At 37.6% G+C, this 576,716-nt stretch overlaps 2 protein-coding genes across 2 annotated transcripts; one reads left to right on the forward strand and one right to left on the reverse strand.

Moving 5' to 3' along the window:
- The first annotated feature begins 116,240 nt into the window (after window positions 1-116,240).
- On the forward strand, window positions 116,241-116,717 carry LOC309810465 (small ribosomal subunit protein uS8-like). Its single transcript, XM_082632493.1, has one exon. The coding sequence runs from the start codon at window positions 116,276-116,278 to the stop codon at window positions 116,666-116,668; it is 393 nt and encodes a 130-aa protein (XP_082488619.1). The 5' UTR covers window positions 116,241-116,275; the 3' UTR covers window positions 116,669-116,717.
- Window positions 116,718-178,121: 61,404 nt separating this feature from the next.
- NXPH1 (neurexophilin 1) lies at window positions 178,122-466,883 on the reverse strand (the record flags this gene model as incomplete). Its single annotated transcript, XM_082632061.1, has 2 exons — window positions 178,122-178,883; window positions 466,830-466,883. The coding sequence occupies 2 exons, from the start codon at window positions 466,881-466,883 to the stop codon at window positions 178,122-178,124; spliced, it is 816 nt and encodes a 271-aa protein (XP_082488187.1).
- Window positions 466,884-576,716: the final 109,833 nt, after the last annotated feature.

Raw genomic sequence — 576,716 nt, forward strand, 5'->3', positions numbered from 1 at the left:
TGAATGTTTTCTAAAACTCGTATTCTATGATATTGGACTCTATCTCCATCATAAGAGGTGATGAACCATGTCACCTGTATGTTCTCCACAAGCATTCACTGAAAACCTACTACCTTACTATGCTCCATGTGTTGAGGGAGGAAAAAAGGAAAAAGTGAAATTGATAAATCTTTCTGTCCAATAGGTATTTCAGTCCAGTAGATAACTGACTACTATATTTGAAAAACTCAAAGGAAATGAAATTGTAATGTTTAAAGAAGAGTAATGATAAATGAGCCTGGGGAGATATATCACACCCAGTCATTCACAGCTAAGGGAGCAATATCAAAGAGTTTGGTCTTTATCTTAAGAAAGATAGGATGATATTAAAGAATATTTAATGGCATAGTGTCAAGATCAAATAAGTGTGCTTTGAAGGATCACTTTAGCTGCTATGCAGAGAATGGATTCAATGATGTTACTGCAGTGGTTAAGCAGAGAGACACTGGTGGAACTGACATGGACAAAGTGTTATGGGAAAGGAGAGTGGTAGGCAGATTTGAGAGACATTTAGTGAATAAAATCAATATAAAGTGTTTATGGATTGGATGTGGAGAGTAGTGAAGAGGAGAGGAGGCACTGACTATAATGCCAAGGAATAAGACTGGCAAGAATGAATGAACACTGATACCAAACACTAGAGGAAAACACCTCATATCCTTTTATATTTGACTTTCATCCTCACTGCGACACCAGAAGGGTTTCTCAAAGGCCCTTAATCATATTCTGTCTCCAAAACCAACAGTTATTTCTTGGTTTTCTTTCTTGGTGTTCTCTGAGCTATTAATAGGTTCTCTTGGTTTCTCATACTTCTTTGGTCTGATTGTTCCCAATATTGAGTTTTCTTGGAGGATTTACTCTTAGCCAAATCTTTGGCCATGTTTCCTGTTTTCATTGATGGTAACACTCACCCCCTGCCCCAAGTACTGTAGTCAAAACCTTAGACTTGTATTAACTCCTTTCTCTCCTGTCAAATTGGTTGACAAGTCCTATTGATTTTTACATCTAAACTATCTCTCTCATTTTCTCATACTCTTCATTACATACTTCCATGTCTATAGCACTTTTCTCCTCACAGTTCCCACCAACTCCAAATCTATCCCTCTCCATTTCAGTCTATATATGATTGACATATTAACTGTAGATATCTTAATTTTCTGTTCAAAAAGATTTAGTTTCTCTGAGCGCAAATTCTCTACACCATCACCTACTATACAATGTTCTTTTTTCATCTGATACTAACTTACATTCCAATCTCGATGGAAACTGCCCACTATACTAGCCATTCTAAGATTTACCAGTCCATATAAGACAGTATTATTTATGTTTTAAAAAGTACATACACATATACCTGTGAAAATACTAGTTGCATCCATGAACTGAAATCTATGACTTAGGAAGAGAGGTGAAAGGGAGACATATTTTGTTGTTGAATCATTCACGTTTTGTACTGTGCAATATGTAATACATCTTTAAAATATTCAAGTCATCTTTTCAGAATATAAAAATGCAATGGTGTCATTTTATTTCAATAGGCATAACATTTAAAGGACAAATTTAACCTTCAACAATATTCAGACAGTGAAATTATACCTGCCTTTGCAAATAAAATCAAGTTACCTTAAACCCAAAGAATTTTGTGCTAAGCAGTCTTGGCAACCACAGAGAAAATATGTGATCTCGGCATTTCTTGGAAATATTCCACCTTAGAAAAGCTAAGCCAATATCATCCATTTAGTTTACTCCTAAATTTTAAACTGGACCCAAGATTTATATTTATATGTAATTAGTGTATATTTACATAAAAAGTGAGCAGCAGAGTGAGATAACTACCTGCCATGCCGACCTATTTCCTTTTTGCTCTTTCAACATTTCTTCTGTTTTATTTTTTTAGATAACATTTCAGTTTTCCTCTGGAAAATCAACTGTTTGCTTTTTTAGTCTGTGTAGTCTGAGATGAGTTGATCCTAGCTGCCTCGGGTGTATGAGTTTACCCAACGGGGAAACCAAGAATCAGTCGGTGAACTTGACTGTGATCAATTCACAGATGTGGAGAATGTGCCAATGAATCCGTTCCTGGGGTTTTGCTGCAATGTTTAAGTAAGTAACACTCCTTCTGTGTTATTAAGCAAGTAGAATATAAGCTTAGAATTGTCCATTTCTTAATTGGGTTGTCTGGGGTTTTTTTTGAAATTCAGTTGTATGAGCTGCTTATATATTTTGGATATTAGCCCCTTGTTGGTCATATCATTTGCAGATATCTTCTCCCATTCTGTAGGTTGTATTTTAGTTTTGTTGATGGCTTCCTTTGCTGTGCAAAAGCTGTGAAGTTTAATTAGGTCCCATTTGCTTATTTTTGCTTTTATTTTTTGCCTTAGGAGACAGATCTAAAAAAACCTTTCTACAATTTATGTCAAAGAGTGCTCTGCCAATGTTCTCTTCTAGGAGTTTTATGGTTTCAGGTTTCACATTTAGGTCTTTAAACTGTTTTGAGACATTGCTTTTTGTTTTGGTATATGGTGTGAGGAAATGTTCTAATCTAATTCTTTTTCACGTAGCTGTCCAGTTTTCCCAGCACCACTTACAAAAGAAACTGTCTTTTATCCATTATATATTCTTGCCTCCTTTGTCATAGATTATTTCACTGTAGGTGCATGGACTCTCAGCACGTATGTAGGGTGCACTGTGGTGGCGTGACTGCAGCCAGAGATCCAGGCAGTTTCTGAGGTGCTGCCTGATTAAAAACCAACAATGGCTGCTGCCACCCTACTCAGACTCCACCTCGGGACCAGGTTGCCTCTGCATCCCATGGTTGAGTCTTTTTCCTGGTCATGGCTGCCCCAGATCCAGTACCACACTGTGATATGGAGTGTGGGGGGCCAGAATGTTTGCTTGGCCCAGGCTGGGGTGTGCAGCAAGGTGGTCTCAGGACACCCAGCAGCCACTAGAGCAGACCTCTCCTCCTCCTTGCCTCTGGGACTAGCCTGCACAAGCATGAGCATGTGCTCCTCCCAAGCAGAGTCCCGGCTTTCCACAGCCCTTCCATTTGTCCCAGCAGCCCTCCAACCAGCCAAGGCAGCTTCTCTTCTCTGTGTAGGACCCCAGGACTGAGATGTCCAACTTGTGGCTCGAAATGCTCATTCCCCAGGGCCAATCTCCACCCACGTAATCATCATTTTCCTCTAAGTCCCCTCCCAGAGGCCCAGGTCCTGATCAGGCACAGGCACACTTTTCTTCCCTTCTTGTCTGATTATGTGTATATCTTTCATACAGCCTTGGTTGTATAGGAGTCCTTCTGCTGGTTTCCAGTTAGTTTTCAGTGAGAATTGTTCCACATGTAGATGTATTTTTGATGTGTTCATGGTGGGAGGTGAGCTCCACATCCTCTTAGTCCACCATCTTTATCCTGCTTCCTACAGTGCACTATTTTTCATTACATTTCTTACAATTGTAACAAAATATTTCATTATTATTTATTGAAAAAATTATTATTTACAATTATTAACTCTACATTTGTTACTCTTACTAGGTTATAAACTCAAACGACAGCAGGCATCATATGTGCATTATTTACTCCTCTCCCCAGTCCTAGCAGACAGACAAAATGAATTAAATAGAGTCAATTTCCAATAAACATTAAAATGCTTGGAAAATTGTATTTTAAATTCTGTTGTACTAAACACTTCAAGTAATGTTGATGGTAAACTGTCTCTTATTTTGTTGTTGTTGTTGTTATAAATTAGCTCAATATAGAGACCAGCACCTAAAACAGAATGTCAAGCCTTGATTACATTTTCTGACCAAGCCAACTTGTTTGAGTCTCATTTTTGGTAAGAACAATCTCAAGATTAATAGTCATAGATGAGCTTTTAAAACTATTCTGAAAGTATATTGTCCAGAGAGAGGTCACATTTAAAAAAGAAGTATTATATATGCTTCTATAACATGTTTTGAAATGTTAGTTTGAAGAATGTGCAATTTCTGGTATTGTTTTCTGTAAATGTTTAGATACTTTGCCCCTTCAAAATATATCCATAAGATTACATTTATCCCTTAATGCTTGTCTAAACTCCATTTATATGAATAACTTTACCTTTTGGTTTTCAAACACCAAGTTTTTTTCAATTATGTCCATATTGGATTTGATTTTTTTAATTGTGAATTTTAGCAATGGAAATAAGTGCCATGTTTCATGTGACAGCATTTTCATCATTATTTCAGATAAATTTGGCCTGAACTTATATCTATTGTGGGAGGTGGGGAAGGAGAGCAGATGAATATTAAACATGTTCAACACAGATACTTCAGAAAGATTTCTATGCAATTTGTTTGCATACTTTTAAAATTTTCAATATACAATCTTACATTCTCCATGGCTGACCTTTTGTTTCTTAAGTGAATTTTAATAATAGAACTACTTCTATCTCATTATTCTTTATGCTATCCACCACCTGCTAGGACGAAGCTACAGAGCAAAAGCTTATTACCATTAAAATATGTCAGCATTAGTAAGTACCACTAGAATTTTACAACTTTTATAACATACAGCCATTTATTTAAAGTTGCAAGCAGATTTTCTTTCCTTATTCACATTTGGCACCCTTGTAAAAAAACACTGTCCACAGAAGTAGATGTTTATTTCTGGACTCTCAATTCTCTTCCATTGGTCTATTTGTCTATAAAGACCAATATAGAGACATATGCCCATATGTCACACCGTTTTGGTTACTGTAGCTTCGTAGCAAATTTTAAAATTGGGAAGTGTGAGTCCTCCAACTTTGTTCTTTGTAAATATTGTTTTGGTTATTTGGGCTCCTTAAGTTCCATATGAATTTGAGAATCAGCTTTTCCACTTAAACAAAAAAAAAAACTTATCCCTAAGCTTAAACATTTTCAGTGTTTCATAATTGAGTGTGATGTTAGCTGTAGGTTTTCCATAAATGCTCTTTATCATGTTGAGGAAATTTTCTTCTATTCCTAGTTTATTGAGTGTTTTTACATGAAAGGGTATTGGACTATCTTAAGTGCCTTTTTTTCAATCAATTGAGTTTTTTTTTCCTTCTTACTAGTAATGTGGTGTATTACATTGACTGATTTTTTTTATGCTGAATCACTCTTTAAATCCTAGGATAAAGCCCACTTGGTTAGATTATATAATCCTTTTAATATGCTGTTGGATTTGGTTTGCCAGTATTTTGTACCTGTATTTATAAGGGAAATTGGTCTGTAATTTTCTTTCTGATTATGTCTTTAACTGTCTTGATATCACAGTAATGCTGGCCTCATGGAATGAATTAGGAAGCGTTACCTTCTTTTCTATTAAACATTTTGTAGAATTCACCAGTGAAACCATCTGGTCCTGGACTTTTCTTTGTTTAGAGGCTTTTGATTACTAAACCAATCTCTTTGTTATAGCTCTGCTGAGATTTCTTTTTCTTCTTAAGTCAGTTCAGACTTAATCTGTCAGTTTAATTTGTTTTTAAGAATTTGTCCATTTCATCTACTTTCCCTAATTTGTTGACATACAGTGTTCAGAAAATTCTCTTATCATCCTTTTTACTTTTGGAAGGTTGGTAGTAATGTCCCCACTTTCATTTCTTATATTAGTTATTTGTGTCTCATAAGAGCTTCTGAAGTAACATTCAATGAAGTCTCAATTTTATGTCGTCCTATCCAGTAAATATTAATGCAATTAAGAACATGTATTTTATCGTTCAGTGATGTAAAAATATGTGACATTTTTACCTCACTATTCCTAAGGAAATCATCAGAAATTCATATATTTAGTGAAAAAGATGTTTGTTTCAGAATCTTTACAATAGTAAACACAATCTAAATTACCAGCATTAGGAATTAAATAATACTAACTATGGTATCTCTTTGCAATGAAATATTATACAGATAACAAAAATGTAACATCATATTTATTGTATTTATTGACATGGAAAACCTCAAAATATAAAAAAAATTTAAAGGGATATAAAATGTTGAAATGTTGTGTTAAGTATAAAGGTACCCCTAAGTTTTGAAAGATGCCACAGGACATAGTTTTTGCTCTGATTTTCCTTGGTCTTACTGTCAAAGAGGATTCTGGACTATGGATAAGCTAAATATCTGACTTCAAGTTCTCTACCTTAGGGAAAAGAATTGAGTCAAATGAAAAATACTTAATTTGCATAGGTCTGAACATGAGTCATGGTTCTATGAGTTGGCTAAACTATTTTAGCTTGTGCTTGCCTAATCTGTATATCAGGCTATCAGGAGCACGCATTTTCTCACATTTTCAAAATTATGTTTTCCTGTAAACTTGACCAGCCTCATTCACTCCTTCAGAATAGTCTAAATTGAAATTGTGGATAGTGCTTCAGTAGAAAGAGTGTGCTTTGGTTTTTGCTGATTTTTAAAATTTTAAATACTTAATTGTTAGGATTTTAAAATTTTACTATTCCTTGAGGTCTAATGGAATTTAGCACAACTAGAATAAACAGAAACATAAAATTATCTAATTATGTTACATGTTTAGAAAAGTGCAAAAATACGTTCTTCTGCTTAGATTGCATCAATGCCAGTGAAGCTTGCAATGATCAATCAGTGCCACTCCTGCCTTGGGCCACAAGCCTCTGGGGTTATATCCTCCACCTTGAAGAGAGAGCTAAGAATGGTATATTATCTCACCATTCCGCTCACTACGCCAAAGCTGCTCACCCCTTTCTTCCCAGGCATCCCTCCTACATAAGCAGATCTAAAACTATTTGAGTGATGCTATTCCCACGTTCATAAAACCTAGAGGATTTCCTTGCAGGAATAATTTGGACTTATTCTGCTAGCAAATTTGTTATAATTTTTTAAATCTGTGAACCCCAAGAAAATACTATTAAAGATATTTAAAATATTACTACTATTACTACTGCTGCTGCCACTGTTAATAAAAAAGCAAACATCTGAAATGATAAACAAGAGACAAAAGAATTCTTAGTTTCTATGATAGATACTGTCATTACCAAGCAACCATCTGGTCTACTAGCTTTCAGTTCTGGACCACAGAGGGCAGAAAATGAGCTACGTACAGCATTTTCCTTTAACAAACAGCAGCACTGTTATCTATCACACCTACAAAGCTCTTAAGTGGCTCCTATGAGCTCTTTAAACTGATGGAAGTCTTGCCTTCCAGTTGAAGACATACTGCCTTAACACAAAGGCATGCCTGCTTAATATAGTTGAGTCAAAGGCCAAGGAGGAATGGCTTTAACTTTATTAACTTTCCCAGGAAAATGAAGGTCTAGAATTTTATGGCATACAGATGAGTCCAGGAATGGGAAGGGATTCCTGAAGAAAGGCCACAGAGATGACGGTGGAAACTGGTGCTGTTAACAGTGGACGTGTTCTAAATTTTTCTGTTTTTCCTTGGTGTAACTACATTTAACATTCAAAGAATGAGCTCTCTAAGCCAGGGCTATGGAAGTTCTAATATATTCTAAGGCGGGGGTATAAGTATTTGCGTAATTCAATATTTTTTCATTTGTTTGCTCTACTCATCCCCATAGAAATTTTGCAAGGTTTACATGAGAAACCCCAATGTAAAGTATCTGTTGTATAAAGACCAAAACATTGTCAAAATGGTATTTCTGGCTCGTCAGGTCACCACACAGGTGATTGATTGGCAACCATGGCCTTTCTAATTGCTCTGCAATAGCTGAGAGGTTGTTTAACAAACTGCTTCATAAATGGTTTCAAGTAACCAAACTGAATAGTATCAGTTTAGTAAATTCACACCAATGTGGACAAAGAATCAAGCCTAGGTGGTCGACCTAAATGAGTCTGTATGATTTAAAGGAAAAGGAAGTACTAATTTTGGGGACTTATTATATGTTTGTCATTATGCTGAGCAAATCATTTTGTAATTTATTTCTCACTCAAAGCCTGAAAAGTAATTTTTTTTTTTTTTTTTTTCTTTTTGCGGTATGCGGGCCTCTCACTGTTGTGGCCTCTCCCATTGCGGAGCACAGGCTCCGGACGCGCAGGCCCAGCGGCCATGGCTCACGGGCCCAGCCGCTCCGCGGCATATGGGATCCTCCCAGACCGGGGCACGAACCCGTATCCCCTGCATCGGCAGGCGGACTCTCAACCACTGCGCCACCAGGGAGGCCCCAAAGTAATTTTTTTTAAATCCCCATTCTACTCTTGAAAAATTTACACTCAAAAGAGTTAAGAAATATGTCTGAGGTTACATGTTTTTTTATGTGGGAGAACCCAAATTCAAACTGATCTGTTCCTTTCAAATCTAGTGTTCCTTATCTCACACTGTTTCTCACTAGCACTAATGTTCATGGCCAACTCAAAAGGGCATTATTATAATAAAGATGATGGATCTAAAGCCAAGTTTGAGATGGTACCCCTCACTATAATTCCCATTATGAACAAAAGAGCAAAAGAGCTGACTTTTTAAAAATACCATGAGCTAAACATTTGACATGCATTATCTCATTCCTCTAACAATTCTATGTGAGTCACTACTATTTAGTCCATTTTACAGATGAGAAACTGATATATAGAAAGATGAAGAAACTTACTGAAGGTATTTTAGCCAGTACATGGTAACAACCCAAAGCCAGAACTGCTAACCATGCTGATGGGAGGTGGGCTGTATGTTTGTCTCCTTTTTTATAATTCTTTCATAGTAAGTCTTTCATTAAATACTGTTTCTTGTCATTACTTTCACTGCCTCTTGTCATGCTCTATTATTGTAGTTCCTTGACAAAAGGACAGAGCAGAGATATCTTCTTAAAATGTCAAAATGATTACCCACAAACAAGGAATATGACATTGACCTTTATCTCTCCCAATTAAGACTATGCCAGAATGAGAACTGGGCAACATAACTTTGTTCAACATCTCAGTTTCTATACATTATACATCCATATCTTTAAGCATTTTTCTTGATATAATTATGTTGACAAGTAGAAACTTTAAAGAAAAAAAGCATTTTAGTAAATGTTGGAAACAAAACATTCATTCAGTCTGGGGTTAGTCAGAAGCCAAAGTATGCTTTAAGTATTCCATCAAAGGTTGAACCCATGTACACTTACAGAAGGATAATAATTAAAGTATCCTATTAGTTAAAACTAAGATATGTTATTTGATATAATCTATCTGCTTATGTTACACTTTATTTTGTGCATGCTCTTTAAAATCTATCTTTTACAGTGACCACAACTTTTTACTATGATATGCTCAATTTGTTTAAAAATTCTCAGATTTAATGCATTTGGTGTTACTTTATCACTAGAACTGTATAATGGAGAAGTAAAGTAACAGAATATGATTTAAAATAAGAAAGCACTTTCAGAAATCAGGCAATAATGATGTTAGGAGGATATTCAGAAATTTAAAAAAATACAAAATACAAGAGAAAAGTAAACACAAATTACATTAATACAAATCTGCTCTACTGTAATTTATCAATGAGTCAGAATTAACCTCATCAGTCTTTCTTTGAAACTATGCACCATCCAAGTATGTGTTTGCTGTATTTTTTTTCCTGCAAACAGATTTGTGTATGGTCTTTACTACCCAAATAAAAACTATTTTCTTATTTATAAACAAAATCTGTGTGAAAATTGGAGCTTGCCTAAACCCATTGTAAAGGATAATTTTAGAAATAGCAGCTCACTTTAGATCACCATTAGGAAGCGGTAGAACTTTGTATGGGATGGGGGAGTGGAACGGTAAGCACTTCTGAGAGGATCTCAGGAAAAAACCTTGCTTAACTTACAAACAGGATTTCTGGGCTAAAAGATACTGACAGCCTTAAAAGAAATCAGTTGAGAGCCCATTATAACTTTCAGTAATGCTTATTTGATAAAACTTTGTCAACACAATGTAATACTTTATAGTTGGAAGAAAACAAGACATTAAAGTCAAAAAGACCATTTGTACAGATAAGAACATATCTGTTCTAGGAAGAGCAACAGGTGCAGAACCTTGTGCAGATAGAGTGTGTCTGCTGCACTATGTTCAAAGCAAGGTGCCATAGCTTATTTGACTGCAAAAGTAGCTTTATTAACTTTTCTGACATCTCCATTATACTGTGAGTGACCTGAAGCAAAAGACTGTCTTACTCATAGCTGCAAACCTAGAATAGCCTGGTCCATCATAGGAACCCAGTTAACATGTACAGAAAGGAAAGAATTAAGCAAGCTCCTCCTCTTGCTAAGAAACATAGACTATTCTGCAAACAATTTATGACAAGGTTTTTTTGACAAGTGAATATATTGATCCAAGTCTGGAGAGGGCCTGATAGAAGGAAGAAAGGAACAAGAGTTTAAAACAGTTGTAGTATTTTTTTTAAAAATGAATGTAAGGCAACACAAACAGGGCATAAATTAAAAAAGAAATTGGGGGAAACACCGCAAATGTTACAAAGGTAAATTCTGTGACTGCACATGACTTTTAAGAGAATGAGGGAAAACATAAGAATGAGAATGACTCCCCAATACTGCCCTATAGAAAATCTTTTTCCTAAGCTCTAAATTTATATTTCCAACTACCCACTGTTTGAAGACTCCCAGACAATTCTGTCTCAGCATTCCCAAATTAATTTATTTTTAGACTCTTTCTCCATGTTCCCACCCACATAAATAGTCAACCTGTTTTGTTTCCCATTCTTGTCTTGTACCCAATACCATTGCCTCCCCCAATGAGTTCTCTCATTATGCCATGAAAAAAGTCTGTAAGACAGAAAGCAAGAGTCTTTTTTCATTAAGTAGGGAAATAATAGCTTGTAAACGAGTTAAGTTTTTGAGTGACAGCTGTAGTTTTAAAAGTATAAAGAAGTTTATATGTGCTTATGTAGAGAGCAGGAGTACAGGAAGGAAGAAGAATATAAGAGCAAAGAAGAAAATAAAATAAAATGGACACAAACAATGCATTAAATTCCCAGGTAACAATAAGGGTCACAAGCAGACAAGAGATTTGCCGTTCTCTTTTCCCTTTAGTTATTTGGCTTAAAAGAAGAAAAGACTGAGTACCACGATCTAGGAGGGGAGTACCTAAAGGCCGTCTGTGAAAGTATAAAACTCTTGCTCTTAACACAGACGAGATGACTTGCACTACACAGGAAAGGATCTTGAGAAAAGATCATTAAAAACTCCAGAATTGGGCTTCCCTGGTGGCACAGTGGTTGAGAGTCCGCCTGCCGATGCGGGGGACGCGGGTTCGTGCCCCAGTCTGGGAGGATCCCACATGCCGCAGGACGGCTTGGCCCGTGAGCCATGGCCGCTGAGCCTGTGCTCCGCAGTGGGAGAGGCCGCAACAGTGAGAGGCCCGCATACCGGAAAAAAAAAAAAAAAACCAACTCCAGAATTGGTGTTTTTCTAAAACCCTAAGAGCCAAACCATTTGAGACCACCTATCTATGTCTGTTAATGACTCTGTGATATACTTGAATCTCAAAATAAACATCATAAGGAAGATACAAGGAAAAAGGAGAATGATTCTAAGAAATAGGAAATATGGGGGATATTGACAAAGATGTAATAGATGCTTTACCATTATCATCAATGGCTTTATTGATACTGCCAAAACTTAATAAAAAATGAAAATATGAAAAAAATTCTACTCATAATAAAACCAAAAACATAAAACGTCTAGGAATAAACAAAACATGTAATATGCAAGAGCATGGAAGAACTCTAGAAAGCAATACTGAGGGACAAGAAGTAAGCACAACAAACAGAGAGTCATATAGATGACCTTAAACTTGAAGACTTAAGCATTGCAAAGATGTTGTTTCTCTCCAAATCAAACAATAAAATTAATCTAATCTGCCCCCAACTAAATACTGAATTTTACTGGAGTATGAAAAGCAATTCTACAGTTTACTTGACATAAAAAGAATATAAAAACATTAAAAAAAAGAAGAAATGTGGGAGGAACTGTCTTTCTTGAAACTGTAACTTATTTAAAAACAAGGATAATTAAGGCATAGAGTTTTAGCATATGAATGAAAATGGAATAAGAAGATCGTGTTTATGTATGTGTATGCGTATATATACCCTAGGGAGTAACACACACACACACACACACACACACACACACACACACACAGAGTATGAATTTAGAATATGATTCAAGTGACTTCTCCAAGAAGTTCATAATGTGTTATTGAAAAAGTGGTATTGAGATGATAAACTCATGTGTAAAAGAAACAAAACAAGCAAACAAAAAACTTAGATCTTATTGTATTAGTTTTCTAGGGCTTTTATAGCAATGTACCACAGACCGGGTAGCTTAAACAACAGAAATAATTTTTCCACCCTGTTGATTTCTTGTGAAGTCTCTTTCCTTGGCTTGTAGATGGCTACCTTCTCCCTGTTTCTTCACATAGTCTTCCCTCTGTGTCTGTGTCTAATCTCCTCTTCTTACAGGGCCACAAGGTCCACTGTATTAGAGCCTACCCATACGATCTCATTTTACCTTATTTAAGGCCTCTCTAAAAAGGCCTTATCTCCAAATGTAGTCACATTCTGAGGTACTGAGGGCTAGGACTTCAACATATGTATTTTGGTGGGACACAATTCAGCCCATAACACTTATATAAAATGCATTTTAAAGAATTAAGGGATTTTTTTTTCAAAAAACTAACTAAAACAGTACCCTTTTGACCTCAATGCATAGGTTTCAGAGATTCTATGGACTTCCTGAAGTGTCAGGCAAAACTTTCTGTGTTTGAGCATTTGTGCATATTTTTGAGTGAGAGGCTTTATCTTTCATAAGCTTTATGAAAGTAGCTGTAATTAAAATTTTCTTTAAAGTTTAGAACATTAAACTAGCGGATCATATAAGTGATATTTACATAATATTGAAGTAGGTAAAGACTCCCTAAGCTTAACAGCAAAAGCACTTACCCTAAAGGAAAATATGGATGGATCTGACTACATAAATATTAAATAATTTTTATGGAGAAAGAAACTGTTAACAAAGTTAAAAGTAAAATCTTGCTGGAAATAATTATAGCATAGATAGGGAGGTAGCATAAAATAGAGTTAAGCATACAGGTTTGAAATGGGATATATACACACACACACCTTTAATATTACCCTATGACTAGCTATGTGACCTTCCAAAGATTGTTTTTCTCTCATTCTTTCTTTAAGTCTAAAATGGAGATCATAATACTATTTAATAGGGTTATCAAGAAAATTATATAGAATAAAATTTGTAAGAAGTTCATGAGACTTGCATGTAGTATGAATCACTAAATATTAAGAAGGCAAAGATTCTATATAGTAATATAGATAATTGTATAGGATTCTTTTTAAAAATATGCAAAAAATAAACACCTTGAAGAAAAATTGATATCAGACATGAACAGAAAATCTAGTACAGCAGCGCAAATGGTGAAAATATCAGAAACAATGTGCAGCCTCACACTCAGAATAGCAAACAGGCCAGTACAAGTGGCTTAGAGATGGTTCTAAATAGAACCTAGTTCATACATTATTAATGGATAATGCCTAGCATATGATAAGTATTTAATAAATAAGTATGAAATAAATAGTTCTTACTTTAAAAATATTAGGTAATAAATTTAACCCATATTAATGTTTTAGAAGTTAAGAAAAATAGAATAAACCATATGAATAAGTAAGGTTAAAAGGTAACTAATTTTAAAGGAAATAAATGCATGAAGCAAATGAGAAGACAGGATTTAAAAGGAACTCTAAAAAAAGAGCACCAATCAAGACAGTAGAATGACTTATAACAACTCCAAGTCACAACAGGATAAATATTTATAACAGAAACTCAAAATGGTAACATCGTAAAACATTCCACAAGAAGAAGGGTGATGGGAAAGGAAGAATCAGTTGGAGTCAATCACTCATAAAAGTAGAATGAGTTTGTCAAAGTCTCATGTTTTGGAGAGTCCCACTCTTAGGGAAGGTGGAGAATCTCAGCTTTTCCCCACCCTCACTCATCCTTTCCCATGACTCATTCTCCTTTCAGCTCATATTGTCATCACAGGTGCTATGGCTCTATAATTAAAATAGGGTCAACTGTGTCACTTACAGATGGCACAGACAGCCCAGGATCTCACCTTCCACTATGGCAACCTCCTCCTTCATATGTTCAAAAATTATCCTGATTGGTTCATTGTGAGAAGGAAATTAGATGCCGCATGTGAATGCACTTTAAAAGTAAAGTGCAGGGCTTCCCTGGTGGCGCAGTGGTTGAGAGTCCGCCTGCCGATGCAGGGGACGCAGGTTCGTGCCCCGGTCTGGGAGAATCCCACATGCCGCGGAGTGGCTGGGCCCGTGAGCCATGGCCGCTGAGCGGGTGCATCCGGAGCCTGTGCTCCACAGCGGGAGACGCCACAACAGTGAGAGGCCCGCATACCACACACACACACAAAAAAGTAGAGTGCAATAGAATATTTTAACATTATAAGTAATTATTTTGAAGGGGTGATTCAAAAAAACATCTGACCACTGAGGTTTGAAAGGGTTCTGTTTAATGACTCAAACTCCTGTGACTCTCACTAACATTTAACCTCATCATTTATCTCACAGCAATGTATCATCATCACTCCACTTACACCTATCTGGAGAACTGGGATGCCAGCCTTCCATAAAGAGCGTAGCAGTTCAGGGACCCCTGAAATCCTAGCTGACAAAAAAGGATAATGAGGCCACAAAACCGCTAATACTCCTATACTGGAAGATCTGAGTATACATTGATGTTTAAACATCGATGTTTAAACATCAATATTTAAGATCCGAGTATAAATCAATTAAGCATCTATGTTTATCGTCCAGTCAATTAGAAGAAAAAATAGATTACCTTGGAATAGGAATAGGGAATGCAAGAAAAGGAAGGAAAAGTAAAATATGTGGACCCATATCACAATAGCAAGAACGCTATGTTCTAAGCTGCTAACAGGGGAGTACAATAATTGACAGTTTTCACTCATAGGCGATCAGAGGAAGAAGCCACCTTAATTACATCGCTTAAGCCAGCCTCCTAACTCCCAGACTAGCTTCCCTTCCCCTAAGAAATGCCATTTCCCATTAGACCCTATGTTTGTTAGTCTGAGTGTTTTACAAAGTGGACCATTGCATCCAGGAATTTATGAAACAGATTTTTGTCATAAGGTTGGATCACAGTAAGCAGATGGGGCAATGTGAAGCTTCAAGTAACAGAAAGAGAGCTCCTTCTAAATTATTCATAGGAAATATGCCTCCAGACTGAAGAAATATCCCACGTGAGATGAACCCACATCAGCACACACACCTGCCCTATTTTTATTTTTCACTTTGGCTTGGCACGTTATATACACAAAGTCTCTCTGAGATTACTATGGTTTGGTTGATTGCCAATCACTGATATTACATCATTGGAATAAGAATTACATTAGCCATGCCTTTGATGTGCCCTGCATAAAGTGGAGATGGCAGAATATGTCCCTGAATATATGTAGCCTACATCTAACTGTGACAAGATACAGATTTCTTCTACACTCTGAGTTGCATTACTTGAAATGTTAATTTTCATGAGCTGAGATTTTTTTTAACCCACCAAAGTAATTTTCTCAAACAGTAAAGTACAGTTGATAATCTTAATAACATAAAACTCTCCTCATTATTTTTCCAAGTTTAATTTTGCCCTATTTACAGCCCATTTAGATAAAGCAAATTAAAGAGGCTATTCTTTTTGTGTATGTGTGCTAGACTGTACACTAGCATGTAAATCAGGAATGTCTCAGCTAGGTACGCAACTATTCATACTGAATATGTATTTGTGTCTATATATTTATAAAGGTATATATACCTTATTGCCACTTTGCAAAAAAATACACCTGAATTTATTCTTAGGTGGGCTCAAGAAGACATTTTTCTTTTAATTTCTCTCAGATGTAAAATTGTCTAGCTCCAGAATGTTGCTTACCATTATTGGTTGTGGCCTTAGGGACTGTTACTTTATTACCTTTCTGAACTGTACTTCAAAGAAATTAATTAATTGATGCTCTTAGCAGCCTCATCCTGACAAAAACATATGATACTCAAATGTTAAACATGGAACCTCAGATGAAACTGTCAAGAAAAAGCTGAAAGTGGTTATTAATATGGCTTTTGATAAATATCTGCTCAGCCTCACACTGTGCCTCGTCTGTTTTCATCATGGAGAGTAGTTAATCTGATTGATGAAGATCCTGGTTCAGACTGTCTCCCATGCTGAGTTTAATAATGGCACTTTTTTTCCCCAAAAAAATTTCTTATTTTCAAGTGGAGATGTCTGTGCTTTCTCATTTGATTGTCTTCAGGAGCACAAACTTTAAGTGGGGTCCCTGACATTCCCTAAGAAGGTAGGAGTCCCTTACTGTCACACAACCCCATAAACATGAGAGATGGGGCTGGTTTCCAGGCCCTAGCTCTTTGCAAAGTGAGGGTTAATGAGAATGCTGTCAAGTACTCATGCTAACCCTCCAGGCATAGAAGAGCAAGCCCATCAGGACAAATCAGGCAGCCGGCACAGATAGGCTATAAGTCTGGCTCATTATCATTATCCACCATCTCCCATGAGCCGTAACTTCTTTTTTTTTAAATCATAGTTCAAATAGTTCCACTTCTAGTTAAGCACAGTCGCAATGGCTGACACGATAGAGAATGGGCTGTGCTTCATGGCATTCATGCTCTAGCTATGGTGGAGCCTCTTAAGTTCCCTCTTCCCACCTGAATTACTAAGTGTTGGCACTCATCACTGTCCCCAACTTAGTGAAAAAGAAATCTAATGAAAGAAGATAGTTCAAAAACTAGTCTGATTGGAAGCAGTAAAAGATCAGTTTTTAAATAATCTCTTAATATCAGAGTAATGGCTAATTAGGGAAATTCAAAAAATGAATGGAAAACTTTTCTTTTTTTATAGTCAACCATTTTGGATAACAAACATGATCAAATTACGAATCAATGCTTGAGTGGAAGAGAGAACTCGGTGCTGAAGTCTCCGTTCTTTTGGTAAAAGGTCTACAATCATGCAGGCATCTATGCTGTTGCATCGAGTTCATTATCACAAATCAAGCAGAACAATTGCTTGTCATTTTTTTTTTTTTTTTTTTTTTGCGGTACGCGGGCCTCTCACTGTTGTTGCCTCTCTTGTTGCGGAGCACAGGCTCCGGACGCACAGGCTCAGCGGCCATGGTTCACGGGCCCAGTCGCTCCGCGGCATGTGGGATCTTCCTGGACCGGGGCACGAACCCGTGTCCCCTGCATCGGCAGGCGGACTCTCAACCACTGCGCCACCAGGGAAGCCCTTGCTTGTCATTTTATATGTTGATGCAGACTTCAACATCCTTGTGCACCATCTAGATATGTAACTTGGACCTTAAAATTCTGGAAGCTATGCACTCTAACTTGTTCAACAGTACCTTTTCTGTATCAGTTAATAAAGGATTGTTGGATAAGAAGCTTCTCTTCAATCATTTTCTAAATGCCGTTCTAAATGGTATGTGTGCATATGTTCATAAACTTCATATATATGTAAACCCACTTGTACACAGTCTCTAAAACAATGTGCATCTTAAAGAAATCAATACTATTTTACATTAACTAATATTGAGTGGATAAGGTCAACACACTCTGAAGTAAAACTGGCCTCTTTCTTAAACATATCTCTTACTGATTAGGACTTTTTGCTCTCCATATTAACCTTAATCATCTGGCTGGAGATGGCGTTTGCTAGTTTTCTCAACTATAAAGTCATTTTTCCCCTCCCTTCTACAACGTATTCTTTGGAAGGAAGTCACAATGCACATTCCACCCTCAGTGGGTGGGGAGTTATGCTTCATCTCCTAGAGGACTAAGTATCTACAAAAATTATTTGGAATTTTTCTGCATTGCAGGTTTGTCTATTCTCCCCATTTATTTATTCAATCATTTATTTATGTCAAGACTCATGGATATTTATTTCATAATTTCAGTTATAAATTAATTATACTTTATTTTTTTGCTCAAATTATTTCAGCTTTGGCCGTTGGGAGTGTTTTTAATGTATCTCTGGCCATCAGGAGTACTTGGAATTTATTTCAGTGTCATTTTGACATAATTCTGTCACTGTAGATTTTGTGGGTTTTGGGGGGGAGTGGGGCACACTCCCTTACTTTCTAATACTACAAGATGCTCCAGGCTCATCTTGTATATTTCCTATCCCATTCCTAGAATCAGCCATATCTCCAAGGAGATCTAGTACCATTTTTGGAGACTGGTATTAGAAACCAAGATCTAGGTAATAGGACTATTGGAAATTATGGTTTAATTGAAAAATCTCCATTTCAAAAAACCAATTGTTATTTTGTATGTCTCAGATGATATCATCTTAAAATAAATTGGGCATGGGGAACAGTGTGAAACCTTAGGGAAATTTTAAATCATATATTCAATGATGCGACAACCCACAAAACCTGTATAAGTGTTTCTCCTTGTAGAAGAGCATTTAAAAACTGAAATACTATATCTAGCCAAAAAGAATATGTTTTTTGAGGTATTGTTTCATTTTAGCATTTGACTGTTTTCTTAAATTAAATGTTTAAAGGTTATTCCATACTTTAATTCCAAGTTAGTAGAAGAGGTAGGGGATAGTGGGTAAGACAGGATGAACATTAGTGACTATTGGAGAAAGTAAAAATGGAATTAAAGAACCTTGATAATGCCTTTTTAAAATTAAAATCAGTAAATTTAGTTGCATTATAAAGATGTTGTTTTACAAAAAAGATAACTTGGAAAGCTTTTCTTTACAATCAAATACTTCTTAGATAAACATACAAGATTCCATTATTCCATCAGAGTAATTTAAATCTTGAAAATATAAAGTTCGTATCAGTGACAACAAATTACTTAGTTTCATCCAAAAAGGATACCCTTTCCTCAAAACCCAGTCTGTTAAACCAAATGTTATTCATTCAAGAATGTGGAATTTAACAAGTGATAAAAAGGCCAGGATACTTCACTCAGGAGTCAAAGGAGGTTTCCAGTTTTCATTCATTTTTTACAACAAAGTACAGCTGAAGATATATAGAGAAATGCAAATAGAACCAGTGTCAAATGTTTATTCAGAATGATATACACTTACATGAAATACACTTTACATGAAATACATGTAAAATACACATGTATTTTATGAATACTTAGCTAAATAAATTGGTAAGGCAGAACAAGAACCTAAGAGATGACTCTGAGGAAGATAAAATAAAATTTCTTATATTTCATTTGAATTAAAAATGTTTCTTAAAAATATTATGGGGAACTCGCGGCAGCTCGGGGTCTCTTCCCTCCGCCGTCACGGAACTGCCCCGGAGCCCGAGGCGAGGGCGGCCCCACTGAGGCTGCCGGCTCTGAAGGGGCCCCGGTGGCCGAAGCCATGACAGTCGTGTGGACGGCAGGCCAGTTGTTTCAACAAGTAACTTAAAGACAAAATGGAAAAACAAGGTGGTTTGTGCCTGAGATCATGGTGATGTGAAACCAGGGAGGGCCACTTTGTGCCAGGGAATCGGGAAGATGGCGGAAGAGTAAGACGCGGAGATCACCTTCCTCCCCACAGATAAACCAGAAATACATCTACATGTTGAACAACTCCTACAAAACACGCACTGAACGCTGCCAGAAGACCTCAGACCTCCCAAAAGTCAAGAAACTCCCCACGTACCTGGGTAGGGCAAAAGAAAAAAGAAAAAACAGAGACAAAAGAATAGGGACGGGACCTGCAACCAGTGGGAGGGAGCCGTGAAGGAGGAAAGGTTTCCACACACTAGAAACCCCTTCACGGGTGGAGACTGCGGGTGGCGGAGGGGGGAAGCTTCGGAGTAGCGGAGGAGAGCGCAGCCACAGGGGTGCGGAGGGCAAAGCGGAGAGATTCCGGCACAGAGGATCGGTGCCGACCGGCACTCACCAGCCCGAGAGGCTTGTCTGCTCACCCGCCAGGGTGGGCGGGTCTGGGAGCTGAGGCTCGGGCTTCGGTCGGAGCCAGGGAGAGGACTGGGGTTGGCGGCGTGAACACAGCCTGCAGGGGGTTAGTGCAACACGGCTAGCCGGGAGGGAGTCCAGGAAAAAGTCTGGACCTGCCGAAGAGGCAAGAGACTTTTTCTTCCCTCTTTGTTTCCTGGTGCGCGAGGCGAGGGGATTAAGAGCACTGCTTAAAGGAGCTCCAGAGACGGGAGCGAGCCGCGGCGGCTAACAGTGCGGACCCCAGAGACGGGCATGAGACGCTAAGGCTGATGCTGTCACTACCAAGGAGCCTGTGTGCGAGCACAGGTCACTCTGCACACCTCCCTTCGGGGGAGCCTGTGCAGCCCGCCACTGCCAGGGTCCCGGGATCCAGGGACAACTTCCCCGGGAGAACACACGGCGTGCTTCAGGCTGGTGCAACATCCCGCCGGCCTCTGCCGCCGCAGGCTCACCCTGAATCCGCACCCCTCCCTACCCCCAGCCTGAGTGAGCCAGAGTCCCCGAACCAGCTGCTCCTTTAACCCTGTCCTGTCTGAGCGAAGAACAGACGCCCTTCGGCGACCTTCACGCAGAGGCAGGGCCAAATCCAAAGCTGAGCACCGGGAGCTGTGAGAACAAAGAAGAGAAAGGGGAATCTCTCCCAGCAGCCTCAGAAGCAGCGGATTAAAGCTCCACAATCAACTTGATGTACCCTGCATCTGTGGAATACATGAATAGACAATGAATCATCCCAAATTGAGGAGGTGGACATTGAGAGCAAGATTTATTATTTTTACCCCTTTTCCTCTTTTTGAGAGTGTGTATGTGTATGCTTCTGTGTGAGAGATTCTTTCTGTACAGCTTTGCTTTCACCATCTGTCCTAGGGTTCTATCCGTCCGTTTCTTTTTTTTTCTTTTTAAAAAAATTTTTTTCTTCATAATTATTTTTTACTTTAATAACTTTATTTTATCTTACTTTATTTTATCTTTTCTTTTTCTTTCTTTCTTTCTTTTTCTTTCTTGCTTTCTTCCCTTCCTTCCTTCTCTCTCTCTCTCTCTCTCTCTCGCGCTCTCTCTCGCTCTTGCTCTCTCTCTTTCTTTCTTTCCTTCTACTTTTTTGTCCTTTTATTCTGAGCCATGTGGATGAAAGGATCTTGGTGCTACAGCCAGGAGTCAGTGCTGTGCCTCTGAGGTCGGAGAGCCAACTTCAGGACACTGGTCCACAAGAGACCTCCCAGCTCCACATAATATCAAACGACGAAAATCTCCCAGAGATCTCCATCTCAACACCAGCACCCAGCTTCACTCAACGACCAGCAAGCTACAGTGCTGGACACCCTATGACAAACAACTAGCAAGACAGGAACAGGACCCCACCCATTACCAGAGAGGCTGCCTAAAATCATAATAAGTCCACAGACACCCCAAAACACACCACCAGACGTGGACCTGCCCACCAGAAAGACAAGATCCAGCCTCATCCACCAGAACACAGGCACTAGTCCCCTCCACCAGGAAGCCTACACAACCCACTGAATCAACTTCAGCCACTGGGGACAGACACCAAAAACAACGGGAACTACGAACCTGCAGCCTGCAAAAAGGAGACCCCAAACACAGTAAGATAAGCAAAATGAGAAGACAGAAAAACACACAGCAGATGAAGGAGCAAGATAAATTCCCACCAGACCAAACAAATCAAGAGGAAATAGGCAGTCTACCTGAAAAAGAATTCAGAATAATGATAGTAAAAATGATCCAAAATCTTGGAAGTAGAATAGAGAAAATGCATGAAACATTTAACAAGGACCTATAAGAACTAAAGATGAAACAAGCAACGATGAACAACACAATAAATGAAATTAAAAATACTCTAGATGGGATCAATAGCAGAATAAAAAAGGCAGAAGAACAGCTAAGTGACCTGAAAGATAAAATAGTGGAAATAACTACTGCAGAGCAGAATAAAGAAAAAAGAATGAAAAGAACTGAGGACAGTCTCAGAGACCTCTGGGACAACATTAAACGTACCAACATTTGAATTATAGGGGTTCCAGAAGAAGAAGAGAAAAAGAAAGGGACTGAGATAAAATTTGAAGAGATTATAGTTGAAAACTTCCCTAATATGGGAAAGGAAATAGTTAATCAAGACAAGAAAGCACAGAGAATCCCATACAGGATAAATCCAAGGAGAAACACGCCAAGGCACATATTAATCAAACTGTCAAAAATTAAATATAAAGAAAACATATTAAAAGCAGCAAGAGAAAAACAACAAATAACATACAAGGGAATCCCCATAAGGTTAACAGCTGATCTTTCAGCAGAAACTCTGCAAGCCAGAAGGGACTGGCAGGACATATTTAAAGTGATGAAGGAGAAAAACCTACAACCAAGATTACTCTACCCAGCAAGGATCTCGTTCAGATTTGATGGAGAAATTAAAACGTTTACAGACAGGCAAAAGCTGAGAGAGTTCAGCACCACCAAACCAGCTTTACAACAAATGCTAAAGGAACTTCTCTAGGCAAGAAACACAGGAAAAGACCTACAATAACAAACCAAAAAAACAATTAAGAAAATGGGAATAGGAACATACATATCAATAATTACCTTAAATGTAAATGGATTAAATGTTCCAACCAAAAGACACAGACTGGCTGAATGGATACAAAAACAAGACCCATATATATGCTGTCTACAAGAGACCCACTTCAGACCTAGAGACACATACAGACTGAAAGTAAGGTGATGGAAAAATATATTCCATGCAAATGGAAACCAGAAGAAAGCTGGAGTAGCAATTCTCACATCAGACAAAATAGACTTTAAAATAAAGACTATTAGAAGAGACAAAGAAGGACACTACATACTGATCAAGGGATCAATCCAAGAAGAAGATATAACAATTGTAAATATTTATGCACCCAACATAGGAGCACCTCAATACATAAGGCAAACACTAACAGCCATGAAAGGGGAAATCAACAGTAACACATTCATAGTAGGGGACTTTAACACCCCACTTTCACCAATGGACAGATCATCCAAAATGAAAATATATAAGGAAACACAAGCTTTAAATGATACATTAAACAAGATGGACTTAATTGATATTTCTAGGACACTCCATCCAAAAACCACAGAATACACATTTTTCTCAAGTGCTCATGGAACATTCTCCAGGATAGATCATATCTTGGGTTACAAATCAAGCCTTCCTCAATTTAAGAAAATTGAAATTGTATCAAGTATCTTTTCCGACCACAACGTTATGCAACTAGATATCAATTACAGGAAAAGATCTGTAAAAAATACAAACACACGGAGGCTAAACAATACACTACTTAATAACGAAGTGATCACTGAAAAAATCAAAGAGGAAATCAAAAAATACCTAGAAACAAATGACAATGGAGACACGATGACCCAAAACCTATGGGATGCAGGAAAAGCAGTTCTAAGAGAGAAGTTTATAGCAATACAATCCTCCCTTAAGAAACAGGAAACATCTCGAATAAACTACCTAAACTTGCACCGAAAGCAATTAGAGAAAGAAGAACAAAAAAACCCCAAAGTTAGCAGAAGGAAAGAAATCATAAAGATCAGATTAGAAATAAATGAAAAAGAAATGAAGAAAATGATAGCAAAGATCAATAAAACTAAAAGCTGGTTCTTTGAGAAGATAAACAAAATTGATAAACCATTAGCCAGACTCATCAAGAAAAAAAGAGAGAAGACTCAAATCAATAGAATTAGAAATGAAAAAGGAGAAGTAACAACTGACACTGCAGAAATACAAAAGATCATAAGAGATTACTATAAGCAACTCTATGCCAATAAAATGGACAACCTGGAAGAAATGGACAAATTCTTAGAAATGCACAACCTGCCAAGACTGAATCAGGAAGAAATAGAAAATATGAACAGACAAATCACTAGCACTGAAATTGAAACTGTGATTAAAAATCTTCCAACAAACAAGAGCCCAGGACCAGATGGCTTCACAGGCGAATTCTATCAAATATTTAGAGAAGAGCTAACACCTATCCTTCTCAAACTCTTCCAAAATATACCAGAGGGAGGAACACTCCCAAACTCATTCTTCGAGGCCACCATCACCCTGATACCAAACCAGACAAGGATGTCACAAAGAAAGAAAACTACAGGCCAATATCACTGATGGACATAGATGCAAAAATCCTCAACAAAATACTAGCAAACAGAATCCAACAGCACATTAAAAGGATCATACACCATGATCAAGTGGGGTTTATTCCAGGAATGCAAGAATTCTTCAATATACGCAAATCAATCAACGTGATACACCATATTAAAAAATTGAAGGAGAAAAACCATGTGATCATCTCAATAGATGCAGAGAAAGCTTTCAACAAAATTCAACACCCATTTATGATAAAAACCCTGCAGAAAGTAGGCATAGAGGGAACTTTCTCAACATAATAAAGGCCATATATGACAAACCCAAAGCCAACATCATCCTCAATGGTGAAAAACTGAAAGCATTTCCACTAAGATCAGGAACAAGACAAGGTTGCCCACTCTTACCACTCTTATTCAACATAGTTTTGGAAGTTTTAGCCACAGCAGTCAGAGAAGAAAAGGAAATAAAAGGAATCCAAATCGGAAAAGAAGAAGTAAAGGTGTCACTGTTTGCAGGTGACATGATACTATACATAGAGAATCCTAAAGATGCTACCAGAAAACTACTACAGCTAATCAATGAATTTGGTAAAGTATCAGGATACAAAATTAATGCACAGAAATCTCTGGCATTCCTATACACTAATGATAAAAAATCTGAAAGTGAAATCAAGAAAACACTCCCATTTACCACTGCAACAAAAAGAATAAAATATCTAGGAATAAACCTACCTAAGGAGACAAAAGACCTGTATGCAGAAAATTATAAGACACTGATTAAAGAAATTAAAGATGATACAAATAGATGGAGAGATATACCATGTTCTTGGATTGGAAGAATCAACATTGTGAAAATGACTCTACTACCCAAAGCAATCTACAGATTCAGTGCAATCCCTATCAAACTACCACTGGCATTTTTCACAGAATTAGAACAAAAAATTTCACAATTTGTATGGAAACACAAAAGACCCCGAACAGCCAAAGCAATCTTGAGAACGAAAAACTGAGCTGGAGGAATCAGGCTCCCTGACTTCAGACTATACTACAAAGCTACAGTGATCAAGACAGTATGGTACTGGCACAAAAACAGAAAGATAGATCAATGGAACAAAATAGAAAGCCCAGAGGTAAACCCACACACATATGGTCACCTTATCTTTGATAAAGGAAGCAGGAATGTACAGTGGAGAAAGGACAGCCTCTTCAATAAGTGGTGCTGGGAAAACTGGACAGGGACATGTAAAAGTATGAGATTAGATCACTCCCTAACACCATACACAAAAATAAGCTCAAAATGGATTATAGACCTAAATGTAAGGTCAGAAACTATCAAACTCTTAGAGGAAAACATAGGCAGAACACTCTATGACATAAATCACAGCAAGATCCTTTTTGACCCACCTCTTAGAGAAATGGAAATAAAAACAAAAATAAACAAATGGGACCTAATGAAACTTCAAAGCTTTTGCAGAGCAAAGGAAACCATAAACAAGACCAAAAGACAGCCCTCAGAATGGGAGAAAATATTTGCAAATGAAGCAACTGACAAAGGATTAATCTCCAAAATTTACAAGCAGCTCATGCAGCTCAATAACAAAAAAACTAACAACCCAATCCAAAAATGGGCAGAAGACCTAAATAGACATTTCTCCAAAGAAGATGTACAGACTGCCAACAAACACATGAAAGAATGCTCAACATCATTCATCATTAGAGAATTGCAAACAAATCAAAACTACAATGAGATATCATCTCACACCAGTCAGAATGGCCACCGTCAAAAAATCTAGAGACGATAAATGCTGGAGAGGGTGTGGAGAAAAGGGAACACTCTTGCACTGCTGGTGGGAATGTGAATTGGTACAGCCACTATGGAGAACAGTACGGAGGTTCCTTAAAAAACTACAAATAAAACTACCATATGACCCAGCAATCCCACTACTGGGCACATACCCTGAGAAAACCATAATTCAAAAAGAGTCATGTACCAAAATGTTCACTGCAGCTCTATTTACAATAGCCAGGACATGGAAACAACCTAAGTGTCCATCATCAGATGAATGGATAAAGAAGTTGTGGCACATATATACAATGGAATATTACTCAGCCATAAAACGAAATGAAACTGAGCTATTTGTAATGAGGTGGATGGACCTAGAGTCTGTCATACAGAGTGAAGCAAGTCAGAAAGAGAAATACAAATTCCATATGCTAACACATATATATGGAATTTAAGAAAAAAAATGTCATTTAGAACCTAGGGGTAAGACGGGAATAAAGACACAGACCTACTAGAGAATAGACTTGAGGATATGGGGAGGGGGAAGGGTAAGCTGTGACAAAGCGAGAGAGTGGCATGGACATATATACACTACCAAATGTAAAACAGATAGCTAGTGGGAAGCAGCTGCATAGCACAGGGAGATAAGCTCGGTGCTTTGTGACCACCTGAAGGGGTAGGATAGGGAGGGTGGGAGGGAAGGAGACGCAAGAGGGAAGAGATATGGGAACATATGTATATGTATAACTGATTCACTTTGTTATAAAACAGAAACTAACACACCATTGTAAAGCAATTATACTCCAATAAAGATGTAAAAAAAAAACAGTATGAATTTTAGTTCAAACTCTTCTTGTTCTGTGAAGCTTCTTTGACTACTTCAAATCTATAAAGTATATATATAGAATTAAAATATACAGTATACCCTGTATTTACTGATTTTTATATTACTTAGCACACTGAATTATAATTGTGTTTTACATGTCTACTCTCTCAATTAAATTTATTTAATGTGCTTTCAACAATATTTATGAAGAGTTTACGACAGTTTTACGTAATGGTTAAGAGTACAGGCTGTGTAATTAAAATGCTACATTCGGATCCTGAATCTACTACTTACAAAGTGTGTATTGACCTTGGGCAAGTTGATTCACCTTCCTGATTCTTAATTTCCTCTTGTAAGAAAGGGTATCAGATCAGGATATGTCATATATTTATCATTTATAGCATATGATACATTGTTATCATCATAGTTCTAGATGAGAAAATGCCCTGTATATTCTGGAGATTCAGTGCTAACATCATAGTTACTGCCCTCAGTGAGTTTTCATTCTATTGGATAGCAGACGAGTAAAAAGCAATTTTAATATATTATTATGATAAGACATACACAAAATACTAAGAACATATATCAGTGGGCAAGTCACATAGAATTTGGGGATTTAGGGAAGTCTGACCCTCATTTCTTTCCTATTAATAGACAATTGGGCTAGTTGACTTTCAGGTCCCTTTCAGCTCTCTTTGTATATAGCACAATACCAGGGACAAAAGGCCACGAGTACAGCCACAGTTGTTGAGATTTTGGTTCTCTCCCTCATAAATAACAAAGGTTACTAAAACTACACAGTTGAGGAGGCCTGCAAAATTGCAAACTTTCCTTGATTTTGTTTTTATAGAAGCTTTTATACTTCTAAGATGGGAATTTTCACTTGGGCACCTTATAAAAATCCATCTGTTGATGAGTTAATGCTTCAGACAGCTAATAGCTGATCTCCAGAGTTGTTCTCTATCTACTCATCATTTCGTCCTATCAGACCTCCAGTTTCATGATCCTGCACAATAATACCTTAAACCAAATGTAGTTAGACAGTAATGCACAGCTTGCTGAAATAAACCTTCAGTGTACAGTGTGGTAAAGAAACATTTGTAACTTAGTGATTTTAAATCAAAATATATTTATCTAGGTAAATATAAGTCTATTCAAATTGCCTGTTTCTTATGTGAGTTTTGACAAATTCTACCTTTCAAGGAGTTGGCCCATTTCATCTAGGTTAACAAATTCGTGGTCAGAGAGTTGTTGATAATTTTTTGCAGCTATGTTCATGAGATACCTTGACCCGTACTGTAGTTTTCTTTTCTTGTAATGTCTTTTTCTGGTTTTGGTTATCAGGGTAATGCGGCATCAGAATGAGTTGGCAAGTATTCCTCTGCTTCTATCTTCTGGAAGAAATTGTAGAGAACTGGTGTAATTTATTCCTTAAATGTGTGGCAGATTTCACCAGTGAACCCATCTGGGCCTAGTGCTTTATGTTTTGGAAAGTTATTAATATTGGTTCAACTTCTTTAATGTCCATCAAATTGTCTATTTCTTCTTGTGTGAGTTTTGAGAGACTGTGTCTTTCAAGGGATTTGGTCCATTTCATCGAGATCATCAAATTTGTCATCACAAAGTTGTTCATATTATTCTGTTATTATTCCTTTAATGTCTATAGTATATGTAGTAATGTCCCTGCTTTCATTTCTGATATTAGTAATTTGTGTTCTCTTTTTTCTTAGCCTGACTATAGGCTTTTCAATTTTATTGATTTTTTCCCAAAGAACTACCTTTTGGTTTTGTTGATTTTCTCTAGTGATTTCCTGTTTTCAATTTCATTGATTTCTACTCTAATTTTTATTATTTTTCTTCTGCTTACTTTGGATTTAATTTTAATTCTTTGTCTAGTTTCCTAAGGTGGAAATTTAAGTTCTTGATTTTAGATTTTTCTTCTCTAATATATGCATTCAATGCTATAAATTTCCCTCTTAGAAGTTCTTTTACTGCATCCCACAAATTTGTTTTTTTTGTTGTTTTTTTTTTTTGCGGTACACGGGCCTCTCACTGTTGTGGCCTCTCCCATTGCGGAGCACAGGCTCCGGACGTGCAGGATCAGCAGCCATGGCTCACGGGCCCAGCTGCTCCGCGGCATGTGGGATCTTCCCAGACTGGGGAACGAACCCGCGTCCCCTGCATCGGCAGGTGGACTCTCAACCACTGCGCCACCAGGGAAGCCCCATCCCACAAATTTAATAAGTTGTGTTTTTATTTTCATTCAGTCTCAATATTTTAAAATTTCTCTTGAGATTTCTTCTTTGACCCATGTGTTATTGAGAAGTATGTTGTTTAATCTCCACATATTTTGGGATTTTTTAAAGCTATCTTTCTGTTATTAGTTTCCAGTTTAATTCTACTGTGTTCTGAGAGCAGACATTGTAAAATTTTTGTTCTCTTAAATTTGTTAAGGTGTGCTTTATGACCCAGAATGTTATGTATCTTGGGAATGTGTCATGTGAGCTTCAGAAGATGTATCCTTCTGTTGTTGAAGTAGTCAGTAGATGTCAATTATATCTAGTTGACTGATGTTGCTACTGAGTTCAACTATGTCCTTACTGATTTTCTGCCTGCTGAATCTGTCCATTTCTGATAGAGAAATGTTAGAATCTCCAATTGTAACAGTAATTCATCTATTTCTCCTTGTAATTCTATCAGATTTTGCCTCACACTATTTTTTAAATTTGATATTGTTTTTTTTCCTTGTGGATACATTTATAAAATATATATATATTTAAGTATAGTTGACTTACAATGTTGTTGCCTCACACGTTTTGATCCTCTGTTGTTAGGAACATACATGTTAATGACTGTTATGTCTTCTTGAAGAATTGAACCCCTTATCATTATGTAAGGCCCCATTTCACCCTTATAACTTTCCTTGCTCTGAATCTTCTTTTTCTGAAATTAATACAGCTACTCACACTTTCTTTCAGTTAGTGTTACCATGACATAAATTTATCTACCCCTTTAATTTTAATCTACTTGTATAGTTATGTTTAAATTGGATTTCTTATGGAAAACATATAATTAGGTCTGTTTTTTGTTTTTTTGTTTTTTTTTCCTATTTTTTGACCAGGCCACACGTTATGTGGGATCTTAGCTCCCCAACCAGGGATAGAACCCATGTATCCTGCAACAGAAGCGTGGCGTCTTAAACACTGGACCGCCAGGGGGTTTTGATCTACTCCAATATCCATTGTATTTTAATTAGTGTAGTTAGACCATTGACATTTAAAGTGGTTATCGACACTAGCTGGATTAATATCTACCATATCTGTTACTGCCTTTATTTGTTGCCCTTGCCCTTCATTCCTATTTTTTGTCTGCTGCTATCTTTCTGCCTCTTGTGATTTTAACTGAGCATTTCAAATAATTCCATTTTCACTCCTTGTTTAGCATATCAGTTATCATTCTTTTTTTTCACCTGTTTTATTGGTTGCTGTAGAATTTATAATATGCATTTACAATTAATTCAACTCCTCTTTCAAATAACTCTATACCACCTCATGGTACTGCATGTTCCTTATAATAATTCTAATTCCCCTCTCCTATCTCTTATATCATTGCTGTCATTTATTTCATATATACATAACCTTAAATAGGCTTACTATCACTATTCATAAGTATAATTGAATGTAGTGTTGCTATTTTTTTGAACAAACTATTATCTGTTACATCATTTAAGAAAATAAAATTATACTTATTTCTTCAATGCTCGTCCTTTCTTTGTATAAATCCAAGTTTCTGACCTATATCATTTTCCTCCTCTCTTAAGAACTATTTAATGTTTCTGTTTTTTTTAACGTCTTTATTGGAGTATAATTGCTTTACAATGGTGTGTTAGTTTCTGCTTTATAACAAAGTGAATCAGCTATACATATACATATATTCCCATATCTCTTCCCTCTTGTGTCTCCCTCCCTCCCACTCTCCCTATCCCACCCCTCTAGGTGGTCACAAAGCACCGAAAAGACAGGCCTACTAGCAACAAATGCCCTCACATTTTGTCTGTAGAAGTCTTTATTTCTCCTTCCCTTTTTTTAGTGTGATGCAGTTGAGGTACAATATCGCTTCACTTTTGAAGAATAATTTCACAGGGTAAGGAATTTTTAAATTATTTTATCTCTCAACACCTTAAATATTTCACTCCACTCTCTTCTTGTGTAGTTTCTGAAAAGAAGTCACATGCAATTGTTATCTTTGCTCCTCTATAGATAACTTTTTGTCTCCTCTGGCTTCTTTCAAGATTTTTTAATTCACCTTTGATTTTCTGTAGTTTGAATTTGATATGCCTAGGTATAAATCTTTTTTGCATTTATCCTGCATTTATCTTATTGCTTACCCTGGATCTATGGTTTGGTGTTTGACATTAATTTGGGAAATTCTCAATCATTATTGTTTCAAATACATCTTCTTTTCCTTTCTTTCTTCCCCTTCTGGCATTCCTATTATACCTATGTTACACCTTTTGTAGCTGTCCCACAGGGCTTGTGTAATCTATTTATATGTTTTTAGTATTTTTTTCTTTTTGCCTTTCAGTATTAGAAGCTTCTGTTGACACATCCTCAAATTCACAAATTCTTTCCTCAGCTGAAAAATTATCCTTATATTTTTGCCCATCAGAGACATCCTTCATTTCTGGTACAGTGTTTATAATCTCTGGAATTATTTATTCTTTCATAGAATTTCCAACTCTCTGCTTACAGTACTCATCTGTTCTTGCATGCTGTCTCTTTTATCCATTAGAGCCCCTAGCATAATAATCATAGTTGTTTAAATTCACATTCTGGTAATTCTAACATCCCTGTCTTATCTGAGTCTGCTTCTAATGTTTTGTCTCTTCAAACTGTGGTTTTGACCTGTGGTATGCCTTGTAGTTTTGTCTTTATAGTCAAACATGATGTACTGGGTAAAAGGAACTGAAGTAGATAAGACTTTAGTTAACATGGTGGTAAGTATGGGATGAGGGGAAGCATTCTATAGTGCTATAATTAAATCTTAGTCTTTTAGTGAACCTATGCTTCTGAACTGTGAACTTCACAACTGCTTCTCAGGTTTTCCTTGTCATTTTGTGGGACACTATGCCTATACTGGGCCTCTCCAACATGGAAAGTTACAGTGGGCTGAACTTCCTTATTTCCCTTCCTCCACGTGGAAGGATATAGTGAGCAGGTGTTGAGCATTTCCCTTTCACTAGATCAGTTTGACTCTGATAATACTTCAGTAGTCTAGGCTCTTAAATAGCTTTTTCTAAGTAGTCTAGGCTCTTAAATAGCTCCTTCTTCTTAAGAAGGACAGGATGCTCTGGCATATTTCAAAATGGATCCTGTCCCCTCTTGCTGGAAGCATGAGGGTTTCTTCCCCCCAATATTCACCATGAGAACTTAGTATAGCTCCTGGAGGTAAAACTCACAGAGCATATCTAGTCAATCCCCACCACCTCCCACCCCCATGACTGGGTCCCCCTGTGGTTTTTACCTGAGTTTTCCACCCTGAGTCCCCAAAACTTGTCAACTACAGTTCAGATTTTCCTATCCCAGTACTGTTTCCTGTGGAGATTTCTGCTTGAGAATTTAGGCTCCAGCAAGTTGTGATTCTTCGTGTTTCCCTGTCTGTCGCTCCAATTTGGTGGCAGTGTTTTGCCCTGAGACCTCACTTCTTGGAATAATCTGAGAGTTGTTGATCTTTCAGTTTGTTCAGCTATTTACTTGTTAGGACAAAGTGACAATTTCTAAGCTCCTTATGTGCTGAACTGAAAACTGGAAAATATCCTTATATTTTTGTTAGTCTCTTTAAGATAGAATACAACTGAATTTTTAAATCCTATCTGGAATATTGTCCTTTAATTGCAATTTTTTGTGATTATTGATAGGCTTAGATTTATTCCTCGCATTTTCTCTACTCTTTTTCTTGTTCCTTTTTCCTTTCTTCCTCCTCTGTTTATTTTGATGTATTTATTACTTTTCATTTCATTTTGGATACATTCGATTTCTATTCTTTCAGTGATTTTGGCATTATATTTAACAAAAGTTATATTTTTCAGTATCTACATGCTCCTTTTAAAATACAAGAAAACAAATCACTCTCTCTCACCACCTCCCTAACTTACAAGGTAATGTTGTTTAGCATTTTAGTTTTATCTTTTTTTCATATAACACTGTAAATGTTAAACTTTGTTTTTCATGCAAAGTTTATACATAACATACATATTAACCAGTTCCTGTCTGCATCATTTATTCTTGCTTCTCAGCCTTTCTGAATTAAATCAAATTCCTTCTCCATGAAATATATTCTACGGGAAGAATTTTTGGTTTAAGTTCTATTAGTGTTAAATGCTTCTACTTCTGTTTGTCTGAAATTGTCTTGATTTTAAGCCCTAATTCTCAAAATATAACTTTGCTTGTTATATAATTTTAGGTTACAAGTTATTTTTTTTAATCAGCACACAGAAAATATGATTTAATGGTCTTCTGCTGTGAGTTGGGTTGCCAGTTTACTTAAAAATAAACTGGGTGTTTTTTCCTTTTAATTCCTCTCTGACTTCTAAGAACTTAATTTTATACCTAGTGTTCTAAGTCTATGATATGTTTGGATCGGAGTATCCTTTTATTTATCTTGCACGAAATATTTAAATCTAGTGGGTCCCCTGAATCTGTGTTTTGTTGTCTTGGTCATCAATTTTTACTTTGAATATTGTCTCTCGTATGTTTTACCTATTCTTTGTTGATTAGATATGTATTAGACATGCTCATTCTAATTTCAGTGCCTTCTAACCTCTCCTTCATATTTTCCATCTGTTTATCTTTCTGTGCTGTTTTGCAATTCCTTCCTCTGAATTTCGCAAGCTTACTAATTCTTTCTTTACCTGTGTCATTTTGCTGTTTAATCCATCCACACCATTTTTAATTTTTGTATTTTCCACTTCTGACATATTTTTCTCTTTAAAATATTGAATTTATCATGATATTGCAATATTTGAATGCTTTATAGATTTATTTCAGTTATCAATTGTTTTTAGCAGCTCTAGTCATAGAGGCTAGGTTCCTCCCATATTTTGTGATTCTTATCTCTGGTTTCATTTTCTTGTATTTTATGTTAATATTTTAAGTTGTGTATTGAAAATGCATTCCTCCAGAGATGATACACTTTTGCTTGCCAGGCTTCTGAGAGCACAACAAATTCAGGGCCATTTTAAAAAATATTTTAGATTACAGTTGTTTTTTGTTTTGTTTTTGTTTTCACCAGATATGAACAAATCTCAAGAGAGATCCAGAAATTGCTTTCAAATATTCAAAGTGAAGTCCCTCTTACACCCTCCCCATCTAGCACCAAGTTTAAATAGACACGTTTTGTTTATTTTCCATTTGGGGGGTAAGGTTATTTTTAGTTCTCTCTTATATTGATTTGAGTTTGTACTCATCTGGAGTTTCAGCTTTATTCCAGTGTCTTCAATTAGGTTTTCTACTTGGGCAGGTTCTAGGATTAGTCCTCTGACCTCTCCCTATTTCATGGTTATCAAAATAAGCTTCGTTTATCACCAGAGTTAAGGAGGAATCTACAGGTTCAAAACTGGCTTGAGTGCACCCTTACCTTTATGGATTCCAACATTCATGCTGTCTTTCTTTGTCTTTTGAGGATTCTTCATTTTCTAAGAAATTTATTAAATTTTCTTCCAAATTTGTCTGTTTGTTTATTAGCATTTGTTGTTTATGTTACTGTGATTGCTGTTTTCAGGGAAATGTTTATTCAGGTTATCAAGTTCTCCAAACTGCAGAAACAGAGTTCCCATTCTTTCCTTAATCTCTCTCTTAATCTCTCAGTATCAGGATTTTATGCCCACAAATCCACTGAAAACACCCTTTTCAACTCCAAAGATTCCCATGTTGCCAAACCCAAATTTTATTCAATACTTGTTACTCAATACTCATCATCATGTGACACTGTTACACTTCATTCTTTCTGAAACGCTTTTTTCCATTGGTTTCCAGGTATCACACTTCCCTGGCTCTCCCCTTTTCACACATATTGCTCCTTCTCAGTCATCTCTTTCATCCTCCCCCCTTTATTCTTTAGAGCATATTCAATCATAAATTGAAATGATAATAGTTATTTTGTTACATGTTGTAGCTCCATTACATTTAGACTCTTAACCATCTTGTTTAGTGCTATATTCTCAAAACCTAAAATAATGTCTGACACAAAAAATAATAGTGCACCAGTGTGAAAAGCAGCTTAGCTAGTGTTTAAGGACAGTGGGGACTCTAGGGCCAGACTGGGCTCAAATCTTCATTCTACTGTGTGCTACAAACAAGTTACCAAATCTTCCCATAACTTACTGTAAAATATTACTTAACTGTAAAAAGGAAATAATAATAGTATCCACCTTAGGACTAAATTGAGTCAATAAAAGTGCTAGAGCAGTTCCTGGCATAAAGTTAACACTCAATAAATATCAACATGCTATTGTGGTAGCAGGCAGCAAATAAGTGTTTGTTGAGTTATCTATGAAATAATTAAATAAATTAAAAACTTAGGAGCTAGTTATTTTTAAGATAGAATAGCTGGTATTAGATCTATTTTCTTTTCCTCTATGAGAAAACATTCTATAAAAAGAGGATATACCAAAAATAAAAAAGGTACACCATTAAGGAGTTAATTATGGGCATGCTTACTTCAGAATCATAAACTAGGGTTTCTGTAAATATTTCAAATAAAAATGTTAACAGAGATTTTTACCATTGATTCTATGTCACATTTGATCAGTTACATTTCATTTTGATATTGTGTGGCAAGAGTTATTGTCAAATAATCAGAAATAATTGGGGTGAAGAGCATGATAACATTTCTGTCTTTTATTTTTATTCAAAAAATAAGAAAATAAATATCAGCGAATGGTCTTCGTCTACTTCAGCAAGTTGAAATAATTTAAATTTGACTTGCTCACTGTATTAGTCAACTTCAGGTAAGTTTTACTGCAGTAGCAAATCCACATTCTCAATGAGTTTACCTTACAAGGGTAAAGGATTCTCACTTCGTGTCACATAATCATTGTGGGTTGGCTGCAATGTAGCTTCTTTCCTCCTAATTTTGGGACTCAGGCAGTCTGGACTAAAGAAGCAGCCCCTAGCTACAGAATTGTGTCCTATGACAGAAGGAAAATACACTATGGCAGAACCATACAGTGGCTCCAAGGTACATACTTAGATGTTGGCACAAAACCCCTTTACTCACATTTATGGCCCAGGCAAATCATACATCAAGAGTGATGTCAATGAAGCAGGAAGCCATAATCGTCTCGTGAAGAGGGGCAATGCAAGTAACATGTCCAAACATGACAGTAAAAGTGTAGGGATGTATAATCTCAAAATACAGAGGAAATAATTGTCCTTAAAGATCTCCCATACCAACATTAGAAGGAGGTGGGTGGGGGCACACATGTAATCTAAATATATACTTTAAATCATTCTGGAAAGGCCAGTTTCAGAAACAATAAAAGAGAGCAGCTTTCATTATAGTTAATTCATCAATTTAACCAGTCATAATGACAATACATATTATTACATTATTTGCCTACAGTTATTATATTTAATTATGAAACTGGCAAAAATGGACAATTTGTGTTATGCCATAGTCTGTCATTCATTGGAAACAGAAGTTAGGGCTCTTTGATTAATGAATTTAGACATTTAGTAAGACTCAACTTCTTCTAAAATTTTCCTATATAAACTGTACACTTTTTTCCTCCTACTGCATAATTTATGATATTAGTTTCTTGAATAATTAGCTATACAAGGAACTGAGATACAAGAAAGATTGACTCAGCCTCCTTTATTTTTCAAAGCAAGACATCCAGAGACAAAGATGCAATAATTTTTGTAATTTCATGAAAATTTTCAGGGGAAAGTACCAATTTCACGGTGACATCTAGGGAAATGTGATGATTTCATGCAGATTTAATTCTCTGTCCCTAAACCATCCACAAACACAGCTCACATGAGTGTGAAAACAGACAGCTTTCTGTAGAATTTTCAGTATTCTAATTATAAAAATGAATGAAAAGGTAAAGTAGAGAATTTTGAAAGAGAATTTGCTCTTAAAAAAATTAGAGGAATAATCATATATTCTCTTGAAGAAAACTATTCAAAAATATGAATTTAGATTAAAAAAACATTTCAAATCAAATACAATTCCCCACTGGCAAATTTCTAATTTAATTTTGGTACAAATTGCCAATTTTTCCACAAGTAACACAAACTGTCATCTGACAACAGCTTACAAAATCTGTTTGATTATTGATGTAAAAAAGATTTTCAGTTAATTTTTAAATACATTTTTAAAATATTATATCATAAAAAAGGGAGAAGACTAAAATCAATAATTAGAAATGAAAAAGGAGAAGTAACAACTGACACTGCAGGAATACAAAGGATCATCAGAGATTACTACAAGCAACTATATGCCAATAAAATGGACAACGTGGAAGAAATGGACAAATTCTTAGAAATGCACAACCTTCTGAGGCTGAACCAGGAAGAAATAGAAAATGTGAACAGACCAATCACAAGCACTGAAATTGAAACTGTGATTAAAAATGTTCTAACAAACAAAAGCCCAGGACAAGATGGCGTCACAGGCGAATTCCATCAAACATTTAGAGAAGAGCTAACACCTATCCTTCTCAAACTCTTCCAAAATATACCAGAGGGAGGAACACTCCCAAACTCATTCTGCAAGGCCACCGTCACTCTGATACCAAAACCAGAAGAAGATGTCACAAAGAAAGAAAACTACAGGCCAATATCACTGATGAACATAGATGCAAAAATCCTCAACAAAATACTGGCAAAAAGAATCCAACAGCACATTAAAAGGATCATACAACCTGATCAAGTGGGATTTATCCCAGGAATGCAAGGATTCCTCAATATACGCAAATCAATCAATGTGATACACCGTATCAACAAATTGAAGGAGAAAAACCATATGATAATCTCAATAGATGCAGAGAAAGCTTTCAACAAAATTCAACACACATTTATGATAAAAACCCTGCAGAAAGTAGGCATAGAGGGAACTTTCCTCAACATAATAAAGGCCATACATGACAAACCCACAGCCAACATCGTTCTCAATGGTGAAACACTGAAACCATTTCCACTAAGATCAGAAACAAGACAAGGTTGCCCACTCTCACCACTATTATTCAACACAGTTTTGGAAGTTTTAGTTACAGCAATGAGAGAAGAAAAAGAAATAAAAGGAATCCAAATCAGAAAAGAAGAAGTAAAGCTGTCACTGTTTGCAGATGACATGATACTATACATAGAGAATCCTAAAGATGCTACCAGAAAACTACTAGAGCTAATCAATGAATTTGGTAAAGTAGCAGGATACAAAATTAATGCACAGAAATCTCTGGCATCCCTATATACTAATGATGAAAAATCTGAAAGCACTGAAAAATCTGAAAACACTCCCATTTACCATTGCAACAAAAGGAATAAAATATCTAGGAATAAACCTACCTAAGGAGACAAAAGACCTGTATGCAGAAAACTAAAAGACACTGATGAAAGAAATTAAAGATGATACAAATAGATGGAGAGATATACCATGTTTGGATTGGAAGAATCAACATTGTGAAAGTGACTCTACTACCCAAAGCAATCGACAGATTCAATGCAATCCCTATCAAACTACCAATGGAATTTTTCACAGAACTAGAGCAAAAAAATCTCACAAGTTATATGGAAACACAAAAGACCCTGAATAGCCAAAGCAATCTTGAGAAAGAAAAACTGAGCTGGAGGAATCAGGCTCCCTGACTTCAGACTATACTACAAAGCTACAGTAATCAAGACACTATGATACTGGCATAAAAACAGAAATATAGATCAATGGAACAGAAGATAAAGCCCAGAGATAAACCCACACACATATGGTCACCTTATCTTTGATAAAGGAGGCAAAAATATACAGTGGAGAAAAGACAGCCTCTTCAATAAGTGGTGCTGGGAAAACTGGACAGCTACATGTAAAAGAATGAAATTAGAACACTCCCAACACCATACACAAAAATAAACTCAAAATGGATTAAAGACCTAAGCATAAGGCCAGAAACTATCAAACTCTTAGAGGAAAACATAGGCAGAACACTCTATGACATAAATCACAGCAAGATCCTTTTTCACCCACCCCCTAGAGAAATGGAAATAAAAACAAAAATGAACAAATGGGACCTAATGAAACTTCAAAGCTTTTGCACAGCAAAGGAAACCATGAACAAGACGAGAAGACAACCCTCAGAATGGGAGGAAATATTTGCAAATGAAGCAACTGACAAAGGATTAATCTCCAAATTTTACAAGCAGCTCATGCAGCTCAATACCAAAAAGCAAACAACCCAATCCAAAAATAGGCAGAAGACCTAAATAGACATTTATACAAAGAAGATATACAGATTGCCAACAAACACATGAAAGGATGCTCAACATCACTAATCATTAGGGAAACGCAAATGAAAACTACAATGAGGTATCACCTCACACTTGTCAGAATGGCCCTCATCAAAAAATCTACAAACAATAAATGCTGGAGAGGGTGTGGAGAAAAGAGAACCCTCTTGCACTATTGGTGGGAATGTAAATTGATACAGCCACTATGGAGAACAGTATGGGGGTTCTTTAAAAAACTAAAAATAGAACTACCATACAGCCCAGCAATCCCACTACTGGGCATATACCCTGAGAAAACCATAATTCAAAAAGTCATGTACCACAATGTTCATTGCAGCACTATTTACAATAGCCAGGACATGGAAGCAACCTAAGTGTCCATCAACAGATGAATGGATAAAGAAGATGTGGCACATATATACAATGGTATATTACTCAGCCATAAAAAGAAACAAAATTGAGTTATCTGTAGTGAGGTGGATGGACCTAGAGTCTGTCATACAGAGTGAAGTAAGTCAGAAAGAGAAAATCAAATACCGTATGCTAACACATATATATGGAATCTAAAAAAAAAAAAAAAAAAAAAGGTCATGAAGAACCTAGGGGCAAGACGGGAATAAAGATGTAGACCTACTAGAGAATGGACCTGAGGATATGGGGAGGGGGAAGGGTAAGCTGGGACAAAGTGAGAGAGCGGCATGGGCATATATACACTGCCAAATGTAAAATAGAGAGCTAGTGGGAAGCAGCCCCATAGCACAGGGAGATCAGCTTGGTGCTTTGTGACCATCTAGAGGGGTGGGATAGGGAGGATGGGAGGGAGGGAGACGCAAGAGGGAAGACATATGGTGATATATGTATATGTATAACTGATTCACCTTGTTATAAGGCAGAAACTAACACACGGTTGTAAAGCAATTATACTCCATAAAAGATGTTAAAAAATATTATATCATGATATGACAACTCATGGAGCTGTGTACATATGGATATTGCTGTGTATGATCTTCGTTAATACATCAGGACATAAACAGCCAGGCCTTCAGTTTCAGTTTTTGTCCCACATAAAAATGATAAATTCTCACTAAATCTTTTTCAGACACAGAGTTCTTATAGCAGCTGACAGCTAATAAAACCAACACACAAAGAAATGATGCAACAAAAACTTCTTAAGGGTCAAACTACTTCCTGCATAAAGATTTTCTTCAAAGCCCCCTTCTTAGTGTATCTGCAGAACCTATTATTTTTCGATTCTATGTCAGCTCATTAGAAGACCTCACAAGAGTCTTTTCATCTTGGCAAGAGAAGGAAATAAAGGAATTAGGTTAAGGAAGCAATAGGAATATACAAGGTAACACAGTTATTAGTGTTCTTGGCATCTCCTAACCAGACTGCAGCAACTGAACCTTCCTTGTTTAACTCCCTGCCTTACACACAAAAAATGACTTGAGTAGGTAACTATTTTAAAGTCAACTAAGATTTTGGAAAAGTTAAAGTGACTACTTTAAAATCTGCTAAAATTGTGAAACATCTGTATTTTTTCCAGAAACACGACTCACTTTAAGTATAGGGACAACCTGTGTATAATTATATTTGCATCTTGACTGTTTTCCTATGAGTGAAGTTACACATTTATATCTGTACACCCATATAAACTCATGAATTATGTCAAGAATCACAACTCTACCATTTTCAGACTTTTATGATAAAATGAAAGCATACCAATGAACATTTCTAGTGATTATGACTGCTTTGGTTTTCTTTATTAGCGGTAATGGGAACTGAATTACAGCAATTATTCTCCATATAATCCTCTCCTTTACCTTTAAGTTGGCAAGACACATTATTTTCCCTGCTATCCCAGTTAGTACTTAAAAAATACCTTATTAACTATGTACTTTTGATTATCAAAGACAGTGTTGCCAGAACATACCAAGCAAAGAATAGAGTGGCACAAATAGGGTGTGGGAAGATAGGTAGGTAGTCAGGGCCAGATCATGCACAGCCCTTCAGCTGGGGAATGGAGGTTAGATTGTATTTTAGAAGCAATAGGAAGCTTACAGCATTGTTTTTATAAGCAGTGTTGGAACATGCTCTGATTTACATTTTGAATATGTCCCTCTGGTGTATGTGGAGAATGGTTTGGAAGTGGGCATGAGTAGAAGCCTTGCATGTCAGGCTAACGTGTCTGGAGTAATGAGATAATTGCTAACAGTAGAGGAATAGGACCAATTCTATACATTTTCTAAAGAGAATTCTGAGAAAGTATATGTTGGAAAACTATTGTAAATAGGCAAAGGTGTGTGGAAACAATATGGCCTGAAGTAGAGAAATGGCAGTAGGAGTGAAAAATACAATACCTACATGAGAGAAAATAGAAAATTTTGCCTATTTTGGTAACTTAGACATGGAGGTTAGGATGAGAGGACAAATAAAGCCATTACCAATATCTTATGCTAGCAATCTGAAAGGGACAACAATTTAAGAAACATTAAGATGTTGAACAGAATTTGGGGGAGCAACTCAAAGTTTGAAGATGTTGTAATAAAAAATAAATGACATGAAGACATAGAACAAATTGTTGAAAATTATCTTTAGTAAAGAAGTCTAGATTTGACAGCCATTAAGATAGCTAAAAGTCATAAGAATACATAAATTCACTCAAGGCAACTATAAAGATAAAAAGAGAGATGGTGATAGAACCTTAAACATCAATTATATATAAGTAATGGGTCAAGGCTGAAAGCATATACCAGGTCTCTCTAAACAGCCTATGGTAATATCTTCTGTAATCAAGTGAATAATGCATCATGTGATTTAGTGCTAATTAATGTCCCACAATTCTAAATAGCAAACTGTGGACATTTAGTCCCTATCTTAATATCTTAATAACATCTGATAATCAATATACTCAACTATTTCTAAATGTCTCTCCAGTGTCCTCATCAATAATGGATATTGAACTTTTATATTTTGGCTAATGTTCTCAAAGACATGAGATAGCACCAGTTGCTGGTAGCAAATGTTTTTAAACTGCAACAGCATGAACACAAATCTGTTAAATACACTGACATTATCAATGTGGAAATAGCTATTATGGAATAGCAACTGATCATCACTACTGAACCCGAAAGACCATGGCTGGTTCAGGGAAAGTGTTTCCTATGGTCAGACTAAATTATCACCATGTGCATTATTTATTTTCTCTGCACTGCCATGACAATAACAACTCAGAAAATAAACAGGAATGTTTTAATTTTCTGAGGTTGGCATTGGGGGTCTTGTAAATGAATATGGATTTTTTAAAAAGCTCTCAAGTAACACGTGGGTGAGGAGTACAACTCGAAGCTGTAAGAAATGGAATTATGATAAAAATTATTTCAGTGCTTCTAGGGTAAAATTTGGACCTTCTGATTCTAGGTAAAGTTATTATATCCTAAATGGTAAAGCTGACTATAGGTGCAAGAAAACTTGGGTCAATTGATAATACTAATTATGCATTATTTTAAAGCAATACTTGATAATAACGTGACCCTTATGAAGACAGCAACCAGTTACTGTTTTGCTCACCACTCTGCCTGGAACTGAATAAATTTTTTAAATATTTATTAAATCAATATATGAATGAATACATGCATGTATACAATGCAGTAATTTAACCATAACACTAAATTCATGGTAAGAAAGATGTTCCTATCAAAAAAAAAAAGGAAGCAACAGAGAACCCAAGAAACTCTAATTCCAGTTGAAGAGATTAATATATATTTTTTGTACACATTCATATCAATGCCTCTAACGCAAAGTGATGTTTCATATTTTATGGCTTTCTGGGGAAAATAATACTGACTTGTTTGCTTCTCAAATTAATTTTATCCTTAAAATAAAATACAGCTTACAACTCTAACATATTCTACTTAAATGGACTGGATAACATATGTTGTTGAAAACAGACATACTTGATTAGACAGCCTAGTTAACTGATGGTGCTGGCTAATGTGATCAGTGCATATAGCTGAAACAGTCAATTATGAAACTGAGGAAGACAAAATGAAGGCCAGTATTTCAGAGTTCTATTGCAGAGTGAAATAAATGAATAGTTAGCCTGGTGTTTGGATTCTGTTTGAAATGTTACATGTGGCATTTTCTCACAAAAGATGCAATTAACGTCATGGCTGGCACTGTCATACTGCATTGGAAACACTTCACTGGATGTCTGTCAAAATCAAAGCAGCTGTCACAATTTAACATAAAGAAAACTATTTTAAAGAATTTCCTGTATACTGATGTGAAGTCAAACCAGTAATTATACAGATAACAGCCAGAAATTCAGACTAGAAAATTAATATATTTTTCCCCACACAATAGTTTTGCTTTACCCTTTCTTGAAATATTTTTTGAAGATGTGACTTTGAAAAAGGAGCAACTCACAAAGTTGGTAATACTATTATGACATCAACTTGCCATTCTAAGGAGCAAAAGGCATTTTTTCCCCACCAAGAGCGCCACCTCAGTTGCCTGCTGTAAAAAATGTAGCATTTTAGTTCTTATAACTTGCCTATCCTTAGGAAAATATGTTACTCCTTTCAGTCTCAAGATTATTGGGCTTCTACAGAGACCATCATTCCAGTTATTGAGAAGAAGCATAGATAACTCACAAAGCAAGCAAGTGATCCTACAAATAAAGATAAACTTCAGGGACCTGAGATTGTATATACTGTATATTTGTGAAATACAAGTACACAATTTCACACTTGTGAAATACAATTTCCTTTTTTCTTTCACTATTCTGCAAATAAAAAGTTTTTGAACATAAAATCTAAGAGAAGATACATTTATGCATTTCTGGAATGCAGTTAGCATTTTGCAGGTGCCTGTTTGTGAGACATTTAAAGATAAATTGTAAATAGACCTGGACCAGAACTTTTTGATATGACCTTGAGAGAGTCGTTTTACCTTCCTAATTCCACATTCCTTTGCTTTCAAAAGCAGGGATTTTTCCCCTTCTTCTTTAATTTAAGCTTTAGAAAAACAAAACATTATATGGATATTAAAAATATACTATCCCCGGGCTTCCTTGGTGGCGCAGTGGTTGAGAGTCTGCCCGCCGATGCAGGGGACATGGGTTCGTGCCCCGGTCCGGGAAGATCCCACATGCCACGGAGCGGCTGGGCCCGTGAGCCATGGCTGCTGAGCCTGCACATCTGGAGCCTGTGCTCCACAACGGGAGAGGCCACAACAGTCAGAGGCCTGTGTACCGCAAAAAATATATATATACTCTCCCCAAGAGATACTGATTTTTAAGGTCACATAAGTATGGGAACCATATCTACTTCATCCCCTTCTCAACGATTAAAGCATCTTTCATTTGAAGTATATGACAAAAATTTGTTTTAATTTGAGGAACGCCGTGAACTGAACCTTATTGAATAAGAACAAATCATCTTGGTATCTATGAAAAGCCTTTCTTGGAAGAATGGATTGAGAGTTAGTAGCTCAATACCTAGAAAAGAAGTTCCAAAGACTTTTGTGTTTTCAGAATTTAAAAGATAATTTACCAAGTCCTTGGTTAAAAGACCACTACAGACTCTGCAAGGATCTGAAGCTGCAAGGACTCATTACCCATTACTGCAGGGCACAGGCTTCATCTGTCAGACAAATCTCCAGACATAAATTTGTTTGGCAGTAAGATAAAATAATAATAATAGACCAATCACATGCCAATTGACTTCAAAGAATCCAAAAGACCCCATTTGAACTATGTAAATTATTTTTTGACAATAAAAGATATAAAATATAAAATACATAAGCAAGTTTAAAGGGTAGAGTTGCTGATATCCCTGTTTATAAGATAAGTGAGAAGTTAGGTAACTGATTGAAAAAATAAGAGAATGGTCACCAATTCTGTGTTGTTTTTGTCTGGGTACAAAGTCATATGATGGCATGTAGAGTGTGGGAGGAGTCTGACCAAAGTGCCCACCCCCCAGAAAAACAAAAAAACACTTTAGTTTGGAAAGGGGAGCTAAACTCTGTGCTTCATTTGAAATTCTTTGTCATTTTTTTTTAAAAGGCTGCACAAATCAATCAACAAAACTTTTCAACAAATAGTGATGAAGCAATTGGATATCCAAAGGCAAAACAAATTAAACTTAACCTAAGAATTACATTTTATACAAACATAACTCAAAATTAATCACAAACCTAAATGTAAAATTAAAACTATAAAACTTTAAGAAAAAAACAGAAAAATCTTTGGGATTTAGAGCTAGGCAAAGAGTTCTTAAACCTGACACTGAAAGCAAAATGAAATTTTGATAAATTGGACATCGATAACAGTATCAACTTGCTTTGCTAGAGGCCTTGTTAAAGGATGAAAATACAAGCTACAGACAGGACAAAATACGTGTTTGCAAATCACATATCCAACAAAGGATGAGGCTATAGAATATATAGCTCCCAAAACTCAACGATTAAAAAAACCCAATTAGAAATGGGAAAATCACAGGTGTGAATGTAAAAAGGTAGAGCCCTCTGGAAAACAGTTTGACAGTCTCTTTAAAAACTAAGCATGCAATTACCATATGACCCTGCAGTTGTACTTCTGGGCATTTATCCCAGAGGAAAGAATAGTTACACTCACACCCGTAAAAAAACAGTACACAAACGTTTATAGCAGTTTGTTATAGCTAATAACTGGAAACAGCCCAGATGTCCTTCAACAGGTAAATGATTAAACAAACCACAGTAAATCCATAGCAGAGAATACTACTCAGCAATAAAAAAAGAAGTATTGATACACACAAAAACTTGGATAAATCAGAAAATTATGATGAGTGAAAAATATCAATCCCCAAAGGTTCGATATTATATATTATAGACTGAATGTTTTGTGTCCCTCCAAAATTCCTATGTTGAAGCCCTAACCCCTCAATGTGATGGTATTTACAGGGTTAGATGGGGTCATGAGGGTGAAGACTTCAGGATGGGAATAGTGCCCTATGAGAAGAGACACCAGAGAGCTTGCTGACACTGTCTCTCCATAATGTGAGAACACAATTAGAAGGCACTCTTCTCCAAGAAGAGAGCTCTCATTAGGAACTGAATTGGCCAACACCTTCATCTTGGACTTTCCAGCCTCCAGATCTGTGAGAAAATAAATTGTTGTTGTTTAAGCCATCAAATCTATTATATTTTGTTATGGCAGCATAAGCAGACTAAGACACTGTATGATTCCATTTATATGACATTTTTGAAAAGACAAAATTATGGGACTAGAAAATTGATTATTGGTTGACAGGAGTTTAAGGAATGGGTAGGGGCAGGAGAAAAAGTGTGGCTAAAAATAACAATATGAGGGATTGTTATGGTGGGGAAAATGTTTTGCTTCTACACTCTCTCAATGTTAATATCCTGGTTATTGTATTATAGCTTAGAAAAATGCTGCTATTGGAGCAAACAGAGTAAAGGGTACATAAGATCTCGCTGTATTATGCCTTATAAGTAATACATGTGAACCTACAATATCTCAAAATTTTAAAAAGTTTAATTAAAACTGGATATGAATCTCAAAGAGAGAAAGGAGGGAGAAAAAATAATAGGGTCTAGTATTCTCCGCAAGAATCAAAAGATATAGATGAATCAGGATAAAATTCCTACTGTAATAAAGGAGACTCTGCCTCCTTTTCATACTTACTAAAGAGAGTAGAATTTAGAAGGGATTTGGTTTGGAGAAAATCCCCTCAAGCAAAGAATAGTCTTTATTTTTCAAGATGCATTGCTTTTTAGAATAACCCATCAAGCATCCAAAATGGTCATCTGCCCTTACAAATTGCCAGGAATTTTATTGTTAGATCAATGTTCTCTTTGCTAAAGTATTTCATATAACAACATTTGCTTTATGGGTTTTGTTAGCCAAGGTATCAATGAGAAAGAAGTTCCTGTGTCATAGACAAAAAACTGCAAAACATTTTGGGGTATTATGATAAATAAAAAGGACTTGATTCTACACTTCACAAATGAAATTGAATGCCAACCTTCCCCTAATGAAATAAATAAGTAAGTAAAAGAGTAATCAGGTAGAAAATTACATGGTTTCCATTGCAGGTATTATCACTTGTCAAAGGTAGAAAGGGAGAGAAACAGCTGAACTCTTCACTATTCTGTTTACTATTTTATCCTTTTACCAAGTAAATTTCCATTAAATCTGGGTTTTATGGGCTGATTTCACAGCAGGAACACCCAGAAACAGCCTTTAGAAAGGAAAGAATTGTCTTTTTAAAGTGTAAAGGAATCCATGCATTTATTGATTTTCTTGTCTTTCCCTTCAAATCCTTTGAAATATGATCAAAAAAGTGTCTCCATTTTATATACCACATCTCCCTTTAATAGCTTTTTCTCCACAACAGAGTCAGAGCTCTGTCTTTCTAACTAAAGAGGAAAAAGCTGTCTCAGAGGGAAAAATAACAACAAGTTAAGCCAACTCTAAGCCACCATTAAACGTGAACATTTGAAAGGTCAGGAAAGGGCTGTCTGGTGGCTCAACTCTGTCTTGGCTACTCTGCCCAGCAGAGCCCCACAGGGCACAGACCTAGATGACCTGGTTGATTATTTTCCCTCATTTCCTAGGCACTGCCCACCTACCCTCATTTCCCTTTTTATTTGTAATTTTATTACTTCATTTATTTTTTGCTTTCCATCGCTGCTACACCCATGGTATTACAATACCTCCCAGTCCCAGCAGCAAGAAGGAACAATCTTCTGTCAAGTCATGTAATGTTTAGGCCCTTAAACATGTGTGTTTTAACTAGTTGCTGATTTTTGCATTCCACCAACAAAACTCTTGCCAGAATATGTCAACAAACACAATGTGGGGAAATTTCCAGATATGGAAAATTTGTTCTCTCACAAAAGCATTTTTGAAATTATTTTTAGACAGCTCTGACAGGTAGAAATAACTTTTTATATTGAGGTGAAAATATGTGCCAGATGCTTCTAATTCTAATCCTTGAGGCTATTCAAGATAAGTTAATCCCTCTCTTATGTGACAGCCTGCATAATACTTGAAGACAGTAAACATAGCCACCCTAAAATTTCTCTTCATCATGTCTTGTCCCACTCTATTCTCATATGGCTTTAGCGTTACTGTAAGTTTTTTTCCATCCTGATTTTTACCTGTTGGGGGAGCAACCATTAGACTGTAATCGTTTTAAAGAACCATATCCTTTGGTAAACGTAGTGTGGGTTAAGTATGGATTCAAAACTTGGCTCTGGCACTTACTAACTCCATGGCTTCTGCAAGTAGTCCACCCTTGTACTGCCTCAATTTCTTCATTTGTGGAATACTGAAGACACAATTACATATCTCATAAGGTTTTCATGTGGATTAAATGTGTTCATACATGTAAAGAATCTAAACAGTGGCTGGCAGACAGTGCTCATTAAATGTTTGCTACCACCATCATTATCCCTGATATACTCTTAGAAGCGTTAGGTGAGACAGGACAGTCACTACACTCATTCTTCTTTAATGTGGGCTAAGCTCTGATTTGACTTTTGATACTTAAATAACATATAACTCATTAAATCTCTAAAAATTCATGAAAATGGACAAAGAATAAGCACCTAAGGCTTTGATGAAGAAGTTGGTCTTGAAGCAGATACTAGCATAAAATTAGGTTTGAACAGAGCAATGTCAGGATCCTTTTTAAGTAGGGTAAGTTGGAAACGGTGTGTGCTTGTAGACCATCACATAGCCTGCCTAGCTGCAACAGAAAAGACAAATGATTGATTAAAGATAATTTGTAGAAGGTCCACTGAAACCAATGCAATTATGAAAGACTATGGACTCTGTTACAATGAGAGTTTCAGGTAGAGAATGGTCTGTGCTCACTCTAGGTTTCTAACACAGCTAGAAGCAGGAGGAAATTGGATATTGGACTAGTATTAATGTCTAATACACTGCCTCTGTAATTTTCACTTTTTAAACTAGGAAACAATCCTTGTTGTTTAAGTTAGTTTAACTTGGATTTTAAGGTATTTACAACTAAAAAAGGGTGAGGGGCCATATAGCAGTGTTAACATAAAGCATGGGCTTGGCACCAAATGGAGCTGAATTCAAATCCTGGATCTGACACTTAAGAGTAAATTATTTAACCTTCCTAATTTCTTCATTAAAAAAAAAAAAACAGAGAGAGAATTTCAAAGGATTGTCATTGGTTCTAAACAGAACACATGGAGTGACATTTTTCTAAAGAAAAAAAAAACATCTGAATTGGCTGAGATGGAGACAGAAATAGAAAATTGCCTTTTGGGGGGGTCACATTTACCTTGGCAAACAGCTTGTATGTAACTTTGACATTCTAATCAGAACTACAGAAATAACTATATTAGTTCTATTTTCCTATCCACCCTCGACTCCCCTCAAATTAGATATTTTGGTCCCTGTTAGGAACTGCTTTTATTGAAGCAGGTCCCTGCTCTTGGTCTATAGGGAATCTCTTTTTAAAATTATATTATCTGATTTTATACACATACACACACACACACACACACACACACACACACACACACATTCTCATATTCAGTTCTACCTCTTCAGAAAATGTTGAAAATGTTATGTGATCAGGAGTGTGGTGGCATTGCACGTTCTATGCAATGTGATTCAAAGGAGCACAGACACTATCCTTTTGACAATTTTGCCTAGGAAAAACTTAAATGACCTCATTAATTCCTTTCTGGTTCAATGGTTGAAGAAATTCTCCCCAGAGTTTGGCAACTGCAACCACAGTGTAAGTTACTACATTCTCACCTGAATATGGGCCCTGACTCTTCCACCATTACCTAACCGTGTCTGCTTAAATAGTTTTAGGTTGAATTACGGAGTTAAGAACAACTCTGTCACGGATAAAAATTGTACTTAGCAGCAAGGAGAGAAAAGGTCCATCACCATCTGATCTCTACCTTCTGCAAGGGAGAGAGCTAGAGTACATTTGTAAATGACTTTAAAATGTGAAACAGAACAGGGAGATTTCCCTCACCACTCCCAGGTCCCACTGGGGTCCTGACAGCCTCACCCTGTACTGGGGAGTATCCTAATGAAGGAAAGGAGAGAAGCCCTGTTGGTGAGATCATTGTTACACAAATCACTGTTATTCACAGATGAGGCCAACTTGCACTTGAACACCCTGCCAGCTCTTTCTCCCAGCTTTACTTTCTCAGACACGTTATTATTAGGAATGACATCTTGGCACAGAAAATGGCAATTATCTAGCACTGTAATGACATTTCTGGAAGTACTGTATAAGAAAATGCTCCATAAAAGTGTGTTTTAGGGGCCAGGTCAGGGACTACAGAATAAAAGAGATAAAATATCATTTTTGTGAGTTTATTACATGAAGAGAAATCATCTTAACTACGAATCTGAAACTGAAGTTGATAGCACTTTCTATTTACTTGTCAGGAAACTAGAATAAGATGGGAAGGAAGTCATATTGTTTTATTTCATTCTTTACCTTGTAAAAGAAAGAATTCTGGCTTTAAGCAAGCTGCAGTTATTCAGTACTATTTAAGGAACACAAAATAATGCAGTGACAACACATAACAGAGGATTACATAAATATGAGGACCAGATCATGACATAATTTTTAAAAGGTAATTTTATAACCATATCTTGGCTATAATATTTTAGGTTAGTTGGCTATAATATTAGGCACTTGGCTATAATATTTAAATAAATATAATATTTATTTAAATATTTTAAATATATAATATTTAAATTTAGGTACTTGGCTATAATATTTTAGGTTAGTTGCAGATAAGCAAGCAAACCTACGCTTTGCATTCTAGAAACTGATGCTTTCAAGTACACTTATATGAAACAATTAATGATTCCATTCAGTGCTGTTTTTATAAAAAATATATATAAGTTCTGGAACGTACTCATTCCTCATCTCCTGACACCTTGTGATTCTTCTCCAATAAAACTGAATTTAATGATTTAGATTTAATTTGATTAACGTTAAATTTTAAACTCTAATGAAATATCAATTTAAATAAATCATAATGCTTAACTATTAATGACGATTCAAAAGTTAAATAAATCATAAAACTTAAATATTAATGATGAGAGAAAATGTATAATCTATTGAATTCCTTAATACAATGAATATACTTTCTCATAAAACAATGCCAAAATCCACTACCTACATAAAACTCTGTACCTTGGCCATGTTCTCATTTCCCTCACTGTCAACAATGGAGAACTAGCAGTATCCACAATGATTTTAAGTATTTTATTTTGAGTGGAGAAGAGCTACAAAGGCACAGTAGAAATTCTATTTAACTACATTCTAAGAATCTATTATCAAACATCCTCCTTTTTTGCTGCTATTCTTCTGTGATAGACAACAATGAGATATTCTGTATTCATTCACATAAAGAGAAATGAGAATGATGCACTAACTTAAAGGAAGGTGTATTACAAAAATATTGTTTATATTATACAGGAATAAATGAAAAGGACTATATCTATTTTGGCAAATGGTAATTCTTCTAAACTAAAAAATAATAAAACTATTCTTGTCGAATAAAGCAGAAATTCATAAAGTAAAAATTAGTCTCCCATGACCTCTGACCAGTCCTACACTTTACAGAAAAGACGTATTTACCGTATTTTAACTAATCCCCTATGACGTATACCAATCATTTGTTAACTTCTAGTTTTACACTGTTCTAGTATTTCTTATTTTCAGCAATGTGGTAATCAACATTACTGAACACAAATCTTTGCACACAGTGTTAGCGTCTAAACACTAAATCTCTGGAATTGGAGTTGCTGAGTCAATGAGGTTTGCACATTAAGAAATCTTGAGAGATATATACCAGACTTAAAACTGAACAAATTTACATTGCCACAAATAGTGTATGAGAGTTTTTCTTATTTTAATTTACTAAAAACTGTCTATCACAAGTATTCTCTTTCTTTGCTAAGCTAGTTAATGATTTTCTAAAAAGTGTTTCATTATTTTACATTTATTTAACTAGGAAGACTGAGCAGCCTTTTATATGTTTAGCAGTTTTCACATTTCTTCTTCTATGAATTATGTTCTTTGTCCAATTTTTCTATATTTTTGTTTTAATTATAACTACATTTAGAAAAGTGAAAAAGATATTATGACAAATACATTAATACTGCTCCCAGTAAACAAAAGAATTAATGGTGACATCTGTCAATATTTCCTTATTTTTAAGAAATAAAAACCAGCACTGATGACGCTGAAGTTCTTTGCCTTCTCCAAGTTTCCATCCCTCCTCTTTTCTCTTTTCCCAGACGCAAATTCACTGACTCATATTTGAGTATATACTTTCTATCTACATATTTTTAGTTATATACCCTTAGTGGTTTTGTTTTATATAAATGTTGTCAAATGGTACTTATTGTCCTATAACTTAGTGTTTTATTCAACATTATATATTTTTAAATGATCAGTATTGAGACTAGCTCTAGCTCATGAATTTGAACTGCTAAATATTTCATTGTATAAGTATATCTCATTTCATTCATCCATTTTTTTAAAAAATTGGTATTTGTGTTTTCTATTTGTCTCTTTAAGAATAAATCAAAAATTTTATACATATTTCCTTGAAAGGAACGTGAAAGTCTCCCTAGGGCAAGGCTTCTTAAATTTTAATGTTCACAAAAATGACCAGGGGAATCTTGGTAAACTCTAGGTTCTTATTTAAGGGGTCTGAGAGGCTACATTTCTAACATATTCCCAGGTGATGCTGCCGCTACTGGTCCAAGGACCTCACTCTGAGTGGAAAGGGTAGCATGTAACTAGAAAAACAACTGCTAGGTATACCATGTACCTAGCAGATATCTAGGAGACAATAAGTAGTTTTCAATACTAGTAGATGTCTAAGAGAATTTTCCCCCTCATTCTCACCAACACTTAGCATTGGGATACACCTTTCTTTAAAAGTGTGTAGCATGTCGTATCTGGGATTTTCTTTCAAATAATTGAAGCCTATTGTGCAAATTTTAATTCATTTTACTTTTTGACTTGATCCTAGTTTTTTTTCCCTTTGATTGAATCATACATTGTTATAAATTAAACAGTTTCTCTTCAAAGAAAACAAGAAATTGCTAGTAATGTCTGATGCTTTAACAATAGTTCTATTCAAATTAGTCACTCTAGATACTCACACTACGTTTTCATTTACTCCAAAAGGTGAGCCCATTTCTCCTGCCTTGAGCTGCATTTCTTGGAGAGTGGTATCAACATGAGCAAAAATAAAAATGGATATTACTGTGTTGAGATGACAACCGTTACCTGGTTGATGGCAATTGTAAGGTGCCACTGCCTTTAGGACACATCATGGTTTCAAAGATGTCTAAATGAAAAAAGTGCATTTTATAACTTCTTATGGTGAAATGTCAATTATCCCAACACTATTTATTGAACAGGTAATTATTTTTCCACTGACCTGTGGTATTTCTTATATTCAAGATGCATGCATGCTTGGGTCTTCCTCAGGAATTTCTATTCTTTCCACTAATCTATTTCTTTATCCCTGCATCACTGATATATATACTGTTCTATCCATGAGAGTATATGTCTTGATAACTAGATGGGTGCATCACCACCACACTGCTCTCCTCTTTCTTAATGCGTATTTTCTTTATCATCTTGGTTCTTCTTAGACATTTATTATTGTATTTGAACTTTAAATTCAGCTACTCAAGTTCCATATGCAAACCATATTGGGGTTTTGACAGGAATTGTAGCAAAAATTTGGCATAAATTGAGCCTTCTCATCCCTGAATATTCTTCATGCTGATATATCTTTCAATAGCATTTTAATTTTTTTCACTAATATTCTGCACATGCCTTGAGAAATTATTTCTGAAAACTTCACTAGTTTTATGGCTGCTGTGAATAGACTTCATATTCTCATTGAAAATGCTGGTGACGAAATATTTTTAACTCTTAATCCTTTTATACATCACAATTTCTTAATTATCTTATTCTAATTGGATTTTCTATGTAGGCATCATAATATCGATAAGAATCAACAATCTTATTTCTTCTCCCATCCATATCCCTCTCCCTCTCACATTTTTCTTCAATAGCTTTGACCAGTACCTTTGGTACAATATTGAATGGAAAGAGTGGCAACAGGCATCCTTGTCCTGTTTCTGACTTTGCTGAAATGTTTCTAAAAATCATGATTAACTTGCTATAGGTAAATACACTTTATCAATTAAACGCATGCTCTTCCATTCTGAGTTGATTTAATTTTTTATGAGTGTTAAATTTCACTAAATGTCTTTTGTTTATCTTTTAAAATTATTACTGGGTTTTATCCTTCAATCCATTAACACGGTGGCTTCCATCAATAGATTTTTCTGACATTGGCTCACATGTTCATTTGTGGAAAATGCTCAATTTGGTCAAGATATTTTTAATTTTTACATACTATTTCAATTTGCTAGGAGTTTATTTAGGAATTTTGTATCTATGTTTCTTCTAGAAGCTAAGCTGTAATTTTAGAGTCTATCAAATTCTTGCAATGTTTTCCTGTCAAGGTAATAATAATCCAATGAAAAGTTGGGGAAGATTTTTCATATTATTCTCTGGAAGAGTTTTTATATGATATGCATCATGTGTTCCTTTGATGTTCAAAAATAAGAATTTCTGATTTCAAGTTTTTTGAAAGAAGATATTTTAAATGTTAATTTAACTTATATAACTATAAAAGTTCTAATTAGATTTATATTACTTATTGAGCCAAACTTTCCTAGGAAATTGTCCATTCCATCTGGGTTTTCAAAAAAACTGACTTAAAGATATAGAGGCCATTCCATTTTTGGTTATTTATTCTACTTTCATGCTTGAGGTATAATTTATAAGTAAATTGTAATATATTTTAAGTGTATATCATGGTGATTTGATATACGCATACACTGTGAAAGGATACCCCATCTAGTTCATTAACACATCCATCACCTCACATATTTACCTTTTTTTGGGTGGGAGCATTTAAGCCTATTCTCTTAGCAAATTTTAATTATAAAATACAATATGCATCAAAAAAAATATGTGGGAATAAGCCTACCTAAGGAGGTAAAAAACCTGAAACCGGCACTTCCCTGGTGGTGCAGTGGTTAAGAAACCGCCTGCCAATGCAGGGGACACAGGTTCGAGCCCTGGTCCAGGAAGAACCCACACGCCACAGAGCAACTAAGCCCATGTGCCCCAACTACTGAGCCTGCGCTCTAGAGCCCACGAGCCACAACTATTGAACCTGCGTGCCACAACTATTGAAGCCCATGTGCCTAGAGCCCTTGCTCCACAACAAGAGAAGCCACCGCAATGAGAAGCCCACGCACCTCAATGAAGAGTAGCCCCTGCTCTCCACAACTAAAGAAAGGCTATGCCCAGCAACGAAGACCCAACACAGCCAAAAAAATGTTTCCCTTTAAAATGGGAAACTTGTTTTTTTGCAAGCATTTTTTTTAACAAGAGATTGAAACAGTCAAATGCAAATGAACTGTGGAACTCAAAAAGTTCCAGTTGCTAAGTTGCAAAATGAACACATAATGGAAAAATTCATTGACATTTAAAAATATAAGATTACTTCTTTTCACTGAATTCCTCTACTTGCATCCGCAAATAGAGAGTGGTGCACCTGTCTCAGGGCTTCAGTAGCCTTAGCAAGATCTTCTTTTAACTTGTTGTACTGCACCACATAAAAATGCTGTTGCTTTGATTTCTTATGGAAGAAGTGAAGAAATCTGTCTGAAAACTATAAGACCCTTATGAAAGAAATTGAAGACCACACAAACAGATGGAAAGATATACTACGTTCTTGGATTGGGAGAATTAATATTGTTAAAATGACCATACTACCCAAGGCAATCTACAGATTCAATGCAATCCCTATCAAAATACAATTGGCATTTGTCACAGAACTAGAACAAATACTTTTAAAATCTGTATGGAAACACAAAGAACCCAAAGAGCCAAAACATTCTTGAGAAAGAAGAACAGAGCTGGAAGAATCATGCTCCCTGACTTCAGACTATACTACAAAACTACAGTAACCCAAACATTATGGTGCTGGCACAAAAACAGACACATAGATCTATGGAACAGAATAGAGAGCCTAGAAATAAACCCACTCATTTACAGTCAGTTAATCTATGACAAAGGAGGCAAGACTACACAGTAGAGCAAAGAGCCTCTACAATAAATGGTGCTGGGAAAACTGGACAGCTACATGAAAAAGAATGAAATTAGAACATTCTCTAACACCATATACAAAAATAAACTCAAAATGGATTAAGGACCTAAATGTAAGACCAGAAACCATAAAACTCCTAGAGGAAAACATAGGCAGAACACTCTTTGACATAAACCATAGCAATATTTTTTGGATCTGTCTCCTAAGGCAAAAGAAATAAAAGCAAAAATAAACAAGTGGGACCTAATTAAAGTTAAAAGCTTTTGCACAGCAAAGGAAACCAACAACAAATGAAAAGACAACCTACTGAATGGGAGAAGATATTTGCAAATGATATGACCAATAAGCAGTTAATATCTAACATATAGAAACAGCTCATACAATTCAACATCCAAAAAACAAACAGCCTGATTAAAAAATGAGCAGAAGGGGGCTTCCCTGGTGGCGCGGTGGCTGAGGGTCCGCCTGCCGATGCAGGGGACACAGGTGCGTGCCCCAGTCTGGGAAGATCCCACGTGCCACGAGCGGCTGGGACTGGCCGCTAAGCATGCGCGTCCGGAGCCTGTGCTCCGCAACGGGAGAGGCCACAACAGTGAGAGGCCCGCGTACCGCAAAAAAAAAAAAAACAAAAACGAGCAGAAGAACTGAGTAGATATTTTTCCAAAGAAGAAATGCAGATACTTTTCATATGCCTACTGGCACATGAAAAGATAGTCAAACGTCACTAATCATCAGGGAAAGGCAAATCAAAAACACAATGAGATACCACTTCACACCTGTCAGAATGGCTACCTTCGAAAAGAACACAAATAACAAATGTTGACAAGGATGTGGGGAAAAAAAAAGGAAGTCTTGTACATTGTCGGTGGGAATGTAAACTGGTGGAGCCACTGTGGGAAACAGTATGGAGATTTCTCAAAAAACTAAACAAAGGACTACCATATGACCCAGCAATAACACTCCTAGGTATATATATGAAAAAAAAACCCCACTAATTCAAAAAGATACATGCACCCCAATGTTTATAGCAGCATTATTTACAACTGCCAATATATAGAAGCAACCTAAGTGTCCATCAACAAATGAAGGGACAAAGAAGATGTGGTATAGAGGAGCTAAAAATGCAAAGAGTAGCATAAGTATCTTTAGAAACCAAGCAAAGAACTGTTACAAAGGCTTTGAGTTTGGAGTAGGCATTTTAGGACAATGTGAGAATACAGGGGTATCTGTAGCTCAGCCACTAAGAGTGGATTGAAATGAGGTAAGAAGATTATGCACTGCCAGATCATGCACAAATGTATGTCCCATAGTAAGTAGTCTGTATTTTATTCTAAGGGTCATGGTTAGTCGTTCAAGAATTTTCATTAGTTTTGATTTGAGATCAACTTGCAATGATATAGAGAATCAATAGTAGGGCAAGATACAGAGAAAAAAGGGAATTAGAGGTTGTGGTTGATTTGGAGACCTAGAAGGGAGTGAAAGTAATAGAAATGGAAAGAAGGGGATAAATTTGTGAAATATTCTCAAGGCAAAAATATCACTAATTACTGAGGTCAGAAGAACGAATCAAAGCAATTGGAGGGATGGTAGTTTAAAGATTAAAGATAATGAATATAAAATACCTGGCACATAGTAGGTATTTAAAACAGTAAATTTTTGTTTCATTACTTCCCAATTCATTGTTTTCTAATATAATTTCAATTTTTGTGATGTTTTTAACACAGAGAACTACTGCAACAATGTAATTAAAATTATGTTTTTCAATGACCACCACAGTTTATAGATCTATGACTGTTAAAAGCATAAAAAGCATATGTTAAAAGCATAAAATTTCAAATAATAAAGCATGCCCTCCTAGAAACATTTTGTTCCCAGGGAACAATTTGCTATTTTCATAGTGAAACCAGGGGTGTGTATGCATCTTTGTGTAAGACAGAGAGACATATAACACCACTTATTTTTCCCCTGTAATAAAGATTTTGGAAAAAAATTTTAATATTCATTTTTTTGTCATTTTGAATACAACTTCCCTAATTAGCTGAATTATACAGATATATTTTACTACCTGCCTGCACTTGGAATTATTCTCTACACCCATTCCACTAATTTGAACTTTTTCCAATGGTGGTGTTTTCTATTTTTTCCCATTAGGCAATATTTCACAATGAAAATCTTTGATACAGACATTCTTCCTAATTAATAATTTGATAAACAGAAACTCTGGCAGGCACACACACACACGTATTCTTTGTGCTTTTTGTGTGAAATTGTTCATTCTGTGCTAAGAAGTACATATATATTATTCTAATAATACAGAAAAAAATGTTAAATAACAAAGTAAAGGTTTTTTATTGTTTTGCATTTTATTAGCTTTTATTTTTGTTTTGTTTTGTTTTTGACAGACTTAAAAGACTATTAGATGTTTTAAGATTTCTCATCCACTTTTTCAGTCCATCCTCAGAATATCACCGAGTATTGTGCAGAAACTGCTTGGGTCCTCATTAACAAGCCTCATTGCTGACTCACTTTCTGATAAGGTTTTGTGAGCTTGTAGGATTAAAAGACTTCAGAAACTAATCCTACTATTTCCACAGCAATGCCATTCTACAGTATTTCCTCTGCCAATTCCTTTCTCTTAGATGTGACATATACCAGTATGAATAACCTGACAAAGTATCATACTGCTTGATACCTTAATACAGCGCAGAGTTTTTATTATTTAATTATTTAATTTCTGAATAGATAATATATAAACATGACACAAAATTCAAAAGATTTAGAGTACACACATTAAAACAAATAATGTGATTGATCTCCCTCCTTTCCCTATCCCCTAAACACTCATTTCCCTGTTCTGAAGGCAACAACTTTTATACATTTCCTTCATCTCCATCCAGAAATATTCTATTTATTTACAAACATATACATGTGTGTGTGTCTGTTTGTGCATAAATGCATACATACAAACCTATTTTATATATTTGTGTGCATCGATTAACTACTGCTACAGCGTTAAACACCCCAAAATTAGTGGCTTAAAATAACAACCATTTTCTTTACTCGTCCTTTAGTAATTTGAGCTGGGCTGACATCACCTGGGTAGTTTTTCCACGAATGTCCTTTGGAGTCACTTAAATCAACAGGAGCTTAAATGGGCCCGAAAAGTCAGACATGGCCTCACTTCCATTTCTGATAATTGGTTCTGATGGTCCAGCTGGACCTTTGTTTCTACATGGTCTCTCATCCCAGAAGAGCCAAGCCTGGTTTCTTCATATGGTGGTCTCAGGATGTCAAGAGGGCAAGATTCCATATATATGGGAGGAGGAAGGGTAAGCTGGGACAAAGTGAGAGAAAGGCATGGACATACATACACTACCAAATGTAAAACCAGTAGCTAGTGGGAAGCAGCCGCATAGCACAGGGAGATCAGCTTGGTGCTTTGTGACCACCTAGCGGGGTGGGATAGGGAGGGGGGGTGGGAGACGCAAGAGGGAAAAGATATGAGGACATATGTATATGTATAGCTGATTCGTTTTGTTATAAAGTGGAGGCTGGCACACCATTGTGAGGCAATTATACTCCAATAAAGATGTTAAAAAAAAAAGAAGAAGGCAAGAGCAGAAGATACAAAGACTTGTGAACCCTAGGCTTGAAAATCATTGCACTCTGTTGGTCAAAACTAGTCACAAAGTCAGCCCAGACTGAAGGGAGGGGGAATTGATGCCACCTTTTTATGGAAGAAGCTGCAAAATATTGCAGATATGCTTTCATAAGCATGTGTGTATGTGTGTGTATACATACACAAATGCATTCATACAAATGGTAAAATGTCATACAACTATTTTACACCTTGCTCTTTTTCTTAACAGTATAACTTAGTAATATTTCTATGGATACATATAGATCTTCTTCATTTCTCAGTTATCTATTAGTGGTCATCCATTAGTGTTTCTAGCCTTTTACTATTATACTGAATGCTGCAATTAATTTATATGTTTATTGCATCTCCACACATATGAGCCTACCTATAGAATACCTAGTGTTGATTTAATGGCTATGTGCATTTTAAATTTTGACACATATTTGTAAATAGCTTTCTGCTATGAGTTGAAATCTGTCATCTCCCCCAAATTCAGTACCCCCAGTACCTCAGGATATGACTTTATTTGGTAACAGTGTCAATGCAGATATATTTGTTGAGATGAGGTCATATTGGAGTACAGTTGGTTCCTAATCCAATAGGACTGATGTCATTGTAAAAAGGGGAAGTTTAGAAACAGATACACACGCACAGGAATGCCATGTGAAGATCGGAGTTGTGCTACCACAGGTGTCTGATAGTGTCAGGGAACTACCAGAAGCTAGGAGTAAAGGCTGCAATGGATCCTTCCCTAGAGGTTTCAGAGAAAGCATGGCCTTGATTTTGGACTCTGGGCCTCCAGAATTGTGAGATTAATTTCTGTCCAAAGCCACCCAAATTTTTGGTATAGCAGGTGTAGAAAATTAACACACTCTCCATGAATACGGTACCAATGTATATGTTTGCTGGCAACATGCATGAGTGTACCCCTTTTTTCACATGTTTGCCAGTGTTTGACTTCTGCCAATTTGATAGGTTAAAAAAAAAAAAAACTTGTAGCATTTTTTCTATTCCTCTCTTTTAAGTAAGATTGAGTGCCTTGGGACTTCCCTGGTGGCGCAGTGGTTAAGAATTCTCCTGCCAATGCAGGGGACACGGGTTCGAGCCCTGGTCCAGGAAGATCCCACATGCCATGGAGCAACTAAGCCCGTGTGCCACAACTACTGAGCCTGCACTCTAGAGCCCGAGTGCCACAACTACTGAAGCCCACGCGCCTAGAGCCCGTGCTCGCAACGTGAAGCTACCGCAGTGAGAAGCCCATGCACCACAACAAAGAGTGTTTCCACTCGCTGCAACTAGAGAAAGCCCGCGTGCAGCAAGGAAGACCCAACGCAGCCAAAACTAAATTTAATTAATTTTTTAAAAGATTGAGTGCCTTTATCATATATTTAATAGCCATTTGTATTTTTTTTTTCAGGGAATTAGCAACTTGGAATAAACTAGGTCTTAGAAATAAAATTCCAACATTGTTTTCTCTAAACAATACATTTCTTAGTGATTTAGTGGTCTATGGAATAAAAATGTGCTTAATTATAAAATATCATTTTTTTTTAAGCTATCGTCTCACTTGAGAACACTGATCTTTAGCTTCTTTCTCAACCCACCCTTTTCCTTATATTCTTGCTCCAGAGTACTTACGCACTTTTATCAGCGTTACCTATGCCTCCTCCAAGGTGTCAGAAAAAGAGTTGTGTGCGTGTGCCACAGTGATGGTGACCGATCACAGAGGCAACCTCGACAAGGAAATGTATGATGAGAAGTCAGTAGAAGTACCTGATAATTATAGAATAATTGCCCTAGCAGGAAGTAAATGGAGGCTTTATTTTAAAGGAATGAACATGTGTTCTGAAGCCCATTCCTTGTTAACTAACCACGGTATGGAAAGAGGGTTCTGAAGGCAGTCAACTCTATCCCAGAGAAAGTGCTATACTTTGGAAGGAGACAGCAGTAAAGTACTGATGAGGGGCAGGGCCCCTGTCCCATATGAATGAGATGTAAAAGCATTTCTGTGGCTCAGTGGTCTTTAGGCGGCACCTGTACAGTGCATCATGCCCAATTCACTCTTTGTTACATATTGTTAAATAATAATCCCATCTTCTCATTGCATGAACTTGTATTTAAGACTTTTGTGGGACATGGAGAATTGTTCAGTCAAATTAGATTTATAATCTAATCAAGAAAAAAATGACAGATTGTAGTCCAAGTGGGGAGACACTGACTTTTTAAAAAATCATTCTATAGTTTTGGGTGGAAATTCTGAAGATTATGTGTAGTGGAAATCACTTAGTGGTTCTGAACTGCAATGCAGCAAATGTTTTGTTGCCTAAAGTATAAGTGACCCCTATGGAAAATCACATAAAATCCTGCCGATAACTTATTTTATCCTACTATTGCAAATGTTTCTCCCTATCCTCTCTCCCTAACTATTGCTTTCAAAAAGACTAACACAACCAAATTACCTGAAGTTACTTTTATTTTTCACATTCCCAGTATAACGTTAATAGGGACGTAAGACCCATGACATGGGCAGAAGAGATTTGAAGAAAACTAAGAGTGAAATCATAAAGTGCTATTTCCTAGATAAGCAAGGACTGAATTAATCAATACCATGCAATTTAAAGTGTGTATAACATCATTTTCTTTTTATCAAATGCTGTGTAACAAATCACTCCAAAACTTAGTGGCTTAAAACAGTAACAATATTTAGTCTCCTCACAGATCTGCAGTATGAGCAGGACTTGGTGGGGGCATCTTTTTTCTATTCTATTTAGTGTCAGCTTGAAAACTAGAGATGGAATCATCTAAAAGCTTGCTCCTCATATATCTGGCAGCTGATGCTGGGAAGACAAATAGCTGGGAGCTTGAATCGCTTGGGGTCTTCAGGCAGCTATCTTTTTGTGGCCTCTAAATGTGGTCTCTCTAGCATGGCAGCATCAGGAATCCCAATTTCTTACAATCTTACAGCTCCCTAGATACATTTCCTGAGGGAGAGCACCAGGTGGAAGCTTAATCCCCCTTTTATGACATAATCTTAAAAATCACATAGTGTCACATGCACGACATTCTATTCATCAAGGCAGTGACAAAGCCCCACCAGGTTCAAAGGGAGGCAAAACAGACTCCACTGCTTTGTGGTTTGATGAGGTTCTAGGATATGTAGGACCAGAAATATTACTGTAGCCAATTTTTTAAAATATACTCTGCATCATATCTCAAGTTAGTAACTAATTTTACCCTGTACTACTTTCTACCTCTTTACGACCCTAGATGTATTGCTTCTCATAGAACTAAATAAACACAAACCACTGTGATAAATTGGGCTCTATCACAAGTATGTTTTGAAATAATACACACATAGACTAGATAAAATGGAATTAATGTATTCAGTGTATCTTCCCACTACCTAGTTTCTTCTGTTCCTTATTAAATTGCTACTGTATTTACACAAATTCATTTTTTTTAAGTACAAACTTCTTAGCAAATGCAAGTGACTAATTCAATCTGGTTTATTATAAAGAAGATAGAGCTCAGAAATTTTTACAGGGTCAGTGAAAACAGAGCTGGACCGAATGGCAGATTTCATTCTAGCTCCTAGCTTTTGTTTATGTCTGATTCAGCTAAAACTCAGATTCATTTTTCCTTCTGCTTCCAAAACATGAATATTAGGTAGTGGAAAAGATCGATTAAGAAGTTCAAATGGAAAATAAGAAACCTGTTCCAGGACTGCTCTGGGAGGGCTTTGAAGTTCATGGCTAGGGGGAGTTATGAGACTACAGATTTAAGCTACTTGTAATGAAAGGGACGGTTTTCATTTTACCAGTTAAACTAAATTCTTGCCTTTAGAAATAACTTTTCTCCAGAACTAGTGTCATGGTGTAAAAACTTTTTTTCTTTTTCTTTTGCTGTGACTTGGAGTCTCTCTTGGAGTAGAAAATGAGGAATTTTTAATATTAGAAATCTATAAAATGAAGTTATATAATTAATATTGTATCAGGAAGTCAACTCTTTTCTCTCAGACAGATGATTGATAAAAAGATATAGATACATCTCAAAGGACATGAATGAGCATCTATGTCACTTCAAAATCATATATAACCCATGTGCATAAGAGAATGTTAAATGGTTACAATGGGGATATCTAGTAGTATAGCAGAAAAGTCCTTGGATTTGTAAATTAGAAACCAGAATTTGATTCTTGAGTCAATCCTTGAGTTGTTCTGTGACCTTCAGCAAATCACTTTAATTAATCTTCCCACCTGTAAAATGGAGATATTAACTGTCTTATTTCTTGCACTATTTTGCTGTGAGGATAAACTGGCATCCTTCAAATACATTGAAATCACTTTGAAAATACAAATAATGGTATGATTGCATGGTTATACAGCTAATACTGGACTTGATATCTTCCTTTTCCCAATCTGCCTATACTTGCACCTTGATAAAGAGCATCATCATTCACTCAATCACCCAGTCCAGAAACCTAGGGTCTCATTAGACCCTTCCTCTCTTAGGTGCTCTCTATCCTGAGTGCCCTTTTGCATGTTCCCCAATGCCAGTCCTATACTTTCCCTGCTTCTGGTGCTGACTGAATTAATTTATCCTGTGCAATAATTATGATGCTTATCCTCTGAGAAACATTTTATGACATTCTAGTCCCATTACAGAAGTGGAACTTTTGGTGAATTTTAAATCATTTCCCTGGACTTCCTTTTGTAATATGCTCATTGATTTAGGGTAAAAATTACCTTTACAGCATTACTAAGCTGATAATAAAGCTGATATGTTAAATGTGAGGGGCAAAAGTACTTAACCTTTTATTGTTAACAAGTTTTCACCCTGTTAAAGAAAATCTTAATAATCAAATTAATATAATTATGTAGGCTCTATTCTCTCACCATAATACAATAAAATTAGACATTAACTTAAGAATATGAACAAAAAAACAACTACTGATATTTTTGAAAAGACTACCCTAAATAAATATTCAAAAATAAAACCCAGAATAAAATATGAAATCACATAGAAATATAACTGAAATTTAGAATCTACATTTTAAGTAGTACTGAGCAAAAGATCTTAATTTTAAGTGCACTCATTCTAACAGATAAATCATAAACAATACAAAAACATTTTAAAAATAGAAGATAAAAGGAAATCACATAAATTATACATAATTTGTAAAATTAGGAATTGTTAAAAGAAAATAGTAATAAATATGAATTGTTTTAAAAATCACCAAGGTATATTAAGTGTAATTGTATTCTACTTAAACCTGAAAATCTCTATGAAACCAATGTCATTAATATAAAAACTTAACAAAAAATTAACAAAGGCAAAGTATATCTAAAAAGACCAAGAACTTATAAACTGATTGAGAATGTTTCCAGAAATCAAAAATATTTCTAGAAATTAAAAAAAGGAATGGATTTTCATATTTCATAAACTTTCTGAAAAAAGTAAGGTTATTAATGAAAAGCCCTATTCTGTAGTGTAAATAGACTAAATCGCCTTTGATTTTTTATACACAAAAAAATTTTGTCCAGATAAAAAGTAGCTTAATAGCAAACCCTCACATTTGAACATCTGACTTTCAGTTTTCGGGGACCATCCACGTGTGGCCTTGCTCTGCCTGCAGACAGTCACATAGGCAACTTCCTCCCTCAATCCCAGCTGTACTGGAGCATGACTGCCTGAGTCTTTCCTTTTTTTCAATTTTAAAGATCTCCTTGGCTTTATTCAATGATTCTTGAATCTGGCAGCATCCAATCTAGCAGAAAGGAGCTCTGAGGAGCTACAGAAAATGAAAGACTTTTATAGGAAGAAGGGAGTGAGAACAAGAAACTTATTCTAGGCAAAGAAGCCAGTTGCAAGGTTTCTTTCTTTTAGAGGATGGCAGGGGTCTATCAGGCAAATTGCCTAGCTAGTGCTGATCAGACTGACTGCCTGAGTCTTTAGGTGTCTTCTGGGCTCCAAAATATAAATTCTACATCTGCAAACACTAGTATTACATAACCCACACCATCTCCATAATAGTTTCCAAACTTTAAAATACCCAACCATTTTGAGTCATAACAGATAGTTAAAAACTTGTATTGGTGTTTGTTCTGTTGGTTTATTCATTCATTTATTCACTTACTTATTATTTCCAGGCATTACAGCATTATAAAGCCCCATTTTAATGTTTATAAAGAATAATGTGTCAGAAAAGTCCCTGGATGGCAACTATCTAACAGGATGTGTAGGGGAATAAGTTCTGAACCTTTTGGGCCAAACAAGCCCACAGTCACTCTGCCTTTTTTTGAGAAGCCAAGCATCTTCCTAGTAAAAATCCTTATGCCAAAATTCCACAGAAGTCTGAAACTCTATTCTTTTTAAATAAGCAGGTAACTCTCAAATAATTTCAGATTCTCAGATAATTGGCTAACAACGTTGGTGTTACCATCACTGAACATCAAGATAAAATACGCCAATTTTGATAAAGATTGCCTCAACATACCTTTATTAATTGATGAATAAACTTGAAATAGAACTTTAAGACTATAAACTTTTATGTTGTCCTAACTTACCCACAGGCTGCATTCCTTTACCAGTTATATGTAGTAAATCAGACATGAGTTTCTATGCATCTGAATATGTAAGTCAACAGTGCATGGAAAGTTGTGAGCTCAATTCCAGTTCAAATCAATGAGTAGAGCTCAGAAGGCCATGGAAAAGCTTAAGCATGAAGCAAGCACCATGATATAAATATAAACTTGGTTCTTACACGCTAAACTTTTCTCTTTACAGTGCCAAATTGTCTAATCAAGAAGGTCAAAGACTGCAGACGAAGTGAAGGGCAAAATAATGGGTTTAACACACTAGAGGCGTGAGGCCTATTCCACACACTCTTGTTTCACGTGATACAGCAGGCATATATCCCAGGCTTTCACACTGATTGTTAAACCAAATAAAGAGTGGTATATACTCTACACTCCTGAATAGTAGTAATTTTATCTCATTTTACAAGGGCTTTCAAAAAATCTGTTTCTTGGAAACAGTTTAGTTACATTAGCTCCTTGGTGAAAATTCCTTAGACATGAGTTTGTAAGCCATAAAAAATCAAATCCTAAATATAAGCAGATTCTTACACAAGACTTTCTTTATATACGGTATAATCAAAAGCAGTATAATACTATCACTTGGAAATATCTCGGCAGAAAACAATAAAACAGGAGAAACTAAGATAGCTATATATTATTGATAAATTTAAGGTATGTGTCAAGCTGAAATTCCAACAGAGCATGGTAGTTGTAATGCATAGCATTGATTTTCATCCACAGAAATTGAGAATTCACTTACACATACCACGGATCTCACAAATGCTTGAAAGCTTAATGCTGAATATAAGATCTGAATAGCTGACTATGACATGTCTCTCGGAATTGTAACACCTAAACCTTTGTCCTTCAAACTATTTCATTATTATATGACAGATACTCCCTTCACCTTATACTAAGATAAGTATCCCTCTGAAATCCAGATGCTGACACTAAAGGATGGTTTGGTTTGATTATGTCAATCCTAATCATAGCCTAAAATCCCATCTCTTCTTTCATCTTCAGACACTACTGGATTATAAACTGAAAAAAAATTGACATTCTATCTCTGTTAACCTTTAGAGATACTCAAGGAACTATTCCTTGTTTGTGAAGCCATCTAATTGCTAATCTATAATCCTTTTAATATGCTCTGCTTTTTGGATTGATCCATTGCCAGCTGACCTAACACTGCCCATAGCTATATTAATCCTATTACTCACATCCTATTACAGAGTATCAGTGAAACTCTTTAATGAATCCTGAAAAGCTTGCTTGCCAGATACCAATATTAAGGACGATTACACATGTATTCATTATTTTATTCTTAATTATACAGTTTCTGATTGTATTAATTATATTCAGTGGGATTCAGAGGTTTTGTTCTCCACATCTATCTGTGAGCTTACACTAGGTTTTGGAAAATATTAGTTTCTAAATGTCATTACCATACCTATTGTTTTGATCCTTCTTAATGGTAAATAAATTCACAAGATAAAATGTTGTAGTATATTTTGAGATTAAGTCCTGCTGTAAGATAAATAAAGTGTGTTGGGTATGGTAGAATTAAGTAGGGTTTATCAAAAGTAGATAAAATATCCTAGAGAAAGGTCTGCATTTTGAGTTCCTGATATATTCACAGTACCATTAATCCCCTAATAGGATGGATAAATCTGTCTTGGATGATAAGCCTATTTGTTAAGGGAAGTACATTCTCTGCTGAATTAATCACCCCATATGAAAATGGCAAGTGTCATCAGCCTGAAAAACTATGATACTTTATCATCAATTTTAGTCTGATGAGTGGCTAAAGAGAATAGATTTTTTTAATTGAAATCTATTGGCAATGAGACTCCTTTTATTTAAAAAAAAATCTGAAAAAGTAGGTTTATAGAAAAAGAACACTATTGTTGATGATGATGTAACTGTGTTTCATGAAAGAGTAAACAGATGGGGTTCTATGGTGATTAAAGGTCCTGGGGACTGGAGCTTGTGGTTAGATGAGGAGTTTGGAATCTGAAGAATGGAAGCAAGTGTCTATATAATGAGAGTTAAGCCAGTACCAAGGAGCTATGGATCTTGGAAGTACTTAGAATCTTGAGAGACAGTTAAAGACAAATATGCAAATACATGGGTGTCGTTGCAACCTCCCTCTAGAAATTTTGTCATGTAGAGCACATTCTATAATGTAAAGCCATCACTGCCCACTAATATATACTCATTGTCCCTTTGCCAAATCATAATGATACCATGAGTTATATTTAAAGACTAGGGTCTTAAGCAAAATTTTACATTGGTCTATTTCTAGTCATTGATCATCAGAAAATACCACCACTGTGTTTCCACCTGGGTATTCGAGTGTATGAAAAATAGGATGTCAATGAAATACAGGACATCAGGTTAAATCAAATGGATATGTTTCAAATATTGCATGGTACATAAATATACAAAACAAAGCATTTACTGTATATCTAAAATTCAAATTTAACTTGGTATTATGTATTTTTGTTTACTAAATATGGCAACTCTAGAGAAAGGGCCTGAAAGTTTTGGGGAAAAGATAGAAGAAACAATCTATACCAATACTGCAGGTGCTTCTTTAGATATGGCTCTTCATGTGCTGGCTCAACAGTAAGGAAGCTACCTCCAAAGATGTGGCTTTGTGATAATGACTTTAAAATTATCCATCTTAATGTTTCACCATTTTGGTGGACACTTTTTTTTTCTCTCCCTGGCGTAACTTTTTAATTTTCACTTTGAGGCAGTATTATTTAACTCAGGCTGTTGAAACATGATTTAAAAGAAAGACCATATACAAAAGTAAAGTAATATTGAATTAAATGAGACCTTTCGCTGTACAGGTGCAATTTTCAAAACAGCAAGAGAGAGAGATTTTACACAGTAAAGTAAAAGCATTTAGAACTGAAACTCAAACCAACTAAGATAAATTCACACTTCAACTGTGACCTTCATAGCCCCCTAAATGCATTTTAAACAGTAAGCTGCTTTTATTTTTATAGTGTAGAGCTGCATGTAATCATAAAGGAGAATGGCAAATGTATACACTGAGTCAGTTATACAGGGAATATGACAGGTCCACATTCTGTCACCTGCCAGCACTACTTCTATTCTGATGTGTTTATCGGAGAACTAGAACTAGAGTTTGACGAACAGTACAAAGTTACGGTGAAATAGGCAAATAAATGCACGTACCCACTCTTGCACATAGTCCACAGTTACTCAAAGTCACCAGCTCTGGTAGAAAGAGAACTGAGGTATAGTTTAAACTGAATAGAGATAGGGAGTTTTATATGAGGTTTTTTAAAAATATAATCCAGGAGGTTCACAAATTCCTCTTTTATGGCACTATTGTTTATTTTACTTAGCAGTTCTGCCATTCCTAGCTTTTTGGAGATCCTTAATACAGAAAAATTACCTTAGGTCCAGACATCCAAATATATGATATCTCTTTCCCTCTCCCTCACAGATACACCGAGATTTTTTTTCTACTTCCTTTATTGATTTCATTCACATCATTTTCCAAACCTCTATTATAATAGTAATTTTTTCTTCACAGTATATCATTGTTATAATTTTGTTATTTCTTATTAGTAACTTGTTATAGAATCATTAAATTCTATAAAGTTCATAGCATCCTACAATTTACTCACTAATGTTCAAAATTTTTAAACATTTTCCAAGGGTATTATAGAAATTTAGAGACAAAGATCAAATGCATGCTTGGTAAGGCAATCAATACATATCTTGAAAGACTCTTCTGAAATATTCAGTTTGTGTATATTGAAAAAACAAAACAAAACAAAATCCAGTTGGATTCAATGCAATTGGCCAACAGATGAGTGGTAATATACAAGCCCTACTCATTCAGTTTATATATTAGGAAGTCAGTGAATAAAACTATTAACAGCAAGATACTTTCCAAAAAATAAAAATAATAATTTAGGTCATTTGCTGAAGGACAAGTCATCATTTCTTTTTGGACCAGTATTCAAAATTAACATTTTACTGGACCGAAAAAAACCAAAACCAAACAAACTAAAAAAAACACTACATGGTCAAAAGTAACATATTTAGAATTCTAGGAATAAAATATTTTCTCATTGCCTTTTTTTGTTTCTGTGTTTATTTTTTCTGACTGAAAAAAATTCACTTAATGGATAGATCTTGATTATAGAACTCTGAGCTTTGATGTGTCTGCTACAACCACCCAAGCAAAATACATAATATTCCCATCACCACAGAAAGCTTTCTTGTGCTCCCTTCTAATCAATCCCCAATCACAGATAACTACTGTTCTCATTCTATTAAACATTGATTAACCTGGCCTGTGTTTGAACTTCATATAAATGGATTCATTCGGTATATCTGCTTTCAAGTTCTTGTATGCTACTTCCAATATTTGAGACATCTTGTGGTCTGATTCTACTGACTACTTTTTCCCTTGACCTTCAATCACTCCCATGTTTTTGTATGGTACACTGGTTTGTTTCAAGTTATTTTTGGTATATCAGACATTGTAGATGAAGCATTATAGGAGCTTTGGACTCTTATCTTCTGAAGTGTATGGATTTTCCTTCTAGCAACAAGTTCAATTGATGACCTCTCTTCCTTTATACATTTCTAGAAAGAGTCTGTTTCGGTTTTGGTCTTAGTCTGAAGCAAAAGTTTCAGTCCTGAAACTTAATCAGTAATCCTAAAATGTGGTCTTATTTTGAGTTTCAAAATAAAGTCCACAGTATTTATTACCAAATACCTCAGATATGGGAGAATTCAAACTACAGTGGGAAGATAGTCAAATTCATGCTGAGCTATTCAGAGTTCAGCTGTTTTTACTTGGACTTTTGGATTCCCCTCTACATGTGTGTAGGACTTTAGGAGAGGGTATCACAGATGTTTTGGTTCCTCCTCTGTGAATTCTTACCATTTATAATTCTCTCTCTTAATCGATAGCTGCTTTTACAGCCCTGAACTCCATACTCTGAGACTGGAAGCTTTCTTCTTGACCTCTAGCTACCCCTTACACACAATATTGGGAATGCTCCCTGGGGGAAAGTCATATAATTATTGAAACATATTTCATCCAATGGTGTTTTCTTACTTTAAGGGTTAGATGCTCACCAGTTTCTGCTTGAGTTAGTTTTCAATGTCTTAAAATATACATTTTAATATTTTTCAGAGATTATAATTGTTATCTCCATGAGGGATAGTCTGGCAAAAAGCCAGTTTTCCATTTCTAGACACAAAACTCCAAATAGACTATTTTTGAATGCATTAAATTAACATTTACCTCTTCTGCATCAGTTATCGTGACAGGTCACAAAGTTGTAGAGGTGCATCAGATATGATACCTTATTTGGTGAAGAAAATACACATGAGGCTTTATAATAAACAAATTTATAATCAATGATATATATATACACAAATATTGATGACAGATCTCACTTTTGAATAACTATCTTATCTCATTAGCTGAACATGTACTAATATTCTTTTAACCGCATTTGCTTCTATAAAACATGTATAACAAAGATGCACAAGATATACAGTCTCTATTTAATCTTTCTCTCACTCTTACACAATAAAAATATTTGTGTTTAGTGTGACAGAAACGATAGAATCTAAAAAGAAAGCAAAGTGGATATGTAATTTTGTTGAATACTGAAAATTACATAAATGTGAACATTAAGGTGTTTTAGGAAGATATTTGACAATATAGAAACAAAATTTAGAAACAAATTTTTATATATATTTAATGAGGATTTTTGTGTACCTATAAACCAGAGATTATGCTATAATTATTAGAAAATATGAAAAGTGTCAAAAGAGGAATACATACAGTGCTATGCTAACTCAGAAGGGTGGCTAATCAAGCATGCATTGGTAAGGCTGATAAGAAGCTGATCAGTGAAGCTGCCTCAAAGAAGATAACATTAATGCTAAGCAAGCAATCCTGTGAGCAATCCTTCAGAGTTTGTAATAATGATCCGGAAATAGCTCCCTTGGCTTTCCAATGATGTGTGAAATGCTCCTGTTGTACAGACTCAGTAAAAGCTGAAGGAGTAACTGAATACAACTATGGGTTCTTTGAAGTATTGCTAGCGAATAGACACACCATAGTATGGTGTCATCTCAGGAGGTAGAAGATGAAAGAGCTAAAAGATGCTTTAGGTTTTACTTTTCAAAACTACTAACAGTGGAAAAAAATAACATTGTCATTGAATACAATTTTTGTGTGTGTTACAATTAATTCTGGTGTGTGGCCAGTGAATGACTTGAATTCCTTGGCTTTCTCTGAAAAAACATCTCAAGAGGGAAAGGAGAAATGGTTCTTAATTTTGTGGCATTTAAAAAGATCTATGGCATCTAAATTATCCTATAAAAACTTATTCTAAAATAAAGGTGAAGAAAATTATGATAAATTTAAAATTTAATATTCATTATACAGTATATGAAACAATACTATTACATTTATATTCTTTATGCATACTTTATAACAAGTGTATTTCATCACCTCCTATAATCAAGGTAATGAACATGGTATATTTATACCTATTACAGTCCTATTTTTTTTAATAATTAAATATACACACAATAGTTGTTTCTCTACTTTAGAACATCTATTTACTCATGACTATGATTTATTTAACACTGAACTTGGCCAGAAACACAGAAAGACAAAATAGTTTTATTCTGAAAAAAAAGAAAAAAGTGTCACCCATTACAATATGCAGCATTGAAAAAGTGAAATTGTCTCCATATGTATCTATATTGGGTGGAGGAAGAAAGAAAAGGATATTATATTTAAGCATAATAAAATATTAGCTTCATTTTATGGAAGGAAAAAAAATTTAATTATATTTAATGGACCTATTTTCTGAAACTTAAATATTGTTTTGAGATTAACATAAATGATATTATTTGGTTTCTAACATCTTATCAAATAATCATCCATTTATTAATTCACCAAATATTTGTTGAATGTTTCCTTTGGGGTAGGCATTGGTCACACACCAGTGAACAAAACAAAAAACTTTGCCTTCATGGAATATAAATCCTAGTGTCAGAGGCAGACAATAAGTAAAATAAAGAAATTATAGTGTTTTAGATACTGATGATTCATATGGCAAGATCTAAGACAAAAAAGGGAAGGATACAGGGTCAGTGAGGGAAATTGAGATTTTATTTAAGATGGCCAGAGATGGTGGTTTTTTTTTTTTTTTTTTTTTTATTTTTTTTTTTTTCTTTTTGCGGTATGCGGGCCTCTCACTGTTGTGGCCTCTCCCGTTGCGGAGCACAGGCTCCGGACGCGCAGGCCCAGCGGCCATGGCTCACGGGCCCAGCCGCTCCGCGGCATATGGGATCCTCCCAGACCGGGGCACGAACCCGCATCCCCTGCATCGGCAGGCGGACTCTCAACCACTGCGCCACCAGGGAGGCCCGAGAGATGGTGGTTTTTAACCAAATACTAAAAGAGCAGCAAGTTTAAAGGTCCTGAGGTGGATGCATGTTTGGAGTGTTCAAGGAATAGCAAGGAAATTAGTATGCTTCTAGTGGAGTAATTTTATTGGGTTTTGTAGGCCACTTAAAGAGGAAGATATTGTAAAAGAGGAAGATACTGATGGGTTTTGAACAGAGACTTCTTGGCCTGACTTATTTTTAAAAGATTTACTATAGCGACTCTGTTGAGAATAAATGTTAGAGAATCGAGGATAGAGGAAGAGAAATAAGTTAGGACAGCAATGAAATACATGGGGAAAAAGTGTTGCTTGCCATGTCCATGCTGGTAGCAATGTTGATTAGTGGGATGTGGTGAAAATTTGGAAATGTTATAAATGTAGAGTCAACAGAATATGTAAAAGATTGGGTTTTTAAAGTGAGAAATGGAGTATTTAAGGATGATCTTGAAGCTCTTGAACTCAGTAATTGGGGTAATGGAGTTGTCATTTAATGAGATGGGGAAGACTTTGGATAAAGCAAGTTTAAAGGAAAGGTCCAAAGTTCAGTTTCAAACATGTTAACTTTGAGACATCAGTTAGGCATTCAAATGAAGATGTCAGGCAGGCATTTGAAGAAAGTAGCCGGGAGTGTAGGGAGAGGACTTTTTTTTTTTTTTTTTGCACTCACGCAGCAGAGTCTAGTTTATTTTAAGACATCAGATATGATGGATTTCTAATAAGTGCTCCTGCAGGGCAGAGGCAGCCCTCATCAGGAAAGCTGTTGTCTGGGCTTCCTCCAGGCTGGTACCTAAAGAAGGGCCTTCTTGGGTGCATCCAGCCCCAGCATGTAGGTGTTCACCTCCAATCTCCTTGGGGAAGGGACACATCACCTTCTGGCACATACAGGGTCAGATGGACAAAGTGCTCCATAAATGTTGAGAGGAACTGACACATGAAGTGGCCAACTGCCTTTGCCCATCTTCCTTAGCAGCCAAGATGCCTAAAATGTGTCAACAGGATTTCACATGTATCAGTGTTGCTGCTTTTCTTCTGATCGTCGCAGGACAGTCAGATGTCCATCTCAAACTGAGCATCATCCACAACTGCATGCTTCCTGACATGATTGCTCAAGTTGTTCAAACTGTTTACTTCTATTTTGGAGTCTTCAGCCGGGGCTGGTGACTCCTGGAAAGAAGTCCTTTTCCATATTTGTTTATATCTTGGGAGCTCTGTCTTAGCCTTAGATACAGTGGCTACTCCTTATATTTGCCTTCCTATATTCTTTACTTCTCTCTTCCCCTTAGTAGGCAATCCTCTATTACGTATAATAATTATTTATATTAAACTTTCTATGTTCACATTACTATGTGATTCTGTGTTCTGATTTGATTTTGCTAGTACAATGGTACTTAAAGCCAGGAACCTCAAACAAACGAGGGCCTCCTGTAAGAAAACAGCCTTGCACTCTCCAACACCTAAGGGTTGAACAGATAAGGAAGACTAAGCACTGGAATCTCATAAAAAGGTGACAACAAAATAAAAAACCAAAAGGAGATGGAAATCCAAGTGCAGAAATTGTTTCAAGGACAAAGGAATGATCAGTTCTGTCAAATGCAACTGATAAGTCAAGTAAGACACAAACTGAGAATTAAGCATTCCATTTCACAATGTGAGTCATTGTGATCTTGACAGTAGTAATTTCCATGACTGCTTGGAGAGAAAGGCAGATATACACAGGCTTAAGAGTGAGTAAGAAGAAAGGAACTGAAGATCGCAAACATAGATTTAAATTGTTAGAGGATGTTTTCAATTATGGGAAGTATTGTAATGGAGTATCAAGTGAATGGAAAAGCACAATCTAAAGAAGATCATTCCAATTGTTACTGTTTATGATAGGAGAACTAAGAGCATATTTCACTACTAATATGAATAATCATTGTGATAGAAAAAAATAATGATGCAGGGAGAGAGAGGCAACTAAATTATTTTGTGAAACAATAATTCTTAAGACTTGAAATCATTTGTAATGGTCATCTAACAAGTTAATGGAACATTTAGGATTAGAACTCAAGATTCAGGCCAAAGTCCTGCCTGCTGCAAGAAAACCTTTGATGAATCAGAATTCTGATGTAAAAGTGATACAAATTCAATTATATATAATATTTATATATAACGTTTATGTATAAAATTAAGCACTTATGATATAACTGTCTGCTTAAAACAGTACTTCATTTTGAAAATAGTTATCAACAGAAAATTATTTCAAAAAAATTTATGAAATTTATTTATCATTGCTTTGGACATTGTCAGCATTTAAGGATCATTCACTTTAAGTCTATATAGCTATGTATATTTTATGTGATCACAAATGTGAAAAGAAATATGAATAATTTAGGTGTGTATAACCAAGAATATACACATGAGTAATGAGTGATAAAACAGCACCTACATTTAATGTGGCCTGTGTCTCCTTACTGTTAATCACAATATACTTATGCATGAATTATCTCAAGGAAAGAGCCATAGTTAGTTCAAGTTAGTAAGATTTAGAAAGCCACTTTAATATATCTACTGCTTTGTTATATTTTCTATTAGTGGACATTATGAAAATAAAGTTAATTTTTTCTGACTACAGCACTTCATTTCACACAAAGGCATAATTATCAGATATGGGGGCTCCACGTTTCTCCTCCCCACCAGCCTAGCTACATAGTGTAACCACTTCTCCTTCTCTGCAGAGTACTATTTTGTGTATTATGGACAAAGAATCATGGGGTTCTGATTGATCTGAGCCACAATCACTACTGAGTCCCTCCTGAGTTCTTCTGCATTGCTTAGTCCCAATATTTTCAAAATCATCACTGTGTGAGGAAATAGCCAGTAGTACTTACAATCAACATGAATATTGTTCTTTCAAGTGATGTGGATCTTCCAAAAGAGTCTCTTTTTCTTTCTATCTAACATATACTACCAGTTAAACCACAGGACACTGACAGAAAATCATAATACTGATTTCCTCAAGTCAACAGAGTGTTCTGCACCCGGAGAGCATAATAAACTTTTGTCTTGCTTTTTCTTTCTAGATGATGTAAAATCTTAGATCCATTTTTTATATCCTTTGTGAAATATGGTAATGCTTTGTTTATTGGCAATCTGACTCATTTGATTAATATGCTACAATAAGTACTGTATATGCTGACAAAGTTTCTAGGCAAGAGTAGCTGATCATTCGTATTTGGCTGTTTTTGTTTTTATCAATTTTTACATTAATTACAAAGTATTTATACTGATTTATATAAGCCAGTATCAATAGTGCTCAAAGCTCTCCTTTGGATTTCTGACATCTTCCCCAGCCATGAGCCAAATGAAATCATCCATCTGAAAAGTTTAGCTGCGTGGACACCAAAATCTATCTCTCCAAATATGAGTCCCTCTTCAGGTTCAAAGAAGCACTCATTAACTGCATAAACATGCATAGATCGCAAATGACCTTTAGTTGTCTGTATTTGATTGTGTTGGTATTTACCTTTGAATCCTAAAATTGTGTTTTATATATAATATTGTACGCAAAATAATAATATTTTGAGGATGTTTACCATGCAGTACCTTTTGTCTTCTTAAAAATAATGAAAGGCCTCATATAGAATTCAGTAATACACTAATCCATCTACCATGTAATCTTTCAACATCCTATACACTGCTGTATTGTATGAAAATATTCAAATACTTTTATAAAAATAAAAAGTTTCAGATACATGGACAGCTAGCATGAGTTACACTAAAATATATTATTGCGTAACTCTTTGATTGAAAGATGTTTGTAAATGTTTATGACTATCTGATAGGGGAATTGATCAATCTGACAAGCTTAAATGGCATTATGTTCCACAAAACAGTTATAACCTTGAGGCAAAGCCATCAAATAGAAATAGCAACATTAATCAAAAAACAGCTCTCCACAATAATTGGAACTTTAATAAGAATAAGTGTATTGAAGCAAAACAGTTGGTTAACACTCTATACAATGCTGAATAAGCAAGCCTGTCTTTACATTTGCTGTAACAGAGAGGATCTTTCTCAAAATGATGGACTCTAATCTCTTCTGGGAGCTAAGTTTCACCATCAAATCAGCCTTGCTTTTCTGCTGAATATTGCAATTCAACAAGTAGATACATAAAATGTGTTGAATGATATATTGAACTCAAGTTTTTCTTTTTTCCTTAGGTGATAAAAAGATCAGACCAATGAAATTCTTATTGTAATACTGTATGTAAACCAGTCATATTTTTTAAATTATTACATGGCCAGAATTTGTAAGTGTTGATTAGTTTCTGTGACAAGGACACTTTTTAATTGGAAAATTATGAGGGTTTAATCATTAAATACATATTGATCAGCTAAAAATATGGCCCATCTAATATTACTGTTTTATTGTCAACAAGTTCAACATAAATAGACATTTTCAACTATATAAAGCATAAGAGAAATCAGCCATTGTATTATAACCCATTATTCATTTTTTTTAACTAATGTTTGAGGACTTTATCTATACTAGTATTTCAAGGCTTCCAAATGTTCCATGGTTAAAATATGAAGTCTAATTCTAGATTTCTAGTGCTCTCTGGATATAGCTACTCAAAACATAGGTTACTTCTATATCAGCCTCTTTGCAGTCTCCTTTGATGTCCATTACTTTCCACTTCTGAGCAATTTTTCCTGTTGTCCCCTGCATATAGTAGTCCTACACTATCTTTCCAACCACCAGATATGTTCATTCTACTCCTTACTTCTCATTGCAAAATTCACTTAGTTGTGAGATATTCTTCAGTCAACACAAGCCAGGCACTGATCCATACACTTAATTTTAAGACTATGTTTGTTTTCTCAATGTAAGTTCACACTTATTTTATACATGAGTGTGTGTATATGTCATTTTCTTGGATGACAAAAGAACAAACACGGGTTAATGTCCAAATACATGAAAGAGCTATAAGCAAAGTTCATCACTGCTGTTTTTTTATTAATAGCTATATTGTAAAGCATAACTCTCTAATAATCTAATCTCTAACCCTATTATGTTGGAGAAGTGTCATGCTGTGAAATACTGCCTAGAATGAGTCCCTTCTGCCAAATGTAGCCAGAATTGTTCACATATTTGTATAATACTGAGAGGCAGTAATGAGAGTAATATAACATGAAGATCTAAATTAGAACACATATTTTTTCATGACAATAGAAATGCAAATATGATACTAATTAATTAATATGCTAATAGCTCTTCTCTATTTATGGATATTAACTCAAGTCAGCTTGGATTAATACCTAAGCAATATCTTTACATTCTGTTCTCCAATGAATAAGTACGATTCCTGAAGGTAGGAACAAAGACTAATCTATATTCTATAACTTTTTCATAGAAAGAAGATGTGCTGTTCAATAAAGATGTGATTATATTAATATAACTGTGGTATTGCTTAAATCTATTAAAATCTCAGACTTTATTATCAGGTGCTATGTTAGTTGAGGAAAAAAAGGCTGGAAAAACACCTTTGACTTTTTCTAGGCATAAGGGTTATCAGGTAACTTTGTAGTTACTTGTGAATCTAGTCATTAATTCATTTAGATTACCCACTTACATAATGTCAGAAAATTGAGCTTCTAAAGGTAGTATACAAAGAGCTTTGTTGTCCTATTCTTTCTACTTGCATGTGTGTGTGAGAAATTATCTACAATAAAATTTTAAAATGAAAAAGAAGGAAATGCCAATCTTCTGTTATAGAGAAATAGATACGTCTTTAAAAAATTGACACAATATAGATTTAAGTGTCATAGAAAAAAGCTAATATTTATAATCTAGGGATGCTATCTGATTTTCATTCTGTCAAACTTTTTCACACAAGGATATACCAGCATCTCCCTTGAACATATTAGAAATATATTTTTTACTGTAGCTGATAAGAGTACAATTAGAATACATATTGTCCTGGTAATTCCTAAATAGAAATCTGATATGAGCTCCAAGGGATATTAAGAAAACGACTCCCTGGTAGTAGAATTCTGTGCCAGGTTACCAGAGAAGGTAGCAAGCAAATGCGGTAAAGAAAAAATACTTCCTGGCAAACCATTTACCAAAGCGAAGAAATCTTAGGATTCCACTTTTTTTTTTTTTTATGTTACTTGTAACACAATGACACCATAGTGTTTTTCAAGGCAAAAACAACTGGACTAACAACAAAGCAAAATATACTATTAGAGCATGACAACCAATTTAACTAGGAGGGGAAATCCTCTCCTGTTTGGAGGAATTCTAATTTTCTCATATTAAATAGCTACTATCTACTCTGATGAAGAATTCAATTTCAAGCACAAGAGGAATAAAACATAAGTCTTAATAATAGATTTCAATCTGGAATGGAAGACACAAATAGGTGCATGTATTAAAATATGTTAATTTTACTGTTCACATAATATCATGTTTTTAATGTACTTTGACAAACTGGAAACAACCAACATTAACAGAAAATAAATGTCGTTAGTCTATGTGTCCAGTTGTTAATTCACAAGCAGTGATTATTGTATTTCTTGTCATGCATGCATTTATAATGAAATAGCAGCAAAGTAAATTAATCTTAAAAAAGTAAAGAGTGGGCACTATAGTTGAATTTATCAGCACTCCAGAACCTAAAAGAAATACATGGGAAACAACAAGAAATCCATTTTACGTATATTCAATTACTAGCACAAAAGAGTTCAACTGAATACGTGGGAAAGTTGCCAGAGCCCTGGGAAAATGTATTCCATTTAACCTGTCAATAGGAAACCCTATCAGCTTGATGGAGTGACATTGATAACTCCATTCACAAGGAATGGTCAATGTAAAATATGATTTTCTTAATATAAAGGGACATAATACTGATAATTAAATAAGTTTTTAATAATGAAAATGTCACAGATATATAACTGCTATGAATCATTCATACTTGACTTGAAGTAAAAGGTGAAAAATGGTAGACTCACAGAATTTCCTTTGCCTATTTTGGAAGCATTTTATCAATTTGATTTAAGCTGTAACCACAGTAATTTTATTCTGTCCTTAAATGCTACAGAAATTGAATAAATGATAGTCATGATCAAATGATAGTCATGATCAAATGATGAGCCAGCAAGAATAAAACCAATTTTTAGAGTATACGTCTCACTAACTGAGCATCATTCCCAGAGATGCCATGGGTATTATTTAGTAACAATAGTTCCTGAAGCACTCCATCTTATTTCCATTTTTCATTTATTCAACCAACCAACATTAACTACTTGTTTACTAGATGCCAGACAACAGTTAGGTTCTATATATAAAACAATCTATTCAATAATTTATTCTTTAGACAGTTCAATCATTTAAAGTGGGTGTTGAAAGTAGTTATGAGTATTTGAGGGAGGAGCAGAGATTCCATTATTGTTTCTTAGTAATTTTGGATAAGATTGTTTTTAAAATATAATTCTATCAATACTGATACAGCAACACAATTCATCTGTTATACGTCTATTATTCATTTATGCTTGTTAGTGCTTAGATTTTTAAATGTTTCTTAACTGAATACTTTGTAAAGAAGGGACATGTATTACAACAGGAAGTTCTAAATATGAGCACAATCCTCTGCATAGAGGCACTGTTAAATTATTTGCCAACAAAAATAATGTTTTAAGTAAATCTAACACAGAAACTTCAGGTTTCCAGAGCTATGAAGTATTATGCAATTTGCTATAACTTGGGAGAAGAAGACATTTTGGTTGATTTACATCATCCTTCTCTGAAGGGAAAGGGGGGTAAATCCTACTCTGCTGCTTCCTGACTCTATGACTTTTAGTTTCTTAATGACTCAATTTCCTAAATTAAAGTAGAATTTTTTCAGCACGAAAAATTAGAGGACTAAAGTAAAAACAGCTGACCCACAGATGGTATTCAATATACTGTAGGGTTTTTTCTCTCCCATTTTCACAACTGCCCCAATTTGTAATGCCTTGAAAACCTTCACATTCCCTAGCGATGGGTAGCAAAAGAAAAGAATATCTGCTTTAGTGTAGATTTGGCCCTCTTGGAATTGCTACATTCTCTACATACAGTCAGTAAATGGAGTGTGACGTAACGCTTAGGCGGACGCCATAAGGAGAAGCCACTGGAGTAGAATTCTGACAGTTTTAAATGCTGCATCTAAAATAGTTTCATGTACTTAATAGCTTTCCACCCCTCCCCTACCAATTATATTTCAGAGAAGAGAAACTTATCAACTCCCTGCCATTTCCCTTCTTGCTTCTCTATCTGTATTTTCTTTCAGTTCAGCTAGGAATAGGTGGTTCTCCTCAAATTAAAGTCTTCATACCTTCTCCCTAAATAATACCAATTATCCTATAGTCTTCAAAACCACACCTTTGCTAATGACTGCTTAACTTGTATCTCTATCTTGAATATCCATTCTGACCTACAAAATCAAATAGCCAAGCACTTTGTGTTGTGAATTCTCTCTGCCCCATCTTCCTTGGTCACTTTTCAGTTGGCCCTTCTCTAAGACACGGATTACAGCTCTCCGTTTCCCCCAACCTTCCACACAATCACGGATATACCATTGTAAGTAACACTTTATCACAACAATAAATAACCTAAAATGCATTTCTTTGTGCTCAAATCTGAGGGCTGACTTGACCTATCTATGGTCAGCCCAAACTCCTGGGCCTTAGCATTAGACAGAGCTCTGGGATCTTACTTGCTCAAATACATGCCTCTTCTGGAAGTTCTTAAGTGCACCGTCTTTGTAGCAGGCACCTCTTAAAGCACTATTAACTAGGAGAGTATTAAGATTCTTCCTAGTTTAGTACATGGTTGCTTAATCAGGAGTGAGAGAATCCACATGTTTGGAGAAGATCTGATTCCCACCTATTAGGCACTCTGAAGGTACTAAAGTATCCAGGAAAAAAAGCTGAGTTGATCTCATGTCTGCTTGATGTACATTTTAACACTGTTCCTCTTCCCTACTTCTACCCAAACTATCTGCGTAAGACTTCTAATGAAGAGACATGAGGATATCAAACTTTCTCAGATAGTACACTAAGCTTTTGAAATGAAGTTATTTTTTTAAAGTGGAAGTTAATTCTAAGTTAGCTTATGCTTTTTACCCCTAGAGTAGGATAATTGCACACTTATCCTACTCTAGGGGTAAAAAGCATAAGCTAACTTAGAATTAACTTCCACTTTAAAAAAATAACTTCATTTCAAAAGCTTAGTGTACTATCTGAGAAAGTTTGATATCCTCATGTCTCTTCATTAGAAGTCTTATGCAGTGTGCAATTGATTTTAATTTAATATTCATGGTGAATTATAACTGCCAGAGAATATATGAATTTTTCTAAAGAAAGAAAGCTCAGACTGGACCTAAACTTACCCTTAGAATTATTGTCAAGAGTTGCAAGGACGTTCTGAAACACTAAAGAGCATGTATATAGGAAGTAACTGATTAAACATAGTTTTAAAAGGCAGTGCCCACACCAAACATTCAAAAGCAGTTATATGCTATGGAGACCTCAAACAGAGCATTTTCACTATGTCATGATCTACTTGGTACAAAAGTAACGCTGCAGTATCTCCTCATACAGATTTTCACCCGGAACATTACCACCCAGATGTTGGCTGACCCTTCCCAGTTCAAACATCACTTCCTTGGAGGGAACCTCCCTAACCACTTATTTAAGCATATACCCCCCTCCCTCTTATAGCATTTATCACTATATGAAATTACCCTGTTTATTCATTTGTGCTTTTTACTCCCTCCACCATAGGAGCACACTCAAATATAAGCTCCACAAGAACATGGACATTGCCTACATTCATCACTAGAGCAATGACAACCATTCCCTACATATACGTATATATTACACTTACCTAAAGCACTGTGTGACACAGACTACTTGACTCTTTCTAAAAGTCAGTGTCCTCACCTAGAGAGTGAATCTAAATCTTACTCTACAAGATTGTTGTAAAAGTAAAATGTGTGACAATATTCTATACATAGAAAAATCATTTACATATAAATTCAAACTGCAAATGCACATTGATCCTATAGTGATATATAAAATGAAACTTAAATAGTCATTACCATTACTAAGTGCTACCTAGAACCAGTGTGAAACTGTCTGGTTAACACCTCTGAGTCCTTGGCTCACAGGGTACAATTTAAGGGCTATATTATGAACTACAGAGGTTTTTCTCTGTTTTATTTTCCCCGTAAGTGTTGTCCCATGTCTCAAGTTCTCCTCCATTTCTTTCCATTAATCTGCTAACTCACATACTGCTGTTAAATAAATGATGAATTAGTGTTGCATCTCGCTGTGGAAAATTCTATTGGCTCATTTTATAGAAAGGGTTTAACACTTAAAATGACACTTCTTCTTCAAGCAGGTCTAATACTTCTAAATCAATTTGCAAAAGGGCTAGTACTTTGATGACAACTTCATTTCATTTTATTTTTAACCTAAAAATTTCAAGAGAAAACAAAAAAATATATGATGGCATTTTCCCTTTGATCTTCACATTGCCAGCAACATCATTTTTCTCAATAATAAAATAAGTTGGTTGAGGTTATTAAAAGGCAAGTAAGAAGAACATAAGAAACACAAATGAATAAGTTTATGATGGCGTATCTTGCTCTTAAAAAGTGAGTTTTAGTCCTAAGATCCTAAGCATGTTTTGCAAACAGAGATTAAAAGGCGTCAAAGGGATATATGAAGACAGAAATTTTAGGCCATACTTAAGTGGCTTAGCTGGATAAACAAATCACAAATGTGAAGGAGTTTATCAGGTGTATCACAGAGGATCTGTCAGTAGTTTTTCAGATCAGGACCCATTCAATCTTGCACAAATGTCACCTGCCCCAGAAGCCTTGCCTGACCTCTCTAAGTAAGATATAGCACTTTTTCCTCATTCGTGTGAACATGAAAATCTCTCACCTTTCTAAAAAATTTTCTTAAAACATTTCTTTCTCCCACTGCACTGAGAACTCCTGGAAGGCAGGAAGTTTATATTTTTAGGTTGAATGGTTATTGAATGACTAAAGTTTTTGTAATATACATCCATTTTATTATGTTAAACAGAACTGGCTTTAGCACCTATACAAATATGTGGATCATTTTTCCTTACTACTTCATGTACCCCTGGGCTTTATTTTCTGAGGCCTTATGTTTGTTTGTAGACATTTTTTCTCTTCTATCTCTACTGTTATATGTACATGTAGCAACATTTATTACTCTTATGTCTAGTTTAATATGCACATGGAAACCACACAGGTTCCTCCTGGATGAAAATAAGACTATGTAGTCAATTCCTAAGCATCTGCCTGACTATGACTCTTAGGGAAGGACTTTGTCACATTTATCTGGGATTCTTCTGGCCTTCCTTACCAGCCATTTTTGACATATCTCAGATGGAATTCATTCACTCTTTAATTGAATTCTTATTATGTTTAGACTTATTTCAGAGATTAGGAAGCTGGGCCACACAAAGGGTTAACTAATTTGCCTAGGCCTACACAGCTACTACTAGCAAAGCAGAGACCAGCCTCCGCTCTGCCTGACTCCCAACCTAGTGTGTCTCTCATTACCGCTCCTTGGATGAAAGTTGTCCTTCTGTCTTACTACTTATCCAACATTTTACTTGACATATTTTTTAAAATGCTATTTGTGACTCTTTAAAGTACTTAATATTGGAACTTCTAGACACATACACATGGACAATGCACGTGTCCTAACATTAATACTAAGGGATACAATTTCCCAAATTGTCAAAAGAATTATACATGCCCCCACACTCATGCATCTAAAGAACGAATACCAACCAAGATATCTGTTAAAATACCGTCAAGATATCTTTAAGTACTTCACGGATTTAGAGGCTGGAATTAAATTGTAAAACCCGAAACAAGAGCTTGCTAAACACTCTGTCACCCGTTAAAAGGCCACTAAATAGGAATTCATTTATTCAACAAATAATTCTGGAGGCCATGTATGTATCAGGCATTATTGTAGGCACTGGATTCAATAGTGAAAAAGACAGGGGAATCTGTGTTCTCATGGGCTATACATGTGTTTTATGCATTAGCTATCGTGGTTCTCATTCTGATCTTTAAATAAACCAAGGTCTTTCCTAACACTAAGTCTTCACACATGCTTTTGCCCTCCGCCTGGAATATTCTGCCATACCACCTGCTCAAGCAACCACAAAACCCATTTTACCTGGCTAGCTCTTATTTGTCTCTCGATTCTCATAAACACCATTTTCTCTCTCAAATAATACGTTTTTTCCTCAGCAGAATCACATGTTTATTTGCACATTTATTTCTTTAAAGTCTGTTTCTCCACTGATAAGTAAAAAATCTTACCTGTTTTGTTCACCAATTTATACCCAGCACCTAGCACAGTGCTTGGTAGCCCCCATGGTTTGATTCTTGTTACTTTTTTTTAAACCAAATGATAAACCAGCACTATCAAGAATTATGGTTCCCTTCCCCCCAGATCAACCACAGAGAAACAAAAGAGAAGAACTACCAAAGAAAGAAAATGTATGAGAAACCCATGGGTTGATGGGACGATTTTGTGCTGCTATGATTTTGACTTGGGGCGGAAGGCAGCCAGGACAGTTGCAGGAGCTTAAGTTGGAAAGAACTTTTAGAGTTATTTTTTTCTTATCCCTGCAATTTCCTTAAAACTAAGAATGCTTGTCTCCTAATAGTCAAAGACTCAGAACTTTTGCCCAAGCATTTTTACAAGTAAATCAGTACTGTGCAAATGTCCTTTGTCCTTTCACAGTTCCTTGAGGAACTGTGAAAAAAAATAAAGATATATTTCCTGGAAGCAAAGGGAGATGAGTAATCAGTATTTACTGAGCATATTTTCCATGCCAAATTACAAAGTGCTATGTTGTCTTTATCTTCTTCAGTCTATTCTCTTCCCTTGAGTGGAAGCCTGAGTAATCACCATTTTAGAGATGAGTTAACTGAGACTCATTAATTACTAAACCATATCACTGTGTTACAAGGATATAAAGAGAATATAAACCTATTTATATATAATTTCAAGGCACAAGCCTTTTCAAATACACCAAAATTCTGTTAAGGTACTCAAAGTCATAGTACAACACATAATACCATCAATTGTGTGGTGTTCTAAAAGTATTGTAAGTAAATATCCTATAAGCAAATAAATTTTTTTGTCATAGATTGGTTTTTATTTTTATATTTGACATTGTTCATGAAAATTCTATCATCAATAGACATCACTAGCCAGATCCTCTAGCAGCAGAATGTAGGTGATAGAGCCAGTCACTTAATTTAGACCTAAAAACTTGCTCTGACTTGAATCAAGTTGGAAAATAAATTATTTCTCTATATCCAGGAAAAAGGGATCTATTTCAACTACCTTGTGTTTTTGAATAGGGGTCTAGCTCTTTGTTATATTGTTTTTTAATAGCACCTAGCATAAATACTGTAGGCACCACTCAAAACATGCCTGGGAACTATAACTATCCATGTGACTTACAGTTTTATTTGAAATGCAAATTAATATGCACAAAAGCTAAGAGAAACCAAGATCACCCACAGAAGAAAACCTCTTTGTTTACCAGGGCTACCTCATGTTTACATACTTTTTTCCTGTCTTGACAAAGTGTTAAATATTAAAGAAAATGATTAAATATGGGTGAACTTAAAAAAGGTTGCTGGATGCAAACATAGTGATTTATTAGGTGACAACACATGCAGAGTAAGACTTCTCTGAAAAACATTTATAATAGTGATAACACTAAATATTGTAAGAACTGCACACATCCATTTGCTAGAAATGCAGGTACCCTTTTGCTACTTTCCCTTCTCCAGTCTTTCATTCTTCCAGAATGGCACTGTATATACTACAATGTGTTGAAGACACAAAACCTTGGTGATTTGATTTAGTCATTAGCAAATGAGCAATTGTCCACTGCCGTGATCCTGTCATTTCAGATGTCTAGATTTGACTAACAAATCAAATTTTCATTTCATATTGAAAGTGAAAAGAGGAATCAGTGTTCCTCTCATACCATCCTAAGGTATTTAGTCACTTATTCATTTTTAGAAGAAAAATTCATTTGTAATTGTTAAGACTACCATTCAATTCTATTCACTGCCACCATCTTACGTGATGATAAGTCACTTGATCCTGACTCAAAATCCTCAATTAATTTCGATAGCAATTCGGTGTACGTATTTAATACCAGGATCAAGGGGGATGGATTCCGTTCCCATTTCACAGCGTCTTCTGCTATCCTAGGAATCATTTCCCCCACAGACACCACCTAGTTAGACTGAAACAACTGTTGTGAAGGGTTGCTTTGTGTCACATTCATTTTTAACTACTAATCAGAAAAACCTAATTAGGTGTTCTATTTTCTTATTCCTCAATTTTTGAAAGTAGAGACTTAAAAAGAATTCCTCCTCACTTGTTTCAATTATCAAGTTTTGTTTTAGTGAAGATATAAAATTTGGGTGTTGATTTCCCTGACATCTCAAACCAAAATTTTTAGGTGAAAAAAAAAGCTATTAGAAACTTAGTTATTTGTAATAAAATTATGCTAGCTCTACTTGACTAGAGCTAAAGCTTTAGAACTAAAGCTTTGAAACCTGTCACATGTCTTAAAAATAAAATTGCTTGAGTAGCTGAGGAGAACTGTATTAAAATGCAAATTTCCAGCTGTTAATATTTCTTCAAAAACCAATAATCCCTCAAGGCCACCAATGTGTCATAATACTTAATGGAAAAATATCCCTTAGGCAGAATGGCCTTTCTAAGTTGACTTTTGATTAAACTTAAAATATTATATGGTAAAAAAAATTAAAATAAAAAAGGAACATAAATATAGGACTCAACTGAAATGTCATCCAGCATGCAATGAAATGGGAGGGGGAAACCCATCTTATGTCACTAATTTATGAGAAATACACCCTGTTTGAAAATTACCCATAATAATTGGTAACATAAAGTATATGCCTTTTCCAAAACCATTCAACAATTACATATTTGTGTTGGTTTAGTGTATGAAAGGATATTCCATTTTGGAACTGGTAATAGAATTATTTTTGGTAACATATACTCATTGGACAGAATGACAGGAACTAGACATAAGAATTAAATAGCTATATTTTTTATACAAGACTTCCATAGGTATTAGAATACAGAATAGTGGAGTTTTGTGAAGAGTTTATCTATTGTGTGATATTTATGGAATTTATAAGAAATGAGACCCAATTATTTTAATATTTTATGAAAATTTTTGAATGTTCAGAGAAGTTGAAAGAATTATACATTGTACATCTATATATCTCTTACCCAGATTCTAAAAATAACATTTCTTTTTACTTGCTTGGTTACATGTATAAGCATTTGTACATTATAATGAGTAAGATTCTTACTCCAGAATAATTGATCCTGCATTGGTAAGGGTCTAGCCAATTCACTGGTTAATTAACTGGGGGATTAAAAATTGAAATATTCTCCTTGACATAGAATTTTCTAAAATTCACATTTTAAGTAGCTATATTAGAGCAATATCAATATATGGTTAGGGTAATTCACTCAAACCTATGATCCAAATGTGTCTGTGAATCTATTAAAAATAATAACCCAAATAGAGCAAATAGATGAATCACATTATTTAAAACACTGTTAATTCTCCTAAACAAAGAAAATCCTTGATCTAGTGTAGTTTTTTAATGTCTTTGAGAAATTACGTAGTCCAATTCGCTGATCTTCAATCCACCATAGGTAAATACCTCTAAATTTCTTCCTGTCATCCAAAGTGCTTTCTGTCACATCAACTGTCATTACTTTGCTCCAAGGTGTTATTTGCCTACCAACAATGGCAACAAGGGGAACTAGTCATGAATTTATGTGTGCTTGTTTGCGTGTGTTCATCAATGAAAACTCACACATCCACTATGTGCTAGACAACCTCACAGGTGCAGCTGAATATAAGTGGTCCCAGGTTGCAGATAAATGACAAGGTAGCATGTAACAAGTATTGTTTTAGATCTGAAAAACTCTGATTAATAAGGCACAAATGGTGTTTACAGTTAAAAAAAAACTGTACAACAACTAAAACTTTCCATTTTATTTAATATTAAACTTGGTCAAATAAACAAGTTTTTATATGACACCTCAGATTTACTTAATGCTAAATAGAGTGATCTTTAAGACCTGCCTCTTCTAACTACTGATTCCCCCTCCTTTTTTTTTTTTAACAAAGTTAGAGTTGTGTATGCCTTACACATTAAAAAAAAAATTAATGACAAATAAACTGAGAACAAATCAGAAACCATACCACTTTTGATATTTATATGTCTAATAAATGGGTCTTTAAAAAATAAACTAGGATTAATATTTGAAAGATTCTTAGTTTACCAAGATCACTTGAATAATAATAAACTAATTTACTTTGCAATAACCCCCAATTCCTAAGATGAAAATCTTGTGAATATGACAGCTGTGCTTTCTCGTTACTTTCCAGCATGAAAACAATATTGATATTTAAATGAATCAAAATAGAAATAAGTACTTATGCAGGAAATCAGAGCATAAATAACACTATATACTCTACCTCCTTAAGTAAACTATATTCTAATTAATTAATAAAGCCCATTGAACTAATTCCAGTCCTCCAATCTATTGTGAATAGTTCCAAGGAGTTGGGAGAATTATTTCACTTATCCAAATATTCCATATCTCTGACCATGAACTCATCACTACTTCCAGTAAATTTGATAGAGATGTTCTGACACTTATCTTCTTCTCCTCAATCTTCTATTAAATATACTGCTGAAACAATTTTCCCATTCCTGATTCATTTCAAGAATGAAAAGAAACCTTGAAACAATCCCCGAAAACAAATTCACTTTTCATGGGTTTGGAGCAGGCCCTTCATCTTATACTCTAGACTCTAGTGTCCTTAGAAAATCAGTTTATTGTAAAGCCATATGCTTTCTAGAAGAAATGCATTTTAAAGACAAAGACAGGTTAAAAGTAAATGATGGAAAAGTTATAACATGCAAACATTAACCACAAGAAAACTGGCATGTCTAAGTTAACATCGGACAAAGTAGATTTCAAGGCAAAGAATTTTACAAGATAGTAAGAGGGACAATATATAATATTAAAAGGAACCATCACCAGGAAAACAAACATCCTAAATGCATATGCATTTAATAGAAAAGCATAAAAATTAATGAAGCAAAACAAAAACACACCACCAAACAACTGTTAAAAAAAAACCCAACTGCAATAAATCTATTTTTTCAGCATACATGTACTACTTGCCAAGATAAATCACATGCTGATCCACAAAGTAGATCTCAAAAATGTCAAACAATTGATACCTTACAAAATATATTCTCTGATTGCAATGAACTTTAAGTGGAAATCAATAAATATTAGATACTTGTAAAATCCCAAAAAGTTTAGATATTTATAAAAAATACTTCTAAATAACCCATGGGTCAAAGAAAAAAATCTCAAGAGAAATTAAAAATTTTTCAAACTGAATGATAATAAAAACACAATATACACAAATTTGTGGGATGGAACTAGGGCAGCACATAGAGAGAAATTTATGAAATTATCTACATTTTCACCTTAAGAAGCTAGAAGAACCAGAACAAATTAAATCAAAGTACATAGAAAAATATCTGATACAAGATATCAAAATAAACAAAAATATTTAATAAGAAATGAATGAAATAGAAACACACAATGGAAAAAATTACAAAGTTGTTTTTTTTTAAACAAATGAACAAAACTGATAAACCACTAGCAAAACTAATCAAGGGGAAAAAAGAGGAAAATAAAAAACAATAACTAACATGAGGAAAGAAAGTTTGGATATTACTACAGATCCTACAGACGTTAAGAGGAAAATAAGGGATTATTTAAAACAAATTTGTGCCAGTAAATTTGACAACACAAAAATCGACAAATTCTTTGTAAAACACAACTTACCAAAACTAATTTATGAAAAAAATAGAAATTATCTGTATCTGTTAAAGATATCCAATTTGTAATTTTTAAGACTCCCCAAAAGGAGAAAATTAATAAGTTTATGGTGGATAAATCTGGAAAATGTGACCTTAACCAAATGATCAAGGTTAGCATCACCAGTAATGAGGCATGTCAATAACATGAATCTCCTGATATGAGAAAGATAATTCATCTCTGTGATATCCTTCACCAAAACTCAAAACTCAAGTCTAATTACTAGAAAACATCTGACAAACCCAAATTGAGGGGCATTCAAAAAGCACCTAACCAGTACAGTATGAAAGCGCCAAGGTTATTAAAAACAACAGAAGACTGAAATTGTGTACCAGATTAGAAGAGATTAAGGAGCCGTGATGTTTAATGCAATGTGGTACCCAGAACTGGATCCTTGAAAAGGATAAGACATTGCTGGAAAAACTGGTAAAATTTGAGTAAACTTTAGAATCTAATTTAAATTGTTTTACCAATGTTAATTTCTGAGATTCGATAAAGGTACCCCAAGTTTGCAATATGTTAACATTAGGGGAAGCTGGGTGAAGGACATACAGGAATTCTGTTATACCTTTGTAACTCTTTTATAAATCTAAACTTATTTCAAAATTAAAAGTTTTTAAAGTTCCCACAAAGAAAACTCTAAGTGCAAAATGTTTTACTAGTAAGTTCTGTTAAAGAATACCAATTTACACATTTTTAGAAAACAGAGTATAAATGAACACTTCCTAAATCATTATTTGAAAACAGAATACAAATGATACCAAAACTTGACAAAGAGTTTACAAGATACGAAAAATACAGACTAATATCCCTTATGACCATAGATATAAAAATACTCAAAAAAATTAACAATGTATATAAAAAAGATAATATATCACAAGCCAGTAGGTGTGACCCCAGATTGCAAGTTTAGAACATTTGAAAGTCAATCGATGTAAATACCACATTACCAGAATAAAAAAACTCTACTCAATATTCTGTAATAACCTATATGGGAAAAAAATCTGAAAAAGTATGGATATATGTATAACTGTACAACTTTGCTGTACACCTGAAACTAACACAACGTTGTAAATCAACTATACCCCAATATGAAATAAAAATTAAATAAATAAAAATTAAAGAGAAAAGTAAAAAAGTGAGATGAAAATAACATCTAACAATATTTAAAACTCATTCATGACAGGAACTCTCAGAAAACCAGAAATATAATGAAACTTCAACTTTATAAAAGGCATCTATAAAAAAACTGCAACTAGAATTACACTTAATGGTGAACTATCAAATGATTCTTGATAAGGTCAAGAATATGGCAAAACTGTCCACTCTCTCTCACTTCTTTCAATATTGTACTGTAAGTCCTAGACAGTGCATTAAGTAAGAAAAAGGAGAAGGAGAAGGAGAGGGATGTGGGGAGAAGGAGACAAAGAGGAAGGGGAGAAAGAAATGTAAGAGGAAGAGGGAAAAGGGAGAGGAAGAAGAAAGAAATAGAAGGAAAAGTAAAAGAATTTTATTATTAGTTTGGTATATGTCTCTTTTTTTTCATCTATTCCTTTTTTTCTTGCGTTCTTTTTGTGTATAACAGATATTCTCTAGTGTACGATATTAATTCCTCTCTTGTGGTTTTGTTATTGTTGTCGTTGTTTGTACTATTAAGGTGTTTTCTTAGTGGTTGCTCTAAGGATTACAATATGTATTTTAATTGAAAAAGTCTACATCAAATTCATATTAACTTTAAAATACAGAAACTTTGCTATTATAGCTACATTCCTCCCTTTGTGGTAACATATTTTTATAGGTTATAAACCCAACAATACTGTTTTATAATTACTGCTTTATGCAACTTTTTTTTCAATCAGTTATAAGAAGAGAAAAATATATTTATATTGGATTATATTAATCTACATAATTACTTTTATCAGTGCTATATATTTTTGTGTGGACTCAAGTTACATTCTGGTATCATTTTCTTTCAGACTGAAGGACTTCCTTGAGTATTTCTTGTAGGTAGTTCTACTAATAATAGCATATCTTCAGTTTTTATCTGAGAATGTCTTTTATTAACCTGCATTTTTGACTGATAGTTTTTCTGAACATGTAATTTCAGGACTTTACATATGTCATAGCATCTTCTTCTGGCCTCCTTTGCTTCTGATAAGTTCACTGTTAATGTGTTTTTTCCATGTGTCATGAGTTGATTTTCTCTTGTTGCTTTCAAGATTTATCTCATTGTCTTTGGATTTCAAGTTTGATTATATGTTTAGGTGTGGAGGTCATTGTGTTTCCCTACTTGGCTCTCATTGAGCTTTTTGGATGTGTAAATTAATTTTTTTTCTCAAATTTGAGAAACTGTCAGCTATTATTTCTTCAAATATTTTTTTGCACATTTCTCTCTCTCATCTTCTGCAACAGCTACTATAAATAGTTGGTACCCTTGATGATGTACCACAGGTCTCTGAAGGCCTATTCATTTTCATTTATCCTTTTTTCCTTTCTCTTCTATTGATCTATTTTCATGTTTTCAGATTTCTTTCACATCTGCTCTTGGGCCTCTCTGAATTTTTTCATTTCAGTAATTGTATCTTTTAATTACAGAATTTCCATTTAGTTCTTTATCATGATTTAGGTTTATATTTCTTTATTGATATTGTTACTTGATGTGTCATTATTTTTGCCTTTCTCCTGTGTATGGGTTATACTTCCCTATTTCTTTTCATGTAGCATAATTATATTGAAAACTGGACATATTAGAGACTATATCATGGCAATTCTGGATTCTGATTTCTCTGTTGCTATTTTTTTTGTTTTTATTTTATTTGTTCATTTACTTATCAGGACTAATACAACAATGTCTACCTCTTCTGTAGTGTTGTATTTTTATTTTTAAGCATGATTTCTTAGGAGTTACACCTGGATCAATGTAGCTTAGTGGTCAGCCAATAATTGTTAAGAGGATATGCTTAAACTCTTTGAGGCAGTTAAGTTTTAACTCTTTGCTAATGAATATGTGCATACACTGGGAAATGCTTTCCAACTTTAAACAGTTGACAAATTTAGTCTGAATTTGCTTTCTGGTAGGCAAAGCTGCACTTTCAGTCTGGAACAAGTAGATGGTTAAGTCTATCCCCAGTCTGTCCTGAGTGTGGGCCTGGCTTTGCATATGTGCTCAGTCTTCCAGACCAAAGGGATATGTAGGAGCTTATTAGAAAATATGTAATATTCTGAGAGAGAATACATCACATTCTGATCCTATATCATATTCCCTTATCTCTCTGATACATAGTATGAGGTAGCAACAATCTTATATTCCCAATTTTTCTTTTCTACTTATCTAATTCATGGAGAAAACTATATGTTTATGTATATATAATATATACTCAGTATGTGTTCTTATATTATATAAATATTATACATATATATTTAACTGTGAAAAATGATAATCTACTCAACAAATGGAGCTGAAAAAATTGGATGCCCCCCCCAAAAAAAGAAAAATGAACCTCAACCACTATCTTAGCCCATATGCAAAAGTTGATTTGGAATATATCATAGTACTAAATTTAAAAATGAAAACTGAATCTTAGACTCATTAAGATTTGTGTTCTAAGTCCCTCCTCCTTCAACCTGGGTAGGCTTGTGACTGCTTGACCCATAGATGTTGCTGAAAGGTTTATTCATGACTTCTGAGAACAGGTCATAAAAAGTACAGCAGCTTCTGCCTTGATCACTAATTGAAACTCCAAGCCATTATATAAGAAACTCAACTACTTTGTGGCCATCATATTGTAAGGAAGCCAAAGCCACATGGAGAGGTAATGTATTATATTCCCAGCTAAGCCCAGTCTTTGAAATATCTCAGGTGTGTGCCAAGCCTCCATGTGTTTGCAGCTCCTAGTTGCTCGTCACCCCCATTCTATTCTTCTCAGCTGAGGCTCCAAATATTATGGAAAAGAGACATGATATCATTACTGCGACTTGCCTGAATTCCTGTTCCACAGAATCCATGAGCATAAAAAAATTGTTTTTTCTGACACCACTACCAAGATAGTTTGTTACCAAGAAATAGATAACTGGAATACATACATGCACAAACTTCATATTTATAAAAATTTCCTATTTAGAAAGCACAGGGAAATTACTCTTTAATTATACTAACAGAAGCAAATTACTGATAACTTCAAATTTTCATAACCTGTTCAGACTGAGTTCTGTGTCATAATAGAATTTTTTTTAATTTATTTATTTTTGGCTGCGTTGGGTCTTCCTTGCTGCTCACAGGCTTTTTCTAGTTGCGGCGAGCAGGGGCTACTCTTCGTTGAGGTGCATGGGCTTCTCATTGCGGTGGCTTCTCTGGAAGCGGAGCACGGGCTCTAGGTGCGCTGGCTTCAGTAGTTGTGGCACACGGGCTTAGTTGCACTGTGGCTTGTGGGATCTTCCCGGACCAGGGCTCAAACCCGTGTGCCCTGCATTGGCAGGGGGATTCTTAACCACTGCGCCACCAGGGAAGCCCAATGATAGAATTTTAAACTTACTTAGCTGCACCATTTGCTAAAATAAATTGTTTTAAAATAATTTTTGTAAAGCCTAGTAAAACACCGTAATATCTTAATTACTTCTTATTTTCTCTCTCAGCCTTAAGAAATTAGTTTTTATAATAGCTGAGAAGTTTTGGGGTTTTTTTCTCCCTCACTTTATTGGTTTAAAAAAAACAAACCCTATGATCTTCCAAATCTTTTAAAGAAGCATGAAAATGTTTCCTTATATCTACTCAAAAGAGGAAGGATTTAAAAAAAAGAGGAAGGATAAGAATCAGTGACCAATATAGTAATTATTTTTGTAGTTTACAAAATCCATCCATATGCATTTTTTTATTTGTTCTTCATAACTACTCAACAAAGTAAGGAGAGCACGTATTTATTTCCCCATTTTATAGGTGAGTAAGCCGAGTGCAAAATAATTGATGTGCCAAGGTGTAAAAACTGTTCACTAAGACAGCAATTTTAGGTCTCACTCTGACAGTCTTAAGAATGTACCTTTATAGTAACTGATATATTTTACCACCTTTGTGTCATTGCTTTTGCTACTGTTTTTTCTTACTTGTATAAAATTGTACAAAACACTGTTATTTGGAAACGATACTGTACTCACCATAAGATGTGATTTCTAGGGGTAGGAGGAATGAACACCCAAGAGTACTGACTATATGCCAGGAAGTGTTAAACTAATACTATCTCCATTTTGGTAATGATAAATGATAAAATTCATTAACAAGAACACATCAAATTTTAGAAATAAAGAAGCACAGAAAAGTTTTGTAATGTACTCAGGATCCCACAGGTGATAACACGCAGTTTGAGTTAATGCCCAAATCTTACTAAATCCAAAGGTTTCCACTTTTTCTATGCCAGAAAGTCCTCTTGAGAATTACCTGTGTGTCCATTTCATGTGTCAGCGTGGCCATGTTGCAGTCCTCAGTTATTCAACCAATATCTAGGTGCTGTTTTGAACTGATCTAGGTGCTGTTTTGAACATATTTTAACAGATGTGATTCAATTCTATAACTAGTTGACTTTAAGTAAGGGAGATTATCCCAGATAATTTGCGTGGGCCTGATTCAGTAAGTTGAAATACATTAAAAGCAGAGCTGAGGCTTCCCTGAAGAAGTAGATAACACATATATATGGAATTTTAAAAAAAAATGTCATGAAGAACCTAGGGGTAAAACAGGAATAAAGACACAGACCTACTTGAGAATGGACTTGAGGATATGGGGAGGGGGAAGGGTAAGCTGTGACAAAGCGAAAGAAAGGCATGGACATATATACACTACCAAACGTAAGGTAGATAGATAGTGGGAAGCAGCCGCAGAGCACAGGGAGATCAGCTAGCTGCTTTGTGACTGCCTGGAGGGGTGGGATGGGGAGGGTGGGAGGGAGGGAGATGCATGAGGGAAGGGATGTGGGAACAGATGTATATGTATGACTGATTCACTTTGTTATAAAGCAGAAACTAATAAAAAAAAAGAGAAAAAAAAAAAAAGAAGTAGATATTCTACCTGTGGACAGTAGCTTCACCCCATGCCTGAGTGTTCCAGCTTGCCCTTCCTGACAACCTGCCCTATGGATTTTGGACTTGATTAGTCAACACTGACAATTCTGTAAAGCAAATCATTTAAATAAATTGTTAATATGTATCTCCTATTGATTCTGTTTCTCTGTTTGGACTCTGACTGATACATACCCAAACAGTTAAAATGTTCTGAACCTTTGTTTCATAAAGTTGATCTCTGTACCAGGAAAAAATTCTTTCTAAAAGTGGTTTCTTGCTTGATCAGTGTTGCTCTAGTCCTAGTTACCAGCCACCTCTCTACAGTTTGTTAATCACCCAATAGGTGTTATTCGCATATTTACAGGATCTTCGGCAGTATCCTGGATGTTTTGGGAATACACTGAAGATCTTACCTGCTTTTTTACTGCTAGGCCAAGGGAGTAAAGAGTTTTAGTAAGAAAATAGTGAAAAGCATCAGTGAAAATTCAGTTCACTTATGACTGCAGAGTGAATTCATGATTCCTAAATTCTCCTAGCTTTGTCATTCAGTTACTACTCCTGCTGTTAATAATTTTAATTATATGATAGACAAATTGGAAATTGACAAAAGGGCCAATGAAGGTAAGCAAATTCTTGCAGGTTTTCAAAGAGTAGCTAGACTGTCATCTCTACCCAACAAGCATGGGCTTCTGATATCTTGGGAAAAATTATGTCTAAAGAGTTTAGAAATAAGGGGATGAAAAAAGAATGGACAGAAAATGTATTTCCTTTTTTTTCTTTAGAAGTTGTGTAGCTAACTCAGGCCTATAAATAAAGTGTATACCCTTGTCCATATGTTAGAGCTGCTCAATTATTTGAAGGTTATATTTATATTTTGGGTTTTGTTTTTACTGGATAGAGGTTTTTACCCCACCTATCTTGATGCTTCATCTCCAATAAAGACTTAGAAAACAAAGATTCATCTAATCAATTATGACAGATGTCTAAATATCCAGGAATATTTTCTAGATTTTAAAATTGTGAAATTGGTCCATCATGGTCCCATTAATTGCTCTGTAATAAATGCATAGCAGCTGATAAGATTCTTTCCTAATTGCAGGCTATCATAATGAGTAAGCATATCATACAATCTTTACACAATTTTCTAATGCCAGAATATAACAAATCTCCCCAAACAGACCTCTAAAATTATAATGCAATTCATTATGAAAGCCTCCAAATCCTAAAGTTGCTTTCAAGCATAGTTTTGTGCTGCCAGCTGAGTCGCTGATTTTTCAGCTCTCTCTTATAAAATATTTCTTTTTTTTCCTGTTTCTGATCCTCTACCTTGCTGGGCAGCCTCAAGCCTGGCAGGATTCTTTAGTCTCAAACTAATTGGCAAAAATCCTCCTGGGAAGACGGATTTCCAGCATTTTAACATCTCAGACTATGTCTGTGATGTCGCCTATATAAGGGCTGTTGGACTTAAGCAACTCAATGTTCAATCTGTCTAATGGCAAAATTAATGTGAAACTTGATTTTATTTTTATATTTTTCTTAGAGCCCCTCTGGTGCTTGCATATTAACATCAGAGTGAATTTCATTATTTTTCTGAGTTTATTATTATGTTCAGAACACTTAATCTTTTTTATACATTCAAACTAGAATACCATTCTTTTATTTTCCAAATTGTTCTCACAGAGATTATGTACTCTCAAAGTCATATTAAATCCTAGAGCAAGGAATAAAGTTTGGTTTCCTGCTATTTAATTCATTTTGCTTATGTATATTTTCTCTGCCTACATTTTTTTTTTTTTTTGGCTTCCCCTTCTTCTCATTCCATACTTGGTGACAACTCTCTAAAAAGAAATAAGCTTAAAGAAAGGAAAAATAAATACATGTATGTCAAAATAAGTGCTCTGACACTTATGTGTTGACAACCCCACCCTCCCTACCCTCATAACATTGGCTGGCATGTACATCATGCAAAACAGCTTGCAGTTTTGAGGGGTTTAGAGGTTCTCAGGTGCAAAGTATTATTACAGAGTAATAATAATGCTCTTCTGTCACACATCAGTCTGGACTGGAACCAGGACTGACTGAGGAGCTTGATCTCATGATCTCAATTGTTTTTAATGTCCTCTCAGTTCTTTTTTATTGTCCTCTCTATAGTTTTCTACCATTTTTTTTTTACAGAAAAGAATTTTATATTCCACTCAAAATATTTCAAAGTGATGTTCTATGTAATTATAAATCTGTATCTGATATAAATCAGATCTGTAGCTAAATGTATTATACAAAGCACTCGAGTCAATGCTGCTAGCTTTTGTAAGGTGCCCAAGTGACGTGTTTTCCAAAAAAAACCAAAGTCCTGTTTCCATAAAACTTATTTATAGAATATGAATACCAAAAACAAAAATCCCTGAAAACAGCTAACTCTTTGTTTTATAATAAATAAACTGCAACTTTATTAACAAAGTTTCTCAAACATCACTTTAAGGAAATTTCACGGAAGCTCAATCTCCAAAAATCTTATTTTATACATTGTAAATCTTTGAAAGTGACTTACAATAGAACACAAAACTTATTTAAAATTAAGTTGGTATTAATTTATATTAACATATTACAGTTCAAATTTTCCAAACTATACAGTAAATGAATTCCAGATTTAAAAAAGAAAGCCTCCAAATAAAATTTTATTTTAATTCATAGTTATATTTAAAATTTATATACTTAGAGAAACTACAGTACTCTAGGCCTATAAGATAAATAGGGTTTCAAAATCACTTTCAACTGTATACACTTATGTATAATAAATATGCACATATAAATGCATACATTTGGCTAAATTAATAAAGTTATTATGAATTCCTACAGCAAAAGTCTATTTCATATCTGCTTTCCAAAGATTGGTTGGGCTTATGCAAAATTAATCCACATAATTTTATGATGACATCACTATTCTAGAGTTATTTACCCTTACTAATTTGAGTAAGGACTATGAAAAGGAAGGAAAACAAATTTCTATCATGGAAATATACCAATTTGCAGCTAGAGGTGCCTCCTGTTTGTTGTAATTTAGATATATCTGGAAAATGCTGGTAAATATTGGATATTCCCTAAATATGATTTTATTCAAAGTAATCTATCATGAAAAATGAAGAGATCATTTCATGATAAGATTTTACTGGTGTAACTGTGAAGCAAACATTATCAATCATTTACTCTGGGCTTAGGTCATTAGAAAGAAGAACAAAATCATTGAACTACTGTTGCTTGAGATAACACTGCTTGAAATTAAGGGATAGCTACTTTCTCATTTTTGTCATTTTCAGGAAGCAATGCTCTTTGAACAAAAAACAGTTTTTAAAATGCTGTTCATGCAGCAAAGAACTACTATAATTTTAAAACTGCCATTCACTAATCTTCTGTGGGTATAATATCTTATATCCAGTACCAAAGGCTGGCGGCCCAAGAAAAACAAAAATCACCCCTGTTCCATCTGAATATTGTAGCTGATTTATTACTTCATGAGGTCTAATCAAAGCCCCACCCTCACCTTATAGCTTAATTTTAAAAATCAAATTGCTTCTCAGTAATTGTCTGTTCTATAATACACTTAATCAATAGTTGCAGCTTATCTATTTCTCAATGAAAAAAGCAAATTTTAGTAAGAAAAAGAGTTCAGTACTTGTATGTATTGATAGTTGCATGGCAAACACCTCTGGCAAGAAAATCCACCACTAAACCTCATATTGTTAATTTGCCAAGCCCTTGGGTGTGCAGCACAAAAGTAAAGAAAAATGATAACAATTACATTGGTGAGTTCTATTCAAATTGGTCCGTATACAACTTTGCTCTCCCTCATGAGGACAGTGCTAAACAATAACAGGAAACCAGGTGGCAAGCTAAGAATCTTGGCTTTAGTTGAAATTAGATATGTGGTTACTACACAGTCAAGACAGTACTGGTGATGCAGGGGTGTACAGCATTAGACAAAAATAGACTAAAACCCAGAAGTGGTCTCAGGGTTGAAGAAACTAAGATTCTTTATTTCCTAAGGATTTAAGTCTTTAATTCTGGGGATTTGTCCTAACACTTAATTTAGTCAATTATTTGGTGATCTGATTTCACATTTCCTTAATACCTGTGAGTATCCATCCTAATAAATGAAATTCTTCTGCAGTGCAACCTGGAAGTAGCTATGAAAGTAAAGTAAGGGACTGCAGAACAACCAGTCCTTACCGAAGTAAGCCAATTCCTTGACCTTGAAAAATACTGCTGATCACCAGCCCAGAAGCTACGTAACTGTTATTTGCATAAGTGATGTTCTGGTCATTGTTAGTGCTTCTGATAAGACTTGTACACTTTAACTTATAAATCATCTGATAACTGAGTTTAAAGGTTAGCATCTGATTAGCACCACGGCAATACTCTGAGAACAAGAAGCCCTCAAGTTGTTTTTATATTCTCCTGGCATAAAGTAGACAGCTGTTGAAAGCCAAGGCTTCAGAGAACCTTGTTCATTCCAGTGAACCTTGTTCATTCCAGTGAACCTTGTTCCAGTGGCTCCAAACAGGATTTTAAAAGATGTGACAACTAACAGTATCATGGACATTCAGCATCTCCAATTCATCTAATGTATCCTCCTCTTAATCATCTAGAGCAATAACAAGCTAACTAAAAAAAAAAGAGAGTAAGATAAAAAGACAATTGATTATTATAATATTAACCAATATAAAAAAGGCACATAGTCATTTGAGAGCATGAAAACATGAGAATTCAGGGAACAAAAGCTTCAGCCTCAACGTAAGCCCAGACTAGTCCATGACCCAGGTAAGAGGAACACGAGAAAAATCACCAACTTGAAGCTGAATTTCCAAAGAACATTTGGTGTCAGGAGCATATGCAGTATTTTCAATTTGTCAGAATACATGACATTTATATATTAGTTTGGATTTCCTCTGGAGTAGAACATTGGCAATGGGATATTTCTGGGCTAGGTATTATCCTCATTTTATTTTACCTCAAATGAGTGTACTGGAAAGTAAACAGGTTTGAGGCGTGAACAGAATGAGTTTGAATTCAAGTCCTCCTTTGTATCCTTCCTCTCAAACAAATTATTTTTCCTCCCTGAGACTTTTATTTAACTTTATGAAATGAAGTGTTTAATGTCCACATCACAAAGATGTTTTTAAGGTTTAAATGAGATAACTTGTGTTAAATATTGAGCAGTTGCTCAATAATCTATATTCCACTTCCACAATTTAAAATGAGTATTAAAGTGATAATGCCAATAGCAATATTTGAACTTACACTCCAATATTCTCTAGAATCTTCACTTTTAATAAAACAGTAGTTATCATGAGAAAAACCATGATTTTCCATCCTAAAAGATGGGGAACAGTATCTGTAAGTGTAAGCCTAGTCTCAATTTTATTAAGGCACTCCCCAGAACTAACCACTGCACCCTTGTGCACCTTCTGAAAACTTATGGACAGTTTAACTCCAAAATGCATAATAAAGAGGAATTTCTCATATAAGCAACCTAACTTTACACCTTGAAGAGCTAGAGAAAGAACAAACTAAGTACAAAGTTAGCAGAAGGAAAGAAATAAAGATTAGAGCAGAAATAAATGAAACAGAGACCAGAAGAGTCAATAAAACTAAGAGTTGTTTTTTGAAAAGATAAACAAAATTGACAAACTTTTAGCTAGACTAACCAAGAAAAAGATTCAAATAAATAAAAGTATAAATTAAAGAGGAGACATTATAACTGATACCACAAAAATACAAAGGATCATAGAAGACTACGATAAGCAATTATATGCCAACAAATTATATAACCTAGAAAAAATGGATAAATTTTCCTAATATTGAATCATGAGGAAATATAAAATCTAAATAGACCATTAATGAGAAAGGAGATTGAATCAGTAGTCAAAAATGTCCCAACCAAGAAAAACCCAGGACAATATGGCTTCATTGGTAAATTCTACCAAATATTTAAAGAATTAACACCAATCCTTCTCAAACTCTTTCAGAAAGAAGGAAAAGGGAATGCTCCCAAACTTATTTCTCCAGGCCAGCATCACCATGATAACAAAGCCAGATAAAAACAGCTTAAGAGGGCTTCCCTAGTGGCCCAGTGGTTGAGAGTCCGCCTGCCGATGCAGGGGACATGGGTTCGTGCCCCGGTCTGGGAGGATCCCACATGCCACGGAGCAGCTGGGCCCGTGAGCCATGGCCATTGAGCCTGCGCGTCTGGAGCCTGTGCTCCGCAGTGGGAGAGGCCACAACAGTGAGAGGCCCACATGCTGCAAAAAAAAAAAAAAAAAAAAAACAGCTTAAGAAAAGAAAATTACAGGCAAATATCCATGATGAATATAGATGTAAAAATTCTTGATACTAGCAAACTGAATTCAACAGCACATTAAAAAGATCATATATCATGACCAAGTGGGATTTATGCCTAGAATGTAAAAATAGTTCAGCGTATGCAAATCCACAAATGTGATACACCACATTCATAGAAAGGAGGATAAAAATCACACAAATGTCTCAATAGATGAAGAAAAAGTACTTGACAAAAGTCAGCCTTCTTTCATGATAAAAACTCAGCAAATTAGGTATAGAAGAAATGCATACCAACAGAATAAAGGCAATATATGACACACAACAACTAGTATCATGTTCAATGGATGATCAGATTGATCCTCCAAGAGCAAGAACAGACTGATTCTCTAAGATCAAGAGTAAGACAAGGGTGTCTACCCCAACCACTTCTATTCAATGTATTACTGGAGGTCCTAGCAAGAGTAATTAGGCAAGAAAAAGATATAAAAGGCATCCAAATAGGAAAGGAAGAAGTAAAATTATCTCTGCTTGCAGACAACAAATTAGGAATGTAAAAATAGTTCAACATACGCAAATTAACAAATGTGATACATCACATTAATAGAAAGTAGGATAAAAATCACAGTTTATTGGTGCTCTTTAGTGTTTTCCATGTATAAGATAGAAAACATTAAGACCACCAATAAACTGTTAGAAAACACTATATACATAGTGTATACATAGAAAACACTAAAGACCGCCAATAAACTGTTAGAACTAATAAACAAATTTGGTAAAGTTGCAGAATGAAAAATCAACACACAAAAATCAGTTGCACTTCTATACACTGACAAGAAACTATCTGGTAAAGAAAAAATAATTCCATTTACAATAGCATCAAAACAATAAAATATTTAAAAATAAATTTAACCAAGGACATTAAAGACCAGTACACTGAAAACTGTAAGACTAAGACTTTGATGCAAGAAATTAAAGAAGACACAAATAAATGAAAAGATATCCCATGTTCATGGATCTGAATGATTAATATTGTTAAAATGGCCATGCTACCAAAGCAATCTATAGATTCAATTCAATCTCTATCAAAATTTCAATGGCATTTTTCATAGAAATAGAAAAAACTATCCTGAAATTCATAAGGAACTGCAAAGTTTTTGAATATTCAAAGCCACTATGAAAAAAAAGAACAAAGCTGGAGGCATCACACTTCCTGATCTCAAACTAAGCCACAAAGCTATAATATTGAAGACAGTATGATACTGGCATAAAAACAGACACATATACAAATGGAAGAGACCAGGAGCCCAGAAATAAGCCCATGCATATATGTTCAACCCCTTTTTGATGAGGCAGCCAAGAATACACAATGGGGAAATGATATTCTCTTCCACAAATGGTGCCGGGAAAACTGGATGTCCACAACTTGCAAAAGAATGAAATCAGACCCCTATCTTACACCACTCAGAAAAATTAACTCGAAATGGAATAAAGACTTAAATGTAAGACCTGAAACTGTAAAACTCCTAAAAGAAAAGAGAGGGGAAAAGCTCCTTAACATCAGACTTGACAATGATTGATTGATTGATGGCTGCGTTGGGTGCTGTGCATGGGCTTTCTCTAGTTGTGGCAAGCAGGGGTTACTCTTCATTGTGGTGCATGGGCTTCTCATTGTGGTGGCTTCTCTTGTTGTGGAGCATGGGCTCTAGGGTGCATGGGCTTCAGTAGATGTGCCATGTGGGCTTTAGTAGTTGGGGCTCATGGGCTCTAGAGCACAGGCTCAGTAGTTGTGGCACACAGGCTTAGTTTCTCCACAGCATGTGGGATCTTGCCAGACCAGGGCTCAGACCCGTGTCCCTTGCATTGGTAGGCAGATTCTTAACCACTGCACCAAAAGGGAAGCCCGACAATGATATTTTTATACACAACACCACATGCCCAAGTTATGAAAGCAAAATCAAGAAGGGCTACATCAAACTAGAAAGCTTCTGCACAGCAAAAAAAAATGATCAACAAAATGAAATAGTAACACATGGAATGGGAGAGAATACTTGAAAACCATATATCTGATATGGAGTTAAAATACAAAGTATATAAGGAACTCATATAATTCAATAGCAAAAGAAAAAAGAAAAAAAAGAATGCAATTAAAAAACAGACTAAGAACCTGAATAGACATTTTTCCAAGGAAGACATACAAATCGCCAACGGGTACATGAAAAGGTGCTCAATATCACTAATCATCAGAAAAAATCAAATCAAAACCACAATGAGATATCACCTCACACCTTTTAGAACAATTATTATCATAAAGACAAGAGATAATACATGTTGGTGAGGATGCAGAAAAGAGAAAATCCTTGTGCACTGTTGGTGGAAATGTAAATTGGTACAGCCACTATAGGAAACAATATGCAAGTTCCTCAAAAACTTAGAAGTACTAGAATTACCATATGATTTGGCAATCCCACTTCTGGGTATATATTCAAAGGAGAAAAGATTACCACCTTGAAGAGATATCTGCAGCCCCACATTCATTGTAGGATTATTCACAAGAGCCAAGACATGGAAAAAATCTAAGTGTCCATGGAGAGATGAATAAAGACAATATGATATATACACATAGACATAGATATATACAATGGAGTATTTTTTAGCGATGAAAAGTAAGGAAATCTTGCCATTTGCAAGAACATGGATGAACATGAGGGCATTATTGTAACCAAAATAAGTCAGACATAGAAAGACAAATATTGTATGACCTCACTTATATGTGGAACTTCAAAAAGTTGAACTCATAAAAGCAAAGAGTAGATTGGTAATTTCCAGGGGCTGTGGAATAAGGGAAATGAGGAGATGTGAGTCAAAGGGCACAAACTTTCAATTGTAAGTTTAATAAATTCTGGAGATCTAGAGTACAGAATGATGGTTATAATTAAGAACACTTTATTGTACACTTGAAATTTGCTAAGAGAATAGATTTTAAGTGTTCTTATCACAAAAATAAAGTAACTATGAGGTAATGGATGTGGTAACTAACTTTATTGTAGTAATTATTTATATATTATCTTTGACTTTTACACCTTAAATTTACACAATGTTGTCTGTCAATTACACCTCAATAAATCTGGAGGAAAAAATGCATAATGTCTTAATTAACTACACAGCTCAATGTACAATTGAGTAGAAATTGACACCCCATTTGTTACAGACTCAATTCATTTACCACTCAGATTTGGTCAGCTACACCTGCTCCCTAGGCATTGGCCACTTGATCAAAGGTGGGTCCAGGCCATCATCACCTTGTCCTCATTACTATCACCCCAGTTTGTTCAGGCTCCTCTACAACAGGCATAAATTAATGCACTCTCAAGAACTTAGTGAATAACATTATAATTTTAAAAGTAGCTTATGTTCACCTTATATTTTAAAAAAAAATCATTCTCCCACCATCACATCCAACTTCTTAATTATGAAACACTTACTTAAGAGTAGGAAACACCTAATGTGTTCATTTGCTATCATATACCTTCCTTTAAAACCTATTCTCATGTTTAAGTCTTTGATTATTGTAAAAGTATAATAAAACTATTTCAACTTTTTTTTGCTTTTGCTTTTTCCTAATTCTTTAATACTACTACATTTGTGGCTTCAGAAATATCTGAAAATCCTGAGAACAGGCACAATAGCATTAAAAGGTTTAAAGAAGCTATACAGTGAATAGGTGGGCAGTGAAATTTACAAAAATGTGCACTGACATTTTAGGAGAAGGCCTAATTGTATTTTTTAAATACAATAACTAAGGAATATTAAATAATCAATCTCATTCTGCCTGCCTCACACTTGAACATCTTTCTCGTTATCTCAAGTGAATTGTTTTGTGAACTTCTGTCAGGTTCACTCAAGCTCTGCTAATGTTTTACTCATGTTTTGATTCAACGTAGCAGATATTTTATCTTTTCTTACATTTTCAAACATCTATTTGAGACACATGGGATTTGTTTCTATTACTTTTCCCAGAATATGCTTGTGTTTGGGTAGTAATGAAGAGAAGAGAAGGGCATAGACAATTTAAAGTATGGCTAATCCCCATGCTATGTAGATCTAATTTTATAAAGTAGTTTAATAATTATAGTCAAATACAAATAAAGATGGTTTTCTGTGAATTTTCTTCAAATGAAATGACCAGGTTCTGTATGATCTGACCTTACCTGCCTTATCCAACTCATTTCATGGCACTCCCCTCACTTCCCCCCTGCATTCATTCTTTGAAGATATAGTGCATCTTTCCACCTGAAGGCCCTTGGACGTTTTTATTTCTGCTAGAATGTTGTTTCTACTCTCTCCTCTTTCACATATTAATCACTTCTCCTCTTTCAAAGCTCAAACCAAACATCATTTCCTCAATGTTGTCTTTCCACAGCTATATATTAGGTTGTGCAGAGAAGCAGAACCAAAAGGATGTGAATAAAGAAAGATTTATTTTAAGGAATTGGCTCACACAATAGTGGGGGATGCCAACTCCAAAATTTGCAAGGCAGTCCACTGGAGACCCAAAGAAGAGTCGATGTTGTAGTATTGAGTTCAAAGGCAATCTGGAAGCAGAATTCTTTTTTCCTTGGGGACCTCAGCCTTTTTCTCTTAAAGCTTTCAACTGATTACATGGGTTCCACCCATATGTGGAAGAGGTAATCAGCTTTACTCAAAGTCTACTGATTTAAATGTTAATCTTATTCAAATAATACCTTCCAAGCAACATCTTCACTAGTGTTTGACCAAATATCTGGGTACTGTGGTCCAGCCAAGTTGACATGTAGGATTAGCCATCACAGATTGACAATTCTCCACTCACAATTTGGCCAAGATTCCCTGTTTTAAGTGTCTACTCCTGTCATTATTTTCCCTTATAGCACCTATAAAAATTGTAATTCAATGACCCGTTATGTAATTACTTGTATAATGTATTCTTCCAACTCTGAAATGCTACGTCCATTAAACCAAAAGCCTACTTACAAGTTGTGTCATGTTTATAGATGAATACTCAGTAAACATTCAGTCATCTACTCAGTAAGTTTTATAGAGTCTCCTCTTAGTAATTGGCACTGAGGACTTAACATTTTAAAAGACATAGTCTCCACCCTGTTAGAGGGTAGTAAGAAGGACAGTAAATAGGCAGTTTTAATGTAGTGTGATAAATGTCAACTGGGTTCTGTGCGAACTTACAGCGAATAGGCACTGAACCTAACCTGGAGGTTTAGGGAAAGCTCTCAGAGAAAGTGGTATCTAAATGGAGACATCAAGAAATAATAGTATTTAATCAGGCAAGGTTATATGCAAGGGAAGGGAAAAGCTACCCAAAGGTGAAATCATACTTGGAATATTGATGAAATTTTGGAACTCTGTAGGGTAGAAGAGTATGTTAGGGGTAAACAGAGTGACAAACCTCAGTGAAGTTTGCTCTTGGACTGTTAGGGTAATATTGACGCTATCCTGCTCACTGTTAAAGAGTCCCCATTTTCTATATTCCTGGCTCCACTTCTTCCATATGTAGTTCCTCTGACAACTCTACTAGGTAGGGTTCACATGACTGTTGGTAGAATGTATTTTTGATTCATTAAAACTGCCAAATATTTGTCTACATTAATACATTCCAGGATTTGCCTACATTAATTTTTTCACAGAGTCTAGAACTTCTGACATTCTCAATGAATTTTTGTTCATGGTAGTGAAGACTCATTGTACCCAGTGAAATAGTTATAACTTAAATAGTCCCTAAAATTAAACTTAGAATATTTTTTATGTAGGGTGATTACAAGTACTTACGCAAATACATAATTTTAATTCTTAATGTTATTCTTATTTAAAATATTCAAAAAAAATTTTTTAAATAACCCTTGCAAGCTTTTTAAAGAGTCATTTAGGCGGGGCCTCCCTGGTGGCGCAGTGGTTGAGAGTCCGCCTGCCGATGCAGGGGATACGGGTTCGTGCCCCGGTCTGGGAGGATCCCATATGCCGCGGAGCAGCTGGGCCCATGAGCCATGGCCGCTGGGCCTGCGCATCCGGAGCCTGTGCTCCGCAACGGGAGAGGCCACAACAGTGAGAGGCCCGCATACCGCAAAAAAAAAAAAAAAAAAAAAAAAAAGAGTCATTTAGGCAACAAAATAATTATCTGATGCATAGCAGGCACTGGGTTAGGTAGTGAACACAAAAATAAAAAAGATACAGTTGAATTCCAGTGAAATTTATTCTATTAAACACATTATTTTATACATTATATGCCACACCACTATCATCAGTTTTATTCAACATTATCTATTTTTCCATACCCCCACTGTAAAAGGCAGTTAATTCACGTTGAAAACACTAAAAGCTTAGTGGATTGGTGAGGTGTAGAATTAAAAATGAAAGGATTGGCTGCTAACTGGTATATATAGAATGGCAGGTAAAAAAAATTTTTTTTTAGAGAATTGGAAAGGTAGAAATAAAATTATTATTATCCACAGACAATATAAACTATATTTTAAATCCCCCCAAAAGCTCTGGTTGAATTATTGGTATTAATAATAATAAATTTTAAAAGCCCACTGAATTCAGATTCAATTTTTAAAAGTCAATTGTATTTCTAAATACTGTCAAGCAATATTTAGAAAAAATTAACATACCATTTAAATATATCACTAAAAAGAAAGCAATAAATCTGATAAAGAACATGCATGATCTCAGAGTAAAACTGTAAATCATTAATGAAAAACTAAATAAATTCTCAATAAATGGGGTAATACAGATTTTTATGGTTTAGAAGATCATACACACAAAAATCCCATCTCCTCTTTCTCTAGAAGCTATAGAAAGATACGCAGCTTGTGCAAAATGAGGGCATATAGCAGCAAGGAGGAAAATTGAATACCAGACACAGAACACACATGCTCCAACCAGGGGAATAGAATAAGCAAGTCCCAGAATGACAACTGGAGAAGATCCAGTCCAAACTGGAGCAGAAAGATGGAGGGATTCCAGAGATATGTCTCCAAGGAAATGGGCAAAGGAGAGGGCAGAATTTTAATAAATTTGGATTTACATAAAATATTTACAATTTTGATGGAAAATTTGGTAAAAATAAGTGATGATGACAGAAACCTGAGCAAAGAAAAAAATAATTACAGGAAAACTGAACAAAAACCAGAAATGCAATCTATAATATACATTTGAGCAGGAAACATACTTACATAGCTATAATAATATGTTGAATATTGATTTAAATAACTGGATGCAAGAGGGCTATCTTATCTCCTCTAATAGGAAGTCAATTTTACATGTAAAACTGACAAATAAGTAGTATGAGTAGAAAGACATTACTTAGCCATATGAAGTTGCAAATTTGGGAAGAAGTCTTGGAAATATTGATGACTAGGTCAAATATTACATTTTCCTATAAAGGAAAGTAGATATATGTACCTATAATTATATGTGTATATTTATAGATATGTACATTAAAAATATAACATACATGTATTACTTTGATACAAATAATAATTTTAAAATAAGACACTGCCCCTACTTTCAAGTTGACCACAATATTATAACTATCTCTGAAACCTCACTCTTCACAGCATTTTAAAATCTTATTAATGTGAATAATATTTAACACCAAATATTACAGGTGTTTCCAGATATTCAATTAAGAAACTTGCCAAACTGGGTTTACCTCTGAGATGGTGTACTTGCAATTCAGAGCAGCTACCTCCAGAGGGTGGCGATGTCTTGCTTTCTAGTTATCCACTGTATGGCAATATAAATATATCCATTGTTCCCTAATTTAAAATCGTTTCCCTATTTACGTTAATGAATGTGAGATTTTGATTTCCATTTATTCTAGAACAATTAGGATTCAGATGTCACATACTGGCAACCAGCATCAAAAGTATTGATTTGGGGGGGCTTCCCTGGTGGTGCAGTGGTTAAGAAACCGCCTGCCAATGCAGGGGACACGGGTTCAAGCCCTGGGCCAGGAGGATTCTACATGCCACACAGCAACTAAGTCCATGTGCCACAGCTACTGATCCTCGCTCTAGAGCCCATGAGCCACAACTACTGAAGCCCACGTGCCACAACAAGAGAATCCACCGCAATGAGAAGCCTACACACCACAGCAAAGAGTAGTCCCTGCTTGCCGCAACTAGAGAAAGCCTGCGCACAGCAATGAAGACACAACACAGCCAAAAATAAATTTTAAAAATAAATTTATTTTTTTTTTAAGTATTGATTTGGGGAAAAGTTCCTATTTGTGTTATACCCACCCTCCCAATCCCTGTCCTACCACCATTCCCCTCTCCCTTTATGTATTTACCTCAACCTGCCTGATCCCTAAAGATCATTGCTTTTAGAATTCCAGGTAAGTATCAAAAAGTAAGCCTAGGTCTAGTATTTTACCTTTCCCCTATTAATGCCACTTTGATGGGAGAGTCTGTTTTTCATCATTAGCTTTTTCAAGCTGGGTATCACAACTGTTGTTTCTCTGGAGTATGAGGTATAACTATGCCAGTTGCATCGTAGTTAGATTTTATTTATGTATCCAGCACACAGAAAGAGGAATCCTGCATCCAACTTCTTGCTCTCAAGATTACTCATCTATCCTTTCTTCATGCTTGCTTTCCTCTATTTTATTTTGCTGTTTATATCTATTTAAATACTGAACTCCAAGTCCTATAGATCTTTTGAATTTTGCCATAGATATAAGGAATTAGTGATTTATAAACACAATTATATTTTAATCAAAAGATTCATTTTACAGCAGTAGAAAAACTAAAGGAAGTCATTAAAAAAGCACTGTTTCTATCTCAAGATTCACCTTAGTGCAGCAACTGTCTACCTGTATAGTTTAGTAACCTACAAATCATTATTTTCCTCTAGCTGCAAATGCAGAAGAACAACATAAATCCTAACAGAAGTATCTGTGAAGATGGAAATGTTCTATATCTGCATTGTGTAATATAGTAGCCATTAGCCACATATGGTTATTAAACACTTAACATGTGACTAATGCAACTCATTGAATTTTTAATTTAATTAATTTTAATTTAAATAGCCACATTTGGCTAGTAGCTATCATATCAGACAGTACAGGTCTATAGACTAAAATTAGTACGAAAGTAATTCTTTCCCACAGTGTGACCAAGAGAGGAAAATGCTGCACACTCTCCTGGTCTTGGGGCACTACAATGTGCATTAGCATGGTAAAAGCCCTGAGAGGGCCTAGTAAGAGAAACTGGTTTGATTGATTAACCCATCACTTCTCAAACATATTCAGCCAAGGACCCCCCTGTTGAGTTACTACCTCATGAGACTTTTATTCCAGGGAATATAGTTTAGAAAATGCAACTCTGAAAGTTGAACCTAATAAATTAATAATATTTTTGTGACAAATACAGTAAGCTCAAAAATTTTTCTAGAAAGAAACTAATTAGGTGGTGCACAGGCTTTAACATCAGACTACCTGGGTTCAAATTCTGACTCTGTAGCTTTTGGCAAATTGCCTAAGCACTCAGTCTCTGCAGCCATAAATACAAGGGAAAATGAGTATTCCATAGGATTACTTTGAAAATAAATATGATACTATATAAATTACATAGAACTATTGCTGTCATATTGAAGTTCTCAATAAACACTTGCCATTATTATAATCTGCTGTTCTTTGGCAAGGTCTTTTATTTATCATTCGCTATGGTACAATGTGTGCATAATAAACATAATTATGCTGATATCAACACAATATCAATATCAAAGACAGCATCATACTAGTTCACTTCACCTTGGCTATAAACACTTGAATTAGGTAAAGAACCAGAACCTTTAGATGTGGAAAGAGAAAAGTTAAAGACTGCCGACACAAGAGATGTTACAGAGAAAGTTAAGAAATTTCTCCTATAGAAGTCTTTAAAATGGTTCACTTAGAAATGCAACTAGGTCTTCCTATCTTGGCTCTTACACGTGTGAAGGCACATACTGCAGCTACTTCAATTTGCATAGAGAAAACCAGAGTAAGTAAAGAAGTAATCTGGATGAGATACTATTATTCCCTTTTTATCCGCACCTCAACCCTCCCAAATGGATTCAAGAAACTGGGATTGTTAGTTATAGGGAGACCCAAAGTTGTTCTTCATATTTTACAATTATTAAATTCCACACCGTTAGGTACACAATGACAGTAAAAATAATAGTTGGTTATTTATTCTGATCAGCAATTGATAATAATTTTTGACATTTAGTAGGATACACATATAGATTATATTGATATTCAACTTGAAAGACAGTAATTATAGAATTTTTTAAATTTTGTTTTTGTTTTGTGTTTTTTCCCATTCACTCTTGTAATAACTGCTATCTTCTCATAGCCATTGCTTCGTCAACCATAAGACAATGAGGGTAAATAGGAGTGTCCTTGCAAATATGTGTATTTTCTTCATTGTATTTATGAGATGCTAAAGTTGCTTGGCTAAGAACCATCTTTATTAAGTTCTCATGATTCAGTGATTCTGAGATCAACATGATTCATGATTCTTAGATCAACATGTACTAATAGCTTTTTCTCTCTCTCTAGATCATAGAAAACTGATATTTAAAGGTATTAACTCTACAGAAGTGACCAAAAAAATAAAAAACCTGTAATAAAAAAGGCTCCTTTATGATAGTTCCTTTCCCAAAGTAAACATGGGAAAGTTTGCAAGGTCCATTTATAAGTATTTATAAGTATTTCCAATTTCTTATGTTTTATTTATTTTATTTTTTTTTGTGGTACGCGGGCCTCTCACTGTTGTGGCCTCTCCCGCTGCGGAGCACAGGCTCCAGACGCACAGGCTCAGCGGCCATGGCTCACGAGCCCAGCCGCTCCACGGCATGTGGGATTCCCCCGGACCGGGGCACAAACCCGTGTCCCCTGCATTGGCAGGCGGACCCTCAACCACTGCACCACCAGGGAAGCCCCAATTTCTTATGTTTTAAAACAAAATTATGGACTTCTTAATGACAGAGACTGTATTTTGCTTCATTAAGCGTGCTTATTAGCTACTGTTTGGAAATAAGGAGCCCTCTGAAATTAGAAAAAGCTAGAGCTAAAAGTGCTTCCAAACACAAAATCCTGCAAAACCAACAAACACTCATCAGTATTTTGACATCTAATGCAGCACTGGTTCCAGGAAAATTTGAGAAGTATAAAAGTTCATTACTAACAGTCGTCTAATGGTTGGGTTAATCCAGACAACTAGTATTCTGTGGCTACTTCTCAGTCCCCTAAAGTTTTTAGCTCTCACTTGTGGGAATTCAGCCTGCCTGGCAAGGAAATTCTGCCAAGGGTCTAGAGTACCAGATGAATTGACTGATTCGTTTGTTCTGGGTAAGCTAAGCGTATATAAGGCTGTCTAAGACTCTGGACCATGGTTGTAAGAAGGATAGCAAAAGGGCATGCTCATTCCCAGTTCATAAGTGTAAGGTGAAGTCACAAATAAGAAGACAAATCACAAAGATAAAATCCAGTTAAAAAAAAAGACAGACTCATAATTCCGTGCACTCGCCCCTCCCGACTTCTTTCCGCCATCTTTCCGTGCCGCCATAATGGTGCACATGAATGTCGTGGCTGATGCTCTCAAGAGTATCAACGATGCCGAAAAGAGAGGCAAACACCAGGTTCTTATTAGGCCGTGCTCCAAAGTCATCGTCAGGTTTCTCACTGTGATGATGAAGCATGGTTACATTGGCGAATTTGAAATCATCGATGATCACAGGGCTGGGAAAATTGTTGTGAACCTCACAGGCAGGCTAAATAAGTGTGGAGTGATCAGCCCCAGGTTTGATGTGCAACTCAAAGATCTAGAAAAATGGCAGAATAACCTGCTCCCGTCCCGTCAGTTTGGTTTCATTGTACTGACAACCTCAGCTGGCATCATGGACCATGAAGAAGCAAGACGAAAACACACAGGAGGGAAAATCCTTGGATTCTTTTTCTAGGGATGTAATACATACATGCAAATAAAATGCCTCAGAGGGAAAAAAAAAAGACAGACTAAGTATGATTAGATTATTTCATTCATGCATTCATTTATCCATTAATTGAAAACTGATGATTAAGCATCTCCTTTGTGTTAGGTGTAGGTGATAGGTTAGTGAATAGTGTGCAATAAGGGACAAAATAATTACTTTTTTCATAATAATTCATTTAGGTCGTAAATTCAATCACAGTAATGAGAGGTGTCCAAATAATGTGCTACACCTCCCTCTCATTATTGGGAAATACAAAAATAGGAACTAGCAAGTTAAAACACACCTTCATCATCCATGCAAATGAGAAAACTGCAAAATCCTCAAACACCTAGCTCAATTGCATGTAGCCGGGTCATTTACTGGTAAATCCTAATTAGATCTCAGGTTTCTTGATTCTCAGTCTAGGACTTTTTCCATGCTACAACTTTTTCTGTATTCTTCTATGAATAATGGCCCTAGTCACCTTAGGATCCTCAAACTCAAGGAATGACTCTGATCAGTCAATATAAGAGTTGTATCTTGATAAAACACTGATTGAGATATTGGTGAGCACAGGAAAGTTTATTGCATCCTTAAATCATTTCATTTACACAACTCCATCTGGGCAGAGAGCCAGCCCTGACTTTGCAGCACCTGATATCAGGGTTTCCTCTAAGTACCAGTACGGAGAAGAAAAAAATATGTCCAGTTACCTAGCACTGTGCTCTAGAACAGGGATTGGCAGAGGGTCCAACTGCAATGCAAAATTTGCATAAAAGGAAAAGCAAACTATTTTAATTGGGTCCAGTATTCCACTAAGACACTGTCCTTAACAGTACTCTTAACTGCCCCTTGGATACAGTTCTTAAATTCCTTTTGGAAAAAAACATTTCTAGTCTTTAAGAAGTTTATAGTAATACATCATAATGTGAGAGCTCTTTCTTTTCCTTCCTTTGCATTGTAAGCTAGAAGCTTCAAAACCACTATCCTTGTGATTTAGTATGGCAAGTGTAGTTTCTGTAGTCAAAAGGTGCGCTCTTCTTCTCCTGCCCATCCTTAACCGAAATGGCACCCTATTATACCAATCAGAAGTGTAACAAAACGTTTCAGTTCTTTCCAAATCTGAAGGAATGATCTGTGGCAAATAGGAAATGCCCTTACAAAGCCAAGGAAGGTAATTTGAAAAAAATTGTGATGAGTTTCAGGTTCATGAAATGTGATATTGACAACAACAGAAATAAATTGCTCCTATTTAACTGCAGTCCAGTGCAGAAGAGATGAGCATAAGCCATGCTGTTGCTGGACCCTGAGAGAGACACTCTATTAAGACCAAAATGCTATTAAGGAGACAGACTTATACTGTAAAGTTGGAAAGGGTGGAAGAGAAGAAGAAAGCCTCAATCTATACCTCTCAGGGACTTGACAGCGCTTGGATTCTTATAAATCTGTCTAAGTAAAGTTATTAAGTGGCTGATAAATGTATTGCTGGCAGCCAACCTGGGACAGCAATGGAAAATGGATAGCCAATAGACAAGACAGACAAGTAAAAGGACCAGGAAAGATGCTTGCTCACAGATTCTGAGAGGTAATAAACACTGTAAATGGGATTTGGGCTGCATCTTTCTGCACCAAGAAACAGTAGATTCTGAACAGAAACTAAATAGTTGCATTATCACCTGCTATTTCCTAAACATGGTTGAGTTAGAAGATCTGAAGTCTATTGGAAAATGGTCTAGAATTTACTAGTTATAATAAATGTGCGGAACAAAGGCAAAGAAAAGACACAAGGAAAGCTCGTTCTTTGAAATCTAGGAGAAAAATTAAGAGTAATAAAAGGAGCACATCATCACTATGAGTTAATGCCACTATCCATGGTTATTTATTATGTTTGAAGTACATAAATGTCTAGAATGGAGGCTGTTAGAAGGTACAAGATGAGCCACATCTTATCCCATAGATGTGTTTTGATTGGTCCAAGCTGTGTAAACCAACAATATATTGTTAATTTTTAAAATTAATTTCCATCTCTTAAAAATGTTTTTTAATTTCTCATACAAATTAATTTCAATCTCTTAAGAATATGGAGCCCTCTTGGGAAAAAAATAATCAGATCCAGAAACACTGAGTCTTAATTCCTACACTGCAACAATAAGCTGCCATTTATCACATCTGCACAGTTTTCTTAAAGCAGAGTTAAGAGAAAAATTAAGTATTTGTTAGACTCATCTTTCTATCATAATTTAAAAATAAAACATTACCAAGAGGACCATGGATTTCAAGAAAACTGGAAGACTACATATACACCTTCTGAGAAGTAAAGACTAGCACTACATATATAACCTGCAAATAAAATGATACAGAAAAAATTCAACTTAGTCAATTATGGATACCATTTTGTAAGAGTCCCCATGTACTTCACTCATATATGCTAGTAGGCATTAAATTTTGCAAACCTGGTCTGAAGAAAAAGCCATGATGGTTTGGATGAAGAAACCCAATGGTTAGAAAAGTCATTGAACTTCTCTCACATCATTCTCCCACAAACCACAGTTGCACTTTATTTCCCAGCATTTCACGTAAACTGTTGCCTTTTAAATAATAGATAATCCTCAATGTAAACACAGAAACAAATCAGAGGATTATCTTCCCAAATTTTTATGAATGTTACAAAGAGGTGTCTTTTAGCTCCCAGAAGAGGGATTTCTGTGAACTAGATGAAAAGCATTCATGTAGTGATATATACTCCATTTGCTGAATGAGTCAAGATTGCCAGAATTTTTGCATATGGAGGAAATTAGACTAGAATAACTCAAAGGTCTACACTGTTAGCAATGTAAAAGGGAAGGGAGATAAAACATTTACTCCTCATACCATTTCTGAAAATTAATCCATAAGCACAATGTTAAATGCAACAAGAGGGGGGACATTTACCCCCATTTTACTAAAGGCATAACATTTCCAAAACTAATCTTCAAATACAGTAGCAGTTTTGCCACATTGGTCTGACCATCAGAAGTGATCCCTATCATACAGATAACCCATTTCAGGACTCTAATTGAGAAGGACTGGGGCAGGACCTCAGTTTCTGTATGTCTTGAAATGCCACAGGTGATTTTGATTATCATCCAGTTTTAGTAACTACTGAACTATTTTATATTACAGCTATCCTCAAGAATGAATTATATACTTACATTTGTGAATTGTCTGAACAATGACATAGACTTATAAAAACCTTATCAAAAATTCTTAGTAAGAATCCTTCTACAGACCTAAGAGAAAGCCCATTCTACTGACAGTAGTAAAAAGAATCATTTGGAATTCATCTTTTAAGTGTGATTGTTAGGAAACTTGAATCCTATGACATGTTCCCTTCATTTCTAGTAAATGATTTAATCCCCGACCAAAGTAAAGCATTACAATAATAAGTAGTACTAAGAACAGTACCAAAAATAGCAAATTAAAATAATATCACTAGGCTTCAAGTCTCAGTACATAACACATACATAGACAATGCACACATTGTTGTCTTTGTTCAACTTCAATTACCCAGTGAGATGGCTTTTTTCCCATTTTATAGACAAAGAAACAGACTCAGGAGATTAAATAATTTATAATTTATTCTTTTTGATGCAATTTAAACAGGGTTTTGTTTTGTTTTTTTTTTTGCTTTCTCTGTCTGATAGCTAATTATTAGTGTATAGAAAAGCAAGATTCCTGTATATTAATCTTGTATCCTGCAACTTTACTGAATTAATTCATTAATTTTAATAGTCTTTTTGTGGAGACTATAGGGTTTTCTATATACAGTATCATGTCATCTGCAAACAGTGATAGATTTAATTCTTTCTTTCCAATTCGGATGCTACTTTATTTTTCTTATCTGACTGCTGTGGGTAGGACTTCCATTACTATGTTAAACAGAAGTGGTGAGAGTGGATATCCTTGTCATGTTCTTAAGTTGAGAGGAAAGGTATTCAGCTTTTCACCACTGAGTATGTTAGCTGTGCGTCTGTCATAGATGGCCTTCATTATGTTGAGGTATGTTCCCTCTATAGCAACTTTGATTAGAGTTTTTATATGAAACGATGTTGAATTTTGTCAAGTGCTTTTTCTGCGACTATTGAGATGATCATGTGATTTCTACCCATCCTCTTGTTAATGTGGTGTATCACACATCGATTGTTTTGAATCAATATTGAACCATCCTTGCAGCCCTGGATTAAATTCCACTTGACCATGGTGTATGATCCTTTATATTGTTGGATTCAGTTTGTTAATATTTTGTTGAGAATTTTTGCATCTATATTCAAAGATATTAGCCTGTAATTTTATGTTTTTGTAATGTCTTTGCCTGGTTTTGGCATCAAGTAACGGTGGCCTGTAGAATAAACCTGGGAGTCTTCTACCATCTTCAATTTTTGGAGTAGTTTATGGATAGGTATTAGCTCTTCTTTATATGTTGGTAGAATTCCCCTTTGAAGCCATCTGGTCCTGGAATTTTGTTAGCTGGGAGGTTTTTTGCTTTGGGTTTTTTTTTTTAATTACAAATTGAATTTTGCTACAGAGATCAGTCTATTCAAATTGTCTGTCTCTTCCTGATTCAGTTCTGGAAGGCTGTATATTCCTGGAAATTTTTACATTTCTTCTAGGTTGTGTAGTTTGTTGGAATATAACTGTTCATAGTATTCTCTTATGATTTTTTGTATATCTGTGGTATCGGTTGTGATTTCTCCTCTTTCATTTTTTACTTTGTTTATTTGGGTCCTCTCTCCTTTCTTCTTGATGAGCCTGGTTAATGGTTTATCAATTTTGTTTCTTTTCAGAAAACCAGCTCTTGGTTTCATTGATCTTTCCTATTATTTTTTTGGTCTCTGTTTCCTCTCTAACCTTTATTATTTCCTTCCTTCTGCTGACTTTGGGATTTCTTTCTTCTTTTTCTAATTCCTTCAGTTAGTATGTTAGGTTGATTATTTGAGATTTTTCTTATTTTTTGAGGAAGGCCTGTATCACTATCAACTTCCCTCTTAGAACTGCTTTTGCTGCATGCTGTGGATTTTGGAAAGTTTTGTTTCCACGTTTATTAGTGTCTAGGTATTTTCCGATTTCCTCTTTGATTTCTTCATTGACCCATTGGTTTTTTAGTAGCATATTGTTTAGTCTCTGTATGTTTGTTCTTTTCTCTGTTCGTTTTTCCTGTTATTGACTTCTAGTTTCATATCATTGTGGTCAGAAAAAAAAATGCTTGATATAATTTCTATCCTCCCAAATTTGAGACCTGCTTGTTTTGAGGCCTAGCAGGTGATATATCCTGGAGAACATTCCATGTGGACTTAAAAAGAATGTGTATCCTGCTGTTTTGGGATGGAATGTCTTATAGATATCTATTAAGTCCAATTCGTTTATTGTGTCATTTAAGACCACTGTAGCCTTACTGATTTTCTGTCTCAATGATCTGTAAGTGGGGCATCAAAAAAATAAATACAATACCTAGGAATAAATTTAATCAAGGAGGCCAAAGACCTATACTCTGAAAACTATAAAACATTGATGAAGGAAATTAACAATACAAAGAAACAGAAAGATATCCTATGTTCTTGAACAGGGAGAATTAATATTGTTAAAATGGCCGTATTACCAAAAGCAATCTACAGATTTAATGCAATTGCAATCAAAGTACCATGACAGTTTTCACAGAACTACAACAATTAATCCTAAAAAGTATATGGAATCACAAGAGACCCCAATTGCCAAAGCTACCATGAGGAAAAATAGAACAAAGCTAGAAGTATCATGCTGCCTGATTTTAGACTATACTACAAAGCTACAGTAATCAAAACAGCATGGTTCTAGCACAAAAACAGACACATAGATCAATGGAATGGAATAGAAAAGCCAGAAATAAACCCACACACTTGTGGTCAATTAATCTATGACAAAGGAAGCAAGAGTATACAATGGAGAAAAAAGTCTCTTCAAGAAGTGGTGCTGGAAAACTGGACAGCTACCTGTAAAAGAATAAAATCAGAACATTCCCTAACACCATATACAAAAATAAACTCAAAATGGATTAAAAACCTAAATGTAAGACCTGAAATTATAAAACTCCTAGAAGAGAATATTAGGCACAGTACTCTGACATAAAACACAGCAGTATTTTTTGGATCTGTCTGCTAAGGCAAAGGAAACAAAAGCAAAAATAAATAAATGGGACCTAATAAAGGCTTTTGCACACTGAAAGAAATCATAGACAAAACAAAAAAACAACCTACAGGATGGGAGAAGATATTTACAAATGATATGACCAATAAGAGGGTAATATCTAAAATATATAAACTGCACATACAACTCAATATCAAAAAAACAAACAACCCGGGCTTCCCTGGTGGCACAGTGGTTGAGAGTCCGCCTGCCAATGCAGGGGATACGGGTTCGTGCCCCGGTCCGGGAGGATCCCACGTGCTGCAGAGCGGCTGGGCCCGTGAGCCATGGCCGCTGAGCCTGCATGTCCGGAGCCTGTGCTCCGCAACGGGAGAGGCCGCAGCAGTGAGAGGCCCGCGTATCACAAAAAAAAAAAAGTGGGCAGAAGACCTGAATAGACTTTTTCTAAAAAAGACATACAGATGGCTAACAGGCACATGTAAAGATGCTCATCATCGCTAATTATAAGATAAATAAAAATCAAAATGAGATATTACCTCGAAACTGTTAAAATGGCTATCATCAAAAGGTCTACAAATAACAAATGTTGATGAATATGTGGAGAAAAGGGAACTTTTGTACACTGTTGGTGGGAATGAAAATTGGTGTAGTTACTATGGAAGACAGTATGAGGTTCTTCAAAAATCTGAAAATAGAAGTACCATCTGATCCAGCAATTCCCCTCCTGGGTTTATATTCAATAACAAAAACATTAATTTGAAAAGATACATGCACCCCAATGTTCACAGAAGCACTATTTACAACAGCCAGAATAGAGAAATAATCCAAGTGTCTATCAACAAATGAATGGATAAAGGTGTGACACAGAGACAGAGACAGACACACACACACACACACACACACACACTAGAGTATTACTCAGCCATAAAAAATAATGAAATTCTTCCATTTGTAACAACATGGATGGACCTAGAGAGTATTATGCTTAGTGAAATAATTTAGAGAAAGACAAATATTGTACGTTATTATCACATATGTGGAATCTAAAAAATAAATGAATGTATATAGCAAAACAGAAACAGACTCACAGATATAGAAAACAAACTAGTAGGGACTTCTCTGGTGGCACATTGGTTAAGAATCTGCCTGCCAATGCAGGGGACATGGGTTTGAGCCCTGGTCCAGGAAGATCCCACATGCCGCGGAGCAACTAAGCCCGTCTGCCACAAGTACTGAGCCTGTGCTCTAGAGCCCACAAGCAACAACTACTGAACCCGTGCACCACAACTACTGAAGCCTGCATGGCCTAGAGCCCATGCTCCACAACAAGAGAAGCCACTGCACTGAGTAGCCTGCACACTGCAACTAGAGAAAGCCTGCATGCAGCAACGAAGACCCAACACAGTCAAACTAAAATATAAATAAATTAATTAAAAAAAAAGAAAAACTAGTGGATAATAGGAAAAGGATGGGGAGAGTGGCAAGACAGAGGTGGGGGATATGGGATTAAGAGAAACTATGTACAAAATGGATAAAAAACAAGGATACAGCACAGGAATTATAGCCACTATAGTGTAATAACTTTAAATGGAGTATAACCTATAAAAATACTGAATCACTGTGCTGTATATCTGAAACTAGTACTGTAGATCAACTATACTTCAATAAAAAATTAGAACTTAAAATTTAGCTAGTAAGAGATGGATGAGATTCAGCCACTGTGATGCCCAAGCCCATGGTCTTATCTGTTTTTCTGAGCATTTCAGGCTAAAAAGGAAATGGGCATCTTTACAAGCCTAAGTTAGAAACACAGAGTAAGGGAGTAACAGCACTGGAGAGATTCAGACTCGTTAACTTCTATCCCCTCTCTCCCCTCATTGCTATAATTAGCCCTTCACCCATGTTGCCTGAGTGAGTAGTTTCTCCAGCCTGTCAGACAAGGCAGTAATAAGCAGCCTGTCATAGAACTCCCATTTTGAGTTAAAAGTAACCAAAATTACAAAAACTTTTTTAAATTTCATTTTAAAGTCCAGGTTGATTTTAAGCTATTGAATTTTTTCCCCCTGACTAGCAATATTGAAAAATAGTAAGTAGCCCATGAGTGCTCAAATGAAAAAATCTCCATCCTATTTTGCTTTATTTTATCCTCTTCTTTGATTTGTAATGCATTGCAATTTCATCTACAATTTGCACTTTCACTTTTATAACAGATCCATTAAAGATAACTGGACAAATGCTTGATTATATTCTGAAAGCAAATTTTAATATTACCTCCTGATAAAAGCTGAATCTTATCAAAGACATAATTTCTCTTATTTTCATTTTACTTACTGGGAGTTTTAAGTATTGTAAATCAACTAAGTGGTTTTTATAATATACATGGAATTCTGTTTATCAGTTCTGTATCACACATGCTAAATAAATAAGATAATAAAGAATAAAACTGGAAAAAATGAGTCACAGAACTAGAATTCTAGTAACGCCCTGACATTAAATATGAATTTCATATTATATAAAAGCAAGCAAATTTAGCAAATGAGTTTGAATAACTTAAAGAAAAAAATTCTTTCAAAGTTTCCAGAAATATCTCAAAAGTGAGAAAATCAACTAGTCTAATTAAGAACAACTTGGCACCTTTTGACACCCTTGTGTTTGTTGATAACTCATGATTTTCTGTTGTTTTGTGAAATAAGAGATTAAGACATGGAAGCTAGGAATAGCTGTATGTAGTTAAAAGATATGTTTTTAAAATGCCACTTATGCATCATTAAAACTCCAACTATCAATACATTGGTGGAACTATGTACAAATCATATATTTATTTTCAAAGACAATTTTACAGTATATTTTAAAACTCAAACTGTGCCCACCTTTTGATCCAGATTTCCAGAGTCAGGGATTTCTCCTAGAGAAAATTCTCAGACATCCTCACACAGGTAAAATTCGAAGATAATCATCTTGATTTTATACATAATGTATTGACTTCTAACAACAGCAGACTGGTTATAATATGTTCCATATCGCTTAGGTGCAGGAAACCTTAGATGGATTATTTTTCCTAAATCACTCAGGTTTATGCCCCACTTACCAATGATACAAAAACCTTACCATAATCATATTTGGCAGCGGGGCATTCCCACTCCCTACAATACACAAGTCTCCAAGGGCTTACGAGGTTGAAATTTGGGTTCTCCTTCTACTATACCTGGCTGCCTTAGAGCCTGCTCTCTGCAACATATGAACCCTTGAAAGGCTGGTGGACTGAGGGGCCAGCAAAGCAAACCTGGAATCAGCTGCTACTTCGCCCCTTAAGGTCTCCATTCAGAGTAACTATGGCAATCCGAGCCATCCAAGTCCCCACTTTCCAATCTCTGAGCAAGTAGACCAGTCTCTGAAATTTCCAAACCAAATTTCTCCTTTGCCCAATTACAGGAAAGATCGCTGGAGCAGACACCATCAGACCCTGCCCCTATGTCTTGGACCTTTTATTGTTCTCTGATGAACTTCCCTTTGTCTGAGGAATTTTTTTTTTTTCCCAGAGCCAAGAAAAGGCTTCCTCCTACATAGCAGTCTGGAAATTCCAGGGAATTAACACCACTCTCCCACTGGAACAGGCCTCAACTCGTTGAAGGTGGTGTGTAAATACTCCAGCTCTCTCACCCTTCTGTGGTAGATGAGAGGAGAAGGGTTGCAGAGGTGAAACTGAGTCAGGTGTTTACACCAGTTTATAGCTGCCTTACAGGATTGAGCTCCAGTTGCCCTTGGGGGAGAGCAGGCTGAATAATATACCTTTTGTCTCCTTCCCTTCCCTGCACCACCTCTCCTCTCCCTTATTGTTATTTTCTGTACTTCTCAAATGAACCTCTGGCACTCAAATTCCTTTCTCAGTGTCTGCCTCTGGGATAACCTAAACTAACACAATTTTCTTCCTTAGATCTGGGCACTCAGCCACTTCAACTCGAAGAACTAGCCTCTCTCAGTGGATGAAGACAAAGCAAATTCTTATCATCATCACAAAATACCAAGGTCCCCAAAGATCATCTGATGCAAAGGAGACCACATGCAGGACACAAAAACTGGCTACATTTTTGGAATGAGAAGGGAAATTTACTCCTCTACTTATTTTTCTGGTTTTCTCTAGCTATAGAGATAATAACAAAAACAAATATTCAATATCTTGCCTCACGTAGGAAAATATTATTCTATATTATTGTTCTAAAATGATAACATAATCTTATTTTTTATTTTCATTGTGTTTGTATTTTTATTTATATATAGCATAGACATGAGTGGATATGCTAGCTTTTTTTTATGTGAAACAAATTACTCCATACTTTAGTGATTTGAAACCATACTTATTAATTCTCACAATTCTTCTGGTCTGGGTTTATTTGCGTGATAGCTGTATTCAGATATCAGACAGATACAAGTGAACCCATAGATCAGATCTATCCTTGTGTTGGTGGTTGGCAGGCTGTTTTTGAAAGATTTTCTCTAGAATATATGACTAGGGGTAGAATTACTGGACTGAATGTTATCTGTACCCTCAATTATATTAGATATTGCCAAATTCCTTTTTATGAGGTTACACTAATTTGTACTGACATCATGTATGAGAGCTATGAAACTCTCAGACTTTTACTGGAGTTGAAAAAGTCTCTCACTGATGTCTTATTTTCACTTTTTTACTATTAAAAATATACACTTTTTCATATGTTCGTTGGACATTCAGGTTTCCTTTTCTTCAGATTGTCTCTTTATATCTTTTGTCCATTTTTCTTTGGAGTTGTCTTTTGCTGAATGTAAGAATCTTTATATATTCTGGATCTTGGTGTTTTGGGGGGTACCATGCATTGCAAATTTCTTTTCTAGCCTCTGGCTTATCTTTGAAGTTTGTGTATGCACTTTTTTTTGGCTTGAATGTAAATTACTCAATTAGTAATAAAATAAATTATCAATGTTTTTCTTTTTTGTTTGTTTGTTGTTTGGTATTTATTGAGGCCGGATAATCTGAGGCATCAATCCTCCAAGTATGGGTGTAGAGTTTGAGTTGTGCTGGCATCAAAAAAAGTGCTAAAAAACCATTTTCACATTTGTAATACAAATGCATATGTGTTTTATTTTTCTTTCAGAATGTTATATAATCTTTGAAAAAAATTTTTTTCTGGGACAAGAAAGGGATTTGGTTGCATTACGACAAACTAATTGTAATCAAGGGACTTCTTCCTTTTTATATAGAATCTAATAAATCTGCCTGGTACATTGACTCAACTCTAGAGGTCATGGAGTCAACTACCAAAGCTGGTTCTAAAGAGAGATAAATAATTTCTTGCTAAGTAACAAATTTTTAGTTATTGAGCTATGATAATAATCAAATCTCATATGTCACAACCTGGGCTGATTAGCAGCAACATCCCTATGGAATTCCCCGCCTCATGGTACAGTATCCTGCTGCCTGAGCTCAGCAGTGGAAAGGGAAAGTTCCTCCTCTCCAAACACCTAGCATTGCCCCCAGAAGCAGCAAACAGGAGAAATAAATTTTTAAAGGAGCAGACAAAATATGACTAAACGAAAATTTCCTTTTACTCCCCTAATCCAAATCATATGAACATCTTTAACATACCAAAATCTAAGTGAAAATAAATGTGTAACAGCCTTAAAATGTTCATGCATTTCTACTAGAAATATATTCCACAGGAAAATATGACTTTACTATAGAGTTCAACATATAATAGATTTTAGATACCTATCAAGTGATAATTTGCATTTACCCTTGTAATGGTTATAATGGCTACATGTATAATCTAACTTTGATGCTGGGCTTTGAGATAACTCATGTAGATCTCAGATTCTACACCCACATTTGGAGGTTAGTCCTTTCCTCTGTGTCAAAAGCATCCAGTTTCATTTTGATTTTTCTAGTGTAGATGAACAGATGATATACATCAAAATAGTTCAAAAACCCACAAGAAAGTTAGCAACTGAGCAACCTGTGGGCAAAAATCCCCAAAGTGAAGAAACAGTATAACCTAAAGATTATACTGGGATGTTGGTTCTTATGATAATGAGTTGAAATAACTAGAATTAGAGATTATACAATGTGAAAAAGGCCTTTTTCAAGTTGTACTTACTTCTCAAAAATTTATTAAACACCCACCACATGCTACTCATTCATGGTTCTTAAAGTCTGTTGAAGAACCTCAAGTCTCATGAAAGAACCTCATTCATGGTTCTTAAAGTCTATTGAAGAGATGGACAATAAACATTAAAAATGAGCAATTATGTAGTAAGTCAGGTAGTAATACGTGTTTTGGGGAAAGAAGAATACGAATAAACAGAATAACAGGAATGGGTTAGTTCTGAAATAAGAGTCATATAGAAGAGGGATCTCTAATAAAATTTAGGTAGAGACATTTAAAGTAGTTTTAAAACATTGAATTACTTGATTCTCTGATGCCAGGTGGTAAAATTACCCAAGATTCTATGAGCCAGGATATGGTTACCATGGGTAGGCCCTGTAACAACTATCAGTTTACAAAATTTGACTTTAAGGATTAATAAATATGTCACTTAAAATAGCAAGTGAAAGCAAAAAATAAGAATCTTAAATGGACTATCCTATAGCAATCAAAAATAATTTTATAGAAAAATATTTAATGACATTGAAAAAATCAGACTCTATTTACTGGGAAGGGAAGTTCACAAAATGATATGAACAGTGTTAGCCTACATTTATATGATCCTATACACATGGAAATTTGTATGGAAAGCTATGCCAGACTTTTAATAGTGATATCTCTTAGGGAGAAACAATGAGAGTTAGTTTTTATTTTCTTTTACTTTTTGATTTGCTATTTTATAATAATTTTTATCTTAGAATAAAATGACAAAAATAAGAAAACCAGATCTAAAGATTAGCCAAAGCCTTAACACTGTGTTATAAGATTGTAAGAAGAATACATGTAGATCTAAGTAATATTTTGGTGCTAAAATTGACTCAGGAATTTTTTTCCAATGCTAAGAGAAGAATCCCATAGGTCAGATAATGCCAGATACCCATAGATTGTGATGGGTTTTATATCATCATCCTTGGTTTATTTTGTCCTATTCTTTAATCTTCAAACTGCTCTCACTTGAGCTTGAATTGAATTTATATGCTCTAAGTTTATATCCATACATATGAACTATACGTAAGTTTATATACTTATATAGAAGCTATAATTATTTACTTTGAAACTCCTAAGACATTCTGATTAGCAAAGCCTAACATTAATAGATTACGACATGCAAAAACAATTCAATGTATAAGTGGTATTTACCAGTGCCTTTCTTAGTATGTGTTCTACCAGAAGTAGACTGTTGGACAAAGATTTTAGTGCAAGTAACTTATTTTGGAGATGATTCCAAGAAATGAGTCAAGGCAAATGTAAGAGGGAAGGAAAGAGAACCAATAAAGGATGAATTATCTGGCAAGTTACCACTGTGAGTTACAGGATCTTAACTTCTTTGAGGAACACCTCATATAGACCCCAACCTAGGGACAAAGGAACTGTAACACTTATACATCAAATTTCCTCCATAACAGGTTGAGAGGGTTGCTCCTAGACTTTTATTAGTTCTCTGAATGTATGGTATGCAGTGAAGAGATTAGGAAGAGGGGATATGGGTAGGGTATTAACCAGCAGTCCTCTTCATTACAAGTACTTTGAAGGCTCTGTTTGTAAACATGGTACAAATAAAGAAATGGGAAACTGATATGGAGGATGGTTTCAAAATATAGGTTATTTTACAGTATTCTTAGGACAAAATTTATGCTGATGACACACTTTAACATCTTGCCCTCCTACTGACAAAAAAAAAGTTTAAACTTGCTTCTTGAATGATGAATGGAAATTTACTAAGTGGTGTGGGGGCAGAGAAAGTCTGGGGACAACAATTCAAGCAGGGAAAACTGAATATTCAGAGGTAAGCCTACAAGCACATCAGGAAATGTGTGAAGTGCAGCAAACTGTCCAGTATTACTGGAGCACTGGATGCCACAGGGAAGGTGACACTGAGAAGCAGCCAGGAAACAAACCCCACAGGACCTCTTATTCTAAGGTATTAGCAGCTTATTCTAAAGGCAATGGGAGACCACTGAAAGATTTAAGTCAAGATTTAAGCATTTTTTTAAAAGAATTTTCTGATAGAAAATTGAAAAAAATGGGAAAGAGAAGCAGCAAATTGGGTTGTCAGAAATAATGGTGGTTTTCATTGACAGTGAAAAAGAGAGAACATTATTTCAAAGATATTTAGGAGGCAGAAAACTGAGGAAGAAGAAAATTTTATGGAAAACAAAAACTAGATTTGCCTTCATATACTAGATGTATAAAAACCAAACGATAGGCAATATCTTCTCTGGTCTGAAATAGAAAATTCCTTATAGCTAATGTTACATATTATGGTATCTTGTACACTAAATGTTTTAAATTATTATTTCTTTGCTTAACGAAATTGAGGCATGTAATTCAATTATGAAATTGAAGGAGGGAGGGGTAAAGGGAATGAAATATTCATTAGGAAGCATTTCCCATCAACCACTTGTTCATGCTTAGATCAAACTGATCTAATAGTTTTTTGTTAAATTCATCAGTTTTCATTAGAAGAGTAATTGTAGTTGGTAAAAGGTAATGGTTACAGTGTGTTACACAATTAACAGACTGTGAAATGAACTAAAATATGTTCTCTATAGATGATTTTCTGGAAACACTAGATACTGGGTTTAGGGTATATAAATGTAAGATTTTGCTAAACACTATCATTTTGTTAAATCAAATCAAGGCTTATTTATATTTTCATTGAAAACTAGTGCTGTCGTTTAGACTTTACAAAAACTGATGATGTTTTAACAGATTGGTCAGGGCTAAGAGAACAAAGTTTGATTTTTGTAAATGATCATGTCTGTACAAAAGACCAGAGGAAAGAGCTTGGACTCATGTTAAACCTAGCAGGTCAAAACCTAATGTGTATATTTCAGCCCTGAAAACCTAATTGTTTATTTTCTCTTTTAGTAGTTTTCTATTTATAAGTCAAAATAATTTATAAAATTATGTAAAGAATAATATTGAGAAGAAAACATTATTATTAAAAAGAAAATATTTGCAAAAGATTCATGTGATAAAGGACTGTTATCCAAAATATACAAAGAACACTTAAAACTCAACAGTATGAAAACAACCCAATTAAAAAAATGGGTCAAAGACTTTAACAGATACCTCACCAAAGAAGATATACAGAAGGGAAATAAGCATCTGAAAAGATGCTCCCCACATGTCATCAGGGAAATGCAAATTGAAACAATGAGATACACATCTATCAAAATCTGCAACAATGACAACACCAAGTGCTGATGAGGATGTGGAGGAACAGGAAAGCCCATTCATTTCTACTGGGAATGGAAAATCATACAGACACTCTAGAAGGTAATTCGGTGGTTTCTAACTAATATAAACAATATAATATAAACTCTTGCCAAACAATCCAGCAACTGCTCTCCTTGGTATTTATCCAAAGGAGTTGAAAACATATGTCTACATAAAAACCTGCACACAGATGTTTATAGCAGCTTTATTCAGAACTGCTAAAACTTGGAAGCAACCACGATGTTCTTTAGTAGGTGAATGGATAAACTGTGGTACATCCAGACAATAGAATATTATTCAGCACTAAAAAGAAATGAATGACCAAGCCATGAAAAGACAAGGAGGAAACTTAAATGCATATTGCTGAGTGAAAGAAACCAATCTAAAAAGGTTACATACTGTATGCTTTCGCCTATATGGCATTCTAGAAAGGAAAAAAAATAAACTATAGAGACATGAAAAGATCAGTGGCTGCCAGAGATTGGGGTGGAGATAGGGATAAATAGGAAAAAACAAAGAGGACTTTTAGAACAGTGAAAATACTCTGTATACCATAATGATGGATACATGTTATTATACATTCATCCAAACCTATCGACTATACAACGTTGAAAGTAAACCATAGTAGACTATGGACTTTGGGTGATTATGATGTTAATGTAGGTACATCAATTGTAACAAATGTACCATTCTGGTGGGGGAGGTTGGGAATGGGGAGACTGGGGGAGAAGGGGTGGGAGTATATGGGAAATCTCCATCTCCCCATCAATTTTGCTGTAAACCTAAAACTTCTCTAAAAACAAAGTCTTAATTTCTTAAAAAGAGTTCAAAGTCCTTATTTATACTTTATTTTTGAAAGAATTTTTGATGGAACTCTAAATTGACAGTTATTTTTTCCCTTTGAACACTTTAAAGATGTCATTCCATTGCCTTGGGTCTTGTATAGTTTCTGATAAAAAATATTTGATTTCCCTTATGCTTATTCCCTTGTGATACATGTATCTTTTTTCTCTGCTTTTTAACATTTTATCCTGATTACTGGTTTTAATCTATTTGGTTATGATATATGTGTATCCTGTTTGGGTTCAATTAAAAGGAAACATCTGAAAGCCATACTTTATTAAATATTCTCCAACATTTACAATATGTGGGTTGTATTCCATAGCGTGGAAATACTATAATTTTAATCATTGATTCCTTGCTATTCAACATTTAGATGCTACTTCAGCTCAAGGGTTTTGTTTTTTGGTTGTTTTTTTTTAAAGAGAGCAACAAGTACAGGTGGTTTATATAAACTCATCAATTATCAGGAAATAAGAAGCCATAGTGGAAGTGAGGAAAAGACCTAGACTTTCCAGAGGGGATGGTTTCCTCACTCTATCTCCACATGTAAATGATAGAAATTATATGTCTTTCATAACAATTTCATTTCAAAAGGAGTATGATAACCATAAGACTAAAAATAGTCAATACACTTAATTCTCATCAGGTGAATAAAGATTTAAAATATATCACTTTAAACGTCCAAGACAATTTAAGAATACAATAGAGTACTTTTTCTACATGTTAGGTGCCAAATTGCACAAATATAAATCATAGAATCAGTGAACCACTGAAGTCAGCAGTCCATATACAAGTGGCTTATCAATGTGAGCAGTTACTGATTATCCAAATAAATTGAGATAGCAAACTCACGGATATATGTCAGATCTTTAAAGGTTCTATAAACTCTTCTTGTTGACTACATTTCTTAGTATTTATAATGAAAAACTTCAGTGGGGTACAAGTGCATAAAAATCCAGAGACTACAATTCTGCAATGAGAATGAACACCCCCAAATCTGGAAAAAACAGAATGGGAATTAAGAAACTAAATCAATTAAAAACTCAGATTTTCAGATCTGAAGCTTAGAAACCAAGATCAATTTAAAAAATTTAGTAATTACTATAAATTCTTCTCTATCCTGCACAGATTTCCTGAAGAAGTCTGAGGGATGAGAAAGGTGTAGTATTACCATATAGTGCCTGGTACAAGACATGTCCTGGCAGCTAAAATGAGTGAAATCGGGTTTTTTTGTTTTTTTTGTTTTTTGCAGTACGCGGGCCTCTCACTGTTGTGGCCTCTCCCATTGAGGAGCACAGGCTCCGGACGCGCAGGCTCAGTGGCCATGGCTCAGGGGCCCAGCTGCTCCGCAGCATGTGGGATCCTCCCGGACCGGGGCACAAACCCGCGTCCCCTGCATCGGCAGGCAGACTCCCAACCACTGAACCACCAGGGAAGCCCAAATGAGTGAAATCTTGATGCAGGGACCCTACAGAGGCCTTAGACATGCTGTTTGTAATATTCACAAAGTGCTTAAACACGAATGGAATGCACTGAATTCCATTATATTTGCTCTTCATCATTCAGAATCAGCGTTAATGCTTGTGGTGGGTCAAATGACATCATTTGTGTATGTTTTGATACGTACTCAGAGCCACATCTTTTGGTCCAACAAACCTACTTCACTTAAAATTTCTGACCATGTACTGAGTATATTTTCAGTCTCTGACCAGCCATGGCAGCTTAGGTTAGTTATCATCCCTGAGTAATAAAGTCTATCTTTTTTATTTTCTTTATTTTTACTGCCATTTTAAAAAATAATCAGTGTTAGTTTCAAGGTAAAAGGGTCTATATGGGAATAGGTTGTCACCTAGCATTATATATTCACAGTTAGAACCTGATGTTTAAGAGATGTGGTAGTTATTGATGGTTAGAGACTTGAAGCTTACATTTTAGTTGAGATGAAGCCAAAACTCCCTTTTCACGTATTTACCATGAGATGTCCATGAAACATATTGCTTCCATTGTTTAGATTGTGAGCATACCTAAACAATGACTTTGTAGTATTTAAGAAGTAATTCCCATATATCCTTGTTTAGACTAGTTTAGATGAAACATGTTTTTGGAATATAGGAAATTTGATATTTGATGTAATGAATATCTAACTTATTTAATTGCATATAGTTACGTATTTTTCTATTACTACATCAGTACCTGCTTTGCAATGTCTTAGGTAACTATCCTTCATGACACATCATGCCCACTCTGCTACGGCGCATCCTTACTTCTCCAGCTCCTTTCTTAACACTACTTCCTCATATAAAGCTACTGTCAATATCATGGTTCTCTTACATGTTTGAATCTTTAATCGTATTGTGCCTTCTTCTGAAATACTGTTCCTTCTCTTGCCTGCTTGAGCCTCTTTAAGACCTACTTGTCATTCAATATTCAGGTGAAGTTTCTCGTGCAGTAAAGTCTTTTCTGACTAGCCTATGGCCCATCTTCACAGAATGACCAGGTCCTTATTTGTGTTTTACTAACTACTTAATAAATGTCCCTTGAGTGAATGGATATATATATATAAATAAGTCATATTTGAGAGATAGCACAAACAAAATATTAAAGTCTACAGTTCCAACAAATGTGAATTCCTACTCCCAGGAAAAAAGTGGACCTCAACTATTTTTCATAAATTTTGGTATCTTTCCTCTGATAGAACTATGATTTGTACTGTATAGATTCAAAATAAATATAGGGTATGATGCTTAAACCTAAAAAAATCAAAATGTAATTGGGGAAACGACTATGAATTAGTTGTTGTTCACTGTTCCAAAACATCAGCATTATAATGGATTTTTAAAATATTTTCCAATAAAAGACTGAAATAATATATTCCAAAATATTAAAGAATTTTCTGGGCAATAGAATCATGGTAATGTTGGTTTTGTTTTTCTCTGCAATTTCCTGTTTTTATAGGTTTTTCATTAAGCATGAATTTTTTCCAATATTAAAAACGCAAAAAAAATATTCTTTCTGACAAAAATGTAAGAGGAGTTAAAAACATTACTATTCGAGTAATGCAAATTTGGAAGTGGAAAACACAAATTGATAAGCAGTATTTAGAAAGGCAATTTGGCAATATATCAAGACACAAGAGTTGAATCATACCCTTTGACACATAATTCCCCACAAATATACTAAAAGTTATAAAAAGACAAGAATGTCCATTGCAGTGTTACTCAAAATAATTTAAGAAATAGATGCAAAACAAATGTCCCCAAAAAAGCGAATGATTTAGTAGATTGTAATATATCATTTTGATGAACTAATCTGCATTCATTAAAGTAATGAAAACTGTGGAAACATGGAAAAACATTAAACACACTGTAGATTAAAAGCATAATATTTATTATTATCTGTAACTACAATGATGTAAAATATATGTTCGTAAAGGTGAAAAACATGCAAGGTAAAATATCTATAATGTTACAGAAAGGTGTTATGTGTTCTTTCTTTTCAAAACTTTTAATGTCATAGTTTTGTTACTTTTTTTAATTTAAACAATGATTTTTAAACAGAAAGTAAAGGAAACTATATGATTCAAGTAAATTATTTTCTATGAGCAGCATTTTTCATGTCATTTAAAATGTCATTTTAAAATTCCTTATATATAAGCTCTGTTCACATTATTTAACGCATAAATCAATGTTATGGGTCCACTTAATCCCAGGTTTAATATCCTATATTGTGATACTGCCTTCTGTATGATGTTATATTATTTTGAGGATTCTAATTCTAAGACTACCTATCAGACATTTAATGGATACATTCTGTTTAATTGACATGTCTTCAAATATAACCACCAACAAATTTCACTAGGATAGCTTTTCTGTTCTTGAAAATCTTACTGTGATCTCTTTTAACTTCTTTTTATACCCTGGTTTATTGATTCTTAATCCATTATCAAATTTAGGAGACCCCCACAATGTTAAAAATTCGCTTTTCCTTATATTGTCTGGCTCTTGTTTTGTTTATTTTTTAAGAAAGCTAATTTACAGAAATAAAGGATTACTTGGTTATTTCTGAACAAATTGAGAAAAACCACAGAAACAATTCCAGAAAAGCAGGAGAGCACATAAGAGACTGAGACTAAGAACCTGGGTCTCTCCAAATGTCTCTTTGTGGAGCATGTATCCATCTAACACCAGATGGATAAAACTGGACAGGATGGAAGATGAAGGGGTAATTCCCCAGTGGGAGTACTGTTTCCCCACTCTCATAGAGCAGGTGTACTGAAGACAGAAGAGATCAGAATTTGTTAATAGGACAGGCCAAAAAATTCAGGAATTTGCAAATTGAACAGGTGAAAATGTAACTGGTGATAATTGAAAGCTAATTATCATCAGCTAGCAATTGGCAACCAGGTGTTCTGAGTCACCTAAAAGGCAAAGCAGGGAGGACTGTGAATATACTTGCTTTTGGTACAGATGAGACAGTGAGTTCCTATGTGAGGCTTCAGTATAGAATGATTAGTCTGTTTACTGCTGCTATGTTTTAGCGTGTCTAGGCGGCTAGGCATAAACGAGAAAGGGTTGCAAAGCAAAGTAGTTATGGCTTTGGTATAAGAAATGCCTTATACTTTTTCTAAATTGGCTTTTTCCAAATGAGTGAAGCAGAGATATAGTAACCACCAAAGCCACATCTACTGGCAGTAGGCCACCCTGGGATTACAGTGGCTTTACTCTTTAAGCAGTGCTAAACACAAAAAGTTTTAGGAAAAGAAAAAGCTCTAGATCAATTGATACATACATTCATTAAAGCCATTTTTTAGAAGCTCAGGATTAGATAAATTAATGTATTCAAGGACATAACGCTAGTAAGCAGTAAATTTAGGATTCAAACTCAAAACTGCCTGTTCCCAAAATCCAGTAATCCAGACAGTATGGTCCTGGCACAAAACCAGAAATATAGATCAATGGAACAGGATAGAAAGCCCAGAGATAAACACACGCACATTTGGTCACCTTCTCTTTGATAAAGGAAGCAAGAATATACAATGGAGAAAAGACAGCCTCTTCAATAAGTGGTGCTGGGAAAAATGGGCAGCCACATGTAAAAGAATGAAATCAGAACACTCCCTAGTACCATACACAAAACTCAAAATGGATTCAAGACCTAAATGTAAGGACGGACACTATAAAACCCTTAGAGGAAAACATAGGCAGAACACTCTGTGGCATAAATCACAGCAAGATCCTTTTTGACGCATCTCCTAGAGAAATGCAAATAAAAACAAAAATAAACAAATGGGACCTAATGAAACTTCAAAGTTTTTGCACATTAAAGGAAACTATAAAGCAGACAAAAAGACAACCTTCAGAATGGGACAAAATATTTGCCAAAGAAGCAATTGACAAAGGATTAATCTCCAAAATATACAAGCAGCTCATGTAGCTTAATATCAAAAAACAAACAACCCAATGCAAAAATGGGCAGAAGACCTAAACAGACATCTCTCCAAAGAAGATATACAGATTGCCAACAAATACATGAAAGGATGCTCAAGAACACTAATCATTAGAGAAATGCAAATCAAAACTACAATGAGGTATCACCTCACACCAGTCAGAATGGCCATCATCAAAAAATCTACGAACAATAAATTCCAGAGAGGGTGTAGAGAAAAGGGAACCCTCCTACACTGTTGGTAGGAATGTAAATTGGTACAACCACTATGGAGAACAGTATGGAGGTTCCTTAAAAAACTAAAAATAGCATTACCATATGATCTAGCAATCCCACTCCTGGGCATATATTCTAGAGAAAACCATACTTCAAAAAGATACATGGGGCTTCCCTGGTGGCGCAGTGGTTGGGGGTCCGCCTGCCGATGCAGGGGACACGGGTTCGTGCCCCGGTCTGGGAGGATCCCACATGCCGCGGAGCGGCTGGGCCCGTGAGCCATGGCTGCTGGGCCTGCACGTCCGGAGCCTGTGCTCCGCAACGGGAGAGGCCACAACAGTGAGAGGCCCACGTACCGCAAAAAAAAAAAAAAAAGATACATGCACCCCAATGTACACTGCAGCACTACCAGAGCCAAGACACGGAAGCAACCTAAATGTCCATCGACAGATGAATGGAAAAAGAAGATGTGGTACATATATACAATGGAGTATTATTTAACCATTGAAAAGAATGAAATAATGCCATTTGCAGCAACATGGATGGACCTAGAGACTGTCATACAGAGTGAAGTAAGTCAAAGTAAGAGAAATGTTGTATGATATCACTTATACGTGGAATCTAAAAGGAATGATATAAATGAACTTATTAACTAAAACAGAAACAGACTCACAGACTTAGAGAACGAACTTATGGTTACCGGTGGGGAAGGGTAGGGGAAAGGGATAGTTACGGAGTTTGGGATTGATATGTACACACTGCTATATTCAAAATGGATAACCAACAAGGACCTACTGTATAGCACAGGTTCAACACCTACTGTTTTGAACGCTGATCAATATTATGTAACAACCTAAATGTGAAAAGAATTTGAAATAGAATAGATACATGTATATGTATAACTGAATCACTTTGCTGTATACCTGAAACTCTCACAACATTGTTAATCAACTCTACTCTAATATAAAATAAAAAGTTTAAAAAATTCCTGTGCAATTTCTGACCCAAATTAAAGATCTCACAAAATGGAATCTATATAAAATTCATGGACAGAATACACAATATACAAGAGTTTCTTTAAAACTTTTAAAAATTTTAACTTAAAAATATGTCTTAACTTAATCCTGCTTCCATGAAAACTGTGCTGTTCCTTCATTTTAAAATTTCAGTTTCTTACAGACATGCTGCTATAGTCTTAGACATACACGTTCATATAACATATATCAAAATTGATTTGTTCATGTTTGTTTACTTGCCAGTCTCCTTCCTAGACTAAGTCCATCAGAGTAGAAAGGACTTTGCTACACATTCTATATCTCCAACACTTAGTACAGTATGACCTCTGTAAACATTTATTCAGTGGTTTTTTTGTTTTTTTTTTGCTGTACGCGGGCCTCTCACTGTTGTGGCCTCTCCCGTTGCGGAGCACAGGCTCCGGACGCACAGGCTCAGCGGCCATGGCTCACGGGCCCAGCCGCTCCGCGGCATATGGGATCCTCCCAGACCGGGGCACGAACCCACATCCCCTGCATCAGTAGGCGGACTCTCAACCACTGCGCCACCAGGGAGGCCCTATTCAGTGGTTTTTAAATTTAATACAAAGGTACTTATTGGCCAGAGGAATGGATCAGGATTTCTAAACAATACTAAGAGTCAATCTGAAGTTGAAAGTCATGAATTCATAGAAGCAGCAATCTGTTTTATTGTAGTATTTTCTCCAAGACCTTTGTGCTACTTGGGCACAAGTAAAAATAAAACAGATATTTGGGTTCATCCAGGAATGGGATTCTGCTAGAGCGGTGTGGCAACAGGAAAGGGAAAAGAAAATTATATTAGTGAGAGTTTTTTGATGTGATAGGGCTTGTGATTTAAACTGACTATGAGGGTGGTGAAGAAAGGAGGAAGCTGATGAAAGGAAAATGAGTCAGGGGATGGAGGATCTGTAAAGATCTAAGAATAGCCATCATGAGAGTTACTGACAAGTAAGTTGGAAAGAGGAGATTGGGTTAGAAAGTTATATTCTTGAATTAGCAATTACAGGATGGAGCACTTACAGGGCAAAATATGACAATGGAAATAGGTTGTCCAGGTGAAAGGAAAAGGACGTAACTGGAAATGAGGTCAACGAACTGACAAGTGAAACATAGTGGTCTACTTTCCACATAGATTATAAAACACTCATGTCTGGAGCTCTTTTCTTTCAAGGGGAATTGGCCACTCAGCCTCACTCCTGTATTCTCTAATGTTTCAGATGTAGTACTTCTGTGGAAACCCTAGCATAAAGGGTTTGAAAAAAACATTGGTTTAAGTTAGTGAATGGTATTTCTTTTAAAAAGTAATAAATTATTTCCCTCATTTTTCTGCCAATGTCAAAGCAGACAACTGTTCAGTGGAGAGCGTCTCATTTAGGGAAGTAGCTCCTGAAATGACACATGTCAAACCATAGTTACATAAATCCATTAAAAACTAGTTTGCATATTTTCATTGTTGAGCCACTACTTCAGCATCAAAATGGTAGTACCTGCCCAGCAGCTCCACTGTTACTTCACCCAAAGCTAAAGGTGGTGTGAAGAGAAGACCATTATACTTTACCCCTAGTTACAATCCTGGATTACCCACAGGGGAAAGAAAATGTTCCTCTACCTATAAATCCTCATTCTTTCACACATACTAAAGGGAGGAAAGAAACTCCAGCAGGCTTTCGTCCACAAGAAAAGGCACAAAGGGTTAAATTTTACATGCTTTGCCTCTAAGGACATTTATATTCTCATTAAGGAAGCAAAGCAATATACTAAGGGTGCAGTTTGTGAAAAGAGAGAATAAAACAGCAAAAATAGAAACAAGACAAATAACCACTTCTGAATTGCTAGCAGAGGGTGAGGAAAGTTTAAGTACCAAGCAGTTTCCAGGAAAGGTTCATAGAACTAATTCAGCTTGTTCTACTTTGGCAGGGAAAAATTCAGGTCCCTGTAACCACACCAATAGTTTGGGAAGAAGAGTCAGTCCTCTTGCCCTACAGACAGTAGGTCACAGACATGCCAGGTAATGCTGGATTATTTAAGCGTTCATTATCTTCTTCATGAGTTTCCCCTTAGACCTTTCTTCTCTACCTTTTCCTTATTCACATCCATGGTTTGGTCATTTCACTGCTCATTGGCATCTAAGTGAAAGAGTTGGAACTTAGGTTAAGTTGAGATTTGTTAGATTCTCTGAGGAAAAAAGGTAGGAGAGTAACAGCATGTTTAGGAATAAGGCTCAGCTAGTGATTCAGAGGTGCCCATTATTTTTTTCCTGCCCCTACATGTCCTCCCTGGAGAACCTTTTTATTTTCTCTTGTTAGGCCCTCTGCTCTACATCCCTACTAAGTGGGTGCTGGCCCATGTGACCCAGCACCCTGGCCTTAAATGACGGGAGTGGGCTAGTAGTTGACTCAAGATGAATTAATTAGTATTTCTTTCCTGTAATTCTGGAATTGTGTTACAGGGATATTAGCTATTTTTATTGGGGTCTTGACTGGAGATATTGCACAGAACTGTGACTGGCACCGCCAGTTCACACATAAACAGAGCCAGTCTTTAGAGACAGAAGAACTGAAACGGGTGCCTGAGAAAAGCAAAGTTAAGAGATCATGCAGGTCTGGAGAAAGACAGAGCACAAAAACTGACTTTCTAATTTCTGGTTCTTATAGCTCACATGCCTGCCAATAACTCCTGGCCCTGAGTTTAAAGTCTGACTCCTGAACCTTTCCCAAAACTCCCCTCAGTTTCTCTTTTTAAGTAAGTTGAATTCTGTTCCTAATGTCCAAAAAACCCTTTGTATCCAAAAAATCATGACTGGAGCATTAAGAAAACTTGGGTCCCAATTAGTATTAATGATTTTTTAAAAAATAAACTATTGCCATGTGCCAGGAAGTGATATTGCATCGTATATGAATTAAAGGGTCACTGAAGATTTTATTCCATCAATAGAGATATATGGAAGGTTGAAAAAAGTGTTAAGAGGAAAGAGTCTGACAGCTCTATGAAGGATGAATGGAGGGGGGAAAGGTCTGAACATGTGATTAATAAAGCCAATATACTCCCAGTACAAGGCAGCTTCAGTTTTGATTGCATAATCAGCTATACATTTCACTTAAAATTAAAAATTTTAATTACATCATGGCAAGAAAAAAAAATTAAAGATATAAAAGAGATACACGATTGAAGAAGTAAAACTAGTCTATCAAGAAGGAAAGTGTCATGAGCAGAAAATGAGTCATCTTTACCACCCATACAAAGACCTGGATCCCAGAAGCATCTACTTCCCTGCCTTGCCACAAGCAGAATCACCACTATTCCCTTAAACAAGGAGAGAAAACCTCTGACCTCTGCCTCCAAATGGTGAATATTCTTAATAACAAATATGAATATCATCTATAGCATTGTAGTATGCCTATCACTCCAACAGTCCCTCTCTACCACCACCATGCTCAACTGCCAAGCCCCACAAATCCTTCCAACACTGAATTCTGTAGTATCTCCCTCCCCTGCTCCCTCCTCCCCCCACATCCTTACCACCTGATGTGTTGAATGCCCCCCACCCTAACCATGACCATATGCCTGATAGGGCCCAACCCATGAGCTCCCATAATAAGATTTATCAATGACACTCACTGCCTACAGGATAAAATCTCAACTCCTTAGCCTGGCATACAAAGTTTCTTAGGATCTGGCTCCTGCCCACTTCTCTAGCCTCATTCCATGCCAATCCCTTACATCCTCGTTCTAACTAATCTCAATTGTCAGAATTCAACAGGTTCCCTCTCACCCTGCCCCACTACACATACTGTAACTTCTTTCTGAAATGTCCTACCCCTTCAGTTCACCAGGCCTGACTATCAGTCACCTTTAAAAACTCAATTCAGATTCATTTCCTCTGGAAACATTCATGAATTGCCATTCCCACCCTGCTCTCTGAGACTGCGCAGGCATAATTGTCTATTTACTGTGCTTTCTCCTCTATTTCACTATAATCTCTTTAGGAAAGGGACTATCACACTGTTTTCTATCTTACCAGCATCTATCATAATGCTTCTCCCATAATATAAGATGAATACATGTCAGCTTGATAGATATTAATTTGTTTGGTTTTGATAGCTGATATGTCTAACAAGTTCATTTTGGGCCTTCTATTTAATAGGATTAAAATTTAAAAGCTGTTTGGCTCTTACTTCAAAGCTCACTCTTACTGGATTATTTTTAGAGATAACAAAGTATATTATTGATATTAATTTCCTTCATGATCCAGCCACTCATCTGAACTTTAGTCTAGTACAAGTGGTCTCTCTGCACAAATTAAATACAATTTTTAAATGTTAAAGATATTTTAATAAGAAAAGATAACAACTCTATACAGGACAAGAAATCTACTCATTGGCTTTATAACATCTTAATTAGCAGCAAAAGTAAACAAGGCATAGCCTGCTTTTATTTTGCCCATAAGATGCTGTTCCTCTTTCAGAGAGGCAGTTCTGATTGTATTAGCATAGCCTGTCAGGTATCTAAAACCCAGGTCATTACAGTCTTCCTCATCTTGGGAAATGCTGCTGCTCATCTTTCATAAGAATGCTCTCCTAGGAAAAAGACTCCCAGGTGGAGAAACCCAACATTAGATGCAAAGCAGTGTAATTCTGCTCAAGATGGCCTTGAGATGGAACCCATTCATGGATTTCAGCATCCATGAAATTGGAAGAATAAGCATATCTTGAAAATGGTTTTATTTTCTTTTAGCAAGTAGAATAGTACTTTCTTGCTTTGCTGCTTCTTGAAAGTTTTTAGATCTTCAAGTGGCATTAAAACCTAGAGAATGGAAAACAAAAATTGCAAGCAATTGCCCAGCTAATGTGTGCCTCGGATGCAAAGTCGGGGAAAAGTAGAACATCTTCCAAGAGTGTAATCAGCTTGAAACGAGCGATAAAAATTCGATTATCTACCAGTGCAAATTTGTGCAACAAATTGCCATCAGCCATGTATAGCCTAGGAACCTATTCGTTACTTTCAAATCATTTTGACTTTCAATAGAAAAAAAATAATCACAAAAACATCAAAAATATTTTTCAGGTTTGTCAGTGCCTACCAAATACAGCTTTATGCATCATTTATGAACTTCAAGTAAATGCTCTTAACATAATTATCCTTTTAGTATAAAACAAACCATTTTATAGTAATGTTTTCAAAATATATTTATGGGATGATAATTACTGTTTCTTGAAACAAAAAACATGAAAAGAAATAAACTAGATTTCATGGTCAAAAAATTTTAGAGGGCTTCCCTGGTGGCGCAGTGGTTAAGAGTCCGCCTGCCGATGCAGGGGACACGGGTTCATGCCTTGGTCCGGGAAGACCTTGGTCCGCGGAGTGGCTGGGCCCATGAGCCATGGCCACTGAGCCTGCGCGTCCGGAGCCTGTGCTCCGCAACGGGAGAGATCACAACAGTGAGAGGCCCGCATACCGCAAAAAAAAAAAAAGTTTTAGAAAGCTCTGAGTAAGCAAAGGTAGAGAGGTTTCTTTACTGTTGGATATATTACAGACCTTATTAGACCAACATGCCTTGAAAACATCCATAAAAGAGATGTTTTCCAAACTCATCTGACCATTAAATCTTTTTTCCAGGAGTATTGCAAGAGACTATTAGTCTACATTTCCCTAATAAAGGCCATATTAAGTACTTGTGACCAAACAGTAATAAAGCACACAATCTCTATGGTACTTCATTGGATTCTGCTTCTGTGTTTCCGTGTTTTGTTTCACTTCAGTTGCTATTACACTATGTTGCAGTGATTCAGGAAGAGCCAATTCTCAACATAATGTCAAGAGACTTCTAACCAGATGGTCTGATCACTTGGCTTGGAAATAAATAAAATCAGTAATATTAGAGGGGAATACCAAGTTATCATGAGGTCCATTATGACCAGCATTTTCACTGTTCATCTCCATAGCTCATCTCTAACCCAATTCCACGTTTTTCCAACCAGAGAATGGAGTAAATTCTTTCTGGATAATTATTCTCAATCTAGGCACTCTGTAGTTTACCTGAACTAAAAGAATTAAGAGGACTCTATTTTGACCCTAAAACTCTAGAATTTTCAATCTTAAATCACATAACTCAAAGCTGCATAAAGATAACGTGCTCAACTTCCCAGACCCGGTAAAGTCCCTGTAATGTCACTACAAAATAACCACTCTCTTCTTCTTCTAAAATGTAACTGGATCGGCAATAACGTGTCTGTATTTCACTGGTTTTGTTACTCATTTTTCTTCGAGGTTTTAACTTTAGATTTACATCCTAAGACAGTGAGGCTTTTTGTATTTTGTGTTAATTGATGTATCCCAAGTGCCTGTAACAGTGCCTGACTTTTATTAGACAGTATAAAATATTGCTGGGTGAATGAATTAATTTTAGAAAATAAACTCCTTTATTTCTGATGTTAAAACCCTCTTCTAACTATCAGAAGTAAAAGGAGGGCTTCCCTGGTGGCACAGTGGTTGAGAGTCCGCCTGCCGATTCAGGAGACGCAGGTTCGTGCCCCGGTCCGGGAGGATCCCACAACATGCCGTGGAGCGGCTAGGCCCATGAGCCATGGCCACTGAGCCTGCGCGTCTGGAGCCTGTGCCCCGCAATGGGAGAGGCCAGAACAGTGAGAGGCCCGCGTACCGCAAAAAAAAAAAGTAAAAGGAAAGTCGGCAGAGGTGAGGGAGATTGGCCATTCTGATTTTACTCAATATCAGCTGGATCATTACTTAGATCTCAAGCTTATATAACAAATTCTGCTCTTTACAACTATAAATGATAAGACAAGTGGTATTACCTTGCCCTTTGAAACTAAAAAAAAACTCGGCTTTTGTCAACCAAACGTGAAGGAGTATCTCTCTGAATGTCTCTTAGAATTCTTGGGGGCTTACATACCTCCTAGTCATCACTGCCTTCAAGTTCTTTCCTCTTAATTAGTTCAGCTTCTCTTGCTGTCCCTTATATTCTGTCCCTTTCCTTTACTGAATCGCTCCATCCTGGAAAGCATCCTGATTGCTTTATTTCTCAAAACAGCCACTGATGTAAGGCTATGTCTGCAACTGACTTTTAACTTTTGTTTGTTTGTTTTTTGCGTTATGCGGGCCTCTCACTGTTGTGGTCTCTCCCGTTGCGGAGCACAGGCTCCGGACGTGCAGGCTCAGCAGCCATGGCTCACGGGCCCAGCCGCTCCGCGGCATGTGGGATCTTCCTGAACCGGGGCATGAACCCTGTGTCCGCTGCATCGGCAGGCGGACTCTCAACCACTGCGCCACCAGGGAAGCCCTGCAACTGACTTTTACTGGAGATCAGAGTCAATGGATGAGATTGACATCACAGCAGAATAAGCAAACAGGAATTGAACACTCTGTATCTCTGCTCTTAAAATTCCTTTGGCCGGGGCTTCCCTGGTGGCGCAGTGGTTGAGAGTCCGCCTGCCGATGCAGGGGACACGGGTTGGTGCCCCGGTTAAGGAGTTGGTGCCGCGGAGCGGCTGGGCCCGTGAGCCATGGCCGCTGAGCCTGCGTGTCTGGAGCCTGGCCTCCGCAATGGGAGAGGCCACAACAGTGAGAGGCCCGCGTACAGCAAAAAAAAAAAAAAAAAAAAAAAAAAAAAAAATTCCTTTGGCTATCCCACTACAAGGAACGTGCAACTGAGCATTCTCTTCACAGATTCCTGTGTTGGTTTATAAAAGGATGCTCAGAAAAGAGAATTAAAATACCAAGAAAATTTAAAAATTACCCTATTGTCCTACCATTTTTTTCTATACAGGGCTCCTCATGCAAAGTTGTTAAAACTCTACATAGATTCATTGATAGATGCTTTTTCACTTAAAATATCTTAAGCATTTAGAAAAATGTTGTGTTTTTTATATCTGCACAATAGTCCATTGGTAAATATACTATAATCAATTTAATGATTCCAGTAGATACTTAGCTCACATCTAATATTTTTCCACTGAAAATTAACACTTCACTAAACATATTTTTACATTAAATTAGTTCAATATTTAAGATTTTTTCTTTACGATTCATCTTCAGAATTGAAATTAGTAAATCCAAAAATATGAACCTTTTTATGGCTCATGATATGTATTGCCAACTGCTTCTGAAACAGTTATATTTTTTCTCACGTTATGATGCTTAAAACTTTACTACATCAGCTTTTTTATTGTTTGATCGGAACCAAATATTTGCTACTACCAAAGCTATTAAACTTGAGAATAACAGAGTTGACACAAAGCATTTGAGTTTGGCATGAGGTCAGTGGAGGCTTCTGAATTTCTTTCATCTTCCTCTGTTTGACTGGGATGACCTGCTCTCTCATTTACAAAGCAGTCACCTTGCAGGCTGTGTTCCCCCAGGTAATAAGAAATAATTGTGCTTTTAAATGATGGTCTTTGGGGTCTGTTGTTATCTTTGCTGAGCTACACAGAATAAAACAGATTTCTTCTGTAACATCTTTCTAATAGCAAAATTATACATATTTACTCTAAAAAGATGGAAAGATATAGAAAATCATAAGGAAGAAATGCTTAATTACTTGTAGTGTCACCAGCTAGCAATAATCTCTTAACATTCAGTACATTTCTTTCTGAATGTATTAAAACATTACAATGCCACACTCACAGTGTCGCTACCACATCACAACAACCAGGACCCTATCTACCAACAGCCTACAATCCTGAGTTTTTCAGGTTACATCATACTATGAGAATTCTTCATACCATTAAATACCTTTTGAAAATATAAATTTAAAAAGCATGTAACATCCCATGGTGTGGATACACGATAATTTATTTAACAGTTATGTTATCAGACATTTAACCTTTTTTTATCATTTTGCATGGTCTTCTTGCATGTTAAAAGATGTAATAAAGGTCCTTAAACATTAATCTTTGTATAGAATTTTGATTATTACGTAGGATAAATTCTTCAAGGAATTGGAGCCAAAATTTATGATGTTTTTTAATAACATCTTTATTGGAGTATAATCGCTTTACAATGGTGTGTTAGTTTCTGCCTATAACAAAGTGAATCAGCTATACATATACATATATCCCCATATCTCCTCCCTCTTTTTTTTTAATTTTATTTTTTTTCTGCTTTATAACAAATTTAATCAGTTATACATATACATATGTTCCCATATCCCCTCCTTTTTGGGTCTCCCTCCCACCCTCCCTATCCCACCCCTCCAGGCGGTCACAAAGCACCGAGCTGATCTCCCTGTGCTATGCGGCTGCTTCCCACTAGCTATCTACCTTACGTTTGGTAGTGTATATATCTCCTCCCTCTTGCATCTCCCTCCCTTCCACCCCCTAGGTGGTCACAAAGCACCAAGCTGATCTCCCTGTGCCATGCAGCTGCTTTCCACTAGCTATCTATTTTACATTTGGAAATGTATGTATGTCAATATCACTCTCTCACTTCATCCCAGCTTACCTTCCCCCTCCCCGTGTCCTCAAGTCCATTCTCTACATCTGTCTCTTTATTCCTGTCCTGCCCCTAGGTCCTTCAGAACCTTTTTTTTTTTTTTTTTTAGATTCCATATATATGTGTTAGCATACGGTATTTGTTTTTCTCTTTCTGAGTTACTTCACTCTGTATGACAGTCTCTAGGTCCATCCACCTCACTACAAGTAACTCAATTTCTTTCCTTTTTATAGCTGAGTAACATTCCATTGTATATGTGTGACATCTTCTTTCTCCATTCATCTGTCTATGGACACTTAGGTTGCTTCCATGTCCTGGCTATTGTAAATAGAGCTGCAATGATCATTGTGGTACATGACTCTTTTTGAATAATGGTTTTCTCAGGGTATATGCCCAGTAGTAGGATTGCTGGGTCATATGGTAGTTCTATGTTTAGTTTTTTAAGGAACCTCCATACTGTTCTCCATAGTGGCTGTATCAATTTGCATTCCCACCAACAGTGTAAGAGGGTTTCCCTTTTCTCCACACCCTCTCCAGCATTTATTGTTTGTGGATTTTTTGATGATGGCCATTCTGACTGGTGTGAGGTTATAACTCATTGTAGTTTTCATTTGCATTTCTCTAATGATTAGTGATGTTGAGCATCCTTTCATGTGTTTGTTGGCAGTCTGTATATCTTCTTTGGAGAGATGTCTGTTTAGGTCTTCTGCCCATTTTTGGATTGGGTTGTTTATTTTTTTGATATTGAGCTGCATGAGCTGCTTGCACATTTTGGAGATTAATCCTTTGTCAGTTCGTTCGTTTGCAATTATTTTCTCCCACTCTGAGGGTTGTCTTTTCGAAGTGTTTTTCAATACCATGTTTTATAATTTTAGAAAACATTCATTTGTTTGTCCATCAGTCTCCTCAGTGTAGTCCACATATCAATCTATCTGCTATCCCTGATAATGCCACATACTTCCTTTAGGCATTAACACCTTCATTTCTCACTGAACAAAATATTATGGATTAATGTAATCAATTGTTGAATAGATTCCAGAAAAGAAAATAGTTGTGGTTCTTACTCAGCTCACAGATAATTTATAGCATAGTGTACTTTTACTATTATCATGACCAATGCACAGTCTTTTTAGAGGGAATAAGAAGGTGAAGTAATACACATTAACTATTTCTAAAAAGCTTTATGCTACGCATGCCATCTAGATATGTCAATGTATACATTCACTATAATACATATGTATCTGCAAAGAGAAATGCGTTATTCTAGTCATCAAGGATATACCACTTTTACACAAAGTGACAGCTATCTGAATCACGTGGGAATAAAAAAAATCACTTATTACCCACATTGAAGTTACTGTCGTAAGAGTCCTAAGAATGTCCAGATTTACAACACCAACATGGACAGAAATATTGATGCCCTAAATGAACAGTACTGCTGACTGACTGGGGGAACATTAATATGATCTAGGATCTGAAAAACTGATTAAATCCAGGGCTTCAGAGTCAAAGCAAACTTTGGCTATATCAACTAAGTTGGGCACCTGGTTGATTCCAAATTGATCTGATAATGGAACATGCATCTTCCTTCTCTCACTCTGGTTAAGTAGACCAAACCCCAAATTAGCATCCAGGTAAATGATTTATAGAGGAAAAAAAAGAAAAAGTAGCTAGCCATATAAAATCTCCCGGTCTTACTCATTCTCACCTATTAAATTTTTCTAAGATCAGCTTTAGCTAACAGTTGACCATGTTTTGTTTTGTTTCATTTTATCCAAATAATGGTAAAACAAAGGGCATATTAGTAGTTGATAACCTGCCATTTTTTGTTTCTCCAATTGAAAATTCCCTTGTCTACTTCCCAACAAGCCAATTAAGCAGATCTTCTAAACTTGACTTTATTGCAAGTTTCTAATCTTGCTCATAACCTAGGCAGTAAAGGTTTAGAGAGTGTGATTAGGCATTACATTCTAAGATGTCACTCATATTCTTAACCTAAATTGTCTTACTGCAAACAATTTATATTTCAGTCATGAAGTCAGATGGACAGTAGGCCAAATGTTTTCATCTTTCTCTGCAACCCACTTGATGATCCTTTACAGACTACCAATACATGGACTCCACCCTAGAGGTTTAAGTGGTGTGAGGTGGCGATCTGAGTATCTGTATTTATAAAGCTCCCTTGTCGAATCTAACATGCAAGTGGTTAGGAACTACTGGTTTAGACTAAAGGTGCATTTATGGACACATAAACATAGGTAAAAAGGAGAGTTATTTATGAATAAGTTTGATTCAAAGATCTTCAAATGCTTATTTGCTTGCTTTTGTGGTAAATTTAAAATAAACAGTATTGTGTTGTCATTAACATTATATTTGGATTCTCAGGTTAAAAGATATCCTGTATTAAAATCAGTAATAGCGGGGCTTCCCTGGTGGCGCAGTGGTTGAGAGTCCGCCTGCCGATGCAGGGGATACGGGTTCGTGCCCCAGTTCAGGAAGATCCCACATGCCGCGGAGCGGCTGGGCCCGTGAGCCATGGCCGCTGAGCCTGCGCGTCCATAGCCTGTGCCCCACAACGGGAGAGGTCACAACAGTGAGAGGCCCGCGTATCGCAAAAAAAAAAAAAAAAAAAAAATCAGTAATAGCAGCTAGCATTCGCAGACTATCCACTATGTGTAAAGCACCATACTGGGTTACTTTATAAACTTTATTTAATGCTTATAACCCTCGGAGGTAAATTATCACATCTCTTTCACAAATTAGGAATCCAAGACTCAAGAGAGGTAAAATGATTTATACTAAGTGAAACCAAAACAGCTTAAAAAGCAAATCCATATAAAACATCTTTCCTAACCTCCCTCTCCTTTCCAATTCTACCTTCAATTTCTTAAAAACAGGTCCAGCTTTATATCTACTTGTTGTGAAATCAAGTCCACACATTTCAGAGTGTGGGAACTGTCCTCCTCAAATAATTAATATAAAGAATCAAATGCTAACGTAATGTACTTTGGCTTCAAAAATATTTCAATAATGGGAGCAAATTTTAAGAAAACACCCTCAAAAATTCATATTAATTATTTTCTCCCTATCTTGGAAGGCTTGAGTCCAAAATGAGATGCTTCCTGCCTGCTGAAGAACAGTGCAAACAGGAAGCTATTCAAAGCCATAAATATGCTCGAGTGATGGCTTACAGGACTTACTTGCACATAAATCATCTCAGAAACAGACCTAAATCCCATGCATTTCCATACACTTTTCAGCTACTAGTAAATAGCAACTCTGAACTAAAACCCTCATTTAAAAAAAAAAAAATGAAAGGACCCAAAACAGTAGACTCCTTTACTATCAACTGATAAACAAAATTTGTTCAAAAATAAAAATCTTTCCTCCAGGCTAAATGTTTCATCAGCCTAGCTTCAGCTAAAGGGGATGTTTGACCCATAACATGTCACGCAAATTAGTAGAAGATGAACCTCTTATGAGTGAAGTCCTTAACACTGAAGTTATAAAATCATGTTTAGAGACGTTGTATTATCAAGTTTTCCCCTTCCTGTTTCACAAGAAATCACTTTTCAGAAATCAGGAGGATGTTCATGTTTACTTCCTTCACAATCTTCAATAAAGAACCCCTTTTACAGTAGTTTTTAGTCCACTGATTAGTGGGAAAATATATCAAAGAACACTTCATCTTCAAATATCAAGTGAAAGAACATTTTTAAATATTTATAAGAGAGTGGTATTCTTCTATTTATATCACGCTAAAGTTTTTCTAGAAAACTGATGCCACCTCAGCACCCTATCTCAAAGACATGAACTGGATTCAGTCTCAAGGTAACCATTTTGCACAAAATATTGTCATTCAGTCCTTTCTGCACGACTCCAAACTAACTCAATCCAGTAAGAGAAAATATGTCTATAACATTTATTTTGAATAATGTCAATTTCTTCATATTATCATTATTAACGTGCTTAAGTTACTTTCTTTTCTTTTCACTTTTCAATTAACGGTACTGACCTGTGTATATGGACTTCGCACTGTACTTAGTAAGAAATAAGACCACAGTGTAAAGGCTAATGGAGTTAGAGTCAGAACCCTCAAGTTCAACTCCCAGTTTTCTCTAGACTTATGCCTTGATCCAATGACATAATACATCACTTTCCTCATCTCTCATATTCTGCTATTAGGGCCAACCTAGTATCAGCTGAGAAGACAAATGTGATAACAAAATAAAATTACATATAGGAAACAATTTTAAAAACTGAAAAGCACTATTTCCCAAAGCATGATGCAAAGAAAACTGGTCCCATGAAGTGGTCTGTGAAAGAAAGGACGGCAGTCAAGTAAGTTTTGAAAATGCTAGGAAATTCACAATTGATATTCAAATGCCAAATATTTTAAGAAGTCCTATAGTTAGGGCGAGGAAACCTGTAAAACTTGATTTTTGCCTCATATTTTCCCAACTAATTTGACCATGCTACTTTTTGACTGTGAGCATCCTGCTGCTTAGAAAAGCTATAGAGTATAATTTGGAAGATGGTGTAGAGTACATTAAATTAAAAATTATTGTGATATTGTTTAACTAGGCTTAATTTGGAACAAAGTTAAATTTCAGTTAAATGTATTATTAAAACTGAGTTTCTAATTTATTAATTAGAAAAAACACCATGCCCAAAATGTAATGACCGTATTTTAAACAAATAGAAAATTCTCAGTTTAAGGGATGTTTTGACACTGTGATTTCCCCCATATCATGAGTGGCTATAAAATATTTTTTCATTTTGTCCTAAACAATAACTCCCCAAATGTTTCTTCTAGTGGGAAAAATATTAGATCAAATTCTCTAATCTTTCTAACCTCTAATATTTTTTATATAATCCCTATAAAAGAGGAAACATCTCTCCCTTGCCACTACTCCAACACAAACCCTGATTTCCATAAGGAAAAATCTATTCTGAAGATAACTCTTGGCCTCTCTCTACTCCTTCACCATCTCCACCCCTGAAGAGCAGAGTGGTGTACCTGACAAATAACTAGACACGTTCAAGTCTGCAGAACCCTTCTACTTGAGAATAAGCTTGCCCTCCAAGAGTAAGAATTCTCACCTTGCTCAGTCTTCCCTGGGCAGGCCAACCATGTGGAGAAGTGCACTGCCCCAACCACTGGTTAACAGCCTCTTTCTGGGGTATGAATATCTGATGGATTTGGCTCTCACAATAAATTACATTCTTATAGAGAGCCGCTATCAGTGAGAATTTATCTTTGACCTCCAAATTTATTCTTTACTTAATTTCTAAAATTATGTAGAATCTGGGTAGAAAAGAATGTTGCTATTTTGGGAGAGTCTCTTATCAACCCGAACAATCTGACTCAGAAATTCTCATCAAATTCTAAGCAGAAAAGAATAAAAGCTATCCAGTTGCTTCACAGAACATGCCCACAGATGAGCTATTTGAAGGAGAGACCAATTTCACACTGGTCTGATATTTTCAAGTTGTGCCTTCAAAGTGCACTGGACTGATTAGGAAAATTCTGAAATGTATGTATCTTAAGAGCTCACTAAGGTCACTTTTTTCTATAGTAATGTTTTCAGTTTAAGCCCCCCAAAATCTTTTGTTGTCTTAGAACCAAGGGTAGAGTGCTTTAATTAAGGTTCCCAGTTCCCAGCTTTCAGAGGATGCTCAGCTTATTTCTATGCTCTTTTCAGCCCCATGTGTAACAGTTACCTCTGCTTACCTATAAGCTCCCTTTATTGGCTGTCCTTCCTTCCCAATCTCCCTTCTCTACCGCCCAAATGAATACTTGCACTCAAACACGTGATGCAGGGTCTAAGAATGGGGGAACATACACTAAAATGCCCTCCCATACTATCTACAGGCAAAATATTTTATTTCTTCATCATGGCTCCAAAAGCAATACACCTTACATATTATATCATGTTGTTATCATATTATATTACCAATCATGTGATATAAATTGCTTTTACCCTTCTACAGTATGTCAACTCTTAAAAACATTCATCTTGGTGTTCTCAGCACCTAGTATGATGCCTAGAATATTGTAAGTGCTCAATAATTATTTAAGTGAAATGTTAAAGTATAACTGCAAAAAGGCAAAACTGAAGCCAGTAAAAATATTAGTGGTCACCAGGCATTGGGGAGGAAAGAGGGATGAATAGGCAGAGCACAGAAGATTTTTAGGGCAGTGAAAATATTCTGTATTCTACCATAATGATGGATACATTTCATTATACATTTGTCCAAACCCACAGAACGTACACCACCAGGAGTTAACCTTAACGGAAGCTATGGACTTTGGGTGATAAAATTGATAAACCTACATTCACACATCATTAACAAACGTACCACTCTGATAGGGGCTGTTGATAAGGGGGGAGACTATGTATGTGTGGAACAAGGGGTATGAGAATCTCTGTACCTTCCCTTCAATCTTCCAGTGAACTTTCAACTATTCTAAAAAAATAAACTCAATAAAGTTAAAAATTTTTTAAAATACAATGGCAACAAATAAAGAGCCTAGAATTTTAAAATACTATTTTATCTCTTCAAATAAAGTGAATAATAATTAATATGAAAGAAAAAAGACATACATTCTGGGTAGAATAAAGCTAAGCAACGGTTGAGAAACAGAATATTAAGCCAAAATTATAACCATGCATTAGCCTTGCCAGATAAATCTGTGGTATTTCATAAACTAACTGTCATTAAGTGAAAATCCATATGCTTTTTAACATATGTATTTCCTTGCAATTTATTCACTTTAGAAAAAAATAGTTTATCTGGTTTCCATAGCATTAAAGATCGCTGTTACTTTGCCCATTATGCCTTACTAATGCCAAACTATGCTATGTACACATTTCTATTCCTATATATATGCAAATGCTACAGTAACTAGTCACCTTGAGAGAGAAAAGGCCCTCAAGTCACAACCTCAGTTATGTCAAATCTCTGATATTGCTAGTGGGTTGTTAGTATAAATATTATATCATGGCCCCTGGATTCAGAATAAGGGTATAAATATAAAGCAAGTACATTTTTAAATTCTAATAATTCAGAAACCATTTTACATTAATATTTCCAGGTCGGAGTTAAATATTTCACGTACATCATTTGGAATAAATTGCTTATATAACCTTCTTCAAATACAAACTCAGTGGTTCTCTATAAATCTCTTTATACATCTTTACCAACAAGAAAAAAAATACATACTCAGATATATATCAGCATTTTTTCTAGGTGTCTAAGAAATCAGTACCTAAAACCTGTTTACATCCAACATGGATTTAATTATGTCCAAAAATTAAATACAAAACAATAGTATTTAAGATGAACACCCTGTTTGGACTCAGACTAAACCTCTCTAAACCTCAGTTTCACCATCAGTAAAACATGAATGATTGTAACTCTGGATCTCACAGCATTACTTTTACAATTAAAAGAGATAACTAATGTAAAATACCTATGATAGTGACTGAGGCATAGTATACATTCAATGAATGTTTCCTACCTTTTCAAGTCAGCTCTCAAATTGGAAATTGACCACCTTTGAAAACTAACAATTCATATATGCTATGTAAGTATTCTGGTGTGAAACTTTCAGAGGATAAAGGAATAAACTAAACATGCATCTGTTTTGAGGCTGCTGATGAGAATCTACAAGATTTTGCCAGAAAGTTCTGACATTTTATTTTGATTCTGTTTCATATAAGTCAATTCCTTAAAGAACTGGTATATTTTACAGAAAATAAGACCCGTCCTAGATTAATACATATGATCCATTCCCAAACAACATGACACACAAATAAAGGCCAGATTTCATTGATTAATGTAAAATAGGAAGCTTAATAGCACAAATACCTCTTAAAATCTTAAACATTTGCAGATAAATATTTGATTTTCTATAGAATTTAATGCAACCATCAAAACAAAGCTGGAGTGTAAAGGTGATTCACAACACAGAGTACTAACCACTAAACCATCACAGCTAGTAAAGTTGATTCAGAAGAAAGCATATTCTACAAGGAACCAAAATACTCAAATAAGCTTTATTTTCTCCTAATATGTCAACTGGAACCAGAAATGTAATTTCTCAAAAGAAATGATGAGGCAAACTTTTGAAGCAGAGGCGATTCATGAAGAAACTGAAAGCTGAAGACTGTCCACTGACAGCACTCTCAAAGGCTGGGCAGTAAGTCTTTCATTGAAGGAGAATGTGGGAGACACCACAGTGTCCACAACAGCCAATACAAGGCTGTCTATAAGGAACACAGTGTAAAAATAAAGGCATAGATAGGCTAATGATAAAAGGATTTTTAAGAATTACACTGTAAAAACACAAATCAAGGGCCTCCCTGGTGGCGCAGTGGTTGAGAGTCCGCCTGCCGATGCAGGGGATACGGGTTCGTGCCCCGGTCTGGGAGGATCCCATATGCCGCGGAGCGGCTGGGCCCGTGAGCCATGGCCGCTGGGCCTGCGCGTCCGGAGCCTGTGCTCCGCAACGGGGGAGGCCACAGCAGTGAGAGGCCCGCATACCGCAAAAAGAAGAAAAAAAAAAAAAAAAAAACACAAATCAAAAGAAAGATGAATTGGCTGTATTAAATTTAAGTATACTTAAGATTCTTGAATATTACCAGGAATAAAAGGATATTTCATAATGAAAAAAGTCTTGAATTGTCAGGAAGCCATAACATACTTAAATGTGTATGGAACTAATAGTAGAAATTCAAAATATCAATACATGCAGCAAAAAGTGGTAGAAGTGAGAGAAGAAATAGACAAAACTAAATTAATAGTTTCAGGCTTTGACCAGTCTCTCCCATCAGGAAACTTACACAAGCCTCTTAGACAGCCTCATCCACCAGAGGGCAGACAGCAGAAGCAAGAACTACAATCCTGCAGCCTGTCTAACAAAAACCACATTCACAGAAAGACAGACAAGATGAAAAGGCACAGGGCTATGTACCAGATGAAGGAACAAGATAAAACCCCAGAAAAACAACTAAATGAAGTGGAGATAGGCAACCTTCCAGAAAAAGAATTCAGAATAATGATAGCGAAGATGATCCAGGACCTCAGAAAAAGATGGAGAAGATGCAAGAAATGTTTAACAAAGACCTAGAAGAATTAAAGAACAAACAGAGATGAACAATAAAATAACTGAAATGAAAATGACATTAGAAGGAATCAATAGCAGAATAACTGAGGCAGAAGAATGGATAAGTGACCTGGAAGACAGAATGGTGGAATTCATTGCTGCGGAACAAAATAAAGAAAAAAGAATGAAAAGAAATGAAGACAGCCTAAGAGACCTCTGGGACAACATTAAACACAAGAACATTCACATTATAGGGGTCCCAGAAGGAGAAGAGAGACAGAAAGGACCCAAGAAAATATTTGAAGAGATTATAGTCAAAAATTTCCCTAACATGGAAAAGAAAATAGCCACCCAAGTAGAGGAAGCACAGCGAGTCCCATAGAGGATAAACCCAAGGAGAAACACGCTGAGACACACAGTAATCAAATTGGCAAAAATTAAAGACAAAGAAAAATTATTGAAAGCAGCAAGGGAAAAATGACAAAAAACATACAAGGGAACTCCCATATGGTTAACAGCTGATTTCTCAGCAGAAACTCTACAAGCCAGAAGGGAGCAGCATCACATTCTTAAAGTGATGAAAGGGAAGAATCGACAACCCAGATTACGCTAGATGGCAAGGATCTCATTCAGATTCGATGGAGAAACCAAAAGCTTTACAGACAAGCAAAAGCTATAAGAATTCAGCACCACCAAACCAGCTCTACAACAAATGCTAAAGGAACTCCTCTAAGTGGGAAACACAAGAGAAGAAAAGGACCTATAAAAATAAGCCCAATTAAGAAAATGGTCATAGGAACATACATATCGATAATTACCTTAACGTCAATGCATTAAATGCTCCAACCAAAAGACACAGGCTTGCTGAATGGATACAAAAACAAGACCCATCTATATACTGTCTAGAAGAGACCCACTTCAGACCTAGGGACACATACAGACTGAAAGTGAGGGGATGGAAAAAGATATTCCATGCAAATGGAAATCCAAAGAAAGCTGGAACAGCAATACTCATATCAGATAAAATAGACTTTAAAATAAAGAATGTTATGAGACAAGAAAGGGCACTACATAATGATCAAGGGATCAATCCAAGAAGAAGATATAATAATTATAAATATATATGCACCCAACATAGGAGCACCTCAATACATAAAGCAACTGCTAACAGCTTTAAAAGAGGAAATCGACAGTGGTGGGGGACATTAACACCTCACTTACACCAATGGACAGATCATCCAAAATGAAAATAAATAAGGAAACAGAAGCTTTAAATGACATAATAGACGAAATAGATTTAATTGATATTTATAGGACATTCCATCCAAAAACAGCAGATTACACTTTCTTCTCAAGTGCTCACAGAACATTCTCCAGGATAGATCACATCTTGGGTCACAAATCAAGCCTCAGTAAATGTAAGAAAACTGAAATTATATCAAGCATCTTTTCTGACCACAATGCTATGAGATTAGAAATCAATTACAGGGAAAAAATATAAAAAACACAAACACATGGAGGCTAAACAATACGTTACTAAATAAACAAGAGATCACTGAAGAAATCAAAGAGGAAATCAAAAAATACCTAGAGACAAATGACAATGAAAACACGATGATCCAAAACCTATGGGATGCAGCAAAAGCAGTTCTAAGAGGGAAGCTTATGGCTATACAAGCCTACCTCAAGCAACAAGAAAAATCTCAAACAATCTAACCTTACACCTAAATAAACTAGAGAAAGAAGAACAAACAAAACCCAAAGTTAGCAGAAGGAAAGAAATCATAAAGATCAGAGCAGAAATAAATGAAATAGAAACAAAGAAAACAATAGCAAAGATCAATAAAACTAAAAGCTGGTTCTTTGAGAAGATAAACAAAATTGATAAACCATTGGCCAGACTCATCAAGAAAAAGAGGGAGAGGATTCAAATCAATAAAATTAGAAATGAAAAAGAAGAAGTTACAACAGACACTGCAGAAATACAAAGCATCCTAAGACACTACTACAAGCAACTCTATGCCAATAAAATGGACAACCTGGAAGAAATGGACAAATTCTTAGAAAGGTATAACCTTCCAAGACTGAACCAGGAAGAAATAGAAAATATGAACAGACCAATCACCAGTAATGAAATTGAAACTGTGATTAAAAATCTTCCAACAAACAAAAGTCCACGACTAGATGGCTTCACAGGTGAATTCTATCAAATATTTAGAGAAGAGCTAACACCCATCCTTCTCAAACTCTTCCAAAAACTTGCAGAGGAAGGAACACTCCCAAACTCAGTCTATGAGGCCACCATCACCCTCATACTAAAACCAGAAAAAAAATACTACAAAAAAAGAAAACTACAGACCAATATCACTGATGAATATAGATGCAAAAATCCTCAACAAAATTCTAGCAAACAGAATCCAACAACACGTTAAAAGAATCATACACCATGATCAAGTGGGATTTATCCCAGGGATGCAAGGATTCATCAATATACACAAATCAATCAATGTGATACACCATATTAACAAACTGAAGAATAAAAACCAGATGATCATCTCAATAGATGCAGGAAAAGCTTTCAACAAAATTCAACACACATTTATGATAAAAACTCTCCAGAAAGTGGGCATAGAGGGAACCCACCTCAACATAATAAAGGCCATATACAACAAACCCACAGCAAACATCCTTCTCAATGGTGAAAAACTGAAAGCGTTTCCTCTAAGATCAGGAACAAGAAAGGATGTCCACTCTCACCACTATTATTCACCATAGTTTTGGAAGTCCTAGACAAGGCAATCAGAGAAGAAAAAGAAATAAAAGGAATACAAATTGGAAAAGAAGAAGTAAAACTGTAACTGTTTGCAGATGACATGATACTATACATAGAGAATCCTAAAAATGCTACCAGAAAACTACTAGAGCTAATCAATGAATTCGGTAAAGTTACAGGATACAAAATTAATGCACAGAAATCTCTTGCATTCCTATTGCTAACGATGAAAAAATCTGAAAGGAAAATTAAGGAAACACTCCCATTTACCACTGCAACAAAAAGAATAAAATACCTAGGAATAAACCTACCTAGGGAGACAAAAGACCTGTATGCAGAAAACTAAAAGACACTGATGAAAAAAATTAAAGATGATAACCAGCAGATGGAGAGATATACCATGTTCTTGGATTGGAAGAATCAACATTGTGAAAATGACTATACTACCCAAAGCAATCTACAGATTCAATGCAATCCCTATCAAATTACCAATGGCATTTTTTATGGAACTAGAACAAATCATCTTAAAATTTGTATGGAGACACAAAGACCCCGAATAGCCAAAGCAGTCTTGAGGGAAATAAATGAAGTGGGAGGAATCAGACTCCCTGACTTCAGATTATACTCAAAGCTACAGTAATCAAGACAATATGGTATTAGCACAAAAACAGAAACATAGATCAATGGAACAAGATAGAAAGCCCAGAGAAAAACCCACACCCACACGCACCTATTGTCAACTAATCTATGACAAAGAAGACAAGGATATACAATGGAGAAAAGACAGTCTCTTCGATAAGTGGTGCTGGGAAAACTGGACAGCTACATGTAAAAGAATGAAATTAGAAGACTCCCTAACACCATACACAAAAATAAACTCAAAATGGATTAGAGACCTAAATTTAAGACCAGACACTATAAAACTCTTAGAGGAAAACATAGGAAGAATACTCTTTGACATAAATCACAGCAAGATCTTTTTTGATCCACCTCCTAGAGTAATGGAAATAAAAACAAAAATAAACAAATGGGACCTATGAAACTTAAAAGCTTTTGCACAGCAAAGGAAACCATAAGCAAGATGAAAAGAAAACCCCCAGAATAGGAGAAAATATTTGCAAACAAATCAACGGACAAAGGATTAATCTCCAAAGTATATAAACAGCTCATGCACCTCAATATTAAAAAAAACAAACAACCCAATCCAAAAATGGGCAGAAGACCTAAATAGACATTTCTCCAAAGAAGACATACAGATGGCCAAGAAGCACATGAAAAGCTGCTCAACTCACTATTAGAGAAATGCAAATCAAAACTACAATGAGGTATCACCTCACACCAGTTAGAATGGGCATTATCAGAAAATCTACAAACAACAAATGCTGGAGAGGGTGTGGGGAAAAGGGAACCCTCCTGCACTGTTGGTGGGAATGTAAATTGATACAGCCACTATGGAGAACAGTATGGAGGTTCCCTAAAAAACTAAAAATAGAATTACCATATGACCCAGCAATCCCACTACTGGGCATATACCCTGAGAAAACCATAATTCAAAATGACACGCATCCCAATGTTCACTGCAGCACTATTTACAATAGCCAGGTCATGGAAGCAACCTAAATGCCCATCAACAGACGAATGGATAAAGAAGATGTGGTACATATATACAGTGGAACTACTCAGCCATAAAAAGGAACGAAATTGGGTCATTTGTTGAGACGTGGATGGATCTAGAGACTGTCATGCAGAGTGAAGTAAGTCAGAAAGAGAAAAAGAAATATCGTATATTAACGCATGTATATGGAACCTAGAAAAAAGGTACAGATGAACCGGTTTGCAGGGCAGAAGTTGAGACACAGATGTAGAGAACAAACATATGGACACCAAGGGGGGAAAGCGGTGGCAGCTGGGGGTGGTGGTGTGATGAATTGGGAGATTGGGATTGACATGTATACACTGATGTGTATAAAATTGATGACTAATAAGAACCTGCTGTATAAAAAAGTAAATAAAATGAAATTCAAAAAAAAATAGTTTCAGGCTATTATACTCTTTTATCAGTAATAGAGAAAACAAATATGCACATAATTGGTAAGGATATAGAATAATTAAACATTATCAACCAACTTTACATAAATGACATTAAACAACATTATAACAAACAAGAGCAGAACACATACTTTTGCCAAGTGCATATAAACCATCTACTAAAATAAACCATATGCTGACCCATAAACTAAATCTCAGTAATCAAGACACTGAAACCATGTTGAGTATATTCTGACCATAATTGGATTAAAGCAAATATCAGTAACAAAAAATGTCTGAAAAATTCACAAATATTTGGTGACCATTTCTAAATGTACCGTGGATCCCTAAAATGACAAAGAAACAGAAAATATATCAAAATGAAAAATGAAATCAAAATGAAATGTATAAACATATAAATCAATGGAACAGAATAGTGTTCAAAAGTAGACTCCATATATGCATTCAATTAATTTTTGCAAAGTTGTCCCAATAATCCAATGGGGAAAAGATAGTCTTTTCAACAACTGTTGCTGGAAAAACTGTATGTACACTTGAAATACTTCAACCCTTACTTCATACCACAAACAAAAGCCAACTTCATATGCATCACCGGTCAAAACAAAAGAAGTAAAACTCTAATGCTTCTGGAAGCAGACCAAGATTTCTTAGGCAGAACACCAAAAAGACACTACCCGTAAAAAAAAAAAAAAACCCAATAAATTAAACTCTGCTCTTCTAAAGACACTAATAAGAAAATGAAAAGGCAAGCTAAGACCAAGGGAAATTATTTGCAGTGCATATAACTAAAAGCTAGTATTCAGAATATATTAAAAATTTCTAAACTCAATCATTTAAAAATGGGCAAATATTTCACACACTTAACAAAAACAAACTATCTAAATAACCAATAAGCATCTGAAAAGACACTCAACGTCATGAGAGATCATAAGGAAAACGCAAATTAAAATTAAAAGCATAATCATATTGAGATACTATTACATATCCACTAGAATTGCTAAGATTAAAAAGAGTAACAATGCCTTGTGTTGAGGAAGACATAGGGCAACTATGACTCTTATAGACTGCTAGCAGAAATGTAAAATGTATAAAGCCACTTTGTAAACCAGTTTTCCTTTTTTTCTTAAAGGTAAACATAACTTTATCATCAAATCCAGGAATTCAACCCAGCAACTCTACACTTAGGAACTTACCTGATAGAAATGAAAACAGGTCCACAAAAAGCAGCTTTTTTCTTAGTCAAAACTGGAAGCAACCCAAGTGTGAATGGATGAGCAAATTGTACTGTTTCTATACAATGGGATATTACTTAGCAATTAAAATAAAACTATTGATTCATAGAACACACAACAAATAAATCTCAAAAACATAATTCAAAGCAAAGGAAGCCAGACAAATATTTTCTCTATGTGAAATTCTAGAAGAAAAACTAATCTGTAGTGAGAGAGGGCAGACTGAGTGTGGTGGAGAATTGACTACAAAGGGGTATGAAGGAGATTTTTAGGGTGATGGAGATGTTCTATATCTTGATTGTGATGATGGCAGTTAGAGTTGTACACAAACTTACTGAACTATACACCTAAAATGATTGCACTTTATACCTCAATTAACGTGATTTAAAATCTATATTCATAAAAAGATATTACATTTATGACCAAAAGCAAATATCGCAATTGAATACAAGTTGTGAAATCTACTTTTTTCTTAATGTGGATTCCCCACAAACATTTCCTGAGACAAAGATTTGAATGAAAGTAGTTTATACTGGAGATGATTATAGAAGGCATCAGTAATGGAGTGAAAAAGTGAGACAGAGAAGAGAATTCAATAAGGTGTGCTCCATGAAATAAGTTACTACTGTGGGATTTGGTGAACCAGTGTACAGCGCACACATAAAAAAATTATCCCACCTGAGGATCACTGGTTGAGGGCTGTTCCAGTCATCTTTGGAAGCCTGTCCCTGTGCTCCTGCAGAGCGTTAGTTCCTGGGCACATCTGACCTGCTGCACAAGCAGCAAAGCAGGCTCCAGTAGACAGAAAAAGCCTTTGGGGGGAAAAAAAAAGGCAGGTACTGACGGTTGGAAGTTGAGCTAATATGGACTGAAGTGGTAGGGGAGGACGGACTTGGGCAGGACACCGTCAGTGCTTGTTACCAACATTACCAGAAAAGAACACTCAACAATGCAAAATACATTGGTGATTCAGAAATTTTAGCCATACAGGTATTAGAGTTAAGGTCAACTTTGGATCCTTTATACTTTTATTTCCACTTTGTTTTCAAGACTAACACATTTTTTACAGCTATAGAGATGTAAGCCACAGGAACTGACCACAAAGTCAGATATATGCTATTTGAATATGCTGGAAAATGTAAAAATCATTGTATTTAGCCATTGTATTTAGCCAAATTAAATACACATCATTGTGAAGAAAATATATTAATTCTTTTTCCCTGCAATAGTCTTATTTGGCATAGACCTACATCCTCCCCAGGATCAATCATTCACAGCAATATATTTAGAAATACAGTATTTAAGACACTTCACTGTTATAACTAACAATTATTCTGTAACAAGAGAGCACTACATGTTATCCCAGAGGCTTAAGAGAATATAAATTCCCACATTCGAAGTGAAACAATTAGACTTTTTATTATTGTTTTGTTTTTTTAATGACATAAGAGTCAGCATCAACCAATGCTATAACTGTCTATTCAACTACCACATATATTTAAATTTCTAAATAAATATAAGTTCTACATATTCAATCTCCAGGCACAATATTTTTGAATCAACTATCTGATAGTACATCTATATGGATTAAATGCACTAGCCAGGACATAATTACATGAGCATTACACAGTCCATTTTTTCTAGACATATGAATTACTATAGCCTTTCCATTTCGTGATTAGTAGAATTTCAGTCTTCAGAGTTTTGATTGAACATTTCTGGGAAAACTAAGTTCAGGTCTAATGTTAGTACTCACAGATTTTGAAAAGGCTTGTAGATTAACATAATTCTGGTGCCAACACCTGATTTTAAAGTATGCCTCAAATATGCTTCCAGACATTTTAGAATGAGGTAATATTTTAAAAGTTTAAACTATTAGTTTTTCAATTTCTATTCAGAGGTTAAATATTAAAATGAAAACGTTTTCTAGCCATATCAAAAGTATTTTTAAAATTGCAAGTGGTTAAGTATAAAATAGATTCACTTTTAAGTAATGTTCCATAACATCTTTCAAAATTTCCTTTTGTTGTTAACATCGGTTCGGCCTATCAGTTCATAATATCTTATTACACAATTTTGTTGTTCTTGACCTTTTTTACTTTTAAAAACTTTTGTAAATATGATCTTTCTTCCAAGAAAAAAGGAATCTTTCCTCCAAGAAAAAAGGAATATATATACAATTGGCAGAATTTCTTGGCCTCTGTAAAAGTCAACTCTGGAACCCATACGTTACTTGCAGATTATATGTAGGTCTGCTTAGACATTAACTGAGCTTAAAAGTGAACATGAAGGGCCTCCCTGGTGGCGCAGTGGTTGAGAGTCCGCCTGCCGATGCAGGGGATACGGGTTCGTGCCCCGGTCTGGGAGGATCCCATATGCCGCGGAGCGGCTGGGCCCGTGAGCCATGGCCGCTGGGCCTGTGCGTCCGGAGCCTGTGCTCCGCAACGGGAGGGGCCATGGCAGTGAGAGGCCCGCGTACAGCAAAAAAAAAAAAAAAAAAAAAAAAAAAAAGTGAACATGAAGAATTTACAGGTACATTTTTCTATTTACTTGTTCCCTCCAATTTACATCAAAGAATATTTCCCTCAGATTTTCAAAATGGATCAGTACAAGTAAGCCATACTATATGAAACAGTTCTTCATGTATTTTTAAAATGCAACATCTAAAGAAAGAAACGTCAAACCTCACAATGCTTTTAAAGAGCAATAAAGTGACTGTCAGAATGCACAAAGTATATGGACTTTTCTTTGGCAACTTGTTTTTTTGTTTTTTTTTTTTTTTCAGTACATGGGCCTCTCCTGTTGCGGAGCACAGGCTCCGGACGCGCAGGCTCAGCGGCCATGGCTCACGGGCCCAGCCGCTCCGCGGCATGTGGGATCTTCCCGGACCGGGGCACGAACCCGTGTCCTCTGCATCGGCAGGCGGACTCTCAACCACTGCGCCACCAGGGAAGCCCCTGGACTTTTCAAAATATAAAATGAATTCCTTTCCCTTCCACAGTTCCAAAGAGATAGAACAAACTTATTAATCAAGATCAGAAGGGGCATGCTTATTTGTAACTTCCAGCTAATTTCAAAGCAGGTGTTAAAATGTTTGCTTCTACAAAGCATCTTTATATGAAGATAAAAAACAAAAAAGGCATCACTGATTTCTCTCACACATCAGAACCAGTCCATCAGTCAATCCTAGGTTCTATATCCAGGATCTGGTGATTTCTCACTGCCAATATTGCTACCCCTATGTCCTAAATTTGAGCCATCATCATCTCCCACCTGCTTTATTACAGTAGCTTCACACCTGGTCTCCATTATATTGCGTTCTCCACATTGCAGTCAGAGTGGTCCCTTTAAAACATAAATCACATCAAGTCACTCATCTGCTCTAAACCCTCCAAAGGTTCCCTCCAGTGCTAACTCTGTTCCAGTGACTCTAACCATTTTTCCTTTCCTTAGAAGCACACCAAGCCAGCCTTTGACTCAGGCATTTGCAACTGCTTTTCCCTGTCCATGGAACGCTCCTGCCCTAGGTATCCATATGACTACCTCCATCACTGTCTTCAAATGTCACCACAGATGAGCCACTTTTCCAAACCACCAATATTAAAAAAAAACAAAAAAGAAAGAATAAACCTCTACACCCTCTCTCTGCTTCATTCATCTTCATAGTATTTATTACCACCAGACACACAATATATTCATTTGGTGAATGCTTTCTCCTTCCACTAGATTCTAAGCTGCCTGAGGGCAGGGACCTTGTCTGTATTGTTCACTTATGTATCCTCAGGACCTATACCAATGCATGACACATAGTAGACATTCCATAAATCTGTGTCAAATGAATAAGTGAATACTTGAGTGAAAAGTTAAGCAGATGGCTCAGTACCACCCCCTCCTTGGCATCCATCTCCCCCTCTAAAGGCTCAAAAGGCACCTCTTTGGAAATTTAGGGATTCTTGGAACACACTTGTAAACCATGAATCTAGTTCTAGAAACATTTTTTTTTAAACAAATATACAAGCAGAAGCTCCTAAAAAGAGTGGGCAAAGTATAATTACAGTGTAATGGAAAGAGTTTTAGGCTTGAAGCCTGAGTTAGGTTGAGCTCTATTCCCACTACCAGGCATTTCCCTTGACAGGGCCCTGTAAAATATCCTCAACATTCTATTCCTTTCAGTGTGCCAGTGCTTGCAAATAAGCTCTATATTTATTCATAACCTGTAAAAACGTGACTGAGAAAGGGAGGATAAAAAGAATGATTAAAGGTGTGAGTTGAAAATATTTACCTTTTCACCATCTCCTTCATATCTCTATAACTACCCCTTTCATCCAAAACCATTATTTATAAAGGTTATTTAAGCCAATATAAAATTAAAGATTTATATTGGGGCTTCCCTGGTGGTGCAGTGGTTGAGAATCTGCCTGCCAATGCAGGGGACACGCGTTCGAGCCCTGGTCTGGGAAGATCCCACATGCCGCGGAGCAACTGGGCCCATGAGCCACAACTACTGAGCCTGCGCGTCTGCAGCCTGTGCTCCGCAACAAGAGAGGCCGCAATAGTGAGAGGCCTGCGCACCGCTTTGAAGAGTGGCCCCACTCGCCACAACTAGAGAAAGCCCTCACAAAGAAACGAAGACCCAACACAGCCAAGAATAAAATTAATTAATTAATTAATTATTTTAAAAAAGAATAAATAGTCGTGGCTATAAAAAAAAGATTTATATTGGATGGAAATCATCATATAGGTCACAAAATCCTCCTGCATTTTAATAAATTACTTTGTCCTTCAGTATAGGTATCTCTAGATTAAAACATGTCTGCTTCAGAATCAGTGTGCTAGGGCTGCACCTTCCACAAAACAGATATCAACACCTTCTATCAAATGAATGAAAATATCTAGCAGATGTTAATTTCAAGTCACATAATCAACTGTGGAATAGATGTAATTTTTACCTTTCTACAACTTAATTTTTTTCTTAAGCCCAAATTCTACCATATGGAGAACACTAAAATCTCAGCCAACTGAAGCCAATTTAAGTCTATCTAGGGGCTCTCCAACCTATTCCCAAAGTTACAAAAAACTTTCACATGGTGTTGGCAAGAGATGACACCTGATCGTCATTCCTCATCAGCCCACACTGGCCTCCCAGAGACACACATCCATCTGGGCTCCAGTAGTCTGGTCTGGTAGACTGCTCCTGCCAATCCTGTCCCAAACTCAAGGCCTTGTGGGTATACTGGGCTCTGTGAAGTTTACACCACTCTTAGATAACAAAAGAAAACTTTGTTGTTTTCATGACACTTTTTATACCCCATTTCCAATGCCTAGATACTCCACACAGCGATCTCAACCCTGCTGCAAGACTTCCAGCTTCCCTAGATTCCATCCCAAAGTATTTTTATTCTCAGAACAAAGCACGAGAGCATGAGGCTCTTTCCCAGAATCATACTGGTATTTATAATCTTGCCTTCCACGAGTAAACTCCTTTTCTTCACACTGTAAACAAGGAGCACCTATTCTGAGTGTGAGAAATGAGTATGGAGGAGCTGGCTCTGTATAATCTTAACTTTTTCTATTATATGTAAAGTAGAATTTGTGCTCTAATGCTCCAAGGTCTCCCTTTTTATATACTTAACTCAAGCTAAAAGAAAAGAAAGCAACAAACACTTTTTTTGGTCAAACCCAATAACTCTGCTAAATTTTCAAAAAAAAACTCGCAGGAGTAGCAGGGTACTGAGTGTAAAGAGCTGTAGTTGCCTATGTCAAGGAGAGCCCACGTGGTCCAAAGAAGTAAATGCATGTATGGAGGGGTTGGGAGCATTACTTCAAAAGGCCCTGCATGAGAAACAGCTGGCAAATACCAAGGAAGGAAGGAAGGAGGAAGGGAGAAAGGGAGGGAAGGAAAAACCTGTGAACTCAAGAAAATGAAGAACTATATTTGTAAACTCAACTCATCCCTTAGTTTTCATAACTTACATAGAGTAAAATAAATATTACAGATTTAAACACAAGTGTTACTTTAATGATATATTTGATTTTTCCCTAAAATCTGTGGAAAAATGAAAAGGTGGAGCTCAGGCTCAGTTAACAATGAAGAGAGGGCTCATAAGTTATTTACGACATGATAGAATTTCAGGAGGACAGTTAAACCAATGGAGTATAACTTGCCTTCACGCTTACGGGTTCTCTCAAAGTGTGCTAATTTTCAACATGAGCAAAACACGAGTAAGCGAAAAAAGAGGAACACATATCACTGTTATAGGCGGAGGGCCAGGGTATTAAGAGTATTCTAAATCCCTGTTTTTGTGTTTAGAGCTGGGTCTTTAAAAGACTTGAGGAATTAAAGCAAGAAAATTGTTACAATTTTTTTGGTGTGTTTGTTTCAAGAATAAGACGCCGCAAAAGAAAAACAAAGTATGTCAGAAAAGAAGATTGAGCAAATCCTTCCGAATCTCCCCATCCAGTAAGCTTTACATAGAAAATAAAATGTTGTTTCCCTCTGTGAGAAAAAAACTTTAAAGCCTAGAGCAGAAGGGCAAAAAGACACATTATGAAATGATACAAAAAGTTGACTGAAAACCATATTAAAATTACTTGACTCATTTTTGAGGAAAAATGGAAACCATGGTCTGAAATTTCCTAAACATACAGGAGGATTTTTCCCTGAAAGGAGATTCCGACACAGGGAATGGGTGACGGCAACACACACACACACACACACACACACGTTTGGGGGACCACAACGGGTTGGTTGGCCTGGGCAGCCCATCCACCGCAGAGGCAACTGACTGGGCCACACGGGACTCTGAGGAGCCTGGACAACTAAGAGAAATAGCAAGCCGCCGAAGAAAAACAAATGGATTCAATGAATTTTTCATCTCTTCTTTATATAATTATACTATATGTTCATATTAGATGTGCTAATTTTGCATATACGTTTTTTCACAGAGTAACAGAGAGAAGTAGCAGTTTCAAAGTCAGACTCTGGGGTTCTGAAGATGGGATTTGACTCCTGGATGTATCACGAGTTGCACTGCTTTGGGCGAAGTTACTCCATGTCTCCAAGCATCAGACTTTTCACAGCAAGGGGGGCCTCAGAAGAGTCTCTATAACCTCGGCTTAAGTGAGGAGACACACGGAAATGGCCTGGCACAGTCAAGGGCTCATCCTTACGTGTTCAACAACTATTAGCCATTATCAGAAACTTGCACTCCTTTCTCTTTTGGGTGAAGAAAGTAAGAAAGAATAACAACCGCTTACCTCACGTAAAAAGTTCATGAGGCACTGCGGCTCAGACGGCAACACAGATCCTGAACTCGGCTCCTCCCGCAGACAAACTGAGTCGACAGCTACACAGGGAACGATTTTCTCTGAGAAAAAAAACCCCAAACTCGTGGAGCCGCTCCTGCACGTCGGGCGAGCAGACAGAGGGAAACCACATCAACGCTGGTAGAAGGCTGAGACACAGTCTTTCCACGGTGACCCCCAATCTGAGCGAGCTCAGAACCTGCAGCTCCTCCCCGAGGAGCGAAGAGATCCTCCTCCACGGCGGGTACGCTAACTTCTAAGACCTGCACCTGAGAGACAAGCCCTTAAAAGGCCTCGCTTGGAAAAATCTCGCGAGAGCTCATGCCCATGAGCACGAGAGACTCACGGGCTGCGGCCATGAAAGAACGCCTCTTAAAGGGTCCGCACACAGACTCATCTGCCACAGTGCCCAGCACAGAAGCAGCCCTTTGAAAAGTGCCATACTTTGCGTGAAAGAAGTTTATTTGCGAATTTTAAAGCAGGCGGACTGAGGGGCAGGGGCTTGCTGGGATCCCCTCTGGCAATGGAGGCTGGTGGGCACCATCTTCACTAAAGCAGGCAGGAGCCATTTTTTTTTCTTGTTAAAATCAAACCCAAATGGAGACCAGGCTTGAAAATTCCCTGAGCAGGCAAAACCACTTAAGTAATCCAAACAAACCTTAATTTAGCTTATTTTGCAACACTAACTTGACCTGAGTCATTTCATGCTTATGGCTCTGGAAATCATAGGCAAAACTTAAACCGTTTCCCAAAATTGATATGAGGTAACCACTAACGAATGCCCTATCATTGAAGAGAATTCAAATATTATAACCAGTCACTGTGAAGAATAACCAGTCACTGCCTTCTCACTACATAAGCTGCTTTATAACAATGTACTCCTGAGCCTCATTCCATGTTCTGGTTTGAGTGCTGCCTGTTTGCAAACTGCCCTTTTGGTGTGTGCACAATAAACTTTTATTAATTACTACTTTAGGGATTTATTGGTCTTACTTCTGTTATTTCTGAACATTTACCAGTTCATAGCATTAAGAGTGGGATCCGAAGAAGACCCCGTATGACTCTGAGGCTAGTGAGCAAACTCATGCGGGTACCTACAGAGTCCACTGAGTTCACTGCTTTCTTGTCAACCCTGGAATTTGAGGGTAATTCTCTCTTGGGCCCAGGCTCTGCTGCCTTTGCATTTTGAGCTGTCCCACTTTATTGTGCATACCTCTATTTTGTTTGTTAAAGCTTCTTGTTAAAGTCACCCCATTCTGTTCAAAAGTGAGGAAAACTTGAGTCCCGGTGTTTTGGAACAGCTGTTAAGAAACAGGTCCCCTTGTAGTTATGAACCCTCAGGGAATCTAAATGCAAAGATGGGTTCCACCTGGTCTAAAACTTGTTCTCCATCTCGCTCAGAAAACTCCTGCTTTCTATATGTATACCCTCTATGGATCAGAATCTTGTGCCTTTTTGGAAAATGGGTGAACTTTTGGATAATTTGGAATTGTAGTGGCACTTGGAAACTTTAATTTGAATAAGTCTACCTTGAGGCACATTCTTGGCAAGAGAGAATCTCAAACCTCCCAGAGACAATGGAATTCAGTCTTTGATCATACAGAGCAGCTTCTAAAAGACAAGATGACTCCAAAAATAGCTCTAAAACCATACAAATAAAAACTCTTTAGGAAAAAACTTCAATAAATAGTGTTGGGAAAACTGGACAGCACATGTAAAAGAATAAAAACCAGACTACTACCTTACACTCTACACAATTAATTTCTTATTTGCCTTCTACCAAAAACTTTTATAAAATGCAGAAAAGAAATTAATTGTAATAATAAAACTGGATTTCAGAAAATTGGCAAAGTGAATTTTGGCAGTAACAGAAACAATGGTAGATATATATGTATATTACATATACATACATATATATTTAATACTTATTTGACAACAGAGGCTCTCTAACAACTTTCTGGCATTATTTCTTTAAATAGTCACTCTCTCAATGGCCAAATTTACTCATGTGTTTGGGTCAAGGAATTTGAGTATCAGAAATCAGTAATTCCAGTTGTCTGTTGAGGCGCCTTACACAGAATTAGGAATTAGAAATCCAGCAACTGTCAGGTGAGGTTGATGTGAACAGAGCTTTGGCTGTATGTCTAATTTTGGGAGAATGTACACTTGGCACCTCCAACCATAACGGCCACTACAGCCAGTGAAAGGAAGTCTCTGTATCCATCGCCTTTAGGGCCTTTACAGTTATCCTGCAATCCAGCAGTAATAAAGGGCATAATCCTCTAAATGCAGAATTATAAATATTAAACTGCTTTCCATCAAACTTGGCCAGCTACTTGGCACAAGTACTCTCCTAATTTTAGGTGATTTCTCTAGACTTTGTTCACACAAACATATTGAAACTAAAACTCTCATGGGATTTCTGTTCTTTGCCATCCTAGTAAAAATAAAAGTAACTGTAAATTTGTTACTTAAAAGTATTTCTGATAGTACTGGATATAAAAAGCAATGATACACCACAATTTTAAATTGAGAAGGACTGTTTTCCTTATGCTCCCAAGCCCTGAAATCATTCTCTGATATGCATGGGACTCCTGAGAAAAGCTGACCTAGCAATCAGGTTTTCAGGATTCAGTTCTGACTGTTAAGGTCCTCAATTTTTGTCACCTACAAACTAGGTAAATAGTAATATTTTAATGCAAATTAATGTGTTTAAATTTTTAATTTTTGATCTACTGATTTTCATTTTATTTGAATAAAAATATAAAGATAAAAATAAATATAAAATAGATAAAAAGACTGATAATTGAATAAATATCAATAAACGTCTGAAACTAGTACATCAACCAAGTCTTTCCAAAGTTAATAAACACAGCCATTTGAATTTGCTTCAGGCTAAAACTTGTCATTCAGAGTTGATGGTGGAGATGCAAATTGTTTTTCCGAAGAGCTGTTTATATTGGTTAAGCTGCTTCTTACGTGTAAAGCAGTGGGGAAAAGGGAAAAGACAAACACCTTCTCAGGCTTCTCATGATTTTTTTAATCTATCTGTGCAAAAATATGGCTTACAGTTTATTGCTGAAATGTAGGAACCTGAAGATTCCTGTCCACAGTTTTAAATTTAACAAGTATTTCAATTATTCCAGAATAATCACTTCCAGAACTTTAGTACTATACTATTAATAGTTATGCCCCTTCTACTCATGCAGAGAAATTCTCACAGGAGTCATGGACCCCAAAATGCCCAACTGAAACCATACCATGACAATTCATTGTTTTTATCATAAATAGATAAACCAGTAACTTGTATCATTTTTCTTCCATGAGGCGAGAAGCTGCAATAATCATTTCTTTATAATAATTTCAATTTTACTAAAATGTTTCTGAAAATAACAATAAATGATGACACACCCATGTTTGCATCAGATGCTATCTATTTCCATCTTGACTTTTTTTCTATATCTTAGCAAAGGTGCAAAATAATATTTAAGACTCTAGAAAAAGCAATTTCCTTAGGGCAGCTTTAAGTTTATTTTTTCCAAATAACAAATGATTTTCTAGCATAACTAAAACTTAACTAACCAGTCTGTTGAAGCAACAAGTTGGCCTAGTAAAGTTTTTAATGTGAACCTTTGAATTTTCTTACTCATCATCTTTCTTCATCCTCTTCCTTGTCTAAAACAGAAGTATATTAGATACAATCTTTTGAATCAAAGTTCTATATCATCATGACTTTTCTATATCACAGATGGAGGCGCTGATGATATTGGAGTTAGGGATATGTGAGTACAGGCCCAGAAAAAGTCTTAAAAGTTTAAATTTTTAAAAATTGAAATCTTCATTAGGGATTTGCTAATTTTCTCCTTTTTTCTTTTAAAGAAAAACTACAGAAAAATAATTCAATGCATTGTTAGTTAGCTGCATTCTATATGTTTATAAAAATGTAAAAGCAATATTTCATGAGGACTTTGGAGTAGGGCAGATGGGTGAAGACTGAAGCATTTTTTTTTTTTTCTGAAACATATTTTCATCTTATCTTGAATGCTGGATTACTGGACAGATTACACCACATAATGAAAGTCACGGGCCACTAATCAAATGATCCAAAAAAAAAAAAAAAAGATTTTTGCCTTCTTACTTATCCTCCTTTTTGTTAAGAGAGAACTGACTCCTAAGTGATCACTTTGATAAATAAACCCCAGAATAACAAGGTTTAATCTGTGGAAAATATGTTCTGCAGCTGGGACTCAGGAAGCCCTTCCTGCCAATTGTGCCAGAGAAGTCTTTTCTAACATCAGCTTCTAAATTCCACAGCAAATTAATTAATACATTGATATAAATGGTTGTCTAGCTATGTTGGAGGATTTTGAGAGATGGACACTTAACAGAATGATGTGTCTTTAATTGGCAATTGAAGGCTCTCTTCAGTCAAATCAGTCATTGAGTTCTCAAGTTAGAACTCTGTGGTATTGGGTTCCCTGTAGAACTTCTATTATTTTCTGTATGAAAACATACTTACCCCTATGCAGCATGAAGGGAAAATGAGAATGGGTGAATGTTCTTAATTTGGCCTCTTTGGTTAACCTTTGAGACTTTTCATATCCCAATCCCCAATTTGTGACCTTAAGTATGGGTTATTACTTTACATATTTCTTCTTCTGTTTATTTTGCTGGGATTGTGTATGGTAATTAGTTTTAAAAAGTAAAGCTTAATGCCCCAAAATAATGCTATATAGATAAATTGATCCCTTTTGCTATATGTAAATTGAGCATAGAAGCCCTCCACTGCTATTGTAATTTTCTCAGTTGAGTCAATACAGTAGAATCAGGGAAAGTCAGCCACAATCTTCAGACATCTTGGCTTTCTTTTAAGGAAAAAAAAAATTATCTTCTCAATATCCTGCTAAATAAAGACGCTGTACAGGAAAACAACAACAACAACTAGCTATCATTAATTTAGGAGACCTCAATCATCTCCTTATGTTCACTGATTTTTGGTATTCTTGGACAACTAGCATGACAGCAAACCAAAAATGTATGTAATACTGAATGCCACAACTGTTTCCCAGTTTTGAGACTTAAACTCCTAAGTTGTTTTGACTGGGCAACTAATAACAATTTAGATAGTTCTGTACAAATTTAGAGACATGAGATGCAAAACCATGACTGTATTCCAACACATTCTTCTTGTCAGAACCATTTAAATCACCATCTTACACAAGTACATATTGAAACTCAAATTTAAGCATTTTATTTTTATGTACATTTCATTTGTCCAGAAATAAAATATCTAAATACAGACAGACTGTAATGTTGTATATGTATAGCTTTCAACAATACTTGAGCTGAATAAATGCTTTGTACATTAAGTTTGTCTTTTTAATGGGGTTCACAGCTACATTGATAGAATGGATTCCTCATATCCTTTTTTTTTCTTTTTTAACCAATAACAAGCAGAGAGACAAGTACATAGTTAATATTAATAAGCAGCTCAAATAACACTTGGTTAAACTATGTACAATACAAACCATTCATACAAATGAAGACTAGGATATTGAATTTGTTACAATATGTGTAGTAAAGATAAGACAGACACATAACTTACATGGTGTCTGTCAGGCATTTCCCTTCTTATATGATGATCAGAACTTATTTTAAGCAACCTTAGCTGGTCTCAACTTTGCAAAAGTCCAATGATTGGTGATGAAAGCTGTAATCCAGTGTCTGCCCACATGTAAATTCCAAATGTTTGCTCATCTTTACTGAGAACAGGCTCCCTCCATAGAAAAAAGAGCCATCTTGTATCACCTTGAATGTGCCTACTGAATGCTGGAAAAAGTTACTACACTTGTTGTGTTCATAAAATAAAGAATACTGAGCTCTAAAGACACATTTTTTTTTCCATTTTAACAAGCATATACTCCTACAGTAGTATTTACCAGTACAGCTACTCCAAGCAGTAGAAATGCATGAGTGGGGATTATTGATTAGCATGTACTCAAGACTTTAAAGGAGATTTCCATAACAGCAAGTGCTAAAAACCATTCACTGTCTAGTTAATCCTTTTGCTTGACGATCATTTATCCTGAACCATTATGAGTCAGACAACGAAAGCCCTCTTGACAGGAATAATGACGGGTGCCAGCTGAAATGTACATGAGAGTGTGTCTGTGTACATCTATGTGTGAGAGCATGTCTTCAAGTGTGGCTTTAGAATCTGTGGTGATTTACAAATATACTGAGAGATGAAGCTGACTGGGCAGAAATTACATCAGATTGTTTTCCACGAGCGTATTTGCAGCCAGTTGACGAGAGCAGCAGTGTAGACACATTCCAGGCAACAGATGGGAACTTCTTCTTGAGGTAACAGCCCTGTCATGTGACCTTGAATTCCTCAGGCTTCAGTCTCACCCCTACATTCATCCTCATCCAGAGGGGAAGTAAGGTGTGTCGCTGTGGTAGTTGTAGTCGGGGCACACTTTCTGTACGAGTTTATAATCTGTACTATAAAAGGAAATGTAAATACAGATCACCTTAAAGGGCTTGGAGCAGAGCCAGGACACATGACTTTGGGTCTGCTCCTGGTAACAGGTTTTTGAAGGGTCATAGTTGCAGAGTGTGTTCTTGGTAGCCTTGTCAACCTTTTCATATTCAATGCGACAATTAAAGGACTTGGAATCTTTGGCATCAATCACGGTTTGCTGTGCCAAGTCGAATTCCACTATTTTCGTAGGGGGCACCAAGCTGACAGATACATTCCCTTGACCAGTGGAATTATGCCTGAAATAAACACTAAATGTCCCATTGCCATGATCTACAATTTTCCCAGTTATCAATAGGTTTAGCTTCACTGTTTTGATGTTGGAATGAAAATCACCCCATCCAAACATTTTCTTAAACTTGCCCGTCTTAACAATGGGCCTTCGCTTGGCCCTGGGCCGAGGCTCTTGAAGGTCTGTGGAGTTCCTCAGCCAGTCCCAGAGGTCTTGCTCAGAATAAGGTTCTGGGGTGTCATATCGCAGGTCTAAATCTGTATCATTTTCTTTGCCACGAAAAGTCTGTGACAGGAGTCGGCTGATAGACAAGTCTTTGCTGCTTTCTGTCCATATATGCTTTAGTGTGGATTTGCTGCTTCCTGATTTTAGAAGTTCTGACTTTCCACCGTTTGTTAAATTGGCACATGTGACCTGCAAATGGAACAGAAAAATGGCGTTTACATCTCTGTATCTGAGAACACCCAACACAAAGATCCAAGCCCTTTCTCAGAGGCTGGGAATTAAAGTACCTTCAGCACCTAGCCAATATTTATTAGGCTGTGATAAAGTACCACTTCTGTTTCATACAATGATGGGAGAGAGGGGGTGTAGGTGGATAAAAGCCACTAAACATGACAGAAAGATTATATAAAAACATTTGATGAGAAAAAGGCCACCTAACATGAATAAAGCAAATTAAATTCAAACATAAATCACACTAAAGTAATTACTTCTCAGCACCAAAATCCAGACACTCTTAAAATAAAATTTTACAAATGATTATGTTACTTTTTTACTTCAAGATCACCATAAGCTTTATAATAGTATGATTCTCAGAAATATGTCGACTGACGTACTATAGGCTTTTGGGAGTCCATGCCACAGTCACATAAGGAAAGTTAGTTTGGCAAGGAGGCTGTAGTATATTTAATCTGGTCAAAACAAAATAACATGTTTATGATCACCCATTATTAGCAAGAAACATACTGTATAAGACAATTTTTTCCATTAAGGGATTTAAAATGCGATCTAGGAAGACAAACATTAACTGATAAGAGTAGTGCAGATCTTTTGATTTTAGAGTTTATTTTTGTCTTTGTTTGTTTTGTTTCAATGTAATTTAATCAATTGGTCAAACATCCAAATCTGTACTTGCCTAATTCTATAGGCATTGTTCTTATTGCAGCCTCTATATTTATCTTTAGTATAAAAGAAATGAACACATATCCTAGTCTCTAGAATTACATAGATAGTTTCCCATTCTTCAGGTGGCAAAAAGAATAAATAGAAGCATGCATTTGGTAATGGCTTGGTACTTGTTTCTCATCATCAACACAGTTGATCAAGGAGAGGGGCTGTAATGAGATGCATCATGGTGCACTGGCTCATGAAGCAGTAATGAAATTGTCCCAAAGAAGAAGTGAAAAGGGATTTAGAGTGCATTTACCAGCAGCATATAGGGAGTAAAAAAAAAGGGAAGTGTCAGATTTCAAGGAGAAAGAACCAACCTATTGAAGAGGATGCCAAGATTCTGATAGCAGAACAACCTCTGATTTTCAGGTAGAATAGAAATTTACTTCTAAATTATACTCTCCACAGCTATAGTGATTATGACTCTGGAGTCTGACACCCTGAATTCCAATCCAGGCTGTGATCCTTCAGAGCTGTATAGTGTGGGCAAGTTGCTTAACTTGTTTACACTTATGTTTTTCTCTTCTACAGAGTAGGAGAATGATGCCACTTTCCCTCACATGGCTGTTTTGAGAATTAAATAGGACACTCCATTTAAAGCACTAATGGACAGTCACCTGGACATGATGAGTGTTCAACATTAGTATTTCTAACTATTATCATCCTCAAACATTTTATCTCTGAATTCCACTGGGTTATATTTTATGTTTTTTTTTTTTTTTATGCGGGCCTCTCACTGTTGTGGCCTCTCCCGTTGCGGAGCACAGGCTCCGGACACGCAGGCTCAGCAGCCATGGCTCACGGGCCCAGCCGCTCCGTGGCATGTGGGATCTTCCCAGACCGGGGCACGAACCCGTGTCCCCTGCATCAGCAGGCGGACTCTCAACCACTGCACCACCAGGGAAGCCCCAAGGGTTATATTTTATGTAAATGAATAACTTACAGTAGAATTTGAGAGCAAAGGGTATCTTTATAAGAAAATCTCCCTTTTATATAACCAAAAACCTAAAGCAAACAATTAAAAAATATACTTTTGAAAGTGCTTCTGTGACAATCTAAAAACATAACAAGTTGAGTAGATAGTAAAACTCAGGTTAATAAGACATGAGCATAAGTTCATCTACTAAACTGTTCAACTATCAAATGCAATGAATTTATTAGCCTTCAATGGTGTGATGTGAACAGCTTCCAGTGGTGCAGACAGTCAAGAAACCTCTCTGGAATATCTCAGTTTGGGTACAGAATCAAAGCAGGTTGTAGTCATCAACACTGCCTTGAATATTCTTATTCTCTCTTCCCTTCCCTTTCAGGGCAATGTCTAAAAGAGAATATCAGTCATGAAAAATCAGGGAGGGTCCTTAGGAAAGTCCCCAGATCTGTTCAGTATACACAACACTGATTCATTTTGTCTTATTAATTCAATAACTATATAGTAAGATCCTGCTAATATTCAGTAAAATAATAGTAATACAAAGGTAAATGAGACATGGTTCTTGCCCTCAAGATGTTCAAAATCTAATAGTGAAATCAGTTAAGCAAATAGCAGTGTGATGTAACCAACACTATGTACAATATTCTTGGAGTCACAGTCAAAGTTAAAAGGTAGAGAAGATGTAACAGAGGAGATGATACTCAGATCTGGGAGATAAAAAAGAGGTCTAGAACTTCAACAGATAGTGAATAGGCCAGAGAAGTTCTCCTAAGTATAAGGAAAATACTATGTAAAAGTAAAAAGTTGAGAAGGAACATGTCAAACGTAAGAATGGAAAATTGTTCCCTACCTCTGAACATTAGGGAGAATTGACTGGGAGAATAAAGAGAAGAGGTTGCAAGAAGTCAGTAGAACCTGAAGAAGGTAGGCTAGAGTCAAATTGTGAAGGTTCTAGGGTCAATTTGTGAAGGCATTTAAAATTATTATTATATATAATGGGGAATCCCTAAATTTCGGCATGTTTTGCTTTTAAGTAGGTCATCCTGGCTGTAGAAGAATCACCGCTTGGACATTGAAAGGTGGATTGGTAGGGAGAGAACTTGAGGGAATAATTAGTTAAACAACAAATTGCAGTACTTCATTTGAGAAAGTAAATGAGCTTGAACCAAGGCAGTGGCAGAGAAAAAGAGAAAGAAAAATGGATATAAAAGATATTTTAGAGGTAGGATTAACTCAACTTGATGATTCACTGGCCAAGCAGGAGCATGAAAAAGTTGCGAATTAATGAGTTTGTTCGCATCTGTAAGGAATACAAAAGTAACAAGTTAAAAAAAAAAGTATAAACACTTGAAAAGAAGCCTCCTGATTTTTGAATTCACTACTAAGGACCTTCTTGAAGCAAGTTTCCATAGTGGTAAAGAGATGATGTAAGATGAGAAAGAACAGCAGCAAGCTTAATGCATCTACTCCCAGATGCAATCAGGAATCCTTGGCTTTCTCACTCTATTATATTGCTTACATCTTAAGAATTTTCATTTTTGCAACACATAAATGTACACATAAAATTGAAATAGATTTTGAGCCTTACTGAATAAACAACACCATTTAAAAAAAAAAAACCTTATACTGAGAACACCCTGTACCATTGATTTTACAAACATAATAAGAGTTTCTTTTTAAAAGTCACCTAAAGATCCTTTCACATCAGTATATCAAATGATAACAGAGGTGGCAAAGACTAATACATAAAATGAGACCAAAAGAAAAATCTGACAATTGCTAATTAACTAAATTCCAAAAAGGCAAAGCATCGTGAACCTTCTTTTCTACAAAGAGTAATTTTTCCTATAACAGTGAAAACACCAAAAATACTTCCTAACTGAATATAATTTTCCAAGGCAAAAGTGGTCAATGCCCGCCCACTCCAAAGGAGTTGACCCACTAGTCCAGTGATACCATTTCCACAAATTATGATTTGCCTAACTGTTTTAGAAACAATGAGAATCATAAAGACTCAACATGATTAAGCATATGCATTTTAAAGCATATATTTCTTTTGAGAACATTCAAATACAGGTGCAAAGAGAAGGGTCATTTTCTTCAACTGTAAACAAAGACAGAGCTAGGATCTAACATGAAGGGAGCATGTCTGGGGCAGGACCTGTGTGTGGAGCTGGGGAGAAAAGACTACTATTGACAGGTGGGAGTGTAAGCATATAAGAAGTTGCAATGCCTTGATCTAGCTCCTCCTTTATATACTTCAGGGCCATGCTTTCTCATTGCTTTCTCTAACATCCTTTCATTGCAGGCTTACAATCATAATGTCAATATATTATCTTTTAAAATATTGTTGAAAGGCATCACTTTGGAAAAATAAACTTCACTGCCACCTCAACTATGCTCCTGGCCTTATGAGATTTTATACAAACATTTCACTCTTTTACATGTACATCTCCAACTAGAGGTGCCTCCAGATGTTTGTGTCTCTTTTTACAAAAGAGCAATAAGATGACTTTTGATTTCTACCAAACCACACATTTACTGTTGATCTATTACTGTTCAATATAAATTATCTCAAGATTACTTTGAAAATCATGTATTTATTTCATCAACTGTATGAGTATTTAAGCCAAACAAAAATTTTAGATAACCTGATGCTTAAGCAATATCTCTCATCAGTGAATAACTAATCAACAAAATGGCCTTGCTCTGTGATTACAACTTCATTTTGGCAGTTTTATGATTTCCTAGGTTGACTATATGTTGCTACTATTAACTGCTATTGGTTAAGGGCATACTATATTCCAGACATTGTAATTAGCATTTTACATATGGCATTGCATTTCATTTAAACCACACACACACACTCACTCATTCACTCACTCACACAGACTTTAAGATCAATATTGTTATTTTCAGCTTACAGGCAGAGATATGGAAGCTCAAAAAAGACTTGTCCAAGATCACTGCTGGTAAATGAAAGAGGTACTGCTTAGCTACTCCACAGGGTATTTCCTTTATTTTTAAAATCATTTTAATCATGCAATTGTACATTAATATATGTTTATCAAAACATTTAAACATTATAGGATTTATGAAATTAAATTAAAAATTAAAAGCCTATCTTCATCATCAACCCCTGTTCCCTTACAATCCCACCTCTCTCTCCAAAGGTAAAACCTCAAATTTTTGATGTATATTGTTTTAAAATATTTTCACTATTTTTTCATGTATAAATATTTTACATAAATAGTGTCATATTTTATGATTTGCATTTTGTATTTTTCCAGTCAACAAAATATCTTGGAGATGCATACCTCTTAGTACATCCAGGTATATCATCTTTATTAAATGGGAAATAGAATTTTAGAATATGAATGTATCATACCTCTATTTTGGGGATACCTTTTGTGATAGATCCTTAATTATTACATTGTTTCACAGCCAGGTTACCTAGACTTATTTTTTTAGTCTTGATTCCATTGGTTTTTCTGTTCACTGTTGCTTCAGATAACTTACTCCCTGCTCTCTTGAGCTGGATTTTCGTTTCTATGGTTGTATAGATTTGTGTGATTCTTTTAAAAAGAGTTCAAAAGAGATAAACTATCTGAGTTGTCCTATGCTTTAAAATGTCTTTACTGGCCATAGGCTTACACTGGGCAGAATAGTCATTCATCTCTTAACTCACTTTGTTGTGTTTTATTTTTTTCTCTCTCCAAAAAATGTAGGATTTTTTTCTATTTCAGGTATTGTGAAATCCCGCAAGGTGGGCTACATGTGCTCATGCTTTCTCCAGACCCTTTCTTAACTAGTTTAAGGGAAAGCATACAGATATTTACAGACACGTTAGACTCTTTTTCATAGAGTTCCACCAAGAGGACTATAACCTCTTTGAGGGATGTTCTTTCTGTATTATGCCATTTTGTAACTTGGGGGAGAGAGTACCTCGCATAGAGTAAGTACTCAATAAATTACATATATGGTTTATATTCTTATTTACATCTATTTCAATAGTGAAGTTTCATTGATTCTTTAGCCACAACCAAGATTTTGGTGGGACATGTGGCCCATAGAGGTTTCTCTCCTACAAGTTTAGAGCATACACTTCATTGACAATACTTGGAGTTCCTGTATTATATGTGATAAGCCAGAGGAAATGGGTTAGTATTTTAATACATCAAAAATACATCATTTCCTTCTGCTACAAAGCAGTGCTCCAGGAGTAGCAGTGCTGCCTTAACAATAGAAAAGCAGAAAAGGAACTCATGCCTCTCCCTTAACCTAGTAGTTGCTGGAGGCTGTATTGCATAGAAACTAAGAAAATGGGGTTTGCAGTCAGAGATCACAGGGCTAAATCCAAAATCTGCTACTTTATCACCAGTGACCCCTTAGAGCCATATTGTTTTCCAACTAGAAAATAGAGATGACACCTTACTCACTGTGTTTTTGTGAAGATAAAATAAAAGCTTTTATATGTGGCACAAATAAAAGTATGGAAAGTAGTATGAGTTCAACACCTGAGAGCTATCATGCTTAGCTAGGTTATGAAGCCCCGAAGAAAAGGAAAACAAGGTTTTCAGAAGGCACACTGCTATTCTATCCCCATCTTCTGACTGGAGACATTACAACTGCTCAAACGGTCCAAACAAACTGAGATGGAAATTAGCATAATTGTAACAACTCTGTGGTCATCTTTAGTAGTAGGTGGTGGTAGGAGACCACCCTGATTATGTACATTACAATTTAGTATTGGCAAATATTGGCAATAATTTATCTCTAACATAACAACTTTAAAAGAAGACATTCTGATCAGCCTGCACATTCCATGCCATCCTTAAAAACTAGAAACATGGTATGTTTCCATCACTTGAAGAAATGGCTAAGAATTTTAGTATGTTACTCCATGAGTTCTCATGATCCCATGCAGGATGGCTCACTTCCAACATAGGGCACCAACTATTCCCTACATTATTGTATTGGAGGTTGGTTCTGAGTCATAGGTAATTGAGCACCTCACAAGTTTGTATAACTATACAGTTAGTTTTCCCTTTGATTCTTCCTCCTGTAGGTCCTCTCATGAAAATTATCTTGAAAATGTTTTTGGTTCTTTAACTGCAGGAGAAAAAGCATGCCTTGTGAAGAGCCATGAACTACTGTTTCTGCTACTGAGAAACAGAATTTTTCATCTTACAAAAATATTGTCCCTTCCCTCATGCTCACTTTATAAACATATAGATATACATATAAGTTTTGATATATAGACACATTAACATTGGTGAGAAATTAAAAATTATATTCTACATAGTCCCACTTAACCCATTCTCTCAAAACACAATTACAGATTACCTTACCCAGATTTGCATTGCAAAAGTTGCCTCTTTTTTTAGTATTTTACATTACTTCCATTTAAAATGTATAAGGAATATCTCATGTGAGGACTCCTGGGTACTTGGTTATAATAATGAACAAAACACTTAAAATAACATGTTGAAAAACTATTTCTTGGCTGAAACAAAGCCACTTCAGCATTATTTTTTCATTATGCATAAAGAGATTTTAATTTGTCAGTAAATCTAGCTGTCTTTAAGGAAAAGACAAATATTGCCTATGTAGGAATAGCTGGGTTAGATCCAGGGTCTTTCTATCTGAACTGGAGGCCAATATGAGTGATTGTCCATAATAAGGCATGTACATGAAGGCTTTTGAAAGTTTATAACTTCTTAAAGTCCAACAAAGTACACACTTACCTAGAATGGACCAAATGAGGAAGGACTGACTCACTTTCCAATCCTATTTCCAGCAACCTATACATACATATGTTCTCATATACAGCGATGGTATAACAGAACATACTGAGTTCACTTTATCCAATAGAACTCAAATTCCTCAGGAGATAATAACTTTGATATTTTTGAGACAATATGCCTACTTAACACCCTTTGATTTTCCAGAGGTTGATCTGAAAACCTTCCAAAAGACAGAGGAAGAAGTCATTATATAAAGAAAGTGATAGAGACTAGTTGCAGTGGAATATCATCCCTGTACCATTTAGATACTGGATTCATTCAAAAATTCTTCTAGGACTCCTTTCTTATCAGGCTAGAAGGCGTGGACACTGATCAGAGCTTCACAGGTACAGAGCGGACAACAAGGCAGACGATCAACCCAGAAATACAAAAGGGTATGCAGATTCTGGAAATACGGTCCCTCCACACTCCCGTAAAAGTACTGTAAACTGGGAATCTCCAGCTTCCTGAAGTGGAACAAATCCAATGTCCTGTGAGCAGACAAAACCAACAAAGAGAATCGACCCCTCACCCTTTTATCAAAGGATGGTGATGCTGGAGTTTTAGTTAGGTAAAACCTTTTGACATTGAGTAAATATATATCTTTGGATCATGCCTTGACCAGAGCAAGATGTGGTAAAGCATATCCAGCCTAGAGCACCAGGCCCCACTATGGCTCTAAGGCATAGCTCAGGGAAGACACAACTCATGCACTGAAGGAACTTCAAAGGTCACTATGTCCATGAGAAAACAATTCCCTTGAAAGCTCTTAAACCAACCTGTTCTTTTCTACAGTCCCTCTGATAAGATTAGCATCCATTCTTTGATATTTGTTTCTTCCATGTAAGATTCTTAGCACTCCGGAAACACAAATCTCTTACCCAATTATTGCCAGTTTTGGAACCAGATACACCATGAGTCTGGGCTACATTTCACTTCAGTCTTGGCTCTACACTTTTTCCCTGTTCCCAGTTTCTTAAAGCATGGCATGTGGAATCTCATATCAAAAAGCCAAGTGCTGAGGGAAAAGGATGCTTAGGCAGAGAGATCTCATCAACAAGGAAAAAGATGACCTCTGGATTTAGGTGCTGTGGTTTTAAGTTAATCAGATGTAAAACTGAGTGGTATGCCTAGATTCCAAAAAGAAAAGTACTTGGCTCTTTCTGTTACCAAGGGAATTAAGTGGACCGTTTCACTAAATCAAAGAAAGATATTCACCCAGATTATGTTACAGGAGAAGAGATGGGTCATGAAGAGATAGAGCAAACAGAACCCAAAGAGACTGAGGATGATGTAAGAGTAGTCACAATAGAAAGGATGGATGGATGGAAGTGTGTGTGCCAGCAGAGCTCTGAGATTCCCTTGACCTTTAATGTACTTTAAAATGACTTATCACAGCATTAATGTGAACTGCTGTGAACACTGTGGATAGAAGGAATCATAGGAGAATTGAAAGAAAGACTGGCTGTTAGAGTAGAATTTCCTCTCCTCCCCGACCCCCCACCCCCGTATGTCCCCACACTCATATTTCCAAACTCTGAGTGGGAGTTGACCCTTTTCAAAAGAGCTGGGTAACACTCCACCTGCCACTAGAGGGCACAGCTAGGACATCTGACAGCTGTCTCCAGATGGAATTGTGTCACTAGAGGCCCCAGAGCTCTTTGAAAAAAGAAGATGGCCCAGGAACCTTTGTGGTACCTGCTGACTGTTGCAGCCCCTGGAAGCTACCTCTTCTATGAGCTGCAGAGACCAGGAAGGTCACTGTTGCTCAAGAAACTACTACAGAAGCCATCACCTACTAAAGAAGCAGTTGTGAGGCTTCGATTCCTCACAGAGGGTATGTTCAGGGTCTAGGTCAATGCAATGTATTTCTACACCTCTAGCTGCATTTTGGCTACTCTTCCCTTTGGCCTCAGAGTTCGATCACATCAGACTTTTTTATGTGTTCTCTTTCTTCCAACTTCAGGACCTTTGCATGGGCTGCTTCTCCATCCTGGAATCCTTTCTACCCACTCCCATTTGCTTAGCTAACTCCCACTCACCCTCTAGCCCAACCTAAAGTTCATTTCTACAGGAATGGTTGATCCTCTCAGAGCACCTTGTGCTATTTTTGTTCATAAAAGTAATACTATTATCTATATTTATACCTATCTCCTTATCTACCTATCATCTATCTATCTATCTATCTATCTATTAATCTTCTTTCTCTGAACTGTCATCTCCATGGGGGTGGGAGTGGTCATTCAATACCTTAGTCACTATTACTACACTTTATAAAATGCCAGGTTCCAAGTAGGTGCTCTATAAATATCAGCTGAATGAATAAATGCATGCTTGAATGGAGTGCCTACCTACACCTAGTGATATTCCTTCACAGATAAGCTTGCCCCATAAGCAGATAAACAGCTCATTTTCCGGCATAAATAAAACTGTTTATATTGTAAGCCTTCATGGAGAATTTGTGTAATTCTGTAGACATCCACAGTGGTGCAAGAGAAAAGGTGATAGTTTTCTAAGAAAATACAAGTGAGTTGATGCTATAGGTCATTATAACTAGACAGGAATGTTACATCAAAAGTCTCCAAATAAATGTGAGTATTATTTAAATCAAAGTGAAAAGTGAATAAGAGCAAAAATGCCTATATGAACATAACTGTATTTTGGAGGCTTTACAAATATCAGAAAAGCTTAATGAAACAATGAGTGTGGTCTCTTGGATGGCAGGAAAGTTAGGAATCCCATCTTCTGGATTTTCTCTCTTGAATTTCCAGAAATTTGATGGTAAGACAGAAATGAAATAAAATGCTGATGGGATTCTAAGAGCAGAGGTTCCTTCAACAAGAATCTGCCAGACTTTCTGGGGGCATTGTCTTTGCACTATTCAAGTGGATACTGTATTGACAAATAATAATTGCTTTGAAATAGGCAGTTAGGCATGTGTTAGGCTATTTCTTTGCATAAATGCCCACTTTCTTGGAAAATGCAGTGGGGTTTTATAAACTTGAAGCAATACAACCAGTTTTATGGATGTGTTTGCAAAGGCTCAAATGGAGCTATAAAAAGTTCATTAACAGTACAAATTAAATTGTTATTAAAAAATATGAGTCATACAGGCATGTTTGGCTTTACTCTAGAGTTGACAGAGTATAAATACAGTACAACTGTGACATTTCTGCTTTTTGTCTATATCAGTAAAACCCATGATTGTTGAGAGTTAGAATCACAAAACATCTGAAGCTAAAAGGGACCTTGAAAATAATTTCATGACTTAGGAAGCTGAGTCCTATAGAGCTGAAGTAACTCACCTAAAGTTCCCACAGTGCTAAGAGACAGAGTTAAAACTATAGTGAAGGTTTCCTAGTATTCAGTCCACTCTTCTTGAGATCCAAAGCTTCCATAAGAGCTGGTACCTTATGTCTCCTCCAGAGTTTACTGAACTGGAAATCAGGGTGTCAACTTCAAAATAAGGAACTGGCTTATCTTTGCTCTTAATTTTGTGGAAGGAGGGGATACTGTGGAAATTTGCCATCATTTGCTAACCCTGAAACAAAGAGGCACTAACCCAGTGAGTGCATCTCAATTACAGCTTGGAGTCTCCTGGATTGACTATGTGCACAAACCTACACTCAGACCTCCTGAGACTTAAGTCTGAACAGTGACTGCTCTGAGGGGAGAGAGAATCAAAGTGAGCAAACAGTTGTCATAGGTTTTCAGTTAAGCAAATGGTAACACAGAGGGAGTTATCCTTTAGTCTCTAAAAGAGAAAGTGCTTTATATTTGTTTCCAAAAAATTTGTTAGTTCTTATTTTCAGAAGACTTATTTTTTTAAAAAAAAGCAAAGTTAAAGCAAAAGTTTGTCAGATTCTCTCTTCTGTAAGTCCATCAGCAAGCATTTGTTAAATAACCCTGATTTTTTTTAATTTTCAAAAATTAACCTCAGGGAAGTTATTGTACTCAATCTAAATCTGTATGTCTGCTCATTCTAGATAACCTACATCAGTACTTTAGACTCTCTTATAGATAAGGTCCTACTATTTTGGAGCTGCCCTCCTGTTATGAGCCTTGAAAGTCAGTGATTCCCAAAAGAGATTACTAAAGTAAAGCCAGGGTAACGTGAGCTGTAATATATACTGAGGATTATAACAGAATTGGTAGTGGGGGTGTTGGAATGTGTACTGTATTAAAAAGCTTATTCCAAGTGTATCATTGATTTGCTTCTAGTCAGAATATTTATTTCATAGTTTGACATAATGTTAAAGGAAGGTGTGAGATATATGTTTTTTTCTCAAAGTGGAGGCTGGTTTAAACAGTCAAGAAATGTATTTACAAGTGAAATCATCTTTTACTAAGTAATCTTGGTTCTTTAGACAGACTGCAAGCATGATCTATCTTAGTTGGAATCTGCACAGAAAATAGTATTTATGTTTATGTAGTTTTGTAATTTTAAAATTTCGATATAATTTCCAACTTACAGAAAGTTGCAAAAAACTTACATACACTCTTTACCCAGATTCACCAATTAATTCCATTTGATTACACGTTGTTTTATTGCTTTCTCTTTCATTCATATACACATGTATATTTATATGTACATGTATATATGTACATGTTTATATGTACACGTGTGTGTTATATATATTTGTGTGAGTCTAGGCCATTTTCAGAGTAAGTTGGAGACAGCATGCCAATTTACTCTTAAAGAAGTTCTAAAGTAATTCCTAAGAAATATTACATTTTCTTATACATGCATAATACAGCTATCAAAAAAATTAACCTTGATACTTTATTATAATTTAATCTATAGTCAATATCAAATTGTCCCAACAATACCCTTTACATTTACTAATTTTTCTGGTCCAATCCAGTGTCATGCATTGCATTTAGTTCTTATGGCCCTTCAGTAGCCTTTCTGTTTCCTGTCCTTTACATTTTTGTAAAATGTAAACATTATAGGCTACTTAATTTGTGAAATGTTCCTCAGTTTGGGTTTGTGTGCTGCAAATCACTTTATAATAAAGTTCTAGAGCTTCAACTGACAAAGACGATAATGGGAAAAGGGTGTTCCTGGATTTGACAGTGAAGGAAGCAATGCTTTGAGTAGTTGTAGAGAGAATAATATTATTGTACTATGCTAAATCATAGCCTTGCAAGTCATTTAGACTATTTAATATAATTTTACAGATAATTAATTTGCATTATGTATAATTATTTTACTGTTTTTGATAATAAACTCATTTAATTTTGTCATTTTATGGCTTTTTCATTTCACATTTTGTTTAAATGAAGCTAAAGTTTAAAAAAAAAAACCTGTTTCCTGGATTAACTAATCAATCTGAGGCTGACATTCTTTTAAGTCAGAAGGATTTTTAAAGTAATATTTGCATAGTGTTTATTTTCCCATCTAAAATTAGTATGTTATATGAGTAGATTGAACTCTGACAACCTCCCTGGGATGTTGATACCAATACTCCAATGATAGGTTGGAGGAAACTAAGACCCACTGGCAAAGAGACTTCCTTTGAATCACACATCCAAGAAGCAACATTCAGATTCTGTGTCAAAAACACCAGATTGCTCTGCTGATACCACAATGTACTATCTATTGCTATTTAACAAGAGTATACATGGTCATTCAGTTCCTTGAATGGGCATGAGCCAATTGACCTTGACCAAGTAGAGGTATCCTCATGCTTCAACCCTGTATGTAGAACTTCAAGTATAACTTGAATCATCATTCTTCCAAAAGAGCTGACTAGCATATCACTGTTCATTACCCACCAGGTACTCAGGTATACAGACACTCAGTTAATTTCAAAGCCATAATCTCTTAAACCTCAATTTTCTCATTATATTTGATATGAATACCTTGCCCCAGCATTATTTTGAGAATTAGAAACAATGTATGTGAATATTTCTTCTCAATAAATGGTAGTTGTTAATAATACTTGCTCTAATTTGGTTTTTTTTAAACTCATCAAGATGGTTACATTGATCTGTGTGGTTATTTTGTATAGAAGAGTCTAATTTCCATAATTTAAAGTCATGTAGAAAAAACTGTACATTTTAGGTATCTTGGTGTAGTGGTAAAAGCAGGGGCTCTGGAGCCAGCCCACAGGCTCTCATCCCAGCTCTTAAGGCAGATGCCCTTGTCCATGGGAACTGACTAAATGGTGACATTCCAAGTCATTCTGGCAACCAGTGCACTGTTATTCCTTTGAAGTGGTAATACTCCAAGCGCAACATGATTTTCACTAATGATCCTAGTTTTAGAAAGTGAAATTATGACTTTACAAAGACACTTGATTTAAACTGTAGATTTTTAAAATTTTCTTCTCCTTCCTTCCTTCCTTCCTTCCTCCCTTCCTTCTTTTCTCTTTTTTCTTTCTTTCTTTGTCTTCCTTCCTTTCTTTCTTTTTAATGATACAGTATAGAGAAATACCACCCAATGCCCCCATCAGAGTTGTACTATCTAATTCATGACATTTTTGATGTATTCTTTACAGAGCATCCCATTAGAGTTCCAGAGAAACCCTTACTTTCTATTATGTCAACGACACCTTTGTTCGCTTGGAGCCATCATCAGCTCTCAAGCACTGAACCATGAAGCAATATCTCTGTAACTAGGCCAAATAGGCCATGACCTGACAGGCTATAAAGCGGTCATTATCTCCTATTAAATCTGAAATCTGTGCTTTGCATATTTTAAAACAACTATCCAGTTGCGCTATAGAGGTACAACTGCCAAATGAATAATTAGATTTTTAGGAAACTATAAAGAGAACCAAAATGCTATCTACTGTGCCAAAAACAAAGTCAATTCAGATTTACTTTCTCTCCTCCCCTGTTTTTATCCTCACTCTCTGGCAGTCAGACCAAAAATATTTTAATAACCGATAAATAGACTTCTAACTGTATAAAAACCAAGTCGGGGTTTGTTATATGGGTGCCAAAGCGTTCCATGTTGTGCACTTTTGGGCTGCTTTCTTGTATAGTTGCACAGAACACTGTAGATGGTTGGCACCTAATATTTGCTTTGTTTGGTCACTGTGATTACAAAGAGTGTTTTATAAAATGTAAAATGACTGAATGGGCCACTTAAATGTCAAAGCTCAGAAGAGATTTGCTTTTATGGTTTAAAATTTGTGTATTTTTTTTCCTTCCATGCTCCCTGGAGATGTCTAAGTAACTCATTTCGCATAGCTTTAATGGTAGAGATGTAAGGGACTTTAGAAAGATTTGTAATAGGATTGAAATATAACTATATAAAATATCCTATTAACTCTTGCCCCCTGTTTTACATTTTGAAGATTTTTAACTAAACTCTTGAAGCTCAGTACCTATGATGTCATTAAACATTTTTCACTTCAGTGGATTGTGACTCTGGAAAATTTGTAACTACTCTTGTCAGCAGGGTATTAAACTTTCAGGGAATAAATTAAATTGGGTTAAAGTGTCTAACAGAGTTTTCAGATGAGTGCTTTATTCAAGTAGCACGGAAACATGTTAACTTTGAAATGAAACTCTAGTTAGGTAAATAACTTTTGTCAAGAACCTATTGCTTAGGTGCTGCACTGCTCTAAGCCTACTTTATTAATATTGGTTTGCAATCTTCAGTACAGGTGCAGAAAGGAATTTTAAATGCAATTAAAGCTGAGCTAGAAGGTCACACAACTACGTTTTAATCAAAAGCTGAGTTCATGCCTGCTTTACATATAATATGTGCAAAGAAAGATCCCCTTTTCACATTGAATATGACTACATAAATACTCTGTTTTGAGAGAAGGCAAATGCGCTTCAAGAAGAAATGCAAAGGAATAACACTGTCGCATTATAAGAAATGTTATAAGCACGTAAAGAATTATCGTGCCAGGAATACATTAATATATTATTAAGTATTACGAGTTTTGACTTTTTAAATAAACCCTGAATATGTTTATATATGTGTGTGTGTGTAAGTACACACAAACATCAATATGGGGTTTTTTTTGTGTCTGTACACACACACACATATACATACACACTTGATCCAGTTTTTAATTTTATAGTTTAACATTTATTAGGGAAATCTAGAATCCATTATTCTCAAATCCATTTAAACTAGACATAAATGTTGTAAAAAGCAAAATGTTTGCCATTATTCAATCGTATTCACAAGTGGTAGCATAAAATAGGGCAAGAAGATAGGAAATGAGTATACCTGGAGGCATCCTTAATTCAAGAGAAAGGATGTATCATTTCCAAAGTCGTACTTTTATGCTCCCTTGGGGAGCCTATGAATGGAGGAGAAATATAGGGAGAAAGATGTAAGAATAAGAAAACTTGAGTAAGAGAAGCAATGGCTACCTTTCCTATCACGTTCAACCAATTACCTTGACATGTTAAATCATTAACAACAGTATCAACACCAGGATGAGTGCTGGGGCACCTGACAGTGTCCTGGAGCCTTCCTTCTGTGCTAATCAACTCTTTAGGTGCTGGACTTTAGGGAGGGGAAGGAATTGTCCTGGGGGGAAGGGCCAGAGGCTAGAGTGACCAGAGTGCCCAGAATAGCAGAGAGAAGTATGGGGGACACTCTAATTGCTCAGGACAGTGGCTATTTACCAATTAATACATAAGTATTTAAATAGTTTAACACTGGTGCATACTAGCTGAATATCCATCCTCTTTTCTTCATCAGTTACAGTTCACCATTCATCAGCCTACAACACAAATACAGGTTATCCTTGTATACCATGAGGGTTAGGGGCAGATCCTCAGTGTAGTCAAATATCCCCGCAGAGGGACTTCCCTGGTGGTTTGGTGGTTAAGACTCCATGCTTCCACTGCAGGGGGTGCGGGTTCGATCCCTGGTTGGGGAACTAAGATCCCACATGCCCTGTGCTGTGGCCAAAAAACCCAAAAAAAATCCCATAGACCTTGTAGTCGGCCCTCCATATTTGCAGTTCCTCCACATCCATGGTTTCAACCAACCACAGGTGGAGTGGTACTATAATATCTACTGCTGAAAAAAATCTGCAAATACATGGACCTGAAAAGTTCAAACCCATGTTGTTCAAGGGTCGACTGTATATCTCAACAGTATTCATTTTAACTCCAAAGGCCAAGGAATTCAGAGTGGCTAAAAGGCAATGTAAAGCACAGAAATATACTTTCTTTACTAGTTACACGTCTGTAATGCACTGGTATAATTCTTCTGAATTATTGCTATCTGATAAAATAAACTGGATCAAAATCTACTCTACTTAATTATGTTTAGTTATAAATTTTCTAAGTAAATATTTTTGTTAAACTAACCTTTCCATGAGATTATGAAACAATGTTGGTCCTTTGGTTTTTGTTTTTTGGGTTTGTTTTTTTTTTTAATCCATTAATCCTAATCCCACAGTTTAGGGTTTGGAAAAATTATATTAGCTAAATTCCCTTCCCTGGTACTTTTACACAGAGAATTATAGATTAACGTTATATTCAGAGCTGCCTTGAAGGGGAAATGACATAAGAGGGCTTCCTGACGTTTTGGGGTGTGTGATATGGAAAAGAGGAGGCTGAAGTCACCCAACACTCACACTACTTTACTACTGTGAGGAAAGTGTTAGAGAATGATTTGAGGTTAACATCTAGAGAGGCCCACTCTGTCTCCCTGTCTGCTTTCCCCCTTTGTTGTCTTCACCGCATAAACCCCCATCAGCGCTCAGCACAAGTCACCATCACCTCAATATGCGTATGTCAATCACATTATACGTGCCCAGCACTAAATATTAGAAGCAGGATTTCAAGTCCTAGTAATGCATTTAATTTGGGGACACATCTCCCTCCATCAGTCACCTCAGCTCACTATTCCTGTATACTGCCCCACACTTGTAGCCTGCTGTATTCTGATTACAAGTCTACCATTTTCCCAATCTAGAATGTTCTCCTGAAGACTCTTTCCTAATCTGTGTTACTTTCTTTTTCATGACTTCAGATCATGACTCTATATAGCCTTCCCCAATCACTCTATTTGGAATTAAAAGACAATAACTTTGGCATTTTTTGCCTTCTCATAACTAATTACAGCAGCCTGAAAAGAAACCTGGCTCAAAAGTTAGAGAGCCACAAGTTTAAATTCTGGCTCTGCCACTATGTGACCATGAACAAGATAGCTAACCATTCTGGGCCTTAGATTCCTCATCTGCAAAATTAGGAATGCTAATACTATAATCCACAGGGCTGATACAAGAAGTAAGTGAGATGTTTGTGAAGTGAGATGTTTGTGTGTCTGGTACAGAGTAATTATTTGATCCAGAGCTATTACTATTTTAGGGGTCTTTTTAGTTTAATTTTTAATTTGTGCTTTTCCTTTTTCCCTCATTCTGTTGCAGTCTTACCAAGGGCAGACTGCTCATTTAACACTTTGTATCTTCCCAAGGCACAGAGGGAAGAATTCTTATTCAGTGGGCACTCTACCAATATTGACAGACTTTTCAAAGGAGTTTGAACTGCTCGTTTGTCTGAGCAGTTGATTTACTTTGCTACCTTAGAATGTCATGAAAATGTAACAATATGAAATCTGGTGAGATTATGATAGCTGCTGACACAAAGATTTATTACCTAGATGAGATATTTAATGTATGTTATTTCAGGAAAACAAGCCTTGTAAAAATGTTGGATATTTTGCTGAAAAAAAAGAAGAAGAGACAGAGGGAATTGATCCTGAAATTAAGCATACTGAATTCAACATCGATTTAGGGATGCATACTCAATTGTGTTCACTGTCAACCTAAACGTAAAGATACTTGAATCTAGTACCTAATAGGCAATATCAGTGCTGTGGTCACATTAGCACATTCCGTAAATCAAACCTGACCTCTCATCTCTCTTTTGGCAAAGGACAACACTGAGCTTTCAGAAAAAGAAAAGAAAATAAACAAAAAAAAAAACCCAAACAAAAAATATGATCAAGTAGACTTTCTGGTTGTGAAATCAGAAAATGAATGGCAAATAATATAAACAACTGTCTCAGGACTGGATGGCACTCAAAACAGTATCCCTGACCCCAGCCCCTGTCTGCTCAAATTCACTTTCTATACTGTAACCATATTATTCTTCCCAAAATATGCTTTCAACATGCCAATTATCTACTCAGAAAAGTCAATGGTTTCCTAATCTCTGTAAGATATTATTTAGCCTGGCATTCAAGTTCTTCAAGGATCAAACTCCTCTCTATCTACCTAAATGTGTTCCCTATTATCATCAAAACATATCCCGGTCCTTCCCAGTTCATTCTTAGCTCCTTCTTGAATTCAAGTCTTTGTTCATTCTGCAGCAATCTGCATCCCCCACTACGTGCATGTCCCTACACATGTACACACACCCATGCACACGCTCATGCCCATACACAGTACCCCTTTTCCTACACCCCTACGAAATATACACACTCTTCAGGCCCAGAGGCAGTCTTGCCCCCTGTCTTGAATCATGCCAGACCATGCTGATATCTCTTCTCCTGAACATACATAGGCCTCACTGACACTTAACCTGACAATAATATGACTTAACTGGGAATTCCCTGGCAGTCCAGTGGTTAGGACTCCGTGCTTTCACTGCAGGGGGCATGGGTTCGATCCCCGGTCAGGTAACTAAAATACTGCAAGCCACGTGGTGTGGCCAGTAATGATAATAATAATAATAACATGACTTAACCGTATGTAGTGGTCTGTCCTATGACCCCAATCAGATTATAGCATGTAAAGGGAAAAGTTGCTGCCTTCATTTCAACTTCCATACCTGCCTCAGTGTCAGGCTCATAGGGAAAATACAGTAAATCCTTTGACGGAAAATCATAATATTTTGCATTATAAGTAAATACATTTAACCCACTGCTGGACTAGCCGCACAATAATATTTGACTGGTTTCAAAGTGAAAACCGAGAAAGGCAAAGAAAACCAAATATGCAAACATCTGCAAGGCTAGTGGAGTCAATAAATAGGTATGTCAATAAAGTTTTGGTTTTCATCTCTAGGAGTATTGAGCATCAAGGTCGCTCATATGCAGTCATTATTTGGAAATGATTCATTCTTCAGATTTCCTTTTACTAGAAACACTCCTGGGATATGACTTGAAAGTTATTCTGCTTTATCTAAATTTAAAACTGCTGAATATGGGGGTGGGTAGTAGCAGGATATAGGAAATAAAATTTATTTCCCATGGAATACAGTATCCTTGCATTATCACAAACCACGTTTGACATGCTTCGTTCAATAACCCATGTAGGCAAACCTGCAAAGATTTATTTGTTTGACAGTTGATCACACTTGACCTCTAATGCCATTTGATTTACAAGTTTCCCCTTGAGACTGTTTTACTGAAAAAAAAACAAACAAACAAGGTTTAATTCCCCAATGTTAGAGAAATGTGCCTTTTGAAAATGTAAAATGTGACTTGTAGAAGAGAGAGAATGAACCTCCCACATTAGTAAACCACTCTACCCTCCCACCACCACCTTACAAGGAGGCTTGATTAACAGATAAAAATCCACCTCAAGATTCCCAGGTAGGCAAGGAGGCCCATTTGCCCCAGCTGCCTGGAGACATTTTAACAGCAGGAACTTTGAGCTTTTAATGAAAATCAAGTTGAACAGTGTGGCATCAGGAAGCTGCCCAACCTGTCTGCCTGCCAGAATGAACTGCTCAACTGGCAGCACCCTCCTCTTCTAATCAAGAGCTCAAACACCCGCCCACAAAGTCCCAGAATTGTTCTTAAAACCAATGCTGATCCTTAAGAAGAAGGCTCTAAAAACATCAATACAGCCTAATTATTCAATTCTCTTCATAGGGCAAAGAAGATTCTTTTTTGACCCCTACAGTGATTAATTTATGCCCCAAAGCATAATATTTGATTACCCCTCTCTTAGCATATATAACGTGTGACTCTTATTACTGGTAATAAAATTATTCAGCCACAATAGTCAGTTCAGTGGCTTCCTGAGGCAGTAAGTTCAACTGTTTGGCTGCCTGCTGGTAAAAATATATAGACTGACATTATCTCAGAATTTACCTGCTACTTGTTTTATCAGTACATGTTTGATGTAAATGATTTCTAAATTCCTAGATAATGATTGAATCCAGTTAAAAAAAATAGAAAAATAATTTGTCTATAAAAAGCCTGATATTCACCAGTGTGCTCACAAAATGGGATGTTTTAATTGAAGTGAATGTTCTCATTTAGTCAGAAATCTTTTGGGTTTTCCACTCTTGTTTAAAATCTTTATAAAACACATTAGTCCATGTTTCTGGCTCACTAAGTACAGTATAGTGTGCTGAGTATAATTAATACTTCTCTGATAACTGTACCCCCCAGAGTATCTCAGGATCTTCATACTGAAGATTAATTATGATGCTCAGAAGGGTAGGTGGCGAAGAGGGAAGTGTCTAGGTTTGCAATGCTTAAATCATATAACAAATCCTGGAAATATTTAGGCTGTTTATGTTGGTTTTATTTCTTTTTACTTTACCTCATTCCACAAAGGATTTGAAGCACTCAATAAGCCACATGACTTTTTTTTTTAATTGAAAGTATCCAGGCAAAGGGAATGGCATACAAATGAACAAGCAAAAGGATAAGAAAGGTACTTGCAAAGAGGCCATGACACAGTGCTCAACAGATATAACATGGACTATATGATGTGGCCAAGGCAGAAAGGAAAATGGGATCAATCACAAAGTTCATAGCATTCAAAAGATTGAAAAACAACTATAACAAAAATCTCTTGTTTTGGAGATGCACAGGTTTTTTCCTTGATTATGGGTACTCATAATAATAATTTTATTATTATTTTATGATAAAATAATTTTATGAGGAATCTCATAAAGAAGACACCAGTGGGTGATGTCCTGCTTCTCACACTTTAACATGCATATGGACCATCACGGGATCTGATTAAAAGGCAGATTCTGACTCAGAATATCTATAGTTGGAAACTATGATTCTGAATTTCTAATAAGCTTTTGGGTAAGGCCAAGGCTGCTGGTCCATGGGATCCTGATATTATAATATCATTTAGTAATAACTTCTATAAAAGTAATTTTAGGGCTTCCCTGGTGGCGCAGTGGTTGAGAGTCCGCCTGCCGATGCAGGGGACACGGGTTCGTGCCCCGGTCTGGGAAGATCCCACATGCTGCGGAGCGGCTAGACCTGTGAGCCATGGCCGCTGAGCCTGCGTGTCCGGAGCCTGTGCTCCGCAACGGGAGAGGCCACAGCAGTGAGAGGCCCGCGTACCGCAAAAAAAAAAAAAAAAGTAATTTTATTAGTAAAGTATAAAAACATGCATTCCAGGTACACATTAACGTCTACCTTGATCCAAAGGCAAAATTTAAAACACCTAGGTGAGCAAAGGGTGAACAACATATCTTCCTTCATATCAGCTGAATGAATGAACTACTAGGCGTTAAGTTCCTCATATGTGACAATTTTTCTGTGTGAAGAAAAAAATTAAGAGTTCTTGATAGACTGATTCGGTTCTTTGTCACTATAGTGATTCAAAATGTGGGAGGAATCCTTTGTAATAGCATGTTATAAATATTTTCAGTTTCAAATTAATTCAATGTAAAATTTGCGTATTCATATATATGAATGCATATTAAATTATTTAAAGATTTATATTTTCTATCCAAGCAAAGTTTCAACCATTGATCATCTTCAAAAGAAAAAAGCTTTCATTTGCAATATTGAAGCAATTATTCTAAACTATGTAAAAATAAAGAATAAGAAAGGAAATTTTTAAAAGTTAATTGTTCCTATAATACAATTTATTTATTGTTTGAAATAAATCATGAAACAGTAGAATTACAATGTTAAAAGAAGCCTCCTCTTAGAAAAGAAGAAACTGAGGCTCAGGGAGGTTAACTGACTTTCTCATGGTCACACAGCTAACAAATCCCAGAGTTAGGCCTTTTACTAAGTCTCTCACATGTCACACTGCTTCACTATCATTATTCAAATTGATCTACGAACCTCAACATGATTATGATTCAATATAGTGGAAAAAATAGAAAGAGGGGCATATTCCATTCAGTCACTGAATATGTATTAAGAACCATTGACGTGATAGTCATTGACTTGGCGGCCAAAGGACACTATGCAATAATGGATAGCATTTTCTTGCTATGCTTTGAGTTACTCAACGGACATGATGGAGCAGCATGCTCAGTTGTGATATGTGCTGTCTCCCAAATCCAAATTAGCCAACCAAGCTTTGTGCTACCATAATCTTTGAGGACTAAATTAAGGCAGAGAAAATGTGTGTCAACATAACCCTAAGGCAATACGGTGAAGAAGGACTGTTGATCTTGTTAGGTAAAAGTAAATAAGCACACTGCTGGTGATCTTTGCAAATTGTTGTAGAGACAAAAGCATTTTCTAGATTAATAGCTTTGCACCAGGTCCAAGGAGCAGTGTTGATTTGCTTCAGTAAAGAAACCACATCTGGAACTGCAGCTGCAATTGGAATCACTGCCTGGTTATATTTAAGATAATCCACAGTAATTCTCTAAGATACATCCATCTTCTTCAAAGTGCAACCAAGTGAATTCAATGAGGATATAATGGAAATCACTACCCCTGCACATTTCAAGTTTTTGATAGTGGCACTGATCTGCAGTTTTTCTAGGGCTATAATTCTAATTTAGGTTTGCCATCCTGGCAGAGATAGGAATGTCTGTCATGCAGCATTTTGTCAGGAAAACCAAAACCAAACCAAGTATTTCCAAAGACAGCCAACAGCATGGGGACTTGGTTTCCTAGGTATTGAAGGGCTAAAAAAGCACAAAGGGAACACTAAAGCAACATGGACAAATAATTATAAAAAGCAGCTACCACCTCTAAGGCTAGAGATATAGAGGGCATGGGTTGTGGTTATCAGAAGTTAGAAGGGGATAGGAGGGACTAGAGACTCAGAGAGCTGAATAGAGGCACTGCCCTACTGGTGCTGGTAGTCCTGAGGAGATATAATGTGATTGGTTCCGGGAAGGCCGAAAGAAGCTTCTATTCAACTTCTATTGCTAGCTGTATGCTGACAAGAACAGCAAGCAGAATACTACTCTCCTAATATCCAGTCTCCCCCATGTACTCCATGTTGGCAGAACCCAACAAGAAGCCAAATGGTAGAGAACAGAACTCTGCAAATTCTTAGCCCCAGTACAAATCAGAGTATGGAAGGGTAGCTTTAGAACCAAGAGACAACAGCTTTATAATAAGTATGTATTTTATATGAAGAAAACAAAATCACAGAAAAATTACATTGGGTCAGGAACTAGGTTTTAGCCTCAGCCACGTTGCTAACAAACTGTAAGAATTTTAGCAGGTAATTTCAACTTTCTGAGCATCAGTTTTACTTGAAAAAATCACTGTAACAATACCACCAATGCTTTCCTTCCAGGAGGCATAATGTAGGTGAAAGCGTTCTGAATAAGTATAGAGTGCTATATAATCATAAGCTTGTCTCATTATTATTATCCATACTAAATGGAGCCAGGAAAATATAGACGAATGAAACTTATAGATAATCTTAAAATCTTCTTTTAGACGGTTTTATATTCTTTCCCATCTAACCAGTCTTTACAGAGCGCATGCAAAATAGGTCAGTAAGTTCCATGTCTAGCCTTCTATGAAGATGCTAACCAACAGTAATGTGAATCCAAAGACAGTACCAGGGGAGAAACACAGGATATGAGGAGCTTAGTTAATTCTCCAAACAAATGGCCAGATTGACTAATTGAAACATAGTCACAAACTATTTATATATAACCTGCTCCTCCTGAAAGCTGAATTTGAAAATTTAACTATTGCTTACAGAAATAGTAAAAATAGATAAGTAAACAGTAGGCCAACTTAAAATAAATAACAAATTTGGTATAGAAAAGACTTTCTTTTCATGATACATTGAGGTCATAAATAATTATTTGGGAAGGAAATAGTTAATAGATAAATTGATGCCCTTGATTCAATAACTTTGCAAGTTAAGAAACCACAAAATTAAATAGTGAGAACTACAACAATTGGAGATGCCTATCAGAGACTTTTGGGTAACCACTCACAAGATTCAAAGTTTCATTCCAGACCAGATAGAATTAACAGACTTGACTGTTATTATTTTATAATTTTAGATCTGCTAAATTAAACTGAAGAATCTCTCTAAAAGTATATGAGCACTTATTTTTTCAGCCAGCAAATATTACTATCTTCTTTATAAGAAATTCTAGGTTCTAGGATACAAAAGTGAGAAAGAGCTCTGATATCTATACATATGATGACAACACAAAGAAGTGGAAGTGGGAGAACAATTAACTTTACCTGAAGGCTCTAAAAAAGAATTTTTAAATGTGACATTTAAGCTGAGTCTCAAAAATTTAAATCAAGTTTGCTATTTAGAAAGTAGTAAAAGGGCAGTAAAGAAAAAGGCAGCTGCATTACAAAGGCAGAGAGTCATGAAAGGCAGCAACATATCAGGAGGACAATAAGAATACTGTGTTGTGGGAATTTAGGATGCAAGGGTGGGAGTGGAGGGTACAGGCAGCCAACGGAGATGTAACTGGAGAAAAAGTCAGGGCCAATGAATGAAGGGATTTGTTACAATGATAAGGAGCTTGGACTTAATTCTGTGGGAAGCAGGGTCCCAATGCCACCTTTAATAGGGGAGTGAAATGATCTAATCTATTGATTTTCACATGATAGCTTTGATACTAACATAGAATTTGAATTTTATTAGAGAGAAACTGGGGTTAAGAAGAAATATTGCAGTTGTCTAGGAAACAGACAGTAAGGACCTATATGCTAAAGTTGTAGAAATAGAATAAAGAAGAGGAGTCTGGTCTGGAGATATTCCTTATATACATCAATAGGATATGCATCTGAATAAGAGGAAAGGCTGGAAGATACTTCAGAGGTTTTGATATTGGGAGATTAAGAGTTGAGAGAGTGGTGAAATATTCCATTCAAATAGAGTAGAAGTCAGCAAACTTTTTCTGTAAAGGGCCAGATAGCTTAGGCTATTTTAAGCCTTTGAGATCCAGACGGTCTTCAACACAACTACTCCTTTCTGCTACTGAAGCACAAAGGCAGCCATAGGCAATACATAAACAAATAAGTGTGGCTGTATTCCAATAAAACATTTTATGGATATTGATATTTGAATTTCATCTAATTTTCACATCATTAAATATTTTCATTTTCTTTTAAAGATGTGAAAACTATTCTCACCTTTCTGAAAGGCCATGCAAAAACAGGCAGTGAGATAGATTTGGCCCAAGGACCATAATCTGCCAACCTCTATTATAGAGAAAGCAGAGGAAGGAACAGCATTCGGGTTAAGTTTAAGGTGTTGTGGGACATCCAGGTGACGGTGTGCAGAAGGCAGGTGTTCCAGGCTGGACCTCAGTGAAAAGAGGCATCCAAAATGCTCTAGGAACACTGTTCTTCATGGTCATAAAGAACCAAAACTATATGAGAAGGCAAATACAACAGAGAAATGAAAGACAATATCATACCCTAATGCTGTTCTTAAAGTACTTTTTAATTGAAGGTAAGGTAATATTTGAGGATTTTATATTATCAAACCCAGACACTTATCTCTGTAATAGGCAGTTAGAAGCCATAGCCAAAGAACTAAAGGATTTATGACAGAACTTATAAAAGTAATGAAAGATGACAGAGTACAGGAACTGTCTAAGAAGCAAATAATGTTTCATCCTTTATGGGTGAAAGACAGAAATGAAGCTGGATTTAATTTTAGAAAAGCAATTTCATTTGTTACCTGTCAAATACTGATGCAAAAGATAAATAGAAGTCATAGAAATCTTCTTAGACAGTATGCAACACTACTCCACAACCCTATGCTTGTTAAGTAACATTCAAACCACTCATAAAGGATCCTAAATAGGAATTGTTTACAATTCATTTTGGTAAAGAAAGGATGACAGTTTCTCAGATGCCTCACTGGAGAGCTTTTGGACATGTGCTGCCTGTCTTTCATAGGCAGAGTAATGAAAAGCAAATTTATCTTGAGGTTTTACCATTTATTTGGTTGAGGTGCAGTATCTCTGGTCCACATTGGATTTTTAACAGATGAAATATTTCCTAAACCAAGTAATTTGATTCTGTGCAGATAGTAACCACAGGCGGTATAATTAATTTCTTTTATATCTTCAACACAGAAAGTAAATGGATCTTCCCTTTCTATCCATAAGACAAAGCCAGACACAAATCACCGTGAAGAGCAAGGTGCATCATGAAGATTAAGAAATCTCCTATGATGCTGTGGATCCAAGCTATTCATTGCCTCATAATAAAAGTGAAATGTTAAAAATCAATTTTTTTAATACCAGGTCAATTTCCAGTGCAAAATGGCCCAAATAGAAGAAGACAGATTTCGTTTTTTAACTTCTATTTTTCCCATTGTCAAAACCCTATCAAAAACCCCTCTGATACAATAATAAAATATTGTTGATATACTCAACAATATATTCATAACTGTTAAAAATTACTTTTTTACATGACAATTACTGCTTAGTTAATTCCTTCTCAGTTATTCTTTTACAGGCTAATAATATTGTTGGTACTTCATAAGATAAAACATTGACACTAAAAAGAATATTTTACTAGGTGAATTTCTATATACAAAGGGAAAATCAGGGATAAAAACTGAGCAGCTTTTATAGTAAACAAGTATTAGTTTTAAAATCTTAGAGTAAAATTCTATATGTGTTTTCTATTTGTAACAATCATTAAGCATTTACCTAACCAATATGGGAGAAACTTGTGATAAGAGGAAGATAATCAAAAACAAATAGAAACATATTTTCAAGTTTAAATTAGAAACCATAATAAAACCTAGTCTTTTCTACAAGGTATCCCAACAACTAAAAGTGAAGGAAGGACACAATCAGGATTTGTTCTTCATATAATGGACCAAACAATTACCATATCTGTTCTTACTCTCCAAATTTAATTATTTTAATCACTAAATTGGCTGAATTAACACCTTTATCTTATTACCAGCAGAGACACAGCTTTAAAGTATTTTCATTGGGCCAAGAATTTAAGCAGGACACTACAATGAACAAACTTCTGAAAGTAAATCTTTTCACTGATGGGTATGATATAATCAGGATGGGCTTTGGAGACATTCTGAGCTGGGTTCAAAACCAGCATCTGTGGCTAATTAGCTATATGTTCTTGGGCAAATTACATTAATCCAAGAGACCATTAGGTCTAATTCCATCTAGTTTAACATCAGTCATCAGCAGAAACTTAAGCTTCCTGGGTTATCCATTATTACCTAGATCTGAGATTCTCAATTTATCAGATTCATGGCTCCCTTTACATAACAATAGTTTAATCACTCTGAAATAAAACTCATCAATATTGTAACCTATTTTTCAAAAAATCAGTATAGTGTCCCATAAGATGTATTCCAATATGTAAATGTACGGATACTACTACTCTACAAGACACGTTGGTATCAGATGTTTGAACTTATCCATAGAGCCATCAATAAGATAATTACAAATACAGATAGATACAGATGTGAGGTACTGGCCACTTAAATACCATAGGTGACACTGCTGTCAATGACTTGATTTTCCAAATGTGAACATCTATTAGCACAGTTCAGTAGAGAACAAGTGCAGTATTTCCTTCAATATACACAATACTTGCATTTCTAGAAAATTCAGTGTAGACTAAAACTATGCACAAAGGATTTGTGTTTATATAAAATATATAATTGTAAACAGATTTTTCACCGCTATAACTCTCCAGGAGGGTGCTCATAGGTCACGTAAAACGTGGGTGGGAAAATGTGCGATTGTGCAGAGCTCATCCACACATTACAAGATACCTCACATCCCTGCCTCCGATAACCTTCTAATGAGTTCCTTTTCCCTCTTCTACTCTGCTCCTTGCACCACCCTCTTCCCCATCAATTCATCACATAACAGTGAGAGTGATTCTTTAAAAAGTGTTTATCAGACTTCGTAACTTGGGCTAAACCCATCAATGATTTCTTGTCACAGAATACAATACAAACTCTTTTGCATGACCTTCAAGTCCTGAATGATCCTGCCTGTAGCCAACCTCTGTGACCTCATTTACCAGTATCCCCCTTGCTTCATGCTCCAGATAGACTGGCTCTCTTGATGGTCCTAAAACTCATCAAAGTTATTCCATACTTGGCATTTTATATTTGCAGTTCTCTCTTTATGGAGCACTCTCAGCTGAGTTTTTCTCTGACTCCTGTACCCTACTTGACTTCTTCACCTGAAAGGTGAATTTCCCAAAATGGAGATTGGTTCACTTGCTCCTCAAATCATCATCCTGCCTATCTTACCAAATGGCACATCCAGTTGGCTCAGGCTAAAGTCTTTGACAATTTTCTCCTTATCCAAATGCCTTTGTCCACCTAATCAATGAATAAGTCCTTTCCTCTTTATCTCTAAACATATCCCAAATTTATCATAGCAGCTGCTACTATTTCTGTCTGAGTTATCTCTCACCCATACTATTTTACAGGCTGCCTAGTTGGTCACATTGCTTCCGTTCTTACCCTCTATAATCCTTTCTCCACACAGCAAAATCAGATCATGTCATTCCCCCATTTCAAGAGATCCACTGACATCTTTCATACTTAGAATAGAACCCAAACTCTGGCCACAATAATCTACAAAGGCTTTGACAATCTGGTCCCCTTGCCTCATCATTCGCCTTCCTTCCACTCACTCTCTATATAACCAGTTTTTTCTGATAAAAGAACAAGTCACACTCATTCTCACCCTAGGACTTTTGCTGTATCCTGTGACTATATGCCTGGAAATTACTGTGACACGTATTTGAATGGCTGGCTTCTTCCTATCATTCAGGTGTCAGTTTAAATGTCACATCTCCAGAAAGGTCTTTCCCAATCTACCATGTCTGAAGAAATCCCCACTTACTCCCTCTCACAATACCTTCCTTTATTTTCATCATAGAACTGATTAGTGTTGGGTTTTTTTGGTTTTGTTTTGTTTTTTGCTTACTTAGTTATTTATTAATGACTATCCCTTGAATATAAGACCCATGGAAGCAAGAATCTTGATGAAATTAACTATAAGTCTGTACCCAATGCCTGAGTAGTCATTACTCAGAATGAACACTGAAAAAATATTTGTTGAATAAATAAATGAAGGAGTGGCTCAGTATTCTAACAAGATTTTCCTGGAGAAAATTCTTTAACTTCACAGTTTTCAAACTGGAGTATGTGCATCACCAGAAAACATGAGTCAGTTTGTTCAAATCCCAGGAAAATATGGCATACCTTCCAAGTATTTAAACAATATATTTATATAAAAAGATTAAAATACATAATGAATTAGAATATAATATTTATATGGGTTTTTAATATAAAACAAGATTTCTGTGAAACTTCATAATTTTGCACTTGCTTCAGACTATGCCTCCAAATCTCCCAATATAAGGTGTCATTCTTCTCAGTCTTAAGGAGTACATATGTACTCCTTAATTTAAAAAATTAGGAAGCAAAGGAACTACTTCATGAACATTAAGTAAGGCAAATGGTTAGGAAGCCCCATGTTTAATGTTATATTAAAAATATTACCATATAGATAAGCAAAGTTTCCTATTTGTTGAGTAATTTCTAATATTGTGAATCATAACATTTGTGAGTTGTTTTTTCTTTACAGAACAGCTATGAGTGCCGCTAGTTCCTGTCAGTGGTAGTAAATGTTAACTCTGGTACCAAATACTTAGTGTATTAGAGGTCAAGCTGGAAGACCAGGACCAAGAGACATACAAAACTCCTTATCAAGGAAAGCCAGAGTGGTCTCATATCTACCTACCCTTCAGGAAACTAAGAGGTAGGGGTGATAGAAATAACAGTGCAATAAAGTCTAATGATGACAATCTGCTAAGTAAGGGATGAAAAGGTGTTCGACAAGCATTTAGGTCAGCAGTAAATTGTGACTTCCACTAAAGTAATTATGACATCTAGGAAGAAAATATAATGATTATCCTGGTAAACAAATTGCACTATGTAAAACAGTGGGTAATAGCAAAACCTGGCATTGAAAACTGTCTCTGTCAATAACTAACTGTGTGACTTTGACCCAATTACTAGCCTCATCTGTAATATGAACATAATAATACCTAACTCTTAAGAAGATTGGTAAGATTACATGAGACAGTATATATCAGAGACCTAGCATCCACCAAGCCCTTAAATTATAGCTATTATTGTTACAGAATAATGTACCTACCATTACAAAAATTAAAAGTACCCTATTCTAATTCCAGATTTAATATAAAAGGAAGTTTGGTTTAATATTAGCAATGAATATTTCATGCTTTTTTTCTAAAGGAAATGTTTTAATAAAAAGTTCATACCCTAGTGCTGCCAGACATCTAAAATTATAGCCAATGCTTTTATAAGTCTAAATCATCTAATATTTGGGTTTAAAGTAATATTGCATTCAGAGATTTTCTTTGCTAGATGGACTGAATAATCAAAATAATCCCAAATCCTAACCTGAAGTATTCACTTTTTAATGTAATTTAGCACTTATTTTTTCAATCAAATTCTCATTTTCTTCAACTTTTTTTTCATGTCTACACCTCTAAGAAGTTAGCAAGCTACCTAAGGCAGAGGCTGTTTTGTGTGACTGCTTTATACGAATTTTTAGTTACATAGTGGGGAGAATAAGTTGGTGTAAGGAGGGGAGTGAGATGAATGTTTACAATGCCTGGGATTTGTTAATTATAACATTATGAATTCCTCTACTCCTTCCCTGCCAAAATGTACAGTAATCAATTGATTATGAATCAAATATCACTATGAAAAAATAGGTAAGTGTTATCATAACCTGCTTAAGCAGAAATGAAATATTCAGGATTCAAAGTTTCATGTTTTCTCCAATCTGACATGGTACTAGGGCTAGGTCCAGATTAAATGTTTAAAGGAACTTTTTCCTCCACCAAATGGACAGGCTGAGAAATGAAATCATCATGCCAGAAAAATGCCATCCCAGTGGTTGCTCCCAGACAACCCTGCTGTATTTTCTGTTGGGACATAGAAAAAGCTCATTTTCCCAAAGGAAGCTGTGGTTCTTTGACAAGCACACATGACATGGGTGGCAAGAGACAATTCAACCTCTCCCCACATGCACGTAATGGCACCTGAAACACAAAGACAACTCTGCATCTGCGCTTGGGAGAGAGTGAAGCCATGAATATTTTCCAACATCACAAGCACTTTCATAACATGCAACTTGAGGATGTACCCACAGAAGTGCATTTGGTTTGCCCCAGAATGTTCTAGGAATGACAGGTTATCATCAGTGCCCCCATCCATCAGGGCTTGCTGGTGGATTCATTGTCTGTTTGGTAAGCAAGACACTACATTTTTCAGAAAATCACTTTTACAAATATAATCTTGACTTGAACCTTCCATCACAGAGCAGTAAGTTTTCCAGATATGTATTTTAGATTACATGAGTAACAAGAACCATGAATGGAATGACCACATAATATGTTGTTCAAACCAGGACACTTGAGAGCAAAAAGGGAAACTATTAATAATTATGCCAAACACAGAGGAAGAAATCACATAGGATTTCTTAGGAGAAAAAGTTTAAAGCAAGCATATATTTATTTATGCAAACTTGTAGACTAAAATTTGAACATCGTGGGGGAAAAGGATTTTTCTGTAATGGAGGAGGCCTGGTAAAGTGATACAAGGGTTGAAGGAAAGAAAATAGCAGAAAGAAAATAATATTAATTGATTGCCTGCTTTAGACCAACCTTTTAAATAATAAAAACTCCAACAATTATAGTATGTATGGTACTGATAACATTTTAGACAACAATTTGTGAGGAAGATATTAGCCACGTTTTACAGTTAAGGAAACCAAAGTTTTAAAGGGTTAAGTCTCGTGCTTTGTGACCACCTACAGGGGTGTGATAGGGAGGGTGGGAGGGAGACACCAGAGGGAGGAGATATGGGGATACATGTATACATATAGCTGATTCATTTTGCTATAAAGCAGAAATTAACACATCATTGTAAAGCAATTATACTCCAACAAAGATGTTAAAAAAAAAAGGGTTAAGTCTCTTGCCAAAGACACATAGATAAAAAGATGGAACTTGGATTCAAACACGATGCTAGCTCATTAAATTTGTTCCAAAGTTACTATGATTTTATAAATGTCCATCTTATAAATGGCATTACATCTCCATATTATAAATGAGGAAACTGAGGCTCAGAGACTGTGTCTTGTTCAAAGATTCACATATAATATGGAATGTGGATTCAAATTCAGGCCTGCCTGATTCTTAAGTCAATGTTCTTACTTCCAAAATATCGACTGGGCTTTGTTCAGGCTTTGTTTGTTTGAATTTTGTATGGGGTTTTTCTGAGGGGAATGAGGCAAGGATCTCCTCCTCCCCTCTTCTTACGTGGACTCTGCTTAAGCTCCATTTCCACTCTAAAATTTCCCCTCCTTGCTTCCTTTTTTCTCTTTTTCTCAGAGCTCCTTCTAAATATTTAATCAAGATGTCAGAACTGGGCTTGTCAGAAACCTTAGCTTACTAGTAAGGAGCTTCCGTAGTGTATCCTTCACATCACTTGCAGTCTGTGTTTCGTCTAATTTGTCTACCCTTCTTTCTTATGAAATTCATTCAGTATGGGGCATTTCATCCTCCACATCAGCTTATCCACAGCATCTCATTCTGCTATACTTGTCCTATTTTCATCTTGGCTTGAGAAGTTATCATCACCCTTTTCTAAATAGCATGAAAATCTATTAACCACGCTGTGTACACAAAGATGCAGGGAGGTAACACAAACCACTCTTGCACTATGAGCAGATTGAAAGGAATTTCCCCACAGTACTATATGAGAAAGTTTAAGTAGCACTATTCTACACAAGAGGCCAAGAAAACGAATGAAAGAAGAGTATAGAAAGGGCACATATAAATTCCTCTTGAATTCTTACCCAGGCAGTCTTGTTCCGTTAGTAAGAAACAAAGTATGCTCTGATGCCAGTCGTTGATGATTACATTCATCTAGACTGTATTCTGAAGTTAAATACCCACAAAGCAAGACTTTTCCCCATTCTGCCTACTTCTCTCCATCCTTGTCACCAGCACCCTAGTGCAAGCCACCACCATCGCTCACTGGGGGTGCAACAGCTTGTCAATGGTCTGCAGGCTTCCACTCTTGCCCCTTTTTGGTTAATTCTCCACCCAGTAGCCAGAGTACCTTTTAAATCTGTTTATCAGATCTTGTCATTCCCTTATGTAATCCCCTCCAGTTATATCCCATAGCACTTAGAACAAAGTCTGAATTCCTTATCCCAGCTTACAAACCCCAATAGGACCTTGCAGGCCCCTCCTACCATCCTATCATACTTTTTCTCCAGGCCCACTTCAGCCTCCCCGACCTTCGTCCAATACCTGAAATGGGTCAGGCTGTTTCCAGCCCCAGAGCCTTTGTATATACTATTCCTCCTGATGGACAGGGTGCCTCCCCAGATGGTGGCTTGTCTGGTGCCTCTTGTTACTCAGACCTTGGCTTGAAAGTCGCCTCCTCCAAAAGACCTTCCTTAACCTAAAGGGCAGCCATTCCATTATTCCCTAACATACTAATCTCCACATAGCACCTAATACTCTCTGACAGTCTATTTTTTATTTACTTGTTTTATAGTTGCTTACTGCTTATCTCCCCTACTGCCAATGTAAACTCCATCAGATTAAAGAACATGCTCATCTTAGCCACCACTGTATCCCCTATGTCTAGAAGAACACCTGGTGCATAGCAGGACTCAGAAAGCATTAGTGAACAAATAAATAAATTAGTCAACCAATTTATTTATGAATTTTTGCTTTACCTTTATATCATAATAACTGGATAAGATTTTTTTGATTTCCACTTTTCAATATAAAAACATATTTGCTAACAAAAATATTTTCTTAAGATTACATATGACTTTTAAAAAGTGTGTTTACCAATGTCAAATTGTATAAATTCTTTGATTCTGTTTTGTGGATGTGACCTCAAAAAGTTCCAGAAAGAACTCACCAAAACTACAAGCTCTTGCATAAACATATTGTAAAAAACTAGTGAGGCCTTGAATCTGTATTTTAGGAAGGCTCAACCCTTAATTGGGACTGTGACCAATCTTGGTTTAAGAGGCTTTCTGATAGCATGCTATCAATTAAAGGACACAAAATCCCGCCTCTAGAAGTCTGTATCTGTAACTGCACCGTAACTCTAGAGAGTTAAGCCTTCATTGAATGCACAGAACTGGTCGAATGACCAGGTTAAATGCTTTCTTACCAATAAAATGTTTAATTAAAAAAATTTCACTGGAAAGTTAGTAAGCATTTTCCTTAAAGAATATATCCTACCTTCCAATAGGGTTGCAGAAACACTAGGGCTGAGTGAGCCATATGTTACCCCAACCAATTAGACTCACAGCCAAGTGACTCTCCTAATTGTTAACCAAAAAGAAGTCTCTGGAGGGAAAAAGTAAGTCACTCCTTGAGGACCTTATTCAAATCTGGATGGATGGCAAAGGAGCAGTGCAAGAGCCTATGAGCACAGAGACTCATGTAAGCTGAACAAAGGTAATGGTATCAAGAAAGTCAGTAAGCCAGGAGCAAGGGCACCAGAGGTGGGTTCAAGCCCACACTGCCCTTGACTTCAGGGAACTTCAAAAGAAAGCATCAGATCACTGATGTTTACAGGGTTGTCACAAACAGGGCATTAAAAACATAAATATGTAAGCTGAAATACTGAGAAGCAGAAATAACTAAGGTTACTTATTTCCCAAGTATGTGGTTCAAAATTCTAGCCAAGACTTGTTTAGAAGGTAAACCACACACAATTTTCACAATTAGAGCTTCCTTTGTTCCAAATCTGCTCCATCACATTTGATCATATTGATGTTTCTTGGCTTAACTAAAATTATTTTTATCTTTGAACTTCAATGTACCTATCTGCATGTGCTGAAATGTTTGCTGGTCTCCTTAATTCCTTGCACTCATTAGTATTCCTTTTCTTGTTCTGTGTTATATATAATGACATTGCAAACCACTCCTGGTCCATCACCAATATTTACCGAGACTGAAAATATTAATCACAGGTATCTTCCGAATCAAAGCAACCAACGCGTGTAGTAATTGGTTTTAAGATATAAATAAGACAGAAGGGCCATGGCCAGAAAGAATAAATAGCTCACCAAATTCCCCTGTGCATAGTACCTACGTTCCATTTATTGAATAACAGACTCTCTCTTGCCTCTACTGTCTTCAGCATTCAAACGAGGTTTCTAAGCAGAGGGGGCCTACTAAACAAGATAATCAGGTCTTAGGTTTAAAGATAACCTTAATCCTTCACATTCTTCTGGCAGACATTAGCAGGGGACTCAGTAATAACTAACAACTTTGAAAGGCCTGCCACAGGGAGATGAGTCTAAATTGCTTTGTTAAAACAACCCAAACTTCTGTCTCAAAATACCACATTGCTCTATTACAAGAGGAGAAAATTTAAAACATGGTGAAGAAAGGGAAGGATTTACCACATTTACCTACTCTTATCATGCTCTGTTAGTAAGGTGACAATAAGCCCTGATTCTTCTGGTACAGTTCTATTTTCTGCCTGTTGTCCCTGTGCAATTACTAATTGTAGTGTCCCCTTTCATTCTCAAAAATGTTGCAATTTAGATAATAAATTATATGGTTATCCTGTGTGTTCAGTAGCGAGTACTATGCTCATGATGGATCCACAGATAGAGCAAGAGAGAGAGAGAAAGATATTTTTCTCTATTCCACCATTCTCCATTCCACAGAGGCTAATCTGTATCACCTGTATTACTGTGTCCCTTCTGAGTGATTCCGGCCACTCAGAGGCACTAGCAGGAAATACGAGGGTGGGAATAAAGAAAAGTAGTCAGGATATTTATTCCCTGATCTCACTCCCTGCCTGGCTATGGTCTAGCTGGTATGGTCCCTCTACTAAAGGCCACAGCTCCAAATGGCTCTTTCGTACAAGCACAGTCCTATTTCTGGCTGAACCCTTCACTCCCATTGCTTCTTCAGATCTAGCCGTAGCAATGATTCTGTTGCTAGCCCTACAATGCTTCATAATACCTTGTAGATGTCCTTTAATCTTGTCCATATCTTTGTAGAGTAGTTTCTTTCCTCAATTTCCCATTTGAGTGTTCCCTATGTTTCCTGCCTAGAAGCTGATTGAGGGAATTCTTTTTTACTTCATCTACACAGAAATCCTATGTATTAGAAAGCATGCCCATTTTACTTGTGAAAAAATTAAGGTACAGACAAGCTACTTTATTTTTCCAGCAGATAGAAGAGATTCAAATCTGGGTGCCCCGGACTCTGAAACCTATGGGTTATCCTCCTATATCAAGCTAGTCAATCTACAGACTCCCTTCCTATATTAGATAATGAAGGACACAATAAGCTCTAAAATTCCAGTGATATATGAACATATATTTATTCAACAAATACTTTTGAGCAAGTGACCAGTATGAATTAGGTAATGTGCTCATTAGGAAAAGCACTAGAGGAGGTCAAAACAAAAGCCATGGAAAACAAAGGTACCTTGGAACATTAACTGATATCAGGTTTAAATGGGACAATACAGCAGTCAGGAGCATCTTTAGAAGGATGTACCTGGGAGCAATGATCCGGTTCTGTAACACTTATTGACTACCTTCTGATAAATGGAAATCCTGATTCTTAATTGTGTCCTAACAAGGAAAATTTATCTGCAATCTCAAAATCAGTCTCTCAATAAGACTGTCAGATGATAAACTGGGTAACAACAGGACCCATGTTTCCCCTTCTCTATCATGGGCTCCTCCTCCGTTTTAAGGATGACTAAGTCTTGATGAGTGCCAAAGTCTTAAAGTTAAAAGAAGATAAATCCATTTATCTCATTTGAATACAACACGCTAAGTTCAAATATCACTTACTATCATCTCTTTGGTCTGCTGAGCCCAGATCAATTCAAGGACCTGTGACCTTTTCTTTCCTTAACTATATTTCCCAGTCCTGTTGAGAAAGTCTGGATTTGAGAAATTTGCAGATTGGTTTGGACTAAGGAGAGGAGGATGTGAAAAATAAAAGCAGAAGCAGCAACCTAAGATACTATGTTAATTGGAAAAAATGACAACCACATTTACCAAGATTCATCCTATAGCATATTAAATAATAGGAGAGAACAAACTTATTGAAAATGTTGAGTTAACCATAAGATATGTAAAGGAATTTATGATGTATAACAAATCAGTTCCATGACTTACATTAGTGCTATTTTTAAAGTTTACATTTCTATTTATCAAGCTTCTGAATAATGAGTTTTACCCACATTGAGAACATCAAGTCCCAGGGCATCCGTCAGCTAATTTTGAAGTTATCCTTTTATACATAGAGCTCTGCAAAGTAAGCAGGGGTCCCTGTTCAAGATGCCAGGGAGAAGCAGGTCACAATGCACATTTCATAATAAGTACATTTATTAAAATATCCACATTCATTTTCAAATATGGAATCTTTAAATTTCCTGACATAAACAGGATAGAGCAAGATTCTCTTTACTTACTTTTTTGACATCAAGTTAACTATGCATACACTTGTACCATATGAGAAAAAAAGAACGACACAGACTGATGGTTCTGATTTCAAAGACGAAGAGAAATGAAACTACACTTATTTGTGTGAAGTCTGACCAATAGACTTAGTTCCAGAAAGAAATATTTTTCAGAATATGTCAGAAGAGGGCTAACTTTATCAATAATAATGATTCTAGCTGATACTGAACAATTACCATGTACCACCTCATGTGCAAATATCACCATATTTCTCCTAAAAAATCTCATCAAAATTATTATATCAATTTCACAAATGAAAAAAAAAAAGGATGGTCAGTGCAGTTATTTCACTTGCCCAGGATCACTTTACTCCTAAGTAGCAATACCAGTATTTAAACCCATTTCCCTCTGATTCGGTGTCCATGCATTTTGAGGGAAACACTCAGACACATAAATTTGACAGAAAGAACCATGTTTCTATGGTTAGAAAAATGAAGCTAAAATTATGTTTCAATATAACATTGTAGCATAGTTTTAAGTCAAAGAAGGGAGCTTTTTTTAAGAATGCGAGTCCTTTATTTAGAACTTCCCAAACTATACCATACTGGCAGTGATTTACTTTGTCTTTATGAAAAATCTATCTTATCAAATTCTTGCCCACTTTTTTTGGTTAAAACAACTTCTCATGGGCAGAAAAATTAGCATAATTTGTTCACCATAACATGTAAGCCAGAATAAAATGCAGCATTCTCAGTCACAAATACAATAATGATATGAATGACATCAGTTCAAGTTTATCATAAAATTAAGCTGATTTGAAGGAACCTAGTTCGAGTTGCATTCTCCTAACACAGCATTTTTAATATTATTCTCTTACCTAATTTGACAAGATTAGCATTAAAAGCAGGTGAAAACATGTCACTAGTCCCTTTGTCTTTAGCATATTCATGGTGCTAACCATCTTTGTTTTTTCACTTACTTATCAGAGCAGGAAAACCATTCTCATATGCACAATTGTATAAAGAAACTAAGATTTTCTGTGTGCAGATGACCTTCTGTTCTGTCAGACCTCTCCATCGGTCCTCCAATACAGTCAGGCACTTTCCAATATTATTTTCCCAAAGGTCATATTCAAGTGTAACAAATCCACCTGACATTTGCTACATTATTTGCATGTAATTTGCTTATGCCTAAACAGACTATGATTTTGAAGAGTACAAATCTAATTTAAATTTTCCTGAACAACCACAATGAAATGATAACTGCGCTTTTTGAATTTTGACAGCAGTACAGAATTTTCATTAGATGTAAGTAGAAAACACCGAACACTTAAGGAATGGAATATATTCTAAGTGCAAACTAGAAGCAGGAAGCTTGTAGGTATAAAATATCAGGCACATTTGTTAAACTTAAGCTCATACCTAACAAGGAGCTTTAGAAATGCAAAGAAAAAAATGACTCTTTTTGATTGGGTTGGAAGAGGGTGAAGAGTACCTTATTTATTTTAAGCAGCCAGGAATGTCCCTCTACCTCAAACGTAACCAATTAGAAAATAACTCCTTTGGGTAACATAAGCTGTTAAAAGCAAACAAGCATTTTAAAGGAAACCCACTGAGAGTTATCAGTTTATTAAACCTTTGTGTGAATGAGTTTAAGAGAACATTATCTAAGAACAGCTTTTGAAGGGAACAGGTAGAAACTGCTCCTGAGAGAAAAGTGAAGGCCACTAGCAAGAAAGGGAAGGGAGGAGAAGACAAGGCTAAGAAATGAGAAGATAAAGTTCTTCTACTTCCAGTTCTGCCCAGAACCGATCCAAAATACACCTAATGCAGGTAGACAAAATAGCACAGTGAATTGGAGTTATTTAAAACTCACATTTCTGATTACCCATTCTCCAAACCCACGTGTTATTTTTTTGGAAGATATTTAAACAATTAGCAAAGCAAACACAACCCGTGGAAGTTTCTAAATGTCACCAAAGGAGCAAAATTAATAGATTTAAAAGAGGTAAGCAAAATCGTTGCCAGGGGAATAGGATAAATAGCATAGGAAACTGAAGAGTGGAGAAAATGATTTGGAATTTTCTTTTCACAGTGACAGAAACTGGCTTTAGAAGATAATTAATGATTAGGTCTGGTTTGTTCCTTAAAGTATAGCTTCTTCAAACACATACAATCTCTTCTTGCAGTTACAGATCTATAAGTCTGCCAGGTTGTTAGGAAGAAAACAATGAAGCTCTAAACATCTAGAATCTCTAGTACTTAGTACAAGGAGACCTAGATTTTCTCTTTTATTCCAAGCAACAGTCCTTTCTTCCAACCTATATACCATCTTGAAACAGACTGAAAGGGATAAGATTATGAATTAATAAAATCAGAGTATGGCCTGAGAAAAAACAGTCAAGAAAATAAAAAGACTGAACCTAACCTTTAGCATCCCAGTATCACATATCAGAGGCCAAATTTCAAAGCCAGGATACCAGTCAAATGTCTTCCTGAAAATAAGCCCTGGTGTGACGAAACATATACAGACTATTGTGGTAATCACAGCTAACAGCAAAGGTGCCTCGTAGGCAGAAATAAGAAATTAACAAGCCCAGAAATGGCCTGATCTGTAGAAAATTGCTACCCATAAGCCTCACTACAGGTGCTACGAATTACAAATCCAACCCATCTTTTCAGCTCATTTCCCAGTGATCTCCTTTGCATGTCCTGCACACTAAGCTAAATTATTCACTGTTCTCTAAATATGATCCAGTTCCTTCATCTCTCTGTGCCTGAAATGCTGTTCCCCAACAAATTTCTAATTCCAAATCCTACCTGAACTTCAGGATGCAAATCACCTGCCATCTCTATAAATATGAATCACACCAGATTTAGACAGATCTCTTGTCTGAATTATTATGATAATCATCATTTTCTAACATATTGTTTCTACTTTTGGGGACATTGTATTTTTCTCTACTAATCTCTAAATTCCTTGGGAATAGACTGTCATAGTAAATATCACAATGTCTTGAATATAATTTGTGTTAATAAATATCTGTTAAATGAATGAGTGACTAGTTAGGATGGTATATAAAATGAAAATAGATTAGGGACCTAGGAAAAAAAAGTTTTCTTTTTCTTTAATTAAAAGAGCTTTAAGGATTTATGGAATATAAATTCTAAGTTACAATGACAAATAAAATAGAATATTAGATCTTGGGAAACTTTGGAGATTTAACCATGTTCCTTTCTGTGTCAGTAACTGAGTGAGGGGTAGTGCCCGGATTTCTTGAAGTAAAATCAAGGGCTCTTTTTGCTGGAACAAGCTGCCTCATGGTAAATCCATCTTCTCTGATGTCTGAAAATATTCAACATCACATTCTAATGACTTGAAATATAAAAAGGTTAATAGTGTGTGCATTCCTTTAAATGGCATATTTTGTGTTACATTTCTGAAGAGGCATAACTCATCCTTTATAAAATGCTACAATGATTTCTTCTGACTACTGGTCAATACTTCTATTTATTCATGCTCAGAGTCTACTCAGTGTGTACTCATTTCCACTAAGCACTGAGGGCATGAGATTATTTTCAATTTTGTATATGTGTGTTGATCTCACTTATGCTTATTGCAAATGATAGTTTTGTTTTTTGTTTGTTTGTTTATAATGGTCTAAGAGTAGAAGAGGAAAGTCTTGCCTTTCATTTTTATGATATTTATATAGACCAAAGAAATTTGGTAAAGTGAAGGTAATCTCTTGTAATCATTCCAGAGACTTCATTAAACATTAAAATACAATCATTGAATTATTTTGTTTGTACTGTAAAGAATTTCCAGAGGAGTGTACCCCAAATCCAGTTGTGTATCAGAATCTTTTAGAATGCCTTTTGAAAACACAGATTTCTGATCTGGACCAAAGACCTACAAAGCCAGAATGTATCTCTTAACCACTACCCTGGGAATCTGATCCCAAGGAGCTTCTAATGCATAATTCAGTTAGGGAATTACTACTCCAAAAACCTGTGCCCCTTATAGACGTCTGAATTCCTGAATTCTCCTCCAACCTGCATACCCACTCAGATTTTGTTCTTCTTGCACCAGCCACATTAGCTTGGAGCTATTCATTCTCACATCCCCACCCAAAGTATCCTAGGGGATTTTTTATGTCCCTGTGTTTGGATTAGACTCTGGCCTCTGACTCTCCCCAGGACCCTGAGAAACCACATTCCATCATCATTACTTGCTTTGGCCCTTGCTTGCCCTTTCAATGAGCCAGGCTCACCCAGGTATACCACCTCTACCCCCAGGACTCTTCCAGACCACTCTTCTGCTGGCCTGCTCACCCATCACTTCTACTCTTCTCCTGTTTCTTTCCTCTCCTGCCTCTCCCCTCAAGCTCCCATAGTAGAGGGAGACTTAGCAAAAGTGGGCTACACAGGCGATACCTCCAAACCATCTAGGATCCAGCCTGACACGGTGCTAATGTTTCTCAAGGATTGTGACTTCCCTTTAATAACAATTATAAAATTCTTAATGTAGTAAAAAAAAAAATTAAGACTGCATGCTTCCATACATTTTATTTATTTTTTTTAACATCTTTATTGGAGTATAATTGCTTCACAATGGTGTGTTAGTTTCTGTTGTATAACAAAGTGAATCAGCTATACATATATCCCCATATCTCCTCCCTCTTGCATCTCCCTGCCACCTTCCCTACCCCACCCCTCTAGGTGGTCACAGAGCACTGAGCTGATCTCCCTGTGCTAGGCAGCTGCTTTCCACTAGCTATCTATATTACATTTGGTAGTGTATATAAGTCCATGCCACTCTCTCACTTCATCCCAGCTTACCCTTCCCCTTCCCTGTGTCCTCAAGTCCATTCTCTACATCTGCATCTTGATTCCTGTCCTGCCCCTAGGTTCTTCAGAAACTTTTTTTTTTTTTTTTTAGATTCCATATATATGTGTTACCATACGGTATTTGTTTTTCTCTTTCTGACTTACTTCACTCCGTATGACAGACTCTAGGTCCATCCACCTCACTACAAATAACTCAATTTCATTTCTTTTTATGGCTGAGTATTATTCTATTGTATATATGGGCCACATCTTCTTTATCCATTCATCTGTCGATGGACACTTAGGTTGCCTCCATGTCCTGGCTTTTGTAAATAGAGCTGTAATGAAAATTATGGTACATGACTCTTTTTTAATTATGGTTTTCTCAGGGTATATGCCCAGTAGTGGGATTGCTGGGTCATCCATACATTTTATATTATGAAATCAAAATCCTTATACTTGGTAGTTCACACTGAAGAAATGCCTCCCCTAATGTAATTGCCCTCCACAAGCCATATCTCTCCCAGAAGACCTGTGACCTTACTATCTAGTCATGGATACCGACGGTCTGCTGATCCAGTAGAGGTTAGGACAGTGGCACTGTCTGACCTAATGAGCTTTCCCCACTCTGAGCAGTTTTATTAAATTATATATTAAAGCATATATCTTACATATGTATTATAATAAATATGAGGTCCCTTGGGTCTCTGGGAAGGTAAAGAAATCGCATTAGTGGTAAAAATTGTCTCAAAATATTACTTAACTTTCACTGGAAAAAATCATAAATCAATTCCAGTTGAAATTTAGTATTTCTTCATTGTATATCACCTTGATTAGAAAATAAGTATAGGAGTACCTCATTTTATTATGCTTTGCTTTATTGCACTTCGCAGATACTGGGTTTTTTACAGATTGAAGGTTTGTGGCAACCCTGCACTGAGCAAGTCTTTTGGCACCATTTTTCCAACAACATTTGTTCACTTCACGTCTCTGTCACATTTTGGTAATTCTCATATTTCAAACTTTCTCATTATTATTATATCTGTTATGGTGACCTCCGATCAGTGATCTTTGATTTTACTATTGTAATTGTTCTGGGGCGCCACGAACCATGCCCATGCAAGATGGTGAACTTAATTAATAAATGGAGTGTGTGTTCTGACTGTTCCACTCACTGGCCATTCCCCAGTCTCTCTCCCTGTCCTCGGGCCTCCCTAGTCCCTGAAACACAACAATATTGAAATTAGGCCAATTAATAACCCTCCAATGGCCTCTAAGTGTTCAAGTGAAAGGAAGAGTCACATGTCTCTCTTTAAATCAAAAGGTAAAAATGATTAATCTTAGCCAGGAAGTCATGTCAAAAGCTAAGATAGGGCAAAAGCTGGACCTCTTGTGCCAAAGATGTGAGTGCAAAGGAAAAGTTCTTAAGGGAAATTAAAAGTGCAACTCCAGTGAACATACGAATAATAAGAAAGCAAAACAACTTTACTGCTGATATGGAGAAAGTTTTTTAGTAGTCTGGTTAGAAGATGAAACCAGCCACAATGTTCCCTTAAGCCAAAGCCTAGTCCAGAGCAAGGCCCTAACCCTCTTCAATTGTATGAAGGCTAAGAGATATGAGGAATCTGCAGAAGAAAAGCTTTAAGCTAGCAAAGGTTGGTTCACACTGTTGAAGGAAGAAGTCATCTCTAGAACATAAAAGTACAAGATGAAGCAGCAAGTGCGAATGTAGAAGCTACAAAAAATTATACAGAAGATCTAGCTAAGATAATGAATGAAGGTGGCTACTGTAAACAACAGGCTTTCAATGCAGATGTTGAAAGAAGATGTAATCTAGGACTTTCATAGCTAGAGAGGAGAAGTCAATGCCTGCCTTTAAAGCTTCAAAAGACAGGCTGACTCTCTTGTTAGGGGCTAATACAGCTGCTGACTTTAAGTTGAAGCCATTGCTCATTTACCATTCTGAAAGTCCTAGGGCCCTTAAGAATTATGCTAAATCTACTTTTCCTCCTCTATACATGGAAAAACAAAGCCTGGATGACAGCACATCTGTTTACAACATTGTTTACTGGATATATTAAGCCCACTGTTGAGACCTACTGCTCAGAAAAAAATATTTCTTTCAAAATATTACTGCTCATTGACAATGCACCTGGTCACCCAAGAGCTCTGATGGAGATGCACAATAAGACTAATGTTGTTTTCATGCCTGCAAACACAACATCCATTCTGCAGCTCATGGATCAAGGAGTAATTTCGACCTTCAAGTCTTATTATTTAAGAAATATATTTGGTAAGGCTGTAGCTGCCATAGATAGTGATTCTTCTCATACATCTGGGCAAAGTAAATTAATAACCTTCTGGAAAGGATTCACCATTCTAGATGCCATTAAGAACATCCATGATTCATGAAAAGAGATCAAAATATCATCATTAACAGGAATTTAGAAGAAGTTGATTCCATGGATGACTTTGAGGGGTTCAAGACTTCAGCGGAGGGAATAACTGCAGATGTGGCAGAAATAGCAAGAGAACCAGAATTAGAAGTGGAGCCTGAAGATGTGACTGAATTGCTTCAATATCATAATAAAATCGAAGGGCTAAGGGGTTGATGCTTATGGATAAGCAAAGAGAATGGTTTCTTGAGATGGAATCTAGTCCTGGTGAAGATGCTGTGAAGATTATTGAAATGGCAACAAAGGATTTAGAGTAGTACATAAACTAAAGCAGAAACAGGGTTTGAGAGGACTGACTTCAAATTTGAAAGAAGTTCTACTGTGGGTAGATGCTGTCAAACAGCAATGCATGCTACAGAGAAATTGTTCGTGAAAGGAAGAGTCAATCAGTGCATCAAACTCATTATTGTCTTGTTTTAAGAAATCGTCACAGCCACCCTAAAATTCAGAAACCACCACCCTGATCAGTCAGCAGCATCAACAACAAGGCAAGACCCTCCACCAGCAAAAAGATGATAACTCACTGAAGGCTCAGATGATGATTAAAATTTTTTAGCAATTAAGTATTTTTTAGTTAAGGTATGTACACTGTTTTTTTAGACATATGTTATTGCATACTTAACGACTATAGTATAGTTTAAACTCAACTTTTATATGCAGTGGAAAACCAAACATTTCATGTGACTCACTTTATTGAGATATTCACTTTATTGCAGTGATCTGGAACCAAACCTGAAATATCTCTGACTTATACCTATACTTATTCACAAATGGTGATATGATATGATAGAAAGATCTCAAAGCTAAAAGTAAAAGGGCTGCTTTTTATTATTATAGCTCTGAAACTAAGTGACTTCGAAAGGCCACTTAATTCTCTCACAAATATCTATTTATTTAACGACCTAATATGTGATATAATAAAATATACATATACAGTGTCCCTCGGTATTCAAGGGGGACTGGTTCCAGGACCCATTGAAGATTCCAAAATCTGAGGATGCTCAAGTCCCACTGTCAGCCCAGCCTCCTCAGGTTCCGCATCTGGGGCTTCAACACTGCCAACCTTAATCACAGGACACAATTCAAGAATGTGGAATCTGCAGATACGGAGGGCTGGCTATATTTGTTCTTCATCCCTGGTTCCTGGCACAGAGCTCCTCATGTAATACAATAAATTAATATTTGGTTTTTTGTCCAGATTACTGCCACAGAGCTTCTAGGACCCTTAGAATTTCCTGAGTGATAGAAGGTTAGTGGTGTCTTTTATTATTTACAGCAAGTCCTTATTAATTGTACTTGAGTTTGTGTTAAGGAAGGGACTCCTGGAGGATGGGAGCTGGTTACCAGAAAAGCCAACAATGTGCATGTGCTTCCAGGGTTAGAACTTTCAGCTCCACCTCCCACACCTCCCAGGAGGAAAGAGGGGTTAGAGACAGAGTTCAATCACCAATGGTCAATGATTTGATAGATTATTCTTGTGTAATGGAATCTCCATAAAAACTTCATACGAAGGGGTTGGGAGGGCTATCAGGCTGTTAAACACATGGAGGTGCTGGGAGAGGGCATGGAAGCTCAGCACCCCTTCCCCACTCCTTGTCTTATGCTTCTCTTCCATTTGGCAGTTCCTGAGTTATATCCTTTTTAGTAAACTGGTCATAGTAAGAAAAGCACTTTCCTGAGTTCTGTCAACCATTCTAGCAAATAATTGAACCTAAGGAGGGGATTGTGGGAATCCCAATTCATTTTCTGTTGATCAGAAGTACAGGTGACAATCCTGGGGGCTGTGGCTGGCATCTGAAGTGGGGCGCAGTCTTGAAGGACTGAGCCCTGAACAATGCAGAGTCTTCACTAATTCCAGGTAGTTAGTGTCAGAATTGCAATGTGTGAAAAACCTACATATTCGGTGTCAAAAGTGTTGAGTACGGAAAAAGCTTTTCTTTAACTGATATAAAGGAAATGGACAGGGGTAGCAAAATCTATGAGAAGAGTACTGGACACTAGTACCAGCTCTATTACTAACCAGCTGTCTGACTTTGAGCAAATCACTTTACCTCTCTGAACCTCAGTTTGCTCATCTATAAAATAAGGGATCGAATTAGATATTCTCTTAATTCTCTATTCTGTCCTAGTTGAAGTATTCAGAAGGTTTCTGATAGCTTCAGATCACAGCAATCCTTTTCTAGCACTAACATTCTGTTAATAGAAATTTCCCTTATGGATTATGAGGGAGCTGTTTTAGCACTTCTTTTCTTATAAAGGATGCTGATAGCAGGTACTTTCAACTGAAGCTACCTCATTAGCAGTGGCAGCTGCAGGTGTTAACTTCATATCAATAACTCTTACAATGATCTCTTGTATTATGAGAATTCTCTCCTTTGATTATTGCATAATGATTCTACAGTTTTTCTCAGTCACTACCAAGTCTCTTGACAAAGTACTTCATTTTCTGAAACATATCTACACCATCTTCCTAATTCTACCAGGAACATATTTTGTTTTCGTTTTGTTTGCATATGCTTTCCTGTCATCAAATGCATTTTACCCAAGCATGTGTGCATGCTACCTAGCATTTATTCTTGAATCACTTGGGGAAATAATCTATAAGCCATGAGATTTGTTTTGCTCATTGAAATCTGCAATCTTAAAGTGTATGGCTTGAAGGAACAGACTCCCTACCTTCATAACTTTAGCTGCGGCTAACTGTTCATCTGATGTCACACAAGCCCTGCATTTTCCACACTCTATGCTTTCTGCACTTGCAATTTCTTCCATCTGAAACAAACACTCTTTCTCCTCCCTTCATCACCAGTGCACCATTACCACCTTTAATGCATCGCCATATCCCCAAGGCCTGTTATAACACCTTATACACAAAATATGTGAAATGAATTTAACTTCTTTTGTACAGTTACCAAGATAGGCAAACCCACACGTGGCACTGAATGAAAGGTTTCTCATGTTGGTGGTAGTAACCACACCATGAATGAATACAACCCCATGTCTGAAGAAATAATAAATTTTCAAACATCTGATTTAGATTAAATCTTAATGAAAAGGATGTAACAAATAGACCTGGATGATATGTCCACCAAAAAACAATCCTTCACCCAATTCAGACACATCTGATCAAATATATATTAATCTTAACCAAAGGACTTTCAACTCATGCCAAAAATAATAACAAAAATTAGTTTATGACAAACACAACTTAAGAGAGAAAATTGAAAATAAGATTTGAACAATTCTTCTGTGACTAGAGTGCCCCTTCTTTACTTTACCTGATAATTTATCAATTAAACATATTAAACTGATTAAGATAAAATCCTGGCCAATATGTAAGACATACATAAACAAAATGCAGGTCCTATTTCATAAAGATTTCTAGTACCTCAGCACCTTGAGAATATATTTGTCTAGTCCACCAAGCCCAAAATTGCAGTGAATTACATTTAAATGTAAATATTTCTTAAAATGTTAACACTGAAATACCATGGTAAGTTAAGTAAAGCAAAGATAAACCTAGGAAGGTGAATAAAAATAAAGGGAGGAAATGGCTGAGAATAAAACAGATGTTAGTACTAGAGTCCCAAGGAATTCTGCTATGGGACCACTTTAAATAAGCAAAATTACAACAATAAGAGAAAATCATTTATTTATTATGAGTAGTTCATGTCCAGACCACCAACCTGGAGGCAATGGTGACAGCCTGAAGTTGCAAATTGCAGAAGCAGTAATCAGTACAAGATGACCCATTACCCAGCAGGAGGCCCCACAGGATCTATTGGGAGTCTATGATTTGGCTGAGAACAGTGGAGTGAGAGCAGTAAGAGGTGGGATCCAGAGGAGGTGGTTGCTCCTGCACACTAGCAGTGCTGCCCATTGATGCAAGCATCTCCAATGCAGGCTTCAGGAAACAACAACCAGAGAAAGTTAAAATGTAACTGGAGGCTAGGTCATTATTACTTCTAAAGCAGAGTTCAAATCTCTAAATGTAGTCATCCCATTAAATGAGATTTTTTCATGCAAAAAAAAAGTAGATTAATAAAAAGTAGTTCAGAGGTAAAAAAAAAAAAAAAAAATGTAACTGGAGAAAACCTATACTGTAGATGCAGAAACTGTATATGAGAAACTCCCACAGACTTCCAGAGATATTCCGGAATTGAGGACGGTATGTCAGAGAAGCAAAGGGCAAAGTCCAAGGTCCTAGGCAGAAAACAAGAAATGGAAAAATATCTCTACTCTGGGGGGAGATATAAACTTATATACTGGCAGTGAGACTGAGCACCAAGTTGTGGGGTATACTGAGCCTTCGGACTGCCAGCATAGCCTTCTCTTGTACCCATAAACCTGGTGAGTCCTTTGACCCCTGGGCTACTAAATAATAGTACCAGAAATCTAAGTAACTTAGGAAATCACTTTCTCTAGCAAGTGCTTGAAATAAGGATGAATTTCTTCCTCTTGTTCAACAGATTATCTTAGAAATTTCCTCCAGCTCCTTCACACTTTAACTCATTCTATATCTATTACACACTAATTCTTTGGCCAACTGTATGGCACCATAATCTAATCACATTGATTACATATGTTGAATTGAGTGCACATTTTCCCAATTCTTTTTATATGAGTAAGCTTTATATGAATAAGTTTCAAATAAGCCTTGATTAATTTATAGTCTGGAAATGCATGGTTTTATTATCAATAAAAAAATCTCATTTTCATAGCTAAATCTATCTTTGGTTTTCTTGTTCTAAATTAAATATATTTGAGTTTACTTTAAATTTGAGGTCTCGTTTCTTTGGAAACCAAGGATGGGGAGAAAAGTTTCTCTCTTCCATTTTCCATTTCACAATGATGAGATGGGCTCCATATGGCCTGGAGTTTTTGTCAGATTTCACATTCTAATACCTTGATCATCTGGTTTTGTGCTATCATAGTTCTTTTCCTCTCTAGGGAACTTCATGTCTGTTGCTGGCATCTGTCCCCTGATTTTCCCTGTAAATGTCTTAGCAAATAATTTATTTAATTCCTACTGTTCCTATTAACAAATTAGCACTTTCTTTTTGGTCTGTCATTTCTTAAATGAACTTCTAAATATCTTTCCATTAAAGATCTATACAGTTTCTATATGCATAATCCAATAACTTTCTACTTAAATGGAATCCAACTGATACACATACTCACTAAAGAATCAAGAATTCTTACATCATAACTTTAGGAAATTCTGCCGTTATCAATCTGGTTAAATGTAGCATGGGGGATTTCTGCAAAAACTGCCCTTCATAATTGTTCTCTTAGTTTCTTTAGGTCTCAATACCAGATTAGGAAGAATAAAGTACATCTATAAACCTACTGCTCTCTATTGTCAAGAGAACTCTGATCTCTCAGACAGGACACCACAGATGGCTATGTTTTAACCTGTAGCACTCGTTCAGAGACTACAACTTAAATGAGGTTCTTGAAATGAACAAAATACAGGTATCCAATATTTGCTCAAGAATATAAATAAACAGTTAGTTTTTCTGCACTGGCCCATATACTTTAGAATGACAAGTAAATTTACATTTGGTTCAGAATCTTTTTTCCCCCTTAATGACTTTAGTTGGCTTTTTCTAGTTCTTGATAAATAATAAGATTTGAAACAACAGAGTATAACACTACATACAAGTCTCATCCCTAAGTTTTCTGCTGGCCTTAAATTCCCATATCATGAAGTATCAGATTTATTTAAATAAATATTTTACCCATTTAAGCAATTAACCAATATGTCATAAACACTGGGAATTATACAGATACAGCCAAGCTCTATATAAATCAATAAGCAACCCTTGAAATGTTGAGTCGTGGGCTATCACTTCTTTTCTTTTCTAGTAATGTAAATGTATATATTCAGAATTTTCTCTATAATATCCATGTATTTCTCTGTAATTAGACTTTGCTAGGCAAAGCAATACTTTAAAGAAATGTATTCCAATAATATACAAACAAAAGGACCTTTTTATCCAAAAGGTCTTTTCCAAATGACCAAAAGGTTATTTTTTTCCTTACTAAAATAAAAATCACAATTTTATAGGTAAGGACTGATTTGGGGCTCTCAGGAGGATCATTATGCAAATGACTTCGGTTTTTTGCTACTCACTTTAGCTCACACAACCGAACTAAGGTACAGAGCTCCAGAACTCTATCCTTTGCTCTGAAAGAATACCTTGAACAAAACTTAAACAGTGTTTTTAAGCTAGTTCCATTATAGCACACAATAGGTGCCTAGGATAACACACATCTTAAGAATAGGAAGGCATAATTCCTTCTGATTATTCAATCTATAATACTCTTTTTTTAAGGCTGTCTATAAACTATAGTAGCAACTCTTTTGAAATGTTAATACCTAATAAAACTTTACACATTTTCTAAACTAGGACATCTGTGGCACTGACCACAGTAGTTAAATTGTTTAGAAAAACATCTAAGACTGTGCCTGCAATTCTAGACCTTAGCCCTACAGCTTGGATAGTTTACACACAGCCAAGCAGCATAGAAAACTTCTGAGAATTAGTTGTGGATGGAATCAAGAGTGGGAGGCAATGAGTGACAAAATAGGGACTAAATGGAAATGTGTGTCTTTGACTAGGATTGAATTGACTAATTTATTGGAAGCCATTTAAAACTTACAACTGGCCTTTACAATACCTGAAAGAGATCCATGGTTGTCTACACAAGACCTTCATATCTTTGTATATGTTACCCTTTTCGGGGAATATACCATTACCCTAACCTTCCTTTACTTGGTTAACCCATACTCATACTGTAGGAAGCTCTACAGATAACCCAATACTCCACCTGTCCTAGCTGTTCCCTTAGCATCCTGTACTCATCACACTGAACTGAAGTTTGCCATTAATTCTGCAGTGATCAGTGACCAGAAGCTGAGGCTGTGTCCTCTATCTCTAAAATCTCAGGACCGGGCCCAGTTCCTGGCACACTATAAATGCTCATTACCTGATTGCTGAATGAATGAATGAATGAATCTTAAACTTTAGGAAAGGAGCAAGGAATACCAGGAAATTGTAATTGGGAAAAGACAGGTAGTACACTGTATATCAATTCTTGTCTCTAAATAGAAGGGGACTGATAGAAAAATTATTTATTAAATAGTTGTATGCCAGGGCATTACATATGACATCTTAAGCATTTTGAATTAAGTATTCTTAATCCCATTTTAGAGATGAAAAAACTTACCAAGATACTAAGTAACATACCCAATTTTACAGCAAATAAATGGAAAAGCTGGAATTTGAATCTTAGGACTCTGACACCAGAGTTCCTATTCTCTTCCCTTCACCCAAGACTGGGAAGATTTAGCCTACCCTAGCTTTGTTCTATTTTAGGACTTACCCATGCACACCATGTCCATAAAATCCTGTCAGCACTGGTAGGAAAAAGTCAGGATTGCTCTGTCAATAAGTTGGCTTAGAAAAAGCACATATTTCATCTGGAGCTGGCTACACTGATAGGGCTTGGCTATAAGATACCCCTTGAAAGACTGGTCTTGGTTTCTAGGTCAATTGTTCCTGATGAGCGTTCGTTCGTACCTCATCAGAGTGATGCATGGAATCTCATTAGTTGCATCCCTTCTGTGATAGGCCTCCAGAGAGCATGATTTACTCTTTGGTGCATGCTGCTGGCTGTCAGCATGATTCACCCAAAATTGACAAGAACCTGCTTCATTAACGCAGCTACAATCCCACCTCTCTGTCGCTATGGTCATATGTTACCAGTTTGTCTGCTGATCAGCTTCTCCCGGGCTTCTGCTTTAGTGATGCCCAGAGCGCTGGATTTCTTTAGGATTAGTTTACTTCCCTTTCTGCCTCCAACCCCCAGACCTTCAGTGGCTCTCCATCTGAACACACCCTTGTTTCTTAATAGAGATTGATTTATAAAAATGAACTTCCTTTTTGAATATGATACATTTTCTGAACATAACAAAATATAGCAAAGATCCACAGAGTGACATAACAGCAATACTTTCAGGAAATGAAGGCACTTTAGAGAGACAAAGTGACACAATAAGGAGTCAAGAAATCTCCCACATAGTGTGTGTCTTAAGCAAGCCACAAAAATCTTACTAATCTTCAGTTTTCTCATCTGTACAATAGAAATATTAAGAAATGCCTTGCAGATTTGCAGCAAGGATTGAATTGAGTGTTTGTGCGTGTGTGTGTGTGTGTGTGTGTGTGTACCAGGAACTCAGATTAGAGTTGCATCTTATAATAAAATAAAGGTATGATTCACGATTTCACCATAGATTTATACCTCATTTAAAAGATGAAAAAAATCATCTTTTAAATTTAGGTGCAACCCCAATACTGTATTTTGTTTGCGAATGCAAATAGATGATAGATCCTTACTCTGTCAAATGAATGTAGCTTTCCGATCTATAGCTCTCTTTAACTTCTTTATCAGTGAGTAAAGTACTGATAATACTGATCTCCTTATTTTAGCCTCAAATTGTGGCCTTTTCTAGTCTTTCGAAGATATTCAATGTTTAATCAGCATTAGCCATAAAATAATTCTGGGAAGGTTACCAAACATAATCATTTCCAAGTAGCACTATCTCCCTGTACCTACTACCACTACTAATGATACTGATAATAGCACTTAATAAATATAAAGCATTTATTCTTTGCCAAGCAGTGTTGTAATCCCTTTGTATTTACTCAGTTAATTACCACACATGCATGCACATACATATAAACTATATTGCACAGAACTGTTATTATCCCGAATTTACACATGAAAGCATGAAGCACAAAGCAGTTACGTAGCCTCCCCAAGGTAATAGAGCTACTAACTAATGAACCTGGAATACAAACCTTGGTAATCAGCTCCAGGACCTGTACTCTTTTGTTATTGTTGTTTGCCTGATGATACATTTTTTAATTTTTATTTATTTTTATTGAAGTATAGTTGATTTACAATATTATATTATTTTCAGGTATACAACATAGTGATTCAATGTTTTTATAGATTATACTCCATTTAAAGTTATTAAAAACAGAGCCCATACTCTTAACTTCCATGCTACATAGCTTCTCTAACTTGGAAAACAACACGTGCAAAACTGCACTTGGCTTTCCTAGATAAACATACAACCTCGATATACATTTCAATTTTTAAGACTATATCCGAAATATTTTCTCCAGAGTGGCCTCCAATTTAGGAAGATTACTAGAGGATCTATCATCAAATTATATTTGAAAACTTAATGCTATTGTCAGTATTTATTTAGTTTAAAAGCCTACATCTCAATTGAACTGTTTATGTTAATAATACTTGCTTCTTTTTATTTTGGGATATCTCTTTCAAATATCTTTTGCTTTTATTTATCATGTATTCCTTTTTTAGAGCCAATCTGTTTCCCTTTTATCAGGCTTAAAATAATTATATTCAAATTGGCAGTGGTATTTCAACACGACATATGAAAATAGAACAATAATGCCTAATAATTATTGAGAATTCATTTTGTGTCAGCAACTGTGCTAGGATGTTTTCCAGATATCATCTCATTTTGTACCAACTTTGAGAGGTAGAGTTTATTTTAGTGTTTTCACATGAGGATATATAACTTGACAAAGAAAATCCTGATGCTAAGTGACGAAGATGCAAACCCAGGTCTGCCTGATGCAAATTCATGTGCTTTTCACTCTGCCATCTTGTCTCTTCCCTTAACAGCACACGGAAGAAAGCAAAGATGCTGGGGCTGGAGAAGGTCATGTGGAAAGAGATAGCAGAGGGGACCGTGGGACAAGAAAGGTACAAAATCCTCAAAGTTAGAAAGTGAGAAAAGACCCCTCATGCAACCCACAGCAGTTGGCACATAATGTTGAACTACTTAGGTCACTTCTATAAAAAAGCTGATACTTGGCTTTGGTTCTCACTTTTTATTTCTTCAAAATATAAACCTCCTTTATTAAATGCCTCAACCAGCCTAACAATTGAGCTGTATAGAGATTAGAAAGCAACTGGACAAGACAATTTAGAATTTTTATTTTAAGTTCTTTTCTAAAGAGGCAACAGAGTATTTACATTTATTATTTCTTTTATCCTGAAACACTCTCTTCAAACATAGTGAAAGAATTAAGATTTACCCAATAACTTTATGATAGAGCCAGCACCAGACCCAATTTTTCTGAATAGGAATGTTTTTCTGAACCAAACTTATCTAAGACATTAAAACTATTCAAAACAAGACCTAGAATGACCTCAGAAATCATCAAAGAATCACTCCTTCACTGCAGAAAAGAGCTTCATTAAGAACTCCAGGAATATAAATAGCCATTCTGTTTTTAAAGGCCTTAATGGGAGGCAATTATATGACCTTCCACAGTCTCTTATTCCAGTGCTCTAAAATGTTTCTCTCTCTAAAACTGAGGGAAAGCATCAGTATTTTCATTCTTTCTGGCAAATATAGGAGCGAGAGAGTCCCTGAAGCCAAACTCTATTGGCAATCAGAAAAGTGCTTTTAGAAAGCTCAGGCACATATCTGTCCAAGAAAGCTCCAGTGGCCAAAGACAGCTGGGTGCTTAATATGATAAAATCCTTAGTCAAACATATGGTCTTCTCCACATGATAGTACTTTCTTATAATAACTTTCCCAATTTTTTTCATATAGAAATCAAACTGTTTATTTAAGCAACACAATACAGAAAAACAGTATGTGCTATGTGTTTAACATATTTGTACAGAAATATTTTTGCCATTATAATAAGGGATCTAAAATATGCACATCATTTATTAGAGCTGAATGACATGTATCTGTGGAATGCCTGGCTTGACTTTGTTCACAGACCAGGGTAGGGAAATTTTTAAGGGACCTCTTGTTAAAGATCATGAAGACAATTCAGGAAGATGGGAACATCACAGATAGGTCAGATTACATCAAAGGTGATATCAACTTGGGTGCACCTAACACACCATATATTGATTGCAAGATTACAAAGCAATCACAGAGGGATGCACATATGGAAAGATGTTACAGGCCAGAAATCCTTGGAGAACTAGGAACAAAGACACCCCTGTCCCTATCCCCTTGTATTGAACAAAAAAACTCTTCTGTGATGCAGGTATTTCAAGAATCAAAATGTTGTTCAAATTACTTTTATATTGTTATATGCTGTGTATCAGACCCTGTTTTACCATTGACTTCCATTTCAAAGACTACTTTTTTCTTTAAATGAGGATATTGGGCAGCCTAAAAGTAAAGCGAATAGAATTAATGTTCAATTGAAATAGTGAAAGAAGAATTTAAGTGAGATTAAATGGAAAGGAAAGGAGGAAAAAGGAAGGACTTGGTTATGTTGGCAGAAAAGATGAATGAGAAGGAGTTTACATGAGAATCTTTGTGTTCGACAATTCAGACAATGGTTTGTACCATTAAAAGAATCTGGAGGTCACAAAAAGTACTGAATTTGGGTTAGTTAAGTTCAATCTTATATAAACTTGGGTAAGTTCAATTTGGCTTTAAACACTGGTTTTAGGTAAAAATGTTTAATAAGAAAAGAGGTGATAGAACTTGTGAGAGACTTCAAGACTGAAAATGTAGATTTGGGAAAAGTGAATTTTCCAGAGGAGACTCTGTTGAGATAAAGCCAAGGATACTTCCTTGAGGACCATCTACATTTAGGGAGAGGAATGAAAAGTCAGAGACAAAGAAAGAGTATCAAAGGCAGGGGACATTTCTCTCAGAAGATGCAGCAACCATTTCAAATGACAGATGTCATGGGTTGGATAACTAGTGGTCATTGCTAACTTTGAAAAGAGCAATTCCATTACTTGTTTATGATAGAAAACATCCTAAATTCTTAACAACTGAAGATTAAGTCCTGAAGTTATAGTACATAACAAAATACTAAACAACCATTAAAAATCATATTTTCAAATAATAAATGAGAGTTGTTTTGTGGCCTAGTATATGATCTATACTGGAGAATGTCCCCTGTCCACCTGAAATAAATGTGTATTCTGCTGTTTCCTATGAGCTGAGTAAGTTTCCATGCTACAGAGATATGCAAAAACATTATAATACCTATTAATATTAATATACAATTTCACAACAGTATATATATATGATTATATATATACTTATATATATATAGCATAGTATATATATATATATATATATATATATATATATATATATATATATCTCATAGTGTACATGTATAATCCTCTTCTAAAAGGAAATCAAGATTAGGATGAGGGGCTTCAAGAGATGGAAGCTACCTCCATGAACCAAGACCATCAGATACTGGAAACCTGATTATTTCTTTGTATCACAGGATTAGACTCCCTTTAGCTCAGTTAGGTTTGAGAAAGCTAACTTTGGGTCCCCTGGCTGATGAGTCCAGTAACTAATGCACTTCTCATGAATTTCCATAAATTACAATATTAGGTTAACTTATAATTTTGTGAGGGGTACCTTTTGTTTCGGTAATTGAAGAACCTGGAATAAATTGAATACAGGTCTTTTAGCCCCCAAACTGTATGGTCTGTAACAGGAGCAGACCTTAGATATTATTTGTGTATAATGACTTATACAAAAAGCCCACTGTAGATGAAAAAGCCACAGAATTTTTGAGGAAGAAAGGACCTTGGAATTCATCTACATTAGGGCCAGACAAGTAATAATCATGTGAATCAGACAGACTGTTAGGACTAGAGAGAGTATGGGATGCAGGGTGGAATGTCAAGTGTGTGTTCCCTCTAGAGGATTTAAAAAGGAAAACTGTGTGCATTATGCCAAAGGAGAGAGAAGGAAGAATCAGCCAGCAGACACCATGGGGAACACTTTACCTCATTTTTACAAATAATAATATTTGATACTCATATACATAAGTGACTCCAGGTATATTAAATAACTCCCAGGGCCCAATTTTCTAGCTCCCTGTTCAACCACACCTTTATGCCCCTGACCTTGTTGTCAATCATTTGTAAGCAGTCATTCTGTCTCCCAGCACACTGAAATATTACACCCTTATCAGATCAGAGTATTGCACCCACTCCATCCATTCTTTAGCACTTACTGTACTATAACCACTGAACATCCTGAGAAAGAGAAAAACAGATAACATGGATGGTCTTAATTAGACACACCTTCACTTGTTTAAAAATGCATTACCTGTATGGAGGTCCTCAAAATATTAAAAATAAAACTACCACATGATCAAGCAATCCCACTACTGGGGATATATCCTAAGGAAATGAAATCAGTATCTTGAAGAATTTGTTCACAATAGCCAAGACACAGAAACAACCTAAGTTTGTCAACCGATGAATGAATAAAGAAATGTTGTATAAATATACAATGTAATATAATTCAGCCATAAAAAGGAAGGAAATCCTGTCATTTTTGACAACATGGATGAACCTCGAGGGTATTATGCTAAGTGAAATAAAGCAGACAGAGAAAGACAAATGCTATATGATCTCACTTACGTGTGGAATCTAAAAAAGAACACACAGAACAAGATTGGTGTTTACCAGGGACTGGGGATGGGGGAAATGGGGAGATGTTGGTCAAAGGGTACAAACTTTCAGTTATAAAATGAAAACATTCTGGGGATCTAAGATACAGCATGGTGATTATAGTTAATAATACTGTATTTTATATTGAAGTTTGTTAAGAGAGTAGATCTTAAGAGTTCTCACCCCCTTCACACACAAAAAGATAACTATGAGAGGTGATGAATGTGTTAATTACCGTGATTATGGTAATCATTCACAATGGGTAAGTATATCAAACCATCACACTGACAGCTTAAATATATACAATTTTTATTTTTCAATTATACCCTAATAAAGCTGGAAAATAATGCACAACCTTTTTGTTTCACCTTCCAAATAGTTAATGATTACACACATTTATGAATATTTAGTTAATAACACTGGCAGTAGTACAAATATAGCAAATTATGGCTCTGGATAACACTGCAGTATTAAATAGACTTAAAACAGTAGTCGTGGTTTCATGGGAAAAGTACTGAACCTAAAGTCAGATACCCATGGTTTAAGCCCTGACTCTGACATTTACTTTCTATCTGACTTTAGGCCAAGTAACTTCACTTCCCAGTTTTCTTATTTGCAAAAGGGTAACTCAATAATGCCAACCTATGACCCAGAGTTGATGAAGAATTAAAAGCCTTTCCTTCACAAACTTTACAAATATTTCTACATATAGGCAAAATTTTTTTATTTTTCACAATTTTCCTTTAAGAAATAAAATCATAATTATGTTTGAAATTGTCACTGTACACTTTCTCATTCTGGTTAAATAAGCTCATGAATAAGTTTTAGTAACTTAAGCCAGACTCATCTCCAATGACAAAACCTGTTCTGACAGTTATAAACTGAATTAAATGACAAGCAACGGCCCGCCTTTCTCATTTATGGGAATCACAAGGCATTAACATCATTTACTGCCAGTTACAAGTTTATACAGCAGTGTTGAAGCCAACAGGGAAACAAATACAGACTATGCAGCTCCTCTTGATATCTCAAAAAATATGTAATATCTCAAAGAATATGCAATACTCATTTTAACTGGAAATATGAGCCAAGGCATAAAGCACTTACAAAGTCATTTTCAAGTTCCTGAGCAAGTTTTTGGTAAGAGCTACCTGAAAAGTCTTTATATTTTTATTTATTTAACATATGTTATTTAATTTACTATTTTAAGTTAATTGTTTCTTTTTTTGTACTTGGTGTGTACCAGATATCTATAAGTTTTCCTCCGTTTTAAGATGCATAATTCTATGTGTCAGTCATACTTCATAGTTCATTATTTAGAAACATGTACAATGAATTATTTTAATATTATAAAGGACCTAGGGCTTCTTATCACTTAGGAAATTTAAAACTTTGCAATATCATTATACTTGAGGAATTTTTATCTCAATTTGGTTATTTCTTTTAGTTGCTACATATTTTGGGTATAATTGGACCAAAGTCATTAATTCCAATTACATTTTGTTTTGCCTTTGTTTTGCAGTGCATTTTTAATGCCCTCCTCTTTATCTATTAATTATTACTCAAGGCAGTTGTTAGATTCCACTAGATTGCATTCTTTTGATACGTCTGGATTTGATGAGTCAAACTGTTATTTAAGAATCAGTAGATGCAGGATATTATCACTTTGAGATTGGTGTTATTCAGGATGAAAAAAATGACTTTTTTTTTTTTTTTTTTTTTTGCGGTACTAGGGCCTCCCACCGCCGTGGCCTCTCCCGTTGCGGAGCACAGGCTCCGGACGCGCAGGCTCAGCGGCCATGGCTCACGGGCCCAGCCGCTCTGCGGCATGTGGGATCCCCCCGTACCGGGGCACGAACCCATGTCCCCTGCATCGGCAGGCGGACTCTCAACCACTGTGCCACCAGGGAAGCTCTGAAAAAATGACTTTTTATAACCCATCCTCGGGCCCAGCTATTCTCCATCAACATCATTTTGTGTGTTGTAACTTTAAGAGAAGGGTGGGAAAGGGAGGGTGGGAGGGAGACGCAAGCGGGAGGAGATATAGGGATACATGTATATGTATAGCTGATTCACTTTGCTATACAGCAGAAACTAACACACCATTGTAAAGCAATTATATTTCCAATGCAGATGTTAAAAAAAAAAGAGAGAACTAAAATTTTCAAATCCATATTGTGAGGATAAAATAACTGATGAAATGTTCTAAGGTTACAAAATGAAGACACCTCAATATTCCAAGTTATTCTTGCTTTGACTACTTATTATTCAGACATGATCTGGAGAGGGAGCAATCACGCTGCTGTCCTTTTCTATGCCACGGAGGAGCTTCTTAATCAAAAGAGATTACCTGAGGAAATGATCACTCCATCTAAGGTTATGTTATGTATAATGGCATTAGCCACTTTTTAAAAAATAAGGGACTGATATATAAATTATATCCTCTGCTTTTCATAAAATTGGCATTTCTCTTCATTTGTAAAAGTGCCCATTTTTAAGATGGAAAATTTTGACACACAGAAGACAAATAGGACAACTAAAAATCAAATATTTAAGCTTCAAACCTAAACCTTAAACTGGTTCCTACGCTGCATTACAAAGATGTTTGCCTACTTCCAAACCTATTATTGGAAGAGTTGTGAATCGTTTCTTTGTCTGGTACCGCTGCTTCAATCGTACATAAATATTTCACAATTATTCTTGTGCCAAAGAAGCCTTCAATTGCTATTATTGAAAAGGATTTCTGTTCTAGTGAGTGGCTTCACTGCTGTCCAATTTATTTTAAATTTACATTTCCTGTCCTCAGATGCCAAAAAGTGAGTTTCACATTTGAGTCTTACTGATCTAAAAAATTCAACAAGTTTGCCATTGTAACTGTTTTCAAAACTTATAGCTACTTGAATGTAGGAGAGTTGTTCTTAATATTGAGCAGCGGTGTGTTAGCTGTGCACACTCTGTGTTCCTGCTTAGTGTCTTCTTTCAGAAGTTTCACATGTGTATTTATGAAAGTTAACATATAGTTTTAGTTTGTGCCCTTCTCTACTCCTGACTAGTTCTGTGACCATTAGACAGGTATTCAACTTTTTAAGTCTAATTCCTTATCTGGAAAATAATAGCAACAACAAAATGAACTAGTACCTATCCAGCAGGGTAGTTTTAAGGATTAAAATGAGATAATGCACATAAAACATTTTCCTGGGGCTGACACATAACAAGATGCTAGATATATGTTAGGCCATTACCATTATCATATTATGAGCAATTTAATTAATTTAAAGTAATATTGCCAGTTGCAGAAAGTAACCCAGGGTATTTTTCCAAGCACGATTATGCCATTCCTATGTGTTCCCAAAAGACTCTACACCAATCCCATCCCAGCACTTCTCTCTGTATTGTGGAGTGTCCTGAATTGCTCATCGGTGTGACCACTCACACATCCCTAGCACTGGATGATGAGTGCCATCAGGGCTGAGACTATCTGGTTTACTGTGCATCTTCAGGCAACTTCACAATAAGCAATAATTTTGAGTTGGTTAAATAAATAAATAAATGCATTTATTACTAGATTATATTAATCCATTCCTCTTAAAGGCTATTTCCTTCTGATTATTAATAAAGGGTCTAAGAAATAACAACCCTTAGTACTGGGGACATCCAAAGGTTTTCTGAATAGTAATGTTTCCTGGACTAATAAACCTGTTTAGGTTCCTTTTCACCTTTACTTAGTTCTTGGCAGTAGCACTGTGGTTATCTTCCTTTTTAACTATGTTAATTAGCTTACAAAACCTCCAGGGCTCTCCCACAGTCCATCAGGTAGGGCTCAAAACCATCATAGACTCATAAAGCCACCTGTCATTTGGCTCCAAGTCATGAAACAAACCCAGCTGCCAGTTTATCCAGTTCAAACTTTTCTACTTCAGCCAAAAAAAAAAATTGTTCTCAGGCCAACTTTCCCTCTACCATTCTTCCATGAGTCACAGCATCCAAATATTAAAGATCTGATACGAATCTTACCTGTATAATTTATCTTTTCTTTTAAACTATTCAAAACTAATCTACCCTCTCCTAAAATATTCTTATACAATCAAACAATTCTGCCTCACATTGTTTTATAGATATTTATTCTATATTATTTTATTTTCTCATATGTAACCTAAATTGGTTGACCTTTTTTTTCATACTAGGGTATAAACACCCGGAGAGCAGGTCCATATGTAATATTATAAAATAACAGACTTCTGAGTGAGAGCTGTATATAAATAAGTTGTTATAAATAACTGGTGTTATAGGAACAAGGATGGGTTTCAAATGACTTTTTTAGTCTTACTTGATTGTATATTGTACAAATCAATGACAAGGATAGATAAGGGGCTTATTTTTTTAAATGTTTGAATGTGTCCATATTTAATCTACATTTTTTTAAATCTCAAAATCAGTTCATAACCAGCAATCAGAATAAAACAAAGTTTCCTTGGTGTGGTGTGCTTTATACCACAGTAGATTTATTGCAGCTGTGGTTACAATCTGTTCTGATATGATAAACATATTAAAACTCAAGACAGACTTCCTTAAATTCTTAACACTACTAATATTCTAAATGGAAATTTGTTCATCCATTGAGTACTTACTATAAATTAGACACTATGATAAGTACCAAGGATAAAAAGATGAATAAAACATAGCATTAGGAATTCATAATTGAGGTGCTTAGATAATATATGAACATATAAGTATTAGGACTAATTTGATTCAAAATTTACACAGAAAGTATATGTGAGTGTACCTATTCATTATATTGTATTTCCAAACTCATCAAATACTTGTCTGAAAATGGGTGTGTAAAGTGAAATTAATTTTGAATTGTTGCATTTTACTGAATTTTTCTTCTTCTTCTCAGCATTCACATTCTTATTGAGGCCAAGAAAATTTTAATTTCTGAAGCTTATGATATTGGAGTTTTCTTTGATGTCTCTTGCTGTTAGACTGTTGATTATAAATGATACCTTATTCTCCAGCCTGCTTCCCTTCTAGCTGCCATGACATCATCTTTGATCTGGCGGGTCCCCACTCCACCATCCCAGCCCTGCCTCTACCCACTGCCTCCTCTGCTCTCACATTTCTTGTTGTTCCCAAGACAAGTGCTCAGACCCTTCCTGTGTAAGGAAAAGTCCTGCAAATCACTGCTGAAAAGCAGTTAGGGATGACCAAAAACAACCTAATTGGGGAGTTTCAAAATCTCTTACAAAATCATCAAAGCCAACTGTCCTGGCTATTCCCACCCACAATGATTTCTCTCACTTTAGAATTCATAGCTCATTTTCCTTGTAATATTTCTTTGCCATTTATACTATCTTATGCAATTTATGGTACTGTTTTTTGCTCTTTTAATTCAGAACTGCATGTCAAACGTTTGTTGGCCTTTATAGGTAAAATGCTGTGTTAGGTAGATATTATGAGACTAAGAAATGAGTGAAACACAATTGCTGCCCTTAAATAGCCAAGACTATATGTCCTATAGCAGCTAGTACAACATCATCTGCCTAAAAGTTCAATAAATCTTAAATCAAAGAGGCACCAACTATGGAAACTCAGTGCTTATTCTGCTATACATAACTGGAATAAGGACCAAAATAAAAAATGCATTAATGGATTTATAAAGAAGAACTATAAATTCATTGATGAAGAACTATAAGTGGACAGACAACATGTAGAGGGGTTAAGAGCATAGTGAGAAAATGAATAAGACGGACCTCAGCCAAATACTGGCTCTACCGCTTATAAGCTATCTGATCTTAGTAAAGTTACTTAATTTATTTGAGTCTATTTTCTCATCTCTACAATGGAGATCATAACACCTCACTCACAGAGTAATAAAAGAGAAATGAGATAATGTAAACAAAGTAATTTACTCAGTGTCTAGCACATATTAAGTATTTCAAAAACAAGCTTATATTCACTATTCATTTACTCTACAAATATTACTAAATACCTACTGTGTGTTTTTGTAATACAAAACCAAATAATATTTCGATATTCACTATCAATCACCCTTACTATTCATATTATCAGGAGTAAAGTAGATGAGTCTTCCTTAGCAACATTTCCTACATATGTCTGCCTTCTACAAGCAACCAAGACATAAACCTAAACTGAAGCCAGTGATGTATGTCATTTAAATTAAGAGCATTCATTCAATAAAATTTTATCTTACATCTAATTTGTGTCAGCAAATTGCTGTGCACTGGAGATACCAGAGATCAGATGCTACAATCTCCTATATTTTTTTCATGTACTCAGAAATTGGTCAATTTCCAGAAAAAAAAGACAGTGGAGAGCCTCGCCTTCATGGGTAGCTGAATTTTTCAGACTATGCAATAAACAATCTGGATAATTATGGTTTCTTGCCTTTGGATCTTCCAAACAGCTTTCTTTGCATTTCATTTTCCTTATATTATGAGACCCAATCATCCACCCACCTCCCCACCCTCCACCAGGGAGACTGTCAAAATCATTCAGCCAGTAATGCCCCCAACCCCTTCTTTCATATTACCACCCTGAATATCCAAATCTCCAGCTCAGAGAGACAGATCGAATCACCATGAATGTCAGTGGGAATGATTTGGAGCTGACAAAGGTATTACATCTACAGTACCTCCCCCGAAACTCAAAGTCTATGGCTAAGCAAAGAGGTGACTTGAGTGGGAATGAAAAGATTAGCAGAAATGAGACCAACAAAACTGTAGCCATTGCCTCATGCCTCATGGAAGGTTTTATGGGCTACACAAATCCTTCTATCAACAGCTGGGGATAAGCTGATTTCCAAAGGAGTGAGTTTTTCCTTTGCACCTGAATCCCTCAGTGTGACACTATATAGTAATAAATCTGTATTATATGTTCCTTTAGTAGAATGTGGTCTTAATGGTGTAAATTCAAATTAGGAATAATAAGATAATCATATTCATTTTGTAACCTTTTAAAAATCAGATCATTTTCAGAACAGTTGAGCTGTAATAAGTGCTTGTCCCTTCTCTCTTTGTCTTTAACTCCAGCTAAAAATCCTCCCAGAATGTCAGTTAAAAATGTAAATACTAGTTGGAATCTGACCTTATGAAAACTGTAGTAAGTGAGTCACTTGAAAAAAATCTAATAGAGTTTGTTTTCCCAAAAAGAAAAAAAAATTATTGAACACTAATTCTGAATTTTCCCAGGAAAAATAGCAGAAGAAATTGAGAATATCCAAAGCAACTTGAAGAGTTTGTCAAGAGTTAAAGGCTAGAGAGATCTTTGATTTCTAATGTCCTCCTGGTATTCCATCTTCTGCAAATAGATTTATATATCAAGAGAGATGACAAAAGCAAAACTACAGTGAAAGCCCAATTGAATCCAACATGGTTAACTAACTGTTGTGTTAATATTACCACTTTTAGTCTACATTTTCCTAATGATAATAGTTGACCCTGGCCATGCAAAAGTACATGGAGGGGAAATAGTTTTCTTGAAAACAAGAAAACATCCAATGGTACATCATCTTTCTGATAAAATGAAAAATCCTCTGAAAAAGTTCTTCTATCAGTTTATGGGACAACTTGACAGTTAAGAAAAGTCCCTGAGGAGGTAGATAGACTCCCCTTCTGCATTTGAGAGGGCAAACATTCCCCAGAATCTAGAGGAGAGAAATGAAATATAGATTGTTAGTACAGACTATGCTTAATTGAAAATCCTGCCATTCCTATGATTGAGAAAACAGTATAACATATTTAAGGGAAATCAGAACCAGAAGCTGAGAGTCTGCATGGATGTGTGTATACCAACAAGGTTTGAAGTCATTTGAGTCAGTCTTTTTTTTTTTTTTTTTTTTTTTCTTTTTGCGGTATGCGGGCCTCTCACTGTTGTGGCCTCTCCCGTTGCGGAGCACAGGCTCCGGACGCGCAGGCCCAGCGGCCATGGCTCACGGGCCCAGCCGCTCCGCGGCATATGGGATCCTCCCAGACCGGGGCACGAACCCGTATCCCCTGCATCGGCAGGCGGACTCTCAACCACTGCGCCACCAGGGAGGCCCTGAGTCAGTCTTAAGAACTGTTTTATGATAGTGCAAAGCCTCCCTGTTCAGAGCTGGCAAGCACTGTAGAAATCATCTAGTCAAACTCTGTTTTATGGTTGAGGATATAGAAGCAACACCTCACAGAGCACCACTGGAGTACAAAGTGGCTTTTTAAAATTCTACCACCAAAACAACTACTAAAACATATATAGCCTATAAGAGTCAGATAAAATTATACTGTAATTTGTATGTACCAAAATGTGTTCAGTTAGGAGCATTTATTTTGAATGAGTGACATGAAAAGATGATTCTGAAGTAAATACCTACTAATAATTCCAGCTATGCTTTTAGATTTCTACAAAAACAGTAATTTCTCTGTACAATCAGTGTCTCCAAACAAAAGCACAGAAACCTAAGAGTCACTTGTAGCATTAAGGAGTAGAGAGGGATGGAGAAAAACATCTAAGCATGTTTTCCCTTAAGCTGTATAAAAAGGATCATCTGCAGACAAAAAACTAAGGTACCTATGTGATCATGGGAGAGTAGGTCACACAAAGAAGAGATTATTTGAATGCTACTCTCCAAAAATAAGCTCCATATGAGCAAAAATTTATCTATCCTTTTTTTGCTAAACTCTAGTGTCTAGAATAGGGACTGGCACATAGTAGATACTCAGACCATGTGTTTAATAAATTAATGATCTTAGAAACCTCCTGAAATTCTAGTAACTGAGGATTAGTATAGTGAATCTTGGCACATCCATGTAATTGAATTTGAACAGATATAAAATATGTTCTAGAGGTATATTTATTGATATGGAGAGATGCCCATGATGGAGGTTTCTCTCTATGATGTAGGTTGAATGAATAAATGAGATTATAAAATCATAGGAAGTATGATTCCATTTATTTCTATATACAAGATAAATAAAATATGTAATGGCTCTATTAACATATAAACACTTTGAGGAGTATATATCAAAGTGTAGCATCTGTTATTTCTGGGTATGGAGACATAGGTGATTTTGTTATAGCTTTTTCTTATTTCTATGTTTTATAATAATAATTTATTGCATGTGGACTTTTCAAATCTTTTTGTGTGTGTGTGTGTGTGGTACGCGGGCCTCTCACTGTTGCGGCCTCTCCCGTTGCGGAGCACAGGCTCCGGATGCGCAGGCTCAGCAGCCATGGCTCACGGGCCCAGCCGCTCCGTGGCATGTGGAATCCTCCCGGACCGGGGCACGAACCTGTGTCCCCTGAATCGGCAGGCAGGCTCTCAACCACTGCGCCACCAGGGAAGCCCTCAAATCATTTTTAAAGGAAGCTCGGCCCAGTGAAGTTTTACATGGAAGGCTGATTTGGTCAAGTAAAGGTTGAGGCTAAAGCTAGGAGCTCCAGAAATTGAAAGTCCTTCACAGAATGGTGAAAACTTAAAAACTGATTAAAAAAAGTAAAAATTTTCTGGGATTAAAAAAAGAAAAATAGCAGGGAATGGGGGTGTGAGGATAAATGACCCTATGTTGTTCTGTGTGCCAGAAAATAATACCAATAAAAAGTCAAAGTAGGAAAGACTCTCCTAAAGAAAATTATACTCACTCTCAATAATTTATAGACTACACAAAAAAAGAGGATGAGATAAATACTTCAACCATAAATTATCCATTACAACTATTTTCAAAAATGTATTGAAGAACGCTTCTAGTGTTCTGATAATGATCAGAGAGTTGATAAAACTCTGATTTGGAAGGGTTTTGAAACATTTTCCTTCAAGTATCACAACATATGATAAAGACAAAATATGAACTTGAAATGATGAACCAAAGTTACATGTTCTAAAGTCAATCATCCAAAAGGCTTGCAGGTACAGAGGAATTCTATTTGACAACTTAAAATTACAGAATTCCAAAGTAAATCTCATCTTTTGCATAAATCTTCAATGATTTGATTCCAACATTTTATCCATGCAGTTTAACTGTGTTTATCTTCTTCACATTTGACCTCATAATCAGTACAATGAATGTCTAATTAAAGCTAAATATTATTTGCTGCTTTGGCTCATCTTAATGACTTCCACCTTTGTTGCAACAGCACTGTCATTTCTCTTTTTCTAGTCATTCCCTTTACACTACCGAATAACGACAGTCATGTTGTCAAAACTGAACTGATGAATGTAAGAGAATATTGTCATGTGGCAACGTAAAATATTTATTAAAATGGCAAAGAGAGCATAATGTATTGTAATATATAGACAGGCAAGTATTTTTCAAGTCAAACATAAGAAGAAGAGGGCTGCAAAGACCCCACTATATTCTCATACCTCTGGAAGTAAGGTTAGGCAGGTATTGTAGAAGACAAAGTTGAAACATAGAAATTGACCAACTTGCAACAATGAAAAGATGATATTAAAACTCAAGACTGCCTATCTTGCTGATTATTGCTCAAAGAGACTGAGTCTTTAGATCACAAAATCTAAATTTTATTGAAATCTCATGTGGTAGAGGCTTTTTTAATTGAATCTGTTTTTTCTATGTAGATGAAAATCACCTAGTAAACCTTAATCCTTTACTAAGAAGTCTTTTAATTTGTCATATTTTCAGCTAATAATTTCGTTAGGAAAAGAAGAATAAAAGAAGACTTGGAAGTTTTTAATTCATTTTAATCTCAACTTTTGCAGATAAAGCATTAAGAACAAAAGTCGCTGGATAAAATTTTTCTATATCACTCAAAGACTGCATCTTTTTCTCTTTTAAATAAAAAGAAATTAAAACAAAAATTGTTCACTGCTTCCTATTTGTATAGCTGCCCCAAAATACCAGCAACACAGCTCCTGAGTCATGAAGACAGACACCCCAGGTGAATGGGTTTCACTAAGTACCACTGTCCCCAATATCCAGTTTACGCATTACACATCACAGCTTCTCAGTCCCTCCTTAATTTAAGCCCTGTTTACCTGAACAGAGAACAGCATGGAAAAGGGGATGGAGAATAAAAGAGCATTTGGAGCTTCTGTTTCTGGCAAGGTGGCAGATTAGACATCCCCAAAATATCCCCACTACCAAACACCAAAAATATTTAAATGTATATCTGATTCTGCAAACAAGTAAGGAAAATACTCATAAGAGAATAATGAAGTAGGAATAAAGTAGAAAATTGTAAGCAATAACTTAAGCCTTTGGCCACAATAAGGGGGTCTGCTAGTCCAAGAAATCTATTTCTAATATAGCCAATGAGGACAAAAAACAAGGCTTTGACTCACTTGCAGTAGACTTGGAACCTGGGCACATAAAGCTGGAAAAAAATCCCTCTCTAAAGGGCTACATAATCAGTGAAAAAGTAAATTAAAAAGAATCCACCCTCCAGAAGGCTCTTGGCTGGAGGAACAGACTCCACGCTGCTGAGAGCTGTTCCAGAGGGATGCTGCCAGAGGTCCTGCTGGAGCAGAGGACGACTTACCACTTATGTCTGTTGGAGACTTGTTGCCAGATCAGAGACTGCCTCTCCTACTGAGACTTCTCCTTGGAATGGTCCATTACCCTTTTCCCCTACTTTGACTAACCTGTGTTATATGCTAATTGTGTCCAATAAGCTAAGTAATTTGGGATTTTTTTAAAAAATCCACCCTCCAAAGGGAGATGGTAAGGAAATATTTTTCATGGTCTTGGTTCTGTATGTTTGTGTGTATGTCTGTGCACATGCAGGGGTGTAGAAAGGCACAGTGGTTTTTGCCTGTGTGAAATAGGTGAGTTCAGTGTAAATTTTTAAATAAAGGGGAAAAATAAAATAAGATAGGCATTGAATACTAAAAAAGGAAAGAAGTTTTTAATGTAAAAATCATATAACAAATAAAAAGCACAAAAAGGATAGCAAAAATAAATTCAAATATATTGATAATCACAATGAGTGTAAACAGACTAAATTATCTAGTTAAAAGAAAAATTTACCCAGAGAGAATTTTAAATTTTTTTCAATCCAGGTTTGGGTTGTTTTTTTTTTTTTTTTTTTTTTTTGCGGTACGCGGGCCTCTCACTGTTGTGGCCTCTACCGTTGCGGAGCACAGGCTCCGGACGCACAGGATCAGTGGCCATGGCTCACGAGCCCAGCCACTCCGCGGCATGTGGGATCTTCCCGGACCGGGGCATGAACCCGTGTCCCCTGCATCAGCAGGCGGACTCTCAACCACTGCGCCACCAGGGAAGCCCTGCTTTGGGTTGTTTTAAAGAGATATATATAAAGGTTAAGAAAACTCTACAAAATATATCGATTAAATAACATCAAAAGCAAAGAGTATAAATATAACACAAAGACAGATTTTAACTCAAAAAAGCATAGTGGTGAAAAAAGTCCTCATAATAATAATGCTTTAATCTAAGACAGGGACATACCAATTTGAAGCTTGTATGCATTTAACAACACAGCTTCAATTATATATAAAGCAAAAATTAATAGAAGTACAAGAAATTGACAAATTCACCTTCATAGTATTGGCTTTCTGAGTAGGTCCCTCTCTCAATAATTGATAGATTAAGCAAACAAAAGAAAACAAAAGAAAAATGAATTAGGTTCAGATGTTTCCAAGGCAATTTACACATTTGATCTAATAAACATAGATAAAGAAACATAATAAACATAATAAACATAGAAGGCAAGAAAATAATATATATACATATACATACATATATATATATAGCACCAAACAGGTCTTATTCCAGGCATGAAGATTAATATACCATTATGAAATTTATTAATGCATTTCCTATTACCATATCTAACAAGAAAAATCATATGATCACCTTAACAGATTAAGGAAAGCATATGGGAAAATTAAATTGATATTCATGATTTTCTTAAACTCAGAAATCAGGAATAGAAGAGAATGCCTTGAACTTGATAAAAAATATAACCACAAACAATACAATAAAGCTTATATGCATATTTTCTTAAAAGAAAAGGATGTTCTCTATTACCATAGCCAAGAAAATGAGACAAGAAAATGAAACAAAATAGCTCAAAATAGGAAAGGAGGAAACAAGATTGTCATTAGTCACATATTATAAGCATAAAAAGCCTGAAATAATATACAGACATACTGTAAGAATTAGTAAGAATTTAACAAGATGGCTGGATATGAAATAAATGCAAAACATCAATTGCACTTATATGTAACAGTCTTAAACAGTTAAAAATGTGTCTCTAGTAAGTTTATTTACAATAAGAAATTAAATAAATAATAGGTACCTAGTAACACATCTATGCAAAGTGGTGAGTGACCTTCACAGAAAAAAATAAAATCTTTGCTAAAAGACATTGAAGAAGACCTTTTTAAAAATAGAGGAATTGTCCACATTCATGGATAGAATGATTATATTTAAAAGATGTCAGTTTTCCAAAATTAATTGATTTAATATGTATCAAAATCATACCTACAGGATTTTTAAAGGACTTAACAAGATGATACTAAGATACACACAGAAAAGATAAGACGTACACTGTAAATGTTAGCACTTACTATATAAAAATAAGTACTTAGCACTTATTATAAAAATATAATCAACACAATACGGGATTAGCAAAAAAGATGACAAAGAGACAACAGAACAGAAAGAATTGGACCCACAAATACTACAGGTAAACCTGATACATGACAGGTGGAATTGTTGATCAGCAGGAGAATAACAGTGCTGGTAATTCCATTTGGAAAAAAGTCCATAAAATTGTGTAACTACCTTGTAACATACCCCAAAACTCAATTCTAGTTGGATTAAACACTCAAATATAAGAAATAAAATTTTTTAACTTTTAGAAGAAAATATAGAAGAATAACTTTAAGATCTCAAGATAGGGAAAGATTTCTATAAAAAGACAAAACTTGAAGAAAAAGATTGAAGAAATTAAAAGATGAACCAAAAATCAGAAGGAATGTATCAGTAGTAAGTACATTATGTATCATCAAGGAAGGATTGATATCTAAAATTTATTTTAGTAAATTTCTACAAATAAATTAAAAATACAAAAAGTGAAAAAAGTGCAAGTGATATAAGAAGCATTTAATACAAGAAGGAATTTGAATATCCATAACACATGAAAAGATGCTCAAGCTTATTAGTAATCAAGAAATTGTAAACTAAAAGCACAGTGAAATATAACCTTATACACAACATATTTGCAGAAATTTAAAAGCTTAAAAATGTTGCCGAGGGTATGGAGACTTGCAAACTTTTACATAAGACTTGTGGGAATGTAACAGTTACAATATTTTGGAAAAATAATTTATCTAACAAAATTAAAGATGTGTATCTCATTACCCACTCATTCTAATCCTATTCATATAAGTTCTAAGAATTCTTCCACATGTATACTAGGAGAAAAGCAAGGGAATCATAGCAGTATTTTTTATAATTTTAAATGATCTAGAAACCACTCAGATGTTCACCAACAAAAGAATGAGCACTATCTTTATTTAGTGGAATACTCTACATCTGCAAAAATAACAAATGAACTAGAACTGCATTTGCCAGCAAGATGAATCTCACAAAAAGTACAGTAAACAAAAAGGAAGCTTCCAAAGAAGACAATCCATTTATGTAAAACACATGAATATGAAAAATTAGATACAGTGTTTAGAGATATAAACATTTAGAGCAAAATCATTACGAAAAGCAAGGGAACAATTTGAAAAAAAAAATTAAGTTAGAGGTTACCACTTGGAGAGGAGAGAGGTGTATTGGGCAGTAATACACGGTTATACTCTTCTAATTCTTTAACTGTGTGGAAATTATCATATTACTTCTTATATTTAGATATTTTAGGTAATTTATATCTTTTTTAAAAAACTTTATCTTTTAAAGAATGCGACAAGATCAATTCGAGACAGATTGAGTACATTCTTATAAATTCCAATATGGCAGAAAAAATAGATCTTAAAAAAAGAATTCATCAAGAACTGTAGTCATCATAAGAAAGGATGCCATAAACAAGTCAGAAATAGAGAAGAATTTCTAAAAGAGACAATAAAGATGGCACAAGCTAACAGAAAGAACAGTGAGAAAACTTTGACCCAAATGGCCTGAGAGAAGGCCATTGCCAAGGTGAGAACCTTTCTTCCCAAAGGAGTTGCAGAGAAACTCCAAGCTCAGGAAATTTAAAGAGCAGGATAATGGTCAGAACAATTAATTAAAAGACCATCCTCCAAACAGCAGCTGCTGTGCCAGTATTGGTCCTCCTTCTCTGAGACAAAAGCAAAGCAGCTGGAAACAGGGGCATTTGTTTTCCAGGATAAAGGCTTAAGAATTACTTTCCAAACAAAGGAGAACCTTCCCTGAGAGAGCTTTTAGATGAGATATCCAGGCTGGAGGCAAAAGAAAACCAAATTTCCACAAAGGGCAGGGAGATAACTAAGTAGTATGTGAGGCCCAGAAGTGAACACACCAAACTTCTAGATCCCCAGAGCAAAGACTTCCATCCTGTTGTTGCCCAGGAACCCCAAGGAAAGCCTACTATGAACATACACTATTGCTATCAGATAAAATGTAATACCAATACAAGACCAAAAGCATTAATGAGATAATATGAATATTTATATTGATAAAAGGCATAATCCACATACAGTTACAAATATTGTAAATCAAACAACATAGTATTCAAAATTAAAACTCTTTAGATATATAAGAAGATATTATCAAAAATTATAACCACAGTGGGGCACATTAATATACTGCTATGCAAAAATAGTAAAGTAATAAAGTTCCCAGGGGGAGGGATAAATTAGGAGCTTGGGATTAACACACACACACTGCTATATATAAAACAGATAACCAACAAGAATCTACTGTAGGGCTTCCCTGGTGGCGCAGTGGTTGAGAGTCCACCTGCCGATGCAGGGGACACGGGTTCGTGCCCCGGTCCGGGAAGATCCCACATGCCGCAGAGAGACTAGGCCCGTGAGCCATGGCCGCTGAGCCTGTGCGTCCGGAGCCTGTGCTCTGCAACGGGGGAGGCCACAACAGTGAGAGGCCTGCGTACCGCAAAAAAAAAAAAAAAAAAAAAAAAAAAGAATCTACTGTATAGCAAAGGGAACTCTACTCAATATTCTGTAATAACTTATATGGGAAAAGAATCTGAAAAAGAATGAATGTATGTATATGTATAACTGAATCACTATGCTGTACACCTGAAACTAACACAACATTGTAAATCAACTATACTCCAATAAAATTTTTTAAAAAAGACTTACAATGAAAAAATGAGATTGTAAAATATCTCAAAAATGTTTAAATTGGTTACATATTGAAATGATAATATTTTGGAAGCATGGGATTAAATAAAATATGATAACAAAATTTAAAAAATAAAAATAAAATTCTCAAAAGTAAAACTTTAGTTATTTTAATACTTATTAATATTTACAATATGTAGATGTTTTGAGAAATTTTGTATATGACAGAAATTATGTGTTATTTCAAATGTCCTTTGCAATAATTATAATAAAATCTGAATATGCATTAGGCTAATAAAATAACTAAAAAAAATCTCACTACCTTCATACAAGTGATATTTAAACTATCCAAATTCTCAAATTTACAAACAAAGGCTAACCAGAAATTTTCTAAAGGCTAACATAACACAATAGCCAAACAGGAGGAGGAAAGCATGAAAAAGAGTTTCAGAACATCTATTTTGTGCATATTTATGTAAAATTATTAAAAATCAGCAACAATCCACCAGTTTCTTAATAAAACAGTGCATCACAGCCTCAGATGAATTCTCCAAGAATACAAAATTATATGTACATATATGCATATATATTATTAAAAACTGATGCAAAGTAGATTAGCATAAACTTAACACTTATTCCTGATGCTAATCATATTAAGCTAGAAATGAAAGGAATTTTTCTTAACTTAAAAGATATATGCCCAGACATCCATAGCAGAATACTAGGAATATTCCCATTAAAGTGAGTAAAAAGAAAAGGATCTCTGCTACTACAGTTACTATTCTCCATTGGTTTAGATATCTCAGCCAATGAAATAAGACAAGAAAAAATAAGGAATAAATATGGAAATATGGAACTATAAAGAGAAGTCATTATTTGTTGATGATAATATTGCCTATCTAAAATATCCAAGAAAATCAACAGAAAACTTTAGAATTAAAAAATTCAGTCCGATGGCCAAAAGACAACATTAAAAAATAAAAAAGCTTTTCTATATATTTTCAGTAACTAATTTTTAAAACATTTAAAAGTCCCAGAGGGAACCAGTAATGCACTCCCACACTCAAAAGATCTACCAAATGAAGGGGAAAAATGCCTACCTAAGGCATATCATTTTAGTTTAAGAATGCCCAGGATTGGGCCTCCCTGGTGGCGCAGTGGTTGAGAGTCCGCCTGCCGATGCAGGGGATACGGGTTCGTGCCCCGGTCTGGGAGGATCCCGTATGCCGCAGAGCGGCTGGGCCCGTGGGCCATGGCCGCTGAGCCTGCGCGTCCGGGGCCTGTGCTCCGCAACGGGAGAGGCCACAACACTGAGAGGCCCGCGTACGGTAAAAAAAAAAAAAAAAAGAATGCCCAGGATTAAAAAAAAAAAATCTTAAAAGATTCCAGACAGAACTAAAGGGCCACCTACAATTTGTAATGAGAATGACATCAAACTTTTTAACAGCAATATTGGAAGCTATAAGGTAATAAATCAATGTCTTTAAAAGTTTAAGAGGAAAATGACACCCAAATTGAATGCTATCCTCAAGTATGAGGTAAGAATAAAGATACTTTTAGTCCTGCAAAAGTCTGAGAAAAAAATGTACCTCTTTTAAGGAAGCTAATTGAGAATGCCTCAAAATGAAGGAAAAAGAAATCCCAGTGGACAGAAGCAAAAGGAATTCCTATAGTATGGAGAAGAGCCTAGGGATAACACTTGTACTGTAGACCTAGAGAGAATAATGGAACAGGAAGATGGAGGGCTCCAGAAGGAAAATCTGCAAGGGGAAAGAAATAAAACTTATACTAACTACCCAGTGTGTTTGACTTTATTGAGAAGGGTTTCACATATTTGATTGTGAGTATAGTCAATTCACAGAAAACTAGGCAGAGAAAAATAAACAATTATTAACTTGAATAAGAATGAAGGGATTGTATAAGAATGGAAACAAAATTATAGTATATAATATAGCTCATGTGAAAAATTATAGTCATAATATTGTGCCTTAATAATAAATTAACTTAAAATGTGATGCAACTATAAAGTAATGGGAAGGAGAGGCATGTACATGTAAGAAAGTGAAGTTATCACCCAGGGTAGGAAGTAAATACCATAAACAATGTCTAAAAAATAAAAAACACCTTACCAGCAAAGCATGATATTTAGAAACAGATATACATAGCTGAAGATACTGCTAAAAATGTTGAACATTGTTTCTGGGGGTGGGAAGTGGAGTGGAGTAGTGCAACTCCAGAAGTAGGCTGGTAAGTGCTTAAAATTTGCTCTCTCAAAAAAAACCAAAACCCTGATTTGCAGCATGCGACAATTTTTGTGTTGGAAATACTCTCGCTGTGGCTGATTTAAAGCCACCAATGTGTTGTCCCTGAACACAGAATTGGGGAAAAGCCCACAAAACCTGGCTCCAGTACATCAGTGTTCTAGATACAAGGATAATTATTTTTTATTTGAGGTTAAAAGTCTGTACATGTATTACTTTAAAATAATAAATAAGTACTTAAATAGATTAGTGGTTATGATAGCTTAAAATAAAAAAGAAGTATAATAAAAATGATCTCATTATCATAAATAGTAAAAATTATAAAATACCTAGGAATAGATGTTATTGGAATTGTTAAAGATACACATCAAGAAAATTAGTAAATTTAACTAAAGATATTTAAAGGTCAAAAAGAGACTTTGTTCTTACATGGAAGACTCAAGTAATTAAAATACTAAAGCTTCACAATTATTTATTTATTTTTTAAAATTTTTTGCTGTACGCGGGCCTCTCACTGTTGTGGCCTCCCCCGTTGCGGAGCACAGGCTCTAGACGCGCAGGCTCAGCGTCCATGGCTCACGAGCCCAGCCGCTCCACGGCATGTGGGATCTTCCCAGACCAGGCACGAACCCGTGTCCCCTGCATCGGCAGGCGGACTCTCAACCACTGCGCCACCAGGGAAGCCCACAACTTCTTAATAGAATATCTTATGTAATTCCTTGGTTTGCTGTTATATTTAAATAAGAATAGCACCAGCAATGGCTAATCTGCAAACTTCAAGAGACTTCCTGGCACCAGGAGGGCTCTAATTCTCTCCAGGGATTGCTGGCCCACAGTGAATGCAAGCATCTACAGATGGGTGGTCTCTGCTTTTTCTGATATGTCCAAGACAATGAGCTGAGTAGTGCCAATTCGTGTTCCTAGCTGTCTGACATGGTTGCCAAGGTGTTTGTTTGCTTTTATTAGTTCATTGTAGATGCTGGCTCTCCTCCCAGATTTGCTGCTTTGTTTTCCCAGCTCGTGTTTGTTTGGACCATCTGCTTCACTAGATCAGCATTCTCCTGCCCAGGTTCTTCATCTCTGTTGCTACAAGTTGGGGTATTTTCTTTTCAAAGTAATGGCCACCTACACCTTATCCATTTTTGTATTCAATTCTCCAGTTCTCTTCAGCAGACTTTTCATTTTTGGAGAAGTTTGTGTTATTCAATTTGATAGTCTAGAATGGGATTTCTATTCCAGGTATGGGCTGAGCTTGTTCAATGCATCTTTGTAACCCAATACCACATTTAAAATGAATTCCTTTGATTTGCTTTATATCATGTCACTAGAGGTCCTCCTATTAATATTATATTTACCTAGGTAGATACCCTATTTCTTTTCTGTCTTAAACCACATACCTAACAGAAATACCAATCTCTATTTTAGCCATAAATTCAATGAAGCTGAAGAGCCTGTGAAGCACTGTGAGTTCATTCCACAAATTAATAAAGGCTAGAGTAGCTAAAAGCCTAAAAGATGACAGGCACAATATCTAAATGACAAGAAGCTGTCAGAGGAGCAGATCAGTCTGTGGTGAAAGCTCACCAGGGACAGTCCAGCCTCACTGGCCAGAACAGGAAATGAGTCAGTCTCAGCAACAGGCAAGATGAGGGATGTAAGGTGTGAGGGACATGGTATTTAGGGGATTGTAGCCACACAAAAGGCAGAGATCCAGAAGTTCCTTGGTTTGTGTAAAATATGACCACATGCGTGTGGTCTGTGCCAAGTCTCTGCTCCCTAGAAGGAGAGGGCAGACCAAAGTTAGCACTGGAGTACGATACACAGGGCTCCCAGGGAGAGGAAGCCAGGCTGTTCACCTAGAACTGTAACACAAAATAAGGTTACGGTCGTAACATCAAAGCCACATCCCTCGTTTTAGAACTTGAGGACCAAGTTAGCAAAGCTGGCCTGCTCTTGAACCTTCAATTATTACTCCGATTCTAAAATTTCACTGATTGTAGGGATCCAATGCCCTTAGAGACTGATGAATTGAGTATTCAGTTGGGCCTATGTAGCCCAAATTAAGGGAAGATGAATGATGTAGATCAGAAAATCAAACAGGTCACTATGATTGTAGGCCTTTAAAACCTGATGTTGAGGACTTAAGCTAGAGGTGGAATATGTCAACCTTAGAACATATGTTCAAATACGAGACTTGCTATCCAAGGCCACGGCAGACATCAAAAATCAATCACAGCACGTTTTCCCACTGACTGCAGATACATTCTCATCATCTCAGCCTGTAACTGATGCCACATACTAATTGATTGGAATTCGCGTTCCATTGGAAGTGAAATCAATTTGCCGTCCTTGATTTGCCCTTTCCTTTTTAATCCGTTGCTGTTCAGTTTTTATGGAAAATTTTAAAGGAATGTCTTTATCTCCTGTAGGCAGATGTAGTTTCTTTACCTAGTAACATGGTAAGTTGTCTTGAAAACATCAGAGGCTCTATTGGAAATTCTGCTGACTGACAAATACTTTTGCAGTCCAAAAAGTATTTTTTGCATCTTATCTGGAAGAAAGTTCTACAGATAAATTTAAATATTCCCATAGTGTGCTGAGTTAAACTTTTGTTTAAAGGGAACACAGAGAAAAACACAAGGAGCTTTCACTTACATTTACCCAAATATCCCAAAGGGCTGTGGCTGGAGTTTGGCTATTGAGTGAAATAGTCTCCTGAGTCTATAAGCTCAAACACCATTCTTTTCAGGGTATAAATGAAGCTGGGCACAATTAGGCAGAAAATGATATCTTTAAAGGAAAAAGAAAGTCTATGCAGGCTGCAGTCCAACTTCAATAAAAAATAAATGGGAGAAAGAAAAGCCTTGCCCTTGGATAAATAAAGTGACCTTCAGCGGGTATAAGTAAGAAGCATTACTTTTAAGCATCATATTCCTTGGATTCTCTCTTTCTCTCTCAAATAACACTCTTTAACAAATAAGAGATAAAATTAATACACATTTTAAAACTCAGTTAATTCAAACAATTGGGCAACCTCTTTGTTGGACCAATATTTTTAACTGTTAAAAAAAAAGTGTTTTATCTTTTCATTGGTTAAAGACTTAAGATAAATGCTTCCAAAACACAATTCAGTAGAATGAGATACAGTGTCCACAGGGTGTTGATTTCTTTTAATATTTTCATTTACTTATTTAAATACTACAAATGTATTTAGACCTAATGTTGCCACAGTCACTCTCCAACATTCCAGGAGATAACTGAGCAATGGTTCTTCATCCAAATTATTTAGCTTGATATGTCTTTATTTTCTTTCTTCTACGACCAGGGCATTGCTCTTAAGATTTAACAGCCATCTTGATAATGAAGGAAGTCTCAGAAACCAATTACTAAGATCTTGTGGAATTTAATAGAAAAATTCAAATGCTGTCCAAGTGATTGAACGTATTTATAACACCAAAAGGAGAAAGGTAGAAAAAGAAACTTGAAAGAAACTCTAAAGTTCTTTTGAGTTCAATAGCTGTCTAACTAAATGGAATGTGATTTGAGATTTTAGGGCGAAAGACAGCAAAGGCTGCTGTGTATTAGTTCTTAAAGAATTGTACCTCCAGCCTGCTAATAGCTGTCATTCCCATAACCTTTGAAGAAATGCATATAGCACTCAGGCTCTAAGTTTCCCTTCACCTCAGTGACAAAGCATTTTTTCTATTTGCAAGTCTTATTCAGCATTTTAGGTTGTGTCTTAAAAAACTGCCTACTGGTTGACTGCTTCAGATAGATAAGACTTCTAGACTGCTTTTGACAAAAATAATTACAAATCACTATTTTGACAAATTCCCAATATTATAACTACATCCTCAAAATATTGCTTGTGCTCCAGCAATATGCTGATGATAGGAAGAAAAAGAGTCATTTCTACATATGGTAGAAAGTTATAAAGAAATTACTAGGTATTCAAGTACTTCAAAAGTGCCTGGTGAAGGACTTGGAACTTCTGCATTCTGGAGTTCTCAAAACTAATTCTTGAGAAAATCATCAGGTATTTGGACCAGAGATGAACATTTTGTGTCTGCTTGCTTTCCTAATAGGTAAGCAAATAAATATAAACCCTATCGTTTCCTGGTCCATTTTCATTTCAAAGAAAATCACTTAGTGAAGGAGAGGTAGCTCTCTTTGGAAAGAAATCTTCTGGACAATCTCTATAACGCAAATGACTGCAGAAGAAAGATTTCACTCCAAAGGATTTCATTCCTATAACCTTGTAAATTAATACAGATGTGGTCACGTCTTGGGCCCAAAACACTCAGACAAGTGTGATAGCAAAACAAAACAAACTTTATCATTATCAGGGAAAATATAAATAAATAGGAGTTATCATGAGACAGATTTCAGCCATCAAACTCAACTTTCAAACTATTAGAATTGCCCTATAATGGAATAAACATCTCCATTCGGGGGAAAAATCCCTATCTACAGATGTTCTTAAGCAAAGACTTTTTATTAAATAGGAAAACTGGGCCCAGTATGTAACCTAGGAGTTCAGATTCTTAAGTAAATACTTCACACACAAAAATGATTTATCTTTAGTACAACCTGACAAGCCACTTCCACCTACAGAACTCATTTTTTCATCTGCAAAAAGAAGGTTCAACTGAAATGGGGATTGTCAAATATGTGCATTGTTATCAGTTCACACAGGGCCAGCTTGATGAGCCATGGACTGTATACAAATAACAAGTCTTCTCCGCAGTTCTTATGGGTAATTGGCTGGAAACTTCTTTTTACAAATTACTGAAGCCTACTAAATATCCTTTTGAATGGTTTATTAAATGTTTCTAAAATTTCTGAAGTTCCCAGTTCATAAGCAAATGTTGGCTCATTACTAGAGCACGTTGAGGCTGAAATTAACTCTTCTATTAAGAAATTTGGTTGTCACACAACACTGGGGTATAATGTGTATGTGCTTTCACATTCCCACAATTTTGGGGAAGGAAGCTTTGTTGTCAGATCAACAGGAATATCTTGAGCTGACTGTACCTTTCACTTGCTGTTATTCTTATTTCAATAATACGTTATGGTTTTATTCATTTCATTATTATTAATTGAGTCCATGTGAGTTGTTTGGTTGCATGTGCAAGTGCATGGATTCATCATTGGTAATGTCTGTAAAATTTTATTAATTAGTCTTCCACACACTAGACACATGAATCCATGACATTTTGAAAAAGAATCATCCAGACATCTATGACTGAAGTGATGTAATATTGCACAGAGCAGTAAAGAATCTTCCCCAAAATATATTTGCCTTGTTTTCTTTTCATCACTAGGTACTCGATCTACAAGAATGATGATCTAAATAAAGTATGTCTCAAAAATATTATATATTAAAAACTTTCTAGCAAACTGGAAGATTTCTAGGAGCCTTCAGAGCCCTACTTTACAATTCCAACTTTACACCATGGAAACCCTTCTCATGTTGGGAAGGAAGGCTTAAGGGTGAGTTGAAATGACACAGTGTTAACTTAGAAGAAAGTTATTCACACAGCTGCCATATTTGAGGAGAGCGCTTACTAGTTCAGAAGAGCCATGAGGAATCGAGAACAGAGAGATTTCATGCTCCAGTCACTGTTCCAGCTGCTACATTTGGGAAACAAGGATGCTCACCATTAAGTGCATAAGTGAGAAAAATCAAAGCCTAGCACCTAAAGTGACTGATATCCTACTCACCTCAGGTAAGCCTCAGAGTAGCCAGAAGTGAGGCTTTCAGAGAAAAAGACTTATAGACACAGAATTATAGGTAGACTTACACGTACACAGGTGAACAACAGGACCAAGAACATCAATACCGAAGTCAATAGCAATTTTAGAAAAAATACTGCCAGCCATGAGATAGATGAGCCATGAGATGTTTTATATTTTAAATAAATCTTCCTCAAGCTAAAATTCTTTGCTTAGTCATCATAAAGAGATTTTTCTAATTTGGTATATTTACTTTAAATAAAGAGATTAATTAGAAGGCAGAAATTTTCAATGATGAGTAAATCCCTGAACCCAGCTACCAGTCCCTGGAGAGAAAAGGAAGTACAAGGCAACTTTCCACTTTGCTGCAGCCATCTGATGGCAGCTCCCTGAATGGCAGGTACAAGGTCTCAGGGCTTACGAGTGTTCTAGCTCTTTATGAGTACTGTAGATATCTCAGGGTGCACTAAAGAATATCCTGTAACCTACACATGTTTGAGCGTGTCCTCTGTCAGACCACGGGATGGAGGGCATTTGTACTATGAAAGATGCAATACTCATTTTGATCAAATACATTTGAAATAATGCAAACACATTAAAATTACAAGTATGATTTTCATGTCCTGACTGTAATTATAAGGTGTAACTTGCTTCTAACCAGAGAACATTGGGAAAGAATGGAATAGAATTAAAATGAGTTAATACCTGGAATATCCAATAATCCATGGCCCTGTTGATGCTGACCACAGTACTTGTGAGTTACTTAACATTGGAATGACAGAAAATTGTTAAAGTGCTTCTGAGCAGTAATTTCATGTACACACTACTAACAAAACAGCAACTCAAAGCAAAGTAATTGAAAGTGAAAAGTTGAAATAGCACTAATTCTATTAATAATGGCATGCTGGAAAAAAAATCCCTGCATTTTTATTTTCAAACAATAAAATGAAGTCAAATTATGCATAATCTTCAATAGTTTGACTTTGTTTGGCTCAACATCACAGGCAAAAAGAGAACTGAAAAATTCAATACTCATAAAAATCTGTTCAACATTTTTAAAGAGTGGGCATATTTCTTTTGGTGGTAAAAATGACAACTTACTGAGAACGTTAACTAATGACTTTTATTACCTATGCTTATAAAATATTTTTATAAATATCCTGTCAAACTCCCTAGTTCTTTTTGCATTACTTCTTCAAAATATTTCTTTGTTGTTTTTTCACTTTGGTCAAATCTTAGAGCATTCATGGGAATGCACTGCATTTGGAACAACATTCAGTATTAGGCACAAAATGCAGCATTAAATGTCTTGAGAACATTGAGTAATTACAAAACATTGTAAAATTTTAATGCTTCAATTGGCTTTTCATTCAGTATTGGATTCAATTTAACTCAACCCTTATAATTTTAGAAAATTTCTTAGTAGTAATGACTTTGTATGTGAAGTCTCTTATCTACTACAATACTATTATATCAGTGTGATGCTACAGAACTACTCTCAGGAAGCCCCTTACAGCATGAGTTGTTCTGGCAAAGTTAAGAGTACATTTTCCTTCTAAGACTTAGGGGTGAAATGTGGGGGAGGGAACTATTCACCAACCCCCCCATCTTGGTTTTGTAAGCACAGTACAACCAAATCAGGCAAAGAGATATATAAACGTAAAGCTATTATATAGGGTAATCAGGGCAAGCATATCTAATTCTCAGAGAGAATTGTTGTAGGACTTAAATTATCCGCAGTGACTACCTAAGCTGATAAATGTACCAGATAATTTCTAAACTCTCTACTTCACTTTGTCTATGTAGCTACAACTGTGTTTAGAGTTCTCCACACACGGCTTTAAATTGACTCATTTGTAATATACTGCAGATGGTACTTCCTTTCATTACTGAGTGTTGTTCTGCACTGTGTCATAACTTCAGCCTTTGGACAGCAATTTGAACATTTTTCACCAGTGCACCCTACGTTATAGACAATAAATACTATGTAGTTAGGGCTTCCCTGGTGGCGCAGTGGTTGGGAGTCCACCTGCCGATGCAGGGGACGCGGGTTCGTGCCCCGGTCCGGGAAGATCCCACATGCCGCGGAGCGGCTGGGCCCGTGAGCCATAGCCGCTGAGCCTGTGCGTCCGGAGCCTGTGCTCCGCAACAGGAGAGGCCACAACAGTGAGAGGCCCGCATACCACAAAAAAAAAAAAAAAAAAAAAAAATACTATGTAGTTATTACCTACCTATATAAAGAGCAACTTCAGTAATTTCAATGAACAGCTTGTAATATTATTTCATAGAGCAAAGTTAAAATGAGTTTGCATTATTTTCAACTAGCTCTGAAAACCTATCCAAAGATTTTAAATGAAGTGGTATCTCCCTCAACTGCACATAAGTCATTATAAACCTTATGTCAGAAAGCATTCATTATGGCTCCTACCAATTAAACTTTTTTAGCAATTATATAGTGGGTGTAATTTCTAGAAGTTGTTCTCAGTTCAATAAACTTTCCAGAACTATGCTAACTAACCTGTTTTCAATGTCCATGCACTGTAATTTTCAAAACTCTTAACTTTAAAAACTGGAAACTTTTGTGTATAAAAGGAAAACCTAAGAAACAAATGTATAATGTTTTGCATTTCTCTACTGGATTTTCATAAATATATGATTAAAAATTTTCTGTGACCATAAGATTCTACAATAATGTGTATAAACAATAATCTTTCTTAGAATTGTTTTGATAATGCAACAGTATTTCTGAAATAGAATCTCATGTACTTGATTTGTTTTTATTCATTCCTTAGTTCTTTTTATTCCTTCATTCCAAAAACAGCACAAAGCTATTAGAACGGTTTACTAGATTTGTCTTAAATTTTGCCGAGACTTAGAATGCATGTGGCCTTGACCAATCTCATTAGCCTAATGATAGTGAGATATATGAGGTTTCGTACTCCCATACCATATGGGGTCTGGCTTCAAGGGAAAATGCAGCCATTATAAAATAACCTGGGCAGATAACAACTGTAACACAGTCTGTTCAAACCAAGACATCAAATCTCTGCTAAATTTACACATTCCAGTTCCAAACTTACGTTCTTTGTTAATCCAGGAAACATTGATTTGCATTTCTTTTTTATCCTAATCAAACGACCTTTTTGTATACCACTCAAGAGCATACTTGAATCTCCCTGAAGATAATCTATGCATTGTTTTTTGGCATATGAATAGAATCATTTCTTTCACATCCCATAGTTCTTAGTTCCCTTTCTTTACACTTACACAAAAAGGCCTCATTTAGGGCTTCCCTGGTGGTGCAGTTGTTAAGAATCTGCCTGCCAATGCAGGGGACACAGGTTCAAGCCCTGGTCCGGGAAGATCCCACATGCCACGGAGCAACTAAGCCTGTGCGCCACAACTACTGAGCCTGCGCTCTAGAGCCCGCGAGCCACAACTACTGAGCCTGTGTGCCACAACTACTGAAGCCCATGCACCTAGAGCCCGTGCTCTGCAACAAGAGAAGCCACCACAATGAGAAGCCCGTGTACCACAAGGAAGAGTAGCCCCCGCTCACAGCAACCAGAGAAAGCCTGCACACAGCAATGAAGACCCAACGCAGCCAAAAATAAATAAATAAATTTATTTTTAAAAAGGCCTCATTTAAGTCAGAGGAAATAAAAGTTCTAGTTTAACTAGTAAATTTTTTTCAAATATATTACCAGAAGTGACATTCTTGCCACTGACGTTCCTCTTTTTTAAAAAGTTTGTTTTGTTGGCTTTGAGTTCTTTTTTTTTTTTTAATGTGTGCTATTTTATTTAGGATGACTCTTCTGACCTTAAATTATCAAGGAACAATGCCTAAGTGCCTCAATGTTCCCTACCTGGTTGAATCACTTAGAACCAAGTACTTGCGTAGAATTTCACTGAAATGTTTGAAGATAGATGACATCTAACTCTCTAATACATTAGTGATGTTTTTATTTGCACCGTCTCATCTCTCTTCACTGTGAAAACCTTTTGAGGAAATATTCTCAAGTTGTCAAGTCATCCACATATTCTCCCTTTACATTTCCCTTACTTTGATTCAGGAAAAAAAAAAACCATATTCCTTATGATAAAAAAACAATAATAATAATAACTTCTGAATACTTTAATGATTCTCGCTGTCATGATTTCTCATTTTGACTTTGGCAATTATCTCATATAAACCCAAGATAACCTATCCAGTCTAGACATTACTTCTTCCTTGTCCTCTTTTCATAAAAATACTTTATATCCATGCAATGCCTTTCATCTTAAGAACCCAAAGTGGTTCTTTTTCTCTAGGATGCCTTTATATTCTTTAGAGAACAAAGAGGCTTTTTTTTTTTTTTTTTTTTTTTTGTAGCTCTAGCCTTCTTTTATGGGTGAAATCTGGTCTGGTTGCTAAGCATGGATTTGAATTCACTCTCTAGCAGCTTCTACCCTTTCAGTTTTAAAATGGTTATTCTTTTTAATCCATTGAAGTGCATTTGACTATCATTTTTAAAAATCTCCTTTTAAAAGTCAAAACGCAACTCTCTGGAAACCAATGAATCTCATTGCCACGGTATGGTAGGTTCTCCTGCTTCAAGATCTATAATCATTTCTTCAGTGTCAGTAATAAAATGCTTCAGTAACCTCTCCCAGCCCTTTGGCAATTGGCCTACTAGTGTCAGGCCATTCTCCCTGCAATCCTACTACTCAAAGAGCCAAGACTGATGGTGCTGCTACCATGGCAATTTGGAGCATTGAAGGTCTGGAAGTCTTTTCTTTGTTTTATATGAGATATTAGCTAAAGAATGTATAATGCATAATTAAGAAGCTTATTTTGTTGACAACTTCCCCAAGTATATTTTCCACTCCCATATATACTTACCGATATACATACGGCCTTTATTTCTAGACTAACAAGTGGTTCCTTGGCCTTTATTTCTAGACTAACAAGTGGTTCCTTATCCTGCTTCATTTAAGCAATGAGCATTCCCTTGTTACCTTGACCAAAGGCACACACAAGTGCCCAGTTACCCCCAAAAATTACTGGGACACCAAGCGTACATGAAAATTTGCATGAGTCTGCAATTTTATTCTTCCTTCTAAGTAGGCCAGTTCACCTTAACATGGATTAATCAATTACTGTGTGCCAAACACTGTGCTAGGTATTAGAATACAAAGATTAAGAAAATCCTAGCCTTGTTTTCAAGGAGAAGATAGATAGGATGAAGATGGAAACTCAAGTGCTTGCTCAAGGGTCCTCCAGGTCAGTGAAAAAGTCATGGATTCTAAGCAGGTGGCAAGTTACCCTCTGCAGATAGAAGGACCGGGACTAGAGAAAGTATTAGAAGTTGCCAAAAAGAAAGTAAACTGCATGACAATGATTACATTCTTCTGAAATGTCAGATTTATGCTCTATGAAATTCAACAAAGTTGCAGGTCACAACAGAGACTAAGACCCAAAGCCTTGTAACTCATTATGCTTGTCCAACCATGCTGCATCACACCCACTATGATGTGCATGCCAGCACTTTCTTTACCAAAAGTTTCTTGATCTTTTCAGGATTGATTTTCCTTAACAGCTTTAATGCATCCTTTGTTTTCAGTGAAGTCTGGTGTGCTTAAAGAGAAAGAGGTCTCTTAGCGGAAACGTAAAGAATAATGGATCTCCCCAAAACATGAGAAATAACAGCACCTTGCATTTCCTATACTCCTAAACCAACAAAAAGAAAAGCAGCGTTCATATATCACAGAGAACAGATTCACAAACCAAAAGAAGATTATGCAACTAATTTGAAGGTCATAGAGAAAATCAGTCATCTCAAGATTAGAGCCCAGGCTTCCGACTCAATGTTTAAAATCCCCCATTATGTCACTTATCTAATGGAATGTGGGTTAATCTACAATTGCACTTTGCCAAAATCCTTTCTAAAAATCTTTAGCTTGACATTGATCTAGGATAACAGATGATGCCTGAATCATAAGAAGCATTTCAGACTTTTTATCTCTTTTTGTGATAACAAAGATCTGAAAGCTTTGTTAAGAAAACTGGTTATGAGCCAGTTTCTGCTCAAGTCTCTGGTAAATGTTCTGAGAAATAGGGAACTGTAGAGTTAAAAGGAGTTGGTAGGTTTCTAATGCAACGCTATCCTCTTCAGAAGATCTGTAATTCATATATTTTATAGTCTACTTGAGACTATGTTCCACAGCATTTCTTTTAGTCACTGAGAGCTCTGGCAGAGGTTAATTGACCAAAGAAGGCATTTATCATTCCAGGTTTGTCATTTAAGCAGAATGGTACCATCTGAATAATTTTTTTCTGCGTATTTGGACCTAATATGATGTACAATTTTATAATGGAGTAGGGAAAAGGTACAGAGTTTTGCATAGGTCTTCCCCTAACTTCCTACTAGAAACAGCTACTAATGCATAGCAACCGATGACAGTTTCTTTAAAAAAACAATCTTTGATAGTGGAAATAAAAAAAATAAAACATAGTTTTGCAATTCAATCAAGTCACATTTTGTTTATATCAAAATATTGTATGGATATATGTATTGACTATTTCAATAATTGATTATAAATGCATGAGTTTGCAAAAAGAGAGAGAAAAATATTTCTAATCTTACATATGGTCTCAGTGGTCAACACAATTATGGACACATAGGATTCTCAAACTGACACCATAATATGAAACTTAGAACAGTCCTGTCTACATACTCTTTTTAAAATATAAGGGCCAACAGAATGTGAGTGTTGAGAGGAATACTGTACTTCACTTAGTCCAACCACTTTTTTATGGAAATAAAAATTGAAGCCCAAGGAAGTCTTTTATGAGTTAGGAGTCATGACTTGAACCCAGGTTTTTCTATCTCCAAGCTGCCCATAGGAGCCATCCTCAACTCAGCTTTTCTTCTCAATACTGACTTGTGCTTCCCCAATGACCACTGCAATATCCTCCCAGAAATCTCTTGTCTGAGGTTAAAATAACCCCTTAAATTTCCTAACTTCTTTTTTTTTTTTTTTTTTTTTTTTTTTTTGCGGTACGCGGGCCTCTCACTATTGTGGCCTCTCCCATTGCGGAGCACAGGCTCCCGACGCACAGGCTCAGCAGCCATGGCTCACGGGCCCAGCCGCTCCGCGGCATGTGGGATCTTCCCAGACCGGGGCACGAACCCGTGTCCCCTGCATCGGCAGGTGCACTCACAACCACTGCGCCACCAGGGAAGCCCAAATTTCCTAACTTCTAATCCCAAATGCCTTTTTGTTAACTTCCCAATTTTCTTAACTGCTCTGTATCTTTTGACTTTGATGAACTTCACTCCTTTGTAAAACTCCATTTATCCATTTTTTCAGAAAGATTTATGGAGTGCCTGCTGTTTGTCATGTCCCCCCTCAATTTTTCCACGTGACACTATCCTATTTCCTTCTGACATGGCCTGCTCTGTCTGCTCTGTGGCCACCACTTTTTCTTCCCCCGCCACCTAAATTTCTAGGCATTTCTCAAGACTTCCCTCAGTTTCCCTTTTTTATACTTCCTTACTCCTAACTTGCATCCAATTCCATGATTTCAACATTCACCCTCTGTGACTAAATGACAAAGTGACATCTCTGGTCCAGCTCTGTCTCCTCAGAGCTTGGGCCACCTTCCCCAGCAAGTGTTCACCTGGAAAGCTCAGATTCACTCAAAACTAAAGCTCAAACTGAATACATATTCTCTCCTGAATCTAAGTCCCTTGAAGACTTTCCTGTCTTGATATAAAATGTGACCACATCCAATCAGCAAGGCCTTCATGTCAGATTCATGCTTAAGAGAGTCCTCTGATGCTCTGGGTTAAACAAATTGCCGAGAGTTGCCAATTATCGCTGCACATCTGCTCCTTTTCCACTCATACTGCATCTGCTTTAGGCTCCAAGGCCTGATTTATTTCTCTTTCTCTTTGGCTCAATTATTATTAAAAATCTTCAACATGCCGAAAAATTAAAAGAATAACACAGTGCTCATCTGTATACACACAAACTAGGTTTCATGATTTGTGACATTATATCATATATATATACCATATATATTTTCTTTTTCTGTACCTATATCTGGATCTAGCTATAAGTATAGGGATAAAGGTATGGATGAGTATGGGTATAGGTATAGGTGTGAATATACATATAGACATAGACAAGATGTAGATAAAGATATAGATACAATACATATATACATATATATATATATATATATATATATATATATATATATATACACATTATACATATACATATATTTTCCCAAGCAATTTGAAAGCAAGGAGCAGATATTAAGAGACTTCTCAGCACACATAACTCATCTCTTAAGAATAAGAACTTTCTCTTACATTACCACAATATCATTATCAAAACTATAAATTAACAACAATCCACTAATGTTATCTAAAATCCAGCCCACATTCAAATGTCCCCATTGACTCCCCACCAAATGGCTTTTATAGCTATTGTGGGGGTTTTTTTTAAACTATGATTCAATCACAATTTACAAGTTGTAGTTGTATTTAATTATCCTATTTCTTTGATCTCCTTTTTATTTTCTTCCCTCCTGTTTATTATTCATGACAGTTTACTTTGTCTAAGAGAATGTCAGATAACTTGAGTATATCTGATTGTTTACTTGAAATGCATTTGTCTTTTATCTCTTCCCCTATAACTTGTAGAGGCTAGATCTGTTCCAATCACTTTCTAATGGGTCCTCATTATTTCATCTAATTTCCCCAATCTCTTATATACCGAGTGAATCTTTATCTCCTCCCCCCTCATGTTTTAATTCCTTGGCTAAAATCCTCCCTGTTCCCACCCCTCTGCACCAATCCCTCCCAACCACCATTCCCCTCCTGCATCATAAAATCTTAGTTTTCCTTTTAAGACTTCCTCAGGCTGGTCTAACTGTTCCCCTGGTCTAACTGTTTATCCCTAACTGTTCCCCTACTTAAACCTTGGTTTCAGACAAACTGCTCCCTGGAGCATACCACGTACTTCCCTATTTCTCAGCTTTTATTCTTTCTGATTTCAGCATGCTCTCATCTCTTCAAGTCCTACCTTCCAGACTTAGTTCAAATACTTCTTTCATGAAGCTTCTCCAGACCACTCCAATGCCTACAATTATTTTCTTCCTCTGAACTCATAGTCCTTAATATTCACGTGACATCATTCATTTGGCAATTAGTTATGTACTGCCTCAAACAGTTGTTTAATACTTTCTCAGAGATCATGCATCTCTTGTACCATATAACTGTTCATGTACTGCTGTATAATTTTCCACCTGGTCCCTTGACCATATTTTAAGTTCCATTAGCATAGAGTTCACGCAAGGTTCTTTTTAAGTTGATGAATGATATTACTTGAAAATAGGTACTCAATAAATATTTGTTATCTGATTTGTTAATAGATTATTTAAAAAATAACCAGACAAATGAGAATTCCAAATGAGAAGTACAGTTTGAAAGAAGATTAATCTCTGTCAAATCATCACTAATATTCAATAATTACTTTGAATTTTTATGCTAACTAGTAATAAATCCAAATGTCAAATTTCAGAGCCATACCCTTCAGCCACTGGTAGCCTAAAGTAATGGGGAAGAACTGGACTTTAAAGGACCTGAGTTCAAGTCACAGTTCTCACCACTCTAACTGTATGCTCTTAGGCAAGCTACTTAAATACTTTTGATCTCAGTTTTATTGTCCATACAATGGGAGTAATAATGACAGTTATCTTCCCTGCTTGTTGGAGAAAAACAAAATAATAATGATACAAGTGCATTAACTCAATCCCTAGCTACTGTTGAATCTAATTCATGAGATTTCACTCTCACTTAAAGTCTAGAAGAAATGACAACGCATTTCCTGTTAAAAGAGAGGCTCTTCAAATGCTCAAAATCCAGTCACTCTAAGAATGTGTAGATAGTAACTCTGAATATTAAACGTGCCAAAAATATGAATACTCATTGAACCGTGAGAGCACAATTATCGACTAGTTTGTACAAAGTGACTGCTCTGTTTGTTTGTCTTAGAGAGGAGAGGGAATTTCATGACCAGAGCAACTGCATATGTTTCAGAGGCACACTAACCTTAGTTGGGTCTGCCTCACCCACTCACAGGTTTGGTAAACAAGTGCAACTCTAAATAAGTTGTAGACAACAATAATAACTACCTCAAAGGCACTAATATTAAGTGAGATGATCCATGTAAAGTGTTTAACCTAATGCCATCTGTATAATAAGTGTTCAAAGGTTGCTATCATGTTGTTGTTTCTCAATGCAAACCCTAAGCAAAGAGTTGTTCTCAGAAGTAACAGATGTAATTTTCCAAGCCATTTTTTCCTCACCCTACTCATCTGCTGCATCCCATCCTGTTTAGTCACACCTTCCTCCATCACCATTCTCTCCTGCCTCCGAGTCCCTGCCTGTGCTATGCTTCAGCTCTTGGAAGGACTTCTTCCACGTCACCTGCCCAAATCCTAAAGATTTGACTCTAGCCCTGTCTCTTTCATGGAGATTATCATTTTTCAATCTTTGATGGCCTTGCTCTGCTTTGACTTCTCCAGTGACACTCATACCTCATTTAGTTATATACTGACTTGTATCTACTTTTCTTTCCACAATAAAGTTATCTTTTCTACCAACTAAATTACAAATATGTTGAGGGCAAGGATGATGTCTTGTTCTCTAGCTTAGTTCAGTGTCATAACTATAATTATTTGTTGAATTAATACAGGTAACTGACTGTGACAAAAGCCCCTTCTGGAAACTCACAGATTATGTGAAACTTTAAACAGTGATAGTTTTTATTCATAGGTTATGAATCATCTATCCAGAGGTAGATGAAAAACACAAACTGGAAGAGATTAGATCAAATGGCAACGTTCAATTCTTAATCTCTCCTGTCTCCACAAGGCCCTTAAAGTGACAAATAAAAAATTTTAACCATTTGTGAAAGACTGCAGATGACTTTTTGTGCTGTTCGAGCAGAAATATATTAGGATTCTTCAGGCTTCAAGTGACAAAACAACCTAATCCAATTATTTTAAGGAAAGGGGGAATTTTTTGGTTCATATAACTCTAAAGTGCAGAATTAGTGTGGGCTGTTTTCACATCAAATGATATCAGCAGGGCTCAGTTTATCTCTCAGCTCCCCTCAGCTATGGTCTCAGCTTCAGAAGAAGTCAGGATGGTGGAAGAAGCTGCAGTCTGTGTGCTTCCTGGTTCAGCTCCAGAAGGGTGGTATTATTCTCTTCCCAAAAGTCAGAGAGAAAGTCTCTCTGGTTGAATCCAATCACCAGGACAAGAAGAGACAGCACACAGACCTACTGAGGCCCACACCTCCATGCATGCCCACACCTCTGGGTCACGAGTATTGTTAGTTGGCTTCCTGGGGCCACACAGACTGAGAGTGAGCAGGGGTGGTTCCTTAGAGGGAAACGAATACAGGTATCAGAGGGTAACTGAATGCATACTGGAGGAATATTTCCAGAACTCACGGACTGTTATGCACATAATCTTTCAGTAAGCTCATTCACTGACTTAAGCAGGTTTCTCTTCTTCCATTAAGTGCTAAGACTGTGCTTCTAAGCTTTTTTAATGTCACGGTATACAGAAAATAATAATAGTCCTGTGTTACACTAAGTGCGGAGAGAGTCAGTGTCTCAACACTGCATGAAGAGCAACCTGCGAGTGGGAAAGCTCTGGCCAGGAGGCAGCATGATTTTGTGGAAAGACCACCCAGTCAAGTGAAGTCTCAAGTGTTGGCTTTTAGATCCAGATTTACCACTTACTTATTGTAAGTAGTTGAGGCAAGTCTCAATTTCTCTGTACTTTAGTTTCCTCATTGGTAAAATAAGGATAATAATACCTGTCCAGCTTACCTCACAGAATTGCTGGGAAAAAAGTCACATAACATAATGCTTATCAGTGTATTTTATAAACTACAGAGTGTTATACAAATGTGAGGCATTATTCTTAATTTCGGGGACTCAGTTTTCCCATTTGAAAAATAAGCTGGGAGATGGAGATCTCTCCAATACTTTTCTACACTGAGTTTATACTATTATCTGATTTTGCTTCATAGCTAAATGAATCCATAGGTGTCAATGAGGTTGCTCAATGTAGATACAACTAACACTATGAACACGTTGGTCAACAGGGTCAGCCAGGATATGCAAACTTATTAAAGCTTAAATTATTGATCCTATTACTTTAAAAGATATCTGAAAGAACACGGAGCCTCGTTTGCCTAAGCAAACATAAAGCAAGTAGGCCCAGAATTAACCAAAACCATAGTAAAGTGTTCACAATGGACATATAATTATAAGCTTCAGCCCCTAAGCAGGAACAAATGTTAACAGAAACATAGAAGCAAATTACAGAAGTTAAGTGGGGGGAATAGAAGATTTCAAGGGCAACCTGGACAAGGAGACAAGACAAGGAGTGCTGACTATACAGAGGGCCTGATTTCTTTTGAATATAAATTAATGCTCCGTCAAAATGAAGAACTATGCCATGAACATGTGGCATATGTAGAAATGTTCACCACAGCAGACACAATCAAGCTCAGTGAGTTCTCAACTTCCTTTGCAAAAAGAGAAAATAACCAACTGATGCCACAGGAATTCATTGATCACACCTCTCTTGTCCCTCCTAAACTCTTGCTGCCTAAAAATAGTAAAATATAAAATGAAAAGATTTGAATTTTACAATTTTCCTTTTCTACCAGATCCCTGCTGTGAAATGTGCTTTGGGAGAAGAGAAGAAACTGGGTCCAGATAACTTCAATTGAGGTACACAGAATTAGACATTACTTGAATTCTGGGTGGCGTGTTTAGCATAAATTCAAACAAATAAAATAGAAAAAAAACAATACATAGAAAGAATACAATGAGTTCTTCTTATGCAGATTCAACATATAATAATACAGAATTAAATATCTTGTATAATCTCAGGAGGCCCTCAAGATGAAAGAATGATATAGTGATTACACTTCTGGGAACAACAATACATTAGCAAAAGGCTGAATACTGACTCCTCATTTGCAGCCCCTCTCCTAGTTTGCAAGCAATATTTAAGCCTCACAAATATCTCAGTGCCTCAAAGTTTGCTCCATTACAAAAATACAGCTAAATTGGCCTCTTCCTGTCAATACAAGGACATAAATAGTATGAAGGGAAAATGTATGTGGAAGTGTTTGAGCTCCTTTATAAAAAGTTAATAAAATATTTAATTATATAGTCAGTCATTAGCTGGACATCCAAATTCTGCTAGAAGAGTGTTAATGTTCTCAAAGGATGGATTCAATGGCTATTTTTTTTTTTTTTTTTTGCGGTACGCGGGCCTCTCACTGTTGTGGCCTCTCCCGTTGTGGAGCACAGGACAGGCTCCGGACGCGCAGGCCCAGAAGCCATGGCTCACGGGCCCAGCCGCTCCGCGGCATGCGGGATCTTCCCAGACCGGGGCACGAACCCGTGTCCCCTGCATCGGCAGGTGGACTCTCAACCACTGCGCCACCAGGGAAGCCCTCAATGGCTATTTTGATCTTCGTTGCTCTGAGAATCAGTGCCACACATATCAGCCGTGTGAATACAGTCAGCGACTCAGTGACATCAATTAGTTGAGTGAAATATCAAACCAAATGTTATCATTCCTAACCTCCATACTGCTACCATAAAATAATTCCCAAATATCCACATCCCAATTATAAAGAACAAACATGATTAACCATTCCACCTTTTCAGTTGGTGGTGCTACTGTCAAAGGCAAGAGAAGACATAGGATGGACAGAAATCAATGATTCCATATGGGCAGAATAACCTGGTAGTATTATAATTCTTCAGTGAATGATATTTTTATCCATTTAGTTACACAAGCCCCAAATCTAGGAGTTACCCATAATACCTCCATTCCTTACCTCCCATATCTACTCCAATACCATGTTCTGAGTTTTTACCTCATGCACCTCTAAAACAGAGTTTCTCAGTTCTCAGCACTATTGACATTAGGGCTGGATAATTAATTCTTTGTTGTGCAGGCTGTCCTGTGCATTGTTGAGTGTTTTGCAGCATCCCTGCAAAACACTAGGTCTCTACTCTCTAGATGCCATTAGCCTCATCATCACCCTGCCCTCCACTCAACTGAGATGACAAAAATATATGTAGCCAGATACTGCCAAATATCCACTGGGAGGCATAACTGCTGCAGCTGAAAACTACTGGTCTCAAACCGTCCACTCCTCTTCTGATCCACTGAAGCCCTGTGTAAGTGGCCACCATCTCTTGGACACACAACTACTGTAACAGACTCCTAATTGATCTACCCATATCCACTCTGTTCCTCTCAAACTTTATAGCCACACTGTAGCTAGAGTGAGGTTTTTTGATTTTTTTTTAATTTAATCATGTTAATCCACGCCCTGCTTAAAATACTTTAGTAACTTCTGTTTGTGTTTAGGGAAAAAAATTTTTTTATTGAGGTATAATTGACATACAACTTTATATTAGTTTCGGGTATACTACATAATGATTTGATATTTGTATATATTGCAAAATGATCACCACTATAAATCCAGTTAACATCCATCACCATACATAGTCACAGAATTTCTCTTCTTGTGATGAGAACTTTTAAGATCTACTCTCTTAGCAACTTTTGAATAGGCAGTACAGTAATATGAACTACAGACACCATGCTGTACATTACATCCCCATGACTCATTTATTTTATAACTGGAAGTTTGTACCTTGTGACTCCTTTTACCCATTTCAAAGTCCATCCCCCATGTCCCACCTCTGGCAACCAACAATCTGTTCTCTCTGTATCTATGAACTTCCTTTTTTAAAATTCCACATGTAAGTGAGATCGCATGGTATTTGTCTTTCTCTTTCTGACTTGTTTCACTTAGCATAATACACTAAAGTTCCCTTCATGTTGTTGCAAATGGCAAGATTTCAGAAAAATTCTTAACAATTGCTTGAGCCAGTCCTTACCTACCTTTGAAGTCTCTATCACTCCATACTCTCTTTTGTTCTCTCTGTTCAACAGCAGCCCTGTCCTTCCCTTAGCTTGTCTTAGCTGGCATTCTTCCACCTGCCTTGGGGCCTTTGCACATGCTTCTCCCCCAGTCCTAAATGCTCTTACCTCCATATCTCTTCATCCTTCATTCATTCTTCAAATACTGAATGAGTGCCTAATCACTTTCAGGCACTTTTCTGCAAGCTGCGACTTCAGCAATAAACACAAACCCCTGACCTCTTGGAGTTTTCAACCAGTTGAGTAGAGATGGGGAGGGAAAACCAAACATAAATAAACAGGTATAATTATAAAGTGTGAAATGGCAGTAAATACAGTGTAAAGGTGATGTGGAGTGCTGATGGAGCTAAAGTTACTGTTTTGAGTAGGGTCATCAGGGAGGATCTCACTGATGAGGGGGCATCTGGAGAAGAGTGTTTGGGGCACAGAGCAGCAAGACGAGAGATTCTGAGGTGGAGTTTACCTGTATCTTCAGGGAACATCATGGAGGCCAGTGTGGCTGGAGAGGAATATGCAGGAAGAAAGTGGAAGAAGATGAGGTCAGATAGGTAGCAAGAGCCAATCACATAGGGCTCTATAAAGCCAAGCTAAGGACTGTGAGACTCACTCTAAGTGAGATGAGAAGTCATGATGAGAAAGATTTGAGTAGAGGTCGAATGTAATCTGGCTTTCATCTTAATGGGATGACTCTGGCTTCTATGTGGAGGACAGACTGTAAGCAGCAATAGCAGATATAGGGAGACTACTTAAAGGTCTACTGCTTCACCTATTTAACTCCTATACTTTCTTTATATCCCTGTTTCAATTCCTAGGGGAAGTCTCTCTAATCTTCTATATACTCTTGTAACCCATATATCTGTCATTAACATAGCACTTGGCATCCTTGCAATTTTGTATTTATCTGTGTAATTATCTGATTAATATTTTTCTCCTCCACTAGTCTACGAGTTCCTTCAGGAAAGGGATTCAATCAGTTTTTCCTTCTCCAATGTCTAGCAGAGTATAGAAAACAGGTGGTGTACAATAAATAGGAAAGAAGGAAGGAAGAAAGGAAGGAAGGAAGAAAGGAAGAGAGGGAGGGAGGGAGGGAGGAAAAATATAGACACAAGAGTTATTTTGCCAATTCTGGTATGATTGCTTCAAAATGATGCAAACAGAGTAGGAGTTTTTGCCAAAGATACAGGAAAGGTTATGCTCTACCATCTGAGGAAAGTGTGGTTTACCAAGAGATATCAGTAAAGGCTAACATTTATTGAGAGCTTACTAGATCTCAAGTACTTTATTTAAATTATCTTGTTGAATCCTCTCAACAGCCTTAAGGAGTTTGTATTATTACATTTTTCAGATGAACAAATGTACACAAGAGAGGTTAGTTACACAGCCAGTAAGCTACAGATCTTAGAGTTCAAACCTTCCTGTTTAGCTGGCATGCACACTGCCTCCTGCAGGGACAATCAATAGCAATTTTATTAAAGATTTAGCTCCTGCAATCCCATTTCTGAAAATCTATTGTGTCAAACAAATAGCAGGGTTCAAATACAGATGAATTTCTGCCGCACATCTAGTGTGTACATTTCCCCCCAACAGAAACAATTCCAATCAGTGTCATACAGTTCCATTTGAAATTTTAATGAGGCACAACAAGTAAAAAGGAGAAAGGGAAGAGAATGGGAAATCAGAGCCACCTAACAGTAGATCTAAGAAACTGTATTTGCTGCAGTATTAAAGCACTAAACAGAATTTTTCATCTCAAACACCATTTAAAAGACCTTGGTTTGTTTAATATATTAACAAAGAATATAATTTAATGTCACTTTCAGGCATAGAATAATTCTTATTTCAAAGTGTTCAATAAGAACAATAATTGCCACAAAAATGAACCTCTCCTTTTGATATATCTTTAGAGAGAAATAGGAAAAAAGTCAGTTTTAGGCTATACTTTAGAATTCTTTCATCACAGCTGCATAATGAAACATAAAGTTTCTAAAATATTTATGGAAACTTTCATTATTTAAATATTTCCAGTGAGTTTTAGTTTCCCAAGGAGAGACTTTCTTTTTTTTCTTAAAAAAATACATGTATATGTATATATATGGTTAGAAATAGAGACAGAGATACATATGTATATAGGTATGTATATGTCTATAGATATGAATACATATATAGCTTCCTCTAATAAACAGCTGGCAGGAATGTAAACTGGTTCAACCTTTTAGAAGGCAATGAAACATACATGAAATTTTTATAACTTTCATATTCTTGATTCAATAATACAATGTCTATGATACTATACATAGAAAATCCTAAAGATGCCACCAGACAACTACTAGACCTCATTAATGAATTTGGCAAAGTTAGGATACAAAATTAATAAACACTCTTGCGTTTAAATCTTTTGAATTTCTATACACTAACAACAAACTAGCACAAAGAGAAATTAAGGAAACAATTCCATTTACCATCGCATCAAAAAGAAGCAAATACCTAGGAATAAACCTACCTAAGGAGGCAAAAGACCTGTACTCAGAAAACTATAAGACATTGATGAAAGAAAGGGAAGATGACACAAACAGTTGGAAAGATATACCATGTTCTTGGGTTGAAGAATCAGTATTATTAAGATGACCATACTACCTAAGGCAATCTACAGATTCAATTCAATCTCTATCAAAATACCAATGGCATTTTTCACAGAACTAGAGCAAATAAATTTAAAATCTGTATGGAAACACAAAAGACCCTGAATAACCAAAAGAATCTTGAGAAAGAAGAACAGAGCTGGAGGAATCATGCTCCCTGACTTCAGACTATATTACAAAGCTACAATAATCAAAACAATATGGTACTGGCACAAAAACAGATACATAGATCAGTGGAACAGATTGCCTAGAAATAAACCCAGGTACTTATGGTCAATTAATCTCAACAAAGGATGCAAAAATATACAATGGAGAAGACAGTCTCTTCAATAAGTGGTGCTGGGAACACTGAACAGATACATGTGAAAGAATAAAATTAGAACATTCTCTAACATCATGTACAAAAATAAACTCAAAATGGAGTAAAGACCTAAATGTAAGATCGGACACTGTAACACTCTTAGAGGAAAACATAGGCAGAACACTCTTTGACGTAAATCACAGCAATATTTTTTTTGGATCCATTTCCTAATGTAAAGAAAATAAAAGCAAAAATAAACTAATGGAACCTAATTAAACTCAAAAGCTTTTGCACAAAAAAGAAAACCATCAACAAAACGAAAAGACAATGTAGTGAAAGGCGAGAAAATATTTGCAAATGATATGATGGATAAGGGTTTAATATGCAACATATGTAAACAACTTGTACAACTCAACATCAAAAAATCAAAGAACCCAACTGAAAAAATGACCAGAAGAACTGAATAGACATTTCTCCAAGGAGGAAATGCAGATGAAAATGTGCTCAACATCACTAATTGGAAATGCCAACCAAAACCAAAGTGAGATATCACCTCACACCTGTCAGAATGGTCATCATCAAAAAGAACTCAAACAATAAATGTTGGGAAGGTTGTGGAGAAAAGGGAACACTTGCATACTGCTGGTGGGAATGTAAATTGGTGCAGCCAATGGAAAACTGCATACTGTGGAAAACAGTATGGAGGTTGCTCAAAAAACTAAACATAGAACTACTATATGACCCAGCAATTCCACTCCTGGGTATATATCTGAAGAAAAAGAAAACACTAATTCAAAAAGTTACATGCACCCCAATGTTCACAGCAGCATTATTTACAATTGCTAAGAAATTGAAGCAACCTAAGTGTCCATCAACAGATGAATGGAAAAAGATGTTTTATACACACACACACATGCACACACACACACACACAATGGAATACAACTCAGCCATAAAAAAGAATGAAATTTTGCCATTTGCAGCAACATGGATGGACCTGAAGGGCATTATGCTAAATGAAATAAGTCAGACAGAGAAAGACAAATGCTGTATGCTATCACTCATATGTGGAATATAAAATATACAACAAACTAGTGAATATAAGAAAAAAGAAGCAGATTCACAGATATAGAGAGCAAACTAGTGGTTACCAGTGAGGAGAGGGAAGAGGGGTGGGACAACTTAGGGGTACAAACCATTAGGTATAAAATAAGTGACAATGATATATTGTACAACACAGGGAATATAGCCAATATTTTATAATAACTATAAATGGAGTATAACGTTTAAAAACTGTGAGTTACTATTTGGTACACCTGTTAACTTATATAATACCATACAGCAAGTATACTTCAATAAAAATAGCAATAATAATACATTGTTTAGTCATTTATCTTATGACTATACAGAAAGATTTAACTATAAGTGTAGTTATCCTGGTATTGTTTACAGTAAAAACAACAAAGATATAATCTATCTAACTAGAGACAATCAGTCAAATTATAGCACATCCAGATACTGGAATACTATTCAGCCCTTAGAAATGATGCTGTAAAAGCACATTTGTTGACTTGGGACTATGTTAACAGTACATTATTAAGTGAAAAAAAATAGTTTAAAAATAGTAAGCATAGGAATTCCTTGGCAGTCCAGAGGTTAGGACTCTGCGCTTTCACTGCTGAGGGCATGGGTTCAATCCCTGGTTGGGGAACTAAGATCCCACAAGCCACGTGGTGTGGCAAAAAATAAATAAATAAATAAAAATTAAAAAAAATAGTAAACATGTTTCCACTTTTGTAAAAAGGTACATATTTTACACAGAAGTGTGAGAGAAAAATTATCAAAATAATACTAGTTGTATATAGAAACTGAGATTATGAATTATATGTGTGTGTGCTTATAATGTATGTATGTGATGTATGTCTATGTGTCTATAGATACAAAGATAAATATATATGATTTTCACAATTTTCCAATGAAAAAAATTGGCCAAGGTTTAGGTTTCATTCCAGGAAAAAAAAAAAGTACAAATCTTAATTTTTACAAATTGAATCCTTTATAGCCAGTTAAAAACTATGAGAAATAAAATGTATACACCAAAGTCAAAAGCTTAAGATATTTAATAAACATGCAGTTAATAAAATAATATTTACCTAACAATCTCTCCTAACTATATATTGAACCATACATAAATAATGGTTACTTATTCCTTTTTACAAAAATATCCTACATTAGCTAGTCATTTTACCTCATCTTCATTTTCCTTAGGTCTTTTTAGAATGTTCAGAAGCTACATCAATTGCTTTTCTATAATAAAAATACCACTCTGTTCCCACTCAGCTTGTTAAGAAATCAAAGAAAGAAATTAAGTTAGTTTGGCATGATTTGTTTTTGATGAACTCATGTTGCCTCCTAATTATCACATTATTTTCCTCCAGATGTTTGCAAATTGAGTGAGCACAGAGATTCTCTTTGTTGACATGCACCATGAAAGCCCTGGACAATAGACTATGTTTGAAAGCTTTTGAGTTACTGCGTTTGCTAGCATTTAAAATGGCTGAAGAAACAAGTGTGCACATACTTTAACACATGACTATAATTATTAAAATTGGTTATGTAAAAATAATGAGCTAGCATCTCACAGGGAGATCAGCTCAGTGCTGTGTGACCACCTAGAAAGGTAGGATAGGGAGGGTGGGAGGGAAATGAAAGAGGGAGGAGATATGGGGATATATGTATATGTATAGCTGATTCACTTTGTTATACAGCAGAAACTAACACACCATTGTAAAGCAATTATACTCCAATAAAGATGTTAAAAAATAATAATAATGAGCTAATGACGAAAAACACCTCTGAAACCTATACACTAAGCAAAATGCAGGATCATGTGTTCTTAACCACCTAAACAAATACAAAGTAATAGCAGCATGAAAATGCAAACATACAATTACAATTATATAAACATAGACACATATCTATATAGTTACAGGTAAAAACACATACATATCTGTAATTTGGCAACACACTGATCATCTTTATTATGGTTTATTCAGTTTATGCAGTTTCATTGCAGCGTATAGTCCTCTGGTGCATAATTGAGGCCTAACTTCGGGCAAAGTAACAAGGAAATAAAGCTGCATTGTTTCCAATACTTTTATCTGTTATCAGCAATAACAGTGAGTGGACAGAACATTTGCCAAGACTATTGACCTCCAAGTCTCTTTATCTACAAATCAAGGTTAATGATTCCAGACTGGGGAAAGGGTTTGATGAATGAATGAGACATACTGTGAAAACAGAATACTAACAAATTAAGTAGTAATCTAATATCAAAAAAAAAGAAAAATCAAGACATAAACATATAATATTTTAAATATTCCCTTTGAATTGTAACAGAAGTGGAAGCAAGAGTTACTGTGGGGCTGCAGAACTGATTTGTTTGTTTTATAACCTAAGAAATATAAATGCCTATTAATTTACTCTTGGCAAAATTGTCCAAGTCAATACTTTCATAGATATAATGTGATAGCACTGGAACACTTATGAAATTACAAGGCAAGGAAAGTTTCTCTTTAGTGCTCCTACAAGCCATTACTCTATCTCCTCTCCTCACGGCTATTTTTGAGAGAATGACAGAGAAGCAGGAATTCACCAAAAAATCCTTTATTACAGCCAAAATCCCTGAGCTGGTTGATTATATCACTATAAATATTCAAAAAGGAAAAACAAGGAAGGAAGGAAGAAAGAGTGAAAAGGAGGAGGAAGTAAGAAATGGAAGGGAAGGGAAGGGAAGGGCAGGAAGGGAAGGGAAAGAAAATAAAGAATAGAAACTCAAATGATGAACATGCCTATAAAGTAAACTCCACATACTCGCTTACCTTTGTAACACCCTGGATTCCCAGGGGGTCATTCTTGTTATACTTTATTATCTTGAAAACTTCAAGAAATTCACAATTTTGAGATGTTTATAAGTACATCCAACTTATTCTGCAATTACATTCTCTTCCTGAGTAACATGTGTGCTGGGAATTTCCTGACACCACAAAATAACTTTCCATATTATTGTAGACTTCGTAGTACTAGGTCAAACAACAAAACCCTGCTGAGAAGCAGACACTGAGTGGTTGGTTAGCTGCATCTACTAGCTAACCAAGGCTCCCATCATCACTTAGCCATGAATTTGATTTAACTGTAACAAAATTATAAATTCCAATATGAGTGGCATTTATAACTAAGTGACCACTTGGAATATTGAATACATATTTCTTCACTGTGCCACAAAGATCAAGGCACAGAACATAGTCTTTATTTTACTTTCCCTTTTTTAGCATCTTCTTTCACAAACTCCCACCAAGCATGTAGGATTCTCACACTGAATCCTGGTGACTCAGAACCCTCCACTGCAATTCCTTCAACTAACCACTACTCATAGTGATCCACCATGCACACCGTGCTGTCTTCTTTCCTCTGTCAAGATTCTTGTTTTATGCCCATTTCTTCAGAGATTTGATTTCTGGCAGGTAATCTGTGTATGATGATTGTCTCTCCCATGTAACACATTTATTTTTTTAAGATGCTTTCTGAAGACAAAATTATTTAACCCAAAGGAAAATTGGGGAGGGGGGGACCGTAAGCCCTCGGACTGGCTGGTAGAGAGACAACTGGGGTAAAAGGGAACTCACAGAACCCCTCAAATCATATCATGTAGATAGCTACCTGGCCTTCAGTCAAAAAGTTATAAGTATCGTGCCTGTACTCGTTACTAACAAGTCAACGGTGATATAATTATGGGAATGAAGATTTGGAAATAGACACTAATGAATTAAAAACAAATGGGGAGGGGCTGCCCTGGTGGCACAGTGGTTGAGGGTCCGCCTGCCGATGCAGGGGACACGGGTTCGTGCCCCGGTCCGGGAAGATCCCACATGCCGCGGAGCAGCTGGGCCCGTGAGCCATGGCCACTGAGCCTGCGCGTCCGGAGCCTGTGCTCCGCAACGGGAGAGGTCACAACAGTGAGAGGCCCGCGTACAGCAAAAAAAACAAAAAAGACAAATAAAAACAAATGGGGAGAATGTTTATAGTTGTATAAAATGGCATTGAAATGTAAATTACTATCTAATTCAACCTTCATGTTGTACCATGGAGAGTGCTTGAATCACATACAGCTGTATATGTCAAGCTATGCTTTGGTTCATAGATAAGCACTCAGCTCTTTTTAGAAAGTTCAAAGAGAAATACTTGCCACCTCCCATAATTGGAATCATCTCTCTTAATGCTGATAGGCAAATGTGAAATTGCAACCAAACTGCCTCAAAAAAGCTATAAAGTACATTTATTACTGTTAGGAATATTAAAATAAAATGTTATGATCTCTTCAAAGCTATCACTCTAGCAAGCAAATAAATCAAAATTAAACTTCAAAACTCTTACCATGTCCAACAGCAATACTTCTAAATCAAACAAGTAAATTTTAATAGTGCAACACCTTCTTCACCAAGGGATTTGAAAGTCTTAATGGCAAAAATAATCATCCTCATATACTTTAACTGCAAAAATGTTTTTCCTTTTCCTAGCAAAAAGTAAAAGACAAAGATAGTTCTCCCTTAGAAGTGCAAAATCAGAAAACTACAGTCTCTGTTACGATGCATTAATAGAAAAAATAGCTCTCAGAGCCTGGCAGAAATTGTATCATGTAGAGCTCATTCTTGGCCTACATAAAAACATGAGACCAGTAAAATCCATGTACACAACAGAGGATTACACAGGTGATAAGGATTTTCCTTTGTAATATTAGTTCAAAGATAACTGTCCAAAATGTCACCAATAAGAATGTACTTTGGACCATGAAACATCTTTGTCCTTAAGCCCTTCTGAGAGTATCTCAAAGTACTGCACAGTCACAACCCCAGTCTCTTCCCACCCAGAAGATCTGTTTGCATGACACCAGCTTCTTGTTATTTGAGGCAATTCCATGAATTAGCTTAGGCTTGTGTTTCTCTTCCTTCCTCCTCCCACTGACAATCTTTTAGACTGTTTCCTAATTGTTACATTCTCCATCTACAAAGAGAAGAGCTGTAAAGCTCTTATTTATGATGACTGCCCTAGTTTTAGAGTAAAAGGTTGAAGAATCATCAAAAGGATGTTTTTGGTTTTTTAGTTGCTTACATATGAGTTTCTAAGCTTTTCCTAGCTTAGCTAGCATGGACATCAACTATACCTAGAAAGATTAGAAAGCCTGAGTTATATCTTTGGACTGATATATGGTTAAATTATACATATATATATATAAATAATTTATTTGTAAATAAATATAAATAATGTAAGATAAAAATTAATAAAATTTATATATATATATTTTTTCTCTGGCTCCCATTTTAATGCTGTATAACCTATACAAGTGATTTTTAAATGTGACCCAAAACTCCCCTAGTGTAACTGTCAACTGCAAAATATGACTCATTGGGTTTACATATAAATTACTAAAATTATTTGTAATCATTTGCCATTCATATCACATCAAAAACATATTTTTATTTGGGGTTCATTTTCTCTGAAGTTTGTGGTAGTTTTATGGTGGGGTAGTTTTGTCAACAGCAATGTGTAATGCGTGAAAAACTTCCAAGTTTTCAAAGTGGCATATCAAAAAAGACAAAACTCCCGTACATTTTAAAGGCACAGAAAAGGCTTTTTCCTTGAATAACTTACTCCAATTTCTGTATTTTAATTCTACCTCTGTCTCTCCGTCTCTTGCCCCTTCCTTGCCACTACCCTCATTTCTATTACTCTGATATAATATAAATCTCACTCATTTTTGAGAGTTTGTCCTGATGAACAACACGACTTCTGAGTCTCCCATTTATCCCCGAGAATAGCTGAGCACTTCCTCCTTGCTAGCTAAGCAGTTAACAATTGCTGGTTAACAATTCAAGTAAGAAATCTGTATTTGTTTCCTCAGGCTGCTGTAACAAAGTACCACAAACTGGGTGGCTTAAAACAACAGGAATTTACTCTCCCATAGTTATGGGAGGTAGAAGTCCAGCATCAATGTGTTGGCAGGGCTGTACCCCCTCTGAGACTCTGGGTAAAATCCTCCTTACCTCTTCCTAGATCCTGGTGGTCACTGCCAATCCTTGGCACTCTGGATTGCAGCCATATCACTTCAGTCTCTGCTTCTGTCACCACATGGCATTCTCCCTCTGTCTCTTCTCCTCTGATAAGTACACTAGTCATATTGGATTAAGGGTCTACCCTACTCTAGTATGGTCCCATCTTAATTTACATCTGCAAAGACCCTAGTTCGAAATAAGTTCACATCACAAGTACCAGGGGTTAGGACTTCAACATGTCTTTTGGGGAACACAATTCAACCCACCACATCACCTCATAAAGGCATAGTCAACCATAACAAAACAAAGTTGTCCAGCAGAACAGTTCCAAAGGAGAGCGTCAAAACTACTGCAACTAGGTATGTGGAATATCCAAAGTATTTCCTGGAGGATTTAATGGTGAGTTTTTAAAGAGAAGAGCCAAGGTTATTTTCAGAGCTAAACCGAGTTCTTGTCTTCCTAGCCAGTTCTCCTAAGAATAAGTTGCAGAAGTCTATTGCATTAATAACCAAGGGCGAAATGTAGTATGTAGTAATTATACTGATAACATGATCAACTAATGAAGTTCATTAGCCTAGCTGATGGAAACAGGGCTTTATTGACTTTTTTATTTGTCACTGGTAAATGAGTACTGTAAAGACAGACACCATCCAGGCAAAGCATGAAACAAAATGTATTCTTTCAGCATCTCACTGGTCTTAATTAAATTGTGCTTTTAACTCATTTAAGCTAAAATTATCCAGAGCATGTAAAATTTAAATACCTATTTAAGCAATAATACATACAAGTATGTATTAATTACAGACAGGTCAATCATTTTTACTAAATTTAAAATGACCCAATGTGATTTCACACTGCTCAGGTTCAAACTTCTTTAAATTAATTTTATTAATATTTACTATATCATTAAATTTCTTGGTCCCAGAACAAACCAGAATCAAAGCCCCAAGTAAAATTGTTCAATAAAATATGTCTTCAGATTATTAAATTTACTTAAAATAGATTATACCCCCAAAACACAAGAAAACAGTCATTAAAGGTAGCATTCTACTTCTCAAGATAGAAAAATATCTACGAAAAAGAAAGCAGATCTTCTTCAATATTCCAAGGACCTACATGTTCTCCTCATGTAATCACAGGTTCTTACCAACTCTATGACCTCATAGGTTCTTCAAATATTGTCATCAGTATCACTTCTTGACTTACACATACTATTCTATACATATCCACTGATCAAATAGGATATACACTTAGAGTTGAACTAAGGACCCTGTGTAAATATTTCAAATTTACTGTATAACAGAGCCAATTCATTTAACAAGCTTTGAAAAGGCAGAGTGTGAGAGGGCAGCAGTCCTGTACGTTTGCCTATTATAAAAAGAGGGGCAAACACCATGTCTTAGCTTCCAATGCCTGGGAGGGATTTTATGTTGTGCTTGTACCAGACTGTTTTCTTGATCCCCATTATGCTGTTAGCTCAGCAGAGGAAAGAGACAGTTTAAAAAATGTCACAGTGGGAAGTGTTTTAATATTGAGTGGTAAATCCCCAGAGGCAAATGCAAAATATATCCACATTGTTAACAGTGCCTTTGAAGCAGGGACACGATTGTTAAAATAAGTGACTTGGGTTTCTTTCCTTTCACTGAAGTTGTTTGTGGTTGTAGGTTACTTGGGGTTGGGGTAAAGGAAAAATGTTTCCCATAAAGTATAATTATTTTTGTATTCTTAGATATTTTATATTGTACCTCAAAATATAAAAACCTTCCTTCTCATCTTCTCTCCACATTCCCTAAAATTTAAAGTAAAATATACATAGAACTAACAGTGATTTTAAATTGAGTATTGAACACCTCAAAATGTAAGCTTGTCTGTTGTATTGTGTTTAATGGCATCATTGTAGGTCATTGCCACCCTGACCCCACAGGCAATCACCAAGAACTATTTTTACATATTTAACACAGGAAGGATTATAAATATTCAAAGACAATCTAATTAGTGTTCTAGAATTGTGCAGAATCTGTCTTTCAAGGAAAAAAATATGGCCTCATTTTACACATTGTACTGAAGAAAATAACAAAGATATCTCAGACTACAGTCTCTGGAAATTAAAATCAAGAATAGGTACTTTTACAGAGCTGGAAATAAAACTATTAAGATCTTCTGAAACGTCCACACATCCCTTTCTGATGCCTTTGATGCTCTTTCTTCCTCATCTCATTTGATTGTTATTGTCCTCTCTCTAAAAGATTTAACTTATCTATTTGCAAAAGTGATTAGGTTTTTGGTATCCATTGCAACTCCTTCGTGGGCAAAATTGGTATTTTGATCTCTGACGTTGAACAGCTGCAAACTAAATTTATATGCATGCTAATGGCACACAATCATAAAGGATGTGAAATAATCTGTCTGTGTTACAACAGATGTCAATTTTTGTTGCTTGTTATTACTAAAAGGGGAAATGGAGCTCCTCTCTGTGACAAGTCATGTTGCTTCTAATTCCTAGCAATAAATGCACCTAGAGTATGTGCAGAAGTGGCACTCAGCCTGAATATCCATCACCATTTTGATTGTTTGAAATGCATCTGGTCCCTTTGAGTATATTTACTGTGATTACCCAGTTCAAGCCTTTTCACACTATTGTATGTGTCATCAAACGACAGTAATGAAAATAACTGCAACCATTATTATAGGTATTAGGACTTTGCCATCTGTTGAGTATTAGCCTTTGCCATTCCCCAACTGGCATTCCAGTGAGCCAAAATTACACAGAAGTTACCCCACAATACTGTATTTCTATATCACCTTTCATTTCACACATACCAAAGATGAGGCATCCCTTAAACAGTTCTACTAGAATCAAGTAATTAAGAATGAATGTGAATAAACTCACTTGATGTGATTTCAAACCTTAAAGTACAGGTATAAAACCCTAGAAATAAACACAGCATATGCTACACAGTTCCAAGAATTAGCAGGGATGTATGATGCTGTGACATTTGAGCATCAATCTAAAATGGTAAAAAATTACAGGTATGTTATTATTTCCATGTAATGTAAATTATTTTGAAGAAACCTATATATCTCTTTTATGTAATAAATAAGTAGGGTTAGGCCTATGTTAGGCTACAGACTTCTAATTTGTCAGAATGTCAGCATTTTGAAAAGCCATAAATTTGTTAGGAATTTGATTTGTATTCACAAATCCAAAGAATGATATCTGATTAGGCTATTGTAAGCAGTAGTCCATTACCATACTAGAACCTTAGTATAACACCTCCTTTTAAAAAGTATTCAACAAAAATTCCAATCAAAAATAGGGTGATAACAAAAATAAACTCAAAATGGATTAAAGACCTAAATGTAAGGCCAGACACTATAAAACTCTTAGAGGAAAACATAGGCAGAACACTCTATGACATCAATCACAGCAAGATCCTTTTTGACCCACCTCCTAGACAAATGGAAATAAAAACAAAAATAAACAAATGGGACCGAATGAAACTTAAAAGCCTTTGCACAGCAAAGGAAACGATAAACAAGAAGAAAAGACAACCCTCAGAATGGGAGAAAATATTTGCAAATGAAGCAACTGACACAGGATTAATCTCCAAAACTTACAAGCAGCTCATGCACCTCAATATCAAAAAAACAAACATCCCAATCCAAAAATGGGCAGAAGACCTAAATAGACATTTCTCCAAAGAATATACAGATTGACAACAAACACATGAAAGGATGCTCAACATCACTAATCATTAGAAAAATGCAAATCAAAACTACAATGAGGTATAATCTCACACCAGTAAGAATGGCCATCATCAAAAAATCTACAAACAATAAATGCTGGAGAGTGTGCGGAGAAAATGGAACCCTCTTGCACTGTTGGTGGGAATGTAAAATGATACAGCCACTATGGAGAACAGTATGGAGGTTCTTTAAAAAACTAAAAATAGGGCTTCCTTGGTGGCGCAGTGGTTGGGAGCCCGCCTGCCGATGCAGGGGACACGAGTTCGTGCCCTGCATCCGGGAGGATCCCACATGCCACGGAGCGGCTGGGCCCATGAGCCATGGCTGCTGAGCCTGCGCATCCGGAGCCTGTGCTCCACAACGGGAGAGGCCACAACAGTGAGAGGCCCGCGTACCACAAAAAATAAAAAAATAAAAAAAATAATAAAAAACTAAAAATAGAACTACCATACACCCCAGCAATCCCACTACTGGGCCTATACCTTGAGAAAACAATAATTCAAAAAGAGTCATGTACCACAATGTTCATTGCAGCTCCTTTTACAATAGCCCGGACATGGAAGCAACCTAAATGTCCATCGACAGATGAATAGATAAAGAAGATGTAGCACATATACAATGGAATATTACTCAGCCATAAAAAGAAACGAAATTGAGTTATTTGTAGTGAGGTGGATGGACCTAGAGCCTGTCATACAGAGTGAAGTAAGTCAGAAAGAGAAGAACAAATACCATATGCTAACACATATATATGAAATCTAAAATAAGAAAAAAAAATGGTTCTGAAGAACCTAGGGGCAGGACAGGAATAAAGACGCAGATGTAGAGAATGGACTTGAGGACACGGGGAGGGGTAAGAGTAAGCTGGGACAAAGTCAGAGAGTGGCATGGACATATATACACTACCAAATGTAAAATAGAAAGCTAGTGGGAAGCAGCAGCATAGCACAGGGAAATCAGATCAGCTCGGTGCTTTGTGACCACCTAGAGAGGTGGGATGGGGGGTGGGAGGGAGATGAAAGAGGGAGGAGAGGGCTTTCCTGGTGGGGCAGTGGTTGAGAGTCTGCCTGCCGATGCAGGGGACACAGGTTCGTGCCCCGGTCTGGGAAGAACCCACATGCCGCGGAGCGGCTGGGCCCGTGAGCCATGGCCGCTGAGCCTGCGCGTCCGGAGCCTGTGCTCTGCAACTGGAGAGACCACAACAGTGAGAGGCCCGCATACCACAAAAAAAAAAAAAAAAGGGGAGGAGATATGGGGATATATGTATATGTATAGCTGATTCACTTTGTTATACAGCAGAACCTAACACACCATTGTAAAGCAATTATACTCCAATAAAGATGTTAAAAAAATAGGGTGATAAAATATTAGAAATTCCGAAATGCAAAGGAAAAATTATGAACTTAAAGCTCAAACTTTGACTGAAAGTTATATTTTGCAATATTGTTTGTTTCAAAGCCCCTTTTGCACAATTTTAACCAGACAAGTGTGAGAGAAAAGCAGACTGCTATGGAAAGGAACAAGGCAATCATATAGTAAGAAAGCAAGAACAGTGCAATTAAAGAAGAAATGCAGATGAAAATTTCTCTAATTGCAACTTCTTACACTCCATTTGTACCCCTCTGAGAGCCCACCTCAGTTTGGGTATATTTAAGCACTCAAGAAATAATTGCCGAAGATAACTGGAAATTAAAGGACTAGGCTACATTAGAAATGGTTGTAGAGAATGCTGAATCAACAGACATTTTTTTAAAATACAGGGTGTTTTATAACAACTGAATACAAATCACTCCTTATTACATAAAAGTCAGAATTTATTAAATAGCACATGACCCTGACCCAGAAAATGCCACCAACTCTGAAGGCAGATGCCAGTTCAGTCTTTAGAAGAAGGGATGAAACCACTCACACTGTTTTCATTTTTTTCTCAATTACATGAACTTTTGCTAATACAGCATAGCTAACACTCTATCATAATTGCATTTGTCCCATGAGAAAACAATAATCTGGGGCATTCATTTTAAAGAATGCAAAAGAATAGATTTCAATAAGAATTTTTTTTTCAGACAGATCTGAAGACTAACTTTTCTCAATTAGTTTTCCAGAAAGTAAATGAAAAAAGAAGGAAGAATAAGGAAAAAATATAACCATGTGTAATTTTTTTTAATTAAAAGAAAAACCCAACAAACAAAGGAAGAGAGACTGTGGAGACTGTACACTGTGACATAAAATAAAATGTACTATTTCTTAGGATCCTAGAAAGAGTGAGAAAATTATATACCTTTCAATGTCACTTAGAGAGCAACCAAAACAAGTTTAATCATTTTCTACCCAAAAGTAGACTTGGAAAGATAATTCTAACCATAACAGGTAAAATCTGAAAAAGTACCATGAATTGTGGAAGACCTAAGCAAATGACAAAAATGAACAATAAAACTCAAAATAATGAAGGCAGACTTGAGTGGTCTTCTTAAGTAAATGGGTAGTACTTTGTCTGGAATGTAGCTGATGACACAATTATTGATCCAATTTTAATGATGATGTGGTCAGCTGAACAAAAAACAAAAACAGTAAGAGCAATAATGTCTCAAAAGTTTATGGTGGCTACTGAGGTCACTAAGAACACCCTGTAATACCCACTGCTCCCTGGAATAATACTCACTTACTGTATTTCTATTCAAAATGCTATATACTCCTGAATAAGTTTCAAAGTAATGAGCTTATTTCCTTTGAAAATGTTCCAAAGAATTTGGACAAGTCATATAGCACTTTGGTGTTTGACCCATGCCTCCTCCTTATTTGTGGGCAATAACAAATAATTTAATTCAACCAACATCTCTTAGGCATTACTAAATTCTAGGCACTGTGCTAGGAACTGCAAACAACACAAGGGTAAATGGGACTCAAATATTGTTGAGTCTGAACTATTTATATGCCCAACCAACAGGAGCATTGTGTTGGAGCTATATAGGTGGCCCCTGTGAAAAAAACTGACATTAAACAAGTCATCACAGCAAAGTGTGAGAATGATAATCCCCTCCCTCCAGACTCAAAATCTAGTGGAGAAAGCAGGCATGCAAACACAAAGCTAAGGTAAGGCTGACTGAGAGAGATGTTTAAAATAGAGAGAAACAAGTTGTGAAACATAGTGAAGCAAGGCATTAATTTTAAATGAGGACATTCTGAGGGAAGGAGGATTTGAATAGGCTTAGCAAGATGGATAATGATGGGGGAAGGACATTTGAGACAAAGGGACCGAGTACGCAAAGCAGTGCCTGTTAAAATGACAGAGACCAGAGGATGGATTAGAAGGTTTAAGGGAGACAGTCAGAAAGCCATGAAAGGTTTTAAAAGCCAAGCCAAGGAACCTGAGTCTCTTCTATAGGCAAGGGAAGGCAAGTAACGTTTTTTGAGTTAAGCAATAATGTGATCAGACCTCTGGTTCAGAAAGAAATCTTTGGGAAGTTTTTCTGGACCATTTTAAATACAGAGAGAAATGACTGCAAGAACATATACTAAAATATGCACAAAAGTGGTATTTTTGAATGAAAACAGGTAATGACCTCTTTGCTTATTGATACTTCCTAAGTGTTTCACAATCAACATGAATGCTGTCAGTATTTTTTAAAGCAAGTAGTATAATTTTCTGATATATTATATCCATCAATATAAATATACTATTTATTATTACTATTACCTAAATAAGAGGTTGGAGGCAAAAAAAAAGTCTAAAGCCATATTTAACTTTCATTATTGATTAAGCCAAAATGCAGCCATTGGTCTTTGGTCAGGACTTTTACTGAAATTGATTTAAAGCCAAATATTTCCAGCAGCCAGCAAATGATGGCACGTTCCCGAATATCCTGAAGTCTAGTCCTAGAATAGCACTCTGACTCCCTGAGTTACAGGAAGAAGAACCAGTTGGATCACAAATCTGGGAAGTAAAGGAGTTTCTCATCACAAAGCATGAAGGCATCAGATAAGCACAAGGGCACACTGACTTCCTGGTTTTAGGGAATCAAGTCCTGACATAATATATTCCAGGGTGACTAGATGTCTCCCTTTAAAGGGTCGGTCCCCATTTTTAATAAAAGGCAATCTAGATATAACACTGGTGAAGAAAAGGATTAGCATCACTTACCTCTCCTGGTGTAATATTACTTGCTCTCCGCTTGGAGGGGAAAAAAAAAAAACAGTAAAGGGACTTCTGAGAGATATCATCCTGAAGAATGGGTATCACACACTGAGAACTTTGGTAACTTCAGGGTCACTGGATATTCCACTTTGGTGGTATTATTTTAGTTCTTTTCCCTTAATGTATTAAGAAGTAATTTTGAAAAAAAATTCTTCTTTTTACGTCCTCTTAGTCTGGTTCCTCTATGACCTAATGCCGTAGTAGATTAAACTTCATATACTAAAAAAAGAAGTTTGGGCTTCCCTGGTGGCGCGATGGTTGGGAGTCTGCCTGCCGATGCAGGGGGCGCGGGTTCGTGCCCCGGTCCGGGAGGGTCCCGCGTGCCGCGGAGCGGCTGGGCCCGTGGGCTGTGGCCGCTGGGCCTGCGCGTCCGGAGCCTGTGCTCCGCGGCGGGAGAGGCCACGGCGGTGAGAGGCCCACGTACCGCAAAAAAAAAGAAGTTTGATTACTTTTTAAAGAGAGATTAAAGAAAATACCCAAAGAAGAGGAATGATGGTAATAGTACATAAACTTCAGGAAAGAAAAGTATGATCACCGTATGGAAAAAAGAAAAAAAAAAAAATATATATATATATATACACAATTTTCCTTTAACAAATGGAATATCTGCATTTGTATGGAGTCTCCTGAAGAGAACAAAACAGTCTATTTATATTATGCATTAAAATGTAAATATTCTTCTCTAATCAAAGGTCAAACATAACTCATTAATTGCTGAGTGGAGAGAAGAGTCAATGAAGGCAACTGGCTTAAAGTTAACTTAGGTCTGGTTGGTCAGTCCATATAATCCACAAATCTGCCCTGAACATCTCTGGCTGATCAACCCACCCCACCCTGGGGGGACAGAGCCTAGAAGTTGCTGCAGGTCTGCAGCAGGTCTGTGAGCCAGTTTAGGTCAGAGCAATGGACCTCCCACCTGTCAAGTGAATGGCACAGGAATGCAATAACCAATAACCAGGCCTAAATAGATCAGAAAGGAGAGCCAACACCACAAGAAACCAAGTGGATCAAGCACTGAGTAAGCTGAAGTATAAAGAGGAAATAAACTGAGCCTTGCAAAATCCTCTGAGCTGGTTTCCAAATTAGCTTTTTACATGATTTCTCTCAATCACTGGCATGGGTTTACCAGGATCCATTAAAAGAGTCAACACAGGAAAAAAAAAAAAAAAAACAGGCAGAGGCCCCAGATCAAGCATGTACCAGTGTCTTGCAATTGGTCTTTTTTCGGTAATTACTGAATGAATCCAACTTTTAATTTGAGGACCAAATAAATACATATTTTCTTAGTAAGGGATGTGTGGATGTTAGAAATACCCTCTACCACGCCACTTTCTCCCTTTCAACTAATATTCCCCACAGATAGGTCTTGTTCCCCCAATCCTTTGTTCTTTCATTTCTTAAGCTCTTTCTTCAAAATTAACCTATTCTAGAATCGGCTTCATTATTATGACTAAAAGATACATAAATAATCATTAAAGCTGGAAATTCTATTTACTGATAAATTAACACCAACAACCCCTCCCTCCCAAAAAAAAATCCCTACCGCTGAGGATAAGATGGGCACAACTAGATACGAATAAGGTTGGTTAAGCACCATGTCAGGTTGTTACTTTCCCACTCCATTCACACTAGCCTGCAGTACTAGTTGAGTAAACCAGGTCTTGACCTCTAACTATAACAGTGATGGAAGTGATTGAACTTAGTATTTGACAGGCAGATGAGAGAAGAAAGCATTAAAGACAGAAAGACAAATAGGTGTAAACAGATGCTTGCCAAATAGGTGATCCTGAGTTAGACTGCAGAAAGACATAAAATGGCAGACATAGGTATCTATCAGACCATGGTAGGCATCATATACTAAGACAGGAATCTCGGGCTTTATTTGGGGGGCAGTGGTATACTCTTGTACTTAACAAGCAGGGGAGACAGGATGAAACTAGTAAGTTATAGAGCTTACTATGGTAGCAATATGGAGAAAGAGATAAAAAATGAATGAGACTAGGGAGGGGGAAGGGTAAGCTGGGACAAAGTGAGAGAGTGGCATGGACATATATACACTACCAAATGTAAAGCAGATAGCTACTGGGAAGCAGCCGCATAGCACAGAGAGATCAGATCAGCTCGGTGCTTTGCGTCCACCTAGAGGGGTGGGATAGGGAGGGTGGGAGGGAGATGCAAGAGGGAGGAGATATGGGGATATATGTATACATATAGCTGATTCACTTTGTTATACAGCAGAAACTAACACACCATTGTAAAGCAATTATACTCCAATAAAGATGTTAAAAAAAAAAATGAATGAGACTGGAAGAGCAGTACAACAATAGGAAAGAGGAGAATCCTGAAGACCAGGACAAAAGCAGTGGCAGAGAATGGTTAAGAAGATGAAATCATAGAGTGTAACGACATTCAAGACTGCTATGGCACTCCCTCAGCCTGAATGCTCAGCCCCATGCTACCTGTAAAGTATCTTCTTACTCTCAAGGTTCAGCTCAAAGGTTTCTTCTTCCATGAAGTCATCTCTTTGAGAACTCTTCCTTTGCTCTCTCACAGCCTTTTGTTTGCTCTGTACGGTCAGGCCACTCAAGGTGGCTGTTCTCTTGCTCTTGGTACATCCCCTGCTCCACCTGCTTCACATACACCCTACCCACATGACTGACCTTCCTACATACTTATCCCACCCAGGCTAAGGACTGTTCTAACTTTACATCAGAACATCTCCACCTGTTAGCTTATTAAAGCAGAGGTGAAGGGCGTGCCCCTCTCCTGGTTTCCCTGGTAACCCTTGAGCCAACCTGACATCAATTCCCCTTGTAACTGGTGGCCGCCCCACTCCCCCCACCAGCAAAGACTGCCACCACGTCCTGCCCATCGTCTGCCACATTTCCAGGCCCTTGCTTTAGAAAGGTAATGATTCCCCATCATTTAAGCCATTGATGTCTCTGTTGCTGACTCCAGGCTCTTTCTTCAGTCTTAAACTGGGCAAGTACAGGCCTTGTAGGCCTGTGGGGTGCAGCCCAACATCCTTTTATAACATTTAGCTCATTCAGCCCTGTGTTAGAGTTAGCCCTTTACATGTGTACTGCCTCAGTTACACCACAAACTCCTTGAAATAGGGTCCTTGGCTGATCCATCCAGTTATTCCCCTTCACCCAAGAACATCTAGCACCGTACCTTGTGCATAATAGTTTGGATGAATAAATAAAGTAACTGAAATGCCTCAAAGAAACACTTTGCTAGTTTTGCATTGCTATAGAGATAATGAAATTCCAGAGTGAAGAGCAAGCATAAAATGATGAGGAGCAACTGGACTAACTTCAGAAAACCCAAGCTAAGCTATAGAGAAAAAAAGGAGTAATTGGAACATGAGATATTTCTTAGTAAGCACTGACATTTTTTTCTTTATCAAAATATTTCTCTGTGCATCTCCCTGCAAATCATGACAATAGTAAAAGAGATCCAAGGCCATTTTACTTGTAAACTGAAACAAACAAAAAAACTGGCATTATACAAAGACAATTGTGATTCACTGAGAAAAATAAAATGTTTTACCTCTCCCCTCCCTCCACTTCAACATTAAAATGGAAAAAGAAAATTCCCTAGTTAGGAATAAACACAAGCCCTTGGGGCTCCAGAAGAGTCTAGTTATGAGGGAAGAGGGGAAGTGGCAAAGATACAGCTTCTCTCTTTTAATTACGACTTTACCACCAAGGAAAGGAACTATGTTTATCTTCCCCAATATTAACCGAAGAGGATATTGAATGCTAAGCTATTCATTAACAACTTATCAGGCATTTTGGATCTCATAATTGAGAAGGGGTGAAACACAAAAGGAGAACCATCTAGGGCTACTGGCTTCCTAAGAATTCCTCAGTATTAATACCACTCCTCTTAAATCCCTTTGAGAATAGCTGCTCAGATGCTGAGAGAAAATAATTGAACAATTTCATGGTGACATTAAGCAGCAGCTCATAATTGACCTCAATATGAATAGCAATAAAGATGAAGAGAACAACATATGCTCTATACAGTGAGTGTGGGCAGGATTCAAATCCTAATACCTTTAAGTCCAGCAAGGAAGGAACACATGAGAAAACTGCTTAATAATCATCCATTTGCTTTCTATCGCAGAGCTGGACATTTTCATATTACCTCTGCTAATTGACTGCATTGAAATGATAGGACCACTGTCTGCAGCAAAAAAACTCTCAGATTTGCACCGATCTAGGAACTGACCAATTTGGTAATGTCACTTGTTTCCTAAAAGGGCATTTCAATTGGCCAAACCAAAGTGAAGTGTGCAATTTTCTGTATAATCAGCATTAACAGCAGCTAAAGATGGACTGGTCTTCAACTCAGAAAGCATGCTGCCAACTATAGAGGTTATAGCTGCTACTCCCTGTCCCCTCCTCTTATATCTTGGATCTGACTATATGAGCAGAGCTGGAGACACTTACTCAGAAATGTTCTGATTCTTCTTTAGACAACTTTGAAGTCTGGGTGTGCAAATAGAGAGAGGCTGTTTGGTTTTTAACACTGGCTCCCCTGAGTATCTGTCCCCACAAAATAGATCATTCAGAGTCAATTCAGTAGCCCCCTCTATCCACGGGGAATACGTTCTCAGATCCCCAGTGGATGGCTGAAACCGTAGACAGTATCAAACACTATACTATTTTTTCCTATACATACATATCTATGATAAAGTTTAATTTATAAATTAGGCATAGTAAAAGGTTAACAACAATAACTAATAATAAAATAGAACAATTATAACAATATACTGTAATAAATGTGGTTTCTCTCTTTCTCTCTCAAAATATCTTACTGCACAGATTCAATGACTTTTCCATCTTAACCAAGCACTTATCAGGCATTATGGCCATAATATGTGCAGATTGAGGTGTGACAGCAAAAACTAGCATGAATTTCTTTTTCCTTCTTCTCAATTTCAGAATAGAAGATTCTTCCTTATCACATCCTCAGCATACAATTTTATTTTCTTCCCTTATTAAGTCAAGAGCTTTTACCTTTTCACTTAAAGAAAGCACTTTACAGCTTCTCTTTGGTATATCCAAATTGCCAGCATCACTACTTTTGTGCTTTGGGGCCATTATTAAGTGAAATAAGGGCAGTTGATCTGATAACATAGAGGACCAAGTGACTAACAGGTAGGATACACGGGGCAAAGGGATGATTCACGTTCTCCGCGGGATGGAGCAGGAAGGCCGGAGATTTAACCACGCTACTCAGAATGGTGCACAATTTAAAATTGATGAATTGTTCATTGCTAGAATTTTCCATTTAATATTTTCGGACTGCGGTTGACCATGGGTAACTGAAACCATGGAAACAAAATCAAGAATAAGGGGGTCTACTGTATTTAGAACACTTGCATATTAAAATGTGTATTAAAGGAAATTCTAGACAAAAAGGAAATAAAAAATGCTACCAAAGTGACTCAACTAGTAATCATATAACTAAACTCACTATCTTCCCTGACATGCTCTTGCTTTGTATTCTCTAACACATATGCTCCACCATTCACCTGATTGCCCACCCTAGAGCTGGTATTGCCCTTGGCTAAATTCCTATATTGGCCCCCTTACTGGTGTCTCACCCACCCCATCTGCCCACCACAAATATGTCTACCTAAGCAATGTAGCTAATTAACAAATCTCACCTTTTAATGGCTGAAGCCCCTTACTCCCGTTGAAGACCTACCTCTCCTGTTTGTTGCCATTCTCTTTATCCTCATCTCCTGGCCTCTCCACCCTCTCTAACATCATTCTTCATTTACCATTACTGAACTAAATACTTATAGTTACACAGACTCATCTTGTAGTGCCAGGCCTCCTGCATTTGCATATATTCTTCCCTCAGCTATGAATGGCCATCCCTACTTGGCCCACTTGGAATGCTTCTCTTTAGCCTCAATACTTTGCCTAGGTTATCACTGGCTCTGTAAATTCCTTCCACAAAACTACCCACATAAGCAATACTAGCAGTCCTTTTTCTTTCTTTTTTTTTTTGTAGTATTCCTGCATCTTGTGCACAGTTCTTTGATCGCATTTATCCTACCATATTATGAGCACGTATTTCCTGTTCTCTTCTACAAAATGGTGAGCTGTTCAAATGCTTCTCCTGAAGTAAAACAGTGATGAGAAACATGGGCTCTGGAGCTCCCAGATTTCAAATCCTGCACCACTCTTTACCTAACCTCTCTGTGACTCAGTGTCCTCAATTGTAAAATGAGGATCAGGTCAATATATACCTTAGAAAGCTATGGTGAGGATTAGAAAATCTGATTTCTGTAAAGCATAATCAATGTTTAATGAATGTTATTTACCAGATTGAAAAATCAATGGCATTCATATTTCAGTTCCAGTGGAGACATGGTAAAGATCTAGACATGATAGTTGAACTGGACTGCAAAAACTGACTTGGGGAAAGATAGTAAAGTTCATTCCAATAGAAATACTCTGGCAGTGGTGGATGCTGGATTTTGTGAGCCATTTAAGCTGGAAACATTCTTTCAAGAGCCCTAATACCTACACGTCTTAACTCCTTCCAGTACTGCTATTCTGTGTCTTTTCAAACTTTGATTCTCAAGCACATTCATCCTGGGACTTCCCTGGTGGTGCACTGGTTAAGAATCCGTCTGCCAATGCAGGGGACACGGGTTCGACCCCTGGTCCGGGAAGATCCCACATGCTGCAGAGCAACTAAGCCTGTGTGCCACAACTACTGAGCCTGCGTACCATAACTACTGAAGCCCAAGTGCCTAGAGCCCGTGCTCTGCAACAAGAGAAGCCACCGCAATGAGAAGCCCATGCACCGCACTGCAATGCAATGAAGGGTAGCCCCTGCTCGCCATAACTAGAGAAAGCCCACGCGCAGCAACAAAGACTCAACGCAGCTAAAATTAAAATAAATAAATAAATTTATTTTTTTTAAAAAACAACATTCATCCTTTCTAAGGTCTTATTTTCATACCAATGCTGTCTTTCTTGTCCTGAACAGAACTTCCCCAAGTAAGTTAGAAAGAGCTAATGAGCTTAATTACTAATTCAGCAGGAAATAACTTCCCAATCTCAGCTTTACTGCTCGTCTTGGAAAAAACATAATTTCATGAGTCCTTAACCTTACCTAACTTTATATCATTATATCAAAGAAATAATACAAGATCCCCAGGAAAAAATGTGTAATGTTTAAGTGGATACACATACATACTATTTGTCTTTCCTGTGATATGCATGCCACAGACATGTCAAACTTATAAACTAAGATTTTTAAGTTTTGAGTGTTAATACAATATTAATTTATAAATTAATTCATCTGAGTAGCTTAAAAATCAGTGACTCTATTACTTATCTGTCCTCATAATAACCTTTTAAGAATAAACAACACATTGTAAAATTGAGCCACAAATGGGTACATGACCCATTAAAAGCAGTGGTGAAGGGTAGTCTTTGTTCAGTGCTCTCTTTTTTAGGACATGAAATTTAAAATTCAAAAGAAAAACAGCTCTGCCAAAAAACACAACAAAAAAATAAGCTCAACTAAATACACTCTAGAATCAGTAGATGTGAGTTATACCTTCACAAATTGTGGAAAGTTCCAGCATTAGAAATTCAATTTTACTAAACACCTTCCAAATACCTAGCAGATTAAGTCAATATCTTATACCCAATTACCAATTTATAATTACAGTGCTTAATAGGTTTCCTCAATATAGACTAAATTATGAAATCCCCACATACATATATTTTTTAAAATGTTAGACAATTTCACTAAATTATTTCCAAATGGTTGTCATTTTTCAGCTTTTCAACTTGTGGTAAACATGACTTTAACATCCATTTTTTTCTCAAGTCAAAAATAAATTATTATTTGTAAATCCAATCACATTTTTTAAACATACTAAAATTCAGTTCATGCATTCTTTAAACCCATGTTTGCCTTTATTTCCTATTTTCTTATACTGGGGTTTCTCAAAATGAGATAACCCTAAAGTCTTAAAATCAAAGGTTCCTCTTTTTTTTTTTTTTCTTTTTGCGGTATGCGGGCCTCTCACTGTTGTGGCCTCTCCCGTTGCGGAGCACAGGCTCCGGATGCGCAGGCCCAGCGGCCATGGCTCACGGGCCCAGCCGCTCCGCGGCATATGGGATCCTCCCAGACCGGGGCACGAACCCGTATCCCCTGCATCGGCAGGCGGACTCTCAACCACTGCGCCACCAGGGAGGCCCAAAGGTTCCTCTTTATACCACAAAAAAACTTAGTATCGTTATAGATATACGTATGTTTCCAAGAAGATTGTGATGATGTTGCAATTAAAAAACTGAGGCCAAATAATCCACCAGAGTGACCTTGAAGTTCTACTTAATGGTGTACAAGTTAAAAGTTTAAAAGTTTGTTTTTGTTAACCTAGGTAGCTTTTAGTCAGGTTCTTGAACTCTGGAGTCTTACTTAGGCTAGCTCATCTTTTGGCTTCTTTGCTTCCTGCCTTGCTAATTAATGGAAATACATACTCAGCCAGCAGCAAATTCATGAAGTACTCCCCATGAAAACCTAATGAAAAGGCTGTGCCTCCACAAGACAATAATTTGTTTAAATTTGAAAGTGTCAAGTGGAAACAGTATTGATTTTGGGGGGACATCAGGGCTTTATTAAGTACAATCTTCCTTCACTGAACCTCAGTAAAGTTAAGTCTCCTTCCAAAGAAATACAACTAGCTACCAACTCTCCCTTGAGAAGACTCACTGAGACCCAAACAAACTTCATTTCTCTTCCCTTCAGTCCTTGCTATCATTTTGCGGAAATCAGCTGCTGAGGTCAGAACCTATTCAATTTATTTTTTTCATGGCCTTGTCCCACAAACAAGCAAAGAGGAACATATTTTTAAACTTGAATGGCTGCTTTATAGGCATATAGACTATGCGTCTATACTGTTGAGGTAACTGTAGTTAAGAAAATATGCTTTCTTCGTTTCTAGACTTCTAAATGCGTAATGTTAACTCCCTTCTCCAGCTGTTCAAGGCAGTTATCTTCTCCAGCTGTTTACCATTTTTAACAATAACATACTCCTGCATGTCTGAAATATGGGAAACTTCAAAACAGCACTTTCATGTCCCTATCCAGAACAAACATCAAAAAAATTCCTCTTTCTGCAAATACCAGAAAGTGAAATAGACTTATTGCAAAACTACCATAGCTTGTGTGCGTGCCATTTCATTTTTATCCTCTTATGCTTACATTTACCATTCAAGCAAATGTGGAGGTGGAGAGGGTAGTCCAGTAAAACATATGACTCTAAAGGCAGATAGTCATTAGGGATCTTGAAGAAGTCCAGCCTCAGAGGAACCCTTTTAAAAGAAATTCCCTAAACCAGTGGACTTCACAATTCATTGCTATCATACACTCCAAAATAATTTCAAAACACTGTATCCACTCACACATTTTTAAGTTGACATCTTAAAAATTTATCAAAAGCAGAAGTGTTTGTAAAAGATATGTATTCTGGCATGTGACATATTGTATATCTGCTTTAAATATACTTTTTACCAAATCCTCAGTACTATGTAGTTTAGGTCTTTTGATTTACAGAAAATGTCTGCATAACCAGTACCTTAAATAACAAAGCTAACATCTCAACTTGTAACTCAGTAAAAAGTGACAAAAAGAAAAAAAGTCAGTTCTCATTGTTAAAAAAATCAGCTATATTGTAGATGTTAATACACCTGTGACAACTTTGTCACATCTGAATTTTAATTTTAAGGTAACTAGGGAGAGAGATGGAGAGACAGAGAGACAGCAAGACAGCAAGACAGACTGTCTACCTGCATATTATTTAACGATTACCAATCGTTTCAAGCATTTTCCATTTATTTACTCATATTTTAGGTTTTAAAAGCTCCTATGTTCACCTTTAATTGACTCCACAGGCACAATTTCAAAACAAGAAATTAAAGAAATCCCCCATGGTCTAGGGGACTAAAGGGCAATTTATCTCACAAAGGAAGAGAAATAAACTTTTTTGTGTTTTACAAGATTTGCATGTGAAAACGCATAAAATGACACTAATTCTATAAATGTGACATAAGAGTTGAACCTAGAATTTTAATCATTTTTCTAATCAGTCTTCAGGGCAGCATTTTAGGGGACTAAATTATGTTGGCAATAGAAATACGATTGCTGTGTATTCCCCCAAATCGTACAGTTCTGAGTCACTTCAGATAAACTGTTTGAAGGAAAATTAAGCCACTTTTGAATGCCTGCTACAAGCCCATCATTGCTATAGAGGGAAATAAGACATACAGAAGAAAGAGTGTCTTCCTCTGAGAAACAAGCAATCTGATTGGGGAATAGGATTTATACACCAGAAACAATTAGGAAATCATTCAAGGAACCCAACAGAATTGTTAATGCTATGAGTTATTTGGATTAAAAACATGGAACTTGGGGGGCTTCCCTGGTGGCGCAGTGGTTGACAGTCCGCCTGCCGATGCAGGGGACGGGGGTTCGTGCTCCGGTCCAGGAGGATCCCACATGCCGCAGAGCGGCTGGGCCCGTGAGCCATGGCCGCTGAGCCTGCGCGTCCGGAGCCTGTGCTCTGCAGTGGGGGAGGCCACAACAGTGAGAGGCCCGTACCACACAAAAAAAAAACAAAACAACAACAAAAAAAAAACATGGAACTTGGAATCTACCAGACCTGAGATCCAATTCTGGTTATAAATTACTTCTCACTGACCTCAGCTTCCTTGTCAGTTAAACATGGACAATCAGGACAGGGACAGGCAACTACAGCCCATGAGCCAAATCCTGCCCAGAGCCTGTTTTTGTATGAGCTGTGAGCTAAGAATAGTTCTCACATTTTAAAATGGTTAAGTAAGTTTTTTAAAGAATATTTGATAATATTTTAAAAATATATAACATTCAAATTTCAGTGTCCAGAAATAAAGTTTTATCAGAACACAGCCACACCCATTTATTTACATATTGTGTATAGCTGCTTTTTTGTTAAAATAGCAAAGTTGAATAGTTGCAACAGAGGTCATGTGTCCTACGAAACTTATAATACTTTCTATCAGGCTCTTTACAGAAAAGTTTGCCGAGACCCTTGTTGTACAGAATTAAAAGAAATTATATGGGAGGACCTTCAAGATGGCGGAGGAGTATATATATATATATATATATATATATATATATATATATATATATCAGAAATACATCTACATGTGGAACAACTCCTACAGAACACCTACTGAACGCTGGCAGAAGACCTCAGACCTCCCAAATGGCAAGAAGCTCCCCACATACCTGGGTAGGGCAAAAGAAAAAAGAATAAACAGAGACAAAAGAATAGGGACGGGACCTGCACCAGTGGGAGGGAGCCGTGAAGGAGGAAAGGTTTCCACACACTAGAAGCCCCTTCACTGGTGGAGACGGGGGTGGCGGAGGGGGGAAGCTTCGGAGCCACGGAGGAGAGTGCAGCAACAGGGGTGCGGCGGGCAAAGCGGAGACATTCCCGCACAGAGGATCGGTGCCGACCAGCACTCACCAGCCCGAGAGGCTTGTCTGCTCACCTGCCGGGGCGGGCGGGGCTGGGAGCTGAGGCTCTGGCTTCGGTCGGAGCGCAGGGAGAGGACTGGGGTTGGTGGCGTGAACACAGCCTGAAGGGGGCTAGTGCGCCACAGCTAGCCGGGAGGGAGTCCGGGAAAAAGTCTGGACCTGCCGAAGAGGCAAAAGACTTTTTCTTGCCTCTGTTTCCTGGTGCACGAGGAGAAGGGATTAAAAGCGCCCCTTAAAGGAGCTCCAGAGATGGGCGCGAGCCGTGGCTATGAGCGCGGAGCCCAGAAACGGGCATGAGACGCTAAGGCTGCTGCTGTCGCCACCAAGAAGCCTGTGTGCAAGCACAGGTCACTGTCACACCTACCCTCCCAGGAGCCTGTGCAGCCCGCCACTGCCAGGGTCTCGTGATCCAGGCACAACTTCCCCGGGAGAACACACGGCACGCCTCAGGCTGGTGCAACGTCCCGCCGGCCTCTGCCGCCGCAGGCTCGCCCCGCCCTCCGTGCCCCTCCCTCCCCCCGGCCTGAGTGAGCCAGAGCCCCCGAAGCAGCTGCTCCTTTAACCCCCTCCTGTCTGAGCAAAGAACAGATGCCCTCAGGCGACCTACACACAGAGGCAGGGCCAAACCCAAAGCTGAACCCCAGGAGCTGTGTGAACAAAGAAGAAAAAGGGAAATTTCTCCCAGCAGCCTCAGGAGAAGCGGATTAAACCTCCACAGTCAACTTGATGTACCTGCATCTGTGGAATACCTGAATAGACAGCAAATCATCCCAAAACTGAGTCAGTGGACTTTGGGGGCAACTGTAGACTTGGGGTTTGCTTTTTGCATCTAATTTTATGTTTATCTTAGTATAGTATTTAGAGCTTATTATCATTGGTAGATTTGTTTATTGATTTGATTGCTCTCTTCCTTTATATATATATATATTTTTTTCCTTTTTCTCTTTTTGTGAGCATGTATGGGTATGCTTCTTTGTGTGATTTTGTCTGTATAGGTTTGCATTTACCATTCGTCCTACTCTTCTGTCTGTCCATTTTTTTTCTTAGTATAGTTTTTAGCACTTGTTATCATTGGTGGATTTGTTTATTGCTTTGGTTACTGTCTTTTTTTAAAATTACTTTTAAATTTATATTATTTTAATAATATTTTTTTTATTTTAATAACTTTATTATTTTTTCTTTCTTTGTTTCCTTTTCTCCCTTTTCTTCTGAGCTGTGTGGCTGACAGGGTCTTGGTGGTTGGCCAGGTGTCAGGCCTGAGCCTCTGAGGTGGGAGAGCCGAGTTCAGAGCATTGGTCCACCAGAGACATCCCGGCCCCTCGTAATATCAACCAGCGACAGCTCTCCCGGAGATCTCTGTCTCAACACTAAGACCCAGCTCCACTCAACGACCAGCAAGCTTCAGTGCTGAACACCCCATGCCAAACAACTAGAAAGACAGGAACACAACCCCACCCATTAGCAAAGAGGCTGCCTACAATCACACTAAGTTCACAGACACCCCAAAACACACCACTGGATGCAGTCCTGCCAACCAGAAAGACAAGATCCAGGCTAATCCACCAGAACACAGTCACCAGTCCCCTCCACCAGGAAGCCTACACAACCCACTGAACCAAACTTACCCGCTGGGAGCAGACATCAAATACAATGGGAATTATGAACGTGCAGCCTGTGAAAAGGAGACCACAAACACAGTAAGATAAGCAAAATGAGAAAAGAAAGAAATACACAGCACATGAATGAGAAAGGTAAAAACCCACCAGAACAAACAAATGAAGAGGAAATAGGCAGTCTACCTGAAAAAGAATTCAGAGTAATGATAGTAAAGATGATCCAAAATCTTGGAAATAGAATGGAGAAAATACAAGAAACATTTTAAAAGGAACTAGAAGAACTAAAGAGCAAACAAACAATGAGGAACAAAACAATAAATGAAATTAAAAATTCGCTAGAAGGAATCAATAGCAAAATAACTGAGGCAGAAGAACGGATAAGCGACCTGGAAGATAAAGTACTGGAAATAACTACCAGAGAGCAGAATAAAGAAGAAAGAATGAAAAGAATTGAGGACAGTCTCAGAGACCTCTGGGACACATGAAATCCAAGAACATTACAATGATAGGGGTCCCAGAAGAAGAAGAGAAAAAGAAAGGGACTGAGAAAACATTTGAAGAGATTATAGTTGAAAACTTCCCTAACATGGGAAAGGAAAGAGTCAATCAAGTCCAGGAAGCACAGAGAGTCCCATACAGGATAAATACAAGGAGAAACATGCCAAGACACATATTAATCAAACTATCAAAAATTAAATACAAAGAAAAAATATTAAAAGCAGCAAGGGATAAACAACAAATAACAGAGAAGAGAATCCCCATAAGGTTAACAGCGGATAATTCAGCAGAAACTCTGCAAGCCAGAAAGTTGTGGCAGGACATATTTGACTGATGAAAGGGAAAAACCTACACCCAAGATTACTCTACCCAGCAAGGATCTCATTCAGATCTGACGGAGAAATTAAAACCTTTACAGACAAGCAAAAGCTAAGAGAATTCAGCACCACCAAACCAGCTTTACAACAAATGCTAAAGGAACTTCTCTAGGCAGGAAACACAAGAGAAGGAAAAGAGCAATAATAACAAACCCAAAACAATTAAGAAAATGGCAATAGGAATATGCATATCAATAATTGCCTTAAATATAAATGGATTAAATGCTCCAACCAAAAGACATAGTCTGGATACATGGATACAAAAACAGGACTCAAACTCTTCCAAAATATAGCAGAGGGAGGAACACTCCCAAATTCATTTTATGAGGCCACCATCACCCTGATACCAAAACCAGACAAAGATGTCACAAAAAAAGGAAACTACAGGCTGATATCACTGATGAACATATATGCAAAAATCCTCAGCAAAATACTAGCAAACAGAATACAACAGCACAGGGCTTCCCTGGTGTCACAGTGTTTAAGGATCCACCTGCCAATGCAGGGGACACGGGTTTGAGCCCATCTGGGAAGATCCCACATGCTGCGGAGCAACTAAACCCATGCGCCACACCTACTGAAGCCTGCATGCCTAGAGCCTGTGCTCCACAACGAGAAGCCACCACAATGAGAAGCCTGCGCACCACAATGAAAAGTAGCCCCCACTCGCAGCAACTAGAGAATGCCCACCATGCCCAGCAACAAAGACCCAATGCAGCCAAAAATAAATAAACAATATAAATTTAAAAAATAATAATAAATATTAAAAAAAAACAAATACAACAGCGCATTCAAAGGCTCATACACCATGATTAAGTGGGGTTTATCCCAGGAATGCAAGGATTCTTCAATATATGCAAACCAATCAATGTGATAAACCATATTAACAAATTGAAGGAGAAAAACCATATGATCATCTCAATAGATGCAGTAAAAGCTTTTGACAAAATTCAACAGCCATTTATGATAAAAACCCTCCAGAAAGCTGGCATAGAGGGAAGCTACCTCAACAATAATAAAGGCCATATGTGACAAACCCACAGCCAACATCATTCTCAATGGTGAAAAAATGAAACCGTTTCCTCTAAGATCAGGAACAAGACAAGGTTACCCACTCTCACCAGTATTATTCAAGATAGTTTTGGAAGTTTAGCCACAGCAATCAGAGAAGAAAAAGAAATAAAAAGAATCCAAATCAGAAAAAAAGAAGTAAAGTTGTCACTGTTTGCAGATGACATGATACTATACATAGAGAATCCTAAAGATGCTACCAGAAAACTACTAAAGCTAATCAATGAATTTGGTAGAGTAGCAGGACACAAAATTAATGTACAGAAATCTCTTGCATTCCTATACACTAATGATGAAAAATCTGAAAGAGAAATTAAGGAAACACTCCCATTTACCATTGCAACAAAAAGAATAAAATACCTAGGAATAAACCTACCTAAAGAGACAAAAGACCTGTATGCAGAAAACTATAAGACACTGATGAAAGAAATTAAAGATGATACAAATAGGTGGAGAGATATACCATGTTCCTGGATTGGAAGAATCAACATTGTGAAAATGACTCTACTACCCAAAGCAATCTACAGATTCAATGTAATCACTATCAAAATACCACTGGCATTTTTCACAGAACTAGAACAAAAAAATTTCACAATTTGTATGGAAACACAAAAGACCCTGAAGAGCCAAAGCCATCATGAGAAAGAAAAACAGAGCTGGAGGAATCAGCCTCCCTGACTTCAGACTATACTACAAAGCTACAATAATCAAGACAGTGTGGTACTGGCACAAAAACAGAAATATAGATCAATGGAACAGGATAGAAAGCACGGAGATAATCCCACACACATATGGTCACCTTATCTTTGATAAAGGAGGCAAGAATATACAATGGAGGAAAGGCAGCCTTTTCAGTAAGTGGTGTTGGGAAAACTGGACAGCTATATGTAAAAGAATGAAATTAGAATACTCCCTAACACTGTATACAAAAATAAACTCAAAATGGATTAAAGACTTAAATGTAAGGCCAAACACTATAAAACTCTTAGAGGAAAACATAGGCAGAACACTCTGTGACATAAATCACAACAATATCCTTTTAGACCCACCTCCTAGAGAAATGGAAATAAAATAAATATAAACAAATGGGACCTAATGAAACTTAAAAGCTTTTGCACAGCAAAGGAAACCATAAACAAGAAGAAAAGACAACCCTCAGAATGGGAGAAAATATTTGCAAATGAAGCAACTGACAAAGGATTAATCTCCAAAATTTACAAGCAGCTCATGCAGCTTAATATCAGAAAAACAAACAGCCCAATCCAAAAATGGGCAGAAGACCTAAATAGACATCTCTCCAAAGAAGATATACAGATTGACAACAAACACATGAAAGGATGCTCAACATCACTAATCATTAGAGAAATGCAAATCAAAACTACAATGAGGTATCACCTCACACTTGTCAGAATGGCCATCCTCAAAAAATCTACAAACAATAAATGCAGGAGAGGGTGTGGAGAAAAGGGAATCCTCTTACACTGTTGGTGGGAATGTAAATTGATACAGCCACTATGGAGAACAGTATGGAGGTTCCTTAAAAAACTAAACATAGAACTACCATATGACCCAGCAATCCCACTACTGGGCATATACCCTAAGAAAACCATAATTCAAAATAGTCATGTACCACAATTTCATTGCAGCACTATTTACAATAGCCCGGACATGGAAGCAACCTAAATATCCATCAACAAATGAATAGATAAAGAAAATGTGGCACATATATACAATGGAATACTACTCAGCCATAAAAAGAAATGAAATTGAGTTATTTGTAGTGAGGTGGATGGACCTAGAGTCTGTCATACAGAGTGAAGTAAGTCAGAAAGAGAAAAACAAATACCGTATGTTAACACATATATTTGGAATCTAAAAAAAAAAAAAAAAAAAAAGTGATGCTGAAGAACCTAGGGGCAGAACTGGAATAATGACACAGACGTAGAGAATGGACTTGAGGACATAGGGAGGGGGAAGAGTAAGCTGGGACGCACTGAGAGAGTGGCATGGACATATATACACTACCAAATGTAAAATAGATAGCTAGTGGGAAGCAGCTGCATAGCACAGGGAGATCAGCTTGGTGCTTTGTGACCACCTAGAGGAGTGGGATAGGGAGGGTGGGAGGGAGGCGCAAGAGAGAGAGGATATTGAGATATATGTATACGTATAGCTGACTCACTGTGTTATACAGCAGAAACTAACACACCATTGTAAAGCAATTATACTCCAACAAAGATGCTAAAACAAAATATAGAAATAATATGAATGAAATGGTTAACACAGAACCTGGCATATAAGCATTCAATAAATAGTAAATATTATGATTCTTTTGTAAGAAGCTGTAATTTGAAACAAATGTACAACTTCAAAAAACAACTTTTTTTATTTCTAGAAGAGACTTATTTGAAGAAATATTACAACATATAAAAACTACATAAAGTCTTAATTCCCACTCATACAGTCGTAGATTTGATATAATGCATAATAAAATACTTTTAAAATCCAGAATGCACAAAATACTGCTTAGTTTGATCACTAAGTCATTAACTGATAAGCAAAGGTAAACAAGGCTACAAAAGGCATGACTTATCCATTAAGTAACTGCCATTAAGTTCCTTTAAAAAATCGAAATATTGGCCTGGTCTAACTTATAACCATGCAAACACAGATAGAGCCTGTCATGCATGCATAATGGAGAACTGATTGCCAGAGGAATCATTGCTCTATCATCTATCCCATAACATTTGAGTGGATGGAGACTCAATTCTTCAGGCTCTTTTCCACCTCAGGGCTCTCACACATGATGTCCCATCTGCTAAGGACACTCTTCCCTCTGCTTATCCCAGGCTCTCTCCTTTCCACCCATCAAGTCTTCCCTTAAATATCACTTCCTTAATCACTCCATCCTAGCATCACCTTTGTTTCCTTCATAGCACATTTATAATTATATATTTAGGGAGCCACTTGCTTATGAGTATCTGTCTCCTCCATTAGATTCTTAACTCTAAGAGAAAGGCAATAAATCTGTCTCTGTTGCCATTATATGCTCAGCTCCTAGAAGACTGAAAAGTGACCTGGTGAATAAATGCTTGGAACCCTGGAAGTCACCTTTAAAGGACAACTTGTCCTCAAACATAATGAAGTGCAACTGAAGGTACTATGGGAAAAACAACAAACAAACAAAAACAGCCCTTTTATTCTTCCTTTCAACCCAGAATCAGAAAAATACAATGTTTATTAGTTGTTAGCGAACTTTCAAAATGAACAACAAAAGTATTTTGAGTACCTGCTATATTCAAGACACTATTCTAGACACGAGAGAAATATAAATTTTACAAGCTAAAGTGCTGACTGTCCAGAACTTCACAGGACAAACACAAAATTCTAATACAAAGCAGACTTTGAAAATGATAATAATGGAAGTACAAAATGTTATAGGGTTAAGAGAGGAGAAGAATGCTTATTTTGACTGGAGAGGTATAGAAAGTGTTCTTGGAGGAGATGGGATTTAATCTGGATCTTAAAGCATTATTAAAACTTCAAAAGGCAATTAGGAGGAATAGGCTGTTTTCAGTCCAACAAGAGAAAAGACACATTTGGGAAAGTACAGAATGTGTTCAGTACCATCTGAGCCATTTTAGTCAACTAAGGAAAAGTGATGGTTAAAAATGTGGTTCCTAGAATCAAACAGTTTGCATACCAATCCTAAATTCACCACTTACTAGCTCTGTGTCATTGGGTATATTACTCTACCTCAGTTTTCTCATCAGCAAAATGGGAATAATAATATTACCCTCCTCTAGTTGTTCTTGAGAAGGTCAATTAAGATAAAACACAGGAAGATAAAACACAATTCTTATCTCATGGTAAGAGCTTAACAAATGTTATCTTTCATTGTTCTTATTATCTTTCCTTAGTACCTTACCTGTAAGAAATACGATCCTGTTCTTTCCTTTTTGCTTTCCGCATGCTATTCTGAACTAAGCTATTCCCCGGCAGCAAATTAAACATTTCTGAAACAGCATGAGCACTTTAAAGCTCTTGGGGTGCCATTGTGTACAGAAGCAATATCTAATTGAATAGTAGCCTAATAGCCTCAGAAAGCTGCTGCAATTTTTTTTAAAGTTGAGTTAAAAATAGGATCAGTTCAGGCAGTGAGAGAATGAGCTTTATGAGTGTCCTTGACATTCTTCCTCAACACTCTTTAAAAGTTACATATCTAAACCCACCCCAGTATCTGTCTCTCTAGTGATGCTAGATATCGTCTCAGTTACCCCAAAATGTCATTTCAGTGTTAGGATCCAAGCTGTTTTCCAGCAGGGTCAATCTATAACTATGAAAAGAAAAGTGAAGCTTTAATGTTGGGTCAAGCCTTCAGGTTTACGGCCACTTGTCAGGGCCTCTCAGTGCTACCCCACAGAACTTTTCTGCTATGATGGAAATGTTCTAAATCTGCACTGTTGAATATAATGCCCTCTAGCCCTGGCTATTCCACACTTGAAATGTGGCTAGTGCAACGGGAACTGAATTTTTATTTTACTTAATTTTAAGAAAGCTCAATAGACACATATGACTAGTGGCTACTTATTGGAGAGTACAGATGGAATGCTAGCCCTGCCATCAATACATTTGTCCTTTCCACGAATATATTCTTTAACAGTTACCAGCCAGCCTCAGTTGCACATTTTAAAAGCATTCCTCTGAGAACCCTTGAAGATCTTCCTTCAAGATCCCTTTCTCATTGACCTATCATGTTTGTGTCACCCATGCTGCCATCTCCTACCCCTGAAGTCCGGTGTCCAAAGCTGATTTCTTCACCCTCACCTTTGTTAAGTATGGGCTGGTCCTGGTACTCTGTCTGGTGCATATGCTCCCTCAGATACCACTCCTCCTGCATCTTCTGGCTTTAGCAAGAGTTGACCACATAGTTCTCAGCTGTCTTCTCCTGGCTGCTGGTGAGCATAGCTACTTTTTCCTCCCTGTGGGTAGTTATACTTTAGGAACCAATATTGCACCCATAAAAAAATTATAATTTCCACAAGTTCTGCTCGTAAACCTTACACCCCGTGGCTTAATATAATAGAAATGGCCAGGCCTGCCAAACAAAGATAGTTCAGCTCCACCTCTAATTCTCTGATTCCCAGATTCTATTTTAGGCACCTATTCTCATCTTATACTTTAAGATTTGTCTACCTTTTTGACTATTCATCTACAGTCTGCTTTCCATAGCCCAGAGCAGAGGAAAAATATTTTAGAAGTTAAATTTCCTTTTTCTAAAGGTCAGTTATCCAGGTGTGAAAGCCAGCAAACTTTATTCCACCAGAAACTTGTTTTGAATCTTTTTTTCTGCACTGATAACAACACACTGCTTTATTCTAAATTAAAAACATGAACAGCCTAGATATTTTCTCCATGAATTTCTATATAATGCTAATATGTAAAGGAATAAAAAGAAAGATGATAGCATGCATGTAGTTAAATTGTACATTTATCAAATGTTATTTCTGTAATTACAATGAAGTGCTAGAATGCTCTGAAATTTTATGATCTTAAAATAGCATTTTAATTGCCCCTCCCTTGTTTCTCTATACTTTAATCCAAGTGTAGTTTTATAAATGTGTTTGAAACCAATTAGGGGAGATTGGCTGCCCAGCTTGTTCATCTTGGAGCACACCAGATATATAGGAACAGACTCCCAATTACCATGCATGTGCCAGGTGACTCCATTTAAAATTGATTGGGAAGATATCTAACCCAAGTCAAACCAATCAGACATGGTTTCAAGCTAGAACTAAGGGAAGAGAGTCAGTCCTTATCTGGGAGAGTTGTGGGATATGAGGCCTGGCAGCCTTGAGCAGCCGTGTTCTCAGCCATGGGGATGTATGGTCTACTATGCAAGCAGAGGCCAACATGCAGAAAGAAGCAGAAATTCAATTCCTAATTTCCTGTTATCCCAAGACCCAGCTTTCCCTGTCCTTCTTGCTTTACATTAGATGTCCCAGTACAGTTCCAGTAAATTCCCTCTCTTCTGAGTTAGTTCAAGTTATGTTTCTACTATTTGAATCCAAGAATGTCAATCAATACAATATTTTTAACAGATTTTTTAAGTCACCCCTGAATAAATGCAGCATTGTAGAAAAGAATTGTTTTGCATATATAATTCCAAATATATATGCAAACCCAGAAAATTAAAAATGAAGGATCCCGAGCAACTATATAAATGTATATATATATACATATATAAATATATTAAATCTTTTATATATATATTAAAGTTTATGAGAAACATGGTGCTTGAGATTTGACTAGGCATTGAAAAGAAATGTCATTTTGAATTCTCTGACATGTAAATGTTTAATTGTATTTTGAAATTGTATATCACTAAAAATAGTAAAGAGTAGAATTTTTAAAGCATGTACAGTATGACCCAATTTTTATAAAATTATTTCATATTATCTATCAATTATCTTTCCACCCATCTATTTATATATTCATAGACGATTGCCTGAATATTTACATAATGTCAACAATGATCTTCTTTCTAAGGGCTATATTATTACATGGCATTTTATTATTTCCTTCACAGTCTTATGAATTAAAATTCTCAAGTCAAATCAACTGACATACCTTATCTCAGACATGTCAAACATGGCTACATGTGTGTAAGTGCATAAAAGCAAGGGAGAAAAACTAACCAAGGTAAGACCCTGGGACTGCTCCAACAGGAATGCAAAAGGCTTAAAAGTCACTACTTTTATTCTAAGACAAATTTCCAACTTATTTTATAGTATGTAAAGCTTTTGCTCAACATATATCTATTCATTATTCTCTTAACATGACATTCATACTTCTGGAATTTGTGATCATGTTCTTCCTCGATTCACTTTCCAACTTTCAGACTCGTATCCACCCTTCAAGACTAAACAAAGCCTATATTGTTCTTGGAATCTTTTCTGAGCATCTCAGTACTCAGGAACCTCATTTCCTCTCAGACACCATAGTCTTTATTTGCATTCCAGCAATTGGACTCTGAGCACATGACATGGGATTTCAGTACTAAAGTTTCTATGAATCAATCCTGAATTCCAAACTAAACTATCTACTCTTTGAAGTCAGAATTCAATTCTTAAACCCATTTGTACCACTGCCTCCCTCCACAATTTTCTCCCCTTCCACTCTCACGCTCTGAGGCTGTAGTAGTTTCCCAAACACAGTGTTTTGGGATCAGAATTTTCAGTATTTCAGGTTCCTCATTGTTTGGGCATTGAAATTTTATTTTAGTCAACTAATTCCATTCTATCTAATCAACTAAGATAGGGTGTGTTCACACAGACTCTCTATGTCACTGTATTTCTTCATGTCTATAGCAAACTCTGTGCCAAATTCTTCCACAATAACTGGTAGTGTGACAATGTCTATTCCACACTGAGCTTCCTGAATTATTACCCCAAATATCCCCATGGAAACATATTTGATGAAGAATCAGTTTTATGGGCTTCCCTGGTGGCGCAGTGGTTGAGAGTCTGCCTGCCGATGCAGGGGATACGGGTTCGTGCCCCGGTCCAGGAAGATCCCACATGCCGCAGAGCGGCTGGGCCCGTGAGCCATGACCGCTCAGCCTGCGCGTCCGGAGCCTGTGCTCGGCAATGGGAGAGGCCCGCGTACCGCAAAAAAAAAAAAAAAAAAAAAAAAAGAATCAGTGTTATGACTCCAGGCAAGCATCTACCTAGTCAGGTCAAGAAGTAGTCATTTCTAAAGCTCAATAAAACTCCCCTGATAAAACCATGGCAGTGTCACAAATTGCAAATTGGCATGAAAAAGAATCTGAAAAGATTGCCAAGGCTGGAAGTCTGCCTTCCCTGCCCAGTCACTTAAGAGAGTAACACCAACTAATTGCAAATGCTCCAACATATGTGATGCATACTCATCCTTTTATTTTTACAACACAAAAGCAGCTTCTTGAAAAAAAACAGTCCAGCCAAAGCACGTCACATTGCCAGATTGAGGGAGAGAATGAAAATATATTCACAAAACTGATTTAAGATTTAAGGCTTCTGGGCTTCCCTGGTGGCGCAGTGGGTGAGAGTCCGCCTGCCGATGCAGGGGACACGGGTTTGTGCCCTGGTCCGGGAAGATCCCACATGCCGCAAAGCGGCTGGGCCCGTGAGCCATGGCCGCTGATCCTGCGCGTCCAGAGCCTGTGCTCCGCAACGGGAGAGACCACAACAGTGAGAGGCCCGCGTACCGCAAAAAAAAAAAAAAAAATTTAAGGCTTCTTAGATATGAGACACTTAGATTAGATCAAAGAAGGGCAGGACTGGAGCATGGTCTTCTGGTTCCTATGACTCTCTACTAAACCCGACTGTGCCGTCAATAACCCTGGTTATGACTTACCCAGGGATAAGCATATCAAGTTTTATGGAAACAATTGAGTTACTCTGTAAGAAATTCTATGTTTTATGAAAGCCCCAGTTCAAGAGCCCTAATGAAGGATTGTTTGTAGCAGAAACACAAAGCCAAGTGAACTCCTCACCCCCGAGGCATAGCAAGCATGCCTCATTTGGAAACCAGAAGTAGAAATGGGCACCAATAAATTGAAGAGGCACGCATACTTATATATTTTAAAAACACAAAAGAGGTGTACTGAAGTATAAGTAGTCCAGCTAAAGCGTCTCATGTTACTAGAAATAAGGTGATTTTACAGAAACAAATTATTGATATTTCCCAATAAAAAGGTATCTATAAAACACTGTGTAGACCTATTCTCCAGATTTTGAACACTACTGACACCTCTGATACAGAAAAGCAATCAAAATGCAAAATGATAACATTTCTTATGCTTAGAGTAGCCTTAATTCATTTTTAGGGTTTTGCTTTTGTTTTTATTTTTTTAACGTAGAAAGAGGCATAAATTGTACTGCTTACCTAAGCAATTCCTATTCGGTCAGTCTAAAGAGAACAAAATAAGCTAGAGAAATATTTCAAGATCCACAACACAAAGAAAGGTAAGATTGTGAATAATGAGAAAAGACCACTTAGATAAACAATAATTTAAAGTGAGCTACCTTGACCACAATAGAATTATGAAATGAACTAGATGTTAACATCTTGTAGTCAAGGTAGTTCACTATAAATTATTGTTTATCTAAGTGGTCTTTTCTCATTATTCACAATCTTACCTTTCTTTGTGTTGTGGATCTTGAAATATTTCTCTAGCTTATTTTGTTCTCTTTAGACTGACCGAATAGGAATTGCTTAGGTAAGCAGTACAATTTATGCCTCTTTCTACGTTAAAAAAAAATAAACACAACATTGTAAAGCAATTATATGCCAGTAAAGATATTAAAAAAAAAAAAGATGGACACAAACAGCTTCAGACCCTAAGGACAGTCTCCATTCTGATCCCAAAGATTCCACTTGGAATCAGTGGTTAGTGATGTAATGTCACAAATGCGTTTTAAACAAGTCCTCAGAACCCATAATATGGATCATATTTTCAGGTCCCTTTATCCCTCTATGATAGAAATCAATACTTTATCTTGGGTTAGACTTCTGGGTGTGTGTCGGTCTCTCTGTATGAATGTTTGGTTCACTGGATCTTGACCCCTTATGAGACATCTCATTTATCCTTGATCCTCTAGTGAAACCTAAAGTAACAACTTGCACATAATAAAAATATGAGTGCATATTTGTTAAATCAGAAAAAACTAATTCATTCTGCTGAGGAAGAAAGTTTGTAAGTAAAGAAGGAAATCTAACCTATTCTGAGCTCCAGCAGTGACTGGGGCACAATATTATTGATGCTGCAATATAATCTTTTAATTTTCACAACCAAAAAGTTTCTAAGTATGGAGGTTAAGAGTACAGACTCTGGAGTCTGACTGACTGCCTAGGGCCACATCCTGGCTCCACTTCCTAGCTGTATGAACTTCAGTAAGTTTTTTAACCTCTATGCCTCAGTTTAATCATACATAAAATGGGGATGATAATAATAGTAACTAACTCACAGACTTGTTATGAATATTCATTGAGTTAATATATGTAAAGTACATGAAACAGCACTTGATGCAGAGTAATAGCTGAAGAAAATTTAACTTACTAGCTTATTAACAGTTTGGGGGAACTGTCCAAGACCACACTGATAACTGCATTTTGACTGCATGCCATTAGCAACTGGAAGCTTGAACACCTCTTCCCATCCCTGCAGGGGAGCTCAGTGACCAGGCTATGTAGCATGAAATAACTTCCTCTCCACTGCCTCTTAGAGGAGTCCCAATAAGAGAAGAAGAAGGAATGGGATGGGGCAACCTGCCTCCTCATCCTTTATCAGGTCTCAAATCCCGGCCATCTGGTAAATGTATGGGAACCATGGTCCCTGCACTTGTTGCTCTGGCCCCTCCCAGACTTGTTCTTTTATTCCTTGGTTCAATGCCTTCTCAGAAAAAGGGAGTGCTGCATCCCTCATCAAGATAATGCAACCCCCAATTCTATCACTAAATTTTGTGCACACAACTGAAACCCTTTGCAGCCCAATCTCTCCAACTGCAAAATGGGGATAATAATAAAAATAACGATTGCAAACATGTATTGAATGCTTAGAATCTATTGAGCACTGACCTTATATCCTTTACAATTCACACAATCATATGGTTTAAGTACTGTTAGTATCCAAGCTTTACATATAGATAAGGAAACCATTTTATGGATAAGTCATATAACTTGTCGAAGGCTACAAAGCTGACAAATAGAAGCACCAGGATTCAAACTCAGACACTCTGATACCAGAGCCTATGAACCACTGCACAATGTCTGGTAATGCAGTAGGTGCTCTGTGAATGCCAGGTCTCTGCACCCACTCTATGAAGTCATGATGAACCTGGGTACTGGCAGACAATATAGATGCCAGTGTAGGAGTCCTCTTTATACCCCTGTGGGTAAGTATAGCCTCTAGCCCCAGCTTGAACAGATTCCCCAAAATGACTTTCATGCTCTTCATGGATTTGCCCTGCTTATCCTTCCAGTGTCATTTCTCAACATCTCCAACCCCACCTTTGGTAACCCTCTCCCAACACCATGGCCACCAAACTTCACCCCACCTGCATGGACTTCTCTCAAAGCCTTTAAAAACATATCACAATCCAATCATCTCTCTGTTCTGGATCTTTTTAACTTACTGTTCTCTCTGCTTAGAACCTTCTGCCTAGCTCCATTTCACCTGACTCTCTATCACTTAATTTAAAAGGCATTTCTATGGGGAGTCTCTTTTGACCCCCTCCCGACCTTCCTCCCAAATACGTTGAGCGTCACTGCTTTGTCCTCCAGCTCCATAATTTCCTATTATGGCTCTTAATACACTAGACTGCAATGGTATATTTCACATCTGTGTTTCCTTCTAGACTCTAAGCTCTGTAAGGACTCTAGCATGTCATGCTTATCATTGTTTCCCCAATGCTTGATACATATATGTCTTTAATAAATATTTATTAAAGGGAAGGAAGAAAGGAAATGGGAAAAGAAAAGTGTAAAATATGTGCTTTCTCCTCCTCCATCCTAACTCCTCTGTAAAGAAAATTTCAATAAACTTGGAGCATTCTAGGATGTTAGACCAAAAATTTCTATGATTGCAGAGGTAGAAGGTGAATCCCATTTGGTGCTTGAACACAACTCCTTTTCCTGCTCAAGGGTTTGGGATTTCTCAGAGGTGAAGATATAATCAGAAACCCTAGAGGACTGGGTGGATTGATGGTTAGTTTAAACAAACAAACACCTCCAAATGTAAAGGAAAATGTTAAGAATATAAGAATAACTCCATCTGCCAAGTGTTAGAACATAAAATATTTCACTGATAGAAGGCCTGAAGTTTGAAGGAAAGAGTTTCCCTAAATGGTCCAGAAGAAATTTAATTTGTTGAGAAGCCTAAAAGGGCTCAGTATCATGCACAGCTACTTTTCTCCCTCCCCAAAAAAAGGAAAAAAAAATGACCAACGCAAGTCAGACTGCATGAATAGAGCAGATTCAGCTTGCATGTCAGGGAACTTCACTCAAATGCCAATCATCATGCCAGAATTCTAAGCTACCCAGAGGTTTGGCTGGATCACTGCCAGTCAGTACTATGACTGATATCTTTTTCTTCAGACATCGCAACATTCAAAAATAAAAGGAAAATATGTTCAGCTGCTGCCTCTTCAGCAGCTTTGCAATTTTCCAAGGATCAGCCCCTCTCCTATTCTCAGTCCCTTAATCTCCAAGCAAAGTAATAGCTTCTCCTTGCCTAGCAGGAGTTAGGAGACTGCCTAGCCAAGCAGCCTCTGGTTAGTATTTCAAGAACCCTTGGTTTCTGAATCTTTTCCTGCCAGGAATAAATCAGTGGATGTTAGTTAAATGCAAGACTCCATGTAAAACCCTCTTTCTCTCCTTCTTTGTCCCTTCAATCTTTCAAGGTGTCATAGATAGTGGAAGTATAAACTCAGAATAATAGCAGCCTGTGACTGTCTCCTCCAAACCCCATATTTAATCAGCACTATCTTTCACCCATATCTATTCTCTAAAGTGTTTGAGAACCCTGATGCACCTTCTTTCTGTTCTCTTATGTGAAAGGTCCTAAGTCCAGTCTATATCCTTATGTCCCCCTTCCCACATGAAGCAGGCTACAGGGACTCAGCTTAATTTGTACTCCTTAACCAGCAGTCACCACCTATTTTACACTTTTCAGTTCTTGGTCAAAGCAGCAATGGAATAGCATAGACTCTTCTCAACTTGTCTCTACTCACCGCTCCTGATGACAAAGTCCTAAGTCATTTTTTAACATAAAGATGTAGCTTCCACTCTCTATAGGTACTGAAGCCAGGGGAATTCAATGCTGACAAATGCCTGACTCCCTTCTAGCGGCCCCCAAGGGGTTTGACAGGGTTGGATGTAGCTGGACAAGCCTTCAGGTTTTCTAATAGCCAACTCGTGATCTATCTGCTGCAACACACACTAAAGATGCTTCCAGTGATCAAGGGGAACAATCATGTGGATCAAATGAAATCAAGTGGATAAAATGAGTTACATTCTGAATTTTGAGTCATAAAACCTGAATTCCATGAGCCTTAGACTAACATCCAAGTTTCTGACTCTACCATGATGAGTTATAATTTAAGGTATGTCTTTCCTTGCCTTCTCTGAATCTTAGTTTCCTTCCTCCATTTTAAGGTAGATATTTGGTTGCTTGCCCTCTACCTGTCCAGGATACTGTAATAAAGAAATAGTAAATGCTATAAAATGAAAGGGGTAGAAAGAAAACTCGAGTTCAAGTTTTAGTTCAGTGACACACAACCTTGCACTTCAAGTTGTTCCCCTGAACTCTTCCAAGCATGTGGTACTATTTGGTCTAAGGTGATGAAGAACTGGCTCCTGCCTACTCCTGCCCAGCATCACTGAGCACCATATGTCTCTTTCCTTGTTCTACTCCATCCATACCTGACTTCTTTCAATTTTTCAAATAGAGACAGCTTTACCCTGACTCAGGACTTTATTTACTAATATTCAGCCTCTCTGTCACCTACCACAGGTTTTTCCTTAGATAACGCTCTCATTCTTGGAAGTCTCAACTGAACTATAGCATTTTCAGAGAAGCCTTCCTTTATCCTCATATTTCTTTGGCTTCCCTCTATTTTATGCTTTCATAGCAGCTAGTACTTGAACCTTGGCAGCAAGCAGGACTCTTGTAATCATTTAAGTGTTTCTGCCCTCTTCAGAGAGATTTTGCCTGCCTTGATCTCTGCTATGACTCCAGTACCTAGCTCACTGACTGGAATATGGTAAATACTCAATACAAATTTAGTAACTACCTCCTATTCTGAAATCCTCACTACTTTCAGAGGGCTATGTTTATAATACACTGTGTGAAAGCACTTTATAAACTGCAAAAGTAAATAGCAAATTGCTACAAAAATCAAAGTCACTACGTATTATCTTTGTATGTTTTGAATTCCAAAAAAATCTCAAATTGTAACTGAATCTCTATGTGCTGAAGCTATGGTTGAGTTGTCTTTATTATTGACTAGAACATGGCTGAGATGTGAACACTCCCCTCCCCTCCTATAGAAGGAGGTACAATATGATGGCAGGGAGCAGTATTAGAATTTTTTTGCAGGATAACAAATTACCCCAAAACTTAGTGGCTTAAAACAACAAGAAACATTTATTATCTTTCCCAATATTTGTGGGGAAAGAATTTGGGAGTAACTTGGGTGGGTGTTTCTGGCTCAGGGTATCTCATGAGCTTGCAGTAAGATGTCAGCTGGGACTGCAATAATCTGAAGGCTTGAGTAGGGCTGGGAGATCCACTTCCAAGGTGCTAACCCATATGCTGACAGGTTGGTACTGAGCAGATGCCTCAGTCCCACCCCACATGGGTTTCTCCACAAAACAGCTTGTGTCCTTGCAACACGGTGACCGACTACCCCCAGAGTAAGAGAACCAAGGAAACAAGATGGAAGACACAATGCCCTTTAAAACCAGGCCTTCAAAATTGCACACTGTCACCTTCGTCAAACTCAGTCAGTCAAACAGACAAGCCGAGACTCACTATGGGAGGAGACTACAGATGGGCATGAACACCAGGACGCAATGAACATTGGGAGCTATCACATCTGGCTTCCACAGACCTTTTCTCCATCCAAAGTCGCTGGCACAGTGCATCGTGCACAGTACATACTCTAAAATAAATGTTTGATGGGATCTATAGCTGGAATCATGGATAAATAGATGAAAGAGTGGAGCCAAGGAGCGGATGCTACCTACTTTCTGAGGCTAGCAATGGAAAAGTCAGAAGAATGCTAAAGCAGTTAATAAGACTGCACATACATACTCCCCAATCACCACAGCAAAGATTGCAATGACTGGTTTTGGAAGGGATGCAAAACAGGTGTTAGTGACAGTGGGAGAGACACGTGCCCTGGAATAATTCTCTAGTGTCTGAACCTAGTCTTACTTCTTAATCATTTGGCTAAGAACACAATGCATGGATAAATAAACTCTTCTGTCACACAAAAAAAAAATTGGTGAGAGGCTTAGAAATTGCCAAATTCTTTTTTTTTCCTGCATTATCCTTATTATGTAAATTTATAATTTAGCTACCCTCACAAATGTTATGCAAATACATTAAACAATACAGGGGCGATTTGAGCCTTTAGAATTCTTGACTAATACAAGCATTACTATAATTATCACTTCAAAGTTCTAATAATAACGTTATTTGCATTTTCTTTGACACTGTTTTTGGAAAGAATTTCTAAATGCTTGAGTAAATATTTGTAAATTATGACCATGAAACATTAAAGGCCATTCAGAGTAAGAAGGGAATATTGCAGACCAGAATTGATTACTTTAATATTCAAGCTTATTAGCTCACTCCAGAAACACATCTCTGACCCTATAGGGGTTTATGATCTAATGAAACCAAGAGCAGGACAGTATTTCAGTGAAGAACCACCAGCATCCACACAGGGAACAAGTCAAAAACCTGGTATTTATCCTGGACACCTCCCTCATCTAATCATTAATATCCCCTAAATCCACTCCCTACTCTCTGCTCCCACCAGCCTGGACCATCGCAATAAGCCCACGCAGGTTTCAACACACATACTCTAAAGACTCTCATCCGCACTTCCCTTAACAACCACACTGACCTTTTAAAAAACAAAGATCTAGCATGTCTCTGCCCTTTACAAAAGTCTTCAATGGCTTTTTACATCTTGAATATTGAGTAAAGATAAAAATTGTTAACATGACCCACAGAGTCATGTCTGATGTGGTCCAGATATAACTCTCCCATTTCACCTGACAAGACCCCTCCTCACATGCTGTGCCCAAGCCTTCTTTCAGTCCTAGAACATTCTCTTACCACTTTATTCTCTGGACTACCTTGTCTAGAATGTCCATCATTACATCCTTTCTTAAAAATTGCTTCTTCAGGGAAGCCTTCTCTCAGTGGAAAGGCCTCAGTGGAAATTAGTTCTTCCTATTATACACTTTATAGCACTATGTATCGTCTTGGTAGCTCTTATCACAACTGTAATTTTTACTCCTCATGGGAAATATTGAGTAGTGTTGATATTCCGTTTTCTCCAACCCCCCCATTCCCACCCCAATGGCACAGACAGTGACTACTGTTCTTGCTGTGCTTCCAGTGTCCTACACCAGGCTCAACACAGAGCCCATGTTCACTGTGTGTAGATGGACTGAATAAATAAAGATTTCAAATGCATGCCCAGAATGTAGCTTAGACTGTGGCAGAATTTGATGCACTTATTTAAGAAAAATAAAGTAAAAACAAAAGCATAATGTGTCTCTTGATGGATTCTTGTATTATTATCAATGGCTAGAATAAAAAGATATAGAAGCTATTCTGGACAATCAGAGAAGAGGGAATCCCGATCCCTGATTTATTTGGGAGGTTTTTACAGGTAGCAAGATCTTTCTAGACAGACTTGAAATGTAAGTATGTTGATGGCAGTTCTTTTCCATTTAGAAGGCTTTCAAACATTCAGTGGAAGAGGGAAATGGGAAAAGAGGAAGTAAGGGGAAAATACGATGTGACAAAACCATACATAATAGATTCACCAGTATTTATAAAGCATTCTCCTTTGCCTACATATAAACCATTGCTAGCTAACCTTCACTGAATAAGAGCCTATTTCCTTGAAAAGAAAAGCAGGATGATTGTTCAATGCCTTACCTTTGGGTAGAATTAAAGAAAAAATAGCCAGTGCTTCTCAGAAATATAGGAAAGCATTATAGAAAATTTCATTAAGGGTATTAGACCTACCCAGATAATGCAAATGGAATAAAAATATTCATATTGAAAATATGGAGCATACAGAACTTATGTTCTGTCTGTAGAAAAGTTAGCAGCAGACATTCAAGAATAGAGTGACAGCATTGACTATAGTTAGAAGTAATTTTGTGTACTTCAACTCTTTTAAAAAGGATTTTAAAATCCTTTTTGTATTCATTTTAACAAATTCTAAACATGAATTCCAAATTTCTATTAGGACAGTCACATATAAAACAAAAGAATTTTAATGAGTTTTCTCCCCAAAATACCCAGAGGTACAAATCCACATTAAGGATTAATGACCTGTCAGCTTGTACTTAAAAGGACAGAAGAGACATTTCAGTTGTAGAAATTTAAAAATAAAAGAATCTGAAGTAAGAAAGCTTACCATTTTTCCCTTTTGTGTCATAAAAAGAACTGACGTGACTTATTTGCTTTAAATTGGCCAAAAGAAAAATGTATTAAATGGTTGGCATTTTAAGCAAAAATTCACTCTGGACAAAGTTTTATGACAAAATTAGAAAGCCTGGTCAGAAATACTCTTTTAGTCACTTAAATGATGTAGCATTAATGTCAGAGTCAAGCATAGTATGAAAGGGAGAGGCTATTTACATTTTAGATTTAACAAAAGGTCTTCAATGACTGCAATATCTTGGAAGGAGTGCCTCATACTCTTAACCAAGCATGTCTGGTGGTAGGTGCCATAAAATACTTGAATAGCTATTTCAAACCATCAGTGCAATTTTACCCCTATTTATTAAAGTCGTATCTATTTCAAGTAAAAGTTAATGCTCAGTTTTGTGATTCATTTATACTTAACACACGGCCATGCCAGACAAGCTCTATCTGTGGTACTATGAATCTCTTTTTTCCCCTCTGAATTGAGAAGTGATGTTATGACAGCAAAAGACAGAATCCAAAGACTAAAAAGATCAAGTTGAATTTGAAACTCAGAACACTGTGTTTAAATAGAATCTAAATGTGGAAGGTTTTGTACTCTCCCAGCCGCAGTGTGCATGACATAACTACAGCAGGAAAACAACCCATGGTGAGAATCATGTGATTGTAGTCAGTGTCTCATCTTCCTTTTTGTGGGCATGGCTCACATCAAAGAAGTTAACGGATTCCGTCTCTTCCCTTCAAAAAGAGACAATTTCCGTTGACCAGACTGAGCAACGTTAATCTGAATCTCTACTTGCTCTGTGAAAGCATCTGTGTGATGGGAGAAAATAAAATCACCCAGTTTTGCCTTCAAGATGAAAAATAAATCTAAATATTTGAGTAATTTATTTCTCTAGCTTTTCATATAAATATTTAGTGTCATAGAGAAATAGAGTACTTGGGGGAAAAGAGTACACTGTGTCCTGATTTTAAATAGACAATATGTACTCAAATCGACTTTTTTATAGCATTTTTGTTCTTCTAGTCCTGCTCTGAGCCAGGAATGGTTACAGGGCACATCATTAAACAAGAAGGTCCTAGAAACATCTTAAATCCTCAATAAATCTTTATAACATTCACAGTTCTATATACCACTGGAGTACACATTAAAAGGTTTCCATGACACAGAGTTGACCTAGCACTTTCTACCTTCCAGGGGCTTTATGTAGTCACTGACAGAAGTGTGTAAAAATCAATTCATGTTCAATAAGGTAAATGTCAATGATATCTTTAAACACGATAAGCCAATGGCATAGTTTATTTCTAGACATTCAAATTTTGATAGCTGATGACCTTAAATATTATTTGGGCATGATCCAAAAGTTCAGAGACATTTAATAAGCTATAATTAACTGGAAGAAAGTTCTAAAGTCATGGCATTCTCTGCTCAGAAGCTTTCTGAGGCTCACAACTTCCTGTAGAAGGAAGGCTCATTGGAATAGCTGGCATTTAAGATCTTGCATAATCTGGTTCTAAACTACGCTTTTATCCTGATTTCACCCCTCCATCACCCATGCCTTATGCTCCAAACAAATCTAACTATTCCTGTTGTTGATCACATAACACACTTTCCCAACTCTGTCCCTCAGGGCTCCCTTTTCATTCCTTCTGTTGACTCTTCAAGTCTAAATTGGGACAATCTATTCAGAAGGCAGTTTGATAGTACGTGTGTAAAGGTCATTAATGTTATTTTTATCTTTAACCCAATAATTCTACTTCTAAGTCTTAGAAATAATGAGCTATAGATTTTTTAATGTACAACAATGTATTTTATAATAACAAAAGGAAAAAAAAATCTTGGAAGGTACCTAAGAACAAAATATTAAAGGATTATATTAAAAGTCTTTTTCATCCATTTAATAGATTATTGGTTAGCTGTTAAATGATGTTAAAAGAGTTTTTAATGACAAGAAGAAATGTTTAAGACATATGTTAGGTGAAATAGCAGAATAGAAATTGCATAATATGATCTTAATTATGTTAAAAAAATCAGAAGAAGACTGAAAGGGAATATATCAAACTGATAGCATCAAGATAATTCTAGATCTTGAAATTTGGGGTAATTTTTTTCTGCTGCTTTTATAAACTCTCCTCTGCTTTACAAAATTTCTGCATATATTACCTTTAAATCAGAAAAAAAAACGCACTGAAAAGGTTTTTTTTAAAATCCTATATTTTAAATAGATGCTTACATGCCACCCTCTGTGAAATCTTCTCAAATGACCCTTGATGGAATTAATTCCGTATTTCTCTGTGGTCCCATAATATTGTGTAGTATGGGATATTTTTTAATCACATTTTCTGCCCAATATATTTGTTGAATTTCACTGAAAAGAAAAAAAAAACCTAACATAGATACGTCTTAGAACTTCTAAAAACAGACTCAATTGAAGAGGTATTTTCTATATATATTAGACTGTACCTGTAATAGTTTTATTTTCACATTGCCTTGTTTAGTAGAAGCACATCTAACATCAGGGTCTCCTTTACAAACCAAGAATCATCAAGCCTACACTCACAGCTCTACATTTGCAGTTTGTTTGAAAACTTACCTTAATTATAGACTTTCTTCCTACCAAATGCTGTACTAACATTATGGAACAAGGTGCTAAAATGTATGCAGGGGTTAAAAAAATAAACCAGTAATTTTATCATAAGCACAAGAAGAAAAATCATGGCATAATTCTCCCAGCAAGACTATTCTGCTTTTTCCCTCCAAATTGGATATACAGATGTTTGTATGAATTGATGTTATAAATTTCTATATAACATCTTGCAAAATCCTCAGCTTAGCTTTTTAAACATTAATATTTGCTATAATTTTCTAAATTTGCAGTATATATATACATATAAAAAAACCCTTGTTAATATATATATACATATGTGTATGCATATACATACATATGTATATATATATCAGTACTTATATATATATATATCTTTGTTATAATTAGAGAATTGGAGGGAGTTGTCAGATAAGATACATGAAACCTAGTTAAATTTGAATTTCAGATACATAGTGATTCTTTTTTTAGTATCTGTATATCCTACTCAATATTTGGTATAATCTTTTTATACTAAAATATTGTTCGTGTTTATCTGAGATTCAAATTTAACTGGGGGTCCTGTGTTTCTGTTTGCTAAATCTGGCAACTCTGGGTGGCAGAGTGATTGCATATTTAGAGATTTCTCAGTCTGGCTAAATAACTTCTTAAACCTACCCCTGGGTAGCATTTCATTTAAACTCAGCAGTTAGTGAACTCAGATATCTGAATTCTCCACATCCTTCCCAACTAAGTTTAAAAAAGAAAATCCACTAACATTGATGCCAAGGAATCACCAGGACTCCCTAACCTCTCCAAATTCCAGAGCCTGAATTCTTTCTTGCCAAGTCTATATGGGAGAATTATATACAAACTATCAAGCTCTGTTGTGCCTTACACTTTTATTTTTATGCAGTTATGCTTAACAGAGGAGCCAGAAATATTTGACTTTACAAGCTCAAAATTTTTTTCAGAGTATTTAATGCACAGTAGAGAATCAATTCTAATGTGCCCTTGTTCTTTTATAGAACAGTAGAGAGATATGTCTAGAATGTGTCATTGTTGGATTCTTCCTTGATGTTAAACTAACTACTTTCTTCAGATTTTCTTATTAATGTGACTCCATTTTCCTCAGTCCATTTTTTATGGATTTCCTTCTATGTCTCATAGGCTGCTTAAAATCAACATGCTGTAAAATGAGTTCATTTTCCTAACTTTGTTCCCCATAACTTCTCTTTTTCCTGTATTCCCAATTGTTCATCCAGAAATTGTAATAAGGAATCACAGATATACTCTCAATTCATCCTTTTCAGCTAACCCCCCTCAATCCCCATACCTTATCAGTCAAATCTTTTCAGATTCATCTCTTAAATATATCTGTTACTGGTCCTTATTCCTAATTTCCATCCCCACTGTCCCTGCCTTAGCCTAGGCTCTGCTAGGCTGTCTCCAGACCAGTGTTTCTCAAATTTCAATGTGCTCATGAATCACCTGCAGATCTTGTTAAAATGCAAGTTCTGATTGCATAGATGGGGTGGGGCCTAGAATTCTTATTTCTAACAGATCCTTGGTGATACTGATGCTGCTGGTCCAAAAAACACACTTTGCACAGCAACGCTCTAGGTTATTTTTATAGACTATCAGCAAGTCTTCCTTCCATTCCAACCAGTCACCAAATTGCTGTCACTATTCTGGGCAAAATTTTCGTGTGACTCCTTTTTTTTTTTTTTTTTTTTTTTTTTTTTGCGGTACGCGGGCCTCTCACTGTTGTGGCCTCTCCCGTTGCGGAGCACAGGCTCCGGACACGCAGGCTCAGCGGCCATGGCTCATGGGCCCAGCCGTTCCGCGGCATGTGGGATCCTCCCAGACCGGGGCACGAACCCGTGTCCCTGCATCGGCAGGCGGACTCTCAACCAGTGCGCCACCAGGGAAGCCCCGTGTGACTCCTTTTGCCTACTGAATTATGAAGACATAAACCATCCAGGCTACCATGACAGTTTAAGGTCCAGTTCCTCTCCATCCCCCAGACCCACACTGTAAACTCTGATCCCACTCCACTTCCTTCTGCTCCTGAAACTCTCCTTTCCCACTTCCAGGCCTTTGCCTAAAATGTCCTTAGAGTAATCTTCTTTGCCTTTAATGGCTCCTTCTTTCTGCTAAAGTTCAAATGTCACACTTAATCTGTGAAATTTCTATCACCACTCAGTAGCAACTCCTAGCACATAATACAATTTTCTGCACCTGCCACAATAGGGTATCTTCACATACCACTTTGTGCATGCGCTGATAACAATAATGCACAGGACTTACTGTGTACTAGGTACTATTGCATGTATTTTATGTGTAATCATCACAACAATCCTATAAGGTAAGTATTATATCCCCATTTTACAGACCACGAACAAGGTATTAATGGCGATTTTGCTCAGATCACACAGTTTCTTCGTGCCAGAGTCAAGTTTCAAGACCAGGCAATCTCATACCAGAGTCTAGTATCTTAACAATTGCACCACTCTCCTCTATAATTATATCTCATTTCAGTTATCAGGGTGAACCATATGAAATTGCTAGTCTTTTACTCTTTTATACCTACAAAACAGCAATCCCCTATGACTCAACTTTTTCAATAAATTAAGAATGATTCATGGACAGATGCCACATCTTTTTCTCCATAAAAATCCCCTGGATTAAGCAGAGGTCTGGGACATACCTGACACTTAATTAGTCTTTGTTAAATGGAGCCAAGGTAGTAACAGCTCCATTTACTGAGGAGTGAACACATGCTGGGCATCATACCATGTGTTTCACACACATTGTCATATTTAAACCTCATTACAACATGTACTGTGGATACTATTATTTTCACTATACAGATGCTACCTCTGTGGCTCCTAGGGGTTAATGCCCATGGACACAAAACCAGTAACATAGCAAAGTAGTACCCAAAGTAAGCCTGCCCTAAGAGGCAAGTTGTCAGCCTTCAGTGTTAAGTAGAGTAGGACCTTAAAGAATATCTGTTTTTCTCACTAAGTCAAACATGAGTTCTGGCTTTTAAAAACTTGCATATTCTAGGATGAAGACAAAGCTCTCTTTGTCAGCCTATTTTATATATTTTTTTAAATTTGAAACACACACAAAAATAGAGACAAGAGTAAATAATCTCCCATGAACCCATCACCCAGCTTCAAAAGTTATCAAGAGTACACCATTATTGATTTCACCTACCCTCTCACACTTTATTTATGTGTTTATCACTGAACTATTTTAAAGTAAGTCTGAAATATCATATTATTTCACATGCAAATTCATCAGTATATATCTCTAACAGATATCTTAAAAGAGCCACAAGACAGTTATCACACTTAACAAAATTTAAAAATACTCCTTAATATAATCTAATATCCAGTCTATGGTCAATTTTCTTGATGTTAAAAAATGTCTTCTTACAGTGATGTGTTTGAATTAGGATCCTAGCAATGTCAACCCATTACACTTGGTTGCTATGTATGTTAAGTTTCTTTTCATCTGTAATGGTTCCCCCTCCCTTTTCTTTTCGCAAGCCATTTACTTGTTGAAGAACTGGTAGCTAAGTCTAGGGGCTTAATTAAATTCAAGTTCAATTATTTTTGACAAAAATCTTCATAGGTGGTGCTGTATATATCTTATGACACCAATCAGGATATACATAATGTCTAGTGGTCCTAAATTTAGTGACATTAAGATTGATCAGTGGGTTCAAGAATTGTCAGCCTGATCCACTAATTACTCTGTGTTCCAACAAATTTTATCAAAATAGTTTTAGAAGTCACTGACTTTCATTTTCAAGAAACAATATTTTAAGAGTTATAAAAATGATAATTTTTTGTGATTCTATAATGCCTTTTCCATTTATAAGATGGGATTCTTATTGATTATCAACCACCTGTTATGTTGCTTAGTAAATGAATCAGGGTACAAATGCAAAGATATCAAATGTTGCATTCAGTATTGGCTTGGAAACAGATAAATGTCTCTAGTCTCAGAAATTATTATTCATATCAAGACAAATGAACAAGTCCTCCATTAAATTACGGTTGACATAGACCTCAAGTATCGCAGGGTACTTGGTTCTTCGAAGAACATTTTGGCATTGATTCAATAAAAATTTATCCTATTAAAAGTAGGATTTTGCTAAGGAAGTGAACTTTCTTTTATGCATTATGCAGAGATATTTAATGACCTGTTTTTTGACCAAAACATCAAATTTGGAGATCTACACACAAAAGAAGTAGAACCATAGTTAAGAGGTCATAACACTGTGAAGAGAAACAAATAAAAAAAAATTGTCCTCATCATATTAATATAGCCTATCCTACAAAAATATGGCCTTTTCTTTATGAAGCTACATGATAAGTTGCTATGCTTTGCATTGTGTAAAAAACATCATCGATAACATTTGCACAGAACATCAGATAAAGAAATTCATAGCAGCAGGGAGAAGAATGTAGCTAATGGAAGTACATCATCAGCTCTTGTTTACCTATTTATTGACAAAGGAAATTGGGTCCCAAAGAGAAACATACAAGGAAAATTTTAAACTGAAAGCATTTGAGGAAATTAAAGCCCAGCATCTAGGTTCAGGACTAGTCATAGGTGACAGAGGTCTCTACCATCCGTAGGATTTTTTTTTTTTTTTTTTTTTTTTTTTTTTTTTTTTGCGGTACGCGGGCGTCTCACTGTTGTGGCCTCTCCCGTTGCGGAGCACAGGCTCTGGACGCACAGACTCAGCGGCCATGGCTCACGGGCCCAGCTGCTCCGCGGCATGTGGGATCCTCCCGGGCTGGGGTACGAACCCGTACACCCTGCATCGGCAGGTGGACTCTCAACCACTGCGCCACCAGGGAAGCCCCGTTGGATATTTTTAGTCAGTATCTACATAATCTTCTCTATTCTATTCACCTGTATTTAAAGGGCTCATGATGAGTATAAATTTTAAAGCCATTATGTTTCTCCATCCTTGGAAATAGCATGGGACACTGGAAAAAGCCTTGCCCTGCAATTCAGCAGATTTAGCTCCTAATTTCTACACCCACACTAATTATCTGCTTTGGACAAATCCTTTCCTATAAATATGAAGAGATTGGATGAGATGGTATAAAGCCACTCCTAGCTCAAACTGTCTATGATTTTGTTAAGTGCTATCCAGAAAAATGTACACAATTGAGTTAGTTCGATGAAATCATTCCCTGAGCAACGCCAAAAAACCATATGTTTTCCTCGAACTAAACTGTTTAGATCTATTATGAACATCACAATCAACATAGCCTCACTAGCAGAAAACTAACCTCAGAGAGCAGCAAATACAGTCCACCTCAGAGAAACATACAGGCTTCAATCTAGTGGCACTGAATATCCAAGACGAAGAGAGCAATAGAATTTGAAAAGATTTGGTGCAAATCACAATATTTCAAGATTTTGTGTCATAATTTCATGTTTCTCCTTTATTTTGAGTCATTCAAGATATAACATCGATAAAAATGTCCAAGTTTTGAATAAAATAAAGTTTCCTCTCCCTTATCTTTAAATATGTCTGACTAATAGTCGTCCTATAGGAGAAGACCCATTTTAAGAATGGCATACCATGTACACAGGTGTCAGTCATTGCGGGTCCTACTCACAGCCTCTTCCATGAGGAAAAGTCCTGCTCACAATTCCCAGGCATGGTACTTACTAAGACCTCTGCCAGAGATGATTTGACCAGATGTGGAAACATGAACCTACCACAAGTAATTCAAACTTAGCAATTGACCTACAAAAGGACCTGTTATTTAAAATAAAAATGGTACAGGACTTCTCAGGAAATAAGTTTTGGAAAACCCAAAAGACATTAATAGTTACTTGGGAGAGCTAAAACCACAGTTAGAGTTGAACCATAAGACTTGGAGTAAGCTAAAAGTATCAGGGACCAGAGACAATCAGTAAAGAAAACTAGTTAGTAGAAAAGGTATAATGGAGGTAAGAGAAAAGCAAAACTTCTATCACAGACGTCTATGGGGGGAGAGAAGAATACCAGCTAGTCAACAGAGAGGCTTGGATTTCTCACAGTGTTCTCACTGAAGTTCTGGGCCATATGAATCCTTATTCTAAATATTCTTCTCCTCAAAGTAATCTGAGTAAGCGATGGGTCTCCATCCACTCAACCAAGGTTAAACAACAGGTTTAGTTTGGGAACAATTTCATAGTCATACAAAAGAGTCACATAGAGAAGCTTTCAATGATTCCATATGTTCAAGTATCTGAGTCATCAAAAGAGATGATACCAAAGAACTAGAGAGCATAGAGCTCCCTTGCTGGTCTCTATGGGAGACTCAGAAACCATGATGCTGTGCTTTCTTGGAAACCAAAGCAAACAAAGAGGAAGCAATAAAGGCTGGATTCTCTTGACAGGGCCTCCTTATCTGGCATCATCCCACCTAGTTAGGAGTGGTCAAAGCCAATGGAAAGTTTAAGAGAAATGTTAGCATGTTAAGGTGTACAAGGAATCCTCCATCTCTAAACCAATAAAAGAGGTTATGCTACAGCGAGATTTGTGGGAGAAGACTGTATCAAAAGAACAATTTTGGGCTTCCCTGGTGGCGCAGTGGTTGAGAGTCCGCCTGTCGATGCAGGGGACGCGGGTTCGTGCCCCGGTCCGGGAAGATCCCACATGCCACGGAGCGGCTGGGCCCGTGAGCCATGGCCACTGAGCCTGCGCATCCGGAGCCTGTGCTCCGCAACGGGAGAGGCCACAACAGTGAGAGGCCCGTGTACCGCAAAAAAAAAAAAAAAAAAAAGAACCATTTTGTTATTTATTTTGTGAACCTACAATTATGACCGTAAACATGCAAACCAACTGTAAAGTTGTTTTTCCCAGAATTCTGGTAAAATGCAACAGTGGGCCAAGAGACAATGTCAGCTTATTCCACAAAATATGTGATGGGAGCATCTAAACACACCAGTGAAACCCAGAGCTCTTTAATCAGATTTAAGCAGCAAATATGAATTCTACATTTCAATTTTTCTGTTGGCTCATGCTCTCCTTGGTGTTTTGGCTTTAAAAATGCCAAGATCCTATATTGCATGCATGCTTAAAAGATGGGTATAAGACAAACTCTTTCCAGCCATTTTCCTGGGAAACACTCTTGAGAGAGAAGAAATGCACACTCTGTTGACAGCAAAAGCACATTTTACTTGTTTTGAAAGGAACCACCCACGGTGACAGTGAGCTGGAATCTATCCGTCTTCACTCTCCAGGTTTCAGAAAATGACCGTAAAAATCTGTGAGAATTGTCCTAAGAAAAAACACACCAGGTCACGTCTGCTTTGAGGCACCATTTTATAAGTCAGAGGTGATCAGACTGGAAAGAGTTCTCAGCACAAGGGTCCTATTTTATCTCTACTATTTGCTACCTCTGATCCAAAGTTTAAGGGGACTTTTGACATCCATTCTGAAAGGACACAGTTCAGAAAATAATAGAAGAAAATTCAGTAGAATGACTGCCCACGCCTTCTGGAATGAGCAATTGAAGTGTCAAGTAAACAAAGAACAAAATAATCATATGCCTCCTACTCCTTCATTTATTCCCAGCAAAGACTGTTTCAGACTCTGGTTTCTAAAGATCACGGTCCTCTGTGCAAACTTTCTAAGCATGGGCAGCAATTGACTAGCTCTATCTAATGAGATTAAGAACAAAAATGGGCCACACTTCACCTAGATTGAGTTCTGGAATAAAAGAAAAACATCTTGCCTTAATGAATTGCCAGTCAGCAAAGCATTCAGGTGACGCTTATCCTCTTCCCTCCTTGATTTTCTCTCCCCGTCAGGAGTTTGGAGTAGACATTCGACCCAGCAGGGAAGCTACAGTGTTTACTAACTGAGATGGCAGCCACAATCCCTCGATTTGAGATATGCCTTCAGCGAGGTGATGCCAACTTTCCTTCCAGATGGCTGTTAAGCACCCACGACCAACGACCGACACAGCTTCTGGCAGCAGTTAGGAAGAGCTGTGAGCAATGTCACATTCCGAGGAGAAAGCCAGCAAATCACATCTTCTGTTCAGCTATTCTCAAGCACCAGAGGATTTCTATTTTTATTAACAGGACCATTTAGAATAGGCATGAAATTAATTTATTGCTACACTGGTTTAAAATATTTACGTTTTTATTATCTTTGCAGTTGGCATGAATCTGTTTTACTAGAAGAGATGAGGATGGAGAGCAGACAATGAACAAGGAAAAACCACACAGCCCCATCAGAGCAAGTGTTTGGCAATGTTATTGGTATTCTTGCCCAAGGAGCAAGCATTTACACACGAAGCATGGGCTAAATCTATAATTTTTATGCTTTGGATGCAATAGGAAGAACAGGGGTGGAGGGTCTTAGATCCATGCAATGGAACTGAGATGGACACTTTCCCTGTCTTTTGCACAAGTTCTGACTAACGCTGAGCGGTTCTGGAATTAAACTAAAGAAGCATCACTTATTCATTTGTTTTGGCTGTTTGTTTTGCTCTTTTAATTTGAATGCCCATCAATTTTTAACTAAGCTGTCTCCAGGGTTTATAATTTGGGCAGGCCAGGTAACCAGGATAAGCAGCATTTCTTAAAGAATTTCTGTGTGCATTACTAGTAGAGCACAGTGGCTGTGAACTCCAGGTAAAGAGATAAAGCATTTGCTGGTGATGTTTGTCCAAGAGTGGGAGGGAGAGGGAGAAATTTCCAAGAGTGTAACCCCTCCCCCCAACCAGAACCACCCCAAGGTAGCTTTACTTCTCCTGAAATCCTTTCCCTCTACCAGCCCTCATACTACATCTCAAATGTTTTTCATGTCTTATTGGTGGTAGTCAGAAACTACTTCCTAAAGTCTCTTCTCAATTCTTTTTGCTTTCTCCCTTCTTATGCCATCAATGAAAATTATAACATCAATATATAGTACTTTTCTAAATTTCGCTTTCTGATCTCCAGATACTATATTATACCATGCCATGCCATACCATACCATACCATACCATATTTCATTGTCCATTCTAGAAGCATATGTATTCAAATCCCTAATTGAGTGGGCATTTTCAAAGAGCTCCAAGAATTCAAAGCTAATAGCTGAATATAACCCACACAAAATAAGGCTGATTTTTTACTTGAAATATAGTTTCTTCTCTTTTTAACACAGTGTTGTTTTTCTTCCCCTAATGAAAGAGTGCTATACACTAAGAAAGCAGCAAAGATTCCAAGGAGCCGAAGTTTAGAACGGGAGTTGACAGTTTTCTTTGCAATGTGTGATTGAGAATCAGTTCCATTTGACCTTCTGAAGCTTGACTAATCCTATTTTAGATTCGGAAGTCAACGTTCTGTCTAGCTTATAAAGTCAGAAGATTTAATTTAAAAAAAAAAGCAGAGATAGGTGTATGCTGGTGGATTAGGATTCATAACTTGACTAAGTATCTGCTGGAGCCATTTCTAAAACATGATGCTTGCACTGTATTTATCTCACTTTTAATAGCATCTTTTCTGCTTATTCAGGTAATACATGCCATTTATTTTTAAAAATGTGAAATTCAGAAGAGTAAAAAGATACACATTTAAATCCTTTATATTCTCAGAGATACCTGGAGGATATCTTTCTAATCTTTTTGAATATGTACATATACATATACACATTTTTTAACGAAATTGGGCTCATACTAGATATACTATTTGTATATCGTTCCCAATTATGTTAAATATATCCTAATACTATTCCATCAATTGTATTTATTTTTAAATTAGTTTCTAAAGTTTCCAGTTAACAGTCTTCAAAAGCCCAAAATGTTAATCATTAAAGAATATCTGTGGGACTTCCCTGGTGGTCCAGTGGTTAAGACTTCACCTTCGGGCTTCCCTGGTGGCGCAGTGGTTGACAGTCCGCCTGCCGATGCAGGGGACATGGGTTCATGCCCCGGTCCGGGAAGATCCCACATGCCGCCGAGCGGCTGGGCCCGTGAGCCATAGCCGCTGGGCCTGCGCGTCTGGAGCCTGTGCTCCGCAACGGGAGAGGCCACAACAGTGAGAGGCCCACGTACCACAAAAAAAAAAAAAAAAGACTTCACCTTCCAATGCAGTGGGTGCGGGTTTGATCCCTGGTCGGGGAGCTAAGATCCCACATGTCTTGCGGCCAAGGGACCAAAATATAAAACAGAGCAATATTGTAACAAATTCAATAAAGACTTTAAAAATGGTCCATATCAAAAAAAATCTTAAAAAAACAAAAGAATGTTTGTAAAACCACATTCAAGAAACTGATGATTTAAGGTAAAGAAAAGAAAAACATCATTTCATTGCACCCAGAGGTATATCCGAAGTGATACAGGCAAAGGAAAGTAATTTCATCAGTTACTTTAAGGAAATTAACCAACCTCTAAAACCAGAATATACACAGGCCACCTTTTGGAGAGTATCCTTTTGCTAGAGTGCTTTTGTTAGTACTTCTCATACAACTCGCTTGATTTTCAAGAACCAGTCTTCTCTATCTGGCCAACTTCTCCCACCCTTGCTTAGAAAGTCTCTTTTATGTCTTGGGAGGAAGCTGAAGTATAAAGGTTAAGAATATAATGTTGATCTTGTGCAAGTTATTTAAACTTTGTGTGCTTCCAGTTCCTCAACTATAAAATGGGGATAAAAATATTCCCTTTCTTATAAAACTGTTATGAGGATCATAAGTCAATATATATCAAGCACTTAGAATGTTGCCTGGAACACTATAGTGATCAACAAATGGTTAGTGTCATTATCTGCAACTCTCATTTGGTCACTTAATCACACATCGTTTTGGATTTTTTGGTTTCTTGGCGATTATTTTTGTTTTCCCGTTTTCTGTAGTTTTACCGTTTGGGCACAACACTCTTTTTATGTAAATACCTCAATTTTTCCTTGCCCAGTGCTCTGCTCTACACTTTCTGTCTCCTTTCTTCCTGTTGAGAACTCATGGACCTTTACAAAACCTGATTATGCCCTCCAAAGTCTAAGGCTTTTGACTGTCAGCCTGGAGTTAGGAAACAGTCTAGCAGAAAAGGCAACCTCAAAAGATTCAGTCTGTGGATCTGTTTCTGCCAACAGGCTTCCTACACCATGTGACTCGACCCATTTTATAATCTTTGCTCATTTGTTTTCACCCTTGGGCTGAATGTCCGTGGGCATAGAGGGCCTGTCTGTCAGGTGGCAGTTGAGTTGAAGATAAAACCTACTACTACTTTCCCTGGTACACTATTCTAATTACAGAAAACAGCCCAGAGGAATGAGGAGAAACTGAGAGAGAGAGAGAGTCACAAAGACTTCCCTCATCTCCGCAACTGAGTGTTATGAGAAGAGGTGAGGAGACCTCACCACGCACCTAAGGGCAGTTTCCCACACAGCCAGCTCAGCAGTTGTCAGTGGTTTCTCCCTCACCAACCAAACCTCCTCGCTGGAATCATTTTTCTCTTTTAGAGCCTCAAAACACCAAAGCACAAGGAAGCATCGAGTTACAAGTATCAGAGCCCAGCTGAGTCCCTATGTGTGCATCTGTGCATCCTACCGGGAGAGTATAGAGGATTCCCGTAGTTACAATTGGCGCTGCTGCCCTTCGGCTTAGAGTTGCATTCCTTGAAAAGCAGAGGGGTTGCTGTTGTACTTATGCTCATTAATATTTCAATCCAGAGGGAACTCTTTCCTAAACCCTAGGAGAGGTAACGGAGGTTAGCGTGGCAAAACGCAGCCAAAATGCCATAACCTGCAGCCAGATGTGTTATGAATAACAATGAGTGAAAGAAATAATAAAAATGGGTAAGGAGAACAAGCTTCTAGTGTTAAAAAACAAATTAGAAAATTGAGGTCTTGTTTAAGTACGTGGGAGCTAAATGCCAAAGAACAGCCCCCGACCTAAGCAGCTTGCCGAAAGGGGCTGCACATAATTCAACAACTCTGTCAGGAAAGTCACACACGAAAGCTTGAGAAAAGCTGATCTAATAGATCAACTAATGGCCTGGAAGGAAGTTATAGAACCAGCAGCTCATCCCAGACTCCTCTCCCTCTCCCCCTTTCCTTGACATTCCCTCAGGGCCCCATTGCCTTAGAAAACGAATTTAACTAACACACTGCAGAAGGGGTAATAAATACGTGCCAACAGCCTACCACTGGGGGGCGCAACAGAAATAATACGGGTTCAAATGAGTAGCTGCTTCCAAAATGAGAGCATCTCTGTGACAACAAAGTATACTCCCTTGCAGTCACATCAAACACAGTCATGCAGATGAGATCACCTTTTTTCTAGAATTAGAGTGTGTTCTTTCGAGGGTCAGCGTTCAGCTTCTCTGGTTTTCAAATGTCAGCAATCTTCGAGGTACCTACTGCCAGAGAGTAAAGCAAGTCTGTGACTGTCTTTAGTTTCATAAAATGAGGTTGGGTCTGAGAAATTAAACTTTACAACCTGTAATCCTTTAATAATGATAAACTTCTACATATGCTGTTAGTTTTAATATGACCTAACTATAACTATATGTACGGAAATTAGTGGGTGTTAAGATGTTCTGATATGAGTAATGTTGACCTTTCACATAGAACACTATTTGGGAGCTGAGGCATCTAAATGAAATGAAAGGGAGCCCTTGTGTTTTCTTAATAAATAATGAATACTTAGAATTAAAATGGCAAATATATGGCTCTCCCATTACCATATTTCCCTCCATGAAAGACAGGGAGGGAATCATCGCTCCTGTCAGTCTCTCGTGCCAGCCTGGTTCTATTTACAGAAAACCAGCACCTCCAGAACCACTACAAATGGCTCAGAGTCGGCAAGCAAGTGGAGAACTGGGCCAGTATGTCACACCCACTTTAAATTGGTGACATCATGCCTTCTGTAGTCATTGAAGTATTTGAGTTTCTGTGACTAAACTCTGTGTCTCCTTAGAGTTGCCTTGAAAGAAGAATATGAGATAAAATGGACAGGCCTAAATCGATAGGGGGCTACACTTAGCTCTGCGTGGGCACCAGATCCAGCCCAAGCTATTAACGCTGAATGGATTAACGGCATCTCAAACCTCACACATCTGTGGATTTAACTGCTGCAAGTTTTGGGGAACTCGGCTAAGACAAAAATTAGTGTTTTCAGCATAAGTCAATCACTACATCTTAAGGAATTAGGAAGAAAATGGGAACGAAAAGCATTTATATTTTTATTAAATTTTGGTATTCAAATAATGAGTTTGGTTGCGACTTTTAACGAAAACACATAAGACAAAAGCACGGCTTGCTAATCTAAGGGAAACTGTAGATGCAGATCTCCTAAACCACAAAGGAGGTGACAGAAGAAAGAAAAGACACATAGTTTAATCAAATGAAGATACTTTTGCTTTTATATTGATGTTCTAAAATTATTAGGATGTGATCAATATTCCAATTTTTTTTCTTTTTCCTGTGGTTCAACTATACCTCCATAAACAAAATAAACACCAGAAGAAAAACTATAGGAAAATAGAGAATCAACAAAAAGGGCAGTCAGCGTTGAAACAATTAAAAGGGAAAGCCAGCAAGAAAGCTAGGCAGTTCAATCAATTGGTTCTGACTATAAAGTAACTTGAATTATGCTGTAGGCTGAAGAAATGTAATTTAAAAAATAACAAAGAGAGATTTTTTAAAAGTTATTAAATATCAGTAACACTCACATAAAAGGAAAGGGTGGGTTTATAGGTGACTTGGGCCCAGGAGAAGTAAGAATCTAGCTCAGTTTGGCACCTTCTTTAAAAGTTTGAAAAAGTGAAGCTGCTTATAAGAAAAGGCCCCAAGAACAAAGAAAGAGACCAAAGCAGAAGCACGTTAATAAATATCCTGAATAATAAGCAAGTTTTATTGGTTCCCATGTCTCTTAGTCATAAGATAAAAAGATCAAATCAAAAGGCTATTTCACCCTTAACCCTTATTAAGCTTCTCTTTCAAACCTCAGCTACGCTAACTCCTCAAGTCTAGAAGGATTTCCAGGGAGTCACTGGAGAAAAGCGCTCTGGAGGAATTATTACTTCCACCTCCATTACACAGGAGCTCCTGCGTCCCACAGGGACATGTTCACGTTTGTTCTGCAAAACACAGGCCACATTCGGCCCCATGAAAGCTGATGACAAAGAAACCCATCCAAAACCGAAGTAATTATAAGAAGCTAAAATCAAAGTGTGTCTCAGGTGCAAATGTCAAATAAAAACATCTCTCCCAGATTTAATTAAGAAAATAGCAAATTAGAGAAGGCAGGAGAGAGACTTTAATAACAAGTCTTTGTGTGAAGCACTTTGAGTCTTTCTTTTTACAGCAGGACCTGGGGGCAAGAAGGAGTAGATCCTGGTCTACACCAAAGAGATAAAGGGTATTCAAAGCTGGGAATAAACTGGGAGGAACTGCTTAGAAAGTGAAGAATTGCCTGGATTGATTTTCTGTATTCCTTCACGTAGTACTAAATCTGCAGGATACTTTTGCACAAGGAGGAAAATACGGCGCCTGGCATGCTCTTGAATACTGAGATGTGAGGTGGGACATTTATGTAGCCACATGTAAGCGATTTGGCATATGGACTTCTTTGGGGATTTGTCCTGCCTTTAGAGGGTAGCAGCTACTTGAGAAGGAAATGTTTTTACTGCACCAGTTCTGGGCAACACTCAAAATACCTTTAAAGAAAATAACACCAGATGAAAACCTATTACTGCCAGATACATTAAACACAGCATACTAATTTTTCCTCCCAACCTTAAAGGTATCAGCCATGTTCTACAAACCAGGAAAATGGGCCCTGAGGGGAGGGGTCAGTAATTTACCCCAAAATTATAAGGATTGCAAGAGAGTCACAGGGATTTTGACAGAGTCCATCACAGACCCCAAAGCAAGTACACCCCCAGTGTATCATGCGTGCCTCTTTCGGAAGGTTGTAAAGGAAGAATTTAACTGATCTTGTCGTAAGATATTGAGAGTAAGCCTGTCTTCAGAAAAAGGGGATGACTTACATCACTTTTTTTTTAACATTTAAGAGTTTATGGAGCACAGACGTTTAAGACTCTGATAAAAGCAAAGGACACACACACATGACCAATGCTGCATAATAACCATAGAGGCTTCAAGTATCCCATGAGCACATGAATTTAAGCCCAGGTTCTTAACCCCTGGATTAATGATGCTGCTATTTCTTGTGTCTTTGTGCTACATTATAATGTCTCACTCTATACAGTCACTCTGAACAAGAGAGAAAAAAGTGCAAGTTCTGGGGTTAGACCATTTGGATTAACATCCTGCCTTTGCCATTTAATAGTTGTGACCCTGAACAAACTATACTACCTCTTTACATCTCAGTTTCATCACCTGTAAAATGGGGACAATAATAAATGTCTAACTCATAAGTTGTAAGAATCAAATGAGCGATCTTGTATAAACCTTTTAGCCCAGTGCCTAACACAGAGTAAGAAAAAAACAAATGTTAACTATTATCATTAACTTTGAGAAGAGTTCACTATCAAGGCATTTCCTCCCTTTATGCAATGTGATTTTGTGTAATTTCATTAGTAAAGCAGCATGTAACAGACTGTATTTTCCAAATATGGCCACAATAACATCTCCCATCGCATGTGGTCTTCTACAATGTGACCATGCCACTCCCGCATAAAGAGGTAGAATATGTGTCTGACAAAGTAAAGCTATACCACCTCTAGATGTAGCCCTTAACTGGCCAGTTAGCTTTTACCTCCTGCCTTTTGGAACACTCTCTCTTGGAACTCAACCACCATGCTTTGAGGAAGCACAAATAACCTCGTGCAGGTACCCATGTAGAGGGAATGATCAAGGGCCCCAGCCAACACTTGCTGCTGAACTCCCAGCAAACAACCAGAGCCAACCTGCAAATCAGATAAGTGAGCAATCTAGGAAGTAGATTCTCCAGATTCCGGAGCCCACCTACCTCCACATGGAGCAGAGTTAAGCAGTTCCTTCGAAATTCTGCTTAAATGGCAGATTATTGTTGTGCCATGTCACTACATTTTTTTTTTTTTTCTTTTTGCGGTATGTGGGCCTCTCACTGTTGTGGCCTCCCCCGTTGCGGAGCACAGGCTCCGGATGCGCAGGCCCAGCGGCCATGGCTCACAGGCCCAGCCGCTCCGCGGCATGTGGGATCCTCCCAGACCGGGGCACGAACCCGTATCCCCTGCATCGGCAGGCGGACTCTCAACCACTGCGCCACCAGGGAGGCCCCATGTCACTACATTTTTAGGATAGTTTGTTACACAGCAGTAGATCCTCAAAACACAATACTTTATATAGTTGCTCTTTTTTTTTTTTTTCACTTTCCTGGTGCTCACCTTCTCTAAGTGGGTCCATCATGGAGATACTTCTTGTTTTAGAATCTATAACTATGACACGTGCTTAATACCTGCTGTTTGCCAATCACTGGACTGTTCTGGATGGAGGGAGGAGGGAAGAATACACTGCATAAATAAACTCATTCCTGTCCTCAGGTAGCAACAGTGTGGTTAGGGAGAATGACTACCTGTACGCGGAAGTAACCAAAATACAGTTACCAAATACTTAACCCCACTGCAGGGGTTACAAATGATAGAAGCTTAAAACAGGTCCGTCTGTTCCACATACAGATAAATGTCTAAGCAGGGAGTACACAGCCAGGACTGGCTTAGTTATGAAATGCTTCCCAAAAGTTAGATTTAAGCCAGATTTTTGAAGGAGAGCAAAAACATAGAGTAGATATACCAATGGCAGGCAGAGAATATGTTCTGTAAGTTAGAAACGGCATATGTGAAGTTTCAAAAGTAGTAATGAACAAGTCATTGACAAGACCTGTGAAGGAGACTGCTTAAATTCCAGCAAAGGGTCCTTGCCAAGTGAACAAAGAAATGAGGTTGGGGAGATCAGAACGAAGGGTCAACAAATCTCAACTCCAAGCTTTTACAACCTGGTGTGTTAGCCTTGGGAAAGTTTTTCTTTTCTCCTTTCAGACTGAAGCCTTCTCTCTAGCCCTCAAAGACAAGCAGCCTGAACAGTGACTTAGGTGCTTCTGTTACATAATGCTTGGTCTCTTCACAAACTGGCTTGCTGTGTTTTTTACTCAGCAGTCTGTCATCTCTTTTGTGGAATCAGGATTGCTCAAAATCTAGCCGTATCTTCTGCCTGGTGTCTTCTGTCAGAGGTGTCTGAGAGGATTCCTTATACATCCATCAAAGAGGCACACTTCAAAATGGGAACTAAAAGCAAAGTGACCATATCAATACAAACTGCTCTTAGTTGATTCACAAATGTAGCTGCCAATGGAGTGCTGGGCAGAAAATAACTCCCACTGGACTTCAGTCTATCAGCTGCGTGTCAGTTTTCCCCAACCAGTGGGCTGTGTTCACTCCTGACCATTCAAACCACAGGTTCTGGACACCAGCACACCTGGGTTGCATGCTGTCTTTTCATTCAGTCCTTCTATTGAAGACCTACCCTTTATCAGAAATGAAGCTGAACGGCAGGGCCCTACCATACTGCCATCCAAGGGCTATCCTTCCCACTGTCAAGCTTTGGCAGAAAATGGCATCTAGATATGTCCTGATCTACAAGAGACTTACAGCCCATGTGAATCAGGAAATCATGGCAATTTCCCACCAATCTGAGATCCCCCTCTTGAATTCTAATAGAATCAAATAAAATTTTAAACTGCAATTAGAAAAGCTGAGGTCTAACTGTTTCTCTCTCTTCTAAAATCTTCCTGCATATACTGTAACAAACCCTATTGTTCTGGGCCAGATTATACCATTTCAAGCAAAGAGCATTCCTAGGGAATAGGAGGACTTAAAACTGAAAAAAAAATTAAAGAATCCAGGAAATAGATCAACCATGTTCTGTTTATTTATAAATATCAAAGCAGATATCTCTAGAACCTCTTTTCTTCACAAATACTGTTTTGCTTTTCCTGAATTTTGAAAATGAGAAAGAATGTGGAAATATGAAGAAAATATAAATAACATATACTAATAGAATAAGAACCCTTCTAAGTGTATTCATATATCACAATTCAGGGTGCTGAGAACTGCTGCTCACTTACCTACCCACACACACCCAAACGTGTAAACCCCAACAACACAACACCCTCAGCTTCAAACCCAAAGAACACCAACGGGCTCATCCTGATGGATGTGAGCTGATCTCATACCATATGGTCCACCTCTCTCCTCCACTGATGAGTGAGTGCATCATCTCCACGTTTGGATCACATCTGTCTCATTAGACTGGAGGACTGACTGCCCCTGGCTCTTACTGTATTTTTAGACAACTTCAGCATCATCCTAAATGCCAGCAGGCTAAGACCTAAACAATGACAGTATGCAAATATTTACATAGCCTTTTCTTTTTTTTTTTTTTTTCCTTTCTTGATTTACAAGCTCCCTGGGTCTCACATCCTGTTGGGACCAAGATTTTGACTCTTCACAAACTTAGCTCCCGACCTAAACACCCTATAAATCTCTTAAGGCTTTGTGGATCAAAATCACACCCTGGCTACTAATATGACCTTTTCAGCTCTCTAGAGATTCAATACTAAATTCCACAGTTATATCAAAGAATTTCTTCTAAGAAATGTGCTTGGAAATATAGTTGAAAAGTTTTCCCAGTGCCACAAGAAATACCCAAACTAATCAGAGTACTTATGTGATGATATGGAATTAGTAATATGTCTCAGCTAGGGAGGACTATAGACTTTGGCATCTTTATCATACAGAACAAATAGTTCAGATGATCATGACACAAGATGACCGATTCCCTTCTCTGGCATGTTAGCTGGATGGTTTTTGGTGATTCAATATGTTCATGGAGATAAGCTGGTTGGAAGACTGAAAGACAAAGAGATATTGGCTGGATAGATGAACCTGGACCTGGACTGCTACATAATTAGCACCCTGAGAAAGTTTCCTGAGTAGTCCCTCTCTCCTTATAAAACCAATCCTAGACTAGGACTCAAACTTGGGTATTGTCCCAATAAGCCAAATAGTCATGAAATTGGCCCAGGCTTCAAGCCAAGACAATGCCAAGTAACATTTAATTTAAGAAACATTTGTTTAACAATAACCACGTACCAGGCAATTTCTTTTTTTTTTAATTAATTAATTAATTTTTGGCTGCATTGGGTCTTCGTTGCTGTGCACGGACTTTCTCTAGTTGTGGTGAGTGGGGACTACTCTCGTTGCGGTGGGCGAGCTTCTCATTGCAGTGGCTTCTCTTGTTGCGGAGCATGAGCTCTAGGTGCTTGGGCTTCAGTAGTTGTGGTGCATGGGCTCAGTAGTTGTGGCACACAGGCTTAGTTGCTCCGTGGCATGTGGGATCTTCCCAGATCAGGGCTCGAACCCGTATCCCCTGCATTGGCAAGCGGATTCTTCACCACTGAGCCAACAGGGAAGTCCCTACCAGGCAATTTCTGCTTCAGCATTTAAACATAGAAAAATATTAGATTGTTTCTGCTTTTTTAATAGATACAACAAGCAAAAAATGTGCACTGTCTCCCTCCAAAAAGATTTTTGAAAATTGTATAAAAAGCTACCAAGTTTCCAGGCTTCCCTGGTGCCGCAGTGGTTGAGAGTCCGCCTGCCGATGCAGGGGACACGGGTTTGTGCCCCGGTCTGGGAAGATCCTACATGCCGCGGAGCGGCTGGGCCCGTGGGCCATGGCCACTGACCCTGCGCGTCTGGAGCCTGTGCTCCGCAACGGGAGAGGCCACAACAGTGAGAGGCCCGCGTACGGCAAAAAAAACACAAAAAACAAAAAAACTACCAAATTTCCAATATTTTGGGATGTCATCTTTTTAAGCCCCAGTGAGGAGATAACTTGTTTGCCCACTGGAATCCAGTTTCCACTTAGTACATTAAGGGTTGAGAAATAGATTTGTTTGTCCAGTTCTGCCTTTTTCCCTTTCAGCCAAACAGAGTCTGTAGAATCTCCAAAGGTAGCTTCACTAAAACTGTCTTTCAGTTTCTGGTACTTTTTGATAGAAGGCATCATTTGAGAGGGATCTGGTGCCCAAGAGCTTTTCCCCCCTTCCATTTTGCAGTTGCATTTAGTTTTTGTTAAATGGCTGCCAGAGCTCATAAATGGACTTCCCACATGACCATTAATACATACATCTTCAAAAAGGAAAAAAAATTTTTTTCTTCCAATCTGATTTGCTGCTTTCCTATCTGTGTTACATATATCCTGAAATGTAATCTCCTGGGCAAAGAGTAAACACAAGCAGTTTTCAATTAAGGGCAGTTGAATGGTGACATTGAAGGAATCGTGGAAATAAGTACAATGCACTAATCATGCAAAACTGAAAAACAAAACAAATTGAATTTTGTTCTATGCACTCACATTCAATAGAAAAACTTGATAACACCCTGTATATTTTTAAAGCATGCAACCAACTGTCCACTGTAGAGAGAAAACAGTTTAAGAAATCATAACTCCACACTGCACAAGGTTAATACTATTTAAAATGCAAAAGCCAGGGAGGTGGTACCACATTACATGGTATTTTTACCATTTACGCACCCAGGAGCAGATATGTCTATCTTTCACCTTGACATCTGATTGCTGTGCTAATGCCATTTAAAACTAGATGGAAGAAAATTATATTCTCCTAAGGAGTTGCCTGATTCTTTTCTTTAAAGAAAAGAAAAAAAAAATAAAGATAGCCATTTTGATTCAAACAAAGTGCTACACAGAAACCTCTGGGCATAAATCGCATCAGGCCTCTATAATTTTTGTTTGCTACTGGTTATTGCTGGGATAATTGTATAGGAAAACTATTTATGTAATTGTCAGCAGTAATACTCCTGGACCAAGGACCAAGGCCTCCTGCAAATTTCTACAAATCATTACTCTCCTTACAGTTTGTGGGTCTTTTTTTTCTTTGTTTGTTTTTTTCCTGAAGATTACTGGAGTTAAACCAAATGGAATTATTGTTCTCAGACTTGGGAAGCTTCACTTTAATTTCTGAAAAGTACAGACAAATTTTACAGCTAAGCAAACTGTGTCCTTTGTTTAAGAAAAAGGGACTCCAGAGGGTTGAGGGGGGGACAAAATGCACTTCTTCAAAGCTGTGGATCTACCTGAACAAACTGAAAGCTAATCTGGTGAACAGGGTCAAAGAAGCCATTAGACAGTTTAATTCAAAGGGGTTGGACATGGGAAAAGACATTTGACAGTATTTGTACAACTCTGTTTTCTTGCTCATTTGTTTTATCTTCCAAGTTGTTATAATGCATTATAGGAGTGCAGAAGCAATGGATTATATACTTAGAGTAGTAAATAAGGCTCAGCAATACACACACACACACAATGCATTTCCCTTCTTCCAAAATGGTAGTTCTGCCTTATTTACAATTTAGCACCTTTTTATAAGATATTATAAACACATTATTTGTTCTGACTAGACCTTTCCACATTTCTTATAAAAACAGTCTTGATGAACATTGGTAAAGGAAAAATTTTTAATTCCTGTGAAATTGTTTGGTATTTAGTATATTCGCTTTCAACAAATTTGTTCGGATTTTCCAACGTTTTGATCACAACATACAGTAGCAAAACTTCTTTAATACTTTAAATTTTAGACAAAGGATGTAAGCAGAAAATTTATTTGCAAAAGAGGGAACACAGATGATAAGTAAACATTTAAGAAATGGGAATTGAATAGGATGTGACGGTTGGCCTATTAAATTAACTAAGACATTTTTTTCATAATAATCCTTAATGTTTGTGAGGATTTGGTGAAACAGACATCCTTTTATACAGCTGATAGAATAAAAATCAGCAAGATGTTTCTGTCAAATAATTTTATAATACATAGTGAAGGTTTTATTTTAGACAGTATAGTCTTTGAAAATGAACGCCTATCTTACGAATGACTATCCTAAAAATAATTTTTAAATCTAACAAATATTCACATATAAAAATACTTATTATTCAAAATAACAAACATCCTTAAACAATCTAATTGTTCAACAACAGGAGCATATCAAATAAGTTATGGTACTATGTGCAATGAGTTATTTTCCACTCATTCAATGGTGTTTTCAGATCCAAAATTTAAAAATATGTAATGATCTGGAGAAATATTCATACAAAGTGAAATACAAGAGTTAAAATTGTACATGTATGTGATTCTAAAGTCATTGTAAATAGTAATATGGATAGGAAAAAATGCTGATAATTTCTGAATAATGGGGTTGCAAATAATTTTTATTTTCCAATCTGTGTTGGTACTTCATCTTGTTTTGCATGTAATATGTCCATTAAATAGCCATTGTTTTGGATATAAATTATTACTATACTTTCAAAATCTACAAAATACAGAAGCACTGTACTTCGCAAAATGTCTAGGGAAGAGTTTGCCCATGTTTCTTTGGCTCTTAAAAAAAGACTTCAGGGGGCTTCCCTGGTGGTGCAGTGGTTGAGAGTCCGCCTGCCGATGCAGGGGACACGGGTTCGTGCCCCAGTCCGGGAGGATCCCACATGCCGCGGAGCGGCTGGGTCCGTGAGCCATGGCCGCTGAGCTTGCGCGTCTGGAGACTGTGCTCCAGACTGTGCTCACAACAGTGAGAGGCCCGTGTACCGCAAAAAAAAAAACCAAAAAAAAAATTACTTCAGGGATGAAAAATGTGAGCTAACTCTATAATGTGGATGCTTGGAACTGAAGTGTTGAATACTGAGATCCTTTTGGAATGCCATTTAAAAATATATCATTAATTTTGTTTTAAGTTGAGGTTGCCAGTGAAGTTATTACCATAAGCCAGATCCCTGCACCCTCCTTTCACCCCCAAGCATTTCATGTTCTGTCACTTCCCTCTGGAATCACTAATTGTCTCCTAATTGTTTCTATCCCCTACAGCCATTGATGGCTGTCACTGGAAAGACATTCTCTAGTGGCTTTAGCCAAGAAACAGTCAGTCAGAAGCTTGAACCTATTCCTGCTTTCACTAACATCTCCAGGTCACCTCAGGCAAGTTTTGTAACCACCTATTTCAAAATTGGGTTGCATATTATATTCTTCCTCACTGAGAAACAAAATAAGACATAAAGATCACCAGATACCAACTTGCATTCTATGGTTTCAGTTCTCACTGTTCAGTGTCTAGTGTGTCTCTCTGCCTTAAGGAAACTGACATAATTTAAGAGGAATTCAAGAAATACTAGTAGTTTAGTGGCTACAACCACATACACAAACTGGACTTCCTGGATGTGAATCCAGCTGTCGTTCACTAGCTATATGATCTTGGTAAATTCACAGACTCTCTGTGTTTCTATTTCTTCCTCTGTAAAAACAGATTAAATGAGTTAGTTAACACATATACAGCACTTAAACCATTTCTGGTATAAAGCAAATGTTAGCAATTATTATTAGAAAGCTGTAGTGCAAGCTCTGACAGTTGGCTTTTCTTTTTCTAATGCAGGTACTTGATTTAAGTTTTGATTGCTGAGGAATCCGCTCCAAAGGGGCATTCACTTCAAGGACAGATATCTCAAATAAACACATTTCTAGCCATAGGACTAGATAAAGAGCCAAAAGCTTCCTGCCTCATCCTCCCTTCTAGGCTCCCTTGTTTTAGAGATCTTTGTTGATTTCTGATAACTAACCATTGGGCAGCTTGTTTTTTTCCTTTTCTGGAATTTGAATTCCTGCTTTTATGTTTCAAATTCACTGATAAAGAGTATGCCCTCGAAATCCTAGGTCCTGACCCCTTGATACCCAGTAAAAGCAAAACCCTGGACCCATGTGTCCTCTCTCTCTCTCTCCCGCTCAGCCTCACTGTATGGCCCCAGGTATTCCATGTAATTTCCAGGACTTGTAAATAATAAACTTTTCAAAGCTTCCCAGGTAGTTATTGTTGAGGGCGACTTGCAATCATAGTAAGAACCACAAGGGCCAGGCCAGACACAATATTGGCCGAGACTGGCACAAAATAAAAATGATGTGTCTTCTCTCTTCCAAGGTTAAAAATATGTTAACAAAATTCCTGGCTACCAAAAAGTACAGATTACATGTTGGAGGGTCTGTTCATAAACAGTTCCATTTTCCACGAAGGGAAAAAAAATCTAGTCTATTGGGTTAGTCTCAGAGGTAACTTACTCAAAACAGAGTAACACACTGGAGTTGTTAAATACTTAGTTTTTTTATATTGACAGAGCCTCATTAAATAGGTTTGATATACAGTATACTTACTCAGAATAGAGCCAAGATAAATGAGGATTCCCAAGTAGTTTTGCACGTGTTTATATCTGTCTGTGATGTACAGATTTAAAACAATTACATTTCATTTTGGCTCACGTCAACCACAAGTTAGCTCAGCACAAGTTAATGGAGAAGTACATTGCCTTTGCACTTAATGAGGCCACATTTGATAAGAGACTCTGATGGGATCTGGAATCATAACAGTAATGAAATCCAAGGTTTGGATTCTTGGTTCATTAGGCAACAAGACTGGCTCTTCAATATACTTGTTTCCAAAGAGAAAAAAAAAAGAAGGCCAACTTGTTAGATTTTTTTCATTTATTTTTTAAGATGCTAGAGAATGAGTGGGCTTTTATCTTTCAGTTACTAAACAAAGGAGTTCTACAACAGCTTTGACTTAAAATAATGAATCTTAACTATGAATCTTAACTATCATTTAACTACTCTATTTACTTACTGATAAGGAACTGAGGCCCACAGATATAATGTTCTTGCCAATGTCAAGAGCTGGTTAGTGTCAAAAGTCAAGAACAAGTATAATGACAGTAATTGTTAGTATTTATTGAGCACTTAACGAACCACAATGTTAACTTATTCAAACCTCAAAACAGTCCCATTTAACAGGTGATAAAATATGATGACACAATAGAATTAAGCAACTGGTCAAAGGTCACACAGCAAGCAGCAGACTATATTGAGAACCCAGGAACTCCAACTCCAGAAACCACACTCTCAACCCTATACAATACTGACTAGCGAAATGACCTGAAAGTTCTCATGTCAAAGGCCGCATCAGACACATATTACTCAGTCTGATTGGAAGTCAGAAAAGATGAATACAGTCATCCCTCGGTATCTGCAGGGGATTGGTTCCAGGACCTCCAAAGGACAACAAAATCCGTGGGTGTTCACGGATTTTATAAATGGTGTGGTACAGTTGGCCCTCCATCCAATCTGCAGTTGGTTGAATCCAGGGATGCGGAACCCACAGCTAGGGAGGGCCAACTGTATCTCACTCTCTCCAACCCCAGCATTTATACAACCACCTAATAGCCTTCTTATGAGCTCACAAGTTAACCAGGTCAGAGGGTTTTGATACCTGGAAAAAATATCCTGATTGTTAGCCATCACATTCTTCTGGATTCCTTTTAACAGAGAATGGACCTTATGCAGATGGAAATTTTCTTGGAGAGAGACTATCACTGCACAGCTTGCTCCTTGAACCCAGGACAATGCTAAACAAGGTACCCCAGCAACAATGGACTACACTAGAAGTATTGATCACTGAGACTTCTAGCAAAGTCCATGAGTTGGAAACTTACTTTTTAATGTGAATGTCATTTTATTGTTATGTGATTTTAGAAATGTTGCTAAATTCCTTATCTAAAATGTTGGGAGAATAAGATTTACACCTCTTCTATTCATTCATCCACTTATTATGTATCTATTTTGTACAGCAGCCAGGTGTCTGTCACTGAACTAGGTAAAGGCAGAAGTGAATTTATTGAGAAGCTAGTGAAGCTTGAGCTTGAGGGCCCCTCACTTCCCTGGGCCCCTTCAAGGGAACAGCTGGCAGTGGGGGACAACAATGTGTTCTCATAATCATATATTTTTCCAAAATTTGCAAAAGAAGATACTTTAATTACAATCAGTTAAGGCCACTGTCTCTTTCCCCCTTGGATTTCCCCTCTCTCTTCCTTCCTTTCCTGTGTACTGTGGCTTTGGAGTGATTACACAGATTTTTGGCATCCACCTTAGGGGAAACTGAATTGTGAATTGTTATATTTAGTTGGATTTGAATGGGATATATTTATGTGGCTTACAGTCACCTCCATGTAGACCTAAATTCTTGTTAACCATCTCAGTTTAGGAGTATTTCCAGGAGTTCTCCTACTTCTCAGTGTTCCCACTCATCTAGCATGATCACACAGAAGTCCAGGTCCAGCATCATTTTATCTGGCTCCAGAATTATGGGGATAAAGGGACACAAGGTTTGAAATGTATAGAGCCAGATATTACTACTCCAACTACTACTACTGCTATTACTGTTATTATTATTAGCATCATCATCAGCGAAATAGAAATGCCCCTAAAGGGTCTAATGCTTTAAGCTCTCATTAGCAGGCATTAGTTGACAGTTCACTGAAACCTAGACAAGCTGATGGTAGGGGATGGAAGAGGGATGAGGGGCTCCTGGGAAAAGTAGGCAAGCGAAAAATAAACTATTTGTCCTGACTGAGTTCTGGCTGCTGCTACCTAAGTTAGTGGTTTGAGAGTTTTTAAGGAGTATCAGGATCACCTGGAATTTTTGTTTGGCAACGTATAGTCCTGAGCACTACTCCAGACCTACGGAAACCGAATATCTAGTTGTGAGGTCAGGGAGTATGCATTTCAAGAAATTCAGGTGATTCTAAGAGAGGTAGTCCATAGATCACACTTTGATCTAAAGAGACAAATTTCTAAGAAAGCTAATCCAATTAACTGAGCTGGAATATCCGCAGAGACATGACCAGAGGTCCAACAACCACCTGTGAAGAATATCCCCATCTGGTTTCATTTAATGATCTGATGGGACCTAGTTTTTTCCATGTTTACAATTTTCTTTCCCAAACTCAATTGCCCTCTGGAGTGAGTAGGTGAAACATACATTTATGTACTCAGTTTTGTAAAGGAAGGAAAAACAACTCCAGGTATGTTTGAATATTCTTTCAAAGGTTAATGTGTAGATGTTCTTGGCACTCACACATCTAAATCATTACTCCAAAGTGCACAGTCGTAATACATATGAAAAAGAAATTTCTGCATTATACAGTGATCCAAGAACAAGCTTACAAGGTGTGCATAATCATTGATATTTTAATTAGCTTGCATCAAAAGATCCCTGACCTTTTGTTCCAATCTTTAGGGTAAATCAAAAGAGCAACAACTGGTCTCCCTACACACAGTGAGCATTTAGCCTACACAAAAAAGGTGACTTTTTTTGTTCTTCAACATAATTAAACCCAGATATGGACTGACCGTGTCAGACTTTGGCCAGAAGCTAACTTGTATGAGAGCTTGACATAATCATATTAAGGGCTAACAGTGCTTAGTTGCCATGAACTAAAAAAAAAAAAAAAAAAAAAAAATACACGAAATAGTGTAGGTGTATATTCTCTGCTGCATGTTAATAAGCTAATTGGAGTCTAAGCAGTTGATATTTATAATTTCTATATTTTAATTGTGAAAATCATCAATATTATAATTGCTGAGTAATATTTCCTTTGACTATTAAACTACTAATTGACCTAAGTGAGCAGAATATTGCTAAAAGCAAATACAGTATTTTGTTTTAGCTAGAGAAGAAGAAAATTATTTGGAGGCTAGTATTTTGTTTTAATTTAATTAGAACCATTGTGTATGAGGTTTCTGTTTGTATGTCCTCTAAGCAAAATTCCATGTTCAACTCTAGAAGAGGAGAGTTTTTCCTGATGAAGTTTACATTATTACTTGGGACATTTCTCTAGTGCTATTTTTCCTTCTTTCTGCTAAAAAAATTTGTTCTGAGCAATATAAATAATTGGAATTTTTACTATAGATGTGCAGTATATATACATGTACAAAATCATCTAGCCTAACACCATTATTAACTGATGAATAAAAATATGCCCCAAATCAGAGAGTGTCCTTGTGACAGAGGCAGGGCTGGAACTCAACCTTCCACTCCCCTATTAATGCTCTGATTTCCCAAGCTACTCTCTGGGATAAAATTTTCCTTAAATAATATTTCTCTTTCTTTATTTCAGACTTACACTAAAGAGATGTTTCTCTGGCAGCTGTTTGATAAAATGTTGCTCATCCATTAAACTTCAGTTCATAATTCCTATCCCGTGAGAGCAGAAAGATGCTGTTCCCTTCAGCACAGCAGCAAAGATAAGCAGATACCCATTAAGAAATTATTCTGTTAATGTCAAGCTTGACTAACGTGGTCAAATAGGCTTCCCTGAGCTTCTATATTCAAGGAAAGGGGTGGGGGGAGAATAAGACACATTGCATATGATGAAGCATTATATATATTTACATTTTCCAAAGGGTATATGTACATAGTTTTTCTTGACTTTTGAAAAATCCACAAGATAAATCTTTTATGTCTAGGATATCTATAAATTGGATTACAGATGATGAAAACAATTCTTTATATCATAACATAATGTTCCACTTAAAGAAATAATAGGCACTGTAGCACTGAGGAATAAAATAAAAAGGAGCATAATAAAAATTCTTGTAAATAAAAAAGCCATAGAAATCCATCTAAATCACACCATCATATGGCTTAGCAATTCTGCTTTATAACATTACACTGCACTCTTAATTTCCCGAGCCTTTGGTTTATAACATATGTGTATGGTATCACCAGATAGTGATTGCTTCAAATGCAGAGCATCCTCCCATGAAAATCTCTATCTTGAAAGGATCTTGAAAGACCCTTTACAAATCTTTCCAAGAATATAAGAATTCAAGGATCCAAGCATTTATGTGCTTGTCTGTATAAAGCAAAGGTTTTCAACTGGGAGTGGTTTTGTTTCCCAGGGGACATTTGGCAATATCTAGGGACATTTTTTATTGGCACTGGGGTAAAGAGTGTATTGGCAACTGTTGATTAGAGGTCAGGGATCCTGCTAAAATTTCTACCACATGGGACAGGCCCACAAAAAGGAATTATCTGACCCCAAATTATCCAGGCCAAATAAGCTAAAGTAACAGATGCTGTGAGTTCTTTAGAATGACATAAAGTTTTTAGTCACTTAACTTACTGAGAAATGTGTGTTTAAATCTTATTGCTTGTGTCACTACCTAGGGTTACTGGGCAGATTTCTTAGTGAGAGGCAACACATGCAGCAGCAAGAACATGAGGTTTCGGAGTTTGGAGACTTGGTTTCAGTAGATGCAGCTCTCTCTCTAATTAACTGTGTGAACTTGGGCGATTCACTTAACCTCTAATGCCCTCAACTGCTTCATCGAAAAAATGAGAGAATCAATTTAATTCTAGAAATCCCTTCCAGCTCTAAAATTCTATTATTCAAATGAGAAGGCAAATCACAACTTTAGAAAAAAAAAATTTAATTAAGATACCTGGCTATGCAATCATTAAAAACAAAAATACCTGAAGAGTACATACATTAACCATTAACTGCACTGCTTCAATACATTTGTGAGCATTTATTGAGAATCCATTATATGCTTAGCACTCTACTTGTTGATATAGAGATATAAAAGAAGGATTAGACACTGTGCATCTCTATGAGTAAACTAGACTGAATTATTAAAACCCATTAAAGAGATGGGGTTTTTGCCCAAAGTGAATATGTAGATCCTGAAATCAGGGTATCCCAGGATCTTTGGTAAAATACAAATTCCTGATCGCTTAGTCTAATGGGTTGGGATTTCTGAGGATTTGGTCCAAAACCTGCATTATTACAATCACTTCCAAGTGAGTATGTATACTGTAGTTTAAAACTCACTGAATTAAAATTAATGAATAAGAGAATCAGAGAAAGAAACATTAATGGCAGGTCAGAATAGTTAAAGGAAAGTCCCTAGTAGGTAAGATGGAAGTATAAATAGATGGGGTTTAGAAAGAGCCAGGAAAGGTATTCATGTGGAGATTCAACATGAGCAAAGGACCAGATGTGGGAGTAGATGAGATGGACTTGGGAGTCAATGAAGAGTCTCAAGACATAAGTACTTGTACTGAACAGAAATAATAAAGTGAGTTAGTTGTATACATGGATGCTAGAATCAATTTGAAAATGTCTATCCCCCCAAAGAACAACCATCCTGGAAAAAAAATTAGTTCAGAGATGTTTAAATCCTATTTAAGTGTTGTCTGACTAAACTGTGTTTCACTGATTTTTAGGCCATATATGCAATTCAAGAAGAAAATAAAATTACTCAATGCATTAAAACTTCTAGATCTCAAAGTCTCCTAATTCATTTTATTTCTCAAAAGCCCATGTTTATTTGCTGAATAACTCTTATTTCCCTCTAGTACCCATATTATTTTGCCAGTGTAAACCCATACATAAAATGACATTCCTATACTGACCATTTTTATACACTTTAACATGATTTTTCCTCTTGAGAGGTGGGAACTGAGAGTTCCCCCCCCCAAAATCCAAGGATATTTCACTCAAATAGTTGTATAATATAAATAATTACATCTGTTAAGTTGTTAAATGGACTACTTTATTGATTTTTAATTTATTTTCACTATGGTCAGAGAATCTTTTCCGTGACTTGAATCCTTTTAATTTATTGAAACAGTTTAATGACTTAGAATATAATATCCATTATCTTCAAACTTGTTTCACACATTTTGTCCATCTTTGGTTGTTTTGAGTAAAAGTGTAAATTCAACCCCCATTGCTTCATTTTCACTGGAAGCAGAAGTCCCAATTCAAGTAGATTATTTAAATATATTACTATTCCTAAAAATTAATTGACTCAATGCCATTAATATTACTGTTAAAACTTATATGGGAATATCAACTCTTATTATAATTATGGAAATAATAGATTGAGTTTATAATGTAGTTCTTGGTAAGGTCTTAATGTAATATATTTAAATATCATTTTTCTCAGATTCTGATAAGAACCACTGAGTCTCCCATGGTATTGGATATGTATTTTGACCATCCAAGGTGGGAAGCTAATTTCTTAAATTACTTCCCATGTGATTCTATGATTCTGTGACATCATTCACCTTCTTCCCCAAATAAGAATTACTAGTAATTTGTTTTTAAGATTATTGGACCTAGAGACTGTCATACTGAGTGAAGTAAGTCAGACGGAGAAAGACAAATATCATATGATATTGCTTATATTTGGAATCTAAAAAAATGGTACAAATGAACTTATTTACACAACAGAAATAGAATCACAGATATAGAAAACAAACTTACGGTTATCAGGGGGCAAGGGGGGAGCAGATAAATTGGGAGATTGGGATTGACATATACACACTACTATGTATAAAATAGACAACTAATAAGAACCTGTTGTATAGCACAGGGAACTCTACTAAATACTCTGTAATGACCTATATGGGAAAAGAATCTAAAAAAGAATGGATATATGTATATGTATAACTGATTCACTTTGCTGTGTACCTGAAACTAACACAACATTGTAAGTCAACTATATAGAATAAAAATTTTTTTAAATAAAAAATAAAATAAAATGAGGGAGTGGAAGCAGATACTCTTTGCTCTGAGTTCACTTCCACAAAAAAAAAAAAAAAAAAAAAAAAGAATTCATATATTCAATGCCAGGTTCTAAGAGTTACCAAAGAAGAGAAAGATTCAGTTCCTGCCCTCCATGAGCTAAAAGTATAGTAAAAGAATAATAAGTGTTATCATCACATTTACTTATAAAAAAAGTTTGCAACCTGCATTTATGTTTGAAGACATGTATTTGGTAATATTATTAACACAAGCTTATTGATAATTAATCAATACAAACTTTACTTCCAACACTAATAATACCTTAAGTTTATATCTAAATGTCAGAAAAATTCTATTGCCCAATACTGCATTTCATAGGCATCCTTATACGTCATCAGAGGGAGTCGTAGTTCTGAAACCACTGTGAGAGCCTAGACAAGCATTTAAAAAAAAAAAAAAAAGCTTTATACAAATTTTACAGATAACTCACATTTATCTCATTTAGGAAAGATACAGAAAGTAAAGATAGGTGTAGATCATCTGTTTTTTCTGCTTTTTTATCAATCACCGTTTTAAGTTAAACAGTATATAAGTGCACACAAGAAAACATAGTAGCCTCCTTCTCACCACTCCCCACTCCCCAGTCCTATTCTCCAGCAGTAACCACATTCAACATCTTTTGTTGTTTTTCCGGTAATTGCCTTAATGTTTCTAACTATAAATATTGCTTTTTTATTTATTAAGCTTAGACACTATTCTCTGACATCTTGTCATTTTAGATGAGAATTTAGCTCTTTTTCACCACTACCCTCAACTCCTTCTTTTCCACTCACCCATCTTTTCGGTAGAATGAAGTTACTATTTGGGGTTACACAGGTAAGCAGTGTTTAAATAATTCTGACTGTGTAATATTGTTCATCAAGCCAAACAATGTACAATGATGACATTTCCTTTACTATCCATATTTTCTTGAAGATACTTGTCTCATTTCCTTAGATTTACATGAACGATCACTAATATTTTCTAAACTTTTTTACAGACCTTTCAAACACCAATAATATTTTTCATGTTCAAACACATTGGATAACCTAACAATTTTATTTCTTTCCTAGAGACCTCCTTCCAGTGGCCCTCCACCCTTCTTTTTAAGCCATACTGGTTGCTGTCCAGGCCTAAGGCACTGTTGTCATCTTCTAACATCCCAACTGAACTGCTCTGACAATATTCCCAGGGCAACATTTGAGCAGATATCTTTGTCTGCCAGACTGCAGTCCCAGACGTTCCTTCAAAAGTACATGTAATAACTTCTAGGTAGGTAATATGGAGAACTTCCTTCATTTAGCAAGTGTGGTGGAGGGGAGATAATACTTAAGTACTGTTTATTGACTTCATTCATGCCATGGATATTGCCAAGTACGTGACATACATTACATCATTTATTTTCACTACATCTCTTTGAGGTTGGTACCCATTATTATTATCCCCATTTTACAAATGAGGAGACTGAGATTCAGAAACATTTGATACTTACCCAGTGTCACACATGTAAAAAGTACCAGAAACTGGTTTCAAACCCAGGTTTTATCTCACCCCTAAGGTATGTTCATAACCATTTTAGTGCACTGTCTCCACAGTGTATGAATGTATTCAACTCTGATTGCTGGAGAAGACAGGAAAGGACTAGAAGAGAAATTGAAGGCTTGTAACTCTGCAACAATTTATTCCCAGGTCTGCCATTAGCTGATCAGACATCCTCAGGCAAATCACATGACATCTAACAACAATAATCACTGTAAGAGCCAACATTGATTGAACATTTATTCGTAGCACTTTTGGATGTTTTATCTCATTTTAGTCCCATGAGAATTTTTTTTTTTTTTTTTTTTGCGGTACGCGGGTCTCTCACTGTTGTGGCCTCTCCCATTGTGGAGCACAGGCTCCAGACGCGCAGGCCCAGCGGCCATGGCTCACGGGCCTAGCTGCTCCGCGGCATGTGGGATCCTCCCGGACCGGGACACGAACCCGTGTCCCCTGCATCGGCAGGCGGACTCTCAACCACTGCGCCACCAGGGAAGCCCCCATGAGAATTTTTTTGATGTAGGTGTTCTTATTGTCATTGTTATTATTGTTACTATTATTATCATTTTTAGTCTCATTTTATAAGTGGGGAGGCATACCTCAGGGTTCTACTTCTCTCACCTTTCACGTGAGTGAGTTGAATTGATTACCTCTAAATCATCTCTTTCTAAAAATACCTTCCCTTGAAACAGTTACAAAGTAAAACCTACAAGCACATATTGGATTTGCACACTTCAGAGAGAAAAATACCAATTACAGAATTTTTAAACTGGAAGAAACTTTAGGGATCACCTCTAATTGCCTCATTTTTCAAACAAAGAAACTGAGGCTCAAAAAAATATTAATTGGAGCTTCCAGAGTCACACAGCTAGTGGAGACTAGTACCCAAATGTGAATAATTCCCAGTTTAGTGCTTTTTCCTACATCGAAGAAGGCAGGGAAATAGCACATAGAGAGAAAAAAGGAAAGAAGAAAGGAAGGGAAGGGAAGGGAAGGGAAAGAGACAAGACAGGGAGATAAAGAGTAAGCAGTGTGGAAGTCCCTACCACCATCTATTCATCATTCAACTAATTGAGAGGCCCAGAAATACAAAGAGTACAAAAGTGAGTACAAAACATTCTATCATTAGAAGGAGTTTACAATTAAAAACGAAGAACAGTATGTTAAGACATTATTTTAAAACATAATAATAAATGTAATAATTTGTGAATTCAGTCCAAAAACGAGAGTAGAATATATAATTTGGCATCTAGAATCTAAAGAATCCATAATGGAACTCTCAGTTTCACTCACCCACCATGTAAGTGTCACCATCTCAGTAAATGGCACCACTATTCAGTCAGCTACTCATGGCAAAAATCAGCAAGCACTTTTAGCTCCTTCACACCCTGTATCTAATCCATAAAATAAATCCTCTTGATCCTATTTCCAAGATATATCTCAAACATATTCACTTCTCTCCTTCTCTGTTTCCACAACTCTAGTCTAAGCCACCCTATTCTCTTGCCTGGGCTATTAATACAGCTTTTTAAATAGTCTCTCTTCTTCCACTCTGGTCCCATACAATATATTTTCTACCTAGCAAGCAGGATGTCTTCAAAATCAGGTGAATCAGATGAAGCCACTCCCTTTCTTAAGCCTACCAATGGTCATAGTAGCCTCCTTTCTGTAGTTTATAACTGAACTCATTAAGTGCTTTTCTAGGTAAACCCAAGAAGGTACAACCAGCATCCCTAAACAACCGCAACCTACTAGCAAAAAAGAGCCATTTGTGACTTCAGTAACAGAATATGATACATGATATGGTTCTTAGGAGAGCAGACAACAGTATCAAAAAGGTGCATTGTCAGTTAAATCTTCACAGTGCAAAAACAGAAATATTCTAAAATAATTTTCTTATCACCCTAGAATCCACTTACTGTCACCCATCTTTGCTGTTCTCAATGTATTATTAGAATTGAACTTCAAACACTCTGTATTATTATATATATGTTTATATACTCTGTATTATTATACATGTGTTCAATCCCCCAAATAGAAGATAAACTCTTATTTTCCTATCTTAAATCTCCACATTCATAGGGATAGAAAGAAGAAAAGCAAAGGTGAACAGAAGTGCATGATCTTAACAGTCTGGTAATTCAGTCAAGTGGGATTGGCTGTTATTAAACACAGTTACAAGTGTGATTATGAAAGCGGAAGAATGAAGTATTTAGGGAGAATTGAAAAGACAATGCTTTTCTGAGAAAGGGATCATCTAAGTTGAGACCTGAAGAATAAACAGAAGTTACCAGAATCACTTGGATAAAGGGGGGAGCTGGGTGGAAAGTGGGAAGGAGAAGCTTCCGGTAGAGGAAGCAGCACAGTGGACAGAAGATGTACAGGACATGATTCTGCCATCACATATACCTTAATCTGTTCACATCCACCACCTTTGAAAAACTCAGCCTTTTTGCATAACCATAAATTGATTGAAATGTATCATTAAAATTTTACCTTGTCAAAAAAGGTCCTGCCTGAACCTCCCTATATGAAAGAGCATCCCAGTCACTCTTTCTTCCTACCTTTGTTCCAACCCAATATTGACTACCACTTGAAGTGGAAAATATTTATTTGGGGTTTCTTTTTTCTTTCTTCACCCACTAGACTCTAAGCACCATGGGAGCAGGATCTTGGTTTGTTCTTATTTTTGTTTTTTCTGTGCTGTACCCCATTCAATCCTGGTCACCAAGGCAAGTCAGCACATATCCTCTTCAGGCCTGTATGATAGGAATCCCACTTATCTCATTTCAATCTCTTTTTTTGTTAAAAAAAAGAGAGAGAGAGAGAGAGAGAGAGAGATAAAAAGGGAAAAAAGGCCCATCATCATGGGCTTAAATTGTAAAATCTTTTTGATAAATTTTTCCAAAATCCCAAGTGAAGCATGAGATTCTATTATGTATATCTAAATTTGTCCTTACTGTTTCCACGGGTTGCTTTTTGGTACAAACCTAAAGGTGACAAACATCCAAACTATATTTAAAACCAAATCACAACTACTATAAAATGCATAATTTGAGCCAGATAATCTTTGCTGTGCAACTCTCTGTCTGTCTATATCTTAACTTCAGCTGGGCATAAATGATGTCAAAGCATCTGGATAAAAAGAAAAATAGTAGTCAATGACCCAAACTTCTTGGAACACTGCACTTCACATTTATTGATTTGGGCATTTCTAGATGTTAAAGGTAGTACACACAAAGCAAACTGGGTGCTGTGTTGTTGGGTTTTTTTCTTTTCTTTTTGTTTGCTTGTTTGCTTGTACTTTTCACACAGATATTTTTGTGCCATGAGAACAAATTATCAAGACAGACAAAAAATAGAGTATAAGTAAGCCCCAACTTAGTAAGTATAATGACCCACATTGTAATTTTTATCCTACCAGTAACTTTGAGCAAATGACTTAACCATGCCTCAGTTTCTTTATCAGTCTGGGGTGAAAATGCCCACCTGATACAGAGCTGTGACAGGAATAGAATGATAAAATAGATCTGAAAACACATCAAATATTTGAGAGTATTATAATTTATAAATGTAAGGTGCCATTATTGTATGATATCTCTTCTTTGGCTTACACATTATAATAGGCTTTTCCTCTCCACATTCTCAAGAACTTACAATAACATCTTTCCTCATTTTAGAAACTGCTTTTATATAAAAGATTATGAAATACCTTAGTTGCAGATCCTTCTTTCCCATTAGCTACCAAGCAACTCTCCTTATAAGTAACTTAACGCATCAATGTGGCTGGGAGATTATTATTGGTGTGGAGAATTGTTCCATATAGTCTACAATTTCTTTATACCCAAAAGTTTCCAACCTAGTAGTAAATGGATTGTACTGTACTATCGAAAAGAAAAAAAATTAGCAATCACTTTATTAGAAAATGGAATGTTTCCAATGGCTCATTTATGGCCCTGAAAGGTACTAGAGCCTTTTTCATTACATTTCCTTTGGCAATGTGGTATTTTCATAATTTTTCTCTTTGAGGCACCAGTGTCTGTTCAGAATCCAGTATGACCTCTAACTATTTCAAGTGGTAACTAAATAAATACATGAACAGCAGAGAAATTCCATCTATAAAGTGATAGCTTGATCTATAAAATAACACCCATATTGATTTTTGTGTGTTTCCAATGTCTTGACTGATGTTGTTTTTCATTAAATTAATAAGTTTTGGCGTTGCGGAAACACAACATGTTGTTAACATTTGTTCAAAATTGGAAAAGAATTTTCTTGCTTATTTGTTTATTCTGGGGCTTAGTCCTCTGGTTACCCTAGATTAATTTTCAAGGTCAGTGAGCTGAGGCATACTTCTAACAGCGCTCACAGAGTTTTAAAACATTCTCTCTCTCATCAGTCTCTCCTTCCTCCCCTTGGCACCAAAATATTGATCAGCTTTTCTCTCAGTGTCCTACAGAGGTGACCAGGATGCATGCCTAGGAGTGAGCAGCAGCCTGAAGAAATATAAGACTAATGCTGTGAGGTTCTATTTGCAATTAATTTGCTTTCTTTTGAAGGAAGAAATTTTTTTCTGATTACAAAGTAATATATGTTCATTGTGGTACAAAATTCAGAAAAGGTATAAATTCTAAAAAAGTAAAGAAATTACCTACAATTCCACTAACCCTAGCTAGCCATAAACAAAATGAAATTTTCAATTTAGTTTTCAAATGTTTCCTTACTGATTCCTTTGATGCACATACTGCCTTGAGCCAAAAAAACTATGTTGATTCTTCAGATTTATCAACTAATGTTGATTTTATACATATATCTGGGGGGAGGAATGGAGAATAGCAGATTATTTGCACTTCTTAATGCTATGAGTTACGTTCTTATTTTAGAATGTGTATGTTAAGAGTTCCCCTTCACCAATAAATGTATTGGTACCAGAACACATAGGCGAACAACAGATGAACCAGCAAGATGACTTCACTGTGGAGCTGATAAGGACCAAATGTAAAGCTAGAAGAAGAAAGATAGATGGATTCCAGGGGAAAATAAGTAATAAAAGCAGACAAAGTATGTGGGGTTTGATGTCACACAAAACTGGATTCTTGTCTTTGCTCATGGCTATGTGACCTCAAACAGGTTACTTAATTTCTCTGCACCTCAGTTTCCTCAACTGTATAAAACAGGCATAATAGCAGTACCTACCTGAGATTTAAAAGCGTGAATACATGTAGAGCACTTAGAACAGTGCCCCTCAGAGAGGAAGCACTCAGTACATCTTAGCTGCTGACAGTAGCAATAGTACAATATTTATCAGACTCTGAGCTAAGTGTCTTGCATACATTGCCTCATTTACTCCTACACTACCCTATAAAGTAGGAGGAAATGATAATGTACCCAGAACACTTTATCATCCAGAAGCTTGAATTACAAATGAGAAAACTGAGGTTTAGAAAAGGATTCAGTTTCTTGCCCAACACCAGGGAATCTTAAGTGATAGAGCCTGGATTTTCACCCAGTGCTTATGGCTGCAAATGACACTACTTTTCTAAGTATGGCATCAGGACCACCATCAGTACATCAGTATAATCAGAATATCTGTAACAGGGCCCAAGAATCTATAGGTTTAACAAGTTCCCCAGGTGTGTTTTAGGCCCCAGATCATGGCTCAAAAATTCTGAAATTTTATTCGGAGCCCTGCACAAAGCAGGCCCTCAGAAAATATCAAACGATAATCTTGCAGCAGGTGAGATATTGCTCCAAAAAGAGACCAACCAGATACAATGCAGAAGCAGGGCTGCAGTGAACATCTGCCTTTTTTCCCGCCTAAAGGTGTCTGTTTGCATGTGATTGATTTTTATCTTATGCTTGATGAATTAATACACATATTTAATTATATCATGTGTTGTCCCATCAATACCGCTTTGCAGCTATTTTACATTCAGCCTGCATGCCAGATTGAATTAAATGGTTTTTTTAAAGCCTATAAAGAGGGAAAATATCTTTCCCTGGTTGGTATCTTTTACATACTGGTTACTAAGAGTCTGTAAGCTAAAGCAGGTAGTAAAGTTCATTTGCTAGTGAGGAAGCCAATTTGACTTTTATGGCTATTAATATTTTATGGAGCACAAAGCAGAATTATTGATGTTGCTCCTGATTTAGACACCTCTGTAGCTATCGGGACTGAGGGCACCTCCATTTGGGAAGCAGTTCTCTTGACCATCCCTAAGGGGACAAACGATCACAGACAAACAGCTTCCAGGTCCTGGTCATAAGATCCATCTATATGCAGTGATACCTCCTATGAGTCACCAAGAAAAGTTATTGCTATTGCTTTAATACTAGATGTGATATATTATAGGCTTTAAGTAATCTTGGATGGGGTAAAAAGGACTTGATCATTTAAGAAAAGTCATTATCACAGCTGAAGCATCCCCAAAAGATATTAATTCAACATCTTTCTTGTGTGCCTACTATGTGTCATGTATTTTCTATAAATGCCATTTATAGAAGTGAGAAAAGTCAGAAATAGGCAAAAGGATCCACTTTCATGGGTCTCATATTCCAAAAGGGGGAAGGGGAGAGTCCAATAATAAATACAAATGGATTTGTCAGGTGATAGTACTTGCTGAGAGGGAAAGTTAGGCCAGATAAAGGGTAGAGAGTAATTAAAAGGAGTTCTACTTTAGATAGGGTGGTGAGGGAAGGTGTCTCTGATATAAGGTAACACACTAGCAATTACACCATACACTTCACTCAGGTAGGAAGAGATATTTAAGGTTTGAGAATTTTTCTACAGTGTTGCTGTATGTGTGAAAATGTTGCTTCATTCAACAAACAGAATATACTTACTCTAATGTGGTACTTCACACATTGACTTATTTTCAACTTCACAACAGAACACCCTTTTGTTGTTGTCGTTCATTCATTCAATAACTATTTTTTTATTATTTCAAATTTCCAGGTACTCTACCAGGATTGAAAAAATAATAGCCCATAGTTACAGAGCATTTACTAAATGTAAAGCCCTATGCGGAGCACTTCACATAGCTTTACTGACTGGCAAGTCAGATATTATTATCTCCACATCACCAATAAGGGGTGAGACCCTGAAGGGTTGCTGAACACCCAGGTTCACATCTCTGTTTAGTGCCAGGGCTCAGACTGAAACCAGGCTTTCTGATCCCCATTCTAGTTTTCCTAAAACTAAAACATACAAAACTTTAGGTTAAATTTTTTGCCTGCTTTGAAGGCAAATGAGATACTGTATATCCCAGAATAAATATGCTTCATTGCTAAACGAACCTCAAAAAGCCCTGCCTTCAGACAAATAAATTAGTATTAACTTCATTTATAGATGAAGCTTTCACCAAAAGAATTCAGTCAGCCCAAGAGACAGGCTAGTAACTTTATAGTACAAACCAGATGTCTGAATGGATGGTCTCTCTAATCAGAGTTTGTCAGCAGGGCTGGGAAAGTGGGTAAGTCTGTATAGCAGCCTTCCCTCTCACCTCACCCACGAGACCATCTCCCTTGTTGACTCGCCTCATCCCTCATACCAACTCTGGACCCAGCCAGGCCAGTCTCCACTGTTGCCTGCAGAATCCCTACAACAGCCCACTCTCCTGCCCACCCCCTCAGAGTAATCCTCCTGGAGCATGTGTTGCTCACCAGAATGGTCGTTCAAACTGTTATACACTAAGATCAAAGATTTTAGGAATCCACTCTGTCTCAGCAGCCTACTTCATAGAATCTTAAAGGAGAAAAGAACCATAGACATCATCCTAGACCAACCTGCATCGTTTACAAATGAGACCCTGAAAGAATGCAGGACTTATGGCTAGTTAGTCCTAGGACCCACCAAAATGCAGATTTCCTGCTTTGAGTCAATTATTTTTTGTACTCTATCACTTTGCTTTTTAGGTCTTAATATTGTAAAAGAACAAAATCTCTAATATTAGTATTTGGGGCATTTGCTACAAATTGATAGAAGAGATTTGAAGGGGAGTTTGACTTTTTGACATTTCTCAGTTCACATTCCTTGGCCAGCCAGCTACTCTGCCCATCCATGGGGTAAGCAAATTTCCAATATACTCTTCATGATGATTGGTTTTCTCTATATCTTATTGAATGATGGGCCCACAGGAAATTTCCTCGACTTCCTCCATTATTTGTAGGGTGACTCTGATAAAGAATGAGCTAAAAGAAATCAAGATTGTTTTCCTCTACATAATCATATCCTCATAAATAACCAGTGATTATCTCAAAGTGCTCAAATATCAACAACTTACTTTTCACATTATCTTCATTTTAAAGGGGATAAAACAAAAGTGACAGAGAAGGGGTGATCACACAGCTAACCAGTAGAAGAGAGAGATCAGAAACTAAATTCAAAATACTCTCAGCTTGATATGAATTACTCTGAACCATTTTTCTGATATACAAAAAGGAGGAAGTAAAAATAAAAATTGCAAACATTTATGGACCACTGACAATATGTCAGGATATTCCCTAGCTCACTTATGCTCACAACATCCTATAGGGTAGGTAATTATTATTACCTTCATTATACACCTGAGAAAATTCAGGTTAAGCAGAATTAATTAAAATTTGACCAAGGGAGTAAATTTAATAAATGGCAAGGCCAAGACTTGAACAACACAGGCTGCTTGATCCTTCAGTCCTCACCTAGTACTACTAGTGAAGCCCATTCTTGCCAGCATGAAAAATGGGTCACGGCAAGTGTAGACCCCCATCATAACTCCTAACTAGCCTCCTTATCTCCAGTATTCTTTCTGAAATACAATCATACAAATGATTGTAAAAATACTAAAAATGTCCATCATGTCTCCCTTTACCTTCCCATATATACCATGCCCACACCTTTCTTGTGCTACACCTCCTGCCTTGAATCTCCTCCTCCCTCCCTCTGGCAGGCAGAATTTTGCTCCCCCCCCCCCAGTGCCACACCCATGAATATGTTTCCTTATGTTGCCAAAGGGACACTGCATATGTAATTAATGCTACTAATTAGTGACCTTAAAATAGGGAGATATGGATTATTTGAGTGAGTCTAGTATGATTACATGAGCCTTTAAAAGCAGAACTTTCTCTTGGTTAAGGGTAGAGGAGGAAATCAGAGAGATTTGGAACATGAGAAGTTTCAACACCCCATTCAACACTTGATGATGAAGGAGCCACCTGTCAAGGACATAGGGACCTGCCCTACCGCTGCAAGGAGCTGAACTCTGCCAACAACAAGTGAACGTGGAAGAGGGCCTTGAATTTCAGATAAGAACTGCAGCCCCAGCTGATACCTTGATTTTAGCATGGTGAGACCCTAACCAAAGAATCCAGCCATACCCTGCTGAACTTCTGACCTACAGAAACTGCAAGATAATAAATGGGTGTTGTTTAAACTGCTAAATATGTGGTGATTTGTTACAGCAACACCTGGAAACTAATACACTACCTTCTGTCTTATTAGTTTCAACTCCTTTTTCAAGGTCCATCTGGGATAGAAAAAACAGATATCTCAACTTTAAAATAAAACTTCAAATATTAAACAAGTATACGCAATTTCCCTGATATCTCTCCTTTCAGCCACTAAGCCATTCCCTCTACTCTTCAACAAAATAAAAACTTTATGCTTCTCACTGGTAAACTGGAGCTGTTCCTTGAAAGAAAAATGAGGGGGAAGAGACCACTGCAAAAAGGAACATATTTTTCATATGCAAATGAGGCATCATTCCAGACAAAGAGTCTTAAAACAAAGATAATTCAATATGGTCTATGCCTTGCACTTCATCTGTGTGGATTTCATGTTAAAATGAATCATGTGTCTGTGCTTGTTGTTTACTTATGGGATGCAATCTGCTGGAAAAACAAACACTTTTCTGCAATCCAAAGTCATGCCTAAATCCCACCACATCCTCCGGAAATATGTCCAGCCTGTAGCCCCAGGCTGCGCGGGCGCTCCTGCCCACTCCAGCTCCCCACAGAGCTGTCACCCCAGCAGGCAGCCCAGGCACTGTGGAGAAGGGCACAATCTGTGCTGCTGCTGGTGGGCACTGCCACAGGCCTCCAAACTCACCCTTCAGGGGAGGAAGGGTTCTTTGCAAGAGAAGCTTTTGTTTCCTTCCCTCCTCCAGCCTCTGTTTTCTATAAATGAAATGGCTTCTTCACACCATAGCTCCTCTCTCACTCAAAGCATCAGTTACTCTGCTTTTGGAGTTGAGTCAAAGAACCACCCTTGTGAGTTCTGTCAGCTACAAAGCGAAGACTAAAGCAAATAAATTAAAAAATAGTCTACCAAGGGAAGCTTTTTCCCCAGGAATATTTTCACCAATCAGTTAGCATGTCTTGGGCCATTAACAGTGGATCAAAATCCATCCAGTAAATTCCCATAACCCATGCTCCTTCTTCTCCCGAACTCTCCCACTAAAAAAGCACATCAAGTTATGTGTGTCTCTTTGCCATGATAAATCACTATGGTGGGGCTTCTTAAAGAGGGACAAATGTGTGTCAAACAATTGCAGACTGGATCCTGGATGAATAAGCTATCTGGAGGGCATGTCAAAGATTTAGCTAATCCAACAAGTCCATTTCTCTCCTTGCCAGAGTTTGGATCCATGAAAATACATCCATTTGGGAGCTCATAAAGAAGTCTTATTCAAAAGTGTGGACCACTTGCACTAATTCCTGCCAAACTTAGAAATAATTAAGTCCTTGTCTCAACTAATGACCTAAGTCCTCCCCTTCTGATTCTGTGGGTCTGGATTGTCTTCTCTATTGGGTTGTCAAAGCCATACTTGCTGCGGTATGTGGGCCTCTCACTGTTGTGGCCTCTCCCGTTGCAGAGCACAGGCTCCGGACACGCAGGCTCAGTGGCCATGGCTCATGGGCCCAGCCGCTCTGCGGCATGTGGGATCTTCCCAGACTGGGGCACGAACCTGTGTCCCCTGCATCAGCAGGCAGACTCTCAACCACTGCGCCACCAGGGAAGCCCTTGCTGTCATTTTTTAATGAGGAGACTGTTACTTCATCAAAAAGGACAAGATTGAAGCAGCAATACCAGTTGCATGCCCAGAAGATAAGATTCTGAAGGCAACTCATAGACCATCTGAGCTTCCCTGATGGTCTCTGAGTCTATTGCCTGCTCCTCCCTGTCTATTGCTCAGTCAACATGCATGGATCAGGCTTTTGATTCCACGTGCTCTGCACATGAGGTGAGGTGACAGGCCAACATAGGGGGCCTGGCAACAATGACCCTAACTGGAAATCCCTGCATAATAAGGAGCTGCCACTCAAAATGGCATCACCTTTTACTACCCAATGGCCATTATTTCTCCAGCTACGCATGAAAGAGGAGAGAGTTGTTAGGTTTGGCTTGGCTGAATTTCAGGTAGCAGAAAAATTTTGTGCACTTTCTTTTTGAAATTCTATTGGGAAATGACTATAGGGGAATTCATGACTGTGGTCCTGGCTGGTATTAGAAGAACAGGAATTAAAAGTTGTGATAGCCTATATCATCCAAGCAGAATAATACATTTACCTCTGCTGAGATACCTCTGCATTGTCTCTCTAAAGAAAAGAGCCCATGCCCAGTGTCTCTGAGGGCCCCTTATTTGGGCAAAGAAAGGGAATAAACCAGCAAGCCTCCCTGTAATTTCCAAAGGGCAGTTGCCAAGTCTGTGTAAGTAAGGAGGAGAAGGACGGGGCAGGTGAGCCTCTGAAGCAGACCTTGCAGACCGACCCACTACAGGCAAGTCCTGCCTGAGGTGCTCTTTTTAAGAGCTTAGTATCCTGGGGAAAAGAGCCAGGCCTCAAGAGGATACTGACTGAGAACTGTCTGGGTCACTCTGTGCCATAAGGACTCACGAGCATAGACATAGCTTTCCTGAATCCTTGACATACCAAAAACACTGGTGTTTCTTACAACCTGAAAATTTGGACAGGGGCATACAGGTCTGCAAAAACATATGACTAGTAGAGAAGGACAACAAATTGGGTCCAGGCACATGTAAAGAAGGGGTAAGAGGTTAGGGGCAAAGGGAAGCTGATGAGGCTTCAAAACTGGGTCCAGAAGGGGCAATCTAAGTTTAACTCTGCCATTCCTTTATTTATTCATTTATGGAACAAATATTTGTTGTATGCCTACTCTGTATCAGGCCTCTTAAAGATCCATGGTGCAAATTAGAATACAAAAGCTCTGATAAATACTGAAATAAGAAAAAATACTATTTAACTCAAGGTTCCTCAAATGTATTTAATCCTTAGAATCCTTCTTTTTTCTGCCTAAGAAAATTTAGACCATCTCAGAGAATTAGTATTCCCTGGAACAAGGTTTTGGAAATACTACTATAGAGCAAATCATACTTAATTCTCATGAAAGAGCAAGTGTATAGTTAAATGTATCAAATCCTTCAGTCATTTTCATACAACCCTGAGATTTTTTTTAAAGTACTCTAAGAATTTTCATATACAGGAGTTAGGAGGACCCAGATAAGATACAGATACCACAGAGGTCAAATAAGCAACATCTTCCACTATTGGGAAATTCTGAGTATGCCTACAATAAGGTACCATGTGTGAGAGGCAGCAGTAGGTTCCCTGCCTTAACTCTAGAACATGTAGGCTCAAGATGGACACTGAATAGGGGCCAGCAGCCACAGGAAGTCCTGGGATAGCACTTTGCCAACACTGCAGGTTACGTTCATTCATGCAATGATCCTATTGAATGCCTGTAATCTTCAAACATGAAACACATCAACTCTTACAATTCTTGAAACTACCATCCCTGCATTATTCCCATTTTACAGATGAGGAAACTCAAGTAAGTAGAGGTAACTTGATTTGCCTGAAGTCACATAGTGAATATGTGACAGAGCTGAGATTGAAATCCAGGTCCATCTGCCTCCAAAGCCAATGCCCTGTATCACACTGTAACATTCTCTAAGGGGAAGTCCCATGGGGGCCCAGAAGATTTTTCAGAGCCTCTAGGTATAATCTGGTATATACCAGAGCCTCTAGGTATAATTCTTCAGAGCCTCTGGTATAATCACACTCACCATCAGAAAGATGGGGTGCACATAGGGCCTGGACCTGAAGGTGGGAAGCAGCAGTGGATCCACTTCTGGCCATTTATGGAAGATACAGGCTGAGAAAACCAAGCTGGAGCTGCAATTCAGCTTTTAAATAGGAAAATTAGTTTTCTATAACCTAGGAGGAAATTAATCTAAATGACAACTGAATAAAATTAACAATCACAAAATGCAGACTTGAATTTTAAGTCCCTCACCAGCATCGTCTATGCTTTAAAAGAATGGTGCTGGAGTTGATTCAAATTCATGAACATATCTCTCAAATAACTGTCTACTCTATAAAATCAATAATGCATACTCAATAAAATAATAGTAACTGCATAAAACAAACTAGATCCATTTTCTACGGGACTTTAGCAGTGTTGTGGCATAATCAGTCATCACATTCAATTGTATGAACGAACTGATTTACAGGCCCAACCACGGTGCAATCAAAGTACATTGGTGCTATGAAAACTACATACCTCTGGAAAACTAGCCCAGCAGAGAGTGGCACCAAGGGACAGAGCTAGACTCAAACTGACATCACTGATTTCACACGAATGGCCTATCTCCCACAGGTTCTTATTACCTTTGTTCAGTTATGACTTGTCTTCTGACATTCTCTCCCCGAAATTCTGAAACATCGCCTCTTAATTAAGAACAATAATCACCTATATGTATCTAGGTTTCTAGCTTTTAATATGTAATGATAAGGACTTTTGCTTCCTTTCACATCCCCTCTCCAAGGCAGCAGGGCCAGTGTCCTACACTGAGGCTCTCCCATGCAGCCACGAAGTCATGGCTTACAGCACTGGACTAGTGCCTTCTTGGAACATCTTTCCTCCTGTCCCCTTCCTCCTCCCATTCAAATCTTCCATATCCTCAAATTCCTTCCATGACTACTGATCCCATCCCTCCTTGTGCTAAGGAAACTCAATGATCTTACTTCTTACTTGGTGACAATTACTTTGTCATTGTCTTATGTTGTCATTTAATTCTTATTATTTTGCTTAACATTCCATTAGGCAGAAGAGGCCAGACTATGCTGTGGTGTATAAAAAAGAAACCCTGTACCTTAACTGTGTAACCTTTTGAAAGTTTATTTTTCACTCACATAAAGTCTAATGAGGGATATTAGTGTCTCTTCACCATTCCAGGACTCAGAGATCCAAGCTCTCTTCATCTTGTGGCACTGCCATCTCAACACCTGACCCCATGGTGAGGGAAGAGAGAGTGTGGAGGTAGCGTTCTCAGTTCTTCAACACCCGAGCCCCGAAGTGACACACACCACTCCCTCTAACATGTAACCGCCAGTCACACAGCCCACCTATCAACAGGAGGCTGAAAAGTATAGTATTTCCATATGTTCCAAAAGAATAGAAGGCCTGGATATGGGTGAGCCTTAGTATTCTCCAGCACAGTGAGTTTGTATCACGTCTCCCAAATAGACTGGGACATCAGTAATGCTAACGGAAGTTAAACTGAGCTTTGGTTGTTTGGTGGTGAGCTGGCTTGTCTGAGCTCCCGAGGCACTCATCACACACATGGCTGGAATTCTGCCAAAGTTCTTAGAACTGTGCCTCGTATATAACAGAACTGTTTCAGAAAGTATTTATTGATGGATTTAATCTGAACACTGACAGGGAAAACATCATATCTGATCAAGTTATGTCTCTTCCACAGCTCTTTGTCCCATTTCCTCACTGCTGAAAAAGTGCAGCTTACAAGACAAATGAACGTGGCAGGGATGTCAGAATCTCTTGTGGCTGTCTCAATCGACTACATGTGAATGCTACAACTTTGAAACTTCCCCCTTCACTGCTTTGTACTCTAGGACAGAAGGAAATCAACAATGACGGACAAGACCCTACTGAGAAGAAAATGAACTGACAAAACTTGGCAAGAAATATGTTTATGATACAATACAGCACAACAGCACATTTCCCCTGAGCTGCCTTCCATAGAAAGACTCAGAGCTGAGACACTGTTATCCCCATTAACAGATGGGGAGGGCTTCCCTGGTGGCGCAGTGGTTGAGAGTCCGCCTGACGATGCAGGGGAAACGGGTTCGTGCCCCGGTCTGGGAGGATCCCACATGCCACGGAGCGGCTGGGCCCGTGAGCCATGGCCGCTGAGCCTGCGCATCCGCAGCCTGTGCTCCGCAACGGGAGAGGCCACAACAGTGAGAGGCCCGCGTACCGCAAAAAAAAAAAAAAAAAAACAGATGGGGAAAGTGATACCTGAAAAGGTTAAGTTTCTCCGTCACAGTCAAACAGCCACCCAAGAAAAGCCAGGGAGAGTACCTGCAAGGTTGCAGGCTTGGAGCTGTTCCTATTAAATTAGATGATGTTCATTCGTCACTGACAGCTTTGGGGGAAAATGGATCAATAAGCACTTCCCTTTGGGTCACTTTCCTACTGTGTCAGATTTATATCTGCAAATGTTTAAAGAGTTCCCATTTACCTGGGGTTTTATGACTTTGTTATAATTGCCAGAGTTGAGAGAAAGCTGCCTTCCGTCTGGCTTCTCCTCCTGCAGGGAGCAGTCCAAAAACCATGTCATCTCAATCATAGAACAAAAATGCTTTGAAGGAAAACAAATGCTGCTTTTTTTTTTTCCTTAAAAAGAAACTGTTGAATTGTCTGGAAAAGTCAGACGGTGACTTGCAAAAAAACCTTTCTTCTTGGTTGTCTACCTAGATCACTGCAATGGATTTGCTGAGTGCCTCATCCAGGTCAGCATGAGAGACTGGAAGATTATTCCAGAGTCTCATGACACCACGGTCAAGCAGCTTTCAGTCCAGACTTCTCAATTTTAAATTTGGGGTCTATACACCCATTCTCTTTATATAATAAAGAATATACACCACACATAACTTTATAAATAATAATTAATGAGCATTATGATGAAGATAGTTGGGGAGTAACACTAGCACATTTATCTATAGCTACTTGATGATGCGGCATTGAGTTTTAGATATTTTCTCATAAACATTTCCATTTCAACTTACATCTTAATTCATATGCAAGTACATGCCCACAAATATATACTCTTTCATGTTAACAAACAGTGAAAATCAATAAGCTTTTGTTTGCCTTTTTCTTGTTTTTCAACTGCAACATCCCTCAGCCCATACCTGGCTTTCAACTAATGCACACAAATATGAAAAGCTAAAAAGATAGAGGGGAAAAAAAGAGAAGAAAGCGGAGGAAAAGGAATGCTGTTTTATAATTTATCAAGATAGGAGTATTGACAATTCAATTTTATAGCAAAAAAGCTGTGAATGTGCTTATAACTTTTTCTTTGTGCAGTCCATTCCTTTTCGCTCCTTGGAATCCCCTAGTTCAAATGTGTTTTCAGTTTAAACGTGTTCATTGGGAAAAGTGACCACTAAAGCAAACGGCATGGCAAAGCCATTCTGAATCTGAACCTTGAATTACAGAATATGTAATACTTAATCAACTCACTTTGGAACTATCTCTTTACGACAGGGCAGCTTTAATTAATGTCTGTGTCATTTGCTTCACCATTTTAAAAAGTATGCTTTCTAAGTGTATTTAACACATTTCCTGTAATTGTTTTGACACAGTTTTTTTTTAAACTTGCCCTTATAGAGTATACAAAAGTAAAGCTCTATCTATCCCTAGCAAAATAATAAATTCAAAGTAAGTAGATAATACTAATGACGCTGAGCTATACTGCTCTGAAGCTTGGATCTTCAGAGCAAAGGAAAGGCTGATGGGAAGAGGACACATATCAATTAAACACCTCCTCTAAACAGGTCCTCTACCACATATCTCATTGTGTCATCACAAAAATCCTATAACATTGATATTATCTCCATTTTGAAAGAAAAAAACAGTCATGAGGTGGGAGGACCTGGGGAAGGAAACACAAAGAATTTAAGAACTTGCCCTACATTCCACCCAGTGGAAAATGGTTAGGTTTAAACACAAAGTTGTATGGCTCCAAAATCCAAGGACTAGAAAGAGCTACTTGGAGCTAGAAAATAAATGTATATTTTACAAATTCTTCTCTGTTCTTACTATCAATATTCTTTCCTCTTTGTTAAAATTATGAGTTAGGACAGGCACATATGAAAGCACCTTGGAAGAAGTGTGACATCACAGTAACTGTGTTGTTGACAATGAAGACACTTCTAACACTAACCTTAATTAGGATAACATTCCTTCAACTTGTCAACAAAGATTACATATCCAGTACCCAGCTCAGTACTAGGGATAATTCAAGAGAAGTAAATAAATTGTTCTTCATGTGGAAGAAAATAAATCTGGGGTTTTCCTTGAATTCCATTTTGATCTGTAGTTTTTAGCAATATATTCAAAATTCAACTTCATTCCAGTAATATTTTGGCACACCCACTACACACAAAGTACTGTGTCATAATCTAGCTGAGGGCATACCTCAGGCTTACAAAGTACCATAAATACGACTACTAAAATTCAGCAACTAAGCATTGATATTTCTACCTACCTTTCATCTGCATGTTTGACAAATATTGCAATGGTGGAAAGAGGCTGCTTCGGAGCATCAAACATATGTGAAAATTTCCATTTCTAATACAATTTTGTTTTCTAAAACACAGTCCCAGGCAGCTCTGTTCACGCCTAGCAGTTCTTCAGAGATGTCAAGGATCATCTCTGTAGCCCTCTCCCCAGCGCATGTTTTACATTATCTCAAAAACTTGCCAGGAACGGCCTCTACGTAAACTTGCCTAGTAGAGGGTAAGAAAATAAGTGTTATTCCTCTGCCCGCTCCCTGAACCCTGCTCTACTATTTCTATAAACTGAAGCCCAGGCACAAACGTGGGTAGAGATCTCTTCTGGGAGGGCGCCGGATTCCAGTGCCATAGCTCCTTTTAAAGAGAAACAGTCAGAGCACCTCTTTAGTCTGCGTGAGTATCTGCCTGCTTCAAACCCAGAGTCAGATCATAAGCAACACACGTAAGAGCTACTCTGTAAGGACCACTCCAGACTCCACTTCTCTCACCCCTGGTCAGGAGGTGGGATCTCACAGAAACAAGCTTCACATCTGCGCAGCACTGCGTGGTGCCCCCCAGCCTCTGTCCTGCAGCCACGTGGACCTTCACACTCTCCACTTCCTCTTTCATCCCCGGCCTCCACTCATGCCCTTCCCTCTGCTTGCATCTCGTCTCATTCTGACCAGTGAACTCCTACATAGTCTTCAGTTCCCCATGTATAGGTGATCCTTCCTCTGAGCCCGCACATCTGGATGAGGTAGATCTCCATGCCCCTGCAGCACCCTGTCCTTCCCCTGTAGTGGCCTGGTCACACGCCACCATTGCTCCCTGCTGAATTGCTCTCACACACACTAACCTACAAGCTCAGTGAGGGTAAATACTGCTTCTACCTCCTTCACTATTGTTTTTTTGGTGCCTCATACTACGCCTGCACTAAGTAGATGGTCAGTAATATTTGTGGATTGAATTAATACATCAATCAATTAATGTCTATCTACAGTTTATGTATGATTTCTTAGATAGTAAATTATAAATCCTACCAGATTTAACCCTAAAGGACAAAACAAACAAACAAGACCCCTAAGGCAGCCAAACACATGATGCTCATGGGAAAATAGCTGCTTTCTTTCTTTTCCATCTATTCTTCTATACACTGGGTATTGGACCTCTTTGCAGTTATTTATGGTTTTGTTTGATAAAGAGCTTTATAACCCCATTTGAATGGGGATAGATGACAAGAGCCTCATTCTCTTTCTCTCTTACTTCTCACAAAAGTTCTAAACTCAAAAGATTATAGAGTTCTACCTCCTCTTGACAACTAGCCATAAGGGCAAGAATAACTTGGATAAAGCTATTCCCCTACTCAGGTGTTGAAATACTTTCCTTAAGGAAAAAAAAATTACTTTTATTGATCAACATACTGAAAATCTCAGCAGGATCAAGATATTTCTGAGCATCAGATAATATCTGAAGAATTTCAAACAATACTTCATACAAAACAATTGATTTCCTTATCAGCAAAAACAGTATTAGATAGTCCTTTGAGGCTCACTGTAATGCTCTTTGATCTATGTTTATTTTGTTACTTCAGAGTGGACAACTGAGCAAGTTGTCTTAATTGATTGATTGACTGATCGGCTTATTGATTGATCATACCAATGCCTTAAGGTCCAAGAGAGCACCCAGCCAATGACGTGAGATACTCACCAACTCATAAACAAATCCCAAGTAGATAGAGGAGGAGAAATGGGGAGAGAGAAAAGAGTTATGATAGATGATCTAAAAGATGTGCAATAGTGGAGGAGGAAAAAAAAAGAGAGCTTACTAATAAGAGGAAGAAAGGGGTATTAAAAAGGCTTTGAGAACCGGTGGGATTTGAGCAGCTCCCCAAAGATGCCCAAGATTTAAGCAAGCAGAACTTGGATAATAGCATATGGAGTTACAGATGAGAAAACAATAAAAGCAAAGATTTGGTGGCAATAAAATATATAACTAAACCAGAAGGTAATGAATAGTCTAGCTTGGCAAGAGTATCAAGTGTGTGTGCATGAGTGTGTGAGTGGCTGAGTGGGGCCAGGAGGGTGGGGAGTAAGAAGGGAAGAAGGGAAGATTTAGAGGGAGATAAGGCTACAGAGTAACAAGCAACCCATGGGCCACGACAAAGGAAAATGTATATTTTATTCAATTTGCCCTGACTTGGAGGACCTATGTGATGAGATCCACGTTCCATATGTGAGTTTATGGATGTCATTAAAATGCTCAATGTCTCAGGTCTCCCAACTGTTGAAGGGGGAAGATGCTAACACCTGCAATAAACACACTTCCCAGCAATGATTCCAAGTACGTACCAGGTCTTACCTAAAGCACTTTAGAATATCTTGGTAAAAAGTAATATGGAGTTCATAAGTTGTGTTTTTTCCTATACTCTTAGAAGAAAAAAAAAAGCCAGTTTTTACTGTAATATATACATTCCATTTCCTCTCTGTGATAATCAGCTAAAACTGATACATACTCATAGAATGTTTTTCTTGATTCCCAAGACTGTGAGGTAATTTTATAAACAATATATGAATGAGTCTCTTTAACCAACTGTTCAAATAGCCACCATTTAGCTGTGAAATGTAGCAACTCTCCAGGACCCCTTGGCAGGAAATAAAATATTACTCTTCGGAACAGCATACAGTGCCATGTGCCCCATGATCTATCACTCAATAAATATTAATTGATGATGATGAAGCAGAATCACACAGACTAGAGGGAGTTCTGCAAAACTGTTCTCTTATTTATCCCACCTCCCACCTAGACACACATCTGCCCAGAAATGCAGATTTTTTGCCTCACTCAAAATTGGTCCCCATGGGAAACATTTGCAGCCCAGCTAGATTAGAAACTAGTAAAAGGTCATTTTTATCTGGCAAGCATTTTGTAAACTACAAAGCATCTTACTCTCTCTTTCTCACTCTTGTTCTCCCTATCTTGTGTGTATATGTGTGTGTGTGTGTATGTATGTGCATATCACTTTCTGCAATGCTCGGTTTATTCTGATGTTCTTGGAAAGAGACAAGAGGCACTAAGTATGCAGCTGTTTCTGTGTGGGACCGAGGACATATGGGCCATATGAATTAAACTGACTGTAAAATATTTGGAAAATAAGACAGTAAAGTAAATTTCCCATAGAGTGTGTAATCTGTTTTAAGTCAGCTCAACTGAACCACTGACTTGTAGCCAGGGGAGAGGAGCAGAAGGGTAGGAAGTGGACTAAGCTGGACATTCACCTGAGGTGAAACAGAACAGTGTGGAATTGGAAATCTTGATATGCTGCCTTGCAGAGTGCTTGTTTGGATCAGAGCTGACAGTATAAAACACCAAGGAGATGGCAGGCCCTATCCATCTGACACATATACCCTACAACTTTCGAAATCCACAGTCATGGGAGCAGCAAAAGGGGGAAGTGAGGCTTTATACACCATCCTGAGGTAGTATCTAGGGATGGATTCCTCGGTTTGGTGTAACCATTTTCCAACACAGCGGACAAAACTCCAAAGCTTGTCTATAGAGGTAGAAAAACTGAAGACTGAATTCCAAGTCTGCTATTTATTGTGTAACCTTAGAGATGTTACTGGACCTCTCCGAGTCATCCTTAGAAATGAGAACAATAATAATTTATATATAGGTTTCATAAACATTAAAGGCTTAATAAATGTCTGGAAAGGAAGAGGACCTATGAGGGAGAAGCAACACATATCTTCAGTCTAGTAATCTAAGAAACAAAAGGAACTGAGAACAGGCAAGATGTGAAGGGTTTTAGGTTTAATTGTATACCCTCCAAATCCATAAATATTAAAGTTATAACCTCCAGTACAGCAGAATATGACTTTATTTGGAAATAGGGTCTTTACAGATGTAATTTGTTAAGATGAAGTCATTAGGATGGGCCTTAATCTAATATGACTGGTGTCCTTATAAAAGGGGGAAATTTGGACACAGAGATACACACAGAAGGAAGACAATGTGAAGAGGTAAAGGGGGAAGATAGCCATCTACAAGCCAAAGAGAGAGTCCTGGAATAGCTCCTCTCTCAGCTCTTAGAAGGGACCAACCCTGCTGACATCTTGATTTCAGACTTCTAGCCTCTAGAACAGTGAGACAATAAACTGTTGTTTAAGCCACTCAGTATGTAGTACTTTGTTATGGCAGCCCTAGGAAACTAACACCCAGAACAAGGTACAGGTAAGTCTAAGAAACCGTGTGATATATGTAGTTCTCTGTGAAATCCTTAGTGGTGAGCTCAAAGGGAATTCACGGGGTTCAAATGACTCTTTCCTAATTTTCTCATCCTATCACCCACCACACCTTCAAATGACCCTTGTTTCCCAAACCATAATGAAATTCTACAGCTGCCCAAAGGTATGCAATCCCTTACCTGAAACCCTTAAGGCTAGATGTGCTTTGGAATTCAGAAATTTTCAGATTTTATCAAAACATTATAGTGCACGTAGCATTTATCATATAAAACTCCCAGTGGGGTATGGTGATACACCCTATAAACAACATATTAATATGTCTGCAACTAAATATGTGAATATTAACACTAATGGGGATAAACAGAAACTACATGTAGCCTCGCATCACTTCAGGTCAGTTTTGTTGCCAAATGAATTAAAAACCTACAGATTTTAAAGTTTTGTGAGTTTCAGAATGGCAGGTAAGGTACTGAGAACATCTCCATATTTTTATTCCTCCATATCCCTGTATATTCTGTTTCCTTCACCGAGAATGTCCTGCTGGTACCCTCATCCCTATAAAATTCCTATGCCGTGCTTATAACTCAGTTCAAAGAGCACCAGTCCCAAGAAACCTCCCCTCATTACTTAGGCAGTTGGGCACTTTCCCAACCTCCTTCCATGATATCTTCTAAATACGTATCTCTAATTTGGCAATGCTTGCTCTGACTGTGTACACATGCAAAAAGAACACCTTTCTCCAGGTCTTTAGAGATAATGAAGGTCAATGCTATATATCTTCATCTTAATGTAGCACCAAGGGCTACTTGCTAGTAAAGTACTAAGTATGCCAGAAGTTTCTAACACTTAGCATTTGAAAATGAAAATTAGTGTTTCTAAGAATGTACTTAGAATTCTGGTTCAGTTTTCTACAAAGAAGTCTGGCTGCCCTCCAATGCTGGTCAACATTGAAAAGCTCCTTCTCTGCATACACATAAGCAAATACATGGAATTTGGCATCTGGAGAAAAAGCCCTTTATTACCAGTACATTATCAATACTATAAATTGGATGTAGCTTGCATTTGTTACAATTAGTAAGAAATTTCTATGAATTTAACTTCATCATGAATTTACTTTGGGTTACCTGGTTAATCCTTTAATATGAAGAAAGGTGTATTTACATCAAAATTATTTGAGCCTATAGTTTTTACATTACTAGACTAGGTATTATGATTCACATATTAGCCATATATTTCACTAGCCATATATTTTACTAATCCTGAAGTAAATTCATCATAATCACTCTCTGAAATTTTCCACCACTGGAAAGAGGAAGAAGGTGGAATTGGTGAGCTATGGAATCTTCAGCCCCTCCCAAGTGGGCTGTGTTCAAAAAGTCTGAGAACCACTGCCTTAAGGTAAGTTACTATGCTTTTATTTAACCTCCGTATTCTCACTGCTTACCATGGAGTGGGCATTTAATAAAAGACTGTCAACTGATTGAATAAATGAATGCTTTAAAAACCAAAAAGGGTCACAAAAAATGTACAGGATTTAGCTCACAACCTCCTCCAGGTATTGCAGTGATACACTGGGTTAAAATTATTATATGATTCCTGTGCTTCTTAAAATACACAGGAAATTGTAATGTTCTCTTGGCTTCCCTTTAATGCTATATTTGGAGAGGAGCCATGGCAATCCCTCTGGTTCCTTCCTGTCATCTCCTTCAGAAGCACCAACTCATTTGGGCACTCGGTGTGTGTGGGGGGGGCTAGTTTGGCAGCTGTCAAGCTCTGGATTATGCACCTTGAGCCCTGGCATCTGCAGCTGTAGTGAGACTCATCTCTAGCATCTGCCCTGGCTGGGCTCCAAAGGCCAGAGCTGCTGGGGCAGGGTCACCCATTCCTGGGCTGTCAGAACTTCCTGGTGGCTACTTTCTTTCAGTCAACCTTGATAAAAGGAAATATGCCTTCAATTCAGTCCCTTGGCCCATGTCTTATTGAAGCTGCCTGCACTAGACTGAAATTGTGCCAGAATCTTCAGCAGAGTCTACAAACCTGCTGTGTGAGGATTTGAAGCTAAGAATCTAATTCAACACCAGAACAGAAATAACTGTTATTAGCTGTATTATGTTGGTGCCAGTGGCATACAGCCCACAAGTTCTCTGGGGCCAAGAGAGTCAGATAGAGATGGAAAGGCCTTCCTCAAATCCTTTGGGTACATTGTGCAGCATCCTTTTCTTCCCCTACTATTAGTCTGTTCCTCTCCAATCTCTGTAAAGTGAAGGAGACATTTCAAGGTCTCTGGTTGAATGAGTGATCAGTCTACCCTGCACACAGTGGCCTCACATCTGAGAGAAGGGGCAGGGTGCCAGAGGCCATTAGACCCAAGGCCACTTGCAGCAGAAATCTGAAATCCAAGGCCAGGACAATATTCATAGGCAGGACAGTTTCCACACTTACAAAGGAAATGCAAAATTGTGGTTGGCAGACTCTGACATAAGAGTAATGGGCCCTAAGGAAAGGGAGATAAACCCTGTAGGAATTAACTCAGAAAGTCACCAACACAAAGCCTGATAAAATAGCAAAGATTCATAAAAGGTTAAAATGCCCCATTTCATAATAATGCCCCATTTCACCTGTTATCTTTGAGGGTTAGAACAATTGCTTAATGCTGTAAACAATGCATTATTTCTTCAAAGCGTTTGTCTGTAATTGTAAATCGTCTGATTTATTTTTTGGATTCCAGTTAAAGCCAAACTCTGTTGTTCTACTTAAAATAAGGTTTGTTTGCACAGTTGAGAACAGCTACTTCAGCCTCTCCTTTATTGATCCAAGGTCAAGGAAGCAAAGATCAGACCAGTACCAGCATACTACAGGTATTTATTTCCCAAGATCCCATGACAAAATAAATGGAACCTTCCAGTGAAAGTGTTCAGAAGTTCAAACTTAAATGAATTGAAGCCAGAAGGCAAGTGTTTATTGAGAGAGACTACAGCTCCAGCTAGGAGTAAGTAACAGGTACCCTAAATTTATACTAGTCCCTCACTTTGACCCTATAACAGAATATTTTAAATAAATATTAATGGTGGGTATATATAAATACATACACATAAAAACATATGTCTATATAAGTATCTTTTAAAGTTATATATCCCTATATTTTATGAGTATATGTTTATATAATTACCCAAAAAGAAGCAGGCTTTCTATGCTTTTATTCCCATACTTCTCACCCTACCTACAATGAAAATTTAATATTTCTTCAATCACGAAACTTCAAAAACATTCAAAATACTATGCCTTTCCCTGTAACCCTATATTTTAATGGGGCTAACATTGGAATTTTATGTGCAGAATATGTGGGAAAAATAACCCTGGATTTATGTCCCAATTCTACTATAGACAAATGTCTCAAACTCTCTGAGCCTCAGTTTTGTCACCTGTGAGATGAGAATGATAATTACCTCAACAGAGTAATTGTGATAATTATATGAAATAATGTTTATGAAAGTATTTCACTTAATATTTGTGTACAATGACAGACACTAGGAGTTACTAATAAGACTATGATTATATTCATCACTGACTTATAAGCAGTCATTTCAGGGGCAGAAGTAGGCAAAATGTCAAGTTTATGTTTCTTGGCTCCCCAGACTGCCTTTATGTCACACCTGGCTTTCTGCCCCTCTTGGCCTTTTGCTGGGTTTCCTTGTTTATAAACATCGTTCCCAGCTATACGCAGGAGCGCTGCTTAGAGTAGTGCCCGGCACACAGTCAGACTATCAGGGTCTGTAGTAAGCGCCCTAATGCTTGAGATCAGCTCAGATTCTGAAACAGTAAGCATCTAAATGGAACCCTTCAATGCATGATTTATAACTACGGATTTTTCATTAACTCCTTTTCTGATGAAGTTTAAAAGACCTGTCATTAAACAGATGCTTTCAGAAGAAATAATCATTGCTAATTCTCAGCTACATGATAAAATGTCGTCCCCCATACTTCCTGTCCATCACCACACAAAGGCATTGATGAGACGTCCCCACATTGGTTTCACTTTTGTTGGAACATGTGTTAACTATTTTACTGGTATTAGCGAAGCTCACAAACAATGAAACTCACGTCACATTGAGGAGACATATCATGCCCAACTTTCCCAGTCCCCTTTTACTAACTCTCTTCTCCCTCAAATAAAAGCCAAGCTTCTACCCACAGCAGACCCTTACAAGCTCCCTTACAAACCCCACAGGAGGAAATGGAGAGGGAATATAATAGGGAAAATCAGACCCACCACCAGTTTCCTAAGTGCAACTCTAATTACTACAGACCCTAGGTAAAGGAAGATGTTTGTCCTCAGAGAGAGAAAAGAGAAAAAGAGAAAAGAAGAGAGAAAAAGACACTCCACATATGATACACTGTCTATGACAGGGCACAAGTTGACACTGTCTTTGGAAAATGAACATGCTTCTCCAAAGCAAAGTGTTTATCCTAGACACCACAACATATTTATTAATGTGGGATTAAGCTACTCAAATTATACAAAATGCCTTCCAAAATTAATTCCATCTTGCAATATTAAATCAGCATGACTTGGATTTTTCAATAACCTTGTGGAATCAACATTTTAATTTTTAAATAATATATGTGATTAGGTTTTGTAGTTCATTCCAGGCTGGTAAACACTGGGCTCCACAGTCATGCACTAATGGATAATATCATTTAATAAAGATATCAAAATTATGCAGTGTTGGAATTTTTGTTCCATGGTGCTTCATGCCTATTTCAGGTGAATCTGATTCTAAAACAAGGAAATACCCACAAAAATTGAGTTGTTTTTTATAAATATCATTTGTTGGGATTGTGTTACAAGACATTGTTTTGTAAAAATCAACTTTCTCTTTTGCCACAGACCCAGTCCCGTTGCTTCTAAATATCCCCCACCTCCCCAAATGATAGTGGGAATGTTATTAACAGCCTCAGATTGATTCCTTTTAGAAGACCCTGCCTCCCAGCTTCCATGGAGATTTGAGAACCAATGAAAAACCTACAAATCACTGTACTATGTATTTATTTACACAATGTACATTGATTGACCCTATACAGCACATGGGGCCAGACACTGGGCTTAGAAAGAGAAAGAAGTGGAGCCTCTGCCCTGCAGGATTCACATTCTAGACATTAGACATTTAGGAGACAGGTGTTGAACAAATACGAGATCACATAATTGTATTATGTGACTGTTCGTCACATAAGTGATGAACAGTTTCTTTTGGTCCTTCTGGTACTTTTCATACTCTATCCACAGTGCTCACCCAGTGATGGAGAAATATTTACATTCTCTCTCACAATGTTGAGCTAGGTGGGGACTCTTTAACAATAAGTATAGCCCTCAGTGAATGAATGCTTACCGAAATAGACTGAACGTTTGTGCTCCCTCAAAATTCATATGTTGAAACCTAGTCTACAATGTGAGAGTATTTTGAGGTGGGGCCTTTGGGAGGTGATTAGGTCATAAGGGTGGAGCCCTCATTAATGGGGTTAGTGCCCTTATAAAGAGACCCCAGAGAGCCCCCTCGCCCCTTCTACCACGTGAGGACACAACAAAAAGATGGCCATCTATGAACCAGGAAGTGGGCCCTGATCAGACATCAAATCTGCCATTGCCTTGATCTTGGACTTCCCCAGACTCCAGAACTGTAAGAAACAAATTTCTGTTGTTTATATGCCACCCAGTCTGTGGTATTTTGTTATAGCAGCCCAAATGGACTTAGACACTTATGTGGCAGGCACTGTTCAAAGCATTTTGTAGATATTTGCTTCATTTAATTCTGGCAATTACCCTATGACAGAGGTAATATTATTATCATTTCTATTTTATAGACGAGAATAGCATAGCTTATGTAACTCAAAATGGCAATGCCACACAATTAAATGCTAACAATTAAAATTAAAGCAATCAAAATGCTAAGTCAGACAACAAAGAACCACTAACTCCTTGTGCCCTTAGCAATCTAAGTTTGTTAGCTGAAAACATCTAGATTTTCTCTTGGGCTGAAATACACCTGTAAATATGCAAGTATTCATCTAATTATAATTTTGCTTCACAGGTAGACAACTAAATTTATAACAGAAAAAAAAAACTAAGTCACAATTATCTGAGTAGTGTTCCACTGAAAAAATGTCAGCCATGATTTAATAATTATATGCTGGGAACAGTCTAAAGTTGAAATCAGAAACATTGGATGGGCATCAGGTGGACTAGTAACATAAGGTCCACTTAAATCAGCTTGGCAAAGCACAAGCATTCTTTTCAAAGGGTGTTCCTGATTTCATCATTAATCAGCTTATTCTCCTTTTTCCCTATTGACTAGCCATCTACTTCAACAGAGCACTCTGGCTGTTTCCAGAGCGTTCTCATTCAGCCTTTAAATTAGCTAACTGCCCAGCCACAAGGCAGGTAGCAAATATGCCAAACAAATCATGAGGCAGGAGGCACTGAGGAAAGACCACTTATTCTCCTTCTGCTCTCTCGTGAGGAGGGGAGAAGTGACAAATGCTTGTGGGTTGGTAAACTGTACTAATTTACAAGCCTGCTGTTATCTTTCTAATGTAACACTCCCTAGAGGAGCTCTGAGGAGTGATCTAGTTGAAGCTTTCAGTTTCAATCAATAAACTTGGAAGATTTTGAAACATGGGTTCCTATTTAATACAGTAAAATCCTACATTTATACCATGGGGGGAAGGATTAATGTTTTAATTTTGAAGTATAAGTTAAAGAAATTAAAACATGAATTAATATAGTGCTTGCCATGTTTTATGAGCAAAATAATAGTAATAACCAACATATTTATAACTCATTACAGCTCAAGATATCCACTAAGATGCCTTGAAGGCATCTTAAAATCATCACCATCATCATCATGGCTACCATTCATTGACCTTCAGACACAGTTCTGAGTGCTTTACATATGCTCAAGATCTCCTTCACCTTCAAACTCTTTGTCCTTGTAATGTTTCAGATCCTAGTGAATGAACCACCACAATTCGATTATGCAAGTCATAAATCTGAGTCATTCAGACACCACCCTCTCCACACCTTCCAAATATAATCCATAGCCAAATCCAATCAATCTAATACCCTATATCTATTTCTAATACACCAGCATCTCTCTAGGTCTACCACAGACACCTTAACCCAAGTCTCTCATCTAAACTGTTGCAATAGCTTCCAAACTGGCCTTCTGGTATTCTCTGCCCTCCCTCCACTCCCCATTGTTCCCAGAGCAGTCACTGGAAATGCAAGTCTGGTCACATCACACACACCTGCCCATGCACTTAACATCCTTCCAGGATTAGGCCCTGAACCATTACATGGGCTGCAGCACATTGCGGGGTCTGGGGCCTGCTCCTCCCTCAAGCAACCACAGCGTTTGTTCACATCCTTCAAATGTACCATGTACCATCTACCACACTGTCCCCCATTTCTTCCACCTGGAATGCTAGCACCACCATCTCTTTGCTTAGTTAATTCCAATTCATCTGTCAGCTCTCATCTCAAGCATTACCTCCTTGGGTAAAACTTTCCTGCCTTTCTTGCACAGACTTCTCACTCCCCACTCAACTCAAATTTCTCCATTCTATGCCCTCATAGGACCATACTCATTTCCCCTACTATCTGTTCAGGGAGATCAGGGATGGTGTCTATCTTACTCACTAATGTCTCTTCACTTCCTAGATCAGTAATTAAGTAACCAAAGCAAGTACTCATTAATTAAATAATTTAATATACTTACAAATTACACTCCAAATACCTTTCCTCATTTAATCTTCACAAGAGCCCTATAGAAGAGATATTAAATAATATTATCCCCATTTTTATAAATGAGGTGATCAAGACTCAGAAAGGCCATGTCCCTTGCCCTAGGTCTCAGGCCAATGGGTGATGAAGCCAAAGCTCAAACTTGGGTCTTTTGACTTTCTGGTTCTCCCAAAACACTTTGCTGCCTTGCAGATAAGAAATTGTATTGTACATTGTCACCAATTGGCATAATGGACTGGGTGATAGATCAACCCACGCAAAGGAAAAAGAGGTAACATTCATTATAAGAATTGTACAGCTCAGCAAATGTGCTAAAAATATAGGCTTGTCCACTAAGGTAGGTGAAGCTTATAGCACGTAAATTATACTTTGATAAAATTGTTTTTGAAAATCACACAACTCTTAAGTGATATTTTGGAGTTCAACCCAGAAAGTACCTTAAAAATTGTTAAATACTTGAACACCTTCTCTAGAGACAAATTTAGTGCTTCTTAAAGTCATGTCCTCACACCACATGCATAGAACCGCACTGGATGCTGTAAAAGTGCAGGTGCCTAGGCCCACTTCCAGAACTTCCTCATCAAAATGGTTGGGGATGAGATCCCAGAAACCTACATTCTTAATTTGCATGGGAAGTGGTTCATATGCACATCAAAGTTGAGAAACAGTGATCTGGGTGCAGCTGGACTGCTTATAAATGGCAAGTGTCCTCAAGGAGAAGGCTAATCACCTGGTTAAGATCTTGTGCGGAAACACCTGCATGCTCTTCAAAATTAATTTTCTAGCAGACAATGAGATTTCTAATAATTGAGGAAAAAAACATTGTGTCTTACACAGTTATGCAACTAACAGCTATTGAATGTTTAGTGTATGCAAAACTTTAGTGCAAACAGAAATCTTCAGAAAGTCACATGGAAACCTAATGGGCACAAAAAAGTGCAAGTTTTACAAAGTTTTATGAAAATTATCTAATAATATATAGTACAATATATCTCTAGTGTTTGTCAATATGAAAAATATGATTTTAAAACTATTTTTCTTACATGGCTTCCACCAGAAACCTCTGCTGAGCGGCTCAGGAATCCAATCTGCAACATTGAGTTCTATTACTTCTTCCTAGATACAGGTATTCTAGTGGTGTATTGCTTATAAATGACTGTTTTGGCCACTCAGGTTACTCTGGGGCTAATTACAAACAAACAATAAGGACCTAGAACTGGAGAGGAGGCTGAGGCAAGCCTTCAAGAATCAAGCAGGTTGTCAGCACTGAAAATAAGCCCAGGTCACTAGAAAAGTTTTAAAGATCAAGTTGGAGGTGTAAATGAGGTTAGGAGTTAGAAACAGGTAGAAAAGGACATGTATAAACAGAAGAACAGCCAGCAGAGGCTCAGAGGCCCAGCATTCTGTTGATAAGCAGGAAAACTTGGATTCATAAACACAGAGCAAAACCAAAAATCTAATCCAAAATGACATAAAATTAAAAGTTAAAAAAGTTTTTAATCTTTTACTATGTTCAGGGTACCATGTGACAGAATGTCATTGACCCTTTCAGGGCTGTGTAGGCTAACAGGACATGTAAACAGATGAACCCCAGAACCAGTGATTTCCTTGCTCTCCTTGCTCTCCATTCATTTACTATTAATCTTGAGACAGGAACATGTCCCAGCAATGACTGAGACAGAAACTGCAACTGAATGGCTGCAGCCTCTGTGATGCTGCCGTCGCTGGACATACTTGTGTTTCCTGTTCTACAACCTCTCAAAGTAAATTTGATGCCAAGTAGGTCTAATTGAGTCTTGTGAGCCTGACTGAAAACCAGACCTTGAAACCTATATTGATGACTTCTTGGATTTCAAGAAATACAATCAATCTGTTAGGTAGACACATGCATACATACATACATACATACATACATACATACATAGCTGGATGAATTATAGGTAGGTAGGTAGATAGATAGATAGATAAAAGAAAGAAAAGTTAGTAAAATATTGCCCTGCTTTCAAGGAACTTGTGATCTAATAATAGGGTAGAAGTCAAGAACAATATTGCTATCCTAAAAAGCTATATGAGAAAAACATAGCACCCTGGAGCTTAAAAGGAGAAAAAGATTATTTGAAAATAGGAAAGGCTTTGTGGAAGGAAGGCTTTGTTTCTGAGATGAGGTGGAATTTGACACATGCCACTGGGGAGAAAAGCTTCCAGCAAAATGCATGCCTGAAACAAAGGATGGTGGCAGGAAACAAAGTTGGAGGAACACTGAATATGCACTTCAGCTAGGCAGGCAGAGCAGTGCTAGTAGAGGTGAGGAGAGCTAGGGCTGTAATGCCATTAAGTCAGGTTTATGACATAGAGGGCTCTGGAGTCTGAACTGAGGGAATGTACTTTAATAGGGTAGAGCCTGAGGGACCACTGGAGATTATGGAGGAGGGTGGTGATATGACCATAGCTGCTCTTCATGAAGGCTAACACAGTGATGGTGTTCAAGGTGAACCAGACCTCTCATTGGCAACAGATGTACTGGTAGGCGGGCCATGTTCACAGTCAAGTAAGAAGTACTATGGGTCTGTACTAGTGTAGTGAGATGGAAAACAGAAAAGAGATATAGAAATGTACAGATATAGAGAATCCACAGACTGCCTCTTCACATTGTCTCCTTCATATACAACAGGAAATGTTAAAAGGGAGTAAGGCAGTAGATTTGTGGTTTGATTTGGATATACATAATTTTAGAAAAAATTGGAGAAACATGAAAAACAAACAGGAGAATAGTAACAACTTTGTGCTAAAGTTTAAGGTATTTTATGTAATGACATTATATCATCAAATTGGACGATAGTGAGGCTTGCACGTGAAGTCATGAGATAATGCTGACTCTGCATCACAGGCGAGAAAGTAACACAGAGGCTTCGTAGGGGAGTAATTCAGAGTAAGTGCCAGAGCCAAACTACAAGCATTCAAATCTTGGCTCTGTCACTTACTACCCATGTGACCCTCCTTGGGCAAGTTGTTTTACCTTTCTGTGTCTCAGTTTCTACCTCTGTAAAATGGGGATAATAGTAGTACCTAGTTCACAGAACTATTGAAAGGTGTTCCAATTATCAATTCATTTCCTCAAAGCTCCAAATTCAACCTTTGTTGCTTACTCTGCACAAATGGAGATGGGCCCTTTAAACATTTCTCCTTTGCCAGCTGGCATGATGCTAAGCACCATCATTAGAGAGCAATGGAGAGACACTGGAGGAGGAAGGGGTTTCCCTCCCAGTGCCAGCTTGTCTCATTCAGCAGGCTCCCGCAGCTTGCAGTCTTTCCAGTATCCGGCTTTTGTAGGGAATGAGTCTTCCAGCACCCAGCTTCTGCAGTGTGCGGCAGCCAGCAGAACCGGCACCCCAGAGGATGAGTTCTGAGCAGGTTCCACCTGTGGAGCACTCTGGCATTTCCTCTGCTACCCAGTGTGCCATGGCCACACCCTCTTCAATGGGGTCTGAATCTTAATTACGGGTAGGGGGATCCATTTTCAGGTTTATTTCTACCTTGAGAGCTCTATCTTAGCCTGAGGGTAGTGGCAGTTCCTGTATTTGCTAATCCTATATTTTTTACAGTTCTCTTCACTTCTTACTAGCGAATTCCTCATTACTTCAATCCCTTGTTATGCTTATTAATGCTTTATATTTTACTTTCACTATTCAAATTACTGTGTGGTTTCTGTCTCCTGGTGGAGCCCTGACTGATGTAGGGGGATTAATAAAATCCTATTTGTTAAGTATAAAACAGTGTCTTGTACATAATAAGCACTTTTAAAGTGTTTGTTACATTAATCTTTTAATATGAGGGCCAGGAAAGAAAGGAATAAGTATAGTTTTAGATCTAGCATCATATAAGTGTCCCCTCTGACCTGGTATCCTTGGGAAAAGAAAAACTATTTGCTTTCCTTCTTTTTTACTTACGCCTTTTGCCATTAAATATGTTTAGTGCAATAAAACCTATTGCCTGTCATACTAGGTAAAAACTAGGCATTTACATTAAATAAGTGATGCTAAAAACAAGTATATAGTGAAAGCATATATATTTTAGTGTTTTAATTGGTGGGCAATGTTAACAGTGGCTGAATGATAAATTAAATTTAAGTTTACTGGGGCTTCCCTGGTGGCACAGTGGTTGAGAGTCCGCCTGCCGATGCAAGGGACACGGGTTCATGCCCTGGTCTGGGAAGATCCCACATGCCGCGGAGCGGCTGGGCCCGTGAGCCGTGGCCGCTGAGCCTGTGCCTCCGGAGCCTGTGCTCCGCAACGGGAGAGGCCACAACAGTGAGAGGCCCACGTAACACACACACACACACAAAAAAAAAAAAAAAAAAAAATTTAAGTTTACTAACATCTCCCTATTTAGTAAAAATCATTTCTATTTAAATGGCTTCCCTTATAACAAAATTAACGTCTAATATATTATAATTTTTAATGTACTTTCCTACATATTTTTTAAAATATTATATTCATAATGATCCCGTAAAGTATTTAGGGAAGATATTATCCTATAATTTCTGAGATAGGGAAACGGAAGCTAGAAGTCAAATGACTTACCTACAATCCTGCAGTGCAATTAGTGACAGATGTAGGAACAGATCTCAGATCTCCCAGTTTCCAGCCAAATGTTTTTTTTATCCCCTCCACCATGTTAACTCCCAACAACAATGATTAAGACCGATCCAATCTCAAATGACATCTTGAGTTAACTTTTTCTCTAAATGTGAAACATGGCAAGACAAGTTTAAAAGATGCACACAGGCCAACTTGAGGGGTATATAGGCCTTGGGCCTTACCCTCTGATTGCTGTCTCCACCACTGGTGTCCACAACCTTGGAAGGACCTTGTATATGTCCCTTTAGAGCTACCTTATCTCTGTGATGCGAGCTTTGAGAGATCTCAGCTTGCTGCTCTGACTGTGACCTAGGGTCACACAGCCCTTCTGGTTCTGTTTCTTCATCTCTAAAATGTTAATCATGTATCAGGTCATCTATGAGCTTTCTTCCTCCTCTAAACCTCTATGATCCTAAAACCTCTAAGCCACCCACGATCTTATTTTCTTCATCTATAAAATGTACAATTGAACTGGATGTTACATTAAATTCCTACCAGTGCCCAAGTACTCTGATTCTAATATTTTAAATACAACTCCAGAGTTTCAAGACTGTTTTAATGTGTCATTTGGGAATCACTGTATAATTTTTTTCCATCTGCTAGATATCCTAATTCCAAGGGTTTAAATGGGCCCAGAAATCTAGGTTCTAGAAGGTCCTGGGTGCCAGGGACTGCATGACTGGGTATGATCATCACTGCTCCCAGGCACTCAGGCTCCTTGTTTCACAGTCGTATCTTATATAGCACAACTCCTAAAAGCTTCCGGAAACTGATCATTTGCCATTTCATTGCTCAATAACAAATTACAGTTTCTCATTTTTGCATTGTGCACATGAAAAGCCCAACTTCAGTTCAATGGTGAGAACTGATAGCCACATTATACTATGAAACTTAGAAGTGACAGATCCTTAGTCCTTGAAAGAGCCAGATGACAAAAATCATATTTGTGATAGCTGACAGATTTTTCAAAGCTCTAAAGGCAAAAACCAAAAACATGCTGAAGATCCCAACTCAAAAACAAGTATCATTAAAGGATTTAATAAGACAGCTTCCATGATCCCAGGCCAGATCTTTCAAGATTAGGGTTACAGAGACCTCATCTATGGCATCTATCTTGGAGCATTATGTTTTATTGGAGACTTCTTAGAGCTAAGAGTATAAAGACTAGTAATCAAATTCAGACTCTGTAAGTACAAGCTAGGGGACCACCACCTACTTGCTTAACCTTTGGTCATATGCCTAAAAAATGAAGAGGTCCAAGCGGAGAAAGTCTGCATTAACATTTTATGATTCTGTGAAAGGTGAGGCTAAGAAAGTAAACTATGTTTGTATTTCGCTATCAAGATTACAGATAATGCACCAGCTGGTTCCAATGATTACAGACAGTGTTATTACCATTCTAGTTAAGAAACAAGTTCCTTTCAAAAATTCTGTATTACAGCAGCAGGCAAAACTGAGCAGTCTAGACTATACTGTGCCTTCACAAAAGAGGAGGCTTGTGTTTGAAAATAATAATAGCAAACACTTACATGTCAGGCACTGTTATAAACTTCAAAACCCAGCAATTCATTTAATCCTTACAACAGCCAAATAACACAGCTACCATGTCTGGATCAACCTGCCCCAGGTCACACAGCTAGGAAATGCCAGGCTGGGATTCAAACTCAAGCAGTCAGATCCTAAAGATCTGTGTCTGATACCCTGGCTCTTCCCAGTTCAACAAACTTAAAACCTTCCCAATCAGGATCTACGAATCAATCAGTCATCAGTTTTCAAGAGAAACCATAAATAAAGAAATTCAAATGCTTGATTCAATGCTGTTACCATCAGGGGCTATTTGACAGATGGGATTTGATGCTGTTGAAGAGAAACTGAGATTTAAAATGCAAGAATGACCACTGCTTAAGTCCACATTTCCAGAACACAGAGCTTTCTGTCATCTGAGTCTTCTGCTATCTTTTTAAGTCCATGCACAGCCAGACACCAAAAAAAGCCTTGCCTTGTTTTGACCCGTTTTGGTTGCAGAATCTTGACCCTGATGATGAGGAAACTTCTGCCAGTGCGAGTCTGCACATAACAATGCCTGGATACAGTATTTTAACTCACAAATATATAAAAATGACAGGAAGATTTGTTCAGAATGTTGGAACCCACATTCTATTATGAAAACATTATTCATTTTATTTTATAGTTCACTAACTTCACACAAAGCAAACTGTAAAGGACACGAAGAGAGTTTTCTCTCCATCTGTGGTTCTTCCTTGTGAGGGAAGTGGAGATCATCACCTGTAACAAAGGAGACTACAGAATGAGTCTCTTTGCTGGTCCAGCCCTTCCCTCTCCTGTGAATGAAGTCCAGGGTGGTGTGGAAGCCATGCCTAGGCCAGCTGTACAGGCCCACACTCACAAGTGTTCAACTATGGCATGGAGAGTAAAGACCCCCAAAATAGACAGACCTTTGAGGCCTGACTGGGCCTTGCTCCAGCCCAGCAGTATAAGGAGCCCAGCTTTTGCTGTTCTGACCTAGTTTTTCACCAGGCATTAGTATCAATCACAGAACTTGGGGGCATCTATCTCTGTGCAGACCTGAGAGGCACTGGGAAGGTATTGTACCCACTCACTCATTTACACCTCTATCTTTACACTGCTTCTATTAGTAGATCAATAGTAAACCAAACTGTAAGTAACTTAAGCCAAATCCAAGTCTCATTCTTGCTGACCTTCAAAACAGGCCTTTGTGGGCTGGTGAAGCTCAGTTGAGATCTCTGCTGTTTGCATCAAGGGCCCTTATTACCAAGTCTTGGTCTTTGCCTGAGCACTTGCTGAAAGTACAGTCTTGGAGCAATGGCTGTTTGCTGTGAATCTAGGAAGTGGCTGTAGAAGACTGTCCTGGCTGGGGGTCTCCTGGTCTCTCTGTCTGAGTGGTCTCAGCTGGAAGGAAACTTCTTATGCTCAAACAACTTGTTCTTTTTTGTGGTGGTGATGAGAGGGTTTTTAAGCCCCTTCCATACAAATGGTCTCTTCCTACTTGATGTAGGAACTGAAAAAGAATCCTCCACTGGCACAGCAGCTCAAAGATACTTCCTGTCTCACACCATTAATCATCACCCCGGCACCTGGAGCGGGGGTTCCCACTAGCATTACTGCCTCATCTCATCTTGTTTGATATGAGGTTTACATTATGTAGAATCTGTTCACTTCATGCTAAATATTCCCAAGTCCAAACTGCTGGAATGCCAACTGCCAAATTTTATACTCTCGTATTAGACAAATATATACCATCTGATCACAGATGAAATCCCAAATTCTCAGTGAAGCCACCCACACATAAGCATTATCTACCTGACCCTAACCTAGACTCTATTTGTTCGTACAACTCTTTTGACTGACATCACAGTCAAAAGAGTCAAAGACCCTTTCCTGGGTCTACATCTTATTGCTCTCTCTAACTAAGCTCTGAGAATGACTTGGAACAGTTTCGCATTTGATATCTTCCCCTAGGACTTGGCACATAATAGCTCCTCAGGATAGTATGATCATTGACTGCTAGCAATACTGAAGTTCATGACACAAAATTATCAGTATCTAAAAAGTCAAAAATGTCATTGTGCTCTAATTGCCCAAAAGAACTGAAAAAGAGATTGTTCCAATAAGAACAAGCAAAGTGAGAGACTATTTTCAACTTGGAAAGGATTTCCCACAAATGGAAATTTCAAAAACAGTCAGTATTATCCTTAAATTGCTTTTGGTTTGCCAGTGTTATTAACCTCACCCAAGGTTGGGTCTATATGATAGGCAGAAACATTTTCGAAAGTGAGGAGAAAAAGCAGGGATATTGATAAACCAGTAGTCATTAAATTACTCTAAATACCCAATCTCAGCCTTGACAAAATCCATCAACTGTATTTTTTCTCACTGAAATTAAAGTATTTAGCCATAATTTGGCCAATTTCTCCCCCTCATTTGGCTCTTCTGCTTGATACCTTATTAGTTAGTGGTAGGAGCTGGTTGACAGGTATGATAATGAAAGCTAAATGATCAGCAAACCCCAAGGATATCACTTTCAAAATGAAACTGATGTCCATATAAATAAGGTACTTCTAATAATAACCTGCATATGTACAGTGCTTCATGGTTTAAAAAGCATTTTCAAATACATTAGCTCATTTGATGCAATATTTTCACAAAATAAGAAGAGCAGGGATGATTATCTCCTACAGAAGAGGAAATGTCAGCTGCAATGTTACTACTATAAGGAAACAGGTTAAATCTTTTGTTATTTACATATCTCCTTTACATATATTGAGAGAGGCATTGGTCATTAAATAGATTTATTTGAGCATGGTGGGAGGGCACTACATTTTTCCTGCGCTACTGTCAAACATTGTTCTACGACAAGTGTTCTCAAGGTTTAGCCTGAAACATAGTCACCTGAATGGCTTGAGATTGCTGAACCCCACTACCTGGAGTTTCTGAGTCAGTAGGCTGAGTGGGAGGGTTGCATTTCTAACATGTTCTCAGGCAACACTGATGTGGAGGGTCCGGTGAACCACACGTTGAGAACCACTTGTCAGGTACTCAAGACACAATTCTCTTTCGTCTCCCCATGACCCTAAATGAAAACTTGAACAAGTCAAAAGGCTTTTCTGCTCTCTGTTGGGTTCTTTCAAATTGCAAATACAATTGCTCTAAATTATAAACAATCTTAATTCAGAAAGCAGAATGTCTAGTCTATCATATTAATCAAAACTCTGAACTTAATTTAATATTAAAACATCTCCCCTCTTCCTCTTCAGGCTCTCTCAGGCTGGAAGACAGCAGAGTGGGAAAGAGGGGCATGGCTGGTTTGGGGATTTCTCTGCCCTGTGCTCCCCACCATGTATACCAGCTCCTCTGTGGTTGTTGAAGCATATCTCATGGAGGTAGAGAAAAGAGAGACAAAGGGTGAAGAGAGACAAAGGGTGAAGAAAGACCTTACATGAACTGGTACTGCTGTAACAGCCTTCGCATGCTCTTGGTCAGGAAGAGTTTGAAGCTGACTCTACAGTGGGTGCTCTAATGGGTTACTGGGAGAATCTCAAGGCTGCAAGTTATCCGATATACTTCTAACTAACTGCCACCTACTCTTTCCTCAGCCTCTAGAAATCTAATGTTTGGGTTTTTTTTAAATATTTATTTACTTATTTGGCTGTGCTGGGTCTTAGTTGCGGCATGCAAACTCTTAGTTGCAGCATGTGGGATCTAGCTCCCTGACCAGGGATGGAACCTGGGCCCCCTGCATTGGAAGTGTGGAGTCTTAGCCACTGGACCACCAGAAAAGTCCCTAGAAATCTAGTGTTGACCCTCTAGATTCTTGCCTCAGGATCCCTTGGTCCCTTCAGGAGGCCTTATTGGAGAGACACGCGATCACCCATGTTAGCTCTCTCTCCCATGGTTCACCAGAAACAACACCACAAACCCTGCCTAACAAATTCCAGGAATACACACCAACCCCATGGCAGCCATAGGCCATGCTACCATCCTCATGCATGTGTAAGCCCTGGTCCTCTAGGTCTTCTCCCAACTGCAAGGGACGCACTTCAGGTTTTCCAAGTAGACCTACGGAAATCTCTTTCACGAAGCTTGAGGCAAAGGAGGTAATATACACCCCACATCCCTGGGGTAAGGGAGCGTACAGATGCACAATACACCATACCTCTCTTCAATTACATCTCTCAACAAATCCTGACTCCTCTTGCTTCTCCCTAGACCCTTTCATATTTTCAGAGTGTGACAAAGGCTAGAAAAGTAGGGAATTTGTGCCTGATTATTGCTTCTATGAATTCAACCTAGGTAAAACCAGCTTTGTAATTTTTTATCCATTATATTGTTATGTGTAATGGTTAATGTTATGTGTCAACTTGGCTAGATTATGATGTCCAATTGTTTGGTCAGACGTCAGTCTCAATGTTGTTGTGGAGATACTTTTTGGATATGACTGACATTTCTATCAGTAGACTTTGAATAAAGAAGATCACTCTCATAATGTGGGTAGGCCTCATCTAATCAGTTGAAAGTCTTAAGGGAAAGACTAAGGTTTCCAGAGAAGGAAGGAATTCTGCCTCCAGACTGCCTCTGGACTCAAGACTGCAACATCAACCCTTGCATGAAATTCTAGCCTGGTGGCCTAACCTGCAAACTTCAGACTGGCCAGTCCCCGCAACTATGTAAGCCAATTCCTTAAAATAAATATATCTGTAAGCCAATCTCGATAGATATGGATAGATAGATAGATACATAGATGATAGATACATAGATAGACAGATAAATATTCGATTGGTTCTGTTTCTCTGGAGAACTCTGAAAAATGCATGATGTCTACTTGAGACTTCTATTTTAACATCCCTTTTTTTTTTTTTTTTTTTTTTTTTTTTTGCGATACGCGGGCCTCTCACTGTTGTGGCCTCTCCCGTTGCGGAGCGCAGGCTCAGCGGCCATGGCTCACGGGCCTAGACACTCTGCAGCATGTGGGATCTTCCCGGACCGGGGCACGAACCCGTGTCCCCTGCTTCGGCAGGCGGACTCTCAACCACTGCGCCACCAGGGAAGCCCTAGCATCCCTTTTTAAACCTCACAAAAATCTATACTATCCCCATTTTACATATGAGGAAGTAAAAGTGCAAAATTAACCAAGGAGACAGCTTTCAGTGAAGGTATGGTCAGGATGTGGCCCTGAGATTTGAAAAGGTCTCTCTGATTCCGAGGACTGTATTCTCACCACCACAAAGGATTACCATGTGCCCATAAAAGCTGAACCACTAAATCAGTTGCATCTCATATGTAGATTCACCCATGAAATTATGTACGCGTAGAACAAGAACAGTTAATTCAGTGATTTAAGCTCAAGATAATTCTGTCGACTTGACTGAACCGGCACTTCTCAAAGATCACCATTTAGATGACTGGCTGCATTTTATTTGCCTTGTCAAGGTATTTGGGGAGGAAGTATACTTGTAACAATAGTAAAAAGAAAATTCAAAGCAACCATTTTCTGAAATCTTTATTATGTGTGATATTAACTCTATACACATTGTATTGTTAAATGTCTATGAAGAAGGTATTATTAGCCTCATTTAACAAATAAGAAACTGAGGTTCACAGACATCCGTTAAGGTTGCACAACAAATAAGTTAAAATTCTAGCTCCCTCAGAAATAAAATGAAAAAAATAATACCTGCCTCACAATTTGATACAAAGAGAGGGAAACTGAATAATACATGTAAAAGTGTTTATCACAGGGTTTAACACATTCTGTGTATTCAAGAAATATTAGTTCCTTCTCCTCTTTGCAAAAATAAATATTTACCTAGATAAATTATACTTGTCTGCTAAAAATTTTATTCTGCTATGAAAATTCAAGAAGGAATTAGAAAACAAAGTTGTGCCAATACATACCTCCTATGAGCTTGCTGACCACCTGATTCTCAGTTAGGGCCTCCAAAATTGGAGACAGTAAAAAATCTAGGTTACATAGGTATGGCCCTAACAGAAAAATACTTTTAAAATCAACTAACTAGTCCCTATGCTTTCCTTCATTTAACTTTTGGATTCTCACTCTTATTTAAGCCAACAAAATTAGGATTAAATGCCCCATCCTATTGATCTTATCCAGCAGTATCCCCATGTTACTCCTATTGCTTCAAACATGCAGAAAATTCTCTCAACTTAAAAGAGAGAAAGAGTTCACTTTCTTGCACATATGAGGATCTCATCTGAATAGAAGCAGCTTCTTCCAGACTCTTGTTCTTAAGCCAAAAAGTGGACCTTGACCTCACTGGAAAGTTTCCTTGACCATATAATCTTTCTGATTGCATATATATGAGCATTTTATTATGTTGCTGACCTCAGTGAGTTGAAAATAGGCAATTAATTTTCCTCTAATCCCCAAAGTGGACACTAACTCCAGGTCAAGGTGGGAAAATATATTGTAGTCATATAACAATGAAGTTTATTCTACTGTCCAGATTCTGCTCAAGGCAAATTAGCCTGAGCTGATCCTTCACTCTATCAGGACAAAATGTTCTTTCTTCACATAGTACAGACAAATATCCCAGGAGAATATAAGGTTCTGGGAACAGCAGTAAGCAAAGTCAAAGCATAAGGCAGTCTGATCATTTATCATTTACTTACCTGCTGTCATCTTTTATATCAGCAAAGTACTAGGTTTGAACTCTACCCTTCATTCAGCAGTGTTGAAATAGCCAGAGCTATATATAGGGTTAAAACTTCAAGTAATTTAAAACACACTTCCTTCCATGGCTGTTACAGAAGGCTCAGAAGGAGACATTCTTCCAAGCAAGCTAACAGTTGTCCCCATGTTATTTAGGAGACATAAAATCCCATAACATAACCCTGGTGACAACTAAAATCTCCTAGTTCAAAGGGCACAATCCCTTAATCAGATTTGTCCTGCCTCACAGAGACAGATGAGATGGTGGATTATCCATCACGTGGCGAGCCAAGATAAGATCCTGAGTGATCATGGATGAAACAGGAAGGTTTATTCTTTGAAAATGAACTTCCCAAGCTCATTGACTCTGATAGATTACATTTTAGAAGAGTATAAAGAAAAGACCTTTCCTTCTTTTTTCTTACTGTCTCTTTCACTTAGAACACTCTGGCTACAAGGGAAATAATCAATAAATAGAGCTTCCAGCCAAACTTAAGGGAATAAACTAGTAAATGCTAAGCTTTGGAGCATTAAGAAGGCTGATTGTGCAGTGTCAGAACAATTTCCATGTCATTAGCTCTAACTTTTCCCTCCACCAATGGGACTGACTGTCAGGAACAGCATCAGCATGATTTTGCTTTCCACTCCCAGGCATGACAACAACTACGACAATATAACAATAATGATGATGAAGCCACCTTCCATATGTGTAACTTATTCAATTATATGGATTTTATTTACATACCCATGGATTATGTAAGTTCCATGAAGGCAGGAATCATGTCTGTCTTATTTAACATCATGTCCTGCAAAAGCCTGTCAAATTGCCTGGTTGATAAATGTCTCTCGACTAAATAAATTAAATACCTCATTTAATCCTCAGAAAATAATGTCACTGGAAGTGGATTCCTGGTTCCATTTCACAGAGACTATAACTGAGATTCAGGGAGGTAAGCAGTATGCTCGAAGTACACACTATTAAGTACCTGAGCCAGAAGACAAACTAAGGTATTCTAATTCCAGATTTAGTGTTCATCCCCTATAGGGCTGCCAGACTTGATGAGAGCTATATCATGGATAAGGCAAGTAACAAGATTAGCACATCAAAATGTAGCAATAACTACGCCTCTGAAAAGAATGGCAAAATAAAATTTAAAAAAAGCTAAAATTCTAAGGTCAGATCACAGTAAAAGTGCAGTGAGGGGCTTCCCTGGTGGCGCAGTGGTTGAGAGTCCACCTGCTGATGCAGGGGACACGGGTTCGTGCCCCAGTCCGGGAAGATCCCACATGCCACAGAGCGGCTAGGCCTGTGAGCCATGGCAGCTGGGCCTGCACGTCCGGAGCCTGTGCTCCGCAATGGGAGAGGCCACAACAGTGAGAGGCCCGCGTACCGCAAAAAAAAAAAAAAAAAAAAGTGCAGTGAGGAGTCAAGTTCACGAGATTGGTCATTATTAATCAAATTACAGATCAGCCCCAATAGCCACATATTTTCTTTCACTTGCGCTCAAGAGACCCTTTTGAAAAACATTCACAGAAAAAGATCGATACCTCTCTGGAGGTAAGTAGCATAAATTATGTCTCAACATATACACCACAGGAGTTTTACTGAGTGTTGTATACAGTAATTGCATTTTATAGATGGCTGTGGAAAGCTTCAGTCCTCATTGATTTTGATCATAAACTAAAAGGCGACAAAAAGAAAAGAACAGCACTTTATATGAAGAAGTCAGTCAGCTGAAGCTGCAACAGAAAATAGAAATTTGGCACGCTGAATGTGATCAATTCATGCTTCTTGGAAAATGAATGTAGATATTTGAGTGCTTTCATTACGAGCCAGTAGCAAGACTTGAACAGTACTATGAGAATCTCTGTACATCTAACAGTGGTGGTACCTATCAGCAGGATTTAAGACGACAGGAAGCCGGCCTAAACTAGAGCCCTTTCTAACTTTCCACATTATGGATGCCATCAGAATGGCTTATGAGCCACATTAACTGGATATTTGTGTTTTTATTATTGCATTTAATGTGTCTTTGGGATTTACAATCAAAATTAAATGGAGATTGTGATGTAATCTGGGACCATCAGTATGTTGTTAACATTTCTAATTTCCAGAAGCATATTTTTCGAGCATTTCTCTCTTGATTTCCTTCATTTCTTCATGCCCTTCACAGCAAGCAATTCTGAAGGGATGTTAATGCAGCATAACAACTCTTTACCCTTTTTCAAGGCCAATTTTGCAATATGGGCAAAATGATTGGAAATGAAGTCCTGAAAACACTCAAACCATCTGTCAGGGACTCAGTTAAGAAGATCCACACTGTTTCACAGCCAAGGATAGGGATAAATTATGCCTGGCTGGAAATGTCCAAAGCAAGTGGATTCCCATTCAAGCTTATTAGGATAAATTACAAAACCCTTTTTTCTTCATTGCCCTGGTAAAAATCATACTTTCAGATGACGATAAACCATAAGTCACACTGATGAGGAAGAAGCAAAAAAAAAAAATGTTTTTCTAATAATAAATCATACTTAAAGCAGGTTGTCACTAAAAGAAACCACAAGTTTCTGTCAAAATGTCTGTAGATCTATTTACATATATAGACACAATCCTGTGAAATGTTCCTGTGCATTTTGTAAAAATAACCCTGTTAATATTTAATCACAGACTCCAGAAGTACTTGACTAATACTTATTCATGAAATGTATTTGGTAAACTATTAAAGGACTGGAGGGTGGGGCTGTTGTGATTAAATTATATCGCTTGGGATGTCAAGCTTTAGAATAAGTTAAACACTGTGCCTCCTTCTTCCCTTAAATATTTATTGCCATTATAAAACTATTGACATCTTACATAGAAAGCAGTGATTCTCACATTTTTTAACACAGATTTTTATACTAGTAAACAGTAGTAGTCCAAATGTTCCCATGAATGTTGGAACTGATGTACTTCACAGAAAGCCAAGATCTCCCAAGTGTAAGTGTAGAGCCACACAAAATGAATCATTACTTCTATATTGCTTCACACACACAAGGTTGAATGAAAATGAAAAATAGGGCCCTTTCTATGAAGTACAAAGTAGAAAGTTTGATTACAAAACTGCAGTTGGTGAGTTAAATGTGTTGCAAAAACAGCCTGTGTATATAGAGGACAAACACAGTTACTTCCCCTCCCCCAGCCTCCTGCTAAAATATTGGAATAAGTGAATTGAAAAGTTAGTCCAGGGGCTTCCCTGGTGGCGCAGTAGTTGAGAATCTGCCTGCCGATGCAGGGGACACGGGTTCGAGCCCTGGTCTGGGAAGATCCCACATGCCGCAGAGCAACTAGGCCCGTGAGCCACAGCTACTGAGCCTGCACGTCTGGAGCCTGTGCTCCGCAACAAGAGAGGCCGCAACAGTGAGAGGCCCGCGCACCGCAACGAACAGTGGCCCCCACTTGCCACAACTAGAGAAAGCTCTCGCACAGAAATGAAGACCCAACACAGCAAAACTAAATTAATTAATTAATAAACTCCTACCCCCAACATCTTCTAAAAAAAAAAGAAAAGTTAGTCCAGCAATTTCTGTGCTAATTAGAATACCATTCACGGACTCTTTTCGTTTCTCTTGACTTCTTTTTTCATTTAATCTTAATCTGAAGCACTACCAGAATAATTTGGTTAATTTCTCTCTAAGCAGTATACATAAAGCCCTTTTTTAATAGAAAAGTGGCTGAGTATATCATTTGGAGAATTATGGAATTTGAATGCCCATATCAAGAGTTTTCCTTGAGAGAGATGTTCCAAAGAGCAAGATTGGTAGGTAACTGAGAAGGAACCCCTCTCAAGGCTGGGTCTTGGGTTTGTGAGTTTCTGATTTTACTAATGAGGTTGCGGTAGGATTAGGATTTGAGGTAGAGGAACCAAGGTACAGGCTCAGAGAATAAGGTGGAATGCGGCTAAATTAAATCAAGGATCCAATCACTTTAAACCAGAAGTCAAGTCAAAATAGGATCCAGCAAAACTACTGAGATGCAGAGAAATTTTCCTGATTTTAGCCATTAAACTGGTCCCTGAACCTAGAGCAGATTTGAGATAGAGATTGAGTATCCAGCTAGGGAACTGGGGGAATGTTTTGGCAGGTCCTTTCAACAACACCCATAGCACTAAATCTAAGTGGTTTTGTAGACCAGAATCGCAAGGCAGAAAGCTTGAGCTTTTCTTCCTAAGTTGGGAGCTCCTGATATTTGAGAGACAACTATTTTCGGTGGGGCCACTAGTAGCTAAGAGAAGGTTCCCCCTGCATAGCCCACAGATTTATGAATGAATCAACCACTCAAATACAGTAACAGCATCGCCCACTCAACCATGAGCCCCACTTAGACCTCCAGGGGTGTTGTAGGCGCTAACTGTGAAAATAGCTTTCCAAGCTCCCAAGTGCAATTTGAGGACACCGGGAGGGGGAAGGGTAAGCTGGGGATGAAGTGAGAGAGTGGCATGGATTTATATATACTACCAAATGTAAAATAGATAGCTAGTGGGAAGCAGTCGCATAGCACAGGGAGATCAGCTCCGTGTTCTGTGACCACCTAGAGGGGTGGGATAGGGAGGGTGGGAGGGAGACGCAAGAGGGAGGAGATATGGTGGGGATATACGTATATGTATAGCTGATTCACTTTGTTATAAAGCAGAAGCTAACACACCATTGTAAAGCAATTATACTCCAATAAAGATGTTAATAAACAAACAAACAAACAAACAAATAAATAAATAAATAAAAATAAAGTTCCCAAGTGCAGTACCTGGCACATCATACACAGTCAATAAATTCTAGTTCCTTTCTCCTCCTTCATTAAGGTGGTTAGTGGTTTAATGCCCTAGACAATGGCACCAGAATTTTCTGGAACTGGAACAGACTGACATCATAAAAACTCAGATACCCTTGAATGACAAAGAATTTCCTCCATCTGAAAAGGCCACCCACCTTCCAGAAGGTCCCATATGGAGCACTGAGGGAAGAAAGGGACATCCCACAAACAGGCCAAATCCACTCTAACACATGGGGAGGCAGAAGTCACTGTGATTTTACCCTCATATTTCAGTCCTGCATAATGGGGCTGCCAATCACATAAAGTTCCCTTAAGCAGGAATTCTATATCCATGTTCAGAACTCCAGGTGTTATGATTTGCAAATTCAAGGAACTCAATAAAATGCCTCTGAAAGTCTTGAGTCTGAAGACCCTACATCAGAATCAACATTGAGAGTTGAGACTTAACTACAGAATTCAGAACAGTTATTTAAGTTCAGTAGGCTGCTAAAAGAGTTGATGGACAATTGCATAACAGAACCAAAAGCACTAAACTTTATTAACCGAACTCTTACCATCTTCCAGAAACTATATACCATGCAAAGCATAAATTATTTCATTTAACCTTCATTATCTTTGAGATGAGTCCTACCATCGTGCCCATTTAACAGATGAGGAAACTCAGTTAAAAGAGGTTAAGTAATTTATCCCAGGTCCCACAGCTAGTAGGTGGCAAACCTACTCAGAGATGCTGATGCAAAAGACTATGAGAAAGAGGCAAGTCACCCATTAACTTTCAGAAGAACAAAATAATCTAAATTAGAACAAAAGACACAAAATGGAATTATTATGTAGCTTCTGCTAGCATTGTTAAGTGGATACAGTTGGAAGAAAGAACACAAAACTAAGAGATGTAAGGCCTGGGTTTCAGTCACTTTGATTTCTATGAGAAGATTAGCTGTACTCTCTAAGACTTTCCATTTTGGGGGTAGCGTTATTTATTTCAGGGCAAGCTGGTGAGTAAAGTTAAATAAAAAGATTCTTATTTCAAGAAGCTTAAGAATCTTCCACAGTGATTAAAGAGCTATAGTACTCATTCACAAGTAGTTCTCCACTTATGGAGGTAGAGTTATAAAATGGAAGGATAAGGGACTTCCCTGGCGGTCCAGTGGTTAAGACTTCACCTTCCAATGCAGGAGATGTGGGTTTGATCCCTGGTCTGGGAGCTAAGATCCCACCTGCCTTGCAGCCAAAAAACCAAAACATAAAACAGAAGCAATATTGTAACAAATTCAATAAAGACTTGAAAAATGGTCCATATCAAAAAAGTATTTAAAAATAAAATAAAATGGGAGGACAAGAGAAAGGCTATCCAGTGATGGGTCTACCATCATATAAACCAGTGCGCTGATGGTTTTTGAGACAGAAGAGAAGGAAACTAATATCAATAAGACACGCATGACAGGCTAGGCATTTAACATATTCATTAAACACATGTTTACTGAGTAACTATTATAGGCCAGGTTCTCCGCAAGGCTCTCAGTATATAATGGTAAACAAAATAAACACAGTCCCTGTTCTTAGAGGCATAATTTGCAGTCAGGGAAAATAGACATTAAACAAATAATTATTTAAGGAAATATAAATTCCAAATCATAAATACTATGAGTGAGAAATAACAAAGGGCAGGTAATTTGGATAACGAAAAGAGTCAGGAAGAAGTATAACTAAGGAAATTACATTTAAGTGAAGAACTGAAGAATAAGTAGGAATTAATCAGATCCAGAAAAATGGGAAAACCTGTCCAGGTAGAGATAACTGCATACCAAAAATCCCAAGACAACAAGAGCATGATGTGTGCAGGAACTGAAAAGACTGTAAAGCCAGAGTGTTGAGAATAAAGGTAGAATGATCTAGGAGAGGTAGGCAGGGGCTAGATCCAGCTTATCAGGCATAAATTATCTCAATCAATTAAGTGACAGACGTAGGTCTTTATTATGTCCATCTTACAGATGAGGAAAGATTCAGAAAAGTTAATGAACGCTCTGAACGTACACAGCAAGTCATTGGGGAGTGTAGTCTTATAATGAGAATGTATCCTTGTAAGGAATGCTCCTTTCCCACCCTGCCCAGAGAATTCCTTCCAACTGAGGGACCCCTCCAGCAGAACAGGCCAGCCTTTCTCTACTCCTGCAAAAGGAGCAAGCAAAGGAGTCTGGAACGTGAATGAAGCACTCAGCACCTAGGCTGTGCTTCCTCTCTTTCTCTTCCCTAAAGAAGCACACATTCTGCTCTGCTCCTCCATGTCATACATTAGGAGTCTCATGATGCCAGTTTGCTATCTGTGGCTGATGTGAATTCTGTCTAGTTCTGCCTTCAGAAAGGAAATTCACTTACAAGCAGATAAAAAACATACTCTCCAAAACCAGTTTTATCAGAAATAAAGGTGATATTTTAAAGTCATCTTCCTGACATCTTCCTACCTGGTTCTAACTCAGGTAGGGGAAGATACTTGTGGGAGTATCTTAGATCCCATAATATTTGTGTAATTTTAAAATCTAGGGAATAACTCTTTTTCTAAGCATTTTATCCTAGCTAGTCAGGTTGGAAAGGGAAAAACCAGGTAGGTTGAAATTGATCTTTATAACCAGCATCAATGCCAGATAAACACCAATGATGTTTAATCCACAAATGGTCCTGGCAGCTATTATTCTTGTTTTTATGACATTGATTTGAGCCTATCAACCTTTGCTCCTCTCATTTTCACAGAGGATCCTAATCAATACCTGAATCCAAAATGTTCCCTTCAGGAAAACAATTTATAGTTATCGCCTCTTGTACTCTATCTCTGATGTATCCCTTAAAATGTATTAGCCTGAAGTTGGAGAAAAAATAGGTCTTCTTCTTTTAATACTATATTTAAAACACACAAAAAAATTGCCAAATGGGAAGTTGTCTTTTGAGCCCCCTCCTCGACTTACCCAAAATACTACACTTCTGCCCTAGCCCACCTCAACCTCACTACATCCTGAAACAGAATGGAATCTCCTATCTGGAGAACAGGATGGTTCTTTGTGTCACCCTTCTGTGGAGCAAGAGGAAATGATGAGAAATCGAAATTCCTCTCACAGGAACTTCTGAAATCTCCATGAACAGGACATTCTAGAGGATGAGTTGACAGACTGTCATTTAGTTTGACTTCAGCTTTGGGTTTGGTGTCTTAATAAATGTACTTCATGCTCACGATCACCTCACCTGTCTTTTTTCCTTTGATCACAAGCTTACATATTTTGCAAGTTGCTTAGGTGATGGTCTCTATATCTAAGTATAGTATGGAATGACAGAGGTTCAAGGTCATGGTTGGAATCTGACTACATTTGGAATGTAATCTGAAAGATGAAAAAGTCCATTTCTGGATGAAAAAATATTTTTCTTGTATGAGAAAAGACCATTATTTTTATTGAAGGAAAAGAAAAAATTAAATACTCCTACATATGCCCATTTTCCTATTACTACTCCCAAAGGTGATAGCTTGTTGAAGATTTTTTCATCTGTTTTAGAGAAGCTCAGTTCTATGACACTTAACCAAGTTCAGGGTAAATAATCCAAAAGCAATTTATGAAGGGGTTATATTGTGTACAGCTTAAAAAGGGGAGGGCTAATTTCATTTCATTTTTGCTTTAATTTCTAAAATGTTTTAAAAATATATTTTTTAAATCTCTAACTTATTTTTTCTTATTTTTTTAAAAAAGAAAGTCCAGGGCCTCCCTGGTGGCGCAGTGGTTGAGAGTCCGCCTGCCGATGCAGGGGATACGGGTTCGTGCCCCGGTCTGGGAGGATCCCATATGCCGCGGAGCGGCTGGGCCCGTGAGCCATGGCCGCTGAGCCTGTGCGTCCGGAGCCTGTGCTCCGCAACGGGAGAGGCCACAACAGTGAGAGGCCCGCGTACAGCAAAAAAAAAAAAAAAAAAGAAAGTCCAAATGCTTCGTAGAACTCACAAATGAGGCCAGAACCTATTTCTTGAGAGCTGCCATCACTGAACCCTGAATCACAAGCATTGCCATCATCCAGCTTGATGGTGTAAACCTAGACAAGCTACAGCAGATAAAGCAAAACAAATATTTCATGCACAAAAATCAAACTATTGTGTCGCACCATACTTAAAAAACTAATACAATCCTGATATGCAATGCCTAAGATGTAAAGTTGTATTTGCTGAGCACAGTTTGAAAACTGCGGTGACCGTGTGAGATCCTTAAGGTAGGGCTGTGTGTTAGTGCCTGTTGTAACCCCAGCATGAAGGTACCCCAGGCAGCATCGTGCCTGGCACATGGACAGCATGAAACACATTTCTGTGGACCTGAATTTGTTACAAGAAAAGAGGATGGAGGATTTGATGCTTAATGAAACAGGTGTCTCCACAGACAAGATGGCTCTGTAGAGTGCAACAGACATTTCTGATGTCCTCTACAGGCCACTTCTTAAAAGAAGACAAAGGAATGGGTGTGTCATTTAGTCTAGCTGCTGGCTGTGGTTACACAGGCATTACTATAAATTGCCAATTGTTTCTATTAGAAAAAATTGATCGGAGCTTCCCTGGTGGCGCAGTGGTTGAGAATCTGCCTGCTAATGCAGGGGACACGGGTTCGAGCCCTGGTCTGGGAAGATCCCACAAGCCACGGAGCAACTAGGCCCATGAGCCACAACTACTGAGCCTGCGCGTCTGGAGCCTGTGCTCCGCAACAAGAGAGGCTGCGATAGTGAGAGGCCCGCGCACCGTGATGAAGAGTGGCCCCCGCTTGCCACAACTAGAGAAAGCTCTCGCACAGAAATGAAGACCCAACACAACCAAAAATAAATAAATAAATAAATAAATAAAAATAAAAAGCCAAGCATTTGAAGCCCTTTAAAAAAAAAATTTGATCAAGGCATTGAGAGATTAGTCTTCTTTGCAGGGTTAGAATCACAGAATGTTAAAGTTTGAATGGATCTTGGAGAACATCTGGTCTAGTGGTTTTCAGAGTGTGTTCCAGGGGACCCTAAGGTGCCACAAGGGTGCCTCCGGGACACTTGCAAAAGAGGTCAATCAGCCAGGTGTCTGGACATCCCACTCCCATATGATTTTGCATAGCTCCTTTTATATATCTCATTTACATAAAAGGGTTTCATAAGATTTTATTAGCAACGTGGTCTCGAGTGCTAAAAACAATGCTTAACATTCACTCATCTAATTCAACCTTCCAATTTTACAAATATGGATGTAGAGTCCAAACACCCAAGATGTTGTAGCAATTTGTTACAGGATATAAACAAAAACCCAGATATACTGAATCCCAGTCTAGTGCTTTTTCCACAGCACTATTAATCCTGGGAGTTTTCGGTACTTAAAGTACCTGGCACCTAATAGTTCCTCCGAGTCTAGGAAATAGAGAAGCAGAAATCTGCAATACATTATGTTGCTAACAGCTTTTATTTGTGTCACACTCGGCAGTTTGCAAAGGCATCCACACCCATTTATTTATTTATGTATATTACAACAAACTGCAAGGTATTCAGAATGGGTATATCATTTTTTCTGATAAGGAAAACTAAGTTTCAAAGAGATCAAATGTAGTTGAAGTTAACTGAGGCAAAGAACACAGTACTTCTGACCATTCTATCCAAGGCTCCATTCATTACAATACGGGAGCGAGGCCAACTTACCAGTCTCTTGGGTCACTCCACTCCACTGTCACTGAAGCATCTCTTATCAAGAATAGGAAATAGAATTCAACACATAGGCTAATTCATTGATAGGCCATATTAATAAGTATTCTGAGGGCTTCCCTGGTGGTGCAGTGGTTGAGAGTCTGCCTGCCGATGCAGGAGACATGGGTTCATGCCTGGGTCCGGGAAGATCCCACATGCCGTGGAGCGGCTAGGCCCGTGAGCCATGGCCGCTGAGCCTGCACATCCGGAGCCTGTGCTCCGCAACGGGAGAGGCCACAACAGTGAGAGACCCACATACCGAAAGAAAATAATAATAATAATAAGTATTCTGAGGTTGAGCGCAGATTTAGTAGAAAGGCATCAATGAGAATAAGTAATGTCAGCCTTTGGCACAAGAAGGAGGAAATGGGGGCATGTGTGTCAAGTCATCACCATTCTTTTTTTTTATATATATAAATTTATTTATTTTATTTATTTCAGTTTTGACCGTGTTGGGTCTTCATTGCTGCACGTGGGCTTTCCCTAGTTGTGGTGAGCGGGGGCTACTCTTCGTTGCGGTGCGTGGGCTTCTCATTGCGGTGGCTTCTCTTGTTGTGAAGCACAGGCTCTAGGCACGCGGGCTTCAGTAGTTGAGGCTCGCGGGCTCAGTAGTTGTGACACACGGGCTTAGTTGCTCTGCGGCATGTGGGATCTTCCTGGACCAGGGCTCGAACCCATGTCCTATGCATTGGCAGGCGGATTCTAAACCATGTGCCACAAGGGAAGCCCAACCATTCTTGATTTAAAATGACAAAAGTTCAAAAGAGAGAAAAAGGCCAGATACTAAGATTTAAATCCTGAGCTAGGGCAGTTAGCTTTCACTTTAAGGTCCATTATCTGCCAGTTTAGTCTCGGGAAGCCCAGAAGGAGACCTAAAGTCCCCCAAAGTCATATAAACAATAAGTGCCTCCAAATATTTCCCTCACCTAAACAACTCCCTGTTAAAAACAGAAGTAAGTGGGCCTGACTAGAGGTTTGATTGTGTGGAAATGGACTTTAAAAAGGGAAATGAAACCACCCTCATTTCACTGAGGCACAATCAGATGGCGTGTTTGGACACTGCTGACAGTGGCCAGATTCCACAAGCTCGTTTGTGAAAGCCATTGAAGCTCATGGAAACACTCTCCCCTGCAATTTAGCTCCAGCTGTTCAAGCTGAGGCTGCTCTTTAAAATGAAGCAAATAGTGAAAAAGCTGAAGTTCAGCAGTTTCACTCTGTTGGGCCAAAGCTTCTGCATAGTCCCAGCCCATGGATTCTGCTACATTGGCCAGATGCTCAGGGCCTCCCAAGCCAGTCTTACAGGGAGCTCCATAAAAAGTCCACAGGACTCCATGTGTATTAGGTGCAGGCAACATGAAGTTGTCCAAAGGGGGCATCAGGTCCTGGTCAGCCTAATCTGCAGCACTGAGTCTGGTCTATGCAAAAACTTCAGAGGAACTGAAGTCATTAGGATTCATTTTTTAAACTAGCTACTAGAGCAAGATAAAGCACTTTTATGGTGATGGAGGATTTATTTTTTTCAACTTTATAAATTACTTTCCTTCCTCTGAATGCCAGCTTCCTCACGGTAGAAGGACTCTTAAGTTGTAAACAAATCCAAAAGCAATGCAAATGAGCTCACTCTCACTTCTGACCTCCAGGTTTCATTTCATAGTGTTTATTTCATTCCCCAATACTCCCAAACCTTCAAATTAAAAAATCTTTCCCCACCACCCACAAATGTTTCTATGGAAGTTTTTTTTTTCTCTCCCAACATGTTTCTATACATATCTGCTCACCATTGTGACTGGATAAATCGCACCTTTGCTAATGCCTCTCTGATATATGCTCCATGGCCTAATGCAAAGAATTTGCCTTCAGCCCTCGACAGTCACTCCAGCATTATTTATGAAGCAGTTTATTCTACATGAGTTCTGCAAAGAAGAGAAAAGAATTGACTCTGGTGATCATCACTGGTTATTTCTTTTATTTTTTTTTTAGAAATTGACTGAAAAGCTAGACCCTCAATGTAAGTTCAGAAATCTCCATCATCATCCACGAAAGAGGCTGCTGTGGCTCATCAGATGTGGACATAATGCAGTATATGTGGGACCCTCATTCCTGAGCACTAATGTACAAATGAAACCCCACTACCTGAGCCTCTCATGTCCAGTTTCTGTCAGTAATTGAAGTAATTGGAAGATAAAAAAAGAATCTCGCCATGAAAGGAAAAGATAATTCCTTCAGAAACATCCATCTTGACAACAACTAAATGTGTGGACCACGACTGCAAAGACTTAGTGAATCACTAAGAAAAAAAGATTTAATTTCTAGGACTGTTTGGCGGTGAGGGAGAGTTTGCCTTTCACAATGTACAAGTCTTGGGGACTCATTTTTCTTCTTATAATTCCCAGGTGGCCAAGTTCACACAATGGATGGATAGATTTAATAAAGATCAACTCTAGCTTCTGGAAAGTCCAGCTTGCAGTCATTTTTAGCAGCTATACAGGGAGTGCTACGGCATAAGTAAGCCACTTAGGACAGTGGTTTAGTCCACTGAGATTTACTGCCCAGCTCCCTGACACCCCAGTGTTACAAATTCTCACTGATGACAGCGAACATATAAAGTCATATTATTTTCCCTGGAGGCAAATAAAATGAAGAAAAATTCTGGACTCCAAAAGAAAATTATGTCTGTTTTGAACCATGTCAGGTCTCTAGAGCACTGGGCATACTGTCACGTAAAGACGAATTTGCCCCCTATTTTAGGAGTCTTTGAACTTTAGGCATTAATAAGATCTCAGACCACGTATATGAGCAGAGGCAGAATCACAGAATTTACTTGGGAGAAGGAATAAAAGTCCCATCCAATCTTATTTTCCTTTTTTGGCTTTTAACTTTTTAACTGTGAAAGAAAATCCACAAAAAACTTATGTATAGTTTAATGAGCTATTATAAGGTAGACATCCTGCAACCACCACCTAAGTCAAGATATAGACAGACCTTTGCCAGACTAAGGTACCGCATGCATGTGCACCATCCATATCTCAAACACCATCTGCCTCCCAAAAGTAAGCACTATTTTTATAATAATCCCTTTTTTTCTATCACATAAGTTCTATCACATAAATACACATTCCTAGACATCATATTTTAGTCTTGCCCATTTTATTAAATCCGATACGTATGTTAGGTCCCTTTTAATCCACAGATTTCTCAACCATCCCTTTCTTTGCCTTACAATTTTTTTGTTCTAGGATCTGGGACATTTGACCTGCAGAGTTTCTCACAGTTCAGACAGTGCTGATGAACACGGTACAGTTCAGCATGTTCTTCTGTCCAGTGTATTTCTTTCAAATTGGCAGCTGGATCAGGAACCTTGACGAGGTTTGGGTTCCATCCCTTTGCAAAGACTCTAATTACTGTGGCCTTTCACCAAAAAGCATTTAATGTCTAGTTATCTTTCTTTCTCCGTTAGCAGCTGTTGAGGTTTAATGCCTAAATCTAGTCATTCATTTGAGGTTTGTAAAATGATGATAGTTAAATTTTATCCTTTTTTTTTTCATTTATTAGTTAAAAATTTTTTGTAAATATGTGCTTCCCCTCATCTACTCTTTGGTTTCCCTGTGGTTCATATTGGAAAGGCAGGATAAATGTTTGATTCTTTCCCTCTACTTACCATTTCCAAGAAAATGAATTGGCTCCTTAGAATCTTCTGAAGATGGTTAGGTTTTTAAAATAAAATTATGTATCCATGGATTTAAACATAACTTATAGGTTTCATTCAATTGCAATTACCTCTTTCGAAGCTTAAATTGTCCCAATGGGAAGCTCTTAAAGTTGGTTCCTGAGTTCTTTTGACAAACCCCAGTAGTTTTTGATAGCTTCCTAGCTTCATGGTATGACAAGATGTTCCAGATTAATCTTGTGCATTTCCTGCCCCAGACCTAGAATTGACCAATTTTCCAAGTTCTAGTTTCCTTTCTTTAAACTTTAAAAAAAAATTTTATCTTATATGGGAGTATAGTTGATAAACAATGATGTGTTTGTTACAGGTATACAGCAAAGTGATTCAGTTATACCCATACAAGTATCCATTCTTTTTCAAATTCTTTTCCCATTTAGGTTATTACAGAATACTGAGCTGAGTTCCCTGTACTACACTAGCTTCCTTTAATGGGAAATACTATTTTAAAGCCACCACAATCTGAATGTTAGGTGTGCCCTCTGCACACACATTTTTATAGTTATTTTTATTTACATTTTATTGCATATTGCTGTTTTATAAATTCTTACTCCCTCTTAGCCCTCATTTAGTCTTAGATCTATTTTACAACTATATGTTTAATGTTCATCACTAGTCCTTATGGCAATGTCTGCCTCTCTAACTACTTTCATTGTCTGAGGATCATTCTCTAGTAGATTCCTCAGAAAAATCTGATGGGAAATATATTATTATTATTAATTATATTATTAATACTGTATGTTAATAACAGTCTGTGCTCTTTATACTTGAAAGTCAGTTTTTCTAGCTATAACAATCTTTGGCTCACATTTTTTTCTTCATATTTCCTAAAATATGTTACTCCATTTTCTTCTAGCATGAAGCATTGCTGTCCAGAAAACAGTGTGATAATAATCTAATTCTCTTTCCCTCATAAGTCACTTTCTGTGTCAAGATGCCCAAATGACTTTACTCAACAAAGTTTATTGGAATATATCTTGGTATTATTTGTTCAGGAATGATATTCTCAACTACATTTTCCAATATGTGGTTTCAAATTGTTTTTTAATTTTGGAAAATTTTCTTGAATAATAGTTTTTTTTATTCATTTGTTCTGTTGTGTTCTCTTTGTTTACTTCTTCAGAGATTCCTATTAAATTGATACTGGATTTTCTTTCATTCAAAACTTTTTTATTTCTTTCTTCATTTCTTTTTGACCATTAAAATGTTCCTCCCTGGGCTTCCCAGGTGGCGCAGTGGTTGAGAGTCCGCCTGCCGATGCAGGGGACATGGGTTTGTGCCCCGGTCTGGGAAGATCCCACATGCCGCGGAGCAGCTGGGCCCGTGAGCCATGGCCGCTGAGCCTGCGCGCCCAGAGCCTATGCTCCGCAGCGGGAGAGGCCACAACAGTGAGAGGCCCACGTACCGCAAAAAAAAAAAAAAAAAAAAAAAAAAAAAAAGTGTTCCTCCTTTTCCCCTCATATTTCTTTTAAAGCAGTATCTGTTGTGCTGATTTATTTGTTTATTCTAGTTTAGTCTTTTTTTCTGAACTGATTCTTCTTTTATTTCTGAATCTTTCCTGAGTTAAGGTCCCTCATTTCTAAGTATGTTTTATTTTGCTTTGATTGATCCATTTATTGAACCATTTTCTTCATGTTCTAGCTTATTTTTAAATAATATATTACAGGTTTTTTAAAAAACTATGTTTTTCTGGTGGCATTTTGAAGGGAGTGGGTGAAGCGGTAAATTTTTTGCAAGTGCCCACACAATCTAATGCCTAACTAAACAATTCAACTTAAACCTCGAGAAATTTCTATCTGCAATGTCTCCCCAGTCATCATGCATTCATTCTTCTATTCATTCAACAAATGTCTAATGAGCACCTACTATATGTATGCAATAAGGATCAAATTATTAATAAGATAATTACTGATTAATAAGACGAATGATTAATGAGACAGACATGGGCTAAGCCATTACAGATTTACAACCCAATGGAGGAGTCAGAAAATCAAACAAGTAGGTATAATGAAGTCCTTGAAGGCAATCTCCCTCTGTGGTCCGGTCCTCAATCTTCTTCTACTATAACATACATGAGGGATAGAACAGCAATAGGCTAACTAGGTAATGATGATTTTGCAGTTCATTAAACATGTTTCCTTAAGGCAGCATATCAAACAGCCCTCCACGTGATTCTGATACATCCATCCTCCCCACCACCACCCCTGCGGCAAGAGGAGATCCCTATAAGAATCGGTGGTCTATCTATCTGATAAGGAGTTAACATCCAAAATATTGTATATAAAGAACTCATAGAAGTCAACAGCCAAAACAAAAACAAATAATCTAATTCAAAAAAGGGCAAAGGGGCTTCCCTGGTGGCGCAGTGGTTGAGAGTCCTCCTGCCGATGCAGGGGACACGGGTTCGTGCCCCGGTCCGGGAAGATCCCACATGCTGTAGAGCAGTTGGGCCTGTGAGTCATGGCCGCTGAGCCTGCGCATCCGGAGCCTGTGCTCCGCAACGGGAGAGGCCACAACAGTCAGAGGTCCACGTACCGCAAAAAAAAAAAAAAAAAAAAAGGGCAAAGAACCTGGACAGACATTTTTTCAGGGAAGATATACGAATGGCCAACAGATACATGAAAAGACACTCAACATCACAAGCCATCAGTGAAGTGTACATTAAAGCCACATGAGATATCACTTCATGCCTGTTAGAATGGTTATCATCAAAAAGTTGATAACAAATGCTGACATGGATATAGAGAAAAGGGAACCCTTGTTCATTCTTGGTGGGATTGTAAATTGGTACAGCCACTACAGAAAACCGTATGGAGGTTCCTCAGAAAATTACAAATAGAACTACCATATGATCCAGCAATTCCATTTCTGAGAATATACGCAAAGGAAACAAAAACACTAACTCAAAAAGATATTGCATCCCATCTTTATAGCAGCATTATTTACAACAGCCAAGACATGGAAACAACCTAAGTGTCCATTCAATAGATGAATGGATGAAGAAGTTGTGGAGTGTATGTATATACACACCACACACACAATGGAATATCATTCAGCCATAAAAAATGAGGAAATCCTACCATTTGCAACAGCATGGATGGACCTTGAAAGCATTATGCTAAGTGAAATAAGTCAGATGGAGAAAGACAAAAACCATATAATTTCACTTATAAGTGGAATCTAATTTTTAAAAAAACAAAAACACCAAACTCATGGAAAAAAAGATCAGATCTGTGGTTACCAGAGGTGGGAGGCATGGGGAGGTAGAACTGGAGGAAGGTGGTCAAAGGTACATACTTTTGGTTATAAGAAGGTAAGAACCAGGGATGTGATGTACAGCATGCTTACTATAGTGAACACTAGTGTACAATATATAAGAAAGTCGTTAAGGGAGTAGATCCTAAGAGCTCTCATCACAAGGAGAATTTTTTTTCTTTTCTTTTTATTGTATCTATATGAGATAATGGATGTTAACTAAACCTATTGTGGTAATCATTTCACAATATATGTAAATCAAACCATCATGCTGTACACCTTAAACAAACAAACAAAAAAAAGAATCATTAGTCTTACTGAAGCACGAATATGCCATTAAACCCAGAATTGTATTAAAATGCCCACTAAAGACACGATAAAATTAAGTACATTGGCATATTCCTTTTTTTTAATGGTACAGTTCACTCGGTCCTATAGTACATTAATATGTGTTTCTAGGCAAAAAATCTAGGAAGGAAAAAGAATTACTACTGTTTTCCCAGTCTTCCTTACCTCAAGGAAATATAAATTTATTCAGCTGAGGTGATAACCTATGGCCATCAGTCACCTGCAGTCTAGCAACATAATTATAAAGAAACAAAAAAGGGTAAGCACAGATGGAGTAATATACCAATCTTTGGGCAAATCAGAGTTTTCTCTTTTTTCATTGTTTATGGGAACTGTGGAAACTTTCTGTCCCAGGTCATCTACCAGGAAAGTGCCTTTTTAGAGTTGTACCTCAGACTGTTGTCTCCCTTTCAGAACCAAGAAGGAGAGGAGGAATTCTTCATCTTCTCACTCTCTCAACTGAGCAGACACAATGTGTTTGGTATACTATTTAACATACAGACAAACCCCAAGTCTCACAAAAATGTGACCACATTTGAACTTAGATACCTTCCTTTAGCTAAAATCCCCAGTCAATCTTCAATTTGAAATAAATTTGTAACCTGCTCCAGAAATCAGCTCTGGGAACAGCTCTACGCTGTTTTTAGATTTTAAATGCAATGATAGATTTATTACATTTATTAATAAAAAGCATGTTAATATATTTATTAACAGAAAGCATGCCTTTTGTTGACATACTTTACAGCTAAGGTTGAAAAAACAATTAATGTGGTATTTCCCTGGTGGCACCTGCCAATGCAGGGGACACGGGTTCGAGCCCTGGTCTGGGAAGATCCCACATGCCACGGAGCAACTAAGCCTGTGTGCCACAACTACTGAGCCTGCGTTCTAGAGCCCGCGAGCCACAACTACTGAGCCCACGTGCCACAACTACTGAAGCCCACATGCCTAAAGCCCATGCTCTGCAACAAGAGAAGACATCACAATGAAAAGCCCACTCACCGCAAGGAAGAGTAGCCCGCGCTCACTGCAACTAGAGAAAGCCCACGCACAGCAACGAAGACCCAACACAGCCAAAAATTAATTAATTAATTAATTAATTAATTAATTTTTTTAAAAAAGAAAAAACAATTAATGTGAAGAATTGCATTTCAGGATGTCAGATCAGGAGAAGTTTAATGTAAAAATATATCATTAAAAACTAACTAAAATAAAACTGTAGGCGTCAAATAACATCAAATATGAATCTGGAAATTCTTGAGGGGAAAAAGAACAAACTAAGATTTGAATAATGTTAGAAAGGGGAAAAATGAATTTAGTCTTATCTCAGATAAGAAATCATTTAGGGTAAGAGGGTTCTGTAGGGAGAGAGCCAAAGGGCCTATCTGAGGTGGGGACATGAAGACACACATCCAGGTCTGAAAGAATAGAAAAAGATTTAAAAAGTGGGTCAAGTACTTCAAGTACCAAGAAGGTGATCAGTTAATACAGAAAGAAGCAGGGTTTTCTGACACCACTCAAAGTGTTGCTAAGAACAGGGACCATAGTCAGGGATTCATGAACTTCCTTTAAAAACATAAAAAACAGGAGAAGAGAATATAAAATCTTTACAACAGAGAATCCATAAATATTTTCATATTCACAAAAGGGAATATGACCCCCCAAAAATGTTAAGAAACCTGCCATAGAAGAACTTAAACTGCTTTCAGGATCAACAAAATCATGTTAGTATTGTTTCAGACTCAGCCCCACTCCCATTGTTCTAAAACAAACCAAAGAAAAATATTCCCTGTTGGCAAGGTGAGTGGAAATTGGAATGGTTGGGCGGGGTGGAGAGGACATGGCTATTAGCTGGAATAAAAACGATTAGATATAAAGGTCACAGAATCCAAATGACTGTTCGAGATAACATTTTACTATGACTAAATTTTACTTCAATCAAATCGTTCAGCAGTCCCTAATCAACAAATAGATATGTGATATCCTCATTTTAATGGGGGAAAAGAAGAAAGGAGAGGGTAGAGAAGTTAAAGAATGTTCCCACCAAAGAAGAAACACTTTGAACACTAAATTTCTCCTTTAATCCTACAATGATTATCATGCTCTGGGCTGCAGAGAGGGAGGGCATTTGAAGGCAGCCAGCTTCATATAATTCATAGAGGGTTATTTTTTTATCCAGTTTAATTTTCAATATGACTAGTGCCATTTCTTATAAAGGTTCTGCATTCCATGGGTTTCTTACGATATAACTGTAAATCACATCCAAATTAGCCTTCATATACCTAATCCCAAATCTTCCCAAATGATCCATTACTTTTAGACCAAAACTGCATGGTACAACTTTATAGTTTGGTTATGGAACAGGAAGGTTCATATTAAAGGGAAACATCAAAGAAAGCATCAAGTGCCTGAGATTCCCTCTAAGGAGACCAAGCCGAAGAGTTTAAATGGAGCCTGTGGGGGACAGGCCAGAACAGGAATCAGGTTCCACATCCTACAGCTCTCTACACGGGATCTAAACAACTGAAGTTTAGGGATTTCTGAAGGAGTCTAGGAAGGTGGAAACAAAAGCAAAGAGAAGAGCACAGTATAGGAAAACCACACCTCATCACCCTTCAAATCAGAGTGCCTCTACACAACAAGGGATGGCCTCCTGCAAGTAGAGGTGATACCCAGAACCAGGACGTTGCCAGCAGCATCCCCACTCTCACACCTTCTCCCATCCTTATACTCAGGCCTCTGTTGCATTTATTCAGTTCACCTTGGGAGAAGGTTCCTGGAAGAACTAGTGTGGCCACAATTTCATAAGGTATTCATCTTGAACTCCTGCTGAGAGGGAAGGAAAAGCCAGTGTAAGGTGGCTTTATACTAAACAGTGAGAAGAAAATGTACATGACAGTGAGGATGGAAAAAAGAAAAATGAAAAAGTGTGGGCTTAGATGAAGGAAACTAGAAGAAAAAGGTGAATGATTAGGGCTGGGCTGAATAAAACCTGTGAACTACTATCTAACTGTTGAAATTGTGTTTTCTAATATATGGAGTGATTGGAGGGAGATGTTCACAATATAATGATCAACCATAAGAGCAGGTTAAAAATAGTTTGTAGAATCTACTTATTTTTGTAAATATGTATAAACATATAGAGGTTAGTATACTTGTATACCTATTATATTAGATGTGTGTGTGAAAGATGGGAATAGAGACAATGGCCAAAGAGACAGGAAAATATACAAAAAAAAAAAAAAATTCTAGCATGAGTTTATTTTGTGTGATGGGATTATGGGTGATTTTCTTATTTTAATGCTTCCATATTTTTTCCATATATGCTTTTTATATTTTCCAATCTTGTGAAATATATAATAATAATAATAATAAATAAAAACAAAGAAAGCTTTGTTACTACTTCTTTTTCTGTATCCTTTTTCCCAGCACCCATCTGATGGAAACTCATGATATGACTGTTGGTATTAACTGAAGAGAAAGAAAAAAATCACACAAAGCATGCATAAAAGTCATCACAATCCTAATATTGTCTTTACACACCTGATTCTTAATTCCGACCAGGTCCTCCCATGCTCCCAATTACAATAAGGAAAATAAACATCATGAAAGAGAACATCAAACTGACACTTCTGACAAGGCAACAGTTAAAATTCATGAGGGTACATTTTGCTGTTAATTGGCTATCCACCATTAAAAACCTGGCTTTTTGATTATGAATAGTCACAGCAGGCCCTTGTAGATTGGCTAATGAGCTGTCCACTCACTGGAGAGTTCAGCTATTCATCAAGCCCCTGGGTAATTTGAAGGGAGCTCAAGATACATGCAGTTGAGAAGTTAAGTAAATGGAAAGTCTATCATTGCTGGGGTTTGGCAACCTGCCTCCTCTCCTAGAAAGCATGGCATGTTAATATCTACCTTAAGCCATTGTCTATTGCCTAAGAATGACATTAGAATCTAGTAAATGAGAATATAAGCTTATTTGTATAGAAAACAGTATAAAGGGATAGAATACTGAAAAAATAGGATTATAATTTGGTGGAGGGAGATAAGATGTTGGAACTGACAGTACAGCACAATAATAAGTGATACGGAAAAAAATCCAATAAGGGAGCAATTTAATTTAAGTGGGTTTTAATCTGAATCTCCCCACCCACATACCAGTTTTAGACTGCAGGAGGTATAAAAGGACACTCAAGCCCAGCAATGTCAGCCAACTGTCATCTTGTCAAGAGTGCAGACAAATAGTCACCATGCAAAAATCAATAGCAGTGGGAAAAAGGCCTTCTTGTACATTTATGATGGATAGCACAGCCTGGGTATAATGCATTGAAACAACTAACTTAGATGATGTGGACTGCTTTGGTCAATGATTTTCAAGCCTTGGTTGGGAACAGCTGCACTGCTAAAGCATTTACTGTTCTAGGCACCTGACAGCAGCTATTCCCCTACATCAGAGGATTAATCCAAAGGAATTCCCTGAAAACTCCAGGTATGGAAAAAGTAAGAAAGGGTGGAAAGGACCATCAGTTATGACATATGTGAACACCATAAAGTAGCTGATGGCCACAGACCATTCTCTGCTTCTGCAACTGGAGGGAAGCACATAACACTGATAGTCTTCTACCCCTTTTATGTAAGATCCACAAGGTGATGTTTCATTGAGGAGGCAGATTGGCTCTGATGTTGAACTATGGGAATACTGGAACATCAGAGCAGCAACGGCTTTTAGAAACCTGTGGCAAGGCCAGAACTAAAACCAAGTGAGTTTCCTTCTTTTAGTCCAGATCCTTGTATTCAAGCCTTCTGTCTCCACCAGGCATAGGGGAATCTATTGTGGCTGAAGGGCTGGCTCCCTCCGCAGCCTAGCTGCACTCTTTATTAGGTTGAGAAGGATGATTTACAGTCAACACCTCCCCTGCCTTGGCCTGGTGAGTTCTTCTATCTGCTCTCCTGCCATGGTGGCACTCTTGGGATGTGAGATCCCAGCCAGAGTCCCCTTCCTACCAGGCCAATGGGCCCACCCAGGAGCATGACATCCACAGCATTTCTAGACACCAGAGCCTCTGAGAGAACTGGAGGCACTGAGGCAGGCAGCCTAGTAACAGAAACATGGGCCCAGAGAAGAACAGCCAATCCTCACCCAGGCTCTGATACAGAGTCAGGGTGACTTTGGACAAACCATCCAACCCCTCTGTGGCCCAGTCCCTCATGTGTAAAATAGCACTGATCTTATCTCCCTCACTGGATGGTCAGGAAATCAAATAAAATCATGAATATGAAAGTGCTTTGAAAAATGTTCACTCATAAAATTACAGAATTTTAGAATGACCTTAGAGATCATTTAATTTAGCACTGCCCCTTATTATACAGATGAGGAAACAGTCCCCAAGTGCTTAAATGACTTGAACAAAGTCAAACAGAAGCAGAGTTTCTATACAATTCAAAGCACAATTATTACAAATTAGTATAATTCCAATGTGACTGCAAATATATTAATAATGTATTTCTCTTTCTTCTTAGCACAAAAAAAGGCACATTGCCTATAGAAATAAAATGAAATAATCAGGAAGGCCACCAAGTTTGGAATACATGATGAATGGCTTATTGTAATTACATTGTAAACATGACAAAATAATATTATTTACAGTTTTTATGGCCACACCCTAGGACAGCAAAAAATAAATAAATGAATAAAAATTACCCATAATCCCTCTCTCAGGAAAAATATCAGCGTTAACATTATGGTAAACACCATTTACCATGAGATTATACTCTACATACTGTTTATAATCTGCTATTTTGCATGAGAAGAATTAAAAATGCTAGTCTTTATCTTTCAGCAAATTAACATGGGGTGAAGCATGTTAATGATGAAAAACATAAAAGAGTAATTGGTTTCATGAGAAAAGGACACCTCCATAAAGTTCTTGATCTATTCTCCAGAGAACAAAAGAATAAATACACATAGCTTAAGAAGTTAACAAGTAGTGGTTTCTCCAGTTAGTTGAAGGCCATGGACAAATCCATCCTCCTAATGTTCCATGCTAAGTCAAGATATGTTCTGTGGTAAGCAACAAAATGAAATCCTAAGAAAAGTCACTCTTATTGTATTTAAAATCTATTTCCAAAGCAGTTACTGACTCAGCAGCTCCTACCCTGAGTACAAAACTGAGATATTGTGCCTTTTAACATTCATCCTTCCATCTGTCTTCTGAACAAAAGGTCAGTTTTATGAGAATATATCTTTTATGTTAATGATATGTCTGTGACCCAGAGTTTTTACTCCTCACAAATCCTTCCTCTCAGAGTGAGGGCTCATGCTACTTATAAATTCCCTTAAATGCAATCTCTATTGTAGAGTGCTACCTCACTGGCCTAATCTCCACCTTAAAGAGTGAAATTCAAAGATGACATGTCCTATTGTTTGTTCTCTTTAATTCTGAAATTCTAAACTTGGCAATTCCACATAAACCAATCAGATCCAATTTGGATAAATCCAAGCCTCCTGAAATAGCTCTGATTTTCAGATACAAACCCACTGGAAACCCAAACGCCATCATTTTACCTCTGCCCACTACTCAACTGCCCGAAAAGGAAACCCAATAAGTTCCAAGTAGTTACTCCTTTTCCTGCTCATGCCCTAACCTCCAGTTATCTCTCTGAAAAACAGAATTGTGTAAGATCTCATCCCCATGTCCATGCAATCCTGCCACTTCCTTCTTTTTTACTAAAAATGTCATTTTTCATCATCCCAGAGACACAGCTGGTAAGGAGGAGAAGACTTCACAATCCTCAGCCCTGAAAACATTATACAAAAAAACCTTACAATAGGTTTTTATGATTATTACAGGACATTTGAAACAACTTGGTAAAGAGCCATTATAAAAATCCACATGAGGGCTTCCCTGGTGGTGCAGTGGTTGAGAGTCCGCCTGCCGATGCAGGGGACACCGGTTCGTGCCCCGGTCTGGGAAGATCCCACATGTTGCGGAGCGGCTGGGCCCATGAGCCATGGCTGCTGAGCCTGCGCCTCTGGAGCCTGTGCTCCGCAACGGGAGAGGCCACAACAGTGAGAGGCCCGCGTACCGCAAAAAAAAAAAAAAAAAAAAAAAAAATCCACATGAAAATAAAACTGTAAAATACATAATCAAGGATCCTAAATGTGGGTGCTTCTTTTATATTCACCCCCTCATCAAGCTTCAGTATAGGTCTGCCCCTTCCCCACTGGCCCAGCTAGTCACTAGGTCTCCTTTCCTGAGATCTATCTCCTTACTCTAAGTTTTGCACTACAAAAGCTCAAGTTGGCCTTGTATGGCCTAAAATTCAAAAGTGTTTCATCTTTAAACAAAGTACAAATTTTCTGAGAATTTTGAAAAAGCACACCCTGAATCAAGTAAACTTTTCCCTTTGTAGGAAAATTATTTCCAGTTTAAAGATTTATCAGGAATGTTAGTCAGTTACTCTTGACCATATATCAAAAACTATAACTCCTTAAATCCCTCTCATTCTTAGATGATGTGTGCTAACACCACTTATACATGCAGCAAATGATTGGAATCTATATTTTAACAATTTTAGTGGTCAGTGTAGGTCCCTAGATGATCCGTTTGGCAATGCAAGTACAACATAAATGGCAAATACTAGAGTCTTTCCTGTAAGACTGGCAGGTTGAGCCATAGTCAACTCAGCCCAAAATTACTTTCACTCAATTTGACTGAGCCTGAGGTGGATTTCTACAGCACATGTACTTTATTTAGACAAGACATACAATCCATATTGTCTAATATTTTCGATGTTAAGATACATTCAGAGGCCAAATAGCAGAGTGAGAGGGGCATGCGCTTTAGAAGCAATCAGAAGGCAGATAGAATCTCAGCTCTTCCAATCATAGGCCACATGGACTTGAACAAGCCCAACATCACTGAAGTTCAGCTTCTTCATGTAAAATTAGAGTAATGATGACAACATTTTATAGAGATTGTTGCATGGACTAGAGATAAGGTATATAAAATGCTCACCATAATGTCTATGGTAGATGCTATACATATGGTAGACGTCTATAGCTAGCAATAATAGTAATGGTGTGTATTTTAACCTCAATATAGTAAGCATTTCAATCCACAATTAGAAGCGTAAAGATTTCTGGGAGCCTTCATAGTGAGCTTATTCTGCTTATTCATTGTGAAGTTACTTAAGATAAGATGTAAGTTATCTGATTATCTGATGCTGATTGAAACCATACTTTGAAAAAGAAAGATAAAGACTAGTAGTCTCATGAAGGGGTAAGGGGAGAGGGAACCATTACTGGGGAAACAAGACTCAGAAGAGAAACAGCTGGCAGCACAAAGACATATTTGTCCCTCTGTACCACTATGTCCTAGATGGTGGTTCTCATAAAACCAAGAGCTCCTGAACTAAAGCTAAATCACCCAGCTAAATCACCCAGGTACCCAGTGCCTGGTACCTGATAAGTACTCTGTAAATATGTATTGACAAAGATTATATTTATGTCCCTGTGATTATTATCACAGAGAGTTCATGGATCACTTTAAGAAAAGTCATTTTCAAAGTCTAGATAAATTTACTATGCAAGTCCAGCAAAGTCCAAAAGTCATTTTCAAAGTCTAGATAAATTTACTATGTAAGTCCAGCAAAGTCCAAGTCTTAAAATTCCGGAGACTGCAGCCTCTCAAATCTTCACACTAGTGCTTTAAAAAAAAAAAGTTTAATGTGTTCACCTTTTTCTCTGTATGATATGAAACTCTAAGGAAACCTCCAAGATTTTTCTACATTAATATTTCTTTTTTCTGTATCTTAAAGATACTTGTGACTTAAATATTTTCTTTTAGGTGTACTTTGAATTTATGAATTAAAAAATAAGCATTTCTAGTTTTTTAAGGAACCTCCATACTGTTCTCCATAGTGGTTGTATCAATTTACATTCCCACCAATAGCGCAGGAGGGTTCCCTTTTCACCAAACCCTTTCCAGCATTTATTGCTTCTAGATTTTTTGATAATGGCCATTCTGACCGGTGTGAGGTGATACCTCATTGTAGTTTTTTTTTTTTTTTTTTTTTTTTTTTTGTTTGTTTGTTTGTTTGTTTTTGCGGTACGCGGGCCTCTCACTGTTGTGGCCTCTCCCATTGTGGAGCACAGGCTCCGGACGCGCAGGCTCAGCGGCCATGGCTCACGGGCCTAGCTGCTCTTCAGTAGGTGGGGTCTTCCTGGACCAGGGCACGAACCCGTGTCCCCTGCATCGGCAGGCGGACTCTCAACCACTGCGCCACCAGGGAAGCCCCTCATTGTAGTTTTGATTTGCATTTCTCTAATGATTAGTGATGTTGAGCATCTTTTCATGTGCCTCTTGGCTATCTGTATCTCTTCTTTGGTGAAATGCCTATTTAGGTCTTCTGCCCATTTTTTATTTGGATTGATTTTTTGATATTGAGCTCCATGAGCTGTTTGTATATTTTAGAGATTAATCCTTTGTCCCTTGTTTCATTTGCAAATATTTTCTCCCATTCTGAGGGTTGTCTTTTCATCTTGTTTATGGTATCCTTTGCTGGGCAAAAGCTTTTCAGTTTAATTAGGTCCCATTTGTTTATTTTTGTTTTTATTTTCATTACTCTAGGAGGTGAGACAAAAAAGATTTTGCTGTGGTTTATGTCAAAAGGTGTTTTTCCTATGTTTTCCTCTAAGAGTTTTATAGTGTCTGGTCTTACATTTAGGTCTTTAATGCATTTGGAGTTTATTTTTGTGTATGGTGTTAGGTAGTGTTCTAATTTCATTCTTTTACATGTAGCTGTACAGTTTTCCCAGACCCAGCAATCCCACTACTGGGCATATACCCTGAGAAAACCATAATTCAAAAAGAGAGACATGTAGACATGTACCATGATGTTCATTGCAGCACTATTTACAATAGCCAGGACATGGAAGCAACCTAAATGTCCATCGACAGATGAACAGATAAAGGATATGTGGCACATATATACAATGGAATATTACTCAGCCATAAAAAGAAACGAAATTGAGTTATTGGTAGTGAGGTGGATGGACCTAGAGTCTGTCATACAGACTGAAGTAAGTCAGAAAGAGAAAAACAAATACCATATGCTAACGCATATATACGGAATCTAAAAAAAAAACAAAAAAATGGTACTGATGAACCTAGTGGCAGGACAGGAATAAAGATGCAGACATAGAGAATGGACTTGAGGACACGGGGAGGGGGAAGGGTAAGCTGGGACAAAGTGAGAGAGTGGCATGGACATATATACACTACCAAATGTAAAATCGATAGCTAGTGGGAAGCAGCCGCATAGCACAGGGAGATCAGCTTGGTGCTTTGTGACCACCTAGAGGTGTGGGATAGGGAGGATGGGAGGGAGGCTCAAGAGGGAAGGGATATGGGGATATATGTATGCATATGGCTGATTCACTTTATTGTGCAACAGAAACTAACACAGTATTGTGAAGCAATTATACTCCAATAAAGATCTATTTTAAAAAAAGCATTTCAACACAAGCATTTAGTTAAAAACAAGATTTTTATATCAATATCATAGAAGAGAAATATTCTTAAAACCACAGATAAAACGTAACAATCTTAAAAAATGGATTAATTGCCTTATGTGTTTTTCCAGACATAGAAAGAAATGAAATAAATTCCTCTAGATGAAATCACCTTTCCAGAATTTTATCTCAGGTAAGTGTTTACACTAACCCCATTAGAATTATTGCTCAAATCTAAGAACTGAAATTATCATGACAGAATAACTACCAGGGAAAAACTTACAAATACAGGAAGAAAAAGTATCTTCAACAGATCAACTGCAAGCAACATAGAAACTTAACCCAAAGCTTTGAATCTTCTACCTAAGGCCAGTATTATCTCAGAGGCTTTCAGGGTAAGTGCACAACCTTAGGTGTGCAGAAGAATTCCAGGCCATAGTTCCCTGATCTGTGGTGAGCGATGGTGAAAAATAGAGTAGCAGGACATGGGACAAATCTTAGGTTACACAACACAAGTTCAAAACGAATAACCAAGCACAAGATTGCCTACTCATGGACTAGATCTCATTGGTAGAATGATATACATGAAAATAAATGCAGGTTGTGGCAAGCATGGCTTTTATCTAATAGTCAGCAATTTCGGAGAAAAGGCTTTCAAAGATAAAATGCAAATAGGCTTTAAATTTTTGAACTGGTTTTAAATCTTCAATTTCTGTAAGTTCATCTGCCTACCCATTTTAGAAGAAATTCTAAGATAAGATCACTCTTACATGGCTGTTTGCTAAGACGTTTATCTGACTTCAATTTTAATGCTCTAACCAACTTCCAGATTTGATCTCATACAGCATCCTATATGTTATATTCTGGAAGGATTTATGTTTACCATTATTCTATAACCTGATATATTTGTTTTAGAAATTTTGGTGGAAGCATATTAAAACATGGTACAAAACACTTCTTACTTATTTTTTCTGCTTCATTTAAATGGAGTATGGATGGATCACAATTTCCTCTTTTTTATTTTTGTGCAGTTTATTTCACAACTAAATGCTCAATAAACTGTATTAATTAACTGCATACAAATTACAGGCATCCCTACAGAGTGCAATCAGTAACACTGATAGCACAAGATGCCCCAAAACTCGGAACTGGCCTCAAAATATTAAATAGCAGTGCTTGGTAATAAATTTGTAGCAGAAAATAGGCAAAATACCCAGTAAATCCTTTCTTCCAAGAAAATGTCTATTCGTGATTATTCACTTTAAATCAAAAAGTTCTAAATTAAATGGCTGCTATCTTGTTACTGATCACCATATTAACCAACTGGTCCTAATTACAGCTTGATACCTGTGAACTACCAAGATGTCCTAGCAAGATCTAAAGACATTATACTGCAAATTCAACATTTTCATACATAGGCTAAAATGCCCTGGCAAAGGTTTCTACCAGCCCCCTACCCTACCCCTCACTTAGCTTGTTTATCTGCTGTCTCAGGCTCATGCTTTTTAGGAAATTAACAATAAACAGTTTAAGATATAAGAAAGACTGCAAGAAGATTCAGGAAACTCAGGAAATTTGTGTCCTAAGGGGAGCCATAATAAAATCCTAGGTTGAAAATATCGCAGAACAGATAGGAAGCATCTGTAAATCGCCAGTTATATGCAAATGTGTATGCTCTGGCCTTAGGGAGATTCCAGAAGTGGCCTTATCACCTGCTGCTTCCTATGGCTCCTCATTTAGCTGTATTTAGGTACTAATACCTATTCATAGACTTATAAAAGACATTGACCTTTCAAACCAGATTTGAGTTAAACTTGGCCATACTAGAAGAGGCCCAAAGTAGTCGCAAACTTCCATATAAAAAAAATGTACTCTACAATAGGAAGATTTTGCAGGACTCATACCCAAATAATAAAAACAATTCACTCAACTCTAAGTGCCATACAGTGTGCTAAGTGTTTTATACTTCTCTCATTTGTATTATTCAGCGTCAAAGCAGCCCTAGGGGAGGTATTATCTTCATTGTACAGATGTAGAAACTACTACAGTCTAGAAAGATTAAGGAAGTTAACTAGTTAGCAAGTAGCAAAGCCCGTATTTGCATCAGCCCCTAATGACTCCGAATCTTGGGCTCCTTACCATTATCCTACTCCACCTCCCCCACCCATAACTGGGGGAAACAAATGGAAAGAAAAGTGAATTTCCAAGACTAAGGAACAAAGCGTTAGGACTCAGCATCTAAGTTTTCTGGGTCTAAAATTCTGTTGTTGTTTTTTTTAATGGGTAATATAAATAATATCACAGGAAGTCAGATAAAAGGGATTTTTCACAACTCATCTTCCTTACTAATATATTGGAAACTAAGAATATGTGAATTCATAAAGTCCCTTCAAATCTTTATCTAGATGTGAGGCTAAAGAAAAATGGAACATCAATAGCTCAGAACTCCAGCAAATATTGCAGACACATTTATTCTCCCAAAGATGTCTACATTTTACTTTTTTTGTTCATAAAAAATCATAATTAAAATTGCAAAGAGCAGCTTAATCTCATTTTAGTGCCTCCATACATCACTGGTTCCGCTGACCTAATAAAAAGAGCTCATCTTTCCCATATCAATTGATGTACCAAATCACTGATTAGCTAGTGTCCATTTTGTGCACAGACGAGGGTGGTATTTAATATATCAACTCCATTAACTGCTTAATGCCATTTTTGAGATTTAACAAAGCAAATTCAAAAGCCTATTCAGCAAACTTCCTGACAATATGATGGTCCTGGTCTTGATTTCCTTTAACTCATTAATTCTTTTGTATTTTGTCACCAGTTTTCAAGACGCTCAGGAAAGTCAGGGAGGGTCAAGAGAGGCCAATAGTACAAAATCCCTTTTTACTGCTTCCCATTTATCACAGATCATTTCATTAGGAATGACCTGAATGAATTGATGCAAGTCAAGGAATAGCCTCAAGATTCCCCCTAAACACCTAAGAACAACCCCTTGAAATTGCCCTATCCACTCCATTAGACTTTGGAGTGGATGAGACAGGGGGAGGGGCTTCTCGCCCCCCCACCCCTCTTCAAGGCTGTGGGCACAGCAGACTCCAGTGTTGTTAATAACATGCCAATGCTGTCACTTCTGCTCAGGGGGCTGCTGAAATCCCCATGAGAGTCACACTGTGTGACATGAAGCCAGCTATCGCTAAGTGAGGTCTAGGGAATAATTAGAAAACAGGCATTTTGACTTTTAAATATTCTAATGTCTTTAAGTGGTTTAAATAATTTCTAAGCAGAAGTGCCACCGGGAGAGCAGGGTGTCAGCAGCAGAATGGATGTTGTTGCTAACAGCCAACAGCTGGAAAGGGACTGTGACAATGGCCCCTGCTTTGCAGTACTTTCCTGGTCTCTGCACTACACTGGCTCTGGAGTCTAATAGCACAATATGGGAAATAAGATCTCATCTATCTACTTGTCAGGGGCAGTGCAGGCATTCCACGTACACGCCTTCCCAGCTTGGCCTGGGCTGAGCTGGACCGTGACCTAAAAGGAAGCCTTTCAGGGGTGAGAGGCCTTTTATGGTAATTAATCCTCCACGAGGCACAATCCCCAGTGTCACCTGAGCATAGAGGAACAAGTAGGAAATTCCACTATTCTAAATTCTTTATATATATATCACAATGAAAAGGGGCTATATCAGAAATTCTAAAGGAAAATCAAGTGTTTCTGTAAGGATGCCATGATAACCTCCTGGATGCTTTAACTGTATTACTCTCTAGCTTTTCCATCAAACCAAGAACCCCTTGTGCAACTGAAAGCTTTTTTAGATTCTGGGAAGACCTACTGTGCTATATCTTTTGCTGTTGTCCTTTCCATTATAAGTGCCACCATTCCTAATTAGAGCTTCTTTCCCCTGCCCCCCACGCCCCAGTTCTAGTATCTATATACACCTCTTAACTGCTCTCCATAGCTCCTTCTCTCATGTCTAACCTATGTCATACTGCCAGATTAATTTCCCAAATTACACTTTGATTCTAACCCTCCCTCAAAAAAAAAAAATTGAAAGTCCAAAATCTAAACTACTTAGGCTGTCATTAGGGCCCTTTAGAGTATGTACAGATGAATCCTTGGCAATAAGTGGAGCCAACCCAGTGAGCAGTACACTCACTATATGAATTCTCAGGAGACTTCCAGATGAGCTGTCAAGGACAGTCTTCAAGGGCAAGAAAAGAAAATGGCATGCAATACATATCTAGGGAGGGTTAGCAAGGAAGGAGATTAAAGGGATTGACTATCCAGGTGAAATTGATAAGATCTGGCAGCTGGTTAGATATGGGGAGTGAAGAAGAGGGAGGGGTGAAGAGGACTGAGAATTGACAAACCTCATTAGTCAGTGCATGAAGAAGCCACTTCACAGGCAGAGAACAAAGAGAAGGAGGAAGAGAAGTTTCTGGGAAGATACTGATTTAAGCAAAAGAGAGGGATAGAAATATGAATCTGGAAATCCAGAGAAAGCTTCAAATGACACAGTGACAGAAAAGGTGCCGGTATGGAGTAGCAGAAATAATAAAATAATAATAACAGTCAACATTTATTAATGGCTTATTTTCTGCCAGGTACTGTGAAAAAAAACCCTTATATTCTCATTTAGTCCCCAAAACCCTCAGTTTACAGATGAGAAAACTGAAGTTCAGAAAGCTTCAGTGACTAACCCAGAAAGGAACCTGGGCAGTCCATAGAAAAAGAACTACAAATGGCTTTAAGCACATGAAAGGTACTCAAATTCAATGGAAATTAAGTAAATGCAAATAATAAAAATAAGTTCCTATTTTTCACCTATGTAAATACTGATGATCAAAATCTTGGTGAGGATGTGAGAAATAGGTCTCTCATACACTGTTGGTAGGGATATCATTTGGGACAAAACTTTTGAAGGGCAACTTGGAAATAACTATCATAATTTTAAATTTACCTGCCTTTCAGCCCTATAATTCCACTGTTAAGAATTTTCAGTATTGGTATATTTGCACATGAAAGTTGGGGGGGCTGTGAATCCTAAAGTCAGCAAACAATAAAGCTATTTGGATTTGGGGGAAACTCAGTGACCTAGATAATACTATCTACTTCGAATTAATGATACCATCTCCAGAATCTCTACAAGGCCTTCCTTGGCCTCCTAGTCTCCTTAATTCTTTTCATTTACCTTTTCTCTTTTTCTTTTCTTCTTCCTTAAAACCTGGTAGTAGCTGAAGTTATTCTTCGTTCAGCTGATGTTTTAAACAAAGAAAAAAGAGAGAAAGAACTGGAGAATGAGCAATGGATTTGTGCTAACTAGCATCTTTTCCCGATCATGTGATATGAGAGAGGGAGTATGAAGAACTGAAAATTGAACATTTAGACAGCAAGTGCTGAGGGACAGGATCTACTCTCCAAATGTTCTCCTCCTCTGCAACCCAATGCTGAGGTCACCTCCAAACAGCCCTCAGATCCTTGTGTGTTTTCCCAACCCTCTAAATAAACAAGAGCTACCACATTTTTAGTAAATTTAGTACTCTGTCAGCAGTGTAAGCTAGTCCTTTTTAATACATAATATCAAAAATTTGCAGACACAGAGAGCCAAAAGGAAAGAAAACAAAACATGGGGAAATGTAATGAGGCTATAATGTGTGCCAGATACTTTCACATATATGATTTCATTTATTTCTCACAAAGTCTTGGGAGATGGTTATTATAATCTCCCTATTTAAAGATGCAGCAACAGAGCCTTGGCTGTTGTTAAGTAATTTTGCCAAAAATAGGCAGCCAGTAATTGGGACTGCTGAGATTCAAACTCAAGTATGTCTGGTCCAAGGCTCATGCTGTTTCACTTTCCACTTCTCATTATGCCAGGAGACAAAAACTTTGAATGCAAGAAGTAAAAACCATTCAAATCCTTGCAGACTCATTTCACTTAACCTACTACTCCTCTGGAAAGATCAGAGCTAGGCATGTCCAATGGTTAATACAAGGTTTGAAAGTTGGTCTCCCCACTGAAAACTTTCCTGTTGATCCCATTCTATTACTAACAAAACAGACCTCCTTCAGGAAACTCCTAAGCAAAGTATCATGCAAAGAGGAATCAATTTTGCTTTCAAGGCTCAAACACTTAGATTTGTACACTGTTGCTTGATTTTTAAAAATCTGATTCTTAATGGAATCTAATCCAAAACAACCAGAGGGACAAGAAAAGGTATAAAGAGAGCCCCTCTTTACCTTCATCTTCCTTTGGAATAGGAAGTCTAGGGCTATTAGGAAGAAGGAATGAAAAAGAACAGAGTTGCAAAATTGGTACATGACAAATTTCAGATAAAATTAATAGAAGTTTAGCTTCAAATACTTAGCCTGGGTTAAAAATGATAGATTATATCATTCTGTTTTTTTTATTGAAGTATAGTTGATTTACAAGGTTGTTAGTTTCTGGTGTAGACCAAAGTGATTCAGTTATACATATATATATATATATATATATATATATATTCTTTTTCAGATTCTTTTCCATTATAGGTTAATACAAGGTTTTGAATATAGTTTCCTATGCTATATTTGTAAATAAAACATTTATTAAGTTTCTTTTATATGCAGAGATGTTTTTACTTAATCTGAATAAAACTAACAAGGGAACTAATAAGAAAACAAGAAATGTCACATACTAAACTGTAATCCTAAGGAAAGCCACTTATTTCATTAAACTTTGTGGGTCATCATGGCATAGCTCTGTTTGGCTAAGCATCCATATTTTATATGCCTCGTGGCTGCTTTCATTTTCAAAGGGTCTTCAGCCCTATATCATTCATTCATGAATTCATTCATGCAACAAATATTTATTGCCTATAGAGCTTTTTATTGCTTTCTGTCATTTTCTTCACAGACACACAGACTTCATAATGGGATTTATTCCTACTACCCAACCTTACTCTTTCCCCCTTAAATTTTCTTTTCCTTTTCCACTTCATTTTGATGCATTTGTCTCCCCAAACTCACAGTTCCTTCCAGCCTTGAGGACCCACAGTGGGCAAGTTTAATAGACTGGAATAAAAGCTGAAGTCATTAGTGGGAAAAAGTAGTGCGTGCTTTTGCATTAATATTTCTAGCAAGAAGAAGAGGGCAGGGTAGCGGACAATTACACATTTTCCCAAATTACACTGAAAATGCATTTGAACACTTCAAAACTCTGGCACTCAAAGTTGTTTTCACTGTTGATGAAACTGTAATTATACTATTGGGCAATTTAATTAATTTTGTGTTTTATTGCAAAAGTCCACGATTCTGCCTAAATAGAGTTAAATTAATGGAATATAAATTGGTTTGTCACATCTCCAAGAATTTTCATGAAGGGTATTTGGCTTTAATTTGTAAAATCTAGTAAAGTCTCTACATGATAAAATTAATCATCCTTCTCTATCATTTCATCTAGAATTCAGGTAAAAAATGCATAATTTTATGTTCTCATTAACCATTTTTCCTGCAAAATACTAAAATTCTTAGATAAGCATTAAACTATTAGACCACAGAGACAACTCAAGATGTTCATTAAGTTGACTCCTGCTTGAAAAAAATAATCATTAATAGATCAGCATCAAAAAGCTACTATATGATAAGGAGGCTGTTTTATGTAATTGTAAGTTTATGGATAAGAATGCCCCAAGACAATAATCAATTTATAAATTTAGTTTAAGAAAAAGAGGGGATCATTTGCTCCTTCTTAATCTTACCCCAAAATTCCATTTCCATGCCAGAAAGCATCTTTCAAATAGTTTTGTAAAGTGGTTCTTTCCATTAAGATAATTTCAACCTGGAAATGTGCTATGTTTTACCCAAAATTCCTATTCCACTAAATTACCATAACATAACTTTCCTTCTCTCTCCTTCTCCCTCTCCTCCTCTCTTATTTATCAAAGGTTACTCTTTTAAAAACCCTATTAAGTAGTTAAGCAAATACCACAATCATCACTTAACAGATGAGAAAACTGAAATGTGGAATGCTGAATGACTTTGGGAGCAGTTTAGTGTGGGAGAAATACTGAAGAATTTGAAGTCAGAAGTCCAAGATTCTATTCCTTATTCCCCCTGTAATAAACTAGGTGTTCCTGGATTAGTCACTTCATCATTCTTCAGCTCATTTTCCTTAGCAATAAGATAAGACTTGGTATAAATCAACTCTAAGGTACATTTCGTCTCTAAATTCTAAACCCTGTCCAACACTGAGAGATTCAGAATTAGGATACAGGTCTTCAATTACTCATCCAGTCCTCTTTCCACTGCTTAAGTCAATAAACCTGAAGGTTAAAGATTCTCCCTGCCTCTTTGGAACATCTTTGTTCATCATTTCACATCAACACAATTCAACAGACTATGAAGGGAAAAGAGCAGAATATGTACAAATTCATTAGATATCAGTTCATTCAGACCCCCCAATCAATTCATTATTTTTGTGGGCCAGCAATTCTTTTCATAATTTTAAAAAATATATCAATTCAATTAGAGCAAATCTCAAAGAATTAAATAAAAACATTTAGTATGACATCATTAAGAACTGCTCCGGGAACTTGGCCCAAGCATTGGACTCTCTGTCTGACCTTAAGCAAGTAAGTGAATTAGAATTGGTCTGAATAATTCTTAATTTTTTTATAGCTCTGAAAATTTAATTGTTTAATCAATGGCAAAAAAGATTATAGAAATGCCTACCTTAGTCTTCAAAGAAACATACACACAGCGGGTAAAAATGGCCTTCACCTAGTCTTTACCAGAAAGCTGAGAAGCAAGGGTAGATATGCAAGTATTTTATGTGGATCCTCACTGAGAGCTCAATCCAAAGAGAATGCTGAGGAAATCTAAGCATGAACAATGGGGGAGACTCAGTAGCTATGAGACCTAATGGGCCAATGAAATTGGCTCACCTACCTTCTGGGGCTCCTCTCAACTGTTTTTGAAAAAAAATTCAGCAAGAATTGGGGTAATGAAAAGTATCCTACCAATGAAAAATATGGTGTGTGACTAGACCCTCAGTTTCTCAACTATGTCAAGGATGTGGGCCTCCAGGCTGAGCTGTCACGGCACCATGATTCTTAACTACATCGTTTGACAAATGGTTTCCCCATTAACGAATCAATTCTGATCCAGCATATACCAGTCACAGACTGTATCTGTGGGTTGTTTCTTCCCCCCATTTAGGAAGAAGCTCTGGAACTGCCTGAGAAAATTAAACTACTTAGACTAGAGAAGTAGAGATTTGTTTCACTTGCATCAGTTGCCAACTATTGCAAAATGGCTGTACCGCAAAGGGCATTTCTTTAAAGACATCAGAAATTAAGTGGAAAAGCCAAGAAGTAATGGCGCTTCCATAATGAAAGAGTTTGAAAATACCTCTTAAAAGCCATTTTTAAATGTAAAAAACCCGTAGCTCCTACGAAGTGTTTTTAGAGGTCCATCTACTGAGCATAAATATTCAGTTGAGCTTTGTGGATATAAGAGATTCTCTGTTCTACATGTGAGATGCAGTTTTGAATGTATACCTAGGATAACGTGCCACCATTCTGATAATTTAATATAGTCTGAGAGTTGAAGAGTTTATTTAGACAGTGGTGGGGAGGGTGGTGCAAATGGAGAGTTAGAAATCATTGGCAAGGAAATAAATTGAAAACATAAGTCAAAAGCAAAGCCTTGTTTTCAGCGAGCTGGACCTTAATAAATGAATAGATATAAGAGGGCAACAATAGCTTAAATTACAAGTCTCATAAAGCCAAAAATTTGTTTCCTTTTATGGTTAATTTAATATAGCTTTATGAATTTGGATGCACAAAGTATGAAAAATAGAAAAATCAACTACTTTTGTTTTAGTTCATTTTTCTGCTCAAAATCAAATAAGCCAGAAAAAAAGTTATGTTTTCAAGCCTGTCGAATTCCTTTTCCTCCATGATTCACTGATCCCTGATATGTCATGTCTGGCCTGGAAGAGAAGCAGATGTCATTCCAATAAGACCTCTGTTTCCTTGAACCTGCATCTTCATTCATCATTTTTGTCACATGCTGAGCACACACAGCCACTTGGACCAAACTCAAGGTCCCATTGCCTCTATGAATTCTAAAGAGATGGGCAGATTATTGTATAAAATTGCTCAAACTACAGCAACCTTGAAATCAAGTAATAATGATGAAAAATCACAACAAGTATTTATTATTCCCGAGCCAGGGATCAATGAGTTAATCAGCTATAACCAAGATGAACCAGAATTCTTTATCTCCTTTACAAACATTATGCTTTTAGGTCCCCCTAAGTCAATATATTAGGCTTTCACCCTTATGTAGACAGAGAGTAGCAAAATAGTATGAAATCCTGTGGTTCTTAATTTCTCTTGCTGGCAAGATGAAAGTCAGCAGACTTGATTCTAACTCCTACATGTGTGACCCAGGTAAGACATTTAACTATCCTGTGCCTCAGTGTCACCACTTATAGAATAAATTACCAACAACTAGCTTTGTTCCTTCCCATTTCAGAGCAGAGGCTATATCTAGAAAAGTGCCTTAAAGAATTGTTCTTTTGGGATTCCCTGGTGGCACAGTTGTTGAGAGTCCGCCTGCCGATGCAGGGGACATGGGTTTGTGCCCCGGTCCGGGAAGATCCCACATGCTGTGGAGTGCCTGGGCCCGTGACCATGGCCGCTGAGCCTGTGCATCCGGAGCCTGTGCTCCGCAACGGGAGAAGCCACAGCAGTGAGAGGCCCGTGTACCGCAAAAAAAAAAAAAAAAAAAAAGAATTGTTCTTTTCTGTAAGAGTCAGCAAATAAATGATTGGCAAAGAAATAGCCCTTAGGACACATGGCAAGAAAACCCTGCATCTCATATTTGGTTTGAACGACTGACAAGCACACCAATGTGCATTGTAACAAGCCACTTTTTATTTTCTAGGTTAGTGGCTTCCAACAGCATCTGATATTTAATATTGGCCCAAACACTTTTGGAAGAAGTGACAAAAAGTGGACGCTGATAAGCATCAGGCAATTTCCTCCCAACTTGTGCTCACAAATGACTTGTGAATGTTAAAATTCCAGGCTGGAACATTGCTCAAATTCTGATACTTTCTGGGAAGTGCCATTCTCTCTGGACAGTAAACGTCAACTCAGGCTACAAGACTGTGCAGATGGTATTCAGAAAGAGGGAAGTATGTTCTCATTGTGAGCTGAAATGCCCTGGCTTGGAAATAAAGCTTTACCTTTCACCCTTCTGCTAGAGCTGTTAACAGCCCGGATTTCCATTCAAAGATCCACTCCTTTCCTTTTTCAATGGCACCACAAAGGAAAATAGGACCAGAGATTACTCACCAAGACACAATATTCAGTACATCAATTTTCTCCATGCATGGAATATTACTCCAGCTGATTATAAAGTCTCGGGATTAGCCTTTTAAAGTGGCCACAAGTTGATCTTTAGTTTAAGCCAATTCATTTTCTTTTCAGACCTACACTACAGTTTTGCAAACACAGCTTTAGTCCCCTTTTGTTAAATTTACATATAAGAGAACTAATAATATAATTCATAGAATAATTCAGTGACTCATTGGGGGTCGTATGGAAAGTAACGGCATGGCATAGCTTTACAAGGCTCCCTCTGATAATCTGAGACACAAGTATTCAGTCCATCTTGCCCACAGTTCACTCCACAGTGCATAGAAGCTCAGATGATGAAATCAGTAGTATAAGTTAGACTTCTAGACTCCAGTTTCTAAAAATTGTCCTTGTCTTTTGCATTTATCAGAGAAAAAAGATTTCTACATAATTTCTCCACAGACCCGTTTCCTGTCTCTGAGACAGGAAAAGCGCCCCCCACCACAAAATGCCCTGTTTACCACAAGCACATAAATATAAGGCAGACGAATATAAGAAAGATGAATGTCCATCTGCAGTAACCCCCAAGAACTGAGAAATTCATGATTTACCAAAAAACTGTTATAACACCCCATGGGGATGTTAACTCTGGTTTCAATATTGAGACTCCAGTGAACACTGATTGCTAGAAAAGCTGCCTCATCCTTTCCAGCTTTACCATGAACCAGTAATATTTCTCTAGAACCATGTGTCCCTTTTTAAAGGGCCCTTTTGTACTCGTTCTTACTTTTGAGTATAGCATAGATTGAGGGAAGAGAGATACAGTAGGAATCAGAAAGAGGAGCTAGTGGCTAAAACATATCATCAGAGGATTTTCTACATCCTTCTCCACGAATGGTCCTAATTCTACCACTTCCCCAGTCATTAGAAGCCAAAACTGGAAAAGAACTAAGGGCTTGGAAAAGATGAAGAATTGTGTAGCAGGGGAAGCAAAGTGCACAATGAAGAAGAGAAATGCTTTGTCCCAGACCTTGTGGTGGTTAAAGTTGATCATCCCCTTTAAATTCTAAACACCTAAGACATAGAATATCATCTACTGTTCACTGTTCACTGGTAATCTGCCAGGTCACAAAGGCAGTCCTCCAATTTTTTCTTTCAAAATTATGTATATAGCATATGTTAGGAAAATTATTCACTTTTGGAATTCACCAATATCATGACAGTCTTCAAATCAATTATTTGAACTCACTAATTCCTCAGCTAAGGAAGTTTAATAAATAGAAAACACTGAATTTTCTTAAAGCAAATGGTTCTTTACATGCTCTGGATTAAGAGCATATTTGTTCATTTACAATATTTAAAAAAACATCCCCACCACAAAATGCCCTGTTTGGGATATACAGACATCTTGGAAACCAAGACATTTCTGTAAAATTTTTTGGTGGTTGTGCATGACTCTTTTTTGGTTCGTTGGTTGGTTGGGTTTTTTTCCCCTTTAACCCTTTTCTGCTGATTAAAATATTTAGAATCATTTTCACATGTTGAGTAACTAAGAAATCAAGAGCTCATGTCAACTGTTCAGCATACTGAAGAGGGTAATATTTTTATGATGATAGTTTCTAAATATAGAATAGATGCAAATGCTGAATATTTTTCTCTCCCTCTACTTGCTCTTCCTCACCCTCTCTTCTTCTAATTCAATGGAAAGAAAAAAGTATCTTTGAGAAGAAACCTGATGATTTCTATCTCTCAGTCCATTTTAGTTTCCAGACTGGAGTGAAATTCCTGGCACATTGTGTTATCTCTTTCCTTGCTCCTTCACATTGGTCTTGGCAATGATTTTTTTGGATATGACACTAAAGGCACAAGCAACAAAAGCAAAAATCAACAAGTGTGACTACATTGAATTAAAAAGCTTCTGCATAGCAAAAATAACAATCGACAAAATGAGAAGGCAACCTAATTTGCAAACCATATAACTGATAAGGGGTTAATATTCAAAATATACAAGGAACCCATGCAACTCAATAGCAAAAATACAAACAATCTGATTTTAAAACAGGCAGAGGACTTGAATAGACATTTTCCCAAAGACATACAAATGGCCAACAGGTACATGAAAGGTGTTCAACATCACTAATCATCAGGAAAATGCAAACCAAAATCACAGTGAGATATCACCTCACAACTGTTAGAGTGGCTATTATCAAAACATAAAGAGATAAATGCTGGTGAGGATGGTGAGAAAAGGAAACCTCAGCATATCACTGGTGGGAATGTAAATCAGTACAACCACTATGGAAAATTGTATGGAGGTTTTTCAAAAAATTAAAAATAGAATTACCACATGATCTAGCAATCCCACTTCTGGGTATATATCCAAAATATATGAAATCACTATCTGGAAGAGATATCCACACACCAATGTTCACTGAAGCATTATTCACAATATCCAAGACACGAAAACAACCTAAGTGTCCATTGACAGATGAACGGATTAAAAAAATGTGAGATATAGATACACACATATATACACAATGGGAGTATTATTCAGCAATAAAAATAGAAGAAGGTCCTGTCATTTGTGACAACATGGACTTTGAGGGCATTATCCTAAGTGAAATAAATCAGACAGAGAAAGACAAATACTGTATGATTTCACTGATATGTGGAATATAAAAACAACAAACTCATAGAAACGAAGAGTAGAATGATGGTTGCCAGGGGCTGAGAGGTGAGGAAATGGGAAGAGGTTGGTCAAAGCATACAAATGTTCAGTTATAAGATGAATAAGTTCCAGGGATCTAATGTACACCATGGTGACTATAATTAACAATACCATATTAAAAACTTGAAAGTTGCTATGAGAGTAGAGCATTAATGTTCTTACTGTAACAACAACAAGAACAACAACGAAATGATTATATGAGCAAGGGATGTGTTAACCAACCTTACTGTGGCAAATATTTCCCAATATATACATGTATAAAATCATCACATTCTACACTTTAAATGTATACAATGTTATATGTCAATTATATCTCAATAAAGCTGGGGGGAAAAGCTGTGAGAGAGAACCAGCTCCAACAGACATTAAATAAAGCTAGACAGCCTTTCTAATTAACACAGCATGGTACTGGTACATACAGAGGCAAACAGACCAATGGAAGAAAAACAGATGCAAGGATATTTAGTATACGATAAAAGCGTCATCTGAAATCACTGAGGCAAAGGTGGTATTTTAAACAATTGATGGTAGGATGTCTGCCTATCCATTTGAAAAAATAAAATTAGACTTCTATTACACCATACATAAGACATAAATTCAAAATGGATCAGGGTTCTAAATGTAAAACAATAAAACAACCATGTATGTACAAGAAGAAAATATGGATGAATTCTTATATTATCAGGGTGTAGGCTAATTGATAAATATGATCACATTAAATAAATTTAATTATAAATAAAGGAAATTCTGATACATGCTGGAACATGGATGAACCCTGAGGACATTATGCTAAGAGAAATAAGCCCTGTCACAAAAGGATAAATATGGCATGATTCCACTTATACGAGGTACTTAGAGTAGTTGAATTTAAACAGACAGAAAGTATAATGGTGGTTGCCAGGGCCTGGAGAGAGGGGGAAATGGGGAGTTGCTGTTTAATGGGTATAGAGTTTCAGTTTTGCAAGATGAAAAGAGTTCTGGAAATTGGTTGCACAACAATGTGAATGTACTTAACATTATTGAACTGTACACTTTAAAATGGTTAAGTTGGGGCTTCCCTGGTGGCGCAGTGGTTGAGAGTCCGCCTGCCGATGCAGGGGACACGGGTTCGTGTCCTGGTCCGGGAGGATCCCACATGCCGCGGAGCGGCTGGGCCTGTGAGCCATGGCCGCTGAGTCTGTGCTCCGCAACGGGAGAGGCCACAACAGTGAGAGGCCCGCATACAGCAAAAAAAAAAAAAAAAAAAAAAAAAAAAGGTTAAGCTGGCAAGCTTTATGTTATATTTTACCACAATTAAAAATAAAAATAGATTTTTAAAAAATTTTAACCATCCTTGCCAGAGACCAGCACGAACTAGATTCCTAGGGAAAAATTCCTCATGAGATTTTCCCAGAAAAGCAAAGTAAGAAGCACACTCATCTCCTGAGCTGTCAGAGGGAGCAATCTGCATTGACGCTTCTTACCAAGGAGGATCCATTTAACTTTTGCCAATGCATTTGCAAAACAAAGGAGAATTTATGAAGTGTCTCTAGTATCAATCCCCACAGCCACCACCTCACTTTCTCCCCCACTCTTTTTAACACTTTACCAGGCACCAACTTCTACAATCCCATGAAATCTGGAAAAACCAAGACATGTCTACAGGATGCCTACTGTAAAAACAGGTCAAGCATTTGAACAAAGGCATGGAAAATGCTTCCTTCTCCCCTCTTCCCACCACACACTAAATGGCTTTGCCTAATTGCTTGAATTACCCATCATGAATAACCCCTAGTAGAGGTGTGAAAGAGAAACCTATTAAATCAACATCACATATTCATATTCCTAGTCTCAAGACCTTGCAAAGCCCTAAAAAAGGAAGATATAAAACATGATGGAGGGTCAAGGGTGTCAATGAGTTTCAACGCATCAAGAATCAAGACATTAAGGAAGAAAATGATGCCTTCAGGAGATCTAATAAAATAAATAATGGGAATAGGAAGAATATTCAATAGGTCCACAGGAGCAGCTGCTTGAAGTTTCATCAATGATAGTAACACACCTAGAGAAAGAATGTACCAAAAAGATCGAAAGGGTCTGTCAGCATAGAAAACAAGGATTCAGAGAAGCAAGCAAGGTGATGCATGCTCAGCACTCTCAAGGATAGGAAGACACTAGACAGAAAAAGGGAACCTTCGATTCGACTCTACTTTGGGGTCTGCCATGCGTCTTATGAAATAACCTCAAAGTTTTATATATATATATATATATATATATATATATATATATATATATATATACACACATACACACACACACACACATATATACACACGTACATATATAAACACACACACATACATATATATATTTATATGTATAAAGTTTTGATTACTAATTGGACTCTCCAGAGCTACCATATTGAAAGTAATGTGCTCTGAATAGTGTTTTAGCTATTCTTCTCACAGCAAAAGGGCATTATCAAAATGATTTGCTGGTTAGAGTGAGTCTATTTCTGTGTTAACTCTAGGAGCACTGGTAACGTTCATTTTCTGGGCCCTGGACCAAAGCAATTTCTCCACGCTGATGCCACACTGCAGGACTTCTGCATGGCTAATCAGCCAGTCCTTTTCTATCAGCTTTTCCCATGACTGTGTAATGCACAATATTTAATTTAAAATGTTACCAAATTTTTAAATAAAGAGTATGGGATACATTCCATGAAGCACATTATGGTAGTGAACCCTGGTTGCCCAAGTTCATGAGGACCCTGAATGTCTCATAAGAAAGGGAATGTAAGGGATGGGAATGATTTTCTTGACTATTCAACAATCTTTCATAATAATAAGCCTTTCATAAAGGCTTGTAATCAACCTTTCTCAGCCATTTGAAGATTGAGTTGTATATAAGATGACCATATAATTTATCATCCACACTAAAACACTTCTGAAAATGAGATGATATTTTTGATATAAATGATAGGCACAAAACAGGACTTTCCCAAGCAAACAGGGGTGTATTATCATTGTCTTATGGCCTTGGTCATTGAATATTCATGACATATCTACTCAGAGAGAGGACTAATACTCTTTACAATTTAAAACCAGCTAGAAATGTTTGAAACAGAGTGATCTAAATACATTATTCAGTAAACAAAATAATCTCCCAAAGACAGAAAAACTTGTGATGACATTGGTCTGCTCATCTTCCCAAAATAATTTGTTCAGCTCGAGGTTAGTAAGAAAAAGGAACTCCTACTGCTTCTGATAAAGCCATCTGTGCTTCGGAAATGGCTGACAGGTACCTCCAGAAGAAGCAGTCAAAAGTCATTAACAATCAAAATCATGACAATTAAATACAAGGATCTATCAGGGTCTTATTATTCAAATTTCAATGAAAAGAATTCAAACACCCTCTCTCTCAAAGAGAAGAGCAGTTACTTTACTGTCTAAGTCCATTGGTTGCACTCTGCTATGAGGGTTCTCAAACCCCATTTTCTGACTGGCCTACAAGGAAAGGAACGGAGATAATAATTAGAATAAGCTTGAACCCTCAAAAATTTTCAAAAGCACATTCTTCTCTCATTGCAGATTTTCAGCCAGACTATGTATTCTGGGAAGATCTGGCATGTTTAAAAGTTCAAAGTTGAAAGCCCACATTCTATAAATAAATCTACAATGAACTGCTAAAAGGTTTATTTCTGATTTCTTATTTCACAAACTAGGAACTAAGCATAAAAATATTGGGTCATAAAATGCTTATAAAGTAGATTACTAGAAACTAATAGAACACATTATTATCTATTGAGCCAATGATGGGTCAAATGGCATTTGGAATCCTTGCAGAGAATATGAGTATGACCTTCATGTATACCATTTACAGAAAGCAATTTTATTTACATTTTTAAATCCACATAAAGGTGAAGGATGATACTGCTGCAAAATGGAACATTTAATTTTTTGCCCCAAGGCATAACTAAGCTCTCCCAAGGTCAAATGTAGTACAAGACTGAAATGACGCCAGACTCTCCAACTTCATCTCATGCCAGAGGCCTTCTACTTTGGGCATGAATATCTTGGATCTACCTTTATTCTTCAGAAATAGAAAAATTCCTAAATTCAACATAGACTGAGTAATTCTATAAAATATTTTGTGAGCATTTTTCTATTTTACTTTTAAATCACATATCCAGCCCACAGTGAAAATGCCTATGCTAAACTAGTTAAATGTTTGGGGCTATTTTGACTATAAGGTATTAAGCTAAACAGATTTTTTAAAGTTTCTTAATTTGTATCAATGTGCAAAGATTTTGCTTATAAAATAATATGGATTTGTATCTCTCTTTTATATCTGTCAGCTGTCAGAAACACAGAACTCACGAGGATAAATGCCATGAGAAACACTAGAGTTTATGCTTCTTACATGGGGTTATCCCCTTACAAATAAACTCTACTCTCCTCTCCCTACCTCCTCCTGCCCGGACATGGCAAATAATTCAGAAAACAGGCGTGTGATTTGTTAGAAGAGATACGGATGTCATGGATCATTTTAAACTCCATCACAGATGACTGTAAGAGCTGTGCTTTATGCCCGGGTCTCACTTATTACCTTACCCTGAGGCCCAGGGATCATTTTTCATATTGGTCAGGTCAATAGATGCAGAGTTCCTAAAGAGACTGTGTCCCACACACGCCATCAGCAGAAGCTAGAGTCACGACTATCAGTGTCAAACCTGCATATGTTACATTTGTATCCCCCCTTTGATGCACTACATCTAATAAAACTACTAAATTACAGCAGTACCAACAGCGTTTTATGTACACGTCCAGTTATCCAAATAAGGTCTATCCAGAGGAAGGGGAAGCAAGAACTAGTCACTGAAGTAGAAAGCAATCCAGTTCCTTCTTTCAAAAAATATTTTAATCACACACACACACACACACACACACACACACTATGGTGTTGTAATTAAAAGCAGTGGCTCAAGAATTAGACTATCTGGAAGAGAATCTTTCCACCTTGCACTGTTCATTCACATTCTCAGTACCTCAATTGTTTCATCTATAAAATGGAGTGTTATTAATGATATGACTAGGATGGGCATATTAATATATTAATATTAGTGATATTAATAGTACCTTACTGATGGTACCTATCACCTTACAGGGTTAAGAGAACTAAATGAAAAAAAAAATCCATGCTAAAGTCCTGGCACAGTGCTTGGCTCAGGGTATAAACAAGAAGGTAGAAGATTTTATCTTTTGCAGTCATCTCCACACCTTCCCCACTCTCAAGTCAAATCCAAGACACAAAATACTATCTCTGTGTAGGAACCCTTCTTGGGTACGCAGGACAATGCCTTGGAAGGAGGCATATGGTGGCCTACAGGAGATATTCTGAGCAGCATATAGGAAGGGTGCTGTGCTCTCAACCCACTAAATTATTTCATCTAGTACTTCTGGGGAGCTAATGTACTGCCACATACAAGCGTGCAGCTAGAATGAACTTCACCAGAGAAAAGCAGCCTGTCTCCCCTGTCCAAAGGTCTTTGTACTTTAAAACCCAGTGGGCTGTACATTTTGATTACCTTGTGTGCAAATTTTAAGAGAATTTCAAGTGTTAAAAGAAAAGTAAATAAAAGCAAATACTGTTCACAAATTAATCAATACTTAAAATTAGATCTTAATAAATGCCCATAGTGCTTGCCACCTGAAATTAAAACATCACAAGAATTCTCATTTCAATTAGGCAGTCTGTTCATTGGGCCTGCCGATGACTTGTCTCTTCATTTCTATAAACACTTGGGTAGTTGCTGTAAAAATGGCCATTTTCTTTTGTTTAATCATAATGGTTACTATTCTCATTAAATACATATGGCTTACTGGGCAGCCCTGGGCAAACGGTACAGCAATCAACCAGCTGCAAGAGGGAAACAAAAGATAGGATTGGTCTTAGGGCAGAGCGGTGTTTCATCCTTGTAACAGCTGTGCTGGGAGCATGGGAACCTGGTCCAGAAACGTTTCCCTCAACTTTTTTCCTTTACTATTGATTCACCACTGCTATGTGCCACACACCTTTCTAAGCTCCTTGTAACACATTAACTCAGTTAATCCTCAATAACAACTCTGTTGGGTAGGAGGTATTGTTAGCCTCATTTTATAGATTAGGTAATTAAGATCTGAGAGGTTAAAAAGTTTGCCCAAGGTCACAGAATTAAGAAAATACTTTGCCATTCTCTTCCCCTCTTTTCTCCTAATAAGTCTTTTATCAACGTCATTTCCCTTAAGAATTGAAGTGAGAGATGAGAGACCGGAGGGGGGGTGGAGGCATCCAGGATTAATGAAAAGGGCCTATTTTCTCCCTCCTGTGGCCAGGTCTTCACTGGAGCAAGAAGTCACCCACTTTCTCATCATTACTCTTCTATTCCTGAATAGAAGAGTAATGAATTCATTGCTGACATTGCACAGGTGCCATGATATTACCCACCTAGCTAGAAGTAGTGGTCTTTGGGAGGATATCAGCCATCTTTTGGCATGTTGATTTGCTGTTAAAACTTCTCATTTTTTTCAGTATTTGTTCAAGGGCGGAAAAAAATCCATCAGTCTGAGAAACGTGCAAATCCATCTGGCCACACATTAGAGCTCTTCTAACTGTGAAGGATTTCAGTCAAGAATGCAAGGCAGGATTAAACATCTCAGGCCAAATCATCCACTCTTCATGCTTCCACACTCCAGAACGTTTTCAGTCTGACAGCAGAGCTGCAGATCCAAAAGCGGTAGCTCAGCTCATATGTGCTAGTGCCAGTTCTGCTTTAGTTTGATAATGGCTAGAGACTGTGGCTGCCTCTGGTGCAGCTACTCATAACACTGCCTTACTAAACCAAAAGAAATAAAGTTGAAAATCTAATATGAGGCACTCATCATTCAATTACATATTTCTTGTGAAAGAGGCAAAAACTCTGCCATGTTCTGCAAAATCTCAACATCAATAGCAATTAAGTTTCACATCAAGAGCAGAGAAATACTACACTGACTATCCATGAATAACTTCATATGCAGTGGTTTGCATCTTTCTCTACATTTAATGCTGTAAGACATTAAATGATGGTGCCCTGGCACAAGAAACTATTCACAAATAACCAGAAAAAATATGTGAGTAAAGGTATTTTATATTTCCAATTTCAGAGATCATGTAGTCGGTCCTATTACCAACAGCACAGCTGCTCCAACAACAAATCACAAGTCATAGTTCAATTCAGTTTTAGAATCAAACCTGGGATTAATTATGGCATTTTCATTGAAAACTTCTCAAACAAAAAGTGTAATGGATCTCATGTAATCCAATGGATGTTTTTAAGAGTTTTCCATCAAGTATGGAGCAGCATCAGCAATGTATATACATGGTTGGTAAATTAGGGCAATGCTTCTCATTTAGAGGAGGCATTAACACAATAGTCTAGTGGCCATTTATACAAGAAGAAAAAAATATGACCATTCTAGAAGTTTACCTAGTAAACTTCGAGTGAAGTGGGGGAAAGGGGGAAGAAGGCTTTGAAAATGTCACTATGGTTTTAGGCTGCGTAAAATTCTCAGTCTAATAAGGCAGGAGAAAAAAAATGCTTCATTCCCCAAACGAAATGCATAGTAAGGAAAAAAAAATCCATAGTGGGGCTTACGGCTTGTCTTTGAGATCATAAACTAAGTAACAGATTAAAGAGAAATGCAGTCTTTAATATATGTTTGGAGGGGAAAAAAAAAGAATGAGGATCCCTCATTTTTCCAAATTTTGTCCACACCAATGAAAAACAAGAAGAGATTTATTTTAATAATTTCACTATACTCAGAAAGACTATTTTTATGAAGTCTGATGCTAAATTAAAACCTCTATCCATTTTCTTATTCAAAAAATGCATATAAAACGTTCAGTGTATTCAATGCCAATAAATATATGGTTGATCATTTTAAACAAAATAATAAAGCAATGTTGGAGGGTTTGTGTGTGTGTGTGTGTGTGTGTGCGCGACTTCACGGTGACTCACGGACCTCTTTGTAATCTAGTAAATCAATAAATTCATCTTTCCTAAAATTTTGATTATGTACTTAGATGTTGCCTTGGAACCTTACGATCAGTTTCAAAACTGGCCAAGTACATAAAAGAAGAAGCAGCCTTATGATTAGCACATCAGTGAACAAAGATGAACAATAAATTTCCATCACACTGTTAAACTCACTCAAAACAATCAAATACTTCATCGAACCATCTACAACTACCGATTGCACACCAAACCTGATTTTATATTCTCCCTATTTTAAATAGGTGTAATATTTTACAAGGGCTTCACGAGTAAGAGATCGTGAATGTAAAGCAGTCCATTAATTTTATATAAGCTGTTTTATATACCTGTGGGCCTCTAATAGCATTCAGCTACAAGGTTACAAGGAGAAGTATCATTTACTAAAGTTCAGTTGGAGAGGTTGGCATATATATACATCACTGAAATTCCAGCTATCGTGCCAGTAGTTCTTCACCAAAATTGCTTTCATTCTATAGCTGAAAATACTGACATAAACAGGACAACAATGTAGTATCAGGTACTAGACTCCTATCAAGGAAATGGTACTGTCAAACCCAAGCTGAAATTTCGGGTCCAACAACTTATGAAAACAAAAGAATTCCTTATTATAATTTTCCATGGAATCCTTCAAAGAGTAGACGTACAGATGTATATCCAGTTTTGCTCTTATGTGTGTGCGTGTGTGTGTGTATGTATGTGTGCGTGTTTAACCTGTACATGAAAGAGGGTCTTCTAAGCCAGGACATTTTCTCCAAGCCTTTCCATCATAATTTTTCTGGCAATAACCTATCTTAGAGAAGGAAATCGGTGCCTTCTTCCTTTTAGTCTATGGTTTTCAGTTTTATTAAAATTCCTGTTGATTTGCAGCATGATGTCTTTGTGTTGGCTCTGGAAGGCCCTGTTACTCTATGTATAAATGTGCATTGTGACAGGTTAGGGGCAGGGATAGGCAGAAAAATGTAGGGCTTTGCAGCTGTTTCCACCTAGCTGCTCAACTTCCTACATCATACTGCAACTTTGCCACATTTAGCCTAGTATATATTTCCAGTGAGTGGCGAGCCTGGCTTTTTTTCCCACTAAGTTAGTACAAGCTAATTAATGTCTTTTTCACTTTATTGGGATCTCTCCTGAAAAAGGCATGACTATGGGGTCTGGTCTCACAGAGACAGTCTTTTAGACTTGAGAAAAGTAAATTAAAGTGACATTTCTGTTAATATCAAAGCAGGCTTATTACTTCAATATAAGCACTTCCTTAATTTTCCTTTCTCAGCATGCTACCTAAATATAAATAAAAAGTCCTCCACTGGAGTTATGTTACATATATCTCACGGAGTTTAATTATAAAACCTCTAAAAATGAAGATGGTGGGAGGAAATGATGCCAGTAGATCATACAGTGCTGGTGTTGTGTTGGCTGGCTGTCTCTGCTGGCAAGGAAACAAAGACACTCAGGTAATCACAATGTACCATGAAAGGCTGGGCTCCAAAGAAAAGAAAATTCCAGGGGAGAAGGGTATTATTATTACTTTAGTGGCTGGAAGTCCACAATTTTAAATTTTGTTCTCATCAGTGTTATTATAAATGTTATTACAATTATTTTAGTTTTACTGCAATTAAGGAGGAGGAGTTAGGGTTTTTTTAAGGGCCACACCCTATCTTTTCTGCAGCATTGATCTGCTGTAATAAGGGAAAGGCTGCCAGATGAAGACCAAGCACTCAAAGATACACACACACGCACGCGCGCGTGGGTACACACACACACACACACACACACACACCCCTCACTTGACCATAAAAACTGGCATTTCAGGGAACAGTGAAGACACCTGTACAGGAATACAAGTTTCATCCCAGCAGCTGCCCACCAGGAGCGTCAGGCAACTTCTAGGAGTGAGAAAGGCTGTGCCAGGGCGTGAGGGCTGCAGAACGGAAGAGAAATGGGGAAACGCTGTGCAATATACTCGGCAGGACCCTCAACAGTTCGGCGACTCCAGTGGGTGCAAGTGGGGCCCATTCCCACTCCTGGAAAACTGCAGCTGACTGGCGCGCGCAGGCAAACGGCCAGCATCTCACCTGGAGCAGGAAGAAGGCCGTTCTCACCGGGGACCTTCGAGAATACCCTGGAGGCGTTTTGCCTAAACCTTCCCTTCCCTTCCTATTCAATATTCGACTTCCCTTCACCTCCAGATTCGTTCTCTTCTATCGGGCTTGCATTTCTCCAAGCTGGCTTCTCACACGAGTTGATGGAGCACTACCTGCCAGACCTCTGCTCCTTTAATACTGCGGGGATTTGCAGAATCGGGAGTCCAGAAAGGACCGGCTCTGACGCTAAGGCGAGAGAAAAGGACGGAACTTCCCAGCCAACCTTCGCCTTTGACACCGAGAACCCCTAGCGCCAACGCTCGGTACTCTCCGGCTTATTTCTGGACCAAATCAACCGTGTGACCGCCGCCAAGGAGGAACTGCTCGCACTTCAAGTGACCGCAGTGTCCGCTCTAGAGTGCTCGGGGAGGCCCGGGGCGGGGGGGAGGGGGAGTGTGCAACAGCAGCCGGAGCAAGAGGGAGAGGGGAGGGGAAGAGGAGGAGGAACGATGGTTGTGTATCAGTGTTCGAGGGGGTAGGGTTGGTGGAGTGTTTGTTTGTTTTGCTAAGTAAATAAGGAGAAACTGCCCCCCACCTCCATCCTGGGTCTAATGATGATAGATCCCATGCTGCTTCGGGCCCCACGCCGGGGAGCCTAACCACGGAAAATAATGAGGCTGCATCCCCATTCGTCTGCATTACGGGCGAGCCAGGCACTTTCGATAGCAAATATATCGATTCCCTTGCTCAGGCGTTGTTTCGCCTGCTCTCCGTGAATAATTACTGCTCCTCTGGAAATTCATAATAATTAGGACTCCGCACCCCACTCCACCCCGCGCTGCTTTTTAAAGGCGCATATCTGGTGGGCGACTTGGTGGCTCCAGCCGTGCTCCCCGTAGGTGGGAGATAGGGCAGGAATCATTGTTCCCCACTTGGTTTTACTCTTTCGTGACCCTCCTACCTCAGTTTCCTTGTCTGTCAAACGAGTCTTTTACAGTGTTAAAGATGCTTGCCGCTCTACCTCACAGGATGCGCGTTTCTGTTTGGGAAGAGGGGTAGATTTAACGAACTGTGCGAGGCAATGGGGGCAGGGGAGGAGAAAGTGGAGGAAAAGAAGGATTCACCTCTCCTCGGGACAAACTCTGTGGCGACCACGTGACGCCGCCACCAGGGAGGGGGCGGGGAAAGGAGCGCTAACGAGAAGCTCGGACCACAGGAAACCTTGGGGACCTAGCGATCGGAGCTTCGTGCTCCCGAAAGACTGGGAGGGGGAGGCGGGTGGTTCAGGTCGCGACTGGGCGGCAGCGACGTGTCTGCGGAAAGCGCGCACTCTGCTTGCAGAGGGGCCGAGCCCGCACCGCGGCTGGGAGGGAGGCCGGGCCTCGGGCACCACGCGGGGCGGAGCCTGTGGCGCTGTCCGTGGTCTTGAGGGATCGCACTGCGGGCCCGGCTTGCCCAGCCGCCGGCCTCCGGCCAAGGCCCCATTCACCCTCCGCGCCGCGGTCTCCCTCCGGAGAACCGCTGCTGTCCTGCCGGCTGCCCCAGGAGCATGGAAGCTCGGCGGCGTCAACGAAGAGTTCCCCAGAAGCCACGCTTCTGGTGTGAGGCCTTGGGGTCCAGATGCGAGAGCGCTGCACCTGTGTTTTCATAAACCCGTTGGGACTGCTGGAGGTCACCTGAGGCTAAAAGCAGACACTGGAGAGCGCAACTGTGACGGCGGTGACTCAGGCTGGGAAACTTCCCCGGGCCCGAACTCCGCGGCTTCGGTGAGAGGGCTGAGTTTCCGAGTCGAAGGTCTGAAGCCTACGTCGAAGGAAGTTTCTCGCTTCTAACTGAAGAAGATGACTTGAAATGGCCTTGAAAATCAATGGGTGGGAAGGGGGTCTGAGAACGAGGGCGACATACGTCAGGAGGACGCCCGCTCCCTCCGGTGGGGCGAGGGCGCGCAGCCTCTCTTCGCGCCCCTCGAGCCGCTGCCTCGATCCTTCCCGTCAGAATCCATTAGGGTGGCGGGGATATTGGGCGACGCCCGGCCAGAGTCAGGTTCGGCAGGGACGAGGAGAGCCCCCACGAGCCAGTTTCTAAGGAAACACTCGGTTTTTACAAGCAGCAATTTGTCTTACTGTGGGAGAAAAACAGCACCAGAAAAGCCTCACGGTTCTCCATTCTCATGAAGATGCAGCGGTGCGCTCCGGCCGCGGCCTGCTTATCCCCCTCCCCATCGTATTTCCGGCTGGAACAAGTAAAATACGCTCATTAATTTAAAGGAAGTGGGAGCCGGCGAAGCCGCGGCGGGAGGGGCACGTGCAGCGCGCTCTCTGCTCCTGAGGCCCTACGGCACGCACCATCCCCAGGCCCCAGCTCTGGGCGCCGCCTTGCCTTCCCGAGCCCCCGACCTGATGCCGAGGAACCTTCTATAACAGTGGGACCCCTAGAAGGGGAATTCTCTCCGCCTCACCCCCACCCACCCCCCGCCAGCCCCCACCTCCGAAGTAAACAAAACACACTAGGGAAAGCTGTTTACAGAGAAGGCAACCAGGTTTGGAGCCCGCAGCAGAAACGCGGCAAGCTCATTAGAAGTTTAAACAACAGCCAGCAACCAGCGAGGGCAGACAGCAAACTTGGAAAATGCGCCAACGCGCTCCTGGGCGCGCGGAGGGGCTTGAAGAAGCCGCCAATACATATCATCTCAATAAAAAGCCGCTCCTGGAAAGCTGGCATAGTAATTGAGATGGGCGCTCTTTCCTGATTTGGGTTGGCATTTCCTCATCTCGTGCTGACAGAGCCAGCTCAGGAAATTGCCGGTAATATTCATCTGGGAAGCACTTTCATTTAAGGTAATTCATTCGACTTTCACAATAAATTGAGTGACATCCTTACGGCGGAACCTTTTTATCCTTGATTAAGTGCTTGCCAAGCTTTGGTTCCCACTTTATTGTCACATTCCTTCAAGCGGAGTCGTCAACCTGCCCATCGGCAGCAGAAAAATGCGCGCGCGCCGTGTTTACCGAGCTCCGGGAGGGGTTAGTGCTGACTTAGAGAAAAAGAGCTAGTCTGGAGCTTGAGTAGCGGGTAAATCAAGACCGCAACTTCCCGCAAACTGACGACAGGACTGGCTAGAAGAATGTAGGGGGAGGCGAGGGAGCAGACCCGCCTTGCCACCCAGCTGCTCTGCAAGTCGCTGACCCGACGGCGCCCGGCAGGCCAACTCGCCTACTTCCCTCTATTAATTAAAATGGCGCGGACTGTTAAGGTCTTAGAATGAGATCTGAAGCTCCTAAAGGACGAGGTTGCTTTAAGAGAACTTGCCTGAATCGAATCAAACCTAGGCATTTTTTTAAAAAAGAAAGAAAGAGAGAAAGATAAAGAAAGAGAGAAAGAAAGAAAGGAAAGGAAAGAAAGAAAGAAAGAAAAAACGCTTCCTAGCTAGCCACTTGAGAGCAGGCAAACTTTCACAGTTTCCATCAGCTTTCTTTATGGGAAGAAGAGTGCAACAAGAGGGTTATTCTTCATTCTCAGGATTCCCTTTTGACCCTTAATATCACTGCGGCGACAGTCAAACTCACCGAGAGCTCTTCAGACCCCGCAATTCCAAGCAAGGCTGACAAGTACCTAGGTATTTCAGAACTAGGCGAAACTGGGAAGGCACCCCTTTGCCAATGCGTGGCCCCTTCTCCCCCACCCCCTATAAAAATCAAAGAAGCCCAAGAGAGAAAATTGCTTATTTGAAAAAGCAATATCCAAATGCTTTCATCACTCAAATGCCCTTTTGAAAATATTGTCGTCGGTGGTTATTACCTGGACAATACTGTCAATTTCTGTAGTCTGCAGAAAATCTTCCCTCAGATAGAAAAGTAGGACATTGGGCACCTATCTCAAAAAAATCAACCAATTTCCCTGACACCTGATATATTTTTCACCCAGACAACACTTTCATTAAGGAGGAAATAGCCGCCAACAATTCAAAGCCAGATGGAAATCAACTTCACACAAAGAGGAGCCACAAACTTAATGGCTTTCTGGGGAAATACTGCTGAGAAAGTTGGAGCAATTCTAGTTCTCTCCTTCTAATACTGAAAGCTGTTTCCCCAAAAGTATCACTAGAAGGCCCCAGACCAGTATAATCCTCCTGGAAGTGAGTAGAAGTGCGACCCACCCAAGCGCTTTCCACACACCCAGAGAGCTGCTTTCCTGGTCAGTGGAGAGTTGACTATTTCAGGGAAATGCCTGGAGTAGTAGCAACTTCTCCTCTCACAGAGCCCTGGAATAGGTCTTGAGGCTGATGAATTCTCATTTTGTGCTGCTGAGGCATAGGCTCCTTTAAAAATCTAGGTTTAATCCTTTATCTGGAAGGCTGATCTAGGGCACAAGAGTCAGGAAATTCAGTGGGATTGGGTAACTTATAGTACTGCCTCCAAGAACTGACCTTAATAGAGAACACTGAATCACTGCTGTTAGGTAATGTGCTTTTCTTTTCAGGAATAAGCTGAAATTAATTAAAATGTTCAGTGGTCAGCTGGCTTAATTTTCAAAGAATGGGAAGTACACATACCTAGTCCAAAGGATAGACACTGGTGATCTCTTTCCTGCTACTTTTCCCTTAGCTTCCACATTTCTTAACAGCTACCTTCATAATGAGTGGAATTCACCCAAACAGTCTGGCTTCTAACAGTGTAGAGATAGTATTCCATGAATATATTAACCATGCTTTAATCCCTGTTAAACAACTGGTATGGAATTCATATTTTCAGGATACCCTAAATTCGAGGGAATAGATGAATCAAAATGTTAAGCACAAGTTTTAGAAAGAACTTTCCATTTTTGCCCATATCGGTTAAAAAAGCAACTAGATTATTAGCAAATTAATCTCCTAGCAAAAATGGTGGGAACTAAATTGGAGGACAAGGGGCCTCTTCTCAGAATAGACTGTGGATGTGTGACTTGATCACAGTAGCATCATTCAGCAGCTCAGCAGAATCTCTGGACTCAGTTTCTGAGTAACGTTTTTGTTAACATGCCCTGGGAGTGCTATTTTACTTCTTTCTTGACTCTGAAAATTGCCACAGGTGAGCCCCCAAGCAGGACACCTCTGCCTTCTGCTGGGAGGTGCCCTCCCTGTGTGCTCATGCCTGTCCTTCAGCTCATAACTCAACTTAGGACCCTCATTCTTCCCATCCAGAAACCACAATTCCCTAGATTATCCAGTGTGTGCTTCAATTCTGTTAAAATGCTATTATCTGTTACCCCATTATATCATATTGAAAATATCCTGGAATCAATCCAGAACTGACAGGAGAATAAAGATTGCAGGACTTTTTTATTTTTAACAAGTATTATTACACTATAAGTTCCTCTCCTGCAGAATTCAGAATTTTAAATCAGCAATTCAATAACATTCAGTAAACAGAAGATTTCCTTGCCTTTATTATTATTTTTTTAATGATTTCCCACTCCTCTGCATTTATGGCTGGAGTTACCCCTGTGGTGATTTTTGAGTATCCTAGCTAATATGCTTCAGGAGGTAACTTTGCAGACACATCTCTAATTAACTTCCCATTGCAGTATTAAAATAAGCTTCTAGTTTGAAACAGGACAGACCCATCTCTCAAAGCACAAAAAAAGACTCAAAATTCTCAAACTAGAACAGGCATTCAAAGAACCCTGGGCCATGAAACATACTTTGAGAACATTCACCTAAATACAGGCTGGGAACTGTGGCTTAAATATGGAACACTGATCTGCTGGATAGAGAGTTATTTTTCATTTAAAAAAAAATCTTCTTAAAATTGGGAGTATTTAAGGTATGTCTCTAGAAGCAGAAGCCTAAATATTGTTGCATAGGAGATACCTAAACAAATCTTGATCCTGGAACATAATGTGTGATTATTCCTTGGGAAATATAACTGGGATTCGAGGGGCTTAAAGAGAAAGGTGATACTGTGGTATCAGCTATGAGGCAATGTACAGAGTGCCCCTGTCACTTAACTTGTGGTGTGAGTCCATAAGGACAAAAAAATTATTCATCTAACTCCTCCCTAGATTGTGGCAATTCAAGGGGGAAAATAAAATAATGGTTCTGCCACCCCTGCCTTTTTGGAGTGTAACTTGAAGCATCTCCTGACAACCTGCAGGCATCTATTGCAGTTTCTTGCAAAGGTCTGGGATGTTTTGGGGTGCAGCTCCAAACAAATGATAAATTCAGTTACTGTTTCTGGTATTTAACAAAATAGATGGAGAAAGAAGCTCTGACCACTTCTTGGTCTGTCTCATTGCCCGAGAGATTTAATCAACGGTTTCTATTTATTTACTTGCCGAAATCCAACCTGTCCTGACTGCCCAATTCACCCTTCTAAATTCATTTCCATGGTAAAAGTCAGCTTCTTGCTCCTCCTGGAAAACAGCTTGGGATCTTGCCGACAAATAACCGTGGGACTGCAATCCCTGGAAATACTGCCTTGGGTCACAGCCACCAGCCTTTTGTTTTTGTGGTGCGTGTGGTTTCTAATCCCCGACACATAAAACAATTTTAGATCGGAGAGAAAAAGAATGGACTTCTAAATCGCCTTCTCTATTTTATTGTTCACATTTTGTATTGTTTTGAGTGAAATTGGAAAAATTGTCTCCTTTCTCTGTATTACCAAAAGGCATTCAGGTAATGAAGTCTGTAACTAAACAGTAATTGAATCAGCATAATTTTCACACTGAATGGTTTTCAAATGCTCCCAGTTTACAATTAAAGGAGAATTAATGCGCTTGTTGTTGAGAACGCAGCGCATTAGAATAAATCCAGCACTGTTGTTGTAATGAGCGGAAAACGGTTTAACTGCCAACAAACACATTTAAAATTTAACACAACATATTGATTTCACTTCTACTTTTGACAGATTATTTTCCAGACTATCGAAATACTTGTTCCAAGCAATAACTGCACCACGGCCGCGAGCTTCTGCCGTGTGTGAGCACAGTTCAAGGACGTTACGAACAGTCCTGAGGTTCAGGTCCTGCGTAAAGGTATGCAGAGGAGAGGGGCAGGAGGGTTTCCATGGTCAAGGGAAGTTTTAACATTCTCCCTCTGTAGCTTTCACTTTGGGTCCCTCCCCCTTCTTTCAACAAACAATTTCTGTGTGTCCTCTGGCCAAACTTTATGCCATGCTTCTCTAAGCTCTCAATGTCAGTGGGTTTACTGGACACAGGTGGGCAAGAATGATTGAAGATGAGAAATGGGAAGGACACTTTTTGCAGTGCGTCTGCATTCTAGCCGGGGAAGGCACAGACTTTGGTAAAGGAGTCAAGAAAGGCCGTTCTTTTGGATTGGCTGCCCGGGCTTTCACCTGTTTACCCCAAGGTGTCCTGTAGGCGAGGACACTGACGCGCAGCGCCCTCTGGCGTCCGCGGCTGCCATGGTCAGGCGATAAAGGTGCAAACACACGCAACACTGAGGGTTCTTGGATTCCAGCTGAAACCCGTTTACACACATACCCTTACATTCATATTCACACACACGTATACATACACATCATTAGCATATACAGAGTTCACACAACTAGCAGCCCTGCAGTCACAGGCACCAGGGCATCAGCTGGGAAACGCTCTCAACTGCAGGGATGGCAACACTTTTGCTCCAAGAATTGTGGGTTCTGAAGCCCTTGGGGTTGAGACGGCACCGCTCACCCCATTCCCGTTTATTCAACCCATCATGCCGCCCCAGCGCTTCTTGTTCCTAGTCAGAACACACAGAGCCCTCAGTGCGCTCCAGCGGCCCAGAGGTAGGTTATGGGGTTCTGTGCACTGAGCACAACTTCACCAGCAGGATAAGACTGTCCCTGGCCCTCCCTGAAGTCAGACCCGAGAAATTGCGCTCTCGGTTTTGGTTCCGCGCGGTGCCCACAGCTACCAATCCACCACCACCACAATAAAGTGCTTCCCTCAAAGCCCTCTACCCTGCCCACGCAAACCCCAGTTCCAACAGTGGGCAAAGTCCGGACCTCAGAAAACGGCTCTGGGAGGACTCGGATGGTAGCTTTGCTTAGTATTTTCTCCCTAGCGACAAGGTCTGCCACTCCCTAATAAGGGGCTCAGCACTGGAACTGGGGTTTGGTTATTTGGTGGGAAGGAGAGATTGGGAGGAGAGGGAAGGGGAGCCTCTACATGTTTGCTGGAGCATCTCTGACCCAACTCCATCTGGACGCTTGTGGGGCTGCTAGATAGTTAAACTTGTCCTGTCTGAACCCTACGAGTCGAACAAAGTTACCTGCACTTCTTTATGTGCCGCATCTCCAAACTGGGGGTTAGGTGTGTGGATATACTTTCAAAGTCGGGGACCTGGGCAGATTCATTGCTTTCCATTCTCCACCTCCATTTCCTTTCGTTTAAACTCTGGATGAACTAATAAGAGTTCCCTGTCTTCCACCCCTTCTCTTTGCCTTCTCTCCCTATAAAGCATCCCGTCCAGCTATCTCCTCGGTTTCTGGGTGTCTAGGGCGCCCTAGACGCGGTTTAGAATCACTCGCAGGAGAGGGGGTACTGGAGCAGGAAACGAGGGTGGGAACCCCGGAAAATCCCACAGGGATGGGGAGATCAGTTTGCCAAAGTTGTTCCAACACCGTCGCTAGGAACGTCGCTCTTGCTGAACTGGCGGTCTCACCCTCCTCCCGCGCGCCCCCAGTTGCCTGGCCTTGCGACCAGGGTGTGATTGCGGGGGCGCGGGACTGGCAGCGACTTACCAAGTAGACGGTGGGCTGCAAGAGGAGAAGCACGTACCAGCACGTAGCCTGCATCCTCCCGCGTCTCAAACTTCCTCGGCGGTGCGTTCGCTGAGTCTTTGTTCCTTCAAAAACATAGATCCACCTGACATCCACTTTACAGAGCAAGGAGCGCTCTCAGCAGCCTAGATACAAATGAAATTAGACATCCCATGACCACGCGGGCAAGGTTAGGCTTGGCAACCAAGCGCGGAAAGGGGGTCGTGGCGGGAGGGATGGACCAAAAAAAAAAAAAAAAAAAAAAACCCAGAGGTGGGGGAGGCAGGAAAAACGGAAAAGCGAGCAAATCCAGCGTCTGAAACCCGCGAGCGCGCAGTCCGCAGGCAGGCGGGCAGGAGGGTTGGAGGATGAGGGGCTCCTTGCGCCCTACGCTGCTCGGGTGCGAGTTCCCGGGGGTGGAGCCAGGAGGTGGCGGGGCACACAGAGACGCGTGCAGGCTGGTTCCGAGACCAAGCGTCTCTGGCAGCGAGACCTGCCCTAGTGTTTGATGGCCGGGAGGCTCGGACTAAAGGCGGTGGCTGGTTCTTCGCCAGCCCTGGCAGTGCTCACACACGTACACACCAGCAGAGAGAGGTGGAGAGAGAAAGAGAGGGAGAGCGAGCGAGAGATATTGAGCGAGGGGGGCGCGGGAAGAGGAAGGGGTAGGTAGAGCTGACCAGGATTAGGTACCGGGTATCTCCACGCGTTTGGTGCGATGGGGGTGGGGAAAGCGAATGCAATTTGCATATAGGAAAGCCGGGTTCAATTTACCCATTCGAGCGCCCTGCACACACAGAGATACCACGCGCATACACATGTACTACTTTTTTCGAGCGAAGGGGCACAGCCAGTCGCTAACTTCTAGAGTGGAAGCCTGCCCGGGTCTGTGAGGGTCACCCCACAGGCTCACTCTGTCTCCCAGCCAGTGGCCTTCCCCGCTGCCCCTTCCTGCTGCCCCACCACCCCACCCCCAGGTGTCCCCCATACCGGGACTGTGGAGGCGGAGGGTACGTACCGCGCAGGACTGGGGGCGAATCCGGCAAGCAGGGACCGCTCTGCGAAGGCTCCATGGAGGAACTACTCGGGCCTGGCGTCTCCGGCGTCCCGAACATGCCCTCCCTGGCGCTTTATCTCCATGCTCGGGAGCGGACCGGTCCCGCTGCCTTGTCCAGCCTCGGCAGAGTCCGCGTCCCAGTGCCCGGGTCGCGCTCAGGATTGGTTCCGCGGGAGCCTAGGCTTGGCACAGTTGGATTCACCGTGCAGGAAACTTAAGAGGCAAGAGAGGGAGGGGAAGTAGAGGGGAAAGCGAGGAAGAGAGAAAGGGAGGGAGAAAGAGAGGGAGGGTGAGAAGGGAATGCGCCGGGCTACTGCACCGGACAGACCGGGACTGCCCGCGTTGGATGTGGGACGAGCGGTCCGAGGCTCGCTGATTCCCGAGGCTGCCGAAGGATGGTGGAAATGACTTAAGGGGAGGAGACTGGGCAAGTCCTCAGGACTTGAACTTGAGAGATAAGACACTGGCCTTTCGGGAGAACACAGCCACACGGCAGGCGCAAGCAGTCCGAGTTTCAGAGGGAGGGGTGGGGTGAGCAGAGCCCCGAGGATCCTGGCGCAGCCAGCAGCTGTACCTCTACCGGCGGCCCTGAGAAGCCCGAGAGCCACTCCGGAGCGGAGTCGCAGGCTCAATCCGTGGTCCTGCCCGGCCACTGGGGGACGCTCTGGAGTGCGCTGGGGTTCTCGGCGCCGGTGCCGTGGTGCTTTCTCCGTAGGTCCACCGCTCGGCTCGCCCACCTTCCTGACTCGAGCAATTACATCGGCACGTGGGCGAACGATTCCTCAGAGACCAATTAATACCCCGTGTAAAGGGATCCCTCTCCTAGGCTCTCTGCGGGCTGCGCCCGCAGGGAGAAGTGGCTCCTGCGTTGTCTCTGGTGGCCGCAGTGCACCCTTCCCAAGGGTCGTGAGGAGGACTGCGACCGCCAGAGGAGTGGCGGGAAGCGTAGTGGGGCGGTGCGTAGGGCGGAAACGGGAGCCGGAGGGTGCAGGTCTCCCCAGCGCGCCTTGGGCGCCTACGCGGGGCACCGCGGACCTGTAGCTGGGAGGCCCGAGACCCGGGCGCTGCGGACCGCCAGCCATTCAGCGCGCGACAGCCGAGAGGACTGGGCGACCTTGCGCGCTCGACTCCTAGCCGGGGGCTGGGCAAGGCGGGGGTGCGGCCTGGGAGTGGAGGTGGGGTGATGGGGGATGCTTGCAGCCTTTGCCACCTCCCTCGCTCCTAAAACCTCCTCCTCGGCCAGTATCTCCCAGTCTCCACCTCTTTGCTCTGACTCTCACTGTCTCTGTTTTTCTCAATCTCTCCCTTGCTGTCTCTATCTCTCACTCTCTTTTCTGCATCCTCTTTCTTGTACTCCATGCCTGGCCCTCGGCGTCTTTCTACCTCCTTCTGTGTCTCTCTCAGGATTTCTGACCCTCTCCGTCTCTGTATATCTGTGTCTCTATCTCACCCTCGCCATTCCCTCTCAAACCTTGTCCTTGTCTTCTCCCCTTCACCCTGTCCATCACACAACCAACAGGCCAGCTTCACCCGTATCCGGTGAGATCCCAGGACCAGGCCCTCTCTGCCGGCGGGGAGGCCAGCATCTCCTCAACGGGTCCAGACTCAGTCCACAAGTCGGAGCGGACATTTTTCTTCCTCCTACCTCACCTGTTACCTCTCCAAGCCTGCCCTTCGCTAGTTCCTGGCCTGGAATGGTGCACTCTGCGGGATGACAATTCTATATAAGTGTTGGTTTGAAATTTATCTCAGGAGCCCCGGTTAGTGACCATCAAAATATAATCGTGATTTTTAATGAGTCCTGGGGAGTCCTTTCCTCCAGCATGGCTATTGGACACCTCAGGCTCTAGTATTTCTGCTCAGGTCAGTCGGGGCCCAGACACAATGTACCCTCTACACAAGAGGTCTCCCCCAACCACAGGTTGAGTTCCCCGAGGGAAAGCTGGTACCCCCACTCCCCAACAGAGCAGTGACAATCAGCAGAACCACCCTTTCCTAGAGCAAGTGCAGAAGGAGCCTTGCTGAGACCTTGGCCTGGAATCAGACCTCCAGTTTAGATCCCCATTGTAGGACATACCTGCCAGGCACTTCCAGGCCTACACTCTCCCTTCCAAGCTAAAAATAGCTCTTTAAAGAGCAAGCTCTTCTAATCTCCAAACTTGTACTCTGCCTCTGTGACCTCTTGGAATTCATTGGGGCATATGCAGAGTAAAGCAGTGAAGCACATTTTCTAATTGGGACTTTGAAAATGCACTTTAGAAAAAAATACACATTTATATATAGCATAGTTGCAATGTTATCTTTGCTATCTTCACTTCCCAGGTTTTTCATGCTCTTAAACAGTTTCAAGAAGAAAAAAAAGTACCCATATCTGAGGCTGAGGGTGAAAGTAGGGCAAAGGAATCTTCATCTGATTCCACTCTTTGGGATTAAGCAGGCCACCCTAAAATTGATCCGCACTTGTACATTAGCTCCCAGCCCTCCACTGCTGGAATGTGGAGCTGGAGTGAATGCTGCCCACAATGCTGCCCTCTACCCACATGCCCAAGTTTGGTGCCCTCCGAGCTGAACGTGCATCTGACCTTAGTGAAAAAGGAGAAAGAATCAGGCCAGCTTTGGGATATAACAAGTTCTTTTTCTAAACCGTACTTCAAAAACATTCTCCCTCTAGGGCCATTTAGCCTTAAAAAATTACTGCTTGTGAAACAGTAAGACGATCAAGGACCTTAAAATCTCTGTCTGAATGGGACTGATTATTGAAGAAAAGCACCACAGGCACCTAGTAATGGGAACTGGTCTGACACTTTGTTCTATGACACAGGGTGCCAAAGAGCTTTTTATGGTAATGACCTGAGACCTTCTGCCCTGACATTCAACTCTCATGGATCCTACAAGACCCTTGGCCTGGGATATGAAACAACAGTGGATTGTCATTTTTGTCTCTTTGTATGAGTCTTCATTTCCTGTAGTACTCAATCAGAAAAGGACACTAAGCCAAGTAACAATGAAAAACTTATTATTGTTTCTGCTAAACCTCTCCAATTTTAATAATGTAACATTGGTGGAGTGGGGGTAGGGGAAAGAAGGATGGCTGCTTCACCCTCCTTCTTTCCTATCATTTGCTTTAAAAAGAACTAAAAACATTAAGGGCATGATTCTCATACGTTCTTCTGTTTAAAGTAGTACGCTACTCTAAAATGCCCTCTTAGAATTCATCCACCATCAGCCTTACCAGGATAGAACAAAAGTGTGATTATCCTTAAGAAGTATAGTACTCATGCCATTTTTTTCAGGCTTTAGTCATGTTGAGAATCCTTTCAGAAATCACTCTCTAAATTTTGTGTGATGCAACTTAATAGACATATAAATTTAGCATGAATTATAACCACAGTAAAACACAGTCCTCTGCCCTTGGCTCTTCCCCAATCTACCTGATCCAATCTGAAGTGAATATTATAAAGCAATAATATATGCTTATCTCCAAGAAATATATTTTTAAAAGAACTAAAATGGGCTGACCTCAAAAAGGAAACAGTGATACTAAACAATTTTCCTGAAAATTAAAGCCAGAACAAATTAAAATTAGAATTCATGTGAAATAAAATGATAATCCTGTTAACTGTAATTAGCTGTTTTGGTTGATTTGTTTCAGTTCATTTGTATGATTCTCTGAGTGGGAGAAGGAGGACAGGAGTTAAAAGTTTGAATTATCTTGGGGCTGGGAAGAAGCAAGAAAGAGATTAATTTTGAGTTCTACAAAACTCTGCCCTAAAATGAACCTGTCTTTAAAATGCATGAATACCGGGCTTCCCTGGTGGCGCAGTGGTTGAGAGTCCACCTGCTGATGCAGGGGACACGGGTTCGTGCCCCGGTCCGGGAAGATCCCACATGCCGCGGAGCACCTGGGCCCGTGAGCCATGGCCGCTGAGCCTGCGCGTCTGGAGCCTGTGCTCCGCAACGGGAGAGGCCACAACAGTGAGAGGCCCGCGTACCGCAAAAAAAAAAAAAAAAAAAAAAAAAAAAAAAAGTATGAATACCATCATCTTTTACCCAAAATCCAAGTAACTATGTTGTTATGAAGCACCCAGCTGTGGTCTTTCTTAAGCTGCAGGTCAAATTAAATCACTTTGTACACAGTAAGTGCATTGTACCTATTTTTCCCCTAATAGTGCCAAAAACTTACAAAGCATGCATTATCTTGTCTGCCTTGACCACAGTATAACCTGGTATTTACATGTGGTATGACCTTGGGAAAGTACCTGAAGACTCCCCTGACCTCAGAACCCTCCCCTATATAATGAAAAAGTAGGGTTAGATGATGTCTAAAGTGCCTTCCAGTTCTAAAATACCTTTATTTTGTTTTTGTATGATTAAATGTGAAGTTATCTCAGGTTTAAAAAATTTACTTCACAAATAACAATTTTATAATGTACTATGATTTTCAAAAATATTAATAATTTAAAAGAATATATTCTGTTCAGTGCATTTCAAAGATTTTAAGTCAAGCGTGTTTGTAGGGTTGAGTTCAAGGCCTTTTGGGGGCATTCCTTCTCTGCCCCATCCTCATACCCTTTCTTCTAGGTCAAAGGTTGGCTCTATTATATTAATTAAATAATTTTTCATATAAATTTTTCTGCACATGTTTTTGATGTCATTGATTTATGAGACTCTACACTCAGAGTGGCATCTTTATTATACATATGAATATTTATTTAAAAGACCCAAAGCCATTTCCACTATTTTTGCAGAATACTTGAATGTCACTCAGGACAATTAAGAACCCCCAGGCCCCTCCACACCCCAAGATATTTTGCTAGTGGAAGGAAGGAAGTATCATCTGCAAAGTGATTTGATATTTGAATGTAGTAGAACTTGGTTAATAACTACGAGACGTGTGCTAAATTACTTTTACAAGAATGCTTTAATAACAAGATCATTGGACTAGAGAGAAAAAATAGCCGACAAGCTCTGGAATTTAAAAATAAATAAATTTAAAGGGAATCAAAAAGCTTTACGTAGAAGGCATTTTCTTTTTCTAGAGGTAATTTATATGCTCAGTCTTTGTAACCATATTTCATTTATTCTGCTAGGTGAGGACAGAAGGTTCTCAAAGGTAGGGTAGTTTTAATTATACTCACAGACTTTAAAAAGAGAATGAACACAACAAGAGAAATTGAAGAAAATCAGCATTAAAAACGCAGTTGAGGGACTTCCCTGGTGGCGTAGTGGTTAAGAATCGCCTGCCAATGCAGGGGACGTGGGTTCTAGCCCTGGTCTGGGAAGATCCCACATGCCGCGGAGCAACTAAGCCTGTGTGCCACAACTATGGAGGCTACACTCTAGAGCCCGTGAGCCACAACTACTGAGCCTGCGTGCCACAACTACTGAAGCTCACGTGCCTAGAGCCCATGCAACGCAACAAAGAGTAGTCCCCACTCGCCACAACTAGAGAAAGACCGAGCGCAGCAACAAAGACACAACGCAGCCAAAAATAAATAAATAAATAAATAGCTAAATTTAAAAGGGCAGTTGAATGTAAAAGATGGGAAGATTGGGGTCATCGCCCAAAAATCATAATTAAAAATTTTTTAAAATACTGTGACTAAGCAAACCTTCGCATTATAATCTAATTACAGAAACTCTTCATGGTGGTCCCTCCAAGGATTATTAATTGACGGTTCCTAAAGCAGAATCATTAAAGATAAAAAATTTGGTAACCAGTGTGCTGTTAACAAAGTGAAATACATTATATGCTTTCAGCCAGGAAGAACACTAGGACTCTGAACCACGTTGAAATGGAAGAAATTATGAGGAAAAACTGCAAGCTCTGTGGTTACCTGAAAATCAGAAGCAAGTCTGAAAATGCATATTTCATCTCCATAATCTAAAGTATGTGGATATTTTAAAACATACATGTTTTTTCAGCTTTTATTCTGATTTGGCAATATAAAGACAGAACTTAAAAACAAGGTGATTTATAGAAGAAGCAGGGAACAAATGACCCCTTCAGCCCTAAGATCCTAATGATAAGAATGTATTGGATTAGACATCTTTTAAATAAGAGATATCACAGGGATGTAACAACCCTCTCAATTTCCCTTTTTAACATCAAATTAATGAAAACAACTACACCAGGATTTCACCATAATTAACTTCAAGGTTATGCCATAAAAGTCACAAAATATTACATTTTTCTGCTTCCTCTGGCTCTAATAATAAAATGCTTTTGATAAAATTCAAAGCAAAATGGTCTAACATCAAATTTTGTATTAAACTGGTAGTAATTTCTCCAAGCTCCATAGATTTAATAGGATAATAATGCCTACCATTTACTGAGTGTCAGGGACCATACCCTGGGTTCTATTTACATTATCCACTGTTTCCCTAGTGATTCTGTGAGCATCAATCAGCAATTTAGTTTTAAAAGGAAACCTCTCAGGTTAGATAAGATCTCCTTCTTCACACTGGTTCTCCATGGAAGCCAACTTAAAACAAAACTCAGCAGCACTGGACCATTCATTCCCACCCCCTCCATCTGGTAAGTCTCTTCTCTAGTCAGTAACACCATCCTCTCTCCAAATTTTTCAACTAACCCTCTAACCATTCCTTCTCAGATTATCTACATGCTGCTCATCTTCATATATTAAACACTCGTGCTTCTCAGGGCTCCATCAGTAACTCTCTTTGCCTCTTTTCACTCTGATTAGACAATTCTGCCTATTTCCACAGTTTTATTTATTTATTACTTAACACCCAATGACCAACAGGTTCATAAGTCCAGCTCTGACATTTTTCTTGACCCAACTATTCAATTGTCTATATGTCCTAGAGATAGATGTCCTAGAGATACTTAGAATTAGCATGCCTAAAGCTGAACACATTATATCACTATGTTACATGCATATCCTGTTAGTTGGTGTGATAGATTCTGGAGTTCTCTAATTATAATATGATTAAGTGACCCTTTGCCAAGTGACCTCTCATTGAAATGGAGGAATATACCTCCCCATATATGCAAATTTTCCTCTTTTTCTCTTCCCTTTCTTTTTCTTTCTTTCTTTCTCTCTCTCTTTCTTTCTTTCTTCCTTCCTTCCTTCCTTTCTTTCTTTCTCTCCTTACTTCCTAGGAAATCCTTCTTTAGGATTCCTTTTAATCCTAATCAGAGCCTTCAAGAGGTATAGGATGTTCCTACCTGATCCTCTAGTCAGCAGAAGAACAGCAGACACCAGGTAAAAGCTGCATCCTTCAGCATGGGTCCTGAAATGAAAAAACACATGAAGCAGACCAGAACTTGACCTGTGATCTGGATCACAGCCACCATAGCTGACTTGTAGCCCCATAGATCCAAAAGTAAGAAATAAATATTTGTTGTTTAATCATCAATATTTGGGGATTATTTGTTTTATAGCATTATCATGGTCAAAGCTGATTAATTGGTGACACCACTACTTCACTGAAAACCTAAGAATTAGATGTCTTTATGCCATCTTTTTGTTTCCTACACATCAAAAATAAAATACAAGCACCTCTCGGTTTTTTAGCTAATTATCTCTCATATCTCTTCTCCCTCCTCTGTGTCTGCTCCTGCTACTGACTCAGGTTCATATCATCAGTCATCTGGTCTATGGCAATGGCTTTCTAACTGGTCTCAGCCTTTTGAGTTTCTACCTCCATACAGATGCCCTCTTCCGTGCCACCATAAAGCTACAACAAAACTGTGTTCACATCACACACTTGTTTAAAGCTTTTCACAACTTCCCACTGCTTATAGAATCAAGTCAAACTCCTTAGCTCAGCACAGAAGACTGCTTTTGAGCAGGCCTCTATCCACTCATCCATCTTCATATCCTGCCCCCTGGCCCCTGCTTGACTGCATGCTTCACATTCATCAGTTACAGGATCCTTAGAACTTTTAAATACACAACTGTATGTCTCAACCTGTGGCCTCCACACCTTCTTTCCTTTGCTTTGAATTCTCTCAATTCAACCTCTATATGAACTCTTAATCTTCCTATATACCTCTGTTCAGAGATCACCCTTCATCCTCTCCACTTTTCTCAGAGATCTGTGCACCAAAACATATTATTAAACATTTACACCATGCTGTTTAAATCTTCTCTACTGGACTGTGTCATTCACTTTTGCACCCCTTGCCTACTTTGAACTGGATTGAGCTGAACTTTCAGCCACACTTAGAAAGCACAGTGTCCAGAAAACAGCCTAGTGTACCTCTTGCAAGACAGCACATCAGAGGCTCTGGATTAGCAAGTCTTCATCTATGAAGTGCTCAAATATGCATAATTGGAAAAAGTTTCAGGCAAATCTCAGCCTGGTGAAATAAGCGAAAGGAATAGGACCAGAGTGGGAGGCTTAGGACCGAAGACAGAAGCTCCCTCACCCTAAACACCCTCTAACATTCTTCTCAGAATCAGGGGCTAATGAGAAATTTAGTCTGAATGGATTACTCTATGACTGACTCATTAACCCTTCTCATTTCCAGGGCCAAGCATAACATGGTACCCCAAAATCCCCAGATGTCCCTAAATTCTAGTTTCATTCTGCATTAATACACCGCAAATCCTGTATCACATTTCAGCACCATCAGACCCTGCCTTAACCCCTCCACCTTCAGCACCAGATAAAAGAGAGAAGGGGAGCTAGAGAGAGGTGAGTTCAAGAAAGGAAAATGAACACCTTATCATAACTACCACCAGCTTTGGATCTGGTAAATGGGATTAACTAGACCCATAGGAAAATAGGACTCTAGACTTTATGGCTCTGAGCTTCTGAATGAATCTGGCAGAAAGGAGAACTGTGAAGCCCGCAGTCAAGAAATTACACTAGCACTTTTTCCCATCACAGTTAAATTCCTGACATCATAGTCATCTGTGCCTCCTGCTTCATGATCTCTGAGGTCGCACTAAGCACCCCTGAATCATATTTCCATCCCTGCATTGATAGGGCTCTAAAGTAACCTGTAGCCTACATTTAACTGAATTCAATAGCCTTTCTCAATTTTTACATCATCAATTCTCCACAAAAGCATCCTTATCAGGTTTATTTCCAGCCTCTCTGAGTGTTCCTTTTTGTCTCCTGTGCTGGTTCCTCCGAGTAACTCTCCCCAAACTGTCAGTTTTCTAGTTTCAAGCCACCCCTTTGAACCTAAACTACAGCCTAACATCTTCAGCAACCAGAGGGTATCGTCATTCAAATGTCCTACAGTTGTCTGACACTAAACGTACAAGAGTAAACTCACTAATACTCCCAACACGCCCCCAGCACACACACAAAGTCCTATTCACAGTTACCCTAATTTCATTAGTGACAGCCAAATTTTCTTTGCACACAGCCTTTAAACCTCAGAATTAGCTCTCACTGTTTTCGTGTGTGTCTCATAGATCAGTCATGTACATTATCTCATCACATCTTCCTTCAGAATATCTCTTTCACCCACCTCCTTACGACCACTCTAGATGAAGTCTTCATCACCTCCTATCTGGACAGCCACCTTCTGAAATGTTTTCCCTGGCTAAAGTCTTTCCCAAGTCCCATTAATCTCACTACTGTGAGCACCGTAATAGTGGGGACTATGTCTCATTCACCTTTGTACTCCTGGCACCTAATATGGTGCCAAACACATAATAGATGCTTAATAAATATTTGCCTGATGCATGGATTAAATTCCTTATACACCTCCAGATTATTTCTTGTTATTTTTTTTTAAAGCTTTCCTTTTTTTAGTTAAGTTTATTTATTTATTTATTTTTAAAATTGTTTTTGGCTGCGTTGGGTCTGCATTGCTGTGCGGGCTTCTCATTGCAGTGGCTTCTCTTGTTGCAGAGCACGGGCTCTAGGCCCGCAGGCTTTAGTAGTTGTGGCGCACAGGCTTAGTTGCTCCGCGGCATGTGGGATCTTCCCAGACCAGGGCTCGAACCTGTGTCCCCTGCATTGGCAGGCAGATTCTTAACCACTGTGCCACCAGGGAAGTCCCCGGGTTATTTCTTAAATAACACATTTGCCCTTTTATTCCATTGCACACCAAAAATAAATAAATAAATAAAACTTATTTTATTTTCCCATATATAGAGAGGGCTATTTTATGTGTTCACTTATTTTTTCCAATAAACCAGTTCTTCAAGAGAATCTTCACTCAGACACATGGTAAGTAAAACAGAAACTCAAAGCTTCTCTGGTAAAGTCTGGGAGAGAATGCTTAGATCCACATCTATAAACTCTCCACTCCACCTCCTCTCCTTTGTTCCATCCCCAAGCAATCCTAGATAACTGTCCAGGATACTCTAAGACAGTAGTTTCCAAACCTTAGTTTGCTTAATTTTCACCTGGAGGAGGTTATTAAAATGTGCATTACCGGCCCCACTTTGAATTACAATTTATTGGTCTGGGTTTTGACCCTGAAAAGGATGCATTTTAACAGCATCCAGGTGATCCTGACGAACACTGTCAGAAGTCTACACTTTGAGAAACCTTACTCTAGAAGCAGATGGATTAGAATTTTAAAACTCTATCTCACAGGATGACATCTGAACCTCTCGTGGTAGAAATTAAGGACTGTCAAAGCCTCATGAAAAGATGACAATTGAGTAAAGATTGAAGGAGGTGAAGGAGTAAGCCATGAAAATATTTGGAGTAAGAGCTTTCCGGGCATAAGGAACAGCAAGCGAAAAAAGATGAGAAAGAAGTACAACCTCATATATTAGAGGAACAGCAAGAATGCCAATGTGTCTGGGGAAGAGTGAGCCAGGAAGAGATGGCAAAGATATGAGGTCAGAGGTGACAAATTTGAGTAGCATCTGAAGGGCACTGGAAGGATTTGGCTTCATAAGTCCTTACAGAAATCTCTTACATTGAGCAAAGAAGTGACACATCTGACTGACATTTTAATGAGATTATTCTAGATACCATGTCAAAAACACCTTTAAGGGGAGAAAGAGGGGAATCAGGAAGAACAGTTAGGGACCGCTGCAATAATCCAAGCAAGAGGCAATGATGACTTGGCGACATGGGCTGTGGTAGAAGTGGTGAGAAAAGAACCAATTCTGAATATATTTTGAAGGGAAAGATGACATAATTTGCTGATGGATTGAATGTGGAATATGAGACACACTGTTGTCTCCAGGTTTTTGCCCTGAGTACCCTGATTAATATGAAGAAGACTGTGAGAGAAGAAAGTAAGGCAGAGGGAGAAGAAAAATTGACAGCTGAGTTTCAGACATGTTAACATGTTAAGTTTGAGATGTATATTAGACATCCATGTGGATGTATTGAGTATCATGAGTCAAGAATTCAGGGGAGGGATTTCCCTGGTGGTCCAGTGGTAAAGAATCCGCCTTCCAGTGCAGGGGATGCGGGTTCAATCCCTGGTCGGGAAGCTAAGATCTCACATGCTGCAGGGCAAATAAGCCCACGCGCCACAACTACTGGGCTCGCGCGCCTCAACGAGAGAGTCCACGTGCCGCAAACTACAGAACCCATGCGCCCTGGAGTCCGCACGCAACAACGAGAAAGAGAAAAACCCGCCTGCCACAACTAGAGAGAAACCCAAGTGCCACAATGAAGAGCCCGCGCTGCAACAAAAGATCCTGCATGCCTCAACGAAGACCCCCGCATGCCACAACTAAGACCCGACGCAGCCAAAATAATAAAGAAAATTAATTTAAAAAAAAAGAATTCAGGGGAAATTTGGGGGCTGAAAATATAAATTTAGATATTATTTATATAGAAGGTATTTACAGACATGAGATCATCAAGGGAATCAGTGCAGATGAAGACAAAGAGTCCTTGAGCACTTCATTGATAAGAGGTCAGGTGTGGGGTGGGTCCAGGGAAGCAGACTGAGAGGGAGTACTCAGTGATGTAGGAGGAAGCCAAGAGAGAGAAGTAGGCAACTCAATCAAATGCTTTGATAAGTCAAGTAAGATTGGAAATGACCACTGAATGTAGAAATATGGAAATCTTTGGTGACCTTGGCAAGAGCAGTTTCAGTGGGTGGATGAGGGGGAAGCTGAGTGGAGTAGATTCAACAAAGAAATGTAAAGAGAGAGAGTGTACACAGAGAGTATAGACCACTCTTGCAAGATGTTCTTCACCCCTCTTAACTTCCTTCTCCCTGAGTCTCTGTACCATCTATACCAGTCTGCTCATTTTGGCATTTTATCATATCTCACCCTCAGTGATACTTAACTCCTCATTATGTTTATACCTTCTTTCTAACTAATTTGGAAGCTCTTAGTGGAGAGGATCAATAACTCCTTCTACATCTGCAACAACCCCCCTCAGAGCTTTGCACAATTCTGTGCCTACAATGAGTATTCGAAAACATATGATGAACTACATAAATATTTCTCTAATGGCTTTCTCTGCCCCCTTTTCTAACTCTTCTGCCTGATTATAATTTTAAGCAGAGTGTAGGTCAAATTTCTGATCCTCATTTTGACCTTTAGGGACCTTCATGAAATGGTTCTACCCAAAATGTATCTTTTAGCATTTTCTTATATAGCCCTCTGTTTCAGTCAGGATAATTTATAGACCATATCCTGAAAAGAGGAATTATTTTTACATGCCATTTTAACTATAATATTACTCTTGTCTGGAAATTCCTGCTCCATCCCAAGGGCTTTTCTTCTCTCTGAAACTAACCAAGAAAGAACCCTAACTAATCTCGTCTTTTGGTGCTCTTTGCTTTAACATATAGTTACTCCAGATTTTAGTCTTATCATCTGTACCTCAAAATCATGACGTATCTTGCACTATCTACTGGATTCAAAAATTCTATTTTTATATACCTTCCACTTAAAAAAACACCTTAGACCAAGCTTAGCATTGTTTATTCTACCGATCAAATGGCACTTTCAGGATCAATGAAAAATCAAGTGAGAAAATAGAGCCACACATGAAGACACTTAATGAAGGATTAATATATGTTAGAATGAGTAAATAAACAATGGATGCATGAAAAGGGCTTTACACTGAACAATTATTTCATACATCATACATTATCTTCTTTAATCCTCTCAAGAGCCATAGGATATTGGTAGTATATATTTTATAAGACTATGATGCAATAGTCTTAAAGAGGTTGACCTGCCCAAGGTTATTCCAAGACATGGAACCTAAATCTCCAACTTTAGAATCCAGTCCTTTCCTCTTTCCACCATAGTTGCTTCCTGAATTAAAATATAAAACTACCTGATACCTAATTCAAATTTGTTTTCTAAGCCTTTTCACTTAGAATTGAAGATGTTTTGCTAAATGTTTTTCAATGAAATTATAATTCTTTAATTCTATTTTTTCCTCTTTAATAACATATGAACCAGTAGTCTTACAATTGGTTTGATAATTTAACTTAACAAAATATCAACAAAACAGTTCTTTGACAACTTCCTGCTTTTGATCCTTTCCACCTTGAAACCTTATCAAACTACTACTGGCTCAAACAGTAATGATTTACAAGTCTGAGTTTCTGAAAATCAGGATTAAAATGTTCTCTGGGAATACATTTCCTCTTTAGAGTGGACTTCTTTTTGCCATAAGAACTTCCTCTCAGATTTCTGATCTTAAAAGAAAAATCAAAGAATAGTTTAGGGACTTCTCTGGTGGCACAGTGGTTAAGAATCCGCCTGTCAATGCAGGGGACACCGGTTCGAGCCCTGGTCCAGGAAAATCCCACATGCTGCGGAGCAACTAAACCCATGCACCATAACTACTGAGCTGCACTCTAGAGCCCGAGAGCCATGACTACTGAAACTCGCGCATCTAAAGCCCATGCTCCGCAACAAGAGAAGCCACTGTGATGAGAAGCCCGCACACTGCAACGAAGAGTAGTCCCCGCTTGCTGCAACTAGAGAAGGCCTGCGCGCAGCAATGAAGACCCAATGGAACCAAAAATAAAATACACTTAGTAAAAAAAAAAAAAAAAAAAGTTCATTAAGCAAGTGATTTCTGAGCCTCATATGAACTGCACACCTGAAATATATTTCTTAAATGTTCCTTTTACTTCCCCAGTATGGGAACTCTTGCGAATTTTGAAAGCCTTCTTAACCCTCTTAGGTCATTGGGCCTCCATCAGAGATCTGAATGAATAATTACTAACAACGATCCCAACATTATTGAATCCTTCGATTCAATAGATTCGAAGGATTGAATCCTTCAATCCTTGCCAACAAAAGTCTGGCAATCTTATTTGCCTTACTTTTGGTCATGGGCTCTAAGAAAAAAAAAAAAAACTAAGAAGGAAAATTTATATGGCCACATACGATGCTATGAAGGAAATACATTCTCTAATGAGATGGACCAACTCCTTACGGCAGTCAAGGAGTTCACTCAGCATCCCAAGTGCCTGCCCAAGAGACCCTCAATCTGTAGCTTATATCCTAAAATCATCATCTATCCCAAAACTTGAAGTTACACTGAGATCTTCTAAGGAGTTGTACATAAAACCGAAGTGCTAATTTTTAATTTTTAAAATTATCTTTGATAAAGAAATATAAAATTGGAATAATTTTACTTAACTTTAACTTAAACTTAACTGTATATTAGTAATTATTTTTCTCATTTTATATCATGGTAAATTGTGAATCTGCAACGTAGAAATATTGGATTTTAGCTTCTACAATTCAAAATAAGATGAACTATATTAGATATGTGTTAATTTTGTGGAACTGTTATTCTATTTGACTATACTAAGACTATACTAAGACTATACTAAGACATTATTTTATCTTTAGACTATGTATCTTTATATTTTAAATCTCAAGTTTAGTATTTCTACCTTGTATCTTAGGTTTCAGAATTAATTAATGAGAGAGAACCTTTCCAAATATTGCAGAAGAATTCGACGAATAAGCTGATTGAAAAACTAGGTATATGCTTTCTTTTATCATTTTCAAAAAGAAATAGAAATGTAATAATGATTAACCCTGTGTACTATTTTCTCTTTTGCCAAATCTTAATTGACTTCCAGAAAGTGGATATCTTCCAATGAAAATGGACAAAAACAACCCTCAATGAAATGATTATGAAATGGATTTTCCTGTTGAAGAGTCAAGATGAAACACGAAGATCAGCTTATGCAGCAGACATTTTTCATTATTTTTTACAACATGAGCAAGTGGAGGATGAAGGAACAGCCTTCACCTTTCATCATATGCTCTGCTATGCTCCAAGATTTACCGTGACCCTTTAAATTAAAAAAAAAAAAGCTGCACAAAATAAGGAAAGGAAACTGTCAGTCATTGAAGAGATGACTATCAAGTAGTATTTTCATGTGGATAGTTTACAGTGAGTTGATGACTGTTAAGCAAACTAAGACCATGACTTTAAGGATCAACAAAATTTGAAAATGGGAGCATACAAACAAAGGAATGCTGTTTCTATAGTGTAGTTTGTTTTGAAAAGTTAATGCCCAGTGAGCACTGCATAAACTCTATTTCACTCATGACAAAACTGAACTTGGATTTTTAGTGAGCTAAGCCATATTCAGAGGAGAAAGAAAGCTAATCATTTGCATCAATCTTTAATGTAAAATTTCACACTCCTCTTGGTTCTGACAATGGTGTGATTTGCAAAGGGCTCTAATTGTGGTCAATTATTACAGTCCTCTAGCGCCACCTAGTGTTTTCCACATATTGCTGTAGCGCCGCTCGCCTGTTAAACCAAACTAAAATTTCTTACAAAGGAATCCTCACACCCCAAATAAAAGGAAACAGGAAGACTTCATAGCTTGATTTTGAAATCTCATAGTCAAGGTATTTTCATTCTTTTATTTTAGTACTTTAAAATTGCTGAAGGGCTCTTGTCATTTTTGTTGAATTCAAAGTCTTTTACACCTTTGGGTTTCATTCCCATTGATAAACGCCTAGCCTAATCACCATTGCTTCCTAGCAAACCAATGCAGTTATAAGATTGACCTTGTTTTTGATAAAGGTAAGCCACTTAATAATTGATTCACTTTATCGTTTCAGAATGGAAGATCTACAAATATAAGTGCTGCATTTACAGAAAGAGCCAACGAAACATGAAGAAAAGGGTGACCATTGAATACCCAATTTTCATGAAATGAATTTTTAAAAATTGGTTGAGAACACTCTCAGGTTCCTGTTATTATAAATAGTGGCCACAAAATAAGGTTAAGGTGGGTGACAACTACTCTCCCACAACCTCATTACCAAATTATAATGAAACCATGTCTCAGATCAAATTATGCCACACATACAGACATTTGTTAAATAGTCATTAACAAGTAAATCCCAAACTATTCATATAGTCTATTCTGTAAGTTTAACAAAGTCCCAGATCTCTTCTTTTTAGTGCTCAAAAAACTGCCTTGTGTGAAAGATTCACTAGAAACTGGTGTGGCAACATCCTTGAGGCAGAATTTTGTTGTATTATGATCAGCATCAAGCAACCAGAAATCATCCTAAACCAACAGCTGGACAGAAGACCACTTAGAGGTAAAGTTTTTAGCACTATCCTTATGGATTAAAGCTACAGATCTCTAATTTTATGTCATGATAATTACTGAAAATAATTTTGTCATATAGAGGAAAGGTGACATTTAAAAATTGATCCACTCCAAGTGTCAAATATGTTAAGTATATCGCAGAATAACTCTAACTAAGGAAAAAATAAACAACTTGTTCTACTTGAACATACATGGGAATGAGATGGTGTCTACATGTGCCTTGAGAAAATATCCTATTATTCTTGTTCTGGTTTTCTCTTTCTCAAATCTCTTTATCAAAGTAATCCAACAACCAGAAAAATGTCCTTGCTTCTAGATAAGAAATGCTAGGATTGAGTCAGATAAAAAGTATTGTCTAAGGAAATAGAATTGCAGTCTGGATCTTTCAAATCCAGATGCACACCAGGCTAATAAACTAGCTTAGTCAGCACATGGAAAAGCCAACATTTCTGTGCAACTCTGGTCAGGTAACAAAGGAGGAAGGAGAAAGCTCATCATTTCGGCCTAAATGGCCTTTTTTTCCCATTTTCAGTCAAGTCCATGAATGGAGAAGAATCTAAGTTCCCTGTAAAACTGCTTTAATTTCTTCATTTACAAAATATAAATGGGAGCAGAAATATGACAAAGGCATTTGATGCTCAAGGAGAGATGGGATATCACCTTGTACTCAGCTTTTAAATAAGTATTTCAAAAGAGACATTTATTTTGTACCAAAGAAAATTTATAATATTTTATAAAATTAATACCTTTATGTTTTGAAAAATGATGAATTAAATAAATCATTTTGTGTCACTACAATAGGAGATACATCCAGGCTAACTTAAAAGATGCTGTAAGGTTCACCTGTGCCCACATATCTCCCCACTCACTCAGTGAAGTGCCATCTTCCCTTCTTGCTGAACCTCGAATTCTCACTTTATAGCCAGTACTCTGATTTAGATAACCCCAAAGCAATCAGTTCTCAGTATTAAATCCTAGAGGCGGAGGTAGTAAACACCCTAAAAATGTATGCAAAATATTGTGAGTGTATATATGTCCCTTTTTTTTTTAGAAACTGTGCTTCAGAGCTTTAATTATGTTCATCAGTGTCCCTACTCTGACTCAGAAGAGCTAATGAGCACTGCCCCCAGTTTTTATCTAGCCCCTCAATTACCTTATTATTATGGATTCATCTATTAGAGTCACACAATTCTCCTGACAGGACACAGAGAATCCACGAGGAAGTTAGATTTTTTGCAGGTAAATGCTGCCTTACATGACCCAGGACTAAAGTATCAGGTTCTGTGATTAGAATCTATGTTTGACGGAGCCTGGGCTCTGGGGTAAAGTAGATCCGGGGCCACAGTCCTGCTTTGTCCCTCACTCTGTGGGACTGTGGTCTGAACCACCATTATCTGCTGCCTGCATCCATGTAGTCGCCTACTGACCGCTTCTGCTCTTGCCCTTCCTCAGTCTGTCCTCAGCGCAGCAGCCAGAACAATAGTTTACATTATGGTCCCATCATCTATCTCCTCTGCCCCAATCTTCTCTTGACTACCACATCGGCCAGCAGGGGAGCCGGAGAAGTTATACGGCCCTACTGCATGCAGGCCCTGTACCACCTCCGCTTCCATTCTCATCTCCTACCACTCTCCTCCTCCCCTGGGTTCTCTTCTCCAGCCGTTGTTCCTCAAGCCTAGGAACACTCTCTCCCACGTCAGGGTCTTTGCAGTTCCCTCTGGCCGAACGTCCCTCTCCTACATACCCTCTCCGTCTACTCCCTCAGTGCCCCTGGGTCTTTACTCCCATGTCACCATTTCCAAGAGTTCCTCTCTCATCCTAAATTCCATCACACACACACACACACACACACACACACACCCCACTGTTGCACTTGCCGTCTCCCTTTCCCTGCTTTATTGTTCTCCACTGCATCCATCACATCTGACATATAATTCCTTATTTTTTTCTCTCTCCTTTGATACCTAAGCACCATCCCACGTACTCTCAATCTCCTTAGAATATGGGTGAGCAAACTTTTTCTATAAAAGCCCAGATAGTAAATATTACTGGCTTTGTGGGTCATGTGGGTCTCTGTCACAACTTCTCACCTCTGCTATTATAGGGGAAAGGAGCCATTGGCAATATGTTAACAAAGAGTGGGGCCGTGTTCCAATAAAACTTTATTCACAAAAACAGGTGGCAGGTCCTGGATTTGGTCCATGGCTGCTCTAGAATAATAAACTCCATTAGGCAGAGACTTAATCTGCTTTATTCACTGTTTTATCCCCATCACTTTGAAGAGGGCCTGGTACAAAGTAGTTCCTCAATAAATTCATTTGTAAATGAATTAATGTCCTTAACCAAGGTACCAGTTTCTCATCGGTAACATGAGGTAACAATATCAGCTTTTGGGGTTATCAAAAATAAACAGTTTGTGTAAGTATGTCACACAACTAGCAGACTAGTTACATAGTAGTGGTTAAAATAATTCTGAACTCCATACCCCAAGAAGAATATGAAAAAACTAGAAAACAAACAGGATTTAGAGGAAAACCAAGACTGTATATTTGAGAAAATATTGAAGGGAGAGAGGGAATTTTGTCTGGAGCAAATTCAGAGGAAGCATGGTCATTGCCTTCCTAAATTTGAAGATTATTTTGAGCAAGAGAGATTCTCTATATACTTTGTGGCACCAAAACAGGCAGAACTAGGATCACTGGGTAAATACTGTGTGGAAATGGAAGTCTGCTTATTGAAGGCATGTACTTTCTAATCACCCCTGGAGGGCAGAAGCCACATTTATTTTCTTTACTGATGTACCTTAATGCTCTAGCAGGAGGTCTTAAGGTACACAACCAGTCCTAATTGAATGGATGATTGGGAATGAAGAGTGAATAATCTAATCTTCAGAGCTGACCAAAGCTGGAAAAGGCTCCCTCAATTTGTGGCTTGGAAGGTTCAAGAAGGATCTTTTCAATCACTTGCTAGGGTACAGCAAAGGTGACATTTTACATATAACTATGGTACCTTTGTCACAACTAAAGAACGTCAGTGCATTACTATGAACTACACACACTTTGTTCAAATTTCACTGGTTTTTCCACTAGTGTCCTTTTTCTGTTCCACGATCCCATAAAATATACTAGATAACATTTAGTTGTCGTGTCTCCATAGGCGCCTCTTGACTGTAACAGTTTCTCAGACTTCCCTTGTTTTTAATGTCCTTGACGATTTTGAGGTATATTGAAAATTGTTCTTCTATTTGAATTTGCTTATTTTCTTCATGATTAGACTGGGGTTACAGGTTTGGGAGATAAAGAACACAAAAGTAGTGTCATTTTGAATCACATTATACTAAGGGTACATTTATTAACATGACTTATGACTGTTGATGTGAACATTGATCACTTGCTGGAGGCAGTGTTGGTCAGATTTCTCCACTGTAAAGTTACTCTTTTTCCCCCTTTCCATAATCTACTTTTTGAAAGCAAGTTACTATAGAGCTCACGGTGGGTGAGTGGAAGGAACTGAGCTCCACCTCCTGGAGGAAGTCTTTTTGTTTGTTTGTTTGTTTGTTTGTTTTAACATCTTTATTGGAGTATAATTGCTTTACAATGGTGTGTCAGTTTCTAGTTATCTACATAAATTACCTGGAGTTCAGTAAGGAAGATTTGTCTTTTCTCCCAATTCGTTTACTTGTTTATCAATCATTTATATCAGTATGGACTCAAAAATATTCATTTTATTGCTCACATCCTTCCAGCTTTGGCCACTGACAACTCTTTTAGGTTGCCTCCAGTGTCTCTTAGACATGCTCCCATCTTTTTGTTTTTTGAGCATCTCTTAACTTCTGGCACTACAAGACACCCCAGGCTCATCTTGTGTTTTCCCTGCCCCAACCCTAGAATCAGCCATTTTTCCAGGGAGCCCTAGTTCCTTTTATTAGAAAATAGTATTAGAAACCAAGATCTATGCTCTGAGTACGCTTGTTGCTACTGGGGTGTCACTGCTTCTAGGCCCTCTCAGCAGACAGAGCTAGAAAAATACATGTATGTATACTCACCTATGTAATATGGGTTATAAAAATCTATAATTATTTCTGTATCTATCCATCTTGATCTATATTAAGTACAGTTTCATAATGATGATTCTGTTTTTAATCCAGTATCCCGTGGTACATCTACCCCCTCTTGCCCCCTCCTTGCTTATCTGTAACCTCTCTCCAACTTGGAGAAATCTGGCTCCCATCACCCACCATCCATTTATTCATTTGTTCAAAACTCCAGTATACATGCATAGCAGTTTCTGAACTGTTAACCCAGCTATGCTTTTTCATATTAGGCACTTTACATATATGTTATTACATCTTGTCTTCATGACAACCCATTATATAGATGAGCCTGAAATTAGAGCTTTTAAATTACTTGCCCAAGGTCACACACATCTACCAAGTCTGGAGCTGGAATCTGAACCCAAGTCTGCTTGCTTAGAAAGCCAATGATCTTGCTGTTTTACATATTGCTTTCCAATATTATTTTTAAAAAGAGGAAACTAATTTGTAATACACAGTTTGAAAATAAACAAATATATTGAGGTTTTGTTATAAAAGATATTCAGGTTTATTATAAAATCTGAAAAAAGTTATTTATACAGTTATACTATATGTACAATTTGGTACACTGCTTTTCCTTAAATAACATATGTGCATTTCTACACCTAATGAATACTTTGTAAAGATAAATTTTTTTTCATTGTGCAATTACACTATTTTATTTAGTATTTTTAAATTAGGTGTTATTTGCTTCATTGTTAAAGGTACATGCTTGGAGAAAACGAAAAAGATAATAATGAGTATTTTGGCCAAGTTTACCCACAGTAGCCTGACTCAATCAACCAGTCAGTTGAGTGTATAAAGATAACTTTTAATGACTACTTAATGTTCCATCTAATCAGTAGACCATAATGAGCTCAACCATGTCTCTGTTGTTGGAATGTAGATAGTTCCACATTCTTTACCGACATAAAAAGTGCTGAAACTCATTTTATGTCTCCAAGAGATAGCATTACTGGACCAAGGTGTTTGAGGTTTTCAACACCCTTTCCCAAATTGCTATCACAGGAAATTGTACTAATTTAATTCTCCCCAAATTATCAGAGTGGTTGTTTCACCGACACATTTTAATATGATTGTCTAAGAGCAATCTCTATGCTACTAATGGCCATTAGAATTGAGTCTTGCTTCTATCATGATCAACTACAATCTAATTTACTCAACCTCCTACCTCCAGGTATTAAGTGATTCTAACAAGAGTCAAGCTCTCTGTATAGGATTCTGATTAAACAGTGAAAAAGTGCATGTGTCACTTGAAATGTAAAATATTGTTCTTATTACTAAATCTTATTACTATATCTTCTGATATTTATTAATATCTCTGCCCCTAAGGCTTAATCTTGATTTGCTTCTGACCCTAAGGCTTAATCTTGATCTCTTACCACCCCTTAATTAAGAACTCTTGGTAACATCAGTTAACTAAATCAACTACTGCTTATATCTATAGTTGCTGGGCTATCATGCTCTGACCGTGGCCCTAAGCTTATTATGAGGAGATTCAGAATCTATGCGCAAACCAAGAGTTATTTATAGATTGAATAAATAGTATGTGTCCTATGAAGACAGACCACTATTTTTCCAATGTATGTATATATTGTTGTGCAAAACAAATTTATTTCAAAGCTTTGTTGAATTCATAACAGCTTTTGTCATCAAATGTTTTCTCAGCAGATCCTAAAAACACAACTGCTCTTATGGGGATTTTAGAGATTGGAAGACATTAAAAATGTTTCTTCATATTCAAAAATGTTGGAAACCACTTAAGTGGGTGTCAGAGCACATGTGTACATTTGGTAGAGATAGGAAAGGCAGGTACTTACTGAATGCCATTCAAATGGTCCTTCTTTAGCTTATGTTCTAAGTTGGGTACAAGTTTAAGTATTCCTTTCTGAGAAGCTCAAGTACTGTCCTCTTTCAATGAGGAATGTTGTAATAGTCTAAAAAAAGAATGACAACAGCACCACGTTCAGAACCAATATTTTCCTTAAGTCCAAAGTATCTGGTGTGAATGCAAGCACAGCCCAAATCTTCCCTCAGTCACTGCACGTGTGTACTCAGTCTTGGCCACTGATCTCAGACATTTCCCACAACTTAGATCAGAGGCTGTGTAGTCGGTGAAGTGTCAAGAAGAATTACAGGGAAACTGAACTATCATCAGTTCATGGGGTGTTTTTCTGGGATTCCTTTGTTACTATTTATTTTTTATTTTTTTAATTTATTTATCTTTTACTACGTTGGGTCTTTGTTGCTGCACGTGGGCTCTCTCTAGTTGCGGCGAGCAGGGGCTACTCTTCGTTGAGGTGTGAGGGCTTCTCATTGTGGTGGCTTCTCTTGTTGTGGAGCACGGGCTCTAGAGCACAGGCTCAGTAGTTGTGGCGCACGGGCTTAGTTACTCTGCGGCATGTGGGATCTTCCCAGACCAGGGCTCGAACCCATGTCCCCTGCATTAGCAGGAGGATTCTTAACCACTGTGCCACCAGGGAAGCCTGTTACCATTTAAATATCCTAAAAGCCTGAGTGACCATACTAAGGCAGGCACCAGGCAAGAAAAATAAGGCTGATTTTTATAAAGAGAGATGGAAGTGCTGTTACTCAACTCTGCCTGTAAGACTACAAAACCTTACAGCTTGTTTTATAGGGAGGAGCAGTGAAGCAGGAAATTGCTAATGCAACAAATCTGAAGAAGCCAGAAAATGTGAGGGTACCAAGCAAGAATGCTGAGATTTTAATACCTACCCAAGGTCCCTGCAACAGAGACTAAAGGGTTCAGAAGTAAACATTCAAGAAGTGAAATACCACTTAGCTGATTATAGATTTGAGCTTGATTAGCTCTAAAGAATCTTAAGAACAAAAGAATGGGGTTAATCTATATATTTAGTTAACAGGCATCAATTTTCCTCACCAGCTTCGATTTGCCATTACTCTTATTTCTAATAAAGCATGTTAACTATCACATATAACATAGGTTGTAAGCATATATTCAGTTTTAGCATTTTGTAGAACTTATTTCTCAGGTATTTAAGCTGTACAACACACAGTATATCTTTAAGCTTCATAAAAACCTAATGTTCAACACACAAGAATTTCCAGAGGATATGTGAATATAGATAGCATTAAGGGAATCCATTTCCAGATCCTCAACTTTCACATATACTCTTTCTTAAAATGTATTTGCTTAGCTATCATTCAGACCTTGGTTTCTAGATACCATTTACCAATAAAAGGAACTAGGGATTCTTGGAGAAATGACTGATTCTAGGGACAGGGCATGGAAAGTACAAGATAAGCCTGAAATACCCTGTAGTGCCAGAAAATAAGAAAGTGGAAAGAAAGAAGAAAAGAAAGAAAAAGAGAGAGAGAGGGAGGGGGGGAAGAAAGGAAGGAAGGAAGGAAGGAAAAAAGGAAGGAAGAAAGGAAGGAAGGAAAAGATGGGAGAGTTGGAGGGAGGGAAGATAGAAGCATGTCAAACGTACACAACGCTAAAGAGTTCCCAATGTCCAAAACTGGAAGAAATTGAGCAACAAAATAAATAATATTGGTTTATAACCCAAAGAATAAAATAAGCATCAGTGAATCTGTAGTGATATAAACAAATGAATGAATAAATCAATAAATGGAGAGGAGACTATTTTCCTTATATATTTGCTTGGCCAAGAGTGAACCCAAGAAAGAATGAGTGAAACAGAAAATCACCATTAGAATGCCACCATAATAATTCCTGCAGATAAGATACACCACACTACAAATGACTCATTTTCATTTCTTTTTATGGCAGAGTAATATTCCATTGTACATATGTGCCACATCTTCTTTATCCATTCAACTGTCAATGGACACTTAGGTTGCTTCCATGTCCTGGCTATTGTAAATAGTGTTGCAGTGAACATTGTGGTACATGTATCCATGTATCTTTAATTTTTTTAAATTTATTTTATTTATTTATTTTTTTCTGCATTGGGTCTTCACTGCTGCACGCAGGCTATCTCTAGTTGCAGTGAGCAGGGGCTACTCTTCATTGCAGTGCACGGGCTTCTCATTGCATTGGCTTTTCTTGTTGCGGAGCATGGACTCGGGCTTCAGTAGTTGTGGCATGTGGGCTCAGTAGTTGTGGCTCACAGGCTCTAGAGCACAGGCTCAGTAGTTGTGGCACATGGGCTTAGTTGCTCCACAACATGTAGGATCTTCCCGGACCAGGGTTCGAAGCCGTGTCCCCTGCATTGGCAGACAGATTCTTAACCACTGCACCACCAGGGAAGCACGACATGTATTTTTTTGAATTATAGTTTTCTTGGGGTATATGCCCAGTGGTGGGATTGCTGGTACCATCTTAATGATTTTTAGGTATACACTTCAGTAGTCATATACATTCACATTGTTGGACAACCAATCTCCAGAACTCTTTTCATCTTTCAAAACTGAAACTCTATACTGATTGAACAATTCTCCATTCTCCCCTCCCCTAGCAACCACCATCCCACTTTCTGTGTCTATGAGTTTGACTACTCTAGGTATCTCATATAAGTGTGATCATACAGTATTTGTCTTATGACTGGCTTGTTTCACTTAGTTCATCCATGTTGAAGCATATATCAGCATTTCCTTCCTTTTTTTTAATTTTTGAAATTTTGTTTATTTTTTTAAACAGCGGGTCCTTAATAGTCATCAATTTTATATACATCAGTGTATACATGTCAATCCCAATTGCCCAATTCATCACACCAGCACCCCTCACTCCCCTGCCGCTCTCCCCCCTTGGTGTCCATACATTTGTTCTCTACATCTGTGTCTCAATTTCTGCCCTACAAACCAGTTCAATGTACCATTTTTCTAGGTTCCACATATATGCATTAATATACAATATTGGTTTTTCTCTTTCTGACTTACTTCACTATGTATGACAGTCTCTAGATCCATCCACATCTCTACAAATGGCCCAATTTCATTCATTTTTATGGCTGAGTAATATTCCATTGTATATATGTGCCACAACTTCTTTACCCATTCGTCTGTCAATGGGCATTTAGGTTGCTTCCATGACCTGGCTACTGTAAATAGTGCTGCAAAGAACATTGGGGTGCATGTTTCTTTTTGAATTATGGTTTTCTCTGGGTATATGCCCAGTAGTGGGATTGCTGGATCATACGGTATTTCTAGTTTTAATTTTTTTAAGGAACCTCCATACTGTTCTCCATAGTGGTAGTATCAATTTACATTCTGACCAACAGTGCAACAGGGTTCCCTTTTCTCCACACCCTCTCAGCATTTGTTGTTTGTAGATTTTCTGATGATGCCCATTCTAACTGGTGTGAGGTGATACCTCATTGTAGTTTTGATTTGCATTTCTCTAATAATTAGTGATGTTGAGCAGCTTTTTATGTGCTTCTTGGCCATCTGTATATCTTCTTTGGAGAAATGTCTATTTAGGTCTTCTGCCCATTTTTGGATTGGGTTGTTTGTTTCTTTAATATTGAGCTGCATGAGCTGTTTATATACTTTGGAGATTAATCCTCTGTCCGTTGATTCATTTGCAAATATTTTCTCCCATTTTGAGGGCTGTCTTTTCGTTTTGTTTATGGTTTCCTTTGCTGTGCAAAAACATTTAAGTTTCATTAGGTCCCATTTGTTTATTTTTGTTTTTATTTCCATTACTCTAGGAGGTGGATCAAAAAAGATCTTGCTGTGATTTATGGCAAAGATTGTTCCTCCTATGTTTTCCACTAAGAGTTTCATAGTGTCCGGTCTTAAATTTAGGTCTCTAATGCATTTTGAGTTTATTTTTGTGTATGGTGTTAGGGAGTGTTCTAATTTCATTGTTTTACATGTAGCTGTCCACTTTTTGCAGCACCACTTATTGAAGAGACTGTCTTTTCTCCATTGTATATCCTTGCCTCCTTTGTCATAGATTAGTTGACCATAGGTCCGTGGGTTTATCTCTGGGCTATCTTGTTCCATTGATCTATCTTTCTGTTTTTCTGCTAGTACCATATTGTCTTGATTATTGTAGTTTTGTAGTATAGTCTGAAGTCAGGGAGTTTGACTCCTCCAGCCCTGGTATTTTCCCTCAAGACTGCTTTGGCTATTCGGGGTCTTTTGTGTCTCCATAAAAATTTTAAGAATTTTTGTTCTAGTTCCATAAAATATGCCATTGGTAATTTGATAGGGATTGCATTGAATCTGTAGATTGCTCTGGGTAGTATAGCCATTTTCACAGTATTGATTCTTCCAATCCAAGAACATGGTATATCTTTCCATCTGTTGGTATCATTTTTAATTACTTTCATCAGTGTCTTATAGCTTTCTGCATACAGGTCTTTTGTCTCCCTAGGTAGGTTTATTCCTAGGTATTTTATTCTTTTTGTTGCAATGGTAAATGGGAGTGTTTCCTTAATTTCCCTTTCAGATTTTTCAACATTACTGTATAGGAATGCAAGAGATTTCTGTGCATTAATTTTGTATCCTGCAACTTTACCAAATTCATTGATTAGCTCTAGTAGTTTTCTGGTGGCATTTTTTAGGATTCTATATGTATAGTATCATGCCATCTGCAAACAGTGACAGATTTACTTCTTCTTTTCCAATTTGTATTCCTTTTATTTCTTTTTCTTCTCTGATTGCCGTGGCTAGGACTTCCAAACTATGTTGAATAATAGTGGTGAGAGTGGGCATCCTTGTCTCATTCCTGATCTTAGAGGAAATGCTTTCAGTTTTTCAACATTGAGAATGATGTTGGCTGTGGGTTTGTCATAAATGGCTTTTATTTTGTTGAGGTAAGTTCCCTCTATGCCCACTTTCTGGAGAGCTTTTATCATAAATGGGTGTTGAATTTTGTCAAAAGCTTCTTCTGTATCTATTGACATGATCATATGGTTTTTATTCTTCAATTTGTTAATATGGTGTAGCACAGTGATTGATTTACGTATATTGAAGAATCCTTGCATCCCTAGGATAAATCCCACTGGATCACGGTGTATGATCCTTTTAATGTGCTGTTGGATTGTGTTTGCTAGTATTTTGTTCATGATTTTTGCATGTATGTTCATCAGTAATATTGGTCTATAATTTTCTTTTTTGTGATATCTTTTTCCGGTTTTGGAATCAGGGTGACGGTGTCTTTGTAGAAAGAATTTGGGAGTGTTTCTCCCTCTGCAATTTCTTGGAAGAGTTTGAGAAGGATGGGTGTTAGCTTTTCTCTAAATGTTTGATAGAATTCACCTGTGAAGACATCTAGTCCTGGACTTTTGTTTGTTGGAAGATTTTTAATCAGTTTCAATTTCATTACTTGTGATTGGTCTGTTCATATTTTCTGTTTCTTCCTGGTTCAGTCTTGGAACTTTATACCTTTCTAAGAATTTGCCCATTTCTTCCAGGTTGTCCATTTTATTGGCATAGAGTTGCTTGTACTAGTCTCTTAGGATGCTTTGTATTTCTGCAGTGTCTGTTGTAACTTCCTCTTTTTCATTTCTAATTTTATTGATTTCAGTCCTCTCCCTCTTTTTCTTGATGAGTCTGGCTAATGGTTTATCAAATTTGTTTATCTTCTCAAAGAACCAGCTTTTAGTTTTATTGATCTTTGCTATTGTTTTCTTTGTTTCTATTTCACTTATTTCTGCTCTGATCTTTATTTCTTTCCTTCTGCTAACTTTGGGTTTTCTTTGTTCTTCTTTCTCTAGCTCCTTTAGGTGTAAAGTTAGACTGTTTAATTGAGATTTTTCTTGTTTCTTGAGGTAGGCTTGTATAGCTATAAACTTCCCTCTTAGAACTACTTTTGCTGCATCCCAAAGGTTTTGGATTGTCGTGTTTTCATTGTCATTTGTCCCTAGGTATTTTTTGATTTCCTCTTTGATTTCTTCAGTGATCTCTTGGTTATTTAGTAACGTATTGTTTAGCCTCCATGTGTTTGTGTTTTTTACGTTTTTTTCCCTGTAATTTATTTCTAATCTCATAGCGTTGTCATCGGAAAATATGTTGGATATGATTTCAATTTTCTTAAATTTACTGAGGCTTGATTTGTGACCCAAGATGTGATATATCCTGGAGAATGTTTCGTGTACACTTGAGAAGAAAGTGTAATCTGCTGTTTTTGGATGGAATGTCCTATAAATATCAATTAAATCTATCTGGTCTATTGTGTCATTTAAAGCTTCTGTTTCCTTATTTATTTTCATTTTGGATGATCTGTCCATTGGTGTAAGTGAGGTGTTAAAGTCCCCCACTCTTATTGTGTTAGTGTCGGTTTCCTCTTTTATAGCTGTTAGCAGTTGCGTTATGTATTGAGGTGCTCCTATGTTGGGTGCATATATATTTATAATTGTTATATCTTCTTCTTGGATTGATCCCTTGATCATTATGTAGTGTCCTTCCTTGTCTCTTGTAACATTCTTTATTTTAAAGTCTATTTTATCTGATATGAGTATTGCTACTCCAGCTTTCTTTTGATTTCCATTTGCATGGAATATCTTTTTCCATCCCCTCACTTTCAGTCTCTATGTGTCCCTGGGTCTGAAGTGGGTCTCTTGTAGACAGCATATAGATCAGTCTGGTTTTTGTATCCATTCAGTAAGCCTGTGTCTTTTGGTTGGAGCATTTAATACATTCACGTTTAAGGTAATTATCGATATGTATGTTCCTATGACTATTTTCTTAATTGTTTTGGGGGGTTATTTTAGGTTCTTTTCTTCTCTTGTGTTTCCCACTTAGAGGAGTTCCTTTAGCATTTGTTGTAGAGCTGGTTTGGTGGTGCTGAATTCTCTTAGCTTTTGCTTGTCTGTAAAGCTTTTGATTTCTCCATCAAATCTGAATGAGATTATTGCTGGGTAGAGTAGTCTTGGTTGTAGTTTCTTCACTTTCATCACTTTAAGTATATCATGCCACTCCCTTGTGGCTTGTAGAGTTTCTGCTGAGAAATCAGCTGTTAACCTTATGGGGGTTCCCTTGTATGTTGTCATTTTTCCCTTGTTGCTTTCAATAATTTTTCTTTGTCTCTAATTTTTGCCAGTTTGATTACCATGTGTCTCGGCATGTTTCTCCTTGGGCTTATTCTGTATGGGACTCTCTGTGCCTCCTGAACTTGGGTGGCTATTTCCTTTTCCACGTTAGGGAAGTTTTCAACTATAATCTCTTCAAATATTTTCTCAGGTCCTTTCTCTCTCTTTTCTCCTTCTGGGACACCTATAATGCGAATGTTGTTGCATTTAATGTTGTCCCAGAGGTCTCTTAGGCTGTCTTCAGTTCTTTTCATTCTTTTTTATTCTGTCCCACAGCAGTGAATTCCACCATTCGTCTTCCAGGTCACTTATCCATTCTTATGCCTCAGTTATTCTGTTATTGGTTCCTTCTAGTGTTGTTTTCATTTCAGTTATTGTATTTTTCATCTCTGTTTGTTTGTTCTTTAATTCTTCTAGGTCTTTGTTAAACATTTCTTGCATCTTCTCGATCTTTGCCTCCATTGTTTTCCCGGGGTCCTACATCATCTTCGCTATCATTATTCTGAATTCTTTTTCTGGAAGGTTGCCTATCTCCACTTCATTTAGTTGTTTTTCTGGGGTTTTATCTTGTTCCTTCATCTGGTACATGGCTCTCTGCTTTTTCATCTTGTCTATCTTTCTGTGAATGTGGTTTTTGTTCCACAGGCTGCAGGATTGTAGTTCTTCTTGCTTCTGCTGTCTGCCCTCTGGTGGATAAGAGTTCCTTCCTTTTTAAGGCTAAATAACCTTCCATCATATGTATATACCACATCTTGTTTGTCCATTTGTCCGCTGATGAATACTGAGTTACTTCCACCTTTTGGCTATTGTGAATAATGCTGCTATAAACATGGATATACAAATGTCTCTTCAAGACCCTGCTTTCAATCTTCTGGGTATATGCCCTGAAGTGGAATTGCTGGATCATATGGTAATTCTACTTACAATTTATTAAGGAATCATCATACTGTGCTTCCACAGCAGGTGCACCACTTTACATTCCCACCAACAGTGCACAAGTATTCCAATTTCTCCACATACTTGACAGTGCTTGTTTTCTGGTTTTGTGGTTTTGGGTTTTAATAGTAGCCATCCTAAGGGATGTGAGGTTTTATTTTTGTACCATCAAACTGCAAAAATCCATTGTGCATGAGACTGGAAGTTCCCTCACTTGGGTCAACCACAAATCTGTGTTTTAGCCTCTTTTGCAAAATTGGGATATTCCTTCTCCTTCTCATCTTACAGAATAAAAGCAAACACGGTTGCTCCATCCTCGTGAGAGGAATGATACGTACAACTGAGATTACTTCTAAAGAAATGGCAAGATATTCCTAGGAGTGCAGAGGGATAAGAGGAAAACAAGGAGAACAATGTAAAGGAATTAGAAGTTCATGGGAAACTGAGCAGGAGCTATGAATAATCAGACAGAGAAACTCATGGTGTGTGAAGCTCACACCTGCCTTAAGGTGAGTAGCCAATAGCAAAAAGCAAAACACCCTGGAGAAAAGAAGTTCACTCGTGCTGTTCCTTGATTATGCCATGCCTCCTCCAGATTAAGAGCCCTTGCTTACCTCTGATGCAAAGTTCTTCCTCTCATTATCTGTGTAGATAACTTCCTCCTCTTCCTTAAGTCTTTAATCGACTGTCATCTTCTCTTTAAACCAACTTCAATCATCCTGTTTATATTTGTAACCTCCATCAACCCCTGGTATGCTTGATTCCCTCTTACCCACTTTTAACTTTCATTTCTCTCACAGCTTTTATCAACTTCCAACAGATTTTGTGATTTACTTATCACATAGTGATTTACTGTTTATTGCCTCTTCCCTTCACTAGAATGTAAGCTTCACAGGGCAGGAATCTTTGTCTATTTTATCCATTGATGTACCTTAAAATCATAGAATAATGCTTAGCCCATAGTAAGTGTTCAATGAATATTTGTTGAATAAGAGAAGAGGAGAAATACGTGAAAAGGAGGGAGAAACAAAAAAAAATAGAGTAATATGTTCCTGGTGCTTCAATAATGATGCCCAAAGCTCCTAAAGTGGAAAAAAAAGGGGGAGAAATGTGGCTTTATTAAGCATATGTGCTAAAATTGCTCATGATGTCACAGTCTGAGCTACTCCTGAAAGCAGAACTTGATATAAAGTCTTGAGCACAGTCTATGGTCCAGGGAGCAGCAGTGAGGGACCAATGAGAGTGAAACAGAGAAACAGGAAAGAACAATACAAAGATGCATTACTGAGTTTGTCACTGCCATAGGTGACTCATGCTTGATCCTCCTGTGACCTTTTGAGGAGCCTTAGGAAATGTCAGAACTGTCCACCCCAGAGACACAAGAGAGACTGATGCACTTTACCCATTAGCTTCTGTCTCCAGTGGTCAAGGATAACCCCACCTCCAGAGCTTGGGTGGAGGTCAAGCTCTTGGCACTAGAGGCAGGAAACATGATATATGCAGCCCGTGAGGTGAGGTACCACCAGATGACCCCTGTGAGAAGCTTCCAGAACAATGCAAAGAGCTAGTCACTGAAGCCTGGATAAGAGGAAAGAGGATGTAAAGTGGTTCAGAGGAGTGTCTTATACAGGTGCCCAGCACACACTTGAGGCACTCTTCCTGACCACATTTTGAATCTTTCCTTAGCTCAACCCATCCCAAATATTTAATGCTTCAATATCTTACATTGGCCCTACCTTGAAACCTACCTCAAGGAAGAGAATGAAAAGGAAATTGAGATGTGTATGGTTTCCAAAGGAGAAAGAAGGTATGGGGAGGGCCAATCAGAAGACAATTTGCCAGTGGGCTAGGAACACCCTAAAGAAGGCAGCAACTGACCCCAAAATGAACCAAAATGACTGCCACCTTAAATGCTCTAAGAGACTCAATCCACAGATTAATGAGTATGAGAGATACATTATGAACAAGTCTTTAAATATTTCTGGAGGGCTGGCAATATGGCAACCCTCACTCATGCCAGTGAGGCCACAAGCAGACTGGGAGAACTTGGCGTTGGGCAGAGCTGTGGCAGGAGAGGGCTGTGGCAAACCACGTGCTCCTGACTCTCACTAGGGAGTGGGGAGAAATCACTGTGCATGTTTGGGGCCAATAATAACTCCTCATTGACTGCCATTCAGTGTCAGAGATTAGCCCTTTCAGTCAGTGACAGGGCCTATTGTACAGGGTGTGGGAATGCAAAGATCCTGAAGGGAAACATCCATTTACTCATTCAAAGTCCAACGAGAACAAGGGAGCAGAGGAAGAAATCGAGGCAGAAGGAGTAAGTGGTTGAGACTTGGAGAAATCTGGCAGGTCAAGGCCAATGGAGATGAGAGATTTGGCTCCTCAGAAGGGTTTAGTTAAAAAAATAAAGAAGGGTGAAAGGAGGTGGGATGTAAGAAACAAATGGGATTTTTAACTAGTAGAACTGAAAATAGTAGAGAAGAAATGGATGAAGTAAATCAAACTAACATAGACAGTGAGAGGCATGCATGTGCACACACTCAGAGCAGAAACCATAGACATACTTGCTGTCCTCAAGCCTTGCCTGCCCAGGTGTTAGTACTTGCAGGAAGCCCTGCCCAGTGCCCCCAGGCTGAGCTGGCATCTCTCCTGTGTACCTCCCCCACCATAGCCCTCCTCATGTGGCATGCGATTGACTATTTACTTGTCTGTGTCCCGCCTCAGAGTGTTAACTGCTTGAAAGCAGGGACCTTGGCTCTTCTTTGTATCAGTGTCTAATTCAAAGGAGATTCTCAGAGATTCTCAGAGAGTGAATCAACTATTCTTCCCACGAAATGGAGGTGTGAAAACAAGTCCAGTAAAGTCAAACACAGAGTGAAATCGTTGTGGTTACAGACAAAACAAAACATACAAAAATATGAAATTCTTATTTTAAAAAAATACAGATTCTTTGCTTTCATACCAAGAGATTCTGACTCAAACTTTCTGGCTATCTCTCCAATTACAGTTCCAGATTTAGAAAGAAACAGCTCTTCCAGGAAATTCTTGCCATCAAGTATTTTCTTCAAATTCTGAGTAAACACTACTATTATTTCCAACTTTCAATCAAGAGTAAGAGAGGAATGAAGATGGTTCAGACACAAAGATTTCTTGGTGACTTCAGTGATTCTGACACAGTAGTGGGTTTGACAGGAGTCAAATGAATGTGCACTTCTACAAGCCCACCTAGAACTTTCAATACAGGTGATCCATGGGCCACACTGTGGAAAAGCTACTGGGTAAACTGCAGACAGCAAACCCTATCCTGACCAATGCTCTTACAGTGATAATGATGTCCAAGGGCACACAAGTATCATCAAGAATTTTCATCAGTAAGCGTGTTCTCCTGAGGCAGGAGGGGCCAGTAAACACCGTGATCACACGCAGGGCTGTCTGTGTTCATGCCCAAGAGGCAGAGAAGAGAAAGCAGGCACATCCCTGAGGCACTGCTGAAACAAATGGACGTGATAGGCTGGAAACAGTGCTTGAGAGTTCCTCACAATGTGAAGTGTGTTTAAGTTCTTCGGAGAAAAGTTTAATAGTCAACAGCAACAAAAAATCAAATATGCCTAATAAGGAACTTGTATTCATTTTCTTGGAAACACTGAGGAGCTGTCTGTCCTAAGATGGGAGGGACTGAAGGGTGGATATGCACTGGAGAAAAGGAGAACATAATGAACAAGCAGAAGCAAAATAGAACAAGACTCCAGAGGGGAGCCAGTGCTTTTGGCCTGGAGAGTTTCACTGATGGATTTTATAAAGGCCCCTGACAGTTAAGTAAACCTTGCACACAGGTTTAAGAGCAATGCCCAAGTCCACCATACAAGGATGAACAAAGACTGAGTAAAACAGAGTTATGATAAAATCTAGAAATGAAAAGCCTTCCTGCTACTGAGTCCAGTCGGCATCTCCACCCATTGCTGTGTCTTCCATGACATTGTACATAGAGCGTATTTTATAAATAAACATATTTATATATTGAAGCATTTAACTTTTATTTTCAATGTTTAGACTTACATAAAAGTCACAATAATAGTACAGAAAGGCACCATATACCTTTCACCCAGCTTCCCCTAATGTTATCATCTTACATAAGCACAGTGCAATTCTCAAACCCAGGAATGAACATCGATATTATATTATTAGCTAATCTAGTGACCTTATTCAAATCTCACCAGTGTTCCTACTGATAGCCTTTTTCTGGTCCAGGACCCACTTGAGGACCACACTTTGTGTTTAGTTGTCCTGTCTCTTTACTCTCCTCTAGTCTGGGACAGTACCTGAGTCTTTGTCTTTTTTATAACCTTGACACTTTAGAAGGCCACTTCTCTTGTAGAATATCTGGTTGGGTTTGACATTCTCTCATAATCAGACTGAGGTTATGTATTTTGGGTAGGAATACCACAGAAATGAGACTATCCATTTCTCACTGATGTATTCTTAAGGGACTTGAGAAGAAAGCAGAGAAATCAAAACAGGAATGAGGGAAATGTTAAGTTTTTTTTAAAAAGATAAAAAGGTGATGTTTTCAAGAAAGAATAATAGACTGTTGACAGAAAGTAAACATCTTAGGTCAGTGGGAGTAAGGACACAGTGAAACAGGATCACTCAAACATTGCTGGAGTGAGAATAAATTGGTACAAAAATTTTAAAAAGCATTTTGACAGATGTATCCCAAATCCTAAAATTTTTTATAAAACCTTTGACACCAAATCTTTACTTCTGAAACTCTATCCTAGGAAATAAGTGGAAACTTTGCTATTTATCAGTGCCATTTAAAATAGAAAGAAAATCAAAGGAAAATAACTGAACATCATTATAGTAAACAATTGGGATTTTTTGCTACACAGCACCTGAACATCCTTCTGATTTAGTAAGGGGAGATCCCAAGAGGCAAAGAATTTAGGGCCCTGATTCCCACTATGGAAGACAATCAAGGCATGTAACAGCAACACAGGCTCGACCAATCAGATACTTACACCTGGAGTTTTGAATACTGAGGGAGGGATGCAAACAACCAGAGGCAGTCAGAAATCAGCAACAATTGAGGATGTTTATCCTGTAAATTACTGAATCACAACATCATTTGAATTCATACGTTCACCATGTGTCATATGTAAAAATTAAGACAGTCATTGGGAAGTAATTGGACTTTGAGAACTATCCTGAGGATGTATGATGCTATGGACTGAATTGTGTCCCTCTAAAAGTGCTATGTTGAAGTTCCCCAATGTGATGGTATTTGGAGACGGGGCCTTTGGGTGGTAATGAAGTTTAGATGAAGCCATGAGAGTGGGGCCCTCATCATGGTATTAGTGCCCTCAGAGAGCAATCTCTCTTTCTCTCTCTCTCTCTCTCCTTCTCACTCACTCTCCCCCATGTGTGGACACAGTGAGAAGGCAGCTGTCTATAACCCAGGATGACAGCCCTCACCTGGGAACTGTATTAGCCGCCACCACCTTGATTTGGATTTCCAAGCCTCCAGAACTGTGAAAAATAAATTCCTGTGATTTAAGCCACTCAGCTGATGGTATTTTGTTTTGTCAGCTCAAGCTGAGTAAAACATATGGGAAAATTTGGAGAACTTTATTTACTTTGAACCTTCAGCTGCCACCCTTGTCTAATGGAACTGCCCCTACTATACTTGAAGACCCTCTAGTAACCTCGTATGAAGAAATTTCTTTGCAAGGAAAAATCAGTTCTCTTTATCCTTCACTTCTCTACACCACTAGTCTGATAACTAGAGTCAGATCCCAGAATGTCTTGGGAACACAATGACAAAGTCAATCACTTGTGGAGAAGGCTTATAAACCAATGGAATTGCTGGAATCTACAAAAATCTTGGGAATGTGTAGAAATGAATTCTAAAGATGCTCAAACAAGTGTACACAGCATGAGTACATTCACCAGAGATTCTGGATTTGATAAACTAATTCAAGTCACTACAGGTGGGTTTAACTGGTGTTTGGATGATTTTCCTGAAACCTAGACATAACAGTGGACAACACAAAATGAAGTCGAGATGCCATAAAAAAAAAAAAGCACCCTTAAAATAAACAGGAAGATATACAAGAGTTCATGAAATAATACTGGAATGGATTAATCATAGGCAACTCATCAACCATCTACCCTCTAACTATGTCCTTCAAGGGGATCTGACACTTCATTCACCCAGGCCTTGAGAAATACACTGGTAAGAAGAGGGCTAGTATCTGAAAAGCACTTAGGTGGTTTTGCCTAAGGCCAGGACACTGGTGAGAGACACTGCAGTGCAATGGGCTCCCTGACTTCCAAGAGGATGGGAGGATCCTGAGGTGACCGAGGCTCTGGGGTGCCACTGAATTGCCCCACACAGGATGAGAGTGGTTGCCAGAAACAAAAAGGAGGGCCAGGGCAAACATCAGAGTGTTGTCTTGCAGGGCTCTTTGGCAGAGAACACTGACCATGAAGTTCATAGCACCAAAATATACAAGCAGATGACCAAAGCCCTTCTTGATTTGTATAACTGGCAGGTCTCCAGGCTGGTAAATAAGAGCCTAACCTGAGCATAAAGTATCGACAATCATAATACCTCACAGATGAAGAGCTCCTTAACTGAAGGGGGAGTGGGAGATTTTTTGAGGAGGACTTTGCAACAATACCAGACTTTATTGTGAAACTTCCCCCAGCCTTCAAAGGAGAACAAAAATGTGAGGAGTTCTTACACCTGTTTTCTAAAGTTTCTGGTTCCAGGCTGCCCCCAACACAGTATAGGGCTATTTGGTTATACCACCCACTTCCTGATTATACCCAATCTTGTGAGCAGCATTTCCAAAGATGCACAATGAGAAAGTTATGCCATAATATGGGGGATTCTGTAAATAACATAAGCTAACTAGATCTTTTCTGGCTGGGAAGAAAAAGATTCTGCTCTCAGTGGAAAAGATTTAATTTGTCTTTGGAAACACATCCTGCAACTAAGTGGAAAGGTCTGTCATGCTTGTAAGGATGATGCCAAGTGCACAATGTGTAGCAAGAAACCTCTACAATTTACCCATAACAAAGCAACGGGAAGACAGGCCTTCTGACTTCTGGAGAACTTTTTTGGCTACACACACACACACACACACACATGCATACACAAAACCAGAGAAACGCTGTGCTTTCAGACTAAAATATAATAAAAATCCTACTACCAGGAAATTTAAAAAGAAGTTGTTTGCAATTAGCACTGAGAATCCTCTCTGTAAAAAGCCCAGGCCAGTTGGCCTACATACCTAACTAAGGTAAGATGGATGAAATTGTGTCTTTATTCTGTGTCAGTCATAAAACTGAAATAGCATAAAATGCACTGCTTGATTGGAAAATGGGAAAATACAAAAAAGACCACTTGAGAGGCTCATCTGTCAGTCTTTCCTTGTCCTCTGGGAGAGGGAAGTTTAAATTCTCATATAGCTTTTAGAGAATACTTAACAAGTGCAGTCAGAAAATAAAGCAGATGCTGGCGGCAAGGATAATAGTATGAATAAACTGGAACTATTACAGAATTTTGCACTCTGTGTCCACCCATGAACTATTACTTCAATTATTTTAAAAGATGCAGTCCATATAAATTCTCAGGTGCATTCTCAGGCACCTTGCAAGTTGCTGTCTAAAGATAGCACATAACAGGTTAAATCTTGAGAAATTCTTTTTCATTTTACCGATGTTATCGTGCAACCTAATTATAAAATTTCCCCATTTAAGGGGAAAAAAGATTTCAAAAGAAAAAAGAAAAAGGAAAGATTTTTAAAGTTCCACTGATTGGAAATAGTTTAGCAGATTTAGGAATAAAAACTGTTAGAAAAATTTTAATATTATTGTAACTGTGTACACAATGGTGCTAAAGAAAAAGAATTACAGAAGGCTGCCAAGGTCATAAAAATTAATTAGAGACTTTACCTACATAAGATATTACCTATCTAGGCAGATATGACAAAGAAATTGTTATGGAGTAGTGTGTGTGTTTGTGTGTGTTCAAACTCACTGCTCACAGAAAGACAAGTCCAGGAATGAAATATACGCACATCACACACATTTTGGGGTTGCGTGGTTTTTTTTACTCTCAAGGAAATGCAGCTTTACTGAACTCAGTGCCATGGAGATAGGAAGTAGGTTTCTACTACATCTAGTAAGTGGGGGGGGGGGGGAGAGAGAGAGAAAGGTGAAAGACTTGAAGAGAAGAAAGTGTAGTTATTTGGCAATACCATTCGGCCTCAGAAGCAATGAGCCTATTTCTTAAAAAAAATAGATTATTGCTTCTCTTGTGCAAAATCTTAAAGGAGCCTTCTGAATGCTTCTTCCAAGCCCCCTGTTTCTTTATCACTTTCCCCACAGGAGGTGTATTGGTGGCAATGTAATTGCAATCGTTTTTTCTTCCCATTCATTTCATATTCCCCCCTCCCCCCGCTCCTCTCCCCATCCCACACACACACCTTCGCCTTCCAAGTCCTAAAGTTGTTCAGGTTAAAATCCCGCTTCATATTTACCAGAGTTCTCGCTTGTGGGCACGTGGATATGTGTTAAATAGGGTGGGAGGGGTGTCGGGAAAATCTAGAAGCCTAGTTGAAATTGCCTCATAGAGACCAAACTGGGTCCTCCTAACCCTGTCTGCCTCGGTGCCACACGAGAGCGCCCTGAGCTAGCACTGAGGCTCGTCCAGCGCCAGACAGAGAGATGTGTGCGGGGAATAAGGGGCTGGAGCGCTGGTTCTGAACTGTGGGTGACAGGTTGCTGATGGGCTGCAGACTGACACGAGGCTGGAAAAGACAGAGGGGGAACTGCTAATGAGCCATTGTTTGCACCAGAAATGGGTAACGGTACAGAGACTGGAAGGAAAGGTCAGTGGGGGGAATGCGTGACTGACGAGCACAAGGAGAGGCCTGTGCAGGCCGCCAGGAGCAGCGGGGCGCTGGCAGCGTGGAGACGCCAGTTCAGCTCCCGCAAAGAGAGGCGCCCCTAGGCCGGGCTCAGGGTTCCCGGACGGGCGGGCAAGCTGGCGGCTCCCCGAAGCACCAAGCCAACGTCTGCAGGCCCCCGGAGCCCTGTTCAAGGACTCAGCGCAGCTCCAGGGTGTTGCTCAGTTTCGCTGAGAGACCACAGCGGCGGTGGGGGGTTGTAGGGGGAAATAGCGTTCTGATAACCTGGGTGTCGAGGATTAAGCTGTGGCTGACGCTTCCTGGTGGGGTGGGGGGGGAGGGGGCTGTGAGGAATCCAGGGACGTGGGTGCGCTCGGGACTCCCAGGAAAGCCCTGCAGGCCCCCCAGATTCAAGCTATAGGTAAAAAAACCTAGAGGGTAAAAGCTAGAGGAAGCTCACCGATGAGGAAAACTGAAATGACTCCGAGGTCTGTTTGAGGGTATTTTAATTTAGATTATGAAAGGAAGAGTACCTGAGGTCTGAGACCCTCCTTTGAGGGCAAACACCTGAGATACATATCTGAACGGAAGTGTTCACAGTCAAAGGCTGAAACATCAATGGGCATTCAGACTAGATGACCCCGTGTCCTCTACTCCATGTCACACTGTCCCTACATGCTCTTCCACTTGGTTACCTGGCATCTATGAGGGAGTGAAGTGGCAAACAGGTCTCCCAACCTTCTCTTTGTGTGTCTGTTCTTGATAGACATCAAAGCCAACATGATTAGAAACAGCCTGACAGCTCTATCAAGACAAAAGGAAACAATTCTTAACGGGCTCAAGGTATTGAAAACAACTCAGCTTGTAAAATAATCTATTTCAGACAGCATTCTAGAAAACACAATTTTTTAAAACCACATTATGAGACTATTAGATATCAGCATATATGGAATGAAGACTGCATTTTTAAAAAGTCCTTTACAAATCCCTTTTCTTCTAATGCACTCTGAGTCAATTCCATAAAGTTGTCCTGTTACACTTAAATTCTTTCAAATACCAGCACTCTAACAAAGGCTTCTGTTGAAGGCCTGCATGACTTGTTAAGAACTATCACCATAAAAATATTATCTCGTGGTCTTTGATATTTTCTAAAGTAAAAGAGCAATTAGAATGTAACTCTGGTTTGAGTTTAACTGCATTCCAATCCAATTAGTTTTATAAATTAATAGCTGTTTGTATCTTAACAGTAGGTGATGTTTAATTAGTCAGTTTATTGTTTCCAGTCTTAGTTCAGAATTTCACATTCTGAAGAGTTAGAGTTTTAACTGAGTGTATGAACATTCATCTAGAAAACTGTTTATGCTCAAACTTCTGTCAGAACACTGTGGTACATTAAGATTGCCAGGTGTAACAAAATTACAATATTCTATCTCCAGAATTTATAGTATTTATGGTAGGAACTGCAAACGAGCTGCCTATGGTACTCCAAGCCTGCAGATACATTGTTGTTTATCTTTTCTTCTTTTCTTTAATTTCTTACTTTCCTTTCTTTTCATTTCATTTTCCTTCTCTCTTTTTCTCTTTCCAGGACCATATATATATTTTATACACACACACACATACACACACACACACACACACACACACACACATATATATATGTATCTCCTATATATACATATATAGGATTACTTGGCATCAAACCAAGTAAATTCAGGCAGATCCCATATTCAGAACAGGAGAAGCAGTGGAGTCCCTGTGAATGGACCAGCTGCTCTCCCCTTCTTTTCCATCCTTGCTAGACCTACGCCATTTACTTGCTTTAACTGTCAGGCCCCTGTGTGTAGTTTTCACATTTGCCACTCCTCAAGGCCTTGCAGTGTTGGTCTGACCTGAAGGCTATATCTTTCTTAGAATTTTCCACATATCTGCAGTAGAGATTCTGTAACTGGGTTGTGCAATAACTCTCTCCCTTTTTCTCACCAAGTGCTCTGAGAATGATATCCGTTCACCAAATATTAGGACATAAAAGGAATTAAGACCAACAGCAGCAAATGCTTTAGTGCCAATAGACATCAAAATATCTACACATTGCCTATGATTGGGGCTAAACATTTAAGGGTAGAAGGTGTTATCAAAAGGAAGAGGAGGAAAAAATGACATCTAGAAAAGAAGGCAAAAAATGAGTGAGTGAGAAGGAGAGAGGAGAAGCAAACTCAAGGAGGGAAAGACATTCCATCCTGTCCCTCTGGTAGAGAAACACCTACAGGGCTACCCACAGCTCCTTCAGGGTCAGCTCAGGGGTCCCGATGACACCAGTTATCTACCCAAAATTAAAGGAACACATTAGAATAAAAATGGATAGGGAGGGGGAGGAGAGAGGTTTTTATCTACTAGATAACAAGGTTATGCAATCACTTGGAAATTGAGTAGAGATATTCCATTTGTTCCACACAGATCCATTAAGGAAAAGTAGTTCTCCTGGGCTTCCCTGGTGGCGCAGTGGTTGAGAGTCCGCCTGCCAATGCAGGGGACGCGGGTTCGTGCCCCAGTCCGGGAAGATCCCACATGCCGCAGAGCGGCTGGGCCGTGGGCCATGGCCGCTGAGCCTGTGTGTCTGGAGCCTGTGCTCCGCAACGGGAGAGGCCACAACAGTGAGAGGCCCACATACCGCAAAAAAAAAAATTAAAATTAAAAAAAAAAAAAAAGTAGTTCTCCTGAAATATGTTCATTTCTCTCAGGGTTTTGCTCGTTTGAGTGCTTAAGCCAACCTAAAAGTCAGTAATAGACACCAATCTCATCATCTTCTAAACCAACCACTCTGGTGACAGAAAAAAAGCTAGTTTCATTATTTCAGCTTATTCCCAATATTTAATAATAGAAGATATTTTGAGGGCACTAACAGGGTTACTTGTCAGGAACTACTTTTACATAGGCTAAAAACACATCAGGAGTGACACTTGAAATTGATCATCCTTTTAGCCTTTCTGTCAGGCTTCCGAAAATTAATGAGTGGGCTGCAGAAGGGAAGTGGCTTACCAGAATATTGCACAAATTTGCTGATCTTGACTTGCTGGAATTTTGCTTACCTAATGCAAAGCTGAACACTTCAATTCTCTACAGTGTTTACATTCTACCTAAATCTCTTCTTGGGTTTCCTGCATCGATGTTGCTTCCTCCTCAGGCAAGTAACAGTGAAATACAAAAGGAAGCCACAAAAATCACTGTCCTCAGCTGAGAGGATGACACAACAGATACTTTTCAGGCTTAAACTACAAAAATCACTGTATTTATATAAAAATCAAGGTTTCAAATGCTGTATGATATTTATTCAACAATACTAATCGGGTGAAGATGTTCAGATCACTACTTGAGATGCAGTAAGAAACTTACCTGGATGAGGAAGTATCTTGAGCAGGAAGGTGATTCTCCCATGGCAAAGTTTAGCTTTTTCACTCTGTAGGAATGACCTCAGCCATTTTCCAAATATGAAAACTCAACTTCATGCTCTGTGGAAGATACAATATTCTCTGTCCCTAAAATACTATAATTTACTGAATTAAAAAAAAAAGAAACTAAAAAAATTCAAAGGTAACAAGTGACAATCATTATGGCATTCTCCAAATTGTGACAATTGAATAATAAACATCCCATATATATTTCTCACTTCACTTCCCCTACAAATCCTAGACCCTAAGCAGCCTTAGCCACAAAGCTGTCTCAGACAACACTGCCGCCTAGTGGGTCTTTGAGGAAACTATCAGATCCCGTAGGTCCTTTTTTTTTTCCTTCTTTCTTGGATCATTCATAAGGGAACTTGGGCATAAGTTACAATTCCATATATTTCTCTTCCACGCTTATTGTTTACTTTTTTAAAGTATTTCTGTTTCTCTTAATTTCTCTTTAATTCCCTTTCTCTTTTCTGTTTTGAATTCTTTCCAAATTCACATTAAAAAATTTTTAACTTGCTTTATTTTGCTTTCTTTAAACCCTTTTCTCTCTATTGCTTTTGTAAGTCAGAAAAACTTGATAAGAAAGCAGCAACTGTTTAGACTTCAATAGAATAATTTTTGCCAACTTCTAAAGCAATTAGGGTTTCAAAGTTATCTTCTGAATATATTTACTAAAGTTGTCTTCTAAGTTTGCTTTCTTCCATACCTCAATTACCACAATATTTTTAAAAAATTAAATACAACTAATACTGCAGTTAAAATCATAAGAGTTTGTGTTAAACTTCGACTCAAATTTCAGCCCAACCACATATTAGCTATGCAAACATGAGAAGTTGCTTAAACCTTCTTGTGCCTCAGTTTCCTCCTCTGTAAAATGATGAAAATCATAGTACTTACAGGAATATTGTGAAGTCAATTAATTAATACTTGTAAATGACTTAAAATAGTGCTAGTATAGATAAAGCTCTAATAACGTATTTTATTGTCAATATTGCAATATTATTTTCTGATGCTACTTCTTAATTTTAAATATTTGCACTTAACCCATACTTTGGATTCAATAGATTTTGTGACTTGGCCTGGAGCCATAACTACCACATGTAACATTGTTCCAATTAGAAAATACGTTTATGTTTTTTAAAGTACTCTTAAACTATTAGAAAGCATCATAGTTATAAATTAATAGCTAGCTGTTCACATTAACTTCACAGCAGCCAACGAATCATTAAGTAGGGGACTGAAAAGGATCTGGTTGCAGAAGAGATTAGAAAAGAATAATTTCCTAAAGTATTTTGTCTGGGTTTTTGGTTAGAATTAGGAAACTTGAGAAGCAGAGAACAGAAAAAGGAAGGATACACTCCAAGCGATGAAAATAGCATATGCAAAATCTTAGTGGAATGAGCAAGTTGAAAGCTTACAATTTAGATAAATCTCTACTAAATAATAATAATAATATTTTTAAACCACCTTGGCAATTCAGTTCATTTTAACGGCTCTTGATATAGACTCTTTTTCTTACATTCTAGAACATAACACTGCTGTCTTCAAATCCAAACTGTGATCTAGATCCAAATGGGAAAGTGGAATGTACTGTCAACACTCTTTTCCCATTATGGTATTTAAAGTAGATGGAAATTGAACATATTAAAAGAGACTTGCCTTCTACTTTTCGTAATGTTCTATACTGAGCATGAGCTGATGCAGATCTGAGCAGTGGGGGTGGGTAGCAATAGGTGTATGCATTCGTGAGAGCAATCAGAATCAGATGCTTAATTTATGGACTCATAGCACATAAAAGAAAAAATTTCAAGCACTTACTGTAGCTGCTGCTGATTACTGACTATTCATTACAAAGGTATTTGGCTTGTACTAGTGTAAACCCAATGTTCTTCGTAAAGAAAAGTCCATCATGCAGTTTTCCTATAAATTATACAGCTCCCTGTTTATTCTTCTTCAAAACCCATGCCCTGCTTCATAGTCAAGAGCTGTTTAAAGGTTCTCACAGCCTAGGGATTGTAGCTAAAATACTGGAATCACACAATTAAAGGGAAGAAAAAACTAAATTAAGCCTCCAAAAAGGGATGCTCCCCAAGTTAAATGCTTCCCTTGTGCCCAAGTGAAACTCACTCTGACAAGCGGGCCTAAAATGTGTTCCAGTAATTGCTTCTTTCCCCAGCACTGCTGAGTAATTGCTTTGCAACTTTGCCCTCCCAGCACACACATAAGAGTTGTCATGATGTGATCCCAAAATTATACCTAGACCGAAAGAGCAATGTTTTATAAATCCTGCAGTTGAGAAGAATGGGAAAGATTACCAAGAGCACCAATTCAGCTTTCAGTCTAGCAACATCTTAGGCATTCATCCAGAAAGGAGAGAAATGCACCCAGAATACCATCAGGGCTTACACTTTATCTTTTTCTGTGTACAGTAGTCCACACAGTCAAACACAATGCATCCAGATGCTTTGACTTCTCAGTGTCTACTCCCATATCAAGAACTAGAGAATATAAGAAATATCTTGCTGGATCAGACAAATGGCTTATATCAGGTCACCCGTGAGAGGATATGTTCATCCTCCTTGACATCAATCACCAAAGAGGGAAGGTTCGCTCTGAAACACCCCTGGGGATTTTCTCTCCTTAATAAAGCCGATATGCATATAATATATTGTTCCTTTTCCACCCTAAATCTTTCCTGACTCTATATGCATTTTCAGCTTGTACCCACCTCCTGAAGTTCCAAAAGTTACAAAGCCTGCTATGATAAATAGTATCTCGTTTGTTTGCCTTAAAACACCCTCTGTACTGATGGCTGGCACGGTGGGAAGCACACAGAAGATATTTTGGGGGGGGGGGGGAATGCATAGCAACGCGAATGGGCTGGATTAGAATGATGCAGGGTCTGACCCTTAACTGTTAATGCACCACCTGGTCTACTCCCCTTGACTGAGTGCCTCAGGATGCCAACCTGAATATTGTGGCTTGGAAAGAAAGATAATCACATGATATCTGGGTCTCTTGCTTTTTAAGTGTTGATTCCAAAAGATATGATACAGTATTTTCAGTGATTCCACTGGCTTAGGGGTATGGTTAGAGCGACTAACTCTTACCACCGATAAAGCTGATAGAATCCCTTATCACATGGCACAAAGCCATCTGGAAAATAAATGGGCAGGTTTTGCTTCAGTCTGTTCTAACCTCACTTTTTGATGAAAAGCAAGTTGATCATAATCTTTTCTCTGTTTCCTTTATCCTCTGTAGCCACTGAGCCTTCCACATGTCCTGCTGCATACTGAGATATCTTATTGAAAATTTCTCCTTACTTTCTATGACCAATCAAATAAAATGTAAACTGAGAAAATAGATTTGGGGTAGGTCATTTGTAAGTGTGAAGCTTTGGGAGAATGCTTGAGAGACAAATTCTAAGACCATCATGGGAAAATCACCAGGAATCCCAGGCTAAATTATTTCTATTCCCAAACCAAGCCGTCTGTCACCAACTGAATGTTGAACTGCACATAGATGAGGCAATGTCTTGTAAATGGAGTTGAAACTTTGGTTTGTATGGGGTTTGTTCACTGGTTAGACTAATTTTTCTCAGGTTTTAAGTAAAGAAATCTATGTTATAAGTTTTCACCCTGTGAGAGTGCCTACTTTACAGACCAACTACTCTAAGTTATACCTTAGTTAAGAGAGGAAAACTCATACTGCCACAAGCATGCATTGATGATTGATTTTCCCTCTTCCTGAAATAACCCATCCCATTCAATGGTTGAACAATAAGATAACTGCTCTTCAGAAATATGGGCAACATTTGATACTAATGTTCATTCTCCCTCTGCTGCTGTCACAGCTTATCGCTCTTATTTGATGGTGGGTTGACCCACTGCTTTGACTTATTCTGGTGCTTATGTGACAAAGGCTAACCCACCAAGGTCAGTGGTTGGGTGTCATCCATCATATTGCCAATACGTCTGCCATGATTGATAGGGATTCTACACCTCAAGGTCCCTGAATTCTGTTACTGTCACATTTTTTTCCTCTCAGTCACACCAGGACTGGAGCTCAGGTACTGTGCCATCTCATCTCCTAATGGCCTTCTTGACTACAATGGCTTAAGAACTGGCCTGCTTTCATGGGGCAGTGGGAGAACAGGGTGTTCAGGACTAGTGTTCTTGTTGACTCAAAAAGTGTGCTGACATGTGTATGACCCAGGGCGAGGGCCCAAACTGAGCTGTCATCCTTTGCTTGAGTGTAAACATGGATGATTTTTACCCAAATTCATAGCCCGGATAAATAAATGCATTCGAAACATTAAAGCCTGAATGATGTGAACAAACCCATTAAAGTAACCTTGAATGTTTAGCCAAGTTAGCAATAGATCAGTGAATTTTATAGCTAAAAAATTAAGAAAGAGTAATCTTGTTTTTGTAGATAACATGCAGTCTCAGAGACATGATTAAAATCCTAATCCTAGGTCAATAAACACAATACTCTTGATTCTCAAGCTTCTCTTCCCAGCAAACCTGACAACTCCAACACAGGCAGAAACATAGATGTTGATTATGGAGAAAATGCAATGGACTGTGTGTACACTTCCTCTTCATCGTCTTCTCCTTTAAATCAGTCACACACTGAGTCTCCAGCTTCTATTGAATTAGGTTACAAAGCTTTTTTGTTCTTACCTGTCGCTAAGAAAAATCATTCATGGCATCCTGGATCAGAACTAGCGGAGACTGCATGAATCAAAAAGGTAAAAATGTTCCCTCCCCAGGGAGGCTGCCAGCTGTCTCATTGATTCAGCGCTGCTCTTGGCAGATTCTGAGGCTACCCTGGCACCAGTTCCAGAGAGTGCCGGATAATAAGGCACCACAATGCAAACTGTTACCAGGGAGAAACAGAACATCTGGTCTGGAACAAAGGCAACGTCCATTGCTTAGAAGCAACCTGGCCATCCTCGTCCAAGCGTGAATACACCAGGGCCTGTCACCTGAAAGACGGGGTCCCTAGAGCCAAATAAGTGAAGATGAAATAGAAACAGTAAGGAAAAGAAACCCTGAGAGAGAAATAACATTATTTTCTCATCATTTTTATCTAAATGTAGAAGGATAGTTAGTATCAACTAGGATACTTTTTCTAGGAGCTTTATTTTTTAATGTAACCAACAATGATAAAAATTGGAATTTTAAAGAGCAAAAATCAGTTGATTTCTCTTTATTCAGTGTGCAAATGTGTGCAGAAGTGTGTTTAATGGCCGAAAGGTTCTCTTGTCATCCCGCTGTTGTAAGCAGAGCTAATGACTGGCCTCTGTTCTGTAGAAATATTTTAGCTGCCAAGGACCCACTGATGTGGGCAGCAAGCCTGAGGAAAATGAGAAGGAACAGCACCCAGGGTGCCTACCATGTGCCTTCCACCAAGCTGTGCACCTACACCAGGCAATTTAGACTCTGAGACTGTCCAGACTCTATCAGGTTTTGTTGTTGTGTTGCTTTCAGTACTAAACAACACCTTCAGAAAAGGAGAAGAATCTGACTTCCAGTTGCTTTAAAATCCAGATTTTCTTTTTTTAAAAAAGGCTTACCCTGTTGACAAAGCCCCTGTCAGAATGAGAGTCATTATACTCCACAGAAGGTTTGTGTACTTCATTCCTTTCCAAAGCCATCTGTCTGCATCTAATTCACTGATAATTTTATCAGTCTCCCCATGCTTTGCCTGAAACCTCTCCATTGCATTTTTTATTCTTCGCAGATGTTAACTCTTTGAATGACAGTTTCAATGCATTGAGAATTTTGATGAAGACAGACATTCTCTCTGAAGGATCTCCCTCCAATGTAACACTTTCCAATTGCCCCACTGCACCAACAGTTGTGCTTTCCAACAAAAGTTGTGCCTCTCCTGGGCAAAGACAATCTAGATGCAAAATTGTATCCAGGACATTGCTAAAGTAGCTGCCTGCAGTGGCATCATCCCGGGGACACTCAATACCTATCATTTAAGACGCCTTTTTGAAAATTTGAAATTACAGTACATTTTATAGAAATAGTTCTAACCTTTCTTCCTACTTAATATTATCTCTAAGAAAATACAGGCTATTAAAAGATACTATAGATCTATTTCAAAATTAACTGTTTGAAGCATTTGGTTTTTTATTTAAAAGAGACCATTTAAATGTACTTTTAGGTTGTGCCTAAATAGGTTATCTCAAGCATATTATCAAATCATTTTGAGGTAGTCTGTTATTAGTTTTCAGGTTAATTCAGGGAAAAGATCTTTGTACAGTTGATGTCACATACTTCTTTTAATTTTGCCCAATAAGCATTTCTAATCTTCAGTGAACCACAGCTTAGGACTGTGGGAGATGAATGAGAAGGTTCACAAGACACCTACTTCCCAGAAGGTGATATCTACTGGGGAAGATGGGACACAAAGCGCACTGTAACTCGTACAAAGCGCTACCCAAATACAAGCAAGAGAGGGTTTATTTAACCAGAAACATGGGTGCAGACTTCACAGAAGAGATAAAATTTTACTTGTGCCCTGAAAACAGGGTAGGATTTTGAAGAGTGGAGATGAGAATGAGAAGGTATCCGGTATATGGGGTGGCATTCATGATAGCGCAAGTATGGGATTGCATGGAACAAGTTCTGGGAACACAAAGGGCACCAGTCTGGCTGGATCAGAGGGTAGATGAGGGAAGAAACTGGAGACAACGTGCCGTTGAAAATTTGTGAGCAAGAATAAGACATAATGTGAACTGCACTTTCAAAGATAATGGCAGTCTTCTGTAGGATGAATTAAGAAGGAAGACACTAAAGACAGAGAAAATCTGGATGTGTTGTCAGAAGGAGGGAAAAGGAGGTCCTGGATTAGGGCAGGTGCGATTGGAATGAAATCCAGGGAACTGGTTCAAACACTCCAACCAAACAGATGGGAGATGTGCTTAAATCAAGAGAAAGACCCAGGTGGGCTGAGCAAAGCAAGTTGACTAAAGTGCTCTTCAAATTTGCCTCTTTTTCAGTTAACTGTTGGTTTCCCAGGTGTCACTACCATTTCCCAAAGGAATCTAAGCCAGCTCTTTTTGGAAGTGTCCTCCTCATACTTGTGAGTATTTTTTGACTATTAATTTAGCACTGATATTGTTCAGGGCAGTTAGAAAGTTCTTGATACTCATTTTGTGTTTACAGACTCAGAGTTTCACTGGAAGACACCATCCTGAAAGCCTGATACTTGGGCAAGATAAAGGCCAAGAAAACAAGGCATTGACTCCATGGTGGCCCAGGTCCAAGGGCATGATAGATGAGAGTGGTGGGAGAGGAAGTTTAGTGTCTTAATTAAAATAATGTAGACAGTAACTGTAGATTAAAATGTCAACAATTATCAAAAATGCATTGCTTAAAATTAGGAATGATGATGATAATGATGATGGTGATAATTATTGGCCTGATGAGGGACAATGTGATACATGAACTAAAGATCCACATCCTCTCAGGATATGACTTCTGTTAACTTTTACTTGCCTAGAGAATTATCTATGACACTAAAACAGGTCCCCAGCCTAGAAAAACTAAATTTAGAGCAAAGTGTATAAATACTCCCCAAGGAGGAAGTTAGGAGAGAATTTGGCTTAATGTGGTGTGGTAGGGACTAGCTAGTTGTTCACTGAAACCCATTCCCTTTTCCTCCTAAGTACATAGCTAAACATTATTTCCCAGCCTCCCTGTGGGTAGGTGGGCTCTATAACAGACTTCTGCCCAACTGTGTGTCATCAGAAGTGATATTCTCTACTTATCAGTCTTAAAATCTTCCAGCTTGATCCTCTGCACTCTCTTTTATTGTCTTCTGATGAAGTGGAGCAGCAGAGAACTCCAAGGCCCTGGGAATAATGGGGCCACTAGAAAGAAGGATTGTGTGAAGCAGAAGTTTCCATCAACCAATGCTAGAATTTAATATGAATAAGAATACTTTCATAAATGATTATTGTGTTCAGCCACTGAGGATCTGGGGGTGCTCTGCTACAGCAATTAGCCTACCCTGACTGATACATATATGAGGCTTTAGAGTCAGACAGACCTAGGCCTATGTCTCAGCTCTTTCATTTCACTACCTCTGAAAACTTACAAGTTACTTAACTTCTTGGAGCCTCAGTTTCCTTAAAAGTAAATCAGGGAAGGGGACTTCCCTGGTGGTCCAGTGGTAAAGAATCCACCTTGCAGTGCAAGGGACACAGGTTCGATCCCTGGTCAGGGAACTAAGATCCCACATTCTGCCAGGCAACTAAGCCCATGCACCACAACTACTGAGCCCACACGCCTCAACGAGAGAGCCTGTGTGCCACAAATTACAGAATCCACACGCTCTGGAACCCATGTGCCACAACTAGAAAGTGAAAACACGCAAGCCACAACTAGAAAGAAGCCCGCACACCGCAAGGAAGAGCCCGCATGCCACAACGGAGACCCGACGCAGCCAAAAATAAAAATAAATAAATAAATAAATAAATAAATAAAATAAAAATGTAAATCAGGGAAAATAGGGCTGCTATGAACATAAAATAAAATAAAATGTATGTAAGTCTATTGGCACATTGCCTGGCAATAGAAACCATACAAGAGAAGACAGCTATTATTATCTCTGGTAGAAAGAAGGCATCATTTGTATGGTCTTACTAGCCAGCATAGAAATGGTCTTGGAGAATGGGATAAGAAGGTAGATCTAGCAGAAATGTTCTCCTCTAGTATTTTCTAGAGAAGGAAACTGCAAGTTTATATTCATCTATTATCAAATATTTCCTTATAATTAAAAGGATATCTTCTTACTCCCAAAGAATGATGGAGAAACCTAAGTTTTAGAGTTGAGTTCAAGTTCCATTTCTGGGATATCTACCTCTGGCCATGATAGAATAACTGGTATAGGAATTACACTCCTATTGCAAACTATGAAACTGTACACAATATATGAAACAATTGTTGTCAGGCATTAGAAAACAAAATGCATAGGGTTGTGATCTTTGACAGAAGGAAATTATGTGAGGTGAGTTTCATGTTGACCCACATTTCTATCAAGGGTACTTTCTGAAGTGAAGTACAGAAAGTGGCAATCTCATTAGGAAGAGGACAAAGAGTTTGGAATTTAGGGTTGCTTAGGAGGCAAGAATTTATAGGTAAAGTTCCTTGAGATGGTGGAGATCCCCAGAGTTCTATATAGAGGTGCCCTGAAGGACTTTGTCCAAGCACTGGACTGTACTTCTGCAGGGTGAGACACGGTAAGACTAACCAGTTGCTGGGAGGTGAGTCCTGAATAAAGATACTAGAAGTTGTAAAGTGCTGGGAGACATTGGAGGTTTAGTCAGTCAGAGTGGAATAAAGAGACATTTAGTACTTTGGGCATTTAGTTAAGACCCCAGCAGGGCCAAATGCTAGAAATAAGGCATACTCTAGAATAAGGTACGTGCTCTAGGACTGGGGGAAAAAACTGAAATAAACCCTTTCTAACAATGTCTAAAACATCTACAGTAGAGTTTTTCAACCTCAGCACTACTGAAACATTAGATCAGATAATTAGTTGTTGTGGGGTGCTTTTCCTGTGAATTGTGGGATGTTTACCAACATTCCTGGCCTCTACCCACTGTCATTGTCATTGTCATATGACATTGTCACCCCAAATTGTGACAACCAAAAATATCTCCATACATTGCCAAATATCTCCTTGGGTGGGGGGAGCAAAACTACCACTAGCTGAGAAGCACCACTCTATAAGCTTCAAGTGATCACCACAATTTAACTGTCTGCCAGGAAAAAACCTCTAATTCTTTAAAGAAAACAGCATAATCCACAAATCATGTCTTGTGCACAATGTCCAGTATACATTTTAAAAACTACTGTACATGCAAATAAGCAAAAAATATGACCTAAAGTCAAAAGAGAAAAATAGCCAATGGAAGCAAGCCCCCAGGATGATGCAGGTTTTGAAATTATCAGAGAAGTACTCTTAAAAAGCTATGATAAACATGTTCAAGAACTTGAAATTATGGATAGAATGATTGGATAGAGAATATCAGTACAGATATGAAAATTATAAAAAGAACCAAATAGAAATTTAAGAACTAAAAAATAAAATATATGAAATTAAAAATTCACTAAATGAGCTTAATAGAAAATTAGACAATGGAAAAGAAAAAAAGGATTAGTAAGCTTGAAGATAGGTCAGTAGAAATCACCCTAACTGAAAAACAGAGATTAAAAAAAAAAGATTTTTCAGAATAAACAGCAAATGGGACTGTAAAAAGATGTTTGTCCTATCTCACAAGGATAGGAGAGAGAGAGACTGAGGCAAAAAAATATTTGAAGAAATAATAGTTGAAATCTCCCCAAATTTGGTGAAAAACATCAACCCACAGACTCATAAAGCTGAGCAAAACAAAAATAGTACAAGCACAAAAAAGACCATCCTTGGGCACAGGATAGCAAAACAAACATCAAAAAAAAAGAAATATATTAATAGCAGCCAAAGGGGGAAAATTATTACATATGGGGTAACAACAATAGGGAGACTCTGACTTCTCATTAGAAACAATGAGTCAGCATCTTTAAAGTGCTAAAAGAGGGAATTTTTGCTTTCAACGAAGATAGAATAAACTTTGTTACTCTAAATAAATTTTGATTTATTAATTAATAAATGTTAATGATAAATAATACATTAATAAATTTTTATTTAGGTTATTTTAACCTAAAATAAGGAAACAGAAAAAAGCAAAATGTATAAAACACTGGACATCAGTCAACAAAGGACAGTTATCCCTGAGAGACAGGAAATAGTGATTATCCCAGCTTCCTGGCTTGGGAGTTTCCAGGCCACCACTCAAGGAGGGAGAAACCAAGCAGAGCCCATCAGACTTTGTGAGTTGAGGAGATGAAGTTAGAGTCCAAGGAAAACAAAGCAGATGGAGTTTGCAGGACAGAGGACCAGAAAGGAGAGATCTGCACAAGGAAAGAAGCCTGGAAATCTCCAGAGAGTCTTCTTCAAGTGTTCAACACATTCATTTGAGAAAACTACCTGAAGCCCTGCAAATCAGAGGGAACAGTACTCAATTGTCAGACAGGACAAAGACTGGTGCCTGTTATCACCAGCCAGCCTGGAAAGCCACATTACTCTGGGAGCATTGGGTAGAGTACTCAGAGAAGTATTGCATTAGACATGGGGAATAATTATCCCTAGACTACATGATGCTCTGGTCAGACTCACGAAATTGTACAAGCAAGACCCAAAAGGTTCAAACTGTTTCCAAGCAGCTTAACTGCATCCTGGAACAAAGCACAAGGATATTTATAAGAATACAAAAATATTCAGCACTCAATAAGATAAAATTCACAATTCTTGTATCCAATTCAAATTAACCAGGAATACAAAAAAGCCAGAATATATGACCCATAAAGAGGAGGAAAAATCAATCAATTGAAACCCATCCAAACTGACACCAATATTAGAATTAACATACAAGAACATCAAGATAATTATTAGAACTGTATTCCATATGTTCAGAATATTAAGCTGAAACAAGAAATATTTTTTTAAAAGGGAGATTCTCTGAAGCCAGAAATTTGGGGCAATCAGACTTTAAGATTTGAAAATCATGATGGCTGTGATGAAAACTACACTGGATAAGAATAACAAGAGGGGTAGCAATGGCCAAGAGCATGGAGTCTCATGAGATCACCGCTGGAAGTAAGTGGCTGCAGAGATGCAGAGACTCCCTCAGGGCAGCTCCGGGGAGTGATGCCAAAATTTAGAAAAACAGAAATAATAATAAGAAGAGATTAGATATTTCGAAGAGAAGAATAGTAAACTGGAAAAAGCAGCAGTACAAATTATCCAAAATGAAACAGGAAAAAGTATTCACAAAAGTGAACAGAGCATCAGTGAGGTATCGGCCAACTTTAAGTGGCCTAATATTTTTTGTAATTTAAGTCGCTGAAGGAGAAGAAAGGGAGGAACCCAGAAAATGTTTGAAGAAATTATGGCCAAAATTTTCCTAAATTGATGGAAACCATAAACTTAGAGATCCAAGAAGCTCAACAAACCCCAAGAACAAGAAATATGAATTAAACTACCAAGATACATCTTAATCAAATTGGTAAAAATTAGTGGTAAAGAAAATCTTAAGAGTATCCTGGGGAAAGGGGGCGAGGGTAGGGAAAGGGAGAACACGTTACATAAATATATATATATTATAAACACACACACACATATATATATATATATATATAGAGAGAGAGAGAGAGAGAGAGAAAAGAGCAGATTTCTCATCCAAAACAAAGCAAGTAAGAAGTCAATGGAGCAACCTCTTTAAAGTACTGAAAGACAAAAACATCCATCAACAGAGAATTCTATACCTAGCAAAAATATTTTGCAAAAATAAAGGCAAAATAAAGTCTTTTTGAGACATGGAAAAGCTGAAAGAATTTATCACCAGAAGACATGCACTACAAGAAATGTTATAGGAAGTGTTTCAGGCTGAAAGAAAAAGATATGAGATGGAAATATGGATCTATACAAAGGAATGTAAAATACTAGAAAAGGTAGCTACATGGATAAATATATAAGATTTTATTCTTATTTTAGATCAATTTAAAAGAGAGTTACTATTTAAACAAAACTAATAGCAATATATCATGGGGTTTATAATATATGTAAATAAAAATGTATGACAAAAATAGTCCAAAGGCTAGAAAGAGGAAAACAGAAATATGATTATTACATTATATAGCAAGCTATATAATATTGATTCTAAGTAGACTATAAGTTAAAAATGTATATTTTTATCCAAGATCAATGTCTTTTAAAAATGAGATGTAGTTCCAAAGTCAATGTAGGAAATAAAACAGTATTATAAAAATATTTGATTAATGCAAATTGCAATTTAAAACTCACTTTCGGTGTGACCTTATGTAAGTTATTTCAACTTCTTTTAACTTCAGCTTCCTCATCCCCCATTAAATGTATTTAATAATATTAAATTGTGATGATAAACCAGGCTTTAAGTTCACTGAGAAAAAAACATATCTTAATAACTTTATGTTAATTTTTATACTGCCTGTACCAGGCATAGTGCTTGACTCATATATTTTTATATTTACTAATTTTTTTCTTATACTCTACCTTGTAAAGTGACTTACTGCCTGGCATATAACAAGTATTCAATAAACTTTTTTTTTTTTTTTTTTTTTTGGTACGTGGGCCTCTCACTGTTGTGGCCTCTCCCGTTGCGGAGCACAGGCTTCAGATGCGCCGGCTCAGCGGCCACGCCTCACGGTCCCAGCCGCTCCGCGGCATGTGGGATCCTTCCGGACCGGGGCACGAACCCGCGTCCCCTGCATCGGCAGGCGGACTCTCAACCACTGCGCCACCAGGGAAGCCCTATTCAATAAACATTTTTAAGTGAATCCATTGCAAAGTACTTTACAAAATGATGAAATATAACAAGAAAACAAATGTATCAAATCAATTAAATGTCATATCTTTCTACTGATAAGCAGTAAGTAAAGGGAGGAGTGCACATGTTCGTACAAAAAAAAGGTCTCAATAAGAATATTTGAGGGCTTCCCTGGTGGTGCAGTGGTTGAGAATCTACCTGCCAATGCAGGGGACATGGGTTCGAGCCCTGGTCTGGGAAGATCCCACATGCCGCGGAGCAGCTAGCCCCGTGAGCCACAATTACTGAGCCTGCGCGTCTGGAGCCTGTGCTCCGCAACAAGAGAGGCCACGATAGTGAGAGGCCCGAGCACCGCGATGAGGAGTGGCCCCCACTTGCCGCAACTAGAGAAAGCCCTCACACAGAAACGAAGACCCAACACAGCCATAAATAAATAAATAAAAATTAAAAAAAAAAAAAAAGAATATTTGAAAACAACGAAATCAATGCTCCACTTCTTTGTCTCAGCGACATTGGCATAAATATCAAAATTTGTCTTACAGATGTCCTTTAAAATACATTTAACCCTCCGATGATTTAAAACTGTCATAAGTTAAGTCCTGATGACCTCAAACGATTGTTCTTCCCAAGTCAGGTGGTCTCTGAGGCCTCTGGTTAGTAACAAATAGAGAACAGAGGAAGTTAAGAGTTTCTATGTATTATTCACAGATGGCTGTATGATTAACAGGCGCTCGGGCTCTGGAACTGTTTGGTTACGAAACACTTTAATTTAAATGTTAAGTAGGAGAAAAAGCAAGAGTAATTCATTGCTTCATCTCTAAGAAGATGCATCAAGACAGTCTTCAGATCTGAGGAATATTTACTGACCTACAAAGATTCCCATTCACTCCTCTCATAATTAAAAATGGTAATCGTCGTCAGTAATGGAGCACAAATTCTGTCAGGCCCTGAATCAAGTACTTGACGTATGTTATCTAACTCAATGTTTACAACTCCATAAACCAAATGTTATATATACCTAACCATTATATGTATGAGACACTAAAGCTTAGGGATGTCTACTAACTTGTCCATATTCACACATTTAAGTGGCAGAGACAAACTTGAACAAAATCAGGTCTGATTACTAAATCCAGGATCTCTTAAATACTTGACCCTACTGCTTCCCTTATATTTATTGTGGAAATGAGGAAATCTGATATCAGTGAAGAGCACTCACCTTAAAAAGTATAATACTATGTTCTAACATATCTTAATAGTTTATAACCCAATTAATTTCCGTCTGAGATTTTGGGAGGTCTCCAAAGATTTACGATATAAATAGCCCTCTCTCTCTCTCACTCACATACACACATATAGGGATGAACACACTTTAGAGTTAGTATAATGAGTGGAAAGAACACAGGCTTCAAAGTCAGCTAACTTTGGTTCAGATTTTGGCTCCACCACTTATGAGCTGCATGACTTCGACAGAATATTTAACTCTATTTTTCCTGATCTATAAAATTAGGATAACAGAGTTTACCTTGTAGAGCTTCTCAAGGTTTAACTTAGCATTTATGGCAGGTCCCAGAACAAAGACCAGTAAATATTTCATATCCGCTTTCCTCCTACAAAAACTCACAAGCATTTAAAATGAAAGACTCTTAGCTACAAAGAAGTGACCTGTTAATTAGGCATTGCCATTTGATGTGTGGACAGTACTGGACAGCACAGGTCCTGCTTTGGTCTCTGAATACCTAAGGGCTGTGTCTGCCTGGTCTCTTCTTGTAGACTCAGTAACCTACCACCAGATGGCAGAAAATGTGTGATGACAGATATATAGAGGGCATCTTGACTGGGGAGAAGAAAAGCATTCCAGAGAAAGCAAATAGGGTGGACACTTCCCACAGATGGACACAAGACATTAGATAGAAAATTCCTACTGTCCATGAGAAGGTAATGCTTAATGTGTCTTCCAACTCTTATGGGCCATAGTCTTACATTTCCCAGGAGAGCTGTGGTCCAGTTAGAGTTACAATCACACAGATCTCAGATTCCAAGCAGTAGTACTAAGTTAATGTGTACCTAAATTAAACTGATTCTAATTTGAGTATCATAATGAAGAAGGGCAGAAACCAATTATAATACAATGAATTTTTTAAAATCCATCAGTTCCCACAGATATAAAATATATCTTATATGTATGTGCTTATGTATGTGTATGTATGTTATAATCATAAATAAGTAATATTTTTAAGTGGGGTGGAGACAGAAAAGCTCTTATTTACAGAAGAATTCTAATAAATGTAGAAGGGTCAATAGAATTAGAAAATCACCATTGGCAAACCACCATTGTAGTAACTGATTCAGGTGAGAATCAACAATAGATGCCAAAACATGGGTGACAAACTGTTGAAGAAAAAGATATTCACATAGTCTGAAAATATAACTGTACTGATTAGTTATTAATTTCAAAGAGAAAAAGATATGTTTGATAGCAGGAAAATCTGATGGACTCCACCTTAATTAAATGATCAACTTAACATCACCAATTATAGGACAAAATGACCTAGTGTGTCTCCTAATTAGATGTACTGAGAAGAGCACATCACTTTCGTAATATTCCTAAAAAAAAAAAAAAGTTTAACCTTTATCATAATAAGACAATCAGACAAATCCCAATTAAAGGACAGTCTGAAAAATAACTAAACTTGACTCTTCAAAAATGCCCCCAAAAGGGCTAGGAACTGTTCTAGAAAGACCCTAAAGAAGTATGACAAGTAAATGCAATGCATGATCCTTGACTAGATTGTGGATTTATAAATTCTGAAAAAAAAAATTAAGCCTATGAAAGACATTATTGGGACAATTGTGAAATTTTGAATATGGACAGTATATTAGATCAATAGGTCATAGTGTTATGTTAATGTTAGATGTCTTGAATATGAAATAATGTTTGGTTATGTCCATTTCTTAGAATATATAGGCTGAAAGGGGGAGTGACACGAATCCCACAAGCCTGAAACTAACTCTCCAATTGTTCAGGGAAAGGAAAAAAAAATGTGTGTGTGTATGTATAATTTTATGTACCTATATAATTTCGTATACATAGCTGAGGCCGGGGGGAGCCAATTCCTAACTCTGGCAAAGTGTAAAGTCTAGACCTTTATTCTTTTGAATTGCCTCTCCAGTTGGAGCAAGAGAAGTGACTACCAGTGCCCATATAAACCTGGTCGCTCTGAGCTCTGGCAGCACACTCATTTGTAAGGCCACATGTGGGCTCCATGGGATGGCAGTATGTATCTTTATCTGAATTTATTCTCCAACTGGAATGAAAGTGGGTCATTATATCCACATCTGAGAAAGGTCAGACTTCAGAGCGTTTCTCAGCACCCAACCTGCTCTTCCTTATATCATTACACTTTACAGGGCTCCACCAAGTCTATTTTGAGATATTTTTTTTAATGAGGAAGTTGGTATGGTGTCTGTGATCCATTGAAATATATTTGCTAAAAGACAGACTCCAGTCTGATGCCCTCCCACTCCCAGTGGCCCCTCTGCTTGACCCTCAACAATTTTAAACCTGGAACATATACAGGAATCTGTTAGATGTTGAAAGAAATAACATGGGCAGGGAATTCCTTCTGGCGTGGACTTCCCTGACAGATTTCCCTGCAGAGTATGGATCGTCTCTCCCTTTTCCCTACATACTTGCTCAGCTCTGTGCTATTTATAAAAGTGAGTGTGTGTATATATCTATATATAGATATATACACACACACACACATATACATACATATATATATTTCATTACTGTTAACCTGAATCCAGAAAAACAAAAACAGGAATTTCCAATGTTTCAGGGTATCTTATACAAATTGCCTGATCTCTGCCTGTATTTCTGTTGTCTCACCTCTAAATTAGTAATAATAAGAATATCACTAAGACGCGGAGATCACCTTCCTCCCCACGGATACACCAGAAATAGAGCTACACGTGGAACAACTCCTACAGAACACCTACTGAACGCTGGCAGAAGACCCCAGACATCCCAAAAGGCAAGAAACTCCCCACATACCTGGGTAGGGCAAAGCGGAGAGATCCGCACACAGAGGATCGGTGCCGAGCGGCACTCACCAGCCCGAGAGGCTTGTCTGCTCGCCCGCCGGGGCACGCAGCGCTGGAAGCTGAGGCTCGGGCTTCGGTCAGAGCGCAGGGAGAGGACTGGGGCTGGTGGCGAGAACTCAGCCTGAAAGGGGGCTAATGTGCCACAGCTAGCCGGGAGGAAGTCCGGGAAAACTCTGGAGCTGCCGAAGAGGCAAGAGACTTTTTCTTCCCTCTTGGTTTCCTGGTGCGCGAGGAGAGGGGATTAAGAGCGCTGCTTAAAGGGGCTCCACGGACGGGCGTGAGTCGCGACTGAAAGCGCGGAGCCCAGTGACAGGCGTGGGACGCTGGGGCTGCTGCTGCCGCCGCCAAGAAGCCTGTGTGCGAGCGCAGGTCACTGCCCACACCGCCCTTCCGGGAGCCTGTGCAGCCCGCCACTGCCGGGGTCCCGGGATCCAGGGGCGGCTTCCCTGGGAGAATGCACAGCGCGCCTCGGGCTGGTGCAACGTCACGCCGACCTCTGCCACTGCAGGCTCGCCCCGCACTCCGTGCCCCTCCCTCCCTCCCGGCCTGAGTGAGCCAGAGTCCCCGAAGAGGCTGCTCCTTTAACCCTGTCCTATCTGAGCGAAGAACAGACGCCCTCCGGCGACCTACATGCAGAGGCGGGGCCAAATCCAAAGCTGAGACCTAGGAGCTGTGAGAACAAAGAAGAGAAAGGGAAACCTCTCCCAGCAGCCTCAGAAGCAGCGGATTAAAGCTCCACAATCAACTTGATGTACCCTGCATCTGTGGAATACATGAATAGACAACACATCATCCCAAATTGAGGAGCCCGGAGTCAGTGCTGTGCCTCTGAGGTGGGAGAGCCAACTTCAGGACACTGGTCCACAAGAGACCTCCAAGCTCCACATAATATCAAACGGCGAAAATCTTCCAGAGATCTCCATCTCAACACCAGCACCCAGCTTCACTCAACGACCAGCAGGCTACAGTGCTGGACACCCTAAGCCAAACAACTAGCAAGACAGGAACACAACGCCACCCATTAGCAGAGAGGTGGCCTAAAATCATAAAAAGTCCACAGACACCCCAAAACACACCACCAGACGTGGACCTGCCCACCAGAAAGACAAGATCCAGCCTCATCCACCAGAACACAGGCACTAGTCCCCTCCACCAGGAAGCCTACACAACCCACTAAACCAACCTTAGCCACTGGGGACAGACACCAAAAACAACAGGAACTACGAACCTGCAGCCTGCAAAAAGGAGACCCCAAACACAGTAACATAAGCAAAATGAGAAGACAGAAAAACACACAGCAGGAGAAGGAGCAAGATAAAAACCCACCAGACCTAACAAATGAAGAGGTAATAGGCACTCTACCTGAAAAAGAATTCAGAATAATGATGGTAAAGATGATCCAAGATTCTATTTCCCAGATACAAAATCTTGGAAATAGAATAGACAAAATGCAAGAAACAGTTAACAAGGACCTAGAAGAACTAAAGATGAATCAAGCATCGATTAAAAACACAATACATGAAATAAAAAATACTCTAGATGGGATCAATAGCAGAATAACTGAGGCAGAAGAACGGATAAGTGAGGTGGAAGATAAAATAGTGGAAATAACTGCTGCAGAGCAAAATAAAGAAAAAAGAATGAAAAGAACAGAGGACAGTCTCAGAGACCTCTGGGACAACATTAAACGCACCAACATTCGAATTATAGGGGTTCCAGAAGAAGAAGAGAAAAAGAAAGGGACTGAGAAAATATTTGAAGAGATTATAGTTGAAAACTTCCCTAATATGGGAAAGGAAATAGTTAATCAAGTCCAGGAGGCACAGAGAGTCCCATACAGAATAAATCCAAGGAGAAATACGCCAAGACACATATTAATCAAACTGTCAAAAATTAAACACAAAGAAATCATATTAAAAGCAGCAAGGCAAAAACAACAAATAACACACAAGGGAATCCCCATCAGGATAACAGCTGATCTCTCAGCAGAAACTCTACAAGCCAGAAGGGAGTGGCAGGACATACTTAAAGTGATGAAGGAGAAAAACCTGCAACCAAGATTACTCTACCCAGCAAGGATCTCATTCAGATTTGATGGAGAAATTAAAACGTTTACAGACAAGCAAAAGCTGAGAGAGTTCAGCACCACCAAACCAGCTTTACAACAAATGCTAAAGGAACTTCTCTAGGCAAGAAACACAACAGAAGGAAAAGACCTACAATAATGAACCCAAAACAATTAAGAAAATGGGAATAGGAACATACATATCGATAATTACCTTAAACGTAAATGGACTAAATGCTCCCACCAAAAGACACAGAGTGGCTGAATGGATACAAAAACAAGACCCATCTATATGCTGTCTACAAGAGACCCACTTCAGACCTAGAGACACATACAGACTGAAAGTAAGGGGATGGAAAAAGATATTCCATGCAAATGGAAACCAAAAGAAAGCTGGAGTAGCAATTCTCATATCAGACAAAATAGACTTTAAAATAAGGACTACTAGAAGAGACAAAGAAGGACACTACATAATGATCAAGGGATCGATCCAAGAAGAAGATATAACAATTGTAAATATTTATGCACCCAACATAGGAGCACCTCAATACATAAGGCAAATACTAACAGCCATAAAAGGAGAAATCGACAGTAACACACTCATAGTAGGGGACTTTAACACCCCACTTTCACCAATGGACAGATCATCCAAAATGAAAATAAATAAGGAAACACAAGCTTTAAATGATACATTAAACAAGATGGACTTAATTGATATTTATAGGACATTCCATCCAAAAACAACAGAATACACATTTTTCTCAAGTGCTCATGGAACATTCTCCAGGATAGATCATATCTTGGGTCACAAATCAAGCCTTGGTAAATTTAAGAAAATTGAAATTGTATCGGGCCTCCCTGGTGGCGCAGTGGTTGAGAGTCCGCCTGCCGATGCAGGGGATACGGGTTCGTGCCCCGGTCTGGGAGGATCCCATATGCCGCGGAGCGGCTGGGCCCGTGAGCCATGGCCGCTGAGCCTGCGCGTCCGGAGCCTGTGCTCCACAACGGGAGAGGCCACAACAGTGAGAGGCCCGCGTACCGAAAAAAAAAAAAAAAAAAAAAAAAAATTGAAATTGTATCAAGTATCTTTTCCGACCACAATGCTATGAGACTAGATATCAATTACAGTAAAAGAGCTGTAAAAAATACAAACACATGGAGGCTAAACAATACACTACTTAATAACGAAGTGATCACTGAAGAAATCAAAGAGGAAATTAAAAAATACCTAGAAACAAATGACAATGGAGACACGACGACCCAAAACCTATGGGATGCAGCAAAAGCAGTTCTAAGAGGGAAGTTTATAGCAATACAATCCCACCTTAAGAAACAGGAAACATCTCGAATAAACAACCTAACCTTGCACCTAAAGCAATTAGAGAAAGAAGAACAAAAACATCCCAAAGTTAGCAGAAGGAAAGAAATCATAAAAATCAGATCAGAAATAAATGAAAAAGAAATGAAGGAAACGATAGCAAAGATCAATAAAACTAAAAGCTGGTTCTTTGAGAAGATAAACAAAATTGATAAACCATTAGCCAGACTCATCAAGAAAAAAAGGGAGAAGACTCAAATCAATAGAATTAGAAATGAAAAAGGAGAAGTAACAACTGACACTGCAGAAATACAAAAGATCATGAGAGATTACTATAAGCAACTCTATGCCAATAAAATGGACAACCTGGAAGAAATGGACAAATTCTTAGAAATGCACAACCTGCCAAGACTGAATCAGGAAGAAATAGAAAATATGAACAGACCAATCACAAGCACTGAAATTGAAACTGTGATAAAAAATCTTCCAACAAACAAAAGCCCAGGACCAGATGGCTTCACAGGCGAATTCTATCAAGCATTTAGAGAAGAGCTAACACCTATCCTTCTGAAACTCTTCCAAAATATAGCAGAGGGAGGAACACTCCCAAACTCATTCTACGAGGCCACCATCACCTTGATACCAAAACCAGGCAAGGATGTCACAAAGAAAGAAAACTACAGGCCAATATCACTGATGAACATAGATGCAAAAATCCTCAACAAAATACTAGCAAACAGAATCCAACAGCACATTAAAAGGATCATACACCATGATCAAGTGGGGTTTATTCCAGGAATGCAAGGATTCTTCAATATACGCAAATCAATCAACGTGATACACCATATTAACAAACTGAAGGAGAAAAACCATATGATCATCTCAATAGATGCAGAGAAAGCTTTCGACAAAATTCAACACCCATTTATGATAAAAACCCTGCAGAAAGTAGGCATAGAGGGAACTTTCCTCAACATAATAAAGGCCATATATGACAAACCCACAGCCAGCATCGTCCTCAATGGTGAAAAACTGAAACCATTTCCACTAAGATCAGGAACTAGACAAGGTTGCCCACTTTCACCACTCTTATTCAACCTAGTTTTGGAAGTTTTAGCCACAGCAATCAGAGAAGAAAAGGAAATAAAAGGAATCCAAATTGGAAAAGAAGAAGTAAAGCTGTCACTGTTTGCAGATGACATGATACTATACATAGAGAATCCTAAAGATGCTACCAGAAAACTACTAGAGTTAATCAATGACTTTGGTAAAGTAGCAGGATACAAAATTAATGCACAGAAATCTCTGGCATTCCTATATACTGATGATGAAAAATCTGAAAGTGAAATCAAGGAAACACTCCCATTTACCATTGCAACAAAAAGAATAAAATATCTTGGAATAAACCTACCTAAGGAGACAAAAGACCTGTATGCAGAAAATTATAAGACACTGATGAAAGAAATTAAAGATGATACAAATAGATGGAGAGATGTACCATGTTCTTGGATTGGAAGAATCAACATTGTGAAAATGACTCTACTACCCAAAGCAATCTACAGATTCAATGCAATCCCTATCAAACTACCACTGGCATTTTTCACAGAACTAGAACAAAAAATTTCACAATTTGTATGGAAACACAAAAGACCCCGAATAGCCAAAACAATCTTGAGAACGAAAAATGGAGCTGGAGGAATCAGGCTCCCTGACTTCAGACTATACTACAAAGCTACAGTAATCAAGACAGTATGGTACTGGCACAAAAACAGAAAGATAGATCAATGGAACAGGATAGAAAGCCCAGAGTTAAACCCACGGACATATGGTCACCTTATCTTTGATAAAGGAGGCAGGAATGTACAGTGGAGAAAGGACAGTCTCTTCAATAAGTGGTGCTGGGAAAACTGGATAGGGACATGTAAAAGTATGAGATTAGATCATTCCCTAACACCATACACAAAAATAAGCTCAAAATGGATTAAAGACCTAAATGTAAGGCCAGACACTATCAAACTCTTAGAGGAAAACATAGGCAGAACACTCTATGACATAAATCACAGCAAGATCCTTTTTGACCCACCTCCTAGAGAAATGGAAATAAAGACAAAAATAAACACATGGGACCTAATGAAACTTCAAAGCTTTTGCACAGCAAAGGAAACCATAAACAAGACCAAAAGACAACCCTCAGAATGGGAGAAAATATTTGCAAATGAAGCAACTGACAAAGGATTAATCTCCAAAATTTATAAGCAGCTCATGCAGCTCAATAACAAAAAAACAAACAACCCAATCCAAAAATGGGCAGAAGACCTAAATAGACATTTCTCCACAGAAGATATACAGACTGCCAACAAACACATGAAAGGATGCTCAACATCTTTACTCATTAGAGAAATGCAAATCAAAACTACAATGAGATATCATCTCACACCAGTCAGAATGGCCATCATCAAAAAATCTAGAAACAATAAATGCTGGAGAGGGTGTGGAAAAAAGGGAACACTCTTGCACTGCTGGTGGGAATGTGAATTGGTACAGCCGCTATGGAGAACGGTATGGAGGTTCCTTAAAAATCTACAAATAGAACTACCATATGACCCAGCAATCCCACTACTGGGCATATACCCTGAGAAAACCATAATTCAAAAAGAGACATGTACCAAAATGTTCATAGCAGCCCTATTTACAATAGCCCGGAGATGGAAACTACCTAAGTGTCCATCATCGGATGAATGGATAAAGAAGATGTGGCACATATATACAATGGAATATTACTCAGCCATAAAAAGAAATGAAATTGAGCTATTTGTAATGAGGTGGATAGACCTAGAGTCTGTCATACAGAGTGAAGTAAGTCAGAAAGAGAAAGACAAATACTGTATGCTAACACATATATATGGAATTTAAGAAAAAAAAATGTCATGAAGAACATAGGGGTAAGACAGGAATAAAGACACAGACCTACTAGAGAATGGACTTGAGGATATGGGGAGGGGGAAGGGTAAGCTGTGACAAAGTGAAAGAGCGGCATGGACATATATACACTACCAAACGTGAGGTAGATAGCTAGTGGGAAGCAGCCGCATAGCACAGGGAGATCAGCTCGGTACTTTGTGACCGCCTGGAGTGGTGGGATAGGGAGGGTGGGAGGGAGACGCAAAAGGGAGGGGATATGGAAACATATGTATATGTATAACTGATTAAATTTGTTATAAAGCAAAAAAATAAAATTAAATAAAATTAAAAAAAAAATAAAATAAAATAAATTGAAATATGAAAAAAAAAAAAAAAAAAAAAAAAAGAATATCACTGAGTTGCTTGGGGACTGAAAATGTGAACTTCCTGCTTGATCAGGAACTCCTAGAGAGTAGGGACTTCCTTGTTCATCTTTGTGTCACAGCACCGAGGACTTTAAATACAAGTTTGATGGAATGGTGCACCTGAATGTAAATGATGCCTTAACAGGGGCTTCCCTGGTGGCACAGTTGAGAGTCCGCCTGCCGATGCAGGGGACACGGGTTCGAGCCCTGGTCTGGGAAGATCCCACATGCCGCGGTGCGGTTAGGCCTGTGAGCCATGGCCGCTGAGTCTGCGCGTCCGGAGCCTGTGCTCCACAACGGGAGAGGCCACAACAGTGAGAGGCCCACGTACCGCAAAAAAAAAAAAAAAAAAAAAAAAAGATGCCTTAACAAAGACAGTCCCCTGCTCCCATATGGTCTAGGGAAGAACATTCTGACTAATAAGTTCTAGAGATATGTGCTATTACAGTTGATGTGGGTAGTACCATTTTCTTATATATGTTTGTGTTGCTGACCTTATACTGAATGCCAACAGTTATTAGATATAAGAAAACACTGATTTGAGTTTAGAACATATGGCATTGCTGTCTAATTAGATGGTTAAGATGAACAGAGAGATAAAATTATTTTTCACATATTTTTATATGTTAGATCAGGGGTCAGCAAACTATTTCTGTAAAAGGCCAGGTAATAAATAGCTAGGCTTTGCAGGCCATGTGGTCTCTGTCACAACTCCTCAATGCTGTCATTGTAATGGGAAAGCAGCCAGAAAGAGTACATAAATGAATGAACCTGGCTGTGTTTATGGCCACTGTATTTCATATAATTTTCACATCTCAAAATAGTCTTTGATTTTTGTTCCAAACATTTAAAAATTTTTCTCTAAGACCACATAAAAACAGGCATTTTTCTGTCAGTATATTACTTGTTAGGGTACTACCTGTGCTAAGATATTACATGAATTTATCATGCATTTTTACATCAACCTAAAATTCAACTTCTGAAAGCAGAGTTAAACAGATATTGAATTGAAATTCATATTTTCAAAAGGGTGAAGACAATCATAAGTGTTCCTTTAAAAGGCAAGCCTTTTTCAGAAATTTAAAGTTTTGTTTTTCATTGTTTTCTAATGACAATAAAATTTCTAAAACTCTCAGTGAACTGTAAAAGTTGTTTTCACAGCATGTGATTTAAAGTGATTAAATTAGGCATGCCTCAATAGATCTTAATAGCTTATAGGTACCATTTAACAGCATATTTATTCATTTATTTTATACAATGATCTCCCCAATACTAACAACCTTAGAGCTTCTGTACATTTTTTTGAAAAATAAATATGTATTTTTTTCCTTGACATGTAACCACCCCAATATATATCAACATCAGGGAGAACTATACAAACCCAGTAAGGGAACTACAGTGAATAAAGAACTCTTATAAAGGAAGAAGGAACAAGTAAGATGATTGTTCACCCCCGTCTTACAGATTTGTCAAAATCTTCAAGGCTCTATACTTTGAACCTGTGTCAATATTTTTTGCACAGTTTTGCAAGGGGTTGGGAGAATGGTAATTATTCATTTAACAAATATTTACTGAGCTCCTCTTACATGCCAAAGACTGCTCTGGCATTCACAAAGCAGTGATCAGCCAGTCAAGCTTTAGCCTCACAGAGCATATAGTCTAATAAGGGAAAATAGACAGATAAAGAAAAAAAATGTTAGATAATGATGGGTGCAACGCAAAGAATTTTAATAGACTAATGTGACAAAGAAAAAATACCAGGGAGGCTAGTTAAACCAGGTCAGTAAAAGGCCTGTTAGAGGAGGTGATACTGAATTTGAGATTTAATTTACAAGAAGAAATTTGTTGCATCAAGAACAGGGTAAGTGCATTCGAGACAGAGGAAACAATTAGTGCAAAAGCCTAAGGTAAGTTAAGTTGGTCTACCTGAGAAACAAAGAATATCTGTACAGCTAAAGCACAGTAAGTGGAAGTGAGTTGAGATGAATTCAGATGGGTAGGCACAGGCCAGACCAAGCAGGGTTTGGTAAGCCACAGTAAGAAGTTTGGATTTTATTTAAGTGTGACATGGCAAGAACATAAGGAGGGAACCCAGTGAAGATGGTGTCACGGTAGTCCCGGCCAGGGTTGATGGTGGTTTTGACCAGCATAGTAACAATGGAACTGGAGAAAAATGGAGGTGGAAAAGGTAGATCTGGTAGGATAAAGACAACAGATAGGTATTTAAATCCTGCTAAAGGATTAGAGGTGGGAGGAGAGGAAAAGAGAAATAGAGAATGATTCCTCAATTTTTGGTTTTGGCAACTGGATAGATAAGGTTGCCATATGCTGAGAAAGCAAGACTAAGGGGAAATAGGTTTTGGGTGGGGGCAGATCAAGAGTTCTGTTTTGGGGACTTCCCTGGTGGCGCAGTGGTTAAGAATCCACCTGCCAGTGCAGGGGACACAGGTTCGATCCCTGGTCTTAGAAGATCCCACATGATGCGGAGCAACTAAGCCCGTGCGCCACAACTACTGAGCCTGTGTGCCACAACTACTGAAGCCCGCACGCCTAGAGCCCGTGCTCCGCAACAAGAGACGCCACCGCAATGAGAAGCCCGCGCACTGCAATAATGAGTAGCCCCCACTCGCCGCAACTAGAGAAAGCCCGAGTGCAGCAACGAAGACCCAACACAGCCATAAATAAATAAATAAAATTTTTTAAAAAAGAGTTCTGTCTTGGTCATATTAAGTTTGAGATACTGTATTAGTTTCCTAGTACTGTTATAACAAATTACCACAAATTGGGTGCCTTAAAACAACAGAAATATATTCTCTCAAAGTTGTGGATTCCAGAAGTTTGAAAACAAACTGTGGATAGGGTAATAAATCCTAACGGATTCATTCCAATCTTACTTCTATTGAAAACTGAAAAGAGCTCTTTGATTAAGAGAGACAATAACATAATGATTAAGAGCAGATATTTTTTGCAGGTAGATGGCCTGGATTTATTCCTGATGGTGCCACTTACTAGCTTTGAGACTTTGGGCAAATCTGCATGCCTCCATTTCTGCATCTGAAAGTGGAGCTACAATGCAATTCTGACACTAACTACTTGGAGTTTCGCAAAATTTCACAGGTTAAGGGCTCAGGCCTCCACAAGACAGCTCTCACTTCAAACACCAACCATAAGTTCAAGGGTTCCCAGGCCAGCTACACCTCTAACCAATTGGCTACAAATTTGGGAGTTCCTATTACTAGGTTTAATAATTTGCTGACACAACTTACAGAACTCAAGAAAGTGCTATACTCTTAACAGTTGTATTGTAGCAAAAGAATACAACTCAGAAACAGTGAAAAGATGAAGTACATAAAAGGCATATTTTGGGAGGGTTCCAAATGCAAAACTTCCATGTCTTCTCCCTGTAGAGTCAGGACACATCCCTGGACTCACTCAATCTTCAGTGTCCAGAGTTTTCATTAGGGTTTCATTATGTAGGCATGATTGGCTGAATCAGTGGCCACATGATGGAATTCAATCTCCAGGCCCATCCTCCCACCACCCCAGGAGGTTGAGCCGGTATTGCTTGGCTCAAAGACCCAACCCTTTAATCACAAGGTTGGTCTTTCTGGCATAGTTGGCCCCCATCTTGAAACTATCTAAGGACCACCATGAGCCATCTCATTAGCATAACTATCGTGAATAACAAAGGGACCACCATGAATGGCAAAGACATTCCTATAACTGAGGAAATTGCAAGGATTTAGAGGCTCTCTCCCAAGAACCAGTAAAAAAAAGTCAAAGTTCCTTATACAACAGGGCTAATGACAAAACTTACCTCAAAGGATTTTTTTAAGAATTAAAAGAGCTAATAAATATAAAGTCCTTAAAACATTGTCTGGCACTACAGAAATGTTAGCTACTTTTTTTCATTTAATATTAGATATTTTTATATATATTCAGTAAGTACTATTAAATCTCATATTCCTGTTACATTTTTCCCCCCGAAGAGAGATCACAGAACTTGACTTTTCCAAATGTAATAGATCCCACAGGAAATTCTTGCAAAGGCTGAACTATATGTATTTTTCATCTATCTTTTCAAGACCTGTGACAAGTTTTTAATATCACCATTGTGTACCAAACAGAACATGGTTCTCATACAAGGCCTAAAAAATGTTGAGTGACTGGGAGAATTACTAGCAACCAATACTCCTAATTAAACCTTCCAGCTACATTTTAACATAACCAATTTATATTTTTCATTTTTAATTTTTTGTTTCAACAAATATTTGTTTAGTGCCGGGTACTATTCTAGGTGCTGAGTCTATAGCAGTGAGCCAAACAAAGTTATTGACTTCATTGAGCTTGTATTCTAGTGGGAAATTCAGATAATAATCACATTTTTAAAAATATATATATTTATAACATACATCTAGTATCTATTTAGTATATCTAACATATATTATACATTTAATATATAATAACATTTCTATAATGAAAAGTAAAGCTGAATGAGGGATGGAGAGTGATGAAGTATTCTATATTTAATTAGATAGTCTGAGAAATTTTCTCTGAGGAGGTAATACTTAAGGAGAATCTGAAATGAAGTGCCTCATATGTGCCTCCTGACCTGTTTTCTGCTCTGTTTATGCACCCACAGTTCTGCCCCACTGGTTTCTGTACATACAGTCTTTCTTCTTCACCTTGTATCTAGACCAGTTCAACCTGTTTATAGCTGCCCACTTCTTTCATGTGTCAAGCTGAGTTTGAAATTCAGTGGTGTTCTACACCTAGTCATTTTAAGTCAGCATCAAATGTAATAAAATTGTAATGCCTGTATTGATGTTTTAAGGATTTTAGTCAGAGAGAGTGCTTAAGAGGGTGATTTTGTGGAAAGGACACAGGAGCCAACTTCAGCAAGGCAGCTGAGTAATCTTTCCCTTGAGAAAGCAGCAGCAGAGTGATTTTTTATTTCTTTTTTATATTCTGCAACTTCAGATTTCAGTTAATATTAAATTACTTAACAGAGAGAGTTTGGAATATGGTTTTCTTTATATTCCATTTGACTTAACATCATTTCTCTATGGTGAAGTCTCTTTGCTATAAAAGCTCTTTTTATAGATAATTGAGCCTTAGAGTAAAATCTAGGCATCTGAAGGAAACATAGCTGATTCTCTTTCCAAGGGAAAATAATCCTGGCCTCCTTCCTGGAACCAGCAAAGTATGAGACAAATGACAGTCCTTGATTTCGATCAAAGATCCAAGACTATTCCCTTACAGCTGGGGGCAGATCACCAAGTGAAAGCCTGTTTCATCTACTCCACTGTCTATTCAAGGCACACAGCACTCAGATAATAAATGATAGGCCGCTGAAGCCATTAACAAGGAGAAAATGCATTGATAACTTATCTTCTCTTCACAAAAATTCAGCAGAAATATTCATCAACCCAAACTGTGAAAGGATACATAGATCAAAGAAAGGAAGAAGGGAGTGGGGGCAGGGGAGGGAGGGAAGGAGAAAGGGAGGGAAAGAAGAAAAGAAAAAAAAAGTCATCAGCAAAAAGGATTTCCTTATTTACTCTCACTAGAAAATAACACTAGAAACAGATAAACTCCTTAGTTAAAATCACGGAAGGGGTTATGTTCTGCTTTATTACTGGATAGCAGGGTTGTACATACAGACCATTACAAAATGAATCATATGAACGAAGCAGCATACATGTACAATCAAACCGTCTATTAAGACATGGAACCACAGGGTAAAAACAATCATTGTGGAAAGCAACGCAGTGACAATACAACTTTAAATCCATTTGATAGGCAAACTATATCAGTTTAAATTTCTCTGGATGAATGAGTTTGAAACTCGTTATCTATAGAGCAGCCTATCCCATGATACCACTTTATTTATTCAGATGGAGATTGGAGAATATGGGTAAACATTACAGCTCCAGCCTCAACATGTTTTATAGATAAATCCTGTACTGTTATTTGTTCTCTATGCCTTTGCATAAGTTCTTTTCCACTGCAGAAGAAAAGAGTAGGGAGTGAGGGGAACAGTGAAAGGGATATCTTTAAAAGACACCATGCATAGGACTATGAAAAGGCAAGATGTGTTTACCATGCAGGCCATAACAACACTGGAGGGCATTCTGTCATTTAACATTCCCACTTTAGCGTTTTAAATAGCTGGGAAGTGCTCTAACCTCTTCAAGCAGTCTATCAGACAGTAAGATTTCATTATGTCTAAAGGCACCATTTAGCCAGGACACACAGCAGAGTAACTTCACAAAGTGTAGGTCATAAAATACGTATTTTTTTACAGTTGAATTTTCACATTTTCCCTTTTCTCCTTTGGGAACCCTATCTAGTTTCAGCTGAATGAAGTAAAGTGTCTAAAATGAAACTAAGGAACAAAATGTCTCTGTGAAAGTACAATAAAAATAATTTTTGAAGGAACTGTGGTTGGAGAAGGTTGGAAACACCTTCTATGGAGAGGATGAGAGCTGGAATACAAAATTTACATTCAATGTAAATATTTCATAACAACTCTTATGAAAGAGTTGCAGATATCTTTTTTCATTTACTGAAAGGCACAGATGGATTCTCACTAAACAAAGGACTCTGTCTTGATAAACGTCTTAACTCTTCTGCTGAAGGTTGAACCCTCAATCTTATTTGTCCATTTCTTTGTTTACTCATGAAAATTTTGCTATTTTACGTAGGAAAGAGAGTACAGTGATCATAAAGGTTTATTTTTCCCCCACAAAGAAGTTGTTCTTGGTGAGTTCACTGATTTGGGGGTGAAATACTCTATCGGGAATTACTTGGAGTGAACAGCATATTTATCTGTCGAATGTGCCACATGCACTTAGCATTATGGGAGGATTGGAGCCAGGTATGGGATATTGGTGTGGGATCTGGAGCACATCACAATCTCCACTTGGTTTTTGTTTTGGTTTTTTTCTATCTATAAAATGAACATTTTAGATTATAATCCAAGTCCCATTTCAGTGTTTTAAGATTTGAGTCTTTATTAAGAACCTTCTACAATGGTACATAATCCTTTTAAAGAGTTCCCAGCTAATATGAACTATTCTTTATCAAGCACATGTTATTATCACTTTTAATCCTCACACAACAACCCTACAAGGTAGCTACTATTATTTTAACATTTAAATTCTTTTTTAAATAAGGAAATAAGCAAACTTAAAAAGATTAAATGGAATTCTCAAGGTTTCATAGTTATGAAGTAGAAGAGGTCTGTCAAATCCAGGTCTATATGATGGCAAAGATATCTTCTTAACCACAAGGCCATATCACTACCCTTAGGGAAAGTGATCATCGACCCAGGGCCTCATTTTACATTTGCCAACTTGTAGCTTAACAAGGTCAAGTAACTTGCCCAAGGTCACAGAGCCAAAAGTATCAGAGTCAGAACCTGAATCCAGGTTCATCTTCCTCCAAGTTGGTGTATATTACCTTATACCACACTGCCTGTTTCCTGAAGCTGCAAAAGAGCACATAAATGAGCAGGAGCTTAGTATGCCCTATGATACTAATTATCAGATTTAATAAACATAAATTCATATAACTAGAGAGATCCTAACTGAAATCCAGGGTAGGTGAATTTTCCAAAAGCAAGAGAAAATAAAACAGACTTGATAAGGACTAAAGATTATATTAGAAGGGCTTTAATGCCATCTGCTTCTCTTTCCATCAACTTGCAACCAAAATGATATCTAAATTCCCATTATTCCCTGCTCCTGGGAATAACCTAGATCCAAAAATATCCTGAGTCCAAGATCTATGGAGAGCCTCCCTAGTGCACTGACCCTACAAAAAAAGTATGACCATAGAGAAGCAATTTAAACGGACCACTTCAGTTTTCTGCAGAAGTCTCATCATTTGTTGCCAAGAGCATGTTTTGTAATGGTGAAGAGTTTGATGCTTAAAACTTTAGTCAATGTGAGCTGTCATGAAAAAAGCAGCAGCTCCTCTGCACAGAGGGAATATGTACATATATTTTGTCGCATCAAAGATGACCTCTCCTCCAATTTGAGAAAAAATAGTCTTTAAGCTAAGATTAAGCAGGAAAAAACTCCCAATAAAAGGGAATATTTTTCAAAAACTTGCAAGTGACTGCAAAGCCAGTTAACAAAGAAAACCTTGTCACCTTAAGTATGCCATTTGTTATCACACATGCTGGAATACATCTATTCATCTTCTTTTAATTGCTTAGCTGCACTAGAAATAAAAAGCAGCTCACTGATGCAGAGACTGTGAAAGAATATTTTGTCATGGAAACTTTGAAAAACCTTTCAAAGCAGGAGCCCTTCTCTGGTGAAATGAAAACTTCTAGCTGTTTGCTGGGCATTGTATTCAGCTGATAAGTGTCTGGAATAAGAGGCCTTCTCTCTGAGTGGCTTTTGCATATATCATCTTTTGCTCACAGATGGCTGAGAAAATTCCTACAGTTTTCCAAGCCAAGTTTGGGAGAGCAGTAATTTGATGTTTCATTCTCTTTTCTTGAAAAATGACAAGTAAGATTATCCCTCAACAGACAAATACCTGGTTGCTCCTGTGAGTATATCTGAGACCAATCTTTGGACATTTTTGAGCCCATCCTTCCTCTAAATAATTTTGTCAAAAGTAAATACTGAACATGTATATACATTTTTTACTTTTTTTTTAATTGAGTACTTACTATTTGATTTATGAACCAGGTGCTTTAACTATGTTATTTCACAGAATCTTTACAGTAACTCTAAAACTTCTATTTATAGATATCCCAATTTCACTAATGACAAAACTGGTAGTATAGTTTTTGTTTTTGTTTTTGTTTTTTTTGTTTTTTTTTTGTTTTTTTTTGTTTTTTTTTTTTTTTGCGGTATGTGGGCCTCTCACTGTTGTGGCCTCTCCCGTTGTAGAGCACAGGCTCCGGACGTGCAGGCTCAGCGGCCACGGCCCACGGGCCCAGCCGCTCCGCGGCATGTGGGATCTTCCCAGACCGGGGCACGAACCCGTGTCCCCTGCATCGGCAGGCGGACTCTCAACCACTGCGCCACCAGGGAAGCCCCTGTTTTGTTTTTTTAACATCTTTATTGGGGTACAATTGCTTTACAATGGTGTGTTAGTTTCTGCTGTATAAAAAAGTGAATCAGGAATACATAAACATATATCACCATAACTCCGCCCTCTTGCATCTCCCTCCCACCCTCCGTATCCCACCCCTCTAGGTGGTCACAAAGCACCGAACTGATCTCCCTGTGCTGTGCACCTGCTTCCCACTAGCTATCTATTTTACATTTGGTAGTGTATATATGTCCATACCACTCTCTCACTTCATCCCAGCTTCCCCTTCCCCTTCCCAGTTGCCTCAAGTCCATTCTCTAAATCTGTGTCTTTATTCCTGTCCTGCCCCTAGGTTCTTCAGAACCTTTTTTTTTTTTTTTTTTTTAGATTCCATACATATGTGTTAGCATACGGTATTTGTTTTTCTCTTTCTGACTTACTTCACTCTGTATGACAGTCTCTAGGTCCATCCACCTCACTACAAATAACTCAATTTCATTTCTTTTTATGGCTGAGTAATATTCCATTGTATATATGTGCCACATCTTCTTTATCCATTCATCTGTCAATGGACAATTAGGTTGCTTCCATGTCCTGGCTACTGTAAATAGAGCTGCAATGAACACTGTGGTACATGACTCTTTTTGAATTATGGTTTTCTCAGGGTATATGCCCAGTAGTGGGATTGCTGGGTCATACGGTAGTTCTATTTTTAGTTTTTTAAGGAACCTCCATACTGTTCTCCATAGAAGCTGAATGAATTTACATTCCCACCAACAGAGCAAGAGGATTCCCTTTTCTCCCACCCTCTCCAGCATTTATTGTTTGTAGATTTTTGATGGTGGCCATTCTGACTGGTGTGAGGTGATACCTCATTGTAGTTTTGATTTGCATTTCTCTAATGATTAGTGATGTTGAGCATCCTTTCATCTGTTTGTTGGCAATCTGTATATCTTCTTTAGAGAAATGTCTATTTAGGTCTTCTTCCCATTTTTGGATTGGGTTTTTTTTTGATATTGAGCTGCATGAGCTGCCTATATATCTTGGAGATTAATCCTTTGTCTGTTGCACATATTTTCTACCATTCTGAGGGTTGTCTTTTCATCTTGTTTATGTTTTCCTTAGCTGTGCAAAAGCTTTTAAGTTTCATTAGGTCCTTTGTTTATTTTTGTTTTTATTTCCATTTCTCTAGGAGGTGGGTCAAAAAGGACCTTGCTGTGATTTATGTCATAGAGTGTTCTGCCTATGTTTTCCTCTAAGAGTTTTATAGTGTCTGGCCTTACATTTAGGTCTTTAATCCATTTTGAGTTTATTTTTGTGTATGGTGTTAGGGAGTGTTCTAATTTCATTCTTTTACATGTAGCTGTCCAGTTTTCCCAGCACCACTTATTGAAGAAGCTGTCTTTTCTCCAGTGTATATTCTTGCCTCCTTTATCAAAGATAAGATGACCATATGTGTGTGGGTTTATCTCTGGGCTTTCTATCCTGTTCCATTGATCTATATTTCTGTTTTTGTGCCAGCACCATACTCTCTTGATTACTGCAGCTTTTTAGTATAGTCTGAAGTCAGGGAGCCTGATTCTTCCAGCTCCATTTTTCTTTCTCAAGATTGCTTTGGCTATTCGGAGTCTTTTGTGTTTCCATACAAATTGTGAAATTTTTTGTTCTAGCTCTGTGAAAAATGCCATTGGTAGTGTGATAGGGATTGCATTAAATCTGTAGATTGCTTTGGGGAGTATACTCATTTTCACAATGTTGATTCTTCCAATCCAAGAACATGCTATATCTCTCTATCTGTTTGTATCATCTTTAATTTCTTTCATCAGTGTCTTAGAGTTTTCTGCATACAGGTCTTTTGTCTCCTTAGGTAGGTTTATTCCTAGGTATTATATTCTTTTTGTTGCGATGGTAAATGGGAGTGTTTCCTTAATTTCTCTTTCAGATTTTTCATCATTAGTGTATAGGAATGAAAGAGATTTCTGTACATTAATTTTGTGTCCTGCTACTTTACCAAATTCATTGATTAGCTCTAGTATTTTTCTGGTAGTGTCTTTAGGATTCTCTATGTATAGTATCATGTCATCTGCAAACAGTGACAGTTTTACTTCTTCTTTCCTGATTTGGATTCCTTTTATTTCTTTTTCTTCTCTGACTGCTGTGGCTAAAACTTCCAAAATTATGTTGAATAATAGTGGTGAGAATGCACAACCTTGCCTTGTTCCTGATCTTAGAGGAAATGGTTTCAGTTTTTCACCATTGAGAACGATGTTGGCTGTGGGTTTGTCATATACAGCCTTTATTATGTTGAGGAAAGTTCCCTCTATGCCTACTTTCTGGAGAGTTTTTATCATAAATCCGTGTTGAATTTTGTCAAAAGCTTTTTCTGCATCTATTGAGATGATCGTATGGTTTTTATTCTTCCATTTGTTAACATGGTGTATCACATTGATTGATGTGTGTATACTGAAGAATCCTTGCATTCCTGGGACAAATCCCACTTGATCATAGTGTACGATCCTTTTCATGTGCTGTTGGATTCTGTTTGCTAGTATTTTGTTGAGGATTTTTGCATCTATGTTCATCAGTGATATTGGTCTGTAGTTTTCTTTTTCTGTGACATCTTTGTCTGGTTTTGGTATCAGGGTGATGGTGGCCTCTTAGAATGAGTTTGGGAGTGTTCCTCCCTCTGCTGTATTTTGGAAGAGTTTGAGAAGGATAGGTGACAGCTTTTCTCTAAATGTTTGATAGAATTCGCCTGTGAAGCCCTCTGGTCCTGGGCTTTTGTTTATTGCAAGATTTTTAATCACAATTTCAGTTTCAGTGCTTGTGATTGGTCTCTTTATATTTTCTATTGCTTCCTGGTTCAGTCTTGTGCTTTTCTAAGAATTAGTCCATTTCTTCCAGGTTGTCCATTTTATTGGCATATTGTGGCTTGTAGTAATCTCTCATGATCCTTTGTATTTCTGCAGGGTCAGTTGTTGCTTCTCCTTTTTCATTTCTAATTCTATTGATTTGAGTCTTCTCCCTTTTTTCTTGATGAGTCTGGCTAGTGGTTTATCAATTTTGTTTATCTTCTCAAAGTACCAGCTTTTAGTTTTATTGATCTTAGCTACTGTTTCCTTCATTTCTTTTTCATTTATTTCTGATCTTTATGATTTCTTTCCTTCTGCTAACTTTGGGGGTTTTTTTGTTCTTCTTTCTCTGATTGCTTTAGGTGTAAGGTTAGGTTGTTTATTTGAGATGTTTCTTGTTTCTTGAGGTAGGATTGTATTGCTATAAACTTCTCTCTTAGCTACTAGAAAAATGGAAAACGGAGCTGGAAGAATCAGGCTCCCTGACTTCAGACTATACTAAACTGCTACTATATAAACTGCTTTTGCTGCATCCCATAGGTTTTGGTTCATTTTGTTTTCATTGTCATTTGTTTCTAGGTGTTTTTGGATTTCCTCTTTGATTTCTTCAGTGATCTCTTGGTTATTTTGTAGTGTATTGTTTAGCCTCCAAGTGTTTGTATTTTTCACAGATTTTTTCTTATAATTGATATCTAGTCTCATAGCATTGTGGTTGGAAAAGATACTTGATACAATTTGTTTTCTTAATTTTACCAAGGCTTGATTTGTGACCGAAGATATGATCTATCCTGGAGAGTGTTCCATGAGCTCTTGAGAAGAAAGTGTATTCTGCTATTTTTGGATGGAATGTCCTATAAATACCAATTAAGTCCATCTTCTTTAATGTATCATTTAAAGCTTGTGTTTCCTTATTTATTTTCATTTTGGATGATGGTAGTTTAGTTTTTAATGAGTAATGAAACAGCAAATCAAACCCAGCCCTTCAAATCCAGGGTCTTTCCAGCATCCACAGTGACTGAACTTGCTCTTTGTCTAACACAGCCCCTGCACCTAGAGTATGATGGAGAGCTTGAAAGTGGTTCGTTTGGTTTTTTTTCAAACTCTTTCCATTCGTCAATGTTCTACCAAGAATTATGGGAAAGTTATAATGCAGGCCTTCCAAGAGGGACTGCTGACCCCTGGGGGTTCAAGGTTATTCAAAAGGGGAATATAGGCACAGAAATTTTAAGGAACTCAATTTCCCGATCGGATCCTCAGTTTCCACGTGTAGTCTGTTCTTTCCTAAAATTGATCTGCAGGAGAATACACCTGCAGTTTTATCTACTGAGTTTTCCTTTCTCTGCCCCACTCCATTTTCACAGTTGCTCTTTTCCCATTTTACCAAAGCATACCTCCTTATGGTGTATTGTGTCAGAGGATAATTTGAAATGCTCTCTAAGAAGTATTTTCTCATTAAGACACCCTAAGTTCCCCTTCCCATGAGACACAGAGAGACACAATTCTTCTCATGAAGAAATAAGCTTTTAATAATTTCTTTATGTTTTGCAAGAGTAATGTACCACAAACTTAATGTTTACTTTGGTTTTATAAATTATTAGTTAATAAAAATGTTATAAGTCAATAGAGGAAAACAATTTAAGTCAAAATTTTACAAAATTATGAAAAAAGTAATTCCAATTTATAAACATATTTTGGCAGCAGAGAAATATGATAGGAGAATCAATAAAAACTGTCAAAAATATATGTATTTCATTAGAATAAAATTCTGTGGGGGAAGTGAGAAAAAAGAACAACATAAGATCACTAACTCTTAAAGAGTTTGTTCTAGTAATTTTAAATGAGTGGTGGTAGAAAACTGTGGTATTAACTCCCACCAGATATATTTTTAAATGATGAATTTAACAGTTTTATTTTTAAAAGAACATAGTTGTAAGGCCAGTTCAGGTCCTCACAAAAATGCCATATTGATTCGCTATTCTTGACAAAGAATGAGGACAGGAACTAGGACACGTGAAGACAAGTACCAAAGGCCAAAATTCAGACTGTAATGAATGCAAGTAGGTTGATATAATTTCCTCTTCTCCAATTCCATTATATTCATTTCATGAAAAATGCTTTCATATTAAACTATTTCCTCTTCTTAATATCATTGTCATGTGGGAAGATATCAGCATTTTAATGATTTATTTAAACTGTTTTGATAATCTCTGTCCCTTGATCGACACTTCTACTTCACCTCTTCTCCTCTAGTTACAGGAACTGAGGATAGGAATTGTCAGAAAATCAAGATACGGATTGTTGGAAGGTTACTGTGCCAGGTTACCGTGCTATTATCTTTCTGACAAAATTTATAACAAGGTGCAACCAGAATTTATTAATAACCTACCACTAGGAAACAGCGAATACCATAGTACAGATTTTAGAAACAACAGAAATAGCTGATATTCAAAGAAATGCCATAATTCATGTTCAGAATTGATTTTCCTAGCCTTTGTGCTGAGATGGTCAATAAGTGAAATGGCTCTTTAATTCGGCAATTGTTGCAGTAATATGACGCATGTCAACTAAGAAATTAAAAGATGCTTTATCATTAACCACAATTACAACTACTTTCCTGAGCTCTCAACATAAGGCAACCCATTATATCTTAGAATTCAGTTCAGGTGTCTCTGAAACCTGGAAGATTTTTGTGATAGTATGTTCTCACCTGTGTACTTTTCCCAAGGTGTAGACAGAAACATACACACACACTGCATTGTAATGAGATGGCATGATCCCCATGGGTAACACATTTCACTTTCTATCATGTGTCTATAATTTAGAATTTATGGAAAGATATGATTAGGTGGGAAAATGGTTTTAAATATACAAATCATCATTTATTGTAAAATATGGATTCATATTCTATGACTACACAAATAATTTTTGCCAACATCTATTGAGTGCTATTTACCATGCAATGTTCATGCTTTACATAGCATATTATTTAGGCACCATGACAATCCTATGATGTAAATACTTTTATTACTTCCATTTTAAACATAAGGAACCCAGGGTTTAAAGGATTAATTAAATTGCCCAAGGTCTTTTGGCAAATAAGCCACAGAGACCCAGCCCAAACCCAGGACTGAAAGCCCTGGATTTAACCTGCTCTGTTCAATATGGTGGCCATAGCACTTGAAATGTGGCCAGTCCAAACTGAAGTGTGCTGTATGTATAAAGTATACATCAGATTTCGAAGACAGGATGTAAAAAGAATGTAAATTATCTCAAGAGTAATTTTTAAATTGATCACAGGTTGGAAATAATATTCTAGATATATTGGACTAAATTTAAAATATTGAACTTATTTTCACTTTTCTTTTTGCTTTTAAATGTAGTCACTAAAATTGTTTAATTATGTATGTGATTCACAATATATTTCTGTTGGACATCACTGACCTTACTATATCTGAATGTATTTATGTATGTATATATGTGTGCATATTTTTTATTTTTTTATTTTATTGAAGTATAGTTGATTTATAATGTTGTGTTAATTTCTGCTGTATAGCAAAGTGAATCAGTTATAAATGTATATACATATATCTACATTCTTTTTCATAATCTTTTCCATTATGGTTTATCACAGGATAATGGATATAGTTCCCTGTGCTATACAGTAGGACCTTGTTGTTTATCCATTCTATATATAATAGTTTGCATCTGCTAATCCCAAACTCCCAACCCATCCCTCCCCCGTGGCAACCACAAGTCTGTTCTCTATATCTGTGAATCTGTTTCTGTTTCATTTGTGTCATATTTTAGATTCCACCCATGAGTGATATGATTTGGTATTTGTCCTTCTATTTCTAACTTACTTCACTTAGTATGATAATCTCTAGGTCCATCCATGTTGCTGCAAATGGCATTATTTCATTTCTTTATGGCTGAGTAGTATTCCACTATGTGTGTGTGTGTGTGTGTGTGTGTGTGTATACACACACACATACACACCATATCTTCTTCATTCACTCATCTGTCGATGGAAATTTAGGTTGTTTCCATGTCTTGGCTATTGTAAATAGTGCTGCAGTGAACATAGGGATGCATATATCTTTTAGAATTATAGTTTTTTTTACTGATATATGCCCAGAAGTGGGATTGCTGGATCTTATGGCAACTCTATTTTTAGTTTTTTAAGGAACCTCCACACTGTTTACCATAGTGGCTGCACCAATTTACATTCCCACCAACAGAGTAGGAGGGTTCCCTTTTCTCCACACCCTCTCCTGCATTTGTTATTTGTAGACTTTTAGTGATGGCCATTTTGACCAGTGTGAGGTGGTACTTCATTATAGTTTTGATTTGCATTTCTCTAAAAATTAGAGCATCTTTTCATGTGCCTGTTAGTCACCTGTATGTCTTCTTCGAAGAAATATCTATTTATGTCTTCTCTCCTTTTATGATTGGGTTGTTTTTCTTTGTTATTGAGTTGTATGAGCTGTTTGTACATTTTGGAAATTAAGCCCTTGTCAGTTGCATTATTTGCAAACATTTTCTCCGAGTCCATATGGTTTCCTTTGCTGTGCAAAAGCATATAAGTTTTATTAGGTTCCATTTGTTTACTTTTGCTTTTATTTCTATTGCCTTGGGAGCCTGTGTGTATATATATTTTTTAGTTGAGAAGAATGTTGAAGTATAAAAAGATTAAAAACCTTAGTCTGTATTAGTATGCTCAGGCTGCCACCACAAAATATGACAGACTGTGTAGCTTAAAGAACAGAAATTTATTTTCTCACAGTTCTAGTGGCTATAAGTCCAAGATCAAGGTGCCAGCAGGGTTGGTTTCTGGCGAGAGCTCTCTTCCTGTCTTGCGAATGGCCTCTCGCTGTGTACTCACATGGCAGAGAGAGAAGAGAGCCAGTGAGCTCTGGTGGCTTTCTCTTCTTATAAGGGCACCATCCCTATTGAGTTAGGGCTTTATTACCTCTATTATGTCCCAAAGACCCCATCTCCATACACCATCACATTGGTGTTAAGGTTTCAACCTCCGAAACTGAGGGGTGGAGTTACAAATATTCAACACATAACAAGTGGTTATTGCTAGATATTGAATTCTAGTGATTTTATTTTCCTGATAATTTTATGCAATGTATTTCTCTTTCAATCAGAAGGCATACACATATTTCCATTTTTCAAAATGAAATTTTACAGTATTACTGTGACTGGAAGCAATAGGATCATTCTTTTAGATTTTTCTCTCATACTATAATTTTATGATAAAAATTTAAAAGCTTGTCAATATTAGGCATTTATTTGTAACTTCTGAGTGGCAGGCTGTCCCTGATATATAGGAGGCTCTGACAAGGACCCGACCACCCAAGGTAGTAGCTAGGTGCTCAAAGGTTTCTCACTACCCACTGGGAGACCACTGGCCTCTTGAGCATGATACTGGTGGCTCTTGAAGCATGAAGAAACAGGAAGGATGGCTAAAAGGCACAGCATGCTGAGGATTCCAGGCAGGAAGCTCAAAGCCAAGGCATAGGCAGACATGAAGACTGACCTTGCTTATCCTTCACATATTTGAAATATTTATCTCTTCGTACATGAATAAGGGATATTAAAAATACACAAATGGATACACTTGTGTGTATAATATAATAATATATTATTATTTATATGAAACCTGATGAAATTTTCAGGCTCATTTAGCCAGTTGTCAAATGACCAGAAAAGCAGCCAGGAGCTATGGACCGAGATATTTTAGGAAAATGGAATGCTAAATGGGAGAGACAGATTAGTTACAAGCATTTGATGCTCAACAGATTTGATTTCACACCTCCCTCTCTACCCCCCCATTCCAATAGCCATATCTGCTAGCTATTGAATAATGAAGCTTAAATTCTCTTGGACTGTTATCATAGCTGCAGCAGCAATCTTTTAACATAGTGCTTGCTCATTCAACTCCTATTATAATTTCCAGTGAAATAAAATATCACAAAGTCATTCAAATTCATAGACTAAAGATATATCTGTAGTGACAAAGTAAAGTATAGGATAAAATTCATTATCCTGATAAATTGATGAACATGGACAGTCACTCTGAATAATTCGAGCTAAAGGAACTTTACTCCCAATGGTTGGATAGTTTTGGCCTGATTTATCCATATAATAGCCTCAGCTCTCCATTTAATTTTGCCCATGTCAACAGAGCGAAGTCTCCATACTTGATTTTGAAAGCTTCACTATTTCATGTCACGTTAGCAAGAGAGATGCACTTAGCGAATTCTGGATGGGTTCTGTGACAAATGACTTTTATGGTCTGCACGTGTCTCTTCAGTGACAGCTGCTGGGAAGAAACATCACCTCCCAGCTGCACAACTTGATCCTTCTCTCCCTTGTGAATTAGGAGGAATTGAATGTTTGGCCTTAAAGTGGCACTTCACACTCCTCTCATTGAATATCACAACTGTGCCCGGACAAGAGGAAACAAAAGGCCCATCACTGGCAACTGATGGAAGAAAAAACAGCTCTCTCATTTCAGAGATAATAAGCAGGATGTTCCCCTGCAGCCTTTCTTCTTAATTCTCCTTATTGTATTTTATTAAATGATGCAGTTTGAAATTAAGGCTCTGGCAACCTTCGTGCACACTCTGCATAAACAAGCAAAACAGAAACACAGTTCAAAGGGCAAATATAAGCCCTTCCTAAAAGCCATCTGCTTTCTTTTTGTTATGAAACTTCAATTCATCAGCAAAACTCCAAAGCAAGTATTTATAGCAGAAGAGTAAACCCGCATTCTGAAGCTGCTTTGAGGCAGGATTAACAGAACGTTAGAAAACTTGGTTAGAGACCTTCAAGATGGTGGAGGAGTAAGACGTGGAGATCACCTCCCTCCCCACAAATACATCAGAAATACATCTACATGTGGAACAACTCCTACAGAACACCTACTGAATGCTGGCAGAAGACCTCAGACTTCCCAAAAGATATATATGTTTTACTTTTTCTCTTTTTGTGAGTGTGTATGGGTATGCTTCTTTGTGTGATTTTGTCTGGATAGCTTTGCTTTTACCATTTGTCCCAGGGTTCTGTCTGTCCTTTTACTTTTTCTTTTTTCTTTTTTTTTTTTTTTTTACTTTTTAACTTTTTTAAATAATTTTTTTATTTTAAAAGCTTTATTTTATTTTATATTTTTCTTCCTTCCTTCCTTCCTTCCTTCCTTTCTTTTTTTTCTCCATTTTCTTCTGAGCCATCTGGCTGCCAGTGTCTTGGTGCTCCAGCCAGGTGTCAGGCCTATGCCTCTGAGGTGGGAGAGCTGACATTGGTCCACCAGACACCTCCAGCTCCATGTAATATCAAACGGCAAAAGTTCTCCCAGAGATCTCCATCTCAATGCTAAGACCCAGATGCACTCAACGACCAGCAAACTACAGTGCTACACACCCTATGCCAAACAACTAGCAAGACAGGAACACAACCCTGCCCATTAGCAGAGAGGCTGCCTAAAATCATAATACGGTCACAGACACCCCAAAACGCACCACCGGACATGATCCTGCCCACAAGAAAGACAAGACCCAGCCTCATCCACCAGAACACAGGCACCACTCCCCTCCACAAGGAAGCCTACACAACCCACTGAACCAACCTTATCCACTGGGGGCAGACACCAAAAACAACAGGAACTACGAACCTGCAGCCTGTGAAAAGGAGACCCCAAACACAGTAAGATAAGCAAAATGAGAAGAAAGAGACTCTGTCTTGTGAGAACACCAGAATCACAACTAGCTGCTGGACAATCATTGAGAGGAAGACACTGGAATTCACCAAAAAAGATACGCCACATCCAAAGACAAAGGAGAAGTCACAGTGAAATGATAGGAGGGGCAGAATCACAGTAAAATTAAATCCCATAACTGATGGGTGGGTGACTCACAGACTGGAGAACACTTATACCACAGAAGTCCACCTACTGGAGTGAAGGGTCTGAGCCCCACGTCAGGCTTCCCAACCTGGGGGTCTGGCAACGGGAGGAGGAATTCCTACAGAATCAGACTTTGAAGTCTAGTGGGATTTGAATACAGGACTTCGACAGGATTGGAGGAAACAGAGACTCCACTCTTGGAGGGCACACACAAAGTAGTGTGCACACTGGAACTCAGGGAAGGAGCAGTGACCCCAGGGGAGACTGAACCAGAACTACCTGCTGGTGTTGTAGGGTCTCCTGCAGAGGTGGGGGGTGGCTGTGGTTCACCGTGGGGACAAGGACCCTGGCAGCAGAAGTTCTGGGAAGTACTCCTCAGCGTGAGCCCTCCTAGAGTCTGTCATTAGCCCCACCAAAGAGCCCAGGTAGGCTCCAGTGTTGGGTTGCCTCAGGCCAAACAACTACCCGGGAGGGAACCCAGCCCCACCCATCAACAGTCAAGCGGATTAAAGTTTTACTGAGCTCTGCCCACCAGAGCAACAGTCAGCTCTACCCACCCACCAGTCCCTCCCATCAGAAAACTTACACAAGCCTCTTAGATAGCCTCATCCACCAGAGGGCAGACAGCAGAAGCAAGAAGAACTACAATGCCGCAGCCTGTGGAACAAAAACCACATTCACAGAAAGATAGACAAGATGAAAAGGCAGAGGGCTATGTACCAGATGAAGGAATACGATAAAACCCCAGAAAAACAACTAAATGAAGTGGAGATAGGCAACCTTCCAGAAAAAGAATTCAGAATAATGAGAGTGGAGATGATCTAGGACCTCGGGAAAACAATGGAGGCAAAGATCGAGAAGATGCAAGAAATGTTTAACAAAGACCTAGAAGAATTAAAGAACAAACAAACAGAGATGAACAATACAATAACTGAAATGAAAACAACATTAGAAGGAATCAATAGCAGAATAACTGAGGCAGAAGAACGGATAAGTGACCTGGAAGACAGAATGGTGGAATTCACTGCTGAGGAACAGAATAAAGAAACAAGAATGAAAAGAACTGAAGACAGCCTAAGAGACCTCTGGGACAACATTAAATGCAACAACATACGCATTATAGGGGTCCCAGAAGGAGAAGAGAGAGAGAAAGGGCCAGAGAAAATATTTGAAGAGATTATAGTCAGAAACTTCCCTAACATGGGAAAGGAAATAGCTACCCAAGTTCAGGAAGCGCAGCGAGTCCCATACAGGATAAACCCAAGGAGAAACACGCCGAGACACACAGTAATCAAATTGGCAAAAATTAAAGGCAAATAAAAATTACTGAAAGCAGCAAGGGAAAAATGACAAATAACATACAAGGGAACCCCCATAAGGTTAACAGCTGATTTATCAGCACAAACTCTACAAGCCAGGAGGCAGTGGCATGATATACTTAAAGTGATGAAAGGGAAGAACCTACAACCAAGATTACTCTACCCGGCAATAATCTCATTCAGATTCGCTGGAGAAATCAAAAGCTTTACAGAAAAGCAAAAGCTAAGAGAATTCAGCACCACCACACCAGCTCTACAACAAATGCTAAACGAACTTCTCTAAGTGGGAAACACAAGAGAAGAAAAGGACCTACAAAAACAAACCCAAAACAATTAAGAAAATGGTCATAGGAACATACATATCAATAATTACCTTAAACGTGAATGGATTAAATGCTCCAACCAAAAGACACAGGCTTGCTGAATGGATACAAAAACAAGACCCAACTATATGCTGTCTACAAAAGACCCACTTCAGACCTAGAACACATACAGACTGAAAGTGAGGGGATGGAAAAAGATATTCCATGCAAATGGAAATCAAAAGAAAGCTGGAGTAGCAATACTCATATCAGATAAAATAGACTTTAAAATAAAGAATGTTACAAGACACAAGAAAGGACACCACATAATTAGAAAGGGATCAATCCAAGAAGAAGATATAACAATTATAAATATATATGCACCCAACATAGGAGCACCTCAATACATAACGCAACTGCTAACAGCTATAAAAGAGGAAACCGACACTAACACAATAAGAGTGGGGGACTTTAACAACTCACTTACACCAATGGACAAATCATCCAAAATGAAAATAAATAAGGAAACAGAAGCTTTAAATGACACAATAGACCAGATAGATTTAACGGATATTTATAGGACATTCCATCCAAAAATAGCAGATTACACTTTCTTCTCAAGTACGCATGGAACATTCTCCAGGATAGATCACATCTTGGGTCACAAATCAAGCCTCAGTAAATTTAAGAAAATTGAAATCATATCCAGCATCTTTTGTGACCACAATGCTTTGAGATTAGAAATGAACTACAGTGAAAAAAACGTAAAAAACACAAACACATGGAGGCTAAACAATACGTTACTAAATAACCAAGAGATCACTGAAGAAATCAAAGAGGAAATCAAAAAATACCTAGAGACAAATGACGATGAAAACACGACGATCCAAAACCTATTGGATGCAGCAAAAGCAGTTCTAAGAGGGAAGCTTGTGGCTGTACAAGCCTACCTCAAGAAACAAGAAAAATCTCAAATAAACAATGTAACCTTACACCTGAAGGAACTAGAGAAAGAAGAACAAAGAAAACCCAAAGTTAGCAGAAGGAAAGAAATCATAAAGATCAGAGCAGAAATAAGTGAAATAGAATCAAAGAAAACAGTAGCAAAGACCAATAAAACTAAAAGCTGGTTCTCTGAGAAGATAAACAAAACTGATAAACCATTAGCCAGGCTCATCAAGAAAAAGAGGGAGAGGACTCAAATCAATAAAAATAGAAATGAAAAAGGAGAAGTTACAACAGACACCACAGAAATAGAAAGTATCCTAAGAGACTAGTCCAAGCAACTCTATGCCAACAAAATGGACAACCTGGAAGAAATCGACAAATTCTTAGAAAGGTATAACCTTCCAGGACTGAACCAGGAAGAAACAGAAAATATGAACAGACCAATCTCAAGTAATGAAGTTGAAACTGTGATTAAAAATCTTCCAACAAACAAAAGTCCAGGACCAGATGCCTTCACAGGTGAATTCTATCAAACATTTAGAGAACAGTTAACACCCATCCTTCTCAAACTCTTTCAAAAAATTGAAAGAGGGAGGAACACTCTGAAACTCATTCTGTGAGGCCACCATCACCCTGATACCAAAACCAGACAAAGATACTACAAAAAAAGAAAATGACAGATGAATATCACTGATGAATATAGATGCAAAAATCCTTAACAAAATACTAGCAAACAGAATCGAACAACACATTAAATGGATCAGACACCATGATCAAGTGGGATTTATCCCAGGAATGCAAGGATTCTTCAATATACGCAAATCAATCAGTGTGATACACCATATTAACAAACTGAAGGATAAAAACCATATGATCATCTCAGTAGATACAGAAAAAGCTTTTGACAAAATTCAACACCAATTTATGATAAAAACTCTCAAAAAAGTGGGCATAGAGGTAACCTACCTCAACATAATAAAGGCCATATATGACAAACCCACAGCAAACATCATTCTCAATGGTGAAAAACTGAAAGCATTTCCCCTGAGATCAGGAACAAGACAAGGATGTCCACTCTCACCACTATTATTCAACACAGTTTTGGAAGTCCTTGCCACGGCAATCGGAGAAGAAAAAGAAATAAAAGGAATACAAATTGGAAAAGAAAAAGTAAAACTGTCACTGTTTGCAGAGGACATGATACTATACATAGAGAATCCTAAAAATGCCACCAGAAAACTACTAGAGCTAATCAATGACTTTGGTCAAGTAGCAGGATACAAAATTAATGCACAGAAATCTCTTGCATTCCTATACAGTAATGTTGAAAACTCTGAAAGGGAAATTAAGGAAACACTCCCATTTACCACTGCAACAAAAAGAATATAATACCTAGGAATAAACCTACCCAGGGAGACAAAAGACCTGTACGCAGAAAACTATAAGACACTGATGAAATAAATTAAAGATAATACCAACAGATGGAGAGATACACCATGTTCTTGGGTTGGAAGAATCAATATTGTGAAAATGACTATACTACCCAAAGCAATCTATAGATTCAATGAAATCCTTATCAATTTACCAATGGCATTTTTTACGGAACTAGAACAAAAAGTCTTAAAATTTGTATGGAGACACAAAAGACCCTGAATTGCCAAAGCAGTCTTGAGGGAAAAAAACAGAGCTGGAGGAATCAGGCACCCTGACTTCAGACTATACTACAAAGCTACAGTAATCAAGACAATATGGTACTGGCACAAAAACAGAAACATAGATCAATGGAACAAGATAGAAAGCCCAGAGATAAACCCACGCACCTATGGTCAACTAATCTATGACAAAGGAGGCAAGGATATACACTGGAGAAAAGACAGTCTCTTCAATAAGTGGTGCTGGAAAAACTGGACAGCTACATGTAAAAGAATGAAATTAGAACACTCCTTAACACCATATACAAAAATAAACTCAAAATGGATTAAAGACCTAAATGTAAGGCCAGACACCATCAAACTCTTAGAGGAAAACATAGGCAGAACACTCTTTGACATAAATCACAGCAAGATCTTTTTTGATCCACCTCCTAGAGTAATGGAAATAAAAACAAAAATAAACAAATGGGCCCTAATGAAACTTAAAAGCTTTTGCACAGCAAAGGAAAACTTAAACAAGACGAAAAGACAACCCTCAGAATGGGAGAAAATATTTGCAAATGAAGCAACTGCAAATATTTAATCTCCAAAATTAGTAAGCAGCTCATACAGCTCAATATCAAAAAAACAAACAACCCAATCCAAAACTGGGCAGAAGACCTAAATAGACATTTCTCCAAAGAAGATATATAGATTGCCAACAAACAGATGAAAGGATGCTCAACGTCACTAATCATTAGAGAAATGCAAATCAAAACTACAATGAGGCATCACCTCACACCTGTCAGAATGGCCATTATCAAAAAGTCTACATACAATAAATGCTGGAGAGGGTGTGGAGAAAAGGGAAGCCTCTTGCACTGTTGGTGGGAATGTAAATTGATACAACCACTGTGGAGAACAGTATGGGGTTCCTTAAAAAACTAAAAATAGAACTACCATATGACTCAGCAATCCCACTACAGGGCATATACCCTGAGAAAACCATAATTCAAAAAGAGTCATATACCAAAATGTTCACTGCAGCTCTATTTACAAGAGTCAGGACATGGAAGCAAGCTAAGTGTCAATCAACGGATGAATGGGTAAAGAACACGTGGCACATATATACAATGGAATATTACTCAGCCATAAAATGAAATGAAATTCAGTTATTTGTAGTGAGGTGGATGGACCTAGAGACTGTCATACAGAGTGAAGTAAGTCAGAAAGAGAAAAATAAATACCGTATGCTAACACATATATTTGGAATCTAAAAAAAAAAAAATGGTTCTGAAGAACCTAGGGGCAGGACAGGAATAAAGATGCAGACATAGAGAATGGACTTGAGGATACAGGGAGGGGGAAGGGTAAGCTGGGACAAAGTGAGAGAGTGGCATGGACATATATACACTATCAAACGTAAGGTAGATAGCTAGTGGGAAGCAGGTGCACAGCACAGGGAGATCAGCTCGGTGCTTTGTGACCACCTAGAGGGATGGGACAGGGAGGGTGGGAGGGAGATGCAAGAGGAAGGGGATTTGGGGATATATGTATACATATAGTTGATTCACTTTGTTATACAGCAGAAACTAACACAACATTGTAAAGCAATTATACTCCAGTAAAGATTTTTTTAAAAAAAGAAAACTTGGTTAGATTGTGTCAAGTACTAACCAACCTAGAAGTAGTCATTTAACCTGTCTCATTTACTCATTCAACCTTTTGTTCAGTTTTTCATTCATTCAAGGATATTTCTTTAAGACCCTTAATGTGCCAAGAACTGTGGCTGGTGCCTCTGTTTCCACATCATTATATGAAGATAATAAATATACCAGCTATGCCATGCCTACCTCTCAAGGCTGCTGAAAGTACTGCTATAAACTATAAAACAAATAAAAGTATCTGTGTTTATTTTCCACTAATAAGCCACCAGAAGAAAGTGCAACAGTTATTTAGTTATCTATGCAAAAAATTTAAATATGATTATAAATTAGAGGAGATATTATTTTAAATGTCCACTAGCACAAATTTTTTCTGCTAATTTTCACTCTGGTAAATGTAATAAAATACTTTCTTCTCCCTATCCTTACCCATTGCTCTCTCAAGGGAGGGAAACCAGTGATTCAGGCACTATAAATTTTCTTAATCACATTGAATAAACATACAAGTAAATATGCCTAACAATAATACTGACATATAATCCAATTTTGCTAAACAGAATGTCACTCTGTACTTCCTTTTTCATTTTCCTCAATATTTATACCCTTCTGATCTGATGGTAGCTTATAACCATAGCTTATAGTGAAATAAGACAGGACCCTAGAGATTTTGCGTGAAGAGAAAGAAAACTTCATGGTGTTCAACAACTAGGTTGGGATGAGGGTATCTGTTTCCACAGCATATTGTAGTCTATCCTAACAAATTTAGAAATTGTACCAGTGATAAAAGGCCATAACAAAGAAACCTAAAATATGTAGCAATGGCTTAGCAATTAGACAGAAGGCAGTGAGGTATCCAGTGTTTGATCCATTTTACACAGTGGGAAAGCATTTGGTAAAATTATTTCCTGTGGTAATTTGGGAAGCAGACAATATGCTTCTGAGCCCACTGGTTTAGGGGAAGAATGCTGAAAGCAAATTTTAGCTATATTTGACAAAAGTTTACAAGGATGAAATAAGCTCAAACAGAAATGAAGGGAATGGGAATAGCTCAGAAATTTAGGGACTTGCAAATTGAAAAAGTGACTACTTCTAGAGCTCAGAGATTAAAACTGAGAATCTCCAAAGACTTTGCAACAAAATCACAGTGAATCTTTCCTGTCAGATGAAATGACTCAAGACAAAGATCAAGTTAAGTGTGTGAATTTCCCACCTATTATCCAGACATCTTCAAGGTAGCCACCATAAAGTTGACAGAGAAATGCATGGAAGTGTGAAGCAATGAAACAAAGCAGATTGTAGAACTTTGTCTAGAAAAGAACTTTAGGTGTGATCACTGGCACAGAGACCTTGTTGGAAGCAAATACATCAGAAGCCTACTATGTTTGGGAGGGAAATGCATTGCCAAATAAACCATGAGTCTGCACTTAAAAAACTATTGACATTTTGAGACTTGCAACACTTGGGTCCTCAGGGTTCCATGAGAAAGAAGGTTGCTGAGAAAATTGTGCAGCTACCAAGGAGATCATGTTCCCCAACACCCACTTCAGAGGTGTTAAAGAGACAAATAGAAAAGAAAGAACATCTCAGAGGGCACAGCTTGCAGCCATGGAGTACAACAGATGAAAGAACTGCTCTCAAGCCTCAGAACCAAGGCCTAATCCAGGAACACACCACCCCAGGTGAGAGAAGCCTTCACCAAGTCTTTCCAGTGGGATTTCATCATTGCTGTGTGTCCTCAATCATCCCCTTTCCAAGTAGGAATGTGTACTGTAGTTATCCTGCCCCTTTCCACGAATATATATCCAGTAGAGGGGGGAAGTCTATATAATTTTCCTTTCAGTTCGTAGATCACCTGATCACAAAGAGCTTCACATAGTCCTCATGAAGAGGCCCATGTATTCCATAGAACTTGATGTAGTGACTGGATTGGACTTTGGGATGTCTCTCCTAAGGCTGGCTTGAGATGGCCTATGTGTGTGAATAAGGGAGTAATTGGAGATTTGATGACTCAAGGGAAGACAGTGGAGAGACTATAAGAGCCTACCTAATATTAACGTTGTTTCTCTACATTTCCAAGCCCCATGAACCTAAGTGGGATTGTGCAATCAGATCATGCCAGTGGAAGGTGAGCAAAAGGGATATGTAACTTTCCACCTAAATATTCTCCCGTTCTTTCCTTTTCCCTGCTCTGGTGACCTGGGAGGCTATGTAATCCAGACAGTATAGCTACAAGATGGAGAAGGGGTATAGTGATTATAGTTAATCACACTGTATTATGTCCTTGAAAGTTGCTGGAAGAGTAAATCTGAAATGCTCTCACTACAAAAAGGAAATGGTAGTCATACAGGACAAAGGTGTTAGCTAATATCGTGGTAGTAATCATTTTCCAATACATAAGTATATCAAATTAACACATACACTTTAAGTTCACACAATGTTGTGTGTCAGTTATATCTCAATAAAGCTGGAAAAAATGGAGGGCATCAGATTCTGCATGACAGAGAAATAAGTATTATTTGTGTAGAGTCACTAGGATTCAAGGGTTTATTTGTTACCACAGCATAGCCTAGATTAGATTAACTAATATATTATGCAATATAAACCTCATCCTCATTCTCCCCACAAAATTTTTAGCAGGGACTATGCTGATGACTAAACTTTTTGGTGTGAATAAATGGAGAAGAATGGGTCTGAAAAGATTCTGTCAGTGTTTGGGTTAAAGTGAACTGAAAATATTACGTGCAAACAAAGATGCACATTGCAATGAGAAACAGCTGATACGTAAGTGACACTTAAGTAACTACCTCTTGGATCCTAGTGTTCCTCTCTCTGGATACAAGAAGCAGATCTCAAAACAATCGCCATGGGATATCCTAGCTTCATCCTGGGCCAGAATTTGAACACATCTGGGTATATCTCATATAATGGTGTGGCAAACTTCCAGAGGTGTATTTACCGGGAGTACAAAGGAGCATCCTAGGAAATCATTCATCCTTAAGAAGGAAAGAGTTGGGCACATCAAAGTTCACCCAACACCAAAGCTTTAATCACTGAAGGGGAGAAACGTGCTGGGCGTAACATGGCATCTTCACACATTTCTTTCTCTGGTCCAGTCTCTAAGTCCTAGGAAGACAAGGGGCTATAAATAAAACCTAAGATTTATTTAATTTAAACTTCTTCAAGATACCTGGTGTATTGTATGTAGCCATGTAACAGAGAATAGAACAAACAAGGCATTTCTGTAACTTTGTCATTCTTCCCTGGACAAAGCTTTGGCACTTTGAAACACTTGTTGTCGAGGCCAGAGTACCAGCTAGTAAGAGAAAGCTGGAGCAAGAGCTGCTACCAGTGCAGTATCAACACGCCAGGTGGAACAGCAGTGTCCAGCAGAACTGGTAGTAGGACCCAGCGGGCGCTATCTGGCTGATCACCAGATCTTCGTGAGCACTTATGAAAACACTGCCTAAGGGCCCCAAGAAATAGTCAGGGCCAGAGAGGGAGGACTTTACCAGGAAATGAATTCTTGGGTGAATGAGTGGAGGGTAGAGCCAGAGAAGTCTCACGTAGCAGTTAGCTTTTATTGTAAAAAATACCACAAACGTATGGGCATAATATAAGAACCATTTATTATTTCTCACGAGTCTAGGAGTCACAGCTCTGGTGACCTGGGCTGGGCTTGGTTTATCTCATCTGGGCTCACTCATGTGTCTGTGGTCAATGATCAGGTCAGCTGGGGACTTGCTGAACCAGGTGGCCTTGGCTGAAGCGGTTCAGCTTTCCTCCAAATATTTCTCACGTACCTCCAGTGAATTCACCCAGGCTTGTCCCCATAGGTGGAAGCAGGGGTCTGGGAGAAAGAAAGAGAAAGAGCAAAACAGCACAGAACTTCTTGAGGCCTAGGCTTGGACCTGGAACACCATCAATTCTACCCCATATTGTAAGCCAAAGCAAATCACAAGGCCAGGTCATATTAAGGGGTGTGGGTATAGACTCCACCTCTTGATGGGAAAATGTGCGAAGTCATTGAGAAGGAGGCAGATGCTGACAGGGAAATGACTGACACCGTATTTGCAATCAATCCACCACATCTGGGTTATTGCTTTTATCATGATACCATATGTATGGGAGAAACTTGGACTCTCCATAAGTTTCCCAGAAATGTAAAGTTGGAAGGATTTTAGTGATTATTGTTTACTCCAACCTAATTTCAGAGAGAAGAAATCTGAGGCCCAAAGAGGTTATGTAATTTGATTAATTTCTCATAGGCAAAGGAGGAATAGAAATTACTTCTGATTCAGCTCAGAGCTCTTTCTACCACACTGCACTATCCTCTCTTCCAAGGATACCTTTAGGATACAACAAAATTTGGTTTTGTTCTCCATTTTTTTACCCACCACTTTTGCCATGAAACAGTTATCTGGAAAAGTACAAACAGTAGCCAATAAAGACTTTTGGTCTCTCAGCCGTGATACTCTCACTGAGGCCCCGTCATGCTCTGCTGCGACTTGAGCTCTGCCCGTGAGTATACTGCCCCAGCCCTCTCCCACAGTGAATTTCCATGGTCCTAATTATCTGCCCCGTCACGTGACTCTCCCTCCCTACAGAACCAACCTGCCCCAGAGGGTCTCAGAATTGGCCAAGCAATGTCTATATTTGCCTCAACATTTTATGCTCTTAATGCCTCTAGAACTGTCCTCACAAACAGTTGCTAACCTTAATTTTACAATTTTCCCTTCCTATTTGCATAAATAGTTACAATTCTGTGTTCCTCAACTGTAGTTTTTCTCCAGAATCTATATTACAAGCCAGAAAATTGAAAGTTCAGTACATATTTCCCATCTTAAAGGATTATAAACCCATTTTAACTGACAAGCTGTTAGAAACATAGCTACCCCTTACGTTTGGGGTCTTTTTTCTTTCTTTTTTTTTTAACATCTTTATTGGAGTATAATTGCTTTACAATGGTGTGTTAGTTTCTGCTTTATAACAAAGTGAATCAGTTATACATATACATATATTCCTATATCTCTTCCCTCTTGCGTCTCCCTCCCTCCCACCCTTCCTATCCCACCCCTCTAGGTGGTCACAAAGCACCAAGCTGATCTCCCTGTGCTATGCAGAATGAGAGGGATCAAGGAAGAGAGAAGGTATAGCTTTCCGGCAATGGGATCTTGATCCCTTAAGGGCTTGGAGCCTCAGGGCAGGGTTGTGGGTCAAGTACACGAGGTGCTGTCACACTCCTAGGCAAGCACACGTGGAAATGACTTGGTACTGAAGAGGGCTGCTCCCTGTACACAGAGCATGACAATAGACAGGAAAGCTTCAGATTTTTAGCCATTTTTATGGTTTATCTCTGTTTTTATGGACAGCCCAGCAGAGTTCACCTCATTAGCCATTACTGAGATTTTAATTCTTGAGTTAATCCTGTGTTCATTCATCAGAATGAATATTAATATCTTTCTAATGTAATTTTTAATTAAATATAGCATCACCATTATAACACCCCAAAGATCTAAATAGAGTTTGAAAGAGAAGACAGACACTATCACAATAAAAATCAGAAAATTCTGCTCACATTCTTTTCAAAAGGCTGATCACCTATGAAGTAAAGTGAATAAATTGTGAGATAATGTAGGACAGATCTAATTAAGATAATGAGCTACGATTATGGACATGATTTTCCAGGGTTAGATCATAACAAAAGGCATATATGGATATATTTTAAATACCCTCTTTGGTCTACTTACTTATATTAGCTATGCCTCTTAAAAGGGAAAATATTCATCAAAAGTAATGACCCTGCGTCTGCTGCAAGTGCAGAGTTTTAACTATTTTGCTATTACTTATGCATTTAATACTTTGACAGATTTTTAAATTTTACTTTGTATATTTCACCAAAACAGATTTTTTTAGTTTTTAAACCATGGCATTCAAGGGGAAAGAGACACTAGGATCAGTGTTCTCTCTGCACCTTGAAAGCTGTATTATGAAGATATTTTAAAGTGGCTAGTACAGATTTAAATGGATATTTCTGGAAGGAACTAACTAATTAGCCTGCTTTCAACAGCAGCAGTGGTAGGCAAGACAACCAGGGGAAAGGTGTCATTGAGCTTTGTAGATATACCAGGGTGCCAGCTTTCCTCCTCTCCAAAGATAGAACAATGACCACTTACTTAATCCTTGGTCAATGACAGTCAATCAGCAGAAATCAGTATTTCCTGAGAAGTGTGGAAGTGCTGAAGGAAAGCCCTGGAAGGGTCTGATGGCTGAATTACTTGGTAAAGATCAAGTGTTGCACTTTGAAAACTCAGGCACTTGGACAGGTACCCACTAAAGCTGATGGGTAGAAGGAATTTAATCCAAGGGATGTTAAGAGTTCTGCCCCCTAGAGTCAGCCTCACATGTATGCCATTCACAGTTACTGTCATTTGCATCAAGTAGCATCCTATGGTGGGTCTGTTTTAGACCATGCAACAAGCTCAGCTCATTACCTGCAAGAAAACTGTAACTCTGATTCTGTGTTTGACCGCAGTGCAGTGAACTTCTGAGCTCTGTTAACTCCCCAGCCTCCAGGACCCTTCAGTGGCAGCCTGTGTGGCTACATCAGTGCCACTTCATTGAAATCTTGAGACCCTAAGGATCTTTGAAAAAAGTTGGACAAAACAAAAGAATGAATGTCTGAAAGACATAAATGACGCGTTTGAAAGCAAAGAAATTGTCAGTTTCCTGGATTTTTATTGAATCTTGCTTTGCATTCCTTTTCTCTATTATATATCCTCTCCTTTCCCTTCCTTCTCTCTGTCTCTAAATCTACGAGCACACACCACCACATCTGTGTGGTATTGTGGAAAGAATATTGCTAGTAAGTCAAAAGACATGCTTTTTCTAGTACTGGCACCAGCTCTTCCTAGCTGTGTGGGTCTGAGTAAGTCACTTAACCTCTCTGATCTTCCATTTCCTCAACTCAAATTAAAAACAAAAAAACAAAAAAACACTGTCACTTTGTAGGACTGATGTGAAGACTGAAAGAGATCATGAAATTTAAGTACATTTAAAATTATAAACCCTCTAGTCTACATACTCTTAAAACATAGTGCTGTCAATATGTTCCCACAATGTTAGATAATTTGGGAAGCAAAGCCACTGGATGGTTAGCTTATAACCAGTGACTAACTGACATCTTAAGGAAGTAAAATAATGATTTTCAGGTTTGGCTTATTTTATTTTATTTTTTTCAATATATTAAAGTATTTTATTATTGTTATAAAGGCATGATTTACAGCCTAAATCGTTAGACTATGTTGCGTATATATATTTTTTAACATCTTTATTGGAGTATAATTGCTTTACAATGGTGTGTTAGTTTCTGCTTTATAACAAAGTGAATCAGTTATACATATACATATGTCCCCATATCTCTTCCCTCTTGCATCTCCCTCCCTCCCACTCTCCCTATCCCACCCCTCTACCTGGTCACAATGCACCGAGCTGATCTCCCTGTGCTATGCGGCTGCTTCCCACTAGCTATCTATTTTACGTTTGGTAGTGTATATATGTCCATGCCACTCTCTCACTTTGTCCCAGCTTACCCTTCCCCCTCCCTGTATCCTCAAGTCCATTCTCTAGTAGGTCTGCATCTTTATTCCCATCTTGCCCCTAGGTTCTTCATGACCTTTTTTTTTTTTTTAGATTCCATATATATGTGTTAGCATACGGTATTTGTTTTTCTCTTTCTGACTTACTTCACTCTGTATGACAGTCTCTAGGTCCATCCACCTCACTACAAATAACTCAGTTTCATTCCTTTTTATAGCTGAGTAATATTCCATTGTATATATGTGCCACATCTTCTTTATCCATTCGTCTGTTGATGGACACTTAGGTTGCTTCCGTGTCCTGGCTATTGTAAATAGAACTGCAATGAACATTTTGGTACATGACTCTTTTTGAATTATGGTTTTCTCAGGGTATATGCCCAGTAGTGGGATTGCTGGGTCACATGGTAGTTCTATCTTTAGTTTTTTAAGGAACCTCCATACTGTTCTCCATAGTGGCTGTATCAATTTACATGCCCACCAACAGTGCAAGAGGCTTCCCTTTTCTCCACACCCTCTCCAGCATTTATTGTTTGTAGATTTTTTGATGATGGCCATTCTGACCAGTGTGAGATGATACCTCATTGTAGTTCTGATTTTCATTTCTCTAATGATTAATGATGTGGAGCATTCTTTCATGTATTTGTTGGCAATTTGTATATCTTCTTTGGAGAAATGTCTATTTAGGTTTTCTGCCCATTTTTGGATTGGGTTGTTTGTTTTTTTTGCTATTGAGCTGCATGAGCTGCTTGTAAATTTTGGAGATTAATCCTTTGTCAGTTGCTTCATTTGCAAATATTTTCTCCCATTCTGAGGGTTGTCTTTTCGTCTGTTTATGGTTTCCTTTGCTGTGCAAAAGCTTTGAAGTTTCATTAGGTCCCATTTGTTTATTTTTGTTTTTCTCTCCATTTCTCTAGGAGGTGGGTCAAAAAGGACCTTGCTGTGATTTATGTCATAGAGTGTTCTATGTTTTCCTCTAAGAATTTGATGGTGTCTGGCCTTACATTTAGGTCTTTAATCCATTTTGAGTTTATTTTTGTGTATGGTGTTAGGGAGTGTTCTAATTTCATTCTTTTACATGTAGCTGTCCAGTTTTCCCAGCACCACTTATTGAAGAGGCTGTCTTTTCTCCAGTGTATATTCTTGCCTCCTTTACCAAAGATAAGGTGACCATATGTGTGTGGGTTTATCTCTGGGCTTTCTATCCTGTTCCATTGATCTATATTTCTGTTTCTGTGAGGTTTGGCTTATTTTAAATGCAACCATCAGAGCCCTGGTTTGAGATCTGAGGATCTGGAAAGAAGCCTGAATACAGGCATTGCAACAAGAAGTTATGGGATCTTTTCTAAGGACTTATATCCATCAAATATATTTAAATGATATTACCCACTCTTTCCCTTTAACACCCATGCTCATCCTATTAATTTTCTTTTCCTCTCTCATCTCAGGATCTAATATGATAGAGTAGAAAGAGTATGTAGACTTTTAGGCAGAGATACCTGGCTCTGCCACTTAGCAAGTTATTTAACTCTCCGAGCCTCAGGTTTTTCATCTGTAAAATGGGCTCACAGATATGGTCTTATCTACCTTAAATTAAGAGCACTTAGGACATAAATGTTAGGTTCCTTCGATTTTACTCCAATTGTTGGAGATTAGGAGTATTAGAGCAAAGAGGACCCTCTAAAAAAAATTTCCAAGTGCTATAATTGGTCTCTCCTACCTCCCTATATGGACTTGTTCCTCCTGGAACTTGCCTTTTATTTACGCTTATCTCCTAATTTGTGTGGCTTCATGCACGCCCAGCTACCTAGTTGCCACCATCCAGAAACTGCAGTTTCCCCCATATCCCCCAATTAGTTGCTCCCATTTCTTCCAAATCTAAGATCAGCTCAGCTAATTACTAATTGCTCTGTGTAACATGAGGCTGAGAGTGACTGGCAGCCCATTAAACTTTCAAGGATATTTTTCTTTTAAAAGCCACATTCATTGCAGTGCTAGGAGCTGGGACTGGCACTGGCCACAGAGTGGAAGGGTTCCGCTCCTTCTCCTAAACATCAGACACAGGGGATGAACACCTTCCAGAGAGGTACTTTGCCAGCCTACCTAGCTGCATATCCATCTGCCTTTGAGGTCAGTGCCAAGCATTCCACCCTCTATCTGTCTTCTACACTATCATTAATCAACTGAGATAACACCCAGGATGACAAACATAGCAAGTCCAAAGCTCAACTAATTACGTTCCTTGCTAAACCTGTATTCCCTATTCTAGTAAATTAAACCACCATAACTCTAGTCTGAAATTTGGTAGTTATCATCACACCTTTCTGTACCACAACTCTGTCCTGATTCAGATACTGGTTTCTGGCAATGGCCTCCCAGTCAACCCTCATTCCTCTAGTCTTGCTTCCTGCAATCAGCTCTCCAACAGGGTAGAGAGAATGGTCTTTCTAAAGAGCGAATGGAATCAGTTTATGCTTCTATTCAGAATGCTTACATGTGGCCCCCTGGACCACAGAACAACATCCAAATCCTCAGTCTGTCATCCTCAGTGAGCATTTTCTCCACCCCTCTCACCAGTCATTCCCAGTATCATCCCTTGTGCTCTATGTACAGCTCTGATCTGTTAAGCACCTCCAGGTCTGTGCACTTGCCTCTCAGATTGTCTTCTCTTCCCTCCCTGCCTGGTGAACCCCTGCTTATCCTTAGGTATTTAGCTCAAGGGCACCTCTTTCTGGGCTCGCTCTACGCCTTCTACACCCACCTCCATTTTACTCCTTCCCTATCCCCCTATGTCTCTGTTTTGTACAAAACTCTCTTGTAATGAGTGTCCAGTGTGTTCACAATTATTTGCCAACAAGTCATGGTAACCTTGAAGAAAAGAACTGCGCTTTCGTCACCTCAGTATCCCTAGCGACTGCCGTGGAGCCATCCCCTCTTCTAGTTATACATATTAAGGCATCCTTCAAGCAAGTTTGTGAGGATTTCATGGTGATGGAAGAAAGTCTGTTTGGGTGTCCAATTTTACTTTGCCCAGCACTAGCCAAGAAATAGTTGGAAGACAGTGTAAAGTAATGGAAATAATAGTTGTCTTAGTGTCTAAAGTAGTCGTTTATAATTCAAAGAAAGTATTAGTTACATGAGTCTTGGAGTTCTTTGTTTTCCTATTTTCCTTACTTAGTGCCTGAGTTTCCAATCCTTGTCATCCTCCATTTCCTTGCCTCCAAATGGAGCCGATTTAATCATGTGTAGCAGAAGTATGTCTCTATATGTTACAGGGGCTATAAATATTAAAACTCTGGTTTCAATTAAAATGAATGTAATCCCAACATTTTGCCTCAAGGTATTTCATTATAGCACAACAGTAATACCTGTCATATGTTGACACTGCACAAGGTGTTATTCTAAAGAAACTGTAATTTAGGATTTTTTTTACCACCTCTTTGTGCCTTATTTGCATCTCTCTAAAGTTTGATTCTCAAGGTGCTATGCCAATGCTTTTTATTGTTTTCATTGCCATTTAAGGCACTTTTATCTGAGAATCATGTCTTTCTTCCTTCTGATGACATCAGTTCAGTCTTCCCTGTTGAGAACGTTTATTTGGGAATACTCTGCAAGAATTAATAGCAAATAAAAAATATATCCAGGATTTATTCAATTTATATTGAAATATCAAGTCAATAGCATAAATGTGGCTGTAGAATATTTCCTATTTTTCAAGGTCACAAAATTTGTAAACCTTTTTAAACCAACTAAAAATATAAATGCATTCTATTTTCCTCTGACCTCTTTTATTATTTATGTGTATTCACCACCACATAAAACAGAGGCGGCTTTCATAGGCAATAGAGTGCAGTATACAAGATCAATTACATTCAAGATTTTCCCCACTCAATTAAATTAATTTCTGCAGGTGGAGGAATGAAGGGAATACTTTCATAGGTATGTGCAGGAATGATCTGTTTGTCTGAGGCATTTGTGGTTATTGCTGTTGTTGTTAGGTACTCCCTCTTATTATATTTTTACCCCTCTTATTACAATTTTATTAAAATTGTCCTTATACCCTGATTTTTCTGCATTCTGATGTACTACTTTATGTTGTATTGATAACTACTAAAGATTCATTCCTAGTATTTGGTTACAAAGGGTAGGTTCTATCAAAAGAGTCCTAATAGGGTAGACAATCTTTAGCTTGGATCTCACTTGAAAAACATTAGCTATGGCAGTTCATCCAGATGTTTTTGTCATGTGGGATTAGTAATAACCTAAGCCAGACTGTTTCTAACTTTACAGCAGGTTAAGTTTTATTGAAAATATTCATTTGCCTTAAAATGCTGCCTCTAATAAGGCTGTAAAACACCACTTTGTGGGAAATGCTTATGTAGTTAAAAACTACATTTTCATAATAGCTAATGAAGAATGCACAAAGTCCCAGACTCTTAAAGAGCAAAGAAAGGGAAAAGCTGACTCCAGTGTTTAGGTGTCCCTGAATCACCTAAAACTGGACGAATGTTGGAACCAGAGATTCCCAGAGGCCTTCAGCCATTTTCATGTGAAAATGTAAATTGATTGCTGATCCTTCAGCTCTATCAGCAGTGAAGGATTTTATCTTTTTTTTTTGCAGAAAAAAAATTTAAAGAGGTAATACTTCCAAATGAAATAGAGTATTTTAATACTCTATTTTAAGGGAAAAAGTGAAAGACAAGGGGAAGAATATTTCAAGAAAGCTCAGTCATGGTAAACATCCTGGTTCACCCTCTGCTAGGGCAGGCTACTTCTTTTTTTTTAATATATTCTTCTTCAAATTCTCTTCCCTTATAGGTTATTACAAAATACTGAGCATAGTTCCCTGTGATATACAGTAGGTCCTTGTTGGTTATCTATTTTATATATAGTAGTGTATATATGTTAATCCTAACCTCCTAATTTATCCCTCCCCCCACACCCTCTTCCCCTTTGGTAACCATAAATTTGTTTCCTATGTCTGTGAGTCTCTTTCTGTTTTGGAAATAAGTTCATTTGTATCATTTTTTAGATTCCACATATAAGTGATATCATGTGATGTTTGTCTTTCTCTGTCTGACTTCACTTAGTATAATCTGTAGGTCCATTCATGTTGCTGCAAATAGCATTATTTCATTCTTTTTATGGCTGAGTAATATTCCCTTGTATATATGTACCACATCTTCTTTATGCATTAAGCTGTCGATAGACATTTAGGTCACTTCCACGTCTTGGCTATTGTAAATAGAGCTGCTATGAACACTGGGGTGCATGTATCTTTCTGAATTATGGTTTTCTTGGGATATATGCCTAGGAGTGGGATTGCAGGATTATATGGTAGCTCTATTTTCAGTTTTTTAAGGAACTTCTATACTGTTCTCCATGGTGGCTGTACCAATTTAATTCCTACCAACAGTGTAGGAGGGTTCCCTTTTCTCCACACCCAGTATTCTCCAGTATTTACTATTTGTAGACTTCTCGATGCTGGCTAAGGCAGGCTACTTAGCACAGGGTTTTATATCAGTTTTCAGATGGAATCTTATGGGAATGCATGTTAAACAAGGAGATCCCAGCCCAGAATTACTATGGTTAAGATCCTCTATAATGAATACCATTTCAAGTAAGGTCTCTACAGAACAGAGCCACTTCTGTGTACCAATTATTTGTGAATCTGACTTGGCAAATGCTCTAAAATAAGCCTACTCAATAAATGGTGTCCTGGTCTCTGGACACGTAAAATGCCTTCTCTATCATACCTACTTGTCTGAACTATACAATTTAGAACTCAATTTTACTTCCTTGAACTGATTCCCATGTGCCATTATAGTCTCAGGAATTAAAAACGAAAATGGATGCTTGAGAGAGAAGCAGCTTTGGGTAAACTCCAGTCACTGTGTTTAGCATAGATAAGAAAGAAGTTTCCACGTGCACCCAGGAGTATTCCTTACACCCATCCCCAGTACACAGAGTTCTACAATTTTCGCTTTATCCATGATCACTGCAACCCCAGAGTATAGCCAAAGCAAGCAGGTCATTCTGACCTGGCTCTGTCAGCTCCTTTCACCCATGACTCATCATTTCTCTGCCAGATAGAGGTCAGAATTTAGTCCTCAGGCTCAGCACCCTTTCTCTCCCAAGGCTGCCGTGGAAAAACATCTAAGAAACCTTTGCTTTTAATAATAGCAGACTTGGTAATGAATACTAATCTTTTCACTGAGGACAAATTGGGAAATGTTGTTTTTAGAACAGCTTCTTAAAAGCATCAAAGAGCTAACAAGAGAGTGAGGAACACCCAGGCCAAAGGGGAGAGAACCCAGAGTTGGTGGGCTGCTTTTGCCTGTTAACATTTATCTATTTGGAGGGGGTAGCTGAGATTCTGAGCTGCACAACTATCTATTAATAGCAGCAATCCCCACAGTTAGAGGACCAGGCAGACAATAGTAAGAGTCCAAGGTTGGGAAACGTGGTAAAGTACCCTCTACTTTAGGCTGGGACCTCAAAAGTCTCCACCCTTAGAAGAAGGGGAATCCCAAAGAAATAAAAATGTCATTATTCATAGACAATATAATTGACAATGTAGAGAATTAAGAATTAAGAATCTACAAATAAGTTATTAGAATTAATAAGTGAATTTAGCAAGGTCACTGGTTATCAGACCAAATTCTATTCTATTTCTCTGTGCCAGAATGAAACACTGGAAAATGAAGTTTTTGAAACAACATCATCTACAGTAACATCTACAATTCAAATACTTAGAAGTAAATTTTTTTAAAGATACATAAGACTTCTACACAAAAAAATATTATTGAAAGAAATTAAAGATCTAAATAAATAAAAGGATGTACCATATCTATTCTCCCCAAATTAAATCATATTTTCAATGCAATTCCAATCAAAATTCTAGCAGTGTGTGTGTGTGTGTGTGTGTGTGTGTGTGTGTGTAATGACCACCTGACACTCGTTTTTATAAAATGCAACAGACCAAAAATAAACAAGGTAAGCATAAAGAAGACAAAATTTGAGGATTTACTCTACCAATTATCAGGGCTTTTTAGAAAGCTATAGGAATTAAGCCAATGTGCTACTGATACAATAGTAGACATATAGATCAATGGAGGGGTAGAGAGCCCAGAAAAAAGCATGCATATATGGTCATGTGATTTATGACAAATGTGGCACTGTAGGGCAGAAGAAAAGGGTCATATTTTCAAAAGATGGTACTGAGTCGGGCTTCCCTGGTGGCGCAGTGGTTGGGAGTCCGCCTGCCGATGCAGGGGACGTGGGTTCGTGCACCGGTCCGGGAGGATCCCGCATGCCGCGGAGCGGCTGGGCCCGTGAGCCATGGCCGCTGAGACTGAGTGTCCGGAGCCTGTGCTCCGCAACGGGAGAGGCCACAGCAGTGAGAGGCCTGCGAACCGCAAAAAAAAAAAAAAAAAGATGGTACTGAGTCAATTGGATATCCATATGAAAAGCAATGAAACTTGACCCTTACTTCACATCATACCAAAAAATCAATTCCAGGTGGATTGTAGATCTACATGTGAAAGGTGAAACAATCAAGCATGTCAAAGATAACATAGGAAAACAACTTTTGTGACCTTGAGGTAGGTGAAGATTTATTTAACAACACAAAAAACACTAATCATAAAAGGAAGATTGATACACTGGACTTCAAAAAAATTAACCATTTCTGCTCATCAAAAGACACCACTAATAAGAGTAAAAAGGCAAGACACATGATAAGAGAACATATTTGTAACACCAGCAACAGACAAAGGGCTGGTATCCAGAATGCATAAGGAATGCCTACAAGTCAATATACCTGTCAGACAAAGGGGCAAATGACTTGAACAGACACTTAACAAAAGAGAATACCCAAATGGCCAGTAGATCTATGAAAATATGCTCAACTTTTTAATAATCAGGGAAATACAAGTTAAATAGAGTATCAATCACACCCGACAGAACGGATAATATTCAAAAGACTGACAATACTAAGTGCTTACAAAGATTAGAGCAACCCTAACTCTCATACACTGGCTGTAGAAATCTAATTTGGCAGAAGCAGTTTTGAAAACTCTTTGGCATTATCCATTAAAGTTGCACATATATGTGTAAGCCAGAAAAACCACTCCTAAGTTTATACCCAACAGAAATCTGAGCACATACATACCAAGCAACTTGTACAGGACATTTATTGAAACATTCTTTTCTTAAAAAATTTTTTTTGGAGTACAGTTTCCTTACAATGTTGTGTTAGTTTCTACTGTACAGCAAAGTGATTCAGCTATACGTACACATATATCCCCTCTTTTTTGGAACATTCTTAATGACCAGAAATAGGAAAACAGTAAAAAAAAAAAATCCATCAGTAATATAATGAACAAATGGGATAGTCAAACAATGAAATATACCTATCCTTTTTTC

Source organism: Mesoplodon mirus (assembly GCF_964341445.2).
Source record: "Mesoplodon mirus genome assembly, chromosome: 9".
In the NCBI taxonomy this organism is placed as follows: Eukaryota; Metazoa; Chordata; class Mammalia; order Artiodactyla; family Ziphiidae; genus Mesoplodon; species Mesoplodon mirus.

Excerpts from the sequence above, each read along its gene's own strand:
- LOC309810465 (XM_082632493.1), top strand. The coding sequence starts at position 116,276 with ATGGTGCACATGAATGTCGTGGCTGATGCTCTCAAGAGTATCAACGAT.